The sequence below is a fragment of the Bombus affinis genome, chromosome 7, assembly GCF_024516045.1.
Source record: "Bombus affinis isolate iyBomAffi1 chromosome 7, iyBomAffi1.2, whole genome shotgun sequence".
NCBI classification, from domain to species: domain Eukaryota; kingdom Metazoa; phylum Arthropoda; class Insecta; order Hymenoptera; family Apidae; genus Bombus; species Bombus affinis.
In genome coordinates this window covers 14,527,367-15,046,831 of record NC_066350.1, presented here as the reverse complement: position 1 = coordinate 15,046,831, position 519,465 = coordinate 14,527,367, and the positions used below count along the sequence as shown (strand labels likewise).

Here is a 519,465-nt window from a genome sequence, read left to right as displayed (position 1 = left end):
GTGTGCAGAGTGTGCAGAGTGTGCAGAGTGTGCAGAGTGTGCAGAGTGTGCAGAGTGTGTAGAGTGTGCAGAGTGGGCAGAGCTTGAATCGGGAAGTCGAAAGCCGCCTGTGAGAATAGGACGTACAACTGCATTGTAATAATTTCGTTGCTTGAAATATCATTTATCAAATCAAAACATGTCCTTTCCTCTAAGACCCATTAAGATACTACATAAATTTTGGGGGCTCGTCCGGGATCTAGAGCGCTAAGTGACAAGTTTTTTTTTTTTTTTTTTATTTATTAGAATATTTACAATCAATTCTCGTTGAGAATTTTCAGTAACTTAATTTGGCGTGATACAATGACATGGATTATAATAGCTTTATATTGTTGGTTCTAGTAGAAACTAAGGATTTAATCTAGAGGGTATTTTCTTTTTAGTCTGCGGATCTGGTCCGTCGTGTCCAGTAGTTGGGTGACTAGTGGGTTGTGGTGGTTGTTGACTCTTGTGTTATATCTGCTTCTGGACTTGTGTATTTCATCTTTGACTGTAGGTATCTTGAGGTCACGGTGGATTGTTTCGTTGGTAACATACCAGGGTGCATTTAATAGGGATCTTAGCGTTTTCGATTGGAAGCGTTGGAGTATTTCAATGTTGGAGTTACTTGCTGTTCCCCATAGTTGGATTCCGTAGGTCCAGACAGGTTTTATTACGGCCTTGTAGAGGGTTATTTCGTTCTGTATGTATAGTTTGCAGCGTCGGCCCGTGGGCCAATAGAATTTTCTTAGTTTTTCCTTTAGTTGCTTTGTTTTTTCTGAGATATGTTTTTTCCAAGTTAGCCTCCTGTCCAGGGTCATGCCCAGGTATCTTACGGAGTCCTTGCTTGGGATTATTGTGTTGTTAATGGTGACCTGGGGGCAGGTTTGTTTTCGGAGCGTGAAGGTTACATGGGAGGATTTTTTTTCGTTTATTTTAAAGCCCCATTTTTGGAACCACTTTTTCATGGAGTCGAGACTTCGCTGGAGAGTGGATGAGGCAATTGCGCTAAGTGACAAGTGAAAGTGATATTTCGGAACAATGAGTGACTACATTGCAGGAGAAGCAGATTTGACTGACGAGCAGGTGGCTCAGATGCAAATACCGGAGTTAAAAGACGAGCTGAGAAGACGACGGCTGAGATTAGCGGGTAGAAAACGCGAGCTGGTAGCGCGATTGCTGGCTGCGGTACGTTTAGAGCGGGAACACGGTGCACGAGAAGAAGACGATGACGATGATGAGATGGGCGTGATTGGGGACCGTTTAGACGGCAACGGTCCAGGGAATCACGATCTCAATAGTCAAGACGGCGGAGTTCGGGTGACTCCAGTGGGAAGACGTCGAAGGCAAGACGAGCGTAAGTGCACGGTGTTAACGTTTGAAGACGTGGAAGACTCGTTAAAAAAATTCAGCGGAGATGACCTACCGAATGTAACTCAGTGGATAAGAGATTTCGAGGAAATGGCGAAAGTGTGTGGCTGGTCGGACATCCACATGGTGGCTTTCGCGAGGAAGCTTCTCACGGGCTCTGCTCAAGCTTTCGTACGCCAGGAACGATGCACGAAGTCCCGGGCGAAGTTTAAAAAGGCGCTGGTAGATGAATTCGAAGACGTAGTGAGTGACCGGCAGGTACATCAGCAGTTAGCGCATAGAACGAAAAGAGCAGACGAGAGTCTGCTTCAATATATGTATAGTATGCGTGAGATTGCGGGACAAGGAAGAGTCGATACACAGTCGGTAATCGACTATATTATCCAGGGTATTCCCGATGAGGTCACGAATAAAGCTATACTATACGGGGCCAGGAATATGCAGCAGTTGAAGGAACGCTTCAAGAAGTATGAAGCGATGAAAAGTGACATGAAGGCGAAAACAAAATTTGGGGAACGTAAGGGCGATAAAGCAGAACGATCAGCAATGCGGAATCAGTCGAGACAAACGAGCAGTGATCCCAAAAGGTGCTTTAATCGCGGCGGTGACGATCACTTAAGTGTTACGTGTCCGAAGAAAGAGGAAGGTGTGAAGTGCTTCAGCTGCAACGAATTTGGACATGTTGCGGCGAAGTGTACTGCACGACCAAAGGAGACTTACGTCATCTCGAGACCCGAGAAGAAGGAGGACATAAAGGAGGTGACGATAGATGAATGTAGGTTTACATCGTTGGTAGATACGGGTAGTGATCTCACGTTCGTACGATCAGACGAGTATGCGAGGTTAGGATCACCACCGCTAGGAAATGGTAAACTCAAGTTTGATGGTTTGGGTTCCGCTGACAATGAGACCTCGGGTGAATTCGCGAAGGTAATGACGGCCGACGGACATGAATTTTCGGTTACTGCGCATGTTGTCTCAGATAAAGTATTAGGAAAACACAGTCTGTTGTTAGGCACTGATTTTTTAGATCAGATAGAGTTGCAGGTTAAACGAGGCGAGGTGACCTTTCTACGACTTGACGAACAGACTGACGATTTCAAAGACGCGCCGGATATATCGAGGGTCAATATAGAGCAGACTGACAAAGTAGATTCATCGCACGTGCAGGAACCGCATTGTCGTGAAGTGATTCGCGATATCGTTAAACTTCCCCGAAGAACGGAAAAAGGCAAAGAGACGTTAGAGAGTGTTAGTTGAGATGTCAAAGTGAACGGATGCCAAGAGTGTGCAGAGTGTGTAGAGTGTGCAGAGTGGGCAGAGCTTGAATCGGGAAGTCGAAAGCCGCCTGTGAGAATAGGACGTACAACTGCATTGTAATAATTTCATTGCTTCAAATATTTATTAAGTCAAAACATGTCCCTTCCTCTAAAACCCATTTAGATACTACATATATTCATGTACATATACGTATAAATGTTTATATATATAGACAGAGACGTTGGATATCGTCCGAGTTAAAATATTTTAGTTAAAAATAAACTTTCAACGAATCGAAAAACATAACTATTTATCGCACACGATCCTCGTAAGTGATTCCGGTGCATAATATAACAATTCCTATAGATTCCCATTCACCATACTTTGGATACAACAATTATCTTAATTTATATTTTACGTTCAGACGTGAACAACGATATTTATTGACATTGATTTATAAATATTAACGAGCAATCACATGAAAATCCGCCACGCGATAAATGTTCGAAACAATCATCGTAATCGTCTATCTATATTTTCCGCAACTCTAATAAATTTAATTGTTTACCAACATCAGGCAAATAGTAGATGTTATGTAGATGCTATGATATGATGTAGATGCTATAAAATCTTCAATAACTTTCATAGCATCCTAATGCTTAGAAAAAATATTTGTTTCGTTAAAATGTCTCTACGCACGTTACTCGCAAATCTGTGCGTGTTTTTTCTTTTTTTTTTTCTTTTTCATAACGATACGAAAATTGGGAAACTCGGAAAGGCTTGTCGAGAGGATCTTTCGAAATCATTCCACGCAGATCCTAAAAACAAGCGATTGAAAGGGATCTCTATTTTACAAACTTAAACATCTATAAACACAACCGTGATAATTAACTAATCTATAAAATCAATCAGACAGTTATTTTACATACACATTCTATGGCTATAAAAGACAACACATTCTCAAGAACTCGCTTTAAACAAGTCATAAAAATATTAAAAACTCTCGATAGGAATTTTAAACATACTCCTTTTACATATTTCGATATGATCCTTTGGCTATTTATGTGTGTATAACAATAAAAACGATCGTGTTGTTCTATTTAAGACAATATTCTTCGTGATTGTTTCGTTTTAAGTAACACGGACCTCACAGAAATTACTCGCACGAGATGAAACTGATTGAAAATATATTTAAAGATATTAATGTTTGATGTAAAATGCTTCAATCTGTTTAACCAATACAACTCATCGAGTACGATAATTTTTCTCATCTAACCCTACATTGAAATTAGGAACAAAACCGTACAAATGCTACGTGTTACTCTCATAATATTTCTCAATGTCTTTAAATGCTTCTTAAGAACACACATACTTATGCATTAAATATCATGTTAGAATATCAAATTGAGATTCATGTACGATTAAAAAGGAAATTCTGAAGTACACTTATCTCAGATTTACATTGTTACGTTATGTAAAATTGCGGATGCAGAATTCAAAAGGCCTAGCCGCTGTTTCTGCTTTCGTTGCTCCGTCATCTGATTAAAAACAGACAAATATAGTGCACGAAACTAACAACGATCGGAAATAATATCCAAATATAGGTAAGAATTTTCAAACATGAATTACCTGATCGCGAAGCTCGGTAAGTTGTTGAGATAAACATTTCACTAACTGTTGCGTGGATTCTAACTGAGATTGTAAACTTCTTAACTCTACTTGTTCCCCTTCGCCCTCGTCTGCTGCCAACGATTTGGCCCTTAATCTTGGGAACCAGTCAAGATTCCGATCCTGTAAAAAGTACACAGAGCTTAAAAGTTTAAGCATGATTCAATTTTTTGAAGCTCTATGGACTATTACCTTCACCATCGCGTACACGTAAGACTCTGGCCCTGTGAACTCCGTAGGATCTTTCACCTTTACCAGAACAATGAAATAGAGGTAATGCCACATATTATGCTCGTGTTTCACGTGTTCTTCGAAGGAAACCGTTTTGTTATCGAAAGATGATCTGTTCAGTCCTGCGAATGAAATGTTACAAACAGCAATGTACGATAAATCGGTTAACGATATATGCACCATACAATATATAATAAATGAAATGACAATATAATTATATCAATAATCTTACCGCAAATGAAACAGGTATTCTTCAATATTAACTCCTTCTGCTGTTTTTCCGATCTCAGATCGGCAAACGTATCAATGATAACACCAAAGATAAGATTCAGAACGATAATTATGACAATGAAGAAGAACAGTAGATCGTATACGACTCTAGCAACGAACAAGGGCTCCTGCAACGTAATTAACATGCGTATGAGTAATAGCGTTTCCTTCGGGCTTTGTTTCTATACTTACTGTACTAGATGGGGCCCGTAGAATATCTCCAATTCCTCCACCGTTTCTTAAACCTTGATTCAAAGTTGTAACAATACACATAACAAGAGAATCGCATGCCCGTTCCTTTAGTTCTCCTCCAACGTTAATTACATCTGCCTGGCTGTCTTCTTCGTTCACTGCACAAACATGAAGATGTTACTGTAATTTCGTACAATTATATTTCTTATAATAATATCACGCTAAAAATATAATAATCTTATATTAATTATATTCATTGTTATATTTCTATATAAACGGTATTCTATAGGAGAAGAAAAATACCATCGTGAATATATCGGGATACTGTCTCCGTTGCTTCGCATTTTTCATTATCAGCAATGTTACAAGTACCCGTCGCTGCATCCATATATGATGCTGTAATTAATAAACATATAAAATCAATATCTCTATTATTAAAAAGGCAATTATAAAGTATAATATTAGAAAACTCACACACAAGCTCCTCGTCAACTGTTACCAGAAAATCGTCCTTGAAAAACATAAAACCGATAATGGAGAACATATAAACTAGAATTAACGCCAATACAGCGGTAAGTATAATGGATCTTCCGTTCCTTGTAACAGATCTTATTACATTGAGCAACGTTTCTTCGCGATACACTACGTCAAAGAGCTAGAAAAAGATATAAAATTTAGTATGCATTTGGTTTTAGTTTAAGCGCGATTTACTTTAGTAACGCAATACGTACTAAAACTGAGTAGAAAAATGGATGCATACAAATGCCAAGAACGCAAAATATAAGATACGATATATGATACAAAATTTCAACGTTTGTCACTATTTGCTCTAGACTCTTTGTCAAAGTTCCCTGATTACCTATAATACTTATAAGATGTACAACTTTTAATACAACCTGAAACATACATCGATTACAGACAGTCACGTTAGAAGAATAGATCTCATTTTATGTATGTTGCTTTGAATTTACCGTAAGAAAGCCAAGTAACCATAATGTTGGTTCTGGTCCTATAGAAAAAATCAATCGTAATATCGTTGAAGCGACTAGCGTTCGTATACCGGATTCTCGAGGTAAGGTAATGACAATAACTGCTGACGAAAGCATCACCGCCCAGATAAGAGCAGATAAGTGTGAACTCAATTCTACAATAGGCAAGAAAATAGATATTTAAATACGTTCGCTTAGTGCAAATCTGTGAACTAAAAAAAGAAAAGTATAAGAACTTACTAGGCACAGAATCTACAAACGGATAGAAGAAAGCTACGATAAGGTTTATGAGTACTGCACAGTTGAATAAAATATTACTCCAAAGTGACATGTAACTGCTCATCCAGAATAATACTGGTTGTCCTGAAAAATTATAAAAATATACGTAAATAGATTTCAATGAACAAGAGTAAATAAATGATAAATGAAATGATAAAATATAAATGATAAAGAAAAAACTCCAATAACTATAGCAACGTTAAAACATCGTACCTCTAAGTTTTTTCTGCCATTTCATTTCGTTAAACATATCCTCGGTCCTTTCAAAGAAATCAGAAACCTTCGATCCTTGATCGTCGCGTTCTGTAGTATTTAGTACTTTAATCTTCGTGTCCAAAGTAATGAGTTCACAAATCTCAGGAATTGGGAAGACAATTTGCTCCAGCGTTCTATCATGTCTAACGATCTAATGTAAATTACAAGTTTTTGAAAGATACATAAGCAGTAAAGTATTATGTACGTACAAATGTAACTGTTGTACCTCAATTTGGGCTGTATGAGTCGCATAATATTGCAATGCCTTATTAATTTTCGGATCTGCATTATTCTCTTCAGATGGTTTCAACATCGATGATAATTCTTTATTATGCTGTGCTAATTGATGACACAAGATATAAATATTATGCCCGACCTAAAAGAACAATTAATTACCAATAATTATATTATATCCTTTTTAACCATTCTTAATTGTTCATCTCTAAAAGGAGAAATAAGATTTTATTTATCTGTAAGATCGTTACTTCTTTGGGTGATACTCCTTCTTCGCCGTCTATAGAAGAATCATCCACGTCGCCGTCATCGTCCAAAGATTCTTGGTGGAATGCACGGCATGCGACATCAACTAATTGTTTTGGATTCATATTATACAGAATCCTTTCTGCATTCTCGCTATCTCCTCTACTTTCCATTATAGCAAGCAACAATTTGCTAGCGTTATTTTTTAATTCTAACACTAGGTCCATTCTAGTTTTTCCCAAAGGATTAATATCGTTCAATATCAAGGCTGTTATTATATCTAATCCGTTAGACTCGTGTGTTGCAATACAGTTCTGATTATCGTGACATGGTCCCTGGCAGTACTCTGTCAATGTTTCCAATGTCTGATTGATTAACGCAACATTTTGTTCATTTATATACAGCCCTAACAATCCTAATCCGCCAGTCGTTGAACCACAAATGCAGTCTAAGAACATGAGCGTTTCGGATACCAGATTGAAATTCGTCTTGTTATTTTGATTACGTAAGAAATTCTACAAAAACATAAAAATATTTTCAATATAGTAAATACTATCATTAGATTATGGATATTTATGCAAATTCACGCGTCTATAAACGCTATCAAAAAATGGAATTTATCGCAGAGATTTAAATCTTTTTCATCTACTAAATTTTATAATGAATATTATACTTTGAAACTATATTTTCAATCGTGCATAAACATCCGCAGTCGAAGCATAATATTAAAGAAAGTATTTTTAATATCGCCGAAAGTCAAGAGAATTACCTGTAAGTCACGATTGTGATTTTCACACAACAATTGCAAAAAACGTAAGATTGGTTGCATTACTAAAACTTTCGCGCTCAATTGCCCTTCGTCTCTCTCGTTACCAGTTGTTCCCGTACGATGCCTTTCTAATTTTTCTGCTATCATATCTTCTAACGCACTTCCCAGAGCTGCGTTATTCGTTGGATCTTCGCCGGAAGCAAGATTACGCACATTCGCGTACGCTTGCACGGTAGAGGATGCAGCTTGATTTAATTCTTCTCGTAACTCGTCTGTTATTACTATCCCATTGGGTTTTCCTGCATGGGACAATATAGAAACAATGTAGAAAATATGGAACAATGTAATGTATCGTTTTACTATACCTGATGTACGCTTCTTTGATATCTTCTCTATTTCTTTGCTCTGTTCCTTGTCTTCATGGGCCTTCGCTGCTATATCAGAAGTGTTCACTGTAACCGTGGATTTTATTTCTTGCTGAGCGTCTTTCATTTTGTCGTAAAACACCTGCAGAAATGATATCCTTTATATATAACTCTTATAACTATATCTCTATTTTTAAGCAAGTTAATTTATCTAACATTAAAGTAGGTAGATTATATTTTTTTATTTTTATCTAATTTAGTCGTTTATCAATAATGTTTTAGAAACAATTAGATTATCAGTGACATACCTTGAAAAAGGATTGACTCAAGTCTCCACCCATTAGTTTATTGAACACACTTTTCTGTATAATAGGATTTCCTCCTTCCAACAACGCGATGCCAAGTTCTATAGCTTCCACAAATATACTGGGAGAGTGGACGCTTTTAATCACCAACTCCACTACCAAATCTGAGGCACCTTCTCGATCAAGATGACTTTGAATCTCATGCAACGTGCGTCCTGCCCGACTCAATAGTTTAGCTATGAAAAACAAAATACTTAAAATAAGTTGTTCCTTATCTTTGTAATGAAAAATTAGTTTTCCAAAATTTTCTTTATACCCCCTGGTCCATGTGTAATTGGAGCAGTATGAGATACTCCAATTTCCACGTTTTCTGGCTTCTGTATAAAGGACTTTCCAAAGTAACGAACCAAGAGATTATTCCGTAGTACATCTCCCTGAGAAAAAGGAAAGGGGAAACACGTTGGTGTGATAAAACAAATTTGAATCAATTGAGATGTACCTATACATCGTGCATAATAATTAAAAAAGAAATTGAATATATTTTAAAGGGACACCGGTGCATTGTTTGTTATATATTATAAAAATATCAATAATAATATTGATTTAATACTAAAAATAATTAAATCGATGTGTATATACATTAGTTGTGCTTCAGAGTAAAAAAGATACTTGCACAGTTCTTGGTATTTTCATAAATATCCTATATAGTTAACTTTACACATAGTTTGTAATGTATAAAAAGATGCAAAAAATACATTGTTGTATATTTTGGAAAATGTACAGTAGAAATGATTTGTTTGGAACCAGATCTTTTTAGGGCAAATACACGACGAATCCAATAGATATTATACATAAAGTTTATAAGTCGTACGTTCAAACATGTTTAGTATATGAAACACATATATAAGGAGATATAGTAAAAAGAATTAAATGCTTTATATACAGTATATGTATACAGTATACTCTTGGAATTTCTAGCATTATTATTAATTACTCGATAATTCTATGTTTAAAATACAATCTGAGTTCTACATTCTACGTTCTACGTTACTGCTCTCATGCTGTCAATTATATATATATGGCTTATGTTTAAAATGGTAGAAAGTTCTATGGACGTATCGATACACCCTATCTGTAATAAAAATGTATGTACATATACTGTACTTTCTTATTTCTAAACTCTATGCCCATACTGGATTGTATTTGGAAAGATATTTTACACTATGTAATAATATATATTTTGGAGACTTTCTAGAAATTTTGATTCACCATAAGTTGAAATCATTCAACTTATTTAAAATATCTATCTGCTTATCAATCCAATTACTTATGTTCAATTACTTATGTTCAAGTCAGTCGACATAGTCACAATGTACAATATCTCCTATCGTAAATCATAATTATTTGTTATACACGAGATCACATACCTATGCTATGATGATTATATTTTATGTACGAACAGAAGAAATAAATACTAGAGTAGAAAATGGAATAGAAAATGAATCAAAGTGTATAATGTAGTAAAATTAATCAAGCACATGCACATAAGGTTACCTACACAACGTACATCGTATTTTGTATTTAAGCAAATTGAATTAAGTATGTATCACGTAGCTTGTTAGCAAGCAGCTACACTAAATATCATATAAATAGTTGTGGTCTTAATATTAAAGATACATTAGCGGATTAGATTTCTTATTTATCAGCGGGATGCCCTATGCGTGTATATACGTATATGATAATTTATAAGAAAGGCAAAAAAAAAAGAAAAAAAAGTAGAAGAGAAAGTACTCGATATCAAAATTTGTATAAATATATAGATAATAAGTAACGATAGAGTGATGGTGAGATAAAATTCTCATTAGTATAAATCAAATTTATGTTGCCAATTTATATATACGTTGTGCCCACAAATTACCGTTGTTTTATCTACTTTAATTTTTACCCGCTCTTCCTGAGTCATTTGACGATTTTCAGACTCATCGACAGAATCTGTTCCAACTTGTAACTCGGCCATCTTCTCTGTTTCTTCTTTTTCCATGACACCTTCGCTCTTCATATGCAGCATGAAAACATCTTTTCCTACATATCTATTCTACAAAACCTACTCACCCGAACACTGTTTAATTTTAAATTTGCATAATGTATTCACAAAGCTTATTGTGTACTTCTATCTCATTCGCATATACTTTTCTTCTCCTTACTTTTAACATATGTATATATTGTCAACTAAAGAACTGTCGATCGTGTGTATATGCTGATCATCTAAAATGTGCCGTGTACATATGGGCATTTAGCTTTTCAACAAACATGTAAAGAACGAGTGGATATGGAGACACAAATCTTCGTAAATTTAGGTTCAACTAGAACTTAGAGAACGGTAACATGTTAAATCGGTCGAGGTACGGTGCTAATTAACGGTAGCAAATCCCAATTAAACGTGGCATGCCCCAAAACAGTATTCTTAAAATCTTCCCCCTGCCGCAACGTATATCGATGGAGCATTAATATTATTTTAATAAAATAAGCGATTCACAAACGAATTATCTTCGTCGATAACTATACTTATACAGTTTTTACTGCTATATCGCGCGCCAAAAGATCATCTACCAAATTTGCGCATGCATTTTACTCGCTGCGTCTGTAAGCTCCAATAAAAAAAAAGAAAGATTTGCTGAAATTATCGCATATATCTAAAGTATAACATGGACCGCTAAGTACATTCCAAAATATCGATTATTGGAATTACCAAGCTAGCTAGCATACGTAAAGCATGCCTGAAGGATTTGATACCGCTAATTAATGTCAATAACGTTTTGTCGGAAACAACTGAATGCCCTTTTCCATAATATGTGACTCTTTCTCCGTATGGTAGATACGATTCTTGTAATTGCATGCAGAATATAATATTATAAAACTCACCTTCTCGCCGTATTCAGGATCAATGGCCATCATTTCCCTGAGAGTCCTCAACACCTTTACACATAATTTTTCTTCCTTTTCTTCGAGTAGCTTTTCCGTATGCTTGATTAATCTGAACAGTGGAGAAACGATCAAGGATTATTATTAATGATTTACATTAAAATATATTGAAACGACAACATAGCTTGAGATGGTATAAAGCAATAATTTACCTTTTGATGAAGCCACCATTCTCGCAACGTTTTCTAGCGTCACTCGCTGCTGGGAACAGTAATTCTGGCCGATAGAGTATATCCACTAACAAAGATAATTCAGACTGAACTAGTGGTTTCAATTGTTCTTCCAATAACGATACTATGTCTTGTAAACCTTCTATGATACTTCGATCCAAACGCATTAGCTAAATAAAAATACATCATTCCGTAATAATTACATAGTACACATAAATATTTCGTTTCTATGATGCATTTACTCCTGTTAATCTATCTTATGTATAATATTCGTCCATAATTTTACGCTACTTACAAACTAATATTAACTAATATGCTACGCTAGAGCACTATAGATATAGTAAGCTAATACACTATCAGGATTTTATGAGTGACTTTTACCTGATCTTTACTATCTTCCTCACAAATTAAGTCACTCTACATATCCAAAGATCAGATCAATTATAAATGGATTACGAAAAGTTTAACATTTATTAGAGAAATTAGTCAAACATGAAGTAATTGCTTTTTGATAAAAATTACCTGACTTTGTGTACGTTCTATCTTTGGTTGTTTCGCAGCTTGAAGCCATTTACTTGTTTGTCTACTAAGCATTGCTGCCTTATTGAACATGGAAGCAACTTGGCTTTCCAAATCTGTTGGAATGGCTATGCCTCTTCCTTTAGCTGATAATTGAAATAAATTGTATTTTTTCTTGTATAAAATGGATACAGAGAAAAATTGTAAATTTAATATTAAGAGCAATCTAAATAAGCTCACCTACGTCTGATAATGTTCTTATACAATTTTCGACATTAAATCTTTGACCAGCATTTAGCCAGCCGCATTGTGAGACTTTAAAAGCCGCATGAAGTAATTGAACGAATATAGGTTGTCGTGTCTGTTTTAAAAAAGAAGTCTGTTTAATGCCTTTTAATATTGTCAACATTTTTATAAATGTATATAAATATTTATATATAAAAGGAATATATATATTATTAAAATTTTTGTTACAATTTTTATCGAAATAAAATCTTAATATGTAAAACATCTTTTATTGAAAATTTAGACAGCAAAGTGCATTCGTTATAAATTCGTAATATAATAAAATTACTATTATTATTTGAATTGTTTTTCGTACGTAATATAACACACTCATTGCCAAGCTCCAATAGAGAAAAAAGTTCCATATAATGTATTAAACCACAGATTCATGCTGCGTGAAGTGCAAAAGAATAGATACAGAAGAATACTCCAAATAAAATAAATGATTTATGGCTAGTACTTATTGTTAGAAGAACAGATACAGCAAGCGAAGACAGTGAATGTGTTAGTACAATTGTATTGTAAGAATGTTTCTATTTACAATATTTAAATTTAGAAATTTGAAAACCACTGTAACATCAATGAAGCACATATCTGTACTTATATTTTCCAAATTCCCTCAATACGTGCTGTTATTCGTTTACAAAGAGATACGCCTATTTACAATAAAAGTGTTTACGAATGATAAAACTTCTCAGATTAATTTATATTATTCAATGAATTATATATATATATAATGAGAAATGATTTTCTTCGTTTTAAATCTCAACAGCATCCATATTAGTATTGCAAGTGTATTTACAATTGCTCATAAATTGAGTGAGCGTTTCTTTTAATTTTGGTACTCACATAGCCAGTAACATTAGTATCAGTAATCCGGTCACTTTCCTTGATGCTCCAATAAAGTCTAGCCTCGTGGAGATGTTTCTATTAGTAAATCAACCCACCACCATATAGACCCAGCACCCAGACCCAGTAAACCAATGTTGATGAGTCAAAGAAGGCCAGGTGTTGCATGCCAAAAACACAGAACATGCCGCTGATGCAATCACCAGTTACCAAGCACACATCAAAAAATATATTAATACTGTAGTTATCGACTTATATTACTCTGGCTTACCAGTATAGGCAAACAAGTGTACCAAAGAAAAAATAAAATATATATATATATATATACCATAGAGCGTTAAATAAAACAAATTAAATTATATAAATAAATACTAATGCTTCCATAAGTTTGTGATATGTACTTGGCTTTTCTAAATAAACCTAAAATTAATGTGTTTGTCATGCAAAGCAAGAAATTACCAGATAAATTAAGTGACAGAATAACTGCACAGGCTTTTGCTCATAATTATTTCATATGTTAAGATTATGTTATTTGTAGATATATTATATGCCTGTATATTTCATTACGCTTATACTTTAAATATGTATTTGAAAATTCAATTTTCTTAGAGATATTTTTACATGATACCACTATATACTTTTAATTTACTATGATACAGTATAACTTTTATGTTATTACATTAGTTCTAGCAGCCCATATCTTTTTCGAAAAATTACCTCCATTATGACGTACTGCAGTTAAGTAATGAAACATAATAAATATTAAATTTGAAGTACCTAAGTATATAGCGAATTAATTATATAAACCATACTTATATATAAATACAATCGAAATATTAGAAAGTAATAATATTTTATCAATTTGATACGAATATAATATCTCATTGTGCAAATAGTCGAAAGAATCAAAATATTGACTGTACAATCTGAAATGTAATATAAATAGACATAATCACAGATAAATCTTTTTTACGTAAGAAAATGATAAAACATAACATAGAATAAAAGAAATGCTATTGTGCTGTTATTAAAATGATATACACATGTGGTAAGAAGTAATGTGTTTTTGCTTGTTAATTCCTTATATCCGAATAAATTATTGTGCTTAACAGATTAAAGTGCCATCAAATAAATACCAATATTAGTTAGGAAATTCGTGTGAAAAGTTTTGTAACTAACAAAGATAAATAATTCCTTTCAACTTAACACTTAAGCCAATTAGATTTCGCTGAAATTGTATTTATAAACATAGTACCGAGAAATAACGAAAACCAGAAAGTTCATTTAAAATTATTGAAATAGACGAATACAATACCTGTACTGTAGTACTTTGATCTGAAAATGGACTGCTAAAGAACGTTGTAATGATATTCATTAGGCAACCTGTCACATAATTTTCCAGAGCTGTGTCAGCGTGTTCACGATCGTGTGTGGCTGTTGCTATAATTCCCATATCTACAATGAAAGACTTTTCGAACAACGACCACATATGATTCGACGTGTAAATTTCTTTCATTTCGACTTCCGTGTCAATGTAACAATGATTCAAGAAATTAATATATGCTTCTTTTACCTATAAATAAACGTTAAGACAATTACCTGTAATTTTCCAAATACAATTTCTCCAGAAATAATTATGGATAAACTTACTTCAGGTATGCAATCTGAATGCGACACCATAACAACGATATCGTCTAGTGGTAAAAGACTGTGACATTTAATTTCCGTATTAACATTCTTACCCATTGTACAGCAAGCTAATAATTTAACCAATTCTACGTGGTATCTAAAATATATACATATATATTAATATAAAATATAACGCATAATTTACTACGTTATTATATTTCTTAAATGAATTACTTGAGTGGACTACTTTCGTCCATCCGATGTCGTTCAGATCGCATCATTTCCACAAAATGATTGAAAGAAGCTCGATCGTTATAAAAAACCAAAACGTCCTCGCCTGCTTGAACCAACTACGACGAAAAGCGCAATTAATTCGTATATTTTTAAAAAATCTAAGTTTAAAAATTTAAGATTTACTCGCCAAGTACACGAGTACCACTTACTTCTTGCATTACCATTTCCTGGCATTTCCTAATAAATTGATTCTCAGCTTTTACTATCGTTTGAAGAAATTTCAAATATTGCACATGTTTCCCATGAGTTTCTATGCAATGCACAAAATGCTGTATCACCTTGGCATTTACTTCATTGCACAAAGTCGAATTGTCTTGAAAAATGCTACATACTGTTTGAGCTTCGCGTATGCCAGGATTTAAAAACAAATCCAATTGCTTATGTAAAAGAACTTGATTCTGTTGATTTCCTAAGCAAAAGTTCTGTAGAAAATCGTGCGCCAATCGCATCAACTCGTTCATTCTGACGTCTTCTTTCGCGTCAAACGGAACTTGCAACAAGTCTAAGACGACCGTATGTACTCCGACGTTACGTAAAAGTCTTTGCTCGTGTTTTCGTGGTTTTATTTGACCACCTATCGTTTGAATGCATAACTTGTTCATTCGAATTAGAATCTGCTGTATCTTTTTATATTCCTCCGCTTGGTCTGCGTGCAATGGCGGACCAATGTCTAAGTCTATCGCAGACCCTACAATTATAAATAATTTCTACGTTAGAAAGAATATATTTTATTCCTATATTCCTATATATATTTCTACATTTTTTTCCTAATATCTTTTTCTATATTTCTACGTTCCTATACTCTTATACGCCATTTTTAATTACTCCATATGTAAGATTATCAGGAATACCTTTTTTATCCGATGTAGACAATTGAGGCGGAGCTTTTCGAGGAGTAGCTCCATCATCTTCTTCCTCTTTACTCTTCTTCTTTTTATTACCATGTTCCTCCGATGCTTTAGATTTGTAAACCCAAAGTTCCGATTTCTCAACCGACTGTCGTAAAACATCTAAGTCGGATTTTATTTGTTTATAGGATTCAACGTCGCTATCGGAAACCAAAAGTTGCACCTAATCGCAATAATTTAATAAATCTTTCTTGTTTCTTTTCTCCTCCTGTTAATGATTCTATCGTAAATTCACGCATAACGTACTTGTTTAAATGCTTGTAAAACTTCTTGTCTTTGGCTAAAGTGTCTGAAAAGCAAATGTAACGCTCCGGAAACTAACGGTGGATAGTCGTGCATAGCCAAATGTAACAAAACACGTAGAAATGTTCGGCCACCTTGGCCATCTAGATCCAACGCCACGCATTCCTCGCTAAATAGAATAATTCATGAAATATTCTAATATGTAGTGAAAGAACTGAAAAACATAAATGATAAATTACCTGCTACCAAATATACCCTCTGCTTGTGTGCCTATTAATTCTAAATCGATAGTTTTCTGACCAAGACTCAAGTCACCGGAAGCTCTTTCAGTTTCATCAAACTCTTGCTTGAAGATGCTCAGCAAACAAGAAATCCTGTAGTCCAATCGAACATCGAGTATGAATTGTAAAATTTCTATTATTTTCAGCTTCGTGTCCATTACTAGGGGATATTCTTTTTTCAAAAGTGGCTTTGGTCTAGGAGATGAACTGCCTGCCAATACTTGACCAGCTGGACCCAGTGTTAAGCTCGTCATTACTGCGCCCATATCTCCAATACATCTCAATACTCCACCTTCCGCTAATAAATGTTACAAGCAATTTTAGACCCGTTCTTAATTCATTAAATATATAATTTTTTAATTACTTCTACATGAATTTGCAAAGAAATTATTTCAAGCGAGATATTGGAGATTAAATATAGCAAATAATTACGTTATCAGAATCATAATTATCATTGATAAAAATATTTATGTTTACGAATACAAAATGACAAAAATGGAAAACATCAAAGGAAATTGCTGGGCAAAACAAATAGACGTGCAACGAAGGTTATAGAACAACATACATGAAAGAAAAATTGTATTAAAAGAATTGAATCGTAACTATTTCAAGTCGTCATTAAATCACAGTTATATATTACCTATGTCCTTAGAATCCACAGAATCAGCTTTAGGAGTTTTCAACATTGGTTAGTTAATTATATATGACATATATTAGAATTTGTGCGTGTTCAGTATATGTATTTGTTTAATATATTATTTTTTTAGTTTGTGTCAAAGGATACTGATATTGGAGGATTGAAATAAATAAAAATATGAATTACTTATTTTGTACTAAACATTTACATAGTGTCAACGGAAGAGATACAGTGGTTGGTTCTATGGTGTACAAAAAGGACACAATTATCAGGAAGTAATAATACTGTACAAGGAACGTTATGTTCAAGCGTTGTTAATCGTGAGTCGGGTAAATAAAAAATAATTTTTTAAACACTTACAGTCAATGTCACCAGTTGGAATTTTTCCATCGGCTACATCGTTTTCTGAGATACAGTCTAAAATACTGAGCAATGTTTTCGTTAGTCTCAAAAGATCGCTGAAGCTATAGAACCCGAAATAAATTAAATCGCGTGCCAATTTGACGACCTAAAACATTATTAAAGTAACATTAAACGATAATGATTATTTTGCGAATAAAATATGTTCGATATATTTTTTCAAATATTTTACTTCGAACGTAAGTTTATTCTGTTCTTGATCCGCAAAAGACCACATCTTTGCCACAACATTACACAAATAATCTTCCACAAACATTATAGTTGCGCTAAACTTGGCGCGCACGCCTTCCTTATTTTGATCCCGCATCCTGTTTGCATCGTAACTAAAAGCAGACAATACATTTCATAAATGTTTCAAAATATTATACATTCGCATATTACGTATGCGCATAATTCTTCATTCTATTCACGTACTCATTAATGCTCATTTTCGAAGGAATTTCAGACCAAAGTCGGGCGTATTTAACTGGTGTCACTTGCTCTTGCGGATCTCTGTCAACGTGAAGATGTAACATAAGTCGACAAAATGAGGCGCGTAATTCATATGGCACCGTTTCGTCCTCCATACACCTGAATATTTCGTTGAAACGATTTTTACATCAGATAATAAATTAAATAATAATCACAAGATATTTTATCTGGACCTACTTGAGTATAAGACCGATGTCCAAATGTGGTGATAAGTTATTTAACGCTAAATACTGTCTATTTAGACACATATTGCTGAAGAGATTTAATTGATGTCTATAATAGTCTAATATGGCCGCGTCTTGAACGTTGCCTATCTTTGCTGCTCTTGATAACTCGTTTAAAGACATTGTCTTCTATATAGATTATTAAACGTTTTAAATACTTTGAATAGACTTTATATCTATATAAAAATAAATATACAACTTATACAACGATACTAACCATCCCATTATTCCATATAAGAAAAACTTCATACTCTTCCATCACAGTTATTCGTGGTTCATCATTCTCCTGTTTCTCGTCTAACTCTTCCACTTCAACCTGAGTTTTCGTCATTCTGAAAAAACTTATTACATGGAATCGATATAGACGAAATCACGACTGTTAACGCACGAAGTCTACCTTACCTAGTTTCTAACAATATATCTTTATTCTTTTCGCTTAGTACGCTTTTACAAATTAATTCTTGCGTTACGGCAATCGCCTTTCTGTTAGAAATACATAAATCCGATAAATAATCCAGAAATCTGGACTCCCAATTGTGCATATTTTTTCTCACTAGTCCCACGAAAGTTTCAATTTCCGCTGCCGTGATATGTTTTTCTAATAATTTCCTATTATTGTGTAACAACGCGGTGATAGTATCTTCCGCCAAAATATCGTATCCAATTTGTTTTTGCATGAAAGCAAAGTGTTTCGCGATATATTCCTGCGTTATGAGGTACATTAATTAATGTATCTCAAATAGACATGCATAACTAAACGTGAGATCACATCTAAATATACTATACCTGGTTTTTCCGATAATCTTGCTGAGATAATCTAAGTATTCGATAACATAAACGAAACATATATTTGTACGGCGCGTGTCGTGGATCATTCAATTCTTCTATTCTAAGAAATGGTCCCTCACCTTCCGCAGACTCTAAGAATGGAGCCTACAAAGAAAACTTTAGAAGAGTTACGCGTCCAAAAATTACAATATTCATACTATCCTCCTTCGTTAAAATGCCCTATCTACCATCTCTGAAGCGAAGAAAATTGAAGTTTTATCGTTTCCTTTCGCGTCATCTTCAACTCAATTGAAAATATTTAGTTATTTCGTAATAAAACGGGTAATATAACTTTTATCTAACTGGAAAAGTAAAAAACGCGGAAAATTTCAAATACTTAAATATATCTTGAGAAAAAAAAAATTAGATAGGAGATTTTAAATAACAAAGGAAGCATATTTAACAATATTTAACAATTTTACCTGAAGTATCTTAAATAATTGACCAAGTATGTATTGCTCTCGCAACAACTTTTGCCGGTCCCTGACAGCATTGGTAACGATTAAATCTAAAGCTTCGGATTTATTCTGCTCGTTCTCTAAGCCAGCTATAAAATATACTATATCCTGCAATAAACTTGTCACGGCTCTTCTTTCATTGTGCGAGATCGTACCCTTTTCCAGTTTACCACTAATTGACGCTAATACTTTGCATGCGTCATTCGCGAAATCGAGATCTCGCACCTCGACTGGCGACACTGACCTCAGTGCAAACGCCTCTTTATCTTCTTTATTGATTGCACAACCCACCTTGCGATATCATTACAATTTAGACAAGCGATTTCTTTTTTAGAAGAATGGAAAATAGGACAGATTGCATTATATGTATACACTGTTGACCAAAATTTTAGAATCAATACGTGTATCACGTAATTCAAGAATTAAAAAAAGAAAAGTCAGGTGAAAATTTCATTAGTTTAGGAAATTCTTTAGTCAAAAATATAAAATTTAACAAGTGCAGAAAATTATCATTAATATCTGTAACATTAACTTCCCATTAATAACGTAATTAGCATAATATATGATAACTCAGAAAGTTATTTTAAACTTTTAATTGACAGTGTATACATTGCAATCAGTTTTATTTAAAAGTACCTTTGACATAACAGGTTTTTCGTCATCCTTATCGATTGGTACACTGGTTGAGTGAACCCAGGTGTTCGTACATATATGATGTAACCTGACGAACGATGATTGTGGGACCAAACTGTCGCCTCTCGTTAATGTAGTCGGATCCAATTCGAATAAGGAACTTATTTCGTTACTGTGTGGTACTGACACTAATCTATATACTGGACCAGGTGGATCTATAAACCACACGATCTATATCACGATTATATTTAGAACTGTATGAACCACGTATGTTATAAACGTTTATTGTATAGCTGTGCAGGGCTTCTCTACTATTACAACATGCGGGAAAATGTAATAACTTTATGTATACATTCCCTGAAGACTGTCGTCGATTCTATTTTACACATAAATATCTATCTTACCACGCTTGCCTTTTGTGGTCTCACGTGGTTCATCGGTGTCAATTTCTGCGGCCAAATATTGTCCCGTCGCCAAATGTTTGAATCGGAACAGGGAGTTCCAATGACCTGCTCCTCCCCTGCAAGGATCGTGCTGAACGACCTATAGAAAAAGATTGTTAAAATGCTTGAGAACCTGTCAATATTATATACATATACTCTTTGATAATAAATAATCTTCCATTATTACTATATCTCTATACCTTTAGAATCATCGGTAGCAGAAATAATATTATTATTAAGTAAACTAACAATAAGATATCAAAGAATCTAACCCTGACATGTCGTAGCATAGATCAAATCGTCAATCTATTCAAATCATCAATGCATTCGTTACGAGGTAAGATCAGTTGTTATTCAAGCTTACTATTTACTAATTAGTTTCTTGCTTATTAATTCCTATGCCGGTAATTTCTTGTACGTTTATTTTGATTTCTTAATAAATAATTTATTAATTCTTTATTTATTCCAAGATCTAACACTCGCCACGCCAATTGAAGGCCGTCCAATACTAACAATATGTAAGTACCGAGCACCAAGGATTTATACGCTAGGTTCCTTGAACACATAATATTAATCAGACGATAATTTTCTTACCTCAACCTCCCACAGAGCTTTACTGCTCGTAGCTGCAGTGGCGCTAGTCCTACCAGTAGTCCTGAGAAATACGTGTTGCTTCTTCTTGTACTCGTCCATCGTAAGAAACTTCTCTTGTTCCGCGTGAAACAGACGAACGACATCGCCACCCTTTAAAATCTCCTCTTGGTTCTCCCTATGCTCCATAAATAACGTTACTTTCCAGGACGTGGCCGCATTCACTACATTCACTTCCTTGCAACCGGGATTGTCGCTCAATTCGTAATTGGCGGCCACGTGAAGACCTTGTCTTCCGGCGTTCACTGGTTCCAAAATCACTTTGTCACCGACGACTACGCTGTCACCATCGCTACGCAGTTTGTAGAAAGGCATTATGTAGAGCCAGGAGCCCTCGTTTCCGTTCGCGTCCAGGTACACCCTCATCGCGTTCTTCTCGAGTAGAGCCGGAAGTCTCTTGTTCACCGTCAGGAATTTATTGGATTTCAGATGCAATAACTAGAAGAGAGACGTACTTCGATCTATAAAGGATACTGCTATATTTAAAGGAATAATATTTATGTAATACGGAATTATTATTTGCAGAACTTTCAACGTTATTATTTGGAATTCCAAAGGTATCGTAAATTGAATACTGCTTTCTATAGAAATCTGGACAATTTGGAAATTGGGTATTGGAGATATTTTATAAATGGAAGTTTGAAATATTTCGAAAGCTTATTTCGAAACAGCACTGGACGATTATTTATTTATTATTGTTACTTAGGATTCAGAAAAGTATTATTTAAAATTACATAGTAATGGCAAAATAGAATTTTCTAGCTATAGAAATTTTATGGATATCAAAATGATAGTTGAGTGCAATTATTCGCTACATTATCACACAGAATCTAGAATATTATTATTTAAACGATTACATAAATATTTTAAGCTAGAATATTATTTTCCATGACTGTAGTGACATACAATTTTCAGGTAATCATACCAGAGTATTCTACTATTGCCTAGTAATATAGCAATTGATTGAAATAGAAGCTATCGAAAGGCAAGAGCAAAATTCTATTATCGTTCGATCCACAGGAGAAAAAAGAATGAAAATGAAGCACGGAGCGCTAAAATAAGAAGCAGGACGTCAATCACACTGGCTGGTATATTAACTTTCAAGTCTATCATAATTCCCACACATGGAAGGAATAAAGCAGCTCGATAGATCGACAAAGACCCGATGTTATACGTTATTGCATCACGTTAAGTAGACGTCTAACGACGTTCATAGACACTCGCTCGCACGCCAGGAGACGATATATTTCGCCTCCACGTATAATACATTTAGCGACCATCACTTCGCCTATGTAACGTTGTTCCCCCTAGTTGTTGACGCTAAAAGCACCGCGAATGGGATTAATAATTCGATCATACACTTAAAACAACACGCAATCGCGAGTTGAAAGCCAAGACGAAATTCAGTGTTTAGATAATGCACTGCATCTTGACGATGCTTTCCGCGATAGTTTCATGCGACACGGATATCACGAAAGGAAGCTAATTCTGTTAATTGGCGACTGGTTATCGTTTCGTGTTGTTCTTTTTTTTTCTTTTTTGCGATAAGTCGACAACATGCAGAAGGAAAATGGCGAAATATCATTAGCCTATGATATTTGATAATAAGAAATAAAAAGAAGTAAGTAAGGTAGCGAGCATTTATGCTAACACTTTCGTGGTGTATTTTTCGTTTAATAATGAAAACGATAATACGATAGTATGGAGTACGATACGCTGAAATTTGAAAAAGAATGTATAAAGAGATGTGAAATTTTACATTAACGCCTTATAAAGGCGAATTTTTCTTAAAATATACTAACAGGATACACTAACAATAAAGTATAATAATACGGAGCAGGTATAGTACGTTTAAATTCGAAGGGAATTGATTAAACACGGAGAATAAAAATTTCAGGAAATGAGTGGGAATTAAATTAATTGTCTTTTTTCAACACTGAACGCAATAACATAATAACACGGAGCATAATAAAAGAAATAGGTCAAGCACGAAGAACGAAAATGTAGAGAGAAAGCTCGAGATTTTGCATTTATTTCTTTTAGACTTATTTTTCTTTCGACAAAAAATCATCGTGTGTTTAAATGCTATAATAGAATAATAGGAGTATAACGCAGGCAAATTTAAAGAAAATGAATTAAGCGTGAAAAATACAAAACGTAAGGGGAAAGGATTGAAATTTTACATTAACTGTTCCGCGATACATTCTTCTTCTTCTTCTCGCGATGAACTTTGTAAAATAATACCACGGACGGTAAATCGCTTAAATTGTGAAAAAGGTAAGTTGACCATAATGTATTATGTAGGATATATAGCTCCATTTATAATGAGATCCTGTGTCCCTATAAATCTTCGCGACGGAAGAATATAACAGCCCACAACACAGTCTTTGTAAAAGCTACCTTGGAGCGTGTTATTCAGTTAATTCTGAGAGGGTTAAAGGGAAAGAAACAGGGTATTATCGGGTCGTTCCATTCAAAAGGTATTATTTAATATTTTTCATTAGTATAGAAATGGTAAGTGAAGCGTCCGTATAAAAGAGAATTCTGTCCTTGAGTTCTAAAGCAAAAGCTGGGCTTTTGAAGCGTGTAGCGCAAGGTAAATTGATTTAGTTTGTATAACGGGGACAATGTAAAAATACAGAGAAATATTAGAGAAACAAAACATGGTAGCTTTGATTCTTTCTCACCTGTACGACATTACCGTAGGAGACCACGCTGCCAAGCAGTTTCTTGTTTTCAGTCTCGTTTTGTTTCTTTTCTATCTCGGCGGCATGCTAGAAATTGATCCACGTTAATCAGGATTAATATGCTTTATTTAACAATATAAAATATAATTAATTCATTAATTCACGCTTCGATTGTTAAATGAAACAGCGTAAATGTTTCATGAGACTTTCAAACTCACGTGCAATCTTTTCAAAAGCACAGCGTCGGTGCCGCTAGCGCTTTGCTTTGCTGCCTTCCAAAATTGTTTTTGGGCAGAGTAACGGTTCATAGGGCATATTTTGAACAGGCAATCTAAAAATTACGCAGAAGACCAGCGACACGTTAATCGGACGAAAGACATATCGGTGTAAATTTTGATTAAAGCAATGAGAGCTCGTTTTAGAAACGATCGATTAAGTTACTGACTGATCTTTTATTTCTACGATAATCATCGATGATAATTTTTGCTGGTTTACCTCGGAACTTCTTGGGTGGATTCGACAAATCTCCAGCCTCGGGACATACCACGCATCTATCGTCCACCAACCTAGAAAATAATTAAAGTGAAAGAATCTGTGTAGATATTAAATTTTCTTTGCATTTATTTGAAAACTCCGCGTAGTCAAAACGAGTGTTAAAGAACCAACTTGGTATTAAATTCCATCGATTAAAGGCTAAAAGTAATGAAATAGCGCGTTAAATATGACTATTGAATCTGACTTTATTGATTCATATTTGATTTTATTGAAGCGTAAGAAGATATAGGTACATGAGAGTGATACACATTTTTCAGAAACTGACAACAGAGATCCGCGACGTATAAAAAATTACAGGATCTAGGTGAAATGACGAAAAAACTATTAAAGAAATTTTTAGAATTTCCTTTTACAGTAGCAATTTGAAACGACAAAATTCGACAATTTAATTTAATTAAAAGAAATTGCGAATCGAACGTTGCATGCACAATACGTTAATAAGTTAAAGCTCTCATTTCTGTTTAAAGATCTTACAATCTCTCCATATTTCAGTTTATGTTAAACTACTTTCCTCTTATTTCGTATCAAATAATCTACTGTAAAGCTTAGGATTCGTTTCTGAATAAATATTATAAAAACAGTATCCTATCCTGTTGAGGTTATTCAGTATATAAAGAGAGAAAAACGCGTGGATAAAGTGTAAGATACAAAGTATATATTTGACTTAACAGTGCAATACAGGAATACAATTTGAGCTGGTCCAGATCCGCACGCTAACAGTGTTACTTTATAACTGAAAACCCCGAAGCCAACGTCGCCTGTCTACTGTTTATGGTCTGCCTCCCTGCTATTCTTTTGTCTATATGCTGTCGATGGCTTCAGAGCTTGAGAAAGCTAAAAAGATCAGATGTGGAGTTTTCCTATAAGTGGTGACCACTTCAACACCCTCCCTAAAACTCTACATCCCTACAAACAATTATATCTTAATATTTTTCTAACTCTTGTCGTAAATATCTGAACCTTGATTTTGTCAATGTCTTCACAAATACATTTGCCAGCTGCCTTTCTCTTTTCCATTCAAATTAATTTATTACTAAAAACACGAGAGGACTAAACAGATCATGTAGAGTTTCTTTTTTTAAGAAGTGATAGTCACTTCGACACCCTCCCTTAGAATACAGAAATCTATACCTCTTCTTGCAACGGATCTAATGGAAAATAGCTGGTACATACAAGACATCGTTCATTGTACATGCTACCCATTTGCCGTCCACAAAAGTCTCTATCTTGATTTTTCCTTTGCCGTACGCATCAATGAACCATCGCCGATTTCTATCTTCACCGTGTTATCGAATTTTTCGAAGACGCTGAACCATTCTTGTCGTCCTGTCATGTGATCCGTAGCTCCTGAGTCGATTATCCAAGCATCATGGTTTGCCACTTGTATCGTTGAGGTGCTTCCTAATAGACCAATTCCGCTGTAATCTCGATTTTCATTTCTGGGTTCCTGGTTGTCTCTGCTGTTGTTTCCTTTCTTATTTTTGAAGCAATTTTTGCTGGTGTAGCCTTTCCTTTTGCATGTAAAGCATCTAAAGCAATCCTTCTTTAGATGGCCAACTTTTCCACAGTTGAAACAGCTTGGTCTTTGTTTCTCGTATTCGCGTTTGCTTGACTGCTTCTGCTGTTTCCTTTTATAATTGTTGCCTTTTGTTACCAGCGCCACCGATGTTTCCTGGTCGTCTTTCTTCCATCTGATTTCTTCCGCCATCAGCCTGGTACTAAGCCTGTCTAAGGTCTTCTTTTCTTCTTCCACCGAATCCCACGCACTGTGAAAATGGTCAAATTTGTTCGGTAACACCGATAAAATGCGTGTTATCAGCATTTTCTCGCCAATTTCACTCCCAAGAGCTTTCATCTTCGCCGCTATCAATTCCAACTTTGATAAGTTGTAAGATACATTTTCAGATTCTTCCCATTTAAAATCGAAGAACTGCTTCTGGACCATACTTAGATTCTCATCCGACTTCATGTCATATACTGTATTCATCTTTTTCCACATTTCATGTGCTGTTGTGCAACATAAAAGAAGATCCAACGGTTTCCTTCCTACTGAAGTCACAATTAATTTTACGGGCGATTTCTTTCTCCGCACTGTTACCTGGATGACACAGACTCCCTTCGCACGCGTTGATCAGGTCGTCATCTTCCCCCAAAAGTGTACGCATGACAAAACGCCACTGGAGTCAGTTTTCTTCGCCACGTAACATCTCGATTTTCGCACTTGCTGATTCCATTTTAGCACTATCACTTGCTTTACTAAGCACAATACTTTTATTCACTTCGCGTTGCTATCTTACACTTTACAGCCCTGGGCCCATAACCTGTTGAGGTTATTCGGTATATAAAGAGAGAAAAACGCGTGGATAAAGTGTAAGATACAAAATATATATTTGAATACAGGAATACAATTTGAGCTGGTCCAGATCCGCACGCTAGCAGTGTTACTTTATAACTGAAAACCCCGAAGCCAACGTCGCCTGTCTACTGTTTATGGTCTGCCTCCCTGCTATTCTTTTGTCTATATGCTGTCGATAGCTTCAGCGCTTGAGAAAGCTAAAAAGACCAAATGTGGAGTTTTCCTAGAAGTGGTGACCACTTCAACATATCCGATACTCTTTGAGTTAAACTCGATTTAAACTTCACTTAAACTCGACACAAAGTAGCGAGAGCTCTAGAGCAACTAAACCACGAGATTGTCTTTTGATGGCAACGCCTCGGGGTTAACAACATGATATAGGAGACAGTCGTGAAATAAGTGTGGTCCAGCTAGAACGAAAGCAACGTGCAGATCGATATTGGGGCAGACCCAGTCTCGCCCGGGAGCTTTAAAGCTACGCAGCGTCGACGAACTTTCATCTGTCGAAATATCGGCGTATCGTTGCCATCGTACGATGCTTTCGCGCGTTGAAACAAGTGCACTTGCAGCGGCGGAGTGAGACGTTTAAAGTTTAACAAATTACACCGTTGTTCCTTTCCTGAAAAGATCAGAAAACTTTTCCAACAGTGAATGGTGATATGCGATGGCTGTGTAGACCAAAATAGCCATAAATCACTCTGCACGAAGAAACGTAATACACGATGAGAAAAATGGAATGTACGAAAGCAGTAGAAGTTTTATATAAAATGGAGTGTCATCAAATAATTGCAAATCAATAAGCTTTTATTTTTGAAGTTGAAATTTGGTGCAATTTAAAGTAAAATAATATCCTGAATATAATATTTCTCCTTTAAATGATGCGGTGTTGGGATTAATATAGAAAAAGAGAAAATAATTTTATAGCGTTTTAATTGCACATCGCGGAACGTAGCTAACAAGTATGTTTTCTTTTTTTTTAGAACCTTTTTTAAAGTTGTCCCAGATAAATATTTTTGCAGGAAAAATTGTTAGAACAGGGGGATATTTATTTTACGTTTTAGTTTTCCTTCTTCGGTAACTTTCGAATAATACGTGCCATTCGCTAGACAAACACACTTCTCCATAGTCTGCGAGTAAACTAGGTCATTCATATGCAAGTCTAACTTTTTATTGTTTTGAACTTTCAAAAGATTTGGAAAGATTCCAGCACACATATGAACGACTCACTGTAAAAGCGGCTTCTAAGTCGGATGTTTAAAATATTTCCGAATAGAAGGAAAAAGTTGAAGGAAAGAGATCTAACAGATTTTCCCTACAATTACATCAACCACCTGATTTACGTACAAAAAAATTAACGAATTACCGTAGTGAATTCAATTCAAATTAATGTCCGAATTTAAAAAATCCCAATGAAATAACCGACTTGGGAAAGATCTTAAAAAATATTATCCTTTCGATAAATCCAATTTTCTTATTTCTAACTAAAAATACATTTTTCACGTTGACAGTAAAGACCGTATACCTATTTGAGCATAGTCTGTCACGGAAAATACAGATAGGCAAGAATAGATTCGACCAGAGAATGAAAACGGAATCGAGCATTATTTTACCATGACAAAAGCGCGTTTACAAGCTGAACAGAAACGAAGGTACATATTGATCGCGGAATCTTGCATCAACGAAGCACTGAAACGTTGGATTCCACGGTGAACGGTTACTGTAAAACATCAAGGGAAAAAATTACGTTTCCTGTCCAAATAACGATTAATTACAAAGGCCGCTCTTATGGTTGACAGAAGAAAGTTGTTACGAGGAGGGTTGATTACATCCTTTTCAGTGTCAGCTTGGCTATCCGTAACTAACCACACCGCTTGTTGTTCGTCACTAATAGAATACATAGTTTGCTAACGAGATTGCATTTAGGCTTCTTTCATCCGCAAACGTAAGCTCTTTTAACTACCTCGAAGGCTAATGCGTTCCCTATAGAACGTAGCCGCAAAGGCTGACAAGGTTCGTATAAGATAAAACCGTTCGTTTCGCGTGAAATATATTCTTATTTTGATGTATTAATCATTGAATGTCTTTAGATTTTATAATATCATAAAATAGCTGCCTCCTTATTTTGTTTCATTAGGAAGATATTAGAAAAATTATTTTAAATAAAAAAAATTATTTAAATGATATTTGTTTTACGTACATTGCTTTATTTCTGTATCTTTTTATCGAATTTATTTATTCTGTATATTTTTTATTATCTCTGTATCTATTATATTATTGATAATGTCACTTCGCTATATTCGATAAAAAGAATGTAAATGTGTTTGCCGTTTATAAGCGGTGATATAATCTTGACCTATTCTGTATTATTTTATTAGATTGTAAATCAATTTTTATTACGCTATTAATTACTATGATTACAGAAAGTAAGAATTCTGCTCGTTTATCTTAGAACGGTGTATGTAAATTTCAATTAGTCACGAATGAAAAATAATAAAATTCCCAGTCAGAAACGATTTGCTATCGTGCGACATGCGTCTTATAAAATAAATCATCATCTGACGATAAATATTCTCGATATCATAAATCAAAGAGATCTAAAATAGCAGGAAACTACTGGTAGCATCTACCGGCTGTGACAAATGTTCAAAGTGTGAAAAACGTGAAACTCGCCACTAGCTACAAATCAATTGTCCGCGCGATGTAGTATCCAAGGCAAACAACAAAGTGAAGATTCGAAATTATATTTCACTCTCGTTAAAAACGAAAAAAAAAGTGACACTCGGTATGCTGCATTGCTATAAATTATAAAAGATCGACATGTTACGTCGAGTGCCTCTTTATGTATATCGAGGCATGCATAGACAATGATCCGATATTGCACGGCTAAAATCACTCAGACGATAAATCGGGCTTGCACGTGGATTCTGATCGGCAAACAGTGAGAAACAACGTGTGCCAGCACCTGGCGTGTAACCACGAATACTCGAACGCGATACATCTGTAATCGAAACCACATCTCGACTCTGTCGCTCACGTTTCCTATTAATGATCCGTGGATTCTCCATAAACTGAATGATGTCGGGTCAAGTCAAAATATTCGTCGAAATATCTTCTATGCTATTCGATGTGCAAATAATTTCGCCTAATAAAACAGGCGAATAAACGTCGGATTCGCGGTACGTTTGTTATCGGAACCATATTTCTGTCCTACGTTTCGAGTAATAATTCACAGATTAATCTATAAATCGAATTGACTCGACTTCACTTAAGACGTCTATCGAAAGTCCCGAATCTTCGCCAACGCGTAAAGAAAAAATATTTGGCCAAAACACAATGTAAATCAATACCAGGTTTGTTATATGTTTGCAACTGAAACTATATTTTAGTTCTACCATCCACGTTCACTGATAATAATTCACAGGCTGGGTATTTTTCTAAGGTTGGCTACCGGAAGCCATTCAAAGCCGAAAGACAAGAATTGAATAAATAACAATAACAATTCGTACATCAATCCGATATGTTTGCAATTGAAACTATATTTCAGTTCTAGCCGATTCAACCGAAGATGTTCGTCGGCATATCTTCACCAGTGTACGAAGAAAAGGGATCCATTGAAAAGACGAGAGCAAACCGATCTTATTCGAAAATGTCTCTATAGATTCAACAATCTCGATTCAATTTACATTGCCATCGAAATGCCATTACCAATACAACGAATGAAGATACACTTTCATGAGCATAGGAGAAAAATGAGAAAAAAATCTCACCAGGAACAAAGCAAATTAATATTCGAGTAACGATGCACGTCGCTCTTTCAGCAATGAATGCAATACGATCGATCGAAGAGGCGTTCTAAAGAGAGACGCGCGAGTCAAAGCTATCGGGTCAGCGAACAAGAAAGACAACGTAGACACACGATGTAAATTTTCGCAGGGGTTGCCTATAATACACATAACTGAGGAAACGGTTCGGCCACGAAAGCCGATATCGTGTCACCTACAATGTCGTGTCCATCGTACATGCATAACCGTGATTGAGTTAGCCACGTTACCGCATATAGCCCATGGTTGCTACTGTTAGACCATTAGAAGCAGAACTGAAGGCGGTTTTAACCCAAGAACGTATACATGCATTGCGCATTATCTCGTTTAAAAAGCCTTCACACGCTTAGAAACCTAACTTCGTCACACACGTTCATCCACGCGCGCGGTTCGTCGGTGTTCGTTCTTTACGTCTATCGAGTAATATCGAAGAGATGGCAAATCGAAAGCCGAGAAACCGAGATGTTGCCACGTAATAATGGATTTCTAGGATACCTGCAGGAATGCACGGTATGTGCTTTCGACTGCGTACCGTGCACTTCCTGCTGATCAATAAATCACCACGTCCCACGCCCTCGATAATTTTATTAATAACTTCGTCGACGATCGTTCAAAATTGGTAACCGTGCGAGCGTTTCTCTCGCGGTGGAAGAAGAAGGTACGTGTACGAGCTGCGAAATCGATTGTTCGAAATTATACGAGATAAGCGTCAGTCAAATATTTTGGCACAGAAATTTCAAAGATTTGAAAAAACGGTGTTAACCACTTTGGTGTGTGAACGGCTCGTGTAGTGATTTAAGGGTTGAATAACGTCAGAGTAAAGCTTCTATCGATGAGAGAGGTGATTAAGAGTTGGATATCGCTGGCAATCTAATCTCGCGCTTAATTAAGCATTGACGCAAAACGATTGTGTACTCGACGTATGAAACACTTAAAAGATCTTCAGAAAGAAAAAATAACAATAAATCGACGGTCGTGACGATCATTCGAACACTGATATTGCTTTAAGGCGATAAGCATCGCGAAACTTTTCTAAACCTTGTTGCGCGATCATTTGTTAACTAATATTAATGAACCCTAAAACTGACGAAGGATATAGATTTTTATCGTACAAACAGCATCTATTATTTAAAAAGTTACAAATTAAATCACTAATATTATTAATGCAGTGTTTGTTACAAAGTGATTCCGACTTTATATGACGTAGAAACTTATTTATAAAATTGTTATTGTTATAGCCTTGGAAGACTAGTGATTTTTCCTATGAGTTAAAGCTATTACTTGATCAGGATCCATTAGCAATATTTGCTTCTTACTGATTTTTAAAGTCTCATTTTCTATTTCGAATAAAAAAATTGGCATAATTATTTATCCTTTCGATATATTCATCCTTTACTGCTATATCACTGTGATTCCAAGGGGTAAATTCAAATCGAGGATAATGGAACAGATAATTGAATTATGCAAGAGAACTTCTTCAAGAAAGAGTATATTTTTTTGCCTAAATGTAAATGTAGACCGATCGAGAAGAAAGAAAAATGTATGCACAATAAATTTATAGTAAATAGATATAAAGGAATGGTGACTTTTCGAAGTATCTTGAAACCTAGGAGCTAAGAAGCTGATAAGATGAACGCGTTGTTGCAAACGTTAATTACATCCCTTTCATTCGCACCGCGAGCTGGTATACCGAACACATATAGCGAGTGCACTGTTATGGCAAATGACAAGTGGCCGTATAATCAAGATGCTGGCAGAAAACAGGAATTAGTAGATATACTCCATTCACCGGGTCAGGGATTTAGCTTGACGAGCTGCGATCAACTATTATCTCCGTATATTGGCATTAATCGAACAATAGCGCAATATGACCCAAAGATCATCAAATACCTTGCACCCTGTCTTTAAAAATTTCTATCATAGATACAGTGACAACGGTCGAGAGATTCGATTATCGTATGCTTTATTGAATTTTTTGAAAAAGTATACTGCTACGATATCGTGTGCTTACTAACGCTTACGTTATGATTCATGAATGTACGTTAGTATAATTAAGAGTTACAGAGGAAGGGATAGGAAAAGAAATGTGGTTTTCACATTATTTATTAGCCTAATATTTTTTATTAATGGACCTGTATTTTATCAAAATAAAGATATCTCGGATTCATGGATATGGTTACGATAACGAGAATATATGTATGTGGATAATAAATATAAACGTGGAACGTTACAGTACTAGATTATTTTATGATTATAAGATATTTTGATAAAAATCTCGCTAAACGGATATTGCAAAATTTAGAGATTATCTTCTTCCACGTCTTTCTTCTTCTATCTTCAACTGGCATCTCATAATTTATTCAAGAAACTATTAATTTCACCTATAAGATCCTAATATATTATTTATTCTTTAGATTATTCTTTTTAGTGTACTATATTAACATGTACTAAGTAATGTAATAAATTTCGTTATACTTAGAAATCCATCAATTATTATGCATTAAGAATTATATTCATGGACCGTAAAGAAGTGAAATTATAATTCTAATATTATTTCTTGTTGAGGTTATTAGATGTATAAAGAGAGAAAACGCGTGGATAAAGTGTAAGGTACAAAATATATATATTTAATAGAGAAGTGTAATAATAAGTAGGAATACAATTCGAACTGGCCCAGATCCGCACGCTAGCAGCGTTACCTTATAACTGAAAAACCCCGAAGCCAACGTCGCCTGTCTATTGTTTATGGTCTGCCTTCATGCTAGTCTTTTGTCAATATGCTGTCGATGGCTTCAGCGCTTGAGAAAACTAAAAAGACCGGATGTAGAGTTTTCGTAGAATTGATGACCACTTCAACATTTCTTACAATATCAAAAGCGAGCTAGATTTGCTCTAGAAATACACTAGCCTTTTTCATATTCAAAGTATTATTTTCATATTCAATGTATATACATAAACATTGATAATTAAGACGGTTGAAAAGGAACACAATGTAAAAACGTTCTAAAACGTAAGAAATCCATGTGCCATCGTCATAATTCATACGCATATGTATATTATATATACTCTTTGTCTTAGCTACTTAGCTGAAAGCACGTTATCTTTGGCTTACGCTATGAAAGGAGATAATAACGAATTGCAGAGACCTGCTCGCCAACTAAGTCCATTCGCAAAACCAGATTCGCGGAATTCGATCGCCGAGATTTTATTTAAGTGGCCATTCATGCCGGTGAATGCCAGTAGAGTGGGCGAAGTGTGCCTGACCTGTTTTTCGAGTGGCAGGCGAGTCTAAATGGAACTTAGCGATTAATCGCTCTTGGAATGATGCGTGTCAAAATCATTTACAAACTGAATCCTCTGCTATCGAAGAATTTTCAGTATACCAAACAAATACGTATTTCCTCTATTCGTTCTTTGTTCTCTTCGAAATTCTTTGTAAGAAATTTGCTGTAAGAAATTTTATATAATTCTTCGGCGATATTTCTCTTACGATTCTTTTCTCTTACATTTTGTTAAATGTGCAAAAAGCTAACATTTGACATTTACTCGAAACTCATGTAAAAATACAAGCAGCTTTCACGTTGAGAAATGTCAAGCAATTTCTCAAAACCATCATCGTATAATTCTTTTCTCCTTTTCTTACTAGCCAGGTAAGTTTCCTCGTTTTTCTCCTAAGTCTATGCGATTTCACCGCTCTCATCCAACAAGGAAAATGTAACTAATAAACATTACACTTCACGTGGCTTTTAGCTTGGCAATGTCGTTCATGGTAAAGAACTTTATTCGTCTGAAATTATAGAGGAGAAACATAAAATGGTTCACATATGAACCTTGCGAACGTTAAACTGACCAATTTCACATTTTGTGCATTTTTCGGATATATTAATATTGTCGGATTGGTATCGAATGTTTTAAAAAGAAATAATTTACTTCCATTAGATCATTTATCAAAAAGTATATTACATAAAATTTCATTATCGCGAGGATAACGCATAAAAATGCCTTCGAAAGCCAATGATATTGTACGTGTTACACATTGTCAAAGATAGAACAAAATAATGATTTTAAAATGAAAGTGATTTGACATAGTTAATTATTAACTTTGTAATAAGCTTGAAATCTACGATATGAGATGAAACAATAACTAGAAGATAAAAGACGCTAAGTAAAGTTTCCTTGGAACAAATGGGAAAAATTTCCATGATTTAAAAACAGAATAGTTTAACACGGTACTATTAATACTTCGATCTTTCCGAGTTCCGCAAAATTGTAGGATCTAAATAACAGAGAAAAGACACTGACAAAAATTTCGTTAGAATAAATAATTTTGACCAAGGTTTAAACAACCAGTTGGATACTCTGTCGATGCAATAAAAGGTTTAACTCCCTTTGAAGGAGAACATCAAAAAGGCATGTGCATCGATTTCACGAGACAGCAGGTCTCTGTGAAATACGTCTTTTTTCCGTGTCGCCTTGCACCGCTAATCGGAGCAATGATTATAGGCAATTTTCACTGGTTGAAGACCGGTTCCGGTATAAAAAGCGACAGGTATTTGCGTACGTAATTCTACGCTCGAACAAGACTCAATCGAAAAGAAAACATATATTACGAATTAATGTAAAACGATAACACAAGTCGATTTTGGAAATTACTACGTATCACGTGGTCGTCAGTATAATTAATCGATCAAAACAGAATCTACGTTATTATAGTCGGAAATGAAATTTTATTTAAACGAGACATAAAATTAGAATTCTGGAAATTCAGCGAGTCCATTATTCCAACTCGTAAATAAATATTTCAAAGCGACCTTTCACTTCGATATAAAATTCAACAGTCTCTTTACTTTCTTATATTTCAAGTGCCTTTTTCTTCCAGTATTTCTTTTCTATTTAAACCAAACGCCATCGAGTGATTCCCATTTCCAACCAGAAATTTCAAAACGGTAATTCCACGATATTACGACACTTGCTTTTCAGAATGTTTTCAATGCTTGTCGCCGTTCCAACAGCTCGTCGACAAAAGAAAGAAAGTTATTTAACCAGCTATCGAATAAATCTCAGGCTGTCCAATGTATCTGCTCTTCTCGACGTTTTGCAGCGGAAAAAATGCGGAAATCGATGACAGATTTTCCTTTTGGCTTCTGTTTCCATGCACAAGTTTCAGAACGAGAATTCCACGATATCGCGATGTTTATCTTTCGAAACGTTTTCGATATTTGTCGATGTTTCAACAACTTGTCCGCGAAGGGAAGTTATTTAATCAGCTTACAAATAAATCCCAGGCTACCCAGAGAGCATCTGCTACCGTCGAATAAATTCTCCCCCTCGACTCAGGGAGAACACGTGCTATTCTTTGCCCGCGTGTATTATCCGCGCGCTGCTGCTTCGTGCCAGCACAAAGATAGGATCGAGTCGATACGAGCAGGTAATAAGGCGATCTCTTTGTAATCGACCCCGCCTATCGTGTACCCGACTGCGCAGACTTTTCAAAGGGTATCTCTGCATATTGATGTTAATCTGCATCTTTAAACCATTATCGGGGAAAAGTAACACGGAGTAAAATAGTTTACCTGTAAACATATACCAGATTTTCCTGAATCTATTAATGGACGATATTGTGTTCATCCAACATATCATTTGTAATATTTTGTCGGCATTGTTAAGTCGATTCACCTTTTCTAACTCTGTTTTTTCTTTTTTCTTTTTTTTGTTGTGATTATGGAGATTATGGAAAATCCTGAGAATTTACTTGTGACGTTTATTTCGATATAAATGCCTGATATTATATCCTTTTCAACGTTATTTGGTTTTTACTGAGATTCCATGAGAATTGGAGAAATTGAAATGTTTTTTAGCGTTACGGTAAACCTTTCGCTTAAATCGCTAAAATTTGGAATCTTTGACTACATGAAGCTAGCAGGCTTTCTTATCTTGTCAATCTCAAAGAAAAAATGAATAAAAAATAATGTTCAGATAATTGACAATTTTATTAGAGTATCACAATCATTTTAAATCTATTACGAAATAATCTCAACTTTGCCAATATGAAAAAATGATCATAGAAACGGTTTAAATAACAAGGAAAACATTCTCTAAGATTAGCCAAATGGCCATACAATTTCACAAAGTTCAGATATAAATACCGAATAAATTTCTATTATTTCTTATACGCCAAAAGATACATCCTAGTAGAATGCATAAAATTTAATACCAATGCATATGAAGTTAGGAATTTCTTGAATCACCGCGTAGAAATATTTCAAAGAACAAGATACCAATGTTTGTCTTGGAATATCTAATCGTTTCGGATGCTAATCGCGAGAAAGAGTTCAGAATATATATAGCATGTGCATTAAGATTATTGAAATAACCTGGTCCCTACCCCTTCTACGCGAAGACGGAATGTCGCGCGGATAAGGAAATGAATTATCGAGCGTAAAATGGTGACACCGAGATAAGTATTCGAGATCAGAAGACGCTAATGGGAATAGTATTCTCCAGAATATGATTCGTATCTAAAGAACGCGAAGAAGAGTATCAGGGGCTTGATAAATCCTCGAAAAAATGTAATCTTCAACTTGGTGAAATGCGTATTATGTAATGGCCAAGGTCAATCTGTCTTCTATCAGAAAGTAAATGAAATGTGTACTTTATCTGAATAAATATATCCGTGATGATGAAAGCTGCCTGAAGCTTTTGCATATATTTTCGTTTAATATATGACTTTGCCAACAGATCACTTTATTGAAAAAATATAGAAGTTTTATCGAAATGCTATATTTCATTTAGTTTTGTTTATATGTCGAATAAATTCATTCGTTGAATGACGATTATAATTTGTTAGCAATTTTGAAGCATTCAGAATATATATCTGGCACAATTTTCACTAATTTCACTAATAGCTACCAGCAGAAAAGTCTGCTGCAGATCCAAACAACTCTACGCCTAAAGCACGATCTGCTGAGCAAAGCCTTATCGACGAACCCAACTAGCAGACTTCAGACAAAGGAATCCTTTCCTTTCATCTTCTCTTCTACGAGTACCCAAACTACTATTGCCTCTATCTAGACTCTTCATGCATTCCAATCAAATTCCTAAGACTTCTCTAATCCTTCAAAAATATCTCTACATACTCCTCGACCTATTTTCTACAGCGTCATTCCTATTATAATAATCGCCATAATTTTCAGAAAAATTACTCTGCTCCCTGCCTTCCGCCAAAACTTAGCCGACTGAAAACACAGAAAATATCACATTAAACTAGAAAATCTCTTATCGTACACACTTTGACCCGCCCGATTAAACGTTCCATCCCGAAAGCGTTCGTAAATCGTCCGAATCTAAAATCGTATTATTACATGAACAACGTTTTCACCTGATTGATTTTCGTTTAAAACGCGAATTATGAAACTTATGGAGTACCGTGTTGATTTAACGATTTCGTAAAAACATTGTTTTATAAGCAGAATTAATTGTTGCCGTTGATACGTGGCTTCGAAATGGTCGAGAAAGATCGAGGATCTAATTTTACTCGCATCAAAAATATTGAGAATTCGGCTTGTTCCGATGCTTCGAGATATATATAAGTAACGCTAATTTGAAAATTATTCGAATTTGAAATCTCCGAAGATTAAAAATTAAAAGTATCGAATTTAGAGGTTCGAGCTTGATTCCTGGATCAAATTTGAAGATTCGATTCCAGAAATGTTCGTAGATCGACGTAGCCTAAAGCCGTGTCCCCATTTTCCGTTATTAGAAGTTAAATAGAAACTTCTCAGGAGAAACTTGACTTATTAATTATTAGTAAATCCCCTGTTACTTCTCTGGCAACTCGCACCAGGGCTTCTTCTTAAAGAAAGAAAACAGGGTACAAGTTCTTTATCACGAAGTAACGAAGCGTTAGAACGAAGCTTTGCGACGGCGGAACTATGCTAATTAGTCGGTACGATTTAATGAATATTCAACTTACCCGAGGGTGGAGAGAAAGCCGGATACGTTGCCTTCGGCGTATAGGCTGACGATGTCGCCCAGATGCAGGAAACTCGCGGAGCCGAGGATCTCGCCCATCTTGAAGCTGTTGTGTTCGGAGTCTCTCGCTCTTTCTTTCTCTCTCGCTGCCCCAAAGTCGTAGAAATTCAACCTCTTAGCCGAGTGAATTATTCATGGCTACACCTACGGGGGTAAAAATTATCTTTACTGTTCGTCGATGGCAAACGGAGCACCGGATGCTTCACGAGAGTGTTTCTTTATTCAAGATCGAATAAAGGGTTTAAGATTTACGAGAGTCGCAAAGTAGTGGACTGTGAATTTTCATGCATTTATGGGAAATTTATGGCTGTGAAAAGTCAGAGAACGCGCGTAATATGCGAAAATATATGTACAAGCTGTGCAAAATATAACACCCGATATAAATGAAAGAAAATACGTGCCTAAGTATTAATTAGGTATATTCCACCAGGTATATTCTTCTGGTCGTGTTTATAAAAATATAAATTTGCATAAATATCCACAGTCTACTTATAAGTGGAACAGCAGAACCTGTTCTCGAAATTTCATATTTTCATTTCCTTTTTGTCGAAAGCTTTATAGTACTTTTGAATTATGAACGGATGTTTATTATAAAATTGGTGTAGACGTTCATAAGAGAATTTTTTGGATTTGGACGTATGTAGAATCATAAACGTCTTATTGTTGATCGTTTTCAATGGATATGTACCATTCGCAGCTGGGATCTTAGCTAAAGGAAGGGGATACAGGTCTGAATCGTTTAACAGGACCACCTTCTGTGACACGATATGAAAAATACGACATGCTATAGAATATTTTACAGGAACAGGGCGTTCCTATTATTCACAGAAATAGACGCATCTACGTTCAAAGGTCGGAGAAACGAACAACTTTCCATCCATGTATGATATATTAATCGATTCGATTCCAAATTTCATGTCCGATAGAAAATTTAAATCTAAATCCATAAATCGTAATTGTAATCGTAATTGAAACTCGTCGAAACACCTGACACAAGTAATATATTGCTAGATAATGAAATTATAATAATAATTATATTATAATTATAATGATCCACAGTTGTACAAAAGAATTGCTAAATTCAAGCTAACGAGCTTTAGATATTTTGTATTTGCCATTATTATACCAACAATATGCAGGTAGTTTTCGTAAAATTAACATATGTCGATTTTTATTCCGTCAACTCACCGTGGAATTAACTAAACAAAGATAATACGTTTTTAAAACTGCCATAAAAATATCATTTGAAGAATCAGTATATTTGGTGTAATTTTTAAATCTAAGGCAATTATTACAAACTGTCATAAACCTGAAGGCAACGAATCGATTTATACATCTAATACTTCCACGGTAAACATGTTATTACGAGCGAACCGAAAGTGATGGAAACAATTCTTGACCGATATAAATCGCTTATATACCGTCAAATTGTTTATCGATCCGTCGCGAAACTATTTATAAACAGGATGAAAACCGGAATAATATCCGGATAAACTGAATGAATTGCATTTCCCAATCGAATAAACGAGACGGATTACACGTGCCTCGTTAACTCTGCGATTCATATATTTCCAATTGCTATTATACTCTGGGACCAGAGTCAGGCAATTGCGACTGAAATTTTTGCATCCCCCTGGAGACTTCCGGTCGCTTTCAACGTGTTACGCGATCCTTCTGAAATAGGTCAGATTAAACTTGATTTCACGATGGAAATTGCTACCTTTCTCCTGTCCAACTGAATCCACCACGAAAACGAAATGAAGGAAATTGGTCTACCCTGTATTTCCTATCCTTGTAATGAGCTTGCTCTCTAAATTTCCACTTTGACAAATGAAAAACGAAGGTATGAAATAATTATTTCTTATTAAGAAGAATTTGTTTAGGTTTTGATTATTTATCGATTATTATTGGGAGTTGTTTTGTAGTTAAAGAATGTTCTTAAAAGGTTTGATTAGAAATTCAACAGTCCAAAGAGCTAATTTTCTACGTTATAAAATACGATATATATGTTGTGTTCAAAAATTGAGGAAGTAACTTTAAAATTAATTCGAATTATGTTATAAAATATATCTAACTTTTATAATAGAGAAGCCCAACTTCTAGAATATACAATAATAATATTTCCTAATAATATGCTAGAATAAAATTTTCTTGAAAACGAAACCTTAAACGGAAAAATTTTGTTCTGCATTACCCACTTATTTTCATACATAGAACGACCTTCTGTCGATTATCTAGTTTTGCTCAGCCTTAAATTAGCCACGTTCGAGTACACTTGATAAATTTTCAATCTCTATTTTTTCAAAAACTAAACCGATGAGAAAATTTTATTCCACATTTTTTTTCTTATTTTTCTACAAGGAATTACGCTCCACTTGCTTTTCATGTTATTCATATTATTATTATTTATATTATATTTATATTTATTTACATATATATATATTATAAATATATATAATAAATATATATAATATATATATTATATATTATATTAATATATATATATATGTAAGTAATATATATATAAATTCATAAAAAAGTAACTCTTTCAATCCTAACGAAACGTTTCTAGTCGAACTGAACCAAACTGTTCGATAATAATCGTAGCAATAAAATTATTCTTCGATGTTGCTTAATGTCAAAGCTCATTCGAAAATCCGTTCCACTGTTAGCTTCTCGTCTCATAGCGCGAGTTGGCAAACATTTCTGCCACATCTGACTTTCGACGATCGTTCAATTATGTTGAACTGTGTACCTCGTTAAATCTTCGCGCCAGCTACACAAACCTTTCCACCATATTTTCCACCACAAGAACATTATCATCGATTTCTTTCTGCAAAACTGAACCCATATCTAGCTGTTTACACGTAAGCCTAAGGTTGAAGGTCAGTTTATTTCTAGATATAACCACGGCATTCTTCCTTTGCCTCGAAGACATCTTGATTACAGATAGCTTCACCCCAGGGAATCTCTTCGTTCGTCTTCCCAACGAATTTAAAAGAAACAAAGGAAAGCTCTTCGCTTGTCAATTAATTCTTAAAAGAATTTGCTGCTGCACGGAACGAAACTTTGCTCAGTTCGAAGCATCGACTGACTCTCAATTAGATGTTTTTCGTGATTGCAATTGTTTCGAGACGATCGATTGGTAAATCTCTCTTAATCTAGACAATTTTTAAATCCTTTTATCGATAGATTAGGAACGTTAAAATGGAGATAGCAAATTCACTGCTATTCGAACGTGATAATTCTTTTCCTGAAAGTGCAGACCTTTCACATTAAAGATACTGCTATCTTTGTTTAGGTAATAATTAAACTACGCACATTTATACAAATTCATGTCGTTCTAAATATATTCGAAATAAATGAAACTTGGATAGAAAATCGTCGTGCGTATTAAATATCATAAACAGCGCTATAACTCGAATATTTCATATATTTTTGTACATCATGTGCATCCTGTAGATCTGCTGCATAAAAATTCGCAATCAACTAATAGCGTTTGCTTTAAACATTATTTCCCATTTCTTATCTTTCTAAATCACGTTGTTAAAACGCATAAAAATTAAAACGCAGCTGTTGATAGTACGTGTTACGTATATTACTGCGCAACTAAGTTTTACATGATTAATTTCCATTCAAAAACCTGGCCAAAGAGAAGCAGAATGTTAAATTCGTATCCAAGCGAATTTACATAACGTTTGTTGTAATAATAGTACACAATACAGCATAACTTTCATAACCATTAAACTGCAGTTACAGTGTAGTAGTAAACAGATAAAAAAAAGTAGGTTAAACAGAAAAGCAACTTGTAAGTTTATTTTACGTGCCATTTTACCGAACATTTAGACTTTAGAAGATCAGTAAATTTCTTGGTTGAATGTTATCACTGTATCTTAACGTGGCTGTCTTTACGATGATTCAGCGTGGATTACAGCCTCTCATCCCTCTTATAACGCTTTAATTTTAAGCTTCTTAAGCGCGAAACCCTAACAGTTTCGTTTGTCCTGGCCTTATCGAGGGAGTAAAAAATCAATCTTTTCTTTTTCCATAAAATATATATCCAATCGGCTGACGCGTCTATCGTACAGAATGATCGTTTAGCGTTTATTGTGCAGCAGGTTTCTATAGCTGGGCAGTATCAGCCGCAATTTGTAGCTCTATTGTCGAGCAATTAAATCATTCGAAGCACCAGCGTGACTACTTTGCCGCGCAGAGAAACGCACCGGAGGGTATTACGATTTGATTTTGTATTGATTTGTTATTATACGAGCCGCGTTTTCACCAAGCTATTTGACTTTTGTTTGAAATCCGGACCATGGAATAAAGAGCAACGTGTTATGTTCACGATTTCATGGAAAGATTATTTTATGAACAGAATTTTAAGGTCTCTTTTTAATTTTTCAAAATTTACTTTCAATTTTAATTCGAATTTTATCAGTTAACAATTAGAAAGCTTTGCTTTTCTCTAGCTTTTTTTTGGCGAAAATCTGAATAGCAATTTAACAGTTCGACAATTTATATTCGTGACGTTTTCACGATGATTTGAAATTTAGATTAACTGGTTTAACTTCAAAGTTCGGAAACTTCAATTTCTCTCGCCCTATTTTCTTTTATCTCCAAGACACAATCCGCTCGCGTAATTTGTCTGCCAATTGCTTTGGAGAGCATATTACAATTTCCTCGATCATTGTTACCGTATAGACTACTCGTCTGTGTTTAAACTATTCTGTGATACCAATGTATATACGCAACTATCCTATGTGAGCTACTTTCTCCATCCAAGATTCTATATCTATGTCGAACTTCCTTGTAATATATAGTCAAATGTGTTACTTCATTCAACAACATTCTATTCTTGGTGTTCATTCATAGAAAAAGCCACGAGACCAGCACGAACGCACGATGAGTCACGGAGGTAAATTCAATTTTTATCTGGGATAATCAACGTCACGTTTAAACGCTCATCAATAAAAAGATGAACCGAACTATCAAAATTTCATTTAATTTATTCTTAATTAAAGCGTATCTGTTAATTAATATCCATCATTTCAAATCAAATGCTCCTATTATAAATTTCGCAACAAAGCAAAGCGACGATAGCTTATATTTTTATTCGGAAAAATTAACGATTCATCGTTGAAAAATTTATCGTTGTAAGAAGTTCCAAGATTACAGTAAAATAATAGAATTCATAAACAAAAAAAATTAGAAAGACACATAGGAAATTTAGTTGGTCTTCTCAGTGTGGTATTTTTTAATAATTTGTTCAACACCTTCGACCAAAAAATTTCATCAGCTTGGTTTTCTGTTATTTTTCTTTTTCTTTTTCTTTTTATATGTAATATGTATGAGTTCAACCACATGCCGTCTATACAATGGCGAAATACTTGTAGTTGTAGCATATATGTAGTATAGATTTGTATAGTAGTATATGCGTTATATATATTCGAAAATACCCGATATAAGGTGGGAAAATAAAAAATAATCAACAGTTTGTAAAAACGGATCAGTATACGAGGAATAACCGATACATCAAAGAAAATAATCAAATTTTTCTTCGTAAAATATATAGCAGCTTTAAAGACGATGTAAAGTAAACATGTCACTAAACGATATCTTTATTACTCCTTACTAAAGTTTGTAATTTTTATAGTAAATGACAACTTTTTATTTTACGCGACGAGCATGCTCGTCAAAAGTACTGCGATGAAGTTTTTGTTTAACTCGTATACTCGTCGAACGCAGTTAACCGATCAATCGAAGATATATAGTCTGTTTTGATATAACTGTACTTAAAAGATGAAAAATCGCAGATGAATTGAGATATTTCAACATATCTTGAAAAATGAACAAACTTGAGATAATAGATTTCTAAAAACACGAAATTAAAAATTAATAAAGTCACGGGAATTTTAATTAAATCGATGGTAAGTTTTGCGAATGTAGATATCATACAAAGAAATAAAAAATTATACAAAATAATAGGTCTTTGAGTAAAAGAATTATTATTGTTGTATGAACTCTCTGCTGATTAAGAGTTTAATACACACGCATCATCGAATAATATATTCCATCGATATAAATAGACGACATAAATATTAGATAAACAAATAAAAGCAGAACGCAATGAAGTCATAACTAGGCTGTAAATCTAATTAGAAGTACAGCAGGCCGTTTCAATTAGTGAAAATTCAACAAACTGTACAAGCTGCCGTTAAATTTATTACCAATCTGGTCGTGTATTAACATATCTCTGTAAAACCGGTCCTGCTTCCATTCATTTATATTACTGCCTCTATAATGCAACTTTACATAAAGAGAAACTTAAATAACACACCTTGTGCTTCATTTAAATGCCACATCTTTTAATTATTCACGGTGAGTTTATAAACTTGATATAACACGATTAAACAATTCGCAACGAGTGTTGCGTGTTAATGTGTTTAACAGTTAATCTGTAAAGAATATTTTCAACGTTTTGTCAAGTCGATGCGAGAACAGCGTTAAACATACGCGCGTGAACGAACTAAGCCAAGAATACAGAATACCAGTGATCAGAAATTAAAATCACACTGCTCTAGCTCCCTCTGGATCTCCATTGAAACGATTCGCGAAAATAAATCGGCTGGAAAAAGTCAGAGTGAAAATAACCAGAATTCACCGAGCAGTCATTAAAACGAGCATTATTTCGTTAAGTTACCTACGCCGTTTGATATTCCAATAATCTCGGATTCAAAGGTATTTCTTTCGCGCGTACCATACGTACGAAGAGAATGAGTACGAAGAGAAGAGAAACGTGATAATTATTTCTGTTCGTCCTTTTATTCTAACGTCATTCTGTGACCAAAACGGACATTGTAATATAAAATAAGTGAAATAAGCTAAACTGTTAGATCTGTTAGGTCTAAAGATACAATTGACGAAGTACAAGTACAAGGGCAGACAACATATTTAAGATTACGAAGAGGCTGATGTTTAGCACCAAAATGAGATAAAAGTACAAACACAGAGTTAATTAAAAAAGATGGAAAATGTGACTTGTCCTATTCTTCCCTGCGATCTTTAAGTATTTTCTCTTTCTTTGTCCCTTTTTCCCCTGTTTATCAGAATTTAACAGTGTTCTGAAATGAGAACGCTATTTTATATGGAAATGATCGGCTGACAAATTGTTCACGGGCCGTTAACGTGAACGTTTCGTCTGAAAAAATACAGTCCACGAATAATCGCTGGCTGTGCTCGAAATAATCGTAAAACACAGCGCGTTCAATGCTGTAAAACGGACGTTCTTAATTCACCGCAACGCTACAAGTTGAAAAAATTTCGTACGACGCATAGACGATAATCGAAGATGAATGAGATTAATGGAATTTTACAAGCACCATCGACGAACCCCGTACTACGTACGATATTCATAAACAGTCCTTACGTTTCTTCTTTCGTTTTTATTTCTCCTTGCTTTTCTCTTTCTTCGTTTTTTGCGAATGAGACGTTAATCGAATTTAAATCGAAATCGTCGAAAGAAGCATCGATAAAATACTCCAAAGTCTCTATAACGACGTTAATTAAAAATGTTGTAATAGAAATAAAGATATCTATAACATAAAAAACTGTAAGCACGAGCTTAAGATTTCAACAGAGCCTGTCGACGCATAGATACGGTTTCATTAGATCGTCAATTGCCAGTCAATTGACGATTATTGTTCGATCACTGGCACATCCGACGAAGAAATAAAAGAAACATCTGCTCGTCCCCTCTATTTTTTTTTCTCCGCTGCCTCTCGATAGCTGTTTTCTTCTTTTTTTCTCTGCACAGAAGATCAAACATCGTACAGAGCGTTGAAAGAGCCAGCCTTTTTACTTTCTTTCTTATTCTGAATCCAATATCAATATCATACAAATTAATAACGTTCGAAAGTCACAAAGAACGTAGAAATAATTCGCAAGACCTATTTTCAATTTTATACAGGTCATTTTTCCCTATCAAACTTATTGCAATGGAAATAGCAGCGAATTATTTGTCTTTTCGGCTCCATCTACTCAATCTTATCCAATAAGGAATAAACGAACTTTCATCAATACTTGATCAAATCAAATTGTAATCAAATCTTATTAACGCTTGTAATATATATATATATATATTACAAGAGAAACTAAGTTACAGTTTAAAAACTTATAAATTTACTTTAGTAAAAATTACAATTAAAATGGACAAGTATATCTACCGATCTGTAGATATAAGCATATTCGTGAATGATGTACATGTTTCTATATCGTTATCAAATCGAATCACGAGATTGAATCCGAAACGCGTTGGATCAACGAGAGACGATATCCAGGACTACGCGCAAGAATCAAAATTTCAAGCAGCGAATCTGTCGCCGCAGAGCAGCGTATTGCATAATGCAATAATTAAACGGATTTCAAGCCCGTGCACCTTGGCCTCTCCTCGAGCGACGGAGAACCCGGAACGACGACGCGACGACGCGAATCGCGTACACGCGCGCGCTTTTCAATTTGTCCTGGTTGCATAACAATAAAAGACTATTCCATTTCACGAGAATATAGTTTTCATAACATTACAGAATCGTGGTCGTATATCACGTTACAACCATATAGAGTTTCGTTTTCCCAAGGTTTTTCACGACACGCGTCGCCTACGCTTTCCTCGTCTATCTTTTTCCTCCACTTTTTGTTTCTTTTTTACCTTCCTCGATAGTTGCATCTCACGCTTCGCGAACGATCGATTTAACGCGACACCGATGCTCATCGATATCCGCCTCGATATAAATATTTGCCGTACACGTAATTCCGCGCGTGCAAGCTAGATACACCAGATAAGCATTTTTTTTTTCTTTCTTTTTTCTTGAATTCGTCGGCGAAAGAAATTGGACGTTCACCCTTTGACGGTGTAGCAGGAGCGACGAAGAATTCGGAATTACAGATTTAGAAAATCATTGTCTTATCATCTAAGATGTCCTGTATTCCCAGCACGAGATACAACAACTTTTTGCAGGAAAAACGTACACGAAACGTAATTCGTGTACGTTTCGGTCTTTTTTATTTTTTGGCTAAAGTATTCTGATAGTTAGATAGTCGAAAGTTAACTCACAACGATGGTGAACGGTGAAAGTGATCTGTGTCTTAACGTATAGTCGAATAAACATTAATCGATGCTTATTTTCTCGTGTGATCTACAATTTCATAATTTAGTTACATACACAGATATAGTTCTTCTGTGATATAATTACAGTGTATAGATATACATATATAATAATTAACAGCATAGATATATAATTACAGATATACTCGTAAAAGTAACGTAATATAATGAATTACTTTACTAAAAAGTAAAAAAAACATAGATATTAAATGTATTGAATAGAAATAAAAAATGTCACAGAGTATTATTTTGATCTCCTGGAGAAAATCAGAACATGAAAACTAAAATCGAACGATAAAAAATCTTCCGGCCTTCGATCACGTTATGGTCTTACGATTTCATTTCGAACGTTTAAGAAATTTATGATATATACAATAATTGTTGTTATTTCCGTATTTAGAGATGGAATCGTAATAGTTACTATTTTATTCTTTGGATAAATCTATCACAACGTTCCGAGGCGAAAAACCTTTATTGCACTTTCTTACATGGACTAGGGATAAAAACAAAAGAACATCTTAAACCTATCGATAGTATCTAGAACTATCTTCTAGTTACTATTTATTGTAACTAGCGCATCTGCATATGGATGACGAGCGCAAACTCACGTTGTCATTTTCAACAATAATTAATACAGCTTGCCCGAGTTTGTCTCCCGTGTGGTGGTGGCCAAAGGGCTAAAAAGAGAGAAAGCAATTGGTTCGAATTTTGTAAAGGGAAATTGGTTAGTGGGTAGGTGAAAGATGGTCCAAGGCCATTTGGCAACTTCTTCAACGAGTTATTTTTGATTGACGAGGGTCTTTTAGAATAGTTCAAAGACCTGTTAGACAAGGCCGTTTTAGAAAAGACGTAACATGGTAATGGAAATGGAGTCGGAAATGGAGCGAATATTTGAAATTCGAATGGCAGTGGAGTTATCGAATCGGCGTAAATGGATCACGTGACGTGCAATGGAGAAAATTTGATATGCGCATGGAATTTGAATGGTTCGGGAGAATTCGAGTCTTTCGAAATATTTCAAATTACAGATGAGATGTACACGCGTATATCCAATGTTCCGTTCTTTTCTTTTTCCTTTTTCTTTTTCTTTTTTTTTTTTGGTTAAGTTGCTTCAAACGTAAAACCAGGGTTTATATTCCGTTTCGTCTTAAACGTCGAATCGGAACCGGAAATTTTGAGTATCCATTGCGAAAAAGGATTATATGGCGGGGTCCTCTCTCGTGGTGTGTTTACGATGATACGTGACCTTGCTCGATAGGTCGTTGAACTCAACTTAAAAGAGGCTATCACCCTACAGAGTAAAAAATAGAACGTTTCATTAAATCTTCCTAAGGCTCTCGATTTCGCTGTGCGTTGCGAAAATAATCCACTTGCCGTGAATTAAAAACACGTAAAACGTTCGCGAATATGTAGAATTTCGAAAGATTTTGAAAAATCACTTCGATCGAGGTTCTTTTCAATGAATCCATTCATTGGATCGTATAAATAATACTTTGCGGATAAGTAGAAAATTATAAGGTCCGTAAAAACGTCATCGATGAATTTCTAACGACGTTTCTTCAGATCTCAAACGAATCCCTTAATTGCTGGTAAAAATGTATGCTTGCTAAAAACATTATCTATTTAGAAAAAAATACGATAAATTCCGTGAACGTTTTTTATTGAAACAAAGAAAATTTCATAACTCGAAGTTATCTAACGGATCGCTGGAAATGAACTAATTTCGAAAATATTTATCGCGTTCGCTGAAAAAATTCGAACATGAGATGATATCTGAATACATTGGCCTCTTTTTCAATTGCCTACGGTGTAACAGTACGGGATAGCAGTTGTTGTCACGAACGAGCGATTTTCATATGATTATACAGATGACAATAATTCATATTTGAACATTAGATAATCCGATAGTTCTCGAGATGATAAGTACAATCAAAGTGTAATAAATATAATATAGTTACTAAATTGCAATTATTTTGTCCAAATGTATATTTCTACGAATATAAATAAAAGAATGACACCTAAATAGAGGATTAAAATACTTTACATATTTTAAATATTAAAACAGTTATTATACTTTGTATATTTTCTAGATTTGTTCGTGTAACATAATTATGAAAATCGAGAAACGTAATATTTGACTCGTTTGTTCATTGGACAAGTGAAGATTTCCGCATCCGTAGCTTTTGCCGTAAGAGGAGCAAATGTGGTATATGTGAGAGAGTCGATACTCTGCGATATCGATTTCAGGTCAGTCAAATCGAAGTGCACGAAAAGAAGGAAGTTCAAGCGATTCACCACCCGCGCGAAATGTCATTAACCCTTTGCGGGATTTGCCGAGTGTACGTCGCGACCCACGCTGCATACGATGTATAATGCGATATATCCGTTTTGCATCGAAATAAAACTAATAATAGAAAGTTTCGATCATCGACGCAACAATATGCATGCATTTATAATCTACCGCCAATGATACGGAGGAAGGATATGCGAGAAAGATATGCGAGAAAGATACACCGAAGATGAAATCGAGTTGGTCAAGTCATTGGCCTTTACTAGACGAAGTTACGTGGACGTTTTTACGATAAACGCGATGCAAATAACGTACACATAATGCACAAGGTAGTCGCAGTCGTTGATACTATGATTGATACAAATCGTTCATTGTCTTTATTTTTCTAACTTTGTTTAAACAATATACTATGTGATCGTCTTTGTAATACGAAATTATCGTAATAATTTTCATTCGAATAAATCTTGTAAAATACGTGAAAAGAGACTTGATCTTTTCCTTTGCATTATTTTCTTTTGGTATAAATTTCATATCTCAGTTGTCGGTAGAATTGTAATGGTAAGCCTAAAAGAATCATACTATATCGTTAATTTAGATATAACCTCTTGTAAATGACCTTATGTAAAATATTTGAAAACAGGTTTTAATTTTCCTCTGGTGCAAGTTCTATGTCTTAATCGGCGATATAGCTGTAGCCTTAAATTTGAAAATTGAAATTAAATTATAGTTGAAAAAGCGTAATAAACGATTCTTATTGAGAGCTACTGCGTGTCAACAACGAATGAAACAAAAAGAAACAATTGAAAGATCGTGACTACGCTTATTATCGCCGCTAAGCGGAAGTAGTAGTAACCGAATCAATTTCGCGCGTTCCCCTAATATCAAACAAATTAAATTCATTCCACGTTCCATTTTCGTAGTTTTCGTGTTCGCGGCCGAAATCGTATGCGATAACACACACACGATCGGCGTAAAGCGTGGCGTGCTATTGAAAGGAGGATAAATAAAACGTGCCGATTGAAATCGCTCGTGTGGAATCTTCTACAAGACGAATCGCATAAATCCTACACAATTCTCCAGGAACGACTAAGTACATGCGCTCGCGATAGGAGCTCCTTCTATCGAGGAGCTAGCTAGATGATTCTATGTATAGGTATATCAAATTTATAATTGAAAACAAAAATTAGATAGTATATTAAAGTAAATAAGATATACAGAATTTAATTCTGATTTAATAGTTGAGATTTTGCTCAGTCATAAAGATAAGAATCGTAACGTTAGAATCGTGTTCGTTAAAATAGTTCGTCTCCTATAGGTTTAGAAACTAGCATAGTTACGATAAATAGGATACTTGACATCAATCATTCTTAACCACATTAATTTCTTTTTAAAATCTGTGCCGCGACAGTCGTTTGTATTGTCGATAGCGCTATTAACGCTTTGTTAATATTATTCAGGAATTTTACGAATAGGAAGGATTTCAGCTCCAAAAAGGTGTAGAGACTTTAATTGGCAACGACTTCAAATAGACTGTGTGCGCACAGAATAACAACACGCTCTTGCCACAGTCGAAGTATCGAGGGATTCGAACGCGAAGGAAATTAACTTGGCGGCTAACGTCAAGCGGATCTGCCGTTGAAAAAGCCCCGTTCTAATACTGTCAGCTGATGCCTAAAAGTATGCAGAGCTTATTACAAAGGATCGAAACACGCAGTCGATTCTGCACGCACGTTCCTTCAGTCGTTTAAAGAAAAATGTCTGTCCCATGTTAGTTGACAGATCTATTAAAACTTATTGACATGTTTCTCACGCACACCAGTCACCCTACGATTTGTCCTATGGAATAAAATCTAACCTATCGAGACATATAGGACAATCAAATATTTCACGAAGAAAAACAATGCGAGTAAAACATACAGAAATATTCATAGATATCGAAGATTGCAAAGGAAAATGAACCGGAGGAACGAAAATAAAAGAAAATTTGTACTTTGAACTATCGGCGTTAGCTGAGAGAAGAAGAAAAAACGTGTTTACTCACGTTCTGGTCGCCTGTACCAGTTCCGACACTTTCGGAGCACTTCACGTTGTCGATCGAAATCGTTGAACGTAGTGCGGTAACGCACCGGTCTTACGAATGCCGGAACACGTTCCTCGAATGGCCAAAAATATTTCAAACTACGTTCACGATGGTTCGTCGATGCACCTCAACGAAAAAGGCGAAAACGTTCGTGATTTTGCCTCGCTAGTTGTTCATGTAAGTACGTGTCACGGATACTGTTTTTCTCTTCTGCACAGAATTTGTAAACGTCCACTACGTTTGATACACAAACAGGATTGGTTGAAACGTTCACGACGCTGGATTATATCGAAAACGTGCAATTTGATTATGGTCGTAAAATCACCGATACGTGCGTACGTATACACGAGAGTTTAGAAGACGACGCACGAGCAAAAACGTTCGCACCGCTCGGTGGTTCTGGCACGACTGGAATACTGGAAGCGGACTCGCCTCAACTTTACATATGGCTGCGTATCGTCCAATGATCAATCGACTCCAACTTTTTCAAATACTTTTGTGGATTTTCGAGTTTTTTTCTATCGGTATAGGAATAATATAACTCCTATTATCTAGAAAAACAAACAAACAATGAAAGTAGTAATTATTGTTTAATGCGATAATGAAAAACATCGTTTGTTGATAAAGTAAACGACCTTGAAAGACTTTACATAAAATGTATTTTTTTAATAAATATCAGTTAATGGATATTATTATTTATTATTTATTCACTCATAATTTTTTAATAACGAAAAAGAATATCTTTTAGCACTCCGAGAGTACGAGATATTTTCGCCTATTAAACTGATAGACCCATCGGTATTGTAGATATTCTTGGATACATATTGCCATCTGTTTATCACAGACAAGGCACAGCGAGGTAAAGATAGATGCAGAATGGACGTGATATCACCGACCAAGTAGTCAATGGTAACGTGAAACGCTTTTTCCCGTCCCACGTTTTGGTGATCCCCGATCTCTTTACCATTTTCGCGTCACATGCGACGTTATCGATTCGGTAGAGTACTGGTTTGAATTGAAACTAAATTTTCCTATGAAATTGCAAGTAATGTATTTTTGTATTATGTATTTCTTCGATTCTATCTATTTAGATCTGAAGATCTAAGAATAGATGTCATAATATTCTTTGAGATTTAATTGCGAATACGTTGCATCTTCAAATACAATTCATTTATCAACTAACGTCAAATTGAGCTCGTTGTAAAAAATAACTAAGACATGTATCCGCCCGTTTCCTCGAGTTCACGCGTCTCCGCTCATTTCCATGCGTCTCCGCTCGTTTGCACGCGTTTCCACACGTTTCCTTTCGTTCACGCGCATTCACCTGTCTCTACCTGTTTCCTCCTGGTCAAATTGAAAATCGTTTTGCATTAATTTAGACAAGCGAATGAAATTTTATTCGGATCTTTTTTATCAACTACGATCCTTAATATTCTGGGTGAACTAAATTGCGAGACATTTAACCCAAATTGAAATGTTAGGCGATATTCTTTATTCTTTATTGAATTGCGAATGATCGAGGCGTATCTCGATACTCTTGTAATGCACGAGACATTTTGTAACGAATAAATAATGGCGCGAGACCCAGTGATACGAACCCTTCTATGTCCTGGTTTTCTCTGTAGAGAAGGAGCTAGCTACATGAAGATGCAACTTGCCATTTGATGGTTGTTGATATCATTGATGACAACAGGACTCGCGTTAGCGGATCTCGCATGTCAAATACGGAGTGACAATAGAAACAAAGTTTCTTGGTAATCGTATCGGTAAAACAGTAAAACGTCGGTAGGCCGACGTTACAAATGTCACGTCTATTCTGTACCTCGTGGATGAGATAATCACTGACGAGTCCTCTCTGATAATTCCTATGTTCGCCGTTGAAAATCGTAGAGGGCGTAAGAAACATTTTGACTTTTTGACAGGCGATATTTCATAACCTATGACACAAAATTCCATTTCGTCATGTCTATTCTGTCCTTAGTGAATATTTTATTCGGCTGGCGCATAGTGCGGTGAAATTGCTGGTAACCAGTATTGACGCACACGCTGCCACACTTATAGGAATAATTATAAGCAGAATTCACAGTAGTAGTAACCATAGCTTTTCGTTAATAACACTTTAAAGAGTAACGAGTGTCGACTAAAACCTCCTGGAGGTTGCTCAGGAGAGTATCCTTGATAACGATGTGTCAAGATCAAGGTCATCGTAGCTGACTTCCATATTGTGAATAATTATCAGATCATTATCATATTTACTATTACGAAGCAACCAGTTCCTGTTCGTGTAAGAAACGTGAAATCTCGCAACGTGGGATCACACAATCGCAAATCATTTAATTTCGTATCAAACACATTGCCAGCATCGCTAGTAAATTAACTACGTGATCTTGAGATGCGGACAGGCTGGACAAGAGCTATCAGTTAACTCAGTGTGTTAATTGATAGCTCCTATCTACTATATTCACACTCTCAATCATTCCATTAATTAAGATTAAAATAGAACGAAACAAAATAGTATTTCTGTAATCATTTACCCTTTTATAATATATATTCTGTTTTAGATAACTTTTAATGTCTATACATATACCAAATAAGTTATTGATATATTTCTTTAAAAATTCTTCTATATTTAAAACGAAAGCTTTCAACGCAGAGTAAAAGACGAATTTTATCTTCGAGACGAGCTGCTTCCATATTATGACAGAAAGCTGACGCAAGGATTTTAGAAAATTCTGACAATAGCTACTGTATCTCATCTCTGGTATTAGACTATCAAATACAATGAAGCAGACAAGAAGGTTGTTTAAAAAGGAATGTATGAAATTATAATGTACGAGGAGGTGCAATTTCAGGATGAAATAATCTCAACAACGTTAATCTTTTCATTTTATTGTACCAAAAAATTTCATCTCGTTCAATCATTATTAATTCAATATAATATATTTATCCTTTATATTTGTTATATCTTATTTATAATAAATATTTATAATAGTGTAGTATTCATCGTTATTCTTTATTGTGTCGCCATGAGCCATGAAAACGTGGAATCAGCAAGTTCTTAATTACCGTTACTATACTAACTAGAAAGACGTTTTGTGATCCTTTTTAATAAATCCACGAAACATATTAACAGAAGCACGCCACGTGGTTGCGTGCTTCTCCATTTCTCTTCCTCTCTCTCTCTCTCTCTCTCTCTTTTTTTGTATGTTTGCTTTTCGTTTTCTTTTTTTACTTTACTTTTTTTTTCTAAAAAGAGTAAAGCGCGGAGACACTTGTGTAAATTCCCAGATACTTTTACCGGAAGAACAGTTTGTTCTTTCTCCTTATTTTCTCTTCTTTTAACCGTGTATTTTAATTGATGAGAGCATTCAGACATAGACAATTCATACGTTAAAACAATAGATACCTAAGGAAATTTTACAACTCGCTTAAGGCTCTAGTTCCCTTAAATCAGTTCGAATTAGAATCCAAACGAGCAACGTGTATATATGTATGTTAATATTCTCCGATAATTTCGGGTTCGTATCGACAATATCTTCACCGAACGATTATTCGCAGATACACGATCTTCTCTTTTTACGCCGTGATCGTTTCTATTGATCGAACAATAAATCGAACAATTGAAACCCTCGTATGTAACTGATTTTAATGTACTAAGGCCTTAATGTGTCAAAGCAGCGGAGCTAATTACCGTTATACAATAAGAAAATATATATACCTCTACGGACACCAATAATTCGATCTCACGATTGTACGTGGAACGTAGACACAGTTCCCAAAAACATTACTTCTTTTTCTCATTTTCTTTTATTTATCTATTTATCTTCTTATCTTTTTTTTTCTTCTTTTTACTAGCAAGTCGGTTTTCGGAAATTCGCAAACAAGTGCTCCAAAAATTTACCACGTCGCTACGTTCCTCTTTTACACCATTCCTCTTTTTAATTCTTCTAAAGCTTAACTTTGACTTCTTTACTTATTTTTTTTCTTTTTTTTTTTTTTTTTTTTTTTTCTTTAACAAGTACCTCGATTCCCTGTAAACCCTGCAGTACTCATGCGAGTCAACGAGTTTGTTGGTCGGCTGGCGTTCCGACAGGTTTACATATAGCACGTGTTGTATCTTTAAGACTTTCTGCGAAAACTGAATTGAACACATTAGACTGCAACAAGAACATTTTTTTTCCTTTTCTTTGTTCCTTTTATTGACGATTCTGTGTCGCGAAGTATTACGGATAGACTGTGGATGTTTATGCAAAGTCACATTTCTATATAAACATAACCAGAGGAAAACGAAATCTAAATATCATAACAAATATCGTATTGTAAATATCTTTTACAGATTGTGTGCATTCTACAATTTCTTGCATTTTTTAAGTTTCCCATAAATGCATAAAAATCCGCAATCTAATTATGATGTATCACCGACTGACTTACTGCAGAGTTAATGACAATCGTGTTTTGTATGTTTCAGCATCTTAATGTTAATCTGACATTACATGCTACGTATTGAGAATACTTCTACCGACGCAGTACCTAAGTTTTAAAGCCCTGCATACTCGAACCTGATTTTTGTTTACTTCGTAGATCAATCATTCTTTGTTCTTCTTTTTTCTGAACGACTGTGACAAGTCGATAATAAAACGTCTTCATTTTCACGTGACTAAGACTCACCGATTAACAGTCGCTTAAAAGAAAATATGTTTCTTCTTTTTCTTTCTTTCCTTCCTCTTATCGTTTCTCTCCTCACTCTTTTATATCTGTTATTGTGCATCACCTTCCTCTTAATCGTTCATCACATATATATAATTGCATTTATGTATCAACTATTTCACGATCGAATCAGACGATCGAATAGGATGTTCCTCAACTTCCGTCACTGCATCCCATCTCGTATAATGAGATCTACTACGCTTACAAATTTCAAAATATTACAGCGTACTTCAATGTATCAGACGCATAATGGAGAATATATTTCGTGACTCGTTTTATTCGTTACCTTAAAATTTAATTTTCATTTGACTTTAATTTCAATTCTTCTAAAATTGGATAGAAGAAAGAAGAGACAAAAAAATAACAAGCTCGTACCTTCGCGATAATCCTATGATCGTTCATTTCACAATAAGTACATTATCGACGATTCACGAAGAAAATTTGACGATTCTCTTCGTTCTTTTATGCTGAAACATTTAAACACAGTATTTCACGTTTTCATAGTATACGAATTCCTTATTGTGACCATGTTGGATATCGACTTCGCGTATAATATCGTGAAATTTGTCTACGAAGATGTTGCAAAAATTCAACTTTGCATCGTTATGCGTCGTTCATAACAGTTTTTCTTTTTCTCTTTTTTTTTTTTTTTAATATATAGGGTGGTTGGTAACTGGTGGTACAAGCGAAATGGGGGTGCTTCTATGTGAAAAAAGAAGTCGAAAATATAGAATAAAAATTTTTCATTTGGGGCTTTATTTTCGAGAAAATTGACTTTGAATTTTCGCTCGGTACGCGTGCACTTTATCACGTCTCGTTATAACGGATCTCACTGTAGGTCGTTGTCTCGATGGATATTATCGCAGTTTAAGTTTGTTTTTGCCGTAACGGAAAATTAGGAATACATAATGAAATAATATGAAGTAAGCATAAAGTTTATTATTACAAAAATTGCTGAAAATGTTGCCCATTCTGCCGAACACATACTTCTGCTCTTCTAATTAAATTTCTATGAACGCTTCCTAACGTATTCGATTCTTTTAAAGTACGAAAGGCTGCAATAAAGTGCACGCGTACCGAGCGAAAATTCAAAGTCGATTTTCTCGAAAACAAAGCCTCGAACGAAAAATTTTTATTCTATATTTTCGACTTCTTTTTTCGCGTAGAATCACCCCCTTTCCGCTTGTACCATCAGTTACCAAGCACCCTGTATATATAACTATGAACAAGCTCGATATCCATTAAAAATTCGTATACGATTTGGCCTTATTGTAATAGAAACGTAAGATGAAGAGTTTCGATAGAATGTTTCATAAAAACTGTGAAAGAAAACAGAAGGAGAAGAAATGAAAAATAATAGGACTCGATATGAATAGATGGAGATGAAAGAATCAAATCGAATATATTCTCCGTTAACGTAATTGCATCGTTGTTGGGTATCTTGTGTAAAACTAGCTTCGATCGTTTCTAATCGTACGATAACGATAAGTTCTGTATAGCTTTAATCAACCATTATTGCGAATGCGTACGTTGGCGTCGTCATTAACACATTAGATAACATCGACGATATAGTTATTATGAACGAGTAGCAAAAATATTGCTATTTCCTTGTCTCGGTGGAATTTATCCGAAAGTGGGAAGATGTATCGCTCGAAATTAGTTCGATAATCGTAAAACTAAACGCTAAAATGTGTTACGAGAGAAGATGTTTTCGAACAATCATTGAGAATCTTAATGACGGAGCAAGAATAGCCGTGGCAATGATAAACACTTAACTCTTCATGGGCATACATATTTTTTTAAGTCCCTTGTAGATGAACTGAACCGTTTCGAACGCTTAATGTCGTTGGTACATTATATACAGTCGTTTATTAGATTAAATGGTTGAAACTTTTTCGATAGAAATAAAAATTCAAGAAAAGAAATACAAGAGTAAAATTTCGTTTAAGTATTCGACGATTCAGTTTATCTGCGAAGGTGTAATTTTCTCCGATTGAAGATCGTACAGAAGAAAGCATGATATATACTACTTGTTGAAGCGAACTTGGAAAGTACCATTTGTTTGAAAACGTTAAACATAGTTATCTTCTTCCAATTTTATTAAATTTATCCCTCAATCCCCTATTCAAAGGGTTAATTTCAAAATTAAATAAAAAGACAGTTTTATTAATGCGTAAATTGACAGCCGATTTTGAATTTTAAAATTGCCATAATTTCGAAATTTTCTTTTTTCTTTCACGATCAAATACACACGTATGACGTTTTTCTTCGACCGATCATTAAAATATTCAGATTCTATCGTACGACTGTTCTTGCTCTGACAAAGAAACGACTCGTTCCATAGCTGCGTTCGAAACGTCAGCTTCATCGCGGCCTTACGATGAAAAATTGTAAACGCGATGAACCTTAGTTGTAAACTTATGGTCATACTCGAAACATTTAACGAATGGTCAGTTGATTCTTCGCAGAAGAAAGCGGAAACGTGGCCGCCTCCCCTGACTAGAATGGAAATTAATGAAGTGACACTCGCTTTGGCAACGAATGGCATTTCTCGTCACTGCTTGCTTCTGGAGTTGTCCCACGATCGTGTATCCACATATACTTACGTACGTTTCATTCATTTTTGCACGAGTTCGAACGAGCGAGAAAACGGCTAACGCGATTTCGCCGGATAAATCTGGGGAGTCACGAATAACTCTGCGTCCTCTAATATCGATCTTAATCGTCGATCTTAATCACACACGTTCAATTTGATCATAGATAACGACTCCTTTGCATTATATACGTTTTCTTTTCGTAAAATGCTACGCCACGAAAAAAGAGGGGGGGTGGGGGAAAGGAGTGGAAACACAGGGAGAGACGCGTATAAACGTAAGCAATGAGACGATGTCTTTTTTGAAGTTTGACACGTAGTAAAAAGAATTAAAAATTGGAGGAATAATATTTGTTTGATGGGTGCACGATTAACATGGAAAGGCATAACGTAGACTTGCATACTATTGTTCAAAGGTTTGACATTACTTTTGAAATTCGCAATTCCGTGGAAGAAAATAAAATAGTTTACTATGTTTTGTCTTACATTGGTTTATTAGAAGCTTCTTTCATTGTATTGTCACGTGTGTTCGTTCTTCGTTTTTATAAAATCACGAATTGAGCAGAGTTCTTGTTTGCGATAAAATTATAATTCGAAACGTACTGTGAAATTCTGTAAGGAACGCCTGAGATAAAAATACGACGAAAAGACTTTATGCATCGTGGTTTGTTCATCGATCGATCGATCAATTAACGCCATCGAGTTGTTAAGGAATGAACTGGACAAAGTTAACGGGAAAATCGAATCTAACGTCTTAAACGCGTCTCTAGGAATTAATATGAAATAGTTGGAAAAATAAATATTCAACAAGAAAAATTGGAAAAATTTGTAAAACGGATACCATAGATATGAGAAACTTTTATGAGGAAGAAAAGTTATTTTGATAATGAATCCTAATCCAAATCTTACTTTCTTTTTCTTATAATTGCATGTACCAACTTAAAATATAGAAAAGTTCAAATATTAATTAGTATTTTTTTCATAAGAACTACGAGTTCCTTTTTCGTTAAATGACTGATCCCATACTTGTTAGCGGTAATGTGCGAAGGAACAACAAATGAATCGATCTGATAAACTTACGAGATTAAGTATGCGCTAAGACGTACAATGTAGAAGTAATAAACATAAGGAGAGACAAACAACAATTGCAAAAAAATAAAAAATGATTATTAAAACTATCCTTTCGGTTGGTTAAACAATCAGTTAGTAAAACCATAATAATACATAATAGAGTTATGCGAATACGATCAATAATAACATAATAATTAATCGATAAACCTATGTTACATGTATAAAAGTAATAATGTGAGATCTGTGAATACGACTTTACCTCGATTATTGTAATCTACGAGAACGCAAAATTTCTGATTATCGTTTCTCACGCTCTCTTCCTTCTATAATTTTTTTCTTTTTTTTTCTTTTTCCTTTTCATTATCCGTTCGACCCTTTTGCTTATCGTTTAAAGATATCTTTGAGAAGAACATAAGCGCCCGAAGACGCGTCTAAAGATGCTAATGAGAACGTATTAAAGCTTACTACAACAGTTTACTTGGAAGTAAAGAGAATATTCTATGGAGAGGTATAGAACACGGATAAACACCGAGAGAAATTAGCGTAAATTACTGTTCAGAATTACAAACGGACTATCTAAATACAAACGATCGTAAAAAGAAAATCATTTGAATCATTGCCTCTTAATCTTTGTGTATTTTTCTTCGTGTGTTGTCCTAAATGTAATTTCGGTGAAAAAGAAGGTTCACGAGTATATCGCAATGACGAGATGATACAAAAAAGAAGTATGACAAAATGAAACAAATATAATTTACATATATATCGTTACAGTGCCTGAGAAAAACGTCGAAAGGGCATGTGAATGCCTAATAAGCCATACAAACGCCGTATCATGTTTCACTCCATTTTAATAATCATTTCTCTAATCAGTAAATACATTGCTATACACTTCACCAACGTATAGAGCCACTGCGAATCATACGAAAAAATACGATGAAAGCGCGTCTTAAATAATCATAAATAATTGTAAATTCTGAATGACAGTATTATTTTTATCCATTTTCTTGTTTTACTTCCACGTAAATATATTCTATTTCCTTAAATAAAAAGGAAAGATCGCGTAACAATTAAAAACGTGTGGACGCAGCTATCGCTTTTTACGAATTTCACGACTCGTCCCTTGGCACAATTAAAATTAAAACCGCGTAATAAATAAAAGAAAGGAGAATTATCAAGATCCAACGATCTTGACAACGTTCGCGACTCTTTGAAAATAAGAAATCAAATATGCGAAATCTCTAAATCATAGACGAATGAAAGCGCATAAAAAAACGATGCGTTGACATAAATGAAACGATAACCGCGCCCATACTACGAGTAATAATAGAACGATAATATTAAATTTATTCGTTAAAAACTAAGGAGTGAACCTATTGCAAGAATACAGACAAGAAATTTCGATTTTTCTTATAAACATTTTTGGTAAAATTTATTCTCTATCCTCGTATCCTTTCCTCTTTCTTTTCTATTTTCTATATTTTCTGTTTTCTCTTTCTAATAATATTTCTCTCTGACATCGCATACCCAACTAGCCGAACACTCTTCAAAAGAGAAAAAAAGACTTACACAAAGCTTAACATTGTTCTTCAACGTTATCTCGATATTCGAAAATAAAAGCACACGCTGTATTAGTTTTACGTTCTTCCAAGCGATTGATTTAATTATTGATGTGTGTGTTTGTTTGTGTTTGTTTAATTAATGCTCTTCGTTATTTTTTTCCACCAAATATGTTTACCAATAAGATTTTCATTCTTCTTACTCTTTTTTTTTCTTTTCTTTTTTTTTTTTTGTTTTTGTTTTTTTTACAGAGACCCATGTAATAAGGCACAATTTTCTGCCTGAGAAGGCACTAAAATATCATTTTCTATACTTGCACGTATAGTTGATCGTATTGCATATACGTAAACCACGCAAAAGGAGAGAGATCAGTTTGAAGCGAGTTACAACTAAACGAAGATTATTGTGCACCAAGATTTGTACAAATTCATGTTCTCCCGTTTGCTACAAGCCTTTTCGCATCGTCGGAAAAAAGAAACGATTCCTCACTCCCACTAAATATTCTTCTATCATCCATTGATTTCCTTTGCTTCTCGCCAATTCTGCCCCAGACTTTCACGCCGTATGCGCTTTGTTCTCTCGATTAAGCCGAACGTCGATAGAATTAAAAAAAAAAAAAAAAAAAAAAAAAAAGAAAAAACACGATGCATGAATACGACTCGCATGAACGCGCAGTTTAAAGTTATCTCTAAAAAATATCGATTGTATCAAAAAAATTTTTTTTTCCTTTTTCCATCCTTTCTTATTCGACACAAATAAAATATTACATACGCCACGGCGCTCGAATGAAGTCATTTTTCTCTCTTACAAGCGACTCTCTCGTTTCGATTAAAAATTTGGAAAAACTTTTCATACCATGCGTTTAGAAAAATCCTTATACAAACAATATTAATTGCTCTAAAGTCATTTGTTTCTTTTTCTCCTTTTTTCTTCTTCTTCTTCTTCTTCTTTTCTTTTTTTTTTTTTTTTGTTCTTTTTCTTACTTTTTTTTTTTATGATAAAATAATCGTGAGAATATCACCAGAGAAATTTTCGCGATGAGCCGTTAGACGGTTGTGTCCAGATTGCTTCTACTTCCTCCCGAGTGAATGAAATCTACGTCCATTTCCGAATATTGACGCAACTCCGGTGTGTACGCCGCGTCGTTGTCCTCTCGCAACTCTCTGAAAATTCGTACGTTCGATGTGTTCGCGTGTGTCTCGAGACAGGAGGCCGAGGTCGTTCGTAAGTGACCAGTGTCTTCGATCGTTTCCCTTCCGTCGAAAAACGTTGACCGTGCAGATTTCAACTGTGGCTGGGATGTCCCGACATTAACATCGCTACTTAAACGCCGTTTATATCGTAGATTTGTCAGTGTCTTCAACACTGTTGACGAAGCCTTTTCTCGTTGCTGCGCCCTACGAGGGAAACGTTCAGGGATGGTGATGACAGAACAGAAAGAGGAAGACGCACCTAGTATCCTATTTTCCATTCCGCTTTTTCTTTTTTGTTTCTCTTTCGCATGATAATTCATTTTTTAAACGTAAGAAAAAAGAAATGAGATCGTCTAATAACCAGATATATCTTTCGAACCACGGCAAACAACAAAAAGAAATAATTAATTCGAATGTTAAACGAGCGGTAAACAATAGCTTTTTTCTTTAGTTTTATCGCATCGTTGACTGTTCGTGTCGTTACAAACGTACGAATCCTATCAATTTCAAATACGATGCAATAGTCTCGTGACAAATTATCGTTCAAATTACAAAAGAGTCGTTACTCTACGAGCAAGCATTTTCGAAAACACGTGAAACGAATGTTTATTCGAAATCGATGTTGATTCGAGATCTATATCGTGCTTGCTCGTGGCACCTGTACGAATAACGAGAGCGCACAGAGAGACAGAGAATAACAAGCGTAATGTGAATTACGACATCCGAAAGATATACATACTTGTCGAGCGAACGTGATCTTTCTTTCATGTTCGTGCATCGTTCTTTTTAACGCCCCAAGACTGTCTGTTTCTGACTCGACTCGATCGGGAAGGGGAAAAAAAGAAAGAGAAAGAACCAGAGGGAGATCGACGAAGAATTCGAAACGTGGAGGAATAATCGAACAAAAATATTCAACGAAAAAAAAAAAAAAAGAAAAGAAACAATTTTTCCAGAATAATTCGTCGCAGAATTTGACGGTGCAACCGCGCGTACAATCGTTAAACGAAACGTCAACAACGCGCGATAATTCGCGACTATTCGATCGATGCCCGATCGACGACAATCCGAAGGTATCGACGTTCGATCAAAATCGATAGCAAAGCCGTGAGTTTAAAAGAAGAAAACCAACAAAAAAAAAAAAATGCAAAAAAACGAGGTGTTTCTTTCTCGAAAACGGCGCGTATCATTTTTCTCGTCAACGTCCCTCGTTGAAAAACACGACGGCGACGACGAGAGCGCCAATCTCTCGCGTAAAGAGAACTTCAAAAGCGATATCCTTTTTTTCTACGTATACATCGTCATTCTCGTACTTTCTCTTTTCCTTCAAATTTCGTTTCCTTTTCATTTTCTCTTCTTTCGTTTATGTATTGCGTTCCCTGTTATCTTTTTTTTCTTTTCTTTTTACCTCCCGATTCGTTAACGGACAACCTGGTCGCGGTTCAACGTTCTCTACGAAACAAAGTGACGAGTGTGCCACGCAGCTAAACCGATAGTGAGGTTCGGAGGTTCGAAATGTAAGCATCTATTTGGTAGGACGAGCGGTCGGAGTTTACAAGAAATCGAGATTAAGGATATGGGTACGGATGGTAAAATATTTGGTTACAACTCCATGTCCTGCGCCTCGTCCTCGCTGAAGTCGCTCATCGAAGACTCGCTATCGGACGACACCCCGTTTTCAGTACCGCTGTTCTCCTGGTCCCTTAGCGCCTCCTCCGTTGCGTATTTCCTCACGTAATCTGCCAAGAAATCAAGAAGGAAATTGCATCCCCGGCTAAATATACTTCGTTCGACGTTGAAAATAACTTCGAACGTCGTAGCCACGAGTTGTCTCGTGATTTCCATCGCGAGATAATCGATCAGAGAAAGCCGTAACTGAACGAAGACGAGGCTCGTAAACACGCACTAAAACAGCGTGTTTCTCGTGTTTCGATACGAGTTCCTCTCAACTCACCTGCTACTTTCTTCTTGTACTCCTCAGGTTTGTGTAGATACATGGCCGCTGCGTCGCCATTTAACGGGTCGATCGGATTAGGATATGTTAACAACTGGGGCAGGAAGGACTCGAATATATTTGACAAATCTGAAACAGCAAATGGGAAAGATGGTCGTTGAATTGGTAGAGAGAAACGCGATTGGCAAAATTATATGTTGAAATATTGGCCAATGTAAGATTTATAGAGAGTTGGCGATTAAATTTCCAAATTATGTAAATACGTACCGTAAAGGGCAGTCCAAGCCTGGTTTATTACGTCTAGACACACGGTGCCTGAGACTTCGTCAATGTTGGGGTGGTACACCTTGTTCATAAAGCCGATCGAAGGAGATTTGAAGGGGTAGTGCTCGGGTAAGTGAACCCTCACTTTCCATATTCCACCCTCGTAAGGTGCTGTAACGTAATAGAAGAATACAATGTCGGTAACGATCATACGTAGAAAGTCTTCTATGCGTAATATACGGCGGAAAGTATTAGCTATCGTAGTATCGCGAAATCTCCAAGAGCGAAACTTTAGTTTTTACACTTTTAAATTTCTTTTAAATGCGTTAACGTCTACAGCCAAATTATCGCCAATAAAATTACCGATATTTATGCACCGATGCTGGAAACCTGAGAAACCCGAACGATAGAACAAAATTATCGTTTTGTAAATCGTTGGTTCTAGGCTTCGTTATACCGTTTATTGTACTACTACTTTATTACATTGTCGAACAACGTGTATGATATCTCGGAAATTGATCGCTGAATGGGATCATGTAAATTGGTCGGTATTTTGCTCGAAATTTCTCCGAAAATTCGGTTTAACGTGCCGAATCGTCCCTTTGAATCGGCCAAACACATGGTTCGCGCTAATTACTTGCGGCAGGGTATTCGATGTACCTCGATAAATCGTACGTAGCGCGTAGAACGTGACCAGAAGATACCGGTCGATCGAACGTTGAGAACGTAGAGACAAAGAACAGAGTGTTCGTCGAATGAAATTTATTTCGACAACAACGAGCAACGAGACCTTCGACCGCGGATTAAAATCAATCACTGGAAACGTTCGGAATGAGTCGAGGGAAAAGGAGAAAAAGAGATTGGAAGAAGAAGAAGCGTAGAGGTAACGGAACGAGCGAGGAACGAAATGTATTTTTTCAGCCAGTTGGTCCTCGAAGCGGGAAATCTGGTAGGTAATCAATTAGTCGGCGAGTATAAACATTTGAGGCACACGAAGGGTCGGAACCTTAAGGAACCTCCATAATTTGACAATATTTATATTCTTACAATTTTACCTGGAACTAAACGGTCGGTCTACTTGTAATTTGTAAGATTACAAGTACGAAAGTATGCTTGCTTTCTTACTATTTTATTGCCACTTGCTTGCTGTATTATTAATTTTGTTACCGTTACAACAGAAAACTTCGAAATACGGATGTTCACGAAAATTAATATCTATATAAACAAAACTGGAAGAAAGAAATCCGATTGGAGATTTGTTCCATTCTGCAAGTATCATAACTTAATATCTTGCTTTGTATATTTTATACACTTTTACATATTAATATCACGTATTAATATCGGTAACTTTTACCTTGTGACTTATAAAATTTCGCATAAAATAACGCTCATACGAGAACGTCCAATTAACTGTCAAATCGCGATTGAAGCGTTCTCGACTGTGCCCAAAAGTAAAAATGGATTGAAGAGAAAGGGAAAAGGGAGAATCGGGACAAAGGAACAACGTTCTTCGAGCGGCATTGTATGGAATAAAAATATCAGACCGATATTGTGTAATAAACGGTCCGCAACGTTTGAAACACCGCGAGATACTTGCCTTCTTGTTTGCACGATTATACCATGGCTAGCTCGCTAGTTAATTCTCTTGGAAATTAATACCATAATTAATATGATCGTGGAAACAGAGAGAAATCGAGCTATCTATCGCATGATAATCGCATCGAAATCGGAAAAGCCGGCGGGCATCGATGATACGTATAGAATGGGCTGCTGTGCCGATTCCATCCTGTTCTCTGTTCACGGATATTCGTTCTCGGGCCATCTGCGACGAAATTGCGGCAATAACATGCGAGGACCGATACTGACCAATTAACGACGAGCAAATTTCACCCTCTAAAGTAGGACTGCTTCGTAGAATTATATCTATTTGAAAATGATCATAATTAGTTGAGACATGGTACAACTACGTGTCGTAAAGTTGGTGCGAGTCCACAATGCGAGCAGGCCTTTTACTTCATTTTAAGAATTTGAAGATTAAATATCTTATGTGTAAGACGCATCATTTTTTAACAGGGTGTACCTTTATACAGGGTGTACCAGCTTTTTCCCGCCAAACGTTGTCTGTATATTCTACAGGTCCGGATAGGAAATGAATGTCATATATAAACATACATCGTTGGAAGCATTTGTGGCGACACTCGACAAGCCGAATACAGCGCGGTGGTTAGCGCCTTAGGTTACGAACGTTCGGAACCCGAGTTCGAATCCCGGAGTCCGATTTTTCTTCCACGCGCCAAAAAACGGAGGAAAAATCAGCAGTACCCCAGCAGTCCCCTAGCGACAATTACTCCGGACGAGTCCCAGCAGCTACAACTATCAGGGACGACGATATATACCACCTCACATTGTCAAAGATGAGGAACGTGCGTTACTACGCTACAAAAGTTATGAACAGACTGGGAAATTTACGTCTAATGATATTCAGAATAATATATCGTAACATAGTTCTACGATTCCAGCTTCGACGATAAAAATATAATAAATAAACGATAATATAACTACGAATACGATAACGAAATATAACTAATAAAAGATAATTTCAAAGAGGAATAAAATCAATTCTTCGCCGCTGGCAATCTTGTAGTGAGAGCAATGATGAATATTTTGAAATGAAATTGCAACTGGAGCTGTAGATATTCCTGATCTATTCATACTTTGTAGCTCGTAGTTACGGTACTTTCATACCTCACTTTTTTTGTTATAACTCTTTAACAATGCTTCCAACGATATACGTTTATGTGAAATTTTTCTTATCTCGACCCGTAGAATATACCGACAACGTTTAGCGAGGAAAAAAAAACTGGTACACCATGTACGTTAGCTAGTTTCTTTATTAAACGTCTGAGATACGTACTTTGTTTGTTTAAATGAATAACAATTAGGATTTATCAATATCAACGAGAATTATGCAATTTGTTGTTTTAAGAGAGGCACGAAAACTAATATATCAAACGGAACTGATCTCTATGCCTACTACCGAAAATAGGAAGAAAAAGGAAAATTTCCCTCTGAACGTTTTAAAAATGTTGCCTGCCGACTCCGACTATGTTGAATAACGAGCATCGTTGCGAAAAAACGATACGATGAATCGTCGAATCGATTCAGCTCGAGTATTCCAAAGTCGAGTAACAGAAGGCCACACCAGCTATTACGCAGACCTGGAGTGCACGGCTCTCTCGGTTTTCCGTCACAGCGGACCGACTTTTGCGTTCGAGAATCACGATTCGCGAACGTACATGCGCGTTAGTACATTTGCGATCGCACCCACACACGACACAGCTTACGTACACACAGCCTACCTGTGCCTCTACGCTACGCTGTGTGTAAATATTTGAACATTTCCAACGCTGCAAGCTTCCAAATTATTGCAGATATATAAAAGTTACTTTTCAAATAAAGCTCTTCAAACTAATCCAATTTCGTCGATTACACCACCACTTGTACGATAATTTACCAACTAACGATATTAGTGAATCGACAGGTTTACCAATTGACAAGTTGTAAGTTACAATTTTCCTTCGTAATTTTGCAATTTTACGTTATATGGGGCAAACAAACGACTCGCCAATTTGTAAACTTTATTTATAAAATTGAATTTATTTTATTACCAAAGTTACTGTAATAGAACAAGTTGTGGTACAAACGTAACAGATCGTTACTTGGATCAATCTGGCGCAAAATAGCGAAACTCTACAAGAGGACTGAGCTATCGAAATACTTATGGGTGGTAATGCAACTTACACACGTGGCGATGTAAACGTGCGTTGTGCGTCCGCGGCAGACGCATAGGCGAGAAACGTGACCCACCTGTGCGTACACGCACGTGGAAACACGCGCGCGCCGATTCACGGTGAAAGTATCGATATCCACGCGGAATCGGAGCTACGGGAATGCACAAGCAGCACCCAGTTTAATTCCTATCCGGCGTGCAACGAGAGTTCATCGAACCTCGTGGACTCATCCTTCCTCTCCTCTTTCGTGATTTTTATTTTCTTTCTTTTTTCCTATATTTTTGTTCTCCTCTCGCTATGTACGCCGTATTCGGTCGTATTTTTTCGTCGAATTTTTTTGTTCAAAAGATCGTGCACGCGTTATTAGAGCAGCGGCGCGTATACGCGCTTTTTTAAACGTATTCGCATTTCTGAATTTGATGTCTACATCATTCGACGGTTTATAAATCCAATTCGTACAGATATTCTTTCTTTTTTTTTTTCATTCTGTCGTGTGTGAATTTTTCCCTTTCAACTTTTTGCATGAACGTTCGATTATTGGTTGGCGAAACATTGTGCATGCCTTGGCAAACTGAGTTTAATTACGTTTTTATGAACGATCACACGTGTACCGAACAAATAGCCGCTATTGTTTGGATTACTTCAAATACAGGAGAACCATTGCTTGTATAAAATCATTCTATAAGCTTCTATCTTTGCTTTGATTTTGATAATTTTAAAAAGTAATAAAGTCGAAAGTAATTGTATATCGATCTTGAAACTTTATCCGACGATGCACTTAATCACAGATATTTTCAGTAAAATTTCTTGTAACTTTTCTACGATGTAGAAAATAATATAGTACATTATTAACATAGTACAACGTCTAATTTCTTAGGATTAAGTTTCACGGAGGTGAATTGCACAATTTAAAAAATGAGACGAGAGAGAGGGCGAGCAGTAATTGCGTATGATTTAGAAATTTCCTACAACGACACGGTGTTCCATTACGCCCTACTAAAACCTACAAGGGTTGTAAATAGCTGGTCGAACACCGTAACCGAAGCCGACCATTTCCTGTTTCTGTCTGATTGAATCGTAATGGACCATAGGATGATCTCTCGTTTGTGCGATAACTGAGCTATTCCTGCGTATTTCCTGCTTTGACCAATCCTCTCAGTCATTACTTTTCGCAATTCATATTCGTGTCACATCTCTTTAAACTTCCTTCACGACCGATCAACCATAAACTTTATACGACGAGATCACAATTATCGAAACTTGTCGAACAACGTCGTAAAGGTGCGTGTAGATCAAACGAGCAAACGACAGCGAGTCGTTACAGCGTACAGCGAGTGCAAGTTCGGTTTGACTTTTCAGAGACTTTTTTTTTTTTTTTTTTAACTTTGTTTATTAATTCCAGGTTTTTTACATATTTTTTTTTACATGATTTTTTTTCCAGAATAAACGCTGAATTCTAATTGTAGGGTGGTACAGGCAAAAGTACCGATACGCGACGGTACGACGTAGCCATGCATTATTACATTCTTTTCTCTTTTTTTTTTTTTTTAAATTTATTATTGTTAAATAAGATAAAATTAAGCCGCTGTTGCGCTGTGCTTATGTACGATATTTTAATTTATGTCCTGAAAGCCTGGACGCAAAAACAGGACAGTTCGCTAGCCTATTAGGGAGGGGCTGGGAGGGGATGGACTGGGAGGGTGGGGAGGGGTGTTCTGTGGGATTAGTATAATATTTGTTTATCTATTTACATATTTACATATTTACATATTTACACTTTTATTCGGTGAGCGTTGCCGTTCTGTGGCTCTTTATCTTGTTGTTTTTTGTTGTGGATTCCGTATCCACCAATATTTTTTTGTGTTTTTTCTGTGTTTGTCTTCTGTATCCTTTTGGGGGAGGGCCATGTTGTATCTCCACCTAGTGTCTGCCGTGCACTTTTCAGAGACTCGTCTAGAGAAAATGACCGAGTAACGACTGGACACGGTATAATATATTTAACTACTTCGTATACCACCGTGATGTTTAACATCTGAATATTCAAATTCGTTCAAATTTGGTCCCTTTCTAAACTCAATTTTTCAATCGTGTGATTCGCGTCTCTCTCGAACAGATTTCGGTAAATTCGATTTCATTCTACCGACTTTCTATTTGATAACGGTCGCTAAGTTTTCGACGAGTTAATTTCGCTACAGTTTAGCCGGATTCGCGCGAGAAAAATCGATATCACCGCGCTACGACGCGCAAAATGGAACAAGTCTCGCCGAACAAATTGCCACGAAAAAGTGTTTTTTCTGTTCGAAGCGCACTTTATCCAGCCTCGTGAATTATCTTTATTAAACGCGCGCCGACCATGCCGTGTTCATCACGATCCTCTGTTAGTTCGACCTAACTGGTTGCACCAACACCAGGTCGAATTTTATCGCAATTAAAAACCAGGGGAATAAAAAGAACCCAGAAGGGAAGAAATATATAATTGTATCTCGCTTCATTTCATTCTTAACGAAAGGAACTTTCTACGGAGTAGAAATTCTAAAATTTCACGAAGCATCATATGTTAGAGAAATTAATCTGGCGGCATTTATTGGAATATTTACGATTTAATTATGTCTTTGCATCGTTAGGTATTTCCTATGTTTGACGAAAATATAGAAAAATCGTTTACGCTTTTACGCTTCGCGTTGTACATATGCAACATTATGTTTTAATTGATCACTAATTAATTAAACGAATTAAATGAGCGGTCTTTTCAACGGTTTAAAACACAGTCTCCTAGCTAGTTTATTTATCATGGAAACGTAATTATACGATCAAATGTTGGTTAAATATTCGTATATTTCAGTCCGTGGTTTAATCGTGCTTATCCTACTCCACCAGATATATAACGTATAATTCAGCCTAGTTATCGATGGTTAACGCTTTAAACGCGATACACGTACATAATTGAAGTAAAATGCGTCGTGCTAGACCAAAGTATAAAACTACACTTATTAAAAGCAAACTTGTGTTTCTATGATACTGTTGTAAATCATACGATAAAATTACTGCTTGAATAAGAAATGAAAATATTTTATTTTTGTGCAACGTTACCGTATAACGCGAAATATTGTATTCTTGACATAGTAAGTATAACTTTTGTTCATTTTCTAAAAACTATCGGCAAGTTTCGATCAACCGTAATTCCTTCCGAAGGTTTCTTACTTTCGAATCACGAATAATCATTTTTCCAAATGTAAAACATTCTGTTCGATGTCCAATATTACAAACTGTTGAAAAAGACGAAATCTGCTTTAATATTTATTATAATTTCGTTAAACTTTATTGTTTGAGATATTCGTATAATTTTCTATATCGCTCCGATCTTGAAAAATGTTATCATAGAGAAAGATATTTAAATAGATGCTATAAATAAGATGCTTGATAAATGCAATAATAAATAGATGCTTATTTAAAGAGATGCTACTTTAAAATTGAAGGTTTCAGTATGTGCGTTTAAAAAAGCTGATAACGTCGAAAGAAAAAGTTCAATGTTAACTCGTAGAATGGAAGACTGATAATTCTTCTTAGACTGATAATCCTTCGTCGGAGGATAAGTCAAGGGGAATATCGATGACAGTGTATTAGAAGATGCTACTGAAAACAGCTCAGTGTAAACAACGAAAGAGGTAGTGTTTCAGATGAAAGTAAAACTATTCTACGATTATACGTCGCTTGGTGTAAATAGGAAAAGTACAGAAAGCGAATAAATGGGTTACGCATGAGTTAAGCGACAAACAAAAGCCAAGACGAGAGAAAATAGCTACTTTGTCGTTTCAAAGAATAAAACATGGATCAGATAAGGAATTTTGGTATATTCCTTCTATTCCAATGATCGTATATTCACGGACGACTACTTTTTCTAACGCGTGTTCAATTTGTCAATTTATTAATTTAAAAGAATTTCGCAATCTCAAAATTAGTAATTTTCATAGATACAAAGTAACAAGAGATATCGTTAGAAAAGATCAAATGAAAATTGCATCAGTCCTTTGACGCGCGATTAAATTAATAGAAATTTTCCATAAAGATTTCATTGAATTTCGCACAAATTTCCATACACTGAGAGATGAAAAAAAAAACATCATATGCCAACAGGAAATGAAAATATTTTTAATAAATAAATTGTTACTCTGAATTCCCGACGTGAAACAAGGCTTCTGTTTCCCATGTCAAAATGTACAAAGGATTAACAATCTATGCCTTTCATAAAAATATTTTAATTTCAAAATAACATACGTTGTTTCCTTTTTTCATCGCTCGGAGTGTACGAAGGAGATTGGTGGCGTGCATATGTCACGTCGTACTTTTCCCATGTCAAACTATACAGTGACGTGTTTTGAATGTCATTTGACGCCAAAGGTTGATTAAATACACGTCGTTCCAGAGAACTAACACGCGTTCAAAAGTTTTACTTGAAAAGACATTTTACGCACAACGGCTTAATACAATAAAATGAAATCGCATTAGCGATTGCTGGCCAGTCATTTCCACTTTTGTCGCCCGTCCGTTATTATTAAAAACGAATTTCTACCCTGTTCGCAATTTACATTAATACAGAAGCCAAGGTACAACGTCAAGTAGAAGTTAAATTACCGAAAAACCACATCTACTGACTCAGCGACTTTTATCCTGGTAGTCATTAAGTTATATATCGATTACAGTCAAATTACTGTTAACTGTAGTGACATTAATAGCAGTCAATGGTGGCAGTTTGTAGCGGCAATCGATACAGCGCAGGGCTGCGAACAACTAGCGTTAGGAATGTGGACCTGATTTATTCAGGATTTCAGATTGCCCTCAATTTACGATACGGGCAACACATCCGCTATTTTTTGGAAAGTTGGAATTTCCCACGTTGCGCTCGACAGTAAACCACGCGTCATGAATCTTGACTCGATGAGAATTCGACGATAAACCAACGGGACGTTACGCATCCTCGACCAGATACGCACAAGACGCACCAGATGCAGGATGCCCGCGACAATTTTATAGTCACAGGATTGGACAGAAACGAATTCTCTCTTCGCAGGAAACGTTGATGAAAACACACCCCCTACACGGACAGTTGGAATATAAACACACCAGGCGCTTCAAGAGAAAGGAGACTCATCGCACACTCGCCTATGTTTAAACTCTACTACTTACATTTCATACTCTTCCGTTTATACCAAACAGTTCAAATAAACATACTAAGCCCAAGCTTACTAGAAATCTTTAAAATTTACCTTCACCTTGAGCGTTAATATCGTTCAAGGTTCGCGATCTCAATCGAACAGTTGCAATCTGACTGATCGCCACCTAAGTTCATAGGTCGCGACACTTATACGAATAAAATAATATTTAGTAACGATAGAAACGTGATGTGACAATAAACTATAGAGAACAGCACCTCCCTTGCCCCTATGCAGTCTCGTTGGTCATTACCATACTTTAGGAGCGAAAAGGCTATACCAAAATGTAGTATTTGTAGGGCGTCGATTTTTATACGATGTGCGTGGCTAGTATCTTTGTTTCTGTGGCGGCACTCGACAAGTCAAATACCACCACTCGACACTAACTAGCGTCGAACGACGGCAGCGCAATGGTTAGCGGCTTGGGTTACGAACGTTCGAATCCCGGTGACCGGAGTCCGATTTTTCTTCCACGCACCAAAAACGGAAAAGGAATCAGCAGTACCCCGGCAGCGACATCTATAGCCAGCAACAACTATCACGGATGACATATACCCACCTCATTTCAAACATTTCTACGAGGAACATCATTATTGTAGCAATTGCAAATTTTCACTGTTTTTAGCGTTTGCTACTTACGCAACTCTGGTATGTAAAAATATTCAAAAAGGCAATGCGAATGTTCGAATATTTATTTTATAAACAAAAGCTATTACAATTAAATGTAATTTTAATAATTTCCACGTAAATGAAGTTGATCGAGTACATCAAGTCATTTACAGATACGCAAAGAGGGTATCCAAAGATATTTCAGCGTGTATAGTAAAAAAGTGTTTTTAAGGGATGTAGGGATAACTCGTAAACCGTACATTTTCCAAACAAATTTTTAAGCAATTCGATAACGCAATTAAACAATGAACCTTTTTCAGATATCCTTCACGATTCTTGAGATATTTCACGAGAAAATAAATTTTCAACCGAATTATGAACATCAAGGAAAAATGGGACTGTATTACGGATGAAATATTTTACTTGTACACAAAGTTCCATTGTTTTTCGAATTTCCCAGCTGCCTAACCTTCCTTGTGAGTGGCACGCGCCTGCGGCCTGAGGCCTGCGCTCTTTCATCCTTGGCCCGCTCAAGGTTTTTCACCCTCTCGGACGCATTTCGAAAGACGAAGGGACTGGAGCCCGCGGATGCAGGTTCGATACGAGGCTTCTCTCTTCCAAGCTCGACCTAGTGACCCAGTTTTTACTCGCGTTGCCGTGCGCCACTCGCGAGGGCCGTGCCACGCATTAATTTTCCATTTCTGCGATTCGAGCGTGGCCCGAGGCTGAAACGGACCTGCACAAACAAAACTCGCCGACCATGTGACCAACGTCGCGCCATTACTTTCCGTCGAATTAACGCAAACGACCGAGTATGTTTGAAGAGTGCGGCCAATGCGGTTTCCATAGGATTCGATCCACCTTCTTTCCTTCTTTTGCCTCTTCTTCTTTCTTGCTTTTGCGAATTTGTTTACAGAAGGTGTTTGCTTCCGGTAGTTTCTGATGCGTGTGGTTCGAATGTTTGAGGCTGAGGTTTCAGTTAGCTTTGGTTATTTGAGTTGTTTTGGTTTGGCAGAAGCAAATTTTGGCGAAGCTTGTACGTTCGACTCATTAGCTGCTCTATGATCTACGTTTGAGGATCATGGGAGGAAATTTGTATTTTACAGTATAACTTGATTAAAGGATAAATGCGCTTAATATTTTAGAAAGGTGCGTTGATTCAAATCATTGAAAATTAATTAGGATTATATAATAATTGGGGGAGGGGCGGAGGAAAAGAGTCTTGAGGAAAAGAAGTTGATAATTAATAGATGAGTCTCTTCAGGGTCGTGTTTATCTAGGTCAAAAAAAAGGTAATTTCATTCACAATGACCAATTCGTTGTATCTCCTATAGGGAAACTGTACTTATCTTAAGGAAAATTAAATATATATTATGTATCAGTCTCCCTGGAGTAATGAAATATTGTAAAATTAGATATTACGTATAGTTATAAAATATAGCTCTGTCTATACTAGTTACACGAATCTATATTCACGAGTCAATCAGGCAGAAGAAATAATAATACTTAAATCTTATCTTCGATTCTATTTTTAGCTCCAATTTGTAAAAGATTATCAGATACAGATTATGTCTTTCATCCTGCTCGTCGGTATACATAGCCAGAAAAGAAATCACGAAAGAAAGAATTAAACGCAGAAAAGGAAGCAATAATGAATTCGAAAAGGTAGATGGAGTCAGGTTAATTGACGCGACGCTTGCAATTCCCTTGTAAAATAGAAATACACCCATTAACGTAGTTCTATCGGATGCTAGTTTCGCACGTGCGCACCGTTTAACAGCGACGAAGATTTACGAGCAGGAAATGAAATCTTCGACGAGACGTTTAAGAGGATTGCGAAGAGAAACGTCTTACTTTAAATTTTCGAAACGTCGGATAAGTGCAGGCCGGCGACGTACTCTGAGAATATCGTGGAAAGTTCGTCGAACATCGTGCATGCTCTATACCATAAGCTCGATGCAAACTTTTCATCTCGATGCATAATTGAACACGACTCTGCCTCGAATTTCCATGCAGACCCATATCATACGCTGACGAGTATTCAACGCCTTCTTCGTTAAACCGAGTATCCGTCAAACGTGCATTCTTAATCCTCGAACAGTACAGTGGGCTGCTGTATTCTCTACTCATTTTTGTTTTATCTATGATTGCTCCCTATTATATATGCTTCCTGTATATTTATTTCCTTTTTGTGATGTAACATCAACTAAGAATATTCGTAGGTTTGCAGCTGTTTGATACGGTCGTTACATCAACACTGAAACCACCGATTCATAACGTATAAAATATATGATATAAACATAGCTACTTCAAATTAAAGCAACATTATGAAAATAGATGTAGTATCGTGGACAAAAGGCCTAAGATATCTGCCGAATCGTAAACAATGTCGTGAGAGCCGCGGCATCGTCGGGTACATCAATGTGTCGTCGATCCTTTTTAAGTGGATAGTTTCGTGGAAAGGGCCCGCGTGACCCTGGCCACGGGCGTTTCGGGACACGTGTCTCGAACGGCGGGAAAAGACAAAGAGACGTTAAAGTCAGTATTAGTTGAGAAGCCGGAGAGAACGGATGCAAAAGGTGTGCAGAGTGTGAATTGAGAAGCGAGAGCGAGCGAGTGTAGAAGCCGAAGAGTGTGAATCGGGAAGTCGAAAGCCGCGTCTGAAAATAAGACGTACGACAGCATTGTAATTATTTCGTTGCTTCGAATATTATTAATTAAATCAAAACATCATTACTTGTCCTTTCCTCTAAGACCCATTAAGATACTACATAGATAAGTATATATAATCATGTTTCTGTCGATAAGTCTCGATAATTTTGCTTAGACGCTTGAACGTCGCTACCAGTTGAGAAAACGAAAGCCTGGTATTTAGCGTTAATTTCCTAGGGCAGTGAAACGCTAAGGGAATTCTCAGGAGACAAATTTGAAAAATGATAAAAATGGTGAAGATATGATGGAGAAAGAGGCGGAGAGTTTAAAGCAAAAGATCATTAATAACGGAACCATTCAGACATTTACCTCTATTGAACGCAATGGAATAGCGAATTTTCTTTGATACACCAATATTACTCTGCACGATTACAGACGCTCGTAATCATTCTCGGTTATTTGTCGTCCGTGAATGCTACGTATCTCAACCGAGACAAATTTGCATTCACAAATACCCGGAAACGTTTGCAAAGCTTTGCCACAGATATAGTTGAATAAACATATTTTTCCGCATAAATACCTATTCGCAAGCATAAAATAGTATATCAAGTATCAATCTCCAAGCACGCACAAGTGCAAATAAACGCCAAATTTTCTTTGAAATATCGAAATTACTCCGAAAATTCGCAAATGTGCGCAATAATCGTTCGCGGCTCTATTTATCGTCCATCTACGCTTCGCGTCCCAACCGAAAAGCAAATACATGTTCGCAAACGTTAGCAAACATTTTACGCGACCAACGGATATCCAACTTATGAGAGGAAGTACAACATGTCGCGTGGTCGACGAATTCGCGTTCGTCGAACATCGAACGATGAAACGAAATCTCGTTAAACGAGTATTTAATCCTTCGATGGCCTTATAATCACTCGAACCTAGCACATGCTCGCGATCAGTTCTACGAGATTACATAGGGGTGGTGGAGAGGGACCCTTATGCACAACATAATTTGCAATGTGACGCAAACAGCTTCTGCGTGGAAACTGGGTCAGCTGGAAGCGCAGCAATTTAGACGCATCGAGAAAAAAAAAGGAAAGTGAAAATTAAATAGTCTATGCGTTTTTAAGCTGATAAGGGAGTTACTAGTGGGTCGACCATTGGAGGGTCGGAATTTTCTCAACTATTTTCATCCTATCTTTCCTTTCGCGACAATTATTCAGGTGTGGTTTCGTTTGAACAAAAATTTGAATCGTTGTTTAACTGTATTACGGTAGTAGAATTTATAAAGCTGACTCAATTTTGCGGTGACTTAATGAGGTGTGTCTTTGACGTTGTTGAACATTTAATAGAAGTGACCTTGGTGTTTCAGTGTTTCTTCAAAGATTTATCACAAAGTCTATATTCGCTTGATTAAAACCAGCAATATTACAATTGCACTTGTAGTTACGTATATTATGGTGTTCCTCTATTACATCTTCGTTGTCTATTATTTCCAATTCTACTAATAATTCTCGAAATAATACTGAACTTTCAAAACATTATTCCATTCCCTCCTTTCGTTCGCATATTAACCATCTATTACTTCCAATTCTACGAATAATACTCTGGGTGAACTGAGAAAATATTCCACACCGAACCTTCGATACAATTTATAATAATTTCCAATCCATTTTTTCGTACATAAATAAATCTTCTGTTACATCAACAATTACGATTCTATTAACTCAATTTTGTGAACGTACATATAGATCATATTTTCGATGTTATTGAATTTTCATCCCTTTCTATCTATACAAATTAATCGTCTGTTATTTCGAATTCTACAAACAGTACTATAAATCAATGCAGACAATATTATAAACCAAATTGACGCTAATGATTCTATTGTTACTGCAACCACTTTAAAATAAATCTATACGAAAGAAAATATTATAAACCAAACTTCCAGTGCACTTGGATTTCCAACTCGTTGTTTAGTTGCCTTAATTAATCGTTCGTTACTTTCTTTAAAAAAATCGGAATAATCATTATTCCGTCTTAATCTTATTATTCGATGATATCATCAGTCTATAAATAATTTAAATGTGAACAATAATTTCCACAAAACAATTTGTTCCTTCTTTGAAGATCTATTTTAGAAAGAAACGACTCAAGCTATCCTGTAATTTTGATTATTCTATTCCAAGTAGGTTTTGTATTACATTGTCGTATAATTTTCTTGCTACAAACTGTTACACTGAATTTTCTTCATTTTTTTAGTGAAATCCATCCGTAATTGGTCGAAGAGTAAATTTCTGACCACGTTTAATCCAAGAAAAATTTTTAAAGCTACGCAAAAGTTCTGTTCTTTACTCTGTTTTCAATGTCAGCGCGATATTCGACGGAACGGAAGGAAAGATGAATAATTTTCGCATGCCACTTACGAAAAAATGGAAAGATCGTTTCCGGCATCGGCGCTATTTACTTAAACGTTACCGCGTGTGGTTAGACAAAGGAATAAGCGTTCAGGATATTTCAAGTGAACCAGACAGTAGGGAAAATACAAAGATTTGATAAAGAAACTTTTATTCGTGTCGGATCTCCTGTTATCGGGTTTCAGGAAAGCTGTACATTAAATGCATTTTTTTATCTTTGTTCCGAATTCTCATTCAAATGTCGTACTGTGGAACGTGACAATGTGGACAAATTGTCCAGACAATGTGAATGTGGCAAACGTCGCTTGCAAACGTACAAACGTAGCCTACACCTGATCTGCGAACGTGAACAGCGAACGTGAACTGCGAACGTGTGCTACGAACGTGCGGGCCTGCGAACGTAGCCAGCGAATTTTGATTTTTGTGCCGAACCCTCGTTCAAATGCCGCATTGTGCAACGTGACAATTAACTAACAGTTGAAGTGGATTAAAAAAAAAAAGAGTCGCTGTACCATATGAAAGAGCTGGTTCTTGCACACACACATACGTCATACGGCACGATCGATCCCTGTGCTCGTTCTTGTGCAGATGCAAAGTGTCGTGAAAGCGCGTTTCGAGAAAAGGTAAAATGCAATTACCCCAGGCCACGATATCTGACTGGCGGCTCTCCGTGAGGCAATATCTCGATAAAGCCTCGAAAGCAATTGCTAGTGTTCTTCCCGCGGCCTGGGAAAAGAATCGAAAGCTCGGATCGTGGAAACATCGCTCAACAGAATGGCTTGCGCGGGATAGAAACGAAAAACAACGGGCAGAGAACGTGGAAAACGTTTCCCGGGGCATGCAATCTGCAATTTCTCATTAATATCAATCACGTCAAATCTACAATTAATGCGATTTCAATCGTTCGCTATTAATTTTGATTTTTAAATAATTTCGCTCTCGCTTTATTTTTATCGGTTCAATATCGTTTTCATCGGTTTTCTATGCTTATCTCTTCGTTATTTTGCACTTGTTGGTAATCTTAATTATTTGATGTTGTAAATATACACTTAATTAATTATTCGATCAAGTACTTTATTAACGCTATTGTTCAATCGTTTGCTTTTTTTTCTCCTGTTTATCTTTCTCTCATTTCTGAAGGATTTATTGGCGGTTCTATACGCCTGTTTTATTAAATTAATCATCTTTTAATCGTTCTCTGAATCATTTTCGATCGAATCGTATTTTTTTAGCATTCGAAAAATTTTTGCAATTTGAGGAACATGTGAAAGAATCATTACTGCGTGATCTGTATGATTTCTTGTCTCAATTATATACATCGATGATTTCTCCAAAACATTAAACTTCTTCCCTCGAGTGAAACTAAGATAAGATTGAAACGTAAAAAGTTTGAGGAACGCAGCAGAATTAATTAAGACTAGGATTAATAGCTCGATTTCGATCAACATTTTTTCTTATCTCTTTGCTTTTCTTCTTCTCTCGTCTGTTTCAGTTTTGTTTTTTTTTTTTTTCTTTTTTTTTAGGGAATTATATATTAATTTTAAACATCCGACTTTGATGATTATCCGAGAGTGGCAGAACACGTTTGCTCCGAGATGCCATTAAGGTTTTAGCTTACAATTTCGTGCATTTTAATGAGCAATAAAATTTCCTGGTTAAAAAAAGCTCCATAAACGACCGTTAATTTGATTTCTAGTTTCAACAATTTTACCCGTCGTTGAACGCGATCCTTCGTTCCCAATTCGAGTTTGCAAGTTCGAATTGCTAATTAAAAGGTGTATCGCGAAGTTTATGGCTTAGCTATGGGTCAATCAACTAGTTGTCTTCGCGAAGTTACCTTCGAGAAACAACACAGATTCTCGCCATTCGTTTATCCACAAACAATATAATTCTGTCTTTAGCATATATTTAGCATATATTTGTTTGCTTATGAGAAGAAAAATTAGAACGGATCGCAGCTTTTTATTTCAACATTTTATTCAAACATTCTGAATTTCTAACATTATTCAAAATAATGTTACTTTCGTTTTATCGCAAGCATAATTTGAGTGCATTTTTTAATTGCTGTAAACCAGTTTTCAAAAAGTGCTCACCCGTTTCAAAGCTTATTGGGTAACGTTGCAAAAGTAGCAGAATATAATATAATAAACAGACCGCGGATTATTATGTTTTTGCAAGGAAATGCGCGAGACTGTGCAGAGTATACGCGATATTTAAAAAGGTATAAAATTTCTAACGTAAAGTTCTCGTTATAACATCTAAAGCGAAACAAACCCTTACTCGGGTTTCGCTACTTCGGTATTCATGCAAATATAAATTTTCCATAACAATCCACCGTCTAATAATGCAATTACTTTCTTAATAATAAAATTAGTAACCAACAATTATTATAAATAAATCGAAGTGATAAATAGAAATCAAATTTTCAAAATCTGGGAATACCTTCTGGGGGTAACTTTCAAACAGCACGACGTTAAAGATAGCGAAAAGATCTATAAAAATATTACGCTCGATTATGTATGCACACGATTTCCCATCGATTGTCGCGAGTTTAACGCGAAAACCTCCTAAATACGACCGTACCACGAATAATATGTAGAATCCTCGTCAAATCCACGGTATGCTATTGCGAGACTTGTTTACACGATATAAACCTCTGGTAAATCGAGTGACACGCACATGAGCACAATGTATAATAACATGTATAATCACGATATTCCTCAGCCACTGTGATAACATTACGGCGGTTACGTTATATCTCTACGTTCCTACGTTTCGATGTGAATAATAACGCTTCGAGAACTGGCGAAAAGAAATTTCATCGGTTACGAGAATTAGCTGAGACGAATATCTTTTAAACACACGCTGATCGATGAAAAAGAGCGACAAAGTGTAGTAACTTTGATCATATTGATAGCATGTACTTTAATCAAGATTGTCAATATCAATCAACAAGTAAATATAAAGATAAGAAATGATATTTCTATTTTTGTTTGAGTTTCATTTTTAAAAGAAAAACATAACTAAATATATTGCAATTGTAAGGAGAGAGTTTGAGTTTCCAGCAATTTAAATAGAAAACTATGTTTTCTTCCAAACACACTGTAAATTTATAGTTACGTGTATCGGTAGTAAACACTTCCGTTGAATTTAGAACATACGCCTCTTTTTCGTTAAATTCGAGTTTGAGTTTGAGCTTCGAAATTGGATGCAACAACGAAAGACACTTTTTTCATTTTCCAAGAAACTTTCCTAACGATATCACGCGTTACACGTTTTTTTAATCGAACCGTATGTATATCGTTGCCTAGGTTCTCGTAAAACAAAAAATTATATAAAGTCAACAAACATAATAACCATCAACGTCGATGTGTACAAAATGAAGCTGCCTCCTTGCAATTTCTTCAGTCGTTAAGTAAAAAAAAAAAAAAAAAAAAAATCGTAGCCAGTTTATACAAGGATAAATGTCTTTCGCAACAAAAGCTAATAAAATCGTAGCAGCTTGATGAAAAGCTCCATTGTGTCCTAAGAAAACATTTACGACCGCGATTCCCGCGTACGAATTTTATGATTGTTTCTCATGCGTCCATTTCGCGAATATTCGTCGCAAATCGTGAGTCGTACGTTCGTGGGCTGCTTTGAGGAAAAGCAGCATAAATTTTCTAGCTTTCGACGGGGCAACTCAAGCAGACGATAAATAGACTGCTTAATTCTTATTCATAGGAGCTGTTAATGTCTTGTTTCGTACAAAACACCCTTAATATCCGTCATTCCGGAAGTAGATGCTGGGTTCTACGATATCGTTTTAATTGTAGTCTCTAAATTATACGTTTAAGTGAAAGATGCATGAAAAGCGAACGCTGCGGCTGTATATTTTCCACGTGAAAACCGAAGGTAATTGCGATTCATTGTTGCTATCTAATCGAATATCTTACCTGCGATATACAATGTGAAAATTGAAGCCATATTTCGATTAATTTTATTAGGTCGCTTTACAAGTAACGTAATTTTTCTGGTGACCGAAATTCGATGAAACTCGTCGCGATAAAAGTTTTACAGCAGAATAGATGTTACAGTGATATAGTTCCACGTAATATATGTATATTATATATGTACATATAAATTCTTCGTTATTTTGACCCAGAAAATATTCAAATAAAGCAAGTGTAAATTTTGTTCTTTATTCTTTACTCATTTTACAGCGTTTCGTAATCCTGCTACGGCTCTTGAACTTCTATATTCCAATTTTGCTCTCGTTTAATCAAGAACACTTTTAAACCCTTAAGGGAAAATTTAATATAAGATTAAATCGAGTAAGAAACAATGCAGAGCACGAAATAACACAAATAGCAATGCTATATTAATCAACTAATCTAAACTCTGTCTGTAACGCTAGTTAGAAATAAATTACCATCCTCCTATCGGTAATTAAACTTTTATCCGATAGTCGTCTGTTACATAATGAGCTCGTGCTATCGTTAATGATCTCGAACGACGTATCAGCCAACGATAATAGAACCAACAGCCGACCAACGGCTACGAACGAATTCCGCTTTGCCCGATATCTTTCGTTCTTTGTAATAATAAAAAAAAGCATACATATGCTTTTGACAAAGTTAATATTGAGACGAAAAGGTGATTACTCGTATATACCTATATCTATTTTCAACATACCGTTTCAATTTGTATAATTTACATCTGTTAAAATCTGTAAGTATACGTTAGAAAGCGAACAGGTGTAATCTTAATTAATAAGATTAATTAATTAAATTAAATAAGATTAATTGCTAGGAAATTGAAAGCAATTTGAAAGCAGGAGTCGTTAGAAAAGCCAACAAAGAAAGGAAGTCGCGAAGAAACGCGAGCCGAAGAAACGTGAAACGCAAAGTGAGCCATCGAGAACATGGCAAAAGATCGAAAATAACGTGATTATAACGCAATGGCAACGGAAATTAAAAGCTACGTCACCGGAGAATAAAAGCACCAAGAATAAAGAAATAACAGGCGAAAGAAAGAATTTCGCGGTCGTTGTACTTACGAGATAGAGGAAGCCCCATTGATTTTAATAGCTGGAACGTTTCGCAAGAACGTTTTCCCTAGGGTACACCAACGAGAGACGATCATTCCGACTGGTCGATGAATTAATATTCGTGCAACGACGCCGATAAGGGGAGGTGACCGACCTTTTATATTTACGACGGATGCGCACGCATCGGAAAACACGCATTATGCGTGTTTCGTTGGATGATGACCGATTGAAATCGTACGCGAGACCTTGATCATGAATTTCGTCGACTAACTTATGAAGAGTCGACGTTATATTTCCAATTTCTCCTCGCTAATTCACGTTACCGAGTTCTGCTTTCTTCGACGTTGTAATTGGAAAAAGATGACCAATGACTGGATTAATACATTTTTTGTCGTTATTTCGTCTATCGATTAGATTCTACACTTTTACGAAGTTTGGAGAAATTGAAATATTTGTAGCAGCACGATTGAACGCACTGCCTTTTTCTTTTTTTGGAGGAATAGACATTTTTCTTTCTGTATATTTTATGTCTATTATTAATAAATCAGTGTTTATGATTCTAGAAAATCGTCAACGCTTCGATAAAACAATATAAGATGAGATAAACTCTCTGGATAATTTTCCGTTTCCGCGTTGTTTCATTGGTTCGTGTTTATTAGATTAAAATGAAATAGAATGTAATAAAATAATAAGCTTGGGTAAAGTATCGTTGTTATGTAACTGACTTAATTCCGATGAATCGAGAGATTAATTGCAAATGCGAACAAATAGAAGAATGATTTAGCAATTAAAATAAATAGCAAATAAATTTGTTTCAAATTTCACGAATCGAAAACCAGTAAACGTTCGACTGATTTTCTCGCGTCTCGTTCAAAGTTCAGCCAGATCGAAGATGTAGTTTCGGAAGTTCGAGATAAATATCGATTTTATCTCAAAAGTTTAAAGGAAGCAGCTATCTTCATTTTCTTCTTCGAATAAAAGGAATATTGGCTTTCTCGCTGATAAATGTGTACACGTCATTCCAACTACGAAATCCGTGACCACATTTGTTTTGCGTCGATTGCCAAGAAGAGAAAACCTGTCCCGACCGAGAACCTACAGCGAACTCCATTTTAGAATTTATGGAGTCGAATTGTAAGACTGCAGAATTCCGTTCGAGCGAAATCCAGACCTTTGTATTGTAAGTAGCAAGTCACTGGCAAAAATACATCAACTCACAGTCTTATAAATCTCGATTAATAAATTTGTTTTGCCAAGAAGACAAAATGCTTTCATCGCGATCTGGCAAAAATGGAAACAATCGGACGACACTCTTGAAAAGAACTTGATCGATGGAATTATTTTACTTCCACAATCGGAAAGTTAAAAAGCTTGAATTTTCGTATTTGTATTTCGTCCTAAATTGAATAAAATATACAAAGGTGTATTATCAAAATTACAGAAAGATATTTCTCAACAACTAATCCCCCGTTAAAAACAATCTCCCGACAAGAATAATTTCAATTTCGTGTTATAATTCTATTTTAATGCAAACTCGAGAAACTTAAATCAAAACCAATGAAACCTGGATGTTGGTAAGGTTACTTCGTTAGATTAAATAAAAGATGGAAATTATTCAAGATATTGCCAGCACGATCAAATCATTCGAAAGAGATTGCGAATTTATATGAAACAGATTTCGATTATAATCTCATTTTACCTGCAAAGTTAAGAGATTTAATTCGGTAGAATTGTACTCGTAAGCTAAATTTGTCGTATTCCTACCTCGTTCAAACGTAAATACGTCGTCGAAAATAAGACGCGAAAGAGTATTTTATCAAAATTACTCAAAGATACTTTCAACGTAACCAATCTGTTGAAAATAGATTGCAAAGGGGGAACAATTTCGATTTCGATTTCGATGTAAACGAACGTGACGACCATATTTACATATAAATTATGTCGCCAGTTTCTTGGCTGGGGGAACCTCGTCGACTTTTCTTTTTATGAATGTACTTTTGGTGTCAAGCAGTCGAGTCTGGTATTGCACAGGCGGAAACAACGTCAAACGACACTGTCGAGCTTCAAGTCGTTCGAACTATTGGCATCGTAATTTATAACTTCGAATTCCCAATCGTTGGTAGAAAAATAGTCGAACAAAATTGGTCGACGCAGTTCGTTCTCCTGGCTGAGAAATGGCAAGCAATTAAAATGCAATTACGGTACATTTGGCAACGGACAACGTCAAGAATCTGTCCGTCGATTGAGCTCGAGAACGCGTGCAACAACGCGGCTGTGAACTATTAATGGAAACAGAAAGACAAGCGGAGAACGCTTGTCCCTCTCTCACGAGCAACGAGTGGGGCGATGTAATTTCAGGGTCTGCGTCAAAATTAATCTTGCGACTGAATGGAACTGATACCGCGTTGTTCGAGAAAAAGGTTACATCGAATTACTATTACTTGAAATAATAGACGAAGAATAGAGAAACAATAACGGATAAGAACCATCGTGATTTTTGAATCGAATTTTTTCCTATTGAAGTTCTTTTCGCAATAGAAATATAGATAGAATAGAAAAATGATTCTAAACATAGGAACATTGAATTACTCGAATAGAAAATCATAGAAGATACTCAAAGGAGAAGGAGATACGTAAACACCGTTGTTACTGCCCCATCTATTTTCGTACACTCCATTAGACAAGTTGTTTGTTCCTCTTGGCCCTCCAACTATGAATTATACGGGTATTTGACGAACCACGGGGCAAGTAGACAAACCAAAACCTCGTTATCAGAAACAATGACGTAATCTCGTAGCTTCGCTATGACTTTCAACCTTCCTACCACAATAAAATTGTTCGTTCTAATAATATCGTAGGTAGAACAGAAAAGTGAAAAGCGTTGAAAATTTGTCTTTAAAATCGGATATCGTCACGGTGGCGGCATTAAGAAATTTGTCTTCTATCGACTTCTCTATGACGATGGTAAATATATCGCTTCGATTATGCGATAGTGGCGTCAGAAAAATATACTGACCGCGAAGGGTTAATATTTCAAGGTGGGACGTAAAACATTCCACTGTGCATACGCAAGGTGTCTCGGCTGAAATTACCTTGATCTTTTTTATTATTATTATTTTTACCTTTCATTATTATTATTCGCAGCGAGAAATGTTCGAATGAAACTGAATGGTTTCGAGAGATGCATATTCTGTTGCCATTGGCTTTTTTTCGTGGATGTACGAGTCCAAGGACTTGTGAAGATCAACTTTGATTTTTTAAAGGGAATCGCATATTTGTAATTATTAATTTATCAAATCGTATATTTTTGAATGCGCTAATCGATACAACTGGTCGAGATATTTAGGAGATGTTTCAAATTCAATTTGTCAAATCGAACGCACAGTAGCGTGAAAAAGCTTTCGGAAGCTCTTTTCGTGTTACGATAGATAAAGAAATACGCATTGTATGTACATGATAGATCGTAGACTTTTTCAACGATAACATATCTACGATAGATTGTAACGTTTCGCCTTTTTTTTCGACGAAAAATGACTAACGAATATTGATGTTTGTATTTTCTACGCTTTTCGTCATGTTGAGTATACTTTGTATTTTCACAATAACAAACATAAGAATGATTCGCTTCATACTTTCGCTGTATAGCGAGAAATGAGTCTACATCGAAAGTCAAATAGAACCAATATCGAGTCATTTGCGGAAATTTTTCCACGTAGTTAGCAAAGAATTATTTAGACTCTATCTGATATTTTTCTTGAAAACTCTTGAGGAATACGGTAACTTTTACGACGAGATATATTTAATACTCGATAATTAAGAGAACCGTACGTGAAAACACCCTCTACATATCTACATGCTTTTTATTTCTTTATTTCTCCTAACATAAAAATAACATAAAAAGAAGTTCCCGAGACTTTTCCATACCACTGTATGAAAGACAAGGGCAAACGCGAGGCGATATTCTCGGTCATAGATTAAATTTAACAAATTCGAGTTAATCTTCTAATCTCCTAATGGTTTTCCGTTGTAAATAGGTTAATATCGCCGTGTAGGAGATGGACATCTGCATCGATTAGTTCGTTACAAAATATACGATTTCGTTTAAAACAACAAAGTTGACCCTCGTACTTGCTTAACGCGTTCACCCACGTAAAAGCTAATAACATCAAAGTATGCAGCCCGCTAAACCATTCGACTTTCGTTCGAACATTTCCCACTGCAAATAATAATAATGAGAAAAATCAAGGTGGTAATTTCAGGCGAGACATCCTGTATATAAGTAGATAAGAACAAGACGGAATACTTTCTGCTCCGCTATGCACCAAAGAGTCAGACAAAGTTAAACAGCTGGACTTAGAAGTGTCGAGAGTCGTTAACGTCCACTGAATCCATTTCCTGAATGTACATTCCTGCAGTATCCGGTAGTGCGGTCACGTATAGGAGGCATAAAGCTACGTGGTTTTTAGCATCAGTGTCGAACAGAATCTTGGGGCGTATTAGAGGGCTGTTAAAGTGGGTCACTGTGCGGAACACGGTATCTCCGATGTGTATCGTCGATCGCTCGTTTACAGGCATTTCCAAACGACTATGCTTTGTGCAGTAAAACGTAGATGGTGCGCACGCCCCGATCTATGTACGTACGTACACACGATGGAACGTGTCGGAGAAAAATGACCACAGACTAGTGGAATGGGACCAAATTGATTTTATCAAAGGCCTCACTGCGTCACTGGGGCGCGTTCTTTTGCGTTCTGCCTGGACCGATGTTGTTGCGGTTACTGGTTTTATTTGCGAAGGACAGATCCTTCTGAGTAGCTCGTTACGTTGATGGAAATCGTGTGCGTGGTGCTGACGAAAATGGCTCACGCTGAGACACAACGCCGTACCGAGACACGGTGAGACGAGACGCCATAGGAAATTTTGTTCTCTGTGGGATAGCGTGCAGGAGACTGTTCCTTGTAGCGTACGACGTTATGAAAAATTCTGACTTTATTGCCATACGAAGGTTACATTAGAAAAACACGATAAATTCATTTTTGCCGGTTTTCTAACTTTTACCTCGCTCGATTAAGATAAGCATCTCGGGTCAATCCGTTGGCTTGTAGTTATAAAGTAATTTTAATTAACTAGTTTAAAAAGAAACTCGGTTAAGAAGAATATCTAAAAATGGTTAGAAGAGAATTCTTTGATATGACGTAGTCGAGAAGCAGGTCAGTCTGTTAAATCGGAAAATACGAAGCTTTTAAAAATAGGTAATAGATTCATGAGGTTTTTGCGAAGAGAACAAAATCTGTGTGATTACGTAATATTAGGACGATCGATATTTCTGAAATATTTAACAGACCGACAAAAATATTTAACCTCAAAGTCGAATAAAAAGACAACGTGATATTGACTGATCTGGTATATTGAATTTTACGAATGGCACGTGTAATCTATCGTATTTCTTTGCTGCGACTTTCGTATAAATATTACCGAAAATTTTGCTCCTTGTTATGTACGATGCTAGCGAAAGCTGTGTTCTTCATAAAGAAAAGAGTTCTTCATAAAGCATATTGTCACTGAGAATCTTGCCCTGGCATCATCGGAAGTAACTTTTACGAGATACGACACCATTAAAAATTTTACCTACTTCTGTAAAATACAGAACTATCGAAAATTACCTGCATGGGATACAACGCCGTCGAAAGTTGATCCTCTAAGGAACGCAACACCACCGAAGATCTCTCCCCTGGGTCAGGAAGTCGTCAAAAATGTAGTTTCTCGTAAAATACAGTGCCATCCAAAATCGCGTACACGCAGTGTCGTCTGAGAATGATACAAAGGAGATACGAAGAAAGGAAAGAAAACTTTCTATAATTATAGCGCTCGCGAAGAGCCAACTAGATAGCCCACGTGTTGCACATGTAATGTAACGCTGTTAATCTTATCAGCCCTCCTACAACTACTTTTACGATCGTTTGTTTTCCAACAACTTCTAGTTGACGACCTAACACGACCGTGCAATTAGCGTGTAGAAGACGAGGAAAACACCAGATGCAGGCGCTTCGTCCAAGCAAGCCTCGAGGAAGTTGCAACGTTTTTCCTCCATCCAACGATACCGTTACCTTCTCTTGGCTAGATCCAACTCAATCGGTGTACTCTTGCGAGGCGACGTGAAATGCTAATGTTCACCCCGGCGAACAAGACGAAGAGGTTCAATTAATTCCAAAGCAAACAGCCGCGCCTCATTATGCTTTTCAAGACGTTTCCACGACCAGAGGACAACCTCTTGCCAGAAAGCTACAATCACTTTCCTAATTGCAGTTACATTAAATATCCTATTACTCTCCACAGTTTTGTTATTAATATAAAATTAATGCCGAAGATATCGTAGTTACCTGTATGTTTTAATGGAATTTTTACCAAAGAATCCTTTCAAGCGATAGAATTTTATCGGCAGAATATTTCAGGTATCGAGAGTTAACATTTTTTCTTTTGGATGTTTGAGTTCAATGGAAGACTCAAATTTTGTTCAAATTGATAGCGTATGTACATGTTATGGACAAAATACGAAATTTAGCTCAACTGTGTAATCCCTTCAAGCGATATTTTTGAAACTTCGACGCAGTGAAATTTCAATCGTAAATATCTTGGAAAATATTGAATATCTAACTGTATAGCAGAATGTTTTTAGAAACGAAACGACGAAATCTTTACCAACGTGCAACGTTTCAACTTGCTAGCTAAATCTTGGAATATCCTTGACACGAAGATTTTGCGCTCTTCTTATTACAGCCGTTTTTTACCCGAAGTATTCCGTGGCGGAAAACGAGCCATCGTCGTTTAACCCATGACAATAGCGAAAAAAGAAGACCAGTGCAATAAGGACCGTCTGCGTACTCGTAACACGTGTTACGCAATTTTTGCTCATTGTCGGAATAGAAATAAAACTGGCAACGAGATACAGCTGAATCGAACCGGGTCTTATCATCGTTGCTATTTCCAGCTCTCTCTAGATTGCCATTTATTTCACAGAACGTTTACAAAACTACATCGATTTATGTGAAACGACGCGGAAACCAGCTTTATCACCTTGTATGCCTTTGTACGTTTTGAAATATCGCGAAAAGTTGCACAAACTATCGTGCACTCGTGCAGGACACACAGATAACCCGTTTCGAAGCCACATTGAAACACCACGGGAGACTTTCGATGGAAAACGTCGACGCGAATCTTCGAAAGTTGATAATGCTTCATCCGTGAAAGTGTAACCCCTCAACGATGGTGTAAACCTTTATGAAACTTGCGAAACAATGTGTATTAAGAAATCTCGAAGATTTACGACACTTGGGTTCCAAAGTAAATACCGAAACTAATACCGAGAGAAGTTGTGATTTACTATTTTAAGCTGAGTTATTAAGCTCATTTGAACCCTGAATTTATAATCCACGGATCATTCCAGTGACTCGTGAAAGGTTGGAAAGTCCCTTCTGGTCTGATCGCTGCTATTATTTTTAATATTATTTATTTTGTAAGCAGCAATTTCGTATGGCGGAGAAACGACTGGAGGTTTCTGGGTTTGGCGGAAAAGAAGTTAAAAGTGGGAATGACAAGGCTATAGATTAAATTATTGCGGAGAATACGTAAAACGGATTGTTTAGGGATTATCAATCGCAACGAATCGAGACTTCGAGAGAGTTAGAGGAGATACGCGCGATAAATCAATTTAAAACAATTCAGGGGAAAAGGGGAGCGTTTAAACAATCGGTGATCTGTTCTTCGGGGAGCGAAAGGAACAAATAATTAATCAGGTCGATTTCCGTGACGTTCCTAATTAAGGTCGTGCCTGTGATGGTTTCGAGCCGATTGGCGAGCTGGCTTATCGACGTCGTTCAAGTTTATCTGAGTGCAATAATTATCAACGAAGAATTATCTCTGTCAGCAATTAGCAACATTGTGTTGTGTTAAGCAAGCTTGTAACCGCGAGTGTCGTCGCTAAAGTTTGCAAATAACTTCCGATGGCTGTGAATTCTTTCCGTGATCGCTCAATCCTCTGCGATCCCAAGTCGCTTTAAAATTATACGCATATCTATACGTGCATAAATATTCTTCTACTATTCTATTAATGTACTTTTATATCGGTAAACACAAATTGTTCGTGAGTTTGATCAAACATGATCTCTTGACCCGCATTACAAAGTACAAAACAGATGATGTGTTTTCGATGTCCGTTTGATCTTCCTATCTACTTTTTCTATCTGTATAGTTCTTTAACAGTTATCTTAATGTCAGTCTTCGATAATGTTCATCGACGCTAATTCTTCAAGGCTGTGAGACCTTGACCTAATAGAACCATTCACAGCAACGATCTTTTAATTACTTTAAACAATGTACGTAGCAGTGCAAAGCCGGAAATCCATGCCAAGTCGATAGCCGAGTGTTACGTATAAAAGATAGAAATAATGTATTTAGACGATAGTAAAATAATGGCCAATACAAATTTTACTTTCCTATTTTCAACTGCTATACATCCTATAACTGATATAGCATTATGTACAGTGTGTACAGGCACTTATCTAGAAACGTGTAAATATCTTGAAAATTTTGCCAGATACGGAAAAATATCTGAAACAAATTACGTACAATGTCAACAGAGACATGCCGTACCGATATGTATTTTATCTTGCAATGACCTTGGAAAGCCCTATAACGATCACGTTTATATTTTCAAGTGGCAATTTATATATTTTTATTCCATGTTGCTGTAGCCGACAGCGAAACGTTTTCAAAGCACTATTCGTATCATCCGCGTAAACCACTATACGGATATTAAATTTCAAATTTGATATGCCGCCGGCATTGGCGTTATCCAATGTACACCGCGGGGAGGTTGCTCGGTCGGACTTTGTACATCATGGTGGCTCTAAAAAGAGCCGATTATTTATGTACATGTATTTATACTAAATACTATCTCTAAATACTACCTCTAAATGCTACCTCTAAATGCTACGTCAAAATACTGCCTCTAAAACAACCAGTCGTTTTTCCTTCTACGTTTCCAATATTATAGTTTCGGCATTAAAGTGGCTACAACTTTCCAGAAGACTACAACTGTCTGAAGAATTTATATGTCGATAGTGGTTTATGCGACAGATACAAGAAATAGATAAGCAATGTTTTGAAAATATTCCGATATAAGCTACAAGAATACAAAATAAGAAAATATACTTTCCATCTGAAAGTATAAACATGACATTTATAAGGTTCATTGCAAAATGAAACGTATGTAGATATGACGCGTCCTCCTTCACATAGTACAACATTCGTTGCAAACAATTTTCCGTATCGCCCATAATTTCAGAGACATTCACACGTTGCCAGATAAATTGAACACATTGTATATAACAATTATTGGTAGATATTATACATATCCAGGTTAAATATAATACAATTAACGGAACATAGAAATCGTAAATAAGAACAATAGCTGTAAGAAGCAAACGATCAGAGTAAAAGTGAAATTTTCCAAAGGCAGAAATAAACAAGGACGAGCAATAAAATTAATTTTATAAACGTGGCTTCGTGACACGACATTCCTAGATACCATCGATGGATCGATCGACCCGGACACACCGATTCGTTAAGTAGCATGCACTACTTGTACCTGTTTTTCTTGACCGATGTTCGCATTGCGTAAGTAATTTATGAACCATCGAGAAAAGGAAAAACATACTGCGCTGGCCTTTCCAACGATGATAAACAACAACCTAAATCCGAAAACGCAACGATCGATAGAACGTTTTAGTGTGTTTCCACCGCGTAGGCCAATTATAACTCACGATAGCGAATATACACGGTATGGCTCACAGTGAAGGATAGGCATAAATTAATCCAGGCTATACTGAATCTCCTTTGACTCAATAATAGCAAATGAGAGCTAATAAGCAAAATAAGCTTCGTATAACGTAAAGACTACGAGGGAAATATATGAAAATGCCTTTTAGAGAAACTTTCAAATTCGATACAACGTCGACTAATCCCATGCTGCCTAATTTGCCTTTTTATTCCATTTAAGAATCACATGTACGTACTTATTCTCGATCTATTCTCTGACAGTTTAAAAATACCGATTGTTACAACGTTGTTTATCTTATACAAAACTTTTTGGATTTGCCAGCCATTTTTAAAATGTATTACATTTTCGTGTATACATATATGCATTAAATTCTTTTTCCCACTAATGTAAGTCATATTAAAATTCTGCCTTTCGATCATCAAACATCCGATACAAACATTCGACGATTAGTAAACATAGCAACATTTCCAACGAATCTAACAACTAAAACGAATGTTCCTTATTATCGTGTGAAGGAAGAAGCGATTCAAGGCCTGTAGCTAGCATAAATTTTAGTCTCTGGCCTTTTAATCAAATCGGTCGCAACGAAACAGGCCACCTGAATGAAACTCGATTGCGAGCGGATAATACGAGGAATCAGGGCTAGTGCTTGGATCGGCAAACCCGTCGAAAGCGATGTCAAGGAACTTTTACCACTGGACGTCGGTCAATCGATAGTGCTTTTTGCATGCATGTCGACCAGCTGGCAGGCCGAGGAAAGCGTAAATGCACACACTGTTACATAAGTGTATCCGGTGTACGAAGAGCAGGCGACCTTGGAATATCAAATGCTGGAAACGTACAATGAACACGTAAACGCGACGGATTCGCGAGCCACGCTTCTCCTCGAGGATAAATTATTCGCCACGGCGCAAGGTTACCAGGAAACGACGGACGACGATAACGGTGCACGAAGGGAAATTAAGTAATTTATGTTTGACGCAATAACGATAAACGAACGCAACAACGTTCGACAACAGGTAGGATATATATGTTAAACGCACCTGTGTAATTAGCCAGGAGATTTGAAAATAATTAATTAAATCGTCGAAGAATTATGGTTCCAGAACTGAGAACACACTTCTTGGCAGTATGACGCTTTGAAACAGGACACTCAGTGAAGGAGTGTTACGAGTAGGCACTACTTACTAGACGTTTATCATGAATTTTCATTCAACGTGAAAAACAAATCCACGGTCTTCTCATATTGAATTAATTAGAAACATTAATTAAATAAGTTAAAGATATACTGCTTTCCCTCCGAGTTTCTTAATTGTAATATATATTCGATTATAAAAGATTGATTGACTATTTGTAAATGATATTTAGGTATTAACACGTCTCAATGCGTTAATCGAACGATTAAGCGATTGAAAGAAGTGTGCCGGTACTTTTTCATTCTTTTTTCTTGCGCTCGAAGTGTTATTCGTTTAAAAAAAATCGCGTTTTATATGGTTACACCAAGGTCGATCTTTTCTAAAGATCAAAGGCTTCCTATTTTGGTATTAGAAACGTGTAAAAAAGAAAAATTCAGTCGTCAGTCTATTTTTACTGTAGGAAAATCTACTGCATTTCCTATTTCTTGATCTTTGCTATCTCCTTCGTCATCGGTTAAAAGCTTGTACTACAGGGAAGAAAAGGCGAGGTAATCTTTTCTACGTCAGTTTTCGGCCACATTAGACGATAAAGATTAGACAAATAAGATACTGGTGTTGTTTCAATCCTCAACTGTTACCGAAGAGTTATAGAGTATATACCTCAGATGTAAAAACTGGCAGTAATCTTCAATTATGTCGAGAATCGCGATTGTAACTTGTACAAATTCATACGTTTAATCGTCTGTACTCCTTCAGAGAATTATTGTATTTCTATTTCAGTTAGTTCAGTAAAAATCAATGTGCGATAATACTTTCATATGCTGCCTGTCTTAACGCTAAAACGATTAACCCTCTCGTTCTCGTGATAATCGTACGACCATATATTTAAAATTATAAATTAAAATATTACTTTCATCGCAAGCTAATCATAGAATTACAAATAAGTTTCACTCCATTTGTGAACAATCCTTGTACGTTTCTAGGTGTGAAAATATTTTCATGTAAGAAAATTACAGAGAAATATCCGTAGCGAATGAAACCAGTTCGAGAACCAAAGGGTTGAAACAACTTACGTTCTAAGATAAAAATTATACGAAATTAATGGAGTACTTACTTCCCCGTGGTCCGTAGAATTTGACGGAAAATTCGTTTAATCCTCCTAATATCGTCACTTCATGCTTACTTTCTATTCTGTAATTGGCGATAGTTAAGGAAAATGAACGTGTAAGAAAATCTTTTCGCGGTGTTTCGGGATAAGATCGGCGATCCAAAAGGCAATTGTGATCAACGGCCGTGCAAATAAAAAGCGAAAACATCGTTGAACAAACATTTAAGCGTCGACGAGAAAACGGTGCAATGAACTGAGGGAAATCGATGTGGAAAGAAGTGCGAACGCAGAAGCGTGTCAGAAGTCCGGCGTAATGTTATCTTCGTCAATCGATGAAACGCAGTGAAGCTCGCGTGACTACCGAGCAGAGTCGAGTTGATCGCAAATCGCAACGCTTCGCGTGCGTTCTTGACGCAACCGGGATTACAAATTTTCGAAAACAAACTAGCTGGACGATGTTGATTCAATTGGACTCATTGGTGCGGCATTAAACAAATTTTCTCATCCGGAGAAAAACCATCGATGGCAATCTTCGTTAAGATGCACGATGTAAAGTGTCTCGCTCGACTCGGATAAATTTGACAATAAATGTTACATACATAGTTAATACTATGTTTGATTATAGATTTATAGTCGCCGATGGGGAAACATTATATCAAATTATTGTTCTTATTTTTTTCACACAGAATCACCTTCTAGCACCCGGTTGTGCTACGATCGTATACTACATTGAGCTACATTAATCGATGTTACATCTTTTAAAGATACATGTTGTCCCAGTTACGCGAGAGACGCGGTGCATATATTTTTAGCTAGTTATATCGAATATCGTTTTCTTGGCTATAACGAATTTGAAGAAACGATCGTATCGTGATACTTGGTATTTGGAAAAGAATGGATGGAAATAAGGTAAATTGCGGCAAATTGTTTCCACGAAAGCCGCAAAAACACGCCGAGAAAACTCTGTTTTGACATTGCTATCGATATTGGTGTACCGAAAGAGATTTTTCGCGATTTTCTCTCTTAAACGGCTTTAGAACTTTGAAACGAGGATAAAACGCTAAAAAATCCTTTTGCCCGTATTACTTTAAAGCTACGTTATTATTTCAAAGATCAAGCACGAAAGCTTCTGTCGCGGAGAATACAGTTTGTAATACCTTACGTGGCTCGGGCTTTATGTACCGAACGGAACAGTTCCTTTCAAATCCACATCCAATTTCAGGATGGAAAAGCGGTAAACGGTTGAAAAAGTCGACGGAAGAAAGGAAAACAAAAGTTTCCGCTCGCGTTTGATAATACACAACGAACGACGGTTGCTGAGCTTATCAAGCACGCGCCGTAGAATTTCAAGCTACATTTAATTTTAATCGACGACGTTTCATTTTTAATTCCTCTTATTTAGCTCGATACTCGACGATGCTGGTGGCGTCGCGCCGCTTCAGCGTCCGCCACCGTTACCACCACGATTTTCACAGGAAATTAGTGCCGATCCGAGGCGATATAATTCGCGAGAATACAAACGGCCGCGAAGGAATCGCAGCCGCGCATCGTTGAACGAGGTCAAAAACCGAGTTCGAAAACAAGCAATATAACCAGAACGAAGCCAGAAGAACGGAACTCTAACTGCCTGCCTTTGGAGAAAGTTCGGTGAACAATATTTCGCAAGGTACACGCGTTACCAGCGAACTGAAATAAGTGCATGAAAAGAAACCGTTAAACGAAAGCACGATCTTCGTCCATATTAGAGGAATCGTAACGCCGAAGAAAAATAGATTCGAAATTGTAGCGTATAATTCAATGGACACGTTACTTTCGAATTTTAAATACGATCGTAGCTACACCGGTTAAGAAATAGCCGATGTGTTCGAAGAATGCCTATCGTAAAGCTGCATACACCTTCATCGAACGCTTTTATCAATCGACGTGATTTGATACCGGCGTAGATCCGCGAACCAGCTCGATCGTTGAAAAGGAAAATCGAATTACGACCATGTGCGTCGTGTTATTCAACGTACGATAAACCACTTTCTTGTTTTGGCAAGTGTTTATACGCGAGCTGAGCGTTACGCGGCTCTCACCTGAGACCGTCTACGAGAGAATCGTATCACATAGAAGAACAGGTTACATGGAAGACCCGCGAGCATCCCCGATTCTGGTCAGTATCAGCGGATTTGTTTTTCGCTGCAATCGCGCAGGCTACGCATAAACCAGAGATATACGGGGCTACGCATAAACCAGAGATATACGAGGCTACGCATAAACCAGAGATATACGACGCTACACGCGGAACAAACGCACATGCCTCGGGCACGCAGTCAAATAGAAACGAAACTAACGGACGTTTCGCGCGTTCCGCGATACATGGTCAGCTGAAATAATTTTCTTGGCGTGGCAATTACGAAAGCAATATCGGTCGGCCGACATATTACTCAGCCGGAAGTATCACGTTTTCTTGCGTCCTATGTATGTACGAGGAATTTCATTGTTGCGTGCTTTCGCGAACGACTCGCGGAAGTTGCAAGAACGAACGATTAACATAGAAATTAACGCGAAATGCGTTATCGCACCGAGAAGAAGTTAATTCCACGTCCCGTATAACAGTCCCAAACGATCGCACGATGTTCCGCCGTGATATCGAAACGATTGATTCGATTAGCGTAAACCCGAACGAACGTTATTCGACAGGATCGATATCATCGACGTAGCCGATTGTCCGTGAGAAGAAAAGTGCGTTTGAGAAGGAAACGAAGTCGTATTGTTAAGTAGATTCCACTTTAAATTGATCGAGTTAATCATCATTCGATCGAACCAGAGGTGATCGGTTATGCGATTAGAAGGGAAAATGTTAAGGTGTTACGTAAAATGAAATATTACGAACGATATATCGCTGCCAGATATATCGATAATGGAACAACTGAAAGGCTTTCGAATTTGCTTCGAACGAATAGAACGTCTACGTTATATTTCTATTTTTCTTATGTAAAACGGCGTATTTATAATTCCATCGGTTTTGCGTCGGAGAGGGAAGATTATCACCTATTTATGCCGCTATTAGCCTGGCTCATCTTCTGTTATTTTTGCGACTCTACAAATCCACGGTTCTACTGTTTTCGCGAACAGTGGCATATCTTGTCTTATTATATCGGTCTTATAGCGTCGTTAAAAATGACTCACCAAGCTTCCTATGTAAATTTTAAAAAGCCTCTGCTATAAAATTTCCGCTTTTTAGTTGTGCCACTATCAGTGCCAAGTAGCGATACCAACTATAACGAAAGCCATTCGACCGTGGCATAGTTAAAATACGCGTGTACCCATATCATTGTCGCGAAAACAAAGCCACGTATTAGAAATGTATTATTTTCGTCCTTGTTCGTCATTGTGGAATCGCGTTTTCCGATTCTATTAAAATTACTAAGACATGCTGCGTGTACGCGTACAAACCATCGAATGTCATAATGACCTGGATTTCATTGACGGTCTTCGTGCATTCGACCCGCATAGCCAAGGTGTACGAGTAACGTCAGAAAGGGGCGGAAACGATTACTCGATCTGCAAGACCGTTACGTTACCGTGGCTGTTGTTGTTGCTGTTGTTTACAGTATCGGTTGAACCAGCGTTTCGCTAAGAACAGTCTCTGACAGTCTCCGTCGTTCCGCCTTTCATAGTCCATCTTTGTTTTCTCGATTCTCTTTCCCGCTCGATCGTCTGGCATTCTGCGCCACTCCGCTCGATGGAGGAATCGCTAGACTCTCTCGAAATACACGCGAAAACTACACGCGGCTGTGTATCGAAATAAACTGCACGTGCGAATCAACGCCCGATTTTACCGAGTCTGTCCGTGGCGAAGGCACAAACACACGTTCGTTTTAAAAGACTCGATACGCGATACGCCCTTGGCTGTATCTTATTTTTGGAAGACGCGTCTCTAGGTAGCTGCTTATCGTTCGATAAGTTCGCAACGAGATACGGTGACTGAGTCGAGTGTTCGTTTCGGTGGCGCGAGTGCGTTTCATCGCAAATATTCACGCGTAAAAACAACGAACACGGTTCGATCGACGTAATCTCGTATCGCTTGTCTTTCTTCCTTGTTCTCTTCCTTCTCCGATACCCTGCGAACGTTCAATTTTTGATTATCGATTTTTCACTCGTTCCAATCTGCTCGCCATGTTTCTACCATATAATAATTCTTGTTCCAAATAATTCGAATCTCATTTTCTATCTGTTTGCGAACACGATGCGCAATACGCATTACGTTCGTACGCGTTATGTTTATGAACGCAATACGAGGTAAAAGAAGGAAGTATATATGCGCGCAATTTCTTCGTATTCTGCGTTGTTTATCCGATAGTCTTGCGGCGTATCTTTGAAAAAAGAAAAATTGCAAGTATGTATACAGTGAAGATACGACTCGGGTTAAACCGAATGAAACGGGCGTAAAGCACATCAGACCGTGAAAAGCGCGTTATGCGCACGTAGATAATTATAGCGAGTTTTTTAAACGGATAACAGAAATTAATAGGATAGGAACATCGAACGTTAAGCGACAACAATATCATTATGTACGTAATAATAACGAGAAGATCTATATGATCGCGACCGTAAACAAAGGCGGCCATCGGACACGAGATCAGCCCGTTGCACTTCGTTTTCCGCTTTTATTCGCGTTTGGCAGTGCTCCGAAATTCGTGCTAAAGATCATGCTAAATTCACCTAGCGTAACAAACAGCCTAATCGAACTAACCGTGGAAATTTGCAAGTACAAGTTGTTTAAATTTCAAAGAAGAGTACCCTCCACCTACGCGTTTACGACCCGACGTACTTGCTAACGTGCTTGAACTTAAACGACTGAATCATCCTGGATTAAGAACGGAAAACAAACGGGTCGAAGAATTCCAGCCAACGCAAGTATTGGAAAATTTTCGAAAATCTTCCAACCACCGTATCCAAAGATCACGCTCTATATCTTTTAAAGGAACCAATTTCCCAGCGATATCGAGCCATCCGTATTTCACGACACACTCTCCTGTATGCGTTTTTAAATCAATTTTTTTCCTTTCTTTCGCCCCATACGAAATCGAATCGATCCCCGATGCAAATATCCCAGATATCGATTAACTCCAATCTCCGGTATTTAGAGAACGATAATTGAAGCTTTCAACGACGAATACGGAAAGGGAGCGAGAACGCCCTACCAGCCAACCCTTCTTTCCCCACCGCCGAGCCCTCGGCTCGAGGACGCGTACACATGCACGTAGGTCGAGCCATCGAAACGCACCGATACACGCGTGCCCAGGTAAAATCGCATCACGCAGATAGCGGCCCTGATGTACCTTCTCGCGTTTGCTCGCGTGCCTCTAAACCCATTACGGGTGAGCCATTAACCGTACATACCGAGGAGCTTGTTAATTACTAGTGTAATTGATCAGCTCAATTTCGGTGGACGTACAAGGAATCTTGCGAGAGGTCCATCGAATATCGTCGATCCATAATTGAATCACTTCCGGGACCGCATCTGCGTGTATCTCACCTGGCCGCGCCGTTAGAGAGCCGGACTAATGGAAATTATTGGCTGAATATATACAGTTTCCGTGAACGCAATTTACCGCAACTATATCGTTACCAGCGAAACGACACGACATCCGCAAACGAAATTTACTTTAATGAACTTTCATCCCCTTTCAGCGATGCGATACCAACAGTTCCCGCCACAGTGTCCATCGGAGCATGTGAGTAACGCGAACCGTCGAACGCGTTCGATGCGTCCATCGAATTCGAGATTCATCGTGGAACGAGAAAAGTCGCGATAACGTTGCATCGTGGTAACTGGTAGCTACTGGTAGCATTTTTATGCAAATTCATATTTTCCAGAATATAATTAAAAGATGGAACCTGTGATTCGAATATTTTATATATATATATATATATTTTTTATATATTCTCTCTATATTCTATTGCTCGCATTCTGCGCGATTTTATACTTTCAAATTTGCTGCAAACGAATGAAAAGCCGCGGTCTACCGATTAAAATCGATTACACGATTGTGTTGAATTCTTTACATCGTTCGATTTGCCTGGGTGTCGTCTGTCTCGATGTCCGCGTATGGAACGGCGGGAAACGAACGGCACTTTGTGAACGAAGCTTAATACTTGTCACGTCGTGACGCGTAAAAACGCGGGAAAATTCAATATTACGATAAAACTTGATGGAATAAAGTTATATATATTTATACTATGGAAAAAAGATTCATTTGGCAAACGATTAGAATATTTAGTTATTCGGAATGATTATACGAGGATGTTTAATCTTAGAAAAATAACGATTGCGTAATAACTCTCTAAACGCTATCTTTTTACATATGTGTTTTAGAAACGATATATGAAACGTCGTTTGCCGAAATGGAAACCTTGCCTTTCGTACGAATATTTCCTACTAAATTGAAAGAAGACCAACAGAGATCGAAAATTGTCGCTTATTTATCGATCCTCTGTTTCCATTGATCGAAAGACATTCGAATGAAAATGCATAGATCGAATGATAAATGCAACGTTAGATCAATCGAAATTGCATATAAATATGCAATTACGATCGTAGAAGAAGAAGCAAACTTTGTCATTCGTGTCATGTAGGCGTTCAAGGTGACACTTTGTGATCGTACGATGAATGTTCTAATACATACGTTTTACAATACGTTAAACAGTGTTTTTCAATGCGGCTGGATTTGTGTCGACAACATTATACACCGCCTATTATAGGGAACTTGGTGACTTTTTAATATCTACAGAAACGATAAGAAGTTACGCAACAAGAAATATTATACGTGTTGATGTATGTACATATATATTTTTAATTAATATTCTATTCGCTATCTTTATCGTTTAAACGGTCGTCGTTAATATTGATATTTGAAATGGTCAGGCTATGCTAACGAAAGCAATTCTTAATAGAACTATACAGACCGTACTTTTCTTTTACAATATCAAAATAATAAGAAATAATAAGAACGAAATACGAATAACCGATAGAACTCGAATAGCAGATAAAACGGATATATTTCAAACGAACGTGTAACGAAACATTCCTTCGTCGTAAACGTTAATTGACTTTAACCGTTTTACCAGCATTTTAACCGTTTCATGCTCCCTAATAAAATCTTGAAAAACGAATACCTACGCTTCTACTCTTCGCGTACACGGAATACAAAAGCATAGAAATTCACGCGATAAAAGAAACTCGAGTAAAGAGCAAAGTATGTGCAAATACCTTCGAGTTATTTCGATCAAAGATTCCATTCCACTACGAGAGTCGACTTTAGCTGTTCTACTCGTACTCTACTACTACTTTACATTTTATCAAAAAAAAATTCAAGGAGATTCAATCGAAACCCTATGGAAAAATGCTGTGCCGACACCAGTTTACTAAAAACTAATTTACCAGGAATTTTCCCCAAAAAAAAAAAAAAAAAAAAGAGAAACAAGTTCTACCAGTAGCTACTGATTCTCCAAACAGAAAGACAATTTATTAAAAACCAATCCGAATTTGTGCAAATTAAAAGAAGAAAGAAAAGACGAACACAATCGGGAATTAATTTGTCAGATTTCAAATAATGCGAATAAAAAATTTCTCGGAGAAAAAAGGTATATCGGAACTTAACGTAGCAAGATCGTAGTAGGCAAATCCTAAGTCTCTAAGGACGAGAGAAGGAAAAATTTAGAAAATACAAGTGTTCATAAAATAGGCGAGGCTTAAGTATAGAGGAAGAGAAAGAACTTAAAATAGAGAGCGAGGGATTTGTACGCGATACGCATCCGGTTCCTCCCACATTTCCGTTTCACGAGATAACAGTCAATTCGGCTTTCAATCTATTTCGATGTGAACGTCTCCTTTGGAGAATATGTTTCGATTGAATCGAATCCGGGTGAAAAAAAAAAAAAAAATAACGAGTCAGGCTGTCGGCTTATTTATCACGAAGTCGCTATTAATATGGATTCTATAATGCATACAGTCCGCTTTCACCGTTATTAAAATGGAAATATTTATCTAACTTTATTTATCTGATCGAATCGCCGTATAAATTCAGTTGAATTTGAAATGCGAGAATTTAAAGTTCCCGTTGAAGCAGACCTGCATCGATTTCTTTTAGCTTCGCTTGGAATCTTTTTATGTTTTCATTATTACGCAAACAAACAATCCTTTTCTTTTAAAGTAAATAACCGTGTAACTTTCTGCTATTTTTATTTTTTATAAAAATACCCCAATACTTTCGATCCAATTGTTCTTAAATATCTTTTCAAGGTTGAAAGGAAATATAAAAAGGAAATTTTTAATATGAAAATATAGGCAATGGTGAAAATATTACAAACACATATTACTACAATAAAAAATGTGCTAAATGAAAAATTTACCCCGCAGACAAAGACACATACAAATTTTGTCGAGTTTCCCTAAAACAACGAAGAATAATTTATAAGAAACGTGTTTGCACAAAGGCAGATACCTTTCCAAAAATGGACTATTACTAACGTTAGTACGCGTAAACGAATGGAGAGAAAGGCTTTCGAGAAATTTGAAAACTCACACGGGGGATCTCTATCGAAGGAGGAAGGAACGAACGCGTCCAATTCACTTTGCTCGCCGAAACGCTTGCAAATTTAATGTAAGCTTCAACAAAGACTGATCGATGTTACGAGGCACTAAAGAACTCGGTAGAGAGAGAGAGAGAGAGAGAGAGAGAGAGAGAGAGACAATCATCGTTCTAGAAAAACTGACTAGCATTCGTACATGAACGTCTGCACAGCAATGATAAGCGAGACGCGACGTTACGTTACGCAAAAATCAATTTCTTACGAATCGAGGTCAGATACAAACATGTACAGGTATATTTGTAATTCGTTCTTTTGTCTTTATAATTGAGAATTACTATATGCCTTAATTTTTTGTGTCAACGTTAGTTTGTTACATCGAGGATTAAACGAAAGTTGGAAATAACGAATTCCATGACATTGGTAATATTAAAACAACGCTTTAGGAGGTGTACGTGATATTAAAACGATTGATCTTTTTATCTTTAAATACGATGATTAGAAGCGATGGGAAACGTCATCGTTCCTACGCGTTTCTATGAGAAAGTGTATATTACCTTTGTTCTTTCCATCTAACTCAAATGTTTACCGTGGAGGGTTAAGAAATTATTAGTCACTATTGTCACGCGATTTATCGAAGATATCATTGTATGAAAAGAAAAAATCGCGACATTGTTGTAACTATATTATTTTTATTGCCCTTTCTTCTCCTCTTACTCCTTATTCATATTGTTTATCGTTTTTACGTATTATTACCGGTGTAAAATTTAACACATCGCGCCATTCCCATGAACTACACGGTTGAGGTTGAAACACGTTGATGACGTCTCAATTATCGTTAGTTACGCTTCGCTCTATGTCAAACCAACGCTGACACATATATATATGTATGTATGTGTATGCCATTCTTTGACGCGCAACTTGTAACATTTACGGTTGCCAATGCACGTATAAATATAAAAGATATTTCAAATACGAGTCCATTCGAATCAACCGGTCTCGACATTAAAAATTTCGTTAGTGAAATCTCCGATACAAGAGAAAACGGAAAGGCTAAGATGAAACAAAGAACTGAAGAAAAAAAAAAAATGAAATCTAACCTTTAAATCTCACGACCGTATAGCATACACTCGCCGTGCGTTAATAAACGAATAAGATAAAGCTGCGCACACACGTAGCACAGAGACGTAGAGTCAGCTGGTTAAAAACAGCTGTGTCCCGTCATCGACAAAACGAGGAATTAAATATCCCTCATCGTCTCGTGAAACACCATTGACATTGCACCGCGTTATTTCTCGTCGACCTATAAACCGATCATACATGATAAACAACCGATCCCGCGGTAACATGCACATGCATACTGCGTAGGTCTTGCATTCGCAAACCCATGTGCAGGCCTCTCTTGCACTCGATTGCAAGCACGTGCGATAGAGCGAAAGAGAAAGAAAGAACGAGAACAAGAAAATGGGAAGGGATACAAGCAGAGTGGCGAGGGAGGAGAAGGGTGAGAGAGACAAAGAGAGAAAGAAGTGGGGATGAGAAGAAGGAGAAGAAAAAAGAAGACAGAGATACAAATAGCAAGTAGGAGAAATAAAAGTGAATTTCAAGGATACAATTTGAGAACGTCCGTGTCCATACGTCGTTTTCCAGCGCTGGGGGACGACATATTTATCGTCTATTAACGCAGCAGAGCCCTTCAGCAGCAAGTCCTTGAATCAGCTGAGCTCGATTGTCGTTTAGGAAGGGCCTCTGACTGCTACGGATTATTTACCACAGCAGAAACCCACGAAACGTATCGGTCTTTTCACCACTGTGATATAACACACTCTCTCTGTTTTCCTCGTACAGTTATTCAGCACCGAGAAAAAAAAACAAAGACACGCGCGCGTGATGGTCGCTAAGTCAGTCGTTGGATGTTCGGACGCTCGCCACGAAGGAAAACGACACGGGACGAATTCCGCGACGTCAGCGTTTAATGATGTTTTCTACGGATGAACAAACGTACGGTCTCTTGAACAGCAGCGATATACAAAAGGTCTTCCTCTTTTGTCCGTCCGGACCAAGTCAAAAACCTCGGGCTAGAGAATCATTTCACCATCACCAACGACGACCCGTTTTCAGAGACTCGTTACTTGTCGACACGTTTCTCGCGCACACAGAAAACAATTCTTTCCCCTAAACCTCCTCCGCCTCCACCACTACTGAACGCCTGTTCTCGTGCACCCCACTGTCAACTCACAGACTTCACTGCATCTGATTCCGTTTCTGCACTGCTCTCTTCCTTGCTGCTACCTCTGTCTCACGTTGTGCCAGTGAATGCGCGCGCACAATACAAAATCCCTGCTATGATCCAACGAATCACCGCTGGTTCTTTCGGTCAACCAATATTACTAGAATTAGACCGAATTCCATATAAACTACCTAATATTGCCTGCTATTTCATTTTCTAGAAAACTACGAAATTCAAATTCCATACCCAATAGATATATGTATGTGGTAATATTTTATAAAAGAAATATACTCAAATTTCAAAGAATATACATATTCCAGTACTTGTTTATATTTTATTATTTGATGCTTTATCTACGCGAATTACTTACTTTGTTGCGAAACATATATGAAACATTAAATTAATGTTGTATTCCGTAAATAAGACGATTACAATATACGTACAATATATAACCACTTACGTCATGAAGTATTTATGATTTTAAGATACGCAAAACATTTGTGATAAAATTATCGTATATGAAAATAAGTACAAGATGATTATGGATAAATTTGAATATGAATTGATTAATGTTTAATTTTAAAAATACATAAAAAAATCACTAGTCCCTGGTAACACTGTGAAATAGTATACATCAATGACATATATCTGGAATTTGAATTTAAATACATTATGAGAATTCTGATATTTATATAAATAATAATAATAAGATATAAACGATACACAAAATATTTATAAATATCCTATAAATACCTTTTTTAACCAACGATATAAAATCCAATATCTATTAAATTTTAAGAAATCTGACATTTGAAATTAACCCTTCACACACATATTATGATAAATTAAATGAGCGCGTATACGAATAAAATTATGAGGAAATAGTTCAATTACACAGCAATTATTCTTCTAGTAGACAAACAAATTGCGAGGACGGTTCGACAAGTCGAATGTGGCACAATTCGCCTTTTACTTGGACGTTTAATAACGTTGAAACAAAAGACATATCTACAACGAGAATATTAACATATACATAACATATATACATATATCGCATATGGTATTATAATATTTAGTAATTCGATAAAGTTATTCTAACAAATTGATTTATTTAAAAAATGTATAAAAATTACGAATATAAAATTTTGTCTAATGTACAAAAGAAAAATGTGTGAAGTAAATACTATACCAAAGTTCAATAATAAAAATATACAAAAATTTGAGTTTGTTAAAATATCGATACGTTACATTTTAGTTATTTCATGTTCTTAAAATTATTTCAAAAATATGATAATTAATAATATACAAAATTTGTTCGATTATTGTTCATTGATACAATTCATTCAATACATTGAAGATATAGAAAATACTAGTTCTGCTGCTTCAAATGTAAGTACTCTACATAAGTAATATGCACTAAATTCATTCTACTAAATTGTTACAAATTTATTGCACCTCTTTTCTTACTTTGTTCAGGTCTACCTTGTTGCATGCATACGTCTTAAACTCTAATAATTATAGCAATAATGCATCGGAGTTAGTAAAAATATGTATGAAATATGAATAATATTATACATATTGATCGAAAGGAACTTAATACTGCCAAATGTAGATTAATCCTTTTTGTATGATAATAATAAATAATATTGAAATACCCATGTTCACTATCATATAGCTACCATTAAAATGCACGTTTACAAATGTTAGTTATGGATAAATGCCCAATATTGATATGTTCTATGAAACGACGGAATAGATTGTTTATCGTTAACGAAAGTAGGTAATGTGAATTGTTCGATAGAAGATATTTAGATATTTAGATTTAAGATGGAATGTTTTATAAAATAACGATACCTATGTATTATTCTAATTTGATAACGTACAAAGACGAACATGAAGAAAATCTAGAGATAAAATGGCTCGCTATTCATTTCGCTTAGAAGTAATAGTTGTTAAGTATATAAAATATTAAGTAAATGTACCATAGAAAAAGTAAAGCTTAAAAAATATTTTTCATAATAAATAATTAATTTTGGCATTAAAAGATTACTTGTCAGAGTATTATCAGTCCTTGCATTCTCTATAAATATCGGAAGTCCTTAATTCATATTTATAATTTTTCATGCTAAGTTTAAGTACAAAATTGCGTTGACTGGTCGGTTACCACTGTTCTACTTCTTATAAAAAATGTGTACTACTTATTCTAATGCTGCTTTTCGTGCGAATGCTGTCAAAGACAACGTTTCATTAGGATCAGTAGACAAACGTGAAAATTCAATTTCTTCGCTAATACTATTTTCTGAAAGAAAATTAAATTCACACCAAATTGAGAATACGGTACAATAAATAATTAATAAAGAGATATAGAAACATATACAGGAAGTATAGTTACCGGATGGTTCAATAGGCCACTGTTTATGTGATGGTGCATATAAACACAATAATGCTATAATGTAAATATTCCACATCCCGTATACACCAGTGAAAAATGCTGATGTCATTTCCAAATGTAATTCTTCATCCCATTTCCACTGCCCTTCCGCAACCTATATTATGAGTATAATGACATCATTCCTCACTGCGTTAATTTATTTCTCCTTCACACATTAAATTGTTAATATTAACGCAATATTTACAAACTCAATATTGAAATAAATACCTGGCCAAGAATAAAACCAACAACCGTTAATGATGCACACAATAGCGTAGCAATCATCAAAAATTTAAATCGATATATTACACCTTCATAGTGTAAACGTCGTGCCGAACTCATACTAGGTAATGCAGCTCGTTTTGCACTAATATTCATGAATACTTTCCATATCATATAAGCCAAGAATATTAAGTACACGCCAGCGGAAACTCCAGCTAAGATTATAAAAGATAACTATTTATTGTATACGTCAAGGAATACAAACTGTTCGGACACAGAAAGAAGATTTTCAGTGCAAAAGGATACAGCAAATTTAGTTCCAAGATCTGTAACCCAAATTGAGTAGAATGGATTTCGTAATTGCACCCCACGTTCGCACATATCAAATACAAACAATGACAGACATCCAATGCCTACTGCAGAAAGATGACGCCAGTAACATTTTAGAGAATTCCTTTGTTCACCTTCCTAATTAGAAAACAATAAAAAATTACATTTTCACGACAAAACAATCGTATAAAATATTATGACAGACTTACCTGTATCTGTAGGTGATAGAAGATGATGCATAAACAGAAAGAATTCATTAGTATGTAAAAAGCCAAATTATTTTCATATATTTTATGTACATACCATAAGATGTTCTCCAGCAAACACAAGCCAAAAAGATAGAAGAATTGCATAGAACACTCCCTGTCTAATATCACCCAATAAAAGCATAAATGGCATATCATAGGCAAGTGTTAAATATTCCAGAGGCACTAAAAGAATTACATTCAAATATAAGTATATAGTCAATTCTTATATAACAGAAATAAAACTATACAACTTACTGTTTAAAAATGACAAAGCTATGCCCAATGCTAAAAGTAAGTACTCCAACAAAGCTGGTGATCTGGAAAGCATATGTACTCGTCTCCAGTACCAAGTAAGAACACACAAGACGATTGGAAAGTAAATAGTTTTTAAACTGACCCACACTTTTGTAAATCCACCATTTTGATTGATAGCCTGAAATATAAAAATGCTAACTTAATACTTCAAAACTTTATATATGTAAAAATTAAATTTGAAATGCTACATATTTACTGTGAACCATAAATCAGTTATATGTCCCAAACCCTGATTAATATTTTTATCAGTATCAGCAGGAAGACGAATATTTAGAAGATAATAATCATGAAACAGAGATCCAAGTTCAAACAATGGTACCACACTACAGTTGTAATTATACTGCTCCATTGCCTGTGCGAAATAACTATATCAATAAATATATATCTACTTTAATTAATATGATTATAACTGCTATTTTATATATTTACATCGTCAATACTACAATCTAGCATTCTTTCTACCACAGAGGCTGCATATGGTTTCCAAGCATCATCTGGATCTCCTTTGTTCCTATAAGCAAGTCTTGCATCCAATGTTATCTTAGTCCTAGGAGCTACAAGAAATAACAGTTAATATACATAACTGATATCTACTAATAGATATATATTTTTTGATAGATCACCAATTTCTATCTGACTGTGATAAACAATATCCACTTGCAAAACACCTATTAAGTTTTGTTGCCATCTAGAATAATCAAGTTGCATGCTACTTCTAGGTACAGGCATCTGTAAAATAAATAATAAATATTTAAATATGATTTGTATTTCTTGATATAACTTAATTTCAAACACATACCTGAAATGTATAAACAACTTGATATGCTTGATGGTGACTGTCAAAGCTAAACCGATTCATATCAACAGGAGTACATGATCCTTTTCCCCTTGAATAAAACCATTTTCCTCCTCCTGGTTCAGATCCATTTATACGAATATCCTTGCAAGGTGTACCAAGCACATTCTGGCTACTAGCTGGAGTTGGAGCTAAAATATTATATATAAGTTAATAGATTTATAAATAGCCATTTGTAGTAACCAATTTCATTAATTGGAATGATTAGTAAATAAATTCATCACTTTTATTCAATACAATTTTCGTTACAAAGAATAGATAAATTCTATAATTATCCTCAATAAAATTTAAAAAAGTAAATATACAACTATTTATTTACAAATGATCCGGTATCTTCTTAATACATTTAAAATCAAACTTAGCACTTAACTATAGTCAGAATTGTAACAATTGTAACAAAAATGTTTGACGTTTCTTAACTTACCAATAAGCCCGCCTATTAGAAAACAAACTATTTGCGCGATAACGAGTAATATTACAAGTACCGAAAGCTTTCTACCGCTTAAATTTTCTATGATTGTTCCCTGCATTTTTTAAATACAATTATTTACTGTACTTGTTTATAATATCATCTGTTCAAAATACAAAGTCACCAAAATGACGCACAAGGAGACGCGTTTGTTCGGAAAGTATGTGAAGAGCAGTTTAACGTGCTTTTCGAGTAGCTTCGCTTTTCAAAATGGAAGCTGTGACATACCAATATTTAGAGAAATTCTTATGAAAATCTCTAAAAAGATCCTATGAACCAATCATCTTATATTCAATGTTGCCAACGATCATTGCAGAGATTTACAAAGTATAGGAATATTGCAACAATTTTCAGTTCCTATCAATAAAATTTTGAATATACCCGGAACTATTAAACATTATCGAACGCAATATAGTACATCGATTTTTTTTTATTAAGAAATCGATAACAAAACTTGTCGATCAAATATTTGCGAATGATTCGAGTAGTCGAGAAAAAATATCGATTCATAAATTAAGTCTGAGATGCATTACATACTGCATCTCTAATCACTATTGGAAAATGCGTGACGTAGCGATGGATGCGAATGGAAATGGGAAGCGTGATCTTCCCCGAATAGTTCTACAGCAACGAATTATGAGTACCGAAGTGAGTAAATGCTTTGTCAACTAAGTGCGAAAATCCTGCCAAAAATAAGTAACAATTATCGGCGTGGATCAAGTTGTCTCTAACCTTTTTGACAGAAGCCTATACTACTTAATGCCTGGATTATCACAATCTGTTTATCAAATCAAACGATACGTGAATAACGTCTCATATCCTTTTCTGAATAATAATCGTTGAAATTAATATACATAAAATGGTACATACAATACTTATAATTGATATTTTATTGAAGTAAAAAGAATGCTAACATTTAAATAGTAACAATTTTGCATGTCCTTTTTTTTATTTTTATGTTTAGGAAACATCTAAATCTACGGATTTGGACTTTGTTTATGACGATGCGGATAAGCATGCCAATGAAATTGCTGAATTGTACAGCTATTCAGAACAGTCTGAATTACATGTTAACCTCACAGTGAGTATAGACGTCCTCATAATACTCTATGAAATACTAACACAACACGGATGTGTTTATCCCTAGGCATTTGAAGAGCAAATGGAATTATATAAATTAAGACCATGGTGGCAAAATTTATCAGAGGCACAACAGAAATCTGTAATTTACAAATTATTAGATCAGTTAGAGGTTTCTAACAAACAATTAAGAATGAAGGCAGCAAGGTGCATCTTGTATTTAGCTCAAGGTTGTTGGGCTGAAGTGCAGTCTGATGAAGAGCAACGAGAATGGACCAGAACAAATGTTATGTTATTATATGAGGCTGGAATTTTTCCAGCATTTGTTGAACTTCTTAATATTGAAATTACGTATGTTGCTTCTTTATCATAAGAGAGTTTTATGTATCAGTAATTTTTTATAACTAAAATTTTTTATTCTTAGGAATAGTAGGAGAACTGCATCTGCAATGAGGAAAATATCTGTTAGTCTTGATGATTCCACTGATTTAAGAGTAATTTTGTCTGTTTTGTATATTATAACAGAGGTGATGAGGGAAGAAATGAAAAATTTAGAACATAGTATTTATAAGAGTAATGTTGAATCTTTCAAAGAAGATTTAATAAATCCATATGGCGAAGAGTTGCTTATAGTTAAACTTCTTGGCATGGTGACATACTTCTGTAGTGGAGCAGCTCCACATTTTCCAATGAAAAAAGTTCTTTTGTTGCTGTGGAAATTGATCTTGGTATCATTGGGTGGTATTGATACACTAAGGGAGTTAAAAAAACAGTATCGCGATGAAGTTGGTCTTGATACACAACAAGAAGATACTTTAGAAGTTGCCAAAACTATGAGAGCTAGTTCTCCTCCTGTCAGTGCTGCAGATTTGATTGAAACGCAAAATCAAAAAAAGAATCATAGATCTTATCGACGAGTATGCTATATTTTTGTGTAAAATATTATTAAAAATTTCTATTTAATAAATTATTATTTGACAATTCATGTTTTCAGTTTCTAATGAAACAAAGTTCATTGGATGAACCAGGCTTGGGAATGGAATATGAAGGTGCAGAAGTGGGAAACAATACTACAAACAATGAAGGTGAAGGAGAAGCTAATGTATTTATGAACCAAACTGTTTTGACTCAGTTACGAACTTACTGTCAAAATGAGAACAATCAGCCTCCAATAAGACCTGATACCCCACAACTTACTAAGGGAAAAAGTAATATTTTTATAAATACATTTCACTTTCACGAAGCGAAAGAATGAAAGAGATATTTCCTTAAAAATATGACATTATTTATTCAAAGCAATATATATTTTTCATAGGTTTACCATGGACACCAAAGGTGAGACAAAAGGATGTCGACACATTTCTTGAAGCATCAAGATTAAAATTTGTTGGTTACAATTTGGAAGGAGACAGACAAAGTTTGGCAGGTTTACCACAACCAATACTTGAAGGTGTTAATACACTTAAAAGAGTAAGTTAAATTATCATACATTCTGTACTTATAAATTTGGAGAAATAAAATGTATATCTTTATATTTTTAGCATATGTATACATCTTTAGCTGAAATCCAAATCCAAAAAGAGGAACAAATGCTTAGAAATCCTATAAGCACTCCAAGGTTTCCAATTCGTCAGACACCAACAGAAATTGTATATCATGCTATATTACCATTTGTACCGCAATATATGATAGCACTATTAAAGATTTTATTGGCTGCTGCACCCACCAGTAAAGCTAAGACAGATAGTACCAATATTATGGCTGATGTCTTGCCAGGACAAATGCCGTAAGTTTATAAACTATCTATGTGGAAAATGTATACTTTAAAGATTTTTTAATGTATAAAATGTCTTTATTTCTTGCAGCATGACTGTTTTTCAGTCTATGAAACTTGGTATTGATGTAAGCAGACATAAAGAAATCATTGTTAAAGCAGTATCTGCAATACTGCTTCTTCTGTTAAAACATTTTAAACTAAATCACATATATCAGTTTGAATTCATGTCACAACATTTAGTATTTGCTAATTGCATACCACTTGTTTTAAAATTTTTAAATCAGAATATTCTAGCTTATATAGAGGCTAAAAATGTGTAAGTTCCATTTACAAATGCAAGTCAATCATTAATGCAAGTGTACTTAATAAGTGCGCTTTTCTTTACAGTATTCCCATCTTGGATTTTCCTATGTGTGTTATTGGAGAACAACCAGATGTGTCCCTAGATAATCTTGAAACTGGGGATAATCTACCATATTCGTGGAGAAACGTTTTTTCGTGCATTAATTTATTACGTATTCTTAATAAACTTACAAAATGGAAACATAGTAGAATTATGGTGTGTATTATTTTTAATTGTTATACTTGTTTATTTACTATGATTGTTTTAATTTTATCTGTCTTTATAGATGTTAGTCGTTTTTAAATCAGCACCTATATTAAAACGTACATTAAAAGTCAGACATGCAATGATGCAATTATATGTCTTAAAATTACTAAAAATGCAAACTAGGTACTTAGGGCGACAATGGCGGAAAACTAATATGAAAACAATCAGTGCAATATATGCAAAAGTTAGACATCGTTTGAATGATGATTGGGCTTATGGCAATGGTAATGTATTCTAGATAATGTTTAATATCATTTTAATATAGAATTTGTATATTTAAAAGCAAAATATAAATAATTTATTTTATTCTTTATTAATTAGATCTAGAAGCACGACCTTGGGATTTCCAAGTAGACGAGTGCGTATTACGTTCTTGCGTTGATCGATTCAATAACCTACGATACACTAATATTCCTAAGGACAAGGATATGGAACCTGTTGATAATTCTGTTACATCAGTACTCGGGGTAAATATGGAATTAAGCGATGAATTTAAACAACATTATGAATTATGGTTACAACAAGAAGTATTTCAAAGAAGTATTAATTGGGACGAATTATTGGATCCTGAAGGGTGTGAGATTTAAATTTTTAATAAGTGTAATATAATATATATACATATATAATATTAAAATCGTATTTTCGTCAATCATAGACCTGGATCAAATTTTGACGTTTTTATAAATTATATACTATTGTGAAGTGTTCAGAAAAGACATTGCCATATCGATGCATTGGAAACTGAATTTGGTTTGTATACATTGATCAGTGAGTAATCCTAATCTAATGGACGTTTAAAAAAGAGACTAGTGATTTTTTAAAGATGGTTTACAAGATAATGTGTAATTTTTTTACATTTATTTGTGTGTATTTAATTCAATGTGCATTACTTGTAGCAATATTTTATTATTACTATTATAGTTGTAAGAGAATATATATAATAATCATAAAGAAGTAGGGTAACTTTATTCAAATATATGGTTCATACCGTTCGCATTCATATTATATAAGTTTCTGTAAATTAAAATGTTAATTTCCAATAATGTAACAAACTGCGAATCGTATACCAGCTGGAACTTCCTGTATTTTATATAATTTTTATATGTACTCTATTTCATTGTGACTCGTCATTGCCTAGCAATACTATTCATCATGATACGGTATTTACAAACATATAAATGTTAACATGTATAATGTATTAATTTAATTTTAAATTGCATTTTTTTCTTAAAAATTTACTAATTTTGTAAATTATATATGTTTTGTTCCTTATTAAATGTAATGAGTGTTTGACCTGTGTGTTACGTGTAGGTGATCTCTTTATATGAGAGAGAGAGAGAGAGAAAGAGCTGAATAGCAAAATCACTTGTATATAAATTCATGATGCAAAACTGTATGAAGCGCTCCTATGGTGCTTTCGTCTAATAGCATTATTTCATTTGATAGATAAATATTTAAAATGTAGAGTATATAAATTATAGACTGAATATTCAACTTTCTCTTACTTATTTATTGTAATGTATATTTAAACAATTTCAACGCAAAGTACCACATAATTTATGTTATTTTATTTACTGTACAGGATATTTCATGTGATTGGCGTCATGTTTAAATCGTCAAGAGTAAAATAAAATTATGGTCTACATACAAGTTGTAATTTTTAAATGGTTAGAAAAGTTTTTAAAGAATTATTTACAAATTGCTAAATTTGTTGTATAAAAATATATATGTAATATATACATATAACATTATATATCTACTATAAATTGTTTCCTGGAATGATATATGTTTAAAAATGAAACAATCACATTTTATTCATAGGTACTTCTGATATAAATATTAGCCATATGTTTGAAGTCTTTCAAATACATATAGTAATATCTGCACACTCTTTAACTAGTAGAATATATTTTACACTTAAAGGGTGCTTCAAAAAATAGATAAATTCAACTTCTTAATAAATTAAATGCATAAATTAGTTATAATGTGTGTATAAAATTTCGGAAATCACCGTACACACTTTAATGTACGATATGTGGAATGATTACAGATGATGATTTGTGGTATAGTTTTTTGCGATCTGTATAGTATATGTATATATTTTACAGTACTAATGTTACAAAAATCTTAGTGTCTCGCCCATTTGTACGAACCGTAATAGTTGAAGTTATTTGTTTTCGCCATTTCATCGGCTTCTTTAGGTCCTCGTGAACCATAACTAAATTTGAAGGGTATAGAGTTCGTTATTAGTTAGAAAAATAAAAAACAAAATTACTGTTTTGATTGACAGAAAGACTAAATTACCTATATGGAACTGGTTTGATCTTTTCATTTTCTATTCGATGAAGCAGAGGCGTGAAAATTCTCCACGCTTCCGAAAGTTCATCGTTACGTACAAAATGCATTTGCGAGCCGCAAAATACGTCCAAAATTAATCGTTCATACGCGTCCGGGAGTTTTAGGCCCTACATAATCACACGTATTAATAGAAACATCTCTAAAGTTTCTATATACACATAAACATAATAAATAGGGAATCCTTGAACCTACCTTGTACCTGTAACCATACGTAAGGTCTAATTCCGTTTCCTCCATGTCGAACGCGATACCAGGCGACTTCGTCATCATTTTAATATACAACGCTTCACCTGGTTGTACTCTAATTACCAATTCATTCCTCTTCGCTTTTCCATCGAATATATCACCAGATACATCCTGATATTGTATTCTAACTTCTGCTTTTCGTTCATTTAACGCTAATCATAAATATACCACCACATTAAAAAAACTGATCATATATTAAAAAATCAATCATTTTTTTTATCAATATGCTTATATCATTTTACCTTTCCCACACTTGAGGATAAACGGAACACCGTCCCATCGTTCGTTATTAATTCTTAACACGGCGAGAGCGAATGTGGGAGTATTAGAACCAGCCGGTACAGTTGAATCATCCAAATAACCAAGTCGAGCATCAGGATCAGTCGATTCAGGATTACCAACGTATTGACCTAGCACAACATTCTCCAATTCCAAAGACTTTATGCACTTCAGCACTTTTACCTTCTCGTCTCGGATGTCATCTGGATGACAAGACACCGGCTTCTCCATCGCAACCAACGATAGGATTTGCAACAAATGATTTTGCATGACATCCCTAATGATACCGAATTCATCGAAGTAACCGCCTCTTCCTTGTGTACCAAACGGTTCTTTAAATGTAATTTGTACAGAAGCAATGTTATCCTTGTTCCAGGTTGGACCAAATATTCGATTACCAAATCTCAGAGTCATCAGATTTTGAACCATTTCTTTGCCTAGATAATGGTCGATACGGTAAATCTGATCTTCTCTAAATAACGACGCTAGGTGATCGGATAGATATTGCGACGTAACTGTGTCACGACCAAACGGTTTCTCTATAATCACTCTGGTCCAGCCTCTTTAAAAGAAAAGAAATGCATATATATTTTATATGACGTCGATTTTAGTATAAATTGTAAAGTAATTGTGAAATATATGCAACTCACTTGTCACTCATGCAAACGTTCCTAATATGTATGGTTACGCTTTCAAAAACGCTCGGCGGCAAGGCCAGGTAGAACAGTCTGTGAGTGATTTGATAGTTTTGTTCGTATTTTTTCAGCTCATTGTTCAGCACTTCAAATCCTTTCTGTGAATCGTACGTACCAGCGACATAGTGATTCAGTTTCCAAAACTCCTCGTATTTTTCCTGCTCATCTGGTTTCACTTTCATGTATGGATGACACTTTTCTCTTAATTGATCTACAGTCAGGTTTGTGCGCGCGTAACCGAAGAATGTGGTAGGTTTTGGTAGAAGATTGTCTCTGAACAGCCACCATAGCGTTGGGTAGATTTTTTTCCTCGCCAAATCACCCTAAATTTAGCATAAAATTTCTCGGTTAGTCTTTTTTGGTGTAAATAACTTAACTAAAAATAACTTAAAATCTATATATTATTACTTGGATTTATTAGTTATCTTTTTTATCATAATTTTTTTTAACTAATATTCATATTATTATTTCTATATTTAGAAAGAAAAATTCTACTTACAGAAGCTCCAAGGGTAACAAACACGTGAGGGTACAACCTATCGAAATGGATACCCTCAAGATGATCCATTTCATCCGATTTCAATGATTGCCTGATGAAGCGCAGGCTTTCCTCTGTGGACATTTCTGTAAAACAGAAGAGATCGTCGTACAGAGAACTTGCGTTACTGACAAATTAATTTAAAAATAGCTATTAGTATCACGGAGCTGGTACGCGTCAAAATTGATTTGAACTTTTCACGGTTCGAAATATATTTTTGCTGGAATATCACGCGTAATTAAGCGTATTCGTTGTTAAGTTGAATATTTAATGGAATATTCAATTTCATTTCACAAACAGAAAGAAAAATTGAAAAATTAAGGATTTAAGAAGGACAAATTAAAAGGAAAGGATATGAGATACTATGAAATTGGACGCATCAAAGTCATTTTAAAGTCACTGGAACTTGAAATACTTGTTGTCGCGAGTTCAAAGAGCGGAATTAATTAAATACACGTGTAGATAAAATAACGAAACTTAGTCGAACTCAAATTACAAAGGTGAAATTTTATATTTAGTTAAGATTTTATCGTTGAGTTCGAAGCTTAAGAAGATGATTTGTTTGAAAGCAATATTTGCTTTCTTTTAAATCAAAGATTTAACTATATATAGCTTTGTAATCAGTCAACATAGTTCTCTTAACTAAACACTTTTATCTAACGAAATTAAAATTGTACGGAAGCTTGCAAGATTCTGATATTGATAAATATTGATAATGATTGGGTAATAATCTAATCACAACGGAAAAGATATAATAAAATATATAGAAAATCGTAATTATATTTTTTAATTTCATAATACTAATATAATATAATATAATAATAATATTTTAATATAATAATAATATAATAATAATATTTCTTTTTATTTAATAATTTTTTTAAATTTTATTATTCGATCGTATATTGAAATTAAAACGAACGAATAAAAGGATAACATCATTGATTAAAACTTATGTGTTAGTACAGTACCATGGAATACCTAAACATGCAAAATGTATGCCGAACATATGTATTTAAAAATATACGTTTATTATTCAAATTAACTTCCACAAATCTTACGTAACGACAATAAAGTTGACCATAACGTGAAACATTTTTTTATCCAGCACACAATATAAAAACGCGCGAACATGGCATTGAATAAAAGTAAAAAATATCGGTAAAAAGTCAAAAAGTAATTTAAAAAAAAAAAAAGAGCTATCACGTTCAATAATACGTATCAGCTTTCGAATTCAAGATATACGACTTATATAATATTATTAATATTCTATATAATGTAAGTAGACATTCGACTCAAGGGCTCCAATTCGAAGCACAATTTGCGGCCACAATTTTATGTACAATTAAACGAATCAATCGATTTATTGATTATTTATAAACAACAGCATTGAGATCTCAGTCAAATTAAGAAATATCAATTCTTTGATAATATAAAATTTTCTGTCTTAAGCGTTTCTTTTTTAATAAATGTACACAGTCCAATATAATTACTTTCCTTATCGCTTATCCATGGTTAATATATTCTTTTCTACGAGCCATATTTCGACACACCTCTAAAAATGCACCGATAACAAAAAATGGAAGAAAATAATCCTTATAAGCACTTTAACAAAACTTACTCATCATTTTGACGAAAAATTCCTTAATAAAAGTTTGTGCAGAAAATCAAAATTTTCCCGGAAACGTAACCCGATCAGAAGTAAAAAAGAACGTCCAAAGCTCACCGTGCGCTTCAACTGTTTAACTCGAACTAATCGTCACGATACTCACGATCGACACTGTCACTATTTTACAGCCTCGGAAAGATGCAAGGTTTCGAAGTAGGAACGTACCTGGACGCCGGCCGAAGATAATTGCGGATTAAGCTCCATAAAGCAAGGAAGTATCTCAAATTCTTTGTATTTTTCTATCCCTTTCTATCGAGCTAACAATAGAAAGAATATAATATTTATGGTCATACCACAAATTAAACTCTTTATTTATTTCTTTACGATGTTTACATTGAACAATACCTTTACGAAAAGCATTATTTTTCTGTAATTTCTTACTCTTTTGTATTATCTTTTCTTTTATTCTTACTGTAAATTTATTTTAACAGTTTTGTATTGTACGCATAAGAAAATGATAAAAAAAATAAATGGTTAATTATAACGAAAACGTAATTTCTTATCTGTTTTCACATGTAACTGTAACGGATAAGTACAAATATAAATCATAATGAAATTGCCACATATCATATCGATGTGCGATTACATAATTATAATATTACCGTTTTTTTTATTACAGTAAATTTCCAATTTTTTCCTTTTAGCTCGCAAATCAAAATTCATGTTATCATAAGCTTATTTCATTCGATATCTTCGATATATGTACAATTAATAAATTAAATATATAATTTTATCTACTTTTAATAACAATTGGTTATTAATTAACTTAGTCTTAATGGTACATTTACGAACTTCCTTCAAATGATAGTTACGAAAACATGTTAGGGACTGAATTAAAAAGCAAGGAACATTTGTTATTTAAGAGTCCTGAGAATACCTAATATTACCTGCGGCGGTGCGTAGTAGAGACTACGAGTAGAAATCAAGGACATGATAATGTGAAAAGTAATAGTTACAACTAATCATTCAATATCGAACTAGCTATTCATTATTGAATGTCAAAGTACTTTTTATCAATAATACACATATTTTATTAATAATAAACAGTAACTATTGGCATGTTATGTTGATCATTGTTACAATACGACTTGATGCATTATCAGGTGTAATTCTTATGTAGTAACTTGAGTACACACATCTTCGATCATTTCTATATTTTTTTGTTATTTAGTTCGTTTTTCAGGTAAACTTATATAAAAAGATTGTTTACGTCAATAAAGTTATGTCACGATCAACATACCTTCCATGACATCAATTTACTGTGAAAGCGTGTATGTATGTGCTACACATGCATATGACACATAAAATGGCCACGTGTGAATCTCGTAAGAGCCAATGACTTTGCAACAAAAAGTGAGTCATAGTCATATCCTATGTGAGTTGGTTGACGTTTGTTGCTCTTGGATAGTGTCAGAAATTCTAATAGTATTCATAGATAGATTTGTTAAACAAGATATATATCCTAGTACCGTTTTCATGACCAAGCTTTACAATTTATACACGTTCGATAATATGCTAAACAAATCAAAGCAACGACGTAAACTTAATCTTCGATTAATACACTGTAAGATAGATAACGTAGTCTGACATTCTCATTACTGTGAATACAAAGATTTTAATTAACATTTTATGTTAATTTAATAGAAATTGAACGTGTTTATGTATCTTTGGTGCATATAAATATTGTATAACCTCTAAGTATTATTGTAGTGAATGAAACGCATAATATCCGGACTAAAAAAAAAAGCATGACTAAGAAATAAAAAACAAAATTACACTATGATCTTATACTGAAGTATAAGAATAATATATAGTACGTTATCGTGGAATTTTAATTTAAATTTATTGTTTTGAAATTTATAATTTCTATATAAATATCGTTTAATTACGTAAATATTACAAAAAAAATTTATTTATTTGTACTAGTATCCTTTTTCACCTTTTTTTATTATCATTGCATAAGATAGCGATCGATTTTATGGTATCGTAATTTACTTGTAGGTTAGGAAAATCACGATTTGTTGTTCTACTATAATCTTCGCGCTGGTTCACAAATAAGTTACGAAAAATGTTAAACAACAACATTCCGGATTTTTATTTAAAAATTTTGTAAAGTTGTAGTGGAATTCACTGTTCGATATTCTTTGCGTAAAGAATACTCCACATCTATGTTAATCTAAGTGCGCATAGCCTGATAAGTTTTTTCACGCATTTATCAACAGTAACGCGTGACGTAATACAAAAATCGCGCGATCCATATACGCAGTCTCATTGCTTCAAGCAATTTTCTTAAATCTTCGGACATTTATTCGCGAATCAATCCTCCTAATAATAGATCGGATAAATTTCTGGAAATCAATTTTTAATACATGATACATTTTTATATTTGCAATTCAGTTTCATAAATATATGATACATAAATACATTAGATAACTCAAAATGTATATTCGTATATTCATAATAGGCCGTACCATTTGATGCAACAATTTTCAATGTCAAATTGATGTTGTAGACCTACTTTTCATTCCATTTACAATGACTTGCAGGAATATAGAATGTCACACGCATAAAGGATGCAGTTTATTTTTAAATATTTGTTGCAATAACGCATGTTTAACGATAATAATATAAGACATATAAAACAGTAAAATCAACAATATGCTGTTTAGAACATACATATGTATGAATGGTTTACTGGTAAATATATCAAGATAAACATAATATTAATATCGTTTTCTAATTATTTTTTATCAGAACGTGCTATGAGAAAAAAAATCTAATTGTACGATTCTGCAATGTAAATATACTACCCAAAAAAATAGTAACTTCAACGGTTTCATAAAAATTATACTAGAAATATTACCAATATAATAAAACTTTAGAAATGAATTTAGTATTATTATTTGTTTAGTATTATTATTTTCGAACATATATACACATAAAGGAGAGGTGGCTAAAACTGTTCTACTTTAAAAACTGTACAGAGTAAGCAATGCATTAATCTCAATTTACAATATATAAATGAGTATATAAATGAGTGAAAAAACTTACTTCTTACTTTTTCCATTGTAAACACAAGAAAATATAAAGAATGTAAAATAATAGAAAGTACAACTTCACAAGTATTCTGTTGCGTATTTCAGGAATTATTTGATGTATTTCGAGATGATTATAAAAGATTCACGAAATTAAGGTTACGCTGAAAAACATAATGCGGTGATTCACGCATGAACTGATCAACTGGCATTTGAAAATCCCGTTCGTAAACTTATTTCTTGCAGTACCCCGCCACCCTTAATTTGGGCCAATCTCGTGCTTTTCTTCCTTTCTCTTATTCTGTATATGAAGTTTACGCCTTCTTATATCAAACATTTGAAGAATAGAAATAAACATTTTATTTCTTAACTGTTAAGTATTATTAAGGTCTTTGGATATGATTTTTTATGATGTATATATATATACTAACAATAATATATAATCTGTCCCACAATCATATGAATCATAGGTCTCGATACTTGCTAGGGAAAACCATCTGAAAATTGAGCCGTATCTACTCTTGAAAAATCAACATAAAAGATTGGCAAAGTCTACATTCTTACGAGAGAGAGAGAGATGAATACAGTATCTCTGTCTCTGTCTGAGATATTCATAATATGTCAAGCATGCGCAGAACGACAACCTTCTCCTGTCTTCCATGTTTATCTTTCACAGTTAGTCACGACTCAATTTTCAGACGATTTTCCCTAGGCTTTAGTATCGAGACGTATTAATATGATCGTAATCTGTCCAACAGGGCGAGGCAGTAAACGTAAACAAAATCCGACATTAAACTTTCACTAGTCGGTAATCAATAGTTGCAATCGCAGCAATCAAATTTTATTTACACTTGCTCCTTCGTCTCATTGGAGAGATTGTATAATGTAGTAAATTTTAGTAAAACAAAATACATCCTGTACAATGTCATTTTGAAGTTAATTTATAATAATTATATATAGAATTGAAATTTTGTATGATGTAAATAACAATATAAATTATGGCGCTACTATTAGCAATCAATGTGTTATTATCAATTGACTATTGAGTTGATTCGTTAATCTTTGATAGTGGTAGGCGCCATCTGTTACGAAACGTTTTCCTTTTAAATAAATTGTGATATCAAAGGTATATTGTTAACTGAATGAAATAATTACTTAAAAATGTATTTTTAGAGAATTTTTGATATGTTATAATATCGTATAAGTTGATGTTAATAATAATTAGTGAATTCTATAAAAAATTCAACCTTAGATTTCTTAACCTCATATTTATAATCATTTGATAATTTTTCGTTTCTAGAAAATGAGACTAAGCTCAATATATTTGAGACATAAGCCAAGAGCGGCTCAAAATGTAAATAAAGTGCCGTTTTACGAAGTGATGCCTTTAGAATTAAAAAATAGAGTTTCTGGGGGCACAGTGAAAACTCTTGGTAAACATTATATTTCATAGTATAATGAAATCTTTTTATAACACTATTATAAATAATGCTTTTACGTATTTTAGAGGATAAATGTTTATATGAAATGACACTACTATTTGGATGTTGGAAAAAAGGTAATTTTGAAGATGGCACGTGCAACAATGAAGTAAAAAACTTGTATGAATGTTATAACAAATATATGAAAAATGCTGTTGTAAACAAGGAACTACAAAGAATTGAAGTTCCTGCTCCTAATGCTAAAAATCTTACAAGTAAACAGATTACATACCTTTTACGTATGTATCCAACTGTTTAATGATTTTAAATAAAATGTTAGAGTATTATATAAAAAATACTTTTATTGTCACCTGTATAAAATTCATGTTTTCACTATTATAATGGATATTATATATTAATATATTAGTAAATATATATAAATAATACACATATTAATTAATTTATATTTATAATAATTAATATATAATAAAAATAAACGATAATTAATTTGATTTATACTACAAAAGAGCTTCTGTACTAGTCTGTCTATTTGCCTGTGCTTGCAAACGTTTGACACTTAATCGTGTACAATAACCTATATATGGATAAAAGCAAAATGATTTTAACCAACTGTATTCAATTTATGTTATAGCAGAAGATTACAATACGTACGGACTGGATGTTTTGTAGAAATAGATGTAGTTTCTTGTATGGTACTTAATTGATGTTCAATGCGTTTTAGCGCTTTATAATTTTCTACTTGGTCATCTCTGTAATAATAATATGTACAAATTAACGTAATAGCACAAAGAGTGAGAGTTATTTTTCTATACATCCATGTTGCTCTCACTAAGCTGTCCTAAATTAAGAAACAAAAATTAATTTCTTTATGTTTGCTGTTTAGTAGTATAAAAAAAATAATATTAATAATACTTTCATAAATCCAAATCTATATTACCTTATTGTCAATGGAATGATACACATTATCATAATATTGAACCAACATTCGTTCTGCAATAATGTTTAAACTTAGGATCGTGAAGAGAGTGATTCTAGCATCCGCAGTTCTCTTAGAAGAACTAAACACTGCAGACAAAATACAACTGATTGTGTAAAACATAATGGACTGAAACCAAGAGACTTCTCCGACGATCCAATTTTGAAATGTGCGAACATATGAAAAGATTTGGAACAATAATTCTCTTTGATCTTTTGCTGATTCTCTATAATTAGTAATTTTAGACTACCATTGATAGAAATTTTATTTACTACGTGTAAAAAACTTTGATGTACTTACTTAAAATCTCTAACCAGGTTGTTAACACTTTCAGAAGAAGACTTTAATACAGAACCAAGTTCTTCTCCATGTGATAAAAGCTTGTTTTGCATTTGTAGACTCTGTTTTTGACTTTCAAGCATGTTTCCTTGTATTTCTGAAGCTTCTAACAATTGCTCCCTCATCCTAGAAGAAACTTGGTATAATCTGTAATAAAAGAAAATAATATAATTTTTCCAAAACATATTAGTGGTTAAACATAAGAGAACTTACTGTTTAATGGTATTGTCAGTTTCAGCTTGCCAAACTTCATAATTTAAATAAAAACACATGTGTGTAGTATGCACATAAAATTCATTATACACACTAAATGCCCTATCTGACATATTATTAATGCACTTACTGTAAAATCAATGAATTATTTAATAAATGTAATAAAGTCAATGTATATATATTAAAAAGTATAATAAATTTACCGGCGTTGATTTTCTACATCAATAAGATGACAATCATAAGTTTTATGTCCAGAGTCTTCTAAAAAACAATTTGTCAATTTTAAAGCAATAAGAGCATGCTCCCGATCGTTTAATTTATCACAACTAACTTTTATTGCATCGATAACAGTCTGCCAACAAATCCCATGTTGCGATAAGGAAGATTTTGCTATAAATAATACCAATAATAACATAATTTATATAATCAATTATAAGATTAAAAATGTGTTTTTATGTATAGGATTAAATAATATATACCTTTAATCATTTGGTACTGTTTCTCTCCTAATTCTTTCAATATTGCACTTCCATCAATTGCAAATAAGAAAGAAATAGGAAGGAACAAAAAAATGGTCACTTTATATTCCTTTAATATTTTTAACATTGTGCACGTTTTTCTCTTTAAAATTCAGTATTTGCTTCAACAGTACATCATGTATACTAAAATTATAAATATACATCTCAAACAAGTCTTAATTGCGCATTAATATTCTTTTGCATCAATTTGTGTAAATATATTTGACTGCTGTACTAGCATTTATATTAATCAGGTAGTCAAATGTTGAATAATAGTATACACATTTTTTAATGTACATACACCAAAGATAAATAAGAATTCACTTTGTAATATGCAGAATCTTTTTCTTAACAACTATAAAATTTAAAAAATATACTTTTCATTAAATTTTATATAGAAATTAAATATCAAAGAAAGCAAACATTTCTACTTGTAACGGTTGGAGGCGCTAAAACATTATGGCGCCTTTTTAAATTGTTTACCAAAATTTTAGTAATTTAACTGATAAAATTGTATAAAATACTTATGTTATTTTTACTTTTCTCTTAACATAAACTGATCACGCTCCATGTTTTGCATTTTATTTAGATAGTGAATATTTGAGACTATGAAAGCTTAAAATTAGTGACACGTACTATACAAACCTGTAACATACACTATAATAGCGTTACCATCCTCGCTGAAAAGTGCCTGCACATAGAATATAGTACTGCCGGGTTAACTGACCGGAATTTTGCTCCTTTAAATGGCCATTGCTATCCCCACCAGTTCTTAAAACTACGTGAACTGAAATTCTAATGTTATGTACGCATATATGTAGAATAAACAAATATGTAAAGTTTCCACATCTCACTCATGCTTATTGGAGGAGAGAAATATTTAAGATTTCCTAGAAATATACCTTTTTCTATAATTGGCCAAATGAAAACTCTACTCGTGGCCAATTATCGGAGCATTATACCGTATTCAGTAACAGGACGCAATTCCTGATTTGCGCGCCACCTTGTAGACGATTTTATTATCAGTTTGAAATGTCGGTACATATTATCCATTCTGTTGCAATTTTAAATCATATATATATTTCTTAAATTTTAATATCAGATAGACATATATTTAACCATATAGATCATACAATTTTTTAAATTTAAAACATTGGTTTTACCAATGGAGTACTTACAGATAATGAAACAAAGAGGAATAACAAGGTTTAACATACAAAATGTTATTAAATAGCTGTAAATAGCTGAATACTAAATAACTATAAAATGGGAGCTAGTAAGTGTTTTGCAAATAGTGAGATACATCTAATTTCAGTTTCATCCATTGTTTCGTATACGATACGCGATTCCCAAGGAGGTTTTCGAAAAGACAACAGCAGCGATACTGGCAATCAGCCACTATCTTTTGCCATTGAATTTGGCCGGACCGAAAATAAGTGGTCGGTATCGAGATAGGAACAGTGACACAGGTTCGATCTTCTCTTTCGGGTCTTAAAGACCGGTTTATTCTCCGGCGAGCACCGGACACATTTCGCGGGATCGTTATTTCAACAACAGTAATTCGCCGTGTAATATGTAAAAGGTTTGAGAGAAAAAACGATCTTGTATCAACATTTTATTTCATTTAATAATTTAGCTAATCCTTAAACAACGTTATTAATTCGCGTTTTGTATTATCGAATTCGTATTAATTGGTTAGGTACATAGTGAGACATAAAACAACGAATATAAGGAGATAGTGTTTGTGTATGTCACGAACAATGTCTACACATATCGTTCTACTAATGAACAATATTTCTGCACATACACCTAAAAGAAACGCGAACAAATATTTTCTAAAACCGATAAAACGATGCATCCTCGTAATAACCTCAATGCACATACTGTAAAATCATTTAACGAAATCTACCATAAAAGAGTACTAGTCGAACGAAGCATCGAACACGATAGAGTCAAGAAATTTTTGTAGAAAAATTACGAGTAGCAAGAGAAATATTACTACGTTCGAGCAAAACGAGAAGGTAATCAATCCAAGAAGCCTGCTTGACGTCACTATTGTAAACTGTACATCATGTGAGATTAAAAATAAACGTAACCCGGAAAAGCATTCAGTGTCATATAACTACGATTCTATATCTGTTCCAGATTCCCAGTCAATTTTCCCGCGTCCAGCAAATCTCGTACCAAAACAATGCGGACACGCTCGTTCCCGATCTCCGGCTTTGCTCTAAATCGAAACGCTCTGATCACGATAAAAATACGCTTTGTGAGTGTGACACACTTAGACGCGGGGAAAAATCGATGTCGACCTACGTTGAGTGTCAATGATTAACGACTCGCTTAGCAGAAATTGCTAGCAACAAAGTAAAACGAGACGCTTGTCGATATTCTGATTAATTAGCTCTCGCCTCCTACCGGAACAATCGGATAGCTCGCTGTAATTCGATAGCTCGCTGTTTCGCGAGCGATTTCTGAATTTTGATCGACTTTCTTATACAGGATATCGCTGTATGTATTATAATTTCCACTCTTTCGTTAATTGATTGGTATCAATTATCGGAGGTTAGGGTACGCGAGTATCTCAACGAATGACATGAAAAAACTACACTAGTTGCTAACAGTCTTTAAAATGCTTCCTTTAGAATAACCTCCAGAAAAAAGACGAGAATAACACACGTACTCTGACAGTGCAATTGCTTGCAGAATGCAACTTTAAATAACAAAAAGGTATTACTGGTAATTTGTGGAGGTTTAACTGGAGGGATTTGATTAACTTTAGATCTGTTGTTCAGATTTGTGACGGATACTTCATGATATACTTAATATTATGGTAATTTGAAGTAGTCAGTAACGGCACTTGGATATTTGTAAAGATGGAACGAGCCTGGAATTAGTATGCTTATATGTACATATATGTATTAGGTACATATGTATTACGCTGCGTTAACTAATCGCGAGTCGGGATATTATGCGATCAGTTATCAGGGGAGCCATAATTCTAGCAAATCTCGAGATGCGAGATGCGTAGATACTCGATACGTTTATTTATTTTACACGCAGAACATTAAAAGGCATCGCATCATAAGATCAGAATTAAGAACCGATAGAGATAGCAAAATAACCATTTAACGAGGCAGACTTTTAATCAGTTGTTGTGGCACTATTGTAATTATTATAGATTTGATAGAATGACAGGTTCCTTGTATCGATCTAGCTTTATTTACGACATTGGCCACTTTTTGTTGAAAAAATGAATCCGAATCCTGGAAGGCCTCATTTTTGCACGAAAGAGATCCCGAATCTGTTTTTCATTAAAATCTTTTGCGTTTGTCAAAGAGAAACGCTTAGCTGGGATATGAGATAGCGATTTAAATTCAATAAACTTAATAGGGCGACAAAACATACCTGTTATCAGATTCGATCGTTGGTGCTTACGTTTAAGTATGCGGCTTGTGTTTCCGTCAGGCACGATAATTATCACCCAGTTGTTTAGATCTGAAAGAATCGAAGAGAAGCCTATCTTCGTGAGTACAGGAGCGGAAAGGAACTAAAAGGAGATAAGGACTCGAACGATCAACGCTAAGGAATCATCGACGCTATTCGAACTCGAGAGTCTTTCAATGATTCCTTCCTCTCTATTCAACCACAAGAGGTATAGGTTGGTTTCAACGAGCTTTCAACCAGCATGCAAATTGTTTGTCTCTCCGATTGTTTGTTTCTCCCTATTTTTATTTCTTCTTATTTTTTCTCCTCTTTTTCGTAGTCCAAAGCGAAATACGCTGCTATGGGATAACGATGGAATATTTTTAATCGAAAGAAGAAAGACAAAGATGACAGAAAGAAAATGATCAAACTTCGGTCTTGTCAGATGTTTCGAAATGGTAGACAGGAACTTTGACTAACGACGACGGAGTTCGACGATAGCCTTGGAGTACCGTGATCTCGGTGGCTGGTTCTGATTTTCAGACGGAAATTTGCGTCAATGACGTACAATGAAGATTTAATAGTTTGGCAAAAAGCCCAACGCAACGTTTATCTCTTCAGATGTTACGGAACCTTTGACGTTGTGTCTCGTCTCTTCGCTTCTCTTCTTCTTTTTTTCTTTTTTTATTCATTCAACGGTGCCGCGAGGCAACGTTTCATAAAACTCATCTTCGTTGATTCTTTCCTTCGGTGCGAATAAGCAGATCCATAAATTCTGGACGAGTTACAATAACGGGAGAAAAAAGAAGAAGAAAAACGAGAGGCGCGTCTTTCTCCTCGGAACACCAAAGTATTTGCACGCATATATAAAAAGTTTTCACGTATATGTGTATTGTATACAACATTTTCAAGCTTCACCAACATTGTAACGAATCACCAATGTTATCGTATTATTTATATCGTGCTATTATGTCTGCAAAATTTGAAATCAATTTACGAGTAAAGATATTCTAACGCATTCACCGCAAGCATTAATTAATGCACGGCACGAATAGTTGTCTCGAATACAAAATAAGTGCTGAGGACGTTACCACTGAATATTCAAGTTTCTTGATATAACTGATAATTCATTGTTCACATACTTTTGCCATCTTTGTGAAATATATCTTTGCACCGATGACGAGTATATCTCGTGGCCTCTATACGTACACATTTATTTCAAATTTGTTTCAAAGCAACACGATCATGATATTCTCGTTACAGGTACATCGGTATATTCACAAAAGTTTCTGCAAGCGTTCAAATACTTTCGTGAGAACTTCTACAACATTTATATGGATTGTACTCCTCTCTCTCTACTATCGAAAAGTACACAAGTAAAAAATCCAGAAGAAAGGTCACAATAGCCGATGTTAACTGTCTCAAGCAGCGTTTATTTCGTTTCTTATTAATCAAGTCAGAGCAGTTCTTTAAAAAATCAGTTTCTCGTTCTCGTGACTCTTGGCGAGAACGCGTTACAATTACGCTTGTGTATCGGAGGTTTCCAGGGGTTTCCCGACAAATGTGGCGACAAGACATTTTATAATAACTATCCCACGTGTTTATCACCGCGTCTACACCATTTACACGTCTAATCATCGTAAACGCTCGAATCGTACCATTCATATATATATTCCATATGTATAAGTTGCGTTCTCCTGACGAGAGGATGTACAACGACGGGTTGCTTCCATCCCCTGTTCGTTCGTACTCGAGGAACAGGCGAGCGCGAAGAAAAGGGGTCAAAAATCAAAACAAAAAACAAAAAAAAAAAAAAAGAAAAAAAAAGAAAAGACGTTGAACGCAACAAACGAACATGATTCTCCGCATTTCGTTCACTAATTTAACGTATTTTTATCTACACGTATGTATACGCGCGCACCAAATGCGTATTTATTATAAGATCGTATGCGCGCGTGTTAGAGATCAAAGGTTTCGCATTGCCGCTTAAGAAATCACGTTTTACCCTACGAAACTTAACGTTCTTAATCGCGCGTAGGCTGCGGATTATTATGCGTATTTTAAGGTGAACTCTGAAGGTGAAATCTGAAGGTACAAGGATGCATAGAACGCGTAGAAAGCACGAAACTGTGTAAAGTCTGCAAAATGGAATACTAGCTAATAATAATATTCAACGAGTGAAACAAATTGCCATTTAGATTCCATTTCTTCAGGTGTATTCGTAAATACGTGAAACTGTATAAGAATCCGCAGTCTAATCTATCCGTGGTAGAGCGAAGCACAGGATGAAGAGAACGAATTAACGAACAAAAGACGGTTCATACGCATACTCTCTGGAGACAGGACTTATCAAAAGCGCGCAGTAGCTCGATGGGGATGGTTATTACTAAGCTGCCGCTGCAACTAATCCACGAAATGAGAACGATGATCCGTTCGTGAAAAAAAAAAAAAAAGAAAAACAGAAAAAACAAAGAAAGTAGAAGATTGCAATGATGATAAGTAAAGGGTGTAACATCGTAAAGGTACTAAAGTCAGTCACTTTTCGTTTTAAAATCGTCCGCCATTCAACGAGGGACGATTCGTTTCTTATTTTCAGCTTTTTTTTTATCTTTTTTTTTTTATCTTTCTTTATATATGTATATATATACAAATCGAGGTACACAATCAAATACAAGACGATCATAGATATCGTTAGAGGTCGATTCAATAAAAATGAAGTGTAAACGCAATGATGAAAACGCACGAATCGAGGGATTTGTTTTGTATGGTACAATTGATGCGCGAACGATGACAGGCTAAAATATCTTTACCTCGTGAAAGACGTTATTATTCTCCTTTCTTTCTCTCCTCGTGTGCACACACTCATAATACACGCACATACTCGCATACTCTCTCATTCATTACTTTTCCCATAATTCTTTCTCTCCGTTGCAGCGGCACATGATCGAACGAAATATCTCGCTCGTTCGCCCGCCCGTTTAACGGCGAGCGTTCTGCGACTAAAAAATATAGAAAAGGCCTTAAAGCGGGTAGTACGTTGACTAAAAACGAACGATAATACAAAATACATATTATCGTGGAACGAATGGTACCACTTTCGGAAAACGATCCGCGGATACAAGAATAAAAGAGTTGCGTGCAGAAACGTACGCGTGCGAAAAAGAACATCGTTAAATCGAGGGAGGATATTTATGCATATGCGTGTGTATGTAATATATATATATATACGCGCATATATATATATATATATATATGTAACATATATATTTTGTACAGAGTATTTTTCATTTTCATCGTACAAACTTGTTCTAAGTGTCTTTTACGACGACTCTACGAAATTCTATCGGCAGCATACTATTATTTTCGGTCGTTGCTCTACTATTCTCTCATACTTTTCTTCTATTTCTTCTTTCTTTCTTTCTTCGGACACGGAAATCTTGTTTGTACGACTATCGATCTTACCTTCGCGCGTACCGTGTGTTTTATCGAGCCGTGACACGATCGTTTTGCACATTCGTCGATCGTGCGTGTACAACGCGTTTTTCATAGAAAACAAAAAATTAAAAAACGAAAAAGAGAGAGAGAGAGAGAGAGAGAGAGAGAGAGAGAGAGAGAGAGAGAGAAGTGGGAAGAGAGGATATGGAGTAAAGAAGTAAGATACGTGCGTCCGATATGGATTCGATCGACGCGCATGCAGAGATTAAAAATCAGTTGCGTGTTGTTAAAATTCTACGGTTCCAGTGGCTATCGTATATCTGGTATGAAAACGGTTTGTTTACGAGGCCGGAAAGCTTTTTCGCAAACGGATTAGTTCGACCGCGGCGAACACGCGGTGATACGGTCCGTTGGGAAAGCCGCCAGGATCTCTGTTTCTCTCTCTTTCTTTTTTCATTTCTCCTCCTCCGCCTCTTTCTCTGCTTCTTTCCTTTCTCATTTTTATTTTCGCGACAGATCTTCGAGTCGCGTTCGACCGACCCGTGAAAATCAATCGATCTCCGCGATGCTTGTTCGGCCAATAAAACACACAGTGGCGGCGAGAGGCAGTGTTTCACAGCGAATAAAAATGCACGCTTCGTTGGACACGAAATAAAAGTCATGATACGCTACGGCGCACGATCAATTGGTCGTTCCCTCCGGAAGAGAGACGCGGGTTAAAATAAATATACATCGGAACGCGTCGTTCTTGTCGCTAGGTAAAAAAGAAAAAAAAAAAAGAAAATAAGGACAAATAAAAAAAGAAGACACAAAGGAATTGAATATCAGCGGAACTATCTAAGATCTAGCGGACTTTTTCGTTTTTTTCCTTTGCTTTCGCTTATTTCCTGCTACTTCTTCCTTCCTCCTTTCCTTCTCTTCTTTCACGCTTTCGTTTCTCGTCTTCGTGCAACTTCGATTCGATCAACGTTAGTCTCCCGTTCCACTTGTTCCTTACCTAGTATTACAGCTTATAATCGATTACCACTATTCGCTTAACGATTACTTTATTACTTCTTCTAGCTCGAGCCCTTTGTAAACGCTGTTGGGCGTGTTCCGTCAAGGTTCGTCGCTAAACCACACGAATTTTCACCTGACGAGCGTGATTTCGCCGCTACGATCGATTCATTTTATACGAATCACAGAATCAGCATTACGATCGAACGCGACGACGATTGCGATCACGACGATGACGACGACGATGACGACGACGTTCGCGTTCGAGATGTTCGATTATAGCGGCGGGGACGCGCGTTAGAAGCGGAGTAAAACGGATCGAGATTCCAATCGTGTTTCACTTTTCGAACGATGACGACTGGGCAAGCGAAAGGGAGAAAGAGAGGAAAAAGAGAGGAAAAAGAGAGGAAAAAGAGAGGAGGCAGCACGGAGATTCACCGGAATGGCGAGATCGGAAAGAGGTAAGGTCACGGAACGAGGCAGCCGGCGTTCAACGAACTTGAAGCCACCACGCCGCGCTGATCGATTCGATAAATCCACGTCCCCGGAGATTAATTCGCCAATCCCCTAATTACCGCGCCCGTAAACGTTTATAACTTACGAATGTACGCAGATATGTACGTATTAATTAACAAACTAACTGCCATGATTTTTGCTCCATAACGAAAACAATTTTTCGCGAATATCGAAGTGTCGGTGCGTGACCACCGACTTGAGATATTCTTACGCGTTAATAATATATCTATACGTATTTTGATCGAATTTACCCAACTAAAATTCATAGAATTGTATACAAATTTTAGAAAGAAATACTACGGCAGTTAATAATGGATTAATATATATCTAATTAGAAATCACAGAAAAAGAAACACGATAAGTGTATGACCGTTGATCGGAAAGAAATATTTTAGTATAAAATTTTGACGAAAAGAGTCTGTCACGTTCAGCCAAAAGTATAATCGTTCAAACAAACGATATTTCAATATCCCCGATGTTCTTTCAATATTTCAACATTATGTCCAAAAAAAAAAAAAAAAAATTAAGAAGAATGTATCAAGGTGAGAAACGTGACTTATCGTGTTTTTCGCTTATAGTTTTCCATTATAACGATCTTGGCAAGATTTCGTATCGCGCGTTTCCTCCCTTCTTTCCCTTTTCCTCTCTATAGCTTATTGTTTTCTTTCACATTTTTACAGGCCCTTTCGTTAAAGTCGGAAAATCGAACGATACAATGTGTAAGCATCAGTTTATCTTTCCTCGGTGAAACTTTGTTTCATCCTCTATTCGATAACGTTCTCGATTAACAATTCGCGAGATATTCGTCTTACGTTTTTGAATAATTCAGAGACAAACACTCGGACAGACTAGAGATCAATAATTTTCGATTTGTACAGAGATTGACGACCGATAACGTTCGTGTCGTTCTTTCGACCGTATTTTCTCTATCCAACGACTTTCTTCCAATACGAATATTAAAATATACCGTCGTACGACACACTGTCCTATGTATTATACATTGTATGTACGTGTGTACATACGTGTGTATTTGTGTGTGCGCGTATGTACACATTATCCACCATGCATCGAGGTTGTACCATAATATGCGTATTACATACGCATCGCGACGCAGACGCATAATAAAAGCACTTAACGCGGTGTTACTAACATTCACTCGCATAACACCTTTTCGAAGTTTCCTCGACCCTGCTACATTCTTCGGACTCGATGTTTCTGAATTTCTGTTTCACCGTTGTCGTTAAAAGATTTCGTTAAATCGAAGGATCATCGTCGATATGAAGGATTTCTCGTTTCGACTCGATACCAAAGTTTCCCTCGAACTTGCCAAAGCTTTTTCTGCTCGTTGAAACGAGACCGATATCAGAACGTAATCGCTCGAAGACCGTAGCAGGGTCTAACGGATACGACGATTCAAGTAAACCGGGGTAAACGACATTCTTCGTTCTTCGACGATCGATTGCTTCCATCCTTCGATCTCGTCATTTCGATTTTCCATACGAAGAGAAAGTCTTCTCCTCGATTTATGTTTCTAAACTTTCTCTATCCTCGTCATCTACTCCGCTTCGCTGCGATTCACCAAAGTACGTTTCTCGAAAAGCGTATCCTACTACCAAGTATTCTAGTCGTTTCTAAGCAACTTCGGCTTTAGCCCTTAGTCGCGGTGTCTCCCCTCGACTTTCGTTTCTCTCGCCGCGAGTTAAATCATTCGGTCCCAAAGAGACGGAAACACGCGGTGCAAACGCTATTGGGTCCAACATGCAAAAATTCATCGACCCTTCCGTGTTCCGTTTTCGTCCGATCGAACCGTTTTTCCCTGGTTAGTTCTTTTGTCGCGCGTCCTACATTTTCGCGTTCGTACAAGCCGAAGAGATGCATGCATACCCGGACACGATACATAGGTACACGGGGGTAGAGGGTGGCCGGTTGTTAAGCTTTAATATGCATTTCCGCCAGGTGAATATCGTGAAAATCCGTGACAGCGTTTATTTTTAATAGGCAGCTTTGATGTTGGCCGGGCTCCTTTTAGAAAATTCATCGTCCGGCTATCGAGCACACCGACGACCGCCTATACGTACGATACATCGATATCAAATAACACTCGATTCGCGAACAAATGCGTTTCATTGTCCTTTAAAAGGCTGTCTCGTTTCGGATTTTAGAAATATCGCTGCTATAGGTACGTATTGTTCCGTGTTTACAGGCAGAGTATCCTTAACCCTCTATAACCGGAATTTTAATTACTTACGAGAAGAAGAGATCGAAGCTAATCGCAGACTTTAATTTTAACCTAAGATCACGAACAATTATTTTATAAATAAAATATCCTAACCCGCGACTCGGCGCAGCCGTAACAACGTATCGTAGTTGAAATAAAAATATCAATACGTAATTTTGTAAGTTACGTTACCGTTATAAATAAATCGTTTAACGTTGCCATGACATATCGATGAAATATCGAGCCGTCCGAAAAGCTTGTTGCGATTTTACATTTCGATTCGATGTACGTTTATTAAATTATACAAACATCATTTTCTCCCATAGATTTTCTCCATCTATCGCGCAACTTGAATATGTCGTTCTTTGAAAGCCTCTTAGGTTTCTCGGCGAACAACTTTTCAATATGATTTTTTACGTCGATTATATTCCTTAAAAATCGGGACGAGTCTTCCGGACGACCCAATATAACGTTGCAGTAATAAATAAATAAACCAGTACGTGGATAGATAATTTCCAAGTTTACTCTTTGCAAGAGATCGTTCTTCGTACATTCGTCCGTTTATACGTTTCAAGAATTATCTTGTATCGTTCTCACCTCGTTACACGTTTCTTTCTATCCTCGTAACATCGATATTTTGTTAAACGATCCATTTATGACAGTGGACGACTCTTAGTTGTTTCTCGTAAGAACGAAAAACTGTAATTAGCAGCATCGTCTTTCTCGGAAGAAAAATTCGGTTATGGAAGGTCAAGGCGGATTGATTTTTCGTTTCGTCGTTTTGCATCGAACACGAGAATTCAACGAAGCAATGCAAAAGGAAATACAAAGTACGAGCGAAGCGCGCGAGCAACGAAAACGTATCGTCCGTATCTGGTTCTTTTTTCCCTCCGCGGCTTTTTTTCGCCAGAAGAGGAATCTTCGAGCACGCCTTCCAGACAATCGGAACACACCCTCGTTTGCCTTGAGTTAAAGCCTCGACCTTGGAACGGTCCGCGCTTATATCCCGGCCGTGTATACGTTATAAGCCTAAAGCCATCGCTTAAAACTCATTGGCGTCGGGACGCGTTGCATGAGTAGTAAGAAAGCGATTAAAACAAGAAAGGGAAAAAAAGAGAAAGAAGAGGAGGGAAAAAATAAAGGAAAGAAGAAGAGAAAACAACGTAGGAAGAAGAACCTAGAGAGACCTAATCGCTTATAGTTATCGTATATCTATATAGGTATATCTCTCTCTCTTTCTTTCCAAAACAAAATAAAAATAAGAAAAAAAAAAGAAGAAGAAGAAGAAGAAGAGAAGCAGGATGTTCAACGAATTTCTCTGCGCAATCTTCTTCGAGATCAGTCGATAATGTAATGTATACACATGATTAGTTTGAGCCGAAGTTTGCACCGACAACGAATATGGACAACGTTTTGATCACAGTAAAGCACAGTGAGTGATCGATTAAATTAAATCGTAGGTAAAAACTCGAGCGACCTACATCTCTGGTTAATATTATAAAACAAAACTTGAGTAAATGGTAAACGTTTCACCTGCGTCTATACAGTTGTCTTTTTCTTATCTTTTCTTTTTTTTTTTTTTTTTTTTAATACGAACTTTTTTCTTATACCAACCAGTGTGAAAATGCTACCTATTATTTATAACAATGACACACACGGCCTATAAGCATGCCCAGCGCGTTCATTACGATAATTCTTGTGCGAACACGACGACGACGACGTCGACGACGAGCACGCGCTATTGAAATTTTCACTGCACGAGACTAGGATCGTAAATAATACATGCGATCACTTTTCTGCGTATCTACGAGAAAACGGAGAGCCCGAACTTATGTAGGAAGGTATTGGCAGTGGTATTAACGATCGATCGTTGGATCACGCGCGGACGTTGCTTGCTAACGTAACGCGAAAAATCCAGCTGAAACTAAAATCCGACGCGACCACGAAAGATCGATCGGCGGATGCTTGTGTTTCCTTCGCGTTCCTCGACCGGCGGATGAACGAGCCTTTACAAGCGTTACGAAAGAAAAAAGGATAAAAAAAAAAAAAAAAGAAATACGAAGAAGAAAAAAAAGACAGGAGAGAAGAGAAGACGAGTGGACGTTCTCTCTCGGACAACATTAATCGGAAACGGTACCGCGAACGCGGTGTACGTTCTACGAAAGGAAGGAAATAAAAAAAGCAAAAAAAAAAAAAAAAAAAAAAAGAGGGGGCTAACGAAGATTCGCAATCACAAGAGAAATTAGAAATAAAAAGGAAAAAAGGAATCTTGAAAGATATCGTTACATACGTACACATATAATAATCGTGCAACGTTCCACGAAACCGTTTTTTCCCTTTTTCTTTTTGTTCATTCTCGCTCCTTGTAACGCGTTTCATTTTATTTTCTTTTAGCTCACTACTTCTCACTACGCGCGTATTTCTTTAATAATCGTAGCGATATTTTTTCCTTTTCTTTTTTCCTCTCTGAATCAGCGTTACAACGTATTATAATATATAATATATAGACGCGTTTCATATATATATATATATATATATATATGTATGTATATATATATATCTATATTTATCTATGTTCATCAACGTGAACCCCAGTACACCTAAATTCCATATCACAAGATATCATGTTCAATATCACGATTTAATGACCTCCGTGTCTCGCTGCTTATATCCCCCCACCCATCCCACCCTTCCCACAATTCGTTTCTTTTATCAAACACGCTTCTCGATTGACGTCTCTATCTTTTCGTAACTCGTCACATTATAATTCGTCTCATCGTTGGCTAATTTATGGCCATCTTCTTCTCTCTCGTCTCGTTCGCCACCCCGATAACTCTCACTCTCTCTCACTCTCTCTCTCACTCTCTCTCTCTCTCTCTCTCCTTACCGTTTTCTATATGCTATATCCTCGCGCTGTCTGTCTCCTCGTTCATTTTGATCGTCGTTCGTCCACATCTCGTGCACGTCCTTCCATTTAGGATGTTTTCGCCGATATCGTGAAACGCATCGAGCGCTCACCGAGCAAACTAAAATTACCACGAATTCGCTTTGTGCCAGGGTCGCGACCGAATTATACGAGCGGGATCTCCTTCGGCAGATTCGCGCACGTCGGTGCCCGCCATCGTTTCTCGTACCAATTTTCTTTGAAAATCTGCCGTTAGAACGAGCCGGGCTATCCGCCGCTACGATATCGAATTGCAAAGCGCGTCTTTTCCATGAAAAGACGAGGGAAGAAAACCTGGAGCGGCGAGCTCGAAGCTCGCGAATCCGTTTCCGCATCCGCGTCCGAATCCTCGTTCGACGCGATTCCCCGCGATAAATGCATTTTCACGGCTTACGCTACGAAATGCAGGATTAAATGAACAGCCCTCGTTGCCACGAGCTACCGTTTTCGAGTCTTTCTTTGTTCGCTTTCGAGAAGAATTGGAATATAAATGCTGATAAACGACCAGAGAATAATGAATACGTAATGCGAGATTCGGGGCAGTTGTCGCGTATGGCGCGGGGAAAGTCGATCGCAAGAGTATTTCGCGGGAGTGAGGATTTGGTAGAAATTGAAAGAGACCGGTTTTAACGAGTTGAGCTGGAAAAGTTCGTCTTCGAATTGGAAGTTCACGCTCGCAGACAAAGGAGACCAAAGTTCAAAGGTGAAGCGCGGATCCGATTCTAAAACCCGTCTTCAAGGTATCAGACGTCTTCGAAGTATTATCATCAGAGAATACTGGTCTATTTCAAGCTCGTTTTTCGTTCACGCGCAGTCTATTTTTATTATTATTTTCTTTTTTCGGTAAGAAAAAGATAAAGGAACTTGCGACCAAGCTTGGTATTTTCGCTCGGAATAATTTAACGCGGCTAAAATGCTTACTTCGTATGTTACGTTAAAAAGAAAGAGGAAAGAAAAAAAAAAAAAAGAAAGAAAACGAAATTGAAATTACATTGAAAAGGTAAAAAGGAAGAAAAACAAACGCGTAGCGAATGCTAATGCTTTCGTATCTTATGAATTTTTTTTCTCGATATCGACGTCGGTTCCTTCGTGTTCTTGGAAAAACAGCATCCATTATTTTCACGATCGTCGTGTCCCGTTTGATCGATGCTTCGGCTCGAGCCAAAGGAGACAAGCTTGATCTCCTTTAATCAACAATTACGCTGGCACACCCGAGGGAAAATCAACCTTCCCTTCTGCTCGATACCGATAGTATTACAGAGGAATTTTCTGACCTAAAAAGCTTCTCGGATCGATCTATTCAGCGAGGCACATGCCCTTTGATTATTAGATTTCTTAGTTGAACGTGAAAAGGTCCTCGTATCGCGGCGCCTTGGTAATGTCTAGATATCCACGTCCTAAATATCCACGAACGAGCTTCGCCGAGCGACCCTTCTCCTCGGTATCATAGAGAACGGTCGCGCGTCAACTGAATAAACCTCTCGACTACCGCTTCTCACCTTCGGAGAATCGATTCATCGACGTGGCGCAAATCTTTGGTTCCCCTGCTTCCCTTGGCACAATAACCTCGGTGGTCGTCCTCCCTATTTTCACGATAATAGGACGCAAACGCGACGCAGAAGATACGAACGAACGAATACACGTAACGTGTTAACGCACACACAGCGGGGGATATCTTTGCGAATCGTATCGAGCGGTCGACCACAAAAGTGAACATCAAAAGCAATCGTCCTCGATTAAACGCGACCAGATCGTGCAACGCCACCTTTTCTCGAGCAAACGGCGACGAGAAATGGATCCTGGACAAGCAAATTGGAGAGCAACGCCAAGCTAGGTGAGGTACGTGATTCGAGGTATCGCGATCGATTTTTCAGTTCCTTCGCCCCTTTTCGTCAGTTCTTTCGTTTCTTTCTTTTTTTTTTTCTTATTTTTTTTTTCTTTTTTTTTTCTTTTCGTTTTGCAGTAACATATCGCGTAGATCACAGTAGTATCCGGAGGTCGAAGACGAGGCCACTTTCTCCATTTCTCTCTCTTTATCTCTCTCCTTTGACTCCGAGGAATCTTGTCTCGTCGAGCGAATACATTACCACAGGCAGGAACACCATTAGTACATCCCGGTATCGTTCGACAACGAGTTGTGACAACGCGCCGAAAGACGACCGTCGAGACAGACGATTATCCGACGAGTCAACGAGACACGAGGCCAACGATCACGGTATCGATCACACGGTGAACGTGTTAGAAAAAGGTAGTAAGGCTGACCTCGTATTTCTTACGAATCGTCTCGGTTCCTCGAGAATGTCCTTGCTAATCGTTGTCCACCGTTTCCAGCCACTCGAGGAACGATATGCTCCATCCGTTGGATCCGTGCGATCCATGAGAACCATGGGATCCTTGAGAACCATGAGATCCGTGCGAGCCGTGCGAACCATTGTTGTGCTGTTGTTTTCCTTGCAATTGGTGACTATGCTGTTGCTGTTGTTGCTGTTGCTGCTGCTGCTGCTGCTGTGACTGTGCTTGTTGCTGTTGCTGCGGCTGCGACTGTTGCTGTTGACCACCACTAGTGCTACTGCTGCTACCGTCGCCACCACCACCGCCACTACTACTAGCGTCACCGCTGATAGAGTTCAAAGATGGATGACTGCTGACGGTTGCCGTCTGATGATTCGTTGCTACCGGTTGGCCTTTTACTCTTCCTCTTGTACCGTCGTTACGTTGCAGCGCCGAATAAATGGTAGACATTGTGTGGAAGATGTCGTTCAACTGTTTCACCTTGTTCGTGTTCTCGGTATTGTTGGTCTGCAGGGTGTTCGATTTGGTCGAGCTCTTCCTACCGGACGCGGAAGTACGAAGGCCGGAAGCGGAGGTAGGCGGCGCAGAGGCTGCCGGCAACGCTGGCAGAGCGTCGTTCGTTTTCTCTGGAAGCTCTGGTAACCTGCGACGCAGCCATATGTGTTTCAACGCTTTGCCAGGTGTCAGCCGTTGTTCCGGGTCCCATTTGAGACAACGATGAATGAAATCCAGGAAATACGGGTCATCGCAATTTTTCAACACCTGTCTCAGATTCCTGGAACCCGGTGGGCCACGGTCTTTGCCTTTCCTGGAGAAACCGCCGTTCAATACGATCGATCCGTCGGACATCGTTATAACGGTGCAATAGCGCGGATAACCCTTCGAGCTGATGAACTGCCTGCGCCGTTTCGCCGATTCTAACAGCTGAGGCGGTGGCATGCCTAGCAACTCGATGATACAGGCTAGTTGGTCCGCCTCGTCTTCGCCTGGTAGCAATGGGAAACCGGTAACCAGCTCCACCAGGATACAACCGAGGCTCCACATGTCGATCGGCATACCGTACTTAGCGCCAAGGATCACCTCCGGAGCGCGATAGAAGCGACTTTGAATGTACGTGTAGACGCGTTGGTTCTCGTAGCAGCTCGAACCAAAGTCTATCACCTGCAACATAAAGAGAAACAGGTTTCAACCATCGACCAAGCGAGAGTATATTTTATACAATAATGCGTTTCGATTATGAGACTGGTCGTCAATGATCCGGTGATTATTACGGTTTACCGTTTTCGAGAGTACTACCGTTTCAAACATCAGCGTGCCGGTTTAACTACTTCGAATAATTTGCTTTTTAATAACTGCTAACCGAATAACTGATTTTATTGAACGTCCTTTGCAGAGTGTAACGTATCGCGTGTCAAATAATTACACCGAGTTGGAAGAAAAAGGGTGGTTAAATTATTGCTCGTAAACGTTTGCAAACTTATAATAAAATTCTCTAGATAAACACAGACATTACGTGTACGCATTTCGTTTATAAAAAGATATACGCCTCTACTATTATTTCACCGAGCTCCCATTATTCCCGATGCTTCCAGAAGATTTATATTCTTATCGTATATTCTACGAACGATAACGATTAATCTCAATAATAGGTATTAGACGCGGATCGATAAATACTGTCATTGATAATACCAGGGAATCCCGTTTTAATGGTTCCAGAAGATCTTAAATAGTCAGTCACGCTGACGGAATACTATATCATTCGCAAACTCCGAGACGATATACGCTCTGAAATCCAACAGCCGTCTCAAGTGTATCGTGAATACTCTACGTGGTCTGCATGAAATCAGAGCGGAGTATCGTTTACGGCACATTTGGCAACGGGACGTGACAAAATAACGCGATTATACGGTCTAACGAAAGGACCAACCTTTGATAACGGTCCGTCATTTTTCCTGCTGCCTAGATCGTATGCTTATGTAAATTCTTATTTTTACGAATAGAACGAATAAGCGGAACTCGACATTTCATACCTATCCTGATCCAAATATTACAACGAGTGCTCTACTTTGGATATTTTATACATTTTTGTATATTATACGTAGTAAATATTAATATAGTTGGTATATATAGTCGATAAGTAAATATAGTACCTGCGATATATTAATGATATACGCCGATTGATCCTGCCTAATGAAATATGTTTTTTCAAATTTCACAGGCAAACTTGGTTTCTTACGTTCCGTCTTAGCTTCTCTGTTATTTTAGACTTCCAAGATATCTCGAAAACTTGTGAGATACTTATCGCTGTACAACAACTTTTTACATCAAAAATTCAAATTTTCTTGTTCCTTCTCGACAAAAGTTCGTAAGAGAAAGAAACGTAAGAGCGAAGAAGTTTTGCTTGGATTGTCAACGAGCTATTTTGACTGGAAAGAACGAACATTCGCCTGATGTTATTACAAACTATCAAGACGTCGGCGAAGAATAAAGGCGTGGCTAAAGAAAATTGTCCAAGGCAGCGGATAATTTTGTGCGATCATATCTGTTTTTGCTACCGGCCTACTTTAATATTTCGGGCAACATCGAGTGCTCACGTGTGCGGCCAACAGGAACGCCACGTTGGAATTTATCCAGGATTATAGCGGTTCGCTCGGTTTATTGGCGAACCAGGCCCTATGCAAATTTCAATAAGCTGTAATATCGTTGTTCGATACCTAAACGATCATTCTACGAGCGTTCATTCCTGATTATAGCCACGAACACCGGATCTATTCCGTTGGATAAGCGTTGGATCATCCGAGTAAGAAAATATCCAAGAATACGATTTTTTGCGATCAGAGGAATCAAAGGTATCATGTTTTGTTGGTTGAACGCGCTTCTAAAAATTTGGAAGCTTTCAAAGCTCTCGCTTCTTTATTATAATTATAATTTAGAACTTTGGACGATCATAGTTCATCGACATTTACGTCAATGATTAAGATCTCATCGATATTTACCTGCGATTACCCGCGTAGTTGCTTAAAGATTAATATGCGACGGTACAATTTATTTTATCGTATTTATCGAAAAGAAGCGTCGGTATCCGTTTGAACGAATTTCTACGAATTAGGTCCGCATATTTGAACACGTTCGGACGAGATACCAGAGACAGTAGCGGCACGAACTAACTAATTTCTATGATATGAACGCCAGTTATATGCACGAACTGTTTGTCTCGCGATATATCCAGATAAATGGAGTTGTATAGTCGAAAGTCTAAGCTATTCTTGGGAGCTTTGGTTCGAACTTAACGCACTCCAATGAACTACCGAGGAGCATAAAGATAGAAGATACGCGCGATCAGTGGGTAGAGCGAGTAAAATGTCTTTGTACGCTTATACCGAGCGTCTCATTTGAATCTTTCGTAACTATCTCTTACGCTACCTTGAACTATTCGAATCATTAGGGAGATATATCTTAGAGATACGCGATTTAATTTAAACCGCTTCTACGATGATTTCAGCTACGCCATGATCGTTTAATTGTTCCTCCTTTCCAAATTGATGTACGTACACTTTGAAATATTTTACGCGCGTAACAACAATCTCACGTCTCGCTATGCGTTTCCAATTACGTTCTTAGAAAACGCGTCTCAATCGCAACCAACATAAACGTCCGATGATATCTTCTTTCTCCACTCGGTCCTCTCCATCTTCTCTCGTCTACGCTGCACTCGCAAATCACCCACTCGACGCGATCTACGACTCGATCAGATCCACGCTTACCACATACCTACCATACGTATCGACTTATCCGCTTTGAAAACGTACTTCGCACGAACGTGCCAGTTTTTTCAACCACAAAACCGGCGTGTTGCCTCGTTAAAGCGAAGCAGTACTGGCTGGCAGAAAGATATCGATTTTTCAGGCGAAAACTATCATCCACTGGTTCCCTCTACCAAGATATATACGTCAATGTTGGCGTACAATGTGTAGCCGAAAGCAAAGCAAAACGAACCCAACGATCAGGTTCCCGCGCGTATAACGCGTCAACGTAAATAGAAAGTGACACACTTGATCGATTTCGACGGTTGCCGCGCCGGAAGCCCGCTGAAGGGTACGTTCTTTGACGGAAGTCGTCCCAGAGGGACGGACGTCGTCCTGGCCGCTCCCTAGAAAACACGCTCGTACGCGTGGGTCTGTCATCTAGTTCAATGATCGTACGTCGAACCCGGCCAAGCTTTTATCGCGAAATTACTTTACCTTAAATTCGTATATACGGCTAATTCAAAAATCGTAAAATGTCACGTATGACAGAGAGACTCGTAGGAATCGTTTTTGGCTCATAGAAACAGACATAGGTCATCGCCATAAAATTATATTAGATTTAGCGTGAACTTTGGATTTTATTTACGTTCGTTTGTCCCAAGAGTACCAACGGCACCTGTGGGACGTATGGCAACCATCGTGATCCTCGAGTTTGTATCTCAGCAATTTATTTGCCCTTCCAAATCCTCGATTCATCCAAGTCTAAGTCTTTAACCTTTCGAGGTTCACGGAGAGCGGTCGAATCTCGGAATTCCCAACGTCGATACACGCTACGGTGTATCATTCATCCAAGTTTCTGTCTCAATAAAATTCAACCCTAACTTTGTCAAAAATGTCTACATATTGTTTCGTAGTTTTGGTGTTAAGGACGATCTGCAAAATCTTCTCAGATATAGTCTGCATCGATCGCAAGGGAATATACGGGGGTCTGTCTCGTTCAGTGATCGTACGTCGCACTCGCGCTTCTATCATGAAATTACTTTATGAAACAATGTAAACAAGCGGGAGCATCCGGCTACGCGCACATTTCGCTAAACAGTCGGCTACATTGCTAATTTATCGCGAGCACAATGTTACCCGCAACTGTACGTTACGGATTTACGACGTCTCTCCTACCCCTTTTCGTTCGATGAAATTTCCTCGCGGTTGAAAGCGTGCCACTGGATTGCAAAATATGTACGTTGTTCCCAGACGCCGTCGCTGAAAATCGATTTGCATCCATTTCTTTTCTCTTTTTTTTTTCCCTTACTGCGGAACAAACTGCACGAGTTAAAGAAGACCGCATATTCGTGGCAGAATATTTTACAGCGTTGAAACGCATATACAATGTACGCGCGATGTATGCGATCTTGCGCCGTTTGTTCGCAGCGACGCGAGAAATTTCCGCGAGGACTAGGAATTCGTTGCGTTTTTCACCTGGCGGATTTATTTATTTTCCTAGGCTGCTTTAAATTAGCAACGATACACGGATCGCACGCGTTTATGCACATTCATCTTTGTACGGATTTTGACGCGGAAAGTGAGCTTGATAAACGTACAGATGTTACTAGACATTGTTAGAAATTATTCGACTCGCACTAATCACGCGGAAGCTGGAAAATTTTGAAGGAGAACCACGCGTAGATTAGAAAAGAATTGAAAAGTTCCAAATTACCTGCCTTTCGCTGTCCATAGCTAATCTAGCAAGTTCATATTGTTTGACCCAACACCTCCTCTAAATCATTCTACCTAACCGTGTTCTTTTAAACAGATTTTAAAAGATCTCTCAAATTCGAGACCATGTATTATCCGTTATTTTAATTTCACGATGAGAAACGTACAAAATAAAGTAATTTGGAAGATGGAAAGATTCTTCGCTATAACGTAGAGCACCGAGAAATTTGTCCTTTTATTAACATAAATCGCTGAAATCGTGGCTTTCTCCAACACGAAGGATCACCGCTGCAATCGTTCTCCCGTGGCGTGTAATTAGCAGGTCCGTTTCGCGAGTAATTAACAAAGCTCGTCAGAGTACACTGGATGTGTTTTCAAGAAAGGGGTCAGCAATTGTCCAACGCTAAGAGACGCTTTATCGTAGACCCGTGAAACGAGATACGACGAGAAAAATGTTTATTCGCGGTTTCCCTTTCATTCCGTTGCGGGAACAGCGATAAAAAGAAGCTCGTTCCCCTAATTGGAGCGGCTGTTTAGCTTTCGAGGTAACAGGTGGTACCTGTGCGCGCTACTTATTCACGCGAAGCCACCAACCAGCCTCGGGAAAATCTGTCGCTCAACATCTACCTCTGTTGTCCTCTTCTTTCTGGCCAACGTCTATGCAACCGATGGAAATGGAATTCATCGATCCAACGAACCAAACTTATTTCCAATATCTTTTGCAACGTCTCCTCGATGCGTTTCTTCGTCCAACTCGTCGGAATTCTTTTCACGCGCGCGAGCAATGTTTTACAAGACAGATTTTACAGTAATTTTCAATTATTCGATATCATCGTTGGAGGATCTTTTAAATTTGTTGGATCAATGGTAAGTCGTGTAACAAATTCTTTTAACTCGTGTGGCGGCCCTCGACAAGCCAAATACCACTACTCGACACTAATTAGCGTTGGGCTACGGCAGCGCAGTGGTTAACGTTTTAGGTTGCAAACGTTCGGAACCCGAGTTCGAATCCCGGCGACCGATTTTACTCCCACGCACCAAAAAAAAAAAAAACGGAGGAAAAAATCAGCAGTACCCTGGCGGCGCGACATCTACAGCCCCTAGTGACAACTACTCCGGACGAGGCCCAACTACTACTACTATCACGCCCGTCCAATATATATAACGCACAACACGGCCACCTCAGTCGATTAATTTTCTTGGATCACAAGCGACCATAACAATTTAGATTCAAAGATTTCATTAAAAAATAGGTTGCTCTAACTTTGTCCAAACTTAAGATATCTTAATTTAAATTCTGGGTGTTCTACGTTTTCCATGACAGATAATATTGACGTTCTTTATCGTGTGAAATTCAGATCTAGGATGAAGCGCTTTAAAATTAAATAATTGAACCTATAATCTATAACCTATGGCCTACAAAGATTAACGCTGCTCCAAAATAATGTAACGGAGCTTAATCGTAGCGATAAATGCACTTCTTCGCATTCTTGTTCCATGTCAATTACTCGACCCGTTATACGTGTCTATTTCCATTCGTTCCACAGCGAAATATCAAGCTAAGTGTATACGAGAGAATTTGTCTATGCGTAAGTCGCGAGATTATTGTTCTATGTTGTAGTATAAATGGAAATCAGCGCGAAGCCGGAAATACCATCGTAACGACAATTTATATCTTATCACGAGGCCGTTTGATAAATCGAATCTTTAAAAGGAGATGAAACTTTTATCGTTTCATATTTGTTTTTTTTTTTTCTCTCGTCTCGCCCAATGAATGAAGCAGAGCTGTACCCAGAGGCAACGTGTCTCTCTACCGAAGAAGGCGCAAAATGTTGGCACAGTGGTACACGTATTACCCCCGTGAACGTCGCTCCTTAAGGCGAGACAAAGAAAAATAAAAAGAAATAACGAGGAAACGAACAGAAATAACGAAGAAATAAAAATTGAAAAAGCACAGGAATCGAAGTCTAATATCGTCTTCGAATCTAGAAATCTTTCTCAAGAGAACGTCGTGCTTCTCCACTTTCTTGTAACTTGGCTGAGAAGAGTATTTGATAGAAAAAGGATGTCCAGCGATACGCGCACGACGAGAGTGTTTAAGGTACTTTAAAGAGACTTAAAATTAAAGCGCGTTGCGCCTTTGACATATCCGTAATCAACGATGTGTACGGTAACGCGACTACTATATCTTTGCCACACGATCGATTTTTTTCATCGACCGATACCGAAGGTCTCCGATGAACCTTGAACTTTAATTCTACTCGAAATTCTATTTCACCGTGGTCTTTATATTATAACGACAGATTTACATTACAATTATTCTTATAGCATTCGCGATTACATTTCGCGAATTATATCCAGAAATAGCTAAAAGATTTTAATTTATAACTCCTAACACTGATATATCGCGTGTATTCTAAAGTAGGAGCGAGCTAAAATTATAGATACAGGTGGCTCACGAAAGCACTTAAACGCTCCTCGCAGCACTATCGCGATGCGTGATCATCTCCATAAAACTTAAATATACAGAATATAAAAATACAAGCACAGAAGCTACAAAACGCTTACCGCGAACGTACATACATCGAACTCGTTAGAAAAAGATAATCAACGCCACTTTTCGGCGATTTTTTAATTTCAGCGTACGAATAACGTGACTGGCGTTTAACTCACGCTTGACTCCTACATTCAAACGTATGGTAATGGTGCAGTAAATAAATTAATGGTATGGTAAATACCGTATTTATTACTATTTGGTAAATACCATACCGTTAATTTATTTACTGCAAGAGGATGACATAAATAGTAATAAATTTCAAGCATGCGTGTTCGTAATATCATTAGTTTTTTATAGTTTCCAATTTACGGAATCGATGACTGGCTTCTGTTACAGTTCACGCGATAGATATCGACTGAATATCTAAACTTATCGACACCCTTTAAATCTCGTGATTTTTGCAAAATATACGCTTCTACCAAATATCGCGCAATTCTCTTACGTATTTTCAGATCTGTTTCAAACTTTACCAAAAATGTTACCGATGATCGTGCTTCACCACGGCGCTAATGAAATAAAATAAACAAAATATTTCGTATAACGCACGCAACATATTCGTACAAGGTTTCTACAAGTGTCCGAACACTTTCGCGAGCCGCTGTAGCCAGCGATCAGTTGCAGCTTATTAATTTCTACGACGGAGATGCACTTGACGCGCGAACCCGAATGTAATGACGAACGTTCGGAAAGAGAGACGTAAGATCGTGGAGAAAATCTCGAAAACAATCTGTAACGCGACAGAGAGCAGGAAAAAAGATCAAGGTTCGAGGCGTTTCATTCTACGATGACTATTAAGGAAGGATATAGAAAGAGATAATACGCGGAATGTGACCGATAATCGAATCGATGTTACGTATCGAAAACGTTATAATAACCGTGTTAATCGCATCTATTTGATCTGCCTTGGCACGTATAAGGCGGAAAAGCGTCGCACCAACGAAAACACGTTGCGCAATATCGATGGACGTTGAATCCGTGATTCGCACGTTGGTGCAATGGTAGAATGTAACAGAAGACGTAAACTAGAACGTTGTTCGTAATGAGTCGTAACAGGAAGAGCAGGCAGATTGAATGTTTCCACGACGAACAAGCTCGTAGCACGAGCGTGTAATTAATACGCATTGATCAAATGCATGCTAAGATGCACTTTTCTCGTTCCGATGGGAATTATCGATTTTGAACGATACACGTGTCCGTTGTTATTGGACAATGCAAACGTCGAGTCTTCTATTTATTCTGTATTTTTCCACGTTTCTTTTTATATAATCGAAAGCACGATTCCGTAACGATAGATCGTATTGAACCGTCCAACATGGTACACGCGTATCTTTTTCACACGTAACTAGAAATTATTTAATTAGAATCGTTCGTCGAATCTAAGCTTGGGGATATTAATAGTCTGCAACTCATAGACACAGATGCGTTCTGTTATAGACTGATGGAAATCGAAATAGAGTGGCCCCGAACCAACGGAACTTGATGCTCCCACGTACTTACGACACATTCGGATCGACATAGTTTGTCTGAAAACTATAGAAATCTATATGGCTAGTTCGAAGATCATACAGGAAAATCATGGTACTTCTTAAACATGGAAGAAAAATCGATAGGAGCCATCCTGGATTCGCAGAAATTGGCGGAGGTCACACCGCGGTAATATGAACTCTGAATTATCTACCTTCAAGTTCGTCTGGCTTAAGAGCTTACACAGGGGCTTTGAGTCTATCAGACCCGTAGAAACCATCGATTCGGTATTCGACTTCACAGAGAGCGGACGAACCTCCGAACATCAAAAGACACGATTAGTATCGCTCAAAGCTACGCAGCCTCGTGTATAGCCACGTAGTCTTATCCCCGTATCTTCGACCTTTGCGATATTGCTAGCTCGTTGGTGTCCAAATTACGAGCCCATATGTTTCTTCTATAAATTTCCAGACTATTTCTATCGTTTGTTGGAAACGGTAAACGTATGGGTGATTCGTATAAAGCTTTAAGGATCTCGAATAATCCGTGCATGGTCTATTAATTTCGGATAATTTCTGCAAATTTTTGCCACGATTTGTATCGGCTCTAAGGGAAGCAGAGTGATCTAAATTAAATCCCACTTAGTGTGTACGGTCTTCGATGACCCACATGTGTCCAAATCAAAGCCAATGAATCCGATATGACTTATATCGAGTGTAATGAACCCAGAGTTTCGCATTGAGTTCGACGAACCAACGGTCGCCTGTATTGAATCTAATGCGCTCATATCGGCTCTAATAATCCTAATGCTATCCGCGTCATCTAATGCTTCCAAAATTATATGCATTAACTCCGATCTAATCTTGTCCACATTTATCTCAAAATACGAGAATCGTTCGCAGATCGTGCTGTATACGTTTTCCTCGATATTCGGTGATCCTTCGACGATCATTCCGACGATTTATTATCAAACAGTTCTACGATTCAACCTTTTGAAACTGTATAGAGAAGTTGCAAAATATTTATTAGAAATATACCTACGTTTTGCAAATCTCATCAAAGTACTTGAACAATTGTTTATTCTTGTTATTCGCTATATCAATAGGCTACAATAGAAAAGACTAATCTTTAACACTAGTTGCTGTTACATGCCGTAACGTCAATCTTTCATTGAACGTATGTTTGCAACAAATATTTCGTAAATTGTCTATAATTATAAGTTATAAGGTATAAGCGATATATCAATACGATAAGTAATCATATAGTTATAATTACAAAAAGTTTCGCACGATGCACGCATAATATACTTCTAAGAAAAATTCTCTGATAAATGTTCAAATACTTTGAGTTGCTACGTAACAGTTTCATAAAGTCATTTACGTGGAAATCATGGTGAAAATGAGATAACATCGCGAGCCACGTTGTAACGAACGTTAGGATACCACGCAGTCGGGCGATCCACTTTATTGTTGAATCGTTGTCCCTCGAGACGATAACCACAGGGAGCTGTGAGTCACCGTTGACGACTGCAGGGAAAGCCAATGTGGCCAGCTCGTTACGTTTCTGGTTACTACTGCTTTTCAGTTCACGATCGATAGACGTGCTGCCACTACTCCGTACAAAAGAATACTGTAACGATAAGATCGAGGATTTTTGCGTATCCCTGTTACCTCGTTAGGCGAGCGCGTTTCGATTCCGGAAATTGAACGAAAATGCTAACGACAATGGATGTTCTAAGCGCATTACCGCTTAATGCTTAGCGCAGCGTAACCGTAGAATTAAGAAATTAGACTAATTGCTGGAAATAATTATAGCGCGATCTATTCCGCTAATTTTATCCTTCTATAATATATTTTACTGTTGCAGAATGTTGGACGTACCACGGTAGATATTCGATAGAAATATTAACTTTGTTTTCGCGTGTCGACTAGCCAAATGCGTTTTAAAACCGTGTTTTAGTTGGCACGCGTTTGTGCGTGTGCGATGTACGCGTTTCTGCGGACGATGAACGTGTGATATCGCACGTATGAATACAGCACGCGAATTAACATATTCCGTATAAAAAATTTTATATGCAAAAATATGGAGGCGGTGCTGGAAGTTTAGACGTTTGAAAGTTATACAAACGGAGTTACAAGTTCTTTTTATAAATGTTAATTAATTTCGTTGGATAGTATAACAGATGGTTGACATTTTGCTTAATCGGTAGAAGGGAAATTGTGCATTTCTGCAAATGCGTAAAAAACTCCGCGGACTATTGGATATCCGTATATTTTAAGCTATAAAAAAAACACGTTAAAAATTGAAATGTAATGGTCGAAAATTAAGTAATTCGATCTACGAGTATCTAAAATGCATCAGGACCTACCGATAACGATTTGCGTCGTAATGTATCACATTTTTTCCTGCCAACTAAAATTACAAAATTATTCGATTCCTTTCCAATACCTAATTATAATATTCTCTTTATTACGATATAATTCTATCATACAATAATATACTCTCGACCAAAGTCCCCACAAAATTCTAAACATCGATTTTCTCCCGACGAAACTACTTTGCAACGTCCCGTACTTTTACTCCCGTCCCTTGCCATAAAATGCAACGATACAGTAGAGTAAATATTCTGTAAACAAATTACAGGCCAGCGCATAACAGAGATAATAAAAATCCGATCAACGATTGAACGGGTTAAATCGTACTGTTGTACGGCCGCATCGTTCTCATCGAAAAAGAAAATCGATGCCGCGATGCACGTTACGCGCAACCAGGTCGCGCGACGTTTGTTGCGACTTGCAACAACTTCTTTAACGTTTATGAATAATAATTCAACGGTAACTTTGAGCCTGCTTGGCCGTAAAGAAAAAATCGTACGATGCATCAGGTTGGTCGCGGTTGAAATAACAGAAAGTTATTGTCAAGGTCAGCCATTGCGTTCGACCGGAAATGCTTTGGCTGCCTCGGTTCCTATGGTTCGCTGCTGTTGCATCTTCGAGGAACAATCGACACTCGTATACGGTATATCGTATTTACGCAGCGTGCGTATTGTGGCATTTTAATTTACCCCCACCGCGCCATCCTTTATTATATTCATATTAGACGTGTACGGTGTACGCGATTCAATTACGTGGAATTTGAATAAACAAAGGCTGCGCGGACGTAACTCGTAAATAAAGCGATAACGTTCGATTAACGCGAAACACGAAGCAAGAAATACGTACGGAATAACGAGGTAGAACCGGAAAATTGTTAGAAAATTATTTCAACTGTTAGGAGTTATTATTTCGTTTTATAATAGTATTATAGCGATACGATACATATAAAGATATATCATCTATATAGAAACTTACCGGTCTCTTAACCAATTACTCGAACGATGTTTTCATTCGCCGATTTAATCAATTTTAACATTCGCTTTATTAAATTTTCCACCGTATTTGTTATATTAGATATATTACGAATGATTCCGCAAACGATAATTTTGGAAACCTTTCAGAGTTCTCGATCGAGTATATTCGCAATTTTTTGTTAATGGAGTGTGAGCAGAAACTGTGATGTATAGATAAGAAATATAATCACCAATTTATGATTTGTAATGAGGAAAAATTTTACAAATATTTATTCTAAAAGAAACCAGCCGATACTCTGATATTTATGAACGAACATATTTATACTCTATACATTTTGAGAAAAGAACACGGTAGCACGTTCGAAACGCAATCAGAATTTCCGACCGGTCGCCGCAACCGGAAGAGCGTTCTTCCGACAACGAAAAGTTGGAAAAAAGCTCGTTACATTAACGAAGATAAATGTCGGCAGGTAAGTAGAACTCGCCGTTTCATTTGGTCCAACTATTATTTCCCCAAGCTACTCCGTGGAAAACGATTGTATCGTTGGAGAACCGGACCCTTGAGAAACCAGGTCGATCGAACCTCTATTACTCGTTTCGCATTAAAATTATTAATTAAAACCGTTTACGCCGCTAGAACCCGTAACGAGTTACGTGAATCGTTGGAAACAAAGCGGAGAACAACGAGTATCCTTCCGCTAGTCTCGATATCGCAGCGGCCAGAAGATGAAAAACGATGGAAATCGATGGAATATATCGGCGAAACGAACACGGTACGCGAGCGCAATAATAGACACAAAAATATGAACGATAAACGCGGAAACGATCGGGATACCGCGCTGTGCCGTATCGTTCTGTTTTTGAAATATTTCGCGTAACGCGCCTCCGCCGTCGTAATAACGACGAAACGAAAACTACGTACGAAAAATACGTATTCGATATTTGCGTAAATATAAAATTGAAGTATCAATATTTAACGAACCGTGACGGTGTTTCGAACGCCGTGTACGAATGCTCTTGACGTTGCATCGGCCAGCCGGATATTGTAGGATACACACGGCTTGTTTCCGTTGTCAGTTTGCACTATTCTTTCCTCTCCGGATTTGCCCGACGTTTCTCACAAAGCTCTCTTTTCCCGTTATCCGTCCCTTACCCTCTCGACGTTCGCTCGTAATCGATGCTTTAATATACGCGTAAATATGTTGGAACAACGGTTACGAGGAAACTGTGTTTTCAAAGAACGACGCTGAACGGAGAAAGGAAGAAAACCGGAGGCAGGTCGTTCGATCGTAAAGCGTCGGTCGAAACGATACGACGAATATCAATTACAACGATATCGTTCGTACTTAATTATTTAACCACGTCCACGCATCGTCTATTGGTTAATTAATGATCTGGCGAATAATCGACGACCTAAAAACACCGGAGCGAGAAATATTCAATCGCAGAAATGAGAGTCTCTCGTGGATTGTGTGCTCTGCGACAAATCGACGATAATGGAACGTGATTCTGGCGTTGCGGTTCGTGCGGATTTGTCGCTTCCGCTGGCGCCTCGCGCGTGATTATTACAGGAGATATAATTAATTGCTAAATAACATATGACGTAGGGAATCTACGTATTCTTTTATTTATTTATTCATTTACGTTTCTCTTTGTTCGATAACTACATAGTTGCCAAAACTTTGAAAGTTTCGATTCGAACGTATCCGACACCGCCGGATCTTGATATTTTATAAAAAAGAAAATAGCGCAAGAAGTTATTTGACTGCAACAAACTTACGTATATTGTGTCGGGAGAAGGTAGCTTTAGACGTTCTTGAAATACATGAATATTAATGCACTTGCTGCAAACACGTGCATAATCAACGCACGCTCGACTCTTACCTTAGCTGTTGCTTTTCACGGATTTAAACTGTGATATCTTGTACTGAAATATATATTATGAAAAATATATTCAATACGCGCAAGGTACCGCGATAACGATAACGAATTTTTAATAGCAATGGTCGTACTCCAATTTCACTAGCGTTTTCAAAAGACCGATATTCTTAGAAAATGTGAATCTTCGCGGAATTTCTTCCTGATATCTCATTTCCCCTCGATTACTACGATTCCTACGAGCGGCCGTGGAATAAGGCGTCGGATTTTTCCAGGATTTCGCGATGAATCCCACCAGTTCGCTATGGCCTACTTCGCCGATTCAATCAAGGATCCGCGATTAGTTTAAAAATTCATCGCCCCGACCGGAAAAAAGGGATTCGCCGTTCGAACGAGGACGCGACAAACCACCACGAATAGGGTTGCCGTGTGGAATTTATGTATCGACAAAGAGGCAGAGAATTAGCCGGGTCGATGAAATTGTCCTCGTCGTAGGGGAGATGGTCGTCGTCTTCGTGGTTCTTCTTCGACGCGTCCAGACGACAGGGCCGCTTCTTATTTTCTCATCTCGCGGAAAACACAAGCTGCAAGCCCCAATTAATTTTCAATTATACCCTCGACGTGATCTAGCCCTTCTATTTCCGTTAGTCACGCGACGTTGCACTTGACGCACGATCAACTTTTACATCATCGCAAGGGAGAGAGAGCCCTTCGTGTAAGAAGAGATAGCGTACAACATACGTCTCTCTTTTACTCCTTCTCTCTCTCCCTCTCTCTTTCTCCCTCGTTTTGTCCTTCTTTACTTTGTCGTCCGGCCTGTCCTTCTATTTATCACGATAGAAGAATTTCGTTGCATAAATCGTTAACGATATTGCGTGTGTAGAGTAAACAGACTTCTCTGTGCTCGTTTACGGTATATGGATCTCGCGTTTCGTTTCTTGTACTTGTATCAATTTTGGGAAAATGTGCGCTTGTATCTCCCGTAGGAATATTGAGATTCGTACGACAGGAAGAGACACGTCATAGATATTGTTAGCTCTTTCATCGCTAAGAGTCAAGTTTTAACGTAACTCTGCGTTATTACACGCTACGACGTTGCAATTCGAAGGTAACCGGTCAACAAACCAAGATGTTAGCGGGAATTGCACCTTTGTCCCCTTACAGAATCGCGCCTGCAGCAAATTCCCTTGGAAACCGATCGCGATAACTCGCCCGTACCTCGAGTGACACAAATCGGTTTAAACTTGTAAGTTTCTCATCAGGGTAACTACAATACCGACGATAGTCTAGAATTACTTCGAATCTCGAGCGAGATCCGGAATAGAACTAGAACGTTTCCAACAGTTCGTCAATGGAAAATTCGAAAGCTGATATTTGCAGTGCTAACGTGTATATGCAGGAAATAACAAGGAAGGAAAGATGAAATATCGAGCAAGCGAGTGTAAATGAACGCTTTGTTCGTAAAACAAAATTCTAGCGTGCCGTGAGAGCGCCATGTATATGTATATATTCCGCAGCTCTATGGTGCACAGTGCAGCAAAAGGACGAGCCGGCAATTCGTATCCAGCATGGAAAACCGGTCCAGTCCTCCGTGTCGCGGAAGTGCCACAGGCTGGTCCGCGGTAACGTTCTTGGTCTAACGTCCGTATACTCGATTAAAGTGAAACAATGAGAAGGCTCGATTCATTCACCGATTGACGCTGCATCCGTTAACGTGTAACGCCAACCATGCGGATAAGGCAAAAATTTCGAGATCGTCGATAAAAATCGTCATTGTGTCTTTCCCAGGCGTTTGCGATGGCGAGATTACGCGATGGAATTTCCAAAGACGAAACAACGCGATCGAGTTACGCTTCCTTACAGGAGAGCAACTTTTAAATTCGATATTTTGAATATTTATATATATACATATATATATGTCGAATCGTCGTTTGGATTTCGAGCGCGAGACGATTCTTCGTTAGCATTTGCCATCGTGATGTTCGATAAAGGTTGTATTTACATAAAATTATATTTCTTTACAAAGTTTGATAAATAATTAGTTTAACGGTTAACTAAGATAACAAACAATAAGTAAACAAATGCTTTTAATAATATTCTTGGGTTCTGTAACGAATCCACGGTCAACGGGAAACTTTCTGTACGTTTTAATATTTTTTTGATAGCTCACTGACACGTTCGCTCAGGCACAGGGTTTCTCTAAGACTGACTCCAAGACGATGACAGTAAACTCTCCAAGGAGATTGCAAAATAAAAGACAGATACAGTTACATATATCAAATACATATCGATCGGGAATATCAACAAATTGCCAAGCGCCGTAACCAGGCAGTTCCACATAAACCAGCATTGCTCCTGATCAAGACTCGATTGTTTATACAGCGTATCCCTTAACACTGGAACCTCCTTTGTAAAACATTTCGTTCATCCCGTGACCGTGGCTACGTTCGGCGACCAGTTATGTCACTCCGAGCCCAAGTATTGAGAAATCTTCCAAAAGAAAGGCTCGATGTCTCTACATCTCCGACATATATATATGTAGTATCTTAATGGGTCTTAGAGGAAAAGGACAAGTAATGATGTTTTGATTTAATTAATAATAATCGAAGCAACGAAATGATTACAATGCTGTCGTACGTCTTATTCTCATACGCGGCTTCCGACTTCCCGATTCACACTCTCTGGTTTCTACGCTCGCTCGCTCTCGCTTCTCAACTCACACTCTGCACACCTTTCGCATCCGTCCTCTCCGGCTTCTCAACTAATACTACCTTTAGCGTCTCTTTTGTCTTTTCTCACCGTTCGAGACACGTGTCCCGAAACGCCCGTGGCCAGGGTCACGCAGGCCCTTTCCACGAAACTATCCACTTAAAAAGAACCGACGACACATTGATGTACCCGACGATGCCGCGGCTCTCGCGACATTGTTTACGATTCGGCAGATATCTTAGGCCTTTTGTCCACGATACTACATATATGACGGGTTTTCGTTAGGATTTCGGGCGCGTGATAATTCTTCGTTAGAATTGGCCATCGTGTTGCACAACCAAGATTGTATTTACACGTATAAATATGTCTTTACAAAGTTTAACGAATAATTAGTTTAACGGATGCTTTAGACAGTGTTCTTGGGTTCGATAACGAATCCACGGTCAACGGGAAAACTCTTTGTACGTTGGAATATATTTTGTAGCACGCAGACGCGTTAACTCAGACGCTGGGTTACTTTCAGGCTGACAGCCTACACGATATCAGTAAACTCTGCAAGGTGATTGCAAAAATAAAAGACAGATACGGTCACGTTCGTCAATTACATATTGATCGGGAATATCGACAAAATTCCAAGCGCCGTTACTAGGCAGTCCCGCGTAAAACCAACATCGCTCCTGGTCGGCGCTTGATTGTTAATACAGCGTGTCCCTCGATATCGGTACTTCTTCTGTTAGATAAAACGTTCATCCCGTGACCGTGGCTACGTTCGGCGACCAGTTATGTCACCTCGAGCCCAAGTATTGGGGATCTTCCCAAAGAAAGGTCCGATGTCCCTACATCTCCGACGTATATATATTTGAATATGTAAGAGATACGAATCGTTGTAGCGTTTATTACCCATATACGGAGTCGAACAACGTTCGAAGTCGTTGATAAATATACATAGTTGGTTTAATCAGGTAGAATTTAGCGTGCGTTCATAGTTCAAAATTTGTAAAAATTTAGACAACATATAGACGCTGTTCGCGATTGAGAATTAGATGATTCGCGCTGGAATACTAAAACCAGCAGATATGTAGAAAGGTAGATTCGCACTCCTAGTAGCTTTGTTCAGCCTTACTCTCCTTCTACCTCTTCTTTCCTCCTTATTCTTTCTTTCGTTTCTTGTTCTTCTCGCTCCTCTACCATCGTCTTTCTTTTCCTTCTTTTTTTCTCTACCTTCCCACCACTTAGCGCACTTACAGCGTTTTTCCTGTGTGGTCTTCATTTAGCTACATGCCTCGAAAATGCTGATTACTCGAAAATAAAATACGCGCGATCGATCGAGGAATAAATTACACGTAAAAGATTTATGGGAGGAAGCGGCAGGAATCGAGTCGATTGCAAAACGACTCGACTTTATACAGCGTACGAAACACGACGAACGAGAAACGGTTGTGTACATTAATCGAGCAACGCGGTTCTCGTAAGTATGTACGAGACAAGCTGTTATACCGGTGTATTCCAATAATCTTCATTCTCCGACGAGAAAGTCCAACTCGAATAAAACGACCACTTTGCTCGATCGCGGTTCACGAAAACAAACTGCCGGCTAATAAATTCCTTGAAACGCGCAGTAGGGAGATACACGCGGTATATCTAGCAATCTTCAAACGAATAATAAAAAAGAAATACGTTCGTGCGAAAGTGAATAATACAGAAACGAGAGAATAAACGTTTACGCTAGTGTAACAATAGCGAATGATCGAAGATTTAATGCGCGAATTACGTACGAGATATGTGAAAATCCGACTATACGCGGCAAGAACGCGCGTTGCGCGTGTGAGAATCATAAAAATGTGATACGATTATGAAACCAGAACTTTATGAGTCATAGGAGAGTTGAGAGTGAAAAAATCCAGGATTCGATAGAGTGAGAATCATTGCGGTGACCCACGAAAGTAATATTTGTTCCAACACTTACCGCGGATGACTCCTATCTGCGTCTTTCGTCCGCGTTATATAAAACATTTTGAAATTTTATTAGCACCGTAATGAGACGCAACTGCCGTCGTTACGTTGGTAAAATTGAAATGCAATCCGAAAATGTACCTTGACGTTGCGACATATTTACCGTACATGTGCATATTTAATACAAAAATCGTTTTATTTCGAATTTTATCAACACGATCGCGATAATCGGATAATCAACGCAATAATGAAATTTCAAAATGTTTCGTGTAACGTATTCGCGAAAGATTCGCACGAATGTTCGAATAGCTTGGTATTTCGAGAAATTCCTCTGGCAGTATTTTTCATACGTAGGATCGAACGGTATTGTTCGTAGGTCGGGAAAAAAACGGCGACCGTTTAACTGTAAAAATGAGCGTAAAACCTGAAACCGCATGGAACACCGTTTACGCGCGACCACTTTACGTTCTGATTTAAGTACCACGGAAGTGCTATCGCTCGTGTAACGACACTTCAAGTGGGCGCAGCTCAATTAGCCTCGGAACAATGAAGAGAGCCGGGTAGTTCATTCAGCGATGGAAACGCTAAACATGTGATACACGTGTGCGCTTATTGAATCTCAAGTCACATCTTATTTACAAGCCAGACATCTTAATGGCCTTTAAATTACACGTTGCACGAAACAATTAGGGGATCAGGTTCCTGATCGATCTTCAAATTCCTAACGCCAAGTATAGGAAAATTAACCGTTCGATTTAACCAATTTAGGGACAATCGGTTTGTATAGGAGATTTCTATAGCGTTTTATCTGCTATCGAGCTTTGCTTCGAGTAATGGGAGTTCACGTCGAGATGCGGTAGAATGCCGTCTATCGGAAGAAAATTTTAATTACTACACGACTGACTGAACTTTCATAGATTGCGTCCATTTATCCGAACGTGAACTCCTATTAACCCTTGGCATACCAAGATGCGATTACTTAGAAACTCCAGTAAAATACATCTGTAATAATACTCGGACATACATATATACTATACGAATAATATTTATGACAAATAAAACTCACGATTGCCGGTAGATAATACTTTTATCGGATTCAATGGGAACTTTGTTATTACGAGGATTCGATAAAACGAACTGATATAATGGCGAAAATTTCCTTCTAAGGAGACGATTCTTTAAACTTCTTTCCAAAGGTTCGAATAAATGAAATTCTATTAGAATAAGGATTCACCGATTATTCTCTGTTCAAATAATTCAATAAGCTTATCCAACATCAGAACCTAATTTAATCGAACCTACTAAAAAATTTTCCTTCAAAAAATGCGAATATTTCCGAAAAAAATAAGTCTGTACTTTTATTGGAATAGAAACACGATTTTACACAGCCAGTTATTTTTATCGTAATACTGTAATCGCGATAACGTATACGTACATAGCGTACTTAGATGTATGTTACCATAGATCGATAATTACAGAGTTCCGTTTCAATAAATGAGATCAAACAAATGCAGTTCTACGATATCGAAGAGTAAAAAGGAAATGCGTGGAAATGTGACACAAGTGTACAACTTCGACGAGTGTAACGTATCATGTATACGTCTGTTTTATCAAACGTTTAAGACACTCGAGAAAAACTTCGAGAAACACCTTGAGTATCGATAAACCGATTCGAGCCTGGCGAGTCGCTAATTATTTTGAGCGATGCATTAAAACGAGGCCGGTGAACTATTTTTACTGCGATTCCGTAAGTGCGCAACCCGTACGAACACACAGGTGAAATTCCCGATCCGAGGTAGAAAGAAAGAAAGAAAAGCCGAATGGTAATTAAGAAGTTTTTAATACGGGAAAAATTTCAACGAACCGGTTTTCGCCCGCTTGGCGCGTTAACGAATTTGTTCTTTTTCTTTCTTTCGCCGGAAGAAAAAAATATGTACACGTTGGAAACCGAGGCTGCCACGAGCCGAACCCAAGCTGTACTCTGCACGCGCTGCAATTTCATGTTCACGCTTTCGCCCATTTTTCCATTAACGACGCGAGTAAATATCCAGGTTGCTTCCGTGCCGGTCGTCACTCGAATAGAACGCTTTTTAACAAAACGCCAAACATATAGTAAAACTTGCTACACGTATAATGACTCATGAAAGTATTTGAACGCTTATACGCGTATTTTAATGGCTATATATTGTGCGTGTGTCGTAGAAATTTGTTCGTATCTCATTGGCGCTACAACGAGACACGACTATCACGATTATTGCGTATAAGTTACATTAGGAAAATGAAAAACAATCAGGAAGATTATCTAGAAGCGTATATGAAGGTTACAAGACGTTTGCTGGAGGTATAAACTTGTTAAAAAATTAACATACACGGTACGAAGGATTGTATCCATAAATATATTAAAAATTAAATATCTCGTGGTTCCTGCATATATTTTTAACTTTATTTCGAACATGGTCGTATCTCGTTACAATATATACACTCGTAAAAATTTTCTCCGACAAGTCTTCGAATATTTCATCCAATACGTATGCTCGAGCGCAACGGGGATTCGTTGAACATCAAGATAAAAGGAATGACACGTCCCGAAAAATCACCGAGTTGATTCCCCTTGCTTTCTTCCGCTATTTTTACCTATTAGAGTCCACTGACCCGCTCTCTGTGTACGCACGTGTTCGCATAGACTGTAACAAAACCGTAAGACAAAGTACCGGTATATGTGGTTGTTGTGGAAAACTCATTAACCCTTAACTACGGTCCTCCGTATCTTTGCCATTACTACGAACTATACGGAGTCTCTTAAATTACCTGGTGATTGCATTTGTTAAATTACCGTGGCATACGGATTAATGTATGTAACTATTTTGTTTAGCGATATGTATACTCGTTTGTCGAGGATTTTTCTACTATTTCTCATTAAATTACGCTTAAATTCTAGAGCTTCTACATTTCTTTATCAAATCCCTAATGAAGCAAAGTTTAATCGAGATTGTGTAATTAGAATTCAGTTTAATTTGTACGATATTTAAGAAGGTTGGTACATTGGTACGATATTTAACAAGGAAGGTACATTGGTTTGTGCAATTTATTGAGACAAATGTACTTGGTGTTTATATTATCAGTTACACCATCAGTCGATAGCTATTGTTTGATAATGTCTTCACATTTTTCTTTAAATGAACGATATTTCTGAAACAACGTTATTACTAGACGATAATAGGAAAAGGAAACTTCGTTATACCGTTCACAAACAGAAAAATTCTCGTAAAAGATAGTAAATTCTGTTTGAGGAGCTAATGGACGAGGACAGGAAGATTTCTTCGTTCTTTCGAGAAAAATAAGAAATTTTATTATAAAACAGATTTCGAGTCCTGATTACAGGTTAACAGGACACTGTTTGGACAGACCTGTTTGTTCAAACACGTCCACGAAACTTTGCTTTATCTTTATGATATTAGATGTTTAGACGTTGCCCGTATCATTTTCAATAATAAATGATTTTATAAATCTTGTCTCTTCAAACAAACGAAACATTAATTTGAGAAAGTTTTATTACCAAAATACGTTGACGTTGCCAGTCAGAAGTATCGTAAAATTTTCTGAATGAATAAAATTTTCACAGTGTCTGGATATATCAAACACACACCACCTACAACAAACAGTCACATTTAATTTTATGCGACGATATTTCTTCGTCCGAATGAAATAGCGTTCCTATCGCTTCTCGTCCGAACACGATTATAAATCGATCTTTAAATATCCATTAATAAAACCTATAAATAAAATAATTCGCTTTAAAATACACTTGCTCGAATTCGAGGTATAACGGTATAAACGTTTATTCGACTTAAGGATCTTTAAACTTGTCCAAGTATACTTGTATAGACGTAGCAACCTGTAAGAGGGAGAAATAAATAAGCAAACAATCGAGAAAAAAGAAGAACGATATGCAACTGTTATTCTAGAGGCTGCAGTACGTCTAGGCGGTGACGTAAATTTCTGATAAACCAGAGTTCGTGGATTAAAGTCGTCGAGTATCGACGCACCACACTATTAATAGCGAACAGAGGAAACCTATTCGTTCCCTATTTTTATAACCGAGCGGCCGCCGCTAGTTCGTGCATCTTCCTCATGCCTTCGAGCCACCTTCCTGTGCCTCCTCGCCAATTACATTTAGGCCGTCGTGCCTCGTTTAAGTATATTTATCCTGTTTTCCGCATAATTGCGGCCACCGCTATTTAAAACGTTTCGGAATAAAATGTAGAAACGCGACGCACGGGAAATCGACGGAACCGATTCCTTCCTTCCACTTTCACGTGATTTAACGCATGCTAACGTCACGATCGTGCAGCAAGATTATTTTCACATTTCGAGCCGACCGGTAAAAAGAACAACGTAGACGACGTTCGTCGATACTTTAAAAAAGAAATGGATTTTTTAAAAATAACTAATGCTCGTGCAGGCTATTTAGAAAAATAGGAGGAAAATATTAAAAATATAAAACCAGGCCTAAATGAAAAACAATACGCTCGACTTTATGAAGCTGGAAACTCTACTTTGACAATTATCTTTCTTACGTCACGCGTTTATCATTCGGCGGAAAAAAAGGCCAAAGTCAATTTCAACGAATCGCGTGTTTAATATTTCCTTATGTACGCCACGGTATATGCTCTTTATCGCTGGTTATGTCGCATCGTGACTACAAATTTCTCCACAGTGGTTGTTAAAGAAATCGAGGTGCACAGCGGAAAAAAATGGTTCTCGTGTTTTTAGAGTTTAACGCGTTATACATCGCTTAAAATTACAAGTAAAAGTTGAGAGTGACGCGGAATAAGATGATGAATAAAACGATCCCTTATTTTCATTTATACGAGAGAATATAAACTCGTGACATATATTGAAAAATATATATTCGTCCTCTTAGAAATCCTAAAACACGACGTTCCCCCTTCTTTTCGATGGTACACCTATCGTCACACGTATCTTTCGACGATTATCTTCGAGTACCGTGCGAAACGATTGTCGTATCGAAAGAGCTATTACAAAGATCATACACGCGATGACTATCCAGATATCGAACTAATCGTTATCTCGAAATAATATCTATTCGAATCTTGTATACGTGGATTAAGCTGCATCTTGGTTGTTCCCATGGTGGCAACTTAAAGGCTCTCTACTTTCTGTTTAAGCATTACTCCCACATTGTACATCTTCACTTCCCAGCCTAAATATAAGTTACACGTTCGCTCCCTAACGTCTATTTTTGAATTCGTTTCTACGACGGCCTTTCCCTTCTTCCGATAAACAGGACGAACGATCCTCTTTTCCACTGTTTTTTCGTTTCGCCTCTTTTGCCTGTCGACAGGGCCTTGCCGCTTTTTGTATTTTGTTGCGAAACTTTTCTCGACTGCCAACGCTCGTTCAACGAGAAGCTCATTCGCCGTGACAATGGAGAATGAAATAAAGGGTCGAAGGATGTTTTAAGCGACGTCAGGTACTCTTCGGAAACTCATTTCCGAACTTGAGGAAACGCCAGCCAAACTACTGGGATAATGCCGTTCTCTGTCTGAGTTCGTTTTCGCTCCATAATTTATTCGTATTCTCTTCGTTCTTCATTAGTACTTAGTTTGTAGTAATTAATTTAATTCGCTCTTCTTCGTCCTTGTTTTATAGCTTTCGTGAAATATATTTTATTTTTTCCATTGCTCCTTTTCGTATTTTGTATTTTTAGAACGTTGAGTGATAAGTAATTCCTTTAATTTTATATTATCGTTAGATGAATATCGATATCCTCTAAAAATACAAAATATAATGAAATTAATAAAAGAATGGGTTATGGGTGTTCGTTTATTTTTTGAAATCCTTAATGTACATCTTTAATAAACAAGAGGCAATTGTAGAACAGACTGTGTAGCTACATGCAGTTCAGGAAACGAAACCGTACGACTACTATTCGTTGATTTGCACTTTGATATCTCGCTACGTACCACAGACATGGTCCTAATATCTTTCCAATGAAAGAATCGACCACATGTTCAAATTCTTTCTCAAAATTCCCTAAAACTTGCGTCTACACTTAAACAGTCTTTGAAAAATGAGCATCATACGTCTTCGAAATGGCCATTCGATAATTCGCACGATGTACTAATGTCCTTACGTATCTAAGTGATCATCGTGAACATGCAAATAGTCCCTTCGATAGTCAGCGTGCAAGCTGTTCCTCAATTACGGTTGTAACGTTCTAGTTCCTATTTAGGAAGGAAAAAGTTGCTTTCATATTTGCACAATCATTAATACATTGTTCGTTTCCGGAATAAAAAATTCTCATTTTTCAGTTATTCTGGTTTGACCACCGTTCTCAAGCTTATTAGTCTAATTCCTTCCTTAACGAGTGTCTGATTAGGTTCTTAAAATTTGTAACACGCGCTTCTTCGCGCGGATTTACCGTTTTATATTTGCTCGCAAAAACATAGGGAGAAAAAGTAACAACCAAAAGTGTGCATCTAACGTGCACATTTAAGGATTCCTTTTGCTCAAAGAACATCTGCTTCCTTTCCAAGCAACAGACGCCACCGCGCAACGACGGTTTGCGTCGTCCTGTTTTTACTTTTACCAACCAGACGTCTAGTGATTACAGCCTGTATATTTGGCTGCGAGATAAGCCCATTTACATACGTTTAAACAACGATTGCTCTGACCTAATTGCGTGTTATCGTTCAACGAGCAAGTGTAGCGTAGTAATCATCGTCTAGTAGCGCGTTGCAACTCAAAGGAAAACGACAAATGGATCGAAGAGGATCGCCACTGTCGAACGTTGTTGTTCCATCGAAACCTAATCGCTGGAGTCTCATCGTGTAACGCGAAAGCCAAAATTGAGTCGTCCAAACACGTGCGTGCGTCTCTATCGCCGTTTAATACGCCTATCATGCGCATCGACTAGCAGCGAATAAGCGTGGGTGTACAAGGTGTTACAGAAAAAATGGACTCTGAGATTTGCCGTGAATTTTGCTTTTGTTTTATCGCCACCTTACTTTCTGGCCATTTTCTACCATATTCTACTGAACTGATTTAACGAACTATTAACGAAGACATACGGTATGTCCGTTTTAGGTATATACACGCGATTATTGGTGTAACTATAGAGAATACGAAAAAACATTTCGGACAAAAAGTTGCATGGTATCAAAGGGGATTTATATCACCTGATTAATATCACCGTTTAATTTGCTTTCGTAGGTGGCCAAATAGACTTCACACGAAGGTAACATACCTTCATATTTTTATAAATAAAATATCTTCTAAACTAATAAATAAATAAATTAATAACCGATTTTTGTAAAGAAATCCCAGAGGTGGGTGTATTATTGTATTTGAAACTATACATTTTCACTTAGAAAAAAAGGTATGTCACCTTCGTATCGCCTCTAATTAGCTATCTACAAAATAAGTTAATTACACCAGATTATGTCGCATTTATCATCGCACAACTTTTGCGTCAAACCATTTCTCATATTTTTCATAGAAACAATCGCGTGTATATATTTAAAACGTACATTTGTATATACGTATATGGATATTGTTCCATTTTAAAATTATTTGAAAACAAAGCGGTGACGCTTCTCTTATCCCGCATGCCCTGCGTTTATACTTTATTAAGAGGAGTGAAAAATGTTGAGAGAAGTACGTCCGTTCTAAACGTAGAAAGAGAGCAAATAGTAAAAAATAAATCTCAAATAATAAATAAAATCCAGCGATCGAAGAGACTATTTGTTCGATCCTCCTCGTGCTACGTTCGTCTTTCACTGAAGCGTTCCAGTTAAATGTAACAATAGATAGATAAATGAATAAATGCAAAACTCGATATAACGTCCAAACAATTGATTTTAAATCCTATGTTCGTTGAACTTTTTTCACTTCTCTTAACGAATATTACGAAGTTGTATCTAGAACGGTGGAAAGAATGGAAAAGAAAGAAGAGGATAGAGCCAAAGTGGGAGAGCGCAACGTAGAGTAATAAGACACGAAGTGGATAGTACAATTAGACGTAGATATAGTTTATGGTTGTTTGGTTTAAACAGAATCCTAATCCTAATTAATATATGCCAAAAAGGTAAACGTTGTTGCAAATAAGAAAGAAAAGATCTCACCAAGTCTCGAGACTCCTTTTTTGCATCAACCTGTACACGTGTTGGTCGCCACGATAAACGCATGGATTCGAGTATGTGTTGTACCTCACCGATATCGTAATATCCGTTGAGTAACTACGAGTAATGGGTACTTAAGGATTATATCGAATTCACGAACCCTTACCAAGAGTCGATTTAACAATATCACGATTAATTGGCCGTCAGCTCGACACAAATTCTTCGCTCTTAATCTAATCGCGAGTACCGTTTCAATTATGTCTCGCGTACACCGATACACCTTCCGTATTACATTTTTCTCTCCTTTTCACCAGACGCTAAACCCAAATTCAAGCAACCACGCGTTTTATATCCACCCTATATTCACATCACGATTTATAACTCTTATGTGGGCAAACAAAATGTTGCGGTTACCCAACAAGTGTATAAGATCGAAGCTTTAGTATTTTATCTTGCATAACATTTTAATATTTTATCTTGCATAACATTTTCATATTTTATCTTGCGCAACGTTTTAACATTTTATCGTGCATAAACTTCGATGCTAAAATTTTCACCGCGGCTTCCTTGCACGCTGATTTACCAACTAGTAATATTAGTAAAACGGTTAATTACCAAACTTGTCGGTTACCAAACTATCGTGTAAGAGCGTTTATCGATATTCGTCGGTTGTAACTTATGCCTTGCAAAATGTCGTCGATGATATCGGTTTAACGGTGCAAGGCAGTCTAGAGAGTAAAACAATTGTTCAAAGAAACACAAAAGTTGGTATCCGAGTACCTGGTTGTCCACGCTGATGTTAAACCATCTTTCGTTTCAAAATAACCGGTGAGCAACAGAAGTAACGCGAGAAACCAGCTGATAATTCGTTCGAGTGGCAGACAACCGTTGCAGCATCAGAAAGCGGGGAAAAAGAGAAAAAAAAGAAGAAGGAAAAGAGAGAGAAACGAGAGACCACTGAGAGGCTGGAAACACCTACTTTCGACGAGACTTCGACGCCGCTGGTGCAATATCTGACAATTCGTCGATGTGCGAACTACTCGCGCGACAATATCACGTTCATTTCGTTAATTACGAATAACAGACGTTTGTACGAGTCTCGTGGAATTTATGTCGTCTCCAATATCCCTTATCGAGCATCGTATCTAGAACGACGTTCGGATTATTAATTGGCTGTCTCCAGTTCTATTAGAAAGGATCGAGTCTACAGAAATTGACGTCGTCCCTGCGAAGGGTCAAACAGTCTTTACGAGTTTTTGTAGTCTTGATTTCTTGTCATTTTTCAAGATAAAACGTACGCCGAACAGATGTTAAGGTTAAAATCTCGGCAATTTCATAAGATCTAAGGTCCCGTTAATGAACTCAGAAAACGATGGAAATGGCCTTAATAACAATCGTTTGGGGATAATATACTTTTTAGTATGTAGTACCCTTGATAATAATCGTGTTTCGGCCCGAGCATAGATATTACAAAAACGGGCGTTATTGTTAAATGTCGTTTCATATTCGATAATATTTCTCATCAGTTTGGGAATCGGCTGATTTTTTTTTTTAATTTTTTGTTTTATCGGAGCATCAGATACTCGATGAAAATATACAGACGGAGTACAGAATGAAAGATCGATCGTTTTATAATTTTCAATGGTTGAGATAATAAAAGCGCTTTATTTCAAACGTTTTGCATATTAGACGAGTGTTGAATTACCGATAATAATGATTTTAAACAGACATACAGAGAATATCCATCGAAGAAAACTATAAATGTTCCGTCGACTCTATAATTCATCGTATTTTATAGTTTTGCATGGCAAGTGGAAAGATTATGACTCGTGCGTTATGCATCGATTATAATTCACATAGCACATGCAGTTCGAAAATGGGATAATTCAAAATGATTTGAATCAAGATGGGGAATTACAAAAATATTATTTCACCATTTACCGTTTCCTAAGATCTATTCCTTTCTAATAAATAATTCTATTCCACGCTTCCAAATAACTTTCCGCTTTGCCTGCAAAACTTGCTTCAGACGTGTCGCTTTTGTAATACATGTAACATACACGTGCTACACCTCGCGTTATTATTACGACTCATCGTACATCGTTATTTCTTAAGACGTTAAGATACATTATATTATATATTACGATAATATTATTATAATATATATTAATACTATATTACAACAATGGTACAAGAAAAGCATCGTATATGTAAGTCCTATAGCAAAGTCCCAAGACTAAAAATACGAAAAGAAGAAAGGAAAGCGGAAAAACGGTCGTCATAATGACCACCTTCGAGGCTCTAGTAATAAATATTAAATTTCGTCAATGGATAGCGACAGTCGGACCGACGTCGAACCAGATCCATTTGCCCGTGATTACTATAGTAATGGATACCTCGGAGGTCTTTCTTTGTATCGATCTGACGGATATTCCAAAAGTACATTACGTACAGCGACCACTTCGAGTATATATCGGGGCCACCTTCCAGGAAAATCCACGACGGAAGGAAAGGAAAGGAAAGGAACGGTCGTAATATACGTATATAGGAGAGTGCGATTCTTCCTACGCTTTTATCGAATAGAAACGAATCGCGCGGAAAACTCCGGCCCGATCTTGTTACCGTCACGGGTTATGCGATCTGGAAAGTGAGATCATTCGTATTTCTCGCGCGAGGCGAATAACAGAGAGTCTCTCCTACACGCCGCGACAAGATATTCTCGTCTGAATGAGCGTAACGCGTAGAAAACCGTCTCTCGTTGCTGTTCCATCCACTGATTCGCGTTCAGCTCCAACAATGTTAAAAGACCCGTTGTAAATCGTAACGTTCGAAGGTTTACGATACCATTGACATCGATGATTCGCACGAGCTACCGGAAGCCGGAGGACAGGCACGTGGTTAATGGAGCATATCGAATAAACAAGATATTTTACGTCAAATCGAATCGATAGAAATTTTGTCCGTTCCTGTTCTCTTCTTTCGTCTTCCTAAGGCTACGAGGGCAGAAAGAATCGAATTTTGTAGTTTTTACGAGGGACCAAGTATAATAGAATTCGATAGGTCGTCAGTCGATGAAAAATCTGTCTTTTTATTTGATTTTCGAGCTGAATATGTATCCATCTTGTTGGCAGTTTAAAAAATATTATCTACCTACCTGTCGCGGTATTAAAATATCGAACAGTAGCTTTGGTTTTTACGAAACCTCGTCAAATTATGGGCGAGCTACTTTTAAGAGGCTCGTATCTTTGAACCTAACGGTTCGATCTAATCCAAAACAAATTATTTCCTTTCCAACTACCTTAGCCGCTAACTGATATTAAAATCAAGAAATCAACGAATGGGCTATGAAATAAACTTATTAACTTACCGGTTCTCCTTCGTTTATTTCAATTTTTATTTCATCGATATTTTCCTTCATTCGTATTCGTATAATTGTATCGCGAAAACCTATACAGTTTACTCCTCGCTGTTTACGATTCACTTACGTTTATACGTGACGATTATGTATTATAGTTTACTATAACACGTTTAGAGGAACAAATTAGCTACTTATTTTTTAATCACGATCGCTGAGTGAATGAGAAATAAAGAATTTAATTAGCGAGGAATTCGAAGCTTCCATGTCGAGCGCGTAATTATTTAATATTAAGATCGATACACGATCGAACGAAATAAAACGATTCACCTGATCGGAATAATTATGACGTGATGTATAATATAACAAGATGGTCGTAGTAAACCTGACTCATAGTACCCACATCATCGTCGTGCGAATACGCAACAAATTGCTTAGGATACTAGTTCTTAAATCGTGACCCTTTCCAGTAAATTGCTATAAACTTCAGCTTCCTGTTAACCACGAAGTATGTACATAAATCGTGTCGTCGGGTTTTCTTCTTTGGTTATAGATAGACTACGGATGTTTATGGAAATTCAGATGTTTATAAAAACAACCGAAGGAACTGACGCCCGATCAAAATTCGTCTCATCCCCTGAACGTTGCAACGAGCATTTTACTTTGAATATTATGTACATCGGTGCAGATTATACGAAGAGTAAGATGACTAACGCGAGTCGTTTTTATGACTAAAAAGAAACATAGTATCTTAGAACAAATAATAAAAATCAACTTGTTGCGTTCAGAGATACGAAAAGCTCTTAAAAGCGGCTTATGACAATTATTAAAAAATTATCGTAAAAACCGAAGGTATTATCGTCGAGACGAGAAACAGTTTAACGTTTTTCGATATTTCAATATCGCGACGATATTTTTAAAATGACGAAGAGAATTGAACGATGCGTATTGCTCTGCGGTAAAAAAAAAAAAAAAAAAAAAAGAAAAGAAAATGAAAAAGACATTTGTCGCGTCGTTCTCCCGCAGCCTTCGTACGAACTCTATATATTTTTGTAGATTCTAATTTCTCATAAATTCGCAAACATCCGCAGTCTAGTTATGGCTTCCTTTGCCAAACATCGTGCGCCGTCTAATTTACGAGTTCGTCGCGACGCGTCCGACCGATTGCTCCTCCGTGTAACTTTATGAAAAGGCGAATAAATTCCTTTCAATCTGCCTCGCGTCCGCCGGGCAAGGCTCTAAAGAAAAAAGGAACGAGATAACGAACCGTCGTATATACGGTCAAGAACAATGGAACATGGAAGAAGAAGGAATATAATTAAGCAAAATGTGATATTGTACGTGTCCTCGAGGAATTTTTCTCTTTCTGCTAGCTGAAACATCGATGAATATTCAAGCGCGTTGAAACGATACTCCGAAACTCGACGCGTTAAATATTAGGACTTAAATATTAGAAAAGTCAAATTGAGAAAACAGAATTATCGTCGAATAATACGTTATAAATTATTCATGGTTGTAATAACGTAGACTTGGCACGATGTTTGATAATGGTACCTCGGCGCACAACACTCTAAATTTAGTTTGAAAAGAATTCATTGTATACGAGAAAGAAACGAATTTATGAAAGAGAATTAATTTCAACCCTCTATAATCGGAATTCTGTTTCTGAGAAAAGATTGCAATGGAGCTTTAAAAAAGATTCAACCTTCCAACGCTCGTATATTATTTATTATTCAAGAATCGATAATATTTCTCAACTTGATACTATTAAATCTTAATATCGAATCACTGTGTGATATTCCTATGAAATGTGAAAAAAGAAAGACCTTGCTACTCGTGTTCGCTTTTATACCTAAGAAAAAGAAAGAAGGAGCGCGACGCAAAGGATTCTCTCTCCTATAAGATAAATTCTTTTCTCTTATTTTTCTACTATCGAAAGCAGCAGAGAAACGAAGGATAGCAACAAGTTCGGAATATTCCATCTGCTAGAAATTTGACTTATTTTCTCCTATTCAGATACGATTCACACTCGGCTGATCGCGCCTGATACATCGGCACGCGCCATTCTTCGAAAACCTTATTCAAAATATCCGATAATGCATCGAGATCTGTAATCCGCGCGCTCGAGTAACTATACATCGTTCGACGACTGACGAATATCATTACCGGCAGGTAATGAAACTTAATCGCGATTTCGCGCCGATTCGACGCGCAACCACTTTCCCCAGTTCATTAGACCGATTTAAGACCGATAATGACACGCATCAAGGAGAATGGAAAATAAAATGTTCAATTTGCCAATAACGCGATGTTACGACGTCACGCTCGACGAATTCCAAAGTTTAAGCAAAGTTCATAGTTTATCGAACGAAACCGAGCTTGGCTAATTATATTCGTAGCAACGGTTCTTTTCCAACTCCTCGACCAAATTATTCCAACGCTGCGAGCCATTCTTTCCAGGCACGCTACTTCTGTTTCTCGGTAACTAAGACGCTAGGCTCGTTCCTTATAGAACAGCCTATACCCGGAAGCTTCGGCGTATACAGCATTATCGCGCAAAAGCCTCAGAGATCATCTGTTGGAGGATCTTGCGTAGTTGCAAGTAAACGCATATCGGCTATAGTCTTGGAATGGCTACTAAACGCGCGTACTTTTAAGCAACGTTTCCACGTACTGTTACGTGCAAACGAATTTGAAACTAGTTCTTTAAAATAGTTCTCTGCAGGCAGCTTTTTATAGTAATTCTCGGTTATTGTTTCGATCGACTTACAAAATGACGATATGAAACGAATACAAGGGCATAAATCTCGATAAACGATACGATTGTATACGTATGTGTGCATACATAAAATATCGACCTGATTCTTTTTGTACGATACAATGATTAAAGCGATTAAAGCAATGGCAAATATCTTTTTATTCGTCGGTGAGAACGAAACATTTCTGCCTAATAACTAAGCTAAGATTTTTCCACCGTATTCTAAATCGACCTATGAAAAGTATGTCTTCTACTGCGAATCATACGAGATACAGGATGAGAACCGATCTTCCGTCCATTTCATTGGGAAAAAAATTCTCGACGCGATTTTCATATCAATCTATTGCTACCTATCGCTCATTCTTATAGCAGGGTCATCGCGTAGTTAATATTTCGAGAAAACTGCAGCGAAGCTCGCGGAGGAAAACGTCGATGCGAACGAAACATTTCTGCCTAATAACTAAGCTAAGATTTTTCCACCGTATAACAGCTGCGTCTATCTGTTTCGTGAATCTTTCGAACATTCTAAATCGACCTACGAAAAGTATGTCTTCTGCTGCGAATCATACGAGATACAGAATGAGAACCGATCTTCCGTCCATTTCATTGGGAAAAAAATTCTCGACGCGATTTTCATATCAATCTATCGCTACCTGTCGCTCATTCTTATAGCAGGGTCATCGCGTAGTTAATATTTCGAGAAAACTGCAGCGAAGCTCGCGGAGGAAAACGTCGATGCGAACGAAACATTTCTGCCTAATAACTAAGCTAAGATTTTTCCACCGTATAACAGCTGCGTCTATCTGTTTCGTGAATCTTTCGAACATTCTAAATCGACCTACGAAAAGTATGTCTTCTGCTGCGAATCATACGAGATACAGAATGAGAACCCATCTTCCGTCCATTTCATTGGGAAAAAAATTCTCGACACGATTTTCATATCAACCTATCGCTACCTGTCGCTCATTCTTATAGCAGGGTCATCGCGTAGTTAATATTTCGAGAAAACTGCAGCGAAGTTCGCGGAGGAAAACGTCGATGCGAAAGCGAAGCATGTACACATTTAACGTGCTCGGCCTAGCAAGGTCGGCGAAGAAAGCGACCAAGCAGTCGGAAAGTTCACGATATTGCGTGCGAATTCTATAGACCGTCACAGCGAGATAATAGCGACGCTACCTGGACGTGTACATGTTTCTCAGAGCTTATTACAAGGGACAAGGACACCTCGTCTGTCGTCCCTTTACGTGGTATGTCTCTGCATACGCGTGCGTGATTGCATTTGTCAATACGATAATCTTTGCGTATTGTTGTGTAATCCCGTAGTTTACCATCTGTGTGCACGCTGACACACGAAATCCATATGTTTTCACGTGGTATGTAGGAATGCACTGTCTGTAGAAGAGATACCGCGCGTGGTAAAGCAGGATAAGCTGAGCAGTAGGTGTTCGTTGAAAATTAATTTCGCGCCATCAATTAGTAAGAATTATATATTATGCGCGAGTAAAGGTAGCCTGGAAAAAGTGTTGCACGGTGAGATGCCGCGAAGAAACAGCAGATAGAAAAGAAAAAGGAAGACGAACAAGATGGTAATAAAGTAGAAATAGAGTAGAATAATCCATATTTCTAGATATGGTCGAAATTAAAAAAATAATAACAATGATATTATTATGTGCAATTTTACTGCAAATTTATTACAATTTACAAGTGGTTGTGAACGGTACAAATTTGAGAAAATGGTTCGAGATTAGGCGCTGAAAGAAGGACGCATGGTCGCCCAATGGTTCTAGGTGATTGGCGATGAATACATCCTATTTGATTAAGCGAAGAAGATTAAAATTATAAAATAAAGAAACGGAGAATTTTTAAATAATCTTTGCGTCTGGTTCCAGCTGCTTTGCATTATGCCGAGTCGTGGTTTATTTTCTGTTCTAAGCTATTCGTAATTACATCTGATCGTAATCTTATTTGCAGTTAACTGCATTACACGCTATTTTTCACTCCTCCGAAAATAACAACATGAATTAATTACAGCATTTTATTATACGGTATATTATACAGGTAAATATAAGATCAATTTAGAAATCAATCTAAAATAGAAGCATCTTGAACGTCAAGTTGCAATCGTCATTTATAAATCAACATTCAACGCTCTTGTTCGCAATCTTTCGTTATAATCATAAGATAGCAAACTCTTTGTTATCTTCCCATTCCTGTAATAATCATTATATACGAAGAACCGTTTTAGTGGTAAATTGATTTATGCTTCTAACGCTATTCGAGCACTATTTTCCCTAAGAACTTTTCGAATTTCAGTTTCGTTCAGGAAACACGTGTACCTTCGGGTCTGACTAATTTTACGATCACGCTATATCTCTTCCAACAACAGTACGTACTCGCGTACCTACGTATAGAGTATGGTACGTATAAAGCATATCCGAGCACGCGAGCCAGCTTGTCGCGCTTATTCCGCTTGTGCCTGCCGGTATTCACGCTAACGACGAGCTTGTGTTCCCTGTCTGTTGAGAGGAGACGCGCCGTTTAATCTCGGCGAACGAAGAGCGTAAAAATCCAACACGAAACGAACAACGTATTAGATACTGACACGAGAGGTAGCTGTTTATCCTCCCCGAATCGAAGCGTTTGGGCAAAAAATTGAAAAAAAAAAGAACAGGGCGAAGACCAGATTTCTCACGAATACGAATTCCGTGAATTACAAATATTAAGAACTTTCACGGGGTTTTACCGATCTCGATCGATATATGCATCGCTCGTTCGTTCAAAAGTCGAAATGGATTTACCGCGATTGAAGATCGTATCATATGATATGACCAGAGATTATGTATAACATAATACGATTAAAAATGATCATAACTTAAAAACGTTTCTTCTATCTACCAAGCATAAAAAAAAAAAAACGATTTTGGACTGTGCTATTTCCTTAGTACATTATCTGAAATATATATAAAAGTTTAAATGAATGCACAGGGAGAAAAAAAAGATCAGCATGCACTTACCTTGATACCACTGCGTCCCTGCTGTTTCAAAAGAACATTCTCCGGCTTCATGTCGCAATGAATGATCCTGTTCTTGTAAAGAGCGTCGAGGCACTGTAGCAACGAGTGCGCGAACTTCTTCACGAGCTGCATACTGAAGCCCAGGAACTTGTTCTTCTTGATCAGCTCGTACAGGTTAATACTGAGCAATTCGAAGGTGATGCACATATGGTTACGGAACGTAAACGAATCGAACATGTGAATGATATTCATCGTGTCGTCCTTATCTTGTTCGCGTAGCTTCCTCAATATCTTCACTTCTTCCTGTGCCTGACGATGGAACCTTTTCTCGTTCCTGACCATCTTCAGGGCAACGTGCTCCTGTTTCTTGTGATCGTACGCTTTCACAACCTGACCGAACGACCCTTTACCGATCACCTTCAGCACCTCGTACCTGTAGGCCACGTGATCGTGAGTCACGTGGATATAGGAACCATGTTCGTTGTCGTAGCCGTTGTTGTGAGGCCGACCGATTATCCCCGGCCTCTTCTTCGCGTTCGCCCCGATAAAGTATATATGCCGATAATTAAAGATCTCGTGGTGTTCGTAAGGCGTCAGCTTATCCACGTAAATCTTCAGCACGACATCGGGCGTGGCGGTAATCGTCTTCGGCTTACGTATACCACTGCCGCAGGAACTTCCGTTCGAACATCCATTCTTCACCACCAACGCGGTGCTCGATTGACTGTTTGACTGCGTATGCTGAGACTCGTGAGCTGTAGTGGTGGTGGTGGTGGTGGTGTGACTGAAATTATGACTGGAATTATGAGTGAAGTTATGACTGGAATTATTGTGACTCGAATTATGACTCGAATTGTGACTCGAATTGTGGCTCGAGTTGTGGCTTGTGTGCGAGCTCAGGCTCAAGTTTAAACTTTCCGAGTTCCCGGTCAGGCTGAGCAGGCTGTTGTTGGCGCTGGAACTTAAGCTCGGCAGATGAGTACCAGCCATGTGACTGGTGCGGGTCAAGTAACTAGGCGACGATTCACTGGCAGACTGCTTCAAAGCTAAAGTGTTACTCTTCAGGGGTGGTAGATGATTGCTTTCGCTCGTCGGAGCGGTGAAAGTCTGCGTTGAGATCGCGTTCGCGGGTACGAACAGTTTTGGTCTAGACCGGGGCATCTCGAACGTGCTCGAAGATAACGTTAAGCTAGTCATTTGTGTCCATTTGACGGTGATGTTGGAGCGTGTGTTTCGTCCCGGGTAGACCAACGGGTCGTTTATCGAAGGAAACGAAACAAGCAATCATTGGACGATTACTCGTACCCCGATACGGATCGATAAGGTGTCTTCTTCCTCTAGGGTCTTCTTTCTCTCGTGATTTCGGCTATTATTATTTGTTCTAGCGTGTCACGATGTATTGTCGTTTGGATAAAAAACATATTGGTTCGTTGAGATTAATACGCTAGTTAAACGCGACTGTTATTGCTCGCCTTACTTCGATCTTCCTTGCCGTTTTGCAGAGTTTGCAGATCTACGTCAGTTTATTTTATATTTGTATACAATATATATACATACATATTTATATATGTGTATATATATATATATATATATTTGTATAATATAGGAGTAAATCTAATCAATCTGCCGATCTCGTTAACTAGCTTTTCATGTAAGTTAGTTCGCCTCGAATAAATTAATCGACTAAAGGATTTAATGCGATTTGAATTTCAGTCTCGTTCTCGGTGTCTGCTGAAATGAAACGTGCGAAATGCTTCTCCTTTTCTTTCTATACTTTGTCTCGTTCGACGACTATTTAGTGAAACTTGAAATTATTAATCAACTCTCCTAAGACTTTACGAAGCATATTACGAACAAAGTGCGATGCGTGCTCGATAAATGCGCATTAATTCTTTAGAAGAGCGTGTCGAATAAGATTCGATCCCTGATGCCGATGAAGCGGTCGCACGTGCGGCTTGAAATACAATCGATCGTCTAAAAATATTTCGTCGAGAAAGGAAAGAAGAAAAAAAAAAGACTCCTCGATGTAAATGCAGCGGACTAGAAATTGTGATGATTCTTCTTGTTGCAGCGAGCGCGAGCGACGATCGTCGATCGTTAAAAAAACTCGACGTGGTCGTCGACGGGTATATACTTTCTTTCTTTCTTTCTTTCTTTCTTTCTTTATTTCGCGTGTTCGCCGCTTTCGTTGTCACCCCTTCGTGCACGGCCTCTGTACGCGGCTCCGAACGATGAAAATAAGAGGAACTATGAACCCAACACGACTGACGTCACTTCTGACTACCATGCACAGCTGTCTACCCCCCTCGGAATTATTCATCCGACTCGTATTAATTCCCTTCGTCGCTTGACCCTTCGCTCGTTATCACCAGCCAGTGTCTCCACCTTCTTTACCGCATTGGAACGACGCGATGCTCCTTTTACCTTCGTACGAAGTTTCGAACGTCTAATTTTATAATCTATCAAGCACGAGGGCAAACGCATCGTGCGAAAACTGTCTACCACCTCTCTGACTGGAGGTTATTGGCACCAGGCCGGCCAACACGAACGACTTCGCTCCATTGAATATTTTCTTTTTTCCTTTTCCTCTTTCTCCTTTTTTTTCGAGTTTCTTCGACCGACAACAACTTTCGAATAGAATGTACGTCAAGCTCTGTCAAAGTAACAACATTGTCGTTTTTCGTACAATGGATGTTCACTCTCGACGAGATTCACCTTTCTTGAAGCGTAATAACCGTTAATCAGAACAGCCATATACGATTCGATTCGAACGATTTGTCGCGAAGAGGATTCTAAAAGTAAATCGTCCTCGCCGAACGATCGTTGATAATCGATGGAAAGTCATTCGATGGTCATGAACGTCGTACACGATGAATATCTTTTCTAGCAGCAGAATTTTATTGACGGATTTTAATTAGAAAAGTACAGCTTGTCGATTCTTCTCGGGCAGTTAATTATTCGTATAATCACGGACGAACGTGTTCTATTTACATGCGTCGACATTCCCTGTGGTTCGTAGCTAAATCGTTCACATTATATCAATTCGAACGAAGATTTCTCGCGATAGCAATCTGGCGAACGTTCGTCGTCATCAAATCGTGCCGAATTTTTTCGATCGCAACATATCATATTATCACACCTACGACGACACTGCAAAATCGAAATCGAGCCGCACCGCGTTGCCAGACAATATGCTGAATTTCTCACACGCTCGGTCGTGGACCCCGTGCACGCATGAAAATCGAAGCAAACACCGCGAATACGATGAACGTGGCCGCACCTTGATAACTGTTTACAAGCGAAACGTCCTCTCTCAGCGTTAATCGTGAGAAACTTGTTACTTTCGTCTCTTTGTTCTCGTTTGTTAAGACGATAATAAATGAATAAATGCAAAAGTTGGGTGGATGTTCAGGAACGACAGATTATTTTTCATCGAAACAAAGGCAAGCACGAAACGAAGTTCGTCGCTTCTGGCACACTGACTGGCTGGCTGGCTAGCTAGCTGGCTGACTTCTCTTTCTTTCTCTCTCTCTCTCCCACCCTTCCTCTTTCTCCGTCCTTTTCCTTTCTCGCGATTCTCCTTATCTATCTCTCTCACGCCGCCACCATGTTTATTCTTTTTATACCCCCGTTAAACGTTGTGTCAGGACGGTTCAGAAGGGGTAGACGACCAGGCAGAAGGATGAACGGCCAGACTAACTGGCTGATGCACGATCTCTCGCGTATTTAGCTGTCGGTTTTGAAAGAAGGATAAAAGCGATACTTCGCGGGAGAGATTTTTGCGAATCTTCGGCGGTTAGACGACGTAGCATGACGCTTCCGGTGGTAAAGATCCCTCTATCGTGATTTCTGCGATTATCGAGATGCGATTGTCTATCATTTCTATGGTGGATTCTGTCTACCTTCTCTATCTATATATTTCGAGTACAGATGTTTTTGTTATCCCTTTCCCTTGTACTGAACGTTCGGCGTGTACCAAGCAAGTTGCACAGTCAATTCCGAGGAACGATAGGTACGCTGCTGAGGCTGCATTTAATAGCACTAAATTCTTTTACTTAATTCCGGCACAACTTTTCACTGAGAAATCCACACTCGCTGATTCGCGAACCACTCAAGGCGGGAGCACCATTACTCTATTCATAAAGAAACGCCTGCTGCGACACCCACGCATGCACTCTCACGTATACAGACAGTTGGTGCTTGCCGCACGCACAGGTGTCCACAGTCCATACGTATTCCTATATCAAAGACAGAGGGAGGACATAGACTAGACTGTTATTTTAGATGATTCGGTATCTCTTCCACGTTTTAGTTCCCATTTTCTCCGTGAAGTGTCACGCTATATTACTTCACTTAAATTCGTCCAATAAGTCGAGTTGGAAGAAGTAAATAAAACCATGTATTCAAAATATAGGGGAAACAAAATCATAATCATCGAATATTAAAATAAAAAGTTTCTAGCTATTGATCATATCGTTTCATCATGTGTATCAAGTTCAGCAGCTCGATTTAAACATTTTCCACAATGATACTAAAGTATCCCTAAAGATTATAATTTCAGAGTAACTACTGGCCAATAGCTGGGGCGCTACGTGCATTATAGAAACGGAATTATTAATCCTTTCTGACTCAATCTGTTGAACAAATCAATTCCATTATTTGATTTTCTATTCAAATAAAGAGTCTTTTTAGCATAGAAAGTTTTATATACTATAATTCCATTATATATATTACACTATTAAATTTCACTCGATGTATATCTTTGTATTGTGCAATTCATGACGAAAATTCATTTCCAAAGGATGAAAAGAGAGAGAAGAAGTGGTCGAATACAAAAACCACTAACAAGTATCCAGAGGGCAGCATATGCCAATGTAAACGTTATTAGCATTGTCTTCTTCAACCTAGCTTAAACCGAAAACAGTTGGAGATTGGCATCATTTTGGCCAGTTAAAAGCTTACAGTTGATATCACTTTTAACGTCGTAATAATATATACTGAATTCAAGATGAATTTAAATCATAAATCATTTAAAGAAAAACGTTCGTTCGGTAAGCATACGTTTTCTTATATTAATTATAATATTTTTATAATTAAAATTACCAGACAAATCTAAACAAACGGCACAGTATATCTGCGATGTTTTGCTTTCTTTATAGCTCGATATACTTTTATTTTATTGATAATATTGAATCATGTACTCTTCATAACAAATGAATAATATCTTGTACAAGAGTAACATTCGTTTAAAGATGCGTGTAAATATATCTTTAAATTAATTTTAATAAAAATTAAATAATATTAAAAATTACATCCAGAAATATTATATCATCTTTTGTGAAACATTAATAATCTTTAAAAAATTCGTTCATAAAATTTAGCACAAAGGTCTGCTGATGTGGAATTAATTAGACGACAACATCCAAATAAGATACCCATTGTTGTCGAAAGATACTATGGAGAGAAACAGTTACCTATATTGGATAGATCCAAATTTTTAGTACCCGATTTTTTGACAGTGGCAGAGTTCGTTAAAATTATTAGGTATATTTTTTAATATTTTCTAAATTATTTACAGAACTAATATATAATTTATAGATAGTAATATTTATTGACGATAAACTAATAGACGCAGACTACAGCTACATCCGACACAGGCATTTTTCCTATTAGTAAACCAAAGAAGTATGGCAAGCGGTAGTATGACTATGGCACAACTTTATCAGAGAGAACAAGATGCGGATGGCTTCCTTTATGTAGTATTTGCCAGCCAAGAAGTATTTGGGCATTAAATTTCATCATTTTAGTTTATAAGTAAGTTTAAATTATTTAATATTAAAAATATTTAAGATTACTTTAATATCTTATCATCTTTTATTATAGGTAAAAATAATCGTTTTGTGGGATATGCTAAGTTTTAAATACTTTTAAGAACTCTTAGGGAAAATTTTAGATCTATCCTGACTTATGTCTGCCATCAACTGGATATGCAGAATATTTGTGATCAACTTGCAGTACCTGCTGTAATAATTAACGAAACCATCATTATTGACATTTTTGTGTAGAACTATCATGGTGCTTTGGTCTTTCAACACATATATCAGTTATATTTCACATAAGTTACAGTATAAGATTAAGTTTATTGCTGATAACAGGACACACTTTTAAAATTCTTTAATAGTTACAGACAACAACTATGACAACCGTCAGTCTTAATAGGTAAGAAGGTTACCTATATAATATTTGTATCTAGTATATCATTAATCTGAATTTGTTTACTTCTGTATTTGTCTTGTGTGTCTAATAGATTATAATGTATAAGGAGCGAGTAGTACTACGTAAACAATATAGTAACAAGTAGTGACCAGTTTATATATAACAAATTGTAAAGTATATTTACAAGCAAAACTGGAATCAAATTATTCTATATATGTTTGACTTTTACTACTATACGAATTATGTAATAACTATTATTTATTCATCATATGCCTGTTTATAGTTTACGTATGTATCAGACAAATTGTTAATAGGTATATGGAATCTTTGACAGTAAGCGAAAAAATGATTTAAATTACTTAAGGTATCTATAAATGAAAATATCTTCTCCAGTTAATGTATTCTGTTCACAAAATACTGAAACAGTAAAGAAAGTGTTCATATAATTACACAATATACCATGTGTATTGATATGTGATAATGTTATTACACTCGTATCAGTTATACTAAACGTATTTGCATTATGAAATTCAATTGGGTTATAATGGATTCTAACTGAAATATATATATATATAATCATGCACTTAATAATACGATTATCTTCTACTGTTTGATACTTGTAACTTATGACAATTGTCTTGAATTATGTCTTAAGTTCGAAAAGTTATAAGCGCACTTATCTTTGATCTTCAGAGAAGTAAATTAAATAAGAAACAAAAGTACCTGGCATCGTAACTAAGAGTGAAAATAACAATCATTGTATCAATGAGACAATTCTATAAGACTTAACAATTCAATACCATTTTCAGTTTTATTATTGTTATCGCTATCAACATTTTACTACGAATCTTATTTACCAATACGAATAATTAATAAGATCCGATATCACGAATTGTAAGAAAAGAACCTGCTAACAATATGTAATCATATAATATTATTTTTAGGCAATAAGTCGTGATTAATATTAATTTGATACAAATTGAGTTGAAATTTACTTTGATTACATTAAATTTTTCATGTGTGATTAATAAAAAAATGTGGCTTTCTACAAACATTTTTGAGTATCTATAAAAAATACAATAATGGTTAAAAACAATAAAAATAAGCCCTTAATTCACAGATAGATGGATATTTCAATGAAAGATGGAATTTTAGTAGTATGTTAGTGATATTATTATAAATATTGGTAATATTAATGACACGCTTTATTAATACTTATATATATAATTATATATATAAGTGTTAATATTTATATATAATGAATTTATGTATAACTTGAATTACATGAAAAATTGTTTGCAATAAATAACGTTTTGCAATATATCGAATGCTTTTTTACCAAATTTGTATTGGATATTTTCAATTTTTTAAAGCTAAAGCTCACGTTAGGAGCTCATATATGTATTCTGAAATTTAATCCTTTTATACGAGATAGGATAATAAAGAAATTTAAATATAAATTATGGTTATATGGCAACTTCCTTTACCATCATGGCGATACTTCCTGAAAACAGTTCTTAAACTTACCGAGGATATGGCGCGACGTACAAATTCTTCAACAAAGGTTCGAAATCGTGAATCTGTATACAACCGCGTATCGGTGGCAGCAGATGTATTGTCGAGTGGCTATAAAGGTGAGCGGTGGGGTTAGGCACGGGGGGGAAGGAGGCAAAGGAAAGGTAAAGGTTAGAAGAGGTTATGAACTCTAACCCACGGATGGTTGACGAAGTCTAGCTGTTGCTATGAACTGTCCAAATGACACATAGTCAAATCTATCATCGTTATTAATAACAAAGGTAAGTCCGTACAAAAATTACGTACTTTTTAGTATTTAGCTTTGTGTTATCCTTTCGTCGATAACGATGCATGAAATCCGAAACGTTGACTCGCCCACATCGAATCAATCTGTGCACGTTCCTTCATAAAATTAAATACTGTAAAATACATATTTGCAGGCTTCTCTGCAATTAGATTGTTAGTAAATAAAATACTATTCTTCCTTATGAATAACATAGTGATTGTATATTTTGACATTGTCATTATGAAATCTCGTAACTCTGTTGATAATAACATTACTTTTTCCATTATTTTTTTTTACATTCAAAAATGTTCAATTTAGTATTTTATATTTATTGTACAACTAATTCAAACGTTGCAATGTAAAATATGTTTTTGTAAAGGAAATAACTTTTAAATTCTTTTCTCATATCCTCATACATTGCGAAACTGAAAAATAATGAAAATACCTAAAAATTATAAGAAAATAATAAGTTTGTCTATCTTTTAGAAGTTAAGAATTTACGTCATTATAGATTCGCAGATAATAATAAAAAAATTGATTATGATAAACAAAAGAGGAAAGAATAATACGCGATTAGTAGTGCAATTTTAACGCAGCAAGTGGGATTACAAGATAAATCTGTGTCGATACGGTGATCAAGTAGGTAGGAGGTAACCTTCGGACCCACAAGCGACCTTTACCTGTGAAGTCCGGTCGTATAGATAGAAATAATTACTCTCCAATGACTATTCTTCTTCGCTGATGCTCTTCCAAGAAATCTTTAGCTAACTTGAAATGACCAATCGAAAGGTTATAAGTCAACATAATATATTTAAAAGATGCTAATTTAACCGACAAAAATAGAATCCATATTTTTAATAAATTAATATATCGATTAAAATTATGTAAGATTATTGCTATAATTATTTACAGTTCATCCAAAATTTGAGTCTATTTTTATTTTGAAATATAAGGTGCATACGTTCGAAATAAAAATAAATTCAAGATAATTCGCTCAGGTAAAATCGTAACTATTTATTTTCCTACATTCAAGCTTCAAAATTTTCACATATTTAGAACGAAAAGATTTTTAAATATCGAAAATTTTAATTCAATACCTGTCTCCTAGTCTCCAATTTATTTATAATGTACACAATATGTTTCTCTAAGAAGTTTCACACCGTTAATAGATATCAGATTGTAGTTTCGTTAGTTAAAAGAATATTATGTTGTACGTGCTCGTTAACGTAAATGATTCCCCTAATATTCATATCTGAAAGTAATGGTGCATAGGAATATTTGCTGGGTCATGATATGCATTTTTAATATAAATTTTTGCCACTAACTGTTCGTGTTTGACCTATTCTCGTTCGACGTTGCGACCTCGAGCCTCAACCGATAAGTCATCGCGGGCGTGTATTACGTGACATAACCTGTAACGCTCGTCGAGAAGCCACTATGCGGTCCTTTACAGCGAATGCTCTCGCTCAGGTAGAAAAGCAGGCAAGCGGGGCGAGAATGCACCTGGCCGGTGTGTCTTGGCGGTATACAAGAGAGTGACCTGCCAACCTGCCAGTACAGCGAACGGCCTGGCTGCGTTCACCTGTGCAAGGTTGCCTTTAAACTTCAGACGTGGTGTTTTTGTGCGCGAGAGCGCTCATACCGAGTAAAAAGATTTCGCATATATACTGCGAACGTGTCAGTTTATCGTGTTCCCTCGTCGTTTGACTTATTAAAAAGTTGTTTTTTGAATATATATTCGAATAACGAATATATATATATACATATATTCCGCGCGTATTACCGCGTGGCTAGCTACGTTATATTTTCAGAACTGTGCGTGACCTGTGAGAGCGCCACCGCCGACACACGCAAATGCGGTGATACAGGTCGACCCAACAGGTAGTGTATTGTGCGTACCGTCCTCGAACTTTAATATAAGACACGTCGCGTGTTTTCTAAGGTCGGTCAGGAAAACGCAATTCGTTTCATAAAATGTTTTAAAACAATATATTCATGTCTATATAAGATAAATAAAATTATAAGGAATTAATTTATTTTAAAAAATTATAGTTCTGGATTCTGGCTATACTTCTTGTACTTTCAATTAAGATTCATCTTTTATCCGTTAATAACATATTTCCAATTGTTGTTTGTTGTTGCGGACTGTTCATCATGGTGCATGAAATACTATCGAAGATAGGACTGTCGAAATGTAAACGATAAAGGCGGCCGCGATAAAATTTGTTAATAGTTTATAATGACACGTGTCTAAACGGGTCAATGGCTCAAGTTTGAAAAAAAGAAAAGACGACAGGTGTCATGTTACTATCGTGAAATTCTTGATCGCAAAATGGAATGACGTTGAATCTCGTGCATGACACTTCCGTGAAATCAGATACGTGTGTTATTATTGATCATAAAGATAAAGTAAGTATTGTGTGTATACAAGTTGATGGCTTGTGTGAAAGAAATTTGATTCTAAATGTAAAAAAAATGGGTAAAAAGCACAAACGTATTTTCGTACGTTCGAAAGTAGCCGTGGTTATTCGGTTGAAAGCTTTATCGTGATTAGAAAGGTTGTGAGAGTACGCTTACAGAGAGAGTACGATGCATAACGAAACGTAAGGTCCAAGAATGTTAAGTATTTTGGAGCAACGGTACAGGCATCGTTTTCTCATGTTACTGCACTGACAGTGGTGACGAAGTCGGATCACGAGTGTATGGAAATGGACCATTCGCTCTATGACAGCCAGTGTAGCATGGCTATGGTATCGGCATGCGCTTAACCACGTAGCAACCTACGAACCGAACAACTCGGGACCATCTCTTTCACTTCTTAAAATGGTAGGGGGAAAGGGTTGCGGCAGGTAGGGGCGGACGGCAAATGCTCCAGTTTTCATTTTTATACCGCGTCGATGCTTAGGCCTTTAAACGATACCTTCTATCTGCCTAGATCAAATCGGATTGTACATGATCACGATTTATCCGATCCTACTCGATGTAATGCTACCAATATCTGTGGAGCATTATGCAATCTTCATAGAAAAGATTTTTTTTTTTTTTTTTATGTATTCTTTCAGTCACATTAAAGCTAGATCTTTCTTATACAATTGAATAATGTTATTAGTAAATTATTTTATGTTACAAGCTTACAGGTTATATTGACGGTAGTAAATTTTCTTGCATAACAGTAACAAGTTTGGAAATAAAACGAGCAAATTTCTATAAGTGAATTTCACAAGCAAGCCAGCTGTTTGTGCTATTTACCGTAAAATTATAAAAATTGTTTAAAGTTTATAAGCTGCAATTTACCTCTGATAATTTGATATTATTTGTTGGTAAATTATCTTGTAAGAGGGTCCTGATCATTGTGAAAGGAATGGTTAATTAATTGTATATTTATCTGAATATAAATGTAAAATTATCGTTGTTCTTTCAAAGATATGTATCAACAAAGCGGAAAGATATTAATTTATGAATTCTATACGCAATTCCTTTAAACAACAAGTGGTTTGCGAGTATTTGCGGTTGTTTAAGATATACGTAATATATATATATATATATATGTATAGTGACGTCACCATAGGAATATTTTATGTTTTAAGAATTGTACAATTATGTAAGTATCTTTATTTGTTATTTTTGCAGAAAGAAATGGACAGGGATCATAGGGAACCACATGATCACGATAATTTAAATGAAAACGAGGAGGAACGAAAAGTAGGAATGGATTTTCGTAATTTATCCCGTCACCATGGTATGGATCATGTAGCTGATGTTGAAACAGAGGTGCTTCTTTCATTTTTTAATGATTTAAAAATTATTATCCTAACTTAAATGTTCAAATTACTTTCTTGAGATTATTTAATAACAACTTTTTATTTCTATTACAGCGGGATATGGAAATTGATCAAAACGATCGGGGTGAAAATTTACAAGACGATAAACTAGATCAAAATGTAGGAAGAAATTTTCACAGTTTAGCGCATCATCCCGCTGTGGTATAATTTCGGTGTATTAATTTTTGCAAAAATTAGAAACAGAACTTTTAAGGTACTTTTTATTAATTATATAATGAACTATATATTTTTAGAGAGATATGGAAAGGGATCGAAATAATCATGTAGATAATGTGCATGATGATAAAGTTGATCACAAAATGGGACGAGATTTTCGTAATTTGAGTTCTCATGCAGGCATTGTTCATTTACACTCTGGAATTGAACATTTAAATAATGTTGATGTAGAGGTAGGATTTTCGTCTATTTGTTTCTTAATTTTTACATTGTTCGAATATTTGCTTCACATTTCATTACTTTTCAGGTAAAATTAGCAAGAGATGTCCGTGGTTCGTTAGGTTTGGGACTGTCATTAGAATTATGCGTGGTTTGTGGGGATAGGGCTAGTGGAAGACATTATGGGGCAATAAGTTGCGAAGGTTGTAAAGGATTTTTTAAACGTAGCATTAGAAAACAATTGGGTTATCAATGTAGAGGAAGCAAAAGTTGTGAAGTTACCAAACACCATAGAAATCGGTGTCAGTATTGTAGGCTTCAGAAATGTCTTGCAATGGGAATGAGAAGTGATTGTAAGTTTATTTAAGATACTGAATGAAGCGTTCACTTTTTAAATTTAATTTTAAACAGTTTTGTAATTGTTAACATATTGTAGTTACAGCTAATGTAGTTACATATAATGTTACAGCTGTTCAACATGAGAGAAAACCGGTGTTAGGTGAATCAGCAGGAACAAAAGTAGGAAATAGAAGTCCTAGGGTTAAACCAGAACCACAGCAATCAGTATCTGAGACTCCTCCAACTTGGGAACAACCTGAAAGCCCCAGTATGGAAGACCAAAGCAGTGATAGCGATCTTAGTGATGCATTAACATTAGCAAGAGAACGTTTACTTATTTCGCATGCATTAGATAGCATGGCTAAACTTATTGGAGATGTATGTTTCATTTATATCAGGCAAATCTTTGCAAAATATCTTTAAATATTTTTGCGACTTTTATATAATTTTATTATAGAGTGTTAATGGTTCAAGTGAGCCAGAAGAAGAATGGACTGGCCAATTAATTTCCGAAAGACATACGTTATTCGAATTAAGGGCCCCAAGTCCAGCTCCTGCGTACTTATCGATACATTATATTTGCGAGAGTGCCGCTAGATTACTTTTTTTGTCAGTTCATTGGGCCCGAGGAATTCCGGCATTTCAAGCATTACCGTGCGTAAATAAAGAGCATGATATCACTCAGAATGATACAGTTAAAGATACATTGGATAAACTTATTAATTCTTACAGATCTGAAGTTCAAACAACGTTAGTGCGCAGTTCCTGGGGACAGCTTTTTACTTTAGGACTTGCACAATGTGCATACACTTTATCCCTTCCCAGTATTCTAACATCGATAATAAATCATTTACAAGCTAGTATTGCACAGGAAAAAATTACAGCTAGTAAAGTGAAGTCTGTCACAGAACATATATGTAGACTACAAGATTGTGTTAGTTCACTTCATAAATTACAAGTGGATTCCGTTGAATACGCGTACCTTAAAGCGTTGACTCTTTTCAGTGCCGGTAAGTAAAGAATACTCAATTTGTACAAAAGTTGTCTATTTTTAAATTGAAATTTTTATAGACAATGTCTTAGCCGGCGTGTGGCGTAAAAAGGTCGAAGTTTTGCAAGAAGCTGCGTGGACAGAATTACAACAACGCGTAGGATCCAACAGGTTACCTCGCCTTCTTTTAAGGCTTGCACCACTTCGTTCAATTAACCCTAGGGTCTTGGAAGATTTATTCTTTGCAGGTCTGATCGGTAGGGTAAGCGTAGCTAGTGTCGTGCCTTATATTCTTACTATGCAAGATTACAAAGCTGAACCTGAAAGTCATATGGGGTGACAATTACTAATTGTGCAATGTAAATCGTGACCTAAAAAAGTGATATCTATAAATACATATATATGTTATATATATGTCGGGTTTGCGTTAAGATTAGAGTTAGGGTTAAGGGCGTGAAACGAATCCCTATTGGTATTAGATGTGATCATTATGCAATAGAGAAGATATTTACTAGTGCAAATATGACTATGATAGAATTTGACAAGTAATCGCGATAATTAGAACTCTACTCTTCTGCAGCGTCTAAGTTGTACTCAATGTTGGCGCGGCTACGTTCGGCGACTGGTTGTCGCCTCGAGCCCAAGCTCACTATCATAAATCTCGAACAATCGGAGTGATATTTGTTTAATCTAAATTACGGCATTACGGTATTCCCGAGAATCCAAGGAGAGGTTCCGGCGTTTTTCCATCTCCGACATATATATACACACATATACGCGTTAGCGCTAAATGACTTGAATATTTTTATACATTGAAAAAGGAAAATATAACGAGGCAATGTTGATTTTTATTTTTCATGAAAGAATTATAATTCTCTCTCTCCCTATATATATATATATATATATATTTCTCACAAGCCTCTTTTTAAAGTTGTTAAAACTCAGGGTAGATGTGTTTTAACTTGTTAATCAGATGTAATATTTAGCTTAAAATATTTCAACGTTTAACATTTTTTTATTTATTATAAATTGACTGCCTGTTGTACAAAACTTTCCGTCTTGCACAAAACGTTGTATTTGTAAAAAATGTTAATAGTAACATATTTATTATCGAAAATATTATTATCATTGCTATCAGTATAAACTCATGCTTTCATTAAAATTACAAACAATACTCCAGTATCATACGTGACTAATTATCACTTGATCAAAAATCAGAAAGAAGCTTTAATTTCGAGCTTTTTAATAAAAATGTATACCTGGAAAGTTTTGTATTGGCATATGTTATGAAAACACACGTGGGTCAATATTATTATACTTATAATTTATTAGCAGTGAAGAAAGATAGCCCTTTGCTCGAAGTAATAATCTTTTACTTCATCAATTCAACAGTTTTTTATTATATATATAATATTCTAATTATTTTTACGTAAAAATGTTGAAAAATTGTAAAAAAATTTCAGAAAAATTCTTTTTCTGTCACATATACATTAAAATCTTCACAGAAGTTTAAAACATTAACTAAATTATTTCTTTATGATCACTGCATTTTTCCGTCCAAAAAATCGCTAATGTCTTAGTTTTGATAAAAGAGAAGATAATTCAATATAACTATCAGTACAAACAAATCACATATTTCGTTGTAATTTTAATGACATAGTAATTTTGTTAGATATGAGTTGGCATGTGCACACTTTTTACTTATTTTTCTAGAAAATAGTCATCGCAAATATGATATATTTCTAGACTGTGTTTTATTGTAGATTAAGTAAAAAAAGATGCATCATATTTAAAATGCCCATAAAAAAAGAATACATTGTGCAATAATATTAATTGCATTCAAGAAAAAAAAAATCAGATCTATTTTGTTGAAAATAAAATAGAAACGGAATTTTCTTAAATATTGACTTTATTATGCATCAAGTATTATTTACTTCAAAATGGACAATAATAGTATATTTTTTATGAAAAACAAAAACACTTAGCAAGTTAAAAGAAATAAAGAAATAAATATGTATGCGTTTACTTAATAAATTGTACATTTTATATCTTACTGTTAATTATTGTAATTATATTCATATAATAGAATATAAATGTAAGCGCATATATTATTTGTACGTACTTGAAAATTATGAAATGTTAAATTAGCACTAGTAAGTTAGGATAAAAGTAATGCTATGTATTTAATGTTATTAATAATATTTAGAATATAGATATTTTTCCGAGTTATACTGTAACGAATGTACGAATCGTTAAATATTTTTAAACTGTTCTCAATTGTTAATGTTCATAAAAATCGTTTTGCTGGTTGAGATTTCCATAAACATTTTTCTGATTAATAGGTATAAGCGCTAAGTACAATATTTCTAGCAATGTTTAATATTTAGTTAAACATAAGTATTTTCTCTAATTCGATAATCCAAAGATTAAACCACAATACGTTTTCTTTTCAAGATGTTCTGTAAATTATATCTGTTGATTAAAATCTGATGTAATTTTTAGTAACTATTAACAGTACATACTATGATGTACTTTAATAAAGGTAATAACGAATTTTTCATGAAACGATACTGTGGTGCATTGTACCAATAATGATAATACCGATAGTAATTTAATTTTACAGTATCATAAGTGATATTGACTGTAATAGATAAAAATTGTTATTCGTATATTATGAAAGAACTTATTCATTGCATCACATGTCACGTACAATCTTCCAATGACAAATTGTATCAATGGAAATTATCTTTTTGGCTTTCATATATTTTGTGTGATACAGTTTTTATTTAACGGAATACTTAATGGACAATATGATTAGAAGTGATAAGATGAAAGAGAAACCTGTATGTAAATATAAAATGTGCCTGTACGAAAAGATATATTTATATTTAAATGTAATAATTTTGTAATTATCCAAGTGATAAAAATGCAAGAGACCTGAAGATTGTTGCCCCCTTCAGTTTTATTACATCGAAAAATTATGTATATACATGCATACATGTCTAATTGTAGTGTAACATAAAATAACCCTATAATAATAATTGAAAAAAAAAATTATTAGCTTGTAAAGCCGTATTTCATTTAATCACTCCGTCATCACTTTAACGTAGTAGATTTTTTAAAAACTAAATTTCATAGACAAAATTATAGAAGGGGCCCAAAATACCGACATATGGACCTGAAAAATTATAGCGTAGAGTCGTCCCTGTGTAGTGAGTCACATCCTAAGATTGCTCGTAGGGGCGCTTCGCTTTGCCGCCATAGCCGTTTTATCTACTAGTGTTTGTGAATTGGCTTTTGGTATGAAAGTCCGAGTCGTTGAGTGGACTTGAGTTCAGTAGTCAGTAGTGGTCGGTCGAATGCACGGAAAGTATGGTTATGGAAAAAGTTGCGTTTGGTTAACTTTCCTCTTATTAGGTTTTTCACAGCGAGAAAAATCGGTTTCCAACGGCGTCATCGAATAATTTCATATTCGTGTTAAAACCGGCTATTTTACGACAGGTCAGGTAGACAAATATTTTGATCTTTTTGACCGTTTGGTATTCGCGTGACACACCTCCGGGAAACTTTTTCTTTTTTTCATGTGAAACAAACGAATAGAAGCATAGTTACATTCTGAATATTCGTGAACATTATTTTTTATACCTTCGTATCGAATTGTGATTCAGTGTTATGACGTATCGTGACAAGAATAATTCTTAAGAAATACTAATCGAGTGTTCTCATGACAGTGTGAAATATAAAATGTTGTAACAGTGTTATTCTTTCTTTTAAATATATCATTTTATGGCGGGAAATTGAACTTTGAAGAAGCGGACGTCACCAAGTACGTTAGACAACCAGCACAATTATCTTTTATAATCATGCCAGAGTTCTTTTTATTTTTATTTTTATTTTTTTTTTTTTTGGTTCTTCCCCCTGATTTTCAATTTGCCTTATCTCTAATGCATTTTATTTTGTTTGCATACGTCATACGCTACCGCTATTTTAAGTAAATCACTCAGTGAATCTTGATAAGGTATAGATGGCGAATTTGGCGGTGGATATACGTTTATGCAAATAGATCTTCGACAAGTCATTTTGTGTTCTGTTCCTCCCATTGTGTTTATATTGCCAAGTTCATGAATCTTTTGGCTGTGTAACTTGCGTAACAGAAATGCGATTCATCTCATTAGAAGTGTTGAGATAGACACACTGCATCCCGTGTAATCCCTCTACACATATGTACATACGCACATGTAAAAACTTGCTTTCTGATAATTGCTTTTTTGCACGCTTCTTTCCATCGTCAATCACCAGTTTCATTATTGAGGATGAGTTATATTAGTTTTTTTATCTTCGGTTTTCAGCTGGCCTCTTCCCTCTCTGTGCGATTATTCTTTGGATATCGAGTTTTGAGTTACGATTAGAAACACATTCTTATTTTATTCGACGACGCGGAGCTCACACAGTTAATCCATAACTCACCGCTACCTGACTGTGTTACCTCTGAGAATTCTTTGGAATTTCGGCCCTCCCGGAAGGCGATGCTTTCTATCTTCGTTCAACGATTCGATTAGAAAGATTTCGAAACGTTAAAAAAGCTACACAAATGCCGAAATCGGCAGCCAAGTGGACATTCTGGAGGTCTCTGTCATATTATTAGACTGCAGATGTTCATGCATATTCGTACTTTCATAAGTTATTAATTAAAAAGAATGAAACCTAAATAAACACTTATATTATCCATTACATAATATAACATATAATTCACTTTGGATATCTTATGCAGTTTTGCATATTACGCGCGTTTTATATAATTTCCGCTTTTAAATTTCCCATACATAAATGCATAAACATCTGTAGAACGTATTATATTTTATTTCCTCGAAATCAATATATCAGATTGATTGAAATACGATAACGTCAACTCGTCCTTTTGAATAATACGACGATAAACACTATTCCTCATCATTCTTTGTAGATTTTTGTTCGTTGCAATCATAACAATTGCACATTATTACTTAATCTCGTGCTGATTAAAACTTGCGACTGATTTTTTAACCCTGTTTTACGACGTTTTTGTCCTTTGTTTTTTGTTTCTTTGATCTATCGATCGATCATTTCTGTTGCTGTTTTATTGCGTGTATCGATCATCATTAAAGCAACGCATAATCGACGCACCCGATTGGGATAGTCTTGATAATTTGAAAATGTTCCATTCACGTGCGTTGAGCTATGTAGTATAATTTTACTGCAATCGATTGAACTTAGTTGTGTAATACATAAAGGTGTGCGCGTATTTGAGTAAGTATATCGTGCTATATCGCGCATGTGTACTTACAATGTGATCATACAAACGAATATACCAGTTTGCCAAAATATTTCCTCCAAGTCACAAAGTAAATTAATTTGATCAATCAACCAATTACCAATTTTATTCCCTATAATTGGTTTAATAACTTTTATAAATTTAAAGATTTAGCAATTACGTAAAGATGTAAATTATATAAATTACATATGCATAATCAAGCATTGATATTTTCTATCGCAATGTCAATTTGATAACAACATGCGAGTAACTGCTTGGCGTACCACGTCGCGATTAATCGGACGATAATGGACTTATCAGTTTAAGGTAATAAGAAATACTTGAAGTTTGTAATGAGTAACTTCTTCGTACGAGCCTCGCGGCGAATAACAGAAATTACGATTTACTTTCAAAAGGATATAAATCGCGTTCCGTTGGTAACTCTTAAAGATAAAATAGGCGCCGATGCGAGTGATAAAATAGCTTTTCGTTGGCAAATAATTTTTTTTTGTAACTATACTACCGTCAGTACTGTCATTCGCGTGGCGCGCTCACAAGTGTCAGCACGAAATATGCTATCGTTCTAAGGTTTTTCTTATCAACGGTGCCAGTCAAATCGTCGTACTTCTTCGCATTTCTCATGAAGTGTCTCAATTTCCTTCGAATATTTATGGTGTCGGTACATTTGCGTTATTTTATATATATATACACACACGTAATACACACGTAGAAAAAAGAGAAAAATAAGAGTCGGGTCTCTTCTCCCCCATGGGATGAGAACGTGATTGACGATCGATTACCATTTTAGAAAGTGCAAGAGGCCCGTCGGCGAGGAGAACGAGGAGAATAAGAAAGGAAAACGGAAACGAGCAGCGGAAATAGAGATCGAGGTGTCGACGAAAGAGAAAGAGGTTTCGACCGTGGAAACCAAACGGAAAACCATGGAACACACGGTCACAAGATGCGACGTCCGTTTACCAAAAGTCACACCGATCACCGATGACTATGAAATCAGTAATCACGTGCTTGGTCTTGGAATAAACGGAAAAGTTGTTCAGTGTTATGACAAAAATACCAGGGAAAAATATGCGCTCAAGGTGAGATAACGATCGACGATTTCTTCCGTGGAATCGGTCATTCTTTTTAATTAGTCTTCGTTGGTTATTCCGTGGAATCGGTCATTTTTTTTTTAAATCGGTCTCTGTCAGTTATCCTGTGAAAAATTACATACGCGTTTGTCTTTTGTATATACGTATACGAGAAAGTGGATTTAACCCTCCGCATGCAACGTGAGACGTGCAATTTTAACCTCCCAACGATTCTTCAGTCGCCAAATAATTTTGTTTAAACCTTTCGAGTTTTTAACAACTAATCGTTTAATATTTCATCTTGACACCTATCAGGATATCGTAGTAGAGACGTTAAAAGTAGCCATAAATTTTTCGAAATTTTTCAAAGCCTCGAGCACGTTAGAAACACGATCTTAGATGCCCTACCGTGGTACGCTATGTTAGTAAAAAGTAGCTTGCACCCGAACGGCTAATTTTGTGTTAATGGACTTAATTTTAATGGAACATAAATACGAAATGGACAAATATGAAAGCTTCGAAACACCGAAATAATCGGATTATTTCGTTGTTCCTTTGTTCAGGGAAATGACGCTATATACGTATTACGGTGCAAGCAAACCTGATCGAATCCTTTGGTTTCTTTATATTCTATTTTACTGTGCGAAACTAGCCGGGAGCTGGGAGACTTGATTAAAATTTCACGCACGAGCAATAAAACGTTGTGTACAGGCATGTAATTACAAAAGCGGCATGTATGACGACACGTGTAGGTTGAAAACGTCAGACATATTATTTTTCATATTGCTACTCGATTATACCGACCGAGATAAACGTAACAGAGTTTACGAACGTTTCGATTGTTATCAGTAGATATAAAAGCAATATATGTTTCATACATATAAGTGTAATATGACACATCTGGCCTTAGTTATTTTTGGAACACGCGGAACGATGCTCCAAGGATGAACCGGATACCTTATTTCGTGCGTGTACATTTTTACGCATATATAGATCTATCAGAGATGTACAATAACGTCGCGTTAATTGTTCGCCATTTCACTTCTCTAGCTGGTTATCGCTCTCCCCACCAATTCTTCATACTGATTTTGTGAGCGTACCTCTGGCATTATGTTTCTAAAATAAACAAAGGTATCGTGTACTTGTATCTCACTCGCACTCGACAGGGAAAAGAAACGTTTGAAATTTCCTAGAAATATACCTACCTCGATAACTGACCAGATAAGGTTCCGGATCGTGGCCAGTTAACGAAGTACCGCTGTATCGATACCCACTTAGCGGTGCTAAAGTATGATCATCGACTGACGGTGTCCAAGCGAGTCCAGACCGCGAGTCATCTTCTATTTATACTCGGTGATTTCCCATTCGACGATTCCGACCATGCGGTGTATCGCTCGAAGTCTGTTCGTCTCTCTTATTTTCTCAGTATCGCCTTGGAAAAATTTTGGGGATCCTTGTGTTTTCGCCTTTCCGTTTGTTGTTCTTGCAACTTCTCGCGCCGTCGTTCCCGCACAGAATTCCACGGGCAACTGAACGAACGCCAAATGCGGAATGTCATTGCAATCATAAATATTATATGAATCGTGAAATCAATCGCTTGTCTATAGTAAAAGTACCGGCGAAGGTAATAACGAATTCGGAGTCGTGATAACTTTCTCGCCACTTATTAAATACTTTAACACTAACGTGTATGTAACTGTTAAGAATAGTTTAATCAATTTTTAAATTTGAAGAATAATTTGAAATAGGTTTTGAAAGAAGTATCGATTAAAGGCGTACATACGTACATAGAATGTCAACGACCGATTACGTGAATCATACGATGCCACACGCGCGACATATGCCTTGCTAATTTAGGAACTGTTCCTTCATAGATTTTTCTTGTTATAGACGATATTTTAAAGAATTAAATTTGAAAAAAAAAAAAAAAAGATAAGTTTCGATATCTTTTCGTAGATCATACTTTGAATACACGAATCAGTTACAAATTATAATATATACGTATATGTACCATATATAGTTAATAAAGTATAATATACCATATCAAACTATAATATATATATATATGCTATTGTCTACTTTTTGTATTCTTATTCTCTATCCTTTTATTATTTATTTTTCTCTGTAAATAAGAAAGTAAACACGCAATGAGGATATGCAAACATCTGATATGTATGCTGTATAATCGTGACTGTATAGACAAGAATAGCTCGATAAGTTTCGACAGTAATATGTCATTATTTATACTTATATATGTAGTATCGATGATCTCATATTTGCTTGTATAAAAATTATCGATGCTATCAAAGGTATCGACCCGTCAACTAATTCAACATCGAAAGATTAAAATACATTTCTTGTCATAAACCAACTATCGATAGATATTTTCTTTTTTTACGTAACATGGTAGTTTCGTAGCAACGTGTAAAGGTTAGGTGATCGCGATCGTATGTGTTACAGATATTAGTCGATTCCCTATCGATTGATCGCGTATGCCTTTTTTCGATACAGACGATATCTTAATGAAAGTAAAAAGGAAAAACTAAAAGAAGAGACGAAGAAAACAATCGGCAAAGAGAAAAAGAGAATTTAACTTGTACAAAGCGATTCGTTTGAAATGAATGGTTAGCAAGCAGAGCGGAATTTAAGGATAATTTATCACGCCGAATTATCGGGATCGAATGATTGGAAACGAGTCATATAAATCAGCAAAACAGTTTAAATTACGCAGTATGACCATGAAGAGATCCAACAGTAATGGCGATAATTCTATTATTCCGACAGTCGCAGACTCTTAATTATCTCTTTGTATTAACCTTCGAATACTTCCGATTCAATGCTAAATTGATTCGACGCCTTTGCTACGCGATAATTATAATTGTCATCAATATGGATTCATAATACGAATTTATTAATGCGAAATGTTTTTATGCGTGTCATTGAAATAATGATTTTTGTAGGACGTGGCGGTCGCTATACGGTGTAAGCTGATACCAATGTATAGATTCTGGTAATACAAGAAACAGCACCTTGAGGCATACCCGAGGAGAAAGTCAGAGAATCATATTTCCACGCGTATCTTCGCGTAGCTACAAAAAAAAATCAATGTTTGCGGACTATGGCAGGGGCCAATGTTACGAGCAAGTGTTCCTGTTACGAATTTGGTTTCGTTGATTGATTACTCCTTGCCTCGGATACGATCAGTCGGACCGTTGTCACCATTGTTTCGCGTTTCTTTGCCTTGACTGTAGCATTCCGAGAATACTTGAATTTTTATTTCTTCGTTCTTGTACGAACGAACGGTTTCTGTATTTCTGCGATCCGTCAGTAGAATCTCAATAACAGGAAATCAGTGACGAAAATATCGTTGCGATTTCTTTTTATAAAAAGATTTTCATTTCAAAACGTTTTCTCCTTTACACGTAAGCTTGATGAAAATGTCGAAACGTTTTATACGTTTATTACGTTATTTATGAAATTGATTACATAAAAACGTTATATAATTTGTATAATTAAGGTGAGAAAAGGAGAAAAAAGAAGAACAAACGATCAGCTGTATTGCGCGTTTCTTTTTCTGCGTAAAATACGCTAGTGTAGGCTGCTGAGCATAATCTGATCGCACAGCCTATTAATAATAATCCTACGAGTTCAGTTATGCGTCTGTTAGTCGTCGTAACAATGCACATGTCACTTTGTGCTAACGCTAATCACATTACCGCGGAATAATACAAAACGGTCGAATGCTCGTGAACACGTAACCAATGTATTTTCATTTATAAGGGGAGCATAACAATCGTGGAAAATCCTGCGAATCGAACCACCTTGACGATTACACACTGTTCAGCAATATCGGAGAAATCCAACTTGCTTAGGAAACAGTCGATTTTTCGTACTTTAAGGACAAAGATTTGAATTTGAATTCGACGCTGTGTAAATTGGAAAATTTCAGTATTTAACGATTATATTTGACCGATCTTTTGTTACAGTCTCGCTTAACGTAAGGCAAGTTTTATGTGCAGATGAACGTATCTTCTTATGTAACGAGTTTTTCGCGGAGGTTTCATTTATACGTGAGAGTTGTCTATTTCATTATCACCATCGATACAGCAACTTCAAGTCGAAACCGGTTTCGACCTTTTCAAGCGCGTTCCGCAAGTTTTAATTGTATTTGAACATTTTTAGAACGCCCAATGTATTCGTTGCTCTAAAAATACTACTCAATCGTGAGACACTTTTTCCGCCCTTCTTTTATCTCGCGACTTGATATCAGCGCCATATTTTTCACGACGTGTATTTTTACGAACTGATGCATAAAATTACACGCGACAGATATTGTAATCTTCGAGTTTATAAACGTTCTATAGCTATCGAACGTGAAATAACAATATTTTAATTAAGAATAATGCTCGCTTTATATTATAAAATATATAGAGGCAAAAGGAAGAAGCAAACTAAGTGGGAACGAAATGAAGTATTATACTAGTCAAGAATTCGAGTTTAACATGGATCTTGTTCGACGTTACTTAAATAAAGGACATTTATACCGTGCCAATAGCGACTTTGTAGCGTTAGATAAAACTTTTGTTTGCTCTGCCAAGTAATTCTTTGAGCTGAACATTACGAGCTGGTTATACATACGACATGTTTCCAACAGTAATATTTTTTATTATTTTACGTATTCACAAGCACGAAGTGTTTTTTATCGGTTGTAACATTAAGATGGAAGACATTTAAATTTCAAGTAAATTATATGTAATATATATACATACATATAATGTATTTTAATCCAACAGTATGAATTAAAAACAGTGTTAGTAAATTAGAATATTACAGTATTTTAAAACTACGTTGTACTCATCGATGCGGACTATCGTACATTAACTCAAGAATGTTAGGTCGCGAACCACTACATAATGCAATAAGTTTTATCGATTTAACGATGGAGTCAGCTGTTTTTAGGTCATTCACCAGCGGTTTTTAAAGCGAATATACGAGAGTATCATACGTGTGTATAAAATTCATACGCGTTCCATTGCGTATTCTTCTACCTATTAAATATTGTACAATGCTATACGATACTGCCATTCGCTATATTATCACTTCTAATGTCTATTCATTTTTATCTTAACAGATTACGTCACTTCATTTATTCAAGGTTTCGTGTAAATCCCCTATAGCCTCGAAATTTTTATAAGCTGTATGTAATTTCTATATTTTGGAATTGTTGAATTTAATATTGATTTTTGTTCAATTTTGTGCTTATAGGTACTGTACGATTGTGTAAAAGCACGAAGGGAAGTTGAATTGCATTGGAGAGCGTCAAACTGCAGGCACATAGTGCAAGTCAAAGATGTATATGAAAATACATATAGTGGAAATAAATGTTTATTAGTTATTATGGAATGGTAAGCTTGTAAATATTTGGACTAAGTGATTTTACCGTATAAATGATATTAATGAGCAATATTAAATAATAAGTTTCATCAATTTTTAGTATGGAAGGAGGAGAACTGTTTGAGAGAATACAAGATAGGCAAGATGGTGCTTTCACGGAGAGAGGTAAACTAAATTAATGTATTATATTTTGATGATGTATTTAATGTAAATATAAGCAACATTTTCTGATTATCTTATGTAATTTTTGTATAGAAGCTGCACAAATAATGTATGAAATTTGTGTTGCTGTAAAGCACCTGCATGATATGAATATTGCACACAGAGACCTTAAGCCGGAAAATCTTTTGTACTCTAAGCCTGGTATGTACATAAGTATATTAAAGCTGAATGAATCATAGAAATGTTTAACATTCGCTGCATTGTACTGAATTGAACTTATACATAGATTATGTATTTCGTTTTTAGATAGTACTGGAATATTGAAACTTACTGATTTCGGTTTTGCGAAAGAGACCCATATGAAAGATACGCTACAAACCCCGTGTTATACGCCATACTATGTTGGTAAGTTGTTTTTCAACATTCTAATTTTATTTTTAACCAACTTAATTGCATAAGCATATGAAAATAACAAAGCAGGTATTTTTTTCTGGTTTATATAGCTCCTGAAGTTTTGGGACCAGAGAAATATGACAAAAGCTGTGATATTTGGTCACTTGGAGTTATAATGTATATACTGTATGTAACTATTATTTACGAATAAATATTTTAAATTTATATATAGATTCTAAAACATATCAATATTTTATAATATTTTAGATTGTGCGGTTTCCCACCTTTCTACAGTAATCATGGTTTAGCAATTTCACCAGGAATGAAAAAAAGAATTCGGTTAGGTCAATATGACTTTCCAGCTCCTGAATGGTCCAATGTAAGCACAGAGGCAAAGAATCTCATCAAGGGTATGTTGTGTACAGATCCAGCTCAAAGACTTCAAATCGACGAAGTTATGCGCAACAAATGGATTGCTGTAAGAATTCTGTTTCATTATTGTCGATTCATGCGTTGTACGGTCGTAAATATAGATCATTGTCTGTTTTATATATAGCAATACACGGAAGTACCCCCCACGCCTTTACATACTGGTCGCGTACTCCGAGAAGGCGAAGAACTTTGGCCAGAAGTTCAAGAAGAAATGACACGGTCATTAGCTACCATGCGCGTAGACTACGATACGGCCAATTTGAAACAATTAGATCACACAAATAACGCGTTATTAAACAAACGTAGACGAGCGAAACAAAAAAACGCTGTACCACCGACTGCTAATCCTACGCCAGCATCCTAGGGAGACGCGATAAGAGCCAGTCAACACTGGCGCGTCTTTTTACGAAGATGTATAAGGTATAGTGTAATGACCATGAGAATTGTTTTTTGACAGTTACATAATGTAAAATATAAAAATTTCATGCAGAATAGTCTTGAAAAAATCCTGCCTACGTCGAGATATTAGACGCATGAAATTGTATTTGACCATGCAATTACGACAATTTACGACATCTTAAATATTTTTAAAATGCTATCGACCGTAATTGCCAAATTTGAATGACAGGAGCACAGTTGACATAATAAACAAAGGATATTTTGCCAGTTATGGTGCATTTTTCGCGACTTAAAAGATTTAATAATACAGAAAGAAGTACCAGGATTAAAAATCAATCTAATACGACTAAATAATGTATATTACAATTTATATTTATTGATGAAACGTTAATAAGAAAACCGTTTTGTCATCAGTAACTGCATATATAATAAATTCATATTGAAAAGGAATATAAAAAATATTTTTCAATTTTAAATGGAATGTTGGACTTCATAATGAAGGTCTGTTATCTAATATAAAAGAATACGCCACCTAATTAGCAGCTTCTCATTGATTTACTTAAAATTTAAGTCTTAATTCATAAATTAAAATGCTTGGCAATTTTTATGTGTATAGTGTTTCTTTAAATTATTAAACTACTATTATTTATCGTGATTGACGTATAAGACAAAAATACATCATGCCAATTTTTATTAGTACGTTTTTTCAGTTGTTATCTGTGTACAGTTACAATTCATTCAAACTATGAAAATAACGTTTAATTAAAAAATAATGCAAACATGTGTAATGTACTTTTAAGTGATATTTTGACTGAGGCTGAATACGTGTAAGAATCCTTATAATTGTTGCAAGGTGCTAACATACGTTGCTCTAATTATTTCGTAGGTATTAAAACAATACTACAATTTCCTAATTTTTTAAATAAATAAAATTTATAGTAAAAGATGGAACTTAGGAACAAAGATGTATACATTACGATATAAATGTAGTAATTATATTTTTTTAGATGTATTATAAAATAAAAATTGAAATTTAGACTAAAGAAATGCCTTAACCAACATCAGATCAATTTTTAGTTTAATGTTTAATTAGCATAATTAAATATTTCTGTTAGGTACAGATTCAGTAACGTGTAAGGTGAGAGGTGATGAAATCTCATGAATGTATCATTGTTTCTTCTGAGGCGACGTTTATGTTATTAATGTAAATATTATATGTACGAAGTATTTTTAATAAGATACTTGTAGTTGAAGCTATGATTATTCATATTATCAACAGCTCTCCATGATAAGTATTAGAAATGTTTAATAGATGAAAATAGATCTTATGACTGATAAATAATGAGAAAATTAGGCCTTAATTGTTTTCACAGTTCTATATCATTGAATTGTTTTCAGAATAATAAAATTCTAAACTAAGTACTATATTTAGTAATATACTTATTATTAAATAATAGATTATTTTAGAATCGTGGAAACAAGACTTCTTCAAAATAAACATTATGTAATGGTTCAGCTTCTAAACCTCATTAAAAATAATCAAACTGAAGGTCAACTAGTTGTATACGAAAACTGACGCAAACTTAAAGAAAGGACAGTTCTACGCTACATTTTTAAATTAAAATAATACGTTTAGTTTCAAATGTCATATAAACGACTGTTGCATTATTGTACTTGATAATACTGAAATAGTACAAGTGTTGTTTACGATTTTATAGATTAACATTATTAGAAAACGAAAATAAGTATGCGTGGCTTTGAGTTGGACTATAATATCGAAATATTTTTGTAATGGATTCAAGTATATTGATTTGCACTGCATTTATAAAACTCGACAATAAATGTAAAAAGTATCATTAATTAATGCAATGTCAGTAAATCTCTGTTTGGTACAGCCTTTGTTCACTGTATAAGTGTCACTTTATTGCTACAAGTAAGCGTAGCGCGAGATACCTTCATATAACACGTGTTTTATAACGAAGTATTATCAACGTGTATAATTTGCTTTCGATAAATAAAAGGAATAATTTTGAAAGTTCAATAAAAAAATAAAAAATTGTATTATTGATATAACTGTGATAAATATATAAATAAATATGAACAAGTAAAAAATTAAATTTAAAAATAAAGTTGTGTATGATATATTTCGAAACACGGAACTATACATAAGCCTACATTACATTGCTTACAACAATATCTCGAACAACGTCTTTTATCAAGTTTGGCACATACAACACATCTCCGCAGTGGGTTTTTTCTATTAGCTTTATCACTTTTATACAAAGTTGGAAAATGTCTTTCAGTAAGACGTAAAAGACTTTCGGATCTAACAGAAGACGCTGTCTCCATTGATCGGGGATACGTTTGTAAAAGTTCCGTAATTAATGCTAAATGAAATTCGCACATTGGCAGAACCTTTTTGGTCTTGAATTTATATAAATAATACGAATTCCACACCGAAAGATCCAATAAATGAAAGAATAACCTTTTGTACCATTTTAAGGTTCTCCTTGTGCATGCAACCGCGCTTATTATACGGTTAGTTTCACTAACCATTTCCATTGATTTATTGTAATCTAATATACACGTAGGCTTCTGTACGACTTCACCTGTACGATAATTTATCTTTCTAGAGTTTCGATATTCCGCTGAATGACTCGTGGATAGCATCCAAACTTCGTGTTTGCTCTGCCATTTTAGTACAAGCAAATTACCCGATGATCGAAAACTTAATTCTCCACTTTTTAATTTTTCTTCCATTTTCGGAATACCTTCGCATCGTTTTCTCACTGTTCCGCATGAGTTTATACTACAATTGTGCAAAAACTTGAATAGTGCGGGACTTGAGAACCAATTATCGACAAACAATTGATAACCCTTTCCTAAATACTGTTGTAGCAAGTTTACCACAATGTTGCCTGATCTACCGAATTTTTCAGAAAATGTATCAACGTCAGAAATAGCGCCGGTATAAACAATAAAATCTAAAATATATCCTGTCTTACAATCGCACAACACAAACGTTTTTATTCCAAACCTACTCCTCTCGGGTTTGTATTGTTTAAACGACAATCGTCTTTTGTAAAGCATATGGCTCTCATCAATACGTAAGTCCATGAAGGGACGAAATGATTTTTTGAATGTTTCGCGCAGTTTGTTGTAAGGTTCACGAATTTTTGTTAGTAGGTTTTTAGACGTCTCTAATCTTTTGTCGTTAAAATGAAGCACCTTTTGTAATGCGAGATATCTATCCCGTGTCATATGTTTACCAAAGACATCTGTTCTAATAATTTCATTGGTACTCCAATATTCATTGCATGATAATTTTTTTAAACGGGTCATTGTCAACGTCAAAGCAATGAAACGATATAACTCGTTTATCGTAGTATCATGCCACTTTTTCAGTGAGGAAGGAATGTTGTCCAATTGTTCGACTGTATATCGATAAAAATTGTTCGTAGTGTTCGTTATATGTGTCATCAAATCCTCGGCAAAAATATTCGGAAATAATCTATGATTTGAGATGAATAGGTAATATTGTCTGTTATAATTCCAGAATCTCTATCGTCGAATGTATGTATATGAGGTTTTAAATTCGCATGCAACCACTTTATATTTGAACTATGGCTCTTTTCTTTGGTTATTTCTGCTTCTGAATCAGACGAAATAAGAACTCCCCCCCGTTCGACATTTCCACTGTTGCGGCAGGAAACGATGTCGTTTTCGCTTGATGAATCAGAATACATTGTATCCATTGTCTACAAATTATTTACAATTTGAAGTAAAGTCTGAACAATTAAACTTGCAAGCAATAACGACAAGTACATATATTATGTAGCGCTCATATTCCGCCCAACTGTAACGGGTACTTATCTAAACCGATAATTTGTACAATAATTAATTAAAGATGACAGTAGGCTGTACATATGTATGCTTTTGGTGATTATTGACTTTAGCCGAAGGTCGATCGTGGGAATACATTCGGCGATTGTCGGCTATAGTCGACGCTCGTACCGAAGAGGTTAATTATTCAATTGTACTCTGTATTTTAATTACTAATTTACTAATAGAATTATTATAAAAATTCGTTAAACTGTAGTTACAGAAAAATAAAAGAAATATACAGTACCAAGAATATTAAAATCACTAATATTATTTCTTTCACCTCTATCTCTAAAATAGATATAAGAATTTAAACTAATTTTTAGACAATATATCAAACCTTGTCTTACAGTGTCTATTCTAATTAGATTTGCTCAATGTATTTGCTCAATTTGCTCAATTAGTCAATGTATAATTAATGCATTTATATTTTTCTTTCTACATTATATTTTTAAGTCTACTTAAAGCTTTCTGTGCAAGTAATTTAAAAAAAAATGACATTGGTATTATTTATAGAATTTACTACCATATTAAATGCCAAGACTAATGTTCAAAATATATAAATATATATTTACATGTATGATATAAATAACTTACTTAAGCTACCTATGAGTAAAGTAAATCTTATACAATCATTCTATTACAACTCATTACTTGAATTATGCTACCATATTTCATACATTGTTCAGTAAACACGGACATGTCATAACCGAAGTATATTTTGTTGCAGCGATAAAAATACTTTTTAACCCATGCTTAACTTTACAAAAATAAATAAGAGCTAAAAGGGAATCCGAATATTATAGAAGACATGTAAATTGTCTCATATTCAAACTTTATGATTCGTTATAAACAATTTGTAAATAAATATTTTACAAATTTTTATAATAATATATCTATCACAAGTTATGAAAAATATGTATAAAGAAAATTTCATCTCTCTACTAATAGACGATCTCTTCATGTCAAATTTGGGGGATAAATTCATCTAAATATGATCAGTAGTAATTTTTGTTCCAATGTTATAAATAAAAATGAGTCACATATGTATAAAAAAATTTGTACGATTATATTTTTTTGTAACAGGAATACCATATACTTATAGTATTATGTACTTATTATATATTTATAGTACGAAATGACATACTTGTTAAAATGTATCAAATACAAGTAGTATTTGTAGTTTTTATGCTTTATAACATTTAAAAATTTATATACTAGATTTAATTGAATTTATTTTTTATTTAAAAGCATTTATTTTTTTTTATGTAACTTACAAAACCAAACACTGTATATTTATCATTTATATGTTCGTTTCTTGTATACACTGTATACTTACACATTTAAAAGAACAATTACACACAATTGGCTTTGCACACCAAATTATAATTGTTCCTACACAAACATTAAATGCTACATCATACATGATCTTTATCATTAATTTCTGACAATATCTTCGCGATTTAAGTATAAACTTTTATTAGCAAGGCATAAAAGTAAAATTATACTAAATTATAACATCTTATGAGAAACAACATCCTTTTTATAAATTTGCTAAGAATTATTGGAATGCAAAGGAATGACAAACTTTGGTCCAAAAGGAGACCTATATGTTATACCAACATCCGCATATACTTCGTTTGGCAATGCAAGATTACATAAATATAATTTGCCATTGTCAACACTATGAGATAATGGTAATCCACCAAGCAGGCTACATTTACTAAGAATACCAGGTGTACCTGTGGCTGGTGGTTCAATGGCTAAAATAGGCGCCCTATTATTATTTGCCCATTTTGCTATAGGCGTAATCATTCTTGGTGAGTTCTCGTCACAAAGTGCTACAAGTATCAAATCCACCACTGATGGCAAGTTTTTAAATTTAGTTTCTACCTTGTTTCCTGTTAACTTGTACAAAGACAATTCTTGTAGGAGAAAAACATCTTCGGAATTTTCTACAAACACTATTGTCTTAATGCCGTGACTAGATAACTGTCTAGCACAATTAACACCTGCAGCGCCAGAACGATGAGGTCCACAAAGTGCAATAATCGTTGGCCACTGGTGTGCATTATTTGGATTAAGTCGATGGCTTCCTCCTAACAGTTGCAATATAATTTCTGTACCAGCACGACCAAGAAGTTCCACCTAATTTTAGTATTAGTTTTATTACACAAAAATATTGTAAGCCTCTTTCTTATATTAACTAATTGTACATACTCTACGCTCCCAACTAATACCCAATCTATCTGCTGCTCCTATTAATTGACGATGAAGGTTAAGTGTTATACTAGGAATTATTAAACCATTGTCTGTTACATATTCTATTTCACCAGCACTAGGTACCAGTATCTGTCTAATATCTGCACGTTCAGAAACAATAATATTTTCATCGTGCCTATAGTTTACTTGCTTTTGTTTCTTAGATTTCAAAGAATTTATTTTTTGCCACACAGCCTGTAAAAAGTGTACATTACTTTTAATACTATGTTAATAATGTGCTATGTAATGAAACTATAAAGAGAAAGAAACATACCTCTTTATCAAATAGGGCTAAATTCTTTTCAAAATCAAAGTCTTGACTTAAGGATTGATCAATTGGCGTACCAAATGTGTGCTCATTTCTTTGTTTACTACTTAATTTTTTTTGTATTGGTTTATCAATAGAGTCAGCTGAAAAAGCAAATTATCAAAAATGCTTCACATTTATTTATTATAAGAAAAGTTAAAATTCTTCACTATTATACCTAATGGAATTTTTCCATTTGCAGGTTGTTCTATTGTGGATTGAGAATTATTATTTGGTTTCTTAAAATTAGTTTGTGTTTGTGATGATGTGGATTGAACAGAAGATGAAACACTTTCGGAAAATGATCTACCAGCTCTTTTGGCAATAGGTCTCTTTACAGTTATATTATTCTGTGCTTGATTATTATCACTTGTATCACTACTATCGAGTCCTATATTATTAATTGATATAAACTCTACATTCACTATATCCTTCGCACTAAAAATTAAAAAACAATCTGTGATTAATTCTGCGTGCTTTATTTAATGTTCTTATTTATAAGGAAATCGATCAAATTCTGATCACTAAACGATACCATAATATAACTATAGGTGAACTATGAGGAACTCCGTTACAAAAAGCTTTTGAAAGTATTACGCAATCCTTATTTAAATCCACTATTTGTCCTTGATAAGTTCCAACTTCTTCGATACACTTTACAGAAACTGTACAACCCACGAATTGTTCTGACATCCTGATTATCAATCTAGCTACACATAACAGACTTATAAAAATCATACATCCTCTATGAGGTCTTATTTGAATGAAACTAATTGTTTTATGTGAATAATGATTATAGAAATATCTTAACATAGTAACAACAATAAATATTTTATGAATTAGACGATTAAAAGTTCAAGAAAATCGGAATTTTTACAAAAACAAGTATGAAAACAAAAATTATACAAACCTAATATAGATGATTAAATCTAAATATATTTTTATTATTCGGTTAACAATGATTACGGTTAATTTAAAATTCTATTATTATTTTTATGTTTAAAAGTATCAAACATATGACAATACATTCATTAACGTGGAATACCGGACATAATTTCCGTATATTTTCATACTACTCCTACTCTAACCCCACACCATTCGTAAGAATCTACAACGCGCTATATGAAAACGAAACATACCTCGATACTATTGGTTCGTTCCTCTTGTGATCGATTTTTCACTAAAAAAAAATACTAGAGATTTTCAAATATTTAAACTATTGTTTACGTTATTGCATAGCAAATATTTCATGAAAAAAATAAGCATGAATTTTATTCAAATATAAAAAAGTTTACAGAAGATAATGTATAAAATAAAACGAAAAATTATTACTGAAAAATTTAAGTGGTACATTAAAGTTATTGGTTGTTGTTCTGTGACATTCTTTAACATCCGACAAAGATATTCGTAACATGCATTCTGATGTTCTTCATCATTTAGTATGTAGATAATTACGTACTAATATAACTTTGCATTTTTGTGGTAGCATCAATCAAATTGTGATTGATACATTGTATCTTTGGCCTTTGTATCTTCATTTAAAATGTAGCACATATTCAACAGGTAAATAAATTATTTAAAAGTGCGTAATGTTCATTTTATTACTTAATTTTTAATATCAATTCAAGTTAATATTTAATTCAAGATTAAATAAAAGTTTACAATACTAAATTTATCTATAATTATCAATACAAATACGGCATGTTTTATATTTTATTTTAATATATTATAGTATAATATTCGCAGAATATAAATAAAGATTATATTATATATGTATATAACACAATATTTCAAAAATGTTTTTTTTTACATCTTCCAAATATTTTATTTTGTTTCTAAAATAACTATGCATCGTTATATATGGTTTTTGCCTAAACATTTTACTTATATTTCTGATGGTTAAAAATAATAAAAATTATTATTTTAGAGAAAAACCTCTAATATATAAGATATACCAATATTTAATAATTTTATTACTCTCCCATAATTATTTAATGAAATAAAAAATTATAATAGCACATTTTACTTTGTTCTATTATATTCAATGGATCGTGGAATGATGTTGGTATAAATCTTTGTTAAGCGCCGAAGCGAATATCTTTACTTTAAAGTGCCTCGGAATGTTTTAAGAGGGAAAGCGTTACGCTTTAGTGTACTTTAGTCTTTTCTACACGAATACATAGGTACTGAATATACGACTACCAGCAGGAAGGAAGAAGCTACGTTAAAACCGGGAATGCCAGTTTATACACGAACATGTAAGAATAAGAACCCACAGTGAAGACAAAAAAGATTCCTGTCTCGTTGTGCGTCATGACAGTCATGGCCGTCATGGGACTCCCATTGCTTATGTGAAACAAGCCTAACTGTAGGTTGTTGGTTGATGTAGTATATTCCTTCTTCGTATGCCTAAGAAGAAGGGAGCCATCACCGTATAAAGTGTAGGGCTATAAGGTGTAGGGTATAGGGTGTAGGTGTAATCGACCTTACGCTGGAAGTGAAACGAGTCAACGGCAGATTAACGAAACGGCGTACCTATAATTATTAAATTTTTCTGAATTTCTAATTATCTTGTATATTTTTGTTAACTGAAATTATCACGATATCGCACAAAATATTATAAAGAAAAGTTATATTTTTTATGTTGCAACTTGCTAATTTTAAGCTATGCTTTATTCGTTTATGACGCATATTTTGTTTATCTAATTATGCTAATTCTTATTATATTATACTTCCGTTATGTTCTGTATTCTCTTAGCTGCTAGCAGATAATTTGAAATTTGTATCTTAGATTAATCGTAATAAATATATCAAATGAAAGTAATGTATGAAAGGTAAATACCTTGTTCCAATATAAAAGAATCCAACACTTTTGGTAGATGTTTGTTCAAGTGCTGTGAATTCTTGATTTTATTACAGGACTAATTTTTTAATCCTCTTTCTTACAAACATTTTCGTGTAATGATATGATAGGTATATAACTAATTTAAAAAGTTATGTCAATTTATTTATAAAAATATTTTAAAAAGTACAAAATATACAAGTATAAAATTTATAGAATATCAATTTATCTACTTAAATATTATTTACATGATTTTGTTCTACATGAAACATCTAGGACAAATAGTTAACTTTTATATTGTTACCATTGCTTCGATTCATAAAGTACTTAAATTAAATTCTTTGCATTTAAGATTATCTACTGTGTTGTACTTTATTTTTGTTGTAATTTGTGTTGTATCAAACAGACTTGTAGAAAATTGTTTATAATCTTCCAATAACTGATATATATTTTCATCTATGTCGGAGCATGCCAGATTTTCTACTACATTACACATCTTATTTACACTTTCTTCAGAAATTGGAAATTGGTCTAAAATCTGTAGCTCTTCTTTCAATACAGTATTCAAAATAGTAGCCTATAACGTTCATAGGAAGTTGGACTTTACTTATTATCTCTATAATAGCATAAAATTTATATTATATTTAAAAAATACTCGATACATACATTTTTTGCTCTTTGCTGTAAATCTTCTAATCTTTGATTTATATTCTCAAATTCTGTGTCACTATACTGTATCCTTTGGTACTTGTCCTCTTCCAATAAAACATTACTTGGAACAGCAACATATTTATTTACAATATTCTAAACAAAAGAGTTATATGTGATATATACATACTTCTTTACATGTACTAGAAGAAATATTTTGTCGATATACCTCTGGTCAATGTAATTACCTCAATATTTTCTAAATGTGGCATTGCTCCTTTAAAATATGCTGTCTCTAAATTCTTTTGATTTGCCTTAAGTACTGTTAAATTCTCAGAATTTAATTTGTATGTTTTTTCAATTGTTTGACACATCTTCTCAATTGTGCTAAGAATCCTTTCACTTACAATACTTTTCACTACAAAAAAAAAAGCAATTGAAAATACTTCTACATTTATACTTTATCAATCTTCTTACTGCATTACTAAATAATACTAGAAATCTATGAACTCTAAAAATTACTGTTAACAGAAATAAATTAAAATACTTGTTAAATATATAATATAATTATTTGTATTAAATCATTTATTATATATATTTTTTACACTTTATTCAGACATTTGAATGAAACAAAATTAATACAAAGCAAAATTAAAAAAATGTAACTGGAATTTGATACGTATATCGGCTCAAGGTCAATTTTTATTTGTTTGCTCTCTGATTTTGAAGCGTGAGAGATGAGAAGGAGAAAGAAGCGAAAAGAATAAGAGAAGAAACGAGAGAAAAGAAAAAAAGTGAAGCGTTAGTCGTCTTTATGATTAACTTCGTCCGTAGGGGCCGGTGAAAGTATTCCAAGCAATGGACGAGTGTGACTCTAGTCATGATCAAATCTACATGATACCAGAGTGCACCCGTCCAACGATTGGAACATGCGGTTGTACACAATCAGAATGCTGTAAAATCTGAAAAACATTCAAGAGAAACTGAAAACGGCGGCGCCTTACAAGTAGCGTACACGGCTCTTGAATGAAAGCTAAACAGCTGCATTTCGTATTCTTCCAGCTTGCGTTTTTGTAATTCCGAGGACGCCATATCGTTCTAAATACACGTTAACTTGTAATAGTTTTTCAATGAAACCACTATTATACTATCTTGATACTTTTTCCTGAAGTAACTGTGCTTCTTTCCGATGATCACACCTTGACGTCCGTTGACAAATGAACATGGCGTCTATCTGCCTGCGTACGACAGCGTCCTTTGTCCCTTCGCGTTCGGCAACGCATCCGGATTTCTTAGCGGGACTTCAGTCCGTTTCAAAATCAACCAATCAGACATCATCCTTTGCCAATGAAAATCCACGGTTCCGGTTACACCGGAATATGTTTATGATTACTCTTTTATATGTATTTTTCTATTTACATTAACGTATCCACAATCACGACAAAAATATTTCCTTATTACGAGATATTAAATTTGTTTTTTTTATACACTTGACAACCCGTATCGCGGGTCATTACATAAATCTTCTATGTTCCAGCTTCGCAATATCGTCGCGAGATGGCTGCACTGGGAACTTGAGAAAAATAAAATATTGTTGTAGGATACCTTGTAATGCGCACGAAGTAAACCAATATCTTTCATTACATGAATTTTGAAAGTTAGACAAATAAATGCAAAAAATAACATTAGAAATAAAACTTAAGTATCAAAGTTATGATATAAGTTTACAGGTACGCTTCCATGAGGTATGTACCCAGAGAGATAGTTGTCGTGTGAGGTAAAATAAGGGCTTTGTTTATTATCACGGGAAAGGGAAATGAAACGTGTTAGCCGTCTACTCAAGGGTAGTGGATATAAAGTTTAAATATTTTCTTTTTCTATCGTGTTATCAACAATTTAAAATTCAAATGTTTTTTCCCGTTGCCGAAGATCTCTTTAGAGTTTTACGTGAAATATATATGACTAAATCATGAAAATGAATATAGTCACGTGTAAAAATTATTAAAATATTTACACTTTTATTTTTAGGAATATCATTAATCCTTTAATAATTTCACGAAAAAAATATTAATCATTACAAATTATTGACTAATTTGTATTTACACGCTTAAGCTCAAATCATACATATGTGTATGTAAATATATCTTACAAATGACATCATCGCAATTTTTTGTACTGGTATGAGTCATTTGGTTAATAATTCATGCAACGTTATTCGGAATTATTTTTACGTTCACTCTCGTAACCGCAATGACTACGGTGGTCTTTCTATGAATTTACATGCAAGTTAGTTTCATTTCTATAAAGGAATTACCAAATTCGGTATAACGATAATTCTCTTTAGACGAGATGAGTCAACGTATAGAAGTAACTATATACACTGATATTATTTGATTAATATATCGATCGATACCTAATATAATTTTTTAATTCGTTTAGAGATAAAAAAGGAATGCGAAGAAGTGAATGCTCTTTGCCATTCGTCTTATGCACAATGACGAAGTGAATGGATGAATCGAAAGAGGTAAGCGCTCGACGAAAGTAACGTGCAAATACATGCTTCTCACGCGCGTACATATACGTGCGTGTGAGCCGATACTTTATGCGTTCGGAACTCCGTACACAGATAAATTCGATATTCGATACGTATTCTTGCTTTTATCTTTCTGCGCACATTGATTTATGCTCAGTCGCGATTTCCTATAAAATATAGATGCGCTTCCTGTTCTCTCACCCTATATAACTTTTGGCATTTAAAATTCAAATTTAAATTTCAAATTGAAACATATCTGTGTTTCTTATCAACTGATACGAAACCTTACGCGCGATGTGACTTGAAATTGTTCTGAAAAATATCAGCGACGAGGAAGGAAGATAAAGAACATACGTGTATACCCGGCGCCTTTTTAGTATTTTTAGATCGACACAATTTCTTCTTTCAATTTTCTTTGGGGGAAATCATTCCTATCTGCTGTATATTCTATATGGCGGCGGTGACATGCCGGTCAATTTCTTGATCGTACACGTTATCGTTTGTTATAAATAAAATAAAAACAAATTTTACGCAATGTTCACTCAACATTGCGCCATTGAATACATACTCAGTTTTGTATAGGCGCGCGCTTCCACAAAGCACGTACACAGATATACATCGTAGGCGTGTAAGTTTATTCCTATAGGAGTTGAGGCGCGTGTCGAGTTTGTACGACGCTGAGTGCGCAACCGGTCGGCGCAGGTCCCTGTAAAAAGCCGGGGGCCCGATTCCGTCGCCGCTCTTCGGATACCACGCGCGCTCGTTCTCTCAGTTTGTATTCGGTATCCACCTCGTATCGGTGGATACGTTCGGTTCTTTATTCAGTTGTTGAACGATCATCCTTGCGAAAAAAAATATCGTCCTCTCGTATACGTACGTTTTTCAAGTCGAAAATTAAGTTTCAAGCCAAACGACGACTTTAGTGCCAATTGTGTCGCTTATTGACAGTGTTTTCGAAACAAAGAGGGGAAAACATGTTACCATTGCGATTTGTTAGTCTGTTGGTGATACTCTTTGCCGTGCAGGGTGAGTTTTCCTCATCTTTTTTTATTTTTATTTCAGAAGGGCATCGTTAACTAATGCGACCAACTTTTTAAGGATAAATTAATCCTGGTTGTTCCAATTCACCGGGACGAATATTTAAATTTGACCAATGGCATACATTATGTACACATTCATGAAAAAGTCTTTTTATTTTAAAACTCGAGTGAAGTCATGCTCGTCCTTGTTGTTTCACGCGGCGAACACGCGTCTTCTGCGTCTATTCAAGGATTCCATTAAGTTAATTAAATCTAGATTTAACGCCTGGCGAACAGAGTGTACGCGTTGGCGTGGGTGCTGAGTAGATCGTGCTAGGAGACCTTAAAGTTCTAGGGTCGAGACGACGCGCATGATAATTTCGCATGCATCACGGCTAACTAACAGTTACCTCACCGTCCGCTCCGTATAAGCAATTGCAACAATAGTTACCATTGCGGGGCAGCATGGACGAGCATCGGTCGAGTGATCGTTCGTTGCGGAAGGAACAATTACTGTATCTTAAAAAAGCTTAATTACTCTTCCTTGTGCGCCAGTTTAGCCAGAAGCACGCCCGTTGCTCGATAAACCGGTAATTGCGTCCACTTTCAATTTGCGATGTTGACGATGTCGAGTACTTTGATACTTCGCGTCGGCCTGTTTGCTGTTTCATAGTTCTATAATTCGATGGTCGAATGTATGAAACACGCGATAAGAAGACCTTTGCAATCTAATTTCGTCCATACGTTGTTCACCACGCGGTCCAATTTAATTCACTACCTACAACCAGCTGTGCAATATTGAAATAAATTGCCACGTGAGAAGAAATATCAATTGGAGACGTTTATATACTTAAGATACTTATGGCAGAATAATAATACGATTGGGCGTTTTGTAAAAAATGCATGTAATGTATGGTTATCGTAACAGACAATCTGCGATGATAATTGGTAGCCACTATTAAGCATACATCCTATGTGATAAGTTTAATTGTAAAGGTATATCATTTATTTCGTCCTAGGAGATAGAATATTAATTCAAAGTTATTATATGATATTAATGGAATATTGATAAAATGCACATTATCGCATAAGATGCCCAATCTTTCAACATTAAAACCAATTTGAGATATTTATCAATTGATAATTATTTTTACTTAATAATTTAACTGGATAATATTAAACGCCAATTAAATCTAATCATACGTTATTGCAACACTAAATTTTAGAAAGGGCTTTCAATAACAAGTATCTTATTATAGATCACGTGTGACGGTACTGGTTAAAACGACTCTTCAGATTAGACGCTCTCTCTTTTCTATTAAAATATACACGACCTTTGCTATACAATGGTATAGCTGATCACACGAGATGTTAGATTGTAAATGTTTTATATATTAACAACATCAGATATTCTATTCTAGCGATGGGATTTTCAGCACGTTTGAAATAAGCTTCTTGAGTAGATAGAGCGTCTGACGAGTTCGAGCTTTTTCACTTAACGAACAAGCTCTCTATAGCGTTGGCAACCAAATATCTATACGTATTCGGATTCTAAGGAACTAACGTTCGGAAGAGTAATAAATCCTTGTACGATAAATAGTCACGGCGTGTTTCACTCTTTCGAACATCTGGGATTCGTAACGTTGAAATTATCCCCCGATTCCAGGGCCAGGCTTGCCAGCAAACGTTAGTTAATTGTTTCATTAACATTCCGCGTAAACTACATTCCTGTGCATATTCGAGCGTGTACATTTAACGCTCGATTGGCATGCATTTATTTACATGGCGAACGCGCGAGAAATGGAGTTTACTATAGGAACAACATAGTTCACTTTGCGATGTCCGAGTATTGAATACCATTGAAACAAGTAATGAACTTGTTAAAACCAACGATCTCGACTAATCGACGAATAGTGGTACAAGCGACAGAATCGATAATTTCACAAAGTTATAATTAGAACTAAACTTTAATTAAAAAGACCAATTCAAGCATTAAAACGTATTGCTACTCAAACTGATAATGTAAAAGCACTTTTAGCGACAAAATTCCTCATTTGAGAAAGTTATAGGTAAAATAAAATTTTTGTGGGGAAACTATAGCTGATACTTGATGCGGAGCGAATGCTTCCGCTGCTTTTTATTTTCTTTCTTTCAATGTGGAATACCAAATAAAGTAAAATTTGTTAGTTTCTTCGGTACATGTAACGAACATGTGTTTCAATTTTTACGGTCAGTAGAGTGTCTCATTTTTAGACCTGAAAACTTACCATTTTTACCATCGGTGCTCCAGATTATTTCACACAGTATATGTTTCTTACAGCGTTTCATGTACATCTAGCGAACACCGAACTAGAGAAACCATTCAGATAAGAATATCGCTGTGCTAGCTCGTAATTAGGGATCGTTTCGCATAAGTCCGCAAAGATCGACGAGCGTGGAGGTCTGTTTCTTGCGTGGAATTGTCCAGCTGTTGGCAAATTCCATTGAGAAAAATATGCGGGAGAGGGTCCGGTATCTTGCGAATGCAGTAGCCTCTTTTGATCCCCAAAGAACCGGTGGTAGTAGTTGGCAGAGAGGTTGCTGAATGGCCCGAAAAATAAGATAAACGAAAGTATCACGGGGGGTAGGTGGGAGGGACGCCAGGTGAACACAAGTTTCAGGTAGGAGAATGACCGGAGGCAGATGGTCAGGATAGTAGGATGTTGGAGAGACGGTTGCCGGTTGCCCCGTGTCCAGCGTGGCATTCACAGATTTCTGGTAACTCGCTCACGGTCGAAAAGATGGTCTACCAATCTCTCGAAGGATGTTCCATTTATTCCTTAATAATAGGAGCGGCTTCTTTTTATCCTCCAATAAGAAGTTCTCGGACCAACTCGTTTCGTACGTGACGTAGATTTCAAACAGAAGGATAAGATACGGAGGTTCTACTTGGAATGTCCGGTCGAGACATTGATATCAAATAATATAGGGTAATCCTGGGAGAAATGGAGTCTTCATTTTAATAACTTAAATATTTAAGTAGTGAATTTAATTCATCGCGAATCAATAATCGGTGAGAAAATTTAAATGTATGATATCATAACGATAAATCTAATTTAAATATTTTAACAGATCGAACGTTATAGGTACTTGCATTTTGTACAGTCATTTATCTCTTTGAGAATGTGTAATTGTTACAGTGTTATATTCGTATAAATAACTACGGATGTACCTCTCAGTCTTATTATTGTAGGTAAGATGAACCAGTTTAAAGAATCGATTCATTAAGTCGATCTGGATTCATTAAATCCGAAATCATCGTCGTGAGTTAGAATTGCAGTTATCTGCTATTCAAGCTTATTTTACGAGAACGATCTGACGACATGCTCTCAAACAATATTACCAAATTAAATACCACTAAACTGTTATAAAGAAAATACCTATATATTCCATCAATGATGTTCTACTTTTTCTATTCTTTCCTATCTTTTTTCTTTCGTTTTTTCTAATACTCGTCGAAACGTTCGACGCGTAACACGTAGAAATCCTTTCTTGATAAAATCAGAGTTCAATGGTCCTCAAGATAAGCGTCGATAATGTTTGCTACAGTATTTTAAAATACCGTCCGGACATTGTCTGTATACACGACTGTGGAGAAATCTGACGGTGGCGTTTGAGGTTTTCCCTTTTATCGTATACCCACGAACCGAGCCAACAACAGCTTGAAATTGAAGAAACGCGTGTTTCTTCGCACGTGTATCATCAGCGATCGTGGTTAGATAACGATAGAAATTATCGTGGAAAATCGTGTACCAGTTGGTAGCTCGTGTCACGGTGAAATTACTCATTGTCAGTTATACTTCAACAGTTTGCCATTATACGTGACCGTGTTAGTAATGCGTTGATTATAATGCAGCCGTACTATATATTACTTGCTCGTTCCTACTGTATTATTCCAAGTTCTTAGTTTTTCTCTTCCGTTTTTCTCTATACCTAATAAAAAAAGAAAAACATTTGTTTTCGTTGCGTAATCTCCTACACCTACGAGATGTTGCAAGGATAATCGTTTCCTTGTATTTCCTTTTTTCTTAGCATGCGATTGAACTGAAAGCGTACAATTAATACAAATCGTATGAAAGACGCGATAAGGTTGCTCGACAAAGTCCATCTCTTCTTCTTCCTGATGCTAACGAGCGTGTTTTGTAATTCTCGAATTCCAGACTGCGTATACCTCACGAAAGGTGTAATTTCGTAATTCAGGGAGAGAAAACCGTCGAGAATGATTTGTAGTAGTCGGAGTTTATTTGCTTAGAACTGTAATAACCTATACGCAACGAAGGGGAAAAAAACATTGACCAGCTACGTCCGTGTACACGGGTCAAGATACGCGTATCTTAGTTTCCTTAAATCTTGTATACTAGCGCCGATTTAAATACGCGATCATCGGAAACTAACAGGGTCAGTGATGTTCGTGTAAGTGGCACATGAACTCTTATCAAAGATTGCGTCACGTTGATCCGGGTTTATCCGAGTAATTAACTAATTGAGCTTTATTGGACCAACGATGGGAGAGGTGCGATGCAAGAAAGGTCAACCCGCATGAGAAAACGCTTTTGGCCGACGAGTTTTTCGAGAAAAGACCTTCCAAGTTTCTCGGCAGTTTCTCAGAAGTTTCTCAGTAGTTTGTCAGGATTTTCCAAGATCTAACGAGAGAGGAAGCGAAAAAGACCAACAAGTATTAATCGGTATACCTGCATCGCCCACTCACGTAGCCGAGAGGAACGCGATACCTTGACGCCAGATTGTCGTGCCTTTTTTCACGGAAAAGAAGGTTTCGTGATTTCAGCTGGTAGACCAAAGCGCAGACACGTCCCGGGCGAGGAATTTTTTACCTAGAAAACGCTCCCAATGTTATACGTTCTCACCTCTATCTTTCCATCGATGCTTTCAATATTTTCTTTAACGTTTCGCTAAGCTGGCGTATACGTACGTATTGGTAGACCTTACAAGTCGCTACGGAACCGAACGTTGGAATTATGCATTCAAGGTTTCGTTGTTTTCGTTTAAAATTAGATCGATTCCGTTTCGCGTTGCGCAACGAGAAATCGTCGGAAACGAGGCATCCGCCATGCTTTTTTCCCAGCTCTTGAATAAAGAGACACGATAACACTGTTCTTGCGCTACATATTTACATAAGAATCTTATCTTTCCGCTCGTTAAACGCGCTCTTAAGTACGACGTGGTTCAGCGGCAAAATTAGCGAATGATTAATCGTCGATTACGACCTCGTCCGGACAGATTTGTCGGAACGAGGGAAAGCACATGGACAAATCGTTAAAGGAACATCCTGTTGCGACATCAGATAACCAGAATCTTGTCCCGTAATAGTCCTTGACTTCTTAACCAATCAGCCAACCACCAGATAATCGGAATTTTACGAAATTTCCGTTATTCTTATGCAACGTATCTTTCCCTCTACAAATTCAAACGTAGTCACGATATAATTTTATATTATTTCTGCGAAAATGTCTTCGTCTATTTCGAGCACGGATCGTTTAATTATTCCGAGTAACCGCAGATTGTTCAGTTATTCTTGGTAATTGTTGCAACGAAGCATCGACGATAAATCATCGGATATATGAATTCCAAAGAAACGTGATTATTTTAATACCTCTACGTTGTCGGATGTCGATGATCTCGCGTTTATTTCAGAGCAGAAACGTAGTATAGTCCGAGGCACGATTTCGGCGTTCCCAATTCGTATTTAGAGCGAACGTCGGTGGATCTGTGCCTCGTAATTCTTCGGCTCGATCCGAGATCTAGAAGCCGGGCTCTTTTCAATCCTTCCGTTTTATTTATCGTCGAATACCTCGCCTATATCGACCTACCTGCTGTTACGCCAATTTAAACAGCTATAGTTGGAATTTTCGCAGACACGCCGGCTGTTTCGTCTACTTTTTGATCTATCGGGTCGATCGCAATGTTACATGTTGTTAGATTTTACTTTTTACTGCATTCGCAGCCTATAAATTGCAATTTCTTTTTGACCATTTCTACGAATCGCAGATTATAATATATATATATATATTATAATTATATACAATATAATTATTTTATAATTCTTTTATTCGAAATTGAAAAGAACTAAAAGTTTTGTAATTTATACTAACGTCTGAAATTAAATTTCGAATTAAAACCCGCGACTCTGAAACAATGTTCGCCTACGAATCTTCTCAAGCAAGTTTTCTCTTGAAAATTATTTATTAAGAATTATGAATACGGTTAACAGGTGGGGTGATACAACCTTGTTTTCCGTCGTGTATACGATCGTTTCAATTATCGTGAATTGTTTTCAAGCACGCGTAAAATCTCACGAGAATAAGAACCTGGGGATGTTCCAAAGGGTTCTGAGTATGGGTCGCTGAAGGTTGGCTCACAAGCGACTGTATTTATTATCATTCTAAGTAGATTCGTTGAAACTGTAAAAGGGGATGAAACCGAGGTCCATTAACATCCTCTATTCAGCTGTTGTCCTGGAATTTTAATAGGCCGGACCCGTTGAAGAGTAGTCCGTCTCGACAGAGGATTTACGAGCATCGGTTTATTTGCAAGCACTAAAGAGAGAAAGGTTGAATGATAAACGAGATCAAGATCGTTCAAATAAACTACGTTGCGAATATCGGAAAAACGTATGCCGTTGATGTTGCAAAATTATGTAAGAATAGATTTCGGATATACGACGACGTATTCGTGTTTTGATATCGCAATGATATGTCTTTTTTTATTTCTTTTTATCTACTATTTCCTTGATAAAGTTTGCATAACTTATTGATCGAGAAATTGTGTAACGTACAAATGTTAAGGATCATTAAAAAGTGCAGAAATCTCATCGAAAAATGGTGCGATCGTGATTTCTTTCTATTTAGAAAATGCTAAATATTGTTTCTGCAGTTCTGTTGGCTAAAGATGAGATTAAGAATACCATGAACATCGTTGACTGGCAAGTTTCGTATACCTCACGAGGACTCTGAAAGGAAGAATAATATTTTAAGAAGACTCGAACCTCGTTAAGATACGTCATAAGTAGTTTAAGAAGTATAAGTGGTACTTTCAAGTACAATCAAACTCTGATTAAGTAGATTTGGATATTTTATGAGTACCTTAAGCAGAAGTTTCTTGTTCTGTGAATAGAAAAAAAATTTTATCTCTTCGAGAGAATATTATCCTCTTTACAATTTACAAAGTTTTTGTATCATCCACAGATATAAAAGACGCGAAAGTAAAGGTTCTAATAAGAGCAACGCGATACGCTATAACAGAATGCGAACTTATCGGATGGAATTCAATCGCATATTCTACGATTAGCCTGATGCGAGCAGGCGTGGTCCTGATGCATCTCGTTCGAACGTTTAATTATCCAATACTTTTCATTATCTATCGAATCTATCTTTTCATCTATCTTTTCATTATCTACGAATATTACCGAATAATAATATATATATATATATATATCGGTATCCATAAATCAGTAATTATTAAATTAGACGTTGACACAAAAGAACCTACGATTTTCGTCCTAACCGCGACAAGGTTTCCAAATCCTTTGGCCCACGATTTTGGTGATCGACCGCGTACACCCGCGCAGGGTTTACGCCTACGGTAATTTTGATTTCTAGTAATCCGACTCCATTAATAAACCGCCCACCAGACGCCATCGGTTTTAGGACTTGGAACTTATCTCGACCGTTTCGGGTATTTTTAGTCGCTATACTTTCGTTCATGCGTGCCGTTTTAACCATCCACGTATGCTTTACGCGTGCTACGCATATGTGAACAACTATCTCTCTCCTTTTCTTTCTCTCTTCCTACTTCATCATCTCTTTCATTCTAGCCTAGATCGTGATATACACACGTGTACATACTTGAGTGAACATAATATTTTATAAATAGGGATTAGCTAATGGTATGCGAAACAGTGATGCAGGTTTTATTTTGGTTTACCGGTCCCAGCTGCGATAACGTCCCTCTGTACTTTATCTTGCTTAGTCTACATTCTGCTCGTCTCACGTGAATAAAACGCTAAAGGAGGATAATCATACGCGAGAGTATAAAACAAAAAAAAAAAAAAAAAAAAAAAAAAAGAAAACCGTTCTGCGTACTTCTGTAATCTATCAATGTTAAGTGGCAGTTTGTTAGTTTTTGATAATAACTGGTTGATCGTAACGTTATCGCAAGGATGCGAACACGCATCGATTTAAGAGGACTGGTTCTGCGCGAGTACAGGATTACTGCTTGAGCGAAAGTTGTTTAAATATTTTTCTCTATTGGTTTATGTAGTCGACTGTGATCGTTTATAATGAGTCACCAGACACTTTTAGCGTAACAACTCGGATAAGAAGGATGATTTGTCGCGTTCGATCAATCGCACAGGCTTCTTTATTTGATAATGTTTTAACACGCTTTGGCAGTAGAATTCGATTAAAACACGGTAAGTAAACAGAAGGAAAAAAAAAATACTGCGCAAGATATTGTACTACCTATTTTTTTTTTTTTTTTTTACAAAAGTTTTAAAATTTATAGTACGTCGTCAAAGATAAAGAGATATTCCGAGTTCGTCGTCATTTTATTACACAATCAAAGAGTTAAAATAACAAGAGATAATAGTTGGAAATAAGGTTGGGCAGGCAGTTGCTTTGGATAGTACGGATATTGTGATTCTAGTACCGTTATTCCGAGGCAAAGGTGAAACTTTTACCATCTGTGGATAGTCCAGTTGGATTCAGTAAATGTTTGCTCTACATGGTGAACTAGGCTCGAACGTATTCTTTTCCTGTATTGTTCGTTTAAGTGTAAGAAAGTAATGGACGAAAGGATTATTCGAAAGTAGTAGATCAAGTTCGATAGAGGGACTTATATGGACGAATGGATGGTCGAGACTTTGCGATTGATCGCAAGGAATTACGTACGAGTGCCTAAGGCGGAACAAAGGTCAAATCGGTTGTTCGTGATGGTATTCCATTTCTGGTTTTCCTGTACCTCGCACAATTTAGCGATACGATATGATATCGCGCTTTTTATGCAATTAATTGCATAAAATTCCTTCTAAATAATTCAAGGTTAACGACTAATGGCCGACTGTGACTTTGGACCAAAAAGATTTGGGACTGCGTGGGTCGATCATCTGACGCTAGCAATCTATATAATTGACGAAGTAGATTTCGAAACTTGAGTTTTCTAAATTGAAAATTAAGAAACGTAAAATATTCGGATTTAGATATTCAAGATTCGCGACTTTTAAATTTCGATAAACAAGCGTCGAAACATTGCAAGTTTGATAGGACCTAAATGGCAAATTAAACGCCAGAACAGTTTCTCCAGAAACTGGTGAAAAGCACGACAGGAAACACGATTTTAGATACTAATCGCTGTTAGAACTTCGTACATTATATTAACGTTCACCGCTATCGGTCCGCAGAACGTTACGTGAAAGCTTTACACGCTCGATAATCATCGAGATCGAGAATTCGATTGCATAATCTCGCGTTCTTGACACGGGCACCGAAAGCTATTCCTCTTTATCAGCGGAACCACCTAGAGTTTTCTATTTTCCTGCGCGTTATATTCTTTTGTCGGCCGAGAGTCTATTTGCATCAAAGCATTTCAAAGAAACGGACGTTGACAAATTCATTCTTCGACCGCTACAAAAGCTTCGTCGCGCTCAGACGTCGCGTCGGTTCGGATACCCTTCGAATCATCTATCTCCTTTTCTACGCCCGAGACCAGTTCGATGGAGAGAGCGAGTTACTCGATCCCACTGTATAGCCTTTTTATCTTATCCCTTTTGCTTTCGTGTAAACGAAAGAATGGCTCATTCGGGACTATAACCCGGTTCGAGACACACGTAAGAATAAAGAAGAAGAAAAGGAGGAATAAAAATAAGAACAAAGGATGAATAAAAAGGAGCGGTAAACGCATCATAGGTCGTTCAGTTCTCCAGCATGATTTTCACTGGCGAGGAAAAGGCATGCCAGTCACCAGTGAAGTCGTTAGACTACTAATGATACGTCTCTCTGTCTCTTCCTCTTCTATTTCTGTCCCGTTTCTTCTTTCGCCAGAATACAAATGCCGTGTTTTTATTTTAATTAGGAGACGGTTTGCGTTTAAGCCTTCCCATCGATATCGACCTTCCTCGTCGCTCTTCCTTCTCTTCCTCGTTTTATATGCGCGTGTGGAGGCTCGGTCTTCGTTTGGCCGTTTGTCATCCGAGCGAACCTATGATTCAAACGCGTGTCTCTTTGAACGCAACGGATCCATTCAGAGTTAAGCTCGGCTGGTTAGTTATCGAAGAAATCCACTGCCGTGGCCAGCGTTCGCGAGAACTCGCGTTCGCGGAACGCTCGTAATGATTTGTCCCGGTTCTGTCGTGTTCGTTACGAACGTCTGTTGACGATAAGACGGAGCGCGGCGTTATTACCGAGATATCGGTCGAACGGTTCGTGTAATTAGCGATATGTATATTACTCTCGCCGATAACCGGATTTATGCGTCATTTGAAATATTGAAAAGAAAAAGAAGAAAAATGGAAAAGAACAGGGATAATGGCGATGAGTATATTTATATACAACGTTGACACGGATATTTTATCATTTTCGATAGGCTATTGGAGAAAAAAAAGGGCGCAGGGAAAGTAATTACTCGTTCTTTCTGGCAACGTTAAACGAATATCGCAGCGCGTGGACACTTGTTATCGAGAGACGCGAAGATCGATGAAGGGGACACAATTACAATTAATTGGAGTGTCTTATTCGCCGGTCGGTCCTTCCTCGTCCCAACTATTTCGTCTCTCGTTCCACGTTTCTGACGGCAGATGAAAACAGATGAAAATAAATGAACCGATCTAACGGGGTTAACGGATGAAATTATCTGTGAATACCGTGTTTGCCTTATCGCTCGAGAGTCGCATGAACTCGTGTCAGCACCTAATACGTTGAAATCGTTTCCATCATATTTTATCCTGAATCTCGAAACGTAATACCTCCCGACCATTGTCGCGAAACGATATTTTCTTTTATCATTGTTCGTTAATCAGGATTTACAGTTATATCTGAATACACGTGTTTCGCATGATATAACTCTCGAGAGCAATCGTATTTTATTCTTTTTTAATCTACTCCCGAAACGAGGTTGTTACGTTATTTTCGAACGAGATAGATTAATTCCAACAGTTTTAGACTACTCGTGTTCGAGACACTTCAACGAGTGCTTGGACTAGACAAGTGGTTCGAAATCGTCGTGCAACAACCAACTAACCATAAAGTTTCCTAACCATAGAACAGTATCCGTATATTGTCATGCACGAAATAACCTTTCACGTCCTTGACATTAACGTAACATTCGAGTAGCCTTATCCATACGTTAATTATTTCTGCATAAAGATTCGCATGCATATTAAAGAGCCGATTCGAATTCAATTCCCAGCTGCTATATTCGAAGTAAAATACATGTACATATATGTCAGTCTGTCTGTGTTGTAATTATGCTTTCAAGCAACCTAGTACGATAACTCTCGAATAGCTTCGTTCAATTCGCATTAATGATTACTATTATCGTAGGGGCCACGTTGAAATCCTATGATTCCAATTAATTTCCCACACGCTACGTTCGAAAGAAAATATTGGTTGTTTAACAATGTTAAAATTCCGGTTCCATTGCTTTTCGACAAGCTATAATAACTCTCGGATATTTTCATCAAATTCTCTCTGAAAATGATTTCGATCGTTGGCGCCATTAGTTCCAAGTTACTAGCCACGAAGCTCAAAGTCACTTCCTCTAGAATCTCAAACGTTCCGCGAAAACTTTCATACTTATATCGTCGGCCATAAAGATTCATTATCTCATCGGCGTAAATTAAAAAGTCATGCTCCAAACGTTAAAACACAAGCGGTCGAGCCGCTCTTGAGGCCACTGTGGTCTTAATTACATCGGATTAGAGTGGAGAGAACGCCGCCTTGACTGTTTCTCTTTCTTCGTAAAAAGTTTTCCTAGATACTCATTTAGTCGGTGGACTTCTAACACCGGCCAAAGGATCTCGCGTACATCAGGTTGAAACGCGCAACGCTTGTCAGCCTTTATCCCATATGCTACTGGTTCATTGTGTCTGCCAATGACCGTCCCCAGGTATTAGAAGTTATCCACCGAGTTTACTTTGAATCAAGCGATGAAATTTCAATCGTTTACCGTAAAACGAATACAGTGTATACACGCGTTAAGTAAATGGTGGCAAGAAGACCATCGCGTCGCGACCTCCATCGTTCTCTGGTTAGATCGGCAACGTTTAGAGGTTTATACGACGATTCTTGTGTTATACATATTCCTCGTTATCTCGACTAATGCGCTTGGTTACGACTCGGGACCTTGGGTTCGTTTACATAAAACGTTCCACTTTTTCCATGATGACAATGTCGGTGTCCTCGATTAAGCGCACTTGTTGAAGGCCGTATCTCTTAGAGACTTGCGAGCTTTCTAACTCGTTTCCTAGTAATTTCCCTTTCAAATCTCCAATAGATACACGTCCGTCTACAAATATTACGATGGAATAAAAACTGTATCTTAAGAATTTTCAAGAAATCTTTACGAAATGTTTCGGCATTTTGGATCGTGAAAAGTCTATACTATATTTAAAAGTCTATACTAAATATTTCTATTTTTTTCGATACACCTGTTACACGCATTTAGCTATTTCTATTATTAAATTCTCTTCCGCGCTTGTTATTCAATTCTATACCCGTCGAAAATTATTCTACGACGATTTTAAATCGTCAGATTGTAAGCATCGATCACCTTCTCTTCGTAATTTCACGTCAAATAAATTTTTTACATTATATCTTGAATTATCTTACGTAAATACAAATCTTGACCGACTTCCTTTATAATCTATGTCAATTATCACGTTTCATACAATACAATCGAGTATTCTTTCGTGTGGAAACACTGCACGTCGATATGTTCTGGTAAAATTTTAGCTAGTGGCGAAATAGTATAGTCTGCTGCGTCTAAAAAGGACTCGAGAGGCGTAGCTGGTTGCTCCGAAAATACGTGTGATTTCGTGGAGGCAGCGCGGTGTGGGTGCCGTTTAGAATTCGGCGTTGCCATCTAATAAAGAGTTGAATAGGTCAACTGGTAGAAACGTACGCGCAATTGCTGCACCGCAGTACCCTTTCATCTCGCCGTCTTCTCTCCCCTGTGCTCCCTCGACGCAGGCTTTCACGATTGCTACGCCACCAGAGTCTGTGCCTGCTTGTGCAGCCTTTGAAATCACGAAGCAACGCTAGACGCTGCTTTGACGCTAGAACCGTTATTAGGCGAGACGATGATACGGTTTTCTTGCTCGTCGGGTTGAGAGAGAGTAGTCTGGCTCTCGACCCGCGACTGGCTCTTTTCTCGGTGACGTCTAACAAACCGAACGCTACAACATGCGTGCTTTCCAATATTCTTCGATCATCGTTTTTGTAGTCGTTCTTCGTCGATTTTAAACGACCAATTACTCGACCAACGATGAACGAATCGAGCGATTAATTTCCAAACATCACCGGAAACCATGTTTCGCTTTTCTGCAATTAATCACGTCTCGGGAGATTGTTTGTACGGTTAAACGCGTGTAATCTCGAAACTGTCACGCTTTTTTGCAGCGCGATTAATCATCGATCATGTCCGAGGCGATTGTTTCTCACGGAAGTAACCTCGAGCACGTTCGTGTCTTCGCGAGCAGAATAAAGACGTATTTTCGTAGTCGACAGTCGCGGAAAAGAGATACGCGTTTCTTGTTCCGCGCCCACGTGGGTGCTTAAAAAGTTCCATAGAAAAGAGAGAGGGGCTTACGGGTGTTGTATTATCTCATGGCGTGGCAATTGAGAAAGGTTAGGTAGGGTCAAGTATGCTCGTCTCTCATCGCGTTCCGAAATAATGAGGTACGTTAGAAGCGGTCGTTCGTTCGCTCTTGTTTCGCGACCTGTTATATTCGTAATTGATATTAGACGCTCGTTTGTATAATTCTCCTTCCTTATGGGAACCACGAGGCGTACGTACTGTGCTTTCTTTCTCTCGTACCATCTGTTTGTGACAAGTTAATTAACAAGAACGTTACAGCACCCGCTTCGATCTTTCCTATGATCTCTTTTTGTACGATTATTACTGCAAAACGGGCAAATCGTACGTACGGAAGATAGGAAAGAGAGAGTCAGGGAGGGTTTCGTAATTGAATCGATCGTGGTAAAAAGTTAGTGGCACGGTCGAACGTGAAGGCATGAGAACACGGGATAAAACCGGACGGGGATCGGCGAACACACGAGGCGAAACGGCGGAGAGAGAACGCGCCGAGCAGGATTTCGGGCAAAAAGAAGCGCAAGGCGCAACGAAATACAGTGCCCTACAGATGGTGGGTAAATGACGTCATGCTATAAACTTGACGAGCCAGTCGTTTTCACGAGGGAATGTTATTTTCACCCGTGGACTGTGCCGCAATCGAGATCAACTCTGTGACGAAAATTTACAATTTCCGCTTAAACCATCATCGAAACGGTCGCTACCATCGTCGCTACCGTCATTCACCACCATCAGCTTCTTACCATCGTCTTCTACCCCGTCCTTGGTAGCATGTAGGTCGATTGTATTGTCGTAAACTACTAATACGAAACGGTTGGCTTCACTTCCGCTCTTTCGTACCGCGTCCCCGCATGTATATTTATACGATATGTACCTTGGTTTTCACGTAACGATTCATCGCGATAAAAATGTCATCATCGAATCGTCGAGCGTTACCATTGAGAATCAAACGAGTGCCAAGACTACGATGCACCTATGCACAGAAAATACCCGATTGCGCGGAGATACCTGTTTTTTTTTCTCTAAACTTAGAAACACGGTCTATTGTCTTGCGTGCAAACCGCGATTGGCGAACATTTGCCTGAATTATCAGATTTACCGACGGGCTTAAGTGTGAACATCCTCGTTCCGATGCTAAGCGTGAACATCCTCATTCACTTGTAACACTCGATCAAGTGGGTCAAGTATACTAGAATACGTACATAGGTATGACGCCGTTCAATGTTAAAAACATCATCGCTGCGACAACAATCGAATCGCAGAGAAACTAGATGTAAATTGTTTTCGGAGCAAGTCCTACTTTTCGAAACGTTTCGAACGGAGATGATTTCATCGATCGTTCGGCTACCTACGCTTTATGAAGACGATATTTATCGGTGTCGTGTTACCATCTTACCGCGACTAGAAAAGACGAATCTATTTTCGAAGGACATTTGCAATCATCGTTCGAACGGGGCCACACGAACCCCTCGCAGTCGATGATGTCACTGGAGCTCTTTCGTCCATGCGTCTCTCTCTATGTACGCGTATGGATACATATACGTGTATATACGTACGTAGAGTCCGAGCAGCGTAGCAAGTAATAACGAGTATCGGGATGATGATGTCACAGAGCATGGACAATGTGTCCTAAAATTACGAGCCGGTTTCGGTTCACTACCGTTCCGAGTGGCTAATTTTAAGTTCGTGTCCTTGGTTAATTAGACGGACCAAAGGCGTGTACGTGCACCCTGTTATAGAGTAGATATCTCTGCAACTGTCATTGTCTCTATAATCGCCGTTTAACGTACTTTATTTAATGGTAAAGTAATGTAACGAGAGACGCGTACAGGAAAATCTCATCAGGATTGCGAGTTAACATAAAGACGATGTAGCGGCATAGATCTGTTTGTCTTTGGTATGTAAAAATTAATTTTTGAAAATGAAAGTGTAGCTGTGAGCATCAGAAAAAATTTATTATTATTAGTAAAAAGCTTTGACGGTCACTTTGTTACGATTAACGAGATCGAATGACAGACACAGAGACGTTGGAATTTTTTGCAGACTTGAATCGATTAATAATTAACTTTTTTATATTAAAAGCATAAAAACATACTTGTCTCATAAAAGAGATGTCGAGTGATATTATGATTCAAAGTGAGGCGATTTTTCGTCGAAACGACATCCAAGATAACGAAAAATGACGCGGTACGTTACAAGCTTACGATGGCATCTATAGGGACATTTACCCTATATCGAGTTATATAAGTGAAAGTTAGCATATAGTCGGAAACTAATAAATTTGTCTTTTAATAGCGTGGCTGGTAATCGTTGCCAGAGTCGCAACGATCGAAATATCCTTGCGCGAGAAGTAACTTCTCGATAGGCTGTTAATTATATTGGTTGAAAAGCAAACTCACCGTACGAAAGAATTCGATAAAAAGCAGAAATTGTGTTGCAGCCTTCATTCATACGCGTGCAAGACCGGTAATTGGATTCATTCCTTAGTAGTACGTAATCATATATAGCCTTTGGAATAATTTCACGCCTGCTGTGATATAATTTTCTCGAAGCTTTATGAATCTTACGCTCTCTAATGGGAGGAAAATTCGATTTAGAATCTTCAGTTTAATAACGCGCTAGAAAGCGCGTCTTTTCACGGATGACGTTAATCTACCAAGTAAAGAAAGTATATTACGTATATTAAGATGGAAAGCGGTGGTTATCTTTAGCGACCATGAGCTAATCGGTCATTCGTAACCCGTTGTCACTAACGAATCAATATCGTTATAGACACAGGAATTATTCGAGGAGACAGGAGCAGTCAACCGTTCAATGCCCTGTATAAAGCGTATGATGCGGTTTAATTAATATATTATAACGGTCAATAAATGTACGTTTGCATCTCGTTCCGAGCTGTTATCAGACTCGATTGCGTTACGCTATTTCCACTTCTGCACGATAATATCCTATAATTAATCGTTTCTTTCCCTTCTTTCTCTTTTATTTCGTCGTGTCCCTCACAATCGAGGTGGACGCTAGCATTTCACGCGACAACGATGGAATTTGGGTCAAGTAGAAGATTCCTCGCAATCGAAACGTTTGATTGTCGAAAACTATTAAATAGGAATTCGCATGCTAAATATTTTCAACGTTATTAATATGATTGTACGAAAGCAGGGAGAAAATGATAGAAATGACAAAATCTGTTCAATCGGAAAAAAGAGAATATAGCTAGCTTATAACTCCAATAAGGTACAGAATTGCATATCTAGGTTTTCGATTGGAATTGTAAATTCTTTTTTATTCTCATATTAGAAAACCTTTTTAATTGTCGCCTGATGCATTTGAATTTAAATGATACGGTAGATTACAAGCTGTTCGGTTCGCAGGAGTGTAGCAACTGCGTTTAACTGCATCGTCGAGGGTGGAACAACTGCTTAGGTATAGTTATATCTTTGAGGGTCGCAGCCTGGAAACCTCTGGGTTAGATAGATAAGTGAATAGGTTGTGAGTCACACATTATTAGAGACAAGCTTTTAGGTCGTTTTTTGTATGCTTCTCGGTCAACGATGTTAACAAAGTCGCTGGCTTTGAGCTAGCGCTAGCTAAGTGATTAAGTAAGCGTACAAAGCTAAACGTCAATGCGAAAATACTAATCTTGCTACCATATTAAAATGCACGTATACACAATATATAGTATGTTTGAGAAATAAAAAGAATTGGCAATACGTTGATTCAAATTAGCATCAGTTAACGTCATCGGTCGCACGAATAAAAATGACTCATTTCGTTCTTTCGATACTGATATTAAATAACCTATGGCAAGCAATGCAGTTTTCTCATACATCGATAACTCATTATCTGCTATGTTCTTCTGTAATATGAGATTCCTATTCTCCTTTCATAAAGCTTGTTTTTATTGCGATATTGTTTTAAATTTGGTTCACGGAAAAAGTTGCTTATGAAATGATAATACCAAGACTTATGAATCGATGTATAGACAGACTTTTGAAGATCGAAATAATCTCAAGTGTCCTTGTCACAGCTGCTTGTAAGCTTCTCGTTATTTTCTAGCGAGTTGCTATTCTTGAAATTTTTAGTCTTAGAAATAGGAAGGAATTACAAGGAGCCAAGTAGGGGAACATGACGATTGCGCAAGCGCTCCTTTATTTTTGGCAAAAAATATACGCTTGTGGTATGAAAGGAAGCAGATGTACTATGATGATACTGTTGCTTCAATCGCTAGAACTCGTACAATGATATATATTACGCTAGATGTCCATGAAAAATTTACTATTAACGCATCCAAACATAACTTTCGAAAACGTCATTACGTTACGTACAAATTTAATATACTATACGTACGCTAAACAAGATAATTGCTACGGCAATCTCATTATTTTCTATATATATCATTGTATATGGCATACCATTGTATATGGTATTAATTTTATTTTATCGTTAATTTTCTAGCAGAACAGACCTGTAATCGAATATCCTCTTTAATCGATTCGAAAATAAGCCTATCGTTCGACGTACCACTCAGATGGATCGTATGATCTAAAGAAAGTGCAATGTCGAACGACGAAGGTTACATGGCTGCAATGTCAATGCGTCTATCAAACTGTCGACGAGTCGAACGCGTCACTTTTCAAGATCTGCTGGGTGTGACGATAAAAACCGGATATCGAGCTATCGTCTGGCACGGCCTAATTGGACAATGTTCTCATCGTTCGGTAAATAGTAGGCTGTTCCAGAATGATGTCGCGAAGAATCATCCAAATTCGATGGAACGTGTGTGCAAACAGCATGTATCGTGCTTTACATGGAAACCGGCTTAACCATCTTACTGCAAGCTAAACTAACTCGTACGAATCGTATCTCGGCTGATCTTGCTCGTATTTCAGCAAAGTCTAACCTGTTCTTGTTGGTAACTGTTTCACAGTATGAGGTACAACTCTGTTCATTGAAACGAAATTTTAATTAGTGACAGATTAACTGGATTTCTACTGGTTAAATCATCTTATCCGAATGCAAACTTCTATTATTTGAACGAGGAATCATAGATAATAGAGACAATTAGTCTTATTGGGGTATTACAGTTCTACTGTTATTACGGTAGAGTTCCATTTATCATCTAAAACCATCGGAGGACAAACGGTTTATATAGCAAGAGTTCATCGATTCTTTCAATTTCAAATAATGGAAGTTAAGAGGAAGAATGGGAACAGATAAAGACATTTAATTGGTAGAATTCGTTCTAACAGATCAAGTTCTCTTGCATGTAACAGTTACTATTATATGCAATTATTATTATATAATAGGATTATTTGTTCTACCTGGGTTTGCAGTTCTATTATATTTGCTATGAAATACCCTAATTTAGATTTTTATTAGAAAAGGAGGATTTCTATATCGTAATATAAAAGTTCTTTTCACCTCATTTATGACGTTATTGAAGTCAAACAATTCAACGAATATGCCCTAAATAAACTAAAATACATAAGACGAAGTTCACGCAAATAACGAAGCTTTGCTTTACCTAAATACGAAGTTGTATTATTTGAATAGGAGATTATCGATAAAGCGAAGAATCAATAAGTTCCAGTTGCATGAACCTTACCTGTCGACAGGTTCGGATAAACATAGTTCGACCGTGAAAGAGAAGCATCGCTCTTTAACTCTCGCACCTCGAAGGTCGTGAGATTCTAGGCAGCGAAACGCGTGTTTCTAAGAACGCCAAGATAGTTCGCCATCGTTGAATTTTTCCTCGGCCACGCAGTCCACGCGTTTCTGTCTTGGCATACCGCAAAGGTCAAGGTTGTCAAGTTCAAGGCCGCTCTGACCATCGAAAAAGACGAATTCCCTTTATCAGCCTGTTGAGACAGGTTGTTCGCAAAGAAAGGAAAAAAAGAAGAAAGAAAAGACGATGAAGGGACAAGAACGGGAGAGAGAAGTCTTTATCTTGGTCGTTGCTCCATGTTTACCGATCCATTTGTTTGTTGCTAGTTCAAGGACCAATAAGCTCCAACGGCTCTTTTGCATTCACGTGTTCGTTCACCTCGTGGCAACGCTGCGTCGTACCATGGTTGCCATGGTTGCCAAGCCCATCAAGGTCCATGGCTCTCTGCAGCACCCGCACATGGTGCCTACGATGCCGAAGAAAAAAAGCATCAACCACGTCTCGCCATCAGGCTGACTGCATCGTCCAGATTTTTCTCTGTGGTTTCACGCGTCAGGATATGGACAGAAACAAACGACACTATGCGATCGCTCCAAGGGTCTTATCGGGGACCCAGGTGGCACGGTCGAACCGATCGTGGGACATTTTTTTTATTCCCATTCCATTAAAAGGAAAGTCGACCGTCCCAATTTCGATGGCGATTTAAAGCGACGTTAAAAAATTTCCGTGAGGTTTTCACAGTCGATATGACGCGTTCAAATCGCGTGGAACGGGAGTCAGATGGTTGATCCGATTCTGGCGGCCTAAGTTTCAGTTTCAACGAGTTGCCCCTGCTTTTTGCTCCACATTTACGAGTTCTCCTTATTAATAGCATCTCGCAAAGAATCCGATTATTTTCGACTCGTCGACCTAACCGGGCTAAAGAAACGGATCAAAGAAAACAATGAATGAAGCAATCTCTAAACGAGTCACTGATCGTGCAAGCTTCTCGTAACGTGTATCTATCGACGCGTGTCCTTGACAGACTTGTAGGATGAAGAAGCTGCGGTGTATCCACCGACGATTATCAGCGCGTCGTCTCGCTTTCATTGGTTCCTCGACAGTTATTAATTCAGTCGAGTACGGGGAACACGGACCCTCTCTTCTCTCTGAGCCATTTTCTGTCTGACCGTCTATAAATACTGTTGAACGCTGGCTTCGCGTATACTCGGCGAAAATCGTGCACCACGGTTTCCCCTTGTCCCTATGTCTCGTCGTCGTGTTTCCAACTTGGGCAAGCGCGTCGCCGCGTACAATTTCGCGTAATTGCGTTCATAGACGCTTTCATTATTCCAATAGCGGAAGCCGTGGCTGCCTCGTAAAATATCGAGCCTGTGTTTTCCTCATTCGGCTAGGTTAACATTCCCATTTTCCACGCTCACGAGACACACCGATCTTTTAACAGTCGAGTTCACGTTTACGATGTTGTCGAACTCTCTTGCAGCGCCATGGGAGGTTTACCAGAGGGTTTTTGTTAACGAGGGTTAGCTGGAAAAACGTCGAGGTACGGGCAAAGGATAGAAGGGAGCATAGATGTTCGTGGAATTCATCGATCTAACGATGCTCGCTAGCTTTGATTAGAGAGATGCAAGTCGAGAGGCTCGGTCGAACCACTAGGATACGACGATGACGACGAAGCCGACGAGGATGGTGATGATTATGGTGGTGATGATGATGATGATGATGATGTGCATTCCTCGAAACGAAACGCAACGCAGGCTGGGGTAGCGAGGGAAAAGAAATATTATGGTGTCGAAACTCAGTCGTGAGACATTTCACCGGTGTCTCAGATAGGCCGATTGATAAAATCAAGATCATCAGATAAAAACATGGCGTCTCGTACTGGGTTGCGTCACTGATTCTCGTCTACGAATACATCTGGCAGTAGCTTTCCACGGTAATACGTGAATCATTTAACATTGAAAGCGGCTTCATGAATGAAGTTTCGACCGTGGTTGATATCAGTATAAAATTCCATTTACGAGTCTACGCATTGTGAATCGAATATTATCGTGGTGCGATGTTACTTTTCGTCCTCCATTGTTCTTTATCGACGATACTGCGTTCGTAGTATTACGACACAGGAATGATTCATGCGTATATCAGAATGTCAATCGATGAGAGACAATAAGGCCAAGAGGTTACATGCTTGATGGTGTTGAATGGAATCGTTCGAGAAGTTTTCTTACGATTACCGCTTCTCTCGAGTATTACTGAGATACTTTACGTTTCGATTATAACGCGATTCTCTTCGCGTCCCAATTTCCTTGAAATGCAGCCTCTTAAAAAAACAAACGCTGTTATAACGGTTCTTTCATCGAACGGCGATTAACGTGCAAACACTTTCACGTAAGCTCCGACATTTGAAGCCAGATGTTCCGGTTTTTTCTTGGCTGCGGCATGGTCTCCGACACCTCCATCGAGAAAACATGTCCCATTCATGAACCGGTTGAGTAAAAGGATTCCACGGCTGGCACTTAATCAGACTGTGCCTTAACATGTGATTTGGCGCACATCACGCTTCGTGGTCGCTTCTGCGGCTCTGTTCTCCTCCGAGCCTCGACGCGGCCAACAACTGTGTAGCCACTGTGTGTGCTCTTATTGCCACTCTTGCTAATTAACTATAAATTGCTTCTTGCGGCTTCCTTACGGAGGGAAGGATATACCGCTGTAGTTAAATCCGTGCATTTATACAGAGAAAATCCATATTTTGCCATCTGCCATCGTCTACGATTCGTGTCACCTTCCCTTTCCTCTTAAACACGCGAACGGAGTTTCACTTTTTTCAGAATCGATACACGAGAATTGGTTTCTACCGTGATTTACTTTAAACTTGTCCAAATGAATGATTGGGCAGATGGATTTAGTGGCTGTGGGTGGTCGAAAGCTACCAGCACCAACGCAACGTCCTACAACCTTAATCTAGGTATTAAGAATCCGAGTTAGAAGTCGATGAGGGTAGTCACGGATGCAGTGAAGAATGAAGAACGAAGAGAGAGGGGGAGAGAGAGGGAGAGAGAAAGAAAGTCGAGACCATTATGCATCCGCTGCATTTATTAACCTTCTTTCCTCTCTGTCAGTATGATTCTGCGCTGTAACATCATCAACGATGACTTTCACAAAGGCGTATACTGTTTCGAAAGTATTTCGTAAGATTCGAACAGAACGCGGAGGAACTGGCGAGCGACGTTATCCAATGTTCGTGTGGACCAACACGTAACAGACCGCCATCATAGGCCTATCATAGAATTTATTATCAAGGACAAGTGGCTCGCGAATAATTCATAAAAGTTAACAGGCAAATAACGTAAAATTGAGCTGCTAACGTGGACCGAGGTCGAGCGATCTTCGCCGTTTTAACCGGTGAATTCTTTCGTAATAAACGCGTGTTTTCATTCAACCTTAGCAGCGTTTGAAATTGAAACGATAAAACTTCAATTATCGAAGGACCTTGTCGTGGCCTTCTAGTTATTTAATGTATTGTTGCGCGTTCGATGGTCCTCTTGTTGCGTACTCATTTGCTATCATTTGCTATTATTACTTTACAGTAATTTTTTCAAGTATATATAACGTACAATATAAGAATATCGACATACGCGTTTACGATACGAGATTGCAGGAACGTTTGACCGTTCTTTTCTGCTTAATGGATATCGTGATCGATCGATCCGTGAAGATCGTGTTTTTAATTCTCTGTTGCGATATTTCTTGCCTTTGACATTCCAAATACTACAGCTATCTAAGTGGTATAGTATGTAAATAGATATAGCTATAGCTGCTAAACGAACCATTCGGTATTAGTTGAACAAGCTTAAGCAAATAAGTTATTTTGTTTCTCGAGAACCGAGGATATAACTTACGTAATGAAATTTAACAAGATGCTTCTAAGAGATACAAATTGCTTTAGCTGTCGATTATTCGAAAAAACAGTATCGTTAAGAGCGCGTATACTCCGAATCTAACAGACTCTACTTATATACTTGCGAGGTGAACGCGACGACGGACAGGATCTCTCCTCTGTGTTCTCCTCGGTGTGGTCGCGAGCATCTCGCGGCCCCATCTCAAGGCGTATCTTACCGCTAAATTTACGACCGCGTAAAAAGTGCAACGTGCACCTTGAAAACACAGACAAGTGGCCACAGACGCCTGGCTGTAAGTTGGTCGAGGGAGGCGACTGTGTCGGAAAGGGCGAAGGGAGAGGTCTAGATATCACGAGATTTCACCTCGTCGCGCCGTTGTTTACCTTGATTATCATGAATCCAGGAAATGTCGAGTGTGTGATATTTACACAGTCAAGGCTCGGCTGGACGATAACACACCCTTGTGCACAACGGTGCATCGCATGCAACAAACGCAAGATTATATGTACCGTGAAATTTTATATATGCACCAAGGAGATTAATCGCGGTTGCTTAACGTTATCGAGCTTAGATTCCTCGAGAACGGATCGTGGTTATAGAATTCCTCTGGTAATTTTCCTCTTACCCGTACGGATCGAGTTTGCGAGTTATCCTCTCTGTGGCGTGTTGTCTAACAGTTGCAGAGGTTTCTCTGTTGAAATTTAACTAAGCACGCTGATTAATCGCTACTATTTGTCCTGGACACCTGAGGAGGAAGCTGGTAAACCTTTCGGGTCATCCTCGTTACGATCTTCTCGCGATGAGATCGGAATCAAGATTAAAGCTCACCTTCGAGGAAAACGAGTGTACACGGCGATTCAAAGGGTTAGGGATAAACTTCGGCAGCACGTAGTATTTGTCGAAAGAGGCAAAAATGTTTTGAGAAACACGGATTCAGGTATCGTTTTAGTTTTCAAGTTATAAGACGTTTTCGTCGCCGAAGTATTATCTACGATACTTAGGAGTGTTGTAAATACGATAAGAAAACAGTTTTTCAACTATTTGCGAAACTATTTTGTTGAAGTTGAAGGCGCGAAATCTTTACGATCTTGAAAGTTACTCTTCGATGTACCAGTCTCTCTTAGCTGGTAATATGTGACACAGAACGCGTTACCGGTCGAATGTTTGCAGCTTGGGAAAGCTTCTTCGGTAAGTATAATGCAAGATGAGGAATACTTTTGCAGTAAAGTCTCCTAAACTGTTACAGACTCATAATTCGAAACACTTTATAGCTCTGAAACTAATGATATCTGGCTCTACGTTTTTTAAGACTTTTGGCCTCTTTTCGCAAGTATTATAGTTCCAACTTTTTGAAACAATCTGTATAACGGCGTTCGCTGGAAAATCATTAGGGTGCATTACTTTACTCTTGGTGAACGATTGCGTTTGATTGCCGGTAACTTAATAACTTTATTAGGATAATTGATCGTCGGTACGATGTTCGCAACGCGATATGATTGGCCGTTTTGCCAGTGAGATATCTGCCAATATCCACTGTACGTACTATCTCCAGTCTCGTGGGAACTGAAAGTCGAGAGAATTCCACTTTGTAACTTTCTTCTGCGCTCCTCGTGCAGGACGAGGATATTACGTAATCGTGCTGACTCGTGACAGTGGATGTTGGTATTCATGTCATAGAATCGCGAGCCAACCTCTGGTCACATGTTGCGAACCACCAACGACAGAAATCGTTCCTCTGTCTTTTTCGTTATCCACCCGATAGTTATCGATAATGTTTCTGTCGACTGTCGAAACAATTTCGTAAACGTCGAATATTAAATCTGTTCGGTCATACAGGTGGGTCAAACAGAGGCTACGTTGACCCACATTTCAAAGAATCGCCCAATAGTAAGCTCGCCCAATAGTAACAGTAAGCCGATCTTTCATTGGTATTTCTGGCTCACGTGATTCATACACGAGAATACGTGGTATCGTGTACGCAACCCAGTAAAATTTCAAATATCCGACCCAACACAGTTTGGTAATTAGGCGACTTCCTAGCCAACGAATGTTCGTGAGGTCACGCTAGGTTTCGTTGAACTTTGCCTCCAGTTAATAACACAGTTCAGGTTTCCAGATCGATGTTCTATCGAATTGATCGAGATAACGAGTACTCTGTGTGACTAATGCCATGATTACGTATAGCGCCGAGGGTACAAATAAGAGAATAGTCGTCCGTAAATTCAACGAGTCGTAATATAAAAAATGTTATTTCTATTTTTCTCCGTAATATAGAATTTGAAAATACATTTCTTATTTTTCGAAGTATTATAATTCACAACTCACAAACGTAGAAATTAAATGAAATTTGGTATAAAAATTTTCTCTATTTATACGATCTTCGCTGTATGTGTGATGTTTGAACGAAAAAATGGTCAGAGAGTCGAATTATTTTTTATTTATATATGCGTTATTATCATCGACCAATAGGAATAATTAAACGAATGACTCACGAGTTTCTTTCCCGTATTCAAATCATTATCTTCGTTGAAGCAGCTGTCAGCAATTTTCTTCGTAGAAAGTAAATGTTTAATGTCCGATTAATAACACGCCTATGATATAAATATAACACGTTATTATTAAAGAATGTGATCTAACACTCCGTCGACGAATTGTAGATATTCCGAAGGGTAAATAACATTTTAATTAATACGAGAGTCGCGATCATATTTTTCGGAGTCGAGTGTAGCGTAAATAATTCTTTGATAAATATATTAAATAAAAATGGAGGGACTGATTTGGAAATACTGTAAAATATGAAAGAAAATACACGCTGCGAAAAGATGCAAAATTATATTTTCCTTCAAAATTATCAATTTTAGGAATTATGTACATCGATTCACCATTGCTCTTTTCTCTTGGTGACTATTATAGTCTTCCAAATTATCCTTAAACCTCTGCATAACGAAATGCAATGGTCCTTGACAATTATAATTACAAAATCAAACTTGCCTATTAACCAACAACTCCTTGACAAATGTTCCCATGTTTAAATCATGGTATAAAGTCTTTCTTCCTTGTCTTCTTCCGTCTCGACGATATTTCCCCCTTTTCCTTTTTTCTCCATGCACCGACTGCGATGGCAGCAACGTTACGTCGCGTTAGTCGGTTGCATGAGCCGATTGCATGTGCAACGATCCAAAGATTCCACGGTCGGCGTGTCGTTAAAAAGTTAGAGAACGACAGGGCTAACCAGTTGACACCAGGAAATTACTATGATTATATGCGGGCGAGCTTCGAGTTCTTGGTTGCCGCACGGATACTTAGTCAACCGAGCGATCGATTTAATTAATTTGTTCTCACTCGATCGCTTATCAGAGGAGGTACGAAGAACCGATTAAAGTACGTTGGTTTTTCTAATTGTTTGTGAGTTAAACGACAGGACACTAATGTTAGAATAAATATAGAAAAAGTTTATGAAAGGAATTCCAAGAATGCTCAATGGCTTTGCCGTCTCCTTCTAATCAAATTTTAAGATTTTATCAACTTCGAAGAAATTGGAGTATCTTGTATCGCGCTATGATCGCTACCAAGCTGTTTATTTTGTTTGTTTGCAGCGTATTTCCATGATACGTTTCTCGACAAGACTTTTCTTTTTTTAGTATGCAACTTTTACGCAAGTAAACCGATGCTCAATTTATGATTAAACTGTCACCCACAGGTCAGAAGAAATTTGAACCGTGTTTGACGAGTTGAACTTTGACGATATATCGTCGCATGCTAGCGCTACGGCGAACCATCCATCCCTTTTGAATTTCGTGGAAATCGAGTTTTTTCCAGTTTGCGAGCTCTATAGACCAATATCGCAAGCTGCACAGCGGTTGTTCGATCGATCGATTACAAACCGGGTGCATTACGGTGCGAATAAGTTAACCATCGAGGCGTTTAAAACGAGTCTGCGAAGAATTATTTCAGTGGTTATCGCGATACATTATTTTCTTAAGCCGACCACTCGAGCTGGTTCGTTTCTGCTCTGCGTGACGCTTGTAAGCCAGTTTGCAACGAAAGTGTTAGTATCCGGCTAGATCCTTTTCCGCGAACGTATCATTAAAATCAGGTTTGGTAACATAGAGTGATGCTAGATAAATAGGAAGAAAATAAATTTCCGCCGTTGTGTTTCTTAACCTTTATCTGTTTCTTATCCAATTCGTTTTAGATGACTAATTTAAACTCGAGGTATTGAAATATACTCAGTATCGTTTTATTGGGTCGTAACGTGTTAAACATTCGCTTTTTCGATCGAAAAGAATGATCGATCAATCCTTCTGCTTTTTATTAAAGCAAATAGAATAATCTGATGCGTTTATATCGTAAAAAAAAAAAAAATACAAAAAAATTCCCAATACAATTTCGCAGGAAAAAAGCAGAAGAAAAAGAAAAGAGGAAAATGTAAATCTCTAAATTCTATATAAACCATTCTCCAGGCATTTGATATATTTTTCAAATAGACATCGCGTGTTACCAATATATTTCTATACATTGACGGAAAAACCTCTATGCATTTAAATGTACGTCGAACCGTTCGTACGAAACATGCCTGGACAAGTTAAATATCAGGTGTTTCATTTCCACGTTTTTCACTTGACTAGCGGCAAAGGTTAAAACCTGACCCTGTACAAATGTACCTGTCGAAAAAGCGATAACTAACCAACACGGCGCTAAACGTTTCACAATCCATGCGCCATCAACGGTCGGTCGTTCAGACAAAAACATTGTTAAAGGCTCGGCCGTAATCGTCGAAGAAGGGAAGAAGCCGCAGACAAACGAGGACTCCAACGTATTCGTACCGAATATCTCGCCAGACGTTTTTCTCTTTGTTCCATCGTTATTTTTCAACGCGTGCATTACATGCTCGTGTATTACAGGCCTTCCTCTGAAGTGCTTTTACCGTCACGTGCTCTCGAGGATGAGGCATTATGAATATGCAGCCGTTTCAATCCTATTGGCGTCTTGAGATTACCGACACGAGGCGCGAGTCATGCATATGCGAGAGACGCGCACCTTCCAGACTTATCCAAACTTTTCCTGCATCGCAAACCGGCCCTCTTGTCGGAAATAGGAGCGATCTTTTGCACTTTCTCTTGGTCTCTTTCTCTCGTTGAGTCGTCGATGGCGATAAGCCGTTAAAGCACGAGCATCGATTCCACGGATCGATGGCTCGCGGATCCACGCGGATACAACGAAACCGCATTCTCGCGAGCGGCAATTTAAAAAGCGCGAATCTAAGAGGCCTTCGGCCGGTGGAAAGGAATGCACGATTAAGGTTACTTTATAGAGCCTATTCAGACAGCGAGTGATAGAGCGACAACACGGTTCCTTTCGAAGCAACGTTATCGTACACAATTAATTCTAGTACGTTCTTTGCATCGTATTTGATGGAATTTTGATCTTCTATCGTTAACAGAATTCTCTAAGTCCGAGAAAGATTTGGAAGAATCGTACGATAAATCTAACGTATGATACTCGTGGCTTGTTTCAATTGCAATAATACACAAAGCTCTATTTTCAGATATAAAAGGTGTTGTTGTTTGTTAAAACGAGAGAAAGGCCGAGATATAAAAATTGTATTACTTCTATATACAATGTAACTACTGTCGCGTATGAGCTGATACGTAGTATCTCAAATAATAAACATCTCGCTATCGTCCCACGCTTCAACAGATAACATAAATCAGACTGAATCCTTTCGTATGATTATCTGTTAAATATGACGTATTATAAATCTCACGTTTTAAATATTACCACACGTAACACACTTATTGAAAAATACTCGTCGGAAACAAAATATCTTTGGAAGAAATAAAGAAAGATAATCGTATATAAATCTTTCTCCTCTAAATCGTTCGTTTTAGATTTCCTTTTTATTTCATCATTCTGTGAAGGGATTAAAGTGTATCGAGGGCGGGGCATCGCATGTACGTACGTACATATGTATATATTTTCACTGGTCGAAAGACAAGACACGCGCATAATATATACAACCGTAGCTATTGTCAACGGAATATATCGTTATCTAGATAACGATGTGAGATCGTAAGCGGACCAGAGGTTCTTTCGCGCCGCCCCCTCTGTGTTGTTATTCGCTGTTCCTTCCTCTGCCGCATTGTAACGTTTAACAAATGACGCGACGCGACGCAACAATAGACGGACGGAATGCGACGGCTGATCTTATCGAATACGTGGCTACAAGTGAAACGTTCGCAACGCTTTCGCGTCCTAAGTGCTCCTTTCCAATTTGCCAAACTCTCTTTATATTTGGCATCATTTTTCGAATATCTCTGCTGGTATTCCAAGTGAAACGGACTTTCGCCGTCTGTGTTTTCTCCTTATCGAGTCCCACTACCCTTTACCACCGTCCGTTATCCTTACGAATTTTTATTTTTATTTTTTTTTTTTTTTTTTTTTTTTTTTTTAAGGAAAGTATACAGCCTGACAAAGTGCAGGAGAAGGGAATGCAAATAGACGGAGCATCCTATCGACGAGCACATTAGTCAGAATCCGTTCTTCCTCTTCTGAGATTCCTCGCTTGGGACCGTGCATCCTTTCCATTCAATCTATCGGCCACATTTTCCATCTTCGTGTCGTACCTCGCCACCTTCGTTTTATCTTTACGGCGAGAACAGTAGACAGTCGCCGGAAACTTTTGTAAACTAGCACTTTCAATTGGTGTCTGGGAATAGAACGTTCCACGAGGCTCTCGCGGCGACGAACCCTCTCTCTAAACCCGCGGCTAGGTCTGTTTGTGGACTTTTCACAGAGCACTGCCGTCTATGGGTGTTTTCGGTGCGGCCTGTAATCGTTAAAACAGACCCAAGCAAATGCCTACATCACCTACGTCCGTTGACAACCGAGTCTTTCGTTTACTCACATGCCATGGGATTTATTATCAGTGTCAGGGCGCCGGATAGGAAGAAGGAAAGGAGACTAATTATCTTTCGAGGGATGAATGCCAGCACAGAGAAACGATTCTACCCGTTTACTCGACTATGCGATAGTTTCCTGCGTCTCGTGGCGGCGGAATCTTCTTTGTAGGATTATAGGTCCATTTGAGTCGGTTACGCTTCGACGTCTTAAATTTTGACCCTGAACTTTTTGTAAGAATAATCAAACAAGTCGTACATTCTGAAGACGCTGTTGGTATTTAACGAGAGAATAAAATAAATAACTTTTTTTCCGAGTTCAGCAAATCGAAAAGTATATGAAAAATGACGAAATAAGTCGAACAATCCCGGCTATTTGAGTCAGCGAGGTCGTACTTTATCGAACAACGCGCGAGAAAAACATGACAAATCCATTCTTGTCAGTTTTTTGATTTCGAACCTGTTAGTTCTACAAACTATAGGTTTTTCGAAGATAGTCGCTCTTGCCTTAAGTTCCACAAGCGATGGCACGTGATTAGAACTCGATCGAGGGTTCAACGTTCGCTGGATTTTAATATCGATGCAAAATGAGATCGCGACGACGATAAAAGTACGTCTGTCATTTGGAGCAAAGTCGAACGCGCTCGCTGTTGTCTCGTACTTGGCTTTTATTGCAATTGCCCGCATTTTTGTCAGTTAATTGCTTACGTGTATATATAATTTGTTCCATATCATTGTTTTTTTTTTAGAAAAGTAATAAATCTAAAACCTCGTTAATTTTTAATCGATCGTAGAAATTAAATCTGTAAGTGAGCTATTTGCTTGGATGAAAGTATCGTGATTAAACTGCCAAGAAAAATCTTTGTATTGCCTAGATGATTGAGTAATTGACAATCTTCTATTCCAAACTTTCTATTTCAATTTTCTTCTCTTCTCTATTTTCTTTATTTTCTTCTATTTTCAATTTTACTTTCCCTACAATTAATCGTATTTTATATAGGGCATGCATGTATATTCGAATGGCAAACATTCTGTACGATAAAAATATGTCCTGAATAGAGATCTTAACGATAGTGAATTCTTGATACGTCTCATATGTCAAGGCAAAAGTTATTCGAAAACTGCACCAGTTTCTCGTTCAAGACTTTCCAGAATTCGTTGATAAAGCAGTCGCGTGAGATTCTGGGTTAAACTCCCCGGATGACCGTTCTTCATTACGCGATAAACTCATAAGGGATTACGCTTTAATTTCTAGGGAATAGGGACTCTAAATTCTAGAATCTCGAGTTGTAGCTTATTAAAACATTTACCATTCAAATAATCTGGAGTTTATCACGAAACATTTTCAATCTTCTGTGGCGTCACGTACGGGAAAGTTAGATAAGATTTTTTAAATCTTGCTTCATTTTGCTTTTTATTGCTTTATTAGAAAAATAAATCCTTTTTACAGAAGCTCGTTACACACAAAATTTCTATGATTTAAAGTATTCTCCAATTTTTACAAATTTTCCTAATACCAAATAGAAAAGAAACAAATTATTACAAAGAAATATAATAGAGAGAAAAATAGAATTTAGCAAAGTAAATTGACCGAAAAAGAACTGACGAATAAAATACTGCAATTTTAATACAACGTTGACTTGTTGCGTACAACGTTTAGTATATTAAACTGACATCATATTCTCTTCCTTAAAATAAATTTTTACCGTAGAACCTTAATCGCTCGACGTTGAATAATCGTCGAACTTTCATCGTCAGCAAGTAGCGCCGACAGTGGTTTTAATCGAAAGTCGTAGATAAGATTTACGTCATTTCGACCGAGAGATTTGTCGCGTCGTGTAATATCGTAGAAGACCAGGAGCATTGAGAGTGTTGTGATCGGTGAACAGCAATTAATTAGTCCAGGGGGTCTAACGGACCATTCTCTTCTCTTGGATATAGGTTCAGGTACGTTTAACCTGCTGGGACACCTGCTCGAAAGAATGCACGCTCTCTTCTCCTCTATCTTGGGATTTTTAAAGCACCTGGCCATATTGTGTCATCAGACAGTGGGGACGTATCTCACCTCGCCGTCTCGAGTTTACACTTTCGTAGCGGCATTCGATAATTCATCATCCTTCCCTCTTTTGTGGCTTTTAACAAGGCTCGGTATTAAATTTTTCTCAACATTGTACCTGGCCACGTAGATCGTAAACGCGATAAAATTGAAAGACAGCTCACTCGTTGGTGCAAAGAATCTCTTTGTCTGGGGAATGTCTAGTTTCCGGATTTTACTTTAGCCTTCTGTGCTTGGGTCTATTTTTGGCCCATATTGTCACTGGCCAAATTTTTCAATGTACAAATGTACATTGTAAACGAATGTACGCTGTAAAATATTTAGTACCTCTCGTTAGGATCGATTTTGTTGCGAAAATTAAATCGATTAGATGATTTATCGAAAGATTTATCGCAGTAGGTTTAGCATTAAGATTTTATTTTTATGGATTGATTTTGTCAGTGGTTTGATACGGTATTACGACTCATAGAGCACACTGACTAGTTTATGGCGACAATTGTTTATGTCAGTGCTCCATCGTGTTTCCCTTGTACATTATGACGAGAAAACACATTTCTTAATATAAGAACGAATAATATAACGGTATTACACATCAGTTTATTATACGAACGTTTTCGTACAAATAAAATATTATTTCTGGTGCTTCGTCATTTACCAAATAAGGGTTACCAATCAGAGACTGGCAAAAATACAGGAAGAAACGTACGTACCTATAGACGTGTCTATAGTGATTTACGTAATTGCTAGGGTTAACAAGTGTCAAGGTATACTTATCAGCGCGAAAGATCGAACAGGGATCGTTGCGAAGATCCTCTCTAAAGTGTCGTCGTCATTTGAATTTCGTTATGTGCAAGCACGACATTGAATTGTAAATCCGCGTGTTGGTATTGAAATTAGCACATCGTAATCCCTCGCGAGGCTACGCCGCTTATTATATAAGGACAACAACGCGCACATAGTTCCAACGAATTTATTGCTGATAATTATTCAAATTTTTACATCAGTATTCTTCGTCTCTCTCTCGAGCTTCGCGGCCCCGTTATATTTCACGGGTTTCGTATACGTGAGCACAAAATCGGCATTGAACTGCGCCGACGACCATCAATAATTATTATGATGTACGCGCGCTTCTAACGGGCTATCGAATTGTCTCGTGAACAACGCTCTCGATTCATTAAACTTCGTCACGAATCGTAACAGGCGCCATTCCAAACCGGCATTGCCATTTCCAGTCACATTCGTTGTCTCGACTCGGAAGAAAAAGACGTTCGTTCATAGTCATCTAGAGATACATCGTTACCCGTGGAAAAAGGAAATTCAATTTTCCCTTCGTTCTTTAATAACGCGGATGCCCTACGCGAGTTTCTGTTATATACGGTACAACTTCGTTTATTCGGTTCCATGGAAGATAAAAAATTTACGTAACTGAATTATTCGTATCAAAGGAGTTCACTGATTCTCGGCTCTGTCTATTATGGTTTTTCGTTCAAATGAGAGTTCACAGTCAAATAAGTGGATTCAATTGGCAGGAGTTTGGGTTAGGTTTGGTTAATTGAGCGGTAACTAGTAAAATTTCGCTCCAATAAACGAACCTCTATTGTGTTTCGAAATTCTCGATGAGTTTTGACCTTTATATTATTATTAATCGCGATGTCTCGAGGAGACTTGGGAATATTACCGAATTATAATTTTTTTTAACACTATCGAGCCTTATTGGAACATCAGATCCCGCTATAAATGGAACTACATATGTATATCCAATTTAAAAAATTATGATTAATTGCGTTCATCGTTAAGAGAGAAATCTTCTCCAAAGGGTTAATTTTCCGTTGTAAGTTGTCAAAAAACCCCAAGAAATTCCATTCCATCTATCGATGTATACGTTACACCATAACCCTCGGATTTATCTTTCAATCAAAATAAACACTCGAGGGGAAAGATTCAAAGTGACAAAATTCCTAGAAAGATCCTAAATCATCAACGACCTCAACTTTCCTGCGACAGATTAATCAAAAATTGATATCGTGTCGGGAGAGTTCCGAATGAAAATTCATCAGGGAGCAACAATAGACTCGATAGGGTGTCAGCGCCGAGATACAGTTCCATAAATCATCAACGAGCACGCTCGCACTTGATATGGTTGTCCGCCTACTTGTTTCTTTCCATGTAGCTGGAGACTCGATGGCCCTGGCTGCTCGGGTTTGGCGACAGTACGGCCATTATTTCCAAGACGATGGTGTACTGCAACGGCAGAAGGATGCGGTGTATCGGGATCACGGGAAGACGAAGACACCCAGGGCGTTGAACTGGCCGCGGCATTCCGTCGTCGTATTGCTTCTTCTTCTTCTTCTTCTTCTTCGCCTTCCTTTGCTTTACCCCTCTCTTCTGACCTCGAGAACGCATAGATGAATTTTTAGGCGTAGACGATGGATCACCGAACGAATACAGAGCAGCCGTCTCTCTTCGTACGCGTGCACGTACATCGCGTGGAAGCACGTGTTGCTCGTTGACCACGTGATACTAGGAAATGCTTCGAGATGTGCGTGTAATTTTGGCACAAGCTTCGTCCAGGCTTTATAATTCGTGAGACGGCTGGTTGCAAGTGTGACTGTACGAGTAACGAGACCGTAAGATCTCGGGGATTTCTTTGATGTTCCTTGACATCGTGTTTTATCGGCTTGCTTTTATCTGACAGTTTTTCGGCTGGTCGTAACGGGTCGCTGATTTCTTTTTTTTTTTTTCTTTTTTCTTCTCTTTCAATCGTGAGATATATACATGCAGGTTTTTATCGCTGGAAGGGATTAACCGCGTGTTTAAAAAAAGGGGGAGAGGAAAAAGAAAAACGACGGGGAGATTTATACGTCAACTGCAATTAAATATTTCAAGCATGCCTCGGAAAGGAACGCTTGGAAAATGGTGACATAGAGGCAAGAAGAGGGTCGCCGACACATTGAATATTTTAGCTGTTTCTGGGTCAGGGAAAATTATGTCAGCGGTGAATTAAAGCCGCTTTCGTTGTCGTATACTCAATCGTGTCGAAGTTAAACAGTAAACACGCAACTGGCGTCGCCGAGTGTATTACCACAGATGCTTACGTGTATGTGCAAAATCATCTTTCGCCGTTGATTAATCTTACCAAAGATTAAAGCGCGAAAACGTTTGCTAGAAAATATCCTTTCGTTTCTCGTGGAATATTGGCATTTATGGACAATCGTTTCGTAAAGTGTTTCTACAGTTGTTACAACAACTTTCACATTTCTTTTAACGTGGCGAAAATATATGCTACAGAGCGAAGTTATAACTTGGCTAACCATGAAACTAAATTATGCTATCTCAACGTTATTTATTACTCTCAAGAAAACAGATAATTATCTTCTTTCGTCCTTAATAAAAATTCGTCTCCAAATAGGTTAATGTAACTCTCCAAATTAATACCTTTTTAACACACAGATTGCTACTAACACGAGCCATAATAATCACGGTACTTCGTGTACAACTCCAATCTCCCCGACAGTAATCACGCTAAACCCGTAGTCCGTAATTCAATTTAATCCTTCGCCACGAAATACGGAAATTAACTGTCGTTCGTGGGAGCCGTTATATCGAGTCAATTAGTTTCTCGATGGACATTCTTAACGAAGGACAAAAAGCCAAATAGAAAAAAGTAACTACACGAAAGAGGAAAAAGATAGTTGTCAAATCACTAGCTCGCTAACACGAAGATCGATCGATCCTTGGTACGTTCAGATTTGCTGATAAAATTTATCACGGACCAACGTTATCGCGATAACGTGGTTTCGTGGCCATCCTAAAAGAGTTCGAATGAAAATTGAAACTCGCGTGTCACATCGTCGATATAATAATTTACGCATTAACAGTGTGTGCCTGTTATATACGTCCATGTTCTACATTCTACGTTCTAGAGACCACAGCGATCACGAATCAGGCCACAGCTGGACAGGGGCGATCTTTTCGAAGGAAGTGTGGGTTTTAACCCGCTTTTCCGGGCACCTGCCCACACCGCACACACCTCTACGCTAACGTTCTTTTCTTACCTGGAACATTTTTTCTGGTCGTTAAACTTCGAGTTAGGCGTGTACGCGTGCTTAAAATTTCAGGGCTCGTCCGTTTATTGTTGCACGAAACTTTTGTTAGGATTGCCAACGCGGATTCCCCGTTATACGATCTTTGACGGGTGTCTGCGTGCCCGTTCGAATAGTAGGAGCTCGTATAATGGAGATTCCGTGGCGGGTTTCATAAATATCGTTGCGCGTTGCGTGTTGACAAGAGTACGGAGGTTAAATAGTAGCGCCTCTTTATCGAACGGTCATTCGTTGGTGAAAGGAATGTTGTAACGATAGTATGGTGAAAAGTATTTTATATGTTTTAAGATTAGCGTGATCAATATGATTGATAGATTGCGCCAAACGTGATAAAATACACAGCTGCGGTAATTACAGTGGTCGTAAATGAGAGGCTAATTTTCTAGTAACATTTCCAGTAGCGAAATAAAAAGTCCAACGGAAATGGGTTAACGTTATATCGTTACGTGTATCCAATACGGTAATGCTATGATCAAGAAACGTACGTAGATACAGGATCTGACTCAGGGATAAGCACGGATTTAGCCTCGAGGATGCGTTCAAGATAATACGTGCAACTATTGCCGCTACTGAATTCCGGCATTGGCAAGGCAACGATGCTCTCATTTACATTATCGCCAGAGGTCTAAGTGCGCGCATAATTTACATAGACGCACACGCAATGGCGAACTACTTTTGCTCAGGAAACTTCTTCTTCTTCTTCTTCTCGAGCGTCGCCTATGAAGAGAACGATTCTCAATTAAGAGGATATTGTCGGTTTCAGCAAGCTAATTAACGATCTCGCCCAACCATTCCGTACACGGTGGATTGTCAATGGCGAATTCCGATCGTGGGCGTTCTTCGTGAAAGCGCGCATCGGGTGGGCAAAAATCGTAAAAGATATAATACGAATATTGTGAAAAAAGAAGAAGGAAAGCAATAAAGACAGTAAGATAAACGTAAAACGATGGAGAAGAATTTCCTCGTCGAGGAATTTCGAAGTAACATCGAACCGTGCGAACCTAATTAACGACCTCGACGTTCGGTATTTACCGTCTGTGCTCATCAATTTCGATCAGACTCCGTCGTGCGAATGATTCGCAAGAATTAATTGCAAACTCGACGCCACACAGACTATTCATGCAAGAAGCTTTAACGATTCGATACTGTCACTTGTTTTTATCGCCGATTTCTTTTTCCTTTTTTATGTTATTATACGCTAAGCGAGTAAACTTCCCATTCGACGGAGAAGGAAACATTTACACGAACGTAAACGAGTTCCCAGTTGTTTCACAGGAAATTTTCCCCAAACGAAATAACATCGAACGCCGGAGGGGGTGGCTCCGCTTCCTTTGTTGTGAATTCTCTGCCGCTTCTAATAATAGGGCCTATTTCCACGAGTATACTCGCGTGGTGGCTGTTAAAAATGCAGCGAGTCTTCGACGATACACGGTTACACGCGTGTATGCGTATACGCGTACGATATACGTACAACGTAGAAAGAGATAGGAAATGAAAAAAGCGTAGCAGGGCGTCACGCGCGACGAGTTTTCGGTGTACGATAGACCTTGTGGGTGGAACACAACCGCCACGTGAAAACAAGGAAATCAACGATGAAAGGGCCTCTTGTTCGAATCGTCCCATATCCGATTGTTGCGTCGGCATCGGTTTCATACTGGTGTGTACGACCGTGTTTAACGGTTTTCCCCATGTGTGCTTCTATGTGGATCAATTAAGGCTACCGTGCGCTTCTATTGTACCCTTTGTTGTCCGAGGACGAGTTAGGTTTCGTCAAATTAATCGGGATCAGTCTGTTATATCGGCTTTTAATGTCGCTTTTAACGTCGTCTTTAAACGCGAACGCGCCACGGTGACTCACTCATTGTCGCTTAATTTTTATTTCGTTCGTTCGTTTAGAATTTAACCTGTCTTAATCGTTCAAGGATATTTATGCATTTATGGAAGAATTCTAATGTACAGAATGCAAATAATATATAAAAATATAGAAAACGTACGAGGCAGATAGATGGACAAATATCGTAATTTATTCCAAGGAATAAGTACTTCGTTATAAGTTGTTCTAAATATTTTACATTCCATTTGCATTGTTTCAGTTTTCTATACTCGTATTCATTTTCTTCCTCGTTCTTCCTCGTTTCCTTTCACTTCCTCTTTCTTTGTTCTCTCGCTCCCTCCTTTCTATCCCTACAACCTATTCTTCTCCTTTCACTACAAGATATTAATATGTACAGCATGAAATAAATCTCTATTCTGTTTTCATTTCTTTTCGATCTATAATGATCCGTAATTTAGTAATGGTTATGCTAAATTCCCGCGTTATAGAAGGTTTACAAGAATTTCATCTACATCTATATGACTTGCTTAGTTTAGCCGCTTGTTTACGAGACATGTAAATTTAGTATTATCAAAATACACACGCGGCGCATCTGTTCTGTAAGCCTGGTTTACTCGTTTAAAACGCTGCATTTTATCGAGAAAGGGAAGGTAAATACGATATCGCGCGCTACATGTTTCTTTTTTTCTAATTTTTCATTAAAATTTTACGTTTATTCGCGGACATGGTCAAAACAAAATTCACGTTATTTTCCATTTAAGTCCGGCTTGCTTTTGTATGGAATACTGGACTTTAAAAATTGTTATAAAATTTAACTTAAAATCAGGTCGATTAAAACGATTAAAAATCAGGTGGAACCAAGTTCGGAGAATACACGCGTGTAACGAAATTTCGCAACCAGGATTAAAAGTTACGTTCTTCGTAATCATCACGGCGAGATCGCACGTTGTTCTAAAACAAACTCACCCCTTTTCGTTCCATCGCTTTTGTCCGAAACTCATCGCTTAAAGTACAAAGTTACTGTTACATTATACGCTTCGCGAACAAAACCAAAATTTTAGTTACAAACGCACTGATTTAATTTACACAGCCAATAATTAAATCGATCGAGCCACGATACCGTTCAACTTCCTCCATTCGTATTTACTCAACAAGTTCGTGCGAATTCGCCGACAACGAGGCTCGTTGATGAAAACGCTGAGACAGCGAACAAACTTGTTTAACAATCGGCGCAAAGTTCGGCGTTATTAAGAGAATAAACGAGGCTCGTTCGTTAGTTGGTCGGTTTTCGGGTCGATGGCCTGCGGAACAACGGGCCGGGCGCACTTACCATCGAAAATAACACGCAAGCCCCCGTATACCAGATATAGCCGGCGTTATTATGCGAGTCCTTTTACTCTCCGGTAAACGTGTTTCGTACGGTGCGCCATTTTATGCCGTGTGTTAGACGGAAGGAAGGACACGCCGACAGTGGAAGACGCGTCAATTTGTGCCACGCTCTTTTGCTCCACCATTTTCCTCCGCGTGCTGGTAGAGAACGGGGAAAGTTTCAGCACGTGTCGAGAGAGAAGTCACGGTGTATACAAGCGCGAAAGAGGGAACGCGTCATGAAAGTCGTCGGTGAGCCACTCGAAAAGCTCACGCAGAACGACTTCCTCGAGCGATGACAGATTTAATTGGTGACTCATGCATTTGGTTAAGTAGTTTTGTCATAAATTCTTAGCGCCTCTGTGTCAATTAAACGATAGACGCGCTACCGAAGAGTAATCGTCGCAGGAACCAAAGAGTAACGAGACACGAGGGAACGTGAATCATAGAATAACCGTCGGATGAATATTTATAACGCGTTTGACAGGCCACGTTGTTCCATATCATGATTTGTATATCGATAACCCGTTGTCGCGTTTCATAAACCATCCGCAAGCTACGCTGTCGTGCAATGTCACTGACGAACATTGTCCGGCTGACATTCTCCTTGAAATTCTTTCACACTGGGTAACTTGACCTCTCGCCTTTTAATATCGAGTCAAAAATCGTGCTATAGGATTATAATCGCTGTTTCAATTTCTATTAATTATAATACTTCTATGAAAGAATTCTAACTTTGCTTTGAATTTGTCATTAAAGAGTAAAACAAGTTGTTAAAAGAAATGTAAAATTGCGATGTCCGGTTGTGTCTTCGCTGAAAATAACGACGAAGAAAACCGCGAAGCAAAGGATTATCGACTCTTTCATTATTTGATCGTACTGTCGAAGGAAAAATAATATTTTGTAGCGATATCGGCGTAGCTCGATGAACCACTCGATAAATATTTCGAGATTACGTATCGTCAAGACGAAAGCGTATCATTTTTTAACTGTCGGCAGTGCAAGACGTAACTCCTGTTCTATATATCAAGTCTTTGCGGTTTTTACGTTCGTGCGCTTTATTGCCGGAGAGGCGTAGACGGTTTATCAATGGCTAACACAGGACCAATTAATCCCAACCTAAATCGGAGTAACAGGACGTAGTATGTATGTACTGCGGATGTCGTTTTTGCGGTATCGGATATCAGTATGACGCGACCCTCTATTCCAAGAGCGCATAACTTTCTCCCTGTGGTTTATGGATACCGTACCAATGCTTACCAGCTATATATGTGTCTGTCGTCGTGTGTATGCCGGCATGGCATGCACGTTTCGCGCAGCTTTACGAGATGTCGTGCGTGGGATCGAAATAATTACGTCACCATTATAAACGGTGATCACGAAGCTGACGCGGTGTCTCGTCACAGGACGAAGAAAATGTTCATTTCAAAGGGAAAAGTCGAAGGGTTCGCCTTTCTTCAGCAAGGCAAAACAATACTCTAGCAATTTTAAGTAACCAAGAGAACGCGAGAATTTTCTAACGCCAAAAGTATTCTAAAGGCTTCTAATCGCGTAGTTCAATTTTTTCGGACAAAATATTCATCGTATTACACACGGTTCTTATAAATGGATAATTATAACGCAGACCAACTATATCTAATTTAATCATAAAGTTGCGGACCTTGCCATAACGTAATACTTGACAAGGGTCGTCTTTGTTACGAGTCCCCCGATCTTTTCGAAATAATCGTTCTCGACGAATGACAATATTCGAGATTCTAAATAAGGTTCGAGCAGACGAGAGATACAACATCGTTGCGATCGTGCAATGGTGACATTGCGATTCAGCAATTTTGAGCTTGTTGCAGTGGGCCGGTTCGGTGTTGTGATTTTGCAGCGCTGACGCTGCGCCACTCAGCGATCGCGTTCCTAATACGACGATATACATAGAAAGTGAAATGCTGCTATCGGAAATGTAAAGTCGCCGATCCGTACAATGTCGATATTTAAAAAATTGCATCGGGATTGTATCGTTCGTTAACAGAAAACTTTTCCAATAACGAGATCGTACATTCCCGTGCATTATAAATATAAACCGGCAAAATTGCGCACTCTGAACGTTGCATGATAACGACAACGTTGTTACGTCGTATACGTCATTACATTGGAAATATAAAACTACCAAATCGCAACGATGTTCGTTTGCACCAGGTTTTAAAAATACGAAACTACGAAATCGTGTGAAGTCACTGCTGCAAAATCACTACAATGTCGCAGCATCGCTCGACTCCATCCTATTCCGAAACGATTCAAAATCATAAAGCTATAGGAAGACGAATGTCGCGTTTCAAATTTCACTGAACAGTTCGCCTTATACAGCAAAGTTTCTTGATTTAACCGCCGGTTGTACAGCCAGCTCCGATTCAATGATGAATAACCACGAGTGGCAAGGACCATCGAGAATGTCTGTTTAACTTGGTGACTAGCTCCTTAGAATTCTGAAATCATTTCTTATTTACCCGTTCCTCTACCTGAACGGGTCAGGATGTTACGAGATACGAGGATGAAGAGCACTTAAGGACGGCTGGCAAATATTTGCCCGCTTTTAATGGCAAACCTTATTCATCGGTCAACCAAGTTTTCGAGAAGAGGCCAACCGAATATCAACGTTTCACATAGTGAAATTTCGAACGGTCTCGCGAGCAAAAGCGGTCCTGAATCCTCGACGCGTTCAAAAATTATTTACAGAATGCTTCTCGCTCTCGGGAGACTTTAGCTCAAAGAGAAACTTAAGAGACCTAACTACTATCAGGCTGCTGGTATATAAAAGACCATCAGAGCTTTCAAGCGGATGAATTAAAGGAGCTCGTTGAACGAATTATTTAAATGGAAGCGCGAGCGACTCGTTCAAGATTTATCTCGTGTACACGATACAATAGGATAGAGTAATTCTTTCATTTACAGATCGCGTCTTTCTTTCTCGAGTCCATTATACGTCTCGATAAGTTTATCGAACCTGATATCTGGCAAATATTTATAGAATACTTTGAGACGTACAGGGCTAAGCAAATTGTTAAGCTTGATATCACTTTTCCTCGTATTTGTCAATTTTCTGTAAAAATTCGACGGAATTATTTAATTACTCCCATTCTGAATTTATGTTAATTACAGTAGGCGCAATAGAAATGCCTTTTTCCCATCGATTGTTTTATCTATTAATTATTATCGTTTACGATTCAAGACATATCCCCTTATCCTGCCTCAACGTGATTTTTTTCACCGTACATTTATACGATATTACACGAGTACATTATCTTTGAATCTCATAGATTATTTTCCTTCGTATCAATCGAAATAATCTCAGTAATAAATTTCATTGAATTACGTAAGATTAGTATCTCTGAAAAGTCTGTTATCCGTAAGAATTTTGATCAAACGACCTAAAACATGAAACTCGTTCAATAATTATTTATTATTAAGTACCTACAGTGGTTGCAAAAAGTATTTGCGCGTCATTGTATGTATTTATTACAATACTTGCACACTGAATCAATTCATTCCAAGTACGTTAAATTTCGTATCATTTAGTAGTACTTTCATATGTCTAGAATTTGATGCTGATAAAAGAATGTTTCATTGATAAACAAGAATATATGCAGATACTTTTCGTAATCATCGTATAATATCCTGTACACCTTTTTAAGATTCTCATTAAAAACTTTGTATACGTAACTCGAATGGCAACTAGAATAATTACAATGACAATTAGAATAATAATCTCGATTAACGGTGAACGAACTAACGCCGCACTCGCCGTATTCGTTCCATAATTCAAGGACAGCAATACGTAAGTCTCGAGCATATTAGGAAAGTTCGATCCATGAATGCTGGTCGTTTTTGTCGTTGTGAATGAGCCAAAGAGCGCAAGACGAATTCTCAAGATGTAAATGTAAAAGACGGCACAATGGATCCGGCGCGTAAGCGCAACTGGTTGCATAAGCGGAAGCGCATTCGGCTGTTGCCGGATAATATATGCACTCGACTACATCGGAGGTGATTTATAGCGGCGAGCTGAGTATCTCGGGGGAACAAAAGATGCTGCGGACCTTTTCGTTTCAAGGGGTGGATGAAAAACTGAACAATCCCCGCCGAGATTAAGATTTAAAGAAAGAAGAAAACAAACCAGCCACCGCATTGAACCTGGCGCCTTCTTTCCTTTCGCGCAGCGAACACAGAATGGAAAGTGGTTGACACGTTACGCGCCACGTGTACTGTTTTAGATACGCTCTGAAGTTTGCATTAAAATCCTATTAAAATATTATTTGAGAATAAAGAATACGGTACAAAAGTAAGCGAAGATAAAAGCTGGATTTAAAACAGTGCTTCAACTTTGTGTTGTTAAAAGGCTCTAACATTGAAAGTGATTAAAAAAAGTCAGTAAGGTCGTGTTTGCGACAGGCTGACTCACCAAATTTAACTAAAAATTGCAGACTATTATTTTTGTTGGTTCGTACCGTACTTACTACTTTATCAGCTATCTGTCCTTGAAAAGATACGCCGCGGCGGTATTTATCATTGCATTTATACTGTTTATAAAGTATAATTGTTTGAAACGTGCTATCAGTCTCGATAGACCTAGTCGAGTATAAGCATACCAACAATTTTTATCGCGAAAACTAACACGAAGATATATATCCCAGACAATCGCTATCTTCTGATGCAAAACTGTGCTTCATCTAATCGTCGATGGCAATTTTCCAATCTTATGACTACTTTGTGTCATTAACGAAACTAATATACATAGAATCGTCGTTTGGAAGCTATTCGAGCGCTGAAAATATTACAATATGAGTAAGACATATCGATAAACGTAAATATATAAAAGGTAGATAGATAAAAAATGACACAGCTGGATCGTATGGCATGAATAATACGGCAATGACATTTCGAATGATTGATAACTTTTGTCTTACATCTGTGTAAAACCTTGTTCAAATTAGTCAAGTTACTTAAATTCAAGCCGCCTTATCGTTCAATTAAATTTATTAATCTAGACTTTATTAATTCAACGTTTCTTTGATTAATCAATGTCCTCGAGGTATTTCAAGCTATAATTATTTAATATGCGATAATTATAACTATACTATAGTTAACATATGAATATTATCATATAAATATCTAAACCAAAAAAATATTAATCAAAGATGAGAACGAAATACTTTAAGGTGTAGAGACGATGCACGGAAAATAGCAATGAACGGATCAAGAAAACGATCTCGATTCAACTAGAGACCCTAGAGACTCGCGAGAAGATTCTTAGCTACGACGATGGCATAAAGGTCAATGTCGACGCGCGATCATAAATCGATAGAGACGCTGGCATTTCTTCGAGGACTGCTCGCTTGTACGATCTATAGAGAAAATTGTGCACGCGTTCATACCATTTATGTAACCCGACTGACTAGTCAATTAATGTGGCCCGTACCCAGAACAAGTCGAACGGTTTGGCGCCGTAAAGAGTTAAATGGATCAATAAGATTCGCGAGTTATTCACAGTCGTTGGATAACAGACGATCGCGTTCCTCGTAGGAGCAAGTTCAATTCATTGTCCTGTGTGTTGGTTTGCACGGATCGGGAAAAGGTCAATGAAACTCTTTGCGTTCACGGGCACGATCGGTATCAGGACATCTCTTTATCCTTCCTCTGAGGGAGCCCGGACTTCTCTCCAATAAGACTTGCCTCTCCATATACGAAACTCGACAAACTGGTCGATTGAGTCTTTGTGGAGAAGTGTTCGTGTAACAGGCCAGCTACCTGAATTAAAAAAAGAATCTGTCACGCGGCTTTCGATAAGAATCCATCGAGATTTATGGAAACGGTAAAAGCTCGCCTTCGCCGTTCTTCTTTATGTCGGAAACAGACGATTTGTTTGATGTCGGCATCCTCATCTTTGGTATTTTATTCGATCTAGAATATCGTTGGTGACTGTTTCGGCGGTATGTAATTTTCTTAACTTTATACACGTTTTTAGGGATCATTATTGTCAAATGTGACGTATTTGATCATATTTTTCTCTAGTTTCTTAATCGATTAATCATTTCCGTCGAAACGTCGGATGCATCATGGAAATATAATGAACAATCAATCATTTTATACGTAATTCCCAAAGAATGAAATAACGTGTTTATACTGTACGTAGTATCGAATTAAGTGGAAATAATGATCTCAAATGACTATAAAGAGAATCCATCTTAATGAAACTGCGCATTGTATCATACACGTCAAACGATTTTGAATTTTTACAGATTCATTAAAACGTCAAGAATTAGAATCAATGAAAAGGAAAATCTCGAGAGAACCTAGATAAGATAATCGGATTCAGAAGTATAGCCCTAAGTATAGTCCTATTTTTACTTAATCATTTCATTATTTTCATTATTTAATGATTTCGATTTAATTGCATCCAAGACGCATCAAAATATGAACTTTCGACGAGATCGCGAATAAAAAGTCACGTAGAGAACAGGCAACCGATCAATTAATATAGTCCACGATCGTCGATACGCCTAAGTGGCATGGAGCAACATACGTCGATTCCGCAGTGTCAAGGAACCGCAGCTGCTTATCTATACCAGTCACGGCTCGTCGGCTTCATTGAGGATTCACGGAAATCCACCGTGTTCTCCGTGGCGTGTGTTGTCTTGCTCATGATTTACCGAAGACACTCGTAAGTAGGTCAACCGTGACTAACTGTAGGTTTATTGAGTCGTGGTCGCCGCTTTTTTCCACGATTTACATCTCGTTTCTGTCACGATAAGTGAAAAGCCCGCGTCCCACGGTATTACAAGCGTATGTTGCTCTGCCATACTGGGTACCATTGGGTCATGGCATTTCCTTCTTTCTTGGAAATGCGATACGCACTCCGATATTCGTCTTTGGATTTATTAAAGGTGTTGTCACTGATAACGTCATTGACAGATATCGATACTGTTACAATTTTACTCATTCGATATTGGCAAGCTGAATTTACTCTTAACTCTTTTGTTCAGATATCCTTAAAAATCTAAGGATGAAAAACATTTTCGTAAAGAGAATTTAATTCGGAAAAATATAATATATAATAAACGCATAAACTGTTAATTTTTATATAATTCTTACAAATGTGAAGACTGTAAGCTCGCTATCGCAGTACGCATCGTGTACTTCTCTCTCCTCTCCATAATGTTTGTGTAATTTTGTGTATTTCGTGTATATTTGTTTGTATATTTGCGTATTTTTGTAGTATACAAATAACTTCAAACCTGACTGATAAATTCATTCAGTTGTTTTCTTTAAAATCTTTAGAGAGTTGTATTTTTCTGTTTTATTCGTTGAGTCGATACAATGATAATATTATCAACGTATTAATAAGTATCAAAAAATCATCGATAACTTATCGACAATTAATAGCTCTTTGAACGACACTGGCGCATCACTGAGTAACCTATTTCTTAGCTTAAATCGCTTATCTCGAGATTACTCTGTGAATTAAAACGAAGTGCTTTGGACGAAAAACATTTCTGATAACGTTATATCTTTAATTAGCAACGGAACGAGCTGCGATTAACTCCGTGAAGAAGCAACGTAAATCATGAATGAAGGATGGATAAAAAAGATGTACGAAGAAACGGTAGACTGCTGTACGCCTGCTGCCCTAATTGAGAGTAATTACGCGTTCGTTATTCTTAAATGGGAATAGCTAAGCAGAGAAACGATGATTTCACGATGGTCATAATACAGTGTGTGGCACGTGGTCAAGATTCAGTGAGGTGACGCAAATGAGTCTACCGACGACTTGTCAATATTGCGTAGGAGAAAGCATACTGACAACTATTATCGGTTACCGCCACTAATTTCTAGAGTAAAGGAATCTGCCCGCCCGTGTTTGTCTATAACGCAATTGTCAGATCGCTGTACCATAATGATGACATAATATCTCCATATTTACATATTACAAATATATGCCTTAAATCCTATTAATTTAAATACGATTAAATACGATTATTAAATACGATATTTAAATACGATTTTCATATTTCCGAAAGGATTATTGGAAGATAATTCTATCAAATTATCAAATATTCTCTAACATTGCATACAACAACAGCGATACAAGAACTTAACGAGCGTTAAAAATGATTAAATATCGAAAAATACCATCAAAAAATTTGGAAATGTCCGGAGCAAGTAATTTTGATAGATAGCAACGATAAATTTGATAAAAAACTGCCCTACGTTTTTCGTCAAAATCACAAGGATATTGAAAATATTAACTAGTGTATGACTAAAGTAGAAAAAGTAGAGAGTAGTAAAGTAGAAAAATGGTACCGATAAAAATACACTGTCGTAGATGTATAAAATTTCTATACAAAGTTACCGACTAATCTCGTTTTGACTATTCTTTTAAACGTAGCATTAAGTAGAGAGAAAAATTCTGACAGTAAGATTTGCCACATTGTTGGCAAACGAGATTGCACAAATTCGCCTAATGCAAGCTATTGAAAATTGGTTTGCAGAGTAGGTATAATTCTATCTCACCTACGTGGTAGGTAAAAAGCAAGTAAAGATACGCTTCACGGTAACCCGACATTCATACTGCTTAAAGCTTTATCAATGGTAATGAACGAGATATAATGCCATTACACGGAACGTTAGTCGTGTCAGCGGTGTACACACCACCCATCTATCCACAACACTATCTGATACTTCATCTTCGCAATGTACATTTACAGAAATATGTATGAAAGAACGGCCATATCTGACGATCGATTAATCGTATTTAAGATTACGATATTCTGAAACTTTCTCTGTCCATCAAACACATTCGACTGTTCCTACAAACTTTGCATAACGCGATCACCTTCTAGCTTAGGATCGTGACTCACCGTTTAACGACTGTTTAACCGTGTCCACGGAGGAAGGATCCTCCGGTGCCCGAGAGACGTCTCGCACAATGCGTCGTCGGATGATCCACGACACGAAGATCGAGAATGGGGAACGCACAATGGCCCCTGTGGCTTCGTCCTCGTGTAATTGTCGGTATAAATCAAACGAACGGCGATTTTTATAGGTTCAGCCGATGCTTCGATGCTTCGATGCTTCGCTACAAGAGATATTCTCTTTTTCTTAGTCTTTTTTTAAGATGCACGCGTGGGTTTCTCTCGAGGCGAAGACGATTCCCAGAAATATCGTTTCCAAACAAGGGAAAGTATTAGATCCTGCAACGGGGAAACGTGCGTAGGGTTAAATGTATACGTGACCGGATTACACGATCGATTCCGTGGTTCAAGTTCGTCGTTCCGCGAGGGCGAATATCAGCGTTGAAAACCCTTGATTGGTTTCCCTCTCGTGTTTATACGTATCACGTTACCAAATCTCGCATCCATAACTTTTCCAAGTAAAAGGGTGAAGGGGGATGCTTCTCGAGTCGTGTTCCACGATGTTTATTTAATTCCATTGGTACGATACGAAGAATCATCGAAGAGTTGACGTGCTTGGTGATGTTGGTGATGTCAGAGGTGAGGACTTTTAGCGTGAAGGAAGAACGAAGTGTTTGTTAATTTCGTTACGCGCATCGTGCGATTTTAGCGCTAGCCTGGGATCGTTCTAAAGGTTAAAACAAATTATTTTATCGCTTACAGCGTTCACTATCGCACTCTGTATAGAATCTATATCCTTCTTTAGCGAAGAGCTAATTCTTTGTTTATTTTTTCTTTTCATTTTATTTTTTTTAACTCTATGATTTAACTATCAATGCAGCTATCAATTTAGACAGTTTGTATACAATTTTTATCTTACTACGATTGGTTGTCTTTTACGTTTAATGTTAAAGTAGAGGAGCTTGGAGGATATACATGGTACAAAAGATAAAATCTTTAACTCGATACAACTATTAAAATAAAATTAATGAAATCAATAGCTATTAAATAATACTAAATGCAATTGAAAGCTTCGACAGAAAAATCTCTACGATTTCAAGCTGGTAAAAATTTGTGCAAATCTTGCGTATTATTTTCTCGTTTTTGCAAGAAAACGAATTTGTGCCATTCAATTATAATAGCTTTTTATACAATTTTGCGCAAGAAATATCGAAAGATATCGAGTAAATGCGTTATATTTTTATTCTATTCTATCTGCATACGTTAAAACGCTAGCACTCGATCTCGCGAATATTTTTCAGCTATATGTCTCTAAATGTAAATTCCGCTCCAAGTTCGCTCATTACGCTGTATGAGCAAAGGTAGTCGTCGTTTACACAATGAACGATAAACTGTTGACATTCGCCTACTAACGCAAGATGAGTACGCGGTCAACAAATAATAATTACCACATCCTGCTCGCCTACTGAAGGTCTTGAGAACCGGGACCGTTTTAAGCTATTAAGAAACTTTTTACGTTTGATATTGCCGATTAACAGAGCTTCGCGCAAAATCTCCCTTTTTTGATCCGTGTCGCGTCTTTTTCTCATAATTTCTACGATATGCGACTTTCTTACTCCAAAATAAAACATACAGATTGAATGTGAGGATGGATGAAACTGAAATTTTTGAATATTTTGGTCACCGTCATTGCATATTTATATCTGCTCAACACTTAGAGACATTATATTATATTGAAAAGCAATAAATGTATATCGTATTGAGAAAATAGTAAATGTAAAATTACGCGAGTGATTCTCGACTTATAGCGAAGTATAAACGTAAAATTACGTCAGAGCTACTGACGACTTATAACGACGTATAAACATACAAATACTTGAATGGTGAAATGAATTTTTCGTAAATCCTTTACAGGTACATATTATAATCGTAAAATATGGAAAGAGTTACGATGTGCAACTAACTGGAATTTATTAGCCTGTGTAATAACGAAGGAAACTGCAAGGTTATTACTCGGAATGATCACCATTCGTTTGAATGCAAGTTTGCCTGGCTATGATAGTGCGCGTGTTTTCTAAAAACATTCTCCTAGCTATTTTTGTAATAAAAGCTCTCTTTAAATTATTTAAAAGGGAAATATCTACTGTAGGCTATATCTTCTAATTATTTTCTATTTCTAAGATAGTTCACCGTGACTAGATCGTGAATGTTTAAGCAAATTTATATCTTTACGAACACAACTAAAGAAGCGGAAATTAAAGAAACATTTGTTGCACCTACCAAGTATTATACAAGGAGTACTTTCGATATTTTTAAATCATCAAAAATCTGATCTATCGTTCTAACGAATGGAACATCTGAAAAACAATGTATTCGTATTCGTTAGTTAACATATCCATTGCAAGAATAACACAAGCGTATAAACGAACGTAAGAAAATATCCGTCGATCCCTATACAACCCAATTTAAGCTTAGGCTGCCTCTCTTTCTCTCTATTAGATATCCATCCCCGTGGAAATTATCTTTAGACGCTCGGTATAAATTATTTCCTATGCTATGCTATCCCCCAAAACTCCTTCCCTTCCTGTATCGTATAGAGGCGCGAGGTGAAATCGGAGCAGAGGAGGCTAAGCAACGCTGCGGAGGTTTCTGGAGAGAGCGAGAGACGCTTTCGTTCCTCCGTCAACGGAGCTGCGTCTAAATCAGGCGGCTTTGGGACTTGGTAAAAAATCCGGGCGTAGTCACGGTATCTTCTTCGTGGTTTCATTTTGCTCCGCTCCGTTCAAGCTCTCCTTTCTCTTTCTCTCCCTTTCTCTCTTTCTCTCTGGTCGCAGCAGTTTAGCTCGGTTCTTAGATCCCGAGCCAGGGGAAAGAGGGAGCATCTGCGATCCTATGTTATCTTCCCGTTTGGCATCTCGCCATCCACACGATGTCTCGTCCTCCCTTTTGCCATTTCGCCGCACGCGGAACGTTATATTCCTTGCAGCCGCACACGGTTATTTTCGCATGGTGAGAACCAGCTGCAATCTACGGATTATTTCGAATCGCGTTCTCCGTTTCTCCACGCAGCGATGGCTCTTCTTCGTCGGCCAGGTTGCGCAATACATAGTTGGTTCCCCTAGAGTGGAAAAGACGACATCGTTGAGGGGCAAGTCAGCAACGAGTCATCTTCTCTGTTTCGTTCGAAAAACTGTGACGCAATTCATTAGTCCGGAGAAAAGAGAAGGAACGACGTTGCATTAGTTGAAATACGACGCTGTGAGAATTAGACCATTAGTCGTTAGTTCGAGCGAATTAGAACGCCGCCCTTTAGAACTTTCCAAGCTATTGTTAGACGGAATTGTATTAATTACCAAGGTGTCTTTATTTCCGGTTATGAAATTGTCGCTAACACGCTACTGGGAAAATTGTTGTACGGAGGTAATAAGTTGCATTTTATCAGATCTGACAAATTGGATTGAGCCATAAGTAGATATGCAATTGAATGCGCTGAAGAGTATAGAGAATGAATATAATATGCAAGAATTTACCAAGTATCTAAAATAAAATACCGTGGTTATAATAATGTTTGCGACAAAATGAATCTATATTTGAATTTCGTTTCGTTTGTTACGTTTATAAAAATCTGAACTTACATGAACATTTTACTAGGCACGAGTAATGTCATGTTTTAAGCAAATCCTAGAACATGTTTCTAAGTATTGTCTTTTATTAATTCTAATATACGTACATTGTTGTGCATTGAATACAACGCGTTTTCATCAAAATCTCTTTTACATCAAGAATCGAAAGACTTTCATTCGTAAAACGTTAATAGATACTTATATATTCTTGGAAAGCTTACATCAAGGAGAGCGAGCAAAAAAGATCGAAATAACCTAGCCTAACCTGTTAAAGTTACGTATTACTCGAAAATACCTCAATGCTATTGTTATCAACACGCTATATTAATTTCTCAAGCATGATACTTTACAAAAGCAAATTGCAAATAGCATTTGAAAGATTAAAAAAGAAAAGAGAGAGAAACAAATAACTTATGACTCAATCTAACGTCTTATCAAAGCTAACATAATACGGACGATTAATCATGAATCCATCCCCTTCGAAGAAACTTCGGAAAGCGTTGTTCTCGCCGCGTGCCAACGTTAATCGATAGCAACTGCAAACTTGTCGAACCGCTTTCGAATCGTTACGCCGTAATGTTTCGTTCAGATCCTCCATAGTTAACTCGTAGGAGAAGAGATTCGCATTCACCATATACGGTGATGCACGAAGAAGAAGAAGAAGAAGAAGAAGAAGAAGAAGAAGAAGAAGAAGAAGACTAAGAAGGAGTAGGATGAAACTCTTCACCTCGAAAACATCGTCCTCGATATTTACGAAACGAACGATATCGTTGATTCTTTAGGAGACCAAAGACTTTTTCGGAGGTTCGTGGTATACGCCAGCGTTGTGTGCTAACATGGGTCAATTCGACCAAATGGCACTCCCAGTTTTATTATCCATGTTCCAACACCAGTGTACGATGCACGTCGTGTTGCACATTCCATGACACACGTACATCGTTGGTGTATACATACGTGGACACGCAACGACCCCTACCTCCTTTCGTGGTATTTTACGCGCACCCACGAATGCGAGGGCCGATGTTTACAGGCGCACACGTGTTCAACGCGACATACGTGAAACGAGAGGTTCCCTCTTGGAATAAGAGTGCGTGCCTCTTAGCAATAATAACCATTAAGGCGTGAGGGAATGCGAGAGGTGACGTCAGCCCATTCAACATTCGTGATCCATCGAACACTGTCAACTTCAGCCTTCGCACGATAAATTCTGAATGTTAATATCTCGTCGATATTTTCGATCGTTTTCCAACACGGCGTTCTCTATGGTAATCTCTTGAGAATTTCTGCAAACCCGGACTTCCTTCGTTAACCATGATATAAGACAGTAGTTGCGCAATAAATCAGAAAATTAACTGCCATGCTTGAGATTTCCTCGTTCAATCGTTATTACATTTGCAGTCGGTTCTAACATGAAATATATAGTATGTGAGTTGAATGTTGCTGCGAGTCAGATAGGTAGAAAATTTTCAAGGAAAACGCGACTGGATGATTCAGACATCATGATGCATTATGATAATTGAAGAGGGCGATCGTGTTTGCCTTACGAAGATGCCAACCATCGATAGCTAGAGAAAGCTATGGTGGCTTTTCTACCCTATGAGGCGACGACACTTCCGCGAGGAAAGGAATGTTCGCCGAGGCAAACAGACGGAAGTTTCATGGGGGAGGAAAACGATCGATGAGGGAAAAGCTCGAGATGGTTATACCGTCTCGTCTTTCTATTTCTTAACGAGAATTTGCGTTGGGTTTGGAATTTTTCATTTTCGTAATTGTTAATATTCAAGTTTATTAAGTATTTATTTATCCTTAATGGATCTAGTCTCTTCGAGATTCAATCATACATTCTATCTTTTGATAATTTCAGAAGCTAAAAAAGATTATTTTACCGCTCATAACATTTTTTATCGCATTTCACATAGAATTTATATCGTTGTTACTAAAAAGATAGCTTTTAACATTCTTTGGCAATCTGTGACCCAAGCAGAATTTGGAATTTAATTTCAACTAATTTATAGTCAATAAGTTATTTGGAAAAGTTGTTTAACCTTTCGTAACCGATAATATATCGACATATTTCTGTAGACTTACTATACGATACGAAAGATACGTTTCATACTTAAAACCTGAAAGAAAAGCACAAAGGCTTAACATTTCAACTCCACGTTTAGTTTTACAACAGAGAGGAAAGATACGAATAAAGGGCAGCTCGTTGAAACGGATGTATCATAGAATCCGATGACCTTTCTTTTGTAAGTGAAGAGTAGTATCGATGAGAAATGGCCGATTGAGATTTATCGATGCAACTGGCATTCCTTGCACCTTGTAACTGCCGATGTACAAAGCGGAGAACAGTTGTAATTGCATTACGGTTTCTCGTTCATCATCGTTTTCTTCTCTCAAAACGTTTTCATCGGAATTGGCTACTGGTGTCTTCTTGTATCTACTGTTACTATTATCCACTGTGTGTGTCGCGTGTGTGAGTTACTTGAAAGGATACGGGTAGGGAAAGAAGGATACAGAGTGTAATTGCAAAAACGGCTCCGTTACGTTTGTCCAGATGGGAACAGTGTAATCGAGAATAGTTTTGCTTCCACAAAAAAAAAAAGCTGTAGGTCTGTGTATAGGAGGAACATGACGTCGATCTAAATTGGTAGTATGACCACCGAGAAATATTCGAAATGTCAATGCGTGGTCGGTCTTTATTCTCTGGTAATATTTCGTTTCTACGAAACCATGTTCTGTTGGCATAGGAATTAAGATTCGATGAATAATCGCGGAAAATCCGGCTCGATGCCTATGTTGTTAGAAACTTGTATGCGGTTTAATCGTACATTTATATATGCACAAACTCACGGACATTTTGCATTTCTGTCCATATGTGATGAGAGATACGAAACGAATGAGATATAAAATCTCAGTTATTACTGTTGGAGTATAATTGATGCAAGCTACATTCAACAGGAAATATATCTCGAACATAACGTCATCATTAATCTGATATCTATGCGTCATTTACGAGAGTTGAAATTTTGATCCTGGTTACTTCCATAATATTAGTCAGTATTACTCACACAGTCGTCACTTTCAACAATTCTGCAAAATGGTATTCGATAATCTAATTTTATAAAGTTCTCAACTATTTGTTACTTCTTCTTCAGATCCAGATTGATCGTTCTAAATGTAGAAAATATTACCTTCTCTCGAAACTATATCTCATCGGTTATAAAATTACAATGGAGTAAGAGACGTTGTGCTTCCAGATTCAATGATAATGGAAAAGTGACCGACCATTTTATACGCTCGAAACATCATCGTTCTTTAAGAGAGTTTCAGACGATCAATATTATTCGATGGTATTCGGGGTTCTCCATATTGTACCGACGGTATATATATATATATATATTGGACATCTAAAGGTTCTCTTACGTACGATAATACTGAGAATCCTGAATACCGACAATAATATTGATCGTCTGTACGTTCCTTCACACTAAGAACAATTATAAAATGGGGCACAAAAAGCGGGATGTTACGTTTACAAGTTGAATAAATTTCCTTGCAGTGTGTGTCGGTAGGGTCGTGAACGTAATTGCAGCCTGCAACAACACCCTGACATTTCGCACGCCGCATCGACCACTCGATGCAGTCCTAGCCAATCTCGCCTGGTCGATTTACAGTCTATCCTTTTGATTTGTTGGGGTGGTGGCCGGTCGCAGAACACGGCGTAGACACGTAAGAAAACGTGATCGCGTAAGGGCAAACGCATAAACAGGATGACGTGTACTGTTAGGATGAATCGCGAGCATGAGGCAGGTCCTTTTTTTGGACATGTCGCTGGAATGACATCATCGTTTGTTACGCGTGCGACTAATGCAAAACGATTTTGCGGTTTTCAAGCACGTCCGTTATTCTTTCGTGTTTGTATCGAGTCACCGTTCGAATTCCAATAAAAAACAGAGAACAAAGGAAGGCGGGCGACGAAGAGGAAGAAACAAGGGGGAATTGGATTTCTTTGGATTTCTTTTCGATTTCGCAACATCTCCACGATGAACCTATGCATCGAGCTGTGCTCGCGTCTTACATTGCGTTTGCTCGAATGCCTGGTTTATGATGCATTGCGTATTGCAGTCTCTTTCACCTTGGACGCCGGATGTCCAGATCGTCGCCGAGATGTCCTTACCTTTGTCCCTGTCATTCTGCTGAAATTCGAGGGAGAAGATTTAGAATTCAATATAATCGCCAAGGACAGTCGTAAATTTTGTGAGAAAAGATTTAAAGTCGTCGCTTTATCGGATTTCTTGTAGTGACGTTTAATCGCAACACGTCGGAATAGAACAAATTTCCCTTTGTTCTTGCCAAATTCTCGACATATACGAGTGACAAAATACTTAATTTCAAGAAACTACGAAGATACGCAGAAATCTAACGAATATTTTGGCAATTTTATTATTTTTACGTATTATGTACACCCAGTACATTGTTGCATATTCGATATTCTCATAAATATATAAGAACCGTAGACTATTTATAAGATTAATTGTGAAAGAATTTATCGAACTTTATGATATAAAACGATCATAAGAATTGAACGTGTTACTATTGATAAAGCCTAAATTTCGATTTTCAAGGATTCCGTTAAGCGAAACATATGTATTCGCTTCGATTGGTCATCGAAGGTCGACAAAAAGGGAAGAGTACATTAAACACCCCATGGTGGAAATAAATTAAGCAATGGGACGCCGTGGCGACTTTCTAGGCCGTTGCCAAGGGATGCCGACGCTGAGTCGGTAGCAAGGAGTTACAGGCTAAGTGGAAACAGAACTGCCTACCGTAGTGGTCAGCCATTAACCTAGATTTATAGGTCGTTCTTGATATAATCGCAGTTATTATTCCAAATAATTCAATCCTTTCATGTAATAATACTCGTATAAACGTTTTGCACCTCCTTCAACGTTCTTGCAGCAAATTACACGCAACATTCGCAGGAATTGCAAATTCCTATTTCAATCTCGGCATCTTTCATTAATATCACATCTTAATGTCTTTAATCGTGCAAAAGTAATCAAATTTCATCAGAATACAAAGACTTGAAGGTTCTTTTGAAACTCGCAATGTAATCTAAGCTTATCAAAGAGGCGTTCACGGTGTCCTAAATCCGAAGGCTTTTCAGATCTAGACTAACTAGCTATTCTCGAATCAAGCATAAATTCACGAAGGCTGAAGTAAAGGATACCGCGAGATCTCGAGCAAATCGACAATGCGAAGCTCACGCGAGCGTAGTGGACCTTAAGTGGGGACCGGAAGTGGGTCAGCCATCGACGCTTTTACCTGCTTCTCGAGTGTCCGATAATGAAATCAAAAGCTCCAAATGACATAGATCAATTATTCGAAATTCATCAAAATTATTTTCATTTTTATTTTATCCAGTAACCCATCTCGGCTATATCATCGCTTCATCTTTCCATCGACAATGGTGTGCTGTTTCTGGTCCAAAAGATCTAGTCTAAAATTATTCGATTTCAAAGAAAATTTAGTGGCATATTTTACTCTTATTTCATCTCAAATTCTCGCTATTATCTTCGTCTGTCCATGGACAAAGGTGTGGTGGTTTTAGTTGACTTCGAAGGCGATCGTAGTATGGATACATAAACGATGAACATAAAACGAACGTGGCTGAAAATAGGGCAAAGTGAGCATAGACACGCAGCCAACGAGGGTGTGGACCTCTTATTTCATTCGTTCCACTGTTCACCCTGAAATTTTTTATCCTGTTAAACCGTGGCCTCCCGATAGCCACCGTCACACGCAAGTCACACGCGAACAAGCAGAAAAGAGCATTGTTGGGAAAGACAGACAAGTATAGGGCCGTGTATTATTAGAAAACAGTGTGCTTACATACGCTGTCCTGAAATTAGGCGCATGTCGTGCACTAGAAATCTAATTTCAACTGGCGTGTCCTTCTTTTCGATCGTTGTTCGAGGCCTCTCCTGGATATAAATCTTAGGTGTTTTCTTTGAGAAAGAACTAGGTAACAGCTGTTAGAGATCGGTCTATAACAATAGATTCGTTCTTCTTTGTGTGGTACACGCCTGGTCGATGCACAAATTTCGGATGATCAATCGTTCGAGCGAGGATTAAATTTTGAAGCAGTTTCACATTTAATTAATTTTTAATATTATTACAAATATCAGAACGTATACTGTCGGTATTTCGAACGTTTCATTCTTCATTAATTACTTTTGCGATACCGTCAGTTGCTGGAATTCGAACGATTAACTTTCGGAACAATGAATAATTTTGAGAAATTCGCATGATCGAGGCAATTAATTTTTAATGTCGACATTGTTATCTTTATTATAACCAGTTTAAATTAATATATGTGCAAACTCCCTAGAATTCATGTGGGATAGGGATTCTTTTCGTTTTACGGATAGCACGACAGGCTTTGTTTTACGAACAGAGCGAGCTTCTTTTGTTTTATGGACAACCATTTTTAAAAGGCTCGCATTTTCCTAAACGGATGAACAGAGAGTTACATTAGAGACAGGCAAGATTACAGAATGGTTATTTAAAATTTTAAAGACTGAAGAAGAACGGGCGGTAGCTCAGGACGTTGAAAATCGATACTCGATTTTCAGGTAAACATTGTACAAAACTTGTTATTTCTCATTCATATAATAATTATTGTTATTTATTTAACTTTATTTAACTTTATACTAAATTATTATTAATTATTATAATTATTATTTAACTTTATACTAAAAAAAACTCGATTTTCAGACTACAGAATTCATCCCTGAATTATTTCAAGATTTACGATTTTACATATGTACGAACTATGTATTAACAAGAAGGTAGTAAACCGAAAGTTTTAAATATACAAATAGGTTTCACCCATAAATAACATTTACGTCAAAGGTTCTACTCGTGAAGGCGAGATCACGATTTTTACATTCGTGTTTGAATAGAGGATAAAAATTCTCTTCACCTTCTTAGCCTTTTCTTTGCCATGTTAACAAAGCGTACAAAACTCACGAGAACCGAAGAAGACGACGCGTATTCGAAGAATTTTAAAACGAAATTCAAAAAGAAAATGCGTGTTACAATAACATAACCTTTTGGTTACAGCTTGGTGTAAGCCAGCTAAAAGTTCCGAGAGTGTTGATTACATCGAAGATGATCCACCGTCCGATTACAACGATGATGATACCATCGATGACGAAGATGATACTGGAGCTCTTGAGGAACCACCACAAATCATATCCAAACCACAAAGTATACACGTGAGAAATGGGAACACCATATATCTACATTGTCTATTGAAAAATGCAGGTTAATACGAAATCAAGATGTGTAATTTCTACATTTTTATAAACAAATATTCTGTTAAAAAGTCTCTTCTTTTTTCATCAAAATTTTTATTATATTATATATAAATTTGTTTGTTTCATTTTATCAGTTTTAATAATACTATAGAAAAATTCAGAGAATTGTTTTTCCCAGTTATGACCCTCTCGAGCAATTATCTGAACAGAAAATATCACAGTTTAAAATGTAAAATATTTATTTCATAACGTAACAAATACTTGAACATTTCATCTCGTGATTTCAATATTTAATTATTGAACAGATAAACAAAATTGTTGAAATACTTCTCCAGCACAAGGGTTTAAATTTAAATGTGTACAAAAATTTGATTAAATTGTAATATTGTAGAAAAATTCGCTGTCACATGGAAAAAAGACGATGAATTTCTCTACTACGACTCAAATCCAATGAATGCAGACAAGGAGAGGATGGTTCGATTATGGAATAATACCTTAGTGATCTACAATGCAACGCTCAATGATACTTCCAATGATTATGAGTGCAGTATTTTGAACAAGCCACCCATCACGATTAAGCACAGAGTGCTAGTTTCTGACGAAGCACCAGTTCCATCACCATTGCCACCAACACAGCAGCATAAACCACCTCTGGTACATGTCACCCCTGCGAAAAGGGTAGAAGTCAACGTGGGTCAAAACATTACCCTCGGTTGTGAATCAAGGGAAGAACCATTAAGTGAGATAAAGTGGTATCACGAGGTAGGATAATATTTTTACTCGTACTATAATATTTTTACTCGTATTATATTTTTACTTGTATTATAATATTTTTACTCGTATTATAATATTTTTACTTGTATTATAACATTTTTACTCTTATTATAATATTTTTACTCGTATTATAATATTTTTACTCGTATTATAACATTTTTACTCGTATTATAATATTTTTACTCGTATTCTGTACACGAAGGAACATAAATTCTGGCAAAAATTTATTTATTTCATTTGCAATCTTTCTGCGGAGTCAGGACGTCTTAACATTCTGATTATAAAAAAGACTCTAAAGAATTGTATCTTCTAAAGAAATATTTTTAAATTATTTTCAAGAATAATTGAATTTTCCCTTTATTTAGGATACAAATTAAATATTGCTCGATACTTTTCAAAAAGTAAATTTTTCAAAAACTGGCCGGGAAATAGCTTGGTGAAGGATGTTGAGGAACTTGAATAAAGTTTAAGATCAAAAGATAAAATAATGTACCTTAGATTATCCTTTTAGAAGAATGATATGATATATTTAGATCAATGCTTCTACCTAGAATGTAGTCTGTCATGAAGATTGGAAAAATTAACACGATTATCTTACCTTTTAGTTTCACTGACTTGTATAGTGGATTTTTATAAACTATTCACTATTTCAATACGTTTATTCTACTTATTAAATTAAATATTGCTCGATACTTTTCAAAAAGTAAATTTTTCAAAAACTGGCCGGGAAATAGCTTGGTGAAGGATGTTGAGGAACTTGAATAAAGTTTGAGATCAAAAGATAAAATAATGTACCTTAGATTATCCTTTTAGAAGAATGATATGATATATTTAGATCAATGCTTCTATCTAGAATGTAGTCTGTCATGAAGATTGGAAAAATTAACACGATCATCTTACCTTTTAGTTTCACTGACTTGTATAGTGGATTTTTATAAACTATTCACTATTTCAATACGTTTATTCTACTTATTAAATTAAATATTGCTCGATACTTTTCAAAAAGTAAATTTTTCAAAAACTGGCCGGGAAATAGCTTGGTGAAGGATGTTGAGGAACTTGAATAAAGTTTGAGATCAAAAAATAAAATAATGTACCTTAGATTATCCTTTTGGAAGAATGATATGATATATTTAGATCAATGCTTCTATCTAGAATGTAGTCTGTCATGAAGATTGGAAAAATTAACACGATCATCTTACCTTTTAGTTTCACTGACTTGTATAGTGGATTTTTATAAACTATTCACTATTTCAATACGTTTATTCTACTTATTAAATTAAATATTGCCCGATACTTTTCAAAAAGTAAATTTTTCACAAACTGGCCGGGAAATAGCTTGGTGAAGGATGTTGAGGAACTTGAATAAAGTTTGAGATCAAAAGATAAAATAATGTACCTTAGATTATCCTTTTAGAAGAATGATATGATATATTTAGATCAATGCTTCTACCTAGAATGTAGTCTGTCATGAAGATTGGAAAAATTAACACGATCATCTTACCTTTTAGTTTCACTGACTTGTATAGTGGATTTTTTATAAACTATTCACTATTTCAATACGTTTATTCTACTTATTAAATTAAATATTGCTCGATACTTTTCAAAAAGTAAATTTTTCAAAAACTGGCCGGGAAATAGCTTGGTGAAGGATGTTGAGGAACTTGAATAAAGTTTGAGATCAAAAAATAAAATAATGTACCTTAGATTATCCTTTTGGAAGAATGATATGATATATTTAGATCAATGCTTCTATCTAGAATGTAGTCTGTCATGAAGATTGGAAAAATTAACACGATCATCTTACCTTTTAGTTTCACTGACTTGTATAGTGGATTTTTATAAACTATTCACTATTTCAATACGTTTATTCTACTTATTAAATTAAATATTGCTCGATACTTTTCAAAAAGTAAATTTTTCACAAACTGACCGGGAAATAGCTTGGTGAAGGATGTTGAGGAACTTGAATAAAGTTTGAGATCAAAAGATAAAATAATGTACCTTAGATTATCCTTTTGGAAGAATGATATGATATATTTAGATCAATGCTTCTATCTAGAATGTAGTCTGTCATGAAGATTGGAAAAATTAACACGATCATCTTACCTTTTAGTTTCACTGACTTGTATAGTGGATTTTTTATAAACTATTCACTATTTCAATACGTTTATTCTACTTCCAAAGAACAGCATTTAAATTACTTTATTCGCATTTCCAATAATATCGCGTTTACACAACTTTTACACATCATTTCACTGTTTAGTCTTTAACGGGTTAAAGATAAATGAAAAAGTTTCATTGGAATGTTTAATTAAGGAAAAGTAATGATCGCAAGAAATCGCGATTCTTATTTATAGAACGTATTAAAGACGTTTATTCGACAAAACTATAGTAAATACGATTCATACATTTCTCATATTTTTCTTTGTTTTTTATTACAGAATAAAAGAATCAATAAGAACATAATCGTCACTGACAACCGTATAACTATTGTAAATATTAACAAACACGATAGTGGCCGTTATCAGTGTTTGATCGAGAACGGAAAGCAGGATCCACCTGTAGAAGCCATTAACGTCGTTGTTAATTGTAAGAATTTGTGGTACACGTTTTCGTTGTTACAGTGACCTACTATTCTATATTTAAATGTTGCCTCAATGGAATAAATTAAACATAGATGAACGTGTACAATTTGTTTTCGTAGACGCTCCCGAAATAGAGACAAAGGGGAAATGGGTGCATACCGGTCTTGGTGTTGAATCACAGTTGATGTGTAACGTGCACGCTCATCCGCATGCTAAAGTGACGTGGATGAAAGATGAAAAGGAAGTGATGCCAAAAAGAGGAAGCATAGAGATCAAGGGGAACAAAACACGGCATATCCTCGAGATTCTGCATACCGAAAGGGAACACTTGGGAAATTATACGTGCATCGCGGAAAATATATTAGGACGAGCGGAGAAAACTATTTCCCTTACCGGTATGAGTTTCTTCTTTTTTTTTTTTTTTTTTTTTTTTTTTTTTCAATTAGAAGGAAAAATTTGAAGAATAAAATAAAACACGTTAGAGAGTGACTGAAATGTTTCGAAGTATGGAAATCTTTAACGTACAAAAGTTTGAAAATGAAACAGATTCTAGAATTTGAATATTCGAAAATTTGATAGTACGAGGATTTAAGAGTCTCAAAATTTGGAGATTTAAAGATCTGAAAATTCGAAAATTTGTAAAGCCAAAATTTCGAGAATTTGCATAATTTATACTCGAAAATAATGTACTACAATGAAATCCTCGTTAATTCGCTTTATAGGTCTTCCGTCTCAAGCGATGATTTTTGATGGTGAGATGACAAAGACCGATTCGGGATTGATTTTAAAATGGCAATTGGAGAGTTATTCGCCAATTACCGAATACAAGGTTATTAAATACATATTACCATTCTCTACTATCTTCGTATCTATTAGCATCTCTTTTCGTATGATAATAAAAATGTATTAATTGCATGATATAGCTGCAATATCGTAGCAAAGGAGACGATAATTGGATAATTCTGAAGCCGACAGTAACGAATGGTAAAGGAAATCAATTTACTGTCGAGTATAAATTTGAAGGGCTTGAACCTGGATCGTACGAAGCGATCCTTATGGCCAGAAACGATTTCGGATGGTCCCCGCCATCAAAACCACACATGTTTGTGGGAGGTAAAAAGATGGAAAGATGACTTTTGTAATCGTTCGTTGTATAATGAGGTTGCTGGTTTACTAATGTTTCTTTTCCACTGCTTTACAGTACACGCGGGTGAGCAAGTTGAGAATGGTAAATATCGCAATATATACATTGAGTAATAGCATCTCTTTGTAAATGAGCATGATTCTTATGAATATTTAATGCGTTTTCAGTTAAAGGATCGTCATCGAGCGTATATCGATTCGCGTTAGACAATACTATCTTATTCCTAGTCGTTTCATCCTATGCTCTAAGTCTGTAATTTACTGAACTCCTTAAACTATAATAGGTACGTATGCAATTCACAGACAGAAATATTGTTTTACAAAAATATATGTATCTCTGAGGAACATAAAATAACGGATCTAGGAATTTCAAAACTGACAATTTTGGAAATGTTTTCTTTAAAAATCTATAGAAATAATTATTATTCTTTTACTAAAGAATTATATTTACTAAGGATTTATAGACTTTAATTAAAAATTAATTTCATAAAAAATTTTGTATGTACAGATAATTTGCTGCAGCCAAAGCGTACACCAGCAAATGCAATGGTGGGTTTAGCGAAACAAGAATGTCTAGGAGAACTGTAAATTGCTGGTGTAATATATTCTTTAATGTAATGTATTAATTAATGTTTTAAGCAAGCGCTAGACGATCGATGTGTTTCCTGTAGGAAAATGATACTTGCGATAGCGAGTTATCTACGATTTCTATCCCTGCTTGTTGCTGGAGTAAAATTTCACGATGGTACAAAGAAAAGAAGTATATCGTCATTTCTGTGCAAGTACAACGAACACGGATACTTGTTTCGTATCAGTATGCCGCTTTCTTCTTTTTTCTTTTTTACAAAAATTTATCGAAATTTAATTGTGGGCATTCCTTGTGTATAAAAAGGTAGTTTCCGATTATTTGACGTGCATTAGGTAATTCTCCTAGATGTTCTGGTATGTATTATTAAAAAAAAAAAGAGCATTTTCGTTGTATTCTAAATCAAGAATAATTATAAGGGATACTGTACTTTAAAATATATTTATATATCTATATATATTATATACATACGTTCACATAATATAGTATTCATTGTACATGTATAAGTTCAAAGATACATGATTATTATTATAATTTATTTTTGTATGCTTAAGATTACTTGATCCGTGTTCTATAATGTTGTTTAGTGCCATGTACGCAAGTTTATTTTAACTATCGATCGTGTACAGAAACTGGCACTGATAAGCCATCCTTCTATCGCGAACGAAGGACGTGTAGGTACCTAATGTGTAATAGCAAAGAAATAATGTTATTAAGGACAGCCGTAGTTAGTCGACGAAAACACGCGGGTTGGAAGCACATATACCGCACATTGGCACCTTTTAAAAATCTATAATATTACAAATTTCTTATATGTGCTTTCAATTCAGACTTCAATGTATAATGTTATGAGTGGAAATGAATGCCTGATGGAGAATGCAAGAAGTGATGTATCATTTTCCAAAATAGCTTCGTAGCTGCTAGTACAGAGACATGTCGTTGCATTGACTTATAACAACCGTTACAATTAATAGATTAGCAAATAAATGTCGTACAAAAATATAGTCGGTTCCAATAAATGGTGCACATTGTGTAACTCTACGTGTTACGTGTAGGAATTTCAGTCACGCTTAACTTGACGCTCTGTATATGTCAACTACATATTACTTATATATAGCGTTCGTTGCATTTATTCATTTGATAATAAATTCGTTGCATAATTTTAAACGCATTATACGGATACTTCTTCGACATTGTTAAAAGAAATTCATTACTACCTTTGGATGATCTAAATAAATTTATTAATTCCAATTTTGATAACTCGACTTTATGTCCTTATCATGTTTTATCTGCATAAGATTTTATTATCACAGATGAATTACAGAATAGACTTAATATGTAACTACTTTTTTATTCCATGATTTGGACAGTTGCCTAATTCTTTTATCGAACTTATTGTAAAACAAGGTTGTTAATTATGATGGAAGATATTTTGACCAATAAAATCATTTAATTAAAATGAACCATTACTGTATTACACTCTTTACCCAAAACTTCCTATTCTGATTAAATAAATACTACACGATAAATAGAAGAAAGCTACAATAGCTATAAAAAGCATTTGGACATATCCTCATCTTCCAATAAAGCGTTTTTCCTATCTGGTCCTACATATTTTATTTGCATAATATCAAATTTTTTTAGTCATATAGAGATACTAATAAATAAAATGAAACTTAACATACTTGGACCTAATAATTAGTATATTTTATAAAATGCTAATTCATTGAAAATATATAAAAACTATATATTCCATAATTCCATGATTTCGTTGTTTATATCGAATCCAAATTTTCAACAGTATCTAATTAACGATAAAAAATCTCTTCTTTTCGCCGACCGGTATTTCAAAACATGTGACACGTGATCCCCCAAGCTGTTAATAGTGATTAAGTACAAGATACCGACAGTGTATGGGATTTTGTGTCTAATGTCCTGAAATACCGACCCCAAAAAGTCAGTGTTTTTTACGCCCTCTACGATTTGCAACGGCATAAATAGGAACTATATTCAACTTAAATCGAAAGCAGGAACCGTTATCTAACTTTGAATTGATGAACTTTTAATCGTCCATAGAAGAAAACTATAACACTAGCCATGGTTTGAGATAAAATTAATTTTGCTATGAAATTATAAACGATATACAGGGAATGGTATCTTAAAATTGCAATATGAATGTCTTCACGATACTTATTTGTCCTAACGCAAAATTAAATGTAGAACTTAATACATTGTAAACTAAACCTTACGAAATACAATGATAACTTTTTAAACTTTACGAAATGATATTTTACTTATAAAAAAAAAAACCCCACAAGGTAAAAACCTATGCCATCTTTACTCATGCAGAAAGCAATGAAACTATTTAATAAAGCTAATTACAGTCGCGATCACAACCAATCGGCTCGTATTATTTCTTATATAATTAATAATTGTATCACGCACCGTAATGCGATTAGTAATTATATACGAAATAATACTGATTGCTCGGGTCTCACCGGCGTGGAGATCCTCCCTATCCATGATCTTATCCACCCTCTTTTTACGCACAACAGTTTAAACATTTGAAATATCCATTTCTAAAAAAAAATTCTCCTCTTGACGTGCGTTTGCACGCAGGCGATCCAGGAACCGGGAACATGCTTCCACACTCACAGTGGAAGAGGCTTGGGCACCGCGTTGTATCAACGCAACACTAATTGCAGAAACGCGACTATTCATCAACGCAACGCTAATTGTAAAAGTAAACAAGACAGCCAATTGAATAATATCGCAACACTAATTCTTAAACTGAATCAAATAAAAATTAATATTTCTGATTGAACTATAAAAGCTACTTTAATTATTCGCAATAATTAAAAATCGCAATAGTAAAAAATTAATTAACATTTAAATAGAAAAGATATAACACTTTGAGAAATTCTAATAATTGATAATAAGAAATGCTAAGAACAATCGCGGACTATTATAGTTCGCAATACTACAGCAAACACGATCGATATTTCGTCGCAACTCTAATTCAAACTGTAGTCACCATTTTCTCGCAACTCTGATTCAAACCGGTATTAATCATTCGCAACACTAAGAAAAAACAACGATTTGCCCAATGTAACGATGGGCCGACATTGTAAATCGGCCAGAAGAGAAGTACATACTACTACTACAAATACTAAAGACAAGCATAGTGACAAAGTGATAATACGAATGACTTTCCATGCTCTGGATGATCCAGAGGATGAAGAGCCATCAGTAGTTGCCCTTTTCAATGACAGTTTGTCGGGCCTCTTCGGCTCATAGCCTCTTCTTTCTTCGGGCGCAATGCCCGCTGAAACTTAAATTTAGGCTCGAGTCTTTCTAATCGCAAAATAAAAAATAACTTATAAAGATAAAATAAAAATATAAATCGCGGATGCTATTCCCCGTGCACATAGACGACAAACGATCATTGTGATCGTTGCCCAGTCACATGTGCGTGCTCGAGCAATAAACGTTCGTTTCGAGCTTACTCGCGACCGCGACCGCGAAATTCGAAAAATCGATAGGCAAAACCAGAGACGAGAGCATGCTCTACCCGTGGCAGTTTCACCGTCGATTTTTCAAATAAGATTTCCAGAAACAGGTTGGTCACACGAAAACGCACCTATCCGACCAGAGACTGTGCCAACCTGCCCGGCCCTACCTACTTATAATTAACAGACACACCAGAAAGTATACTACCTATCCTACCTAACCCCTATATTTAAAAAGTGGCAAAACAAGCACAGCAACACACTCACTCCACGGTTCTCATACATAACACCCGGGCGCAAGAGCCTACACTAGAGAGAACGTCCCGGGACGTCTCCGACACCCGAGTTTGACATTCAACTTTCACACTCTAATTTACGTACCGTTTCCCTGAAATCAACTGACGATAGCTAGCGACCATTGTACGATACAAATACATACACATTTTAGATATAACTAAAAATAAATTTGCAATTGAAGATATATGTATTACATTTTCTAAAGAAGTGACGACTTTTAAACAAATGGTACGAAATTTGGTACCATTACTTTGTTATTTGAATGTTATTATAGGATAAAGGATATTATTATCTATATTTGTGAATTTCTTGAATATTAATAAGAATCGAAACGACGACGCAATTCCACAGCCTAACCACATACACACACACACACACAATGTGGAAATTACGTCGTTCACGATACACTAATTATCGTCAGTCGCTAATAAATTATTAAGTTTATGGTCATCATACTCATTGCCTTTCCTTCACCCGCGTAGCACCTGGGCACGCGAGTGAGATCCTGGGAATGGGTACGGAAAGAGTTAGACCTGAAAATCCTGATCTAAAAGATGATTAGTATATTTGCTTTGCATGCATCTAACGGACTACTGTTTCTTCATTTTTCATTTATTCATTATGTTTGAAATTATTGTGAATCTACATTAATTTACTGAATTTAATAACGTAAGAAATTATTGAAATTCTAGTATTGTAAAAAAAGTGAGCAAAGAACTTATTTATGAGAAAGAATTTATTTATGAAAGAGAACATTAAAACTTAATGCAATATAATAATAGACTGCAATTTAAACATTAATGTTAAATAATTTAAGGTGATCTTTTCGTCAAAGCATATTTTCGAAATCACGAAAAAATATTCAAAATTTGTTGCTTTGATTCCAAAATCTGCCTACCGCGAAGTTCCTTCTTGCACACAGAAAATACATTTTTGTCCGGAAGGAAGTGGACTTTAATACTTTTATAAACAAGTTATGTATAATATGTATTGCCCTAAAGGGCCACGAACATAAGGCCCATCGCGATTTCTCATCCTTCCCGGTCAGTCAGCACTTTCATTATTTTTTATCTGTAGCTCATCGGGTTTTTCAAAATAATTTTTCCACGATATTACAGTGTTTAACTTCTCCGTCGCAAAATAATCAATTCAGTAAGTAATTTCAACATTTATCGTTTATCCAAACATTCATATTTTATTCATACGCGTACTTACATCCGTATAAATCCACTCATGATCATTCATAATTAATCAATCAATTACTAACATTACATAATATTATTCATTCTAATAAAAAATGCAGTATGCAAGAAGACCTATCCTGAACTAGTAAATAAAACACATACAATAAAAATATATATTACCACTCACGGGTGTATTAGATACCCGCGGTCACTATGCTTGTAAAAAATTCTACGTAATACAACCAGTCTCCCGTGTCGATTCGGATCTTTCATCCTACGACATGAGTGAGTGACTGGAGGAACAAAGAAGCGTGCGACTCACAGTTACATATGAAGAACGATGTGAACAATGTCGACGTAGCTCAGAAGAAACCATCATGAAGACCGTCATCTCGGAAGAATCATCAAAACTTATGGTAGAAGTATTGGTTGTAAAATATCTGTAACAAAAGATAAAATAGTGTGTGTGTGTACATATACATAATTTATTGTTGAGGACAAAATTTTATAGTTTATTGATGTAATAGGGAAAAATAAGAATTTTCAACAAATATTATTTCTTGATTAATTATGATTAAGAAAAAAATGAAAGAAATACAGTTAATTGCAGTACAATACTTACATTCTTGGCCTTTAAAGCACCATAAGATCCTATCCAGAGAACAGGAGGAGATGGAGATTGTGAAAAAGCTGTAACAAAATATGTAACATAAAATCACATTTTAAATTCATTATATATGTGATTTCAAAATTACACATATAATTATAAGAATAATTACAAGAAGAAAATATAAGGTAAATGTATCAGAAATATCTTTGTGTATCATAAAGTATTTTCTGGTATTGTCAAATATATATGAATATTTCATAACACGATCGATTTGTAATAATTATCCGTCAAATTGAATGTCCGCCATTACAGATTTAACTACTTCGTTCAAATAAAACATGGCGCGTTTTCTCTACAGTTAAACAATGCTGCGCAATAAAAAAAAAACGCGATGCGCAGAACCTGTTCAAACCTGTCTGTGATAAGGTACTTTGTCGAATGTAATAAAAGCTATTGAGAGAGTCCAAATAACAATATTATCATAAACAAGTTACTTTAAAAGAATAATGAAGCAAAATGAAAAAGTTGTTTGAATTTCTTATTCAAATGAAGCAAAATCGAGAGAATTTATGTCAAAGTAATGTTAAAAAATGTATTCAATTTCTTCGAAATAAAAAAATAATTTCTTTAATCTTGCCTTTCCCATCTTGATATTCTTAATAAACCATGAATTTAGAATTTGTTATACTACGTATTAATTACATTAATATCACGAAATATTTGTGAGAAATGAAGTCGATTGAAAACTGAATAAATACCACCGATTATCTAAGTAATTAAAATAAACAAATGTATACATACATAATGTTCGCCTTCCTTAGAATAAATGAAATATTACAACGTCTCGACGAATAGTTGTCAGATTTATCATTGTTCACTATGATGGCGTCTCGTCGGACATCTCGTCCTTTCGAATTTCGCAACATCCCTCTAATACTTCGAAGTTTCCCTCGCAATCAAACAACGATCTGCACAAAAAAAGAAATATTAAAATAAATGTATAAAAAGAGCAAATTGTATGAAAATGAAACAATCAAAACTAAATTGCATCTTGAAAGCTTAATATACGAGTTACTGGAACAGAATAAACAGAAAAAAAAGATAATCAAATATCAGATTACAAAAGATTTTAATAAATTATGGAATAAAAATATACCTTCGTTAAACGAAGTTTACCGTAGCGTGCGTTTCAGTGGTGGAAGAATGATTATAAAATATTTACTACACAAATCGACACCTGTTACGGACTGATATTGAAAGGTGTCTAATCGCTTCGACTTTCGGCACTAGACTGGTCCCCTACGTCTCTGTTTACACAGGCAATTTCAGTTGGTAGGAAGTGGGGGGGGGCCTCTTGCAAGTCGTATATATACATACATATACTTATGCGACAAGAATCGTTAAATTCGTGGAAAGGATATATTTTCGATAAAAGGGTATTATGTTTCAAATAAAGAAATAATACGTTAAACTGGTTGTAAGCATAAGCTAATATAATCTGCATGAACAAAATTTATAAATTCGAAATCTGAGTATCTGTGTTTAAAAATTTAGCACGCGTGTCATAATGTAATTTGTTTTAATAAAATTGGTTGAAAAATAGAAAAGATGATAACGTTTAGTTTGAAATAAAATAATATATATCTTAGGTCAGAAAATTATAATTACATATATCTTACAAGGAAGTTATTTATCAATCCGCAATCCTACTAGCAGCATCCCGTGTAAAAGACACTTTTATCTAGCTTAGAACAAAGAAAAAACTTCTATTACTATCAGATTTCCTATTTTCTTGCGAAAAGCGCCCCGATAAATGGTTACATGTTATAAAAAGATTGATTTCTGCCACCACGGGCCCCTTTTGATTTCGCATATCGCATTGAATATATTAAAGTATTAACAATTTGAATTTTACATGAATACTTCTATTTTTGATAACCCACGTATGTTCAATTTTTTAAATTCACGAGGTCTGTATATAGACCTTTCCGCGCAAGCGTGCAATGGTGCGAGCGTATTGTCCGAAGACGGTGGATCAGCAGAACCGAATTGAAGTTTTTGAGGCCCAGAACTATTGGTTCAGGGGCGGCCCCTTTCATGGGACAATGAAAGAGGGGATTGAAATGAAATAAATTTACGTAAAAAGGAAATAAAATCTATTTTGTAATAAGTTATATTTAATATTTCTCAGTATACATTTTTAAAATACAGTTGAAATTCAGTGGTTGATGATATTATACATCTGATTTATGATTATAAATTACTACGATAAATTGAAATCCATTTTGATAAAAGCAAAATATTAAATCTATCTCTTTATCACGTTTGTACACGAAGATAAATATATCACATAAATATCTTTCAAATAAACTAATGAAAGATTATCAAAATTTGTTTGTCTTGTGCACGATTATCATAAAAGTCATGGCAATTGAGTTCATGTTTGAAACCAAATAATCATATTCAAATTAACATAAAAATATTCAGTACTTATTGATAATTAGGTAATAAAATACTTGGAATAGAGAGGCAAATAAAATAAAGTAATAAAACAAAATGGACAGAGACCGTCGATTAGGTAAGATCTCTAATTAATAGTCCTTGTTCATTCTATTCATATTCTACAAGTATACTAATTAATTTTGTAATTTATTTGATACAACGTTTGTGTAGCAAATAAATTCCTATCACAATTTCTGATACTGCTTGTATAAATTGCAACGAATATTTTCGGAAGTTCATATATACAGAAATAGATAACTGTTACCAAGTTACCATTGTAGACCAGTCAATGACTTTCCTATTATAATTATTTACTTATAATTCATTACTTCTTATGTTTTTTAGAGGTCAGAACTACATTCATATTTTCATAATGCTAATTACCATAGTAATTCCATAGTAAGCATAAGTACATTTACAACTAACCTATTTACTTGTTTAACACTATAGTCTATAGACAGTATGAAATATAATACAGGATGCGTGTTCTCTCCCCTAAGATATATATCTGTACCTACATTTTCTACCCGAGCAACTATAGATGCTTCGTTATCTTCCTTTACCTGAGAACATATAGCTGTATTGGCAGTGACACATCGATCACTGCGATTGGTCCATTTGAGGAATAACGTTTCACATGAGTATATCTACGAATTCTATATGGTTGTGGGGGTAAGCAGAAGAAAGAAGGGGATAAGGAAAAAAGCTTAGGAGGATCAGTTAGTTGTCGACAGCCCACTTATTTAGATCGTTCTTTTTGTTGTGTATAAATTTGTGATAAAAGTTCTTTATTTTACCTGATAATGGATATAACTAAGAACATACGGGAGAATGCTGTGGGAGAGTGCCAGTTGACTATCAGATTGCTGGAAATGTTGCAAAGAACGAAATACGAATTGGTGCAAGAAAATGGACAACGCCGTTTAACTGCTCCAGAAATCATTCGTGGCGAGAAGCAACGCGTGAAAGGTGCTGAAATTTTTCTTGGCCGTCTTCCGCGAGATTGTTACGAGGACGAATTAATGCCGATGCTGGAAACGGTCGGTCGTTTGATCGAATTACGATTGATGCTCGATTTTTCTGGATCAACTCGCGGATATGCATTCGCCTTGTTTGAAAATTCAAAAATAGCAAGAAGCGCGTGCGCAAAACTTGACGGTTACGAAATCAGACATGGACATCGCATCGGCGTTGTTAAATCGGTTGATAATTGTCGATTGTTCTTCGGTGGTGTACCCAAGAACAAATGCAAGGAAGAATTTATGCAAGAGTTGAATAAGATTCTTGAGGGCATCATTGATATCTATCTGTATCCAAGTGCACATGACAAGACGCTGAATCGTGGTTTCATATTCGTCGAATTCAAAGATCATAGAGCAGCCGCGATGGCAAGACGAAAGTTAATACCTGGAAGAGTCATGTTATGGGACCATGAAATCGCGGTTGATTGGGCCGACCCTGAACCTGGTGATCCTATCGACGAAGAAGTTATGGAAAATGTAAGCTATTTTAAGCTGTATGAAAAATAAAAAAAAATGTAGAATCTTATGTTATTGGAAAAATACATATAAATTTTTTATATTAATGATATAAGATAAAAAGTATCTATAGCATTTGCTATTATTTATAGGTTACTGCTTTATTTGTACGAAATCTATCTTTGAACATGCCACAACAAAAAATTCGAGATATCTTTCAGAAAAATACAAAAATTCCTATCTTAAAATTAAAGAAAATTAATCATTTCGCGTTCGTACATTATGAAAATCGTAAAGCAGCACAGAATGTAATGGACATTATGACAAGTATGCTTATTATTTTATGTCATGTTTCATTTCATCTTTAATCGTTGTACACACTTTATTAAAATAAGAACAAAATAGGACATAATGGCGTCGCTGAGGCTGAAGGATGGGAAATACGTTGGGCAAAACCAATCGGAGCCACGAAAGTCTTAGAAAGACAACGATGTATCAACGAAGCTCTAGCAAATGCAAACTCACGTAATCTCGAACCAAGTTACGCCAAACGCGCACCAGTGAAAAAGTCTGATCCTAAGAATATCGTGGACATGAACGCTAACAATATACTCGATATAACCTCAATACACACAACTGCTTTACAAAACTTCATTAGAGAAAAGTTTGACGGTACTTGTTACTTTAACTGTTTGCGCGTAGCGAATGGGTCCACTTTTATGTGTAAAGTAAGTGTATATGATTATATTCATTTATATTTGTTTTTATTTTCTCAACATATCTTTTTTAGTTTCTGATTATTTATTGTCTGTTTCCTTTTCTTTTATTTTCTTAGATAACTATTGTTAGACAAGCCCTTATTCTGTTCGAATATCACGGAGAATCAATGCCAACGAAGCAAAACGCTATTGTTGCTGCGTGCACAAAGATGTATCAACTCATAGTGTCTACGTTCCAGGATCTCGGTGAGTATATGAAAGAAAAATATTTTCTAAAAATAACATATATATCCAGCTAATTTTCGCGTTCAAATTCATGAGGAGACGAATGAACGTAATTCAATACACGATACGTTCTCCACGAATGTAATTGATATCAATTTCACGTTTCGTATAATTCTTTATCTTGATGTCTCCATTCTTCTCGAAGTTTCGGGTGTATGAAAGTTTATTTCTGTATTTCTTTGTTTCGTAACTCAACTTAGCAACAAGTAACACGGATATTGCATCAATAATTAATTAACGATAATCTAACGAATTTTATTTAACGAATATTTTGAAAGCTTGTAAAACACTAGCGAAAGAGAGACGGTGGTAAGTATGTAGCTGTGATTTATGAATATTTTTTTGTCTGTTTTCAAACAGTGCTACGAGAAAATGAGCACTATTGCATGGAACAAAAGCTAGGCATTAATCCTGTGGTTGGGTCGCCAGTCAGCTGGAATAGGGAAATACATTATAATTAAAGAAATTACTTTCGTTGAATGATTTTTATAGTGAAACATGCAAAGATCATTGATATTATTTATAACGTAGAGATCCGAAAGCATGATGACAAAAGTATTAAGAAAGTATTCCAAATGTAAATTAACTTTTGCATTTCTGACACAAAATTGAGATTTTAACGGTAAATTTTTACAATTGAAATGAATTTTAACCAAATTTTCAAAATATATTTGTACAAAAAGATCGATCGGAGTATATTTACAGTTTTATTCAATTATGATATAAAGCGCATTTTTAATGATCGTTTAAAATACCGTGAAATGTTGTGAAAATTTTAATTGTAATATCTATCACAAATGAAGTTGAACAATAAGCATATTATTTTAAAGTAATCTACTAAAAGATTGAATTTAGAAAATCTAGCAACTGCAGGTTCTCTACGTTAAATATATAGTTTAAATACATATTAAGTTAATTTTACTCTGCCGGTACGAGTTAAACTATATACGTACTGCTCGTTAAAAAGTTAATCGAATATGTGATAATAATCTGTGAAAATCAGTAAAATTATATATTGATTGGTTCGATTTTCAGATTTAACGTAATAATTTTTTTATTTTTAAAATTGTACAGAAGCATTAGTAATGATAACGATGTATTATGTTTAGTTGTTTCCACAATCAATTCACAAAATTGTATCTACATAAACGTTCAAATAAACGGACACATTTAATCGTCTGTTTACGATCCTTTTCCTTAAACATATTAAAAAGCGAAAAAACCATGAACGCGTTTGCCTTGCTCAAAAATTTATATTAACAATTATTAAGAAGTAACACTATTCGATCTTTAGAACTTAATTTATAATCAGAAATCATATGATTATCCTGCATATAAAGTCCTCGAAGCCATAACCTCATTCTCTCCGGTTTCCAATTTTGATCTCTCTCATCCAAAAGTTTAGATATCATTTGCTTTAAATATCCAACCGTTTCTGAATGTGAAACTGGAACTTCCAATCGTGGTCCTTCTAGCCTATGTATTGTTATAATTGGATGACACCTGCATGCTAATTAAATATTTCTTACATAAAAAGAATGCATTTTTTTATCATTCAAAAATAGGTTTACATATTGTTACCATGTTTACGGGACATTATGCCATGCAATTTTATTTGTAATCCATTTAACTACAATTTTAGTAACGAAATATCTTGAATCACAAGCAGCTTATAGTAATTCACGTAAACTACAATTTTGAATAATTTTATTAGGGTTAAAATACACAAGAAATTAGGTACATCGCGCATTCAAATAGATTTTCTACTCGTACCTAACTTCCCATTACTTTGATATAACTTACATATACGTTTAGAAGAAACATACAGATATATGTATTTTGAGATTTAATTAAGTGCTTCATAGATTTAAGGAATTCTAGTTTGCGGTGGTTTAAATAAAACATTTGATCTGAACATTGTCGGTAGAATCGCTGTGTAATCTTCAAGTATTCTTCTCGCAGTCTCGTTGTCCGTATTCCCAGTAATATTTTTAGGTCTCATACAGCGTACCAACTGTTGAGCTTCCCCGATACATTTCGTGTCTTGCTGTTCCGTAGAAAACAGTTCGTACGTGTAATTCAGTAAGTTTTCAACGATGCAATCGAGAATTGTATCTTGCGGTATTACTCCGTAGCCATTTTGGGAGCACTCTTTGATGGCGGCGTTCATCCATTCCCATTCGTCCCAATCTTTACCGTAATTCACATTCATAGCCTCAAACTTCCATGTTAAATGTGCACGATATCTATACATTATAAAACAAATTAATTGCCTTAAAATAATTTATTCCTTATAGATACACGTTGGAATGTAGTACGTCTCGTGTGTAAAATATCAATATTTTTACATGTATATATAATTATAAAAAAAATAGTTTTACAATATTCTAAAGAATTCTAGCATAGCATTTATACGGAAATTTTGAAATGGAAAACCACAGGTTTCTACTATTGAAGTACAGATAAGAATTTAAGGAATTTGCTGTTAAATATCACATTTTGTATCGCGTTGATCAATTATCCATTAATTATTTTAAGAACGTAGTTGTATCTACATAAGTAGCACAGCTTTTAAAAATACGCCTGACTGTGAGATCGAAGAAGAGACGACTGCCTCTTATATTTTTCCGTAACTCATTTAAACTAGAAACCGCAAACGATAAAGTTCCAGAATTACTTACCCCCAGAACCACGGGTTCTTCTCAAACTTTACATTTTTAAGGTTTCTCAAGTAGTCGAACATTTGAAAGTTGATGGCTTCTATTTTATTGTAATCGAAATAGAAGTTCTCCAAATTGGGAAGCATTGTGAATACCATATCACTGATCATATAGATATTGTTGAACGACACGTCTAGGGTTTTTAAACTGTACACATTCATGTTCACGAACCATTCATAGTTTACGGTGGTCAACTTGTTACCCCACAGTAACAAGTTCTCTAGTTTGGCGAGTTTTCCGAACGCAGCAGGACTTATAGTCTGTATGTCAGACCCGTGTAGATCCAAAGTTATCAGGCTCGCACCAAATCTTTCAAAACTGTATCTATAAACAAACGACGCGTTTCATCAGAGTTTCCAATTTTATTTTAGTTTATTTTTGTCATCATTATCTTCTGTCTGGTTTTCATGTTATCAAATACGTTCTTGTTAAGAAGCTGACATCGTAACGACTATAATGTTCAATAGTCTCGGCGAAATTCGATATCAACTAGTTACAAATTTCATACTCGATATTTTCAACGAAATATTATGTCATCTCATAAATAATGTCGTTTTTGCACTCTATTAAACGACATATTTTCAGTGAAACAAATTAATACTTAGGTTTATATTTAATCATCGATGATCATCCTGATTTTTTGAAAGTACACTCTACTAATGTTTCTAACAGTATGTTTAATTGTACTGCCTTTTTAAATTTGGACAGCATACAAGGCCGCAAATTGTTTTCGCTGACACTCATTTTATAATTTCTTTTAATATGAAAAAGCTGATCTAATTGCTTCGGACTCGTATCAAAAACCATCAAGAGGATATTGTTTAAGAAACACAGGGAGAAATTCCTACAAACATATCAGCGAAACATGGTACGCATATTTATCCGAAGAAAAATAAGAAACGACATTTGTTACGAAATGACCTAATAACGTCAGGATATAATCATGTAGGAAAATCTATCGTTGTAAAATCTTATATCTATACTGTCCAACTATAAAAAAGAATAGCATCTATTGAATAAATAATTTGTAATAAATTGACCTAAATTTTCACAGTTTCTAAAGCGATTGTAACTACGTATATTTATAGATTCTATCTGAGTCCAGAGTATCTCTGTTTCGATAAAATAGAAATATACATTTTTTAGAGTATCAAATGTCTAAAACTCGAACAATTTCGACTCAAATATGGCTTTTGTAGTTCTGAAATATGACCTCTTTTCTTACCCTGGTATATTATATATTCTCGAATCTGAAATCGTGATCGACGTACTGTTGCTATACCCTTCCATCAATACCGTTAAGTTCGTGAGTCCCGTGCAGATCAACGTGACTTTCATATCTTGCCATTTGTTGATGATTCGACAATTGGCCCGCTCCGTTACGACGTTTGCCAATAGATTAAAAATGAAAAGTGCATGTAGCAGACGTTTCATGATTCACGCGAGACAGGAACCGACGTTGAACACGAGCGTTTAATTAACTGTACGTTTCTGACATCTCGGGCGATGAGCAACTGAATCGTGTGGGCGGTGCGGCGTATCCTTCGACTCTCGCTACGTTTTCCTCTTTTGATAAGAGAATCGCACTCTTTGTAACCGATCGAAAAAGTCGTTTCATACTCTATGAAAAATAAAAGAACACGCTATCGTGCCTCTTTATTTTCGATTTAAAGTTAGTCGATAATTAAAAAAATTCGAGTGTAACTTCTTTGCGTCTGCGGATGAAATATCTCACGATGCGATGTGGTTCATTCGATGAGAAATCTCGGTTTTTCAATATTCGTATAAAAGAAAAATTAAAATATTTTGCATCTAAAAATGTAGCACATTTTTTACGTAGTATTACTTTAGGAATATCCCTCGCATTTATCGGCAAGATGCCTTGCAAATTGATTTTTAGTTAAATCTCGCGTCACTAAATAATAAATATTAATGATAAGATACGCGAGATATTAAGTTATATATTAATTTACTGGTTCGATAATATTCTTAAGACAACCGTGTTCTATTTCTTTCAAAGTACAACATGTAGAGACACGGTTTTCGAATCAATTTTCTTTACGGATATAAAGCGATCCAAGTTGTCATGAAACAGCAAAAATATCGCGTTCTTGCAAAAATAAATTCATACATTTGCAAAGAATGTATTGATTCTTACTTTGATTAAAAAATTGTCCCTTTAAGACAAACTGCATTGTTTGAAAGGATCACTGGTATTCACTAGAAGGGATATCGAAACAGGCCATTGGTAAAAACAACGTTTATTGTCGTACATACATACACAGATACACAACTCAGACGTTAACATCGATAAACAATACATTCATTTGTTACTAATGAGAACGTTCATGAACCGATGATCAGGTGTGCAAAAGTAGATCTCGTTCCGTTCGTTCGATCACATTCATGCCTGAGCAACCGATTTTTCGAAATAAAATTTGTGGAAAGCGGCGAATAACGTTTCCCTCAACATGCACACGCACAAAATATGTATAAACAATTAACGTCTACGTTCGCGTTCGAACGTACATTCGAAAATAACTGCACATCATATCTATGTTCGGCAGTGTGACACGAGAGATTGGTCTAAAAATGAACATCCATCGATTCGGTAAATTCACATACACGCTTTCTACACGTGTATCTGGCAACGACAACAGTCCTCGAGCGTTTTATCGGTGATGGATGATTGTTCTACCGATTTACCGTATACAACTACAGTTATTGTCATAAAAAACCGTTCGTTATTTTTTTTTCACCACAAAACGATGTATATCGATGCGTTTGACATAAACACACATGTGTGAACGATAACATTTATAATCCTAAAGGTTGTGCGTGTACTTTTCTACACGATAGAAGCGTCGCTGACCATTTCTCGCATTGGAGATGAAAAAGAATATAAAAACATTGTCTATGAATCGAAAATATGAATATTTAACGTAAAACATAACGAGCGTTAGTTAAGATAAAATGGACTCTTGTTTTCAAAGATATTTTTACTTCCTGCCTTTCCCTCATTTTTTCCCTCTTAGCTCCTTTTCTTTAATCCCTGTTCTCGTTTAATCCCCGTGAAAGGTGATTTGTACTCTTCCGTACATACGAAACAGCCGATTGTTTACGAGTTACAGATCACTATCACTAGGAAAACGAACATTAATCCTACGCAGTTTAATCGCGAGTGTTGTCGCAGCGATGTGACGCTATTCTGAACGCTCAGTTGAGTCGGTGTAGAATGCGCTGGCGCAGGTGCAGGTGCCGGATATGATGAAACTTTCGATTTTTTCATTGTGACATCCGTCAACGTGTTCGAACTGTTTCTCCTTAACATCGGCTTTGCGTGACCCATATTTCCATTTTTCGACAACGAACCACCTTCTCGTCCGAATTCATGGTTCCCTGTTCTGTCCATTTGCTTCTTCGTGCCGTACTTGTCTAAGAAGTCCGTGTTGTAGCGAATAGGTATCGACGTGGTTCGCGTCAAATGCAACTCTGTAACCATTTTATTTTCATATCATTTGTCAACGATGTACAGAATTTGATTTACGAAACTGTATATTTATTTATGAAAGAGCAAAAAATGTAACGATTTAGGTATCGCGTCCGCACATTTCGATCAAACATATGTTGTACGTGTCCGATTGAACGAGTTACCGAAAAAAAGAAAAAAAAGCAACGCGTTTACATCGATCTTCTAACGGGAGGAATTAAATTTCCGATCATATTCCGATGATATAAACGAAGAATACTTTGAAGAATATACGGTTATGATCTTTTAAAATCTTTAAGCTTCTGCAAGCTTTTGCCTTTACAACTCCCTTAGCCTAGCACATGGAGGCGAACCGATATCGGTTTATATATGAGGAACATATATCAACGAATATAATTGCTTTCCGTGGCTACGTGTCAGAGAAAGCCGCGGTAAAGTTTTTCAAGCGTGAACAGCGCAAAGCTAACTATATATATTTCTTCTTCTTAATAAGTTAAATAAATAGTGTTATTTTTTTAATGCTAGATGTAGCTATCAATGTATCGTTCGATTCTATTAAATATGTTTTTCTTATACCTTCGAAACAATCGTGGAAAAGATCTTTCTCCGGTGAAAATAATTTGCTATTATTTTAAACGAAGAAGAATCCTCTAGCGTTAAATATGTGTCTATGTAGAATTAATATAAAATTTCGAAAAGATTGATCGAACTAGTGTATTTTCATCAAAATATTTCAAATTTATCAAGTGGGTAGACTTTGATAACTGACTGTATCTATGAAGCGATATAGTAATCGAGTGTGAAAAGATTACCTTGTAGTCTTATCGTTCCTTCGGCCTTGCCAAGCAAATTTTCCGCCGAGCAGCTGTAACTACCGAAGTCGTCCCTATTCAGTCTCCTGATGGTCAAGTTCAACTGATACGCATAATCGTTCAACGGAATCTCCGTTAGATCATGTTTCTCGTCCGACAGTAATTTCATACCTATAACAATCGTCCGTCGTAAGATTGGTTTAATATTATCCGTCCAAACAGTAAACGGTAACGATCCCATTCGGATCAATATCTTTAGTGTTTATATTATCGGTCTACGTCTGACAGATGTAAGAGCAATATCTTTCCTTTTATAGTAACAATCGTTTGACGATGTTTCCGCGCTTATTATCAAAAGATTTTTTGTTAAATGATTATAAAGTTATTAAACAACGATAAAAAGGTAAAAATAGCGGAAAAGAAGAGAAAAAGGAGAAGAGAACTTGAAGTACATACTAATTTTCACTCCTGATTTTCAAACTTCAAACATGAATAACTTAAAGCTTGTCTAACTAAAACTTCTGAATCCTGGCTCTCTAGTACCCGACTGTAATTCTGGTTTATCTCGAATCGATCGAATCTGAGCTATTTGAATTTGCTGAGAATGATGGTCAGCGTAACATATCTGAAAAAGCCGGTATATTATGTATGTATATATATATATTTGTCTGAATGGAACCATGCTGTTACTGCTCTGACTCTGAATAGATAATACAAACCAACCTATATAACCATTAACATTGATTGGAGGATAGACGATAGAATTCGCATAACAAGACGCGGGATAATGGCCACACTGAGAACGATATTGAGAAATAACACGTGAGATTCAATATTATAATGCTCACCATTCTCCCTGTACCATGTATTCAGAGCTTTCGGCCAGGACTCGACGTAGCAATGAAGAACGACGTCGCTGTTAACAGGTGCCGCTACTAATTGGTTCGAGACTTTAATCAGCGGTTTAACTGCATCGGAGAAAACTATAATTAATCACTGGAAGTTTCTTCGTCGAGGTGCCCGCCAATTTAACAGGCCCGCCACTTCACTTACATCGTACGTTCACGTAATATCGTTTGCTGACCGTTGGCGGCACGCCGTTCGAGGCGATGCAAAGGTAAGAGCCCATCTCCTGCCGCAGAATGCCCGTCAGATGAAGTTGCTCCCCTTCGTACGACTTTACTGCGTCAAGCATTATCAACGGGTCATATGAAACGTCGGGTCAGACTCTCTAGGCACATATATGTTATATCGATATTCCTATTCTATTTTACTGCCGTCGTTTAGACGGTAATTTTACCCTATTCCAACGATTGTAAAGTTTCCTTCAGGAATCCTATTGATATTTCTATTCTAAATCCTTAGAAGCCTGGAAGGATATTTCAAAGATATTGTACCTCACATGTAATTTTCATGTTTCTACTTTATGTCGAAATGGATTGGATGCAATTTTCTGAACATTATTTGACTTTGCCGTTTACGGCAATTCATATTCTTGTAAATACGATTAAAGAAATAGGATTTAAGAAATTTGTTTTACTTCTTTAATATTATAAAAAAACTATATCATGGATATTTTATGCTCTTCTATGTATTACGTGTATTTTTGCATCATTAAATTCTTTTATGTTATATTTAAATGTCTATTTATAACGTTAGCTATGATAAACAAATCGAAATATAAATAAAATTCTTTACATGTTCCTACAAGCACAACGTCTTTCTATGATATATGTAGTATCGTAGAAAAGGGCTTAAGAAAAACGTCTAGTTAACCATAAACAATGTCGCGAGGCGCCGTCGGGTCCATCAATGTGTCGTCGGTCCTTCAAGTGAATAGTTTCGTAGAAAAGGCCTACGTGACCCTGGCCACGGGCCTTCGCGGAACACATGCGTGGTGGGGCTAAGGAAAGACAAAGGGATGCTAGCCCATGGGGTATTAGTCGCGAAATCGTACAGTGTAAGTTGAGAAGTCAGAGAGAGAGTGAGTGCAGAAGCCGGAGAGTGTGAATAGAGGAGCCGGAGAGTATGAATTGGGAAGTTGAGAGCCAAATATGATAATAAGACGTACGACAATATTGTAATCAGTTCGTTATATTGAATATTACTTGTTAAACCAAAACATCATTACTTGTCCTTACTCTAAGACCCATTAAGTTACCACATATATATACAGCATAAGGATGAACATTACCCTCATTATGAAGTTAATTCCATTCTTTCTCAATAATTTCAAAATAATTCGTTTATAGACTATTATATTTTGTCCTTTTGAAAATTTCCCAACAGGTCATATTACGTACCTGTTGTATACGAATCTTATCCCGTTTTAATATTCCGTATAACATTTTTATTGCGGTTTCCGGGCAACGTAACGTATGGGGAACGACGGTGGATCCGAATTGAGCTCATTAAGGAAGCCGAAACAACGTGAATACTCCCCTATGATGCGTTTTACGGAAAGATCGTCGAAACGCCGGCACGATATAGATTCTGAGTGGTAGACACTTTTGCGGCGCAATGTACACAGCGAATATTGCAATCGGGTATGCGAATCGATGGGGTCGGCGAAGAGGAAATATATGTAAAGTCAACATCCATCACTCACTGTTAGAAAGGCTAATCGGCTGGTTGATTTTCTGCGGAACGCGATGGACCAGACAGGATCGCGCTTTCACGTTGATACGTTCAACGAATATCTCGTTGCGTGGAACGGAACTGCATTGAAATACTCGAGGCACATTACACTTATGTACTTATTCATGTATGCATCTTTTTTATAAGCACCGGGAACAAGATTTAATTCATGCAAATCAGACGCTTTTAACTGCCTAATAATAAAAATACATATTGATTCTCTTTAAAACGATCATGACTCCGTTATTGTTGAAAAGTTTGCTGTGTTTCCTAATATTCGTGATTTATGAAGGAAATAACAAATAGTATTGTTCGTTACTTTTGCTTTTAACAGATTTGTTAAAAGCTTCCTTTAATCTACTGTCAGTTTTGCAAACAGTAAAGTTTAAATAAATTTCCGGCATTATAGAACATTTCGATTCGAAATTATTTTAATACAGCGTAAGAATTTCTTTAATCGCAGCTAGAATAATAGAAATATTCAAAAGTATCTTCTTCTAAAAGTGTATATCTATAATATCAAATGTTCATCCGTTTCCAATGAAAAATCCAAGTTTTTAATAATCTACGCGATCAAAGATAAAAATCATCGGTGATGTCGGACCTAAAGCTTGCTCGAATCACTGATCGATCAAGATCATTCAAATTAGTAGTATCGTCGGTATAAACTGTCAGAAATAATTCTGGAAAATGTTACCTCGTTGAACACCATGCTCCGTTCGAAGAGTGATATTTCGTCCATCTTCTCGTCGCCAAGTGACCACAGGTTTCGGTGTTCCTGTGGCGCGACAACGTAGTCGCAGATCACTGTTCTCTTTCGCCGTTAGGAGATCGGCCGAATCGTCCAAATCCATGATATCGGGCGGTATCACTACCTTCATGTGACCAATCTACGCAAAGATCGTTACAGACTATACCGTTACAGACTCGTATACCACCATTTGTCTGTACGTGGAGAAGTCTAGTCTGACCCATACTGTCCCAACCTACTCTTCCCCGTTTCTCCCTCGAAACATTTAAATCAAGCTTAACTCGCGGATTCAAACCTCAACAAATACGGCTGTTCCAACATTGAGACTTCCCTTTAATCTAGGTTTATCATCGGAAAAAATATATATACGATATATACCAGTTGACCAATCGTAACGATAACACTGAAAACACAATGAAACGAATCGTCTCATATTTTATATCCGCTTCGTTTTATTTCGCGTGTTTTCGGTCGGCCTTTCGCGACGAAATTTTATATTCAATTTTGTCGATTTTATCAATGGCTATCCCTTCGATAGTAATATTTTCGACGTGTCAACCGTGTTAGCTCCAATCGACGGTAATGCAACAAACGTTATCTATTAACTCGTCTCCCTTCGTCCGTATTGTATCGTATATACGATATCGAGACGATTTAATAAAATCAACATACAAAAATAATAATCATTTGTAATATATCACGTATATAGATACATATATCTACTTTTAGGTAGAAGCAAAATATAGAACCGAGTACGCTGGTTTAATAATAATCAGATGAACGTACGAAGATGAACGTACGTACTAACCTGACTCCTCATAGGATCCGTATTAACTTGACACATGTACGTGCCAGAGTCGTTCGGTTGGACGTTGGTCACGTGCAGTTTCCACGTGTTATGTCCATTGTGAGTGACAGACAACCGTGGGTTTTGAGCGACCATGTGCGTATGAATGGCCAGGATAGCTTTCGAGTCGGACTTCATCCAAGCGACCTGCATAATACAATCACGGAGCATGAATGTTCTCGCAGTTTCAGCAACCGATTATAAACCGCAACTCGCTGCCCACATTACTTACACTGCTCACCCCCTTATAATACCGTCGTTTTAGAATTAGTTTGTTATGAATGATGTATCTTGTTCTGCCTAGTCAGTAACATAGCGAATAGCGTGCATACATATATATATGTATATCTATATGTACATTCTCGCTTGTAATACATTCTCCGGTTCAATAAGGTTCACGTGGGCGAACCCTGCAATAAGAATAATGCGTTCCTCGCTCGAATGTACCAAGACTGATTACTGGAGTTGTAAATGCCGCCGCTTTACTGTCTATTGAACGTTCCTAGGTATTACCTTGGTTACTTTCTTGATTAGGCAGTTAAACCTACCCGGTTAGAACGGCCAAGGCATTCTTCGTTTCAAGGTATTCTTCTTATTACGCCTTTTCTTTGCCTTTCTTTCGGACCTTGCACTCGTTTACGAGGTATGAATAATAAATTTCGAAAGAAACGTTCCTCGTTGGACGAGTGTTCCAGTGGGTCGAAGGCAGGAAATACGGAATACGAATGGATAGAATTCTGTTTAACATACCTTTTTTTCTGTTGGCGTTGTCCCTGGTATGGTCACACGTGAACAAAAAAATAAACATGAAAAAAGGGGGAAATTACGGTAGGAAAAAATGCAGATAATTTACCTTTCGTAAGCTGTTACGTTAAGATAAAAGAATATTATTTACACGCACGCGAATTATATATTTCAAGCGATATATGAGAACAAGTTTCTCCCTGCGCGAACGTAAAATGTTCTCTCCGATTTCCTTCTGCATTCATGAATTCCGACATAAATGCGCCCGTTAAGACTCGGAACGTAAATATTATACCGCAATAAGAAAGCAACTGGAGAAAAAAGAGTCGTATTACGGCGTAATTCAACTCTTATTTTCCATTTGTTGCTCCCTGGAAACGAACAATGTCGAAATTAAAGGAACGTATTCTGCGGTTGTCTCGTGAAGGAAAAAAGGAAAATGAAACGATAGGGTAACGTTAGACGAATTTCGCTAACTAAACGAGCATCAATCGCGATCTGCTCGTTGTATGAGTTTGAAATTTCGTTTGTACGTTCACCACCCCCTTCCACTCCCCAATGAAGCGTAATTATTTACTAGAGTATCCTGACGCGAGTGAATGAACACTGTTATTGGATTCCAGGATTCAAATTCCGATCGGTGATCGTACTTCCCCGTTTGGTCCCGTTTGTACGAACATACGTCCTGCGTGCTCGATCTGTCGTATTTCAAACGACGGTTCTATTGAACGGGTGAAAGGGATTTTAAATCGGTAGAACAAAAGCGGCGTTTTGATCGAGCGGCAATGGAATTTAAGGTGTGCATAAATAACGCTGATGGACCGTTCTGCCCGACAGAATAATTCTACGTGTTGGCGGGAAAAAATTTTTTTTCTCTCTACGCAAACAATAAGCGATCGAATGGTGGCTTTACGCGTATGGCATCTGTTATATCTCACGCGTTTAGAATGACATTGAATCGTCGAATACATACATCTCGCGTTTTCGATGGTTCTCTAAAACGTACGCCGATCGATGCCCCGATCGTTTAGAGTAATTACTTTTGTCGCATCGTTTCTCCGCTGAATTTGAACAAATCTTCATCTCTATACGTTTGTGACACGCCGTCAAATATTATGGTATACGCAGAATCTGTGAAATTGAAGCTTTCGTAATTAAAATTATCCTTACCGATTTTTATCCCTTTTTCAGCAGAGAAAAAGGTATACCGTAGCATGTTTATTTTTTGTTTCATGGATTTCCATTTTATTTTAACAGAATATTCATCGTGTTACGTATAACCATCGTGACTGTTTTCTATAATGTTTTACCGAAAAAATTGTATCCAGTCAAATTACGAAGTTGGAAATTAAGTTGAAATAAAAGTGTTATTAACAAGAACAGAAGAAATAGATCCGCTCGCTTGGTGAGAAACAATTAAAAAAAAAAAAAAAAGTTATTTCTGTAAAACCGGTCAATTTTCATTCCGCAATAAATCAGAGTACAGATCGTTTTCAACGATATCGATTTTATCATGTTACGAGTCTGACTACTAGAATTTATCTAAAATATCAACAAAATTCGCCAAGGGTTGTTTTCGTTATGGCCTCTTCAAACGTGTTTTTTTCCATTTTTTATATTCGACACGATAAATTGTTTTGCATCGCGATATTTCGCTTTCCCTACGAAAAATCTCATATAGAGTTATTGCACTTTTAAAACAGAAGCAAATGCTGCGAAGGGAAGAGAAAGGGAAAGGATACGGTACTCTTGGACTGGTAGAAATCAGACCCATTCACGTTGTACGGTATATTAGCGACTCTGATTTATGTCTCTTCTTTCGAGCTTCCTTTCTTTTCTCCGGATACTCGCCTGCTCGCTGTAACATTCGAATTCCCTATGCTTCCACTTCTTCTACTTCTTTTTCTTCTTCTTCTTTCTCCGCTTCTCCTTTTTCTTTTCCTCCACTCTCTTGTGTCCTTTTCTATCCCTCGAATCCGGCAGGACGAAATCCTCTGAACACCCGCCAAGAGCGTTTCATCTCGCGATAGAAGCGATTGTCGATTCGAGCGCGCAATCAAACTTGGACTTCTTCTCGAAAGTGAATTACTCGGCAGGTCTGTCCCGCGTGGGGCTCTGGACAGAAGTCTGGATGTGGACTGACGAAAGTGCAAACCTACGTGCTTTACCATAATCGACATCATACGTGTCTATTTCAACTGTATTCGCCATTTACGTATGCCCCGTTGATTTCTTTTACGTACAAACATGTATAAAGTAGAGATATCAGGGAACCTTTGTAAATATTATACTCTGTTAATCAGCTTGGTTACGCAACGATAACTACGTTGTTCGATTTGACACGATCGCGTTTCGAGTCGTGACCAAACATTTACGGAAATACGATTTAAGTCATTACTTACGATTTTGAAGCGTTGATCCTAATCGACTTATTAATTACACCGACACGTGAATGCAATTACCTTGTAAGATTGAAGATGATTAACGACGCAGGTGAAGGAGACGTCACGACCTTGAATGACCGTATGGTTCTCCAGAAGTGCTAGAAATTCTGGCTGGATCTCGGACTTTGGCATCGCTTGACCTAGGCCAAGGGGAATTATACCGGGTATAATTAACGATCGTGGGATTAATGATCCAGCAACGTTACATCTAATTAATTTTAAACGTTACGCTCCTCGAACGAAAACAATGTGCTTCAACGGGAGAATGCATCGTAGCGTTCGGATAACAGTCACGAATTCTACAATTTCATTGGACGTTTGCCTTTCTCCATATATTCTGTCGGGCTCGATATTGATTTCTTTAATCTTTTACATCTCTCTTAACACGACCAGCTTAATCTAGCTCGTCATGCATATCGCTCCTCTATAGATTCATAGCGAGTGTACGAGGCAAAGTTATGGGGCAATAATTCTTTTTCCACTGAGCTATTCAGATTTAGTTTCTCTTCTTCGTTCAACGAGCTTTTTGTCCGTAGAGGTACGCGTGTGACGCGTGTCGTCTGAACATCGCATCGGCGGGAAATGGAAGAAACGAAAGAAAAAAAGACAAGGAAGACCAGGGTGTCGCGTAGAGAAATGTTTATTAACTATATCAGAGTAAATTATATCAGAGCGTCGCAGCCTCTGACACCTTATTAAATAATAAACGTTCCCTGCGGTGAGACGCGCGGGAAAGATGAATTTGAAGAGAGCGTTATGCCTTTGTCACGCGTTACCGGACGATGAAACGAGAAATTAGATATTAAACGAATATTTCGGGAGAAACTAGAGGACGGAGTAACGTTTAGCCGAGCTTCGCTCTTGTAATTTCTGCTTCGCGTTCACCTTGCGAACGGGAATGCTTTTACGGAAGCTCTGGAGACTTCCGATAGTGCTTTTAGGAGCATTTTATTTGATTCTTACCGAAAAGTGGAGCAAAGAAACACGGAGAGAAGGAAAAGTAGCTACGGCACGATGCTATTACGATACAAGAGATTCGTTCGTATCATTTTGTACGGATTAAAAAACTTGTAACTTTTGCGCCCCGTGTTCCGACCAATTCAAACTTGTTCTTCTACGCCTCTTCTCGCCGCTACGATTGGATGAAGAGTGCTACTTCTGATTCTAAGGAGAGAGAGAATATCTCATTTGATTCTTACCGAAACTCGAATACAGGAAGGCAGCAAGGAAGAAGCAGAGAACAATGTCCCGCGATGCCATACCACAGAGCAAGGCCATACGCCATACGTACTGCAACAAAAATGATTTATTCGTTTTTTGGACGAAAGGCGATCTTTCGGAATTACTATATTTATCTTGCTAACGTAAAAATCTTCATCTAACCTGTTTTTTGGTGATATAAAAAGTACAAGAACGCCAAAAAGTTTTAATGAACCTATTAACCGAGAAAGGGGGAGCGAATTAACTCGTTATTCAGATCCCAGTCTCTTGAAAATATGACGAGTTCTCTATTTATAAATATCCTATTGTTTAATACGTTTTAATACTATCGTTTCATACTTATCACTTTAATATATAAATTATATCATATTTACATTTGCAAAGATTAAAATTAAACTAATTGGAATTAACTTGATTTGGTCGATTTTTAATTATAGAAATTTTTGGTTAAGGAACGATCCGATTGAAATATCAACCATCGATCAGTTCATAAACGATTATAATGGAATTTGATACGAATTTAATTTAGGTTACCTAGTTTTACATGATTTTTAAACTGCAGTAAATTCTATTAACCGAAGATAATATTTCTCAGTAACGGATGCTCCTTTCCATTTTAAATATATACATATTTTATTGTATCAGTGTTCAGGTATTCTTTCCTTTTAGCGTTTAATGAGCGTTAAATAACGAGCGTTAATGAGCGAAATAAAATACGACATAATTGAAAAACTTTAAGATGGTATAAATGCAACAGATTTAGCAAAAGTAAATGATATTGGGAAAACCAAAATCGCAAGGATTATAAAACAAAAACATGATATCGATAATCATCCAAAGCTCGTACATTCCTCTGACGTTGACAACGGTAGGACAACCTTAAATTTACCAATTTGACGAAATAGTTTCGTTGAAATAAGGACAATAACAACGACGATTTTACACGAGTGGAAACGATATTTCTCAAGCCGAAGCATCCGCGATATTCGAAAAAGCGCTCGGATGATTCGAAGTACAAGAAAATTATGGCTCTATACGTTTACCTATAATACGTTGAAACGATTATGTGACTTAGCAGCCAAAAAAGATATGGAATGCATCGGTATTTAAAGAAACTATCGATTAATCTTAATCTGTATTTGAATAAATGTCATTTCATATGAGAAAAGTGATTTTATTCTGTGATTCGAAAGTTCCATTATCCGAACAGTTTTGTTTCCCTATTAGCTCGGATAAGAGCTCTGCTGTATTTAAATGCAGTTTGTATTCGTCATTAATGGAATTTACCTAAATAAATATAAATGATAATAAATATAAGACATAAGTATAAATAAAGACATAGTACTTCAGAATCACGCCCGATTTAATTACATCAATTGATTCGGTTAACAAACACAATAGCTTATTACGAGAATCTATCGAATTCTCTGACTCAGCCATAGTCTACCGCGATTACCATAACTTCCTGGTCCCTCGTGAGAGAGCATACAGAAACATACAATATACCAATATACGGCAATCGGTGGGAAAAGAGACAGTGAAGAAAAGACGCATAATGCTTTGGTCGGTAAGGCGAAGTAAAGAATTTCGCATGGCCGTTCATGGGCCCGGGTTTGACGGGGTGGCACGGGGTCAAGCTGAATCGCGTGAATATTAACTCGACAGTTGGTCGCCACATAAACGCCAACCGTTGATATATCCCATCCTCACCCTCCTGCAGCCAGCACCGCAATAATACTCGAATAGTGGGTGACTGCCGCCTCTGCTCTTCCCTTTTCAGCCGCTACCCTTCGCCGAGTATCCTCCGCGACCCCACTACGAGCCGAGGCGAAGCGAGGCCCGCGCGAAATACGCACACTCGCGCGACTAAAGGCCGGTCAAATGAAAATTTCGCTCGTGCCGAAGCCTGGCCTTTATGACTTCGGGCCACGTTCTCTTTGCATCGCCGAAAATTACGCCGCGACTGCGGTATTTAACTTAAATAACCATCCCCCTATCCCCTCTTTCAACCGACAATTTCAAGAGACAAAGACAGACAAAGGGTGAGTTTGGGAGGGATAGAGACCCTCGGCAGAGCATGATACGCATTTAATATCTTTCAAGGTTCGATGACCGGTCCAGTTGTCCGATCCAGTTGTCCGGAAAGAAAGGCTACTGGGATACATATCCGGAAGTTATATAGAGAGGATAAAAAGCTCGTTAAGTGGCTGACATTATGATATAGGTACCTACATGAATGTATAATGTAGAATCGTTTATAGAGCGAGTGTTATTAACACCCCCAAGATGAATATTATCGCAGACTTTAACACGCCTGGTACCGCGCCGTTTTCGCGAATGTTTTAGTTCAAGTTTTATCTATCAATGATAGCGCGCGTTGGTTTTTATTATATATGAATAGGTGAGGAATCGCTATTTTATTATTAGCTCTAAAATTCGGTTTGTTATTTATGGAATTACGCGTTTCGTGTTTAGCGTAACAGAGTAAGATGCTCGAAAAATCCCCACGCATCGAGGGTGTTAATATTGTCTGAAATATTAAAAGAAATATTTTCATGCATATCGGAAACATAGGACAGATGGGGTCAAGGAGCGGGTGCGTCAATGTCAAATTCAGCGGCACGCGTATATTTGACGAAATCATGGAAAGAAGCAAACGAATGTGCGCGAGCTAGAAAGTACGAAGTTAAACCTCTAAAAATTCGCCCGCGCTTTTCCTCGTACGTAACTCGGACCGACGAAAATTACGGCAGCGCCGACGCTGTGAACCACGACGGCCGACATGCATACATATTCCCGTTAAACAGTCCTGCGAAAGTGCATCGCGTTTCACTGGACTGCTGCTTTTTAGGCGGATATACGAGGCAGTCGAGTGGTGGCCATCAGCCGGCGACCGCTTTTTGTTGCCTCTTTTTCGTTGTTTTTACAATATTTACATGGGGACAACATCGTAACCATGACAGGAGAAAAAAGCTTTTAGCGATTACATTGTCGCGTGTTGATTCCGAGAAGGCGAATCGTTGCGAAGAAGGATGCTTCTGTGAGGTACTAAGCGCAATTAGCGATCGTCTCGCGGTTTCCAATGGAAGAAAGCGAAAGACGAGAAGAGTTTCAGAGCTGCAAAACTGGGCAATTAATCGAACTGAAAATTACGATCGTCTATCTGTTAGTAAATACGAATGTAATCGTAGTGTAGTCTGGGTAAACTTCAAACTTATACGCTTGTGTAAATATTATTCTGTCCCTTTTTTTAATTAGTTTGCATGAATCTTTTCATCGTTGCTTTTATGCGAACGCGTACAACATTGTACAAACCGACTCGGTTTTTATTGTAATCAGACTGAACAATTGTTTCGATTATTTGATAGTGGATTTCTGAGCATCTCGAGCTAGTATCGCAGTCGAGAATATGGAATCTAGGTGTTTTGAACGTTGCTATTTATCTGGAACGTGAATATAATTAAATGCAAAACAGTATCACGCGATCTTTTGAATGTCCGTCATTAGCTGTACCATAGCAAATTAAACATCGAAACACCAATTTCCGCGCAGAGCATACATTTGCACATCTATCCAAAGTGTATGCACAGAGTATTATAAACGCGCGCACGAGAATTGCATGCTGTATTACCGAGAGAATGAATAACAGGCAACGAGTGCCTCTCTGAGAGGTCCAATAAGCTGTTCTGTTGGTCACTTTTGACTCGAAGGAAACTGGACGTGGTTTGGCTAACCAAAAGCGTCTTTGATTCTCCATATAAAGTCCATCACTCTCTTCCTCCCTCCCACCCCTCAGCTTTTCTCTTGCTCTCGCTCTCTCTTTCTTCGTCTGAATATCACGGAAAATCTCTCCATGCACAATTACTACCGTATATCAACACCTTAATGTATTTTCCAACAGATACAAGCACATCAGAAGAGTTTAATACACCAAACGATACACGTACGCGCTTCATTGCATTCAAAATATCTTTGGACATAGAGAACGACGTTCGTTCAAAATTCGTTTCGTGACCCTTTCATACGTAATACGAAAATTAGGGCGAAAGAAGTCTCTAGAAGAGTTTGATTAATTTGGTCTTCATTAATTCTGAGTGGTATTTAAGCTGGACAACGTCCCCTAGATACGGTAAAAAATGTCTCACGCATGAGAACGACTGGGAGTTCCCTGATCGTAAAGTGCGTCCGGAAAGCTTCCAAGTCTGTTTGGGAGGCCTTAAACGTTGGAGTTTAACCGACACCCACAGCAGTACAAGAAAGAACGCCACGGTAAGAGAGTACCAAGATGTGTAGGCAAAAAGAAAGTAAGACGAGGGAGAGGGAAGAGAAAGGTAACTTCGGTTCTTCCACACACAGCAGCGGCTACGACTCGTCTTTTCTTTCGTTTCTTTTCGCCTCTTTGTCTAATACCCGTTCCTCTTACTCTTCTACTGGCTTTTCGCTGTTCTTCTCTGTCTTTTTTTTTTCTTTTCTTTCCCTCGCTATCCTGACTTCTGAAGCGCGAAAGGAAATAAGAGTCGCTCCATGGCATCGTCTATCCGTTCATTTTACCAGGTTTGCTGTCGGAGCTATTACTTACGAGTTTCCACTTTCTTCCCGTTTTCTCCTCTTTCCCTTATCCCTGGGCTCTTTCTCTCGTTCGTTCAGGTATCGTTCTACCGTACAGTTAAAAACCGTACACAGTTTTCGAGCACTCTCATCGAATTCCGTCGGCCGAAGCTCCTTAGGTTCGTCGAGCGCCAGTTCCTTTGCATTCAGCTAATCTTCTCACCGGATTTACTTCGTCGAGTTTCTCGTTTTTGCCAGCAAGAACAAGCAACCTCCGTCCTAACTAAGTGCCACGAATCTTTCCGCGGTGGAAAACCGGGAGAAAAGAAGAAAAACAAAACAGTGTCTCCTTTTACGGGTTCCTGAAGGATCGATTTTTGCGGTCGCCTTTTACTTGGAGAACAACCGTAGTTGAATTAGCAAGGGTCAAAAGGTCGGGCGGAGGATGAAGAGCCAGGGGTATCTGCAAAACCCGTCACAAAGTGTTACAAACTCGTAATTCAATTCGACTCGCAATTCGAGCAACTCCCGATAGATAATTCCTGCACTTTTGCACGACCAGCAACGTGCCTCCATTAGGCCAGTTTACATGGTACACTTGCTAGAGCTCCAGCTAAATACCACACTCAGACTATCCTGTGAATCAGGCATTTGGCTAATACGACTTAAGTAGGCATCTCGATCGATTTTAACGCCATCTGGGCATACCCATATATGTAACGCTCGATCGATGTGAAAGCTTTTGTTTAAGGCCAAGCAGGTGCGTTATAATCAAGCATTCGGATGATTATGAAATTTGCATAGAATACGACGAAGCGGTTGTTACATGCATAACCGATCCTTCTGATAAAAACGAAAATCGATTACATCCTTCCATCGCAACGAAGTGTACAAAAGATCTTAACGATTTGCCTTCTTTAAGTCGACCTATAATCCTTAATTGGGGAAATTTTTATTCCTTAAAAAGCCCCCGTACCCGGAATACGAGCAACAAAAGTTCTCTAGCATATTCATTTTCCCCTCTTGCCCAGTGATCTGGGAAAGTGCAACTGTGTAGTCCTCTCGAACGTGTTCCTTCCCATCTCCTAGGCTCGCCTTTTCGCTTCCTTTCTCCTTCCTTTTATCCCTCCATTTTCCCTACGCTGCCGGCTTTCTCCCTCTTCAACGCTCAGTGCTCGTTAATGTACCGAAAAGGTACAGGGAAATGGCGATTGACTATCGATGAGAGTCCGATCGTTGCCGGAGGATGCAAACAACTTTTCGGAGTTTCGACCGAACTCGATACGTATTTACATACGCGTTGGTTTAACGTTACTTGGAACCTGATTGTTCGCGATAAAAGGTACACGCGAGATCCTTATATTTAATCTACCGTGGCCGCCGGAGACAGCCGCTTTCGTCTTCGCGTATATTCGCTAGTAATCGTCCATCGAATTCGACTGGATCAGAAACGATCGATATCGCCACGAAATATGGATTCCAATTTGCATTGGAATTCCGATAGAACGTTTACTAAGCGTTTTAGCAAGCGATCAGTCTATTCGAACGATATGGATACTTGGGATTCTTTTCTCGAAAAAGTCAGCCAGTCTCGACTTTATTATCGATTAGCACGAGTTCATCCGCGATAAAAGTTCGGTGTCACTTAAGAGAACGTTTGAAATTCCTTGTATACGAGGGCGGAGAGCGGAGGATAACCGTGAAAGTTTCTATAAGCCATTAAACGGCACGGTCAATGGAAATCAGGAAAGTTCGATTCGATGATGTAGAGTCGTTCGACGAAAGCAGCGTCACACGTCCGAAAAGAAGAAAGACCTCGAACGTCCTCGAATCCTATATACCCTTTAATCTGTGCTAACACGAGTCACTACTGCGTAACACATGTGTCCAGAAATAACATTTTTTTTACCTGACTCGGAGGAGGGTGACACACAGCGGTACACCGGGAGAGGCACCCTTCATCGGCGAACTTCGATACTTCAAACTCTCGTCGGATTTCTGGGCAAACGTAATCGTGCTCCGATAGAGGCCGAGAGATCCATCAACTTCCTTTGTTGACGAAACAGGGTGCGATGATGTGAATCGTTAAAATTTTGCACGCGTGCATTGTCTCACGCGAGAAGTAATAATTAGCACTAGCAGGTAGCGTTAAAAAAAAAAAAAAAGGGAACGCGTAGAGTCAGGCCTTCCTAACTTTCGCACAGAGAAAATTCTCGCTTTATTAAATTTTCCTGGCAACCCGTTGATCCGAACGGATACTCAAAAGCAATTTTATCTTCATCCTCGTTACCATGCACGCGTTCGCACGCTCCTGCTAATAGCCAGACCGGTAATATTTCATTTTTGATGAGATATCGCGGGATTGTGGGTACGCGAACGGTGGCATCCGCGTTCCAGAAAACCATTCAATTGCCATCGTTTTCCTTCCGCGGAGGCATCTTTCCTTAATCATTTTCTTCTTCCCGTCTGCGTCCGTCGAAATCGAACGGGAAAGAAAGAAATGAAAAATGATTTCCCCCCGCGTGAAATCGGATCTTCGAATAGGTCTTACGTAGCCTAGGTATATATCGAGGCTTATCGATCGAACGTCTTCGAACTGGCTCCCACGGTATCCACGTAGCACCGCGGATCGTTCAACGAAACGCGGCAGAAGCACACGTAACGTACCACGAAATGGCAAATTGACTATCGATGAGCAGAGACTGCCACCAGAGTAATAGCCGCAGTTAGGTTTGCACGAGAATTCGAGTTTCTCCGCGTGCTGCTTTCTGTGCTGCTGCTGCTGCTGCTGCTGGGTTACCCTCTCCTATCCTATTCTCTGTCTCTTCTCTTCTCCCTCGAGTAGAACGACAGAACTTAAGGATTGTGGTTTAAACTGTCTGTAAAGTTGGCTGCACCTTGACTTCGCCTCCTATGGCTTTCTGAAGCAACGACAGGCCATAGTTCGAGACCCGCGTATGTACCCGCGATACTCGCTCCCCGAGACTTTCACGAACGATTCCACCCGGTTGCATATACCATGCCACCGTCATGGATATCAGCGGAACGTAGTGCGAAAATATTACAGCAGCTCCGGCTAGACGGGCACGAAAATTCACTTATGCACTTCCGTCATGCCGTAAATTGAATCGAGGGAAATGAGGCACACGACCACTGGACGGCAACGATATGGAAGAGTCTCGCCGATGCACTAGACGCGAATCCACCGATCGGGACCGATAGGAAAGTAAGTCAAACAAGATTGATAGAATTACGAACGAGCCAGGGATTTAAAGTCGTATATGCCGCCCCTAGGTCTGGCTGCCATGCGTCGCTGCCGATCTCTCCTTCCGGCGGTCGTGACTGTCCGTGGAATTTCGACCAAGAATTTCCAACATCGTGACATTGGGCTCCATAGCTCGGATGCACGGACTAGCATGGAAAATATCGGATGAATAGAGTTTAAGAATTGATGCTTCAATCTCGCCGAGAGAAGGGAGAACGGCGCTCGCTTGATGTAATGACACGTGTTGGTAAACCAGTCGTGTATTTGCGGTTTTCTAACGAGGGTCGTAATATCCATTGTGTCCGTATGTTTATTCTTTCTTGATGAATTCGTGAATAAATAAGCTCTCGGTGGCGAAAATGCGTTTTAAGCACGAAATATTCATATTGTTTGTTATTCACGGTCTAACTGCGTTAACATCAGTTTTTGTTCTATACTGTACACCGTTTTGTTCCGGTACGTTTTGCCTTGGAAAGTCGGAGCCTCGCTTCGTATTTTGTCATGGCGCCAAATGTTAGGTCTGACGCGTTCATTAATCACTCGAGATGAAGATGTCAATACGCAGGACGCGTTTCGTGTCAGTTGGATGCGTTCTTCCCGCTTTCCACGCTGAAATACTTGCACGCGTAGTGCTCTCTGACTGATCCCTGATGTTTATCAAGGAACAGTTTCCAAACTGCTGCGTAGGGGAACGTCGAACAATGACGATGTGTAAGCACGCGAACCGGTCAAGATGTACCAGAAACATCGTAGAGCTTCTAATCTCACTCGCACTGTGTTTCTCATAGATTCAATTATGACACTGGTTAGATTACTGTGCATGCATAGCGCTGTAAATTCTCTGAGAGTTCGAAGATCCTCCGACTCTCCGACTCTCCGTAGAGCCAAGTTATCTCCATAGGGAGAATCTTGCGGTCATTGTATCAAAGGATCGCTTACGGAAGAAAATGTTTACCCGCATCTTGTACTCTCTGTAGATCGATGGAAAATTATATTTCGATAATCGAGATAGCATTCGTCGTAGAAAAATAAATTTAAAATATAACTAACTAGATAATACCGACCAGATCTAAATAACGGAAAGCACAATCAGCACTGTTTGCAGTTGAATGAATTATTTAACGTTCGATATTATTCATCCAGATTGATTCGATCAATTTGTCGACGTATTAAAATTCGCGGAGATAATATTTACCAAATAACAAACTATCTGACGCTGCACGTTATGTCGTATATTATGTAGAAACGTGGTAATTCGACGTGTAGAAATGAATTGACAAAAATTGTATCGGTAGCAGAATTCTTGCGGTTAACGCTGGCTGTTCTTCGTCATCAAATATTTGTTACGCGCGTCATTTCAATGCCAGAATAATAGTTAAATCAATTCGTTTGTAACAAGTAATTAAGCAACGTTATATTAATATCAGACTGAATTGAGTGAATTATTGAAACGTGTGAAATTTATTCAGTCGCGTCATTGACACGTACGATAGAGAATTCCAATTTCTACGATCGAATTCCAAACTAGCTTCAGTCTAAAATAAAAACATGCAACAGCATGTATTCCCTGTTGTTTACGACTATCCTTAATTATATGTAAATTTGCTAGAGATTACAGCGATCAGAGATACAAGTTGGTGAATCAGGTCAGCTTCCCGAAGAGTAACGAAACAGGGTTTAGAGTAAATTAGCAAGAAAAAAGGCACATACGTAAAGAGGCTTAGAAGCGATAAACTTGGCACATAGTGCATCGCAGCACTTTGCAAGACCGCAAAATCCTTGTTTTCCTGCTTGCCATAAGTGGAGCCTAGGGATTTATCTAACATTCGAGCATCAAGTATGCTTCTACTCATGCGCTCTACCGATCCCCCGTGGTAATAAGACTCGATGGATTCGTAACAGGTTGCGGTTAGAGAGAAACTTATAGAAGATACGATGATTTCAGGTATTTTCATGCGGTAACTTGGCAACATTCGGGCATCAATTCGCATAGAGTCGATCGATCGAATTTTCATACATACAATGTGGTAAATTGATTTTAGCGAACATCAACCGTGGAAATAGGCCATTATGAATTCTAATACAATAATATGTCAAGTGCCGACCAAATTATTGGCAAAGCGGCTTCGCGCGAACGTAATGCAGTGCCGAAACAGCTACGAGTCATACTGACAGAATCCCCCGATAATTGCTAGGGAAACGAAATGAGCGAGAGTAAGAGACCCTTTGATGAAAAATTTCTAATAAAAAAAAATGTGCTAGGCGAATTCGCAGAAACAAAGACTATCCTTCAAAGAAGGATGAAGCAGTCTGATTGTATTTTAATAAGCATTACGCGCGAATTGCTTTCAATCATAAACGTCTGCATCCTAAACAACAACTTAGCACTCGGATTTCGAAAGGATCAGACACGGAACCGAGCCCGAGGGATAAAGGAGCAATGGTGGAAAACGCGAAAGACGAAAACGAAAGAGTGAGAGACGCGAGTTATGCGCTACAAGCGGAACCAACACAGGAAGCTCATTAAGTTGCACCCCGCGGCTGAGCCGTGCACAGAGAGATACACCAGGTGCCCCTTTTACCCCCTTCAGTACGCTCGAAGAATCCCCACCTGTTTCGCCTGGTCTGTTGTTTGCCTGGATGCGCGACGCACGCCTTCTACGCATTCAGTGTCACCTTCGTTAGGCGACATTGAGAAAAAATTATGATAATGACGATCGTGCCCGAGGGAATTTCCGCACTGCGTTTTCTCCGAGATTCGAGTGCTTTCCTCTTCTCCCTCCCTCCCTCTCTCTCTCTCTCTCTCTCTCTCTCTCTCCCTCTCTCTGTGTTTTCCCTCGAATACCGGGCGAGACGACTCTATTCTGGCCTAGCGGCGAAACCCCGCCAAAGCATTCAACCGTTCTCTCCGGCTAAATAAAAAATTTCGAACAGCCACGATATAAATCCGTATCGCCAGCCACGGATTTCTATCTCTAGATAAATAACCTCTAAATGATTCGATTGGCAGAGCTGAGCGTAAAAAACACAAACGCGTAGAGATTTTTCTTTTTCTCTTTCACTTTCCCAGTTCTTTGTATTTTTATTTTCTCCGCTTTTTTCGGTACAAGAACATAGTCGCTCGAGTTTTCCGCGCCACATAGGAAGCTTGATATCAAGAAAAATTGTATTTCTCGTTGGTTAGAACCTAATTATACGTGCTTGTCGTTCTTACTCAATCAGACGCGATACGACTCTGTAATGCGAAATTTCACTATTTTCTTGCCCTTTCGTGGGGCGAAATTGAATTCGACTAGTTGCTCTCGCGTCTCAACTTCCGGCCAACTATCGTCACTTTACCCATGAAACCAGCTGCCTCGCTGAACCTCTACTTCCGTTGACTTCAATCTTTTCTTTTTTTATCTTCTCTCCAAGCCCACTCGACCAGCAACGCTTACAACTACAGGCAAGTATACGCGTCTCGATGATAAATCTGTACGGCTGACTAAGGGTGGGAAGAAGAAGAAGAAGAAGAGGTGTGACTATAATAATTACCGACATCCGTCGATATATTGAATAGCAGTCGATGGTGAAAGGTAATAGGGGCATACCAATAACATCTAACGGAGAACGGTATCATCAGTCAATCTACTGGCACGGCATGTTTATTACGGGCACGAGTTACTGTCGGTGGAACAAATGCCTCTACCAAACGGAAAGCCACTCTAGCCAAACCTGTCCATTATTCCTGTCGTTCACTTTCGTCACTTCCCCCCCCCCCCCCATATAACGTCCCTCGTCACGATGCAACGTGTGCCACGATGAAAGGGTGCAGAAACAAGCGCGCCACTGTTGAAATTAGAAGTGGATTGCAATAAGGCAGTTCGATTTTTACGGTGCACTGGGGAAAACCTCGTTGATTAAGCGCGGATTATCGTAGAGATTTGTTCCATTTTCTCTTCTCCTTCTTCTTCTTTTCCTTCTTCTTTTTTCGGTCATTTCCTTTTTCAAAATCCTTTCTTCGCTACAATTTCGCTTATCCCTGCGATATTCGTTTCTTGAATTTCTTTTATCGAGTACCCGAATCGGAACTTTTGAAAGACTTTATGTTTACACCAATGAACGTGATCGAATCGGAACAAACATCGTAGCGAAGCTCGATGAAACTAAAGCTCCCTTTAATTGGAGAATAACCATGAGCGTAGCCGATTCGAAAATAGGGAACAAAAGTAAAAAAGCGGTTTATCTTTTTACAACAGCTTTCAAAGCTTTTCACGTCATACGTTTTACGTTCTTTCTGTTTATAACTGATGAATCTTTTTTCTAATGGTCAGAAATTTTCCGCCCGCCCGTGTAATATCTACTCACCCCTGTGCAAATGCAATATCCCTGTAGTCACATTCTTATTCAATCCCCCTGGACTATGTCTAGTTTTTAATATATCTTCTGGACGTTTTCTTTTGTTCAAAGATAGAGCGAACGGTGAAATGTTAATAAAATGAGTTCAGTTTACAGAATGTATAACAACACCGGTTTACATACAAAAGCTATTACTGGCTAGAAGACTGGTTAGAAAAAAGGATAAGCATAGACGTGGATCAGAATACGTTAATGGCACCTGTTGTAAACTGAAGCTCATATTAAAACATCAACTATTTAAACTATTACGTTCCCATCTACTTTCACCCTTTAAGAAACGAAAAATTAACAATCGATACAAAAAAGTGTTAAAGTCGAAATCTATAAGATTCATTGATAGTATATTTAAAATCTGTTTGCGAATTATCCCTACAACTATCCGTCCAACTAATGTAAAACAAAAGAATTACATCGATGGTATTGCATATGTCGATTGAGAAATATCTAGGAATCCTCTATTTTGATTGCAGGGATAGGAGTAAGATATCTGTTTCGCGTACACATACGTACGAAGGAAATGAGATTTGCTATGCATAGAAAAATAAACTGAACCTTGTTTCCATTTCCTGTTACAACTATATAAAATCCAATAGGCGTTCAACAGGGTACATAACGGTATTCGAATGGTAGGGATTTATTCGTTTCCATAGAAATATCAAACTCTTCTGAATCCTGTTCCAATCTTCGCAATTAAATGAAAAATATGGTAAAAAGAAGGAGAACGGATAAAACAGAATACGACGCGATCATTAGCACCGTTAACGTGAACTCCTGAATTTCATAGATTTTCGAATTCCCTGTGCTAATTATTTCGAAAGTCGTTCCATTGCAACGCTACTTGATAGAGAGCGATAAAAAAAGGCGGGCGAAGAGAAACAGGATAACGGAAACATCGTAGCAGTTTTATTTAATTCAATCTTGAAAACTTTTAACTAAGGAAGACTTCGTAGACATCGCTTACTGCCACCCTTGCTTTCTCTCTCTATCCTTCTCCACCCTATACCATCATCGTCCCTTCTATTTCCCTATTCTCATTCTATCCCCCTTCCACATTCTCGGCCTCGCACTTCCACTATCATCGCGACATTGCCCGAATTTTGAACATTAGTTTGCGAACCATTTAGCACAACTACTCGGTGCTTGCGAGTGTAGTTCGAATCACAGCACATGCATCGGCGTGCAACTTAAACCGCAATACTTAGTACCGTAGTGCTCGCCGGTACAGTTATTGTACATTATGCTTGGCGAGTCTTCATCACTGTGGCAAAGCGTATAATAGCATTCGCGGGACATGCGCGAAGATAATTGGAAAAAGAATCGAGTACCGTACACATACAGCGAGGACGATAAGAGTAAAAACTGTAAAAGCTATGATGCCCATGGTACTCAACATGCAGAATTAGAAGATTGACTAGTTGAATAAGGTATGATCGATATTCTGTGACAGCTAATTTTATTGGAAAACTTCGTTCAACGAAACTTTTGCCATAATAAATACGCGTTGTATATTTAATAAAATACTCTCTTGTCTTTGAGGGATTTGTGATTATTCAGCGGTACAGATACTTGGAAATTAAGATCTTTCTTTTATCTTTAATTAATGATATTCTGTATAATGACACGCGTGTATATGACTTTTGCAATTTTTTAAGAAGATATAAAAGTGAACCAGCTTCGAATAAACCACGCAGTTCTTTTGATATAGGAAAAGAGCGCAATTTCACGTTACGCGTAATCCCTTAAAAGCAACTCTTATGTTAGTTAATTACCGTAAATGTAGCAGTTAGTACGTCTTTCTAGAAATATTAATTACCCCTCGCTACCGGTATATTAATTTTACCTAGCGAAAATAATATGTTCTTGGGGTTTCCAGATATTAAATATCATTGTAGAGTTTTAAAAAGTTATCGGGTAATTAATAAGAAGACGTAAATTATTATAAGAAATAAAATTTCAATTCTTCCTCCTTCGCGCTTTTTTCAACCTATTATTTAACGGCGCATATTGATTCGAATTCGGTATAAATTATCGAGCCATATTTGGATTTCTATATGCTTCTTCTCAGCATCTAATTTAGCATCTAATTTATTAAGGTAGTAGCTATATTATAAAAATAAAATTTAAAAAGTGTGTAATATTATCATGGCTGTTATGTTAAAATAACGTTTTCTTAATAAAAATTACACTTTCTCCTATAACAATTCGTAGTTTATAGTTTGAATAAAAAGTTGTATACCATCCGCGAAAATTTAACTATCAAACTTCTTTTTCGTATAAGTAGGAAAAAACGGTTTAAAATTGAAAAGAAAAATCACATTACTCACCGCGCTTAAACGCGTGACGAAATTTAATATTGGACGTTGTCAGCCAATGACACAATGATCTGAGGGCATAACTGTTGCTCTTCTCGAGATGATGCCCGAATCAAGCGTAGCACAAATGTCAAGATGTGGCGCGTACCGTACTAACGGGCAGACGGTGCACGACTGTGCGCTGAACACCCTCGCAATCTCCCTTTCATGGGCTTTCTCACGGCGCGTCCACTCGTACATCGACTATCGCTGCTCCTCTACTCGGTCCTTTACCTCTCATCGAATCGTAGCTTTTGCAACTTTGTACCTTATTACTCGATATAATTATTTTTTATCTAACTCAACGTCATGTGTACTACAAAAATAAATCCAATCTTTACAAAAAATAAGACATTTTTTTATAAGGGGATAATTAAAAATAAAACACTATGATAATTTTGATTAAAGTAAAACAATTTTTTATTCTGCGTGCTGTGTATGCACAATGTTATATAATAAAAAATACACGATCACATTGTTATGGTAACTTTCTTTTAGCTGGCTCTTCGTGTACCCTGACTTGAAGCGTGGAACGCGGTCCGCATTTCCACACATTGCCATCCTTGTCAAGTATACTCGCGCTTGCCGTAACTTGATATTGTCCACCGCTACTGTTTACGTTATTGTTGACATTAGTGGTATTACTTACACACGCTGTTGTAGTTGTACCCGGACTTCCTAATGAAAGTAAGAATTCACAAGCGAAGAAATCGCGATGTGGCGTAACCGTTTGCTGTAGTTCGTTGGTATTGGAATCCTGCCAGTAAACATTATTTTTATGGACTCGGTATCAATATAGATATGTACAAAAAAAATTTACCCTAACGAATATATTTATTCGTACCTTCTGATCCGAATTAATCTTAGATGGAGGCGAAGTAGAAATAGAAATACAAACAGCAGCAACAGAACGATAAAGAGAAGCGCGTCGACCATGTCGTAACACTCCTTCAACTTTTAACGCTAATTGACTTCCTTGAGGAACGGATACTGGTTCACCAAGAACACGTGGTTGCGGTGAGACAGATAACTTGACACTAGTTGCTTGCAAAGCTTGAAAATAATATCGAGGTATAGGTAATCTCATTTTTGTTCCAGCTAATAACATCACCTGTGAGACTAAGCAGTTTATTCTCGAATGACTAAGTGCAGCTGCCTTATTTTCACCTATATAGCTTGGCGCTAAACGACGTAACTCGGTGCAACAACGAGCCAGTTGACGCATTTCTACGGTATCGCCAAAATTAAAATTGACTTCGTTTTGTTGATACGTTTGAATTCCTGTACCGCCGCAAACACGCTCGACGCTGTTCGCTAACAAACGACAAATTTCTTGTAATCTGTATATGGTAAGTCAAGTCAAAAACCATACTAAAGTTAACTATAAATCAGAAATCAAATACGTATTGAAAAGGATACGCCCGTATGTTTATTAATGATCCAGGATCAGCATCAAAAGCTGATTGATAAAGTTTCTGGTAGTTCTCCGCACAGTTTTTAAGTTCTTGAGCTGATTTCCTCAACTTTTAAATATACATCATTTTGTAAGTATTATATTCAAAATGGGACTGAAAATGTAAGATAGAATAAAGTACCTGATTAGTAACACGTCCATATCGCTGTAGATCATCTTTTGTAGTTAAAACTACTGTACATGTAATAGCAGGTGGTGGAGCTGTGCAAAGAGATCTAAAACATATTTATAATTATGTAATTTTTAAAAATTAGGAGTAACAGTAATTTTATGATATTTATTCAAAGCACCTGCATGAATGTAAAAGTTGCACAATGGCTTGAAGAAATTCACACCGTAATTTCGAATATTCGCTAGCAAATTGTAAACTTCGTAATGGCGTACTAGCAGCTTTTAATGAAGCGCATGCACTCGCGTAACGTGCAATAGCTTTGTTTAACTTTCCCACGGTATGAATTCTTTCTCTGCCCTCTATCTCTCCGGTTTTTTCACTGTAATGATTTAAGGAATAGGAATATACTTCCATAAAATGAGTTATAGACAACAAATAGAAACTAACATGAGAAAACTTTCAGCTTTTGTAACTAATTCCAAACCACATAACCAAAAGTGTAATTGTTCAGACGCAACTGTTTCCTTTAAACTCCTAAATATTTGAGTTGCTATCGTATGATGACCATATCTTGCGGCACTACGTGCAATTCGATATTTGGCCCAACCGTCTACATTTTTAATAACCTCCTCTACTGCTTCCAAACATTCTGAATTCCATTCATATCCTCCCGTTATCATTTGAAAAAGTAACGTACATAACATTACCTTTGAGAAAATTTATTTCATTTACCTTTTATAAAGTATGCACATATATATTTCGTTTAACTTTACCTTCGTATGTATATGCACAGTTTGTTCAAGTTTTATTAATATATCTGGTAAAAGTGGAAGTAATGTATTTTCACCTAAACTTCCAATAGCACCCAATGCTTCGCATAAAGCAAGTGCTTGTTTCTCACTTTGTCCACCTTCTGCATGAGTATTGAAAAGTGTACTACCTATAGCATCGACAAATATTGAACAATGGCTAGGTTGAGCTTGACATAGTTTTACTGTCGAACGTAAACAAGCTTTCAACTGATATAAATACTTGTCATCCAATGCTAATAGTACAATCAAAGATTCCAGACAAGATACAACATCTTGTATACCATAAGCTGGCAAATTTTCTTCATAGCTATGAGTAAAAAGTTAAGATTTTGGTTAAAAATTTAGTTATACATAATTCAAGCTATTCTATATTCTAACATCACAAATAAAAAAGTTATTAATTACATACCAATAACATGCAACTCTAGCTAAAATAGTAATTGCTTTCACTGCAATGAAAGGATCAGGAGAATAGCAAGCATTTACACATAATGATAGCAGGGGATTTCCTTCTTCCCTGTTTGCATCACATGTTACTGCACTCTGACTAAGTACCTAAATTAAATAATATCAAAAGTTTATTTGTAAATCATAATATTTCACAAATTTTCTTCCTTCATTACTATTTTATGAGTAAGTAATAACCTCGATTACGTCTAACGTTCGTATAAGAAGGTCTTTATTCCCAGCACCATCTTGTAGAAGTGTTGTAGTACTTTCTAAAATATAAAATTCATTAAATACCTATTTTTATTTATCACATAAAATTATCTATTTATTATATTTACCTATCAAATTATTAAGTGCGCCCTGTGGCCATAAATGTGCTCCTCTTCTTGCTAACGAATGCAGTAAATGTAAAGCATGGCGTTTGATAGTCAATCTTGGATCATCTTGCAGGTAACGTAATAAAAGAGCAACTTGTTGTGGAACATCAATTAATGTTGCAGAAGCTAGTGTACTTAAAGCGCTTAATGTGACTCTCACAAATTCAACGGCTGGATAGCTACCAAGAAGTTCCATACAAAGCTCATTTACCTTTAACAAATTTATTATTAAAAAAATATTTGAATTCTATTTAAAAGTTTAAAGTTTATATTTACATACCATTGAAGCTGTGAAAGTATCATGATGCATATATTGTAAAATAGGTATAAGTTGTAATTTCATTGATGCTGGGGTTGCTTGACCTCTAATCATATCAGATATTTTGCTACACATGGAAACAGCAAATAATTTTGATTGTGCAGCAAACATTTGGGCAGCATATATTGCTGCTCCAACTTCAACTGAATCATGAGAATCTAATGATCTTCTTATACTATGATGAACCTTATAAATTAAATAATGTTTCAGCTTTAAAGTTTGTACGTATCATAAGATACAAATTAAGGTATAAAAGTTAATAAAACCATACTTGTTGTCTTTCTGGTATAATACCAGCCACACTGCCTAATGTTCGCAGAGTCAAAGCTCTAGCAACAGGATCATTAGAATGTATAACACTATAAATACGTCTCACAAATTCATCAACATTTAAAATTTTATCCAAATGCTTCTCACTTTGCTGGCATACTCTAAGGACCCAAACACGTAAAAAATTACTGCCAGTACGAAAAACTTCTGCCAATTTTAATAAAGAAGAGTTTATTAATATAGGAAAAGGATATTTCTCAAATAATCGAGGAAATCGCACTATGGCTTCACATTGTTCGCCAATCTTTGTTGATCGTAAACCTAAAAAATATCTTTTACTACAATAAGAACTGTAGATAAATTGATTCGAGGTTAACTTGAAGACTATAAACATACCTTTATCTAATTCTATAAGTGCGGTATTTGCATCTTGTTCTGGTTCACCAAGTCCTGTATCATTAAACGCGTTCATTCGCATACCAATCATTATTTTCAAGGTATAAAATTCAGTGAATAAGAAAGAATTAAATGAAACGTTTTCATTGAGGATCAACAAATCTAGAGTGCCTGTATATAACGCCAAATTCAGCGTATTTGGAGTACACGTGCTTATGTCTAATCTATACGTATATTATACGTAGAAAGCAAAACCATACCTTTGGATGAAAGATTACAATCAATAAAATTTAAAGAAATTCGGTTAGCATAATCGGCTATCGTATACTGTTTTAACAAGTTGCATTTTCTGTGATAAAAAGGTATACAAATATTTTTTATTATCACTAATGTCATGAAATTTATATTATTAATATTATTAATAAAAGTTAATTACGTATATCGCATATGTTTATTAAATCCGTACGAATCAATTTAAATAATTGAGAGTCACTGGTATGATACATCGAACGATTATCTCGTGCGAATATGTTCTACGTTCACACCAATGTAGTTGACAATTAAACTTCGACAAGTAAGGGCGTCGTATTTCTGCTTTTACAAAAATAAGAAAATAAAAGAAAAACTTTATACACAAGTCATATTTATAAAATAGTCAGTTCCATAAGGATATATTATTGGATAGAAAGCACAATTAACTGGCTGAACGATGGTGGATTATAGCAAATGGAAAGATATTGAGGTAGGAACCCTAGTTTTGGTCCAGTATACTTATGGAATATTCTAGAGTAATAGTAGAAATTCCGAAGCTATTTTTTATTTGTATACTTGACAAAAATATAAAATAATTATGAAATTTAGAAGCTGTCTAGAAGAAAATTTTTTCATCTAGGTATTTATTGTTTATAAATTGAGAAAAAATGAAGTACATTCTTCAGTACAAACTTATTATACTAAATCTAATATCATTTTTTTTTAATATTTGTCTTCTTTTCTATTTTTCTCATTGAATATACTTGTTCATAATTAATATATTTATGTACTTAAAATAATTTATGAAGTATATTATATGTATAAGCAATGATAAGTATGTATGATGCTAAAATTTATACTTGTTAGATTTCAGACGATGAAGATGATACTCACCCAAACATTGATACACCATCATTATTTAGATGGCGTCATCAAGCAAGGGTTGAAAGAATGGAAGAAAGGAGACGTGAGCAAGAGGAGCATCAGAGGAAAAAGACAGAGTATGTTAATTTCTAAGCATAGAGTTACATACATAAATTATCCACAATAGTAATATGTATATTTTACCATCATTAATTTAAAAATTTATATTATTTATAGAACTCGACAAAAAATGAGAGAAACAGAGGAAAAAATTAAAAAATTAGAAAATGAACAAAATGAAGCAGATTTAACCGAACTGAAAAAAATTTTGCAAGATCTTGAAAAAGAAGATTTAAAGATTAAAGAAAGGGAAGAGGAAATAAAGAAAAAAGAGAAATTAACACCTTGGAATGTTGATACTATTGGACAAGATGGTTTTACAAAAACAGTGATTAATAAGAGATCACCACGTAAGGGAGATGACAATGGGTTATCAGATGAGGAGAAAGAAAAAAAAATGAAAGAATTTGCAAAAGAAAATGAGAAAAAGTTGAAAGAATTTGGTATGCTCGGAAGGTATGAAGATAGTAAGAAATTTTTACAAGATAATCCGCAGTTAGTATGTGAAAATACTGCAAATTACTTGGTTATCTGGTGTATTAACCTAGAAATAGAAGAAGTAAGTATATATACATTTGAATGTTTGTAATAGATAATAGATAATGACATGAATCTGTTTTATCAATATGTTGTTAATTTCAGAAACATGATTTAATGGAACACGTTGCGCATCAATGTATATGTATGCAATATATTTTAGAATTATCAAAACAACTAGATGTTGATCCAAGAGCATGTGTAGGTTCCTTCTTTAGTCGTATTCAGAATGCTGAGTTAGAACATAGAAATTCTTTCGAAGATGAATTGAGAGCATTTAAAGAAAGAATACGTAAGAGAGCTGTTGAAAAAGTAGCAGATGCCCTTAGAGAAGCTGAGGAAGAGGAGAAAAAAGCGCGTCGAGGTCCAGGTGGTCTTGACCCACTTGAAGTATTTGAAAGTCTACCAGAGGTACAAGCAAATTTATTGTAAATATTTCTGCTTATTATTTTGATATAGTATGTGTTTACTGTAATATATTACTTTTAGCCCCTACAAAAATGCTTTGAAACCCAAGATCATGCTTTATTGCAAGAAACGTTAGCAGTGATGCCACGAAAAGAAGCATTTTATCACATGAAACGATGTGTTGATAGTGGTCTTTGGTTACCAGATGCAATAGCTAAAGAATTGATAGAGGCAGGAGTAACTGCGGATGATGCAGAGGCTAAAGAATTGATAGAGGGAGAAGTAGCTGCAGACAATGCAGAAGCTAAAGATTTGATACAGGAAGGAGTAACTGCGGACGATGTAGAAGAAACCTCGGCGGCCAATCCTGAATAACACGTGTCTGTAAATTACATATGTTGACTTTCATGACTCATTTATGCAAGTATATATATATATATATATATATATATGTGTATATATATATATATATATATATGTATATATATATATATATATGTATATATATATTCTTTAATATCCAGAATATGTTATAATAAAATATTGTCATTAGGCAATGAATACAACATTCTTATCTTCGTTGTCTTTTTCTTATTATAATAATATTATACTATGGTTATGCCTTGAATTACTTTAAGACTGAATTGTCACATAATTTCAAGTTATTATAGGAGGTGTGAATATTACAATTTATTAATTAAACATGATAATTATTTAGTAAAACGTGATGCACTTTATCATATATTTAAATTGAATAATTAAAAGTTACTTCTGATATGAACATTTACAAATATTAATATTTATATGTACTAATACATGTAGAATGCATATATACACGTGTGTATATATATATATATATGTGTGTGTGTGTGTATGTATACATACAAATCATAATTTGTTGCGTTACTTAAATATTTTTGATCTTTTTCTTGGAATTATGTCTTATGTACATTAAAAACTGTAAACAACCTAAAGTTGTAATGTAAATAAAGAAAATACTTTTCATTGTCTCTTTTACGAATTTCCGAAATAACTTATACGCTCTCGCGAATATTTATCCATTTTGTATTTTAGTTTTAATTTCTTTCTTACAATAAAGATAAGAGTATGAAACTATAAATATATAGCATATTTAGGATATTAATAATATACATAAATCAAATACAATGAAGAATTAATTTTCTAAGTTTACTTTAAATATATGTATATATTACTTTTATTAATTTTTAATATTATGCTAACCTGTAGCAGTTTCATATAATTATTTTACGCGCCCATCGCCAAACGAGATATCGATATGTGGAATGGAATGATACGGCAAGAAATCGACTTTCAACCGGAAATCGTAAATAATCGTATATCGAACCCGCTGGCTTTTCTTCCTTTTCCGATATGACGTGCCACGGGTGTCTGGGTAATATTTTTCGTCTTTCATTCTCGTCATAATACGTTAGTTACAACGCCTGCGAAAATGCAAGCTGGTTTTCATTGGACCGGGTAAAACTATTTGTTTTACTAAAAATATTTTTTTTCTATTTAATGTATCTAATATTTTTATAGTTTCAATTCGATCAAATTTGTCTTTTGTCTCTACCCAATCTGATGTAAAACGACAGCTTTTACATATTATGTTGCTTTATAAAATCGCTTATTCACTTTGCATGGTAACATCATTAACTTTCATATAATATCCATGATATCATACATAGTCTCATAATAACGTCCTAAGAAATAAAATTAAGTCTCTGAGCTCGAAAATAATATTATATATTTATGATTTCTATACGTATATAAAAATATATTTCTGTATTAGACAAATTTTTCCTATATAATATCCTTATTCTTAAAGTGGATTAAGTCAACATTAAATTTAACTACTACAACTGAATAATTACATTTTCTCCTACATTTTAAAGGATATTTTCTATAAAATGAGAAAAAATTGTTATAGCGAATTATATAAGTAAACGGATTTCATTGCATGATTACTCGATCACTGTAATTGCGCATATACAGAGCAATAGAAACTCACCAGGCATTCTGGGTAAAATTTCTGTGAGTAATCAACATGGCTGGCATACAACGATTTCCGTTTTCTGACTACGTTTTAATATAATTCATTAAAACGATATTTCTTTGAAAAATTGGGGGATAAAATTGTAGAATGTAAATGTTTATTTTTGTAAAGGATCGTCTTTTTACGGATTTCGAAATTATGTTGATAAAAGATGTAATTTTTATCAGATTTACAGGGCGTTCAGTTTACTAAGGGGTGTAGATGAAAGAAGGGGAAGGGAGAAGTGCGCGCGCAGCATGTTGGAACGAAGACTGAGGACGCTCGGGGAGGGCGAAAGAACGAGACTAGTTCACAAAATGGCGCTCAAGCTCAGACCTGTGAACATATAGTACGTGGAAATTCGATAATTTTGTACGATGTCGCGACTTCGTGTATTAATAGTCGTTTAATAGAACGAATACGTGTATACGCGACAGTTTAATTATTAAATTAACGTGTTATCGTGCATGCTGTGTGTTATATTGAGATATTGGTGCGACGCGCAGACGGAACGATGCAGGTGAGTGGTCGGGTTCGAAAATTGTTTAAGTTTCAGCTTTTCGTCAATTTTTTTTTTAATAATAATTGTTTGTTTCCGTTGCCAATACGAGCGTCAATGTTGTTTTAAAGAACAATTTGCGTGATATAGCAGCGGTGTTGTTTGGAATAGGGAAAAATCGCGTTGTCACATGCGTTTCATTGATCTACAAGGAGAAAAATCCTCGTAAAAACGAAAAAAACCACTGGAAATTTGTTTAAAAGGTTTTTGCGTATAGGGCGGGGTCTTACTAACCTTATGAGCTCAGGGACTTGTCTTCACTAAATCACAATTTTCTGCAATTTTACATAGTTTCCAGCTTCTTAATAACCTATAAGTTTGTTTACATTCATTCATTTTGACATTTGTCACTTAAAATATCATTGTTCCACCCTAATTTTCGTTAAAAATGATTCCTTGCATTCTCCTTTACCTTGGGTCCATGCTTATTCAAAAATTTTAAATAGACCCATTTTTGCAAATTAAGCTCAAAGATTGATATACATTCTCTGTATTATAGTAGAGATTGTGTAGAACAATCACCTGCAAAAGCTTTAACAATTACATGCTTTACACATGGAAAATATTTCATATATTCTGAGCTTTTTCCTTTTGGAGGAATCATTTCTCTGTATTTCAAGAATTTTTATATATTATGAATAATATCTGATTCTTTATTTATGATATGTTTTCCATAAAATTTGAATTTGTATGGACACAAGTACATCATACATTTATTTTCTGTTTACAAATAACCGTAAGATAATACATTTGTAACTTTGAATGTCATTTTTACTAGAATTGTATACAAATAAGGTATAAAATTAAGGGCGACAATGATTCTTATAAATGCAGGCCTTACATTTGTCCTATATTAGATACATTTTTATAGTTATATAATATTTAATATATAATACTGGATAATACATTTTATTAAGATCTACATAACAAAACATAATACTAAAACTTTCAAGAACAAGGATTGATTATATAAATATCATAAACAAGCTTATATCCCCTTGTGTTACTTAAATTTGAAGAAGTAAAAGATAAAACTTTCTATGCAATGAGTATTTAAAATTTATTGTTTCCTAAGTTCATAAGATATGATATAATTTTTACATACATATTATATACTGAAGTATATCTTTATTATATATAAGAGTTATTCACTGACGTTTATATCATCGTTAATGAATTAAGTATGGTATTATATTTGAAGTAACTGTATTTTGGCTTTCATATTACTAGATAGCAGCAAAATACGCACAATTTTAACATTTAAAATACTTCTTAATCTTATAGACAGTTTTGAAAAAAGTAAAGTTTTGGAACCTATTGAAGAAACAAAACTTGGTCAAAATAATAGTACTTTTCATCTTCAAAAGTTTTGTTTCTGTTATATAGAAGCACATGGTGTTGCTGTATAACTGTAGATATAGATTGTTTTCATAAGATATAATGTAATATAGGGTTTGTTTTCAAACAATATTGTGTTTCACATGATAGAGTTGTATTTTGTGTTATCTTCAACATAAATTTGGTATTATTTATCTTTGTTAATCTTTTAATGCTAAAAGTATTTAACTGTAGGTGCAGATCACAAATACTATTTTAATATTGAAATTAATGATAGCTAGTATAGAGTTATTGTGAAGTGAGTGTGAACAGTTTCTTTCATAACTCATATGCTGTTCAAGAAACAGTTGTAAGTTTAGTCAAGTATTGTGCATAATGTACTTGTTGAAATGTTCAATAAATCTGTATAGTACTTAAAATGTTGAATTACATTATTCTGAAATACCCATTATACCTTATACCGGTTATTTACATGAAATTATATGTCCCTTAGATTAATCATTTACAGAAAAGTCTGCAGTAGTCTTCTACCCGATTCATGGTTTAAGATAATTACATACAATGCATAGCAAATGTTGAAAGAATACTTCATTTGTTCAAAGTTTGTGAACCATCTTTCGGTTGAAGAATATTTTTCTTAAAGAATAGAATCTCTAATTTATGTATGTAACTATCTTTCTGTTTGATATTTAGTCTTCAATAGTTTAATCTATATTAATGTAGATACCTAATTATATGTTTTCTTTACTAATATATAATTGAATGTAATCCAAAGATGTAAGATCAAATATGCTAAGTTCCTAATATTTTATTGAAGTGTACTTAGAAAGCAATTCTAAAGACCCTGAAAATTAAGCATTTCTTAACTACAAAATGGTGGTTAAGAATTATAAAATGGAGGAAAGATCTTCTTGATAGATGGCACTGTTAATTTATCTGCAAGCTATGTTCTGAACATTAAAAATATGCCAAGATATGGGAAAGATGTACTATTATCTTAAAAATATGCTAAAATAAATTTAAAGAACTGCTCTATTAAAAGACATAAATAATACATTCAGAAAATTATATTATATTAGCATTAATGAGTAAAAACTATTCCAAACAACACATTGCGACTTATATATTTTTAAAGATAGGATAATGTTAGATTTGTCTGATTAAATTACAGAAAACATTAGAGTCCGAGTCTGGTAAAGAATCTGGATCTGATTCTGAAAATGAAAGTAAAAGTGATAGCTCTTCTTCAGGAAGCAATACAGGATCTGGTTCTGGATCAGAAAGGTTGGTATTGGAGCTACTATTATCTAATCTCTTTCTTTCAGAAAGTCCAAGACATAATGCAATGTGTTTATATTTTACTATTCCAATATAGTATTACACAATTGTTACCAATATAATATGCTAATAATAGTAATCAATGCTTGATCATTAATGATGCCATATGATATTATTCCCTTATATAATGTGTGTTTGGCTTTCTGATATGTAAGGGATTATTTGACATGAATTACTTAACTTTGTGTATTGCTATAGCTTTATATAGCATTAACATTGCTTTGACAATCATGCTAATTTAATGTATCCCTTGAATTTTATATAAGCACAATCTTCAAAGTTTCTGTTACTCATGCAATGTTTTCTTGTATATTGAAACAATTTAAACACTAGGTGAGCTAGTATCCTACTGCTTCTATTCATTTTACTTCTTATGATAATTTGTCCTAATAATATTATACATAGTGTATGTTAATTTAGATTGTACAGAAAGGTAAAAAACAGGAATATTTTCACAAATACATATATTGAAATATAAATGCTCAAGAACAGAATTACTAATATTAAAGTATCTAAAGTTATTTCAAATTATCTAAAGTTATTGCAGTTAATTAATATACATTGACAAATCAACATTTACCCTATTAAATATATAACGCCTTTGAGTTTATTATCTACATTTTTCACTCTAGACCATTTTATAATGAAAGATTACAAAATTATAGTTCAATATTCAATAATCATCATGAATGAAATCATCAATAAAATTTCGGTTTGCAATCAATTGTTGTTTTAAGTTAACAGCTGATATTTTATATTTGGAAAATTTGATGTTTATATATTTTGTGAATTATAAACAATGATAGTGAAATAAAACATTGCCTGACTGCAAATGCAGTGACTCTAGCTCCTCAAGTGGTTCCGGGTCTGGATCAGGTTCTGATTCTGATAAATCAGAGAAGTCGGATGCACCTGCACAAAGTGATAGCTTCCAGAGCAAAAGTTCAAATCACAGCACAGAAACAAAAGTTAGGCTTAAGAATGAGTCTAGTCGCGAGTGGGATGAGAATCCTGACATTTATGGAATCAGAAGATCTAGCCGTTCTAGGAAAGAGCCTGAAAGGCTTGCTACACAACGTGAAAGCGATAGCGATAGTCGCAAGAAATTTAAGAAAAAGGGGTAAGTAATATGAAAAAATTCAAGTAATTATCGGAAATCGAAATTATAAACTCTATAATCCTTTCAATTCCTTATGAATTGAATTAATATAACTACATATAATAAATAAGTGCAGTTTAATTATTTAGACAATGATAATTCAGAATTTGCATTTTTTAAAAGATAGTATTTTATAAATTTATAATATATCTATACTTGAGCAAATATAAAAAATGAAGCTCTTCTTTATTTTTTAACATTCAAATATATTTCAAAAGTGTGTAGAATCATGATCATAAAATCAAAAATATTATAAGTCTTAATTTTTATAATTTGGAAAAGTGATATTTATTGGAAAAATGAATTTGGATAATATAATATACAAGTAACTGTTATGTAGTACGTTTCTACCTTGCAACTTCAGCTGTGATAATAATTCTATGAAGCTTTTATGTTAATTATGTATGCACTTTTATGTATTGCATATATTGTGTATCAATGTGCTTTTATATTTTTCATTCTTGATGTTTATATTTGTGTTTAATAAGCTTAGTGCTTCAAATAAATTTTTCCACTATAGCACTATTGTTTGTTTTCTATCTTATCTACAATTTTATTATGTTGAGTAAATTATCACATTGTATTGAATAATTTTATTATTTATTCCAGCTTTAGTTTATGCTATATATCTATTCATATGCACTTACGTAATTCATTAAAACTTTTACTCAAAAAGAACCATTTAATAAGTATGGAATCTTTCACCTGAATTTGTGTTAGATTACTTGCATGTATATATACAAAATCTTATCAATATGCTATAGCAAAATACCACTTAGAAACCTTATGTTCCTATTACTAAAAGTAAGTAAAAATTATTACACCAGAAAAAGAACATTTTTTCCTTGTTATATATTACAATTTTAATAAATTATACAGTAAATTGCTGTATTAATTATTGGTTAATTATTCATTAATATTTTATCAAAGAGAACATTTTTATATCAAGCATGTGAATTAATCTGTATTTATTATTGAAAAGTAGAAGCAAGATTTTAATAAGTATAATTTAAATATATCATTGAAATAATAAACTTATATGACAGAAGTATCAAACAATGAAGTTTATAAACGTATTTCATTTTTTCATTATTATAATATTTCTTATATTGTTAAATACACATGTGCTAGCATTGTCTTTTTTTGCAGTTCACATAATTCATGGAACTCAGACAGTTCCGATTCTGAATCTGATGATGTCGAAAGCAGGAGACCACCACCTAGTAAATCGTTGAATAGACGCGCGGTACAAAAAGCCAAAGAAAAGGCAAGGACAAGGAAGAAACGAATTTCAGAATCATCTGACAATTCTTCTTTTGATAGTGATGATAACAGGAGGTATTTTATTTTATTTTCAAAAATAAAATACCATAAAATACTTTAATACCATATAATACTGATAAATTAATATTAATTCAAATCTGTTAGGCAAGTTACAAGAAGAACTGGAACTGCTATTAGCTACAAAGAGGAAAGTGAAGAGAGGACTGATAGTGAAGATCTTGTAGAAGTTGAAGAAGGTAGCACTGCAAATGCAGAACCAGATAATGCAGAAACAATTGAACGAATTTTGGGACAAAGAGTTGGTAAAAAGGGAGGTTAGTCTATCAAATAGTTGCAAACTGTAAATTGCAAAATAATCACAAACGTGATCATATCCTTATTTTCTCAGATATTCTTCTATAGCATATTTTCTTTTAGTTACAGGAAATGTAACAACAATTTATGCCATAGAAGAAAATGGCAATCCAAATCCGGAAGATTTGTCTAATGAAGAAACTGAACTGCAATATTCAATAAAATGGAAGGGATGGTCTCATATACATAACACATGGGAATCAGAAGAGTCATTGAAAGCACAAAAAGTAAAAGGATTAAAAAAATTAGATAATTTTATTAAACGAGAACGGGAAATCAAGCAGTGGCGGGATTATGCTGGACCTGAAGATATAGATTACTTTGAATGCCAATTAGAACTTCAACAAGATCTCCTAAAAAGTTACAATAATGTTGAAAGAATTATTGCTGAATATAACAAACCTGATTCAGATCATCCAGATTATTATTGTAAATGGGAAAGTTTACCTTATGCCGAGGCTACATGGGAAGATGGAGTACTGATTGTTAAAAAATGGCCAGAAAAAATAAAAGAATTTCGTGAAAGAGAAGAGTCCAAAAGAACACCAAGTAAACATTGTAAAGTTCTTAAATCCAGACCCAAATTCCACCAATTAAAAGGACAACCAGATTATATGGGAAAAGGTCGGGATTTGACTCTTAGAGATTATCAAATGGATGGGTTAAATTGGATGATTCATTCTTGGTGCAAAGAGAATAGGTAGATTATATTTCACTATATTATGTAATCTCTCAGTATATTAACTAATCTCCCAATATACATATTATATTATAATGAATTTTATTCGTTTACAGTGTTATTTTAGCAGACGAAATGGGTCTTGGTAAAACTATACAAACAATATGCTTCCTTTATTATTTATTCCACACACATCAACTTTATGGGCCATTTTTATTAGTGGTGCCCCTTTCGACAATGACTTCCTGGCAAAGAGAAATGTCACAGTGGGCACCAGATATGAATTTTGTTACATATCTGGGTGACGTTACTTCCCGTAATGTTGTACGTAGTATTTTCTTATTCTTATAAATTCGAATTTCTTTTGCAATATTTAAAAGATTATAAATATATTTATCACATATTAAAAATTTAATTTTATATACGTGCAGATTCGAGAGTATGAGTGGTGTTATAGCTCAAAGAGATTAAAATTTAACGCCATACTCACGACATATGAAATAGTACTTAAGGATAAAGCGTTTTTGGGTGCCTTAAATTGGGCCGTGTTGTTGGTAGATGAAGCTCATCGACTAAAGAATGATGATTCACTCTTGTATAAAGCTCTCGCTGAATTTCATACGAACCACCGGCTCTTAATAACTGGTACTCCATTACAAAACAGCTTGAAAGAATTATGGGCCTTATTACACTTCATAATGCCTACCAAGTTAGGAACTTTCTTTTATTTTACAAATTTTTTCTTAGTCATAATAATTTTCTATAACCGTCTTTTTTGTTTACATAGATTTAATTCATGGGAAGAATTTGAAAAAGAGCATGATAATGCAGCTCAAAAGGGATATTCCAAATTACATAAACAATTAGAACCATTTATTTTGCGACGTGTTAAAAAAGATGTTGAAAAATCTCTGCCCGCTAAAGTTGAACAAATATTACGAGTAGAAATGACATCTTTACAAAAACAATATTATAAATGGATATTAACCAAGAATTATAATGCATTACGGAAGGGCGTCAAAGGTTCTACTATGACATTCTTAAATATTGTTATTGAATTAAAAAAATGCTGTAACCACGCCTTTCTTACAAAACCTACTGAAAGTGAAAGAAAGGATAACAATGAAGATTATTTACAGCAACTAATTCGCGGTTCTGGAAAATTAGTTCTTCTTGATAAATTATTAGTGAGATTACGAGAGACAGGACACAGGGTTTTAATATTTAGTCAAATGGTCAGGATGTTGGATATTCTTGGGGAATATCTACAAAAAAAACATTTTCCATTTCAAAGGTTAGATGGAAGTATAAAAGGAGAACTACGAAAACAAGCATTAGATCATTTTAATGCAGAAGGATCGCAAGATTTTTGTTTTTTATTATCAACAAGAGCAGGTGGTCTTGGTATCAACCTTGCTACCGCTGACACCGTTATTATTTTTGATTCAGATTGGAATCCACAAAATGATTTACAAGCACAAGCTAGAGCTCATCGTATTGGACAAAAAAATCAGGTATTTCAATATTTTGTATCAATAATATAATCATAAGTAGTAAACATTTTATTAAAAAGAATGTTTCACTTTATATAGGTAAATATTTACCGGTTAGTAACAAAAAATTCTGTAGAGGAGGAAATAGTAGAGAGAGCAAAGCAAAAAATGGTTTTGGATCATCTTGTAATTCAACGGATGGATACAACTGGTCGAACAGTATTAGATAAAAAAAGTGCAGGGACCAATAACAATCCATTTAATAAAGAAGATTTAAATGCTATTTTAAAATTTGGAGCTGAAGATTTATTTAAAGATGAAGAGGATGGGGATGAAGAACCTACTGTAATTATTCTAAAGAATTTAAATTATTCTAATTTAAGACTATATGTACAGATGAAAAGATTAATTCTTATTATTTTTATTTAAATAGTGCGATATTGATGAAATTCTGAGGAGAGCGGAAACGAGAGATGAAGGACCTTCAACAGTTGGAGATGAACTGTTATCAGCATTCAAAGTTGCTAGTTTTGCTGCATTCGAAGAAGAATCCGAACCAGTTAATCAACCCAATGATAATGATGATGAGAGTAAAGATTGGGTGAATATAATTTTTTGATATCAAATATACTTTATAATATTTCTATGTATAAAAAGATAACTGAAACATTTTTATTCTGATTGATTTTAGGCCGAAATTATTCCTGAAAATTTCAGAAAAAAAGTTGAAGAAGAAGAAAAATCAAAAGAAATGGAAGATTTATACTTACCCCCAAGAAGCCGAAAAACATTGCAGCAAATTAATCAAAGTGGAGAAGGTATATAACGCGTTAAATTATATATTATTATTATATATATTATATTTATATTATGTATTATATATTATTCAATGTTTGCTTCATTATCAAGGCAAAGGGAGAAAACGAAAGAAACTATCTGCCGATGATAGTGAGGAAGGAGAGGATTCCGGAAGTGAGGCTGAAGGTAGTGATGATGAGCGTCCTAAAAAGAGGGGTAGACCAAGGGTTACGCCTCGAGAAAACATTAAAAGTTTCACTGATGCAGAGGTATGTACTTAGTTTTGTACTTTATAATAATTTACATGCAAATTTAAAGTCTTTTATTACACAGATACGAAGGTTTGTTAAAAGCTATAAGAAATTCCCTGCACCATTGAAACGATTAGATGATATTGCGGCGGATGCAGAATTGCAAGAAAAGCCAATGTCAGAATTACGCTTCTTAGGAGAGCAACTAAAATCTAGATGCGAAGCTTGTTTATCTGAGTTTGAAAGTACCGCGAAAGAGAATAAAGGTGAAGAAGAGGGTAAAGGTCCTGGTCGTAAGAGAGGTAGAGGTCCTACATTTAAAATTGGGGGAGTTATGGTTAACGCAAAATCTTTCTCTGCTGCGGTAAAGGAATTAGAGCCTCTAGAACAAGCTTTACCATCGGATTCGGAACAACGATCTAATTGGCATATTGATATCAAGTGAGTATATTTTTTATCGAATTTTTGCATTAAAATATATTTATATACATGCATACGTATTTATTTTATTATAAATGCTACTAAACAGATTGAAACCGGCAAATTTTGATTGTGATTGGAGCTCCGAAGATGATTCTAGGCTTTTAAGAGGTATATACCAACATGGCATGGGTTCATGGGAATCCATAAAAATGGATAATAATTTGAAGCTGGGTGATAAACTTCTCCCAAATGGTAGCAAACTTCAATTAAAAAAAATAAACACTCGAGCCGAATATCTACTAAAAGTACTCAAAAAACAAATTGACTCCAAATTAGGAGTGGTAAGATATATTATTTTACTTTTATTGTATTCCCATAAAAATTCCCTTTTATCGTTGTAATCTATCCCGGCAGGGTTATGTCCTTATCCCACATCCCGAATATCAATTTAAGGTAATTTCTAAATTCCTGATGGCTTTCATTTTTGTATGGTGACGATATATAGATTTATAATTCATAGATTATTCATTTCATATTTGTATTTTAATATATTTAAATATTAATTTTAGACTAAAGCAAGAAAACCGAGAAAACCTAAAGAAACAAAAACTGCAATTACAAAAGAAATTATAGAGGAAAATGATAGTTCAGGTGGAGAAAGTAATAAATCTAAATCTAAAGTCGAAAAGGTAAATTTATATACAATTAAAAGTATATTTGTGTTACATATTTACATTTGACTCTAAGAAATATTCTATACATAAATGTTTTCATGCTTATTTTACCTAAAGCCATCTACAAAGAAAGAAGAAGAGGTTATTGTAAAGAAAGAAACTAAAGAAGAAGTGGAAGAAGCAGTAGAAGAAAAGAAGAAGGAAAAGAAAACTAAAAAAGAGAAAAAGGAAAATAAGAAGGCTAAAAAAGCAAAACAAGCAGCAGGTCCGATGCATTTTACTGCTAATAATGAACCAAGAGCTCTTGATGTTCTTGGTGATTTGGACCCTTCTATATTTAACGAGGTTATTAATTTAATTTATTTTAAAAATTTAATGTTTCTTTTATACAGGGTGGTTGGTAACTGGTAGAAAATCGACTTTGAATTTTCGCTCGGTACGCGTAAACTTTATCACGTCTCGTTATAACGGATCTCACTGTAGATCGTTGTCTCGATGGAAATTATCGCAGTTTAAGTTTGTTTTTGCCGTAACAGAAAATTAGGAATACATAATGAAATAATATGAAGTAATCATAAAGTTTATTATTACAAAAATTGCTGAAAATGTTGCCCATTCCGCCGAACACATACTTCTACTCTTCTCATTAAATTTCTATGAACACTTTCTAAATCGATTTTCTCGAAAACAAAGCCTCAAACGAAAAATTTTTATTCTATATTTTCGACTTCTTTTTTCGCGTAGAATCACCCCCTTTCCGCTTGTACCACCAGTTACCAACCACCCTGTATATCAAATGTACACAATAATTTGAATATTGTATTTTCTACTATGCAGTGTAAAGAAAAAATGAGGCCAGTAAAGAAGGCGCTTAAGGCTTTGGATAGACCAGACCAGTCTTTGAGCGAAGCGGAACAAGTCGCTCACACGAGACAGTGTCTTGTACAAATTGGAAACCAGATTAACACTTGTCTAGAAGAATATAGAGACCCTGAACAAATAAAAGAATGGAGAAGTAATTTATGGTATTTTGTATCTAAATTTACAGAATTCGATGCGAAGAAACTTTATAAATTGTATAAACATGCGACGAAAAAAGGAGGTGAAAGTAATACAAGTGCTACGTCTAGCCCAGAAAAGAAAGAAGAATCAAGTAATGTAAAGGTATAATAATAAGAGATTTGTTCTTATTTTAATATTATTACAATATAAGAAATATCATCAATGTAATTTATTTTATAGAAACATAATGAAAGACATATCGATAAACAAGTAGAAAGTATTAAGGAAAGTAGATCACAAAAACGAAAAATAGAAGATATGGAAGAAAATTCAAATAGTAACAGCACACTGAGTAAGAAACATCTGTCGATTATATCTGCTGTAAACAGTATCAGCAATACATCTGCAGTTACTATTGGTGCTACCACCATTACTCCCATTACATCGACTCCAAATTCTACTTCAAGTACTACTAATAGTGTGGACACGCCGCGACACAAAGAGAAGGAGTCGAAACATAAAGACATGAAGAGAGATCGAGAACGTGATAGGGATAGAGATAGACCGCATGGTGATAGAAATATGGACAGGATGAGTGGAAGTAAAGATGAGCGAATTAGGAGAGATAGTGGCGGCTATAGTATAAGTGGACACTACAGTGGAAGCAGAGAGGATGACCATTGGTTATCCCGCGATGGAAGAGATATGCGAGATGGAAGGCATGTATAATCAGTATGATAGAAACAGTACAGATTCGTTTTTGTATAGTACAATATATAATTTAGATCATTAATACCTAGATTTGGAGATCATAAACGTGACCGGTTTGATTCTTATGGACGAATGTCTAGTGGATATCACCGTGATAGAGATCGAGATCGCGATCGTAATATCCATATGAATGACAAACGGAGGTAAATCATAAATTTAAATGAATGAAAAAAGATTTTGAATAAAAATAATATTCATAAAATTTGTGTTCAGTGATTATTACAGATATCCATCAGGACCACCAAGTTATGGATACGGTCCAGGAGGATATGGAGGTGGAGGCGGCGGTGGTTATCCTCCATCTGATATTCCTCCGAGCCATTTTAGAGGTCGAGGTTACCCTGGAGATAATTATCCTAGCGAATGGCGACCAAACAAAGATTATAGACGAGACTACGATAGAAGACCACCTCCGCCAAATGCTAATTCCTAGTGCTCCTTTCTTATTACTGTCCTTGAATGCGTTGTTGAGCGACTGTAATTTCGATGGAGCCTTGTGTTGTTTCAGCTGACTGAGCATTTTATATTATGCTCCTTTAAACGTAGTTATTGTTTAAATTCTTTACACAGTTTATTCTGTGATTTAGTACTACTTGTGACTTGTACCTATGTATAAAGTTTATTCCATTGCTTATTTAATATGCAAGAATTCTATCTGGATTGAATGATCTTTTTAAGATTTTTGAGGAAAGGTGTGAAAATAATGAGTTTATAAATATTTTTAACATATAATTAATAATTTTTTTAAATATATCGGGTTTCTTGAAAAGAAAATGATTGAAGTTTTAAGTTTCTATTCATTAATATTTCCAATATGTAAGAAATTATGTTTATGTATCTGAGTCTTTTATTACAGTGCAATTGTAAGATTTGATAACGAACTAAGATCAAATTAATGTGTTTGTAGTGTATATTATTAAGTACAATGTTGAAATACGTAATCTAAAATGTATGCCTTCCCAAATCGCATGTAACATATTTTGCATTTTCGATACTGATCATGTATGTTCAATGGATGTGTAGCTTATATACAGTTATTCACCACTTCAAACTATGCTACGTTTCAATATAAAAGTCTTCAAACTTTAATGATTGATTTATAGTTTAATAATTAATCTTACATTAACCGATATTTTATTGCACTACGATAGGTATTAAAGTAATGATGTCTTATTTCATATGATGTCTGCAAAAATTGTACAAATTAGTCAACATTATATAAATTTTCTATTAACTGAAAACCCAAAAAAAATTTTACATCAAAAGAAATATGTAGAATGACATCATTTTGTGGTGATATGCAGCGTACGTGAGCTATATGTCATACCACGCATGTATTTATTGTAAAATTAGGAACAAAACTACAAATATGATATTTGCTAGCCGGTGATTACATTCTTAAAAGAGAAAACAAATATTAACTTTCTCCTCTTTTATAGAATTTATACTTTCGCAATTGAATAGGTAGATAAGAATTCTATTTTTCCGTTCATTCTTTTAAAGTACTATAGTTTTGTACTTTATCAAAAACAATGTGAAATATTGTAAATATTAGAATAAGGAGATAGTTATATTCGATGTATATTTAACTCTGGAATTAATGGAATAGTATTCTGCTTTCTTGTAGAAAGAATAAACAAAAGGCTAGACCCTTCAGTCTTGCATCAGTTAAAAATTATTGAATATAACTACAATATTGTAATTAACAGGAAAGGATATGAGTTTTTAATTATTCAACGATCAATATTTCTAAAAGAGTGTGAACATATTTCTCGATCTTAAGTTGTGATAAAGATTTGTAAAGTACATAAGTTTTTGTGAAAAATTGTATTTTATCACTTTTTCCATTAGAACATTATCAAAAATATTAATTGCGCTCCTTTTTCGTAAGAAATATTTACGAATTTTATATCCATAAAAAAAATGAAAGTCATAAGCTTTTTGTATGTATGCATTAATTTTTTTTCAACCTAAAAGTCATGTAAACGTTAAATATTTTTTTTTCAGTAACGTAATTATTTTTTTCATCATCTGAGATTGTTTGAATCGCCTTTATTGGGCTATAAAATAATAAAAATTATTTTATAGATTATTTCATTCATATAAGGTGAATTTCTTAACAGTAAAAATGTATAACTTTAGCGTGCATTTCTGTAAATAATAGTGTATACATGTGATGATATATAGCCAAGAGAAAGCGGAATTGTACACACGTTAACGATACTTTGTATCTTACGTATACATAAAACAAAGTACATTGAAATTAAATCACAATAGAAATTTGCTAGTTTAGGTTTTTAATTGCAAAGTGATATTCTAAACAGTGAGCTATTTACATATAATTTATTACTAGCCGAATACAGACTACAAGTAATAAAACAAAAGATTGTTGTAAATATAAATTAAGAAAAATAAATGATGTAGTAGAATAATTTAATATTGTATAATTGAAATAGAACAATTACGGTAATGCATTTTATTACTTTTTAGAAACATAAATGAAAGTTTTTGATGACATATAAATCATTCTGAAAATTAATTCGTTTGACTATTTGCTAGAATTATTTTTTAACATATTTATTAGTATAAACGAGGGAGATACTTTAAATATGTATTTAAATAATGGAAATATAACAACGGTTGTTAACATTTTACTCATTTTATTCATAATATAATAATAACAATATTTTGTAATTACAAATATTTTCTAAATTACAATGATTAATAATAAAATATAAATATTAATGCACAAAATATGAAATTATAATAATTTATAATTGCCGGTTTTGACATGTAAATTCACAGATATATGTACATACATATATAAAATACAATACGTATTATACTAATAAAACACATTACCAAATGCAAATACGTCGAAGTAACTATCTCTGTACAAGATAATATTATATTTTCAATTTTTGAAAATAATTTTTATAGTTAAAGATTTGTATTTGATGTATAAAAACAGCAGACCATTGAACGTTACGTAATAAAATCCCCTCTCTATTGGTATTCAGTATACATATGTATGTATATGTATGTATGTACTCTGGTCAGGCTCAATTCGCTTCTATCAACATACAGATAGAAAGACGTAATTGTGAGGAAGAGTGTAACGTTACTAAAGTTAGCACGGAAAAAGGTTGTGATTCTGTTTATCAACGTTTATACAAGGTATGTATTTTGTCGACAAGATATAAAAATTTTGCTCAATATATAGTAAACTCTTGAGAATTATAATTATGTCAAATTACCGGCGAAATGACATTTCAGTCTACAGTAATATTCAAGATAGTATACTAAAAGGCGTGTCTTTTGTTTTTATTTAATATTTCCCATTGCATATCTTAAAAAAGTATATTTAAGGATTATTATTTTTCATATAATATATATATATATATATATATATATATATATATATATATATATATATATATATATATATATATATATAATTCATATTTATTAATTAAAGAATTTCAAACCAGATCTAGTTCATAATAATTTATGTACTGATCACGTTTAACATGTTAAAAACATGTATTCTATTTAAATTCATTATATAATTGTAAAATTATTACATGCAATAATACAACATAATAAATTATAAAATAATTTTCTACCTGGACATATTTAATTTTTTTATATTCATAAAAATATAAATTTGCATATGTGTATATAAATAGTCACGAAGTATTAGTTTTTTACCTTTGAATATTTAAAAGTTAAATCAATCAAGAGACTGACATGATCATATACATGTCTGTGGCTTGATGCAAATACCACTCTCAGTATTTATTAAATTCAAATATTAGCACTTAAAGATATGTTAAAAAGATTCATTTTTAAATAATTTCTGACACAGACATTTCCGATGTTCCAAATTTCTTTTTTGATAGAAAGAGACAATAAAATTTATGTTATTTTTGTATTTTATGTTGACTTTGCTATTTTCTACAGAAGGTTTATTTTAACATTTTAACATTAGTATATACAAATGTTATTATAGTCATTTCTACATAGAATTTGAAATTGTCTTTTGTTATATACAATATACAATTGTTCACAAACTCAATATCGGATTTAACTCATTTTTGCAAAAATATGACATTGGCATTTCTTATACCAAACCAGGGATATATTTTATTATTTTTAGGTGTCATCATTATGACAGACGAACGATTAGACTTTGTGATATTTGGAGCTACTGGATATACTGGAAAATATGCTGTAAAAGTAGCAGCACAATTAGCTAAAGAAAAACAAATGAAATTTGGAGTATCTGGACGCAGAAAGCAAGCTTTACAAGCAGTTGTTAAAGAATTTGCTTCTGATATTGGTAACATTAGATCATTAGGTTCTTGTATAATATTGCTTATATTAATATTATAATAATATGATGAATTAACTTTAGAAGATGTACCTATATTGATTGCTGATTTGAAAGATGAAGAGTCTTTAAAAAAAATGACAGCGCAAGCTAAAGTGCTTGTTAATTGCTGTGGTCCATATAGATTTTATGGAGAACCAGTAATTAAAGCATGTATTGCTACACATACTCATCAAGTTGATGTCAGTGGTGAACCACAGGTAATTTTTTAAATATGTTTCAAAATTATTGAAGTTAATAACTTGATATTCTACATTTTACATTATTATTCTAAATTTTACATTATTTATTTTTTTAATTTTGTATTACAGTATATAGAAAGTATTCAACTGAAATATAATAAGGCAGCAGAAGAAGCTGGTATCTATATCATAAGTGCATGTGGATTTGATAGCATACCATGTGATCTTGGTATCATTTTTACACAACAAAAATTTAATGGTGAAGTCAATTCTATTGAAACCTATCTAAATACATGGGTAACTACAAAAGTTAGTGGTGCTCTCATTCATTATGGGACGTATGAATCAGCAATTTATGGTATTGCAAATTTTCATGAATTACGCGAGTTGCGTTCCAAACTCTATCCTGAGAGATTACCTCAATTCTGGCCAAAGCTTAAACCAAGGTTAACAATAAAATAAACATAACATAATTATAATTATATAAATTAATTATAAATATATTAAATAAATTTCTGCATTGTTTATGTTTCCTAATCTTAATAATCTTAATAACCTTTTAGGGGTTTCCTCCACAAATCTCCTATATCAGAAGGTTGGTCTATGGTATTTCCAGGATCTGACCGTTCTGTAGCTCTGCGTACCCAGCGATTTTTGTATGAAAAATACAAACAACGGCCAGCTCAAGTTCAAACTTATTTTACACTCAAGTAAGATTTATATTTATGTTATTATTAAGCTACTTAAAGTCAATCATAAGAATTATATTAAAAATTTCATATTAAATATATCTTTTCCTTTTTTAATGATAGGTCTCTTTTCTCTGTGTTGACAACCGCCATTTTCGGTTTAATATTTGTAATGTTATCTAAATATGAATTTGGTCGTAATTTGTTACTAAAGGTATGTCCTATTTTTTTTATTATAAAATACATATTTCATATCAGTTTGATACTTGAAACAAAAAGTAATGCAAGTTTTGTAAAATTTATTTGATTCTGTTTAGTATCCTACATTCTTTTCCGGTGGATATATAAGCCGCGAAGGCCCTAAGCCGGAGATACTGGATAATACTCGTTTCTCCATAACCTTTAAAGCAGATGGATGGACTGAAAGATTGGTTGAACCTACTGATAAACATGACAAGTTACCAAACAAAGTAATGATTACTAAAGTTAGTGGAACCGATCCTGCATATGGCGCTACATGCGTTATGTTACTACTTTCTGCTATAACAATACTTAAGGAATCTGATAAAATACCTGTAACGTACGTTTATAGCTTTTACTTGAACGTATATTATTCCATATACATATTATTTTATAATTTTTATTATACTGTTTTAGTGGTGGTGTCTTATCTGCTGGTGCTGCATTTAATAAAACATCATTGATCGATGAGTTGATAAAGAAGGATATAAAATTCGAAGTTGTTTCTTCCACTGAAACATAAAGTCTTTCATATACTTACAGGTTACAGGTACAACTTTGCTCTATTATAATGAAAACAAAAATATAGGAATGGGGAACATTGCGTTTTTTGTTTTGTAGTTATATTTAAATTTGATACCAATATTTTCAATTTTCCAACTAATTAACACTCCACAGATAGCTATTTTTTATAGACATATTTTTATCTACATAATCGCATTTAAAACAATTTGCAGACGGTAAAATACTTTTTAAGTATTTTTGAATACTAAATAACAAGCTTGAGTTTGCAAAGATTATTTGAAACGTGCTTTGAATATGCACATAAAAATATACTGATATAAGTAAATATATATATATCGAAGAAAAAAATGCAAAACATACTTATCTATGATAACACTGCATTTCTTTTGTGTTTAATTGACAAAATTAATTTTTTTATGAGTGTTGGTAATTGTCGTAATTTAATATATGATAATAATACTGATATAATAAAATAACTACTTGTTTTGGTAAAAACAATAATACGTGATATATATATATATATATATATATATATATACATTTACATTTTCTATAAATGTATCATTATATAAAGTATAATACAAAAAAAATATATTTATTGATTACTGAAACTATGTATATGTGCTCGATTAACGCACATCATATAAATCTTTATATTTCTAATTGATGAATGAGTTAATGTTAATGCTTTATATTTTATTTCTTATACTTTAATAGATGTTAATCATTTGTATTATCTTCTTAATAAAACTGCTTTTCATTACAAATAAATTTACGTTTACATTTAAACCAAACCATTATATGATAGGATGAAAATTGACTTTGTTTAGACAACTATTTATCGTCCGTAATAGACATATTCAGTCACTTCATTTTTTAAATAGAGATGACATTTTGATGCAATTGTTTTATATAACTGTGCTGTTAAGTATTTATTCAGTATTGCACAAGATTTTAATTATTGTTTTGATTTTCCATGAAATCCAAATGAATGTATGTCATTCATTTATATAATTTACCGCTAAAAAAAACTAAATTAATTTTCTATTTTTATTAATGATCATAATTTAGAATGTTATCTCGGCATTATAAACGATTTTCACAATTCTACTATCATCTATCTATGATTTCGTTACTGTTCATTTTTATAAAATTAAAAAGAGATCATTTGCCTTTGTATTATAGTGAAAATATCTTTGTTACAACTTTCTTTATTCTTAGCTTCGAAAAGAAGTGCTCGTATTTCCTGCTGTAATACCAAAGTGGTAAGAGATGGAAGGGGAATCAGCTTGACAAAGGTTTTTCGATCTGAGTAGAGATATATAAATCTGTAGTTGGAAAGAGAGTCGTTAGTGAACGATTCATACTAGTCTTAACCGTCGCGTTTTTCCTCATCATTTCTTGAGACGTCATTATACAGTTATCATATATATATATATATATAATAGAAATTGTACAGAGAAAACATTAATCTTTCTTTTATTTTTTAAAGAATATAAGTCCTGCATAAGTACTCCTCGATTTTCATGAAGAAATACATCGAAGATCATCTTACAGATAAAATGAATTGCATAGCAAAAAGCGGTAAGTCTCATGCTAATATCGTAATTTTTGTATTTCTACCAATTCACTGAACTCTTTATATCTACATAAAGTTGTAAACCTTATATTTACTTTTACAGAGTTTATTAACATGTTAAGTTCAGTTATTCTTTTGTTTAATATTTTAATGATAAAAAGTGTATTGAACATGGGATCAGTCTCATAAATGGAATAGAAATTAAATAAAATGCTTGTAATTACAAGCATTTTATAAATTAACTATAAATTAATAGCCATTGGACACATATACACATAGATATGTTAGTTAGAATTTATCATGACTTTTTAATTTCATCGCGACTTCCTCAATTATTAGACTGGAACGAGTACATAACACCTATGAGGGATTATATCTTCTCATATTCATTGCATTTCTTTTCAGCATGCGGCTCGATTTCATGTTATAATAGATTTATATTTGCCAATCATATTAAATAACGATAAAACGATATCGTCGATATCGACATGAGACTATATAATCATATCAAGTATCTGCATACTCTATACTTTGTATTAGGGTAAAGCATGCGGTATTAGGATAGAGCAAAGAACTTGGATATAGAGTTTCTAGTTCACGATATCACAAAATACAGGTCCTTACTGTTTATTATTTATTTAAAAATTATCATTTATAGAAATAAAATCTTAATATCTCCGAAATCGATTTTTAAATAATTAAAATAATTATTAAAAGAAAGATATCGTATTGATTATCTCCTATCTATTGCTATTACATACAGAAGTAAATTATGATGAAACAGTGATTTTTGAGAGAGAGGCAGTTCTCGCTTTTATGACTCTATGCTTAAATGATTCGGGGTAGATCCATTCTTCGCGTGCCTATCATCGTACATTCCTCTGGCATTGATTCGTCGTTGTTGTTACATGAGAATGACCTCGAATTCTTCACCGATACACTTTAGTTTTCTACACGTCGCCTTTCCTTTAGTTTTTCCCCCTTTATAACGCAACCGCTAAACCAGTGCAAAAAGCTTCACGCTCGTTAAGTCGTTAGACGAACGTTAATAAAATCCGCACAATGGAACGTCGAGAGTATTTTCTTTCTTCATGGATTTCAAGTAGACTCTTGTAAAAAGGCGAAATTTTATCGTTTCGTTGAACATATTCAGCTAGGTTTTTGGGATGTCAGATACTTCGCGATGTACCAACAGCAGCTTTGTATTGATTGCAAGTAGTGAAGGTCAGTTGAACTCACAATCAGACGAGTTTCAGTAGTGCAACTATGAATACGGACGAGAAATGTAACTTTGCGCGCTTTTGTATAGTTCGATAGATACGCTATCGTGATACAGAAAATAATATGAGCCAACGCATTATTTTTTCGCGTAGATCGTTTAGATAAAACAAAGATTTATGCTTTATTCATTCAGTAATGCAAAGTGCAAAGACTCGTTTAAAGTATACTTTTCGATACATTCATATATATATATATATATATAGGTACAATGTCATTCCAGCTTGAATTGACTAACTTATTAATCATAATTTATTTTTGTTATATTTCCTTATTTTAAAAAAGCGTAGTTCGAAAGGGAGTCCTGTAAAAGTATCGTACAATTAACAGAAATAACGGGAGAATGGAACAAGTAATGAGTAGGAAGCAATAAGTAAGTATAAGTCATTTGTAACTTGCTAGTCAGTTAATGGATTCTAATATATTATCACAAACTATAATAGACGTATAGTAACTTTACTCATTCCACCTTCAGGTCCCCTTGTAGACTAATAGCCTAGCCGGAATATCATGATAACCTCATCGACGTTGAAACTTAATTACTGAAACAGGCAATGGCCAGTTGCATGCGACCACTATCGCTTTTATCATTGTCGCTATTAATTACCAACAGTACTTATAGGGCTATCGAGATCTTGTTATGTCGCTGTTTTCAAGGTCATCGCTTGCATCTGAAAACGACGATTATACATGCGTTTTCATAATAACTCTACTATACTTCCGTAGCGTTTTAGGGATATCTCGATAAATAGGAAATACAAATATATAAGTTTCTTCGAGTCGTGCATCTTTCATGATGTTTACGTAGAGAAGATAGAATGTATAAAAGTCAAAATTAAGTATGATCTCGCGAAATTGATGTTCGACGTACGCTTAAAACGTGCACTAAGAAAGATCTATGCGCATTAAACACGTTGACACGGTCTTAAGGAGTCCTGCGAATAAAAGGAAAAAGATCAGTGCCGAGGAACCGGTCTCTTGGAAATCACAATGACGTAAATTCTGACTCTCGTTCTAAAAACCCATAAAGGATAGTGCTTTCTTTCCTTCTGTGCTTTCCTGTTGCTCCGTCATAAATTTTCCTTGTAATCAATCTGTGGTTATTCCGATATTAGATGAGTACAATATATATATATATATACATATCTATGTAGCGTGCAATCATGAATTCATAGAAAAATCAAAATGCTTGTGGCGATGGATTTTACTTTTCTTTCTTATCTCGCAATAACTAAGAACATCATATAAGCAAATTAGCGTTGATTTTTATCAATATCGGAAAATATACCTACTTTATCTTCGCTATAGAAGCTGGTTATTTTAGAGTTAAGAAGCTATACGTATTAATGGAAGTTATTTGATAAATTCGTATTCCTGTAGTATTAAGTCCCCTCTGCCCAAACAATAATTAGTAAAAGTTGACCTGTAATTGTTAAAGATTAGAATTCGTACTTTCGAAAGAAATACATAATTGCAAATTGATATTGATGATCCTGAAAATGGCTCGAGGTTCTTAATCTCTGCAAAAATATCTTGGAATATTATACGCTTGACAATGGAAAGGGTTACCTTTACTGTTTCACCAATATCATTGCAGCTCTATATCATTTTCATCCAGTATATTTCATTGTGAATCTTAATTATATGTATCTAGAAACGATAATTCTCACGGTATTTTTGCACGCTAAAAGCGTAACCGTGTGCCATGTCGACCTCGCAATCGCGAGTTACGGATATCTCGACACTTTCCTATAGCGAGGCGCTACTTGTCACTCGACACTGCACATCTCGCAGTGTGTAGTCCGGGCAAAGTTGGGTATTTCCCTCTCGAACGCTGTAGCGGGAGGATCGTTCGACTGGAGGGAGGTATTCTCACTTCTATGTCACTCTCACCGTGTAGTACTTGCATTCTCTCGATATATACTGAACGTGACGCGAGATTTTGCTCATCAGTCGCGAGAATTTACTTTTTGGGGGTCGAGTAGTGACACCACGCTTCAACGGCTACGGTCACTACAGTTTTCTACGTAAAAGAAAATAGAGGTTAAAAAAAAAAACGAGAGGGAAAAAAGTACTTGTTGGGAAAAAGAGAGACGGAGACACGGTGCGATTAGGGCGGAACAAAGACAGAGGGGGAAAGAGATAGAGACGGAAGAACCATAGGGAACATTCGTACTCTCCACGGTTCCGTCGGTTCAGTCACACTGCGTCACTTAACCGAGCGAGTTCGCGGTCGTTTCTCTTTCCTTTCGGACTCGTTGACCACTCTCTTTTTTATTTTCTTATTTCTGTCTTCTCCCGTGTCTCAAACCTGTCTCATTCCTTTATCTCCCCTTTCGTTTTCGTTCATTCTGTCTAAAGAATATAATAATATTCGCGATTGTTCTCTCATGAGTACGAACGTTTAATCTTGGAAAAGCGACGTCGGACGTTTTTAACGACGTTTCACTTTTTTTGTACCGGTGCTCGACGAACATCCAAGGGGTGCACGTGAACCGACACAGTCAATCCGACTGCGAGTAAGTTTCATCAGTTTGATGGTAGAACCCGATTCGCTGAAACTTGCCGAGTACTATACGCATAACACGCGTATTGTTCGTGAATCACGTGGTAGAGGATGTGCTGAAACGCTTTGAATCGCTTTGAATATGATTTGATATTTAAAGCTTTTGACAAACTTGATAAATCTTGAAAGTCTCAGTACTTATATAAATCTTAATACATCTTAATATACATGTTATATTTTATCTGTACAGTGTGTTCTGTCTTCGATATTTTATACTAGTCACGAAAATTTAAAACAGACTCGAGCTCTATCAAGACAAAAGATTCAAAAATCTTCGGGACTAAAAAAATGTTAAACGTAAAATCATATTTGATATTTTAGAAGTTTCAGAATGCTTCGAAATTCATATTGAAATACCTAGAGGCGTCAAGAGCAAATCGCGCGTCATTTGTTACGTGGTTCCACAATCCTTAAAGAAGGATTCTCTTGTCAAACGACAGAACAATATTTTCTCGTCAACAAAAGTTTTCCTATGATAGAAAGTGGTAATTCTAATTCGCCGTCACAATAATTAATGAGATACGAATACGAATAAGATAAGTACATATACCTGACACGTCTATTTATTCTACATACGTAATATCAGAAGCTCTTCCAAGTCAGTTCCAAGAACTGATGGGGATAACGGTGGCCAGTTAACGAAGTATTAATTATCAACATTGCAGAATCAAAAATGGAACAGATTTTCTTTTTACCACGATTCCACGAATATAAGCCACTATTGCGGCGATGCGTATATGTATTAATAAATAACTTAATAATACAGTTACTATTATAAACTCGGCACGTTTAGCGTCAATCGCTTCGATTCTCTGCCGTTTATTACGTTTACTTTCTGATTGCTGTGTGCCGTCCGTTTGCAAAACGCCTTCAACCAATTTTGATAGAGCGTTTGTGTTCCTCATTGATCGATCGTCTATCGGATTGAGAAGAGGCCGTGTTACTATCGCTGCTATAGTTCAAGTGGCGAACAGGATCGGAAGACGCAGTCATGAACGGGATTTCCAATCAATGCGCGAAAATCAAGGACCTAAGCATATACGACGACGAAGACGACCACAAGATGAAGATAAAAAAGCCGGGACCAATAAGAACTGTTTCCTGGTCGGAGAGCGTCGAGGAGAGCAATTTGGATGTACCGGGGACGCCCAGAACTCCACGAACTTCTACCACGCCAGGTATCGTTTCCACGTATGATTAGCAGTCCTGCGATTAGGGATTTTGCCACGTTCGCGTCACAGGAAATTTCCGAGATTAATAACAAGTAACGAATCGGTGGAATGTTACGAACGTTACCGTCGTTCGTGATTAGTCGATTACCAAGTTCATTTGAATTTACAAATTTTCGAGTTAAATAATATGATAATATATATACACGATATTAAGCGTTATTATTAGATAACGAAACCTATTAGCCGAAAGGCAGTTCTCGTGCTGGTATTTTGCGTAATAGATGGAACGGGAATGTTCATACGATAAATAATTCAAGTGTGGTAATATGGATGTATCGTTTGAAAGTTGTATAAATTAGATAGATACACAAAATCGTTTCTTCTGTTCTCCAGGGCCACCTTGCATCGTAGGGTTTGTGATTTATAAAAGTTCTACTTTATTGCCGATAAAACCTGTTACCGTGTAACACTGCTTTAGTAGCAAGAATCTGTAACATCTGATTCGTTGAATTTCATTCATAATGTTGATCGTGCAAAAGGTATACGAGACTTTACAACTTTGCCGAACCAGACGTTTTTTTACTCGCGAATCATTATTAGAATGCTTCTTTTTCTATCGGGCTATTAGATACACTTGTTGCAACAAGTGGCAGCTACATTGTTGACTTTTACATTTGTGATAATCGAACAATTTCCATTCAGGTTTTGATATTACGTACGATCCGTAAATTGCAGTAACGCGCCATTCAATTTTTCTGTAACATTGATCGTTATTAACTCTGTTATGCGCTTTATCTGCAAATTCGAAGAACAATTATTTCAATTTTCTCCAAACGACGGAATCTTCTGCCGTTAATTCCGTGCCTAATCGATTGCACGAACATAAGTAACCGTAGCCTGTTGCACTTTCCGTAAAAAGAAGAAGGAAGAAAAAAGAGGAATTACGTTACGGTATCATTTACGTATTAAGGACCGTGACAAAACAGTCATACACTTAATGCTCGTTTTATTCTCCACTCTCCATTGTTCTTAGTCCAATTTCGGTTATCTCGTCGACTTTTAACTTTATTTCGGACAGCGTTGCTGTCATTGATCAAACCGTGGTCCGTGACAAAGATTTGGAGAGCATTGTGGTCATAGTTCCCGTTTCCAGGTCAATTGTAACCTGCTGATCGTAAAATGATAAAAGACCCTGGGAACTGTTGGGGTACAGTTATGATGGAACGTAACTCGTAACTGTAATGTTACGAATGTACGATCCCTCGTAACGCGACTATCAACTTTCTGAAGGAACAGAGAGCATCTTTTATTTGTCGGTGAACAACGTTGACAAAATTTCGTACACTTTCATTCGCCACGAATTTGCAACTTTAGAAACGAGAATGACTTCATCGTTTTGAATAAAACGTGCGTCGATGATCTTTCGATCGTTGCTTTCGCGTATTTGCTTTTCCGCGATAGCATCTTCGATATCTTCCAAATATAATATCTTTGCTCGCTAAAATAGATTACGAAGAATCGATGGGCCTTTGCACGTGTAATCTTTCCACGTAATTGTAAATACTGAAAAGATCAATGTTTACATAATAACGAAGTGTCGTACGCGTCGTAGAACAGGAATGGCCAACAAGTGGGCAACGATCGGTCGGTCGACTTGTTAATAAATATTAATATTAATAAAATGCCATGTTGGTTTAATACCTGCTCTCTCTTTGTCATTTATTAGTACACAAGGCACATATTTGGATGAGAAGATTTTAGCAGGTAGATCGCGAACACATTTTTAAGAAAAATAATCGATATGTATTATATAATGAAGTTGACCACCTCTGCCGTAGAGTGCAGAGCAACGTGTGCTATGTTTCGTAATAATATCTCTTTCTTGTTAAATCTTCTTTAATTTCCTTTCTCGGCAGAAGGTCTTAAGATTGCGAAAAATTTTGATCAAATCAAATAGAACCAAAGCGTTAATAATTAACTCAATTTACCGAATTTGGAAACATTGAAAAGTTTGCGGCATCCGCGCTAAGATCTGCTTTATTCGTCTTACTGTCATTGTCATTCTGGAAACTTTTCAATCTGCCCTCGTAATTCAGCGTATAGTTATCGAATCGACATTTGACCTTCTATGAAACAAAATTCATGCAATTCAAGATAACCAACGTAACTATATCACGTAGGTATAATAAAGTTGAACCTGGCTACCAATTTCCAGGAATGCGTACAATATGCGTGCATATTGATACAGCGTATTGGAGCAGTGCCGTTACTCGATTGAATTACGCGATACCGTTCATTAGCAAGAGCATGGTTTAACTTAGTTTTCCATCTTGAATACGTCAATTCCAGTGTTAGATTCTATCTACCGCGCTTGCAAGAACAAATCTATGCCGAGAGAAGTCCCGAGAACTGATTCTCTTTAATTTAATACGTTCTAGATTGCTCGCGAACGAAGCGTTATACAAGTGATAAATTATGGCTATCGATAGAAATCTCGCCTTATGCTTGATGTAACGCCATCGTTAATCGTTATGCAATAAGTTCGGCAATGCATGCAAGACGACCGTCGACGACGAACTTCGTCGTGGATCGGAACACTTTGGAATATTACAGGCATCGTTCGAAGAGTAGCGTGGGACCCTCGCCGAACGATCGATCCATCGATCGATCCACATTTGCGAATGTGAATTAAAGCGTTATGCTAATCGTCAATGGAAACATTTAACGTTTATGAATATACAATCGTTCGTAGCCGTTGAAGGAAGCGAGGAAGAAGAAAAAGAGAACTGGCCCAAAGTAACAAGCACGGATTAAGGTTGCCTTACGTTACGTTTCATTATTACGTTATTAATTCCTTTTATGTTGTTCCTTTGATTTGTTCGACTTGCCAATTAAAATCGTGTCACTTTGTTAGACATCTACTTTTATTAAACTTGTACCCGTCAAACTCGCGATTCAACTTTGTTTGCCGATCGATCGTATCTTTGTCTGGAAATCTTATTGCGCACCTTCTTCTATACTTTGCAAAGAGTATCGAGAGACAAAAGACGCGTCATGAAAATCTTTGTTCGTTAAAATTTTCGAACAGGTGTTTGCTGGCAGGTATCGCAAATAGCAAATACGTACTCGTACTTCTTATCAATATCGAATATGTGCTTCTCATAGAAAGGCAACAAATTTGTTTTTCGTTACCACACGCAAGCAAACCTATCGAATGGTGAGTCTTCCGTCAGCGCGGGTCATTGCCAACGATAACGATGATGTTTAAAAAAATGAAATCAGGTTTCACAATCGCCGAGAACAGGATCTAGTAAACATTGACGTTTATACATGTGCGAGATAAATTTTAATTTAAATAGAGTTCAGTGAATTTAATAAATATTGAAAAGTACGATGAACAATTGACAGAGATACTTCAAAGTGTTTGCTTTACCAGGACATGAAAAATGTACCTTCCATCACGATTTGGAGCTAGACCATAGGCCACCCACGCGCGAGGCTCTACTTCCGGAAATGTCACGGAGTTACAAGCTACTTTTGAGCTCACTTGGCGAGGATCCTGATCGACCAGGTCTTTTAAAGACTCCGGAACGTGCTGCGAAAGCCATGCTGTTTTTCACCAAAGGTTACGATCAAAGCATCGATGGTAAGTCACTTATCATTAGCTATCACGTTTTTATTACTTTGTATAACAAATGTATAAAGAAATAAGTTGAACGAAAATAATTAAGTAATTAAGAATAAAAAGATATCGTACAATAGGAGCCAAAAATAAGATAATAAGATAAATATAAGAGAATATAATATAACGTGATTTTCTATAAATCAGATAAGAAGTCATCCGATTTTCTAATCATAAAAGATCTTTTATCTAACTGAAAATAATACGGGCATTTAATCATGATTCTCTTAAGATATAGGGTCGATAGAACAGATAAAACCATGAATATACCCACTCGAGGAAAGTGCCGTCCATTTCTTTCCTCCCTCCTTCAAGTTACTCGAGATCCGTCACAGGGGAAAAGAGAGGAAGTCTTAAGTACGATTCGAAAAAAAGAAGGCGTAAAGCTCATGATATAAATGGGTCTCAGGAACGTACAGCGACTCGAAGAAAATACCTTTCATCTTTCTCTTCCATTAGTCGTGTACCGCGTAGAAATGCTACTGTTCCCCGGTAATTATGATTCCACGAATAGAATAAATGCAGTAAAGTCGACATGGCCATTAAGGATGCCCTGATATGCCTCTTTAATTCGATACCTAAATTTTGATTTATTTCCTCGACATAATATCGTGTTCGGATACACGTTATAATTTGTAATTTATATTAGAATCTTAATTAAGAAACAATTTGTCAGTCATGTTGAGAATCCATCGAATTTATATAATTAATTATAATGCGCTATATAACCCGTTTGATATTTTACTTTCGTTTGTATGAGATGGCTCTCGATAAATAGTACGATCTAGCACAACGTTGATGTAGATGAAACAGCAGCTACAGGTGGTGGTGTCCCTTTAATTCATTTCGACTTAACTCTCCATCCACCTAGAGTGCAACTGCCCTCGAGATAAGCCTGGTTAACGGCAGTTCTACTCGCCCCAGTGAATTTGAAACGAGTCCAGAGCACTTTCCTACGAAAGCTCGACCCACGCTCTCTTTTAGTCACCCACCACCAACTCCTACGGAACCGTTCCCCTATAACAGGTTCCCTTTACCTTTCATTCTTATCGATAATGCATCAGGACATACAATGGTATATCTATAGTATACATTCCATGAAACCATCAATCCTCTGTTCTCCGTTAATTTATCCTCGTAGGATCGTGAGCAACAATCGGGTCAAAATCACGTTTAAGTGCTACTACCTGTTTTAATACCTCTAATTAACGATAATTAACGTGATAGTTAATTCTACATTATACTACGCAAAAGATATTGCATATGACACACGGCTCTACAAATACAATGTCAAAATCGATATAGCCTGTGGTCTGACGTTTCTGTGCCATATGTTTGCGATTGCACTTTCCCTTTTACGTCCCTTTTTCGATGATTCCACTGTTGTTACAGTAACATAAAGGTTACCAATAAAAAAATATATTAAAACTATTGGATCGATGATGCTCCATTTAGTTAATAATATTCTACATTGTTGTTTCGATCGATAACATTAATCTCGGTCGAAGGTTGATCGCGTCGGATCACCAAGTGGAAAAATTAAACTGTACGCTTTCAGCATCTCCTTCAAAGGTAGTTCGTATAGAAGAGAGGAAATTGCTCGAGTTTAGTCTGGTATAGAAATGGAGGTGTGCGCGTAAAAGCCCGTTGAAATGAATTTCCACCGTCAAAGCGTTTGGAATTTATATATCATTGTTTCGTCGCGTTAAAAGGTTTCCAGGGGTCATTTATTTACAGCGGGCAGGAGCATCTTATTACGTATGGAAAAATACACTTGGTTAACCGGGACGCGAATTCGTTTCATCATTGCCGGTCATTGTGAAGGTGTTTCTTGTTAAGGTTGCCGTGGAAACCGTGGAGAGCACCCTCCATTTTCCACCGACACCTACCAACCACTGATTTATACCTATACACCATCACCAGTATGAATGTTGTAGTAAGTAGGTCAATATCGAGTAAATCACAGCTAGGATCGCGAGGACCTTAACCCACGTGCAAGATGTTCTTTCGCAGAACAATTTAAACGACAACCATTTTCCCACCTTTGTACAAGGTTGGTTGTTCTTTGCGCCAACGGAGTCATTAAAATTATGTAGCGATCGCGCGATCTCAGTAAACGAAGCAGCGTCTATAAATATATATACGAGATTTTATTCAAGCAATATCTTTCAACTTTCCGCTTTTTTTTTTTTTTATTTATATACATACGAAGGCTGCGGGAGGATAAGTCAATGCGATAAATCACGAAAGAACAGGTTTCCAATCCATTGCGTTATCAATCAATCGCGCGTTATCAAAGCTGTCCTTTTATTTGGTTTTTGAAACTAAACACAAAAACGTCATTCGTCCTAGTATTATCATCCAGTTTCACGAAACTTATCACTGATCAACTGTCTTTAAAGAATTTATACCTTTGGAATCAACAGGTTATTTTAATATTCAATTATATGATATTATAATTCTAACTCTGCTTAATCGTAAAATAACGTTGTAATTACTTAATCCAAGTGCTATGGAATATATATTTATCATGTTTTTTTCCTGTGATCTTTTTATAATATTTACATATTTATTGCAGACGTTATAAATGACGCGATATACGATGAAGATCACGACGAGATGGTTGTAGTGAAGGATATCGAGATGTTCTCTATGTGCGAGCATCACTTGGTACCGTTCTACGGAAAAGTCTCGATCGGCTACCTACCATGCAAGAAGATCCTTGGGCTGAGCAAATTGGCCAGGTAACGAGAAATTTTCTTTATTAGAAGGCAACGTTTATCGTAAATCGAATTAACACGAGACATCGTGTCGGTGCAATTGAATCTCGTGAAAGCAGCTGAATCGTTCGTCAGATTAAGACAGCTGATATCTTGTCTCGTGGAAATGGAGATTAATTGATGCTGGATTATTTGTACCAGCGATCAATTAAATCGCGGTGATTGAACTGTCATCATCGCGCGATATTTTATTAACGCTATTAACCGATACGTACTGATTTATTTTTGACGTAATTAAAGCGAGCCTCCTACAGAGATTAACGAACTTAATCATAGTCGACATAATTAACTTGATATAGGAATTATTACATGCTATATTCTACAGTTTGTTTCGTTTAAGCGAGGACAGTGGAATATCTCATAAGGGGTTGAAGTTATTAAAAAAACCGTTTTAACAAAAGTCGATCGATTCGAAGAATGACATATTATGGCGCAAATCATTTTTTCGCAGGGCAGATTTTAAGCTTAACTTCACTTTTTTAAATAGAACCATATATTTTTTAACATATCAATCGATATCCATCTCGAGATTCCCTACACGTTTACCTTGTAACGTATGATACATCAAGACAACGTATACACAAGAATACTGCCTCGGGTCTTTCTTTGTTTTTTGTTACGCACAACTATCTTGTACGTTTTATCATATATAAAATAATAGATACCAAGTCAGAATTTCTCCTTATGCTCATCCTATATTCAGAACTTATGTTTTTATTCTTTTACTCATTTATAGTTTCTAACGTTTATATCTGTACACGTTTATGTTTACAAGTCTAAGAAATTCTGACTTTCCTAGCATCAATAACCTTATGAAGCCATGAAGCACTTACCTCATCGTTAGTAGCTGCCTGTCAGTGAGCAGAGACTCGGGACTTTTTCCCTCGAGTGATAGTCCGATAATCTGATATGATCCACTCCGATAACGTGGAGGTATTGATGTACCCTAAATCTAAACTATTCGAGATGAGATCTCATAGTCCCTCGTACGAGGGTTGTTGACGGGGGAGGAATACACGAATCGGTTGTTTATGCATTTGAGCTTGCAAAAATGGTCAGATCACCCTTAGGTTACTGGCACTTGAGAGTACGGAGCGACCTTTGAGGGCCTTCCCTTTGAGGGAATTCCGCGGGTTTTTCGCAACAATCATAGCACGCGACAAACCGCATGAAATAAAAGGAGGGAGAGGTCCTGAGATTTTCAATAACTTCAAGCTCTTATGAGGTACTCCACTGTTCTCATCTAAACGCGATTAGACGGATTCGCTCTTGGATGGAGTCTCGTAGATCATCAAAATAACTAATAAGAATAATAAAAATGATCTTATTCAGTATAAACAGTTTCATTATCGAATTTAGTTACATATTTTTACGTGGTCATGGTCATAGTGGAAAAAGATTCGTTAAAATGTTGATAGATAAAACTTAATTAAAATAATAATCAATACCGTGATATCGTATTTCACAATTTCGCGATAACAAATTGCATCGGCAGTAATAGCCGGCAATAGTTATCGGCCTTGATTAGAGGAATATTAAAGCGAGAAGAAAAGAATACGCCGATCGTTGGCACGCCGACCACTTTCACGCATTGCTAGACTTAATCGACCGGTGTCCACTTACCTGTTAAATGTTATGAACTTAACATTAGCCTTCAAACGGTAAGTAACTAGTGGATTTTCAGACATTCGAGCTAGGGTCGTGGCAGGCACTTTCATTTTTCGTTGCCTATCGTTTATTCCATATTACGTTCTATGTAAAGTCGTCTTCTTTATATCTTTATTCTTTCTTTTTCCCTTTTTAATAGCCAAAATTTTTCTACTATATTCACCCCTGTTTTCCTGTCTGATGTCTTACAGAATCGTAGAGGTCTTCAGCCGACGTCTTCAGGTTCAAGAACGTCTTACCAAACAAATTGCATTAGCTGTAACGAAAGCGGTGCAACCAGCGGGAGTGGCTGTGGTCGTCGAAGGAGTGTACGTATTTTTTAATTTAACGAAAAAAATTCATCCATTATTCTTATGATAAACTTATAATTGAACAGAGCAAAGAAGTATGATAGACGTAGGTTGGCAAGATATTATCTTCATATTTTTATATTTCCTTCGGTTTCGTTCCAATACGCTCGGATCTTGAGCAATAGTTTTCGCAAGGATTAATCGCATATAGGAATACGACCTTGTACTAACAAGGTGCTATCACTCAATAGAAAACGCTTCATTCCAGACTTAAGAACGTATACATAAAGGCGTTTAATAATTATGTATAAATCGTTCACGTAACGATTCGATCGTGTACTATCTGCCAACAAATCAATTAAGATTCTTGTGAACAGGATGTGTATCTATAATATCAAATAAGGAGTTGCAATCATTAGTGGTCATCTAAATTACGTATACCGAATGTTCAATAATTCAAATATCATAATTTGTGCTATACATAATCAACGTAATCATAAATTGCGAACGAATTATCTAACTTGCGTGCAATAAAAGAAGAAAAACAGGTTCAGCGGGAGGAAAAAAGAGAGCGATGGTGCTTCAATAAATGGTAACTAAAAAACTGTGTCGATTAAATATTGATCGTCGCCTTGAGAGCTTACAAAAGTGAGGAAACTAATAAAAAGATTAACAATCGGTTTTAGTACCAATACCTTTTTCGCAACTCCGAGATTAAGTATCATGTACATTAGAACGAACGTAGATTGTGTTTAAAATGTGCAACGTAACGTATCTTGATTATAGTATTTATTTTATGTCTTGCCCATTAGATAACAGTATCTTTGTTAACATTGATCGTAGCGAAATCTCAAGCTCCGTTTAACATATACATGGTGAATTAATTACTGTCAATTTTAACAACGAGATACGAGTAATTATTCGATATATAGCAGCGTTCGTGAATAACTTAAAAATACTTTGTTTACGTTACAGGCACATGTGCATGGTAATGAGAGGAGTGCAGAAAATAAACAGCAAGACGGTTACGTCAACGATGCTCGGCGTGTTCCGGGACGATCCAAAGACTCGCGAGGAATTCCTTAATTTGATCCACAATAAATAAACTTCTTTCATCGGACCGTCGAAGCATATATCTTTTTCGTTATTGGCCAAGGGACCAGTCTAGAATGGCCCCGATACGATTCTTGTTCAAACGTTTTTGTCATACTGCTACCTCACTACAGAAGTCGTCCAAAAAGGAAAAGACAATCGTTGATTTGACGGCAAGCTTCTTTGTAACATTCCTTTTATTTTTTTAAGGAGAACATTATTTTGTATGCGCCAACGTTATAAAAAATTAACAGGATTAACCGTCGACCATAGTTATCGTAACAGAACGACTAATAACACAGATTGGACGATGTTGTCTAAGACGTCTTTGAACGAGGCGTTCTTAAACTGCTGATCGAATGACACGGAGACAATATGGTAGTTACATACCGAAACTTTACGTAAGTTCTACAAACTGCTGGTAACGCTTCTAGTACGTGAAAGAAAAAAGGAACTTACAGATCGTTTCGCGAAACGACAACGCATATGCTTGAGAAAGCGCGTGATATTTTCCTCAAGGAAACCCGAAACTTCGCTAAAAACATGTTAATAACATTACCATGCTGCTGGATCAGCTGTAATTATCCGTTCGATTAATATTATACTTTGCGAGTATTTTTGTAATGTTATTGATGTATTCAGGAAATGGGCGAATAACATTCGATTCGGCGTCCTTCGGTAATACAACTGCGCCAAATATGAAAATGAACTTAAGAAATACCGAAATCGAGGCTTCTCGATCGGCATGAACTGAACGATTGCCAGAACACTTTCAACCAATGGCCTCGTGACTCGTGACAATACGTATTTTAGATTCTATACTAGCGATTCTGTGTAAAAAAATGTTCGCATCGTGATACAGCATGCTGATCGAGAAACACAGATAATCCCTATTATATCTTGAAAGCAAGTGCTCACGGCAGACGAATAATAAATTCTTCCGATTTCGTTTCCGTTTCCAGCTTGTAAAACGTTAACAGCCATACGTCTTACAACACGAAACGTTTTAAAAAGTTTCGTACTGTTTTTACATTCTGTCATCGTGATTCCTTCTATTATTTTTTTGAGTCTTTTATCAAAGAAGTGCAACTACACGTTACTTAACGAATTTTAATACTCAATTGACATTTATATCTCTGTAATCTTTATTCAGAATGTATAAAAAATTTCGTAAAAGAAAGCAGTGGTTTCGACGCACAATTTTTCAGCCATACAATGTGTGCCGAAAAACGTTTAAGAATCTAAAAGAATCGATAGAAAAAATTGCGAAATTTTTCCAACGAATTACGTATGATTATTGTTAATGCACGACTTCGAAATGTTTTGACACATTCGCTTGTGTCGTCGTTTGATATAGTTTCATCTTATCGAATTATTTGCTTTAAGTAATCAAACTAACTTCGTATTTAAATCATTGGAATTGGATTGCAACGTGTCGATGATGTTTGAGGTTCGATACGATATCACGCAACCTTTGGTATGTCCTCCAATTCTATCTTACATTGAATAATGGAAAATATCTTAATGTTATTTATGAGAATGGATGTTTAATATTTATAATATTTTTCTGACGATGTTATATAAAGTTATATTTATACTTTCAATGTCATGTTTCTTTATTATTTCCATATCATAAATTATCGACAACTTTAAATTTAAGTGGTTCGTCTGTTTTATTTAAAACGATTCAGGGCTTTTTATTACTATTATATACTGTGAACGTTATTATATAATGAATCTAGGACACGGTGGTATTTCAATCTTTTTCATGACCGGTGAACCGCAAACTCGAGACATTGGCGTGTTATTCGAGGCACAAATATTCTCTGTGTCTCCCTGATGAAGAAGAAAAACCAGGCTATTGTTTGATGCAGACTTTCGACTTTTTCCAGTAGAACAACAAGGACTGGCACAAGGTCGTTTTACAGTATAACAACCTTGTTCGCGAACAGCCGTTTTTCCACAAGTGCCACTACGTTGAGTGACGCAACCTTTAGCGATCGCAGCCGACGCGCCTTCCTTCTTGCAAGACACAATCGGTTCCCTGAGAGTGAAACTTGAATGAGTCAAGATTGACCTTGCTTAGATATAGATCAATAAATGTTTTTTCTTTATTTCGAAGTGAAAGGATCGCACGTGTTTAAAAAGTATTCAAGCGTGGCATACAGATTATCATCGTAGAAGATTTTTTGCTTAATGCCTTTAAAATTCATTTTCTCATTCGTATCCTTCGATTCCCAATTGTTAATTTAATTGTAGAATATGAAATTTAATATCTTACATGGTGGAAGCAGGACAAGGTGCACAAGGAGTACAACATGGAATTGGTGGACAACGCATAACTCTCAATGCTTCGACATTCAATGAGGAAACACCTCGTAGTAATGCTCGTTGTATCGCATTCTCATATTCGGCACGTTCCTTTATTATACGCTCATTTTCTTTCCGAAGCCTTGCTATCTCAGCTTCGAGCTATTACAATTGAATTTTCACATTTTAATAAAAGAATATATTTCGTTCAAACTCGAGGATAAATGTAAAAGATTATTAATTTACTTCAATTTCTCGTCTCATCCTGTCTTTGTCTTTCAACATTGATTGAATAGCTACGTCGGTAGAAATAATTTTGATGTTTTCAGGTTCTTTCATTACGACTCCTTCAGACTCCTTTATTACGGTAGGCTCTTTTAGGATTTTTGGATTTTCTTCTGGTATTTCCTTAGTAACAGGTTCATAGACTGGAGCTGCCTTTGTCACTACTTCTGCAACTGGAACTTCAGGTGATTTACTTACGACATTTATTCTAGGTTCAACCGTTTGAGTAGTTGCCACTGATTTCTATAATAATATTATTATGTTAAAAATTACAGAGAAGTAAAGATTTTAATTAACAAACTTGCCTCTCGTTCCCCGCATTCTGCCAATAATTTCCTTAGATTGTCGATTTCACAAGCTCGCGCTATCAATTCTTTACGCAATGATTCGATCTCGTTCTTACAAATGTCCAATTTATTTTGAACCAAACCAATCCATTGTTGTATTCGACCAAATATGTCAGCGAACATTAACTTTTGTAAAAATAAATTCAATTTGCGTGTATTACCTTATATATATTTATGTTTTATAATATTACAGGACTAAGTTTTCTTTAAATAACGGATTACGAGTTTATTCGTATTACGAAATTGGGAGTTTTAAAGGACAGTCTAGTTCATTCATTTTTATTTATTCGCATATTCAATCTTATAAAGAAACTTTATTTATTTATTGTACGCCCATTTTCCCAATTTCATGACGGTTCTACTTGCGTACAGGGCTCAACCTTTGAATCGTGCTCAAAGTTCTCGCCTAAGGTAGCCAGTGCTTTACCCGCTTCTTGTAAATTTTGATGCACATAGTCGATCATTTCATCCACCTTCTTATCTCTGCATTTACAAGACAATAATTTTCATAAATATGATTTCTTAACGTTTCAATTCAATTCGTCTAAACATTCCTCCGATATAAATTCACTCCCTCTTAAAAATCGGATGGAAAAAATAATATTTATACCCGGTTGATCCTGGTACTTGTGACATACAAGTACAGCATGGTCCAGCTGTACGAGTAAGTTTTCCATCTTCAGTTTTCACACTAGATGTTGATTCCACTACAACAGTTTGCTCTGCAGTTTCTTCCGGTGGTTTCGATACGTCTCCGCTTTCTTCGGGTTCATCTGCTCCTCCTACTAAACGATCTAGAGTTTTCACAGTTGAATTAAATTTACGGCTTGCTGTAGTTATCGACTTTTTAAATTTGAGCGCTCTATTTGATGGTTTACGATTTTCATCGATAGCATTTCCTAAAAATAATTTTCTACCGTTACTTATGGTTATAATTATTCATGAAAGTATCTTACCGCTTTTGGATGTATTTAATGGTGGACGAGTCATTTTTGTTTAGTTCATGTGTAACATAATGAAATGTGAGAGTATAATACGAACTAATTTAGTTAATTTTTACATAAATTGAAAAATTTAGTTTTGAAGAGTTTATCTGAATAAAGGAATTTATAAGATGTAATTGTAATGTTCATTTGTTTTTGCGGTACTAAAAACATATAAAGTATATCTCTTAAAGTTGGGTAACATTTAAAATAAAAATAAAGTATACAATTAAATATACTATATGGCTTTTAAAATTCGTTTATTCGTATGAAAGTATATGTGAGCTGATCATATAGTATTTAAAATATAAATTTTGTATTAAACATTAGTACGTGTACGTCTTTTTCTGTATATAAAATGCACAGGTACAATAATGAAATAAACTCTATTCGTAGAAAATGTTCGAATCATCTGAATAACTGTCTACTTTACATTATATTACAGATTATTTTTATATCTTCATTCGTAATTAAAATTTATCGCATATATTCGTAGTCGTTATAATGTTATCTTAACAATTAAATAGAACATATATACATATGCATAATTTTAGGTAGCTTTTTTAGGTGGCGGCCTATAAACTCCAACTACAACAGCATGATCTCTTTCATATGGTTCCAATGTAATTTGCTCCTGTGGTTTCAGTTTATCAGCAATTAATTTTTTTACTTCTGAGGCAAATACTGCTTCGGGTTGAGCTGTAGAATCTATACAGCTCGCCTAAATCAAAATAATGACTATATAAACTTAAAGGCATAAATAAAAAATAATACAATATTTGAAATCTATTAAAATACTGATTAATATACTTGCCTTGATAGAAATAACAAAATGACCTCCGTTCTTCAGGAAATATTGGGCATTCAAAGCTACTATCCTAGCTTGATCGGGTTGCGCCACGTCAGCGAATATTGTATCTACCATTCCAATAAGCATTCTATACTTGTGAGGATGCCTCGCATCTTCAATTATGGGAATAATATTTGTTCGTTTCTTAGCAACATTTATAAGATCTCTGCCAGACCTGTGAGAAAATTCTACAGCATATACTAATCCTTCCTAAAATAAGAAGAAGAAACAAATTTATCATCGTGTATTACAAATGATATGTAGGCATAATGTAGGTCTAATTACAATTCATAGATTAAATAAAAAGGTAAACTGTTAATTTTGTACAAACGTCTTTTTGGAGCAAGATATAACTTATCTTACTCAATCAGAAAAACGGCAATGTAATTTCTGTAGCATAACTCCGACACCAAATTAGCAATAATATACTAAAGTGGCTCTAATGTATGCAATTTATACATATTAAACAAAATATTGATATAAACTCACTGGACCAACAACATCTGCTACATGTGATACTGTAGTTCCAGATGCAGCACCTAAATATAAAACTTTGCTTCCAGGAGGCATGTGAATTTGATCTACTCCTCCGAGTATAGCTGCAGCTAACTTTGATCTAAAAGGGTTCCAAACTCTATATTCAATTTTTTCACCATTCTCTCCCTGTAATATCCATATATGAGTAATTATTATATTTTCCATATTAACATAACAAATTATAGTAACTTGCTTATGTACCTCTACGCTTATCCTCTTTTCACCATATACTTCTGAACCTGGTACCAAATTTAAAGTAACTAATGCATCCTCCTTTCCTCTTGCTATAAAGACACCTTCGTGACGATGTGGTTCTATGACTACAGTTTTGCCACCTTTAAAACCACCTCCACCACGTCCTCCTCTTCCACCTCTACCTCCACGTCCTCGTGGAGTACCACCACCTCTTCCACCGCCTCGACCACCTCCTCCTCCTCTGCCTCCACCACGTCCACCTCGACCACCTCCTCCTCCTCGTCCACCTCCTCGGCCTCCTCTAAATCCACCACCACCTGGTGAAAATCCTGTAATGAAATAAATTTTGTAACAACAGTAGATACAGTAGCATTGATATAAAATACTGATACGATACATGATATTAGATAAGAGAGCATTGTTATAAAAACAGTACACAGAACATAAAAAGAGCGACAAGCGGGAATTCATTGTTTATTGCCTTCTATTAATTGTAAATAAAAGATTATTTAGTTCTGAAATGGAGAAAGCGATAAGCTTTCCATCTAGAGTATTCCGAGGGATCTTATAGGTTAATGTAACATACTATCACACAGATACAAAAATTATAATTTATCTGACTGAATGTCCAATATATTCATATAAAAAATGATTAATTATGTTCAAACAGATCCATATATATATTTTATAAATTAAATAATCTTATACTCCATGAGTATAAAAGAAGTTATTATTTACGCGCTATATTGTAGAAATCGTGTTGTAGTAAAAAGAAACCTTCATTTTATAAGATATTAAATATAAGAATAATATTTTTTAACGACTACTACTTACCTGGCTTTCCCATTTTAAAAATTAGATGTATAAATTTATGTTCCTAATTTATTTTAAGTTATATCTATCCATACACGTGTAGCAGTACAGACGCTGAATGAATGCTCACGGAAACGACATTAAGTTGCGAACATCTTCCGGTTTAGACCAGTATATCGATTTAAATATATATCGATACGTAAAGATTGATTCATACTTCGAAAATATTAAAAATTTACGAATAATTTAGTATAAAATTTTCAAATATTATTGAAATTTAAAATTACTTACATATTACGATTACAATATGATTATAATTATTTCAAATATTGATTATTTTTAGAGTACATAAAAAAATTTATATATTTTTTCTATCTTACGCATAATATAAATTATGTTTGCATGTACGTATATTATTTATTATACTAAACCTTATTAATTCTAGTATAATCTTTACTTACATAAGTGCACATTAGTAGGACTTCATTAACTTTTTAATGTGTTACCTATATCTATATTGTAGTACTCGTTATTTGTTTATGTGTTTATTTCTCTTCCGATTTAGTACAAAACAACGATTATAAAATTATAAAATATAAATTATGTAATATATATAATTAAAAATCTCAAAATTGTAATATATTGCAGTGTTTCAATGTAATTTTTGTAACTTATATACTAAATCTTACATTACTATATTATAATAATACAATATCAATTATACAACATATTGAATGCATATATTGAAATATAGAATGTATTGTATTGAAATAAATTAAACAATTATTCTTTTAGAACATTAAAAATTTCTTGTTACATATTTAAAAAAAATATTGTTTTACGAACACAAGATTCGTAGTTGATCTATGAAGCGTATAAACGTAATGCATTCGCTTTTATGTGCAATGACCAGTTCAAATAACGTTATATATATAACCTTATCCGTTGTTTGAAACTTAATGATTTTTATATTAATAAATAAATGATATTTGTTGTGTATAAAATTGTTATTTATTTAATAACAAATATAGAAATATGAAGTAATCATAAATATCCATTTAACAATATTCTTAGTTATTTAAAATAGAAAGTTTAACTATATGTTTACATTTACAGAATCAGCGTTGACGGCTTACTTGTATATTTTCCTTACGATTACATTTATCCAGAACAATATGCATATATGCTCGAGCTCAAACGTGGCCTGGATGCTAAAGTATGTATTTTCAACACTTTTGTGTCATATAATTATTAATTAACATTTAAATTTTATTTATAATTTTAGGGGCACTGTTTATTGGAAATGCCATCGGGCACTGGCAAAACTATAACTTTGTTATCATTGATTGTAGCATATATGTTGGAAAATCCATTGGATGTGACAAAATTAATTTATTGTTCCCGTACTGTACCAGAAATAGAGAAAGTCATAGAAGAATTAAAAAAACTTATGGATTATTATGAAAAAGAAACAGGAAGTAAACCTAAAATTGTTGGCTTAGTTCTTAGTTCACGAAAAAATATGTGTATTCATCCAGAGGTAATTAATTTCAAACTTAATTGCTTTTCATAAATGTGCCTTATATGAATGAGTATATTAACAATAGATTTAAATTAGGTAAGCAGAGAACGTGAAGGCAAAATTGTTGATGGTCGTTGTCATTCTCTCACAGCATCATATGTTCGTGAGAGACATAACTATGATGAATCAACACCAATTTGTAATTTTTATGAAGGATTTGATATGGAAGGTAAAGAACAATTTATGCCACCAGGAATATATTCTATTGACGATTTGAAAGAATATGGAAGAGACCGCAATTGGTGTCCATATTTTCTTGCAAGGTTTACAGTAAGTATCTCAGAAAGCAGGTTGTTTATTTTAAGACAATATAAAGTACTAATGTTTTTTATCGTGTAATTCTAGATTTTACATGCCCAGATTGTAGTGTACAGTTATCATTATTTATTAGATCCCAAGATTGCAGAAACTGTGTCAAAAGAATTAAGCAAAAGTTCTGTAGTAGTATTTGATGAAGCTCACAATATAGGTACAATGCAGCTAATACATTAGTTACGTGACAAAAATTAAATAAAGTTTAACTACTTAATTAATTTTAGATAATGTATGCATTGATTCAATGAGTGTAAAAATTAATAGAAGAACTTTAGAAAAAAGTTCAGCCAATATACAACTTCTTGAGAAAACAGTGGCTGAGTAAGTTATGTTTTAAATGTTATATTGTCTAATATATAATTATAAAGCCATTATAAATATTTGTGATTTAGGATGAGAGAGGATGATGTAAATAAATTAAAAGAAGAATATGAGAGATTAGTAGAAGGATTAAAAGATGCACATGTTGCAAGAGAAACAGATATTATCTTAGCTAATCCTGTCTTACCAGATGAAATTTTGCAAGGTAAATTCTTAATTCTACATCTGTTTAAAATAATTATGGATTTAATTTATATATATTTGTTATAGAGGTGGTCCCTGGTAATATTAGAAATGCAGAACATTTTGTCGGTTTTTTAAGACGATTTGTAGAATATTTAAAAACGCGTCTACGTGTGCAACACGTAGTTCAAGAATCACCTGCTGCGTTTCTGAGAGATGTTCAAACAAAAGTTTCAATAGAACGTAAACCATTAAGATTTTGTGCAGAACGACTAGCTTCTCTTTTACGTACTATGGAGATAACCGATTTAACCGATTTTTCACCTGCCATATTAGTGACACATCTGGCAACATTAGTATCTACATATACAAAAGGATTTACAATTATTGTGGAGCCATTTGATGACAAAACACCTAATGTTTTAAATCCAATTCTTCATTTTGTTTGTTTAGATTCATCCATTGCAATAAAACCTATATTTGATAGATTTCAGTCAGTAGTAATTACTTCAGGAACATTGTCTCCATTAGACATGTATCCTAAAATTTTAAATTTTCATCCAGTCATAATGTCATCTTTTACTATGACATTAGCCAGACCTTGTCTCTTACCGATGGTAAGTGTGATATTGTTTAGAATATTAATTACTAAAAAATTAATTCAAAAATAATGTCAGATTGTAGCGAAAGGTAACGACCAAGTTGCAATTTCATCAAAGTATGAAACAAGAGAAGATGTTGCTGTTATAAGAAATTATGGTCAACTATTAGTTGAATTCGCAGCTACTGTTCCCGATGGTTTAGTCTGCTTTTTTACCTCCTACTTATACATGGAATCTGTCGTTGCTGCATGGTTTGTTTCGATTAATTTATACTGATAATATCATTATAATAATATAATTATAGTTTATTTTTATAGGTATGACCAAGGTGTGGTAGATCAACTTCAAAGACACAAATTATTATTTATTGAAACTCAGGATTCTGCAGAAACGAGTTTAGCTCTTATAAATTACATACGAGCATGTGAAAATGGAAGAGGTGCTGTTCTCCTTTCCGTTGCACGTGGCAAAGTATCAGAAGGAGTTGATTTTGATCATCATTTGGGAAGAGCTGTTTTGATGTTTGGAATTCCTTATGTGTATACACAATCGCGTATTTTAAAAGCACGATTAGAATATCTTCGTGATCAATTTCAAGTATGTTATTAAACAAAATTGTAGATTTATAAATATTTATATTAATAGTATCAATAATATGACCATTTCTTTCTTCTCACAGATCAGAGAAAATGATTTTTTAACTTTTGATGCAATGAGACACGCAGCACAATGCGTTGGAAGAGCAATTAGAGGAAAAACTGATTACGGTATAATGGTATTTGCAGACAAGGTAACAAAAATTATGACAAATAATTCTAATTTTTAACAATCATTTCTTTGACAATATTTATTTTTTTAGAGGTTTTCGAGAATGGATAAACGAAGTAAGTTACCAAAATGGATACAAGAACATTTAACTGATAGTTTGTGTAATTTATCAACCGAGGAAGCTGTGCAGGTAAAACTAAAAATTTAGAACGCCTAAAATAAATATTAGTAATTATTAATCGTAACTTTTAGATAAGTAAACGTTGGTTACGACAAATGGCCCAACCATTTACACGTGAAAATCAGTTGGGATTATCCCTATTGACACGAGAACAACTTGAAAAAGAAGAATATGGCAAAATTGAACAGAAGGCGCAACAAAATTAGATATATAATATGACATTTATAACAAAGTTTGTGCCATTTTTAACATAACGTATAGTGTATAAAAATATACTGCAACTTGTGTTTTGTATAGTATTTATATTATAGTACATATAAAATGTATTAATTTTTGCAATGAAAAATATTTTTTCCAATAATATACGATTTTTATAAATTAATAGAATTAATATTTAAAAATTTAACCACAACTAACAGTAAAAATTAACAAAGTACAGCAAATCACTAAGGGTACAGAAAATATATCTATGCAATTAAAAAAGTTTAATAACAAAGTATGGTGATGAAATCTTAACAGTGTACAAAATACAATTACATCTATGAAATTCATTTAATATCACCATCTTACAATAACTTGGTCTCCATCTTGTATTGAATAGTATCGGAGTTCCTGAAGCGGTTTATCAAGAAGTATTTCATCTTTCGAAAGCTAAAAAATTACATAAAAGTAGTATAAAAAATACATAATAAATCCAAATATATATTGAGGATGTATAAGTCCCGTAAGTTTATGATCACGTAAATACATTTAGATGCACGATATGAGTTCCCGACGCTATCCTGTCGCACCCGACGACGGCCACTGTAATGGGTAAATATCCCACACTACTCCGTCTTCCCTCCCCGAGTAGGTTGTCTTTGAAAAATTTCTTCCACGTAAAAAGTACACGATAACGCAAACTTGTTATTTCGCTCAAATATACCCCAATATACATATATAAATTGTAAAATGTTATAATTACATTTTGTTGTATAAATGAAAGTCTTGGAATTTTTCCTCCAGTTCTAAAAAGTCGTTGCGCAAGTCCAATAACTTTTTGAACTTCCATATCTTTTAATAGTTTTCTTTTAATTCCTCTAGGTTGATTTGGATGATCTGGGCATACAAACTCTACTGTTATGACGTTAGAAACCATTTCCACTTTCACTTTAGGTGATGGAATATCAGAAATTCCACATTCTAAAAATTTTAAACAATATATCATGATTAAAAGTTAAAGAAGTACTAACTTTTAAACGTATTAATTGTATTTTTTATTTACTTGCAACTAATGTTGGATATCGAGGGTGTTCAATTATGAACCTATTTCTCTTGTCTACATCATTTTCCGTTTCGGTCCACTTCGATAGAAATAATTTCAAATAATCATACTCAGCACCACGTCTTTCATCTTGTAAGATTTCAGTGCCATTTAATGATTTTAATTTTGAAATTCTTGCTATGATTAACTGACGTGCAGTTTCTAAATTTTCATTTTTCAAAATAGGATTTTCTCTAAATTTCAAATCTTCCAAATTATTTAGCTTTTCTAATTCTGATACAGATTGCCACTATAAATTATATTATCGAATTATTTTACTTTATAATTTACCTATATCATATAAATATTTATTTTACCTCTGATATGTTGTTTTGCGATATATGTAATTGCCGCAGATTAAAAAAGGCTGTGGTTTTTGCTGTTGGTTCAACAGTTAGGAACCTTATTTTGTCTATCTTATTGGAATTTAAATTAAGGTACTCTAAACTGTAAAAAATCTTCAATGTAATATAAATATCTTACTAATAAATAATATATTATTACAAATTATAATCAATGGTACACACACACACACACACACACACACAATCAAAATTATTAACTTGCCGTGGAAGCGATCCCAATTTAAGAATATCATCCCAATTAGATATCAAATTTCCTTCAAGAGTTAATTTACATATTTTCATTAAATTTTCATCTTTTATTGGCTTGTGTATGATGTTAACAATGTTGAAAGAAACTGAAAGTTCTTGCAAAGATGGAAACATACTCATACATCGTTGAATGTCAAACCAATTATAGTTCATTCTTGCTATAGTTAAATATTTAAGCATAAAAAATGAATCTTTTAATATTTCCATATTTTCTTCAGTTGGTAAATAATTTTCACTAAATACATAATAAAAATAGATATTAACAATGGTAATTACTTATTATTAACATATTTAAATAAGATTTTGGTAATCTACCTCAGATTAAGCCGAACAAGACAGTCAAGTTGACAACAGATATCTGCTATAATTCGCCAACTATTTATTAAATTTTTAGATAAATCTAATTCTTCCAAATTTGGACATAATTCTTTTAATTCTCCAGGATTACCAGTAGTACTAACACATTGTTCTCTTAACCACACAATTTTTAATTGATCAAATTTGCTTTGCTTCTTATTTACTTTAGAAAAACCAACAACTTCCAAAAAAGGTGCATTAATTTCTTTCTGTAAGCTTGTTAAGGTGTCTCTGTCAATGCCAGCTAATTCATCATTGATAAGGCCATAACGAATTTTAATAGCTTCAGGACAAGAAATCCCAAATTTTGCTTTACCTGGTCGTATAAATGAACCTGATGTAGGATGCCTATTACAAAACAAAAATATTTTATTCATATATAACTAAATTAATTATATAATTATATTTTTGTATGGTTTTACCTAGCTTTAAAATATTTTACTCCTTCATATGTACCATTGTGTTTTCCACGTGTTGGATCATCCCAATCTATACCAAGCCACAAACCTTTAGTTTTACCAACAGGACCAACGTACTTTAATGTACCTTGATGTCCATCACACTCAATTCGGCTGTCAATTTCATATTTTTTATCTTCTACCATACTAAAAGAGAAAAATTTGAATGATATTAATCATAAAATATATTTGAATTGTACATCCTTTTTATTTCAAAGACACAATTCGAAAAATATCATTCTAATTTCTTTACGGTATAATTTTTAATAACAAATACTAGATGTGTACTAGATGTATATCATGTTGCGGTTCGAAACCTAACCTCAATGTAATAGATGATCATTGAAAATTATGAGGCTAATAAAATATTAATGATATAAACGAGAAAAGATTATCACAGGATACTATTGCAAATAATACTTAGGTCAAATATAAGTGGCTATACAGACATGATTTAATCAAAATTAAAAGTCATATACGGTAATATGACATTTCTCTGTTGTGTACAGTTAAGATACCTAGGACTAGGAACTCTGTAGCGTAAGATACTCCACTCAAATAATATTATGTATGTGTATGTATGCGTGTATATGTTTGACATGTTACTATACATAGATGAACCAATAGTAATTTTCTACACTTTCCATTCACTCGATTTCATGCATGAAAGATAGTCAAATAGAATGAAATCATATTTAAAACTATATATACTTATATACAAAACGGGGGAAAATTTATGTGAATCGATTTTTACAAAAAGTTGATTGTTTAAAAATAAATATTTTGATTTTATTTACTAAAGAATAATTAGATGTTACATTATACATAAATTATACATATAACACAACGTAATATAATAATGTACAGGTGCTATAAAATATACATAAATATGAATAATTACAATCTTACAATTTTACTATGCACATGTACATGTACATATAAAATTAAATATACATATGCATAAAAATGATTTGGTTTAGTTCTGATTGTTTTGTTTGATGAAATTTATACATTTGTGAGTATTCAAAAGAATTACATTATACCAGATCCTTTATTGATTTGGTACTAAATTTGCAATATTTACTGGATTTAAAATTTCAATCCAATAACCATCTGGATCTTTGATAAAAGCAATTCCTTTCATGTTACCATCATTAGGTTTCTTTACAAATTCCACATTTAACATTTCGAATCTTTTACATGCTTTTTCTACATCAGGTACTGTGATTCCAATGTGACCTACAAATTAAGGGAATATGTTGTACATGTATATAACAATTTTTTGTTTTATATATCAACAATTATATAATAGTTAAAGAGTATATTACCAAATCCTCTAGGTTCAGTATTCCCATTATGGTATTTAGGATCAGGATCAGTTTCTGTACCCCAATTACTACAAACAAGTAGCCAAAATTAATTCTAATAAATTTAAGTTAATATGTTAGACTATATATATTTTTAAACATACTGAGTAAGTTCTAAAGTAGCTTTACGACTAAATGTCCATTCAATACTTTCTCTCTTATCAGTAGGTATGTCTTTTGGATTTTCATATCCCAAAAAGTACAGAGAGAATTTCATTTCAGGAAAGTCAAGTTTCTGTAATAACTGCATACCGAGTACTTCGGTATAAAAAGGTAATGATTTTCTTGGATCTTTAATACGATACATTGTTTGTTGCATTATATAACCATTTGTCGCTGGGTCAGGCTTTTTGCAAAGTTCCCGAGCTTCACAGTTTGTTAAGCCTGTGTGTTCACCCATCTAAAAAAAGAAAAATAATAACAGATTTATTTAAGTATTACATCATGATTAATGATAATAATAAATTTATATAAAAGAAACTCTGCAGTTACATTTCTTTGTGATATCTCTCAATTTTATCAGCCTGTAGATAAAATATCATTAGATTTCAAGGACATTACATATTGTAAGAATATTTTTACGAAATACAAAGAGATTGAAAAGCTGATAAGAAAATTAAAATATAATTAATTTAAAAACGAGAATTTATTTCTAATAAATAAAAATTTGATATCTTTATTAACATAGGTTTTTGCAAAAGTCAATCTTTTTTTATGATTTACCGCATTAATATATGACTTCTTTCGCGGAACTCTGCCATGAAAATCATTGTTTCGTAAGATTCGTCGACATAATTCCGGGTGAACTTTTTTATGAAACATATCAGCTACCGCATTTGCGAGTTGAGGAGCGGATTTAGTAGGATTTTTTTTTTAATTCGCGAATGATAACTTTCTCCTCTCTTCCAGTCAATTTCTTTGGTCGACCTGATCGATCTTTGTTTGCAAGTGTCCCCTCATTCTTTGACTTTTTTATTATATAATGTATTGTGGACTTACTCCTGTTCACAATTCAGGCAATCTCGTTATATGATTTGCCGTTTTCATGTAATCGGAATATTATTTCTCTTTCACACTTTTTTGTTTTAAATCTTTTGGTATTTATTTTAAATACTATTGTGCACACTTTTACGTTACTGTTACTGAGACGATATCCTAACATCAAGTGAACGTACCAATATTTTCATTTAGCAATGATGTTTACATTCGGTGCAAAGGAAGATGAAAAACTATCAACAGTGTTACAGCATTCGAATATTTTTGTGAGATATTTATCATGAATGTTTGTAACAAATCTATCATAACTCCTGTCTATATTGTCGAATCGTTTTCAAATTTTACTGATGTAATCTTTAGATTTTCCCGTTACTATAGATACCAAATTGTTTTAACAAATTAATTTAGTACCTCATTTTATTAATTGATATTTGTAAGTGTAAGCGTTCGAATACTTTCGCGAGCCACTGTATATGTTATATATTTCACCAAAATTGTATAGGTTAAATAACAAATGTGTGAATTTTGTTAAGACACAATTATCATACCAATAATGAGATACGACATATATTATTATGTATCTAAAATGTTATCTATTGCTATACATACATTGTTTTTTGATATATTTTTTACCTTTTTAGAAAATAAATATGACGGCCGACTCTTGGTTACACGCTGACACACAGAGCGGAAGTGTGCGAAGATTTGCGCAAAAAGTGGAATATCTTTCATTGAGTATAACGTTTATGTAGTTGTGTTGTGCTGTCTGCTTTACTTCGATTTCCTTTATCTGTCAAATCGAAGAGATTGGTTATAAGTACTCTGATAATATCAAAGAGAACACGTTAATTTAAATTGTTAGTAAAATGGCACATTGGTTTCATCGTAACGTGCTAAAAGCCACGACAAATCAAAAATTCGAATTAAAAATAACTGATCCTACTGATGCTACAAGAAAACTATGCAGGTTAGCTATATTTATGAAGAAATTAAATTAAACGCATTTAATTCTACATATGCTTGATAAATATTTCAAATATTTTCATTATATTATAAAAAATTTATTTCAAATAATAAAATATAATATTATCAATGTTATATTGTATTATATTGTTCATTATAGTGATCTAAGATTATCAAGAAGTCGTCTTTTGGAGTTAATAAAAAATGCAAATAATTCAAGTGATACTATAGAACCAGCCTTTCATAGCTATTTAAGCTTAGTGTATGGATTTATATGGGAAATAAATTCTGCTGCAGAACAATCTGAACATGTTGGCAGACCTAATCCTAGCAAACTTAGAAATGTTATTGTATATAAGTGGACACACACTTTATTGGGATCAAGTACCTAGTAATATATTCTTTTACATTTATTTAATCCAAAATATAGTTTTACCATATAATTTAAAATATCTATTATAGTTCTAGTGCTGATTCTGTTTATGAAGCAGCTAATATGAGCATGAATGTAGGACTTTGGTTCATGAAACATGCTGCAATGATTGCTGCCAAGGATGAGTAAGTATAAGCAGTAAGATATAAAATAACCAGAAATGTAAAATAAGTAATATTACAAGAAGTACCATCACTACAATTTAGTATAAATATGAATGAAGCAAAAGATGTACATACTATGCTAAGACGGGCTGCAGGAATATTTACTTTTGTACAAACAGAATTTTTACCACAATTGGCAAATCCTCCACCATTAGGAAGTGATCTAGATCCAAGAATAATAAATGCATATGTGAATCAATGTACAGCGGAAGCACAGGAAGGTTGAACAATGAATAAATTCATAATATTATACATCATTTATCATTTTTCAGATGTTAATGAACAGATGTCTACTCATATTATGTTATAGTGACAGTAGCCAGAGCAGTGGAACTAAAACATAATGCTAATTTAATATCAGCACTAGCTAATGAAACAAGTAAATTATTTCTGGATGCTGCTAATACCTTACGTCCATTTAAAGCAGAGATATCAGCACAGTGGATTAAATATCTGGAACTCAAAGCAGCATTTTATCAATCCTATGTAAATAAATTATTAAAAGTTATAAATATGAAAAAATACAAATTTCTTACACAATTAAACTTTATAGGCTTATAATTATTGTGGTGAGAATTTATTATCTATGGATAAGTGTGGAGAAGCAATTAAAGCCTTACAGGAAAGTGAAGCATGTTTAAAGAAAGCAAAGACATTATGTCAGGAGTATGGAAAAATAAATGGACCAGCACCTAGAGTAAAGCCAGATCAACATGCTGTATTTAAACGCCTAACACCTATAGTAAAACTTACTCTTGATAAATGTAACCGTGAAAATGGTTTAATGTAAGTATCATATCTCTCTCTCTCTCTCTCAGATTAAAGGAAGCAACTTCTGAATAAAATTTAATTTTAATAATTTGTACTTTAAAAGTTATCATCATACAATACCAGGGGAGGTTCCAACATTGGATACAAAAGCTACTTTTGGTTTAGTAAGTCCAATTGATTTTCAAATGCAATCACATCATCCTATATGGAACTTGGATGTATATAGAACATTGTCTGGATTAAACCCTGCTAAACTAGAAAAAGAACAAAATTTACCTCCTGTTAAAGAAGATTCAATTCATCAAACTACCAAAGATCCAAAGAATACAAGTGGATGTTTATTGCAATAAATTGTTTAATGCAGAAATACAGGTGGTAAATTAAGTTTAGCGCTTTTTTTTTATCAATGAAACATACAATGTTATCACAAAATTAATCTATTAATTTATTTATAAAAATTCGCTTATGCGTTTAGTAAAGTGCAAACTGACAATATAGTATTCAACTACCATTTAAAACTTAATTGGTTTAGCTTGTGCATTGAATATTACATATATATAACTAGTCTTAATTAAAAATTCCTGCACGAACTAAGTTACATATTAACATAAGCAAAAATATTTTCACATCCATAAAAAGAAATATATCTTTATATATTTCTAATATCTTTATTTTATTTTACTAATATTAGTTATATCATATATATTATATATGTAATGTAATTGTCCCATTTTCATATTGAATACATAAGATATTATTATCATTTTATTTATATAAAAAATTAGACATATTAGAGATAAAATTCTTTTTTTTTTCTTAATTTTTACATCCCTATACAAGCTAGTCAATGTTTGGCAGGTTAGAGCATAATAATATAGTAACAAAAACTACGTTTCATGGAAATATAATTAATAAAAAAATATAACTGTTTTTCATAAAATATTTTTTATGAAATCTATTTTTCCAAAGAAGTATCTTATGTATCTACAATATAATATTAATATTGTACATAATGAAAAATACTTTGTGAAATTATGTTTTATATTTATTAAAACTATATAGAAAAGTGCAATTATGTTATATATAAAATATTTATTTCTAATTTTTATATATACATGTATATAATTACGTATACATATATATCATTAATTAGAATTTTATCAATGTACCTAATTATGTATATATGTTTGTTTTTACATGTAAACTAAATTTATTTTTTAAATATTATAAATTAAAATTCGTAAAATATATGATGCTATTTACCAAAACAGTGTTGTGATTTCCGTTTAATATTTCATAAATACATGTCAGAAATAAAAATGTAATTTAAAAATATTTTTATTTAAAAGTCAAAATATTTAATTTCATAAAATAAACTTATCAAATATTGCGCTATCTTTATCGAATGTTACATTTGCTGTACGCATTAAGAAGCATTCCACTTCATGATTATACACTACTATTGATAAGTGGATTCTACTTCTACACTTAACCCGGACCTAACCCGAACCTAACTCCAACCTAACCCGAACCTAACTCGAATCTGGTAACACTGCCTCCACTCATTGTCAGTCGTCGGTCGTGTATCGTCGCTTCCATTCAAGTCGTATTATTCACATTCTGTAGTGTCTTTGTGCAGTAAAAGTATGACGTGCATAAGGATGTAGTTTCTTCCATATATATATTTTTAATTATATTCACCTTCTGCTGCAGTGTCAGTAACTGTGAAATAAACTCCAAACTTTTATATAATAGCCATGAGAATTCTGAGATATACAACTCTTTCTTTTAAATATTGAAATTGCTGTATGTTCGCGTCAGACATTACTTGCAAGTATAGTGAAAGTTGTCCGTGTCTTTGACCTAATTCAATTCCTTATGTCTCTTGGACATAAATGTACATTTGCAACATTCCAAAATAAGATAAGCTTGTTATATAATAATTATTGTTGATAATATTATATGGTTATTAACATACGAAAAGAACAGAAATTTGAGTTGCCATAATGACGAGTACGGACACACGTGACGTAATCCGAGTTGGGTCTCGGAAAAGCGAGGTAAATGTACAAATACGTTAATTTTTTATAAGAAAAGAGAAAGTATGATTTTGTTATATTCTTATAGCTTACCATTAATTACTGCTGTAATTTGCAAAATTTGATATGATTGGAAATAATAATAACTAGATAAATACGCTCTCTAATTATTCTTCAGAATGTAAAAAGGATAAAAAACAATATTTTTTCCATAGCTTTATCTTAAAATAGCTCTTCTCATCCATTTTAAAGAGTTATAAATTATACTTGACACGCAAATGACATAATATATAATTTATAAAATGTCATAAGATAATTATTGTTCTTGAATGTACATTAGTCAGCAGTTTTTAATATTGTATCCTGATGTATTGGAAAATATTTAGTATTTATTTTATACTATGTATTTTGAATCTGTAGTATGCAGTATGCCTTATCAAATATATATAGTACAAATATAACTGCATATTTTACACTAAATTTTAAATATCATTATAATTATTTCAGTTGGCTTTGAAACAAACAAAATATGTAATAGAATGTTTAAAAGAGTATCATCCAACAAGTGAATTTAAAATAAGTAAGTAAAATTATATATACAAACTTTTATTTGTTTAAAATTCTAAAATTTGTTTATTAATAATTTATTAAACATTTATTTATTATAATATACAAAGCATGTATATATATGCTTCAAAATTTGTTTATATTGTCATTGTTAATAAATAATCATTACGCACATGCACAGACATACACACATACACATTAAAATTAACACTCTTATATAATATATAAATCATAGCAGACATTATATACAAACTTATATAAGAAATACCTATATGACTTCTTATATATGTATTTATCTGTAGACAACTTGTTTCTATGGAAATCTTTAATGAACTTTTGAATAACAAATTATGAATTTAATTTACAGTTACAATGGTGACCAAAGGAGATAAAATCTTAGATAAATCTTTACCTAAAATTGGGGAAAAATCTTTATTTACAGAGGAATTAGAACTTGCCCTTGAAAGTGGTCGTGTTGATTTTGTTGTACATTCATTAAAAGATTTACCAACATCATTACCAGAAGGAATGGCATTAGGTGCTATATTAAAGTGAGTATAAAATAAAGTTAATGATATTGCAAGCAAATGTAATATTCTATTCATGTTTTGCTACTTCAAAATGGTGGTTTATTTAGAATTTAAATTTGTAATAAAATTATCATATTCATGAAAGCAACGTACTACATATGTAAAATATGTATTGTCTATAGTCTATGTAGATTATTCTGGTTAAATTTTATTAAGTGCAGCACTTTCATATATATTATTTAACTTTAATATCTCTTTCTTGTGTTTATGTTTAATGGCAAAAAATGTTACTATAATATCTGACAATATATAATATGTTTTCAAAATATTCTTCTTATAATTTTACTGTGTATATTTTGTACATTTCATTAAGTTTACATTTCATTAAGTTTACAAGATAAAGTAAAGCTTTTGAAATTTTAAGTAAATATTTTTATAGACGTGAAGATCCACGTGATGCAGTTGTTATGTCTAAGAAGTACAAAAATGAAACATTATCTACCCTACCAAAAGGTAGTGTGATTGGTACTAGTTCATTGCGTAGAACAGCCCAGTTAGCTAGAAATATGCCACACTTAAAAGTGGAAAATATTCGTGGCAATTTAAATACTAGATTAAGAAAACTAGATGATGAAAATGGTCCTTTTGCAGCAATTATTTTGGCAGTTGCTGGTTTAAAAAGGTTGAATTGGGAGAATAGAATAAATCAGGTGATTTTTACTACAGTTTTGTATAAAATTATAATAATTTTATTTTTCATTATATATCGAAATTATAATAATTTCATAATAAAAATTTCTGCATTTTTTATTACATTTTATTCTGATAGATACTGGAACCAGAAGAAGCACTATATGCTGTTGGACAAGGTGCACTAGGGGTTGAATGTCGAGAGACAGATTGGAAAATATTGTCTCTTTTAGAGCCATTATATGATGTGGAAACAACTTTAAGATGTGTATGTGAACGTTCTTTTCTAAAGACATTAGGTGGTGGATGTTCAGCACCAGTTGCTGTTTCTTCAAATTTAAAAAACAAAACTCTTACGCTTACTGGTGCTGTGTGGTCTTTAGATGGGCAGAAAATTGTCAAATGTACTTCTGAAAGTAAGCTTTATATACCTGATGATGATGGAGAACCTCCAAAGTAAGCAAATCAGTTAAATAGATTATATTATAATGAATATATTATGTTATTCATAAAATTTTCATTTGTTGCATGATAGAAAATGTCCATATCGAGAACCACAACTGTACTGTAGTGTTGCACCTGGCAAAGTAAGCAATTTAAGTCTTTTGGGTGCTGAAGAGCTCGGTAAAGATCTTGGGAAAATTCTTATACAAAAAAACGCTCTGGATGTTATGGCAGAAGCAAGGAATGAAATTTTAAACTCAAAATAGCGCTCATAAACTGCGATATATAAATTAGTTTTTCTTGATGATGAAAACAAATTTAAAAAGTACGGAATTCAAAAATTTTAATTCTGATATTCAATTAATTTAGAAAACCTAACTTATAAAAGTTTCATAGTATATTATTGCACACTTTATCATAATTTAAAATGATTAAGAAGGTTTATCATATATCATATATTTCACAATGTTCATTGTGATAACTATATTTAATTGCTCAAATTGTATCCCGTTTATCGCTTTGTAAATGTAAAAAGAATTGTACAGAACTGATTATAATATTAAATACAATTTAAGTAAAAGCTATACACTGCCGTATTATAATTTTCAAATTATACAAAATGTTATTGCATTATTTATAATAATTTGCACCATTTAACCTGTTGAAACAAAGTTATAAATACAAAGGAGATATATTTGGAAACTTTATATATACATGTAAATATTGTCTATTTTTTAAATACAAATATCATTATCAAGAAAACTAATTATATTAACATAGGTATTAGGATGAAATATGTTTACAGAATATTATATCATGAAAAATATACAAAATCTAGTATTCACATTTTAATTTGTTAAATGATTATAACGATGATAACGAGTTAATTTATCATTGCAAAGCATTGTAAGACAATTTTTCTCGATTCAAAAATTTCATCATTACACCTATACATATGTATTTCTCGTTTTTTATTCTTACTGTGGGCACTTTTTTGATACTTTATTGCTTCCTTTTACCTTTATCCGTTATATCAAGGGTATGTGTTCATTCATTTTGCTGTCTGAAGAGATGAAATTGTACATTTGTACATTGATTAGGAGCTACCTGTATAGCGGCAGTGACTGATCAGATAACTCTATAGTTAATAGAAATAATATTTGTAAAACATTGTATAATGTAGTTATGTTAAGGGGAATTAAAGGACATAACATATTATATTATATTTTGTTTTATTAAAAGAAAATATGTTTGATAATTTCTTTGTAAAAAATACTTTCAAATCTTAATTTTGATATTCCATCCCTTTTTTAAAATAATTACATAAATTACATTATATACATTAAAATTTTTTAATACAGAAGGTATTACTGAATGTATTCCTCTTTTTATTAATAACATTTATTTAATTCCGCATGATACAGTTTTTTAAGAAAAACAGTTTTTGCTAAATACTAAGATATAAACAGATTCTTTCTTATTGCCTTTACTTTATAAGAATAGAACATTTTTTTATACAAAAAATAATTATAAAGTGTTTAGTATGCTAGTGAGTACCGTTGAAAATAATGTCATGTACATATGCTTATAATGATACATCTATTACAAGGATATTAATTTTATATTCACAAGGTAGAATATATATTTGCATAAATTTGTGCAAATTTTATAAAATATATTCATTATGAATATATAGTCATAATAGTATTCTTTTAGCCATTTGTAAATGCTTCTAGGAAATAACATGTTATTTAGGATCACATTTCACATGAATTCCTTTTTAAGGGAGTATAATATTTCAACATGTTACAACAAACAATACATAAAATTATTTTGAAACTTCTATAGCACTAATTATATTAACCTTTATAATAAGATCAATGCACTCCTTAATTACTTTTATACTTCTGCTCACTCTTAAAATTGTGAAACATTTAACAAATATGAACAATTTATTATATTCATATCGTATAAAGAAAATCTTGTGTGACTAGAGATCTTTCTAGAATCTGTGTGTTATATATATGTATCTTCTGCCATTTTAATTAACACATACTTAGTCTGCACACTATAACTCATTATTGTGGCAGTCTCAACTTTAAAAATAGCTAATGAAAATTTTTAAATAGAGATTGTATTTAGAAATGAATACAAGAATTTCTTCCATTTATAATTTAAATGCATATAAGTAATCACGTTTTTACTTAATAATATACAATTAAGGAATATGGAAGTTTAGTCAAGGAGAATAAGACATATAATTAAAAAGCTTGACCAGATTAAAGACACACAAATGTCTACATCATCAAAAAAAACATACACTTTCTACTAATGGTTTGATTTTATTTTTTGGAATATTCAACGCAATTTGTATAGTATTTTACTCAACATCTTCCTCAGCCATTGCAATGTGAGTTGATAGTTTCTGTAACAATAAGTGAGAAACCAAATTTTCCCCTTTCATTGTCCCTATTAAAAAATTAGTTCTGATACATACCTGGCTAATAGGTTGTAATCGTTGTAATAAAAGGTGAAAAATTTGTGGTGGCAGTGTCTTTTGAAGAACTTGTAACAACTGTGCAGGTTGTCCACAAACTGCAACTGCATTTCCTAAGTGTTCAATTCCTCCTTCTACATCACCACAAGTAAGCATTTCTTCTCCTAATTGGACCTTTAAAACATATTATGATAATATAATAAAAGAAAACTAATTAACTAATATTTGATAAACAGTTAACAAATATAATATTACCTCTTGTAAGAAAAATCTTTGTACTACTTCATGGTCTTTCAAATCTTGGATTTTTGAAGTAGAACTCTGGGCTTGTTTCTTTGCTTTTCTACCTACAAGCATGAAATAATAATATTAAGCTTTATATATCTAGTATATATAATATCAATATGACAAGTAATTTATATATTGAAATACTATTTTCAAATCTTAAAGTATATTGGTAAGAGACTCTAAAATATTAACAATGATATGAAATTTAATAAAATAAAAAAATATAATTTTCTGAAAATAACGAATTATTTTTATGAATAGTTTGTTATTAAAATAATTGACAAATATTACAAGTGTTTTTTATACAGAATTATAAATAACATGGATAAGCTATGTATCACATGGTTTGGAAAAACTACCTAATAGCTTGACTTACGTTCACGCAATTTCTTTTTGAAATCTGGATCACTACGACGCTTTTGATCGAAATAAAAGCAATATCCAACAAAAATTCCAGCTATGCCAACAGCAATACCCACTGCAGCCTTTGAAATCATGGTCATCCTAATAGAGAAATTTATATCTTACAATGACGAAATTTACAAACTCCTTACTGAACATAGGCCAGTCTAGAAAAGGCTGCGTCTGCTATCAAACGTATAGAATTTAGCTGCAGAAACAGTATTTCAACATAGGTTCCAGATTGATGCACTAACATAAAAAAATTCCCTAAGTTCATAAATACTTCTTATGAAAACCTTCACCAGCCTTTATTCTAGCTTTACATATTATTTTGTATATATATTAAATTAAATTAAGTAAATTAATATTAGTGTAAGGTTAATGTAAGTGATTAACGTAAATAATATTTAAATTTACATTTGTAAAATTTCTAATCAAAGGGGTACAATGTGTACAGTTGGAGAATGCGCGCCAAAATACGGGTGTAGAGGATCACAATTTTCTGATGAAAGATTTTAGAAAGTTAGTTACTATATTATATTCAACTATATGTAAAGTTATTAATTAATCTATTGAAAAATGCCACTAATAAAAAAACCTATGCGTTATGCACATCCAGAGGGACACACAGATGTTTGTTATTTTACTGGTGAAAAGTAAGTGAAGATATAAATACTAGTCAACATTTTTTCATACACTTTATGACATTTTTTGTTAATACTTTTAATATAAATATATCTTATTACATAAGTATTTTTGCAATTTTTTCACATCTTTTATCTATTTCTTTTGTTTAGAACTTTTTAATGATATAAGAAGAAACATTAGAGGAAAGTTTTCAAAGCATTCAAAGCGATCTTTTAAGAATACAAAAAAACATGTAATTAGAAAGATAATATCTATATTTTTAGGGGCGGGCTTGTTACTTGTGGATCTGATGGAGATGTTCGATCCTGGTTAAATCTAATGGATGATGATCCAAGTGCATGTTGTGTCTCAGAACAAGCTATATCAGTTGTATCAAAGGTATAAATATTAAATGAAAATATTAATTATAAAATCTATTTTTATATACTTACTGATATTCATAATTTTTTACAAATCTTTCAATGATTTCAGAATGGAAAAATATTTGTTGGCAATGATAATAATACAATTCAAGTTCTTAGTTATCCAGATCTTGAAAAAGAAGGAATAGTTACTAGATTTTCAGCACCTGTTTCAGCATTAGCAACAACAAAAAATAGTAATATTATAGTCTCAGGAGGATGGTATGTAAAATATGCATAAAGCATTTTAATAATTTTTAATTAATATATATTTAATACATATTACATTGTAGTGATATGAGAATACAAGTTACGGATATTAATACATCAGATAACATAGAACTAATAGGTCATGAAGCTCCTATACTAGGTTTGTCTTTGGATCCAAAAGAAGAGTTTGTGGTAAAATATATACTTGATGCGTTTTCTGTATTTATGTAATGATACTTTTTATAATATTTGATTTATGTAGGCATCATCAAGTGCAGATGGTACTATACGAGTATGGAATATTAAAGAAAAACGTGTTGCAAATATTTGGGCCAATGTTGTGCCCAAATGTAATTCATTTTTTACAGCTAAAATGTATAATGTACCTTCATTTCATCCTAAGGATGGAAGTTACCTTGCATATCCTAATGCAAAAGATGTAGTTATAGTTGAAAGATCTTCTTGGAAGGAATTGTTCCGTTTAAAATGTATTAATATGAAAACTGTATGCTGTCTTTTATCTAAATAGTTTATTTAATATAATATGTATTCTATCATATTATTATCTTCATTTAAGGAAATTAATATATGTAAGTTTTCTGAATGTGGCACATTATTAGCTGCTAGTTCAGTACAAGGAGAAATAGTTGTTTGGGATGTAAAAAGTAAAGAATTAATTGGCTATATTGGGCATCAACAGAATGCTAAAATTACTGCATTATCTTGGAATATTGATAAATCAGATGAAATTGCATTCTGTGATTCTTTAGGCCAATTAGGATGTATTGATGTTGTAAGTACATACATGTAAAACATATATATTATTTTTAAAACTTTAAAAATAAATATATCATTTTTATATGTTTAGATAATTCCCAATAGGACAACAAGTAATGAATTACCTTTAGAAACAAATGGAGATGTCGAAGATAGTAATGTTGATATTCCAGAAGATGATGATGATGACGATGGCGAAAATGTTATATCTTTAAACAAAATTAAAGCATCAATAGAACCTGAAGATGATCAAAAAAGTTATTCTGATATAGTGTCTGAAAAATCACACCGTGATGCAAATGTTTTTGTACCTGAAATTCATTTACAACCACCATTTCAACCTGGTTCATCACCAGTACATTTGTTATCTCGATTTATGGTAAAATTTTTTGTAAATTTTAATATGGTATCATTATATATGTACAAATATATACGTACATATATTAAAATGTTAGTTTTTATAATATATAGGTGTGGAATGATACGGGTATGGTAAGATGCTTTACATCTGAAGATGGAGACGAATCTAGTATTGAAGTAGAATTTCATGATGCAGCAGTACATCGTAGTATGCATATCAATAATTACTTAAGGCACACAATAGCTGCTTTATCACCAGAAGCATTTGCATTAAATTGTCCATCAAGTAGTGATACACGAAGCAAACTTGTTGTAATAGCATTACAAGGTTAATACTATACATCATTATTGCTTGAACCAGATTTATTCAATTTACTTAAAAAGTAATTACATAATTAAATGAAAAATAGGTTGGGGTTCTGGAAATAAGGAATGGTCATTAGATCTTCCTGAAGATGAAGAAGGAGATTGTATTGCAGCTGGTGATAATTTTGTAGCACTTGCAACGTCCAGGAGACATTTAAGAATTTTTACTGTAGGAGGCACCCAGCGTGAAATTGTAGCTCTGCCGGGTCCTATAGTAGCAATGAATGGACTGAAAAATAATTTAGTACTTGCTTATCATACTGGAACAGGTATTTTGATCATTTTTACTTTTTATTTTTTAACAAGTTCTTGTTAAAAAATGAGATATTTAAATAGGGGCGTCAGGAGATCAGTGTATGAATTTACTGTCAATTCAAATTCGGGGAGTAAATTTAATTAGTCGAACAATATGTCTTCCTTTGTCATCATCATCAGAATTAATGTGGTTAGGAATCACCGATTTTGGATCCCCTATAACAATGGATGCTGATGATGTTATAAGAGTATATAATAAAAAGTCTTCTTTATGGAAAGTGGCCAGTGATATGAGTGAACAAGTAAGAAATATATTTCACTACATTACATCCGTTATATTGCATTAATAAATCTGGAACAGTCTAAGGGTAAAGCAGACCATTATTTTATAATTGGAATAAGCGAACAACAAAGTATCGCTCGTTGCATTTTATGCAAGGGAAGTCATTATCCGCCAACTACACCTCGCCCAGTAATAACAGAAGTATCGTTACGTCTGCCGCTTTGTGAACCTGAAACTGAGAAAACGGAAAAAGAACTAAGATTATGGAAGTTAGGAACTAGTCCTCCAGAAGAGAATGAAGCAGTGCTGTCTCTTATTGCGGTAAATTTAATATTTGTGGTTTATTAAATTTATAAATTATTGATGTATCTTTCTACGTATGTATTAATTTTATTTAATTAGCTTGCTTGCCGAAGTAATTTGGAGTATCGAGCGGTAGAACTATGCGAACAAATCGCTTCAGAAAAAGTTATAGAATTGGCAATTAAATATGCACGAAGAATAAATCGAATAGCTTTATCCAATAAATTGGAGTCGATTGCTGATATGAAGGTAGAAGAAAAGAAGGAGGACATAGAAAATAATGACAACAATGATGAAAATATCAATAAAAGTGACGATGAAGAACTAAATAATGATATCGAAGAGCCCACACCTTCATTAATTATTACGAAAAAGCCAGATATAGAAATTAAACCATTATCTATGACTGAATCATTATCAATAAGAAGAAGTAATCCTTTTTTAAAAAGTGGAAATTCTCCGGCGACGAAAGGTATTATTACTAAAATAGGGGGGTGAAATTGGGAGAGTTATCTTAGTTTAGTTATATTTTCAAAATTTTTTTTTTAATATAAAATAGGATTAGCTGGGTTAGAAATAGCTCCGGAAAAACCACAGAAATTAACAGCACTAACACCTATACCTTTAAAGTCGAAAACAAAAGAGGCAAAAGATGGACCAAAGAAAGAAACGTTTATCAGTTGGTACGCTAGAAATAAAAAAAATTTGCAGGAGGAATTTCCCGAGTTGAGTGCTGCAGATTTAACAAAAACTGCCTTGGCAAGATACAAAGAAGAAAGTACAGGTTCACAAAACAACAATACTTCGGAGACCTCGGAATCGAAAAAAAGAAAATTAAGTCTGGAGAATGAACAAAATAACGAACCAAAACGTTCCTCAAGTAAAATGCTTAGCTCGTTTGCATTTGACAAATGAATGCCTATTTAAAATGTAAAAAAAATACAATTTTATAATTTTATACAATTAATATTTATTATCTTCCATCAATATTTTTTATTATGTTATACAAGATAAACGTAAAAATATCCTGTTTTAATAAGAGCTTATTTATTTATATCTATTAAGTTTTGTAGTACAATGTTAGATTAACCTAACCCCGATCACTGTGGTAATCATTACAATCATTACTGTTAAATACAATACAGAAATATGGTGATAACATAACGATCAAAACTATCGATAAGGTAGATATTTATTAACTTATAGCTTTGCTTGTGATCTTAATCGATAAAACAGATAAAGAACAGAGTCGAGTTTCAGTTTGCCTCAGCCTTTCAACAAAAGTTGAGGCTTTTAAATATTTAGACACGTGTGGTATTGTGTAGATATTAATTGCATAAATTGAAATAGAATTTTAACATAAAATTGACAGAAATTTTCAAATACAATGCTTGAAAAGGCGACAAAAGGTAAGGCGATGTATATATTTAGCACGATTACATCTACTACATTTATTCTTGTTAACATTTGAAACACAACATGAGTCTAAATATACATTCAATTTTGTGGTATAAACCGCGCGTCTTCAATTACATCATCGAAATGTGTACGATAAAGATAAAAAATTTTTGGACATAAGTTTTATTCATATAATCTGATATCGTAATATAGAAAAATATAGAGATTTATTTACTTAATTCCAAAAAGCGAATATCTTTTTCCTTTTTACAGTTTCCGCTTATGAATAGTAATTAATAACGAAACATATGGGTTTTAAAATCACAGCGAAATTCATTAATGTTTTAGATCTTGATAAGTTAAAATCTTTTCTGTAATGTGTACTTGTCGTTTGTTTACCTAAATAAAATAAAATATATGTTTTTCATTTTAAAAAATATAATTTAGTAATCGAAAGATAACATTTCTTTGCTGAAACAATAAAAAAGATAAAAATTTGATAAGAAACGATAGATCCACCGCTACATGAAAATTTCAGTTTTAATCTTCAACCGTTCAATTAAATTCCAACATTCTGCATTTTAATATTTTTTGTATGAAAATTTACAGCCATAACGTATAAATTATAGGAATGCAGTTAATATAAAAATTCTGTTTGTTTTCAAATTATTATTGTTATCAAATTCAAATTATTATTGTTTTCAGATGCTTTATCTGTGATCTATTAATAAATGACCTATGTTACTAGTTATATATTCTTTAAGCAATTAAACAAATTTCTAAATTTTCAAACTGATCGAAACGTATTAGAATAGAAAGTTATTTAACAGATAGAATTTTATTTCTTAATGACACGAATTATTTTTATCTAAAGACTTACTTGACTACAAATTTACAGATAATACATAGTTCGGAATACATTAGAATCGATGCGATTGGAAAAAAGAATTAAACAAGAATTTTTGAATCGCAAATATTTAAAAATGAATTCGTAAAATTTGCTGTTAGTTTCCTTCTATCTATTTATACATATTTTTCAAATCCTTTCGAATTTTATTTTAAACGTGTACGTAATTTGCGTATTAGAAATTGTTAAATGTATATATACATATTTCTGTCATGATTTTTTTAAAGATTATAACGTTTTAATATTACTGTATAAAAATAATATTTACTCATAATATAATTAGACACTGTACTTGTATATATACTTCGATAAATATGTTATTAACTCGGATAATTTTTTCTCGGATTCTAAAATTATGTTACAGTAATCTGAGTAATATATACATGTCACATAAATATCGTTATTATACTTGGAAAGTTGTATGTTACAATCATTCGGTTATAAGTATGTTTAATAATGATAAGTTACGATAGCTTTTTCGTGGTTTTATAATATGTTTTCAAGTTGTTTTACCTTGTTAATAATTTTTATATGTAGTAACGCTTTTAACGTTATTAATAACATCAGTTTTTCATTAATATTATTGAGTTTCGTAGTAAAAATTAATAAATATATATATATATATATATATATGAGTTAAAAATAAATTCTAGTTTTACCACAGACATTATATATAACGCAAAAATATTAATACTTTCCATCCGTCGTTAATGTAGAAATGATTGGCGGCAATTATAATTTAAATTATACGTATGCACTTACATATGTACGATAGTAGTGTTTCTTTTACTTCGATCGAATTTAATAGTCATCATTCTAATTTCAATTTTATTATTATGGTATTATGTACTAAGATGTAGAATCGTTATTTATGTAATAATTGATAATTAAGAATGCTCTGTTTCAGAACATGCACCATTAGATGTTATACAAAATGCTATGGGTGCGATGGGCCCATGGCACATTGTTATTGCTGTGGCATTGTCTCTTGTAAAATTTCCGGTTGCTTGGCATCAACTTTCCATTGTATTTCTTGCACCTCCAACTAATTTTACATGTGCTGCTCCAATCTCAACCACCAATGTATCTACAATAATGAAATGTTATATAGATGTAGGGAATGGTACAATGGAGAAGTGTACAAGTTTTAAATATGATAGGCGTACATTCAAAGAGAGTATAATAACTCAAGTAAATTGAATTTTCAATTTATTATCCTACTTCCAAGAAATGAGTTTACAAATTACTGGACATAATTATTTTCAGTGGGACTTGGTCTGTGATAGAGAACAATTAGCAAATTTTGTACAATCTTGTATAATGTTTGGAGTTCTTATTGGTAACTTAGTATTCAGCATAATGGCCGATCGGTATGTTAAATATTATTACGATGTAATAAAAAGCATAAATAATAAAAATAATCTTTGTTACTTTCTCAGAATTGGTAGAAAAAAGCCTTTGATGATTGCCATAGGATTACAATCATTAACCGGATTTATAAGTGCATTTGTTCCATGGTTTGAATTATTTGTGATATTTAAATTTATTTCTGCTGTAGCTACAGGTGGCACTATGCTTGTTAGTTTTGTTTTACGTAAGTATAATTGATAAATTATATAAGAAAACATAATATATAGATTTATGAAAGAATATAATTTAATATGTAATAAATTATAGTTATGGAGATTGTAGGAGTAGAATGGCGTTCAATTATGTCAGTCCTTTTCCACGTACCATTCTTACTGGGTCACCTAATGAATCCTTTAATTTCATATTTAACACATACGTGGGATGGTTTTCAAATGGCAGTTTCAATACCATCCCTTTTCTTATTATCATATTATTGGTACGTGATATTAATCATTGAACGCTAACAATATTAATTTAGAAATATTATTAATATTAAACATTTATGTGTCATTAAGTTGGAATAAAGTTTAAACACATTTTTATACATTGTAGGATTATACCTGAATCACCAAGGTGGTTACTTGCTGTTGGCAAGCTATCAAAAACGGAACAAATTCTACTCAAAGCAGCTGGCAGAAATAAAATACCAATAGAAAATGTTAAAATAGCAATTGAAACGTATGAAAGCAATATTGGACTTCGTCATAAGCAAAGCAAAGAAAAATATAATATAACACACTTGTTTAGAACTCCCAATTTAAGATTAAAAACTATTTGTGTATGTCTTAATTGGTTTGTGTGTGGTACTTGCTTTTTTGGATTGGCACAATATATGGGTTATATTGATGGTAACATTTTTGTAAATGTTGCTGTATCGGGTAAGTCTATATAATACCTATTTTCATTTAACAAAGATATATATTTAAAATTTGATATAATATTTTCAGCTGCTGTTGAATTGCCTGGAACTATAGTAGTTTTATTTTTAATATCACGTGTATCACGTTTAAGAATTCTAATAAGTGGAAATCTTCTGTCTGCTGCGAGTTTGCTATTACTAGCTGTGATATCAAATTCAAATTTCACAGTGCTTTTGGCTACATTAGGTCTTGCAGGAATGTCACTTAGTTTTCCAACAATATATCTGTATAGCAGTGAGGTATTTCCAACTGTAATTAGAAATGTTGGTGTCGGTTTAGGAAGTGTTTGTGCAAGGGTTGGGAGTATGATTGCTCCATATATTGCAACAATGGTAATATTTTTCTTTTCTTATTATATGCTTAATCCATATGTATTTTATGACTGTAGTGTAATAATGTTATGCTGAATTGTATGTATATTTAGGGAAAAGTTGCACCGTGGTTACCACCATTAATATTTGGAACTGGACCATTACTTGGTGCTTTATTATGTTTTCTACTACCAGAAACAATGAACTGTGAATTACCAGAAACTATTGAAGATGGTGAAAATTTTGGAAAGTAAGTATATACAGAGAGGAAATTCTCTGGTATAAAGTAAAATGATTTTAAATAATATGTATTAATTTTTTTATTTTTAAATAGCTTATTACAAATTTCGATCGTTATTACAGAAAACAGACTAAAAAAGACGCAACAAAATAATATTTATTTAAAATTAACAACAAGAGGGAAGTCCGCAATAAAATAATGAAACAGATCCTGCCTCTTAAAATAATAAATTTACAAATTTTATATTAAAAACTGTATTTGTACATATATACTTTTTTTTATTATAATAAATATACAATGCTTTATAATTAACAATTTAATTTATTCTTTACATTTTATTAAATTATTTTAGTAAATATATAAATATTTTATCAAAAATAATTTTAACAATTATTAATATAGTATTTAATGTAATGTGAATGTCTGAATATATCTTTTTATACTAGCTTTATAATATACACTTTATGAAAAAACAGATTTTTCATATTATCTAATAATATATTTAAAATTTATGTATATATATGTATACTTACGTTATTAAATGAAAAAAATATGTATACATGTTTATTAAAAAAGTGATAAAATTTTTTTACTTAAAACTATCTCGTTTATGAAATGTAAATAATATTAGACAAAACATGTTAAAATAAATCAGCCTTTTTTACATTTGTTGATACGGACAGTCATTAAGATAAAGAGGTTCATTTGATTTGTTCTGTAGTAATTAAACTATAGTATTTATATATAACGCTATAGTTAAGCTATAAAAAAATTTAATTATTATATATATGGCAACATATTTTGTAGTCTTTTCTGTTTTGTGATGAAAAGTAACTAGGTATTTTCTGTTGTTCTGAGAGCCTAAAACTTAAATAAAGAAAGTAGAAAAATTCAAGCTCTGGTAAGTAAGTTCTATATAATCTATAGTCTATAAGTCTAATATAGATAAAAATATAATTCAATTTGTAGTTTGACCTAAATAAAATATTTTACTGGGTAAAGTACTAACTACTCCACTAGTCTTTTTATGGACAGCATCAAACATATGGTTACCATACTTGACAGTATTACCAAGAGATCCAAACCATGAAGACATAATGTTTTTAGATGATGGTTTTTCTATATGATTTATTGCACCTAGAACACAATTTATTTATTATATAACATAGTATTTGTAAAAGTTTATAAAATGACTTACCCATAAAGAACTTCAAGATTGCTTCATTTACTGTATCTGGCTTTTGTTGGTGTGGAAAATGTTGAGCCTCAGAGATTACTTTCACATTAAATTTCTCAACATATTCAGAACTTTGTACAACACTTTCTATCGTTACGATTGGATCCATATTTCCAATTATAAGCAAGGTTCGAGTAGAAATTTGATCACGAGTATCTGTATTAAGTCTTATTAAAGGAAGGTTTCTATAATAATTGATTGCACCTGTCCAGTCCTCTGTAATTAACCATTTTAATTTTGTCATCTTTTATATATACATAACAGGCATTATTAAAATTTTTTTGAGTTTATTTACCTTTCCTACTGAATGCATATTTATATGCTTCTACATAATCCCTCTCATTGTTTGCATTATTTAGTTGAAGATGTTGAAATGCATCATTTATTATAGATAAGTCTTCTTTAAGAGCATCAATTTCAGGCAAAAATGGTAATCTACTGAAATGTATCCATCTAAACATTAACGTAAATAAATAAATGAACATATATATCTTAGAAATAAAATATGTTAGAAAACTTATAGATATAATAGATTTACTTATAGATATAATAGATACTTTAAATCGAAAATAGAATCTCCAGGTTTCCCATTCCAATACAAATTAGGATGTGGGCATGAAATTGCAACAAATTTATGAATCATGTCCCCATATAGGGCTACCATATACCATCCTAAAAGTCCTCCTAAATCATGACCGATTATACTGCATTGCTTTACTCCAAGAGTTAAAATAAATTGTTTCAATTCCTCAATTAATACTTGTATTTTGTAACAACTTTTAGCTGCTGGTTTATCACTATCTCCAAATCCCTTCAAATCTATTGCTATTACTCTGGATGAATAAAGACATAATTAATATAAAAAAAAGTAGTCTCATGATTTTATTAGAATATTAAAAAGAATGAATTTTAAACCTATAATGTTGAGTAAGACATGGTATTTGTTTTCTCCAAGATAACCAACAATCAGGAAATCCATGTAAAAGTAATATAAGTGGATCACTTTTATTTCCGGCTTCTACATAATGGAACTTTACACCCTGTAAGAGAAATGAAAATTTTCCTCTTAGAACAAATTCTTGTTTCTATTGTTTCCTATCTTTCTATTGTTTTATTATTCAATCAGTTATTACTATTTAAAGATATTTTAGTGTTATTAAATTAGAAATAGATGCATTTTGTTTGACAAGAAGAAGTTTTAAGTTTTCATGTATAAATGTGAGCAATAAAAAATTAATGATAAATAAAAACAAGCAGCGATAAGAAAAAGATTGATGCGAGATAAATTGGATTGCGTTTTAAAATAAATTGACACAGCTGTTTTCGATATCCGTTAAAAATATATGTATTATAATCATATCTATCAATCAAAATCGGATGTGCATCAGACTATTAGGTTGTCAAGAGTTATCAGAGGTCGACCACAATACATTTTTTGAACGTTTACAATCGAAATTCGATTTTACATTATGTACTTATCCTATTAAATTATAACAGACTTTATAATTATATACATACTTACCTTGATTTTTACGTAAGAATGAGTTCCTAAATTATTGTCCACAAGACAAGGTGGAGGTTTATCTCGCTGTTGCATCATAAAAAACTTCTTAGGATCCCAGACCCACTTAGGAAATCTTTTCACTATTAAATACAAGCCATACACAAACGAGAGAAAATGTAATTTAACTATCTCCAAAACTGAGAGATAAACAATTTTATCATTTGTAATCATGATTATTAATAATAATGATTAATAATATACGTAGAAAATTTTTTTTTAATTTGTACGTGTTAATTTTATTCCAATTATGCACTAAATAGATTTGACTTTTAAATTGTTGTATATATGTGTGTATACATATCTACGTACAAATGTACGTTTTAAAAATATACGTGTTGTGCTAGTCAAACCGAAGAAGATAATCAAATAATTCTTAAGTTTATTTTAAAGATATAAATCGATATCGTTTATGACGTTAGTCATACATAAAATTCCGCGTTTTCAGTGAAGTTGACAATGTATTACTGACTAAAGTTTTCATCTCCATATAGATGAGAGTAGAGGTCATCATGAGAAGCGAAGTATAGCTCCTTATCGGATCTGTGTTCTACGTCAAAATGAATTTTACTAAAGCTACAATCAAATGTTCCTAGAAATTATCTTCTAAAAATGCTTACGTGACATATTTACGAAAAGCTATGAGTTCGCACTTCGATGTTTTGTCAGATATTACAGTAATGCAATGTCTAAAATACGCGATTGTACAAAATTATCTTATAATATTAAATATATTTCTCTAAAATATTATTTATTAAAATTTTTCCGGTCAAACAATTATTTTAAGTCTGGTTTTAAATACATATGTACATATTAGGTTTATTTTAATTGATTTCATTTTCTTCATAATACATAATGAAATCTATGAACATCTTTATATTGATTTTGTTAAAACAAAAGTATATCCAAAGAAATTAATCATATGTTTCACAAGATAGCTAATATTAACTAATACATGTACATATGTATGTATTGTTTAGAATTAGTAGGATCAGAAGTGGTTTATATTTTTTTAATATTCGACTGTTATACTTTTCCTTATCTAAGATAAATAAAGTTTTAGATACATGTTTCATAATGACAAAATATCTGTAAGGAAATATTTATTTCACTTTTGAATAAATTGGAAAATAAAAATGATTTAGATGAACCATTGACTAAGAATAGAATACTCATTTCTATACAAAAATAATATGCATATTACATAAATGACTGTGAATTATAAATAGATATATAGTATATAAATGTTATAATTCACTTTTATATTTTATATCTTAGAACAGTTTTTTTACAATAACAATTTCTGTAAAATGAAATTTATATTTCAATATCAATACTTACCATCTCATTTAATTTAATCAAATATATCTTGAAGCTTTTGGAAAAGAGTTTGCATCTGAGCAAACAAAGTCCCTTGCTTATTTCTACACAAAAATAGCACAACACAAAAAATAAGATTTTAGTAACATATAATTATATAGATGAAGTTATAAAAATATAATTTAAATTACTTTAGTTTCTTTTCAGATTCATATTTTTTTAAATAAAATATCAGGATTCAGGTGAAATTAATTACATAACAATATTAGATCATAAAATAATTCTATATGATAATAAATGACAAATTAAAATATTTTCTTTTGCCATTTCATCATATATTTTCGTTTCAATTACCAGGTTACACGTTTGTGCATTGCGTCTGCTGCAGATTTCCAGGGTGCACGGATATTTCCGTTTACAGGGAGTTTCATATTTCCGACATGAGCAATGTTTTGATTTACGGATTGATTTGCATTTCCACTTCCTTTCTGTTAGTTATGCCTTCGGGTAATGACGAAACATTGCTGCAGTCTGCAGTGAATGGAAAATAAAAATGGTATTGTTCTTCAGAATTAATAATACAATGCTTAATGTCTTAATGCAATGTCTATGAACTACAAAATTGAATGAAAAATGAATTACATTAAAAGCATCTTATCTCCTCCAGTGATTTGTACATTGGATGGAATACTGACCCAGAAGGTGAAGAATTTGAGGTGAAACCGAATGATTTATGTAAAACATAGATCGATTCCAATTATAATTAGAGGGAAAATTTCTTCTCTATTGTAATTATATCGAACATTAATTTAATTATAATTCCTACTGTTCCAATAGCGCTGTTATCTTATCTTATACTGAATCGATAATGTCGCATGTGACAGTAAAATGGCATGAGCAGCTACGTAGCCTCCGGGTTGTGTGACACATTTTACATTACATGAGAAGTCTATTCTATTCCTGATCAATGGCTGTATATCTGTCTGTAATTTAGCATTTCTGTAAATGCTATTACAGATTGCTTTCTTATTGATGCTGGATAACATCTATACATATATCGGTAAAGTAGAACCTCTATTATTATTTCTATTATTTTGAACCCTATTATTACCTCTATTATTTTACTTATATATGCACATAGTAATTCTACATTAATTGTATAATAAATATACAATTATTCTAATACTTTTACTATTAATACTAAAGTTACTTCTAACATATCTGTTTAGAATGAGTCAATTAACTACTATGATTATTATTTTATTTTCATTTCAACTACGTTAATTTTATAATATGTATATTTTCTACTGGCACTTAAAAAATGTTTTACATTACTGACATATAAAAAAAATTGGCAGCGGTGGGATTCGAACCCACGCCCCAGATGAGACTGGTGCCTTAAACCAGCGCCTTAGACCGCTCGGCCACGCTACCAGATGTCGAATAATTTTTTACAATGAATATTTTTGTTTAACTTATACAATTAGATATAAGCAGTTAATATGTACAACAATTTTTCATATATTTCCATATTTATTAAAAGTAAAATAATAAGAGTGTAAATTTATCTAAATTTATGTTTGAGTCTTCCAAAACCTTATGCTTCGTTTCAATCTAGCTTATAAATTCGCGATACTACATACATAGATTACATATTTACTAATCTACATAATTATTACATATTTACTAATCTCTGTAATTACAATTTCTTATTACATTTTCGTTTAATGTACATTCTCGTCATTATATATATTCTTTGTTATTAAAAAAAGAACAACAACACACTCAAAAACGCCTGTACAACGTGTAAATAAAACATTATTATCTAACCTTAATTGAGGTTAGCACCTCAAAAAATGTTCTGAGCTTACTGGCATATTTCGCGCCATCGAATTCCCACTCACGTCATGCTTTTTAGCATCTGTGGCGTATTGCAATCCAAGATTAGGATCCCGTCGAGAGACAAATTCGTAGTTTGTTGGCCACATGTCGTGGGCGTAGGTACCGTGGATTAAACAAAGGCAGTCACCGGGCGGAGCTTTCGATCCGTGTAGTTGACGCATGCGCGTCACGTCTTTCGACCCCCACGCGCATTGCATTCTGTGAACCAGCATGTGGTACACAGAAGCGAGAGGAGCTAACGCATCCCTATTTTTTTCCACACTTCGCGACGGCCATTTTGTATGCCGACTTAATATTCGCCTCTCATTTTCTCCCTTCGCATCTGTAACTTTATATCAGCGCGATGAAGCTCAATTGTCACGTTGGTGGTCCTTTGTTCTCGTGAGCCCCGAACCATAATCGAGTCAGTTAGCGCCCTTACGTAGCGAATACTAACGATTCCAGAGCGGATTAGTCATCGATCGGTAACAATAACCGATCCCCCGTCTTCCTTCGCAACAGATAAGTTATGGAAATTGAAAGTTAATCCAGTCAGATCGCAACGATCGAACGTTGTTTTGACAAAGTGTAAACAGTTGTAATAAGGTTTCTTTATGTACATACTGGTCTTCTTATTATTTCAAAACTGGAGACAACTGAAGTTTTATAATTGTGCTATTTTCGTTCTACTTCGATCTATTTGAAACACCGATGTTATTTCATAATAAATAGCTTGTGTAATATAGCTCTAGCTACTTGAGAGATAAAAAGCACGAAGGATCTACAAATATTTTGACGTACGCTAGTTCAATAATGAAAGCGTCAGTCATGAAGGTATTTGTATACTTACCATAGAAAACTTTTATGGCCATATTGTATTACATACTATTAGGTCTTCCCATAAGTCCGTTCCGTTTTTCGAGCGGCTATATATGTTAAGATTGTTTACATACCTTTCAGTTTCATGAAAAAACGTAATCCCCCTCTCGTTGTACAACTTCTTCCCATTTTTCAAGTGCATTGGTCCCTTATCGCCGTATGTTTATAAACATGACACATGAAATGTATACTCAAAAGTCGGCACGAACTTATGGGATGACCTAATACATCTATGTTATATGAAATATTATGAAATTTCATTAGCACTGTGACGAGACACGATCGTATTGCCATGATTGTTGACATTGCTATCTACTATTTAATGCTAATCCGGCACGAATAACAAGGTAGATGTATTCATAAGAGCTGTTTACAAGTGTTCGAACACTTTCGTGAACCAGTGTATCACAAAAAGTAAAGCAATGAAATGATCGTCTGAAACCGAGTTGAGGAACCACCAGGCGACAAAATACCGTAAATATTACTCCGACGATACGTACCATGTACATATTTTCATCTTTTAGATTTCAGATGTAATATACAAATTTACAAATATATTTTTCTAATCGATCTAAATCAAAAGGACATTCTATAATTTGAACCGTTCTTCGCCCAAAGAACACGTATACGATGTTACTTTTATCTCTATTCTAAATATAATACGTGTGACGCATTCGCATCGAACGACTGTCATCGCGAACGATGTTTAATTAAACATTCGACGGTATTTATAGTAACGATAAGGCAGTTGATTAATCGAGATAGGAATCATAATGGAAAGTCGGAGTGTAGCAGTGGTAGCTCAAGTCCGACCGCGTGTACGGATCTGAATAAGGCGTAGGAACATCCTCGTGGTGAATTAATCATTTCAACAGCTGCTGTCGCATTAGCGAGAGCGGATAAGACAAATGAACGTCGTGGAGCTTGTTAAGACGTAATCCGAGAGATGCGTCTGCGTCGCCTCCCGCTACCACCTTCGTCACCGTCATCCTTTGCTGCCACCGTCACATCCGTCGTCTCATCCGGGATTAGACGCTTGTGTATCAGGTCGCCATTTTACTCGATGATCCTCTTTTGTTTATAGATCTTACCTTTCGTTTACTTTACTTTACTTTACCTTATCTTACCTTATCACGCTAAACTTTATTAATCCACGTAACAAGAGAGAAAAATTCTACAATCGGTAAATATAGTTAGCAGTGTATACATACAGCAGTGTTCGATTATGGTCTGACTTTGAGCGAAATGCAAGGGTGATATCCCCTTAGACTATATATTTTAATATTCTCAACTACAAGAATCAACATGTATCGTTAATACGATATTGTCAATATTCAATATTATACAACGATGTTGAGAACCTTGAAATATCGACGATATTATATATTATCCGAGGATATTCTAAGGTTGCGAGTTGTAAGTTGATTTAGGGTTGTATATTGATAAATCGTCGCGTATTATTAGATACGAATGTGTCGCTCTATTAAATTATAAGCATTATGTAAAATTTATCGACACTTCGATATTATTTATGCTTTCACTTATTCTATTCTCAAACTCTATTTCTCTTCATATTGTATACCGTACGTAATCAGATTAAGTGTCGTATTGGAATCATTGGAAGTCTATCAGACTTAGATTACAAAAAGATAGTCTGCCATTCAGCAGGAACCGCGAAGATACGATCTTCGGGTTTCTTTTTCAGGTTGAACATCGTCAAATGCGATGTTCCGTCGTGGGTACGCATGGGCTGAATGGTCTCCGATGACAGATAGCGTCAATGCGGGCGCTATTATTGAACGACGTTAACGCAAATCGCGTGGACATGACGCGATCGTAATTCTGTTTCCCTTTGTCGTGAAAAGAAACTGGTTGCGCTGGTAAAATAAAGAAACTGGTTGCGCTAGTAAAACATACATCGCATTTAATTTCTATAGAGTTTAGCAAGTTATGCGACGATCATTGGAATATATCTTCGTACGATATATTTGTAATTTTATAAGTTTTTTAATAAATTAACTGAAATTTATATAACAGAAAGTCACGTTCAAGTAAGTGGATGGAATCGGCAGTTCGCTAATTAAAAGTTCGCTTATATAAATGGTGTTCACGCGAGCAAAGTTCTATCGTAGTCGTTAAACTATCACTTATGGTTTAATCTATTGGGCATATTAGACTGTTAATAATTATCGTCGATACTTTCGCAAAGGTATTGACCATTTCTACCTGTACCAAGAGATGTTTTCCTTTTTCGAATTCGTTTAAAAGAATTTTAATCATCGGGCGGATGCATTAGCGCGAAACTTTGCGAGTTTGCTTATTTGCTTCTATATAGATTTCGACTTTTCAGGTACAAGTTACACGTAGCCGAAGAACTTCTTCGATTTTACTTCGCTTTTGTCAGACCGAGTATTGCGCCTCTCCATTTTGTCATCCCCTAGCGGGGTTTCAATGTTGTAACCATGGAGACGTCGCGTTTCCGCAAGGGGAACGTATAAAGGGTGTCGGGCGTACGTAGGCAAGTATGGTGAGGCTACCATTGTTAAAATTCGTGGCTGTACTACGTGTCCAATTTGATGATAATGAAAATACTATACAGTTGCGAGCATAGCGTGAGCGATGTGTCTCATCTTCGTGCGCATACCTAACTCTAATACGTATATTTTCAATTTTCTTTCTATCGTCTTCTCCTAAATGTTACAGTCGCTCCTTTCCTACGATTATTAGTAAAACGGAAGAAATCACGGATTAAACCGGCTTCTGAATTCGTAATTATAATCTTTTCGCGTAATTTGCGAGTTTGCGAGTAGAAAATGTCGCAAAGGAGAAGAGAATGATTGACGAGAAAATTCGCACTCGAGCTCGTCAATCTTTCAGCGTTTATCGGAGCGTCCTCGCCGTTAAATGGCCAATGAGTTTCATAGGAGCCATTAAGGGGTCCTTGATTCGTAATGAGACTCTCAAGGAGAATCTTATGATTATCCCCCATTAGGACAATAGAGAGAATAGTAGTAAGCCAGTCTAGCGGGCGTTTCATTCGAAAAGTAACGTAATTTTACTTCCAAAATCGAATTCCAAAACATCAACTTTTCTCCTCCCTATATTAACAGATTTCGTACGATTAATAATATTTAACCGTTCGCTCAATTTTTTGCATTTTTCGCTTTTTTTCACAAAGTTTCGCAACATCCGCGTACAATTCACGGATGTGTATACGGCTGGAAAAATACGGTGAAAGAGATTGCAAAAAAAAAAAAAAAAGAAAAAAGGAAAAATAATCGACACTTTCCAAGCGAAGAAACCATTTGTTAGTTCTGGGCCATGTCACGAACGCAATTAGTGAGTGATTCGTCAAGCACTGCGAAGTCCTCCACAGTAATAGCGAAGGGCTCTTCAACTGCTCGAGTACTCTTCCGGTAGCGACTGCATTTTGATTTGTGCTTCACTGTGCTTCCTTAAAGTGCAAGTTCACACAAACCAACGAACATTACTACAACGGTCACTCTTTTATCTTTCTCGGACTGACTTGTCCCTTTCTTCCTCGTGCAACGAACTGCACGCCACTTTGTAATAATACGGTAGATTTCACGTTTGAGAAGCATTAAGTTAATTGATCGGAGAAACGAAACGAATTTTCGTAATTAAACTGGCGAAGAGAGACGAGCGCTCGTTAATGTTTTACGCCCGTAGTTATCCAATGGCACAAGCGCTCATCCGACGGAAAGAAAAATGTATCGCCAAACTAACGCGTAGCTTCTGTTTCAATCCGAATTTCCTCCCTTTACCTATAATTACGATCTGTATTTTTCGTAGCCAGGTCGAGTTCTTTTACCTACAATTACAGTCTTTATTTTTGGTAGCCAGGTAAAGACGTGGATCGTGTTTGTCAAACTTTCACGAGATTTTTTTAAAAAGGAGCTATCCTCTAGCTCAGAGCTCTAACTCTGCTACGTTCTTTCAGTCATCTTTGATCAAATTATATGTTTCTAACGTTAAAAAAACGTATTCAATTTCAGCAAAATTCTGTGTTTAAACACCTTAGAATATTAAAAATCCTTCGTGTTTGTTTAAAACGATCGAAATGCAAAAATTGGAAGATCGTAACAGGCTTAAGTACTTGGCTGATGCGTGTTTAGACTCGAGGATGAATAGTTGCTGGTAAAAACCGTCCAGAAATATCGGAAATCGTCATTAATTCGTAACGATCAATTACAATCCGCATTCTTCGTAACCGACGTTGAAATACGAATCGTGTTTTTCATATTCTTACGAGATCCTCAAGGGACGACCTATCTTAGATTTTTCTTGTGTAATCCTACTCCACTTTAAGTAGCTGGAGCATATTTCGAAATCGGCGCAGATAAAGACGATACAGAAATATCGAAAATCGTCGTTTTAGCCTGTGTAGCATCGAATATCATACTCTCGACCTAACTGAGAAAAATGTGTTTTCCAGGGGAAAAGATTCGATCAGTGGTCGGTGTGACTGTTTACACGCGCGGGAAAAGTGGCGACGTTGGTTAAAAGGTTTCGCTGTAACCAGATTCCCATTAAAGCAACACCTTTTGTAGCCAGAAACGGCATTGTGAAGATATTATTGTGCGCGACACGGAGTGCATTATAATTCATTGTGTTCTTACAGCGTGGACCGTTCTTCGGCGCCTAGCACAACACCTGGTAGGTGTAACGTTGCCGCCATTTTCTATTATAAGGATAATTTGATACATATCGCGAACAGGGCGTCACAATGGTCCCTCCGGGATTCTCCTAAGTTTCCGGTGGTAAATTCGCGGCGATACGTCTTCGGTGTACGATAGTTGCGGTATACGGTAATCTTGATCAGATGCTGCGGTTCTTAAAAAAGATTTACTTACAATACGCATTCATTGACGTATACCTTTATTGGTTCAGATTCTATTAATGCTACGTCGTAGGTACATTTTATTACTAAACTGTGGACGTTTAGTAACGCTTTAAAAATATGCTTTCTTGCAAATTCGTGTTCTTATGATTACGACCAAAGAAATGAGATCTAAGCAGAGATTTGTTTCATCCGCTAAAAATTATAACGCGTTCTTTGGATATTTTATATTCTCGTGCGTATTATGTGTGTGCTGTGTAATTTAATGTAACCCAGTGTAACATATTAAAAGCGATAACTTTTATATAGTATGTCCCTTTCATTTATATGTTCCTTTCTTGTTTATCTTGAAAAAGAGGCGAAGTTAAGGAATACATTATCCTGGCAATGTACATTTTTGTAGCGCGTATCGTACGCTAGTTCCATATCCAGCCGGATTTTGGTCACGTAGAAACCCCATAACGAAGTTAGCCTAGAAGCTCCTTCTACGGGCGGACCATCGTATAACGTGTCTCGATTCCAAGAGCCCTGTATACTCGAGAGCCCATAGAACCAAACTCAATATGGCGGAGTCAATTGGACGTTCCGTACTTTGGGGTTCTTCCTTTCTCTCTCTCTCTCTCTCTCTCCCTCCTTTCTCTCCCCCATCCAGTTTCTGCTTCTCGAGCACCCGGCTCTTCTACTTTCTCTCGCTTTCTTCGTCTCTCGGTTGCCAACATAATGGAAACACAATCGACTTTGAAACACAATCGATAGTTACAGAGACCACCGAGAGAAAAATTCATGGCTCATCTACTCGTCGACTTTGAATGGCACACACGGAGCCACCCCCATGGTGGAAGCAATTCCCCCTACGGTTGCGCTACAATTGCAATAGAAGCATTATCGTTGCGCGGGTAGCTTTGTCCTGCTCACCATTTTGTTTTCGATACGAAAGCAATCGTATGTCGATAGTATGTGACGAAACTTTTACATTAATCATAATGATTTTTCAATAAGAATCTCCATTATCGTTCAACTTTGATCGAAGAATTATTATATTTATCATATATACCATAGTAATTAAATATTCATTCCTTGAGTATCTGCTACTTACCTACACATCTGTATTGATTCTTCTAATTTACGTAAAGCTTCCCAAGAAGCTGTTCACCGAATGAAGGACCATTCCATTCAAACATTCACGCCCCCGTCAGAGACGGCTGACTCATCGAGGTTCCAACTTACATACATACCAACATTTGTAAATTCAACGAAACGATCTCTTCGAAATGTAACTAAATGGAAGAGCGCTAAATATATACGACGCAAGTCCATTTATTTAAATCGATCGGCGAGGAAACAGTTCACAGTAATTAGAGTTCATCGACGTAGGTGTTGGACATTTCTTTCTAACAACTTTTCTCGAAGAAATAAATTTTCCAATCACGATGCTCGTCGATGGTGTTCGAAGCGTTTCACGGTGGCGTCTCTCGAGTTAAAAATGCCGATCGGCCGCGTCCCATCGCCATGGCGACGAGCGTAGACGTTATAGAGTGCGGCGCTCATTTGTTTGTCATTTCCTCGCGGCGACTCGCGGAAACAAAGGACGAGGCACAAAGCGCGAAACAAAAAGCAATCCGGCAGCGACGGGCGAGCAAGCGCGAAAAGCATCGAGGGGGTGGTACGGTTGGTAGGTTGATGGGGGACAACCGTTGTTGTTGCCTACGGTGGAGGAATAGAGGGATGACGCGATGGGGCCGACCGCGACGAAGCTTGTATAGGTAGGCAGGAGGGAGAGAGAGTGAAATATCGGGAATTACCTGTTCGGAAGAGAGCATTTCGTCCTCATTTTTATTTCATTTCCGCGGAAAACTCGCCGACCGGCGCGGCGGAACATCCTCTGGCGGATCCTTGCCACGATCGAGCCGATCGAGCGATGCCATCGGTTCTCGGGAGATTGAGGAAATGTCGCGGAATGTGCATTTTCCTGATCTCGTAAAACTTTGATAGATTTTTTATCTAAATGTAAATCGTCAAGAGATACGATCGTGACACTCGTCGTCGCAGCTCAGGCTGTTTGCTCGCGGTTATCTCGTTTGATACGTCTTCGACCGAAGGAAATATTGGCAGCACGGGATAACATTGGTAGGAACGAGTTCCTATATTTGTAGCAAGGGTTTTGCGCTTTTGCAAGAGGTTCTACGTTACACGGACATCCGAAGATGGGATAAGAACGATGCGAGAAGAGACGAGGAAAGAAAATGCTCCTAGCAAGGTCGTTTGATATCATTAAGCGTAAAGAATAGTATTAGGTCACCCCATAAGTTCGTGGCGACCTTTGTGTATACATTTCATATTTTAAAGAAAAACAAGAGAACTTCTATCGAGACGGAATAATGAAAAATGGGAAGAAGTTGTACAACGAGAGGGGGATTACGTTTTTTCACGAAACTGAAAGGTATGTAAACAATCTTAACATATATAACCGCTCGAAAAACGCCACGAACTTATGGGATGACCTAATATTACTATTACAAACAGCGATATCTTTACGAAATATGTTGCTGTGAATGGGAAAAAGGAAGTGGCTGATCGATCGCAATGTAACCAATGAGATACTTCCTTTTTCCCACAAATAGATAACTAATATACAATAGATAATAAAATAAAGACGCGATTAGGTTCGAGAATTTCGTAATCGTAGAAATAAAAAGAAATTTCTTATAAATGTTCACTCCTACAAGTGTCAAATCCTAGCTACTGTCACTTCTTATACGATATACCAATATTATTTCAGTTACAGGTTCATAGATCGGAGTAGATTAGTTTCGAGCAGTTCAGACCATCAGGATCTAATAAGTAGATTTAGATATAAGTTTAGATGGTAAGTAAAAGGATGTTGGCAGTGAGCATACATTGAGTATCAAAGTGACGTCCAAAGGATAGATACGTGTATCCGTATAGAAAATAGAAGCGCAAGATCCGAAACACGTGATATGGAATGGAAGGCTGCGCGATTTAGTATATTTTGTGAATTACATATTAATGAAAAAAATATTATTTCAGTTACAGAGTAGCCGCTATATTATTATTTCGCCTCGAGCAGGTTCGCGTGATAGCAACGTGTCAACTATATATTTAAAAAGGTTTCGCGGCCGAGCAATTTAACGGTAATGATCGCGCTGTATTATAACGTTGGTGATCTGCATCATGGGATCTTAACAATGGCGATAATATCTGTCGCTAAGAACGAAGGTATTCTCGAAGGAAGAACGTCAATAATGACCACGGCTGGCCGTCGTCGTCTCGTTAGCAACGATGACTCTTCCACTTTTTAGATCCGAACGGCTACGCTTCGAAACTATTCCTTTTCGTCTCACGGTAGCCGAGTGTCGATTACACACGCCGTGGTTATAAATAAACCCGCGTAGAAATTAGTTTATGGAGCGTTTCTTTCACATATACGATCTTGGATTAGCCGTCAGTTCCTTTCTCGTCGCTGACAGTCACAATTTTAAATAGACGCTTGTGCAATGATTTCCACTTTAATTATATCGCTTGTCTCGTTCGTTCGCGCTAGTAAGGGAAGGAATTCAATTCTAATACGACCATTAAGTAATTATTTTTTACGTCTGTTTTACCTCGTTCACAATCGTTACGCGATTCCAAACGAGATCGTGCAAACTTTTCTCCACCAATGGAATTTATCTAGGAGCGGAGAGTTGTTTATTTTTAACTACCGACAAAGTTTTCGAATAACGAGCTGTCTTTATTCGTACATTTAATTGAACGAGAGACTTACTTTCGCCAGACGATTTCCGTCAGTTACACAAATGTTTTTTCCGTTCCATCGAAACGTTTGGCTACGATAAAAGCTTCTGTAGCTACATTCGTAATTATTGTAATTTTTTAAATTACTATTTTAATTAAAATGAAACATATGTTTCGACGTTCACAGTTGCGATTTTCGTTAATGAGATCCACCCACAGTGGAAATCTGTGCTGTTAAACAATTATTTTAGTTTCATTGGCTCGAAACGATCAACGAATAGAATCGGAAAGTGATAAATTTTCCAAGTATGGAAAATTATAAATACCAGTTTTATTTCAACGCATCCACCTTCGCACAGTTTTCACGACTTCTTCGTGAGAAACAAACAGAAATATTATCTCTAAATTTCCGTGATAATTGCAGACATTTTCTTTACATCGTTCATCGATAATAATTTTCAAAGAAAATTTCTGATAATGTCACGCAAAATTCCAATTTACAATTTTTATATTAATTCAAATATCGCATGTATAGGTGTGCTTCAGAACTCATTAAAAGGAAACGTTTAACGCGTCCACTTTCACACAGTTTTCACGACTTCTTCGTGAGAAACAAACAGAAATATTATCTCTAAATTTTCCTGATAATTGCTGACATTTTCTTTACATCGTTCGTCGATAATAATTTTCAAAGAAAATTTCTGATAATGTCACGCAAAATTCCAATTTACAATTTTTATATTAATTCAAATATCGCATGTATGGGTGTAGTTCAGAACTCATTAAAAGGAAACGTAATCTCGAAAGTTTCACGATAATCGTGGAAATGCATCGAGAGAACTTCTTTATACTTGCCATTCATCGATGTTTTCGATCCGTGATACTAAGTAATTAACAAGCGTATTATCCAGGGTATACGACGTGTTACAACCCTATATAATACTCCTCCATTCTCCATTCCTTGCTCTTTGGATAACCGAACGAGAGACCCATTGACTTCGTTCATTGATTTTACGTCAATCTGTGGAGAGCACCCTTGTGGGGTCTCCGTGATGCATTTACCATACGCGATAAGGGCGGTGCGGGATGGGTTAGGGAACCGTCGACACACCCCATGAAAGGGAAATAGAATAGAAATGACCCCCCACGGGAGTCGCATTAGGGACACATGGCCAGGCGACAAAGCCCGATTTTCTGCCAACCCTCCAGGATCTTAGGCATGTATACGGTTACATAACGTTACGTGCTTGTTACCCCATGGATCTGAAGGGGCTGGAACCGAGGGTTGGAATATACACGCGTTACCACCCCTCGAGGGCAGAAACGCCATTTTGTATGTTCAGGGTGACGGACGGACATTTTTCTATTCAAGATCTCAGGCCTTCGTGGTCGTCGATGTGTGGACTTTATCGAAGTCAAGATCTCTCGAAATACTTTTACTTGCGTTCGAACAGCAACCGTCGTTGCTTCGTCTTTTATATTCCGAAAGGATCCGAGGAATCTTAAGTACCTTGGTTCGTAAGAGTTTGTTAAGATCGCGTCGTTTTAAACGTTTGAAGGAATCATTTTCGCTGTTATCTTTCTATATCTATTAGCTATGATCGGAGAAGAGAAAGGACTGCTATAACCGGAGCTTGTGTCTTCCTCGAATTGTCCAAGATCATCTGGAAGGATTCACTTTCACGGCTCGAAGTGCTGAAACGACAGGACTGATCGCGGCAAATGGATTCGACGGAGCGTACCGTGTAAACCGGAAGATTTGTCGATCCATATCGCGGCTTCTATGGACACCTGTTGTGTCACCAAGGATAGTTTTAGTTTCGCGTTATCGCGACCGGTTGAGTGAGTTTTCGTGTAAACTCGACATATCAGCTCTGCCGGGGTGGTGAAGCGGGGCAAAGCGGAGACAAAGGTTAATTTGGTACGAGCTGTAATCCGTCTCATCCGTCGGATAGAGCAGCAGGACCCCAGGACGGATGACAGGAGCCCGGATTAGTGCCTTGTTCCGTCAAGGATTATATCGAGCGCGAAAAAAAAGATTAATCGATATTTCTAGTTTAGCAGGCTGCCACCATACTTTTAATGAAGTTACCCCTGGGACCATTCCGCGTTCGTGTAAAACGCAAGGAATCGGTGTCGATGTTTATTATCAACAGAAGCAATAATCAGCAAGTTGAATAATTCTCGTTCGATATCGTTGAGAGATACTTGCTTTTCCTCCTTTTTAATTCATCGGTTAAATCGACGCACTTATCCACCGGCGCAATTCGATGCGTAATTTAAATAAATCGTTGTTCGATCGGAGAACGAAACGAGAAACGGAAGCATTTAGGTTCGTGAAAATTCTACAATTTCGTGCTGGCAATTATTCAATCAAAAAAATTCCATTTTTTACGCAACGTTATCGCGCGTCGCAGAAAGACGAGCACCTAAAGTATGAAATTTGGAAAATGGTCGTCTTCCGCCGGACTTCAATTAACGAGGTACAGTGTGCCGGTGCCGCTACCGCCACCGCCGCCTCCGCGATTTGCCTCACCACGGGGTGGAAACGTGCCCTGGATCGCGATGTTACCATTGTTCGTCATGGTAACATTGCGATACGCGTGTAACCATTGCGGGACTGGGAAGTCGAGACTGGCGTGTTCGTCTCGTCGTTAATATAATGACGAAAATGGTGAAACGGTCCGACATCACGTAGAGGTAATTCGGCACGCGTACACTCGTCTATCAAATTGATTTCCACACTCTGCGTCCTTACCAACACGTTTATTTCGTCACGTTTGCCGGACGTTGGGTAATGCAACATCGTTGGCAAATAACGAGAACATTGACAAATTTTTTTTACTCCCATCGAGGCGTGATTGTCTTTCCAATCTCGTTATACCGTTATTATCATCAACATGAGACTGTAATCGAATTTTCAAGAAGAAGACGGAAGAACTGTAATTATCTAAATTGGAAAAAATTGTACCTATACATACACACATATATATAATGTTTGAAATTGATCCTTAAAGTATGCTTCAAAATAAGTACGTATTAAGAGCGTGTTATTGGTGTTGAAACGATCAAGATCGTAATCAAATTTTCTGAAACGTCGATACAGTCAATAATGCTAAATGGCATGTATTATGGTAATTATCAATGTCAAATTGTAATCGAATTTTTCGAAAAAGCAAAGCAATCTAAGATAACATTTTCAGTTGCTGAGCCTGACTTTTGAGTGTACCTCAGGCTAGAAAGATTACGTTAGATGGTATTCACTGATTTCTGGTAAATAAGCATCCTTTGGTACAGGTTATTTCACTGTTCAGAACAGATCATGGGCAACGTGTATTTTTCTCTATAGATGTTGCACGTAAATGGCTGGTAGAACTAGAAACGGTAGTCAGAAGATAAGGCTCGAGCACAGGACGTGACGGATCACTTTTGGAAAACATGTTGGAGAATGAAGATGGAGGAGCGTAAGCGCAACCGTCGCACCGCTGGTTCTGCTTCCTTTCCTTTCTAATTGACCAACGTTGCCAGTCGATTGAGTGGTAAATTATAGGTCTCAGGGAAAGGATAATGATTATTAGTCGAATGCTAGACTATAAACAAACGATAATAATTTCGAGTTCCGGCAGAGGAAGAACGCGTTGCAAATCATACACGTAACAGGAGAAACTATATCTACAAACTTGTACGTTATTTAATTATTCCAAAGAAATTCACCCCTTTGTTTGTCTAATTAAAATTTTGATAACTTTATTCGTCCAATTGAATCAATATCTACATATCGGTAAACATAGCTACATATAGATGAAACATTCTGACCGAAACGGTGCCAACGATTTAGCGGGTCAAAGGCGTTCACAATGGGGTTCGACCAGGTTTGAGAAACGATTGAAAATGGTATCTAGATAAAGTTGGGCACATTTAAGGGTCGATCGAAATCTTATCGGTAATGGCGATCATAGACGCTGTGGGTCACACTCGAGTTGGCTGTTTAATTTATCGAGCGTGACGATAATAACTCGGCACGGGTTTCGACGCTGTGGAACGAACAAGGGCGGTCGATGATGACGATGACGATAATAATAACGGTGCCGGTCGTAATAATAAAGAGGCAGTGGAGGGCCACTCTCTGCGATTCGAATACGCCGTGTGGTTATTTCAAAGGTCTACTTAGCATTCGGTGTCACGTAGAGCCCACGGTTTAATACATCAAAAACTCGGGAATCCATCGTCTACCCTCTCGGTCCTCCTTACCGTCGCGACACCCCTGGGGGTACCACGGTATTCATTTGTTCAAACTTGCAACCCTCTCGAGGACTGTGCGTGCCTTTTGTTTTGGCCGACACGAATTCTGATTGGATCGTTCGCCAGGTACTGCCGGCCATGGCAGCCTTTTCCCGGACTAGGGTTATCGGGCCAATAGTCTCCTCGAGGGCGTTCCTGGGCGGGGATTCAAACGCGTCCTACATCTGTCGCTGTTGTCATCATTATTATTATTATCATCGTGGTTCGTTGGACGTACACCTTTATGAGTTTCCGGCCGAACCCGCAACGTCGGTAACGCCACTCCTATGTGGCGCTTTCGCCACTACCTGCTAGGTGGCGATAGTTACATGTCTGTTGGCGTTTGATAGAAACATGTTTATAATCTATAACGATGTTGATATTAATGGATTATTAATTATTTTGATATTAAAAGTAGATTTTATCGAAGATTGAAATCTCTTATAAGATAAAATTACTGTGGCAGATTGACGAGAATAATGAGTTTATCGCGTTTATCGGGATAGGACATTTTACTTTCGATTAACGTTGCATTAATACGTCTGTAGAATAATACACATATAACGATACGTACGTAAAATATGCAGATATTAATACCGTAAGATGTTAATTCAATCTTTAGAAAAATACATCACGTTTCTCATTATAGTCGTTATTCGAATATTAAATACACATATGTAAACGTCCATTTATGGAAATTTACATGACGATGTTTCCCGCGGTTATGTTAAAAAATTAACGGTCATCCCGCCATCTATGTAACTCATAGTTGTTACAAAACGGCGGTGCACGGTGACGTGCTCTTGTTTTACAACGATAAAAATTACAACGAATTAGCGAAACCGGCCGTTTTATCCCCGGTCTATGCCGGGCTGAAGTATCGCGCGAGTAAATTCGAGTGCGTTTAGAGTACTGAAGTGGCTGAAAGTTCCGTGGTAAATGCAATTTTCGTCGAACGTCGCGATCACGTTGGTCGCGTTGACGGGCATATTTTTAAAAAACGGAGAGGAACAACGCGCTCGGGGTTCGTTGAATGACGTTAATCGCTTTTAGTGTTCTCGTGCGGATCGTTTAATGGCATCTAATTTCACGTGGCCCTGGGAGAGAGCGAGAGAAAGAGAGAGAGTGAGGGAGAGAGAGAGAGAGAGAGAGAGAGAGAGAGAGAGAGAGAGAGAGAGAGAGAGTATTCGGTAGAGTTTACAGCGTCGTAATTTATCGACGTCGAGGCTTCGATCTGCTGCCTGTTGATCGTGGGAGCCCAGTGTCCTTAACGGGTAAGTGAATTTCGCATGCATGTCGATCCAGCTGAAAGAAATACGCCATGTCAGAAAGCGGAGCCGAGTGAACTTCGGCACGATTCATCCTGTCAAAGGTCAGAGGTTTTAATATCCTGTGCTGGACACCCACTTGGCAGCGATAATTCGAATTAATAAGCGCAAATTGCCGAGTCGTGGTTAATACAGGCACATTTCGGGACTAACTCTGTACCGCGCATAGGGATATTTTAACCTCAACGAAATGGATTCTCGGAACATATCGGAACGACCAATCGTGACAGACAGCTTCCGCAGTCCTCAGAATCGTACGTTCAGAAATTAATGCCCGCAGATCGGTCATATTGGAATCAAACGTATTATACGTTCGTTCTATTCCGAAATTACGTGCAATATGTAATTACATCGATATCGTTGATTACGCATACATATAAAGAAAATGTTTAGAAACACGTGTTTACATAAGATATTCAGGAATTTTGGTGTTACTTTGTGAGAACTCTTTAACGATATAAATAAACGAGAGGTTATGCAAACACACGTTGTATTTACATCGATCTATTTTTATCGTATTGTATAATAACATTCGAATAACTTTTTCGTATTTTATATATATTTTTTTTCCAACTTTTTAAACGATCTGAAGTTATTACATATAATATTATTCTTCTATTTATATCTATATAACATTCGGATCGCGTTTAGTCGGAAAAAGAAAAAGCGGAAAGTATTCAGAATATAGGATTTTTGAAACGCGTGTTTAATCGTAGTTTTCAAAAAGCTTATTTAATATTGATATTCGCCCGATAATGTTCGACGTGGCCGCGGCTTCCAGACGAAACATGTTTTCGTCATTAATCGATACAGTTCGCTGGCCAAGAGTGCCAATATTTTCCACAACGGACTTTTAATTGTCTGGTGCTTGTCGCGGTATATTGCGTTGCATTGTGCAGCGTTGAAAGAAAGCGTGTCACGTGGTCGAATCGAAATTAATATTTTCTATTTTCGCGGACAATATCCCATTTTGTATAGTCGAGCGCATTCGCTTATTGTCTCGTGTATGAACGCACGAAGCGTCGATACAAGGCGTGGATACGCGTGTATAGAACATCCAGCTAGAGAAAGCGGGAGCGAGAGAAACGAAAAGAAAGGAAAGCAGAGAAAGACGCGAGCGTAGTAAAACATAGTGTTAGGTAGAAAAAAGAGAAAATAAAAAAATGACGACACTTGTAGAGACGCGTCCATACTTTTGTATCCTATTGCTGGGTCCGGGGTACAAATGACACTCATTTGTACTGATAGGGATCGTTGCTCGTCTCGCAAAAAGCGCGGGGCTTAATGACCAAGATGCACCTATACGATATCTCGTCACAGATCCGTCAGCGATATCGAGCGTGGCTCAACAATGCGTCCGTCGGAATTAAAAATGTATTATACAAGCTGTCGTTCGGCCTGTGTTCCGTTTAATCGACTCGATCCTCGTTACAACGCGAAACGGGAAAACACTTCACTCGAATGTGCTCGTTTCGCGTTTTACCGTTCTGCTCTTTTTTTCTGTACGAAACTTCTTTTCGGCACTGTTACAATTTTCTTTCTTCGTTAACGCGTATGGAAATGAAAAATTCAATTTTTTAACGTTAAATAGAGGAGATAGATAGATAGTTATTGAGGTAGAACGTGTTAGGTTAAGCTTGATTCATAGATGTATAAAAATCTGCTTTCGATGTTACATTTATGGGCGTGTAAAATATAGATTATCTGAACGTAACTGAATAAATGAAATAATAATATAAGTGGTACTTTCGTCTATCCGCAACGGTATCTTCCCGAGTTTGTTTCATATAATACATTACAATTGAGAAACTTTATTAAATTCTGATTAACTGATCCTGTTGTTATTTTATGTTTTAGAGGTAGGATCGCGTTAGTTATTATTATGTTATATAGATAATAAATCCACACTTCTCGGAGCAGAAAAACCTTTATTGCACACACTTGAAAGGGTCACAAACGAATGAAAGAAAAAAGGCAAGAGAGGTCTTAAAACTATCGATCAGGTCTATCGACCGTGTCTAGGAATAACTTCTAATTACTCCTTTTGTAACTAGCCGTCAGCATATAGATGGCGAGCGAGAACTCACGTTGTTATTTTCAATAGATCCTTTGAATTCCAGCATTTTAGCATGAACCGAATAATGTTTATTCTTCATAATACGTCATAATACGTCATCGCTGTTGGAATAATATCTAGATAATTAAATTTTAACATTTGCATGACAATACACCTCATCTGCGAAGACGGCGTACGTGTTTGTGCCATAAAATGAGTACGACGTTTATAATAATTTAGAATAATATCAATATGTCGATGCTAGTCCGATACAATGCTGTGGTATCAATTGGGCAATATTTTTACAGTTTCGTCGTACTAGCAAGTCATTCGGCAAGAAGCAGCTATAATAAATCATTATAGCTGCATTAAAGTAATAATAAATCAAACACAAGTTACAACAAAAACAATTACCTGACAATATCTTAGGGATATTCTATAGAGTGGAAAAGGCAGGAAAATCGATGGGATAAGATAAGCGTATTTCTAGTAAGTATATTTCGGCAGCTACATTCGGTTAGAGCGGAGATTAGCCGCAGTAATTATCGAGGTAGCGTTTTCCTTTGAATCAGGCCTAGTATCGAGCGATTTAGCGGTTGCCGCTCGGCCAGAGGTGATGATGCAAGCCGAAGACGATAATCAGCACGATAATGCGAATGATTGTGTAGAACGCCGGCCCGTGTTAATTATATGTTCGCCGATACATCGTGCGACGCGCCTCCGTGCATTATCCGATTTATCGCCGGCGGACGTTTGAACGGATACGCACTGTTGTGCACGCTGCATAATGCAGTCGTGTTTACGAGTTTGCAAAGTCTCTCTCTCTTGCATCCTTCGTCGCATTTTCGTCTGGAAAATTCGTCAACTCGTATTTCGTATATTTAGCTGCATTAAATTCGTCTCGAATCGATATCTCGAATATTACAAAGTTAAAGATAAATTTTTCCCGAATAGTTACGTTATTGTTCCGTTAACATTTCACATTGCGAGACTCGTGAGAAGGTTTACGGATCAGATTTAAATATGAAAAGACACATTCGATAGCATTGGTATTGTAAATGTGTTTAGTTGACTAATCAAGCAAACAAATACGATCGTCTTGTAAATAATGTAGTGTCAATATGCAGACAGCTACTATAATATGATATCCTCTGATTGTTTTATAACAAATTCGGTGTATGGATAAATATTGCTTGTTACAGTGCGTAAAGGATTTCCTCGTTTAAAGAGCCACGAAAATGTTTCTTAAAGCGACGGCTGCAAAATACCGATGAATAGATTACCTAGTTGATTAATTTGATTAGAATCCGATAAACTTCGAATCTTCTACGTATCGCAGCTGTTCCTATTTTTCAATACGAGCTAGATTAGGTATTCAAGCATATTACCGAAGAGTTTGTCAAAGAGACAAGAATTCTCGTTAAAACGTCACCTTATTCCAGTTACAAATCGATGAATTAAACGTTTCAAGCTTCACGCGTACGTGAGTTTGCTCGGGGACGCTAGCACGCTTTTAACCATCGGCCTAACCGTTCATCGAGCCTTACCTCTTTGCCTCTGTGAAACCGTTAGTTGCTGCTTCGACCAACGAAAAATCGCCGCGAAGGAGCGTAAAAGAGCGAAAAGGCGAACGAAAAAGAACGACGAAGAAGCGGGAGAAACACGACTGTAAAAGAGAAATGGGTGAAATAGGGACGCTGACGAAAATAGAAAAAAAGAGAAGAGCGAGGAAGAGAAAAGAAAGAAAAGTAGAAACGTCGCGATGCGGCGGAGGAAGTTGAAAAATGTCAGCCGGTAAATTGGAAGTACGGGTCGAGTACGGCAGCCCCGACGTCAAATAAACATGCCAGGACGAGCAATTTCGTATATTAGAAGGTCCCGCAGGGTAGGTGCATCCTGCGTCAGGGCGCGTGAGCTACGGTGATGATGTTTGACCGCAGGACGCATCAGGGACTCACTTGCACGGCCGATGCAATTGCATATGCCGACCGCAAAGTAAATGGGCACTGGCTGGTGGGAATTAAGGATTCTCGCCGGAGAAATCGAGTGTTCCCTGTGCGCAACGTTCGATCAGTTCGTGTACACGAGATACACGATGACGATTTTCCATGGTTCTTGGGAACGATTTGAGCAAACAGACGACGGCACTTCGTTTAACGCCGCTGTTACGAGACGGCAGATTGATGAAATCGTCGGTTATTCCTGCGGTCTTGCGGTGGACGATTTAACGCGCGTCTTTAAAGGACGTCGCATCGACCAATGTTTCTTTTGCACTAATAACCGTACGTTGCATAATCCGAACGAGATTCGCGGATGCGTGATTGGATCGTAAATGGAACATCTTCGCATTGTTCCCAGTTAGTAACCGCGTAATATGGAACCTCGTGTCGATTATGTAACGTGGTTGCATCAGATCGCGTAGAATATTACTTTTTCGAACGGAAGAAAAATATCGGAGACCTTCGTCGATTACCCGTGTTATAAAATTACCTATTCGCTGACTGCTTCAACGCAATTACGGGAGAAAGACGTGAAATATGTCGGTCACGTAACGATCCGAACGTCGAAACAAAGCTCTTCGGTAATTTGGCAACGAGTCGGGGAGAGAAGGTGAAAATCTTCGAGGTTAAATTCGAGACACGCGAAATTTGAATAATCTTCAGACGAAAGTCGATCTGGCAAGGGTGGCGAACCCTGTAATCTCGGCCACGTGCAATAACGACAACGGAAGGGGCAAAATGGTCGGAGAGTGCAAAACGGCAGAGCGAACCAGTCGATAGCAGCCGACTCAACCGTAGGAGGTTCGAGCGATAAGTATCTAATAGGAATGTAGTACGAGCTTGTAATAACGTTACACAACGAACCGGTGTAATACGATTGATCGTGAAAAAATTTATTTGCCCTTACCTGCCACGGATCCACGGAGCTACGTGAAAGTCCCTGGAATATAAGATTCGAGGGAATCGAGCGGCACTCACGAGTGCAATTCGCCAAATCTAATTTGCATGCGATCGAACGCGGAACCCACTTAAGCACGGAGTTCCGCCGTGGAAACTTCCCGCGGGGGAAAAAAGTTCTCGTCATGACTGCATTTCGTTTCGAGCTCGTTGAATTAGATGCCGGTATAATGCCGGCTTTCTGCCATTTTGATTATTTCGTTCTCCCGTTTCCTTGATACGGCTTTAATCCGTTTGTACGCTTGTTGGAACAAACCGTTCTGAATTTCATTTTTCCGAAAGGAGTTCTCATTCCTCTTGAATCGATTCCGCGAGTTTGATTTTACTTCGCCATTAATACAAAGTATTTCGATGTGACATAAATAGTACTGTAATACGGTCTGCTAAGTTTAAAGATAAGATATAGACAAGATTAAAATAGAAGAGATACAAAGTTTCCTTGTGGATCGATATTTAATGTTACGCTAATGGAACATGTTTAAAGTATTCGAGAGGAAAGGATGTATTTAGTTAAAAGGACATATTTTGTTAGATTGTCGTGAAATCAAGCAAAAAGACAATTTTACTAATACGAGATCGATCAATCGCGTATCGTGTTCTTCTTTTGATCTTCGGTTATTCCATTAATAGTACATCGATAATTACCAGAATCATCTTAGTATCGAATACGATGAACGACAAGGGAAAGATATCGCGCTGTTGAATGAAGAATATAAAAATAATTCTCACTCATCGAATATTCGTAACACGTAATTCTCGACCGACTAGATCGGAATCGGTCCTCTGACAATAATTCTTACGGAAGAGAATCTCAGGCCGTGATTCGTTTAAATTATAACGCCTAACGTTGTCGAGGCAAGCGAGCAAACACGAGGGCGCCGGGATCATCCCGATACTATCGATAAATTCAAAGAAGAGAGGGGTCCAATCCATTCGAAATGCCAGATCCATTTCGCGCCTGCTCGATCTTCCCGGAGGGCACACCAGTGCCGTAAGGACTCGTAACTAGTTAGAGGGGAAGTGTTTTGTCCCTTCCTTTTTCTTCCTCTTTTTACCTCTTTCTCATCCTTTCGCCGCGACGCAACGATTGCTCGTACCATTTCCATGATGAAACAGCCGATGGTGGAGGGGCCATAGAAGGGGGCATGTAACGTGTCGACGACGTCTCGACGATGACTGGTGCATCCTGCTCGAGAGACGCGAACGAGAGACGCGTGATTCTCAGAAAAGGCCAGGTCTGCCTTCGGCCCGTCCGATAGAGTCATCACGTGTCGGCGCTAGGATAGTGGTTTTATTGTAACATATCGAACGTGGATACCAGTTGGGGGCCAGGTTCCGAAGGAGAGAGGGCTGCGGGCACGTTCTTTCAGGCCAGCAGCCACAGAGAAGAAACGAATTGCGGGGCTAGTTGTCCTGTATCGCAGCGGGATGTCTGAATGCACGGTGTATGATTGATCTGACACGTAGTGGGGGCACCGTGGTCTGGTCGCACGTACCTGGTACTTCGATTCGTTCGGCAACCCTTCGCCTCGGATCCTCTTTCTATCTTTGTTCGCGAACCGTTTGTCGATATTGCAAACCACGCATCGTGACGCCTTTACAATGGAAATCCAAAGGATCTTGTACTTAACGATCGCGTCTCAGTTGTAAGGCTGTGAAGCGTGTTTGCTCGCGTGTGCGCGTCCTGGGATAATTAGACCTTCGAGGAATCGTTTCGTGAATTTCCACGGTTGTTGCTGATCGTTCGATAACGTTGATAGGCCGAAATTGGTTTCATCCTACGTTAATGACACCTTTTTAGAGAGCTTCAATTATCCCCCGCTTGTTCCCCTGCGGTCTACTTGGCCGGTCGGTCTCGTCGTCCATACGTGGTGCCGCGACAAAAACGCGAGCGAGAACGTGAGACGTGTTAATTAGAAAAATGACGAAACGAACCGCGACACACGCGGTGTTCTCGCTAACGCGAGAGCACGGCCCTCGCCCGGGCAAAATGCATTATCGTAAGTACAAGATTGCGTGTTTCAATTATGAGAAGGCTCGCTCCGAGGTATATTGGGATTGCTTCCATCCTTCTCTTCCCGTTGTCTTCTTGGTCCACACTGGGAGAATCGCTTCATCATAATCGGTCATCCAACGTTTTTCTAGAGAGCATACCCCCCGCTGTCTCTACGCCCGGATATCTTAGCATCGAAATGCCGCGCTGACAGGCAAAGAATTTGATATCGTGATTAGCTCGTTACGGTATTGTGCGTTAACGCGTTGCCACGAAACCTGGGCCCTGCCCGATCGTTATTTCACTCGAAACGCGGCCGAGCGAGACTTTACGAGCCTTCGATTCCTTGTCGAAGATGCGGAGTAATTGATTTCGAGCCACCATATGCAAATAGGGGATGGAAGCTGTGGTTCGTGGCCGATGTAAATGTTTAATTGGATCGTGCGGGTACGTCGAGGGAAAATAATCCTGTGGTTAATACGTGCGTGGGAACCAGTTAATTATTAGAAAGGCAACGTCAGCCTCGGCAAAGCGTACATTTTTTCTATTAACTCTAAATATTTAAATATCTTGAAAACACGTATAACTACATCGCGAGTTTTTCTGTTCTTCTTTCAAGTATTCCACAATGTCTGCTAGTTTTCTTTCCTTAAGCAAATTGAATCTAGAACAACAAAATGAATGAAAAGAGTTATTACGAATTAAGTCGAGTTTATTCTCCAAATATTTAACTAATTGCTCATTTATCTACATATAATTACTTTTTCCTTTTCAAAAGATCAGGACGATTAAGTTTAGGTTCGATAAGATTACTTCGTAGAATTTCTCGTATAAAAAGGCTCGTATTATAATAGTACTCATTCGATAAAGGTCAGTGTTGAAGGTGTATACGTCTTGTTTGCGAAAAAAGTGGCGAAGGAGTTTCTTGGCAAAGACTATCGGGTAGATCTGTCGGCGAGATTCGCGGAGTATTCGAAGGTGTTACTGGAACTCAAACTCGGCACTCTTCTATTTGCCGTTTGAGTCCTTTCGACAGGGGTGCAGCGGCACAACCCCCGTTGCTCAACCATGGCCTCATTACCAAAGCAAATATTTTATAGACGAGCCCTCGGTGACGACTCGAGCAAGAATCTGAAGGAGGCGAGATGCTGCCGGAATCGATGTAAAAAAAGGCCTCGAATAAAGCGCGAGTTCCTTTTTCCTGTCTTCCAATCTCTGTCCTCAACCGAACCCCCTGGCTCGACCTCGCTCCGTAGGCAGCGGGAAACGACAGGGGAGCGAGAGAAAGAAAATAGAAAGAGGAATCTCTCTTTTCACTGGCTCTCCCCGATTTACTTTTCAACTCGCTTGTTTTATATCCACTGTCGGCTCCTCCTTGTCCTCTCGAGTCGTCGATATTCCGACGTGAAACGATCGGCGTTAAAAATTAGATAGGTCGCGCGGCCTCTCTTCACCCTCTTCGCCCCTGTTTCCGTGCTTGCCGCGAAGTTGACTGAAACATGGAAACGGGAACCACGGAGATGGAATCTCTTTCTTTTTACCGTGGACGTCTGCGTGAAACGAAGTCGATGATATTATTACGACAACGTAAGCTTAGCTTCGCTCCGTTCTTCGTTTAATTTGGATCAATCGTAGGGCGAGTTTCGTCAGAACTAAGAAATCGCGATACCTTCTCCTTGATTGGATATACCGGGGGCAAGTGTTCTAGCTTGTGTTTTACATGTTGAGATGGGACAGTGGGGTCTAGTCGTCCTGCGAATGGACGCGCGCAGGAAATATGAGACTACTCCGGTACTCTCATTGTAGGATCATCGCTCTTAGTAGGATGATATAAAACCTTCTTGTCGCTTCTTATACCGATCTCGGAAGAGAAGGAGGTATATCAATTCGACGAGTATATTTCTTTTTCCGTTTATCGTTTCTTGAAACTCTTAATGACGTTAGAATATTCCAAGTTTGAAGATTCCCTTTCGTCGTTGCTGTAATGCACGATATTCTGGATCGTCAATTTCTATAATACGCTTAAATTGATCCTTTAGGCGACGCTGGCATTGACGCAGTGTGTCCTTTAGTGTTCGACTGAATCGTCAATTTGTCTAGCATTATCCAGAACGTAAGGAAAGGATGGAGGGTCGAATTGTAGAGGGGTGGCGAACCAAGGAAAGGAGGGAGGGGTGGGAGCAAAGGCGGACCCAGCGTCTCCAAAGGATTTCGTGTATTTAGGATAACAAGCTGCTCCGCCCCTGAATTGGTATGCAGAGACCCACGAGTAACTCCTTTATATTGACATATCGTGGAACGTGATCCAAATACATGCGACATTATACCGAATTGCGAACAAAGCTGGCGCCGCTGCAACGGCAGCAGCCTCGTCAAATTGTCCATGAATAGAAAACAAATCGTCCGTAAGGCAAATTCGTGTTCCCGGGGAACGACGTAGCCGTACGTACGAATCGATTACGAATGCGACTCGATGTCGAGACCGCGTCAATTTCGCTACCACATTGCGTTTCCACATTTATAATTATGAATTACGTTGGATCGCGGTTCTATACGCAAATTTATATTTTTCTCAATGGAATTCGTTTCGCCCTTTGAACATTGTGACGAATATTTTACATTGAGCGTCTTCTATATTTTTTAATATTACGATCTTTTATTACGACCGTGTAGATACGAGTAATACACTTATGAACGTGACGTTACGTTCGACGTGCTACGACACGAGGGTCAAAGGGTAAAATTTCAAACGCGAAACTCAGGAAACTGATATCGATGGGTCACGAAAAGCTGACTGAAAAAATAATAATAGGAAATGAAGGTCCTTTCCACGATCGCGCCGGCCAAATAACAAAGTAACCGAAGATGGATATCCGTTTCAAATATTCACGCCCTTTTCGCGCCGCGGCGTGAAATTGATGCGTTTAGGAACCCCTTTACTGGTAGGCGGACAGTTACGCCGGCATAAATATTGCCAAGAGCCCTGCTGACCACATGGCACAGATACGGCCCTGAATAATGTGCGTGCTTGCGTACTGCGTTTCCGCAGGCTAACCGAAAGATTTAACCATAGCCGAAACATAGCCAAACACCAAATAATTTATTATTAATTTCATTGTTTCGTCTATGCAATGAACATTATCGAACAACGCGATAATCTTGGCAAATGTTACACGTTGTATATCTCTGTGGCAATTTTAAAGACAATAGAGAAATGGCGTTTCGACGGGGAGGAAAATCTGTACGTTGCGCGCTGGTGTGTTTACCTCGCCACGGTTACATCGGCTTTGCGAGGTAGGAAACGATATTTGTTCAGGCATCCCGCTAGGAAATTCAAGGCGACTAAGAGATTATTCGCGGCACCCGTTGCGTGAATATATAATAGCGTGGCGTGTTTATGTATCCAGCTATGACAGGCACTTCCGTTTCCGTCGAGCGCTCTTGACTTCGTTCCGTTTCTGACCGCGTAAATGTGTTTACACCACGCTGTCGTCTGTCGCTGGTCTCCCTCGTGAGGAACGTTCCTTGTATTCGTCATGCACGAATTCCCAATTTTCCATTTTGCCAAATTCCATCGATTCGTCGAGAGTTACTTCGCACAGCGTCTGTAAATCTTTCACGATGCAGCATCGTTGACGATCATCGTATAATTTTAGCTTTTTGCTAGTTTGAAAATGACGATCAGCGATCAACGTGCCGCGAGACGCGTCGTAGTTATTAATTCGAATATAATTTCTGCAATTATTTCCAAGCAGTCGTCCGTTATACAGCGTTATTTATTTTTCTTTTTCCATTTACGGCTCGTCCTTCCGGCCATTTTCCTCACCAATTTATCAGCTTCTACCGCCCTCTCACGTCCATTAACTTAATTAATTTTTCTCAAGTGTTCGTTCTACGTTTCGGACCGCGAGAGCTATGTGCCGAGAAGTGTCAAACTAACGAACGTGTTCTGAAAAATGGAAGGCTCCAATGGTGGCTCAGGTGTTGATTGTTTCGTACACGTACAAACTCGCGGTTGCTGGCGCGCGCGCGCGCGAGCCCGAACGCTCACAGGGCGGCGAATGCCAACGGTTTGTACGCTGCTAATCGCCATCTGTTCCGCCAAGTGACTCGACACATTGCAATATTGTTAATTATTCAAATTCGCGTTGTAACGCCATGCTTGGTAGATGTTCGGTAATCTTATCGAGGCAACCTCGCTACCTTTTGTACACACATGCATCCACTTCGCACCTCATTATCAATTCTTAATTGAATTTTACCTAAGTGAATTCCGTTAACCCGTTTGATATCTCTAACATCATCCTTACGCGAATCTCGTCCTCCGTGTTCATTATTTCAGCACAAATATGATCTTGGTAAATTACATAGCAAGATCCTTGAAAAAAACCGAGAAATTGCTGAAAACTTGCTGAAAAATTCATGAAGAACCCTAGCTTAGAAGCGACGGTGTGAACGAAGAAGTTCAGTTCGTCACGCTAAAGGAGTCTAATATTAGAGTAGGCAACGATCATATATTATGAAATACGTACCAAAGAAATCAGAGTGAGCAGCATGTGGAAAGATAATAATTCGAGAGAAGAAACTAACTTTGGGCCATGCGTTCCACAATAGATCATTAAAATCCTAAAAATTCAGTGAAACGGAATTGGTCATTCTGACCATTCTGGCATTTCTATAGTCGCGGCTATAATTCTGATCTCAGGTGTTATCTACGTTATGATTCGTAGATGAAACAGTTGCGATCGATAATAAAAATGCGCGTGCTCTGTCATTATGATCGTGCCAGGAAAAAATGGTCGTATGGAAACGAACCAGTTTCCCTCGCCAGACGCAATTAAATAGAGAAATACGCGTTCTACGTTCATATATCAGCCACAACTGTCCCAACTCTACGTCTAAAAGTGTCTTCCACTTATCCATGGAACGCCAACTTTTACTTTCGCTGACGCAGATATGAGTAATTAACCCCGCGAGTAATTTCCATCCGGTCTGGAGTCGGAGCACGAGCTCGGAGCGGTGCTGGGCGTCGATCATAACTCGAACTGGCCAACAGCAACGACAGCAAAACCGCGGCAGCAACGTAGAGACACAGAAGAGTTCTGACAGTCTCTCTCGCCTCGCGTATGGTACCTATATCATTGGCTCGGGTTGGGCGGAGTACGGCGTGAAGTTGGCGCCGCCAGCGATAGATACCGCTAATTATCGATCGTAAATAACGTCGCGGGGCGCACGGCAGCCCGATCCTATCGGTCCTTCGGCCGGTTTCATCCCCCCTCGTGTTCCGCAGTCTTTCGATGATATAGGTGCTATGTGCCGAGTCGCCTCTAAAACGGGGTTGGCCGAACCTCGGAGGAACAGGTCCCTCCTGACCACTCTAACGTCGTTCTCTTGGGTGTGCAGTCGCCTCTCAGGGTGGCTTGGATATATTACAAACGGTGCTCGTGCACGGTTATTACAACTTGTAAGCGGTTATAATTGCGGGCAAGAGGCCCACCGGCTCGAAACGTGTGATTTGTGCTCCCGCGGGAAGCAAAACGGCTACCTGGCACGGTTCTCTACGGTGCCGCGACACGCATACATGGCTACTCTGTAAAACGTTCCCGTATCGATTCTCATTCCGATAGCGGTGGCCTCCTTTTCAGAGAAAATCGGAGCTCGCGCGTTTAATGTACGATCCTGAATGCTAGCCTGTCTAGCAAAGTATAAATAGCCCTTTGGCGATATCGGCCCGTTTCTCTAGCTACCTATTGCTCTTCTGTCCAGCGTCGTCGTTGTTTACGAGTTCGATATGGTAATGGACTGGCGGTTGGACTCGCGTAATCGAACGGATATTACCGGACGGGACTTTATAAAATCTAATCTAATCTAACACGTTGAATCGAAGACAGATCGAAAGGGAGACGGTTTTGATCATTCGCGTTTAATCCTCTTGATAGCTCCGTAGCGGTTTAATTTACGTACTGCGCTGCCAGGTTGGATGAATGCTTCGTAGATAGCCAACGGGGAACACGGTATCGATTTTTGTCTTGATACGGTTCCACGGCAGTTGCTTTGGCCATGTTCAAAGAACGTGCCCGACGAATACCACAAGTTCGACGAACTTCAACGGATGATGTGGAACAGCGACTCATCGTTTCGATACTGTGCTTTTAGAAATCTTTCATTGAATTCCAATCGTCGATTCGTCGAACGATATCGTTCGCGGATGATCGATGAATTTCCTACGTCGCAGAACACCTTGTTGGCACTGTGCTTCATATCCCACGCGGATCTTATATTTACGTATAACAGCATAGATCATTTATCTAATTAATTTCCCGATCTGTAAATTTAAAATTAAAATATCTGGTTCATCTTAACGTAAAAAGGAGTTTGTCGTTCGTTAACAACTTTGCCTTCTCAAAATTTCTGTCTTTCCAGTGATATTCATCTTCCTACTTCCTAAAGATCAAAAAAGGACTGAAGCAAAAGTTTCTTACTCGACTTTGTTCAATTACGAGCTTCTCTTTAACATTAAGCGACCAACGCTCTCCCTACTCTTAATGGCTGATACACGATTACTCGTGTTCGTCGTGCTGCAGTTGACACCTTCTGCGAGGCTATATTTCCTTACGTGCCCCACCCATCGGCTTGTAAGCAGAGGAAGTGCTTGTTCTCTCTCGGTCCCGTGAAAGGGATGGTCGTTTGACACGGTCGCCTACGCTGGGTGTCGGGATAAAAGGGAGGAGTGGGAGAGGGTAAGTCGTGCCCTATCATGCGGGGGCGATATCGCGTTACTAGAGCCGGCTTTGATCTCGCGACACTTACAATTTTCCCGACTGGCGATACACCCTTATTTCGCATCGCGCCACGCGAGTCCTAATGAGAGGCTATGTTCTCTGCACCCAGCACCCGTCTCTTGCCCCGTACCAGGGGTTACCGGTAATCACAAGGCATGATGGCTCGTTCCTGGTGCTGTGTAACCCACCACCCCTGGCTATCCACCACCAGCTACCTCCTCGTCCTTGTCGCACCGCTTCCGCGTACCAACGCCCCCTGACCATGAGGAACAACGTTGTCCAGCCATGCTCGCCATTACGCCGTGTGAAATGCTAATGCGAGAAGCTTCGCTGGCGTTTACCGTGTCAGACGATAGCACGAGACAAACCGAAGATTCATTGACGATGTTCACGATGCTGCTAAATTTGTTTATTTCAAGCTTTTTCTCTTATTGAAATTTTATTGGAATTGTAATTAGTAGCCTGACTGATACTTACGGAGTTATTTCCGGATTATTTATTTCTCTGTAGTACATTGAAAAAAAACAACATGCAATCTGGAATACCAGATCCTAGAAACACACAATGTGCTGTTTTTCACAGGATGCATAGATATGAAGAAATTTGATATATTAATTTACAAGTGATTTTTACATTTTAAGGTTCAAGGCTCTCCTCCTCTTACGCTCTTCTATCAGGTATAAATAATTCGTACCTCTATGGTGTATTTGAACGTACAATAGATTAGCTATTCAAGGATCTAAAAGAGAGTTGTAATAAAAACAGGATAGCTACATATATCTAAGAAGAGTAATAGCAAGTGTAAGTCAAGTAATGTGCCAGGTGGTTATAAAGTTATATAAGATCAACTAAGACTGTTTACTATTCTTCTATCACTCTAATTCTCCAAACCAAGAATATTAAACGTTATCTATTGGTTACCGTAATTCATCGCCAAGAAACAGACGATTGAAAATCTTCGATTACGATACAAATATCAAATTCGAAGATCATACAGATTTCTCCGTGTGAATAAGAACAAGCGTTTCCCATCGCGTACACACGTGTCAGAGCCATCGCCCGAAGCTTCGGTGTAAATACAATAACCCTTTATTTGTTCCCTTTTCCTTACGGGGCTGGCCGTGATTCAACAATACTCGACGTGTAGGCGGCAAACATCGCCGCCACATCGGGCCACTCGCCCTCGGCGATTTTCGCGAAATTCACCCGACGAATCCACCTATCGACGATTCGGAGATGAACGATGGCCCGTGTCGAGTGAGATTCGAACGCGTGAGCTTTCGACAGCCAGGATGAACGAAGACGGGAGCACGCGTTCTCCTAGATAGAAGCGAGAGTGACGCGTGATAAACTTGAGGAAACTTCGGGGTGCAGTTGGATAAAGAGAGAGAGAGAGAAAGAGAGAGAGAGAGAGAGAGAGAGACAGGGAGAGTTGGATAGAGAGAAAGAGAGAGAGTTGGTAGATGGGAGAGTTAAGGGTATGGGGAGGGTAAGCGTTGTTGGACACACAGAGCAAACACTTCAGAAGATTGCCGTTTCTGCGTTGCAACCACCACCCTTCCATCCTACGGAAATCCTTACTTTCCCCGAAATCCGTAATCTTCCTGAAGGGCGGATTAATTCTCTGGACTTATCACGTGTGCCAGCTTCGCTAGATCTAGATGGAAGCTATTGCCGATCTCCTTTTGTGGATATTCTACTTGTAGATGTTTTGATCTTTGGATTTAATAACGGAGAATGTTGTAGCGTAAGTATGTTGGGTCGCAGGTAGATTTTTACACTTACTTATCAGAAACGATTAGCGTGACAAGAGTAATTATAAAGTAAGTGAGGATAGCAGTTTTATAGGAAGCTTTTACTTGGAAATAAGTCGGAAAAAATTGAAATAAAACGTGGAAAAATACGTAATGTAAGGGAAAAACAAGCTTTCATCTGAAGTATCCCAAAAATTCACCGTAACGCAAACCGGAAAGTTTCTATGAAACATTACGGAATTATCATTTTAACTAATTCCGTAGTTTTAACGTTAGAGACGTTGGATGCACGGTACACGTTCTTGTCATGCACCGTCAAATCCCTTCGCGTGCATTCTAAACTCTTCTTCGCTCGCTACCAAAATGATTTAGCATAAAAGTTTAGTTTTCAATAACTCGCCATCCACGATCGAATTTTCATTTCTACCGCTTTCCACATTTTGCACCGTTTACCTCCGTGATAACGCGTATGGTTGAGAATTTCGCTTTATCTTGGCTGGAAACACGGTTTCGTGCAGGTGGAATGCTAAGAACTCGTTTGGATATATCCTTAGCTTCGATGCTGATTCTGCGCTTCACGGGCCGCCGGGGGAGGGTCCTGAAGGAGCAATTAAGCCTGAAGTGTTTCCTGCAAGGTGTGACTCGTAGAAACGGACGGACGGGAACGAGAACGCCAGCCACCTGACACGAGAGACGACTTCTCTCGCACGTCAAACGGTAGTAATTCAACTTTTATTCGAGAAGGATGCGATATATTCAGCAGCCACGTCTAGAAGTTAGAAACCGATGCTCATCGATGGCTACGCGAGCCATGCGTAACCGTAAAATTACGACTGCTGTTGGTAGTCGACTTTAACCGGCCGTGTGGATGGAAAATAAAACTTACAGTGTGTCTTAAAGGAGCGTTTTAAATAAAACTGAATGGAGAAAAAACGTATTATACACCGTAGACATATTATACATTACGGGTATAGTTACTGACACAGATTGGATAGTTTGATGAAGAGGTCTGGACTTAAAGATCGTTCGTGCGTGTCGCGAACGTACTAGATAGAAATGAAATCCTCTAAACCGTTGTTCAGTGAAGTAACACGTATCGTAAGAAACTGTAAGTTTTTTACGAAAGACCTTTGTCGTCTTCTCACATATTTTATGAGCCACCGTTCCCTGCACCATTGTATGTATTTTCATTTTTCCACTAAAAGAACGTCCAGCGGATCGTGAGAAATTCACCGCGCAACCGGCTACGCTTTGTGTATCAGTGATTTCCTCCAGAATGATGGTTACACTGGATAATAAAACAAACGTGTTCCTTTCAACAGCGACAGAGAGAAAGAGAAAGAGAGAGAGAGAGAGAGAGAGAGAGAGAGGGAGAGGGAGAGGGAGGAGAGAGAAAAAAGAAGAGAAAGGGGGAAAAAAGGTGTGGAAAAGTAAGACGGTCGACGTGACGCGGCGAGCATTTTAGTTTGCGACCATTCGTCGCGCGAGCTCGTATTTTCTTTCCTCCTTCTGGTTACTTCTTAATTGCGGGAATAATAATCACGAAGTTGTCACGTTGGCTACGTGCTTCGCACAACCGGCGGAGGTTGCTGTCTCCTCGGGACAGAGAGAAAAAGGAAGCTGGCATAAAAGGGGAGAATTGAATAAAATTTTGGCCCGTCATGCCTCGGATAAATCTGAATTAATTAAGCGGTTTCGGACTAGACTTTCAATCGTTTCTCTTTCTCGCTTCATCACTTTATCCTCCGCCCTCTTATTTCTCTCTCTCTTTCTCCTTTTCTTTTCTTTACTTCCTCCTCCTGCTCCTCCTCAATGCTTCACTTCGCGTCGACTTCTCGTTTTCGTTCTCTTCTTTTTTTCACGTGGAGATTTCGTGGTAACTTAAACGCGGGAGCCATTCGGTAGCTGATGGGTTAATTGAGAGTCGAACTAGCCCTTAGATATCAAAGGCCTTTCACGAAACAACGTGAATGCGATGACGAATTACGCTCGCATAGTATACACGCTTTTACGTCGCGTTTCATCGCTTTGAAAAACCAGTACGACCATTGCCACTTTCCTTTTTTTATGTTTGTTGTCAATTCAGCGTTATCTGTTATCTTTGTATCTCTGTTAGTATAATGGTCGGCCGAACGTATTTACGCTTTTTAAGGAGAGTATTCCGACAGATAGAACAGCCTGTTCTACCTCGTTGTCTGTACGAGAAAGCTGTAATAACAACATGAATATTTCATTCTATCGGGTTCTAAAAAGAAAGCTAAAAATCCTCTTGAACTGGACCCTAGTTGAACCTTTTCGGGTCATCAGAAACCGTTAATTGTGATCAGTAGTCGAATTTTAGCGTCCTTGAGACTGGTTCATCCACCCAATGAATTCAGTGTTTCCGCAGCTTGCGACAGCATCCGGTAATGAGATGGTTCTGCATCAGGTTCCTGGACCAGTTTGTCTTTGCTCCGCTGTTTTTCTTTGCTTCCTTCCCCTCTGCTGCTATACGATGGACGATGGTCAGCACAGTGGTTAAGTAACTGGTTCGTTAGAATGTTTATTTGCTTAGGGATCTTTTGTCAGGCCTTCGACTAATGTTATGACGACCTGTTACCGTCCCCGGTTTCTCTTCGTCGCATATGTTTCGTGAGCACAACGGACGTCTTTCAGCTATTCTGGCGGTCTTTCTGAAAAAAATCTCACGTTTCTCCAAGGCAAATCTGTCGAAAAAAATGTCGACTTCCCAATTCTTGTCCTTCTAGTTAGTAATCTACGTTAAGCTGCATAATTTGCTCATAACGGAATAATAGAGTATTCAAATCTTTCTTTTCCTAGTTTGACGAAATTGTTTGGCACGATTGCAGCGTAAAAATTAATATTAAAGAAATTCAAACGAAAGGTATAATTATTTATTCTTAAAAAATCATAGGAAATCCTTTAAAAGATTCCTTCGTAGGAACCGTCGTGAATCTACACCATTTCCACGGAAAGTAGAAATCGGATGTTTCGATAATTTTGGAAGTCGTAATATCAATTACCTAAATTTTTTCTCGATTTAAGCTATTAAATTAAAAAGATACGACTTGGTCGTCAAGTTAGCCAATGTTCTCGATGTTCGTATCATAGAAAGGGATAGGTATAGGTTGGGACTGAAAATGAAGACGTTTCAGTCGTGAAAATTCCTTTCATCAATTATAATCGTCGACGTGCACGGGACAGTAGCCGTTCATTAAAAGCGTATATACGAGTCTGCTCGTTGCTCGAAGAAAAATACGCTAACGATACCGCTCGTGAACGTGTTCTGAATACTCGGTTCGCGCTCTCTTCTGTATTCGTAATCCCTCCGGTCGCGGTGTCTGATTCTTGGCCGAACGTGGCCGTTCGGGAATAATGCAAAGTGTGGAGTCACCCTGTGGATGGTAGTCAGGTATCGCTTCTGCTTCTTATTTATATAAATGACCAACGCATAACTCGCAGCAGCCGAAGACTAACGCAAGCCTATTGCCAAGTTGAATGCTCTGCTAACGTGTCGACTCGATGATAAATTAATTGTGGAAGGGAACGGTTGTGTTATGGTTAATGTCGAGATTCAGTTTTCAACCGGTTTCTTTTTCTCCCCTGCATTATTTTCAATCTACCTAGAATTCAATTTATACCTTTGTTACCGTGATATTGGTTTTTTTAAATTATTCTTCCTTTTTTACATAGGAAATAATATGGATAATCGTTTAATGTTTTGGAAGCAATCATTCCTTTAATAGAAATATATCACAGTTACCGGTGCCATGAATCGATAACTGGTTACTCGTATGCTTAAGCGATATTGTGGACGGATCCGACTATGGTATTCATTGTTGACTCGTCACGCTTTTCAAGAGACGTCTTCCTGTTTAAAAGCGCCATAACTTGTCACGTTGGATTCACGGGCTACCAGTGGCTTAAGAATCGCATTCTGCTTTTCATCGTTCACCTCTCGGTTAATTAGCAGGAATAAAAAGCATACAAAAATGCAGCTGTGTTTAAGTGGTTATAAATTTGTTCCTTCCTCTTTCAGCATTCTGCCGCACAGAATTTCTCTTCTATTCATTCCTTTCGAATCTTTGACGATACTCTAAAATATATATATATGTCGGATTAAAGTCAGGATTATGGGGATGGGCGTTTAATGAATTTTCGTTGGAATTAGCCATTGCCGTGATACAATGGAGAGTTTATTAGCACGGGCTTATTAACAAGATTACGCACTAGTGATGATGACCTTAGGTTCGAAACGAATCCGCGGTCACGGGATGGTAAACGTATGTTCTCGCACAGTTCAAGTCTAACTCTTTATTAACTAGAAGTGATGTATTCGCTGGTTGTAAGGTGGCACTGTCATTCGTCGATGAGATCGTACGAAAGAATGAATCTCCGTCTCGACGATGTCGTCGAGGAAAACTATATTGGGTGGGTCTAAGGATATGAGATCCTCGGATTCGTCAAAGAAAGCTTTCTTTCCAAAGGAGAGGGAAATTAGCGCTGTTGCTAATTGGTCGATCTCCATATCGGCGTTTTGAAAGAGATGCTGGCCGCCCTTGAGGGGAGGTTGTTGACGGGGGGCAACGCTCGTGGAGGATAGGTTTCTCCTATCTTCCCGTAGTTGCAACAAAGTCTATTTGACGGACTTCGCTTGACTAAATCTTAAGATCTATAGCGGGTCCTTACGTTAGCTAAACATACGCCACAAAGGCATGCCGACACCCGGCGATCATCTTACCCGAAGGACAAAATCTGCGTGTGGCGGGCCGCGGGATAGAAACTATTGAAGTATTTACTGCCACGTATCGCTACGACTATTTCTTTTAAGGAGAGGTATAGAGTTACTCTGTGCCTTTGTTAGATAAAACGTTCATCCCTTTGACCGCGGCTACGTTCGGCGACTGATTGTCGCCTCGAGCCCAAGCTCATGATCATAAATCTCGAACAATCGGAGCGGCATTCGTTTAATCCAAGTTACAGAGTTGCGGTATTCCCGCGAATCCAAGGAGGAGCTCCGGCGTTCTTTCATCTCCGACACGGCCATTCTGACTATCACACGTCCTCGGGTGTAGCCTCGTGACTTAATTTACCGGTCGGGGCCTCCACCACACAGAAGTTAACCTGTCGCTCCTCTTTCGTAGCAGGGTTTCCTCTACGTAAGGTCGGGCAGTTGGGCGCGATGTGGCCCTCCTCGTTACACCTGTAGCAGGACACCTTCGAAGACGTGGCAGCCCGGTTTTCCCCTGATTTTCGATTGCGTTTCTCCGCCTCCAGTCTTGTCCTCTCGCGGCACTCAGATGCTTTATGTCCGTGTCTACCACAGTGGTAGCACTTGTGTCGGGAGTCAGAAGGCTTATGCCGTTTAGCTTCGGGACTCGCGGAGGAGTTGCTTACTGAAGACGCCGGCCTCTTCACAGAATCGGAGAGCACTGTCATTTCGCCTGTGAGCTGGTCCTCGGTCTTGATATCGTTCGTGAGTGCTATCCGTAGGACGCGCTGGTCCTGTGAACCTATATGAAGGAGCACGGTAGCGTTGACTATCTCGTCCTTGGTACACCTTTCCCACCTCGCCATCAGGAAGGAACGTAAACGGCTGCTGTAATCTCCCAGGGTTTCACCCTCCAGTCGTGCTTGGTTTTTCATCTTCCATAGCGTCGTGGCGGCTGTCTCTTTCCCACCAAAGCGTGTAAGGAAACGGTCTTTAAACTTTGGCCAAGAGGAAATTTGAGTAGCAGGTACTTGTGTAAGCCACTGCGCTGCCGAGCTTTCTAGAGCGGCACTCAAGGCACAAAGTAGCGCACTGCCTTGCAAAGGTTTTTCTTCCATGATCACGTCAACAGTCGCACACCATGCGGCTGGGTCAGAACCCAAGCTTCCGGGGTTAAAACGCGGAAGCGGCACGATCGTAGATGTTTCACTCGGTCTTTGCTCTCGCGGCTGAGTTATCTGGCGCACGATGGCCATGAGTTGTTCCATCGTTACGTATGGCCCTGATCCCACTTCTGATGTCGGATTAAAGTCAGGATTATGGGGATGGGCGTTTAATGAATTTTCGTTGGAATTAGCCATTGCCGTGATACAATGGAGAGTTTATTAGCACGGGCTTATTAACAAGATTACGCACTAGTGATGATGACCTTAGGTTCGAAACGAATCCGCGGTCACGGGATGGTAAACGTATGTTCTCGCACAGTTCAAGTCTAACTCTTTATTAACTAGAAGTGATGTATTCGCTGGTTGTAAGGTGGCACTGTCATTCGTCGATGAGATCGTACGAAAGAATGAATCTCCGTCTCGACGATGTCGTCGAGGAAAACTATATTGGGTGGGTCTAAGGATATGAGATCCTCGGATTCGTCAAAGAAAGCTTTCTTTCCAAAGGAGAGGGAAATTAGCGCTGTTGCTAATTGGTCGATCTCCATATCGGCGTTTTGAAAGAGATGCTGGCCGCCCTTGAGGGGAGGTTGTTGACGGGGGGCAACGCTCGTGGAGGATAGGTTTCTCCTATCTTCCCGTAGTTGCAACAAAGTCTATTTGACGGACTTCGCTTGACTAAATCTTAAGATCTATAGCGGGTCCTTACGTTAGCTAAACATACGCCACAAAGGCATGCCGACACCCGGCGATCATCTTACCCGAAGGACAAAATCTGCGTGTGGCGGGCCGCGGGATAGAAACTATTGAAGTATTTACTGCCACGTATCGCTACGACTATTTCTTTTAAGGAGAGGTATAGAGTTACTCTGTGCCTTTGTTAGATAAAACGTTCATCCCTTTGACCGCGGCTACGTTCGGCGACTGATTGTCGCCTCGAGCCCAAGCTCATGATCATAAATCTCGAACAATCGGAGCGGCATTCGTTTAATCCAAGTTACAGAGTTGCGGTATTCCCGCGAATCCAAGGAGGAGCTCCGGCGTTCTTTCATCTCCGACATATATATATATATATATATATATAGGTACCGCTACCCGAATATCAAATCTACGAGCTACGAGTAACCCATACAAAACTCCTCTTTACGTTTCTTTCCGCGAAGATGCGCGAAAGATTCGTGTCTTCATTGTGTGTATCTACCCTCGAAATAATAGGCCGCTCGATCAGCGAGCTTGGTTAACCCCATTTACTTTTCATTCACGGAGGAATTGGCTCGTTCCTTTTGTCGAAAACAATCGTGTTCGTCGACGTACGTAGACCTGTATTGAAAATTTCCTATTTTCAGAGGGGCAGGGGAAGGCGGGGGCACGATACGTCTCTCAATCCCGTTAGTGGAAAAAGACATCCTGGGATTGCCTGAATCGCGTACGATTATTCCTCTGGTTCGTGTTAAGATCTTGGCCGACTAGCGATCAAATCGATTGTAATCAGAACCCATCGAAAATCATCCCCGGATCTGACTGGGTGTATGGCAGTAACCGATGAATATTAACCAGCAAACAGCGCTGGCCAGAGTCTGCTGTTGGAATGAAGCGTAGCCAGAGCGTGGTGAGAGTGGACCACGTTGGAGTAGCGAGTGCCAGAGTAGGAGGGTACATATTCATGACGTTAACGAGCCTCCGTCGAACGTTTAATTCCGCCAACCGCCTGAGTTGGGTTAGGGTAACTCGCTCGGCAAACACGAGCCCTAACTAACCGTGCATCTCCCAGTCCTGTTCTCGCTCCAACCAGCTCTTACGCTCTCTTCGTCACTCACCTTCCGCTACCATTGTGCTCGTCGTCTCTCATCTCTTTCGCTCTCTTTTCGGTCCCTATACCCTATGGTCCCCTATTTGTCTTTCGACACCGCGAAAGAACAACTCTAGCCACGATAGCAAGTGCGGTTGCGCCTGCTTGTGACGTTTATGAATGCAGGTATTGCGGAACTTCTGTTCGGACTGTTTAAGAGAGGTGTTTAATCGACGATTCAACTCAAATATTGGTCGGTGTGGAAAAAGCTTCGGCCTTTCGATAATCGGAACACCGTTGGTTGCAAATGAGTTAACGATGTTTACAAATCCGCGACATTGACATAGTTGTTCCGTGTATAGTGAAGCTGACTTGATTACGTTTTAACGTAGATACGTATCCTAATGCAGTTGAGCGTTCTATAAACTTCTAGATAAAGCGCGATGAAATATAGGTGTATATTTAGCTTTAATTATAATCCAGTCCGGCGAAGGTACTTTTCATTACGAAAAAACAAAGAAGAAACAGAGGGTTTGGTAAAAAACTCGTGGAGTTAATGCGTTTTGCATCGATCAATCGCGTCTTGTTCTTGATAATGCAAGATAGCACAGCAGCAGGTAACTTAGGTAACACGAGAACTGGAAACGAGCACAAGAAACAGCACCAGCTTACGTACATTCCAGCGATCGGATATCTGGAACCCACCTTCTCCCAGGACGTCTTACTTATAATACCAGAGCCTGGACGAGTCTCGGGTTAACGTGTTACAAGAGTGACTTGCGACTTGGTAATTTCATCCCTGGCGTGGTGCCTCCTTCTCTTTCCTTTTTTATTTTACGAGCCACTACCTCCGTTGCCATCGCCATCATCATCATCTTCGTGGTCCTACTTCGCCTCGGTCGCAGTCAGCGTCATTCCGGCTATATCGTACCTGCGCGTTGGCTATACACGTATCAACCACATTTTGACTAACACACCGAGAATCTTGAGCGAAGAGTCAGTCGTGTTTGCCTACAAACAATCCACTTCAACATAAGCTACGTCTCTTATAAGCATTTCCTCCCTCTCCTACGATCCTTCCACTTCGATCCTTCCCATCGTTGCGTCCTTGTCTATGACAGAGTCGAAGCAAGTTAGCCGAACGTACACGTCTTCAAACAAACGCATTTTCCCACGTGCAACCGTCCAATCTGTTCTGACGATCGTCGAATTATCTTTCGATTATTAAATCACTGAATCTGAATAACTAAACCAGATTCTGGCCGAGACTATTTGTAGACGTTAAAGCAGAAGAACTTGGTGTATTTTGTGAGATAAGCATGGATCAGATCCCTTCGAAGGTAGCTAACCATACGATCAACTCATCCATTATTAGGGGCTCTTTACAGATTATACGTGTCATACTTCGATAAGCGTAGGCGCAACATCGTTCTGGACGAACTGTTTAATGCGGATCAGTGTATCCATGCAATGAGAGAGAGAGATCCACCGATACCCTCGAGATCCATTTTGACAGCTGGCCTTTTGTTTTACTCGATGGATGATGATGATGACCGAGAAGGTTTCTCGGACCACCGTCTCACCATCCCTTGTTAGAATATAATATGAGAAGACTTCGTCTAGATCTGGTGGGCGTCCGTAGGTGGTGTTAGTGGCGCCAAAGATAATCCTCGCGATAGTTTCCCCTCTTCTTTCCCTCACGTCAATCAGGATTGGATTCGGTTTAGAGCTCTCTATAGCTGAACCCGTCGTATCAGAGGTGCTCAAATGGAATCCGATAACTGTATAGTGAAATATCGATAGATCCAAGATTTTGCTCCTATCGTATTAAAAAATTCATCGGCCACTCGCGATCGCGTGCTATGTTCAGACGTATTACGCTCGTGTTGTTAAAAAGGGAAAAAAATATTCACGAACGAAAGTACACTCGTATGCGTGAAACACGTTACAAACGAACAAGAAAAAAGAAAAAAGTTGTCCGCGGTTAAACGAATTACGCTATGGTTAGAACGAATACGTTTTGAAGTTCATCTTTTACAAATTTCTCAATTTCATTACGCAGATAACACGATTGATATCCAGTTCCGAAGAGACAGATGATTTACTTTTATACGTCGGTTTGCTACGATACAAGGAAATGACGCAAACAACGATAAGTGGCAAAGTCAATTTAAAACATAATATTTCTAACATTATTTTTCTCTATTTTTCAATCTATGGAGTCGATCGACGACGTGGCTTCTAAACGGTTCATACCCAGATTCATACGCAAATAGCTATATTGTTCTTCAACTGCTTTATTTATGAAAACGATAGTTTGTTGCAGAAACACGTTGCAGTAAACATTCACTCCGATCATAGTTTTAAGTTAAATTAAACGAATATGTTACGATAATATCGATTATCCTTTAAGAAGGAGAGCCGACCAGTCTGCTTCGAGATCAACTTGCCTAGGTGCACTTGTACATGGAACTCACTTCCGCTGAGAAAACTCGTGTACTTACACGTTCCAACCAGTATGTATAGGATCCGTTAAGGGGTACTTAATGGCTATTTAATTCCTAATCCAACCGTGGCTGCAGCTTCGCCGACGGCGCTACTTTCGCAATAATCTGGCTGCCGCCCGTTGCCGTCTTCCTCGAAAACAGAAATACGGCAAAGACGGTCTAATCCACCGCATCTGCGATTCATGAATCCCTCTGACTCTTCCACGCGTCGCACTTCTGCCGCCCTCCACCTCCGCCACCTCTTTTGCTACCTCCTCATTCACCAGCGACGCCGTGGTACTACTACTCCCTACCAGCTTACCCGGTTTACCCAATCGGCCGACGGGGCTCCCACTCTTCCACTTTGTAGAGAGCTACTTCCATATTTACATGGGAGGTAGTCGCAAAAGCGAAGTTAGTGTGGCTAAGCTGATTTAAGCATTCGTTATTATAATTCTTGGAGAAGCAACGGCGGCGCTTTCCAGTTTGAGCCGCGCTCAACTTCCAGCACCATCGCCACCGGGCGGAGGTGGGATTGCCGCTAAAAGGATGCCGCGCGCGTCTGCTACAGCGGTCGCCACCGCTCCGCGCTCTTTACCGCCTCATCAGGCTAGGATTCTAATTTATCCTATGAATTATCCGGCAGAAATAAACTTCAACGTTTCCCGTGATTACGTTCATTGTGACTCGTTGATTTCCCTTGTTTCCCTGCTGGTTTTTAGCCGCCGTGTCCGATGATATTGCCATGTCGTTAATTATCGCGTCGCGGAATAAAGTTTGTATCGCTTGGTATTTGATTTCTTTTTTTTAACGCGTTTCAAGCACGCTGTTAGAGCTCGTTAAAATCTGGTCGGTTAAGAGAAATTAAATTGGAATTCGAAGTTATAAAAATTGCGTAATTGTAAATTTCCCAATCCGATGGATCAAGCACGAAACTCGAACGTTCGAGTCGTAAGGTCGTTTGAAAACGATTCGTCTGCGAAGGGTAGCCGCATCAAGTTTATCGGTGATGATTCTTTGATGAATTTCACCATTAGACGGTTTCGTATTAATTAGCAGCCGTAAAACACTTTTTCCTGTTTCTCTGTCTATCCCGTAAGCTTCTGTGGGTTCCATGCCGTGCATTCGACGGTAATTAAGTTTTGGTGTTGCTAGCACGCGTAGTCGTAGCCTAGAGGTATCCATATCTCGGACCGGTCGGTCTCCTAAGTTCAGAATCCATCGTGCACGATTAATTTCCCGGGGTCCCCTGGGCAAATTTCAGGCTGGTACGATCACTTGGTCCGTTCGTCTGTCCGTATTCTTAATTAATAACCGAGGCAGCTGCCCTGACGCTGACGTCATTAGCCTTTTTGCCTTTCTTCCTCTTATTCGTATCCCTTGTTTTTTAATTCCCGTTCCCGCTTATGAGATATCGCTAATATACATCACTAGCGCCACCAACGGTGTACCGTGGAAAGCCTTAATGAAGCCGTACACCGTCATTCGGCCATGTTAAACCTAACCTCTAAGCCGACAATGAAACGACCTGACGAGATGATCGTGTGGCCAAGCCGAGAGATGAATGCAGCATGCACCGTGAAATTCGCTAAACAAATGTCGCTCGTTTATGACGCTTCGAACGCTATCGACATAGGTACCCGCGTTTCTCCTCTCTACGACTCTAAAAGAAACAACTCTCTTTCCCGACTACCTGCGTGCCAACGCGTGGCTCTCGAATCCAGCTGACTGTTAGCGGATGCACAGTAATGGCGATAATGATGATGGTGATAGAGGCTTTATGGGTCTTCAGAAAAACTGACGCTGGAGCATGTGTGGAAACGGATGAAGTATAGGCAAGCCTCTGTAGCGCTCGGTTAAGCCTGTTGACGCAGCCTCGCTTGACTGATTGCTGAGTCGAAGCGATCAATTCGAGTTATCGGTCCGTGGTACAGACGCGTTCGTGGATTCAATAATTTTACGCGAAGCGGAAGATGTCTCGTAGCTAGGAATAAAAATCACGTTATAATCTATGTAGCAAAGTAAACGTTTGCCTTGCGTTCGTCGCGTCAAGCGACGATGATGGAATCAGGTTCTCTTGGTAATTGGTAGATTAGGCTCGCCAACCAACGGTAGTTATCGAACTTGTATAATACGACGAACTTTATATATACGTGTATATAGTTCGTGGTTCGTTCATCATTTACCCGAATTCCCAGTGTCTGAATCTCGAAGCAAACGTTAGCGGGCATCGAAAGAGATCGAGAGAGGCATCAACGGGTTGATGGTATCTACGACCTTCTCTCTGTTGAGAATTCTGTCGGTGTCGCGGTTCCTACAGAGGTTAGGCAAGCCGGGGACTCGATAACGAATGGCCGGTCGTTACGGTAAATGTCTTACTCGAGGCCCCGAACGACCGATGGAGACCACTGGGATAATGATATTATTACGGCCATCTTGATTCTCCTGGGCTACACTATCATCATACGTCACCCGTTGCGCGCGGACGCGTTGAATCCACGCCGTATTACGGGCATATATTTCCTGGCGTGTCCTGGCCCGAGCAGTTGCTTTTTGCCGCGCGGTTACAAAGTATGATGATCCTGCGGAGACGGGCCTGATGAAATCATCAGGACGCGCCAGATCGTCCGTGGCTCGAGTTAATATCGACTAGAGACGCCTGCCAGGACAAAACGTTCCGTTTCTTCGTGCGGAATGAGGCAATTTGCTCTGCCTCCACGGACGGTAAGGGAAAGAGGCGAGAGGCCTCGCGGTGAGAAGGACCTGCTGCTGCAACTTCCGCAATCATGAACCCTTTCGCTCCTCGGAATCGTTTGGATTCGTTTCACCGGTTCGGGAAGAGCGTTATAATTGATTACAGGATAACCTGGATGCTTCGAAGGACCGATTTATCGGGAAAGTTTATTTCTCAAGTGGATTTACATGTACACAGGAAATCGAGTGGCTGGCAGGATCATCGAGGTTGAGATTTATTCGCTCGGTTCCACGGTAAAATGAAATAAAGAAAAAGAAAAAAGGAAAAGAAAAAGGGAGAAAAAGGAGAGAAAAAGAAAGAAAAGCAACGACGTCTGACGGTTCTCGGAATCCATTAGAGAAACCATTCGCTGTTGGACGATTTTAAAAGCCGGAGTATTGCTTTAGTTGGCGTCGATATCGACGATAAAGATATACACGTATATTCTTCCCGGTAGGTGGAAAGGAATCGCGCGAGGATCGCATCGTTTAATCATCGTTTTAACAAGCCTCCGTGCTTGTCTTTCGTTCACGCGACCGAGTAATTTGGCAAAAAAAGAGACGGCCATTTTCCAAGAACAATTTCATTCCTTTTTGCAAGCCTGAAATTCAGAAATTAACCGGACACGTGCCGTTTCTGCTTCCTCGAACAGTTGCCGTATAATTATCCGCACGAAATGTATCTTTTAAGGACTTGCTTACGAACGCGTGTGCTTGTTCGCGTTCGTTCGCAAATGTGGGTCAGCCTGTTTGTCAATCAATCCTTAATATAGCCTGCCTCCCCTCTTGTCGTTTAGGTTGCAGTCGGTCGTGGCTTGCGTGCAGTTACGTTGATGAGAGTGAACGTCTGCCATTATTGAATTCTCCTGGATTTTAAGTGATTTAAAAGAGGAAGAAAAGAAATGCCAAACTATCTTCGAACGTCGCTTGAATTTCCTTGAAACCACGACACGTTGGATTTAAGCTCGTTATCGGTCGACGATCTTCCTCGGTCAGCGATAGGTCGGCCATCGATTTCGTCTTATAAACGTTCGAAACGAGGTGACCAACGACGTTTAACGCCAGGATAAGAACGAAAGAAGCGACAAATTAACCACAAACTGCGACGGCTTGACCTCGTTGGCCGTCGTCGAAGTTAGAATACAACAGGGATACGACGAGAGAAACGAGGATAGAAAATGAGAAACGATAGAAAACCTCGAAGAAGAAGAGGGAGGCGGAGGTCCGCCAGTCCCAGCATCCTCTCTGATGAATTACTCCTCTGGCGATCAGTAGTTCCCAACTGTTCCTCCCTTCGATCGCTAGATATCGACAAGGAAAAATATTCGATTGGAAGTTACATTGGCAACCACTGGCAAATACTGATCCGGATAATAGGAGTCCTGAATCCTTCGAGGCAATGTTCCGCAGACTTCCTTGTGCCCGTACAATGTACAAATACAAAATGAAGAGTGTATGTTTTACTCTGGAAATATTTACGCGCAATACCTGGTTTTATCCGTGTTCGATGCAACAAGAATCGAAATTATCTATTTAGAGAAGAATTAGTTTTTAATATCTTGAAAATTTTTAAATTACGAATTCGTAATTACCCAATTTTGTTGATTTTGTTCGACCATGATGTATTTATGAATCGAGGCGGAAGATCAAAATTACCTCTATCGATGTAACAATTATCAATTATTTTTAATACCGTGCTTCGAACACTTACAATTTTCCTGCTATTTACGTTACTTTGCTTTTGCTCGTTATATCGACTGACGCAAAGGATCGAAACTGTTCGTCTAAATAGGAATTATTATTATTCATCTTAAACTCGGCATCCTTCTTTTTTCAAATCGCCCGATCGATTTTACTCTCTAAAACTCATAAATCAAGGTTAAAAATCACGCAGTGTCACTGATTAGAATCACGTCGAGTTTACTCCTTCCTCGTTGAATATACATCCTCTTGGACATGCCGTGCGTTTTTCACGCCGTTCAATGGTAGAGCGCACCGTGTAAAAACGGTCGACATCGTCGACGGCGATGTCGTCGACGTCCTCGAACAACGATGCCTCACAATGAAACATGAAACGTCGAGTCGGGCTCCTCGCTCCACCGGGGAGGAACTTACCGATTAACTCATCTATCAGAGGCATTGTTGCCCTCAATGAGAGGATACCGGTCGCGTTTATTATGGATATCGCGTTATTATACTAACCTACTCGCTTTTGTGCGGCGATATAAGTTTTCCGGTCGGTCGTTCGTCGACTGACCATAGGGGCAGCATCGGTGAACGTCATCGAGATCACTTTTATAGCGGTAGATTCATCGAAGATACATAGGAATTAATCGTTCGATAATTGGACAATATTTTCTAAACACATTTACATTCTCAAAATAATTAGGTACACGTTTTATGGAATTTAAGGAAATTCGAGTAAAACTGAGATTTTCAAAGTAACGTTAAATGGTTCTAATGTTAATAGAGTAAAGAAAAAGTTGGAAAGTTGTGATTTATGAAAAGGACCTCGTGGGTAATGTATAGCTTTGAAGAAAAGATAAAATGGGAAATAATAGTGATCTTAAACGTACTTATATATATCGTTATTGTATTATACTATTATACTTATATATCATATAAATATAATTACGATTTCGTTGTATGATTTGATGAAAAACGGATATCATAGCTAATATACCATTTTTATGATTCATAGTAATAAAAATTCATCCAATTCGTTAGACTTCCGATTAACGTCATCTTTATAAATCTTTATAAATCGACGCAGAACAAGTCAACGACATTCTCTCGATATCTTACGACTGCCGTATTGTAATTCCTACGTAATTACGGGTAATTTCGTTGGAATTTGAAAATAAGTACAACTATTGCAATTAGATAACGTCTAAGATATTGTATAAAATTACGTGTGCAAAAACATATTACTTGATTATTATGATTAACCTAGCACTTGACCCATAAGCAATCGCATGATCGCCGGGAGATACGTACTTTCCCTTCGACGAAATAATCCGCTGGTACAGCGGCATTATTAAGAGACGAATCTTCGCTTACTGTTGAAAATTGCAGGCAATCGCGTGATTTAATCTGCAATCCGTATGACGAAAGTCGCGCTATCATTAAGAAGATTTTAATCACCGCCTATTAATGTCGCATTAAGAAATCAAGATTGATCGTCTGCTCGGGCTCGTTCAGCCTTCCGTAGATCTCTTTTTTCATACTCTATATTAGTATAACGCGGTCGAGATTGCTTCATCCGATGATACAAAACGTCTTTCTCTGACTCGACGCGATGGAACGCGTTTGCACCGAGGGGATATAATAGTTCGAGGACTAATCGTCGTTAACACAACGAACGCTCGCTAGTAAGATTAATATAAACGACCACGCGATACAATAATAGCCGTGTAATAAAAGAATACTCGATCACTTTCACGGAACGTCCAGGCTTATACCAATAGAAATTAATTACGATCGCGATTATACGAGCCGCGAAGAAGCGACTTTACCATCGTACCGATCAACTCTATACTTGCAAGAGCAAAAGAAAGCGACGATATTCCGAATACTATTTAATTTAAATTTATTTTTAATTATTTGTCTGTAGATCATTATTTTCTCTTACTACCTTCCTATGATAATTATACGTAAAAACGAAATCGTTGAAATCACGTAAAATCTGCCAGATCGCTATCAGCGTATCGCTACCAGATTATCCACGAAATTATATTCTTCCTTTCGCTACCATTATGCATATACGCTAAGAAACTCGATTTTTCACCATCAATGAGACCATTCTTGCGAATGTTACCATCGGGTAATAGTTTCATGTTGAAGCGGTCGATAGACACAGCGAAACGAAGATTCGCAGTTTGCTCGTCTACCTTCTACCGCTGAATCTTGCCGTGTCGATCCTGGCCTGGGGATACCAACACCTCTTCAGCAGCGGTGAGAGATCAGATGTACATACACGCTTGCCGGATAAGTATCAAGTATACAGGTCGAGCAGATATAGTCGGCCAGTATCGACCGGGTAGCCAAGTTCAACAGCCAATCCTCGGCTGCGCGTTAAAACCACGCCCTTTATTTCGCGGTTGCATTAACCACATCTCGCTGTCTGTATTTAAGTCAACCCGGGGATACTTAAACTTTTTCGCCGCCGCGGAGGCAGGGGAAAAGGGTTAAAAAGCTGTCGACGTAGAAGCACAAGTCACGTACGTTGAATTAGGAATCCTTCTCTCGTCACGTTTCTTTCCTGCGATTTCGTTTGGATTGGCGATCGAACGGTTTCCTAGAGCAACGTCTCGCGTACCTCTTTATCTCTTGCTCTTGCCACGAGGCCACGCGACGAAGGGAAACTTTGATTCTACCCTGCAACGAAGTACATATTTTCACTTCGAATGAAATTAATGACGTTGCGCGGTAATTGTTCGTGGAAACATACATACGTGTCGTTAACGAACGTTCCACGAGTACCGATAGCGGAAATACGTGCACAGAGAGAGAGAGAGAGAAGGAGGGAGAGAGAGAGAGAGAGAGAGAGAGAGGGGGAGGGAGGGAGCGGGGGGAGAGAGAGAGATGCTCACCGTTTAATTGAATTCATTCGATCGTAACGAAGAGGAATAATTACGTTCGACGCGCCCGTATACTACTATTACAAGTCACCGAAGAAAGTGTCATTAAAAGCGACAGTAATCACGGTACGTGCCAGTTCTATCTGCCTTTGTAAGTTTGATTGGTTTTATTGCCGCGAGATCGACACGGAATTCGAAGAAATCGATGGTCCCCGATGTCTGTACCATTAACGTGCCAGATATGTTTGATGGAGCTTATTAAAAGAACGAGCTGTAGGTTAATCGAAGAGAGTTAAGCTGGCTGTATTTTTATCGCTGAAATATATTATCTTCGTACCGAATGTTTATTGAAACGAATATTAACACCCTTAACTGTGCACTGCGTCGATTGGTTACACGAAACGATCGCATTGCAAACGTACGTGCAAGACGTGTTATATCGTTTAAACGGTAATGCAATTGCGAATAATTTTACATAATGATTAAAGCCACTTTGACGCAACTTTATTATTTCGACTTTAGTATTTCGATTAATTTAAAGTTACTGTTCGCGGTATAAACACCTCATTAGTTAAGCGTTAACGTAATTAGAGACGTATTTTTCATTCTGTTTTTCGAATGTATCCTATTGAAAGCGTCGAAGACTTATTTTATCCCGGCAGCACGAGTGGAAATTACACACGTTGCACCCTATGAGCTAAATTTACCGCAATTTACTGCCATTAAAGCTCTCGTATTTATGTAAATAAGGAATTCGGTTCGGTTTGGTAGGAGAGGAAACGCGAAAGGGGGTAAGGGTGTATTGGTCTCAGCCAGCTCCGTTAAGGATATCGGATGCTAAGATGGAAGGTGCGTCGATGTAACCAAGAGAGAAAGAGAGGGTGAGAGAGACGGAAGAAGGAACAGAAAGCTCTCGTTAATGAGCTTCCTCACCCTCAAAGCTTTGAAAGCCGGTTACACTCGTCTCACTCGACCTGGCGGAGCAAGAGAGTTGTTCAATTCAAAGCTTCCAGGAAATTATACGTCTGTTACCGTTCTATCTTGAAGTAAAGGCTCAAAACTCGTCTCTAATAACGGCAATAGCGTATTTTAATCTCGGTTCGAGGTAGTGCATTTGTCATTTTCCCGTCGTACAAAAGCTTCTCGCCTTAGAAGCTGGAATTTGCCTCGATGATTATTCGTTCAGCGCGGTTTAACCACGGCGACACGTTGGATATCGAAGGAACTTCCTTCTCGCTCGTCAGGAAGTGAACGTTTCGCGCCTATGTTTCTATATTTCCGTACTTGAAAGTATAAAATTATTTCCCTCGATGGAGAAACTTACCATCCAGCATCTGTTGTGCCGTTGAAAAGGATGCGTATTTTATAAAAGGAAAGGAGGAAGAAAAGTGTGTCTTTCACGTAATGTAGGTATCATAAACTGCAGAAACATCGATTCGTATGAATTCATACGCTATTAGAGAGATTTTTATCTCGTACAAAGGAGCAACGCAAGGATGATACGTCGAAAAAGAGGAAAAGCACTTGAAAAACTATCAAACTTTCAAGTATTTATAAATAATAAAATTAATATTACAAGTAATTATTCTTACAAAATATATTTCTATGAGGTAGAAAAAATAGAAAGAACTCGATGGGTTGCCATCATATCATTGATATCATTTTTAAGCCTTGCAATTTGTTATAGTGGAATGTCTATCGTAAATGTCTAATCTATGTGTATACAATAATCATTAACTGATCATTTTGTGGACATTGAACCGATGATAATCATAATTTGTCATTATTTAACATCCATTATTCACCTATGTTACACGAACTAGGCAATGTCTGTAACAAATGTAAAAAGTGTGGAAAAGTCTTCTCGTCCGCGATATTTGTGGAAGAAAATGATGGATAAAAACGTGTCTTACGCTTGACGTAAGTCGGTTTCACGGTATGCATCGTTGATAAACGACGTCGAAGTTTCCCAATACTTCGAACGTGTTACCTTTCTTGCCATCGTGTATCATGACACGAGCGCCTCGGTTTTCCACGATGCTTGCCTAAAAACGGGGTATTAGAAGAGCCATCTGGACAAGGCACTTCGATGCTGAAGTATTCCACGCGAACGGAGTTTCGACTTGGGTACGATGTCATCACGGCAATTTCTCGGGGGAATGGTTACTTACAGTGTTGGCTTAAACAACATACTTAACCGGGCTACTTAGTACTCACGGCCGCAGACGTACCCCTTGCAATAATAACATTTCACCCCCTTTAATCCGTAGCCTGCTGTTAGTCCTCGGCTAAGTATCTGGCCTTCTCTTACCCTCCATTCTCGTTCCATCGCTTTTCGAGCGAAATCAAAACACGGAAAAGCCGATACAGTTTTGCGTAATACCCTCGTCAGAAACTTCCTCGAAATGTCGGTCCTGTTGCTGAAAAGGGCCAAAGATCGTAGCTCGAGAAAAAAAAAGGGAACTACAACGACGAACGGTTGTTTTATGTACAAACTGCAGCTACAATGAAAGTCTAATTAATTGGCCAACGTTATCGTCGCTCGTAAATATTAAGGGATGAGATTTTTTATTTCCGCTAACCAGGGGATTTTTATATAGTTACTTCGTATTGAAGTAACTTATTAGTATATTTATAATTTTTTGTGGGGCTGAATTCTGTTCGTTGATCTTTGGAGAACGTCGTATTGGTACCTCGCGCGTATGATTGAAAGATAACGTAGCGTGTATAGCAGGCGAGATACGGATTCCACGTAAGTTCTATAGAGTTAGAAGGTACCCCATCGAACATAATACAGCATAAACTCCAGAGTGGTAAGCAGCTTAGTACCTCGCAGGGGCAGTAGCGACGCCTGACATATCCATATATGTTGCAGATACGTGACAGCTTGGACGTAGATGTACCAAGAATTTCCTTCTTATCTCGAACATACGTACATATACGTATTTCCACACCTGATTATACTTTGTGAAATGAAACGCGCATTTTTAAATTTTAAAGCCACGCGGCAGCTAATCCGATAAACCCCATCAATATATAAATCATTTAATTTAAAAAAAAAATATACTAAACGTTAATCGTACCTTCTATCGCGTGAAAGAAATTAAGGAATTAGAGTTAATTGAAATTAGGTTGATTTCGGATCATCGGAAGTTGATAAAATTAGTTGATAAAGTTGGAGAAGCGTGAGGAAACGAAATTGATCAGCTTGGCTTCTGAGTGTCTCACTTATTATCTCTTGGATTTATCGAATCGTTTACTAAAACCTCGATCAAAATTCATTATTGTTCGATTCGATAACAACGGTGTTTGTCACGATACAATAATCTATCGAGGAAAGAAAATATTTTCAGCCAGTTGTTCCAGTTAGCTAAATATTTTGTTTTTCCCATGAAGTTGTCGCAGGCCTGGCCGAAGGGGCCAGGGGTGACGCGTGACACACCCCCATTGAAATCCTATGCACGGGATATACTTAAATTAAATGGGCGCCGGTGTCGCATTATGGTCCAAAATGGCAAGTTATATCTAACCTCTCATTAACCCCGTGTGAACTCGGATACGATACGAGACCCCCGATGAAAGTCGACACGCCGATTTTCGAATTTGTAATTTGCAATGGGGCAGTTTATTATGGGTTGTAACAGGTCATGCGAGACGCTTTAATCGACCGAGGGTATATTTCTCCATCATCGGATGGCTGAAAAGATTTCTGAAAAAGTATCCAGAAAAAAATATTTGATTGTAGACATTTCAGGGTGAGAATAAAACTCTATATAATAGAATTACACCCTGATATACGTTCTTTCTTGCTTACGACGTTTCTATGCGGCATTTCTTTAAACAGATTCGTGTCCACGTGCTTAGTTCTCATGGAAGTTTCAAAGATACATTTAGTATAATTTACTATTTTATTTTAGTTTATAGGTAATCGTTATTTTTACTCTACGCGATCAATTTTACTTTTACGATCACTTTTACTAATTAATAGAAAAGACATGTTTTAATTTAATCAAATGTTAAAACGTACAACATATGTGTACACCATACGTCATATGCATCATGTTACATATGCTTACGTTTGATTTACGTGTCTTTTTCTAGTTGAATCGATCGTTCCGTAGTCGGTTACCATACGTAAGACTAAGGTACGAGTGTATCTTATTATACGCATGGAAACATCGTTTGTGTCTTTCGAACTTCTAACTTTTACAAAGACGAAGAAATGGAAATGCGATTTGCCGCATTGTGGATGGTTCCGCGTCACCGTTCATGATGCTCCATTATTCCTTGTTGCGATCTCTCCAGCACAATACCGATTTCTCTCGGTGAGTATCGCGGCTTCTCCCTCTTCCTTTCGAGTTCTGATCGCACCCTTAAGCAGCCAAGAGTCCATGATCTCGCTGACACTGCCGGAAGGGCAGATCGAAAATATAGAACGTGTGCACGAGCGAGCGAAAGGGAGGGAAGGAAACGGGGATCCACGAGTGTGAAAGATCCGTAAAGCCTGAAAAACTTCTTACCGCAACAATGGCGAGTAGCGATTTTAAAAAGATCCAACGAAGATTTACCATCACTTTCACACCTCTCCATGGCACCCCAGCGCCTGCCTAAGACCTACAACAAATACCTGGTGGGCATCGTAATCTCACTAAGGCCTCCCATAGTGGGGACCCTGTGGGCCCCCATTATGGTTTTCGCGGTATTGTCACGTCGTCGAATCTGTCTACAAATAACCACTAGAGAAATAGTTACTCTCTGTCGATACTCTTCTGCTGATCTCGCTTCATCCTCCTTTTCTCGATCACCATGAACGTCAGCCATCTCTGTTTCTCTTTTTCCTCTGTCGACGCCTCTCCCCGCTTCCCCATCTCGCCCTCCCGCTCACTCCGGGTCTCCCCCATTCAGAGTGGACTACATTATTTTGTTGTAAGGCCCCGACCACACCGTATTATCCTAACATCTAAATCCGGACAGCTGGATGTCTATCAGAGTCTCTCAACTAGAGCGCCTCTCCTTCTTAATAGATTACGCTCCTTAGTTTTATCCATCTGAATGCTGATAGAGAAACAAGAAGCCGGAGACTCGATCGTATCGATAACGATCACCGGAGGAGATTTTTACGCGAACGTTTTGTTACCACGGCGGCTCGAAGAGCAAATGTTCAGATGGCAAAGCATCGAAAATTATTTTATTTGCGCGTAGCATTCGTAAATGGATCTCTTTGTTGAAATTTGGATCTTCGCGGTGGGTCGTGTATACTCGATAATGATTCGATTAAACGTTATATGCTATTTGGAATAATTGGACCGTGAAATTATTAAGATGGAAAAATGCGCATATTATACAAAGATATATAAAATATCCAAAGTGCTCGTCAAAATATTTACAACAACAAATCTCCATTTCCTTAGTTATGTCGATGAAAATATAAATTTTCATAAACATTCACGATATTAGCAATTAATAACTTCCGTAATAACACCGCGGAAATCCGTATTTTATGTTAAAATATTTTTCAATTCTCCAACAAAGTGTAAAAAAGAGAAACAATAAGTGTGAACGCTCGAATATCTGTTTACATCAACTTCCAAAACTAAATTATACTGCACCCTCCACGGTTACCTGGGATTGAGAACCACTTTCTAATGAATGTGCCAGAGGTGTCAGAGCAGCAACTGTCAAAACACGACCGGCAAGACGACCGTGCCATCCAGTGTGCGACAAAGATCAACGTAGAAATGGAAGAGAGCGAACGAGAACGGCCCTTTTCACGTCATATTGGGTATGTAGCTTGAAAACGGTACACGGAACCGATGTGTATCGATAATCGCGACATTCATCCTTTCATTTCCCTGCCACGAAATTCTTTTCGCGTATCCGATACGTGGCGACGCGACGTTGAAACGAGGCATTGTTCAGGTTGCGCGTGTTTGTTGCACAACGGTTGCCCGCCTTCCGCTCGTTGAATTGCAGACGATGCTTATCGGGAAGACCAGGACGGATGTTTTTAAAAGAACGAGCAGAAACCAGAAATTAATAACTCGTCATCATTTAACGCTTAGCTCGTCGTACCATCGAGAATAAACATTGCTCGTGAAGTTATTACGATATAAATTCTCCGTTCTTTTTCATGATACGGGTAATTCGTCTTCGATAGAATCAATGCAACGACGTTCGTATAAATATCTAAACAAGTTACTTTGCAAATTACGTATTGTTCTTCGATATTCTAATCCAATTCGTAAACGTTTACAAACATTTGTTGCGTCGTTACGAGAAGTTTTCCATTTTTTGTTCTGATACGAGTAATCCATCTTCGATTAAATTAATACAATTACGTTCATAGAAATACTACAACGAGCTACTAGATACTCAACGACATCGCTATATCGTTTATCGATAAGTTATTAGTTTTATAGATATTCCTCGTATCTTGGTCGGAGTGCGAGTTGTTCAGTTTCAATCGCGATACGCGCAATTCATTCTTCATCGAATCAACGCAATATCGTTCGTCATAAACACCAAAACAAATTGCCACGCGAATAGCACTGGCGCGTTCTTCGACGAATTTTAATTTAACTTGTAACCATTTGCGAGCGTTGCGCGGACATCGATCGTTCATCGATTATCTGGCCGGTGATCAGGCCGTTACGCGGCGATTAGCTCTCTCGAAGCCCGGCTCTAAACACATTTCGCTCAATGACCAGTTTCAATTACGGCAACTTCATCGAAGTAATTTAACAACTCGCCGGTGAAACGCGCCAGCCGCGGAGAATATCTCTCCATTCCCGGGCAGCCTCTAACGACTCCATCTTCCATCGAGGAATCCACCCAGCTGTCGAGAACTTTCGCCAACCGGTGCGACAGAGAAAGACGGAGCCTCGACTGGTGCGTATATATCGAATGAACGAACGCAGTGCGAACGGCGAACCGCAAGGGCGAGACAGAGAAAAACGAAGATAGAACGTACGATATCGTCGTGAGAGGAAAGGCGACGTACAAAGTAGACGCGTGGAGAGTGGAAGGGTGAAAGAGAGATATATAATAGAGAGGGAAAGAGGAAGTGGTCGCATGTGGAAGCATCAGCAGGCAGCAGGGTGGAGTCGGCGACGAGGACGGTTAGGCGTGCGCTCTGGGCATATCGGCTTTTTGGAGAGTCTTGGTCGATGTTCCTGGTTCCTGGTTAACCCGCGGGATCGGTTACAAGGCAACCCAGCCAGCCGATTGGTCCATTTTGTCAGCGACACCCGCCCACGCCACGTTATCGCGCAACTACTCTCTTCCTCTCTGTCGCTTGCCTTCGTTCACCCTATTTTTCTCCCTTCCACTTTATTCCATCGCGTATCCCCTTGCTCTCTTTCGCTAACTGCAGTCCGTGTCGATAACCTTCCTACGTCTCGTCCCCGTTCTCTTTTCATCTCTCCCTCTTCTCGCGCTCCTTTTCGCGCTTACGTTTTCCATGATTCGCCTTTCTTCTCTCTTTTTCTCCTATCCCTTCGCCGTTATCCCTTCGCCAACCATCGACTCGCTCCTATTGACCTTCGACGAGAAGAGAAAGATTCGTGTGTTTCGAACGCGATCTCTTCTTCCGTTGACTTCGTCGGGTTTGTTAACAGGGAGTCGAGTGACTGTGCGAATTTCGTTGGTTACTATAGCCGTGGGTAAGAAGAGGAGACCTTGCGAGCCGTTTAAATTGTGGGAAGGACGCGGCCACCTGAATCGCCTCGCTCTTTCTCGCCTTCGAGTTATTGTAATCGTTTTAGCCGCGTTGCTTCGTATTGCTCGTATGCGCGTACCCACACCTAGAATTTGCCATGAGTGTCGATCAAAGGCTAGGTGTGAATTAGCCTGGCTCGCGGAAATAACGATATTAATAGATACAATTGGCACGAGAAAATTGACCGACGAGTGAACGCGCGAAACGCGAATGTTAATTGCGCGGGGCAAACCGTGTTGATTTTAACGGGTTAATTTTGGCCGATGTTGGGAAATTTTGACGAGCCGCGCGAATTTTGGCAGATGGATACCTTGCTGGGTACGGTATCGAGTTCCATGGATGGAGACTGGGTGTTGTGATCGATTCGGGAACAAACGATGAATTGAAGACTCACAGTATAGTTTTGTTGTAATATCATAATAATCTGTTAATATATTTTCGCGTGAATGTATGTACAGGCGCAAATAATAATATTAATAATAATATTAATAATATTAATAATAATAATGAATCATCTTCTTTTCATATATTTATATATGTATAGTTTCGTGTTAATATTCTTTACGTAAGGTACTTATGTATACGTGGGCTGTAGTATGTTCATATTTATAAGAGGGAGAAAGGGCTGATTATACAAGAAATTCTGCTAACGTGTGTTGTATTTATGTGTATATCTACAAAGAGAGAGAAGGAAATGCGAACCGACGTACGTTCGCGCTATTTCTTCTTCTTCTTTCTCTTCTTCTTTTCCTCCTTCTTCTTCTACTTCGTTTTCTTTCTTTTCCTTATGGTTACCCAGACTCAAGTTGGTCGATCGATCGTCTTTGTCTTTTGACAATCGCGACCGAGCCGCGTCTTACTTCGAGGGTAAACGATTCCTTTAACGAGCGTACCGGTTAAGGAAATTTACAAATCTCTAATCTCTACCTAAGCTAAAGGAGGGGAGCGTTTTGCGAAATGCCTTAAATTATATCAACCGTTGTTCAAATTATTTACCTCCAACAGACTGTTTCTTCGATTTGTGCCGACAACGAACGATACTACAACATCACTTCGTCCCATTAGAAACGGTGTTCGAATCGCGATACATAAAATCGTATCTGAATTTGATTGATAGTTGGCATGAATGATTTCCAGGTTTCGTTTATTCATTATTATTTTTTAACAAAAAAAAAAAGAAAACAAAAACAAAAAACTATTTCGATACGAGACTTTGATGTCGTAAATAGATAAAAAGGCTCACTTATAATAGTCACGTACAGTTTTACAGAGCGAACAACGCGTTATTTTCGAAGCTCGGCCTCAGTCTACGTTTAGGCCGTTCATAGTTCTACGATCTCGGGTTAGTGTTCTTTTTTATTTGGATTAGCTTACGACTTGAAACAGATTCACGTTAAATCTTCGCGTTTAACGTAGCTGGCCAACACATTTGAAATAACGAGTGACAGTTCTCAGAGCGATTCTCACATTCAAACAGCGTACTTCTTTCTTACCGGGGGTATTCGCTATGTACAGACTACAAAATAGGGGGGGAAAAAAACAAATAAAAAAATATATAGTTACACGAAATTTGCTCTCAAAAACGGATCGATCTCGCGTTCCGTTTTCATTCAACGAAAAAATGTGTCGTTCAAAGTGTAATCTCGTTATTTACATGCGACCATCGTTCGCATCTGCTTCGGATAATTGCACACGTCCGCTTCTGCCATCTACCGACGCATCGTCAATTGTAACATTCGGGTTGCTTTATGTTATCTTCGTGCAACATACAATTACGAATTCTACATCGTCAGCCGTATTGTAAAATGTTCATCTTGTTTTACTACTTGGTAACGAACACTTTTAACGTAAATTTCAACAACAACATCTTTGTCCAAGTAAACTTCCCTATTTTTGTTGACTTCTCCTCGATATTCGTCTTTTTAATAATTATTTCGTAGATTCTTAGAGCTTGAAAATCTTCGTGTTCGCTTTACTCCTTTCATAAAACCTCGAAACGTTTGTCGAGAAATTGACTCTCGTCGCTAGCTACGATTTTTCTCGATACAATGGATCGATCGTGTTCATTTCCCCTTGAAATGACATTTCCCAATTCGTCGTATCACGCTGGCGAGAAAGGTCTGTGGATCTGCGGTGGTTTCGGATTCAGTGGAGGTGGTGTCGCCACCCTTATCAATCCCTGGCCTTGAGACTGACCCTGGGGAGTCTGTTGACTGGCCGTTGGACTACCCCGCGAGGAAGGCGTGTGAGGGCTCGGAACTGCAACCCTTAGCGGACCCGTCACAGACAAGTTCGTCGCCATTAATGGCGGGCTGTGAGCTTCCGATAGGCTGTCTGACAGGCGCGAAATTCCACCATCGGAGAGACGCGAGCCTTCCGATATCCTCGACATTCCTTCCGGTAGCTGATGCTGTATTTGCGGATGATGGAGCAAGCTGTCGTGTGGGTGCAACCTCGGCGGTGGTAGACCCAGTGGATCCGGTAGTCTGCAATTGAAAAGTGTAGTTCCAGATCAATATTTTCTTCGAAAAAATATTTTCTTCGTGGCTTTCGAAGGAATTGCTTTCATCGACGATAGCTTTATTAAGCTCGTGCGCTGATCGTCGTGGTCGTCGTTGACGACGCATATTGCACCGAATCTTTCACAATGATCACAGTAAGTTAACATATTTGTCAATTATTCAAGCATTGGTAATTTATACGGCGATATAATATTTTAGAAAAATCGTATATCGTATCGTACTTCGAGTATATCGTAACATTTCGATCAACATGCATCGAGCATTAAGCTCCTTCAGCATGTAATTTGCAAATGGCGAGGAAACTTGCAAACACAGATACCGTCTGTTAACAGGATCGTTCCTTAAATATATAGCAAGTTCTACAGTCACGGAATACAAATTTTATATGATAAATTACTGTCATCAAAGCAAAGACTTTTACAAAAAATCCTGCCGATCGATTCAATGGGTAAGACGCGAGAGGATTTTGAAACGTTTAGTTTCGAACTTTCGAGATTCATCGAACGCGGATTAATGAGAGAGTGCGCGATTAAGGATAGGTTTTTAAAAGCTACTCGCCTCGACCCAAGATCACCTCTCGGTCCCACAGCTTGGAACGGGCTCGTTTCCGTCAGCCTGAAGATTCCACCGCCAGAGATGTTCGGATGATTGTGTTGCGGGCTGTGCGGTCCAAATCGGAAACCCGCCGGCGGGAATTTGAAGGCCGTCGCGTGGTTGAATCGAAACTGCGATTGCGAAGGATCGAAGCGGAAATTTAAGGATGGTGGAGGTAGAGGACCTAGAGGCCCGAGAGGAACAGGAGATGGTTGATGAGTTGGCGGAGGTGAGGAACTCGGCGACGCAGGCGACGTTCCACCAAGCGAGATGTCGGAATCCTCTGAATCGCTGGCTCCTGGTCCAGGACTCAGAGCGCGTCGTGTACTCCCGTTTCCTGTACCAGATTGCTGCTGCATTCTGAAACACAACATGATTGAAACACAGAACGTGTTTTCGTGTTCATAAAGTATAGTTAATTGCGGTCGAAACATGGACTTGATTGATTCGAGTTGCGGAGGATTGGTCGAGGATAGATAATGTGAAATAACTAGAGCGAGAGATTGCTGTCGCAATTATATTTCGAATAAATAAATAAATTAATATACAGACGTATACATGAGTCGTTAGTACAAAATATAAATCGCAGAATAAAATCGCGGAATAAATATTCGTTAACCCCTTAACCTACAACTACGGGCATAGTCCGTTGTACGATGATCGGGCAAACGTAAATTCTCGAACGTAAATCGTAGGTTAAGGAGTTAATGCTCGTCGCGTAACTCGATAAATACTCGTGAGATACTCGGAGATACTGTGTAGATACTCTACGATACTGTACGATGCTGTTCGATATTCTGTCGCTCGCGATCTCGTCCGTTTATTTATGCTGGTCGGGAGAGAGTCGGAAAATTCAAATTCGTCTTCATTCGATGGTTGTATATAGCGGCAACATTGTTTTGCCCGGAGTTTGTTTATCGTTACATTTCTGCGTCAAGGCTGAGTCAATGTCCTGAGGCAAAACAACAGCATGAGTCGCTCTCGACTCGCGTCGTCCTTTGACTCCTGTGCCGCTACAGAGTCTTCCAAAAATGTATTTTTATTTTCTTCTACATTCTCTGTTACGATATATTTCATGTCCATACTAGATTCAGGTAATGTTAATAGCTTGCCATAATTTAGCAAAATCGAGCATCTTATCCGTATAGGTACACTTCCTAATTCCTTGTCGTGCAATTTCTTCGAATGAGTTTGAACGAGCGTCAAATATTTCGACCATGTCGAAACATTATATCTGAAACTACCCACCTGAAAACTCTGAACCACCTAAACTTCGTTAGAAATACAAGCTGCCTTTATCGCCGATATTACGTTGTCTTGCACGACGTACAGAAAATTAGCAATTTTCTTAAGCGAACCAACGACGTTTCTCGCATCTGCTATCTCTTATCGCTCTTTCGCGGATCGTTTACTCGAGCACGCATCTGCCGTTGAAATGTTAACGAGAAAGGTCAGCGATTATTATTGGTAGCAAGTCGGTCACCTTCATCTCGTAGCTGAAGTGGCGCGTAGGCGCGTTGATCGCGATGAGAATTTCAATTCGTTCCCGTCCTAGGACAGGCTTAGGTGGATGTACCCCCGACACTGAAAACACTTTGTTTCCAGTCATCGCCGCGGAGCGACTATAATTAATGAGCGGGCTCATCCTTCCCAGGTGAGCAGAAGGATTCACGGGAGAGTAACGACGATTCCCTAGGACGGGTTCGTACAAAAGGAGGATCCACCTCATTACTCGAGAGATTACGGATAGATACAGAAACGCTTCGCGAACTTCTCACGCGACTCATCCATCGCGGTCAGAGATAAATGACGAACAGTCGTGGCACGATCGGAACGGATGTCCCGACTTGTCGACGGGAAAGTATTATTCATCGTGCCCACCCACGGTCAAGTATTAAACCGGCCGGCCGACAAAGGTATCGAGAAAATCCGTATTATAATTCGCTTTATCGACGAGCCTCGTGAGAATGCGTTTTTCTACGCTTACGAGCGAAGGAATTTTCAACCGTAGAACCATGGAAGATGGAAATCGCAAATATCTTGAACTTAAGGTGAACATAATTTTTCTGCCACTTTCGATCGCGTAATCCTGTAACGCGGGAAAAGGAAAACACCGTGCGAAGAATTGTACCTCCATCGTGGAAAACGCTTTCTCTAGATGTGGTATTAGCAGAGAGGAGAATCATTCGCTAGTCTGCCAGAGACAATGAGATGTTGTGGTCGCCTTAAAAGCCTCTTTACTCCAGATCGATTCAACGCCGAGGCTCCTGAGATACTCCCGTATTTTCTTTGCTAATCGAGTTTCCAGCCCGCACTGTTACCACGGTAACACCTCGAGTGATTTCGAACAGGTTCGCCGCTCGAACGAGAATCGTCGGATCGTTCGATGCTTCCTCACGCTCCAAAAAGACGAACGTACGCGTAGGAACCGCGCCAACTATCCAACTGATTCGATCATTTAAGTTTAGACGCTTGCCCCACGCGCTATTCATCTTCTTCGCTCCTTCGTAATCCTATTTTTGATCATTTTACTTTCGTTTAAACTTCTCTTGTTCTTACTTCCTATCTTATGACAAAATGACTAGAAAAACGATATAAAACAGAGAGCATCGATGTTAGAATAAAAATTATTATTTAAACTAGAGATACTCGCAAGATACATTAACAAAAAAAAAAAAAAAAAGAAAAGAAAAAAAGAAATTCCTATTTATTTGTTACTCGTAAAATTATCACCTTGAGGTTTGCCACTGCATAAACTTCCTGTTTCACAACGTGCATCGTCAAGGGGTTAAATCATATATCTCGCCGGCTCTTTTCTATTCACCAACATCCCCCGTAAGTCTGACGTTCCTTTCACACTTTCTATATATAGAAATATATAACGAGACGTCAATTTCCCTGACGAAGGTATGAAAGCGATTTATTCGATTCCGTGGGTAATAGAGGAAGGTAAGAGCGGTAGCGAGACGCGATTCGAGCAGAGGCCACTCTCACATGGACCTGTTTGAAACGCGTTGGACATGGTAATCGAACCCGTACCTACCTACTCTTCTTTTCTCTCTCTTTTTCTCTCTCTTTTTCTCTTTCCCTCTTCCTCTGTTGGTTCTTTTTTTTTTTAACGTGTCTCGCATCAGCGGGACACTCGACGCGTTTTAATTATGCCTCAAGACCGCTTCCCCTTTGTCTCGGCCCTTTCACGAGACACCCGCACGAGCGGTGCGACTTATTATGTGCCAGCCTCTCCCGTTTTGTTCCACTTAGTGCTCGTCCACCGATCGTCGTCCCTATTCAACGCGTCTTAATGTCGTGGCATTAAAGTGCGGAGGCTCGAGCTTACGGTGTCAATTTTTCGCCGTGAATACCACCAGACCGACATTAATTTCTCTGATTCTTTGCGCGATTTATAACCAACAGTATCTTTCGAACGTTATTCGAAGATGTATTTGAAACTGATACAGTATATTCTATAATATATCGAGGAATATCTTATATCGTCAACATCGAACGAAGAATACATCAGCTTAGACGTTTGTTATGTTAAAAAGTAACTCCTTAATACGAATCTATGGAAGTAAAAAAGAATGCCTTCCTCGCCATTGCTGTTGAATCAATAACGAAATTAACAACGATTTAAGCTTTCGCCATACGATATAGGTTCCTTCTTCGCATCTCTCCAAAGACTGACTTATTGACTGATAAATTAATACTTTATCGACAGAGACCGATATTCTATCGTACGATGTCGATGTTAGCTTCTACAGATATTAAATCCATCGGCTGTATTCCCATCGTTATCGTCGTTGAATTAATCGAAAGCTTAACAAGGGGGCGTGGTGTTCCATTTCAAAACACGAATTTTATTCCTGTTCACACGTACGAACAATTACGAAACTGCGAGACAGCGTCGGCTCGAGTTATGCCAGCAAACCGTGTGTTGCTTCTACACTGTTTCCGCGGTTAACGAGGGATATCGGCGTTCACGGTTCGGCCGCTCGTTAAAACTCAACGAGCTCGCTACGAAAAAGGGCCACGGCCCGACGAATATTGCAACGAGCTCCGCTTTTTCTCTTTCCTTATTTTCCTTTTTTATCGTTATTTCAGTAGGATCCGGTATGTTTAATATATTCGCGGCATGTGTCCGTGCGCGCACGCGTTCGCAAAAGTTCAGGGCGTATTTCGCGTGGCGAATCGAGGACCGCGTCGAACAGCTCGAACGAGCTATCACAGGTGACGCGGTAAGTTTCGGCACTGCCGATGGCCATGATTAAAAAAGAAATTCATCAAGCGGCTTCTACCGCCGCCGGGGAAAGTATCAGGTGCAACGTAAGGAACGCCGCGCGGCGATGAGGATGCGCCCCGCCGTTAAGTATTTACGCCGCATGACGAGTCACTTTTGTAATCCCTCGTGTATGTTGTAAAGTATTATGCACGCGGACGGCGACGCGGGTCTCAAACCGTGACGGAAGCTACTGTAATTACGCGCAAGATGGTCGTCCTTGCGGTGTGTGCCGGTAGAAGAGTTCGCCCGATTGATCTGCGATCGAGAAACTACGGCCGGTGAAAGGATGCCGGTTTTCGTGCCGCATTTGACAGCCTCTTTAAAGAGTGATTCGATCGTTTCGACCAGTTTTAACGCCGTCAATATCTATACGATATTTGTGCTCGACGATGATAGTCGAGGGTAAGGATTTTTGCGAGTTAGATTTTTGGCCCAGCATGTGTAAGAAGAGAGTTCACTGTAAACTATTCGCCTCGACACAAATATTTAATATATCTAGGTATATAAATATTATAACTTGAAAAGTTTGTAGACGAATGAATATTTCATAAGTAGACGATATTATATGCACTTTTTTTCGTTTGTGTCTCAGGTGATTATTAAACGTGTTGGTTTGTTTAATAAAGTGATAACATTGTAATAGTCAATTATATTAAAATCAATGTAAATACAAGTACAGAAATAGCGTATACTGGACGTGATCGTTGCTCGCTCGAAATAATTCGATTCTTCTACCCGTTAACTGTTCAACTATTTAACTGTCCTAGAGAGCACGTTCCTCTATTTGTATCAACAAAGTTAGAGTTCGTACGTAACTCCGGCTGACGATTACAAATAACGGCAATAATATTTTGTCCGGAGTTTGTTTACCTTTAGACCCAGCAAACCGAAACGTCGTTGGTATTCCAAGGCACGATATTACGAGTCCCTCCCTATTCAAATCTTCCGTTGACTCGTGTGCCGCTACATGTTCAATCGTGTTTGGAAATTTTTGTAGATTCGAACATTTCTAACCCACCATATTTGAACCACGAACGATTTCCTCGCTGCAGACCAATTACATCCAAAAGTATCGATCCTTCGCTCGAGAATGACTCGAATTTTGCTCGCATTACTGTCTTTACTCCGTACCCGACTTTCAACATCCAAAATATTTTCAAGCCAGCCTTCCCTCTCCTCTTGAAACTAGTTTCTACGATTCTCCCAAGGTACAACAAAGCAAAGGAAAGAAGAGAGAGGGGAAAAACGCGTGGAGAACGATCAATTTCAACTTGATATCAGAATCGGATCTATTCTCGACTCTACTACAGTGACGAGGGATATCATTTTAACAGAATCTACCCCCGTGTGTCGAACACAGAGAGAGAGACAGAGAGAGAGAGAGAGAAAGAAAGCCATGAATTTTCGTGCCGTCTCGTACGAGTCCATCTCCTTGCTGTCCCCCTCCCTTCCCCCGGGTGAACCCTCGATTTAGACCAACCCCGTGCCATGCTAAATACTCGTTGCGCACAATGGAGAACATATCATTCGAAAATCTGAGCTATACGAGGGCCTCTACAAAAGGTAACTGGATACCGGTACGAGGAGGAGACGGCATGTGAACAGAGGACCCGCGATTTCAAGCAACCGGGACCCCCTTGACCCACCCCACCCCCTCCTGCCCCTCGTCCATCTCCTACCATCGTTTCACCGCTTTTTTTCGTCTCTAGCTCATTTTTAATAGCCGCTAATAGAGACGTTAAAACGATACGGGCCCTCCTGGCCGACTCGGTTCCGATGCTCAATTCTTTCTTCGCTTACAGCCACTCTTTCTCTCTCTCTCTCTCTCTCTCTCTCTTTCTTGTATTCCACCCCTTGGGTATAGTCACGTCTACGCGTGTTTGTCTCTTAAAACATCGCCTCCCACCCTCGATTATATACTGTTGGCTATTGAACAGCGTTCGTTTGAACAACGTCTGTTTCACGTAAGAAACGGGGGTGGGTTACTGTTGGATGAAACGCGTGCTTATTTGGAGTCGGTTTGTTTAATTTGTTATAGCAGCGATGCCTACTTCAAAAGAGACGAAATTGGATTTATTCGTATTTTGAGCGCAGAAGTGTAGAGCATGTTTGCCTTTGTTAAGAAACGATATTATCGATGATATTTAAGGTTCTCGATGTTACCGTAGGTGAGAAACCCTCTAGACGATCGATAAATATTGTCAATCCAACGTTGAGAACCTTGAGTATTGACAATGATATTGACAATAATATTGATCGTCCGAATTAATGGTTCTTTAGAGGATTCACAATTGTAGATTAGACACGATATCGATATTTAATATTGCGATAATAAAGCGTGAGTGAGCCAAAAATTACATGGCTAATTAGCACAGCTGAGAAGACAGCTAGTAGATTTGCATAGGAATAACAAATTCCCCAAACCCGTAGATGATTAGTTTATAGAAGATTCACCTGTGTCGATAAAAAGAATGCCCTATCCTTAAAATTCTCGCGAAATATGCCCCTCTTACGCTATAAATCAATCGAATTTGTATTTTTTCAACTAGCCAATAGTGGTCGTTTGGCGTTCACGACTTTCTCGTTGTACAGCGATCTCTTGTAGCTGTTCCTTTTAATCGTATTATACGAGACTTATTGGACGAGATATTTAACGGAAGGTTGGAAAGCGTGGCGTTGAATTCGTCGAATGAATCATCGGCTAGTGATTTGTTTGTTCGTTCGCGTTACGCTGTTACGCGCGAAAGGAAATGAAGAACGCGTTGCTCGAGGAAGAAGCGGCGAAACGAATCGTGGCATCCGCGCTTTCGCGAAAATTTCATCCTCGACGCGTTCTTTTACCACTACCGAGTTTCTCTGAAGCGGAGGATATATCTGGTGGCACGAAACGAAGGAACGAAACGATGGAACGGACGCGAGAGGCTCGTTCACAGGTAGCCCATGATTTGCAGTATTTTAATCCGGGCCGAGATCGGGGAAGCGTCGTCGTCGTCGTTCGCCACAATATGGCGTCTAAAAGCGAACACGGCCGCGTTTAGAGTGGCCCCGTTTGCGGCTCGACGATCGTTTTCGTCTTCCTGTTACCCTCCGCTCCCGAGAAACCGGGCAAATGTTTGTCCGCGGACAAAGAGAGTATCCACTGACGCGAGCGTTTCTAAAATCAAGACCCGTTCGAAGGGTCATTAAGGATCACGCAGCGAAATAGCGCGTGAAAGTTGGGAAAAATGCGAGTGAAGTAACTCGAATATCGTGTTATCAAGTAATTGTAACATTGTAAAAGATAAGTTAGTAAATATGTGAAAATATTTCGCAAAATCAGATATTATTTACAAATATTCCACAAAGAAATATATAAATTAAACAAGAAGGAGATATCCTATATGCATTATATCAATGTGGAGTGTTTGCGAATATCTGATTTTGCGAAATATTTTCACATATTTGCCATCTTATCTTATCATTGTATATACATTGATATATACGCATTATATGTATCAATGTATATAGGAAGGAATAGTTTATAACATTTTAGATAATATTCGGATAAGTATGATTTGTAATGGTATTCCCAATGATCGACCTAGCGAAGATATCGTTCGAATTTACATGACAGCATTCTCGATATTCAATACGTTCGCTAACGGAAGTATCAAGTAATAGTAAATAAGATTTTATTAGAAATATTCGACGAAATTTTCTACTATTACAAATATCAAACGCCGGACAAATAGAAAAATATAAAAATAAAAATTCGATACGTTAGACGATAGAGTCTGTGATACGTAACAGCGTAACTATAACGCATTAGCAAATTACCGCGAAAAAGAATTCTGAACGATCTCGTCTGAACGACACTGTTTCCCGCTTTGGAACATCCTCGTCATCTCCGAAGAACGACAAATAATTTTCTACAGGGGCATAGACATTTCGAGTGTTTGCGGAGGTCTCCCAGAGTTAGGCATCTACTAACCTGACCGGTTCGTGGGAAAATCCTCGGAAATTAAATCCTTGCCTTGGCCTCCTTTGAGGAGGATGCTTCGTCGAGACTAATCCCGTTGTTTTAGGCTTTTCCGAGCGGCTCCCGGGACAAAAATTATTCCCGGTTGGTTAGACATCGCGAGTAGTCCGACGAACATGGATTTGGAAAAATGCTTGTCCGTCCGAATCGTAGAAACAATATTTGCACTCGACCGAGATAAACGGGGAAGATGGATAATTTTTCTTCCGGAAAACGTACCGCGTCTCTTGTTATTGCAAGTTTCGAACGGCGACCGTGTACCTCGGTGGAAAAAAATTTACCAATCAGTTTAATGATCCGAGAGGGCAATTAACCAGTTTCGATCATCCTTCAAGGAACTACACGGTGATGAACAAAAGCAGCAACGTTCCAAGGATCAGGTTTTCCTGCTAAAAATACACGATTCTTCCGTCGATTTTTCATTTTCAAGATTTTCCATTTGAAAGACTAAATGCACTATAAGCGATAAGCGAAACTATTTATCGTAGTTACGACACCGATTCCAGTTCTTAGAATAATCCTGACAAATTTTTATTTCGTATAATTGAAACTTTCGGACTATACTTGTCTCGGTTATGGTTCCCATATACAGTTCCAGAATCACCATTCTTTCTTTTCTATATTCTACACCGATTGCAAAATAATCGCACAATCGATTCTTGTATCAAAATTAATTTTCCAGCGATTGAAATCTGAAATTTCTTAAAGCTCTAGAAAATTGTATATATTTTATAATCCGTCCCATAGATTTTATAAATTGCAACAGATACATAGGTTCACGCTCGACAGTGACATCGTAGAAAGAAATCGGTCAAAGAATATAAAGTTTCGCCGATTTACGCAGGATTCTAGAAGGAACCTTGGAAACGTACCTATGCTTTTGTTCATCGCCATAGATCGTTATCGAGTATTTCCCTTGTTCACTTCTACACGATGTTAAGCGTGTTCCTCTTCGTGTATCTTTTGCGGGGTTATTTTCTGCTCGATGAACCGGCCAAGTAGAACGCAAGAAAGCCTATTTGCCGCTAATCGCCGCTATATTAGTCGGCCGTCTCTCGTAAACGGTATCTTTTTTCCGTGACATTTGCACGAGCACGTTTAGAGACACGATCTCGATGAGAATTCCGGCGTCTCATTTAATTTAATGACCCGTTTTCGAGAAGCTGGTCGACGCATACATCGGAAATCACTCGGTAAATAATTAATGTGTAATCAGACTCCGTTTGTGTGCGCGAGTGAAAGGGTCGACGACGAATGCCATCGACTCACTCGAGGCAGTAGCAAGGGCGCCATCGAGGCAACGCGAGAACGGAAGGGTGTTTGTCAGCAAACACCATCGAGGACCTCTTAACGCATTCTAAACCTATGCGTGGGGCTCTTTTCGTCGGACAAACTGACGTGGAAGATAGGTATCAGAGAAGAAAGCAGGAGAGCTCGTGCTCGTCTTTTAATTTCTGTTCTGCATTCTCGAGAAATCCGACGGACAATATTTGCTCGACGAATTCTGTCTAGAAAACCGACTGGTGAAAACAAACTTCAGTCGTTTGTATATTGCTCAAGTTGAGACGATTAGAGCGGATACGCGAATTTATCAATTTATTTGCTTGGCGATTAGCGGTGGAAATTGGATCGCTGTCTCGTTGCGAAAGGAAAAGTACATTAAACGATAAAAGTATTTGGATGTAAATTACACGCGTAGGTAGGTAAAACGTGTAACAAATGGTATGGAATGTAGAGAAATATATCGTGGAAGAAACGAAATAAACTATCGTTCGTATATTATACATAGAGTCACGCGTATCTCCAAAATCGTGTCGTTGTAAATTACAAATTCACCGTTCTGATGATTCTGACGGTTCTGGCGTTACTTAATAGACTGTTATCGCTTTACGTACGGTACAATACCATAATATTATACGATTCTCTTGCAATATAGTTCTTGTTATTTGCTACAATGTATCGGGAAATCAGATCATAGGATAACGAAGAAACTAAAGGCGATTAAAATCACTGTGATTTCTATATATGAACTCTGTCCCAATTATAGTGACAGCGATTTTCGAAACGTTTCGAGAACTTTGTAAGCTTGCGTCGAATTTTTGAAACAGTATAGAAGCTTCGTTGCCTAAAGGACGGTAGGAGTTTCTCGGGCGAAACGAGTGCACCACAATCGACGTCTCTCAATTATCGCATGACGAGAAAGAGGAGGAACTTCAATGGCATCCGATTGAGGCACGCGCCGTCGCTTAGAGGCTCTCCGAGGTTCGAGAGCCCTCGAATTGATTCGAGTCCCGTGGCACACTTCGGGGCAAATTAAGTTTCGCTTCTGAAATATGCTCTTCTCCCTCTTTCCCTTTCTTTCGCCTACCGCCTCACAGACCGCCGTGTCTTTCCATCGCCATTCATCTTTACCTGTCTTTTATCTGCGGAGATCGGTTCAGCGAATCGTGTTCCGTACCGTTGCGAATCGCATCGAGGCCGATTGTTTTCTTAACAAAACGTCGACCATGAGTAGGAACGACGGGAGATCGCGACACTAAAACGTTCCTCTATCGTTCCTTCTGTCCTACCTCCACCCTTCCAAATCATCCTGCTTCGATCGTTTTCCTCACGACAAAGTGTGTCTCGTTGGGCTTCTAAAAGCGAGCAAAAATTTCGACAATACTCGGAGTGTATCGAATTCCCGAAAAAAAAAACTCTTGTCTCGCGCGATGAATGGAAAGTGGACGGGGTGGGTTTAATTCCTATTACACCGCGGACAAGGAACCCGAACGTAACTTAAGGAGGTCCGGTCGGAGCGTTAGTGAAGCGAGAAGCAGGCGAGCTGGTCGACCAGCGTGCAAAAAGAGGAAATAGCCCCTGGTAACCTCTCGTTTGCACCGGCGCACGCTCAATTAACCATTTCCAGAGAAAAAATTCGCCGGCCAAATTCTACGCGACAGCCCGTGAAGTCCGCGGCTCGTGTTCACCGCGAGGCAACCGAGCTGGACGACGCGGAACACGTAGGTAGAAGGAATCGAGAAGAAGAAGCAGAACGAAGCAGGGAGCACAGCTATATCGATGCGTAAAAAAATGGAGAAAATAACAAAAAGGGAAAGACAGAGGGTAAGTCGAAGGGAGGAAAGAAGAAGAAGAAGAAAGCAAGGGGAGGACCATCGAGGCAACCCTGTATCGTTTTTCAAAGAGGTATACCCTCTTCCGTTTGTCTCTTTCTTTTCGTTTCGACCTTGTTCTCGACTTTTCTACCATTCTCTCTCTCTCTCTCTCTATCTCTAGCTCTTTCTCTTTTCTCTTCCGTTGTCTTTTTGCCTCTTCTTATATACACGAAGATCGTACCGTACCGTTGGGTGTAAGATTTCACGTATACGCGCGGGATGGATCAGATTGGCCTGGCCTTAAGCCGTCGCAAATTACCCCGTAAGCCTTTTAGTCGCCCTGTGTGTTTTGCTGGCTGCACCCTAAACCTCCCCCGTCCACCACCTTTCCTATCCTACTCGTCGTCCACCTCTGGCCCCGCCATCCCTTCGTTCTCGACGGTCTTGCGTTATTATTTTGTTGCCCGGTAATATCCTGGAAACCCCCGTGGGGTTTCGCCAGGCCACTCTAAAGAGAATTTAACCGGAGCTCGCGGTCTAGGGGTTGCGCGTTACAGAAATAGTTGTGAACTCGGCGAATTATCAATCGGCTACGGGTTTGCCCTTTTATCCAGCGAGTACAGAATAACGCGGACAACTTTAAATTAGGCGCGCACGTTCTAACGTCTAACGTTTAATCGTTGGAACAATTAATTCTGGTACAGAAAGTAAGGGCTCCATCGTTTCCCTTTGTAGCTTGCCTGTGATAAAGATACTTGTATATTACGTTGGCCATTGTAACAAGTATTTTGTATGTAGAAGACGCGCTTTAAAGCGGAAAGTATCGATTTGATATCAAAGTATGAAATCTGTACCAGAAAAAATCCACGTAGAGGAAGATATAGCGCGAGATAAGAAATACTTTTCGAAATATCATTAAGGAACCTTTAAAAATCGTAGATCTAAAATTTCTATGGAAAATTACAATCGATACTCTGGTAATTCTGCAGCTAAATTCGATAGGTGTAAACGTTTGGAGCTTAATCGCGGGGAAAAAGAAATTTTATACGGTTTTATGTTTCTCTGTGAAATTGATCGACCAGTTTTTCAAAAAATTGTGAATTTTAATACTATAAACAATGTTCAACAAAATTAATGTTCGACTTTTCAGCCAGCAGATAATTGTACTCAATAAAGTCTATCTTTTGTGTAGATCATATTATACTGGTTTTTGTAATAGCTACTCTGAATATTAGAACAATTAGGAAAACATGTAATGAACATGTTCTTCGTGACTTCCCATTCAGACTGCGTGTATCATTGATGAGACGATATGATATGATACACGCTACAGTATTTATTCCGTGTACTCTATAAAAACGCGTATTCTATGGTAATTACGTTTATTTATAGTCCAATGTTGCTCGCATATCCGATTTGTCAATTGTCATCCTTGATTTATTTTACATTTTCAAGTCGCTTATTAATATGTTTCGTCTACATTTGGAAACGTTTTGTAACAACGGTATCTGCCACGATCCGAATATTAAATTTTGGTCCAGACGTACCAACGGAAGCATCGTTACACCATAATGTTATTTCACAATTTCTAGTGCATCCTGACTGTTCAACATCCTACTGATTTCCAACAACTGAATAAGAAAATAACACCGTTTCCATAGAATTAATTATCGTAGAAAGCAACAGCCATGTCTCCGTTAAGAACGTGAAAGTTCCAATTTGCGAATAAACCTTAATCTAAGGAATATCTTGAAAACACTGATGAGATACGAAACGCGGTATATCGTCGCAGCTAAATCTGCCTTCTTTATCCGGTTGATCGTGCCAGCATCAAAAGACTAAGGCCCAAGGCCCTCGGGGCGCGGGAGTAAAAATTTAACGCAATTCCAAGTGATTACCGCGGCTCTGTGATACACCCCTTATGTATCCACCCCTTGATTGGCCTACATTGTCGATGCTTAACTGTTTCATGCACCAGTGACCGACTAGGGGGATATCATTGCGCGCGATAGGGGTAACGTTTTCATAGCCCCGGGGGCGGGGTTGTCGTCATTGTCAAGATTCAAATGTAAAAATCGTCGCGGGAGGTCGACGATATTCCGTAATCCCATGACTGGAATGATTACAACGTTGAAACGGCTTTTTGGTCGTATCATTTGTTCCCATTATAGCCGAAAATAATTCACGAATCGCGTGACGAAAAAGTTAACCCTTATCGCTGGCTGATGCCACACTTTTCTCTAATTCTTATTTTCTTTTCCACGTACATGCGCACCTACCATACGTTTGGGAACACCTATCGCCGTGTCTAATACGCGTCGCCCGACGTATAATTTCTTTATCTTCCAGTTAGATCGGTAATACCAGTATCTAATAATGGCTGATCCATCAAATATTTAGAGTCTAAAGTCCCTGAAACGTCAAACCTTTCATTCCGTTTCATAGTTGAACGTGAATAAAGAGATAGCTATCTTCGAACGACGAAGATCGATTTTATATTTTGCCGTAGTTTTTCCTATAAAGATAGACTGATGTGTAATTAAAAAAAAGAGGAGGAGAGGGGGGGGGGAGAGATCGTACAGAGGGTGATACGGAACACACATGGTATTTCTTGTGGAAAGTATTCTCCAGAAGGATCGTCAGGCTCGATGCCTTCGCAGATAGGAAATAACTCTTCGTGGCTCGTTCGAGCGACAAAGAATTTATACCATAGGTTACTCGATACCTTCCCGTAGCATAATACGCACACCATACGTGCGTGTAACGCGCTTGCGACCCAGGTACGTACGCGTTAAACGTACGCGTCTCGTACAGAACGCCGGAGATACCATCTCGTTTAAGGATCAGGATCAGGAGTACAGTGTTGCATTACATCACCGGTCATGGTTATCCCTTAATATACCGGGTGTTCTCTTAACGAGCCCGTAAACGAGAGTCGTGTTACGAAGGGATCTTTAACGATAGAAAAAAGAAAAAAAGAGAAGAAGGAAGAGTTCGGACGAAGAAATATTGGAGAAATATTTCAAGACACGTTCGAAGAAATGTTCAAAGAAACGTGCAAGGAATATTTAAATATAGCGTCGTTTATCATAATACCGATGGAGCCCGGCTGTTTTACCCGGGACAGGATATCACAGCGACGTAACGTTTCATACAATTACATAATTAAAATACCGGCCGTGGAAGCCGCGATCGCCGCGCAAATTACAAACCGCGTGTCATCGTTTGACATCTAATCGAGCGCGTTTACGAGCTGTTATTACCGATTATTTCTGCTAAATACCAACTCCGTATGAATTGCCAGGCTCGCCAGCCACCTCTCAGAAGACACGGGCTCTGACATTCGCGTGTCGCGTTCAATCGCAGCAACGTGTTCATTTCGATCAACGGGGAAACGCACGGCGTTGGACATTCACGGACGCGAATCGACGAGACTAAATCGTTCGTGCGACCGACGAAGATGCAGAACATCGTATCGTATCGTGTATAAATGCCTGTGTCGCAAGATTTACTACGTCTGATTAAGCAATTAAGCCGTACGGAGGCGCTTGGTGGAGTTTTTGCCGCGTGGCCAGCCAGCAATTCTCGTTATAAATTCAACCGTCTTCGATATGGAAGCTTGCCAGGTACGACGCTGCCTCTTCCTCGGCTACTCTGCCTCTCCCTCTTTCGTTGTCTGCTATCGTCTTGCTTAGCTGTGGCCTTACGACGATACAAGACGAATGGAAAAAGGGGAGGGAATACGTCGGAAATCTCGTCACGGTATAGCCCGCTGTTAATTGTCGCTATAATCTACGCGGCAAGACCGAAATTCCAAGTTGCTAGAAGCTAACGATCGCGGAGCCGCGGAGAGAGGAACAGAGGGGTCGTTAATTATCTTAGCTAATAACGCGAAGGTTCGCGCGGGACGATCCCGACTTTCCATCGTCCAAGCTATTCACCAGTGATCGAGGAAGAGTATATTAATGGAATGGATGGAGGCAATCTTTTCGAGAAAACGGCGAACATATTAATTTTAACCGTATGATTGCGGCTCTGTATCGGTTTTGCACAAGCGGCCCGAGTTAATCAAGAATTGATTTATGTAACCGTGCGTGCAGCATAGCCTACCACTGAACGATGAATTACGGGAACGAAGCAGAAGCTGGAATTCACCGGCAATTATTTAGCAGTGATTAGACGCGATTTCGAATTAACAACGTCGAGAGCGGCGAGCGGCCAACAGTCGAGTCACGTCGAGAAAGAATCCGTTTAGCTAATTTCTGTCGGCAGACTCCGAGAAGAGCAGGCCCCCCCACGGCGTTCACTGTTGATTCATTTTATTAATTTTTCTCATTCCTCACGATAATTCGATCCGGAGACGAAAGCAGAGGCGTCCTCGACGACTGCTGAATTAAAGACATTACGACGAGTCACCCCCGAAATCGGTCCGTTCGAGCAAACTCCTTCTGTTCTTTGCTGCGAGAAAGGGAAGAAAGAGAATAAGCGAGGAAATTACCAGGCCCGTGAAAATTCAGCGACGTCGCCCGTCGGATTTATTACCGACCTTCCACGTCATTATCATTTCCAAGTTACGTTCGTTTCACGGCTTCGTTTCGAGGCACCGAAGAAATTCATCTTGATTAACGTGCTACTATCGAGCCTAGATATACGTAGCGATTCGCCAAAGTATCCCGACTTTTAATTTAGTATTACTAAAAATACAAATTTGTACGAATGTATTACGCGCCTTGGTACGAAGGTTTGAGCTTCTTCTCAGACTTCAACGTCCAACGGTGTGAATCTGTTTCTCCGTTTCTTTTTTCTTTTTTCTTTATCTTTCTTCTGCCTTGTCGTCGATGAGGAATAGAGCGGTGGTCTATGGGGAATAAACGTAGCCGAGCAGAAAAATTAAACGCATTCAGTATCCCATAGGGTGGACCAAAGAAGGGGGAGAGAGTGCGAATCAATTTCTGACGTGTCGGCCGTGTCCGTGTAAACCAATTTCAGGCAATTTCGCGTCAAGAATAGCCTCTTCAACAATGAATTGACCCCACGCGAGGACCTTTCCAATTTTAACCGATCTCGAGAATACTTCTTCGGCAACGGGCAGGCGTTCGTGTTCCAACTCACCGCTAGCTTCCCCTTCGGCGACGACGATCATGAGATCGAGATGAATCAGACATCGCCGAGAAAGACTCTCCTCTCCTTGACCGAAAAATCTTTCCTTTCGATTTCGTTTTTCAACGAAGCACGAGTCGTACGAAAATGTCATTTATAAGAGACAGTTAATCTGAGATGTTTGATACCGAGTCTGTAAATATTATTTCCTTCAACGTATACGTTTACAATTAACAACGAATAACGATTAACGATTAACAACGATTAATAACAAATAACGATAAACACTGAACTATCAAGAGTCAATAACCCGTTTCTCCGATTGTGTTGTCTTCGCTTAACCTTTCGCACATCGCAGCTCCGGGCACAATGAATCTTGTGGTTCCAAACCAAATTAGAGGTCCGCGACGGTTGCCACGTATGTATTCTTCCGAATATTCGGCGAAAGAACCGTAGGCATATCGATGGTACATTAGGCCTGTCGACCTTACGTTTCGAAGGTATAGTAGCTCCTTGTGTCGCGAAGCCGTTGGAAATTTCCCTGGTCGAGTGCCGCCACAGAGACATAGCGACGTTATAAATTGACGCACATTAATCGATAAAATCGATCGATGCAATCCTACTCAGAGGTGTACGCATTTTGTGGGAACGTCCTAAAATTTCAGACTGGAAAAATCGTTTGCCGATCGATGCGATAAGTATTGCACGATAAGGAGAATAATAATACATTCGATAAATCAACGATAAGATAAAAGACACAGCAGTCTTCGTCGTTTCGAAAGGAACAAAATCCCAGTGTCGTCTCCCAAGGGAAACGCTCGCGTACTGCTTTATCGCGAGTGTATTTTCAGAGAGCCGCGTAGCCGCGTGTCCTGAGTGAAATTAGCAAATCCCTGCTCCCTCGAGGCGGCAGGATACGCGTCGTCCATGGTTTGGTCGTTGTGTTACAACACGCACCGCTTCATATTCCTCGCCCCTTTTCAATGTTCCGGTTTCTTCAAGTGTCAAATTTAATAAGCTCGCTATCCGGATTTTCCTCGGACCGGAATACACTCCGCAAAAGCCACCTTCGAAATATCGAAGCATCCTCCCGCGAATATAATTTAGAAGAACGTTTACATTATTCTTCGATATTTGCATCGTAAGCTCGATAAAAGAGCAACGGTGAACTTTTCCCATTTGCGAGACACGTTATCGTATCGATGCGATAAATAGCAATCCACGGCGTATAATTTGCTTAGACGCCGCGGCGGAATTTAGCACGCACCCTGCAAAGGAGTCAATTCTGCGTTTCAGGGAAACTCGATTATCGAGGGCGCATAAATTGCCGATAGCTCTCTGTCTTCCTCGTCCTTTCTTTCTCCTTCGATCTCGGTACCATGATTCCATTTTATTTCCCTGCCACCTCAAGCTTTCTCTAGTTTGCAGTGACGAATAGTTAATGCAATACCCTGTTCATGCAAATTTCGTTAACGTCCTACATGAGTAGTACGCCGGTTGATAGACGTAGAGAAGTAACGTTGCACGATGGTAGCTGAAAGGCGACTGGAAGGCAACTGGAAACCGCATGGAAATATAAAATACCGTTTGCCGTGAGAATGGAACAAACGTATCAGACCAACGATCGAAACATTAGTGTTTAATATTAACGATTTGCGCACCGCTCCCGGATAATTACATTTCGCGCAATGACCGAGCCCTTGTTAAGACATTGGCTACCGGTTGACAACGTTGCATGTTGATACGACGTCATTAACACCAGCCACGTCGTTTCGTATATATGTCGGCTGCATATTGCACCGGGCAAACATTAAGGTCGCGTCCACCAGCTTATGCTTTTATCGTTCGAACACACTTGCGAACTAAAGAACTTGTACGACGAACTCTTCGATGTAGCCGCATACACAGCATTTCTGCTTAAGGAAACCATCGGAACGAGGTGTTACGCGTTCGACTTATGGTACTCGCGTACGAGTTGTACGCGCAAGAAGCTTAATGGCGATCAGAGAGGGTAGCTTGACAAAACGATAACAGCAGGTTACCGAAAAGAATTTCGTCAAATTATCTGGCCGCTCGATCGGTCCCGGCCTGTTTCCTGGAAACACGGTAGCTGGATTACATGCAGATTTCTACCAGCTCAGCTGGATCGTTACAGTTTTTGCCCGGGTTACACACTTTCGTCGACTGTTCACGAAGCAGCGGGCCTGCTTTTAAACCGTTTTAGAGCTGGCTCGCGCACACGCGCGTGCGAAACGCTGCTCGTAGATCGTATCTCGGTCGGCTGTTTACGCGAGAAAGGTGGCTGGACAACGGAACAAAAGGTCCAAGAAACTATACGCGGGGCCAGGCCGCGAGCTAAGAACTAATTAACCCGTTATCTCTACCGTCCGGTCACGATTAATTTCGCGTCTCGAGGGATCGTCGATGGTTCTTCATACGTGTTTCGTATGTACGAAGAGTTATATACACGGCATTAATCAAAGTTGGAGGCCCCGGTGGATGCTTCCGGGACGAAAACTCAACCGTCTGTTTCGTGTGAGAGACTCCTTTTTAATCCTGGTTCCATCAGTTACGTCAGAGGCTGTCGTTGATTCTTTCTGCGGCTTGCAACTTGTAATTAACTCCGGGTATAAAGCGGTATCAATCGTGGGCTCGATCACATGAATTCTCCTGAAACGCGTTTCCACGCGTAGCTCTTGGTGCGGGACAGGTTGATTTTTCGAGATTTTGCAATGTAGCCGACGGGCGCCGACCGGTTTCTCGATTACGCTGAAAGTGGCGCGGTTTTTTCTTTTTCTTTTCCGATTGTACGGCCGAATCGATCACGTATTGGACATCGTTGATAGCGAGAAGTAGCGAAATAGCTAAGTCACTCGCGCGATTTTAATACGATCCTTTGAAGCTTGATGGTGATTCCACGGTTTAACTAATAAGTCAGGGTTCTCGTCGATTCCTTTAACAATCGCTAAATATTTATCGCTGTTGCATCCTCACACTTAGTCCGAGTATGTACAAATAAGTTTGATATTTCTTCAAAATAGTATAATAAACTTTCTCGTCGTGCAAAGTTTCGATTATACATTTATATATTGCATACATCAAACTATACGTCGTTAACTTAAAAAAAAATTGCTATTCCAAAAAACGTTAAATTAACTCTGGCTATTATCTCGTTCTTTTCAAAGGATAATAAATATATCCGAAGAATATTGCGATACCGTGGTAGATTCATCGATTTTTGACTAGTTCCCCTAGATGAAGATCGATAACGAAGCTGTAGCAACGACATTTCTGATAACAAAATATCCGAGTAGTCGCTGGAGACTCTGCTACGTCCGAATTTTTCCTAGCGTCTCTTTTTAGAATCTCCCGCCACTTCTCTTCTCGAGAGGACAACTCGCTGGTTTTTGCGTTTCACTCGGTTAATTTACAGTCCTGCCATAAATCCTTCTGTAACGCGGATCGCAAACGGCTACCGTATCTAAAAACATGGCTGTAATTATCGCTACTTTGTCCGCCGGTAATTACACCGTGCTATTACTCGAAAAATGCCTGGAGTGTTGGACGGTGTGCGCGCGTTCCATGCAGACAGGAAGTACATAGAGGCGAGCGGAGGAAATCGTGCTTTAAACGATACCCACGCGCGTTCGTACGCGAGTGTTCGCTTGCTCGTTTGTTCGTGGCCCGTTCGTTTGATCGTGCAATTATTACGCAACTCATCGCTACTATATCGCCTAACGTTTCGCATATAGCGCAGATTTTTCCATCTACCAGTCTAGCGCGGGCTATGGTGTCGCTATATTTCGATATGTCCATGCGCGCGTACGATATATACATATTCGTACATACGCGCACGTTCGTCGCTTTTCCATTTCCGCTGTAATTAGAACAACCAGCTAGCCAGAGGTGAACCACGAGCTCGTATCTTGGCCGTCTAGTGGCGTTCGCTACGAAATTAGCAGCAGGCTTTTGCGTAACGCGAGAACGAAATTACTCGCTGGTCCCATTGTGCGCGCAAATGTATGCCTGTTTTTGTTTTCTGTCCTCTTTTTTTTTTTTCTTTTTTCACTCTCCTAGTTGCAGTTGCTCGCGATTTTTCTCCTCGCGAATAACTGCAGCCAGAAACGAACGAACGAGCGGACGTCTCGCGAAACTAGGCGTCTCGTTCGTAATATATAAGCCTCGCAGGCCTAGTGCCATGGCGTTGCGTATAGAAATTTCGATTCGACAAAACGATAAAACCGGTTTAGAACGATCCCGCTGGATTAATATCGCTTTTTAGTGGACGTCGAACGCCAGCACGGAGATATACACGGCGCTATGTCTCGCTTGCTAGTCTTCGATCGGCCGATCGAATTACGAGAACGTATGGCGGAAAAAGCGCGAATACTGTTGCCGCGAGTTCTAGCGATTAAAAACCGGTGTTTGCCCCGTAGCGTTGAGGTGTGCTCTCGTTGGTAGAGAGTCGTGTTGTAGGCTAAAGGAGAGGAGAAGACAGGTATATAACGCGAGTCACGAAGCGTTCACGCATTCGTCGTATTCGGAGCAACAGGAGCTTATCGCGGCGTGGAATCTTTTCCTCGGTCGAAAACCTCGCTTTTCTCCGTAAATTAGGGGCCCGTGGCTATTTTCGATGGCGGATGTGACGTTGCAGCCTTCGGAAGTGGCCCTTTTTGTTAGGAGCCGCGGACCATTCGCTCGCCTGGCCGGCGTTAATAGCGGTTTGCTGCCCTTTCTGCTCGTTTGCCGTTAACCATCGCGCTTTTTAGCGGCCCTCTGTCTATATTGTTTTCGGATCTCGTTCGCCCGATAAAAAATATTCACTTTGCCCCGTAGAGAACTTCGTAACGGATAAAGAACTACCACCGGTTACTTTATTACGTATAACGAGTATTTTTCTATTCACGCGTTGCTTCTATCGACTCTTATCGATTCGTTCGAGCATCTACTAACCGAGTAATTAGTAAGATATCCAAAACCAATTGTACAAGGTCTCATCCATATAATCGAATACGTGTGGAAATGGTATTTTATCGTAGTTGATTCGAGTATCGTATAACGGGCGGCGATGAAATTCCGTTTGGCGAGTATTTAACATCGTAAATTGTTGAATAATAAGGATCTCGGTGGCGTGCACTATTTTCTGTCATCCGTGTTATTTCGATTTTATCAGATTTAAAGATCGATGATTTATGCACTTACGCGCAGGAGTCGCTATATGCAACATGATAATATAACAACAATTTGTTTTCTTATCAAGTTTCCTTTTTTATCAATCGTATTAAAACTTAATGGAAAACTCGGTAGATGCACCGAATATCTATGTTTCGTCTAAAAGCGAATCCTTACGCTTCCAATGTGTGTCTCAGAACAACGTGTAAAATAAATAAATAAATTAACTCCACGAATCTGCAAGTATCTAAAAACCCGTAGCGTGTATTTCGATGAATGGATAACGGCAATTATACCTGCGCTGTTGGAACGAGCGCCTGTAGCGTTGCAAGAGTTCCTTTCAAACTAGATAATCATAAAATGCAATCCATTAAACCACCTCTTTGCTTACTATCGATGATAAAAAGGTTAGCAAACGATAACGATCCCCGGATAATTCGGTGCACGGGCAAGAAACGCCTCCGTTAGGAAGGTTATAACGATCGTGTAACGAAACGCGAGACGAGGAGGCGTCCATTTCGGTCTCTTCTTCCACTCCTTTTCAACCTCGAAGCTACATCTCGAAGGCAACCGAATGAGACGGCGATTTCTTTCCGCGATCCACGTAGCTGTAACAGGCGTGCAGTCGTTCGCGTAAATGACGACGTTGGTAACGGGGATTATCGAGGTCTCGTTAAACGTCAAGCGTAAATCTCCACTGAACTGAAGCTCGCGTCGTCTAATTGTTTTACAAAAACAACCGGGAGAAATTTCAAGCACGGAATCTGTCACGTTGTCTCGCAACGATGGAATCTCGATAGGCTCGATTTGGCGTGTCCGACTCGCGGCTTCCTTTCTCCTCTTCTTTCTTTTATCTTCTTCCTCTTCTTCTTGTTCGATCGGTCGTTTGATCGGCCGGCGAATTTCACCGTGGCTGAAACGCGACTCGCAATTTCGCGGGATGAGAAGCAGGAAATGCCCGCGGAGAGCCACCTGTCGTTCCCGGCTAGTTACGTCGCGCGGCTTTCCGCTTTGACGCCGCGTGTCATCCGCGATTTCGTGCGCACGTAGCCACGGCAAGAACGGCTACCCTTTCGCCCCGCCATTTGACAGATGGATCGCGAAGTATGCGAGAAATGCGAATCTACGAGTTCATCTTCCGAGAGACTGTACGACTGCGGAGCTTAATCATGGAACATCGAAAGGTATTGAAGCGGGGAAAAAATCGATGCTTCTTGGTTACGCTGGATCTATCCAGTGACGGAGCTTCTTTCGCTATAGGAATTTAAGATATTATTTGATCGTAAGATGAATTGTATCTGCTATTTGAACCTTGTATTTTGCGACACATATTCTGTATTTATATATTAATATAGACTTTTTTTGTTAGTAGAAACAGGAACGTAGCGAAAGCAAGGTTCTAAAAGTTGAGTTATTAAGTTTCGTGATTGTTGAGGTTCACTTATAGAAGAACGAGTGGATGAATTTGTAATAGGAAAATGTATCGAAATAAATAAATAAAGGTATAAGTATAATGTATGCTGATCCAGATCCTCGCTTTTATAGTGTTAGAATTCAATAGAAGCGATACAATAGCAAAGGACGCGTTCATATATTTATAGTAAAGGACATTACAAAGAAAGTTAACCTTATAGCTCAAGATAAAGGCTATAAGAAACAGCAATAGAAATGTACTTGTAGCTCCTTTGTTTCTAGACCTTGTAACCCAAAACATAATTTACATTCAAGGGTACGATAATATGGTTTCCTCCTTACTTAAAATATTTGTTTTTCTTTCACTAAATTCTATTCTCTTGGTAAGAACGGTGTCCAAGTCACGGATACACGAAAGTAAAGATGTAGAGTTTTTCTTGAAGTAATTACATCGACACTGATCGACCTTTTGCAACGGCAAAGCTTTTATGATACGGATCATGTTGTAATAATTCACCAAATCTAAAACATCGTATTTTGATAAAAACGCAGCAGTATAGTAGAGTATACAGCAGTATAAATACAGTCTGCACCTTGTTGGAAAAGTTGTATAAATTTCGATCAAATACGTTCGTTTAAAGCAAAACGATGCAAGTTTAAACGCCATCAAAATTGTTAAAATTCTCAATTAATTTTCGATATTAAACTAGCAGTTGGTATTTATATACTCGCAAAGTAACCACGAAGTTAACTACAGTACAGTGGCGCGGTTTCGCACGTTAGCGCGTTAAATAGACGCGAGGCGGTTGAAACAAAGTCGGTGCCATATTTAGCTTCGTTGGTCGCGGTGACGTCCGAAAAAGTAGCGAAGATTTATGCGCCTGAGTGGTCGCGATTCGGACCACGGAATATCATATGCGTGTCACCGTGTGTCTTTCTCGAAACGAAAGGTGGTGGAGAAACGCGCAAATCGCGTCAGCCACGCGGTTAATTATCCCTTACTAATCAGCCAGAGGTGAGGCGTCCATCTGGTCCTTCAGCGAGGCCCAAAGGCTGCGCGCGGCCACGATGGCACGACGATAATCGCAAATTGGATTATAATTTGCAGGAGATAAGTCACGCTCGTCACCTCGACTGCGAAATGGCCGAGAACCGGAGACCGAGAGAGGGAATCCGCCCGCGGAAGAAAGAGAGGACGCATGAGAGCGCGTTCGTCGAGAGCCCTTTCGACCCCCTCCGCGTCTCTTTCCGCGGCGTACCCAGCTTTCCTTCACCCTCCCCGTCAATTATTTAGTAATTGAATGCGAGGAAGCCGAGAGTCATCGTTTAAATTATCATTTCTGGCGAGCCACCGTCGGCGTTACTGTTTATCAGCAGCTAGATACAAAGTAAAACGAAACAACGCTAACAATGCCCGTTCTATCGTTCTTCGTCTCCTCGCCGAGTATTCTTATCTTCTTACCGGATCTCTTCTTACTGAAACGTTCCCGTGGAACGTTTTCATTTAACGCGTATCCGCGGCTAAGGCTCATTTGTCGATACTAAGGGTTAAAAGACTTCGTTTCCTAGTCAGAAGATCGTCTCCGCGACTAATGCAGGAAAGATACGATGACCGTTTAGTAGAGAAGAATGATGACGGAAATGTACGCGAGAAGAAACCAATCTGAGAGATAACGAATCGACTTTCTAGCCGGTATCCGTTTAGGATATCGAATAGCCCCGAATAGGACGAAGGTTAGAGACAGGGGAGACCTTGGCGCAACTCCGAACAGTCCGCCGTCATCGCTAGCCGAGCTTCTCCTCCGTGAAGCGCACGATTCGTCTGGAAGGAGCGGTTGGCGCGGGCGCGAACGCGTTCACCGCCGATCTTTATCCGTCTAATAAATAGCTCGAGACGTGACTACAGCGTTTCGTGACAAGTTAATCACGCGGAGAAGGAGCAATCCCCAGGAGGAATCGCTCCGGTACCCCTCGCTATAGATGAATCCACAGAAACTGCACATATTTATGTAAATGGCCGCCAACCCGTGTTCCCTGGCCTCCTCTTTGTTTTACAAATATGGCACTCGACGCCGCAGGAACCGGGCGGCCATCTTTGTTTGATGACTCGACAAGTAACGCGCGACTTGTACGCCAGCAACCCCGCCGATCATCGTCCACCCATTGGCATACGATTAACACGAATTCCGTGGGCCGTGTTCAGACCTACGACGAAGACTACCGGACCCGTTATCTATCATTTTCTTCTCGTTCGATTACTTGCGTAATTGTTGTTACCGGTTATCGTGGACGGCTCGACAACGTCGAGCGGTACCACGGTTTGCAGATTTTCTAGCCGTGAGAGCGTAGGCAGAACGATTAACATAGACGCGACGACGACTGTAAGATGACACCGGGAATGATTAACGCTCTAGGCGTGTCTTCATTTAGCGTGAGTGTTGCTCAGCGTAGGCAGCAGATATTTCGATTGCAGAATTGGGAAGAGCGAATATGTTGTATCTTCTTGTGGCTGGCGAGGATAATAATTCACAGTCGTACGACTCTTTCTTAAATCGATGTGCCTGCATTGACACCAGGGCTGTCAAATCTCGTCTGCTAGACATTTTTTCACGAGCAAATAAAACACTCGGAACACGTGTTTAATTGCGAGGTTCTGCGTTCACGAGTGTCGTCGTGCTTACGATCCTCTTCGAGGAGACCGTCCTGCCTTTTAACAGTCACCTTTAAAGTTTATCGTATCCTTTTCCAAACCATCAAATCCTCGACGACAGGAATTTCGAATCGCTAAATTGCTCATAATTTCGAATTTCACATTTGTCAACTGTCGTCCGTTCAAAGTTTTCGACTCATGTTTCGCCATACCTTTTGCCACCCTGACCGTAACGCAGCTTTCAGTAAAGTAGCTTTAGTACGTAGAAAAGGAATTATATATTCTGTTGATAATTTTGAACACGTTAGACTATATCAGATTTATATCGACAAGCAGATGACGATTTCTCTCGGCGAAGGATTAAACCTATCCTCTTACCTCACCCTCGGACGTGGTTGTTTTCCATTTTACACGGTGTATGTTTGCGTTTCTTGACGGTCGTAGTCGCGACGGAGGCGGGATTAGTCCAAATGGTAATCCGGTAGGCAAAGCGTGGTATTACACGACCGGTAGCTGGCGATGTTTTTCCAACGGGGACACGTTAACGCCCCGTCACTTGTTTCGTGTTTGCTCGCTCGTTTGATCTTCAAGCACGCTTCATTTGACGCTTATTTGCCCTCTGCGAGCAGTAACGCGTCTGCGTATGCGTCTCGTCTTCGTTCCGCCGCCAAGAGTCGCAACATAAGGCTGAGATTTCACAAGCAGCCTCGACTTTTTCAATGAAAAAGACAAATATCCTCCAACTCCGGCTACGACGTCTCCTTCTCGATGTAACGAACGTTCCGCTACAAGTAACCATTTTTCCTACTCGTCAGACACAGTTGTTTCATTCTCGGAATGTAATCGTGGCCTGACCGATTCGACCGCTTTCACTCGATTCCTAAACGAACTTGCTTCGATGGCAAGGCAAACCGAGCGATCCCATTCGTGCACGATTCACGCTCGTATCTTTTCGATCCTACGCGTTGATGGGACAGGTTCGTGTCGGTTCGAGGAGAGACGAGAACGTATGGTAGTAACGGTGAGGGATCTCCATCCGGTATCGGGCACGAGCGACGATCAATTTTTCTTGAACGTGAGGCCGCGGACGTCAGGACGTGCGGATATGAAAAATTTCGAGCAGCCGGTAATGAGGTGCGTTCACAAAAGAGCCGCGTTCACGTTTGGACAGCCACTGTCATTTGTTCTCGGATCCACGGTCATTTGTCTGCTCACGGGCCGGCCTGTCTTTTGTTACACCGTCAAAACAGTATTGTGCCGGACTAACGACGTTCATCTCGCGCCACCCCTCTGCACCGATACACCAGGACCATCGTTTGATTTACGCGTGCTCCCCGTCTAATCGTGCGTTTATCAAGGTCTCGCCTACGACCGAACGATTCCTGAAAATTTGTTCGGTCGAATTTCCAAGGTTGAGAATGTTCTCGAAGAATCCGATAATTCGCGATCTACGCTTCGTTCTCGTCATATCGATCCAGCTACCCTCTTAATAAATTACCGGCGTTTGTATTTGAAAGAATGTTCGCTTGGGTATCGAAGGAAATATTCGACTGCGATCTTCGAAGCTAAAAGCGGATTGCGTAACGTCTCGCTCGTATTACGGCAACTTACTTAACCGAGACACGCGAAATCAAAAATGATCAAACGCAAAGGTTCAGCGATCCGGTTAATTAATGGCGCGTAATTCCTATCGGGTTTTAATAGATATCGCATAGTCGACTACAACGTTTAGAGCTGTCGGCGATCGGCGAAACATTAATCAAACTAGTTTCCCAGCGAAATTATAATCCGGTCTGTTCTCGCGTCCCTCTTGCGGTACTTCTTAAGTGAACAGAAATTGCAGATATCATCTATATGTAATTAGAAGCTCGACAATTTTCAGATTCGTGATATTCTTGTTTCTCCATTCTCTGTCTCTCCCTCTCTCTATCTCGCTCTGTCTCTCCTTTTTAAAAAACTGGTTCACGCTTGATCAACTAACTTTCCCGAAATTAACTGATCGAAATCACGCGTTCGTTTAATCGGTACATTGCACATTTTCTAGATAACGGTCTCTGTTTTATATTATTACATTGTAGAGCCTTCATTATCCGAGCATGTTTTACCACCTGATATTCCACTATGCAAACGTTTTATTAACCCAACTATGTTTTTATCAGTCTGATTATGTTTTTTCCACTACCTATAATATGAAATTAATATTACGTGCTTTAACGCGGTCTGAGTAAATTGGTATCGAACGACGGATTAGAGACGAAAACAAAAATAGTTTAGAGCTGAGAAATTGGTAATGCAAATATTAGCAAAGATTAATAAAAGCAAAACTGTCAAAGGCATTTTCGCTTCGAATCATTTACGGTATCAAAAGAAAAAAGAGAGTTTATAAATGGCTTATGAATTAAATGTAACTTAACCATCCAATTTAACGCTATTCTAAATTATATCCAACGTTATTTCGATTAATTTCTGTCATCCAGCGATATCGAAGATATTGATTTAACAAGTAATTAAACAAGCGTTACGTCTTATCTCGCGTTACTGTTGTTGACAAATATTCCGCCTGAGTCATAGGATAATCGTCGTACGAAGAAATAACCGTACTTTCACCCTAGAATTCTCTTGTCTAAACCGTATCTCTATTAACTCGAATACCGAAGGTTCAAACTGTACTTGTTACTTTTGTTGTTTCGTTGCACGAGACTCGTACAATACGGATCCATTTCGTTGACAATCGGTGGCACCACCCACCGAGATGCTGCGGCTCAGCTATTAGCATCCGGGAACAATCGACCGCCGCGGGTCATGACAGCACGAGAAACCTTATGAATTTATCGTAATTTTATGTATGGCACAATCAGCGGCCTCGGTGGCGGATAAAAAGGAAGGCGTGATTTACTGCCTTTTAAGAACGCGGCCGTCTCGCGGCCACCGGGGGACCACAGTAGTAGAGTTCGGTGTATGACTGAACGCGTTGAAAGTGATACTTTCCAGGTCCCTTTTAAAACAAGTCATTATTTATAATGTCCACGCACGACGTTTATTAGGCACTCACGTTCATGTTTTATTTTCAACCAGGCGCATTAGCGTCTGCAACTTTATATAAAATGGAAACAGCGTCTTCGAAGACGTTATAATATTAGACGTAGGAATTTTTAATTCCTCGCCGTTACTAAAATACACGCGCAAGTACTCGCAACAAAATTAACGTTGACTTCTATCCAGATAGAAACGTAATTATATATACTTATGGATTTTCATTGCAAGAGTTTAATTATAATTACCTGTGAGTGGGTTTTTTTTTTTTCATCATGGTGTATTACAGATCAGTAGTTCTGGTGTTAATGCCGCTGACTATTTCATTCGAATAAGTTTTTTATCTTCCTCTCGCGTGGCGCCTTCCATAGAACGGAGTACGAGACGTTGAAATCACCAGGCTGCCCCTAAGTCATTAGTGTGCCACGGCATAATTATACAGCTAATGATATCCTGAAGTGTTTCGAGACACCACGGTCGTCGATGTTGAAAACATCAGCCGGGTTGCACGAAAGATAAACCTTCTTGACTTCCCGTTACCCGCATTAACCGTACTACAAGTAAAGACGAGTCAACTCGCGATGATATCATAAATTTCTGCATGCACTGAAGAGGAAACAAAGTTGGAAAAGGCCGGTGTGTATGCCTATCTTTCACTATCATTTATGACAGCAAACGCATCCGCGTAAATTACCATCCTTTAATCAATTTTCTTTACAGCCAACCCTGCATCCTTTCAAAGTACCTACTTACGCGAAATACATAAAATAGCTGACTGAATCAACAAGATCTACGCGTCCAACAACATTTACGGAAGCGTGTCTAAGCTTTTTTCGTGGATCTATCACGTCTTTCAAAACCTTCGTTTCAAGCGTGCAACTGTACTTTCAACGATAACTAATCGTAACCGTATTAAGCTTCATTCGCTTAGCTTGTTAGCCGCTTCTCCAATACAATGCTTCTCCAATTAGAAAATTGAAAATTGATAAAGACACGATCGATTTCGATTCTACTCAGGTCGATTTTGTTTCGCATGCGGATGAATAGATCACGCGCACGACGATCGCTAAAATCCTTAATTCAAAGAATACGCTATACATCAATAATTCTAACGACGAGTTAACTGGTCTTCACCGGTTAATAGATTTATCATTATAATTATAGTGACACAGATGTGACTCCACTTTTTTTATCTTCCCTTGTATTTCTTCGCTCCAATTAATCCCTCTTTAGCGTGCATCTGATATCGAATGACTTATGTCGGTTAATGAAGAAGTAAGTGAAATATATATATATATACACGTAACACGAATTACATATTCGGTCTGCAAATTCAACGTGTTCAAGCACATCTGATACCCCGAGTAACGAGGATTCCTCGAACCAAGTCAGCTGCATCGCGACACACATCGAGGTGGGCCTTTTTGCGGAACGGGCTAAGATAAATGACGAGAGGATTAATCGCCTGGCGATCGGCGGGACCAAGCGAACAAAACTGTGTGTAATCGTCGGCCGTGGTGCACCGGTGGCCGTTAATCGGTTGTTGCAGTCGAGTAATTTATGCAGCGTGCAATCACCGCGGCCACGAATTGAGCCACCGCAGGAAAAAGGAGCAGCTCGGTTCGAGATTTACTGCGTGCTCGGCTTGATAGACTCTGCAGGGAAGGAAAACAGTCGAGAAACGACGAACCAATCAAAACGCACATGACCACTTCACCGACTGAATTCCTCATTTGCATGCCCTGGTCCTTAACAAACAATAGCCGCCGGCCACGTGAACAACTTAATCTGCGGACCAATCGAAACGCGTAATAAATGCAACGGGACTATCGTCTTACCGTAACGCGTAACGATATGCTGTCGCGTGTAACAATTCGTGAAGGCCACTTTAAGGATCATCCTTCCCTCCTGATGAGAGACACCTTACCGTGCGAACTTTCGCTGTCTCGATCTTTATCGTGGAAATTCGAACCGAATCAGCGAGGTTGAAACATACAGCGGAGCACAAAAACGTAACGCGACCGATATATGTGATTAGATTTTCATCCAGTTCCGCTTGTAAAGATTTACGCTTTTGCACACAGCTTTTGATAACACTCCCTTAGATCCGAAGATCGCGATGGTCATGGTAAAGCGATTCTCTTCTAAGAAATATCGCTTCGATCGAATCAGACTCTCCAGTTTTAGCGTACGTTGAGAAACAAATATTCAAATCGATATATATTAATTCCTTGAATCCGATTCGAACAGTTGGAACAATACTCTGATCGTCGCATCACTTTCACCAACGCGTATCAACGTCCCTACGGTGCATTCTAATTTGAGATATTCAGCCTTGCGCGTCTATCATATCGAATTCTATCGGAAAACACTTGATCGAATTTCGATGTACGTGTAGTAACTAGAAACATCTGCGTGTAATATCGCGTAACAATTCGTAAGGAATCGCGACGACCACCTGTAACCGGTATCATCCTTTGCCTGACAGACGCCTTTCGTGCGGACCTTTGTTCGTTCCTTCGGTAGTTGGTACTCTCGATCTTTATCATGGAAATTCGAACTGGCATAGCGTGGATGAAACCTCGACGTAATTCTCAGTTTGAAGTTAAATAGCGGTGGTGTCTTTGACGAGTCGAACGCAGATCGCTTCTCGTCCGGTCGACTTTACCTAACGATCGGAAACGATGTCGTGGCTTGACGAGGCTAGTACGCGCGGTGCAAAGACCTGGCATACTTTGTAACCTCATATACCGTGTCTAATTGACACGCGAGGCGTAGGGTATCGCGTCTTGGCCGAGCGACGATAATCTGGGAAACACCGAGTCCGGTATTACGTATTATACTTTATAATAGGAGCGGCGAACGACGACGACGAATAAAGGCGACTACTAGCAGTACTAGCAGCAGGGGGAGAAAAGAAAAGAAAAGAAAAAAAAAAGGACGAAGAAAGAACGAAACAACGAGGGAATCGACGCCGACATTCAATTTTCTTGCTGGCGACTCGAGGCTATACGAGTGAAAAAAGAAAAACGAACACGTCTAACGTGGCTGGCCGACAGAAAAAGTCATCCTAGTGGGCAGTACCATGATGTTCGACGGCTCTTTTATGCCACGCGACCTGTTCCATCGACGTGTAATGAAGACGTATTATTTAATGTACGTGCCGATCTGCCTCGCGATTCTGCGGCCGCCCCGGCTATTGTGCGCTCTACACACACCGTAATCGTCGAATTTATCGGCGGCCACCGCGTCTCCGACTCCTACCCAGCTCACGCTGAATTTTACCAAAACACGCTCTCTCTAGCGTTTCACGGCCGATTACCGTTCGATTTCGATGCGGTTCCTCGGTCGTTTCGTAGCCGCGTTAAAGAGGATTAAAGATTCATCGACCCAAGTGGCGTCCTATAAATTCTACGCGGTAACGTAATCATTCCGTGGCGGCTTATTTTATCGCGTCAGATTATTCTCACGCTGCGTACGTAAGCGCGATCGTAGCCTCTTATTTGCAATTGAAAATCACTGTCGTGGACGTTCGATACTTTCGTCTGCTTTTACGTTTATACTTTGGTGTTATAACTTTTTGCCTCATTGGTAGGAATACGTAGATTTCCAAGAAAGATCCAAGTTTAACGTTAAGCTTCGAGAGCAGAATGAAACGTGCAGTCACACGCGAAAGCTTTCGTATATACGTCCTACGAGAAGACCATTTTTATTTAAATTAATACAACGCCGTAAGATTTTATTTCTGAAGATATAACATGAAACGTATGGCTCGCTTGTGCTTGGTAACTATATGTATATCGGTCGCAAAGATGTTAACACGTAGTTGCAGCTACCTTTTTTTGTAAAATTTTGCGCACATTTTGTACGATCGTTCACTTGAGGAATTCTTAGCGAGATATCGTCGAGTTGGTCGCTCGATTGGACGCTATATTTACGCAAGATCGCATCGGTACACTACGAGGGTGGTGAAAAGAAAAGCGACGTGGCACAGTGAAGTGTGAAAAAGAGAAAAACAAAACACACTCGGAGGACCAGCTCCGAATCGAGTGTCACTTGTCTTCGACGCATCGAACATCCCCCTGGGCGCTCGTCGAGTGCGTTCACCAAGGGGGAGAAGCGGTCAAATCGATACAGTGTTTTGTTTTAAGTGACGTTAAAAGGATCGGACGAGACAAAACACACACACACACACCAGGGGTGAACCACCCCCATCGTCCAACTGCTCGTGTCGCAATTTTTTTGACACGTTCTTTCCTTCTTATCGATGAGCCATTGTCCTTCCATATATTATATTTTTTAGATTTTTAGACATGTATATATATATATATTTATATGCATATGTCTAAAAGTCTCACTGATTTTCCCTGCTTCCGACGTTTTCCACATTTCTATCGGCGCGATTCACCGTCGGTGCACCAGGTTGAATCGCAGAAAAATTTCAACAAGTTCGCCGAACGGTTAAAGCGTCCATAAGAGTAAATCTTCGACATTTGTATCGCGGCCAGGGGCTTTGTTTAATAAAACCGCGCAACGAAACATCGATGATTTGATTGCGTAGAGTCAGGTTGGGGCGGTTTTTTCGCGCGTTGCGCACGTCCATTGGCACAGCGAATCGAAAAGAACCACGGGACATTAAGTATGAATGAACTCGTCCATATAAAATATGCAGGCACGCGTGGAACGCGAAATCCCGCGCAATTTACCCGGTCGGTACGCTGCCGTCCTCTCTTTTGTATCGGCATCAACTCGTATAATACCATTGATAATTTTTTCAATTTATAAAACGTTACACACAAAATACAGAGAGAGCGAGAGAGAGAGAGAGAGAGAGAGAGAGAGACGGGGTAACGCGTTGCCTTCGGTGGTTCGACGGGGGCGGTCGATCAAAGCACCGTGGCATTGTGACGAGAAACACGAATTCCTGGTCTGGAAACGAGTGTTTTAACAACTCCCTCCCTCGCGGACCCCCCGTTGCCCGGACCCGGGCTCTCTCAAAATCTATTTTCATCGTCGGACAGATGTAACTTCGCTCTCTCGCTGGCAGCGACGCGTGCATCGATCGTCAGATGTCTCTCCCGTGAGCCCTCTCCGAGCCCCTCGTTCTCTCTCTTCAATCTGCAGTCAATTGTTTCCAGCTAAACTGTTTGCCTTTCAGTCGGCACCCTTTTGCCGCACGGCACCGTCTATTTGCTCCGTTTAATGTGGCGCGCTTTCGAGACTCGCCCGAATTTTCCAACGACAGAGTAACAGAGATGGATTCAGCGAGGGAGAGAGGCTGTCGTCGAGTTCCATCGAGGGGGTGAACAGTCGAACGCAAGAAACTTTTCGCCAGGGAACGCGAAAGGAGGCTCGTGTAGCGAATTTCGCCGGTGTTTCCGTGGAATCGTGTGAAAAAATCTTTACCAGTACAAATTGAGCGAATCTTAAGGTACTGGAACGATAGACCAAAGTCATGGATAAGGAAAGAGAACGAAAGTTTTGTTTTAGACGAGCCAGTTAATGCTGAGTTTCGAGTGGTGGAATTTACAGTCGAGTTCCTTGAGCGTAATTTCAATTATGAGGAACGTGAGAGTCCTTTTAAATGGATATAATAGGTGATCGCTTGATATAGAGGCGACATAACAACGATCGTAATAACGAAAGTGTATAGAAGTTCTCGACTTTGGTCTCGTTCAACGAGCGCTCCTATTTATCAAAAGTAGTAACAGGTAGGGACCTTATTGCGTGCGCTATCGCGATCGATGTTACGTATTCATCGACGAATCAGTATCGAGTTTTGATCTTTAACTTCGAACGAAGAAAGGATTCTGACGGAATTCGGATACGCCGATCCTCCTTCAAACTCAGAAACTGCCGTAATCTCTGGCTTTCTTCAGAAGTAAAATTACCATTGAAGCGTAGAATATATATATCGAATCATAGATGAGACAAAGAAGAAGTTGAAAAGTAGAAGGAACGTTGAGGTAAATGTACAAAATGCCAAGGAGGATATTCTTAAGAACATTAAAAGGTCGTTACCCTCCACGCGTAATTTCTTTTCAACGTTAAATAGTTGGATACTCTGCTACCGTCTCTCGTATTTCTACCAAGAACTTCTATTCTGGTCACAAAGTATTTCCATTAAAACGCACGGAAATTCAGCGTAAAATCACTCTTTTATACGGAACAGGGTATAAAGACTCGATAACTTCGAAGCAACCACGGTTTCGTTCCTTTTTCCCTTGTTTTTAAGGGTTCAACCGCGTTTACGACGCGTATAGAGCGTATAAAGCTGCAGACTGGTTTCACCGGTGTTTGTTATTCATTAGTTTTTTAACGTCTGCAGGGGAACCGGCCGCGTAATTACGCCTATAAGTTCCACGTCTTGTACTCTAGCTGGGGCACGATGAAATTAAGACGGTACCGCGATAGGTTTTCAATTCGAAAACAATTAATCACCACCGCCTCCCGCGCGTCCGTGCCTTATATCCAGTAACGGCTTAATTATAAAACAATCACGCTCAAGCCGGGGCACCGGGTACACGTAAAAGGCGATCGAGACGCGAACGAGCCTCTCGCTGGAATATGTGCTAAATCATCTGCTGGTCGTTTGTTGGCAGGTACAGGGGCCGCCTCCTGGTGTAACTATCAGCCGTGGGGCCAAGAAACGAGAGACGATGCCTTCGATACTTCGACGATATAATCCGCTCTCGTTTTCCTTTGATCCATCTTCGACGAATCGGTGAAACAGTTGGAACAGCCTTCTACTTCGTTGTCAAGTTCGCAAGAATTAGATCGGTAAGTGAATGTGGATGAAAATTTTATTTCCTTCTTCTACGACGTTATTTTTGTATATTTCGCTGTTCTCTTTTTTTCAATCAAAAATTTAGCTAAAAATTACAGGAGAGTACGACGAATCGAATCGTCGATGTATTTTTCCTCAATTTCTATCGAACCTTTGCTTGGAAAATAAAATTTCCACTCCTATCTTAGAAAATTCTTATGACTCAAAAGTTGATTAAAATTTCTGACAAAGGTTTCCATCGAACCTCGAAAACTACCTTTGAAATGTTGCGGCTAATGTGTGTAATGCGGCTACTCCGGATCGATATTTTCCGTTTGCTACTGTCGCTTTACTTTTACGAGATTCATAAATTACGCGTCGTTGCGAGTACTATCGTCGCGATCTTCTTACGACGTTCGACGCGATGTATACAAATTTCCACGATAGAAAGTTGGTCCATCGCTAGTACCAAAGTTTCACAAAAGAGAAATCGATCGTCCTCGAGAGATCATAGACCACCGGTTCCAGCAGAGTTAAGTTACAAATCCTCGAGTCAAGCGTATCCACCATATTCCACCTATCCTGACAAAAGCGAATAACCCTGGCCGGACCCACGCATCGATCCACGTAAATCAATCTTCGCGAGCCACTCTACAGCGCGACGTTTCCAAAAATCCTCCTATACGGTTCATCGATCTATCCGATCTTTCCTCCGGTAACCAAAGTCGCCGGCCCTTTATGTACGCGTCGCACCACCGATCCCAAGCAGGAAGGTGGACACACGACGAAATACTATTCGATGGAAAGTTCTAAAAAAGCGCTGCCGACGATCCTGCGGATGGGTCTTCCCGAGGTGGGCCCTGGTAATCAAGATGATCGATATCTTATACAGTGCCTGCTTGTACTCTGCCTCTTCTCTTCTCCAATCTTCTTCTTATTCTTCTTCTTCGTCGTCTTCTTCTCGTCTTCATTCATGCTCAAGGAATTCCTTCTGTTTACGAGTTCCTGAAGATCGCGGACCCCCCTGGCCGCTAACCGTCTCGTGGTCAGATTGTCAGCCGCTTAATTAACCGTGAAACGAGCGAGGGGTAGTCGGACACCATAGACGAGACCGCACGATGGCAGGATATTCGATACACCCCCGAACTCTCTCTTGCTGGAACAGCAACGCGTGGAAAGAGGAAAAAGAGATTGGATTTGAGAGAGAGGGCAGTAACGATGGAAGGAGGAGAGTGGACGAGGTTCGCCTCTCTATACAAGGTAGTCCTTGAAGAGCAACGTAGGTAGGTTGCTTCAACCAGGTAACCGGACACCCTGATCACGGACCGCTGGAACTCTATATCACAGGTGGTAGTGGCTGCGTACGAAGGTCCTCTGACTGTCAAAGAGATGCTCTTTTTTTATTCCCTTCTAAGAAGCACTTTTCTCTCTTCTGGATTCGTTACGGTAATCGAGTGTATTAAGAAACTCGCAGTAAGGATCGAACGATGATGCGTGTTCGTTAGTTTTGATTCGAATTATCAAATTTGACGCGATGATCTACCGGTGATGTCTACCATTTTCATAGAGGTTTTTCGTAAAGTAATGTCATTTTCTTTCATTTCATTCGCGCGTTCGTGCGAAATCAACGCGACAGTAAGAAATTAATGCGGTTGAAAGAAACATAGATAAATTTGCAACACATTCCGAGATACAAGAGCCCTGCCATGATTTACGAGTAAGTAGTGTTTTACATTTATCGCGAAGATCGAAGGAAAGAATCGACACGAGAGAGAACTAAGGATTTGCGCAGCCTATCGTTTGTCCTGATTTTTCTACGACTAAACATCCCAACACAAATTTTTGCCTTTCTATCAAAGTTCCATCGGTATCGATTAATTTTCTGGCATAGTACGGAACGCGTTAAGGCTCTACGATGATCCCGACTTCGCAAGTAGCAAGTTTCCTAGTTGGCGACCCGACTCCGTAACCCACCACTGCCGGTGACGTTAATTGATTCGTAGCTCGATCGATTAGCGTAATACCGGCCCCCGACTTGATTCGCGCTCGTCACGTTTACCAAGCGACGAAACACACGGCTTGCGAAACTCTGGACGAAATCAAACGGGAACCCTCGAGGGAGTAGGCAGAGATTTTGCAAATGACCTTGGCTGTCTCGTATCGAAGCAGGATATCGTTAATTATCCGACGAGCACGTTATTGCAGCACGCGTGTAATGAACAGTGTCAGGTGATCGAAGCTCGTTTCAGTGGATCGGTTGGCAGCGTTGAGGCCAGCCAACAACACGAGGTATATCCTTGTGCGTCGGCACCCCTTTCCGAGTTACTTAATATCATGCGATACCATGCCGGTGATTCATTGCTCGTTACGCGTTCTTCGACACCTGCCTAGGCGCGGGCAACCGGATTTCAAAGGATCCCAGCGAAGCTGCAGCAGTGCAACGTCGTTGTTAAAGAGGAGAAGTCGATGAACTGGCCGTCGATCGGCTCTACAACCCGACGATTTTAAATTCGATTCACGCGATGGAATTTTATATTTCATTTCCACCGTCTGACGAACGGCTTCGAATAGATTACCAGACTCGAGTTGGTTCGAGTGGTTATTTATGCGATCGAGCGTATCGCACAGTGTGGCTTAAAAGCATCTCCATACTGGGAAAAATGTAACAGCTGTGAAGAATGGTAAAACTCTATGGTGTTCTATGGAAACAGTGACCCGTAATGGATAACAACGTGGCATAGTTATGCACACGTAAGTATCTGAAAGGCACAGCAAATTGATTCCTCGATCTCACTGTCTACATACGCGATCAATGTTCGATTTTTCAGAAACAAATGACTCGTGATTTTCGTAATTCCATAGATAATGCCGCCACCTCTAAACTAAATTTCATTTCGAAGCTGCTTAATTTATGAACTTCGTCGATGTAGCTTCTGCAGAAATTAATACGCGTTACCGTAGTATTTGTTTCGCTTATTCGCACTCTATCATTCAACGCACTCTAGCATTCATTCAACACACACAGGATGTACTTGAAACGATCTACGAATATCTTTTCCACCCTGCACGCAATTCTGTCCCCTAACGCGAAACCAATTTTCTCGAGACACGTGTCAGCCGACCAAACATCGCAATTAAAAATGTCCCGTTACCATGTGCAACGCTCCTCGTATACATTTTTTTAGCGAACCAGGGTTAGAGTCTGGTAAGTTGGAGCAGCAACGCGACAAGCTAAGGAAGGTGGAGTCAGTCGGGACCACCGTACGCCGGCACAGATCCCCGGAAGGGAGGCTCGTTCGCGACTGCGTTTCATCGCTATATTTCATTTCCAGGTCCTGTGAACAAAGCGGTATCGAGAGAAAGGGTATCGGTTACCTCATGAGCCCCTTCACGTATCTCGAGTACTCTTTTCAACGCCTTCCACGATCCCTCCCGCTCAAAATCCTCTTCTCTTTTCTTTTCCTTCTCTCTCAGCCTTTCTCTTTCATCTTATTCTCCCTCTTTCTCCTTGCCGCGAGTCTTCCTCTCGTTCGCCACCGACAATCCGGCATCTTTCGCTGTCTTCCTTGCACGGCACCTCGCCACGGCAACCCGGCTGGTACGCTGCTTCTTTTCAGCGCGCATAATACGCTCCTTTAGCTCCCTAATGAGCGGCAATTACGGTGTCTCTACGACTAACGATCAGCGACGATCGATGATCCCTCTCGCGGAGGGAGAGCACGCCCTCCGTGAACCGGTGGTCATTTGTTCGCGGGGAACAAAACAAAGGAAACTGGAAGGAGTGTGTACGCGCGAGCGTGTAACGCGTTGTTGAATGAACCGATGAGGTCGCACGTGTGTGATCATCGTCCTCCGTTGGCCCGGCAAACGACGTAGGACGATGGATCGAAGGCGTGAGCGATGACCGATCACGATCCCAACGTCAGACGGATGAACACAGGAGAGTAGGTGAAACAAAGGGAAACCTGACTCGTCTCGAGCTTTCGTATAATCTTGTCAGGGAAAGGATCGCGTTCTCGCGTATTACGTTAGAGGCTGACGTTGTGGAATCACAAAGGAAGTAGCGGCCTACGATGCACCGGTGTAATTGAATTAGTTTCAGGACGTTGGAAGCGCGTCTTATCGCCGTCGATCGTAAATTAAATGCCAAAAATTACAAAAGCGTAATTATTTTGGAGTTGCATGCGAAGAATGGAAAATCATGTAGATTAGTTTGTTTCGTGAGAATGACGCCAGTCACATTATGTAGAAGCCAAGTTGATTATCTCTATCGAGCACGACGATTTGATTTTAGAAATGTTAAACAATCAACGTCGTACGATCCGATGTCCGCGAGACAGTCGCTGAAATTCGCTGAGACGTGTCATTTTCGATACTTAGTTATTTGATCGATCGCTGTGATATCAACGATAAGTTCGATGCCACGAACTGCTGGTTCGTTAAAATACTAAATGCGTTGTGCCGAAGATAATTCACAAGGCGTACGTATATATACATTTTTCACATTTTTCCAAGGAATTCAAAAAAAAAAAAAAAAGAAAACAAGAGAATGGATCAACCTGTGTTCGAAACAGCTGCCACGTAGATGGACGGTGGAGGAAAGTTAATCCACGAAAGATCTCTGAATGAGTTATCGAAGGTCGATCGTCTCCATTAACGAAATATCGTTAGTTCAAGTAGAATTAACCTTTGTATGAATGACAAAGCGTTCGTTGCGCTCCGTTTGCCGTTTAATATTAGCTCTGCGATTAAACGCGTCACGTGAACGAATTATTTATATCTCGCTTCACCAGTCGATAATTCCCAACCATATCTTCTTCAATCGCCTGCGTACACGCGTGAGGAAAATCTCTTTTCTCAAATCCTTTCCTATCGACGCTCCACCATTATCCTTTCACCGATACTATATAATCGATGATATCATAAACGCGTAAAGTAAAACGAAGATCAATCGAAACGATTTCAATTCCATTGGGATACAACTATCGAAATCAACATTTTCCCTCGAAACGACCACGTTACACTGCGAGTATAGGTTTTCGTCACGAAACGAGATCGTCGAACAAGTCTCTCGAATCTAGCAAGGACAAAGGTTCTGGGATGCTGTCCAAGGCATTAACTGCAGGATACTGGACGGTGGGAAGAGGGTGAGTCTGTGCACGGAACGGGAGAAATTGCCGGATGCACATCACCCGAACGATTCCGTGTCCGAATCGATATCACCGTACGAATTAGTAGCTTGCGGTCCAATATCTCACCCTAATATTTGGGCCGCCCTCCTCGTCCAGAATGTTCATGCCCCCCTCCTCCTACCCTCTCTCACCTTCCTTCGTACGTTTCTATATCCGCGTTCGTGCACACACGGCACGCGTGCTGTGCACGAAGGGGAACCCCCATGGCGATGGCGTGAAAACAGTCACCAGGCTCGAGTTCGCCTGTGCCCTGCTCGACGAAACAAAAAGCGACCGTCACGGAAACAAGTGACAGCGGAACACCGTGTCGCGTCAATTACCAGCTCCTACTACAAGCTTTTTTCTATTTCTGTTATTGGTGCACCTAATTACACGTCAATATGTCTCGAACGGAAGATCGGCGATGAAAGGACCACGGAAGGGACGTTCGAAACTACATGTTCGGGGCGATCCGTGTGTCAGAGAAGAATTAGGGTTACGGAGAAGGCGGCGCTGCGACGATTTGTCAGGAGATTTGTAGGGTGTCTTGTGGTTTTGGTGATGAAGAATTTTGTGGTGAAAAGGCGGTGTGTGAGTGCGTCTAGAAAAGGTAAATAGTCTTGTTGGTATTTTATATACGATGAAAATTTGTACGGTGGTTTGTGGTTGCGGATGAAGAAACTTTGTGGCCACGTAACAACGACGGTACATTAAGAATATCGAATGAATGAAATATAATAATACGTGGTTAAACAATAAGAAAGAAGCGGGCTCACCTATAAACCGCTGATAAACTGCAACGAGGTTAATCGTTCGAGCTTTGAAAAATTATATCCTGATCATATATTCTGATACTTTCGGTTGCTACCAGGTCTATCTAATCTTATATGTAACGCAGTGTATAATAGCAGTTGGACTGCTAATTACAGCGTGCTACGTGTTTCTAACGCAACGTTTCTAAATTCAAAGCATGTGATCGTAGAATATAATCGTTTAATACGATGAGATGAGAGATGTGATTTTGAAACTGTGAAAATCAACGAACGATCCATAGAGTGGAAATATGATTCAGATTGACGCGATAGAATGGAGGAAATATTAATGAACATTAACGCTAAGAGGGTAACTGGTGTTAGAAAGAGCGAGAAAACGCATTGGAGGGCGCTATGGTAGAAAGAAAAAAATACGATTAGCGATAAGAAGAGGTGGAAGATTTGTGGAGGGCTGCCTCGTGAATCCTTAACGAGCACTGTCAAGGGTGCCGCGGAGCGTGACAATTAACAGCGTCGCTAATGCGATCGCGTTTTGGCTGCCATTTAATTACGACGCATACCAGTCGTGCGTTCTTCTCCTCTCCTCTCCTCTCCTCTCCTCTCCTCTGGTCTTATTAATTCATCGTTTTTCCTGCGGTTTCGTTCACGCGGCGCGGGCCGCGCGAGAACACGAATTTCTCGTGATTCGACCGTGCCACCGTCGCACCATCAATCACGTTACATCGTGACAGGCTTTTGACAAAAAGCTGCCACGCGAATTCCGTGGCCACCCTGAGAGAGAGGCTGTTGGCCAGTAATACCCAGGCGTTTCTTTTCCATGGCTTCCTGAATATCGCTCAGAATGTCGAAATACGGAATCATTAGTAACCGGCCGTGGACGATCCGCAAGCGAGATCATCGCTTCTCTCTCCCGTCTTTCTGCATCGTTGCTGGCCATGGTAATCTATCACGAAGGGCTCGTGCGAGCAGGTGTCATGGCAGTCTGCCGCTAATGATCCTGGACATCCAACGTGGAATTAATCATTGCCTTTGTCTCTCCCGTGCTTTTTGCCATCGTCGTACGCGATGCCGCGCTCCTTTTCGGCTCTTGCTTTTCCATCGCGCGCAATTCGCCTGTTGCTCTCCTCTCTCCTTTCCTCCGAGCTTCCTTCGGTCATTATCATCGTTAATTTCTCGCTCGTCAACCGTCCACCGATTTCCGACGTTCCTTAAACGATCGACTCTTTGCCTGTATCTCAGATAGGCAAAACATTTTGCTTCCAACAAGCGACCTTTCCCTTCCTGGAGCCGTGGTTGCCAACTACAAGCACGGCTGCGGCCAGAAAGTTGAAATTGAATAGGTACTGCATCAACCAAGTATATATCGAAACTAACAATGTCCATGGGATCATTTAGAGAGGGCTAGTGGAATAGGTTAATTCGAGCAAGGGTTAGAAACATGGATGATTTTGCCGCGTAGATGGCCCGCCGCTTTTCAACCGGAATTCTGTTCGTTTCGTCAGACAGCTGTCGTTCTATCCAAAGAAGAATGGGTCCGAAGACGCCAGCGACAAGACGTTCCTTTTTTCTTTCGTTTCTCTTTTCCCTTTCTCTCTCTCTCTCTCTCTCTCTCTCTTTCTCTCTGCTTGTATCACGGAGCAAGATTGCGCAACGTGTGCGCCGATGACATTCGCGTCTTCTTGTATTCCTTTCTCGTTTAGGGTCATCAAGATAACGGAGGAGATGCGACTGATGCACGGTCACGACTGAACGAGCTAACAGGTATTCTCGCGATAATGATTGCCGCGAAGGCTCACTGCAGGAAACGGCGCGCGGCCGTAAATCCTGCGGCCACTCTTTACGCTGCTTATTGAAAATTAAAGTGGAATTCTTTGCCGTTTACGCGCCGGCGAATCAACGGCATTATCTCAATCGTTCGCTAATCGAAATCCCTCTCCCGTCGATGCGATTCGGAGAAAAAGGATCGCGGCGAAAGAAATTTTCATTAAGAAAAATAATCGTCCGGAAACATGCACGCGTTTGTAACGAGCAATCTCTTCCCTCCTCCCTCCTCTCCCATCCCCTTGCCCCTTCGTCGAGTCGTGCTGCGATAAAGAGAAAAGGAACAACACTTGCGCGTTGAGAATTCGACGAGGCGACCACAAAGAAAGAAAAGTAAGTAGCACCCCACAGATCCTGATGGAACAGAAACAGAAAGGAAAGAGGAAAAGAGAGGAGAGAGAGAGAGAGAGAAAGAGAACGAGAGTGGAGGGTGGAGTGAACGAGGTGGCAACCAGACAGGATCTGCGTGGAAACGCAAACAGCGCCGGTCTCTAATACACCGGGGACTTTATCAAAATCTGATAACTTCAGAAGCGAAGGCAACAGCGAAAGAGGAGAGAGGTGAAACACGCTCGAGCTAAGCCACCCCCGAAAAGCCGGCTACGCGGAGGGTTGTTGAGGTGGTTATCCCCTCTACTTCCTACTGACATCCCTATGAAAAGCCTTGCCACTCCTGTTAGCTCTCCTTCGATATAACGTGTATACGTACGATATGAAAATTTACGCTCGAGGAACGCGTTTATATACCGAGGGAATCCCTTGGTATCGCGAATACCTTCGAAAATGCAACGTTATTTTCTTTAAGTTAATATGTAAATACTAGAAGAATCCTAGAATCATCGTACTTTCGTCGCGGATACACGTGTACGACCGAAAGAAATCGGTAGAAAGAAATCAATTCAATAATTCCTAGCAAACTCGAATTTCGACGTTTCCAACTCCCGATCGTGCTATAGACTGCCAATTTCCAGGCTAGTATATGCTACTGTTAAATCCATACTGTATCATCATTTGATATACTTTTTCCACGCGATCTGATTTCCGCGACTACATTTTCAATAGCGTCTGACAACGACAGAACGATTCTCCTTGCTTGACGCATATGTTGCGTCACTGGTAAATCAGATAGACATTGCATGACGCACATAGTACGTCACCGGTTCCAAATGAATTAAATATCAGCAACAATGCCAGTCTGAAAATCTTCCTTTGCCCGTAAACAATTCGTCATATGAATAATTCGCTGAAAATACGCGACAATCTCGGTTCGAATACGAAGTTGGCGATCTGCAAGTTGCCGCAACGTAGCGCGGTTTAGAACGTGACCGATTGCTCGCATATAGCAGAGTACTAGCAGACGGAACGTACGTGTCCCAGCCTCGTCCTCGTAATATATAACTCGTACATAGAGATGAGCATACGTCGTCGTTTCTCGTATCACGTACTTATACAGATTCGGTCATGTACGTATGAAGAAACACACACACACAAACATTCGCGCAGACACGTAGATAGAGTTCAGACAAGGTACATAGGTATATGCAAGTACGTGCGAGCACGGAGATTGCTCCGGGGCTTTCGGGGTTGAGCATATTGAATAACTCGCTCGCTGGACCGCGAAAATATACCGCGAGGCTGCTAGTATGCGGATCGACGTTCCTGAAAGGACCTTGCAGGATCCTCGGGGCGGGCACTGTATCCTGTCTACAGTGTCTACCTAACCCACCCTGAGCGAAATGACGACGACTATACCCAACGTTGGAGGAGACCTGGACGCCTGTATTACCTCCGTGCCCGATGCTGAAAATGCATCACTAAGGGAATTTCGCGTTGCGATAGCATTGTGCCCACGAAACGATCGCACGTGTGTGTGTGTGTGTGTATACATATACATATACATATATACACACACAACATACGTACATACGTAAACGCAACAAGATCATCTTTTCGTGTTCCCTTTTACCCCGTACACCGACAAAATCCTGTTAGGAATAACGCGTTTTAATCGTTTCTCCGATTCGAGGAACTAAATCTAAAATCGATGATGGATTCTTGTGGTATTTTAGATCGTGGATCTGTTTTGTATGGTTATTGGCTGTTTCAAGAGGGTTTACGGGTAATTCTTGCGGTGAAAAATGTTGCGCTCGGATGTTTCGAGCGCCAGTGAATGACAAATGGGAATGGGGGCAGAGGGAGAAAAAAAAAGGAGAGGAAGGGATAACTGCGATATAGAAGTATTTTGTACGGACGTCGAGTTCAATACACGAATCGATGTTTTTTAGCGAAGCAGTCGAAGCTTTTGGTACGCGTCGGATCCGCGATGTGGATACGTAAGGGATGAGGAGGAGGATTCGTCCGGGGGATTCGCGGGATTACGTGCAGGAAAAATGTGGCTCCAGGCCAGAAACGGAATGTCGTTACGCTGGGGTAACGATAGGTACGGGTAAGGCCATTGTCGAATAACCTGACTAGACTACACAGCTTCTATCACCGGAAAAGTAAAAAGAAATGGTCATCCAGGCATTTACGATCCTCGGAGGTCATTCCTTTGCAAATTCATAACGAATCAAAGATCTTCTTTCTGTTTTCTAAGCTCTTTGCTGTCGTTGATTAAAGTAATTTCATGTCGTTCAACTCTTTCGATTTAAAAATCGAAACAAACGAATTGCATTTCCAATCCTCTTCAAACGTTTATCGAATATTCAACGTTGTTGCGCGAATGGTTTTATGTTACAAACTATTAGAGGCTAGTCGCTACGAAAATGACGTGGAAGTTTGAAATTTAAAATAAGAAATAAAAATTGTACCGTTTGAAAGTTGATGTCTGAAGTTTTAAAACTCGATATTCGAAACACGAAATTTGAAATTTGAGAAAACCTTACTACAGCCACTGATGCCAATTAATGCCGCAAAAGTAACGTCTGACCTGCAATTACTTTCTCTACTTTGAAACGCAGTACGCTCGAATAACCGGGCAGTGTATACACGTTGAATGTAATTTCGAGACTACTAATTGAAGAAAAATCATCGCTATCGAATACCCGGAGAACGATGCAAGCGATTCGAAGACCGGGTATCCAAATGCAAATTCCGAAATTACTAGAATTCGTAGGAAGCTGAAGCTGTAAGGAAACGATCTGGATGCAGAGTAAAGACAGCGCAAGACTGAAACGTGTAATCTTTTTCCCGTTGTGCGGCCTCATCAAGATCAATTAGACCAGTATAGTCTGACGATCCTCGGTCGTTAACGATATATCAATTACAGCATAGACGTAGGTAATAACTATTAATGACTTCATTCAGGGCACAGTAATTACAGATGTCCGAGCACGACCAAGAATCTGGGTCGACGCGATTCCGAACTAGCGAATCTACTAGCTGTCGACATAGAAAAAAAAAAAAAAAAAAAAAAAAAAAGAAGAAAGTACGAATTCGCGGTTCCACGTGCGAGTAAAACAAACTTTTATCTTACATCGCAACGAATCTTCGAGTTTATTAATAGTTTCTGGAAAAGATAGAATTGAACGCGTCTCTTATAACGTACCGCTCTTTAAAATGATTTTTCCATCGTAAGGCTGGAAGTAATTTGAAACATTAAACGTGTTTTCAATTTCTTCTTCGACTCTGAAGATGCGCGCCGCGTAAGAATGTCAAAATGCATGCTTGTACGCTTTCGTTACGCCAAAGGGGATTCAATTTTTCAAACATTTGAACCTTTACGCTGTCATAAAATACTCGTGGACACGTGTGAAGCATATGCAAACTTATGTACACGAGGCACGCAAAGTTTGTAAAACGTTTTTCGAAGGACCTTTTCTAAAGTCGTAAATCAGAGAGAAATTTAGGTGCGTCCCTAGAGGTTTTCTAATGTCAGAAATACAGAGAAATTTAGTTGAAGCTCCAGGTACAGACTGTGGGGAAAACCAACCTTAGGATGCTATAACGGAAACAATGTTGACACTGTTCAGTCACGACAAGTAATCGTACAATATTGCCACCAGGCGTTGCCCAAGAGTCGAGGTGCTTCGAATCGGAACGACAGGTTGTGCAGCTGCTTTTTCTACGATCGACGCCCGAACGTCGACCTCTTAGCGACGATCAGTCGTGACTAATCGAGATTGGAGCGGATTATCACGTTCCTTTCTTTTATTTTAGTAGCGGTAGAACAGTCGAAAGCGCCTCGACAGTTACGGCGCGATTCTACTTGGTAATCCGTTGGATGATCTGTCCGTATCAACCGTTGTATCATCTATCCTGGGACGTTAATATTAAATTTTTAATTTCCTAAGAAAATTCTAGCTCGTAGAATAAAACAAACCAACTTTATAACCGTTAATTTACGATTACTTAAATGTTGGCAAATAATTTAATTGGCGATAGAAATCGCCGGATGAAATATCCATTAATGATACAAGAAGATGTTGAAAGATAGATCTGGTTATATCATTCGATAGCTCGTTTCATATCCTGTTTGAAACAGGAGAGCGCCACGAAATTGACTGGGACGGTGTTCAGAGTCGATTTGGGCAGGACTCGTCTATGCAGAGGACGTATCGTGGGACGAAAGGAGAGGAAAGCATCGACGAAATACAATTTGAAAGACGTAATTCGAAAATCGTTGTACGCCCGACGGCAGCGACCCTCCGTCGGACGTCAAAATGAAATTACGCGACCCTCGACGCGGGGACCTTGGGACCGGCACAAAGGCTCGTTTGCCGAGGACACAGCACAACAATCTGACTAAAGGGACCTAAACCACTAATCGTTTCGCGATTAACTTCCATTAAACGCTACTTAATGAACAAAACTTTCGCGTCCTGCAACTAACCGCAATCGTTCGCGTATAGAAACGCAACGTATAAGAATTTGTTAATCGACTTCCCATTTATTATAAAATAAACCTTCTCACTGGTTAAATTAAATTCCGTCAGATCAAACGTTGCACTCGTGATCCCGTGACTAATAATAGTAACGTGAAATAGATCACAATATATATATATATTCTTCTCAATAAGCTTAATATATTCTTCTTCGTTCTACGATATAGTAAAACATTGTCTCTTAGAAACTTAAAAGGTGATTGCGTCGATCGAAGGAATCATTTCTTGTTCTATTAATAACTCGTTGTTCGTAGTTTCTTTAACCGAGAAACAATTAACCCAGGATGACAGTTGTTTCAATCAGCAAACGATGTATCGATAAAGAAGAATATAATAAATGTACCTATTTTTCGCAGCAGCAGCCCGATCTCTTTGCCTTCTGTTCTTGAACCAATTTCCAACTTGGGTCGGCGTGAGCCCCGTGGCAGCAGCCAATTCTCTCTTTTTCCCGGGATTCGGATACGGATCCTGAAGATACCATTCTCTCAGCAACGATCTGGTTCTCTCCTTGAAGCAATGGGTCTTCTGTTCTCCGTCCCAGATCGTCCTCGGCAACGGAAATTTCTTTCGAACTCTGTACTTATCCACCGGACCCAGTGGTCTTCCACGAAGCTTCTCAGCTTCTTGGTAATGCGCCTCCAGCCACATCGCCTGAAGTTTACCATGAGAGTCCTTGGTGAACTTGTGCCTCTCCAGTATGGCGTACAATTCTCTATAGTGGCCCGAATGAAACGCGACGATCGCTCTAGCTCTCAGTACGGCCTCGCTTTGATTCAACTCTTGGATGTTTGGATGAGCTACCGGCAGGCTCCAGAGGAATCTCGCCAGTCTCTCGATATCGCCGCTTTCCTCGAGGGTCTCGCAGACGGTGGCAACCTGGCCGACGGTGAACGATAACGTTGGCAATGCAAAAACAGGAGCCGGTACGATCGGACCATTGGTCGTGGGCGCTGTGGCACCGGTGCCCGCTGGTGCAACAGCCGACATCTCTTTTGGTTGCCCTTCTACGATCCACTAATTTCGTGTGCTCTAAGACACTGATAACCTTTTCAATACATCGATTTTGCTCACACGTAACTAACGATTCCACTCGGTAACCTAAGAAACTCTCCGATTCGGTTTGTGTTTACTTTTGGCGCTTTTCATCCTGTTGTCTCGACTCGAATCTTACTCAACTTCTTAGCTGCTCGATCACTCTTATAGAACTCTCGACCATCGAGATAGAACTCACTTCACGAATAGTTTGCACTGAATATACTCTTTCAACCGATTTGACACAAAATGTTCACCAGTTTCTAATGACACGAACGGTACTGCTTTTTTTTTTCAATGTTTCTGCAACGAAAAACGATACATCGTTTACGCAATACGGTTTGGCGAGAAATACGAGTTTTTCCTTTCCAGAAATACGAAGCGTTCGCAGGACAGTTTCGGGTAACATTCGGGAACGGTCGGTTCGCAACGAATGAACCATTGGTTGCCGTCCGCTGCTTCGTCTCTCGCTGACTGAATCTCACCCCCGAGCGCTATCCGTCAGATGAACCCCGGTGCAAGTAACATTTTCCAAGTAGATATCCTACGGGGTCACATCGGACGCAATAGCACACGTTGACGTTCTTCTCAGCCGTGGGGATATCACGCGAGGCCGCTGTTGCCTGGATCGTATCGTATAGCAAACTGGTTTCGTTTACAAGCCGGCATCTCGGCACCGGCCCTACCCAGCATGATACGTTTGTACGCGCCCGTTACAACCGGGTAGTCCCGCCGACTCTTGCGACCTACCTCTACATCTCTCTTTCGCTTCCTCCCTCTCTCTCTCCTACTTCCACTCTCGTGTCCTCGTCCTTTCTCCCTGCCTCCAGCTTCGAAACGCCAACAGAGGGGTAGCTGGAGAAAAAGAGACGGCTATATCGATGCTCGGGGGGCCAATGTACAAGCCACGCCCATCAGCCAAACTGCGATTGGCCGGATCCCATCCACGTTACCATGGTAACCTTTCTTCAACCTTCCGTAACCAGCGTCCGTGTTCACGTGTGTGTCCGTTTAATTATCCCTTCCACGTGCTATCCAGCACCACACCGTTCGAACCCCACCAAAACCTTTCCGCAATCCACATCGCCCCCACTCTCTGTCTATTCCTTCGATCATCCCCTTCGCTCCTCGTGCCGTAACCCATACCCCTGCCAACGATCCGCGAATGCTCCCGCCAGAGACGTCCCTCGTGTCCCCTTACCTCTCGCGCCAACTATAAAGCGAGAGAGACGAGGGAACACGGAGAGAGAGAGGACGATCGATTCGCCGAGCAGAAAGTGGGACGGAGAGTATGGAAAAGTGGGGTGGAAGCAAGGACGCGGGGAACGAAGGCATGATCCCCGCGTTCAACTGCTGCCGTTCCTGCTGCCGTTCCGTACCTTCTGTTGCTCCTGCTGCCGTGATCTCTCGACGAACTGCTTTCCAGACCAGACTCGCCGCTCTCGTTCTCGCGCAACATCCACGACTCTAAGGTCCATCGGCTTTTCGCCTCTCTGTTTCTCTGTCGCTATGTTCCGCTCGCGCCATCACTTTCTCGCGATTCTCGTCTCGACGTTTCGCATCGTTCTATAAAAATCTCTGCTTTCCAGAGAACATTCTCTTTTCATTTTCGTTTCACGT

At 37.1% G+C, this 519,465-nt stretch overlaps 35 protein-coding genes, 9 long non-coding RNA genes and 1 other non-coding gene across 102 annotated transcripts; 20 read left to right on the top strand and 25 right to left on the bottom strand.

Moving 5' to 3' along the window:
* Positions 1 to 2,772: 2,772 nt before the first annotated feature.
* Positions 2,773 to 52,789, bottom strand: LOC126918435 (inositol 1,4,5-trisphosphate receptor). Of its 17 annotated transcripts, XM_050726303.1 has the most exons (50): positions 52,319 to 52,789; positions 48,596 to 48,664; positions 38,769 to 38,971; positions 24,560 to 24,630; positions 24,283 to 24,395; positions 24,065 to 24,151; positions 21,321 to 21,815; positions 20,688 to 20,826; positions 20,287 to 20,498; positions 19,615 to 19,941; positions 19,151 to 19,297; positions 18,767 to 19,068; positions 18,582 to 18,696; positions 18,318 to 18,493; positions 18,084 to 18,239; positions 17,842 to 17,992; positions 17,610 to 17,757; positions 17,253 to 17,279; positions 16,571 to 16,910; positions 16,335 to 16,500; positions 16,032 to 16,251; positions 15,330 to 15,868; positions 15,121 to 15,236; positions 14,908 to 15,043; positions 14,573 to 14,830; positions 13,975 to 13,989; positions 13,258 to 13,335; positions 12,364 to 12,484; positions 12,127 to 12,269; positions 11,986 to 12,021; positions 11,587 to 11,774; positions 11,375 to 11,486; positions 10,371 to 10,505; positions 8,769 to 8,886; positions 8,456 to 8,688; positions 8,148 to 8,289; positions 7,783 to 8,081; positions 7,019 to 7,528; positions 6,760 to 6,909; positions 6,492 to 6,684; positions 6,240 to 6,362; positions 5,982 to 6,154; positions 5,742 to 5,906; positions 5,485 to 5,665; positions 5,314 to 5,406; positions 5,011 to 5,168; positions 4,781 to 4,946; positions 4,510 to 4,670; positions 4,279 to 4,440; positions 2,773 to 4,187 (listed from the first exon to the last, which is right to left on the bottom strand). In XM_050726303.1, the coding sequence occupies exons 3-50, from the start codon at positions 38,864 to 38,866 to the stop codon at positions 4,107 to 4,109; spliced, it is 8,475 nt and encodes a 2,824-aa protein (XP_050582260.1). In that variant the 5' UTR covers positions 38,867 to 38,971; positions 48,596 to 48,664; positions 52,319 to 52,789; the 3' UTR covers positions 2,773 to 4,106. The 17 variants fall into 17 exon arrangements, with proteins under 17 accessions (XP_050582260.1, XP_050582259.1, XP_050582264.1 ...); XM_050726302.1 differs by lacking the exon at positions 48,596 to 48,664; XM_050726307.1 differs by lacking the exon at positions 48,596 to 48,664 and having other exon boundaries at positions 10,398 to 10,505.
* Positions 52,790 to 54,160: 1,371 nt separating this feature from the next.
* LOC126918446 (uncharacterized) lies at positions 54,161 to 55,356 on the top strand. Its single transcript, XR_007711337.1, has 2 exons — positions 54,161 to 54,641; positions 54,919 to 55,356. It is a non-coding gene; the product is annotated as an uncharacterized LOC126918446 (long non-coding RNA).
* A 966-nt stretch (positions 55,357 to 56,322) lies between these two features.
* LOC126918443 (ubiquitin-conjugating enzyme E2 H) lies at positions 56,323 to 108,347 on the bottom strand. 3 transcript variants are annotated; one of them, XR_007711336.1, is made up of 6 exons: positions 107,674 to 108,347; positions 97,487 to 97,563; positions 65,697 to 65,864; positions 65,430 to 65,558; positions 64,218 to 65,214; positions 56,323 to 63,682 (listed from the first exon to the last, which is right to left on the bottom strand). XR_007711336.1 is itself a non-coding variant. In XM_050726346.1 (5 exons), the coding sequence occupies exons 1-5, from the start codon at positions 107,724 to 107,726 to the stop codon at positions 65,078 to 65,080; spliced, it is 564 nt and encodes a 187-aa protein (XP_050582303.1). In that variant the 5' UTR covers positions 107,727 to 108,347; the 3' UTR covers positions 56,323 to 65,077. The 3 variants fall into 3 exon arrangements, 2 of the variants coding, with proteins under 2 accessions (XP_050582303.1, XP_050582305.1); XM_050726346.1 differs by having other exon boundaries at positions 56,323 to 65,214; XM_050726348.1 differs by lacking the exons at positions 97,487 to 97,563; positions 107,674 to 108,347 and adding an exon at positions 85,408 to 85,535 and having other exon boundaries at positions 56,323 to 65,214.
* A 1,032-nt stretch (positions 108,348 to 109,379) lies between these two features.
* LOC126918445 (protein wntless) lies at positions 109,380 to 113,365 on the bottom strand. The gene is made up of 12 exons (XM_050726351.1): positions 113,117 to 113,365; positions 112,636 to 112,823; positions 112,460 to 112,565; positions 112,266 to 112,390; positions 112,033 to 112,188; positions 111,777 to 111,954; positions 111,577 to 111,704; positions 111,483 to 111,488; positions 111,250 to 111,411; positions 110,950 to 111,177; positions 110,683 to 110,836; positions 109,380 to 110,589 (listed from the first exon to the last, which is right to left on the bottom strand). Exons 1-12 carry the CDS (start codon positions 113,220 to 113,222, stop codon positions 110,489 to 110,491), a joined length of 1,638 nt encoding a protein of 545 aa, XP_050582308.1. The 5' UTR covers positions 113,223 to 113,365; the 3' UTR covers positions 109,380 to 110,488.
* A 165-nt stretch (positions 113,366 to 113,530) lies between these two features.
* LOC126918438 (striatin-interacting protein 1) lies at positions 113,531 to 118,278 on the top strand. Of its 3 annotated transcripts, none has more exons than XM_050726335.1 (13): positions 113,531 to 113,651; positions 113,682 to 113,809; positions 114,126 to 114,242; positions 114,309 to 114,592; positions 114,666 to 115,158; positions 115,236 to 115,449; positions 115,557 to 115,711; positions 115,783 to 116,027; positions 116,107 to 116,334; positions 116,406 to 116,577; positions 116,648 to 116,852; positions 116,950 to 117,202; positions 117,284 to 118,278. In XM_050726335.1, exons 2-13 carry the CDS (start codon positions 113,723 to 113,725, stop codon positions 117,327 to 117,329), a joined length of 2,499 nt encoding a protein of 832 aa, XP_050582292.1. In that variant the 5' UTR covers positions 113,531 to 113,651; positions 113,682 to 113,722; the 3' UTR covers positions 117,330 to 118,278. The 3 variants fall into 3 exon arrangements, with proteins under 3 accessions (XP_050582292.1, XP_050582294.1, XP_050582293.1); XM_050726337.1 differs by lacking the exon at positions 113,531 to 113,651 and adding an exon at positions 113,905 to 114,023; XM_050726336.1 differs by lacking the exon at positions 113,531 to 113,651 and having other exon boundaries at positions 113,684 to 114,023.
* On the bottom strand, positions 118,118 to 125,666 carry LOC126918440 (glucose-6-phosphate 1-dehydrogenase). 3 transcript variants are annotated; one of them, XM_050726339.1, is made up of 7 exons: positions 125,465 to 125,666; positions 120,706 to 120,830; positions 120,162 to 120,529; positions 119,475 to 120,073; positions 119,179 to 119,384; positions 118,933 to 119,093; positions 118,118 to 118,846 (listed from the first exon to the last, which is right to left on the bottom strand). In XM_050726339.1, exons 1-7 carry the CDS (start codon positions 125,478 to 125,480, stop codon positions 118,756 to 118,758), a joined length of 1,566 nt encoding a protein of 521 aa, XP_050582296.1. In that variant the 5' UTR covers positions 125,481 to 125,666; the 3' UTR covers positions 118,118 to 118,755. The 3 variants fall into 3 exon arrangements, with proteins under 3 accessions (XP_050582296.1, XP_050582298.1, XP_050582297.1); XM_050726341.1 differs by lacking the exon at positions 125,465 to 125,666 and adding an exon at positions 122,579 to 122,736; XM_050726340.1 differs by lacking the exon at positions 125,465 to 125,666 and adding an exon at positions 122,366 to 122,539.
* On the top strand, positions 120,827 to 122,903 carry LOC126918448 (uncharacterized). Its single transcript, XR_007711339.1, has 2 exons — positions 120,827 to 122,022; positions 122,542 to 122,903. It is a non-coding gene; the product is annotated as an uncharacterized LOC126918448 (long non-coding RNA).
* On the top strand, positions 123,734 to 127,225 carry LOC126918444 (coiled-coil-helix-coiled-coil-helix domain-containing protein 1). 2 transcript variants are annotated; one of them, XM_050726349.1, is made up of 3 exons: positions 123,734 to 123,766; positions 126,749 to 126,881; positions 126,956 to 127,225. In XM_050726349.1, the coding sequence occupies exons 1-3, from the start codon at positions 123,749 to 123,751 to the stop codon at positions 127,186 to 127,188; spliced, it is 384 nt and encodes a 127-aa protein (XP_050582306.1). In that variant the 5' UTR covers positions 123,734 to 123,748; the 3' UTR covers positions 127,189 to 127,225. The 2 variants fall into 2 exon arrangements, with proteins under 2 accessions (XP_050582306.1, XP_050582307.1); XM_050726350.1 differs by lacking the exon at positions 123,734 to 123,766 and adding an exon at positions 126,143 to 126,574.
* On the bottom strand, positions 127,214 to 130,042 carry LOC126918441 (uncharacterized). Of its 4 annotated transcripts, none has more exons than XM_050726344.1 (9): positions 129,839 to 130,042; positions 129,573 to 129,731; positions 128,898 to 129,080; positions 128,622 to 128,808; positions 128,419 to 128,547; positions 128,167 to 128,352; positions 127,828 to 128,092; positions 127,542 to 127,728; positions 127,214 to 127,464 (listed from the first exon to the last, which is right to left on the bottom strand). In XM_050726344.1, the coding sequence occupies exons 3-9, from the start codon at positions 129,022 to 129,024 to the stop codon at positions 127,388 to 127,390; spliced, it is 1,158 nt and encodes a 385-aa protein (XP_050582301.1). In that variant the 5' UTR covers positions 129,025 to 129,080; positions 129,573 to 129,731; positions 129,839 to 130,042; the 3' UTR covers positions 127,214 to 127,387. The 4 variants fall into 4 exon arrangements, with proteins under 4 accessions (XP_050582301.1, XP_050582302.1, XP_050582299.1 ...); XM_050726345.1 differs by having other exon boundaries at positions 129,573 to 129,723; XM_050726342.1 differs by having other exon boundaries at positions 129,573 to 130,042.
* Positions 130,043 to 130,236: 194 nt separating this feature from the next.
* LOC126918447 (uncharacterized) lies at positions 130,237 to 134,191 on the top strand. The gene is made up of 4 exons (XR_007711338.1): positions 130,237 to 130,518; positions 130,636 to 130,957; positions 131,082 to 132,588; positions 132,700 to 134,191. It is a non-coding gene; the product is annotated as an uncharacterized LOC126918447 (long non-coding RNA).
* Positions 134,192 to 141,071: 6,880 nt separating this feature from the next.
* On the bottom strand, positions 141,072 to 185,678 carry LOC126918439 (dual specificity tyrosine-phosphorylation-regulated kinase 2-like). The gene is made up of 2 exons (XM_050726338.1): positions 181,401 to 185,678; positions 141,072 to 145,921 (listed from the first exon to the last, which is right to left on the bottom strand). Exons 1-2 carry the CDS (start codon positions 182,595 to 182,597, stop codon positions 144,776 to 144,778), a joined length of 2,343 nt encoding a protein of 780 aa, XP_050582295.1. The 5' UTR covers positions 182,598 to 185,678; the 3' UTR covers positions 141,072 to 144,775.
* Positions 185,679 to 186,285: 607 nt separating this feature from the next.
* On the top strand, positions 186,286 to 188,670 carry LOC126918719 (microtubule-associated proteins 1A/1B light chain 3A-like). Its single transcript, XM_050726946.1, has 4 exons — positions 186,286 to 186,451; positions 186,782 to 186,944; positions 187,030 to 187,214; positions 187,284 to 188,670. The coding sequence occupies exons 1-3, from the start codon at positions 186,409 to 186,411 to the stop codon at positions 187,190 to 187,192; spliced, it is 369 nt and encodes a 122-aa protein (XP_050582903.1). The 5' UTR covers positions 186,286 to 186,408; the 3' UTR covers positions 187,193 to 187,214; positions 187,284 to 188,670.
* Positions 188,671 to 189,245: 575 nt separating this feature from the next.
* Positions 189,246 to 198,033, top strand: LOC126918716 (orphan steroid hormone receptor 2-like). Of its 6 annotated transcripts, none has more exons than XM_050726933.1 (9): positions 189,246 to 189,412; positions 193,048 to 193,188; positions 193,293 to 193,400; positions 193,493 to 193,648; positions 193,723 to 193,987; positions 194,104 to 194,351; positions 194,431 to 194,627; positions 194,706 to 194,983; positions 195,045 to 198,033. In XM_050726933.1, exons 2-9 carry the CDS (start codon positions 193,054 to 193,056, stop codon positions 195,302 to 195,304), a joined length of 1,647 nt encoding a protein of 548 aa, XP_050582890.1. In that variant the 5' UTR covers positions 189,246 to 189,412; positions 193,048 to 193,053; the 3' UTR covers positions 195,305 to 198,033. The 6 variants fall into 6 exon arrangements, with proteins under 6 accessions (XP_050582890.1, XP_050582891.1, XP_050582887.1 ...); XM_050726934.1 differs by lacking the exon at positions 189,246 to 189,412 and adding an exon at positions 191,154 to 191,298; XM_050726930.1 differs by lacking the exon at positions 189,246 to 189,412 and adding an exon at positions 191,452 to 191,826.
* On the bottom strand, positions 189,411 to 190,889 carry LOC126918720 (uncharacterized). 2 transcript variants are annotated; one of them, XR_007711426.1, is made up of 3 exons: positions 190,743 to 190,889; positions 190,515 to 190,669; positions 189,411 to 190,185 (listed from the first exon to the last, which is right to left on the bottom strand). It is a non-coding gene; the product is annotated as an uncharacterized LOC126918720 (long non-coding RNA). The 2 variants fall into 2 exon arrangements; XR_007711425.1 differs by lacking the exon at positions 189,411 to 190,185 and having other exon boundaries at positions 190,407 to 190,669.
* A 146-nt stretch (positions 198,034 to 198,179) lies between the features above and the next one.
* Positions 198,180 to 210,035, top strand: LOC126918718 (MAP kinase-activated protein kinase 2). Of its 8 annotated transcripts, none has more exons than XR_007711424.1 (11): positions 198,180 to 198,790; positions 199,314 to 199,590; positions 201,063 to 201,351; positions 206,608 to 206,747; positions 206,837 to 206,901; positions 206,992 to 207,099; positions 207,205 to 207,303; positions 207,402 to 207,477; positions 207,559 to 207,769; positions 207,848 to 208,143; positions 208,214 to 210,035. XR_007711424.1 is itself a non-coding variant. In XM_050726940.1 (11 exons), the coding sequence occupies exons 3-11, from the start codon at positions 199,556 to 199,558 to the stop codon at positions 208,085 to 208,087; spliced, it is 1,263 nt and encodes a 420-aa protein (XP_050582897.1). In that variant the 5' UTR covers positions 198,181 to 198,465; positions 198,775 to 198,790; positions 199,314 to 199,555; the 3' UTR covers positions 208,088 to 210,035. The 8 variants fall into 8 exon arrangements, 7 of the variants coding, with proteins under 7 accessions (XP_050582897.1, XP_050582895.1, XP_050582901.1 ...); XM_050726940.1 differs by having other exon boundaries at positions 198,181 to 198,465; positions 198,775 to 198,790; positions 207,848 to 210,035; XM_050726938.1 differs by having other exon boundaries at positions 198,181 to 198,790; positions 207,848 to 210,035.
* LOC126918721 (uncharacterized) lies at positions 200,372 to 203,152 on the bottom strand. The gene is made up of 3 exons (XR_007711427.1): positions 203,130 to 203,152; positions 202,548 to 202,871; positions 200,372 to 202,458 (listed from the first exon to the last, which is right to left on the bottom strand). It is a non-coding gene; the product is annotated as an uncharacterized LOC126918721 (long non-coding RNA).
* Positions 210,036 to 210,234: 199 nt separating the features above from the next.
* Positions 210,235 to 212,381, bottom strand: LOC126918717 (piggyBac transposable element-derived protein 4-like). Its single transcript, XM_050726936.1, has 2 exons — positions 211,948 to 212,381; positions 210,235 to 211,880 (listed from the first exon to the last, which is right to left on the bottom strand). The coding sequence occupies exon 2, from the start codon at positions 211,600 to 211,602 to the stop codon at positions 210,241 to 210,243; it is 1,362 nt and encodes a 453-aa protein (XP_050582893.1). The 5' UTR covers positions 211,603 to 211,880; positions 211,948 to 212,381; the 3' UTR covers positions 210,235 to 210,240.
* A 172-nt stretch (positions 212,382 to 212,553) lies between these two features.
* Positions 212,554 to 215,705, bottom strand: LOC126919036 (enhancer of mRNA-decapping protein 3). 2 transcript variants are annotated; one of them, XM_050727713.1, is made up of 6 exons: positions 215,484 to 215,705; positions 215,109 to 215,279; positions 214,752 to 215,011; positions 214,541 to 214,677; positions 214,225 to 214,461; positions 212,554 to 214,152 (listed from the first exon to the last, which is right to left on the bottom strand). In XM_050727713.1, the coding sequence occupies exons 2-6, from the start codon at positions 215,264 to 215,266 to the stop codon at positions 213,559 to 213,561; spliced, it is 1,386 nt and encodes a 461-aa protein (XP_050583670.1). In that variant the 5' UTR covers positions 215,267 to 215,279; positions 215,484 to 215,705; the 3' UTR covers positions 212,554 to 213,558. The 2 variants fall into 2 exon arrangements, with proteins under 2 accessions (XP_050583670.1, XP_050583669.1); XM_050727712.1 differs by having other exon boundaries at positions 215,109 to 215,283; positions 215,484 to 215,704.
* A 1,853-nt stretch (positions 215,706 to 217,558) lies between these two features.
* On the bottom strand, positions 217,559 to 219,315 carry LOC126919049 (protein MIS12 homolog). The gene is made up of 4 exons (XM_050727739.1): positions 219,068 to 219,315; positions 218,312 to 218,481; positions 218,082 to 218,219; positions 217,559 to 217,992 (listed from the first exon to the last, which is right to left on the bottom strand). The coding sequence occupies exons 1-4, from the start codon at positions 219,153 to 219,155 to the stop codon at positions 217,732 to 217,734; spliced, it is 657 nt and encodes a 218-aa protein (XP_050583696.1). The 5' UTR covers positions 219,156 to 219,315; the 3' UTR covers positions 217,559 to 217,731.
* A 2,011-nt stretch (positions 219,316 to 221,326) lies between these two features.
* Positions 221,327 to 287,698, top strand: LOC126918841 (neurotrimin-like). Its single transcript, XM_050727267.1, has 10 exons — positions 221,327 to 221,622; positions 280,948 to 281,151; positions 281,536 to 281,906; positions 284,363 to 284,510; positions 284,626 to 284,901; positions 285,229 to 285,335; positions 285,430 to 285,619; positions 285,708 to 285,734; positions 285,818 to 285,933; positions 286,158 to 287,698. The coding sequence occupies exons 1-9, from the start codon at positions 221,571 to 221,573 to the stop codon at positions 285,904 to 285,906; spliced, it is 1,464 nt and encodes a 487-aa protein (XP_050583224.1). The 5' UTR covers positions 221,327 to 221,570; the 3' UTR covers positions 285,907 to 285,933; positions 286,158 to 287,698.
* Positions 282,566 to 283,994, bottom strand: LOC126918842 (uncharacterized). Its single transcript, XR_007711446.1, has 3 exons — positions 283,726 to 283,994; positions 283,318 to 283,422; positions 282,566 to 282,713 (listed from the first exon to the last, which is right to left on the bottom strand). It is a non-coding gene; the product is annotated as an uncharacterized LOC126918842 (long non-coding RNA).
* A 6,741-nt stretch (positions 287,699 to 294,439) lies between the features above and the next one.
* On the top strand, positions 294,440 to 298,054 carry LOC126919053 (APOBEC1 complementation factor-like). Its single transcript, XM_050727742.1, has 5 exons — positions 294,440 to 295,836; positions 295,968 to 296,142; positions 296,221 to 296,543; positions 296,651 to 296,780; positions 297,180 to 298,054. Exons 1-5 carry the CDS (start codon positions 295,141 to 295,143, stop codon positions 297,278 to 297,280), a joined length of 1,425 nt encoding a protein of 474 aa, XP_050583699.1. The 5' UTR covers positions 294,440 to 295,140; the 3' UTR covers positions 297,281 to 298,054.
* Positions 298,055 to 298,404: 350 nt separating this feature from the next.
* On the bottom strand, positions 298,405 to 301,054 carry LOC126919054 (peroxidasin homolog pxn-1-like). The gene is made up of 3 exons (XM_050727743.1): positions 300,765 to 301,054; positions 299,501 to 299,863; positions 298,405 to 299,065 (listed from the first exon to the last, which is right to left on the bottom strand). The coding sequence occupies exons 1-3, from the start codon at positions 300,971 to 300,973 to the stop codon at positions 298,687 to 298,689; spliced, it is 951 nt and encodes a 316-aa protein (XP_050583700.1). The 5' UTR covers positions 300,974 to 301,054; the 3' UTR covers positions 298,405 to 298,686.
* Positions 301,055 to 301,784: 730 nt separating this feature from the next.
* On the bottom strand, positions 301,785 to 327,202 carry LOC126918587 (lachesin-like). Its single transcript, XM_050726645.1, has 9 exons — positions 327,021 to 327,202; positions 312,464 to 312,554; positions 311,283 to 311,404; positions 308,038 to 308,223; positions 307,176 to 307,368; positions 304,895 to 305,023; positions 304,690 to 304,809; positions 303,842 to 304,012; positions 301,785 to 303,031 (listed from the first exon to the last, which is right to left on the bottom strand). The coding sequence occupies exons 2-9, from the start codon at positions 312,540 to 312,542 to the stop codon at positions 302,658 to 302,660; spliced, it is 1,374 nt and encodes a 457-aa protein (XP_050582602.1). The 5' UTR covers positions 312,543 to 312,554; positions 327,021 to 327,202; the 3' UTR covers positions 301,785 to 302,657.
* Positions 327,203 to 327,443: 241 nt separating this feature from the next.
* LOC126918581 (integrator complex subunit 7) lies at positions 327,444 to 331,558 on the bottom strand. The gene is made up of 13 exons (XM_050726636.1): positions 331,258 to 331,558; positions 330,863 to 331,182; positions 330,553 to 330,777; positions 330,234 to 330,483; positions 330,091 to 330,164; positions 329,855 to 330,000; positions 329,407 to 329,752; positions 329,081 to 329,340; positions 328,812 to 329,012; positions 328,643 to 328,736; positions 328,467 to 328,570; positions 327,892 to 328,387; positions 327,444 to 327,804 (listed from the first exon to the last, which is right to left on the bottom strand). The coding sequence occupies exons 1-13, from the start codon at positions 331,346 to 331,348 to the stop codon at positions 327,526 to 327,528; spliced, it is 2,886 nt and encodes a 961-aa protein (XP_050582593.1). The 5' UTR covers positions 331,349 to 331,558; the 3' UTR covers positions 327,444 to 327,525.
* Positions 331,559 to 331,811: 253 nt separating this feature from the next.
* LOC126918590 (hsp90 co-chaperone Cdc37) lies at positions 331,812 to 334,443 on the top strand. The gene is made up of 5 exons (XM_050726650.1): positions 331,812 to 331,999; positions 332,377 to 332,510; positions 332,611 to 333,052; positions 333,136 to 333,441; positions 333,520 to 334,443. Exons 1-5 carry the CDS (start codon positions 331,967 to 331,969, stop codon positions 333,811 to 333,813), a joined length of 1,209 nt encoding a protein of 402 aa, XP_050582607.1. The 5' UTR covers positions 331,812 to 331,966; the 3' UTR covers positions 333,814 to 334,443.
* Positions 334,444 to 334,799: 356 nt separating this feature from the next.
* Positions 334,800 to 350,049, top strand: LOC126918580 (chromodomain-helicase-DNA-binding protein 1). Of its 2 annotated transcripts, none has more exons than XM_050726634.1 (21): positions 334,800 to 336,014; positions 338,563 to 338,675; positions 339,568 to 339,849; positions 341,038 to 341,226; positions 341,317 to 341,486; positions 341,590 to 342,226; positions 342,322 to 342,529; positions 342,637 to 342,914; positions 342,993 to 343,719; positions 343,798 to 344,043; positions 344,132 to 344,299; positions 344,390 to 344,516; positions 344,608 to 344,765; positions 344,830 to 345,188; positions 345,277 to 345,511; positions 345,740 to 345,859; positions 345,962 to 346,189; positions 346,682 to 347,008; positions 347,087 to 347,565; positions 347,647 to 347,760; positions 347,831 to 350,049. In XM_050726634.1, the coding sequence occupies exons 1-21, from the start codon at positions 336,009 to 336,011 to the stop codon at positions 348,048 to 348,050; spliced, it is 5,391 nt and encodes a 1,796-aa protein (XP_050582591.1). In that variant the 5' UTR covers positions 334,800 to 336,008; the 3' UTR covers positions 348,051 to 350,049. The 2 variants fall into 2 exon arrangements, with proteins under 2 accessions (XP_050582591.1, XP_050582590.1); XM_050726633.1 differs by having other exon boundaries at positions 344,815 to 345,188.
* A 579-nt stretch (positions 350,050 to 350,628) lies between these two features.
* On the top strand, positions 350,629 to 354,417 carry LOC126918588 (saccharopine dehydrogenase-like oxidoreductase). Of its 2 annotated transcripts, none has more exons than XM_050726647.1 (8): positions 350,629 to 350,794; positions 351,777 to 351,959; positions 352,038 to 352,210; positions 352,322 to 352,638; positions 352,756 to 352,902; positions 353,005 to 353,095; positions 353,199 to 353,461; positions 353,539 to 354,417. In XM_050726647.1, the coding sequence occupies exons 2-8, from the start codon at positions 351,788 to 351,790 to the stop codon at positions 353,642 to 353,644; spliced, it is 1,269 nt and encodes a 422-aa protein (XP_050582604.1). In that variant the 5' UTR covers positions 350,629 to 350,794; positions 351,777 to 351,787; the 3' UTR covers positions 353,645 to 354,417. The 2 variants fall into 2 exon arrangements, with proteins under 2 accessions (XP_050582604.1, XP_050582603.1); XM_050726646.1 differs by having other exon boundaries at positions 352,035 to 352,210.
* Positions 354,418 to 355,018: 601 nt separating this feature from the next.
* LOC126918595 (GTP cyclohydrolase 1) lies at positions 355,019 to 371,357 on the top strand. Of its 3 annotated transcripts, none has more exons than XM_050726658.1 (6): positions 358,408 to 359,022; positions 360,002 to 360,247; positions 363,678 to 363,887; positions 366,502 to 366,667; positions 368,563 to 368,679; positions 369,637 to 371,357. In XM_050726658.1, exons 2-6 carry the CDS (start codon positions 360,061 to 360,063, stop codon positions 369,764 to 369,766), a joined length of 810 nt encoding a protein of 269 aa, XP_050582615.1. In that variant the 5' UTR covers positions 358,408 to 359,022; positions 360,002 to 360,060; the 3' UTR covers positions 369,767 to 371,357. The 3 variants fall into 3 exon arrangements, with proteins under 3 accessions (XP_050582616.1, XP_050582615.1, XP_050582614.1); XM_050726657.1 differs by having other exon boundaries at positions 359,957 to 360,247; XM_050726659.1 differs by lacking the exons at positions 358,408 to 359,022; positions 360,002 to 360,247 and adding an exon at positions 355,019 to 355,230.
* On the bottom strand, positions 355,829 to 358,212 carry LOC126918598 (uncharacterized). 7 transcript variants are annotated; one of them, XR_007711372.1, is made up of 3 exons: positions 358,073 to 358,212; positions 356,959 to 357,926; positions 355,829 to 356,807 (listed from the first exon to the last, which is right to left on the bottom strand). It is a non-coding gene; the product is annotated as an uncharacterized LOC126918598 (long non-coding RNA). The 7 variants fall into 7 exon arrangements; XR_007711370.1 differs by having other exon boundaries at positions 356,964 to 357,926; XR_007711369.1 differs by having other exon boundaries at positions 356,973 to 357,926.
* On the bottom strand, positions 371,340 to 373,868 carry LOC126918593 (uncharacterized). Of its 3 annotated transcripts, none has more exons than XR_007711367.1 (6): positions 373,652 to 373,868; positions 373,306 to 373,594; positions 373,066 to 373,178; positions 372,310 to 372,821; positions 372,035 to 372,225; positions 371,340 to 371,797 (listed from the first exon to the last, which is right to left on the bottom strand). XR_007711367.1 is itself a non-coding variant. In XM_050726654.1 (6 exons), the coding sequence occupies exons 3-6, from the start codon at positions 372,816 to 372,818 to the stop codon at positions 371,479 to 371,481; spliced, it is 957 nt and encodes a 318-aa protein (XP_050582611.1). In that variant the 5' UTR covers positions 372,819 to 372,821; positions 373,066 to 373,178; positions 373,306 to 373,868; the 3' UTR covers positions 371,340 to 371,478. The 3 variants fall into 3 exon arrangements, 2 of the variants coding, with proteins under 2 accessions (XP_050582611.1, XP_050582610.1); XM_050726654.1 differs by having other exon boundaries at positions 372,310 to 372,591; positions 372,654 to 372,821; positions 373,306 to 373,868; XM_050726653.1 differs by having other exon boundaries at positions 372,310 to 372,591; positions 372,654 to 373,178.
* Positions 373,869 to 373,921: 53 nt separating this feature from the next.
* Positions 373,922 to 376,235, bottom strand: LOC126918594 (rRNA 2'-O-methyltransferase fibrillarin). The gene is made up of 5 exons (XM_050726655.1): positions 376,095 to 376,235; positions 375,267 to 375,589; positions 375,018 to 375,191; positions 374,493 to 374,738; positions 373,922 to 374,399 (listed from the first exon to the last, which is right to left on the bottom strand). Exons 1-5 carry the CDS (start codon positions 376,105 to 376,107, stop codon positions 374,229 to 374,231), a joined length of 927 nt encoding a protein of 308 aa, XP_050582612.1. The 5' UTR covers positions 376,108 to 376,235; the 3' UTR covers positions 373,922 to 374,228.
* A 712-nt stretch (positions 376,236 to 376,947) lies between these two features.
* Positions 376,948 to 380,386, top strand: LOC126918583 (general transcription and DNA repair factor IIH helicase subunit XPD). The gene is made up of 13 exons (XM_050726638.1): positions 376,948 to 377,113; positions 377,190 to 377,289; positions 377,359 to 377,613; positions 377,692 to 377,925; positions 378,001 to 378,124; positions 378,195 to 378,291; positions 378,363 to 378,496; positions 378,562 to 379,091; positions 379,152 to 379,327; positions 379,394 to 379,673; positions 379,756 to 379,866; positions 379,936 to 380,034; positions 380,097 to 380,386. Exons 1-13 carry the CDS (start codon positions 377,109 to 377,111, stop codon positions 380,229 to 380,231), a joined length of 2,280 nt encoding a protein of 759 aa, XP_050582595.1. The 5' UTR covers positions 376,948 to 377,108; the 3' UTR covers positions 380,232 to 380,386.
* Positions 380,387 to 380,495: 109 nt separating this feature from the next.
* Positions 380,496 to 383,373, bottom strand: LOC126918584 (tubulin-specific chaperone E). Of its 3 annotated transcripts, none has more exons than XM_050726639.1 (8): positions 383,276 to 383,373; positions 382,722 to 382,904; positions 382,258 to 382,647; positions 381,896 to 382,177; positions 381,646 to 381,775; positions 381,290 to 381,578; positions 380,990 to 381,207; positions 380,496 to 380,676 (listed from the first exon to the last, which is right to left on the bottom strand). In XM_050726639.1, the coding sequence occupies exons 1-8, from the start codon at positions 383,368 to 383,370 to the stop codon at positions 380,584 to 380,586; spliced, it is 1,680 nt and encodes a 559-aa protein (XP_050582596.1). In that variant the 5' UTR covers positions 383,371 to 383,373; the 3' UTR covers positions 380,496 to 380,583. The 3 variants fall into 3 exon arrangements, with proteins under 3 accessions (XP_050582596.1, XP_050582597.1, XP_050582598.1); XM_050726640.1 differs by having other exon boundaries at positions 383,207 to 383,325; XM_050726641.1 differs by having other exon boundaries at positions 383,080 to 383,290.
* A 144-nt stretch (positions 383,374 to 383,517) lies between these two features.
* LOC126918596 (lactoylglutathione lyase) lies at positions 383,518 to 385,901 on the bottom strand. Of its 3 annotated transcripts, none has more exons than XM_050726660.1 (4): positions 385,754 to 385,901; positions 384,229 to 384,524; positions 384,086 to 384,153; positions 383,518 to 383,996 (listed from the first exon to the last, which is right to left on the bottom strand). In XM_050726660.1, exons 1-4 carry the CDS (start codon positions 385,850 to 385,852, stop codon positions 383,809 to 383,811), a joined length of 651 nt encoding a protein of 216 aa, XP_050582617.1. In that variant the 5' UTR covers positions 385,853 to 385,901; the 3' UTR covers positions 383,518 to 383,808. The 3 variants fall into 3 exon arrangements, with proteins under 3 accessions (XP_050582617.1, XP_050582619.1, XP_050582618.1); XM_050726662.1 differs by lacking the exon at positions 385,754 to 385,901 and adding an exon at positions 385,124 to 385,587; XM_050726661.1 differs by lacking the exon at positions 385,754 to 385,901 and adding an exon at positions 384,848 to 385,100.
* Positions 385,902 to 385,937: 36 nt separating this feature from the next.
* Positions 385,938 to 388,523, top strand: LOC126918589 (BRO1 domain-containing protein BROX-like). The gene is made up of 7 exons (XM_050726649.1): positions 385,938 to 386,087; positions 386,244 to 386,474; positions 386,546 to 386,641; positions 386,723 to 386,901; positions 386,991 to 387,166; positions 387,234 to 387,466; positions 387,555 to 388,523. The coding sequence occupies exons 1-7, from the start codon at positions 385,987 to 385,989 to the stop codon at positions 387,799 to 387,801; spliced, it is 1,263 nt and encodes a 420-aa protein (XP_050582606.1). The 5' UTR covers positions 385,938 to 385,986; the 3' UTR covers positions 387,802 to 388,523.
* A 252-nt stretch (positions 388,524 to 388,775) lies between these two features.
* On the top strand, positions 388,776 to 392,939 carry LOC126918592 (porphobilinogen deaminase). The gene is made up of 6 exons (XM_050726652.1): positions 388,776 to 389,511; positions 389,998 to 390,070; positions 390,425 to 390,608; positions 391,027 to 391,297; positions 391,417 to 391,733; positions 391,813 to 392,939. Exons 1-6 carry the CDS (start codon positions 389,458 to 389,460, stop codon positions 391,985 to 391,987), a joined length of 1,074 nt encoding a protein of 357 aa, XP_050582609.1. The 5' UTR covers positions 388,776 to 389,457; the 3' UTR covers positions 391,988 to 392,939.
* Positions 392,940 to 394,043: 1,104 nt separating this feature from the next.
* On the bottom strand, positions 394,044 to 395,109 carry LOC126918597 (mitochondrial import receptor subunit TOM20 homolog). Its single transcript, XM_050726663.1, has 4 exons — positions 394,883 to 395,109; positions 394,474 to 394,565; positions 394,219 to 394,392; positions 394,044 to 394,146 (listed from the first exon to the last, which is right to left on the bottom strand). The coding sequence occupies exons 1-4, from the start codon at positions 395,007 to 395,009 to the stop codon at positions 394,102 to 394,104; spliced, it is 438 nt and encodes a 145-aa protein (XP_050582620.1). The 5' UTR covers positions 395,010 to 395,109; the 3' UTR covers positions 394,044 to 394,101.
* A 14-nt stretch (positions 395,110 to 395,123) lies between these two features.
* LOC126918582 (WD repeat and HMG-box DNA-binding protein 1) lies at positions 395,124 to 399,575 on the top strand. The gene is made up of 14 exons (XM_050726637.1): positions 395,124 to 395,291; positions 395,366 to 395,564; positions 395,820 to 395,934; positions 396,028 to 396,179; positions 396,251 to 396,359; positions 396,430 to 396,672; positions 396,745 to 396,960; positions 397,036 to 397,323; positions 397,416 to 397,632; positions 397,715 to 397,939; positions 398,007 to 398,227; positions 398,287 to 398,529; positions 398,611 to 398,983; positions 399,071 to 399,575. The coding sequence occupies exons 2-14, from the start codon at positions 395,488 to 395,490 to the stop codon at positions 399,424 to 399,426; spliced, it is 2,835 nt and encodes a 944-aa protein (XP_050582594.1). The 5' UTR covers positions 395,124 to 395,291; positions 395,366 to 395,487; the 3' UTR covers positions 399,427 to 399,575.
* Positions 399,576 to 399,635: 60 nt separating this feature from the next.
* Positions 399,636 to 404,006, top strand: LOC126918585 (organic cation transporter protein-like). 2 transcript variants are annotated; one of them, XM_050726642.1, is made up of 9 exons: positions 399,636 to 399,920; positions 401,709 to 402,007; positions 402,083 to 402,186; positions 402,256 to 402,410; positions 402,494 to 402,662; positions 402,779 to 403,104; positions 403,174 to 403,478; positions 403,571 to 403,707; positions 403,821 to 404,006. In XM_050726642.1, exons 1-9 carry the CDS (start codon positions 399,899 to 399,901, stop codon positions 403,849 to 403,851), a joined length of 1,548 nt encoding a protein of 515 aa, XP_050582599.1. In that variant the 5' UTR covers positions 399,636 to 399,898; the 3' UTR covers positions 403,852 to 404,006. The 2 variants fall into 2 exon arrangements, with proteins under 2 accessions (XP_050582599.1, XP_050582601.1); XM_050726644.1 differs by having other exon boundaries at positions 399,637 to 399,920; positions 401,724 to 402,007.
* Positions 404,007 to 404,337: 331 nt separating this feature from the next.
* Positions 404,338 to 407,074, bottom strand: LOC126918591 (epoxide hydrolase 4-like). The gene is made up of 6 exons (XM_050726651.1): positions 406,458 to 407,074; positions 405,851 to 405,975; positions 405,493 to 405,768; positions 405,231 to 405,388; positions 404,897 to 405,151; positions 404,338 to 404,835 (listed from the first exon to the last, which is right to left on the bottom strand). Exons 1-6 carry the CDS (start codon positions 406,668 to 406,670, stop codon positions 404,657 to 404,659), a joined length of 1,206 nt encoding a protein of 401 aa, XP_050582608.1. The 5' UTR covers positions 406,671 to 407,074; the 3' UTR covers positions 404,338 to 404,656.
* A 923-nt stretch (positions 407,075 to 407,997) lies between these two features.
* Positions 407,998 to 409,526, bottom strand: LOC126918147 (uncharacterized). The gene is made up of 2 exons (XR_007711246.1): positions 408,459 to 409,526; positions 407,998 to 408,347 (listed from the first exon to the last, which is right to left on the bottom strand). It is a non-coding gene; the product is annotated as an uncharacterized LOC126918147 (long non-coding RNA).
* Trnal-aag (transfer RNA leucine (anticodon AAG)) lies at positions 409,169 to 409,250 on the bottom strand. The gene has a single exon. It is a non-coding gene; the product is annotated as a tRNA-Leu (tRNA).
* Positions 409,527 to 424,251: 14,725 nt separating the features above from the next.
* Positions 424,252 to 515,357, top strand: LOC126918712 (uncharacterized). The gene is made up of 3 exons (XR_007711420.1): positions 424,252 to 424,745; positions 504,002 to 504,179; positions 514,216 to 515,357. It is a non-coding gene; the product is annotated as an uncharacterized LOC126918712 (long non-coding RNA).
* Positions 466,165 to 518,588, bottom strand: LOC126918708 (homeobox protein SIX3-like). The gene is made up of 3 exons (XM_050726924.1): positions 517,157 to 518,588; positions 468,604 to 468,999; positions 466,165 to 468,009 (listed from the first exon to the last, which is right to left on the bottom strand). Exons 1-3 carry the CDS (start codon positions 517,798 to 517,800, stop codon positions 467,625 to 467,627), a joined length of 1,425 nt encoding a protein of 474 aa, XP_050582881.1. The 5' UTR covers positions 517,801 to 518,588; the 3' UTR covers positions 466,165 to 467,624.
* Positions 518,589 to 519,465: the final 877 nt, after the last annotated feature.

Bases quoted from the DNA above. Each gene is read 5' to 3' on its own strand.
- LOC126918435 (XM_050726303.1), bottom strand. From the start codon at position 38,866: ATGGGCGAGATCCTCGGCTCCGCGAGTTTCCTGCATCTGGGCGACATC. The intron at 11,775-11,985 runs GTAAAAGTCACT...ATTTTTATTTAG, and splicing joins AGGAAGATAGTAAAGATCAG to CTAATGCGTTTGGATCGAAG. The intron at 5,407-5,484 runs GTGAGTTTTCTA...TATTAATTACAG, and splicing joins AGTTGACGAGGAGCTTGTGT to CATCATATATGGATGCAGCG.
- LOC126918443 (XM_050726346.1), bottom strand. From the start codon at position 107,726: ATGTCGTCCCCCAGCGCTGGAAAACGACGTATGGACACGGACGTTCTC. The intron at 97,564-107,673 runs GTATCCTTGAAA...CGCCAATTACAG, and splicing joins GACACGGACGTTCTCAAATT to AATAGAAAGTAAGCATGAAG. The intron at 65,559-65,696 runs GTACGTATTTAC...TTGCTGTTTCAG, and splicing joins GGCTTGGACTGCCCTTTACG to ATTTGTCAAATATATTCGAG.
- LOC126918445 (XM_050726351.1), bottom strand. From the start codon at position 113,222: ATGCAGGGAACAATCATAGAAAATTTAAGCGGTAGAAAGCTTTCGGTA. The intron at 111,705-111,776 runs GTAAGTTGTATA...TAATTCTTTTAG, and splicing joins AGCTTTGTCATTTTTAAACA to TGCCTCTGGAATATTTAACA. The intron at 110,837-110,949 runs GTATTTATTTCA...CTCATAATATAG, and splicing joins TTGGTTTTATTCTTGGCCAG to GTTGCGGAAGGGCAGTGGAA.
- LOC126918438 (XM_050726335.1), top strand. From the start codon at position 113,723: ATGCGTGACGTAGCGATGGATGCGAATGGAAATGGGAAGCGTGATCTT. The intron at 115,712-115,782 runs GTAAGTTAAATT...TTATATTTTTAG, and splicing joins GTGTTAATACACTTAAAAGA to CATATGTATACATCTTTAGC. The intron at 117,203-117,283 runs GTGTGAGATTTA...CGTCAATCATAG, and splicing joins GAATTATTGGATCCTGAAGG to ACCTGGATCAAATTTTGACG.
- LOC126918444 (XM_050726349.1), top strand. The intron at 126,882-126,955 runs GTAAACATTATA...TACGTATTTTAG, and splicing joins GGGCACAGTGAAAACTCTTG to AGGATAAATGTTTATATGAA.
- LOC126918440 (XM_050726339.1), bottom strand. The intron at 120,074-120,161 runs GTGAGTTGCATA...TTTCTTTTAAAG, and splicing joins AACGTTTGCATGAGTGACAA to AGGCTGGACCAGAGTGATTA. The intron at 118,847-118,932 runs GTAATTTAGTCT...CTTCAAATTTAG, and splicing joins ATCAAACCAGTTCCATATAG to TTATGGTTCACGAGGACCTA.
- LOC126918441 (XM_050726342.1), bottom strand. From the start codon at position 129,024: ATGTTAAAAATATTAAAGGAATATAAAGTGACCATTTTTTTGTTCCTT. The intron at 128,548-128,621 runs GTAAATTTATTA...TTGATTTTACAG, and splicing joins GATGTAGAAAATCAACGCCG to TAAGTGCATTAATAATATGT. The intron at 128,093-128,166 runs GTAAGTACATCA...TACTAATTATAG, and splicing joins AACCTGGTTAGAGATTTTAA to AGAATCAGCAAAAGATCAAA.
- LOC126918439 (XM_050726338.1), bottom strand. From the start codon at position 182,597: ATGACTAGCTTAACGTTATCTTCGAGCACGTTCGAGATGCCCCGGTCT. The intron at 145,922-181,400 runs GTAAGTGCATGC...TTTATGTTGCAG, and splicing joins AGGGACGCAGTGGTATCAAG to GTGATAGACTTTGGTTCGAG.
- LOC126918719 (XM_050726946.1), top strand. From the start codon at position 186,409: ATGAATTTAAATCATAAATCATTTAAAGAAAAACGTTCGTTCG. The intron at 186,452-186,781 runs GTAAGCATACGT...CATAAAATTTAG, and splicing joins TAAAGAAAAACGTTCGTTCG to CACAAAGGTCTGCTGATGTG. The intron at 186,945-187,029 runs GTATATTTTTTA...ATAAACTAATAG, and splicing joins GAGTTCGTTAAAATTATTAG to ACGCAGACTACAGCTACATC.
- LOC126918716 (XM_050726929.1), top strand. From the start codon at position 192,142: ATGACAGCCAGTGTAGCATGGCTATGGTATCGGCATGCGCTTAACCAC. The intron at 193,649-193,722 runs GTAGGATTTTCG...ATTACTTTTCAG, and splicing joins TAAATAATGTTGATGTAGAG to GTAAAATTAGCAAGAGATGT. The intron at 194,628-194,705 runs GTGCGTAAATAA...TAATTCTTACAG, and splicing joins CCGGCATTTCAAGCATTACC to ATCTGAAGTTCAAACAACGT.
- LOC126918718 (XM_050726940.1), top strand. From the start codon at position 199,556: ATGCCGAAATCGGCAGCCAAGTGGACATTCTGGAG. The intron at 206,748-206,836 runs GTAAGCTTGTAA...ATCAATTTTTAG, and splicing joins TTATTAGTTATTATGGAATG to TATGGAAGGAGGAGAACTGT. The intron at 207,770-207,847 runs GTAAGAATTCTG...TTTTATATATAG, and splicing joins TGCGCAACAAATGGATTGCT to CAATACACGGAAGTACCCCC.
- LOC126918717 (XM_050726936.1), bottom strand. From the start codon at position 211,602: ATGACACATATAACGAACACTACGAACAATTTTTATCGATATACAGTC.
- LOC126919036 (XM_050727713.1), bottom strand. From the start codon at position 215,266: ATGTCAGAACAATTCGTGGGTTGTACAGTTTCTGTAAAGTGTATCGAA. The intron at 215,012-215,108 runs GTATCGTTTAGT...TTTAATTTTTAG, and splicing joins TCACCTATAGTTATATTATG to TGCGAAGGATATAGTGAATG. The intron at 214,678-214,751 runs GTATAATAGTGA...TTGCTTTTTCAG, and splicing joins AAATGGAAAAATTCCATTAG to CTGACTCTATTGATAAACCA.
- LOC126919049 (XM_050727739.1), bottom strand. From the start codon at position 219,155: ATGGCGTCCTCGGAATTACAAAAACGCAAGCTGGAAGAATACGAAATG. The intron at 218,482-219,067 runs GTAAGGCGCCGC...TTTTTTTTGTAG, and splicing joins AAGAGCCGTGTACGCTACTT to TGAAAAGTATTGTAAGTGAA. The intron at 218,220-218,311 runs GTAATTACATTG...TCTTTTGTTTAG, and splicing joins CACATTTAGAAAATATTGAG to AATATTGTAAATAAATATGT.
- LOC126918841 (XM_050727267.1), top strand. From the start codon at position 221,571: ATGTTACCATTGCGATTTGTTAGTCTGTTGGTGATACTCTTTGCCGTG. The intron at 281,152-281,535 runs GTTAATACGAAA...GTAATATTGTAG, and splicing joins TTGTCTATTGAAAAATGCAG to AAAAATTCGCTGTCACATGG. The intron at 281,907-284,362 runs GTAGGATAATAT...TTTTTATTACAG, and splicing joins AGATAAAGTGGTATCACGAG to AATAAAAGAATCAATAAGAA.
- LOC126919053 (XM_050727742.1), top strand. From the start codon at position 295,141: ATGGATATAACTAAGAACATACGGGAGAATGCTGTGGGAGAGTGCCAG. The intron at 295,837-295,967 runs GTAAGCTATTTT...TATTATTTATAG, and splicing joins ACGAAGAAGTTATGGAAAAT to GTTACTGCTTTATTTGTACG. The intron at 296,544-296,650 runs GTAAGTGTATAT...TTATTTTCTTAG, and splicing joins GGTCCACTTTTATGTGTAAA to ATAACTATTGTTAGACAAGC.
- LOC126919054 (XM_050727743.1), bottom strand. From the start codon at position 300,973: ATGAAACGTCTGCTACATGCACTTTTCATTTTTAATCTATTGGCAAAC. The intron at 299,864-300,764 runs GTAAGAAAAGAG...GTTTGTTTATAG, and splicing joins AGAATATATAATATACCAGG to ATACAGTTTTGAAAGATTTG. The intron at 299,066-299,500 runs GTAAGTAATTCT...TATAATGTATAG, and splicing joins AAGAACCCGTGGTTCTGGGG to ATATCGTGCACATTTAACAT.
- LOC126918587 (XM_050726645.1), bottom strand. From the start codon at position 312,542: ATGGCCTTGCTCTGTGGTATGGCATCGCGGGACATTGTTCTCTGCTTC. The intron at 308,224-311,282 runs GTAATTGCATTC...TGTATTATGCAG, and splicing joins ATCATCTTCAATCTTACAAG to GTCGCTTGGATGAAGTCCGA. The intron at 304,013-304,689 runs GTGAGCATTATA...CGATTGTTATAG, and splicing joins TACATGGTACAGGGAGAATG to GTATGAAATTACTGTCGGAC.
- LOC126918581 (XM_050726636.1), bottom strand. From the start codon at position 331,348: ATGATTGGTATGCGAATGAACGCGTTTAATGATACAGGACTTGGTGAA. The intron at 329,753-329,854 runs GTATGTAATTAA...TTTTACTCATAG, and splicing joins GCTAGAGTTGCATGTTATTG to CTATGAAGAAAATTTGCCAG. The intron at 328,571-328,642 runs GTACTTTATTCT...TATATTTAAAAG, and splicing joins ATGGACGTGTTACTAATCAG to TTGAGGAAATCAGCTCAAGA.
- LOC126918590 (XM_050726650.1), top strand. From the start codon at position 331,967: ATGGTGGATTATAGCAAATGGAAAGATATTGAG. The intron at 332,511-332,610 runs GTATGTTAATTT...TATTATTTATAG, and splicing joins CATCAGAGGAAAAAGACAGA to AACTCGACAAAAAATGAGAG. The intron at 333,053-333,135 runs GTAAGTATATAT...TGTTAATTTCAG, and splicing joins TTAACCTAGAAATAGAAGAA to AAACATGATTTAATGGAACA.
- LOC126918580 (XM_050726633.1), top strand. The intron at 342,915-342,992 runs GTTAGGAACTTT...TTGTTTACATAG, and splicing joins CACTTCATAATGCCTACCAA to ATTTAATTCATGGGAAGAAT. The intron at 347,009-347,086 runs GTATAATAATAA...TTTATTTTATAG, and splicing joins AAGAATCAAGTAATGTAAAG to AAACATAATGAAAGACATAT.
- LOC126918588 (XM_050726646.1), top strand. From the start codon at position 351,788: ATGACAGACGAACGATTAGACTTTGTGATATTTGGAGCTACTGGATAT. The intron at 351,960-352,034 runs GTAACATTAGAT...AATTAACTTTAG, and splicing joins AGAATTTGCTTCTGATATTG to AAGATGTACCTATATTGATT. The intron at 353,096-353,198 runs GTATGTCCTATT...GATTCTGTTTAG, and splicing joins GTCGTAATTTGTTACTAAAG to TATCCTACATTCTTTTCCGG.
- LOC126918595 (XM_050726658.1), top strand. From the start codon at position 360,061: ATGAACGGGATTTCCAATCAATGCGCGAAAATCAAGGACCTAAGCATA. The intron at 360,248-363,677 runs GTATCGTTTCCA...TTGCTTTACCAG, and splicing joins ACGAACTTCTACCACGCCAG to GACATGAAAAATGTACCTTC. The intron at 366,668-368,562 runs GTAACGAGAAAT...GATGTCTTACAG, and splicing joins GGGCTGAGCAAATTGGCCAG to AATCGTAGAGGTCTTCAGCC.
- LOC126918593 (XM_050726654.1), bottom strand. From the start codon at position 372,818: ATGTTCGCTGACATATTTGGTCGAATACAACAATGGATTGGTTTGGTT. The intron at 372,226-372,309 runs GTAAATTAATAA...CAATTGTAATAG, and splicing joins GGATGAGACGAGAAATTGAA to CTCGAAGCTGAGATAGCAAG. The intron at 371,798-372,034 runs GTAAGATATTAA...TTTCACTCTCAG, and splicing joins CCTTGTCCTGCTTCCACCAT to GGAACCGATTGTGTCTTGCA.
- LOC126918594 (XM_050726655.1), bottom strand. The intron at 375,192-375,266 runs GTACATAAGCAA...TGGATATTACAG, and splicing joins AAAAGAGGATAAGCGTAGAG to GGAGAGAATGGTGAAAAAAT. The intron at 374,400-374,492 runs GCAAGTATATTA...ATTTTGATTTAG, and splicing joins ATTTTGTTATTTCTATCAAG to GCGAGCTGTATAGATTCTAC.
- LOC126918583 (XM_050726638.1), top strand. The intron at 377,926-378,000 runs GTAAGTATCTCA...GTGTAATTCTAG, and splicing joins ATTTTCTTGCAAGGTTTACA to ATTTTACATGCCCAGATTGT. The intron at 379,092-379,151 runs GTAAGTGTGATA...AAATAATGTCAG, and splicing joins GACCTTGTCTCTTACCGATG to ATTGTAGCGAAAGGTAACGA.
- LOC126918584 (XM_050726639.1), bottom strand. From the start codon at position 383,370: ATGTATAGTAACATGTCAAACATATACACGCATACATACACATACATA. The intron at 382,178-382,257 runs GTAGATTACCAA...TTATGTATTTAG, and splicing joins CTTGTTCGGCTTAATCTGAG to TGAAAATTATTTACCAACTG. The intron at 380,677-380,989 runs GTAATTATAACA...GTAATTTTTTAG, and splicing joins TTTCATTTATACAACAAAAT to CTTTCGAAAGATGAAATACT.
- LOC126918596 (XM_050726660.1), bottom strand. From the start codon at position 385,852: ATGAAAGATATTCCACTTTTTGCGCAAATCTTCGCACACTTCCGCTCT. The intron at 384,154-384,228 runs GTATGTTTAAAA...ACTTGTTTGTAG, and splicing joins GCTACTTTAGAACTTACTCA to TAATTGGGGTACAGAAACTG. The intron at 383,997-384,085 runs GTAATATACTCT...CTTAATTTGTAG, and splicing joins TACTGAACCTAGAGGATTTG to GTCACATTGGAATCACAGTA.
- LOC126918589 (XM_050726649.1), top strand. From the start codon at position 385,987: ATGGCACATTGGTTTCATCGTAACGTGCTAAAAGCCACGACAAATCAA. The intron at 386,088-386,243 runs GTTAGCTATATT...TGTTCATTATAG, and splicing joins GCTACAAGAAAACTATGCAG to TGATCTAAGATTATCAAGAA. The intron at 387,167-387,233 runs GTAAATAAATTA...TAAACTTTATAG, and splicing joins CAGCATTTTATCAATCCTAT to GCTTATAATTATTGTGGTGA.
- LOC126918592 (XM_050726652.1), top strand. From the start codon at position 389,458: ATGACGAGTACGGACACACGTGACGTAATCCGAGTTGGGTCTCGGAAA. The intron at 390,071-390,424 runs GTAAGTAAAATT...TTTAATTTACAG, and splicing joins AACAAGTGAATTTAAAATAA to TTACAATGGTGACCAAAGGA. The intron at 391,734-391,812 runs GTAAGCAAATCA...GTTGCATGATAG, and splicing joins GATGATGGAGAACCTCCAAA to AAAATGTCCATATCGAGAAC.
- LOC126918597 (XM_050726663.1), bottom strand. From the start codon at position 395,009: ATGACCATGATTTCAAAGGCTGCAGTGGGTATTGCTGTTGGCATAGCT. The intron at 394,566-394,882 runs GTAAGTCAAGCT...TCATGCTTGTAG, and splicing joins CAAAAAGAAATTGCGTGAAC to GTAGAAAAGCAAAGAAACAA. The intron at 394,147-394,218 runs GTATGTATCAGA...TTATTGTTACAG, and splicing joins GATTACAACCTATTAGCCAG to AAACTATCAACTCACATTGC.
- LOC126918582 (XM_050726637.1), top strand. From the start codon at position 395,488: ATGCCACTAATAAAAAAACCTATGCGTTATGCACATCCAGAGGGACAC. The intron at 395,935-396,027 runs GTATAAATATTA...CAATGATTTCAG, and splicing joins CTATATCAGTTGTATCAAAG to AATGGAAAAATATTTGTTGG. The intron at 397,633-397,714 runs GTTAATACTATA...AATGAAAAATAG, and splicing joins TGTTGTAATAGCATTACAAG to GTTGGGGTTCTGGAAATAAG.
- LOC126918585 (XM_050726642.1), top strand. From the start codon at position 399,899: ATGCTTGAAAAGGCGACAAAAG. The intron at 403,105-403,173 runs GTAAGTCTATAT...TAATATTTTCAG, and splicing joins TGTAAATGTTGCTGTATCGG to CTGCTGTTGAATTGCCTGGA. The intron at 403,708-403,820 runs GTAAGTATATAC...TCGTTATTACAG, and splicing joins GATGGTGAAAATTTTGGAAA to AAAACAGACTAAAAAAGACG.
- LOC126918591 (XM_050726651.1), bottom strand. From the start codon at position 406,670: ATGATTACAAATGATAAAATTGTTTATCTCTCAGTTTTGGAGATAGTT. The intron at 405,976-406,457 runs GTAAGTATGTAT...TTTCTCTTACAG, and splicing joins ATTCTTACGTAAAAATCAAG to GGTGTAAAGTTCCATTATGT. The intron at 405,769-405,850 runs GTTTAAAATTCA...TTATTCATCCAG, and splicing joins TGTCTTACTCAACATTATAG to AGTAATAGCAATAGATTTGA.
- LOC126918708 (XM_050726924.1), bottom strand. From the start codon at position 517,800: ATGTCGGCTGTTGCACCAGCGGGCACCGGTGCCACAGCGCCCACGACC. The intron at 469,000-517,156 runs GTACATTTATTA...GTTGTGTTTCAG, and splicing joins GCTGCTGCTGCGAAAAATAG to AATGCAGCAGCAATCTGGTA. The intron at 468,010-468,603 runs GCGAGTAGCTTT...TTTCAATTGCAG, and splicing joins AGAGGTGATCTTGGGTCGAG to ACTACCGGATCCACTGGGTC.